This window comes from Phascolarctos cinereus, unplaced genomic scaffold (assembly GCF_003287225.1).
Source record: "Phascolarctos cinereus isolate Bilbo 61053 unplaced genomic scaffold, phaCin_HiC Scaffold_1;HRSCAF=81, whole genome shotgun sequence".
Classification (NCBI taxonomy): domain Eukaryota; kingdom Metazoa; phylum Chordata; class Mammalia; order Diprotodontia; family Phascolarctidae; genus Phascolarctos; species Phascolarctos cinereus.
In genome coordinates, this window is record NW_027555514.1 from 47,584,916 (window position 1) to 48,161,631 (window position 576,716).

Sequence of the window (576,716 nt, forward strand, 5' to 3'; positions counted from 1 at the left end):
CCCTCTCTTTCCAGGCCCATTGGGTATTCTCCCCCACAACCCTGCGTTTCGTCTCTGCTGCTTTGCAGTGGTGATCCCTCATGCTTGGAATGCTCCCCTTCCTTTGCCTCCCCCTCTTCCTTTCATATTGATGCAGATTAACCCCCGTCTTCTTCTCGGGCCTTCGCTCTCAAGTTACCTTGTGTTACCATCACGCTCTCTTCCACCCTGGACCAGCCCACCATGGCCCAGGGCGTGACCCCTCTCTGCCCCTCTGACCCCCCAGCATTTCAGCTCCTTTTTCATGATGGGCTATTTTCCTTCATTAGAATGGAAACTCCTTGAACAGTGACTGCTATTTGTCTTTCTATTCTCAACACTCAGCACAGTGCCTGGCATCTAGTAAGTACTTAATAACGGCTTCGTCTTGTTACCTCAGTACGTATAGGTATGCATTCATGCTATATTTACGCAGGATTTATTTGTACAGATACTTGTTTTTTCTCCCAGTTATCACATCAGCTCCTTTCAGGTTGGCATTGTTTCATTCTCTGTACCCGTATCCCCACCCGGGACCTGGCACATTGTAGGTACTTAATAATGCCCTTGCCTGACTGGTTGAGATGGATGGGAAGTGACATGGAGGCCTGGTTCCCAGTGAGATAAAGCAAAAGCTGGGCTGTGGAGCTGGGGCACTCAGAGCATGGCCCAGGGAGATCTGGTGGGACAGGAACAGGATGAGAACTGTGGCTGGAGGGCAAGGGGCAGAGTTTGGAAAGAGGGGTGCAGAAGTAGAAACCACCTACATGTTGTACTGACTCTGTGATGATCCAAGTCAGGAAAGGCTTAAAGGGAGAGTGCTGGGAAACTGCTATTTTGCTCATCTAGCCATCTCTGCCTTAAACATGTCAATAAAATAAATACAAAGTAGCTTGAAAAATATATTTTAATCCAAAAGTTTTAGGCATTAGTTTATCTCAGTTATTTACAATGATATTTACAGTGACTCACAACTACTCTTGTGGAAGACATAAATAGAGTGCTAAAATACAATGAATTTTAAGATTCAATTACGGTCAGTTCTACGGACACAAGCCAAAGTGTGTACAAGAAAGAGATGAAAGACAGATGAATATGTTCAAACTTTTATATTTTAATATCAGGGGAATGAAGGGTCACTCACAGTTTTTGTCTGACAAGTAGGTGGCTTTAATCAGAGCCAAAGGAAAGGCCCTTGTTGTAGGCTGGGGCTGAGCTCCCTTTGCACTCACCTAACTAACATATCCATGAGAAATGTTTCTAAGATCCTTTTTTAAAGGATTAGGATTTGGTCACATGGTACACTAATAGCCTTTAGTGTGATCTGGTGATGAGCAGCATCTCTGAACAAACTGAAGAGGTAGGGAATGTAGTCACCCTTTAAAAACGTTTCTACCATCAACAACTAGCCAACCTAACCACTCCTGTGGCACCTTTAGGAATATCCAAGGTTGCCTGGAATAAGCAAAGAAAGGCATCAGCTCAAACTCTGTTGGAAAGCTTTTTATAAAATATCTGGTGTGCCCAGACTCCTCCCCCAAAGCCCTTCTACTGCGAGTCTAGCTACTATATTAGTCTCAGGTCATATTTACAATTCAGTAATACATACTCAATGTATGTCACCATGGGATTTCCTATTTCATCTGTGTAGAGGTGGTTATGTTCATTTCATGGGGCATGGCACGGGGTCACTATTTTAAAGATAACAAAATGTTTATAATTTTGTATTTGTTTCTGTGACATATGGCCAAACTCAAACTTCCTGGGGTCCAAGGACTAAGCACCAACCAAGTAATGCTTTGGGGTGAGAGGCTGGCACCCGGGTTATCACACGGACAGCAGGGATCTACCCTGCGAAAAGCAGGGGCCACCTCCATCGGGAGCTTCCTCCCGGGCAGGACATCCTAGCTCAGCACAGGTACCTCTTCAGAGTAATTCTTAAAAAAGACTGATTAAAACGAGTGAAGAAAAAGCTAAGAAGATACTATTTGCCTACTGGGTAATAATAAAAGGTTTTTTAAAAAGTTATTTCTTCAGCCAGCCACCAATTTCAGTAAGTACACTGCTGGGCATCTTGTAATGGTGTGCATAGAGGACAGAGGAAAATGGAGTCTTAAAAAGATTACAAGTTGTTGGCAACTGTTTCCTTAATGGTTATTGCAGGAGTAGGCCCAACGTGAGTCCATATGTACCCTTTCTCTGGTCTGGTGGGAACGGTAGGGAACGGTGAGGATCGAGACTTGAAATATTCTGAAGGTGCATGACAAACAAAGTCCAAATATTCCATCTTCCTTGGAAGATCTTCTTCTGGTCCTGTAAGAACCAGGGAAAGTTCCACTTACAAAGAGATGATTACGAGGTCACTATAACAATCAAAATTCCTACTTCCCAGCTTACTGCTGCTGATAGGGAAACCGGCCAAGCATCCTTTCTACAGGCCCCAAGGTGTATGTGGGAGCCATACTGGGTGATGGGGGAGCAGCTGCTCCCTAGTGCTACATACAATGGCAAAGAAAGGCAGACTAAATTCTTCTCACACAGGAGGAGGCAGCAGGCAGCTGAATGAATTTTGGGGACCCTAAAAAGTAGCATCCTTGTGGCTCTCCCATGGATTGTTCTGAAAATCTTCTTTATATTAAGTGCTTTGGAAAATATAAAAGTGCAGCTTATGTTACCTGGGGAAATCTCGTGCACACCTGTGTTTAAAACAGTGTAGCTATTGTGTAACTAAAACCATGAAATACTTAACTTTTCTTCACGGGGATCAAACTTTCATACTCTTTGAGCATAATGGGGGCACAGTTGTCAGTTTAACAATACTTTCACAACACGGCCTACCTGAACCACATGGGCATCGAGTTCAGTAACTCGGGCCATTGACAGACTCACCTATGATGTAAGATGCCGGATCAAACTGATCTTTGGGACTGGCCATCGTGGGGATGAGCCACGTTAGCGCCGCGCTCTTCTCGCAGTACTGGTCTTGGATAAAGCCTCTTATCTGAGCATAGTACGTTTTTCCATCTTGTTCATCAACTACAGAAACAACATCTCCAATTTGATAATATACTCCCTGGAAAGATCAAACGGACAATGCTATTAAAAATTAACAGAACGCAGCTCTGACCTCAACGGTGAGAAGCTAGTGGCTATCTTGAAATATCTGAAGGGCCTGCTTGCAGAATCAAGCAAAGGCGGCCCCTTTGGACTTGGTGGAAGGACAAACGATGGCTCTGGAGGCAAGGGAAGTCTGCCCTTTGCTGGAGATTTTCCAGCAGGGTATGGGGCAGTAGCTGACCCAAGTCCTGGTTGTGTACATGACAGACTCAGATGACCTTTAGGCCTCTCTCAATTCTGAGACTATGCAAACCTACTTATGGTTGGTCAACAAGGGTGCGTTGGTACAGTGTGTTGCCCTCAAACTAGGAAGACTCCAACGGCCAAGACAATATCACTATCAACAAGAACCTGCATTGTAGAGTGTCTTTTAATTTTCAAAGTAATTTCCTGCATTTTACACAATTTGTCCGTCACAATTGCACCGTCCAGTATCATAATCCCTGTTTGGGCAGGGGAAAACTATGCACTTCAACCTCTAAGGTTCCCCAATGATCAGTGACAGCTGAGGCAGGAGGCCACTGTGCTGGAGACAAATGGTGGTACAGCGGGTAGAGCACTGGGTCTAGAGTCAGGAACACCTAAGTTCAAATCCAGGCTCAGACACTTAATAGGTGTGCGACCCTGACCAAGTCACTTAACCTCTGTCTCAGTTTTCTCATCTGAAAAATGGGGATAACAAGAGCATCTACCTCCCAAGGTTGTAAAGGCCAGCATACAGCAACCTCTATAGATATGCTAGCGACTGTTACCATCACTGACTCACAGTGCTCCTTTTTGTATTATTCTGAAACGGTGATTGACTCCTGAGAAAACAGGCTCTTCTCCACTAGGGCTCCTCTTAAAACTCAAATAAACAGGAAACATACTTCGGCCAGAAGTTTTATTAGGGACCTGCTCTACCTTCAATTTGTGCTTTTGTTTTTATCAATCAAATACTGTCAAACAACCAGTTTAAAACCAGAGCAACATTATAATGGCATGTCTTAGGGATCTTAATGGAAGGCTCCTCTAAACACAAAATTAAGTTAGTTCTTGGCAGTAGCAGGGAGTCAATGTATCCCTGAAAGGAGAGTTAACTATTGTTACAATTTGCTAATTAAAATTTATTTCACATCAGGACATAAAATCCATTTTTACTGGAACAACTGATATCCTATTTCAGAAAGGTAAAGGTGGAGAAGAATATATACATGAGATGCACCACTGAAACGGAACTGGAGGTGGAGCGTGCGGACGCCTCAGTCCGTCAGGTGTCAGGTTTCTTTTACTCTGACACTAAGCAGGGCACAAAGGAATGTGGCCTGGCATGGTACGAGAGCACTGAGCTCTGGTCCTGGCTCTGGTATTGACTTGGTAAGGAAATAAGGCAGGCCAGTTAAATGAGACTGAGGACCATAGGCCTGGGATGCTTCACGCTTCACAGGCCCCGAAAACCCTCTGCTGGTCTGTTTGCTGTCTCCACTTCTGTGGATTATGCAGCATCCTAACATCTGGAGGAGGCCCTGTGCACCTCTGGACTGCCTGACACTTCCTTTGCTCCTTCTCCTGCTCACCTGTCATCACCCTGCTGTATTATATCTGCTCCACAGTCTTGAAATACACTTTCATTTTTAAGTCAATACTCACAAATGTGTCCTACAGTTAACAAATATGTCCCCATATCTAAATCTTCTCAGAAAACTTCTCTTCTCCGGCTCCCTTTCAACACTAGATCTGGGGAGGGGTCCCCTAAACTCAGAATCACCTTTTTGGTAAAGGGACCATTACATCATGAAGATATTTTATAAGAGAAAAAAAGATTATTCTAGCTTCAAACAGCTAACTATGCAGATCTTGATAATACAGCAGTCTTAATAGCACATTAAACAAAATACTGAAGCCTTCATATAGAAAGAATTCATGTTTACCTTGTGAAATATTGATTCTGCAGTAATGATGGTGGAAACTGCTTCAGGAGCTTTGATGGGCTAAAAGAAAAACACAAAACCAAAACCATCACCGTGTTTTTTTAAAGAGGTGCTGGGTACATTTTTTAAACCAAAGAAACTTGTACAAGAGTTTGTGAAGTTAGGGTTTTGGTAGAGCTGTAAGGTAGAGAAGGAACCTCATCCCCCACAAAAGCAGATCTACAACTGTTCTGCATTTACAACACGTAGGCCTGGTACTAAGTACTTTATTATATTATATTATATTTATATATTTATTATATTATATTATATTATAACCCCACTTGATCCTCACAACAACCTTGGGAGTGAGGTTCTATTATTATCCCCATTTGAGGAAACTGAGGCAGACAGAGATTAAGAGACTTGTCAAACAGCTACTAAGACTCCAAGTCACATTTGAACTCAGGTCTTCCTGACTCCGGGCCCAGTGCATTATGTACTGTGGTGCTTCCTAGCTGCCCTATGTGATTGTACCTGGGGATTATTCTTTTCATCATTTGTTGAGACAAGTACTTAATAAACAAATCGGGTTGTTTTTTTTTTATTTTGGTGAGGCAATCGGGGTTGAGTGACTTGCTCCAAGTCACACAGCTAGTAGGTGTAACATGCCTGAGGCCGGATTTGAACACAGGTCCTCCTGACGCCCGGGCCTATACTCTATCCACTGTGCCACCTAGCTGCCCCTCTGTGTTTTGTTTTGCTTTTTTGTGAAGAAAAAAGGTACTGTTCATTAATACTGCAAGTAGAAGATGACTTATAAAAGGACAAAAGCCAAGTAAAACAGTTTTCCACTACGTTTTGCAACTCCCAAACACTAAAAAGCAAAATTCAGTTACTGTCAAGGAAAAGACGGAGCTTAATCAACCTTAACTCAGGGAAATAAGACAGAGTTTTCATAACTTTACTAACAAGATACCATCCACTCTATAACTGCCCTACCAATGGGGGCAAGGAGGAATCGGTGGTTACTTTTGTTTCTAGTTACTAACATACTATAGAACAATATCTAATTGATTTAGACTTCATGAATTTGAAACAGGGCTTGAGTTCAAGTCTGTTTGGGGGTTTATTACAAAAACATATGTCTGTAGAAATCACTCAGTCAACAAACCAGGCTGTGTGAGTGGGTCCATCTGTGGCAGCCAGAGCCACAGCAGTCACTTGAGCTCTCTCACTCTCAGCTTCCTCATCTGTAAAATGGAGAGGCACCCGCCTCCCAGGGTTGTTTCGAGGACCAAATGAGATCATATTTGTAAAGTGCTCACTTAGCACAGGGGCCTGGAGCATAGCCGGCAGAGCATGCGTAATGTTATTCTTATTACCGTATTGGTACAAATTGTGCATTATAAACAACACAGAGATAACACTATAAATCATATGCACGTATACGCACATATCTACACTGGCACCATACATGTGCGCAGATACACAACACACACGACAGATACATGCGTGTGGGTATCTATACATGCATACACACACATACACACACCACATCTGGACCAATCACACTAGCCCGACATACATATATGCGCAGACACATCTACACGCGCCAGCTGCGCTGGGACGCGCGGGTGCTCCCGGCGCCCCTCCCCCTCCCGCCGCACTCACGTTCTTCAGCTTAAAGATGTGCCTGCGGCCCTTGCCCTTGGTGGACACCTTCTTCTCGGCCGCCGGGGCCGACTTGTACTTGGTGTTCCGCAGGCGCGCCGAGCGCCGGTGAATCTCCTGCTTGCTCTGCCGCGGACACATCAAGGAGCCGGCGCGAGCGGCCGCCGTTAGCGGGCGGGGGCCTGGCGCCGGGCCGCGCCTCGGACCGACCGCCCCGCCCCCGGGCCCGCCCCCAGGCCAGCGCCCCGCCCCCTGCCCCGCCCCACCGCTCACCTGCTTGCCGCCCCCGCCGCCCCCGCCGCCGCCGCCATTGCTCTGCTGCGAGGCCGCCGCCGCGGCGCCAGCGAAGCCCGAGCCCGGCCCGCCGTGGCCGCCGCCGGGCGCGCCCCCGCCGCCCGCCGAGCCCGCCCCTGCACCGGGCGCGCCCCCGCCGCCCGCCGTCCCACCTGCCGTGCTCGCGCCCGCGCCCCCGGCAGCCCCGCCGCGGCCCGTGCAGTGGTTGCAGAGGATTTCGCCCTGCGCGCCCTTCTTCCACATGGACGACGACGTGGTCCGGCACACGCTGCACGTGGGCTTCAGGCCCAGCGGCATGGCGGCCGGCGGCGCGGGCGGCCCCCGGGGCCTCAGCGACACGGGAATCGCGACCGTGGGGCCGACGCGCTCGCTGCCGCTGTCGCCTCGGCCGCCGCCCCCCCCCCCCGCGTGGCTGGCCGGGAGGAAGCGGGGAAGGAGCGGAGGTGCCCGGGCGGGCTGGCGTTCCGGGGCTGCGGTCGCGGGCGGGCGCCCCCTGTCGTCCGGAAGACTTACTAGGCCGTGCCTCCCTGCCTGCGGGCCCGCCCTCTTCGGGAAAGCGCGGTGGTTGCGGAGGGGTGGGGCGTGGGGCAAGGAGCACTGGCTTTGGAGCCTAGGACCCGGGTCAGAATCCCGCGTGTTTAATAATCATCTCTGAGCCAGGATCAGATGTGCATGTCAGGCACAAGCCTCTCTCTCCCCTGGCCTTCAGCCCCGCATCATGAGTGGCATCTTGGGCATCGCAAACCGGATGTCCCAGAGACGAATCAAACATGGCTGGGAGGGTGGACAGCTTTTTCTAGGAGTTTGGCTGAGAAAGGAAAAAGAGAGATAGAATAATAAGGCCAAGGTTAGGGTAGGGTCACATGGTAGGTTTTTTAAGTATAGGAGAGACTTGGATGTGTTGAAAGCAATAGTGAAGGAACAGCTAGTAGCTAGGGAGAGCTTGAAGATGGCGGGGAAGGGCACAATTGAGCTTGTGATGCGCTGCGGCATAGAGAAAGAATGGGGTCATTACGTCAGGAAAGTTGGTCCTGGCAAGAAGAAGGGGGGGGTCCCTTCCACAGATGTCCGGGGGTTTTGAGGTGAAGAGAAAGAAGAAGACGGTCATGTCGAATGGCCTCTGTTTTCTCAGTAAAGAAAGGTCCTCACTTGAGAAGGGAGAGAGAGGTTTGGGTATGGGAGATTTGAGAAGAGAGAAGGTTTGGAAAAGCTTTTGTGGGGAGAGATCAGAAATCTGTTAGGGAAAAATAGAAGTATTCTCTTACTGCATTCAGGGCCCAGGTGAGGTTGAATAACATGAATTTGTAAGATGAAAAAACTGAAGCCCAGAGAGGGGCACTGGCTATTACAAGGTCTTTGGAGTGCCCGCTGGGCACTAGTTTATGCTTCTGTTGGTGCATTTTACAACCGACCCGACAGCTGAATTATGTGAGTCAGGCAGGATGCCCAAGGCTGCTACCTTAGTTACATCTCAACTGTTCTTGACAAGAATTTAACAGGGATGCGGTAGATGGAGCACCCTGAAGTCAGAAGCACCTGAGTTCAAATCCAGCCTCAGACCAAACACTTGACACTTACTAGCTGGTGACCCTGGGCAAGTCACTTAATCCCAATTGCCGAAAAAGAAAAAAAATACATAAAAAAAGAAAAAGAACTTAGCGGGGAGCCTCCACATAGAGTTGGATAGGAGTGTTGTTTTGATGACTCCTCGGCTTCTTGCCATTAACTTCCCTTTTCCGTGTGTGGGTAAGAAGAGACTATTTTCAGGGTACCATTCAGCCATCTTTACCTCACTTGATGATTGCTGGACTCGTCAGTTACAAATATTGTTTTGAGGAGGTGTCCAGATAGTCAAAGGGGGTCCATAGCGCAAAAAGATTAAGAATCTTTGGTGTAGGCCAAGATTGTAAGCTCTTTGAGGGCAGGGACTGTCTTTTGCCTCTTTGTATCCCCAGTGCTTAGCATAGTATCTAGCATATAGGAGACACTTGATAAATGTTTGTTTACTGATCAGTAAACCCCAAGGTCTAAGCCAAAGTCACTTCAAGAATTGTTGATCAGAACATAAGTGACCTGTCATTCCCAGTGCCTACTGTGCCAGGACCAATAGGCTGTCCTCTGATTCCCCTCCATAAAAAGTCTTTGTGTTCATGATTTCCTGAAGAATAGGTCATCACACACTAACCTGATTTCCTTATATTGACAGGGAGGTGAGACTGATAGATCAGAGGAATGCTGTCAATATAGTTTGCTAGATTGTAGCAAAGCATTTGATAAAGAGTCTCATGATTTTCTTGTGGGCAAAATGGCAAGCCGTGGGCTAGATGATAGTTCGTAGATTGGAACTAGCTGAATGGCTGTAGCCTGATTGGTTTGATGTCTCTTAAAAGGAGGTCTCTGGTAGGATGCCCCAAGGATTTATGTTTGGCCCTACTCTTCTTACCCATAACCTGAATAAGCACATGCATAGTGTATATATCAAACTTCCAAATGACCCCAGAGGGGGAAGGCTAACACAGTAGACACATAATGAGGATTCAAAAAGATCTTGACAGGCTAAGACATTGGACCAACTCAAAGAGATGGAATTTAATAGAGACAAGAGCTGGCTATGTGGCAGAGTGGTTAGAGCACCGGGCCTGGAGTCAGGAGGACCTGAGTTCAAATCTGGCCTCAGACACTTACTAGCTGTGTGACCCTGGGCAAGTCACTGAACCCTGTTTGCCTCAGTTTTCTCATCTGTAAAATGAGCTGAAGAAGGAAATGGCAAACTACTCCAGTGTCTTTCTCAAGAAGACCCCAAATACAGTCACAAAGAGTCAGATATGACTGAAAAACAATGAAACAGCAACATTTTTGTGTTTAAAACTATGTTCTACTTTCTCATATAATGCTGTTCGGCTATTTTGATAAATAGTAGTTTTCTGTAGGAAAGGAAAAGCAAGGTGAGATCTCTTAGATCAGCTGTGTCAGTGGCATGGGAGGAAACCACCGTCTTAAAACTATGTTTGCTTCAGTTGTTTTCCATGATGCAAATGACTTGACCTGACAGTTTAGTCCCTTTGGGTCCTTGGTGGCAGTGAACTGCTATATGGTATGTTAATTGTTTGCTCAGTTATTGGAAGAAGAATTTGGGGGGCAGGGGGAGGAAGAAGAGAGAAGGATGATACCTTGATGTTTTCCTCCTCTGGGGGGCCTTCTTTGCCTTTCCATCTTTATGACAAAAGACAAAAATGCTTGTACTCATGCAGTGTGTGTCTGTGCTGCTGAAAGTGTGAACCTCACACCAAGCCCTCTCTAATCAGATAGGCGGTGGTATGGCCAAACGGATAGAGCACTCAAACAACTGGGTTGGAATCTATACATGTGCTGTAGGCGCTGTGCTAAGGAGGAGACAATCCGTAGTCTCTAGGAACTTGTATTCTTGTTTGTTTTTTGTTTTTAGGCAATTGGGGTTAAGTGACTTGCCCAGGGTCACACAGCTAGTAAGTGTCAGGTGTTTGGTCTGAGGCCGGATTTGAACTCAGGTCCTCCTGACTTCAGGGCCGGTGCTCTATCCACCTAGCTGCCCCTGGGAACTTGTATTCTAACAAGATCCAGTCTTGCTTACTTATTTACTAGCTATATAGGTAACGTAGGGTAAGGTAAGATCTGAGTAAGTTACTTTAACTTTGCTGAGTCTCGGTTTCCATATCTGTAAAAGTAAAAATAATAGCAACACCTGCAGAGATAATAAGCTAATGCCTGTACGTGATTTGTCCATCCTAACACTCTCTGTAAACATGAACTTTAATGAGTGATTACAGCCCTGCAGCTGTCTAGTTGTCAAATGAGTCAGAGGTCACTTGAGTGTGAGTACAGTCTTTTTTATTTTTTATTTATTTAAGAGTGAATCTCCCAGTCTCATCTAGGCTGGAGGTGCAGGGGCCACTTATGGGCCCAATCTCAATACTGATTGGCTCAGAAGCTTTAACCTGCTCTGTTTCTCCCCTCCCCCCCCCCACCAGTTAATCAGCTTTCGCCCCACTGTGGCTCAGAACTCTCAAGTTCAATCAGTCACTGGCCTCAGCTTCCCCGGCAGCACAGACTACAGGCTTCCATCAACCTGATGGTCACTCCACCCAGCTGGTCCACTCCTAAACTGTATGGATCAAGCCCTTCTCGGTTCATTCTCCTAGCAACGACTCTGCCATGAAATAAGCTACATCCTATATTTTCCCAAAGAATATGCCGGAGCTAATTTCTAAGATACCACTACCCTTTAAAGTAACAGAGAAGGAGAAAACAGAAAGTACTTGAAAAGAACAACACATTTTAAAGTTGTTTCATTTCAGTTGTCACATAAAGTGGACAGAAATTTTCCTCTTGAAGACTTCAAATGCTCTGCAGAGTGGAATAGGTTAGTCCAGTGGTCCTGGGTCTTCAGAATCTGATATCCTTGTATCATTATCTTTGTAAGCTATTAATAGAAAAAAGCCCGCTGCAAAATGTTTGTAGGCCTTGGTTATGTGGTTATTTGCCATCACATTCAATATGGTGCCCCTTCCAAGCTCAGTTTCCTCATCTGTAAAATGAGATTGGAATAGAATTGGGGGTAGGGAGCCTACATCCTCGAGGCCTTATATGTGGTCTTCTAGATCCTTGGGTACAGCCTTTTGACTGAGTCCAAGTTTTATAGAATAAATCCTTTTATTAGGGGGATTTGCCCTGTGAAGTTTGAATTCAGTCAAAGGGCTGCCCTTGAAGACCTAGAGGGCCACATGTGGCCTCGAGGCTGCAGGTTCCCCATCCTTGGACTAGGTGGTCCCTAGGGTTCTTTGGAGCTCTAAATCTGTGATCCTGTGACCACCTTCTGTGTGCTTCAACTAGAGTAAATGCTAGTCTAGGCCTTATGGACACAAATATGAATCACCTAGAGGATCCTCACTTGGAGCTTGATGTGGAAAGAGGGCATGATCTGAGTGACTCCTATTTTATGTACCCTGGATGGGTTTCCCTTATGTGGGTGGGATGGCGGCTCTTTATAGCTTCGTTGGTTCGGCGTCCTTGCCACCTGAGATGTAAAAGGCAGAGGTTTTAGCATAATTCCTACTGTCACTGGGGAAGTCCTTTCTGGCCCAGCATCCTAGTTGTAGTGGTCAGTACAGAGATGGAGAAGAGTCAGTTGAGTATCTTTTTAACTTTAGCAACTGTCTTTTTAATCTTTTGTTGCTATTAAGGTTGTTGTTGTTTAATTTCATTTTATGCTTCACATTGCGTTTTAACTCCCATACTGAATCACTGAACTGACTTGGGTTAGGCCTAGCCCAGAAGACTTCCAGACTTCCAGAGTTTAATAAACTCCATGAAATTGGGTGTCACTGGGGAGATGCCTTTGGTGTAGGAACCTATGGGGTCCTCTCCTGAAGTTAGCTCTGGGTGGAATGCAACATACAGAGGCAAGGAAGGAGGAGGGAGAGGAATCTCAGTTCTAGACCTGATGGTTTGATTTGAGGCCACATCAAACAAGTTTAAAAGGAGCTAGGTGGCTCAGTAATAGAGTTCCAGTCCTGGAGTCAGGAAGACTCATCTTCCTGAGTTCAAATCTGGCCTCAGACACTGCCTAGCTGTGTGACCCTGGGCAAGTCACTGAACCCTGTTTGCCTCAGTTTCTTCATCTGTAAAAGGAGCTGGAGAAGGAAATGACAAACCATTCCAGTTTCTTTGCTAAGAAAACCCCAAATGTGGGGTCATAGTCAGACACAGGTTAAATGACTAAACAACCATCAAGTTTGTTTATCATGTTGTCAAGTTAATTTAGTGAGAGTTCACTCAAGTCCTGTTTTTCCTGACAGCTTTGGGATAGGCCATTCCTGACTGCTGTCCAACTGTCTCCCAACTGTCATTTCTAGAACCTGTGGCCGAAGCTTCCATTTGTCTCTTGTCTCCCGGGCTCCTCTTGGCAGGACCAGGAGCATCCTCTGCAGATCTGCTCTTGTGATTAAGGCATGAGCCCCCTGTGGTTTCACTCAATAGAATTCAATTCAACTACTTCTTTACTGGACTAAATTAAAAGGGATTTTTTTTCCTGGTTATTTTCTAGACAAACACAAATCCCTTAGATTGTTATCTGAGCATTATTATATTGCTGTTTGGGTGTGTGGCATGCCTCCTGATTTTAGCAAAAGAGGAGATATTTCTGCTCCCCACAATGTTGAAAGAGAAAAAGACTGTCAGCCCACTAGTGTTGATAGACTTTGGGTATTCTGCATTAAGTTGATCAGCGCTGTAGCAGAAAGAGTTCTCGCTATCAAGTCAAGTCCCACTTGGGTTCTGATGGGCCTTGAGCAAGTTGCTGAACATCCCTGGGCCTCATATTCCTCATGTAGAAGATGAGAGGGTTGAATTAAATGTCTTCTGGGGTTCCTTCTAACTCTGCAATCCTAGGAAATGCCACATTTTAACCTCATCCACATGTTGGGAAGATTCTGTTTTCATGAATGTTTAAGAAAGCTTTAGGCCAGTCAATAGTGGCAGATATAGTACTGTACAGAGTAAAGAAAGAAAGGGACTGTGTACAGCCCAGGCCTGAAACGTTCACTCTGGGGCTCTAAATTTGAGTTTTACCATCAGGGAGAGCTTGTCCAAGATGGGTCAGTAGGAACAGCATTGATATGGAAGCACTATATTGAATGTGATGGCAAATAACCACATAACTAAGGCCTATACACTTTAACAATTAAATGCATTGATTTTTTTTTTAAGTATTTGGTCAGAACTAATTTTGAACCAGCAATATAATTTGCTTTGCCCTATTCGTTGTTGTCAAGTTTTAAAACTTTTTAAAAGTTGGCTTTAAGATCTGGGATAATGAGATTTAAAAATGAGACACATATACTATTCTGACTATCTCATCCACACACATAAGTTGATAAACATCTCTGAGGATGAGGTCTCAGTGAAGACCACACTACTGAGATCAGATACATCAAATTATCTAAGTATGTTTGACAGTCACATACATGGGTAACATGGATCAGTCCTTTCAGACTAAGTTTTATCGTCATTATGTGTCATTATCAGGAATGTTAAGGCCATCTATAATTTTTTCAAATTTATAATGCTTCTATCTTGCTTGTCCATAGTTGTTAGCATTTTGTCTCCCCCAAAGAGCTGGGAGTACGTTGAGGGCAGGGACTATCTTTTGCCTTTATTTGTAACCCCAGTGCCTGGTGCATAGTAGGCACTTAAAAAATGTTTATTTTCTTTTAGAGATACTGTGGTGTGATAGAAAGAATGCCAGTCATGGAGCCAGGAAGACCTGGGTTCAAATCTCCTTCTGACAGTTTTTATCTGCATGACCCTGGGCAAGTCATAAGCTCGTAGATCGAGGGCTGAAACAGACTTCTGAGTCCAACCCCTCATTTTACAGATGAGGAAACTGAGACCCAGGGAGTTAAGGGACTTGCCCAAGGTCATATAGGTAAGCTTTAGAGGCAGGACTAAAGCCTCAGTGGTGCAGTGGGTAGAATAATGAGCCCAGACCTGCCTCAGACACAGTTTGACCTTTGCAAGTCCCATAACCTCCTCCTCTCTAAAATGGAGATGATCATGGCACCCTCCTTGCAGAGTTGGTGTGAGGGCACAAAGAGATATTGTGTAAATAACTATATATGTGATATTATCATTATTATTATATGCAAGTCCTCCTGCTCTAGTTCCTGGGCTCTTTCTACCATCCCAAGCTGTGCCCGGGGTAAATTCCTGAGGGCTTATTTACAGAGCCATGCCCTCGGTGTGATCTGTTCTGGTGGAGGGTAGCCCCATAGTAAGAATTCCCTCTACACCAAAAGAATCATGGACCTCTGGTGAATAGTCTATGACTCCCCTAACCACAGGGGCCTTGCATTGAGAGGACCATTGGCTCGTTTTAGTTGTTCTGTAGATTTCTGGAGAGCACCTTCTGTGTGGAAAGCACCAGAGTAGTCCACGAGACAGTATTCAAGGGCCCCTAGACGTAAACACAGCGAGAGAAAATGTCAGGATTGGAAACCAGGATGATTGTATGGACACTGTTAACAGTTGTTCTGATTGAATGCTCCATTAAGGTGAATGGCGCACCAACCTGATGATCATGTGGTCTGGCTGGCAAATGACACCACTGATGAACCACAAAATGGAGAGGACAAAATTAATCCATTCAGCAACATAACCATCCGTAGAGGTAAGAGAAAAATTAGCCTTAGACACAAATTGCCATGTTGGTATAGAAAAATGCATATTGTGATGTTATAAGATAAGATAGACAGTTTTGAGTATATACAATTTAAAAGTTTTTGCGCAAACAGATCTAATGCAGTAAAAATTGAAGGGAAACAGGTCACCAGGGGAAAAGAAATCTGTAACAAATTCTTCTGGTCAGGATCTTGTTTCTAAGATATATAAAGAACTGATTCAAATTTGTAATACTGAGAGCCATGCCCCAAAACATAAATGGTCAAAGGATAGAAACAGGCAGTTTTCAGAGGAAGAAATCCAGGTTATCAACAACCATATTCAAAAAAGATCTAAAACACTAATAATTAGAGAAATATAAAATTATAGTAACTTGGAGGTTCTACCTCATATATAACAGAATAGCAAAAAATGACAAATTAGGAAATGGCAGATGTTGGAGGGGCTGTGGGAAAACAGGGACATTACTGCCCTATTGATGGAAGTGTGAACTGGTCCGGCCATTTTGGAAAGCAATTTGGAACTATTCCCAGAAAGTTCCCAAACTGTACACCCAGTGAGCCAGCTGTACCGCTACAAGGCCTATGTTCTCAAAGAAGTCAAAGAAAGAGGAAAAAGAGCTTTATGTACAAAAACATTGAGAGCAGCTCTTTTCATGGTAGCCCCAAAATGGAAACTAGCAGGGTATGCTTTTATTCAGGTACAGCTAAACAAATTGTAGTGTCTGAAAATAATGGAATATTATTGTGCCATGTTTAATTATGAAATGGACAATTTCAGAGGAAACCAGAAAGATCTTTGTGAAGTGAGCAGGACTGAGAAAGCAACTTATACAATGCTAACATTATAGAGAAAAACAGCTTTGAAAGACTTAGAACTCTGATCAGTGCAGTTATCAACCGTGAGCCCAAAAGACTGATGATGAAAAACATCACTCGCCTCCTGCCAGATTGGTGAGGAACCTCTCTGTAAAAAGAGAGAGAAATTTGGGGGCACGGGCAGTGTAGGGATTTGTTTTGCTGAACTATGCAGCTGTGTATTAAGGGATTGATTTTTTTTGTTTTGGAGTTGTTTTGTTCTCAATGGGGAGGAAGTAGTGGGAAGGGCAGATTAATTAATAAAAAAAACTGTTACTTGAAAAATAAAAATGATAAACTTTTTTAAAAAAAGAAAATATTGTTTGGGAAGCCTGGTTTTTGGTGTCTTCCTCACCTTGCTTATCTAATCAAAGCCCCTGCCCAAGGAAATGATATTCCATTCATGAGTACTTTCTTTGTCATTGATGCCATTATCTTCCCTGAACCTGTTCCCACTTCCAGCCCCTATCACCATCACCAAGAAGAAGCTTTGCAGAAAATTCCATAAGAGAAGGTAGAAGTAGTGGGAAGTGATGGGGTTTACTGATCATCTTCTGTTTTCTTCTATGTCTTAGCCATGGATGAAGTTGAAAGTGAAACTTCTTTTGTACCTCTGGTTATGAGAAACTTTCTTAGATTGGGGGTGTGTGTGTGTGTGTGTGTGTGTGAGAGAGAGAGAGAGAGAGAGAGAGAGAGAGATTTGGAATCTCTTAGATTGTGGAGAAGGGGCCCACCTTTCTCATCATCGCCACCAACAGTTGCTAATAAACTGCCTCCAACCAGCAGATAGACACAGAGCCCTGGGAGTGGCAGCAACCCCCCCAGACCACTAGACATGCATCGGCCCAGTCCTCATAGCCATCATGTGTGGAGGTGGCTCTTGTGGAGAAGTGACCAGCCATCACCACCAACTGCCCGCCATCTCCTCCCCCCGATGGAATGGGAGGGAAGAGAGGAAGACAACGCAGCCTAGCAGAAGCAGCAAGGCACCCTGAAGGAGAGCTAGCTAGTGTGTACCAGGGAGGTCAAATCACCACCACCTTGACCACCATCTTCGCTGAGACCCTGATGGAGACACCCTGGGACCCCGCACCCAAAACCTTTGGAATAGCAATGCTGCCAGACCAGTGTCCTCAGCCCTGACATTAAAGAAAAAGTTCCTTGAGGGCAGGGACAGTCTGTTTGTATCTCCAGGGGCTTTCTACCATAGTAAGCACTTAATAAATGTGTCATTCATTTAGTAGGAAAAAGATTTCAGAGTTGCTTCCTGTTCTAAAGAGGCTTAGAGTCTCCATGGAACACTTAGACCAGGTCTAAAATTTGGCTATTTTGTAAACCTCTACTCATTTCTCCTGTTCCTCTATTGGGCCAAACAAAACAAATCGAGGGGCCACTAGGTGGCGCAGTGGATAGAGCTTTGGCAATGGAGTCAGGACGACCTGAGTTCAAATATGGCTTCAGACACTTGATACTTACTAGCTGTGGGACCCTGAGCAAGTCACGTAAGCCCAATTGGCTAAAAAAAAAAAAGGCAAAACCCCCCAAAAAACAAAAACAACAAATCAAATCTATTTTCCATATAACAAACAACTCTTCATATGCTTAAAAAGGGACACTTCTCCTGGACACACACATCTCCAGTTCTTTCAGTGGTACTCATGTGGCATACTCTCAAGGTTCACCACCATCTTGATTGCTTTCTTTTTCAGATACCATCCAGATTATCAGTGTTGGGGTATTTTGCCCCCAGAACTATACATAATATTCCACATGTAACCTGAGCAGGACAGAGTAATGGAGATCTTAAAGGTTTGATGACCATTTTTCATGTGTTCTGAGGATGTACACACTGTTTTTTGGGTACAGATTAGACTAGATGGCCCTTGAGATCCTCTCAGTCTGTGGCTGTGGGTTCTGAGTACAGTGAGACTATCGCTGTTCTAGGGCTGAACACTGTGCCTGTCTCCATAGAGCCTACCACATTATGTTTTTTTAAAGTTTTATTGACATCTGCATCAATCAGCATGTATTTATTAAGTACCTATTATGTGCTAAGCGCTATGCTCAGTATTGGGTATACAGAAACAAAAACAAGCAGATGTTTTTTCAGGGGAACTCTCTCATATTTTACTTATGAAGTTGAATTTTTGAACCTGAGTGTAGGACTTTACATTTATTAAACTGAAGAAGGAAACGTGGAGAATCACATTTTGTTGATATCTATCTAGCCCTGACCATATATTTAAACCAGACCTATGAAATGTTTAAACTATACACATTCTTTTCCCCTAGTGTCATGTTAATGAAACAGACTTCTAAACTTTAATTTGGTCTCCTAAGTAGATCTGTGTACCAGAAATCCAGAGCCCTGGGCTGATACCCTGTTTTCGTTGTTTTCAGGACTAGCATAACCTATTGTTGATCATTTATTCTGGTTTGCAAATTAATCATCTCTGAGTTCAGTTACCAGAATCAAATACTGGACCACCAATACTCTTTCCACTTTCCTTCTGTTTAAGGGAGGAAAAACAAATCTTTCCAGCATGGTCTTCTAGGGTCTGATCTACTTTCGAAGTATAAGAAGCCATGTAAAGAGACTACCTTAATTACTTTAGGCCATTAAAATATTTAGTTTAATTTTACCTGTTAGGTATAAATTGGTTGATTCTACTAATTTTTTTTCAGCGAGCAAAGATTTCGCAGTTGAAATTCAACTGCATTTGACACTTTTCTCAGAAAGAACTAGCCAGATTTTCTACCTGCTATTTCTGTAATGAATAACACAAAAACCTGAACTTTTAGTGGTGTCATTTGAACAATTTCAAAAGCACTCCCCAAAAATTGTCCCAGCTGGTTTCATTATCCCATAGGAACTATGTCTCTGCATTATCGTCGTTCTTGAAATGGACTTGCATATGAGATAGAAAATTTTGGATTATGATTTTTGTTTTTAAAAGGAGGTGCTTTCTCTTACACAAATATTTTAGATATCATCTAAGGCTATCTTAATTCTGAGCATTAGGTCCAAATTTAGTCTTCAGTTTCTTTGACAAACATTATATTAAAATTTCATTATTTCCCAGCAAAGAGAACCTTTTATGCCCTGGGATTATGAAGATAATGCACATAGACATCAATAATTAAGGGCAGACTCTTCAATCTGTTATTAAATGCAAAGGCTGAAAGAATGGTTACCTCTTCATAGGGTGAGCTTTATAGCCATGTATCATTTCCTATTAGATATTTTTATCAAATGAGAACTGATTCCAGACAATGCCAACTATAGAGTCAAGACTATGATCCTCTAACACTGGACCAGTTTAGATTGTTGTAATATTATTGTAGCTTAGCAGAGATATAGCTGGACAGGGAGTCAAGAGATCTGACCCTAGACAAGTCAGATGACCTCTCTCAAGCAGTTTTTCCATCAATAATAGGAGAGTAATAATACTTAACCTGCCTATTTCCCATTGTTGTGTAGAAGTCATTTTATAAACTCTAAAGCACTGTATAAATGGGTTGATATTATATTTGGGTCAAACACATTTGTAGATAGCAATACTACATTTCAGAATCTACTGATAGACACTTCAAATTCTTTATTAGATGTCAGTGTTTTACAGGGTATCCCCGAAGTCTAAGATTAAGAGTTTTGGGACACTGTGTATGTCTTTTAAACTAAATTTTTTTCAGTGAACAATTTTCTGTCTCCTAAACTCCTTTCAAACTTCCTCTATCCCCGCCCCAAAACACAAACCCTTGCAAACAAATATGCATGGTAGAACAAAGCAAATTCCGCCATTGGCCATGTCCAAAACAATACATTATACTCCACCTAAGTTTCATCACTTCTCTGACAGGATGGGAGTAGTATATTTCATCATTGCTCCTTTAGAATCATGACTGGTCATTATGTTAATCAGAGTCTTTCAAAGTTGCTTGTCTTTACAGTGTTACTCTATAAATTGTTCTCCTGTTTCTACCCACCTCATTTTTCATCATGTGGTGCAAAACTTAACCAAGTCTCTCTGAAAACTGTCGCTTTAGCCACTTTTAACAGCACAATGATATCTGTCACATTTATATGTTATCATTTATTCACCATTCTCTAATGGATGGGTACCTTCTTACCTTCCAGTTCTTTGCCACCATGAAAAAAGTTGCTATGAATATTTTTGTAGATATGGATCCTTTTCGTCTTTCTTTGAGTTCAGTAGATCTAATAGAGATACTTTAGTGCCTTTGGGGGAATAATTCTAGATTGCTTTCTTGAATGGCTGAACTAATTCATAGCTCTACCCACAGTACATTAATGTGCTTATTTTCCTGCAGTCCAACATTTCTCATTTTCCTTTTTTGTCAACTTCGTCACTGTTTTATTAATGTGGGCTTTATTAAATCATGTAAATATATTACTTTTACTCCATTACTAATAAAATTTAATAGTTACATGTCTGTAGCTTTAAATATAGCAACTTGAAAGAAGTAGATACCAAATTTAACATGCACTTTTTGAAATCCCATGCTACTCGCATGACCAATAGCCATACGGAAAAATATCCTTATCTATCCACATGCCTTCCATATCATGGTCTTTTAGATTTTGAGAATGTATCTTTTATAAATATAACCAAGCGATATCACTGTGAAAATTTTCATATATTCAGTAATATTTGCATTGCTCCCAGGGTATGCAGAATATTTTAATAACTACTGTCAAGAAGTAGAAGAAACCTCTACCCTCAAAAAGCTCATGATCTGGCTGAGGCATTCAAAATGCATATAGGAAAAGAGTTAACATTTGCAGAACATCATATTAATGAGTGGAAATCAATATGATACAAACAAAACACCTAACTACTGTGTTTCCCTTCATTCTCCCAGCCTGTAGAAATATTCTGCCTCTGCTGCATTACCAAAATTATCTAGCTATTTAAGCAATAAAGCCTTTTACATTTCCCAGATCATCTTTGAACATTTCAATAAGTCATGCATTATCTTATTAAAAAAAAAAAAAGAGACATGAAATGCTTCCAGTCTTTTGAGCCAAGAAAGCTGGGAAGAAACACTATATTGAGTTTATCATGTATGAGTCGCAGATGGAGCCCTGCAGGAACACTTCAGAGCTTCATCATTAGCTGGCATGTGAGCTTTTCTATAACGAATGCTTTCAGAAACAGTTTTTCTGCAAAAATCTTTTAGTAAATATTTTTATCAGGCAACCACTGAGGTTTGGTGGGAATTCTTGGCCAATAGAACAACTCAAAACAGTTGACTCATGAAAATGTTTAGAAAAATAATGGGTAATTCTAATGACTCACAAATGGAAGTGGGAGTACAAGGCTGGTGCTTGGGTCTCCTTGGTTATAAGGGCAGAGATAGAGGACAATTGGACAGCTCTTTTATTTCCACTCTACAGTGGAGAAGACTGATATAAAATGGAGGAGCAAGAATGACTCAGCCAGAGTCACATAATGATTAAGTGGTAAAGCCTGGGGTAAGATTTGTTACTCTTAAATCTAGTTTCACACTCATACTAGTGACAATACCAATACGTAACAGAACCCCTCTCCCAGGATTGTCGTGAGGATCAAATGAAATAATATCTGTAAAGTTCTTAACGCAATGTGTGGTGCACAGTAGACACTATATAAATGTTAGCTATTATAACGATGATTATGGTGATTAATGCACAGCACTGTAAGCCAAGAGATTTGTAGTTTGGGATTTTTGGGGGGGGAGGGGAAACTACCATTTTTTTTATTGAGTGACTTTTAGAAAGACACCATCTCTGCCTGCCTTTCTTATTGGGGATGATAAGAAGAGTTTACCATAAATAACAGCGAGTTTAGTTGCACTTTTCCCAAGTGTTAAAACCAAGTTTAATATAACAACAATCACTTGTCTCAAACTCAGGTATCTAGCAATCTGCCCTGCCTATAAAATAATTCAGATCCCAGAAGCAACCAAACAGTACCATTGAGCAGTCAAAACAGAGGCCACAAAGTCCAGACACTAAAACCATGGTCACTTTATTCACAAGTGAACCTCTCAGTCCCTCACTCAGGGTCAATTTACTATAATTTTACACACAATTCTAGTAAGCCTTTTAAATTTCCAAACCTATAACAGACAGAAGGAAGAACTAAAGCCAAGTGCATTGACTAAAGAAAAAGTTGTCACCTAAAACAATGGAGAATATAGAAAATAGAAAAACTATAAAAAGCAGACATCCGAACTAAAGGAAGAAGAGTCAAACAGTACTGTGGAGGAGTCTTCTATATGACACTGGGCCCTGACAACATCACAGCATAATAGGTGACTTTGATAATGAATCGCCAAGGGGTTAAATTTTATACAATACATTCTGTTAAAGAAAAAAAAAGGTGAGCCATGTAACAATTTTAGAAAGATTTCCAAATAGGAAATGGAGAAATTTTTTAAAAATTATTTATTTTTTGTTTTCAACATTCACTTCCATAAGCTTTTGAATTTTAAATTTTCTCCCACTCCCTCCCCACCTCCCTCCCCAAGGTGGCACACAGTCTGATATAGGCTATACATATATATTCCTATTAAACATATTTTCACATTAGTCATGTTGTAAAGAAGAATTAGAACCAATAGAAGGAACCATAAGACAGAAGAAACAAAACAAAACAGAAGAGAAAAAAAAGAGCAAATAGGATACTTCAATATGCATTCCAACTCCATAGTTCTTTCTCTGGATGTGGATAGCATTTTCCATCATGATACTTTTGGAGATGTCTTAGATCCTTGCGTTGTAAGAAGAGCTAAGTCTATTAGTCATCACACAGCGTAGCTGTTACTGTGCACAACCTTCTCCTGGGTCTGCTCACTTCACTCAGCATCAGTCCATACACGTCTTTCCAGGTTTTTCTGAAGTCTGCCTGCTCATCATTTCTTATAGCACAATAGTATTCCATTACATTCATATACCACAACTGGTTCAGCCATTCCCCGATTGATGGGCATCCACTCTATTTCCAATTCTTTGCCACCACAGAAAGATCTGCTATAAATATTTTTGTACATGTGAGTCCTTTTCCCGTTTTTATGATCTCTTTGGGATACAGCCCTAGAAATGCTATTGCTAGGTCAAAGGGTACGCACATTTTTATGGCCCTTTGGGCATAGTTCCAAACTGCTCTCCAAAATGGTTGGATCAGTTTACAACTCCACCAACAATGAGTTAATATTCCAATTTTAATGGGGAAATTTTTTAAATGAAGGTTTTGGTATTTAAAGAGGCACCTTGAAAGTTCTGGGTGGTTTGGATTTTTTTGTATTTTGTTCTCTGTTACCCAAAACTCATATGTTTATGCCCCCCTTGCCCTCCAGTGAATCAGAAAATAGACCCATTTCTTTTTTTTTTTGTTTTGGTTTGGGTTTTTTTTGTTGTTTTTTAGGCAATGGGGTTAAGTGACTTGCCCAGGGTCACACAGCTAGTGTTACATGTCTGAGGCCAGATTTGAACTCAGATCCTCCTGAATCCAGGGCTGGCACTCTATCCACTGCGCCACCTAACTGCCCCAATAGACCCATTTCTTAAGCTTCAAAAAAAGATCATGATATTTACAAATAATTTACTCCTAGAATTTAATATTTAGTTACAAAAAATATTTTCCCATAGATTTCATCAGAAAAGTATTCTTCATCTTGACATTTCAGTTGATGATTTATATTTTCCCATAGGTTTCATCAGAAAAGTATTCTTCATCTTGACATTTCAGTTGATGATAACATTGGGAGTAATCTGCTTGTTTATTTTCTGGTAAGTATCATTTCTATATATTAAATTATTAATCTGTCCAGAATTATTAGTAATAACAATGGTTTTTTTTCATCATTATCCAATATCATCTCTTTTTTCTACCTATTACCATAGATAACACTTCTGATATTCCTGGTAAAAACTAGCTAATCTTTCCCAGATCTTAAGTAATATTTTTTCATTGGGAAACCACCTATTTAAAAGTCTGGTGATTCTATTTAAAAAAACACCTTTCTAACTTAATGCTTTAACATTACCCTCTTTCCTCCCCAAACTGTAGTGAATCCTGATTTTCTTTATTCATCAGTTTCATCCAACTTATTCTTATTTTCTAATTTGGGTCTTTTCCCCCCAGATTATCTCCTTGTGGCCATTCCAAATTCCATGAGTAGATAGATAGATAGATAGATAGATAGATAGATAGATAGATAGATAGATAGATAGATATAGATAGATATAAATATATAGCTATAGAGATATAGATATGGATATAGATATGTAGATATAGGTATATAAATATGTAGATATATAGATGTGGATATAGATACATATAGATATATAGATATAGACATGGGTATAGATATATAGATATAGATATATGGATATAGATATATAGATACAGATATGGATATAGATATATAGATATGGATACAGAGATATAGATATGGATATAGATATATAGATATAGATATGGATATAGATATATAGATATTGATATGGATATAGATATGTAGATACAGATATGGATATAGATATATAGATATTGATATGGATATAGATATGTAGATACAGATATGGATATAGATATATAGATATATATAGATATGGATGTAGATATATAGATATTGATATGGATATAGATATATAGATACAGATATGGATATAGATATATATAGATATGGATATAGATATATAGATATGGATATGGATATAGATATAGATATATAGATACGGATATGGATATAGATATATAGATATGGATACACATATATAGATATGGGTATAGATATATAGATATGGATATAGATATATAGATATTGATATGGATATATAGATATGGATATAGATCTATAGATATAAATATGGATATAGATATATAGATATGGATACATATATATAGATATGGATATAGATATATAGATATAGATATGGATATAGATATATAGATATGGATACAGATATATAGATATGGATATGGATATAGATACAGATATATAGATATACTATGTCTGGCACATAGTGCTTACTAAATGTTTGTTGCCTTCCATGTGTTCAATAAACAAGCATTTGCTAAGCACTTCTATATGTGTATTTACATACACAAATATACACACATACATACACACAGCTCCTCTCTCAAAACTAGGCTCAATGTTAAGAAAATCATATTTACAAAAATCTAAATTTATAATACAGATAAATCAGGATGGCATATCAGAAAATTAGCTTTGAAGTTAATAGTCCTGGCTTCAAATCCCAGCTCTGTGACCTTGGCAAGTCATGGAACTTCTCAGGGCTAGATGATGCCCTTTCCAAATCAAAATCCAAATGATCTATAAGCCGGTCAAAGGACGCGTCACAGTTATTGATGCTCATAATGCTGATTAGAGGATACCTTAAGATCATGATCATTTCTAGTATATTTAAAAAAGCATTTGATAAACCAAAATTAAACTGTCAGGAAACACATCTACCTTGTAAAGTGTAGCTATAGTTAGAGGACTATGAGACATGGGGCCAAGTATAGATTCTGAGTGTCAGATTCTTGAGTGTCAGAGTCAATTGATTTTTCTTCCCCATACAATACCTAGCAAATGATCCAGTAACTATATTAAAATAATAAAAGATGTCATAAGAAAAAATCTGCACCTAAGGAAGATTAATCTATCATTGTTTTGAAAGATGGATTGAAACAGGAAGAGAGCAGAGACTGGAAGACCTCTTATCAATCAGTCAGTAAATCAATTTCCCATTAGAGTTTAATCTCCTTGCGGTCAGGGACTTTCTTTTTGCCTGTATTTGTGTCCCCAGCTCTTAGTACAGTGTCTGGCCCCTAGTGCTTACTAAGTGTTGCCTTCCATGTGTTCAATAAACAAGCATTTGCCAAGCACCCATATATGTGTATTTACACACACACACATACACATATGCGTATATATATATATATATATATATATATATATATATATATATATATATATATATATATATATATATATATATATATACGCATATGTATGTATGACAAGATAAATACAAGGCAATGGGGGAAGGTGGGCAGAGAACTCACTAGCCATTGGGAGGCAAAGGAAAGGCCTCAGGGAGAAGGTGCTGCTTAAGCTAAGCTTTAAGGAAACCCTGAAGGAATCTTGAAGTTTGAAGTGAGGAGAATGTGCATTTTAGCTAGGAGGAATAGGTTGTGCAAAGGTTCAGCCAGAGGATGGCAGATTGTGGGTGAAGGCATGAATGGAATGGAGTATAAGGCACTGGAGGCAGGTAATGAAGGGCCTTCAGCGCCAAACAGAGAAATCCGTTTGTATTTGACTCTGGCCGTGATAGGAGATGGTGGGAGTTTATTAAGAGGGAGAGTGACATGATCAGACCTGTGCTTTAGCGAAGTTAGTCTGGCAGCAGATTGGAGGACTGATGGGAGTGGGGAGAGCCTTGAGGCAGGCTGTTGTAGTAGTCCAGGTGAGAGGGGACCAGGGCCTACACTGGGCTGATTGTTGTGTGAGTCTGATTGGAGCACTGTGGTGGAGGTGAAACGAACAGGTCTTAGCAACTGTGTGGCTGAGGGAAGATGAGGAGTCAAGGACGACTCGCAGGTTACAAACCTGGGGGCCTGGAAGGACCGTCGTGACCACAAAAGAAGTAAGGAAGTTCGGAAGGCAGGCAGGGTTGGGACAAAAATGGCCCAAGGAGCCGCTGATTAGGGACTGTTGCCCAGCCTCATAGATAGGGAAAAACTGCAGTTCATTGTGCTCAGAGCACAGGCATCATTCAACACCACCAACAACAATGAGTGAGCCCAGAGCTTCAGCTTCGACTCCCTTTTATCTGGGCTTTGATTTCCCCAAGCAGGGTGAATGCAGTGCAATTTCGAAGATCAAGCGAGGGCAGATTCCAAAGAACTGATGACAGGCAGGGAAGAAATCCACTAGGTAAACAGGAAACTAGCCAGTTAACACCAGACACGTAGCGGGTAAGCTTGCTAACTAGGTGATGTCGTCTTCGTAAGTAAATGATGGTAAGAAGGTTCAGGCATAAATTCTCTTAGGATCTGTGTGTGTGTCTGTGTAGGAGGAGGAGATGGTCAATTCAGTCTGAGGCATGATGAGTTTGAGATGTTTCCAGGACATCCAATTCTAAATGTCTCATGGGTGGTTTTGGTGATGCCAGATGCAGGGCTAAGGGGAAAAATGAAGGCAGAAATGTGGATCTTGGAGTCATCTGCCCAGAGAGGATAATTAAACTCATAGGAGGGGATGAAGTCAATGAGAGTGAGAAAGAAGAGGGCCCAGGACTGCACCTTGGGGACCCATGATTAGGAGCCTTGTGATTAATGATACAGCAGAGAGGACTGAGGAGGAGCAATTGGGCAGGTAGGCAGCAAGCTGAGAGAGAGAGAGAGAGAGAGAGACAGAGAGAGGGAGGGAAGGAGAGAGAAAGAGAGAGAGAGAGAGAGACAGGGAAAGGGAGGGGGAGAGAGAGAGACAGGGAGAGGGAGGGAGGGAGAGGAGAGAGAGAGGGAGACAGGGAGAGGGAGGGAGGGAGAGGGAGAGAGAGAGAGAGGGAGGGAGGAGAGAGAGAGAGAGAGAGAGAGAGAGAGGAGAGAGAGAGGGAGGGAGGAGGGAGAGAGAGAGGGAGGGAGGGAGAGGATAAGAGAGGGAGGGAGAGAGAAAGAGAGAGAGAGAAGGTCAGAGAGAGAGATAGGAGAGGAGGGAGGGGAGAGAGACAGAGAGAGAGGGAAGGAGGGAGAGAGAGAGGGAGGGAGAGAGACAGGGAGAGGGAGGGAGGGGGAGAGAGAGAGAGAGGGGGAGGGAGAGAATGAGAGAGGGAGGGAGAGAGAAAGAGAGAGAGAGTCAGAGAGAGAGACAGGGAGAGGGAGGAGGGGGAGAGAGAGAGAGGGAGGGAGGGAGAGAGAGGGAGGGGGGAGGGAGGGAAGAGAGAGAGAGGGAGGGAGAGGGAGGAGAAGAGAGAGAAGGGGAGGGAGGGAGAGGAGAGGAAGAAGAGAGAGAGGGAGGGAGGGAGAGAGACAGAGAGAGAGAGGGAGGGAGAGAGAGAGACAGGGAGAGGGAGGGAGGGGGAGAGAGAGAGAGGGAGGGAGAGAGAGAGAGAGGGGAGAGAGAGAGAGAGACAGGGAGAGGGAGGGAGAGGATGAGAGAGAGAAGAGGGAGAGAGAAAGAGAAAGAGAGAGAGTCAGAGAGAGAGACAGGGAGAGAGGAGGGGGAGAGAGAGGAGAGGAGAGAGGAGAGAGAGAGGAGAAGAGAGAAGAGAGAGGAGAGAGAGGAGAAAGAGAGAGAGACAGGGAGAGGGAGGGAGGGAGAGAATGAGAGAGGGAGGAGAGAGAAGAGAAGAGAGAGAGAGAGAGGAGAAAGAGAGAGACAGAGAGAGGAGAGGGAGAAGAGAGAGGAGGAGGAGAGAGAGAGAGAGAGAGAGGGAAGGAGGGAGAGAGAGGGAGGGAGGGAGAAAGAAAGAGAGAGAGAGAGCAATGTCTCTAAAACCCAGAACGAAGACAGTGTCTAAGAGAATAGCATGGCCGACAGCATCCAATACTGAGAAAAGGTCGGGAAGGATTAGTGGAGACAATGAGGTAAAGTAGTGACCATGTTATGAAACATTTGCAATGGTCTACTCAGGGCATAATAAGGACCTGTGATAGGATCTGGGCAGGGGGAATAGAGCGTAGGACAGTGATGGCGGACATGAGACGCTACAAGTCTTGGGCACTGGATGTGGCTAATGTAAAATTCTTTTGTAAATCACACTTGGGACTTACTGTTTTTCTTCCATGATGATTTGCCTCTCATTGAGATGGTCTGAAATAATGTTTCTATTTCCTGTCTATATTCTTTAGAAATATAAGGCATATTTTAAACACTATTATCTTTTTGTTTCTGACTAGCATACCTCTAAAAACTTGGGTGCTCCTGAATCCCTGGTTCACTTATGCTCTCTTGTAAGTATTATCCCCTTTAACACTAACTGTCTTTCCAGTAAAACACACACACACACACACACACACACACACACACACCCCTCATTTTTGCTGTGGTACTTTTATAATTTAAAATTTTTTAATGCACTAAATAATCACATTTCTCTTGCACTACATATTGTTGATTATCTTGTAATGTGGCTAGGTATTAGATATTAATAACATAGCTTAATGTTGTCTTTTAGCCCAGTACTTTTAGTCCTAATCATTACACTATCTTGCTGTGAAGATGCCCGTCACAAAGTGCCAGAGAATTTCTTTTTCCTCTTCATTTTTGTAAGTAGAAATCCTTAAGACTTATTATATCTCACCCCTGGGATCAATCTTGTCGTGTTATCAGACCTGTCTTATTTTTAAAATATATTTTATTTGTTTTAATCAGCCAAGATTTGCCTTCTTGCCCTCCCTCCCCAATCCTCACTCCCCCAAAAAAGTAAAACTCATCACGGATATGTATAGTCAGTCAAAATAAATGTCCACCTTGGCCATGTCCAAACAAATATTTGCTCTAGTAAGGGGCAGCTGGGTGGCACAATGGATAGAACTCCAGCTTTGGAGTCAGGGGGACCTGAGTTCAAATGCAGCCTCAGACACTTGACACTTATTAGCTATGTGACCCTGGGCAAGTCACTTAACCTGGACTGCCTCACCAAAAAAAGCAAAAAAACCCCCAAGTATTTGTTTCATTTTTCATTCTGAGCCCTTTACCTCTCTATCAAGAAGGGGGATAGCATGTTTCCTCATTAGTCCTCTGGAATCTTGGTTGGTTATTATGCTTATAAGAATTCAGTGCAATAGGAGCAGCTAGGTGCTGCAGTGGATAGAGCACCAGCCCTGGATTCACTGCTTGAGATGTGGGTCACTGTTTGCAGGAAGAATGCCATAAATATTTCTTAGGCTACTGGGTCACCCCACAGAAATCTATTTAACCTATAATGTGCTTGAAATAATGTACATTTACAATGGCTAATGGCAGAAGTAACACTGTTGCAATATTTTTAATTAAGCAAAATAGAAAAATAATATTGGGTCAGACGTTTTGAGTTTTTTTTTTTAAAGGAAAAACAGTTTTAACAAGAGGAGAATGAGTATTTTCTGAAAGGGATTTCTGGGAGTTTTCAGAGATTAATCTCATTGACTTTCACATTAAAACTTAAAACATTTCGGTTTCTCAATATACAAGCATCATTCAATTCAGTTCAACCCCACATACATTTATTCAGCTCCTGCTATTGACAAGACTCTGTGTTAGGTCTGAATACAAGGGCAAAATTGAAATTGTCCCTGACCTTAAGGAATTTAGATTCTACTTGGGATCTATGTGGATGTGTCTATTAGTAGCACATGCGTATGTCATACATACCCATGTATAGCATGTCCTTTAGATGGTGTCTGCACTTGGAGAACACTAGGAGAGGCTAGAGCAGGTGTGGACATTTAGGAGGCTCCATTTTGAATAGCTATGCAGACATTTAAAAAGACTCAGCAATTTTATCTGCTGTGTCTTTGCCTCATGCACTTCTTGAGGGAGCTCAATGACTCCTTTACTCTTAGAGACAGTTTCAAGAGATAGGAAGAGCAAGCCCCAGGATTCTGAGAGTCTGAGCCCAGCTGAGTTTTTCTCAGTGTCCTGGGGGAACAAGGGGACATCTTTTGGCAGCCGCCTTCCAGAGGAAGAATTCATCTAGGAATTGTGCTGCTTCTAGACGTGAACTCGGTGGGACCGAAGCTGGCTAGGAACTCAGCTAAATGATGAGCCTGCTTCCTTCCAGATACCAAGGTACAGGAGAGTAGCCCCAGAGCTACTGGGGAAAATGTATGTTTGCGCTGGCTGAGTCTTTGAAGTGAATCTCCTTTGGTAAAAGCTAATAAGTGTTAAGTATTGAAATGTAATTGGGGTGTCTGCACTGGCCAGTCGGGACTTGAGCTAGCAGAGAGAGATTTACCCACAAACCCCTCCAGTACAAGAGCCTTGAGGGGCAGATGTAACTTGCCTGGCCCTGGGGAGAGGGGCAGAGAACATATGAAACATATGCAAATAAATACATATTAGAAGATTTGAGGAAGGTGTAAGTCCTAGCAGCTAGAAGGAACCAAGGAAAGCTTCCTGGTGCATGGGGTGTGCCTGGAAGGAAGAAGATTCTGGGAGGCAGAAGCAAAAAGCAGGGATGGTCTGTACAAATGCCACGTACAGGTGGAGTTCCGAGTTTTCAGCTGTAGGCCAGTTTGGCTAAACACAGAGAGTGTTGATTGGGTAGGTATGCTTCTCAATGGTTTGCTATATCCAGAACTTATGATAAATTGCTGCCACTGCGGCGTTTAAAAGTTTGGCCCATGGGGAATCCCAAGCAGGCCTTCCATTCCACCCCAGAGGTGGCCCTGGGCTCTTACAAGGGGCTTACTCGGCTGCCTGTCTGGGGTCACCCTAATAAAGATGTTCCATTGGTATGGCTTGAACCATAACATCAGAGTGGGAGAATGGCGGCATGAGAAAGGTCCTTTGGGGTTTGCCACAGCCTGCCACATGACAGTGAGCCTGTGAAGTGGTTCCGACAAAAGTCACTGCCCTGGGTGGTGCCTGGCCTCGAACCCTGACCATCCCCAAACTGACTGTACCTCCAGATGCAGGGAGATTGGAATCCAGGCAGCCATATAGGAATCTCAGCTGAGGGTTTTTGGATGGGATCACACGTATCTTAAAACCCAACATATGTGGTGTCCTTTTTTTTTTTCATTTCTTTTCTCTTTTTTTAAGAACGAACACCCCAGGTTTAATAAATTCTGCACAGCCTCTCAACAGTCTGGGCCAGGGATAAGGAACCTGCATGTGCCTCGAGGTCCTCAGATAAGGGGCTCGAGGCTGCAGATTCCCCATCTCTGGTGGGCATTAAAAACATATGGGACTTAGAGTCTTCTAGATGCTGCCCTTTTAAAAATTCATCCACTGTTTGGAACTTACAGCTTTGTTTGGAACTTACAGCTTTGTTTTCTCTCTCTTTTCCCATTATTATTCTCAAACTGCTGGCTGGTTCTTTAACTGATGGTCCTGTTATCAAGGGGCAGAAACTTACTGATGGTGGTTCTATTACTTCCTCAACAATATAAATGCGTCTGTAGGAAGCATTTGACTGTTTGCTGGTCTTTTAGTCTACAAGTCCACATACCTTTGCTTTAATCTTATATGAAATACCTTTTCTAAATCTTTTTCACACTTCCCATATTATGCTTTCCCCAGGGTGGCAAATCGTTGATTTTAACTTGGGGGACTGCAGTTAAGTATCTATCCCTCGGGTGTGGCACATCTTCCTTTGCCTCTGCTTGAGTGTTGGCCATCATCATTATCATCATCATCAAACATCACTTTCATCATCATCACCCCCTGGGTGCTGGGGTGGGGGAGATGTTTGTACTTCTATTCTTGCTGTTTCTTCTCAGCAAATATTCCTTTGTGAAAGTTAATTGATGTTACTTGGTTAAATAATACAGGGCAGTGATCACTGATGATTGCTATGGGGGAGAAATGCAGACAAGTAGGCTCTGAGAAGAACCCCGGAGCCCCCTTAGGGTTATACTGAGAACTCGAGCAAGGGAATGCTGTTTAGCCAGCCCACTGGGGCACAACTCATCCAGAAGAGTTTTTAATTGTTTTATTAAGAAGAAGTAATCAGACAGGTAACAGGAGAAGCAGGAGAAGAGAGGAGGATACTGTCTACAGCAGTGCTTCTCAAACTTTTTGATGTTAGGACCCCTTTCCACTCTTAAAAATTACTGAAGATCTCAAAGAACTTTTTTTAGTTTGGATTATACTTATCTATATTTACTGTATTAGACACAAAAACATCTTAGTATTCCTATGAAAGTAGTTTTAACCTTGAGGATTCCTGGAAAGGGTCTTGAGGACCCCCAGTGGTCCTCTGACCCCATTCTGAGAACTGCTGGTCTGCAATGTCGAAAGCTGCAGATGGGTCAAGTGGGATGATAGCTAAGAAAAGGTCATTGGATTTAGCAGATGTTTGTAAGCTTAGAGGAAGGCATTTCTGTAGAGGGTTAGGGTAGGTTGCTACCTGAATGGCTAGTGAGGCAGTGGATGAACAGAGATGCCTGTGAATTTGGCACAGAAAGGGAGGAGAAACACAGGATGACAGCTTGAGGGTATGGCAGAGTCGAGTGGAAGTTTTGTGAATTTTTCTAATCGACAAGGGACATCTGAGCATGGCGTCAGACTGTGGTCAGTAAGGAGGGAGTGAAAAAGCACACACACACACACTCTCACACTCTCTCACTGTCACTCTCACTCTGGCTGGGTTGTACCTCAGGGGAGAAAAGCTCCCGGGCACAAGAAGTAGTCTATTGTCAGTTAAGAGAACGACCACTGCTGCTGGAGGCTGGACAGAGATTCCCCCTGAGGTCCCTGGGGAATAACTGTAGCGACCTCCTTCCTGGTTTAGAGCCCCTGCACCTAGCACAGTGCTCTCTCTGTGTTAGGGGCTTGGCAAGGGTTTGTCTCCTTGGGGATGAGGATAAAGAGCATGTGCGCACCGGGAGACAGATTGCCCTGGGCGGTGAGACGTAGAAGATGGAGAAAGGGCAGGGTGTGCCCACGGTTAGGGTAAGAAAAATGGAGGGAAGAGCAGTTGGATCAATAAATACTTGGATTTGCCGCTGGGTGGTGCTGTTGGCCTAAGGCAGCTTTAGTGGTTGTCAGGCTCATGCCCGGTGCTGAGTATTTGGTGGGGAGTAGAGGGGTGGAGAAAGGGGGTGCTGAGGGAGGGAGCAGAATGGGGCTGGAGAAGAGGAAAGGGGAAGGGAGAAATGGTGTTGGAAAGGGCTGTGTGGCAGAAGTCCAGGCAGGAGAGGGGATGTTCCAAAGTTGGGCGTTTGAAATTCCTGGTGCACCTTTATAAAGTCAGAAACAGAACCCAGGAACCCTAGCACAATCCATGAATTTGCTGATTAATGTTGATGGCTAGTATGCCAGCAAATGTAGATAAAACCTCCTTTGTTAAACAAGAATGAAGTTCTGATAATTAGCTTTGTCAGCTGATCTCTCCCCAAACATGAGGTGTAGGTAGCCTTTATCAACTGGGGCTTTCTATCCCAACCCCCACTGGCTCTGACAAGTCAGATCCCCCAGAGCAGGGCTAGTGGATGTCTCAGCTAGGCTGGATCCCCAGGTCATTGCCAGGCGCTGCTCTGGTGCTCAGCTTGGCCACGCGCTCGCATCCCTGGACCTTTGGAGATCTAATGAGATTGCACAGCCTCGTCTCTCCATCTCCAAAGCCAAAGAACAGACACAATAGAGACAGAAGCAGAAGGAGGGCCATGAGGTCTTGCCTTCACATCAGCTTGGGTGGGGAGCCGAGGCTGCTGGTGCCAGCCTTCTCTTCCCCTCCAGAGGACAGTAGTCCTTGGCTCCTCACTCAGAGTCATTCAGGCAGGAAAAGAGTTGTCCCTATGGGAATCTTTTCTATGCATGCCCACTTCTGGCTCAGCAGACAGTCATAAGTGGATTGGAAATGGCTGAGAACTCCTGGGCATCCTCTAAAGCAGGGAGCCTGGCCCTTTCATTCTGTGGGATCAGGTGCTTCCAGAAGCAGCTTACCAAACATGCGTGTTACTGGGGCTTGTTGGCCAGGCCCCCATTCTAGGTGCAACTGTCAGTAGAGTCATTGGGGATCAAGTAAGAATTTCTGGAAAGAGACCAGTGAGTTAAAGTGATGGGGGAAATGGCAGAAAAAGATAAAATAATCAGCTTGCAGCTGTGGTAAAAAATGTCATGTGAGACTGAAAAATACAAGCAGTTTTAAAGCTGTATGGTTTCCTGCCTCTCCAGTAGAATACCTAGGCAGAATACGCCTCAAAGCTGCTGGTTCTGTGCTGCATTTTTGCTTTGTGCAGAAGGAGTTGTGACTCCAGATTGGCAGAGAGAATGCTCTTGAGGAGAGGGACGCTTAGAGAGACCTCGGAAGTTGCAAACGCGTAGGAGAAGCTGACTTCTCAACATGTCCCTGATTTCTAGCTCGTCCTCCCCAGAGACTCTGGAGAGAGCCTTCTCTTGAGTAAGATTGGAGCCTGTGTCTCTTGGTTGAGTCGAGACCTTATTTCACTCCTATTTAAAGAATTCATTCATTCTTATGTATTTTTGATATAGTCTAATCTGTAGAACTTCAATTTCTGTTGTCTTGTTTGGATAAATGGCTTTACCACTTGTCATTTCATTTGTTTGTTCATTCAATTCAGCCTTATTTTATGTTTTGTTTGGGATTCTCTCTTCTCCTTCCCCTATGCATTGAGAAGGCAAGAGTTATAATTATAATGTGTACAGCCATGCAAAACAAATCACTATGTTAACCGTGTCCAAAAAAAAAAAAAAGGAAAGAAAGAAGGAAAAGAAAAGAGTCTTTGTTTTGTATTTCGAGTCTATTGGCTCTCTGTCTGAAAGTGGATATCATGTTTCATTGTGACACTTTGGGATCACGGTTGGTCATTGTGTTGATCAGCTACTAAATCTTTCAGAGTTGATTATGTTGACAGAATTGCTATTATTGTCTATAAATTGTTCTCCTGGTTCTGCTCACTTCACTTTTTCAGTTCATGCAAGTCTTCCACAGGTTTTTCTGAAACCATCCCCTTTACCATTTCTTATAGCACAATAGCATTCTGTCGCATTCACATACCATAACTTGTGCAACCATTCCCCAGTCGATAGGTATTCCCTCTGTTTCCAATTTTTTGCTGCCACAAAAAGAGCTGCAATAAATATTTTTTAACATATGAGTCCTTTTCCTCCTCTTTAATCTCTTTGGGGTATAGAGCTAGTAGAGGTCTGCACAGGTCAAAGGGAATAAGCCCGCTTCAATAGCAATTTTCTAAAATACTTCCCAGAATAATAGTAGTAGTTCTCCACCAATAATGCATTAGTGTATTTGTTTCCCCATTGTTTTAACTTGCTTTTCTCTAGGAGTAGCTAAGTGGCATAGTGGATAGGCTGCTAGCCTGGGGTTAGGAAATTCAAATCTAGTCTCAGGTACTTAGTGCCTTTGTGAAGGTGGGCAAGTCACTTAACCCTTGCTTGTATCAATTTTCTTATCTGTAAAATGGGGATAATAGTAGCACCTACTTCCCAGGGTTGTTGTGGGGGTCAAATAGGATAGTAATTATGAAGTGCCTTGGCACAGTGCCTGGTCCATACATAGTAAGTACTATATAAATATTATTTAAAATTAGATCATTTTTTCATATGGTTATTGATACCTTGGATTTCTTCCTCTGAAAACTACCTATTCATTTCCTTTTACCATTTAGCAATTGGGGAATGGCTTTTTTCTTGTGAATTTGACTTGGTTCCCCTTTATAACTTAGAAATCAGAGAAATCGGCTGCAGTTTTTTCCTCTAGTTTCCTGTTTTTCCTTCTAATTTTAACTTCAGTGGCTTTATTTGTGCAAAAACTTTTTAATTTTATGTAATCAAAATTGTCTCTTTTATATCCTGTGAACCTCCCTATCTCTTGTTTGGTCATGAACTCTTTCCCTATTCATAGATCTGACAGATAATTTCTTCTATATTGCACTAATTTGCTTATGGTATCATCTTTCAAAATGTTTAAATCATGTACCAATTCTGAGCTTACCTTGGTCAACTTGTTCTTTGTGATTGTCTTTTATGTAATCAGCATTTGGTGCATAGAAGTTCAGCTGGCAAAGGTAAGCTAGGGGCTGGCAACAAGGAAAGAAACTTTGGTTTTGAACTGGACTCATCCCCCTGCACTAGCAATATTTGAGGGGTCAGATCCAAATCGAACCTCAGACTCCTCAGTGATGGGCAGGGGAAGTAGCAAATACCTAGTCCCCAGCCTTCTCCAACCTTTTCCTGCTTCCTCAAGGTGAAAAATGGACTCTCCTATTCCAGAAGTATCAATCACTGCCCCACACAAGTCACGTGTCTATAAACTCAGACAACCCATGAGGGCATACGTATCTTGCAGGGGTATTCACATACATCTTACGTTAGGAACGTTTAAAAAAGAAAGAGAATCAGGCAGCTAGGTGGCACAGTGGATAGAGCACCGGCCCTGGATTCAGGAGGACCTGAGTTCAAATCTGGCCTGAGATACTTGACACTTACTAGCTGTGTGACCCTGGGCAAGTCACTTAACCCCAATTGCCTCAGCAGAAAAAAAAAAAGAAATGGCATAGTGGGCAAGCTGTGACCTAAGGGAAGAGAGAAGACAGGGAGAAGGGAAATGAAGGAGGAATAGGTCAGAATAGGTGCTTTGGTTGACTTCTTCTTCCCTGCTCCTCAGTAGTTTAAATTTCAAGGATGGAATGAAGGGAAAGAGGGAAGCCTTACTTCCGTCAAGTCACAGTATCCTTTATTTTTTAAAAGGGAAGGGAAAAAACTAGGAGAACTAACACATTGCTAGTGTCTGACAGCATATGCAGTATTCCATACCCATAGTCCCCCACCTCTACAATGGAGGGAGAGACACATGTGTTTTCTCAACTCCTCTCTGGAGCCAGGCTTGGTCACTGTAATTGCAGAGTTCGGTTTTTGTTTCTTCGTCTTTCCTTTTTGCAGTGTGGTTGTCTTTGTGTATATTGTTTTCCTGGTTGTGATCTGTGAGTCAGAACAAAATACTTCAAATCACTCTGAGTGTTAAATGTTCCGAGTGCATGCTAAGAAACAGATGCCACTTCCAGGGCTATATCCCAAAGAGACCATAAAAATGGGAAAAGGACCCACATGTACAGAATATTTATAGCAGCTCTTTCTGTGGTGGCCAAGACTTGGAAATTGAAGGGATGCCCATAAACTAGGGAATGGCTGAGCAAGTCGTGATATATGAATGTAATAGAATACTATTGTGCTATAAGAAATGATGAGTAGGTGGACTTCAGAAAAACCTGGAAAGACTTATATGGTCTGATGCTGAGTGAAGTGAGCAGAACCAGGAGAAGGTTGTACTTCATGTTGTGTGATGACTAATATTGATAGACTTAGCCCTTCCCAGCAATGCAAGGATCTAAGACATCTCCAAAGGCTTCATGATGGAAAATGCTTTCCACATCCAAAGAAAGAACTATGATGTTGCAATGCAGATTGAAGCATACGATTTGCTCTTTTTTTTCTTCTGTTTTGTTTCGTTTTGTTTCTTCTTTCTTGTGGTTCCTCCTGTTGGTTCTAATTCTTCCTTACAGCATGACTAATGTGAAAATATGTTTAATAGGAATGTATATGTAGAGCCTATATCAGATTGTGCACTGTCTTGGGGAGGGAGAAAGGGAGGGAGGGGGAGAAAAATTTAAAACTCAAAAGTGTATGGAAGTGATTGTTGAAAACTAAAAATAAATTAATAAAAAAAATAATAACGGCTGCTAGCCACAAAACTCCCGTCAGATTCCCATGCATTTTCACTGCCCTTGTCCTCTCCCTCCCAAGCCACCCCTTGCAGACTTGCACTCCTCGGGAGTCTGACTTGACCGTTTGTTCTGACTTTGCTTACAGACGCTTGCGGAAGGTCTGCTGCTGGGAGCTGTATCTGTGTAAGTCACAGGCTTGGCTTGCTTGCTTTCTCTAGCAGTCTCTAGTATTTGCTTTCTTAGCATGAGCTTCTGCTGATGTATGTGAACAGTGATCATCCTTCTTCGGTTTCAGTTTCTATCAAGCTGAAGAAGTGATGTGGGCAATAGGAGGAACGGCTTTGGTGACCTGGGGCCTCACCTTGTTTGCACTACAGACAAAAGTAGGTATGATTTGTCATCTGTTTGTTATAAGGACCATTCAGAAACACTGGGTTTAAATGGGAGTGCCATGAGGACAGGGCCGGCTTCTTTTGTCTTTTCTTTGTATCCTTAGTCTTAGTAGAACAGCTGAGACATAGTCTGAGATGATGCCTAATAAATACTTGCTGATTGATTGATTAATTATCAAGATGTAAGAGTAGCAAGATTGTAGGAATGAATGTGCTTCCTTAGGAACTTCCAAATCCTTTTTATTTATTTATTTATTATTATTAGCATCTTTTTTTTCCTTTTATTTTTGGTGAGGCAGTTGGGGTTAAGTGACTTGCCCAGAGTCACACAGCTAGTGAGTGTTCTGTGTCTGAGGCCAGATTTGAACTCAGGTCCTCCTGACTTCAGGGCCAGTGCTCTATCCATTGTGCTACCTAGCTGCCCCTCAAACCCTTTTTATTATTTATTTATTTATTTGGAAATTTCCCTCAAACCCTTTTTAAAGATACTTCCAAACCCTTTATAAAGTTTTTTTTTTCCCTTTCCCAAGATTGTTTAAGGCAGTATTTGAGGGAGATTTTTTTTTCCCTTGCCGTAGTGTCAGAGGTAGGATTAGAACCTAGGTGCAGATCTGTTCAAGCCTGGATCACATGGGTTCCAAGATCTGTTCTCCATCTGTTGCACCGAGAGACTCCCAAGTCTGCGTTGGCCAAATTCTCTTTTAGTGAATCTTGAAGACAGAAACTCTGTCTACCTACTTCTCTCTAGTGGTATGCACCCTGTCCACGAGGAATAGGTCTGCTTTCTCAGCTACTTACTATAGGCCTTAGTGAGGTCACTCTGTAAACAGACTCTGATACAAATCCTTTCTGTGATGGAAATAGGGAGAAGAAGCATGAGGAAGGTGTTGAAGACTACGTTGTTATCCAACATACTTCATTAAAAGTTAGAAATTAGAATCCAACTTCAGATTTAGGATGTTTTTTTCAAATTTGCCAATTCAATCCATAGCATTAAAAATGTACTATATTATACATGTGCTTACATGCAGAAAATTTGCCCATGTGCACAAAGGCATGCCCACTTATAAATGGCTAGAGGCCTGGCCCAAGAGTCGAATCTAGTGGTAGTAGCTAATGGTAGGGCATTTTTCACATCATTACTTTGAAAAAAAGGACTATTGGTGCTGTAGCCATAAGAGAATTTTCATTTGAGTTCAGAAAAATAAGCAAAATAATGACCATATTACAAAGTGGTTATAAAAACTTTGTTTTGATGATTTTAAACTACTTCTTGTTTAGGCATTGCTTGTTTTATTCTGATTGGGTCAGGTCTGAGTTATTAGTACTAATAATTCTTTTGAATGGCCCTAAATTTTCTGGCCATTTTTTAGACCAATATGCTTGTCTGCAAATGGGTAGATTTCAGGCAGCATGCTGTAGAGGAAAGAGCAGCTTTTCTGTTTGCAAAGCAGAGCCAGCAGTCTTTTCTGTCCCTATGTCACAGGATTGTTATGAAGATTACATGAGGGGCAGCTAAGTGGCACAGTGGATAGAGCACCGGCCCTGAAATCAGGAAGACCTGAGTTCAAATCCGGCCTCAGACCAAACACTTGACACTTACTAGCTGTGTGACCGTGGGCAAGTCACTTAACCCCAATAGCCTAAAAATTAAAAAAAAAAAAGAAGAAGAAGAAAAAGAAGATTGCATGAGAGAGTGAAAGAGAAGTGATTTTTTAAATTTTTTTATTTTGGCTAACTGTAAGATGCCCTGTTAAGCTTCTAGGCGATAACTCTAGAGGGTAACTGGAGTTGATTAAAGAGAAGGGTGACGTGCTAGACTGCTTTGAAAACTGAATGGAGGCTAGACTGGAGTAGGGAGAGACCAACCAGCAGTTTCTCTAAGTACTATGCTTTTCGTATATTCTTTAATTGAGTGTCTTATTTTATTTTTCCTCAGATTGATTTTACCAGCTTCTCTGGCATTACCTGGGCTTTATTTGTCATGTTACTCCTCTATGGAACTCTTTATATCTTTATGCCTTTCTATGTAAGTATAATTGGAAACCTATTAGAAAATGAGTCTTTTAATTATCATCCCATCATTAGGAATGTCTATGAGATTTGAGCTTAGAATAGAAGTGGGAGAAGGGCATAGTAGGCCAGATTGCAAGTGGAAAATGGTAAAATCTTTTCAGTGGCTGCTCAGCTGCTCCCAGAAACACAAATCCATCTTTTAAGCAGCAGCGTCATCCCAGTGATGTTCTAATCCCCCAATACCTCAGTCTTCAAGGAATTATAATTGAAGGAAGTCCAAAGATGAGACCTTTCAGAATATGTCTAGGGATGACCTCCATGCAAGAAGTGTAAGGGAAAGAACAGGGTCCAGAAACGTAGGATCAAAAGAAGGAAGGGTCCAGTCATGGACCAGCGAGAGCAAGGGATGGTTGAGAAGAGACAAACAGCATATGAGCTGCTCAGAGGTTCCTAAAGAGTGAAAAGGGAGGAAGACAGAGGAAGATCTCCTCAGGGCATGAAGGAGAATCTATAGGAGGACACAGACCGGGATTGCCAAGGATAGAAACATGTGCGTCGGACTTAATGTGGACCAGTAATTCTGGTCCAGGTAAAGGTGAGGGGAGGAAATAAGTACTCATTAAGTGCCTATTATATGCCAGGCACTATGCTAAGCACCTGAGAAGGAGGTGCTATTATTATCCCCATTTTACAGATGAGGAAACTGAAGAAGAGATTAAATGATTTGTCCAGAATCACACACCTAGTAAGTGTCTGAAGCCGGATTTGAACTCTGGTCTTCCTGACTTCAGAGCTAGTATTCTGTCCATTGGAAGGAGAGTAGAAACTGATTTGAACAGTGACCCCCTAATCTTTAAAGTGAAGAAAAAGGCCTTCTTTGTGCCAAATGTTGCTTCTCCAAAAGTTATCTAATAGATTTGATAGATAGATACATGGTGGATGTAGTTGCTCCCTACAATGACCATTGATCACCATAATTTTCTGTGCAGAGTATGTAAATTGTCTTTGGTTTATGACCACAATATTGCGCATTGATCATTCCATTTCATTTGTGAGCTGTAAGTGTTGATTTTTTTTCATAGTCCTTTTTTTTCCCTCAAGAGTGCAGCCACCTACCTTAGTTGATAAATGTAGTCCATGATTTTATCTTTTTGTAAAGATAAAGAATATATTGTATAAGTACCTCCTCCCTTAGAATTGCCTGGTACCACTCCCTTCAAGGCCTCTAGTCAGTAAGTCAAGTCACTAAGGATTTATGAAGTGCCTACTGTGTGGCAGGCACTGTGCTAAGCACTAGGGATTCAAAGAAAGACAAAAAAGTCCCTGCCCTCAAGGAGCTCATAGTCTAATGGAGGGGACAACATGCAAGCAACTGTGCACAAACAGCACATACATGGGAGAGAATGGAAACATTCACAGAGGAAAAGCAGTAGCAGTAAGGGGGACTGGGAGAGTTTTCGTGCAGAAGGTGGGATTCTGGCCCAGCTTTGATGAAAGCCAGGGCAACCAGAAGGCAGAGATGATGTGGGGGTCAATTCCAGGAGGACAGCCAGAGAAAATTCAGAGTTGTTTGCTTGAGGAAGGCAGTGTAGGGAAGCCAGCGTCATTGGATTGGAGGGTATGTGGGAGAAAGTAAGGTGTAAGAAGACTGGAAAGATAGAAGGGCTTTAAAAGCCAAACAGGATTTTATATTGGATCCTAGAACAGGGAACTGTAGGAAGGGCAGCAGAGTGGTGCAGCAGATAGAGTACTAGGCCTGAAGTCAGGAAGATCTGGGTTCAGATCTGGCCAGACACTTACTAGCTGTGTGACTCTGGGCAAGTCACTTAACGTTCTCTGCCTCAGTTTCCTCATCTGTAAAATGAACCAGAGAAGGAAATGGCAAACCATTCCAGGATCTTTGCCAAGAAAATCCCAAAGTCAGATACGACAGAAGCAGTTAAAGAGCAGCACTGTGGGGAAGATCACTTTGAAAACGGAGTGGAGGATGAACTGGGCTGGGGAGAGACTTTTGGCAGAGAGAGTGACCAGCAGCCTTTGCAGTAGTCCAGGCATGAGGTGATGTGGAAGCTCACCACGCTGGCAGCAGGGTCAGAGGAGAGAAGGGGGCATATGCAAGAGACGTGGGAAAGTAGAATCCCCAGGACTTGGCCACATGTTAAATATGGGGGTGATGAGAGAGAGTGAGCATTGAGGGTGACCCCTAGGCTGGGTGTCATCTGGGTGACACCTGCACAACAGGGGGGATGGTGGTGCCCTTCACAGTAATATGGAACTTGGGAATAAGAGAGCGTTTGGAAGGGAAAGATAATGAGGTCAGTTCTGGACATGTGAGTTTGAGATGTCCACAGGACATCCACGGTTGGAGATATGAGACTGGGAGTCAGAAGATACACATGCACACACATAGATAAATACATATATACATGTATATGTATATTTGACTAATGTACTGTTCTGGGGTAATTGGTTGGATATTGGTGTTATGGAGTGACACTATGATCCTTCTGTAGTGTTACCAATGAAATATTATCACCTGGTAAGTATTGATGTAGATAAGGGTTTTTGGCTATTTGGAGTAGGATTGATTTGTTAGAATGATAATGTTCAGTAAGTTTTAAAGGACAGTGTCAGAGAGTTAGGGGACAATAGGACAATAGTCCCTTGAGGAAGACGATTAGGATGAGACGCTATCCATGTGCTCCATGAATGATCAGAGGCATGTGACCATCACAAGTTACCAGAAGAAATTCAGACAGAGAACTGGACACTGTTTTGTGATGCCTCCTCCTCCACGTGAGGTGTATGTGTGTGTGGGGGGGTCCTTTAATAAAACAGTGACTCTGACGAGCAAAGAGGGCAGCTCAGCACAACACTGAGGATCAAGCTTGAAAAATATAGTTGGGTTTTTACCTGTTCAAGAGGTTAAAGAAAGACCTTTGCCAGCTGTAACAGCCAACCCATATGTGAGTGATGATGAGTATGAATGTTGTCAAAAATGTTGCTTTTACTTATATCTAGATGTCCGAAAAATCTTCTTCCTCCAAGTTTGATGGCAGTCTGACTTTGGGGGATGATGAGATGCCAGATACATTAGGTCAGTGGAAGACAGATCGTGAATACCTTATAGAAGGGTTTGAAATGTTTTCACTTCCCCTGAGGCATGCAGCAAAACCTCACCTGAGCATGCAAAAGGAGAGAAGCCCCCTAGATCAGGCTTCATCTAAGGGTAGACATGGCCTTTTGTTCTGCATCTCGATGATGACGGCTTGGGAGGAAGGCTTGGGAGCAGTACTGCACCAAGTTACATTTGCCATCAAAACGTGAAGTGACAGATGAGACCCAGTATCCCATCTACAGTCTGGAATTTCTGGCTTTGAAGGGAGCTCTCCCTGAGACTTCTAAAGACTACTCAGTCTGTTGGAACAGAGTTCCAAATATGAACTGTAACAGTTCATTCATTTATATTCTGACCAGTGCCCAGTTGGATACTGTTTGCCAGGGATGGCTGGCAATGCTAGCTAACTTTGAATTCAGCATTCAGTGCTGACTAGGAAGGACCTACATGGATGCAGATACACTGTCTGGAAGACCACAGGATGCTGTGGAGAAAGGGATACACAGTCATCCAAAGCCATGTTTCTTTTTTTTATTATTTTAAACAAGAAGTTTATTTAAACAACAAGATGTTTGACTTGAAGGAAAACTATCTAGGATCAATTTCTTTATAGTAATTAATTCCTACTGAGAGACAGAGATTGCCCTACATGTAACAGCTATGTACAAAAAAAGTTGTAAAATCATCCTTGGTTTTACAGTGATAAGAGAAAAACATTGAAATTATCCAATCAAACAAGGCATGCAAGGACTTGTGTGTGTGTGTGTGTGTGTGTGTGTGTGTGTGTGTGTTTTGTTGTTGGTGTTGTTGTTAAGCAGGGAGAGCAAAATAATTTACTGGAATATAAAGGTAAAAGTTGAATGAGCATGCCACTAATGGAGAAAAGGGATATTTTCACAGAACCAGTTTGTTTTTTCCCCTCCCCATCTCCATTTGATGTTGATCAAAACATACTATCAGCCATTTAGTTTAAAAAAAAATACACATTTTGCCTGTGCACCTACACCAGTTACTTTATGTACAATAAAGGAATGAGGGAAGGGAATCAAAGAAGAGAGAAAACTATACTGCGGTAGTTGGGATGTGGATGAACCAAATCTTGGTTTTCTAGTTGTGAATGTATTGTTTTCCTTGGGAGCACAGTTCTGGAGTGGGGTTATATGTTCTATTTTTAGTCAGTGCCTCCTGTCTGCTGCTGGAATACATCAATTGTATCTTCATCCTCCATTTCCAACTATGCAGATGTGTCTGTTTCATTGATTGGTTGCCCATCAAATCGGGATCTGATCTGATCTGCCTCATTGACAAACCCCGTCATTCCCAATAGGTTTTCATTAGTTTACTAAGTGGTGTGTGCCTCTTAATCTTAAATTGCACCACCAAACCATCTTGCCCTGCCACCTTCAAATTAGTGTGGTCATTGTTTTCAGTCTTGGCTCTGTCCTTCGGCTTTTTGTTGGCCATGGCGAGTCTGGGGATCTCTTCAGCCACTGCCTCACAAAAGAGGAACCAGGATGGTCTGCTCCAAGGGAGGGAGAGCGGGGAGAAGCAGCAGCAGCAGGAGGAGAGGAGGAAGAGGAAGATGATGGTGGTGATGATGAGGAAAAGGAGGAGGAGAAGGAGGAGGAGAAGAAAGATGATGGTGGTGATCGTGAGGAAGAAGAGAAGAAGGAGAAGGAGGAGGAAGATGATGGTGGTGATGGTGAGGAAGAGGAGGAAGATGATGGAGGTGATGGTGAGGAGGAGGAGGAACCCCAAACTACATTTCGGGTGGATGTTAGTACAGCTGAAAGCTGGGGACTTCCCCCAGACTGAGTGCAGCAGTATGTGAGAATCGCACTATGCTTGCTTGCCCTAGTGGTCCATGGATAGTTGGTGAATTGATGAAGTGACACAGACTGCAAAGCAAGGCAGGGATGGTGAAGGACCCGAGTGGCAGCTTCCTGAAGGCAGTCTTTCGTCGAGGACGATGGCGGACATCGGAGCTGGCACATACTGTACTACCCCACTATGGATTCCACATGTGGTACCGGGAAGCAGCTGGTGCTGCCCGAGACGTGCTGCCCTGTGGCCATGAAAGCTTCGCATGATGATCTTGGACACGGGGGTCAAGAAAGGGCCGGGGGCTAGGAAGAGGCAGATTGTTACAAGCCCTTGATGGCTGCAGATGTCACCAACAAGTGTCAGGCAGGCCTGTTGCACTCCCAAGGAAGAACATAAGTACTATCAACTCTTTGGGCTCTTCTGGCACTGACTTCCAATCTCTGAAAAGAAATAGCAAGAACCTAAGTGATATGTTGATGGTGATGGGCCCCTCAGCCAGGAGTCAAAAAGCCTCCATGGTTGCTCAGGTATTGTGAAATAAATAGTCCTTAGTGTATGGACTTACTAGGAGGATCTCACTAAACTGAGGTAGAGCTTTGGAAATACAATGCTGAAAAGGTTGTTAGCTCTGCCGGCATTATGTAATCGAGACTGTTTTTCCATTCTCTGCTGAGCTCTGATGGATGTGCCAGGGACGTTGAGGATCAGCTGTCATCGACTAGCACAGGCGTAGGGATAGAACCTGTGAAAATGGTGATGTGCGTAGTCAGTGTTTACCCATGTAATGCCTGCCCTGCCATATGTTCAAGATGCATGTGTTGTCCCGATAGGCTTCTGCGTGGTACATTTTTCTGTTTGGTGCCATGCCTATTCGGTAGCTCTCTGGTTGGTACTATGCCCGTTCCATGCCATCCCCAGCTCTCTGGTAGCCTTGCTTTGTTTTGTTCTGTCGTCTAGCAGGCCTGCCGTTATTATTGCCATCCTTCCTGGCTTTTGTTTTGTGGACGTTCATGTGCCACTGTGAAACGTGCCTGTGACTTAGATCTGGCCCCTGTGTTGAGCTCTCCTGTACATATTGCTGTCTTGCTGCTGTCTGTTTGCTGTGTGTGGTGCTTGAGAGTGGCTTCCCAGGGTTCTGGTTGAATGACCTTTGCTCTGGGATGCACTGATGAGTATTTGGTGCTTTGTGGTCTGAGGACAGGTGCCAGGCTTGTCACAGCTGACTTTGCAATTCCAAACCCAGAAGAGAAATGTAACAGTCCTACTGGCGAGCCTTGGACTGACACCCTTGTGAGGGAGCCCAGGTCACTACAGACATTGGGAACCATGTTTCTTCCCAGCTGAGAAGGAGGGGGCATTGCCAGGAGATGGTGACCAGGAGGTGGGGTTTTTGGTTACAGTAGGGCTTTCAATGAGTCCTCCTTCAGAGGGAAGAGTTGCTGAGGGATGTGACAGTGGTGGCAGTGACCACTGGAGCCACTTCTCTGGTTTAGACCCCTGAGTGGGGGTGGGGAACCTGTGGCCTTGAGGCCAGTGTGGCAAACTTCACAGAACAAATCCCCTTAATAAAAGGATTTCTTCTGTAAAACTTGGACTCGGTCAAAAGTCTGCACCCAAGGACCTAGAATGTCACAGCTTCCCCACCCCTGCCCAAGGGGGACTCCTGGAGGTGAAGGCTAAACCTCGCCAGGCTTGAGACTGCAGTTATCTGGTGCTGTCAGGGCTACTCACCAGGTGGCTGGAACTCTGAGGCCAAAAGAAACTGGGAGCAACTGTTCAGGAAACGCCAGTGGCTGCCCATTGCCTCCAGGATCTAATGTGAAATCCCCTTTTTAGCTTTTAAAGCCCTTCGTACCCTGAAATTGTCCAGTCTTCGAGTACCTTGCAAACTTGACTCCCTTTCACATACTCTGAAATCCAGTGACACCAGCCTCCCATCTGTTCCTTCAAGAAGACCCTCCATCTTGACTTTGAGTGTGTTCTCTGGCTGTCCCCTATACCTGGAATGTTCCTCCTCCTCCTCTTCTCTGCCTCCCAGCTTTGCAGACTTCCAGCCTCCTACAGGGAGCCTTTCCTGACCCCACGCTGATGCTAGAGCTTTCCCTCGGCTGATTCTCTCCTATTTATCCTGTCTGTATTTTGCTTGTATGCAGTTGTTTGCATGCTGTCTCCCCCTTTAGACTGGAAGCTCCTTGAGGGCAGGGACTTGTTCTTGCCTTTCTTTGTATCCCCAGCACTATGCACAGTGCCTGGCACACAGTAGGTGCTTAATAAATGCTATTTGACAAACTGACTGAACTGGTGTTCCTTATCCACATCCCACCCCTCCGTCTTTCTCCTGAGTGCTACTGCCATTTGCTTCTCGGAATCTTGGATTCTGTTTAAGACTGTATCCAATTGACCTAATTTTATCCATCAGTCTAGCCTTTCTGAAGCTTCTGCTGTGTGCCAGGGACCTTGCTGGGTACTAGGGATGCAGATACAAACATGAGACAGTCTCTGCCCTTCAAGTGATTCACTTCTACCCCAGGGATGCAGCATCTCCTTGGAAGAGGAAATATGGGATATTGTAAATGCAAAATGATGGAGGGGGCTGAGGAGGGGGTGGCAGCTGGGACGAGCAGAAAGAGTCTTTTGAAGGAGATGCCACTTAGACTCAAGCCTTGAAGGGAACCAGGGCTTCCAAGAGGCTCTAAGTGAGCACATGTAAGGGGGAGTCTATGCAAAGGTGTGGTGGTGGGAGACAGCACAGAAGAGGTCCATAAACTTGTTTGTTTTAATTTGATTGCTGAATTTCAATGATCTCAATAGGTTTCTTCTGTAATCCTGTTGTATTTTGTTTATGGATTTAAACCTTATTTTCCAGAGTCCTCGGATTTCACCAGTTCACCAGAGGGCTCTGTGACACAAAAAACGTGAAGAACCCCAGGGTTGGGCCTTAAAGTTCCCACATGAGTGGGAACCTTGCTTAAACGTCCTGGGAAGAGGCAGGAACCATCCCAGGAGGAGGTTTACAAGCCAAGTAGGAGAGTTTGTCCTAAAGGCAATAGGGAGCCAGTGAAACTTCTGAAGCTGGGGTTGGGCGGAGGTGATGCGGCCTGACTAGGAATGTCGTTTGGTAGCTGTGTGGAGGATGGAGTGAAGAGGGGAGAAACGCAGGGCAGGAAAAGCAATTAGGAGGCTCTTACAACTGTCCAGGTGAGAGGGGGAAAGGGCCTGAATGAGGATGGTTTGGGAATGAACACAGAGAAGGGAGAGAGGCAGGGTCATTTCAGACTATGAGGTTAAAAGGGAACAGTCGGTCTTGTCTCCAGTTACTTACAAACTGCCTGAGGTCACGACTGTCTTCTTCCCAAGTCCCACCCAGTAAGTGCTGTGCTCTAGAAGAGCATGGGTCAGGGATGATGGCAAGAGAGAATCTTCTCCAGCATTGCTCTGTTAATGCTGGCACCAATGTGGGCACCCACGGCAGCTGGTTGTTTTGTTTCTTTGTGCCCATGTCAGAAGCACCCTCACTTTCTCTTTCTGCTTTCCAGTGGCTCCGTTTGATATACGCCGCCCTTGGGACTCTGTTATTTTCAGTGGTAAGTCTATTTTTCTTTCCTTCTCTCAAGCTTTTAAAAAAGGAAGTAGCTGACTTCGATTGCATTGATTACTTAAGCTTGGCCAGAGAGGCCCCCTAAGAAGGCCCCTGTGAGCCACTGGGACATTTCCATGTGGGTTGGCTGCCCATGGGTGGGGCCCAGTAAAGATGGCCACCTTCGGATAGTGGCCTGTAACAGGTGAACACTAGGGTCTTCCTAAATCCGGATGTTGATTTCCTTGTTTCATGGCGGGGCAGAAGGAAGCATTTATTAACCACTTACTATGTGCCATGCAGTGGTAAGTGCTTTACGAATATTGTCTCATTCACAACAACCCTGGGCCCTAGGTGCTATTGTGTCTGAGGCTAAATTTGCACTTGGGCCTTCCTTACTCCAGGCCCTGCTCTCTAACCACTGTAACACCTTACGCCAGTTGCAGTGGCAGGGACTAATCTGTGTGTTTTTAAGCTAGCATAAGTATATAGATAGAAATAACAAGGAATAATTCATAATTACATAGCCCCCAGAATGTATGGAAAGCACTTTCCTCACAATGACTCTGTGAATTTGGAAATACCAGTATGGTCATTCCCACTTTGCATATGAGGAAACTGAGGCTGGGGGAGGAGGGGCCACTTCAGAGAAATCACTTTGTCAGCTGAGAGGTGGGTGGGTTAGGGTGGGAGAAGCTCTGGAGGTTGCACGAGGCGCTGCCACTCCTCCTTCCCCCACACTAACAGTGAAGGGAGATAAGCCTTCCACTACCACTTAGTAGGGCTGGCAAGGAGGGGCAGCAGGGCGGCCTGGACCTAGGCCAGGGAGGGAGGGAGGGAAGGAATGGGAGGGGCTGCCTAGAGACCTCCCGCCTCCGCTAGGATGAGACTGGACCAGCTCCCAGGACTGACTGGCCGGGGGCGCTGAGCCCACCCACCTCTTGGAGAGCGCGGTCTGGTTCCTCCGTGCATCTCTCCCTTTCCCCCCCCTTTCTCTCCCCCTCTCCCTATCTCTCTCCTTCCTTCCTTCCTTTCCCCTGTCTCTGTCCCCCTCCCTTTCCCCTTCCCTCCTTCCCTCCCCCAACCAGGGAACTGAAGGCCAGAGAGGTTCAGGAAGCTGACCAAGTTCAGCCAGTTAACTCGGTTGTTGAGAATGGGATACCTGGCGATTTGGGGGAGGACCGCAGCCCCGATCTCTGGTCCATCTTGCCAGTGACACTGCTCCCTCCTGAGGGAGACAGGGTGGGAGAGGGTGGGTGGGACACCCAAACCTCTCCCTCGATACGGAGAAATAACTCCAACCCGTGTCCACCTCCTAGTAAGTAAGTCATCAATGCTGTGTGAAGGATTATACAAAGCGTGTCAGGCTCATTTTGTAACAGCGGTGCTTCGCTGACACCACATGTAGCTTGCTAGCCACTGTGATCCCTAGATCTTTTTCAGTACACAGTAATGAAGAGGCTGCAGTCCAGTTAGTGCTGAAGGAATACGGGCTGTTCAACCCCAGGAACTCCAAGAGGAAGGTTTCTCGGAGCATCAGCTGGGTCACCCCCCTGTTGCTCCTGCTCCTCCCCCACCCCAAAAGACTAAATTGAGTTTACTCTTAGAGCTAAGTGGGCAAACTAGTCAGAGGCAGGATGCCGTGATGTAAAGAGAGCCGAATTTGGTATTAGAAGACCTGGATTCAAATCCTGACTCTGTCAGCCTGTGTGAGTCACTTAGCTTCTGTGCGTCTGTTCCCTAATTGGTGGAGGGCGTGGGGGTGACAGTAGACAAGATGACCGCTCAAGCTTCCCCAGCCAGGAACCTCCCTACTCTGCTCCTTGAATGACCCTATCTAAAGCAAGCCATTTGTGATAGAGTTTCAGTTCTCTGCAGTCCACTTTGTAGGGGTTCATGTTAATTGGTGCTTGTCAACATAGAATAACAGATAATAAAAGTCATTTAAAAAATAAATTTCAGATGTCCCAACTTGCTCAGGAGGGTTCCAAGTACCTTTAAAATGTCTTTCCCATCATAATTAGAAGTAAATGGCTTATGTGGCAAATGTCTGCCGAGTCGTCCTTTTGGTGTGGGGCAAGTTTTAAAAGAAATCTCTACATTTAAAAGGCATATATCTGGTGCCACTGGTATTTTCAGCACCAGCGAAGCCCATGCTGACCCATGCTAAACTCTGTATGTGTCTGTGTATTTAGTATTTTACAACATAACTGTCTTTGGCCAAAAGTGTCTTATAACGATCTGTTTTGTTTGGGCTGTTTAAGGGCCTTCTCTCAGGGAATAACGCAGCCAGAAGTTTTTCTGTGTCCGATGTTACAGGGGCTTTGTTAGAAGCATCCCATCCCAGATGCTGAGACTTCAAAGTCTGGTTGACAGCTGTCAGAAGGGAGTCTGAAGCCATTGTGGGAACCTCCCACAGACGCAAGTGGATGTCCTGCGTACTCCGTGCTAAAATTCTCTCCCGGAAATCAGCAGGCAGGAGAAGCTTGTCATGGAGAGGACCACTTTGAAGTGTAGAGAAGCAGATCTCTTTGGTATGGGGTGCAGAAGAGTTAAAGCTAGGAAAGCTTTTACCTAGAACCAGGTCCTTCGCATGTGCTCTGCGTCCTCTCTAAGCCTTGTGCCGTTTGACGATTGGATAAAGTTAAAGACTTCCATTTTGGTCTTGTTCATGGGATCATCCTGAATCTGGTTTCTGTCCAAAAGAGTTAATTTCCCCAATAAGGAAATGCCGTTGAAATTGGATGATCGTGGGAAAGTTGAGTTTTAGAGGTTTGGAATAATCCTGACTTATTAATGTTTGCACTTAATCAAGATTTTCATTTTCTAGATGACTAAATAATTGCAGGTTATCACTAACACTGATGGTCTCATCTATCTATGATCTGGCCGTGATGAGTTCTAAACAGCACAGGCTCCATGATTACCTAATAGATGAGAAAGACCACCTTCTAATGAGGTCTTTGGGGGACTTTTGTAAACAGAGTTCTCCTCGAAGAGTCACAGCATCTCCAGGATGGAAGGGGTCTCTGAGGTCGCAGCCTGCCGCCATAATGCTGACAAGTGGTCATTGTCCATCTTCTGCTAGAAGACTTCTAATGAGGGAAGGGGGGGAAACTCCTCATCTCCCAAGGAGCTCTGATTGTTAGGAAGGTTTCCCTTCTACTGAGCCTAAATCAAGGGCCCTCATTGCTTCTACTTTTGTCTCCTGGGGCTAAAAGAACAGATCTTCCATGACCTGCCAATACATGAAGACAGCTCTCGTGGCTCTGATAAGTGTTCTCTAGAGTAAACATCTCCATCCAGCTCCTTTAGCCACTGCTGCTAGGCCATGGATTCTAGTCCTCCCACCATCCTGGTCAGCTGCGTCAGGACGGGCTCTCCCTCACCTGTGGTCTTCCTGAGTCGGGATGTCCAGAGCTGACAACAGCAGCCCCCGGGGGGTAGTCCAGGGCATTAGTTTACTTGGCTGGTACATCCCACCTTTGGTATGTGTTGCTGTGGTAGTCCCCTGACACCACTCTTGTTTAAAGCCCTGCCTTCTCTCTCTTGTACTCCTGAAGTATATGCTTTTAACTCAAGTGTAGAGCTTTAACTGTATCCCTGTTAAGTTTTTCTTATGTAATTAGACCCCGGCACATAGTAAGCACTTATTGAAATGAAAAACACAAATCAGTAGAATGAGCAGAATGAGAACGGTGAAGGAGAGATGTAAAACCCTTTAGAAAAATCTGAGGCAGAAGAAATCGCTTTCATCTGGAGTGCAAGCAAGGAAGGCTGCATGGAGGAGAGGGTACTTGAACTAGGTGGTAGAGGTGGAGAGGGAGCACATTCCAGTCAAGGGCACTGCAGGTAGTAGCACTTTCGTGTTCCATTTGGTAGGAAGGAAGGAAGCAAACTACTGTGAGTCAGACATTGTGCTAAGCGTTTTGCATTATCTCATATGATCCTCACTACAACCCTGTGAGGTAGGTGCTATTATTAACTCCACTTTACAGGTGAGGAAACTGAGGCAAAGCAGGTCTAAGTGACTCGCCCAGGGTCCCACAGCTAGTAAGTGTCTGATGCTGGATTTCAGCTGGGGAAGAGCAGTCTCTTGCCTCCAGGCCTAGCACTCGAGGCACTCTTTGGCGCCACCTAGCTGCCTGGGAATTGGGGTTAGGAGTCTAGAGTGCTCTTTAAAATAGAGTTGAGCTCCTCGAGGTTTTGAAATGCCTTCGTTAGCCTGTGCCGGAAACAAGGCTGCCTCGATCTCCGTTTCTGTAAAATGCTGCTCCTAAGCAGCTGCTGTGTTGTGGACAGTGTGGAGGAGGGTTGGTTTATCTGGTGGTTTTTGTCCTGCCCGTGGTTTGCAGCTCATGTTTGGGGGTTCAGAATGCAACTAGGTAACTGAGCTAATGGGCTTATTTCAGGTCCCCTCCTTGTTTGAAAGAACAGGCCAGGAGAAGTGCTGCCTTGGCAAATGTAAACAATGAAGAATCATTATTTTCCTTTTATTTCTTGACAATATCTTTAGACAAGTAGGGTATTCTAATGAAATATCATGAATGCTGGACTTTGAAATGTCTCAGAATTGAAATTTATTCTAGCTCCTGTGCACTGGGTCTTTTAAGTGGTTAATTCCATGACTCTGAATGAGCATGTGCTGTTTCAATGTAGAAAACTGTGGGAATAAGGAATGATCGCTGAGTTGGCATTCCTTATTGCTGGAAGTCACTTGTTACAAATACGAATCGTCCCAAGGGAAGATACTACTTTAGAATGACACACGACACAAGCTGTTACCACAAACTCACTTTCTGCAACTTTTCCTGTTTTAAAAATAATAGCTAGCACTTGAATACCATTTTTAGGTTTGCAAAGCGCGTTATGTGTTCTCGTTTGATCCCCACAGCTCTGTGAACTAGGCACTATTATTATCCTCACTTTATAGGTGAGGAAACTGAGGCTGAGAGAGGTTAAGTGGGTTGTCCAGGGTCACATGTTAATTTAAGTATGTGCCTGAGGCAGGATTTGAACTCACATCTTCCTAACTTCAAACCTAGAACTCTATCCATTGTACTATTTAATTCTTTGAAAATGTTAATTGCCACCTCCCTCCCCCCAGGAAGCCTTACAAGTGTTCCGATAAAAATGTTGTAAGCATTTAAAAGGCAAAAACATTTGGATGATTTTTTTCATTTTCTTCAAGTACCTAGTGTTGGACATACAGTTTATGCTGAAAAGGAGCCATCAGTATGATTTGAGTCCTGAGGAATATGTCTTTGCTGCCCTGAATCTCTACCTGGACATCCTCAATATTTTCATGTTTATTCTGGAGTTAATTTCCCAAGAGCAGTAACTCAGCCCAGGCCTCCGTAGTGAATACAGGAACACTGCTGATGTCTGCAGAGCGTGTCCTGGTCCATAACATGCCACTCAGCGCCTCCTCCCTCTGCCCGCTTTTTACAAGTTTTCAATATTTTAGATGTTGGCAAATGAAGAAACTCAACATTGGACAGAATGTAGCACTTTTATTTTTAGTTCTTGTCAGGTAAACAAAACATTCTTGGGGGAATATTTATTCTTTAGAGTGATTAAATCATAAAATACTCCATCTTAACTCTACGCATACACTTAAAAAAAAAAAAGGAAAATGCTACAGCTTGTTAAACCATGATCTTGGCTAAAAGCTTTTCCAAACTTTGAGAAAAAAGTTAAAAATTCTTTTAGAAGGTGGTTATTTTCCAGGTTCCCCATTGGTTTCTGGGGTTACTTTGTTAAGATCCAGGCTCTATCTGACTTAACAGCTGTAAAGAACTTCTAAATAATAAAGTTGATTCCCTAAACCTTCCTTCATTCTTTTTCTCTTTTTTTTCACCGGACTGGGACATTTAGAGAGGATGGTTTAGAAAACGCTAAACTTTGCCCAGGGCTAAACTTTGCCCAGGGGTGCAAGAAACCAGCTCAGGTGAAATCTTTTGGTCCTTTGGCAAACATGCCACGTAGTAGAGAGAGGGACCTGCTGCTGGAATTTGTATCACTCGTTTCTAGGGTCAGCAGGGAAATTCTTGACCAAATGTTTTCGTCACCAAGCATCGTAGACAAGGCAGACCCATCCATACCTCTGATGGTCGAATGGAGTTTCTGAAGTGACTTTGACGAACATTGAATAGGAATTTTATCTTTCTAATGAATTCTAGCTAGTCTTCAGATTTTTTAAAACGGGGTTAGATAGAATGCACGTGAGGTTAAAATAGTTTTGCTCTGGTTTTCATCCTTTTAACAAGTTTTGGCTGGGGGCTGCTAGGTGGTACAATGGCTAGAAGTCTGGCCTTGGAGTCAGGAGGACCTGAGTTCAAAGCTGGCTTCAGACACTTGACACTTACTAGCTGGGTGACCCTGGGCAAGTCACTTAACCCTGACTGCCTCACCACAAAGCAAAAAAAAAAAAATTTGGTTGCTGGATCAACTTGTTTTTTTTAGGCCAGTCTTCCTTCCTTGCCTGGTAAAGGACTAACTCTCCATTAGGACCAAATGTTTATGTAATATCCCATGCCACATAACTTTTTCTGAATACCATGGTACTTCTCTCTTCTCTCTCGTGGCAACTCACTGCTGTTTGGGAGGATTTTTTTTAACCCCACCTGTTCCAGTCTACTTAGATATTTGCTGGTAGTGACTGAGGGGTTGGACTTGACCTCTAAGAGCCAATCTACCTCTTAAGAGCATATGGTAAAACAGAAAGCATCATTTCCAAACAAAAATAAACTATTAAAACACTAAAATATAACTGGATTATATTATTGAATACAATGCTGAATTTCTGTGCCTAAGAGCTCATCATTAAAATTATTCTAAAAACACCTTTATTATTTTGTTCTCCTTTGAAGCCCAGGCAATGTGGCCTAACAGAAGTATGCTGGTCTTAAGAGTCAAGGGAGATGGGTTTGAATCCTGCTTTCTGCCTTTACTCACTGGGTGACCATGGGCAAGACATCCTCTCTGAACCTCAGTTTCCTTATCTGTAAAATGGGAGTGATGCTTGTGGTACCTATCCTAGGAGGCTGCTGTTGGATCAAGTGGGATAATTGTAGAGCACTTTGTAAACCTCAAAGCGCTATTGTGGATGTCAACTATTATTATATTTGAAGGATGGAATGTTATGTTTGAATGGTTCTGATTTCATTAGTGTATTACCTACATCAGTGCAGATGAAAACCTGTCTAGGATTCTTATCCTCCACAACTATCCAATCTTTTAAGTATTTCAGGGGCTTCAATACAGCACGTGGACTATCTAGTCAGTCAGTCAAGAAGATTTATTAAGTGCCTGCTACATTCCAGGCACTGTGCTAAGTGTTAGGGATAAAAAAAAAAAAGGCAAAAGACAGTTTCTGCCTGCCCTCAAGGAGCTTACAATCTAATGGGGAGAAAAAAAAACAAACAGGGACAAACAAGCTATATACAAGACAAATGGGAAATAACAAGCGGAGGGAAAGCACTAGAATTAAGCTGCAGAAGGCTTCTTGTAGGAGGTGGGATTTTAGTTGGGACTTGAAGGAAGTCAGGGAGGTCAGTAGTTGGAGGGTATTCCTGGCAAGGGGGATGGATAGCCAGAGATCATAGAACAGCCAGGAGGTCAGTCATTGGACCAAAGAGTCAGGGAATAAGGTATAAAGTAGATTGGAAAGGTAGGAGGGTTAGCTTGTGAAGGACTTCGAATGCCAAACAGAGCATTTTGTATTTACCCCTGGAGGCAAAGGGAGCCGCTGGAGATTACTGAGTAGGGGTTGGGGGGGGCACACGAACTGACCCACACTCTAGGAAAATCACTTTAATGGCCCAGTGGAGGATGGATTGGAGCGGGGAGAGACGAGGCAGGCAGACCCACCGGCAGCTACTGCAATACTGCTGATGTGCGACGATGAGGGTCTGTACCAGGGAGGCAGCAACGTCAGCGGAGGAGGTGTATTCGAGGGATGCCGTACAGGTGAAATCCAAAGGCCTTGACAACAGATTGGACGGGGGGGGGGGGGGGGGGAGATTGGGAGCTTGAGGGAGTGGGGGGATGGTGTTGCCCTCTACAGTGATAGGGAAGGTAGGAGTAGGGAGGGCTACCTCTCTCGGACTATGCCCTCACTATTTCTGATTCTACACGTCCTTATTATGATCACCAAAGAAGGAACCATGTTGAACAAAGTCACACTTCAGGAACTGTAGCAAGACAGGAGAGCTGAAAAGTTAGATGCCCTCAGTCTCAGAAATTAGAGATTTTTTTTTTTGGTGAGGCAATTGGGATTAAGTGACTTCCTAGAGTCACACAGGTAGTGAGTGTCATGTGTCTGAGATCAGATTTGAACTCAGGTCCTCGTGACTCCAGGGCCAGTGCTTCGTCCACTGCACCACCCAGCTGCCCCCAGAAATTGGAGATTAAAAAAACAAACAAACAAACCCAAACTTCATACTTTAAGTCGCCTGCCCTTAGGATGTTATTTCTGAATTGGCTTTTTTTTGGCCTTGAAAACCCTAGGAAACACTCTTGTAGCTTGGCTATTAAGGGTGAGGGAAGTAGACGCTAGAAGCATCATGAGAAATAGTGGCAGCTACAAGAGAGTGGCAGTAGAATGGGGGGATGGGAAATCAGAGACAGGAGGCCGCAGAGTTCTGAACCCAAGGAGCCAAGGTGACTTAGGAGCCCAGGAGGTCAGAGGTCTCTGGCGGTTCCCTGAGGATTCAGTGCGCATGGAAACTTTAGAAAACAGGGCAGAACAAAAGCCTTGGGAGCAAAGCCTGAGAAGATCCGATCAGCTCCACGTGGAGCAGGTTTTGCTTCGGGAAGCTGATGTGACTCACACAGCCCTACGTTGGATCCTTAACTTGAGCCACCATGGGTGATCGATACTATGAGAGGACCTCAGAGGAGGGAGAGGCATCGTGCACCAGGGGGATCAACTGAGGCTTTACAAGATTGCAGTAGCTTGAGTGGGACCTTTTGCTAAGCAGAGAAGAGGTACCAGCTGGAGAGAAGAGTGAAGGCACAAATAGTGTGCATGACTGACTTTTGGGAGTGGTGAGTTGGTCAGTCTAAAGTGGAAGGCAGATTCTGTGAATGGCAGTGATGCGGACTCTGATTGCTGTTTAGGGTGTGATAGCTGCATCAGCCTCCAGGTGGTACTGTGAGCACAAGCTGCTTCAGCTCCCTTTCCCCAGCACAGGTATGTTCAGTACCCAGACACTCTGTATCTTGGGTACCCTGCCAGTTCCTTCCTTACTGCTCCAGCATTATCTAAGGTGTACGTCTGTTTGCCTGATGGGCCATGATTTATTTGACTCGTTCACCCTCATCCCACTAGGATCCTCATCTTCTCAAGTTCAGTAACCTAAAAGGAGGGCTCACTCTTAAAGAGATTAGAGTACATTTTACTAATGTGGAATCAAAAGTAAAGTACTGGGTTAAAAGTCCTTCAAACTCAAATGGAAATGGGTGCCTGGGAGCTGCACATTGACTTAGAATACCACAAATTGACATTGCCTATGTTGTATTTTTATTTAAACATTTCCCAATTATACTGTACTCTGGTTAGGGGTTCTTGCTTGCCACATGGGCTCCATTGCAATGTTTGACCCCTTTGGTCCAGAACATCAAGTAGCCCCCAGGGCAGAGTTTGGAAGCTCAATCCCATAGACTCTTTACAGTATTAAAAATGAAGTTCACAGTGTCAGTTTTAAAATTCCAAAGTGGCGAATTCCCTGGTAGGGTCTGAAATCTCAATTTTTTTTCCTACTCAGTCTTCTGTCTTGACATTTCCCAGCACACCCAAAATCCTTTTAAGGAAATGCAGTCTTCAGAATCCTGCTTCCACATGCACATGCAGGGGTGGGGGACCTGTGGCCTCAAGGCCACGTGTGGCCCTTTGACTGAATCTAAACTTCCCTTTAATAAAAGGATTTGTTCTGTAAAACTTGGCCTCAGTCAAAAGGCTGGACCCAAGGACCTAGAAGGCCACAGGCTCCCCACCTGTGACAGGGACATAGGGATCTCACTGACATTTCACTGATGGCTAGTGAGCCAGCCAGGAGAAGATTGTCTATTCTGATGCTTAAATGGGTGGATCACCAGAGGTTCTCGGGTCCCACCGTCTCTGGAGTTTCCTCCCAAAGGCTGCCAGTGGGCTTGGGGTGGGGATTCTCAAACCAAAACCACAGAACTAAGATTGTTTTTCCTCCTCCCTGCCCTGCCATGGCCATTCTCAGAATCCTCCAGAGTTCACATCTTTTTGCTTCTAAGTGTCCTTCCTGTAAACTATGGAAACTCGCTTGACATTCGAAGGCCCTTAGACAACAGTTTTTACTTTAAAAGCCTGGGCCCTTCTCTCCCATGCTCCCTGAGATTTCTGGACATAAGACTGTATGTTTAGGACTAGAAGAGACCCTGGAGACCAAGTCTAAAGCCTTTATTTTACAAATGAGGAATCTGAAGCTGAGAGATTAAGTAGCCCACCCAGGGTCACACAGGTAGGAAGAGTCTGAGGCTTCCTGAATCTCATGTCCAATAATCTATCCAGTCTACCATCGAGCTGCCTTTGGGGCTTCAAGATGAATGAAGGGGAAAGAAAAAACTCATCAAGCAGAGGTTACAGATACATTTCAAGACAGGGAGAACTGGATGAGTTTGGAGGCATAAGGGGAAACACCAGAGAAGAGGAGATTAAATATACCAGGAAAGGAATACGTGTAGGAGGAAGGTGCTGGACAAGTCAGAAGGGGATAGGGAAAGGTGCTGGGTTAGGAGCAAGATAGATGCCTCCTTGAGCTAGAGAGAAGATGAGTGTGAAGATGTGGAGAAAAAACCTCAGTAAGATTTCATGTCGGAAAGACTCAGTGAATTAAGAGGGTCATCTGCAGAGTGGGCAGCGGATGGGATCGGGGCTCATGTAAAGGTGCAGAGCAGTCATTATTTGAAGTGTGTTAGGGAATCAACCAGGGGGGAATGAAAGAGTCACTTGCCTTGCTATGAGAATTCTGAGAGAAGAAACTAGGCTCCAAGGTCCCTGAAGAAGGCCCATATATTGTGAAAGCCAACAGCAGTGACTTTTACTAGGTTCTGGCTTTGGTGACAGTGGATAATTTATTCTCAGAGATATCATGGACAACTCAAGGTAATGCAAATAACACATTTCTATTCAGGATGCAGGCAGATTGGACTGCTTTTATTTGGGATCACATGCTATCTTCCATGTAGCCTTTAGTACACTCAACTCTGGTGGTACATATTTGAGAGTGTACCATGGAAGATTAAAAAGCCAAAATTGTACATGGTCCAATTCTGAATCAGTCTGTATAAGACTGAAAGGTCATATAATCTTTAAGACAGGGCAAGAAGACTGTGGTTTTATCTACTTCAAATATAGAAGCATCGTGTAGCTATACTTTGGTTCTGGGACATTAAGGAAAAGTGTCAAGTTAACACTAGTTAAAAACCTGAAACCCACAGACCAAAAAACAATGTTTTCCAAGGGGCAATATGATTTATAAACTTGGGTGTGGGAATAGAGGGATTAAGAAAGTTAAGATTACTTCCCCAAAACAAGAAACATTTGGAATCAAAGTCAGGCTACCAAAAAACACTTTGGTCATCTGGATATGACTAAAAACCATAGGATCATGCCCAGCCCCTAATTAATACAGAATAGGCTCTCCTTTTTTAGTAAAGACTTGACCAATTCATTAGTGTTTGACTTTGAAAACCAACATTCTGTGCTACTTAAAGATGGATAAAATTAGAATTCTAATACAAGGAAAACATGATATTAAAATGATAATAGATGATAAAGTGATTTGGGGACAAATTACTACAGAATACGTTAGCACTGAAAATATTTATGATGATGAAGATTTCTGCCCAAGTGAATTCAGAGAGCTGGAAGAAATGGTGTCACTGACAGGATTAGTTTCAAGGGAGAAAAAAAGAGATTGGTGACTGAAACACAGTGATTGAATTAATCATTACCTAGATGCAGAAACAGCCCTTAGGAGTACACTTTAGTAATTATAGGATTAGTATGGTGAGAATTATAGGAATTTTGCCAAACATTACAAAGTGTGATAATTTCTCTCACTTAAAAAAGTGCAATTTCCTATTATCCCTAGGCAATTTGTTCATAGCAAATCTTGCTGTCAAGTTTATTAACACAATTTAGTTTACTCAATCCCTTGCTTTGTTGACTTCTCAGCACATCTGCTCTGTACATAGGCCCTGCAGCCCAGGAGGGAAGTTTTTTGAAACTTAAACACTTGAGAAATGCTGGTAATTGGCCTGAGCATGCTCTTGTCAGAATGGGATGAAGTTTAGGGAGCAGCTGAGCTGGAGGGCCAGAGGGAACCTAAAATAATTTTCTAACTCCTCTGTCATCTGGTCTTTTGAGAATAATCTTCAATTTTGGTTTTAGGCCAATTCCCAGGTCTACATACCAATTATCCAAGTGTCACTACTAATACATTTTCCAAAGTCAAGTATACCAACCTTTTAGATTAACCAAGTCCTCTCATTAACAAATAATTAAGGGATGAAAAAGAGAAATACACTGGGTGCAGGAGGGAGAAATAGAATGGGGTAAATTATTTCACATGAAGAGCTGCAAAAAACCTATTACAGTGGAGGGAAAGATGGGAGGGTGGATGATGGGCATCACTTGACCCTTCCTCTCATTAGTATTGGCTCAAAGAGGGAATAATATACACCATCAGCTGAATGTAGAAATCTACCTTACCTGACAAGAAAGTAGGAAGGGATAAGATTAATCTTAATAAGTGGGGGGACTGACAGAAGAAAGGACAGACCAGGGGAGGAGACAGACAGAAGCAAAACAATGTCAAAGAGTTAAAGGGTGAGGTGAGAGAGGACAAACAGGAGGAAAAATAGGATGAAGGGAAATGCAGTTACTAATCCTAACTGTGAATGTCAATAGGATGAACTTTTCCATAAAATGGAAGCGGATAGCAGAGTGAATCCTAAAATATACTGTTTGCAAGAAACATACTTGAAGCAGAGAAACAAAAGAGTAAAGGTATGGGGCTGGAGCACAATCTATTATGCTCGGGTTGAAGTAAAAAAAGCAGGGGTAGCAATCCTGATCTCAGACAAAGCAAAAGCAAAAATAGACCTAATTAAAAGAGATAAGTAAAGAAACTATATCTTGCTAAAAAGTACCATAGACAATGAAGTAATATCAATACTAAACATATAGACACTAGGTGGTATAGCTTCCAAATTCTTAAAAGAGAAGTTAAGTGAGTTACAGGTTCATGACCAAACAAGAGATAGAGAGCATTACAAAATGTAAAATGGATAATTTTGATAATATTAAATTACAAAGCTCTTGCACAAACAAAATCTATGCAACTAAAATGAGAAGGAAAGCAGAAAGCTGGAAAACAATTTTTATAGCAAGTGTCTCTGATAAAGCTACACTTCTCAAATATATAGAGAACTGAGTCAAATTTATTAAGAATCTATAAGCCATTCTCCAATTGATAAGTGGTTAAAGGATATGAACAGGCAGTTTTCAGATGAAGAAGTCAAAGATATCTATAGGCACATGAAGAAGTGCTCTAAGTCATTTTTAATAGAGAAATGCAAATTAAAATTACTCTGAGGTACCACCTCACACCCATCAGATTGGCTGATATGACAAAAAGGGAGAATGATGTTGAAGAGGATGTGGGAAAATGGGAACACTAAAGCACTGTTGGTGGAAACTGATCCAACCATTCTGAACTATATCCAAAGAGCAAACAAACTGTGCATACCCTTTGATTCAGCAATACCACTACTATGTCTGTATCCCAAGGAGATTGTAAAAAAGGGAAAAGGACGTATTTTTGCAAACATATGTATAGCAGACATTTTTGTGGTGACAAAATATTAGAAATGGAAGGTCTGTCCATCAACCAGGAAATGGCTGAACAAGCTGTAGTATATGAACATAATGGAATACTAGCATGCAATAAGAAATGATGAACAGGCAGATTTCAGAAAAACCTGGAAAGACTTGTATGAACTGATACAAAGTGAAATGAACAGAACCAGGAAAACACTATATATAGAATCAGCAACACTGTGTGATGATCAGCTATGAATGACTCAGCTCTTCTCAGCAACACAATGATCCAAGACAAATACAAAGGACTCATGAAGTAAAATGCTATACCATCCAGATAACAGAAGTGATGGACTCTGAATGCAGATCAAAGCATACTTTTTTCATTTATTCTTTTTTTTTCTTTTGATCTGTTACTTCTTTCATATGATGATTATCACATGATTAATATGGAAATACATTTTACATGATAGCACATGTGTAACCTATATCAAATTATTTACCATTTTGGGAAGAGGGGAGGGGAGGAAGGGAGAAAAATTTGGAACTCAAAATCTTGTAAAAATGAATGCTAAAAATTGTCTTGACATGTAATTGGGAAAAAAATTCTATTAAAAAAAAAGGACATAGTGCTGTTCTTTCCCATCTACAGATAAGCCCTTTGAAAACAAAGTGACTGGGCCAAAGGACTTAGAATCTCTGTGACCAGATGAGTAAGATCATGCCAAGTCATGGCCATCATGAGAGAGGAAACAATACTTAACCCAAACAAAAAAGTTGGTTTCCGAAGATTCTGAAATTTGGATATGGGTCACATGACAAAAAATAGCTAGCATTTATCCAGTCTTTAAGGTGTGAAAGGAAGTTTTCTTGGCACATTTTGGAAATCTCTGAGCATGTATATCAGAGAGCACCACCTGCTACTTCTAAATCATTCAACTCCTTTCACCTCTGGGATCAAACGTAAAATTTCTTGTTTGGCATTCAAAGTCCTCCATAAGCAGGCCTCCTATTTCTCCACCTTATTCTTCTTCATATACGGTGATCCAGTCCTTGCTGGCCCCTGCACAAACATCTTCCAAGTCTGGGCCTTTTTCACTGGCTGTCTCCTGTGCTTAGAACTCTCTCCCTCCTTCTCATTGTCTCTTGGCTTCCTTAGATTCTTTCAAGTCCTAATTAAAACCCTACCTTCTTCTCAGGACTTAAGCATAATGCCTGGGACATAGTAGGCATTTAATAAATGTTCATTACTGACTGACCTTCTACAAGGTCCCCCTTGAGGTTAGTGCCTTCTGCCTGTTACCTCCAATTTATCCTTTATAGATCTTATTTGTACAAAATTGTCTGCATGTGGTTTTCCTCTTAGTCTGAGCTCTTTGACCAAGAGCTTAATGTCTGTTACAAGAATGAGCAACCTGTCTTCTACTTCTACCCATCATTAATGTCTAAAATGATGTAAGAGAGGGGGAGAAATGAACTGAGGCTGGCAGATTAAAGAAGAGCCTTAAGACAGTGAATAAACTTATTTCTGGAAAAACAATACTTAAACATTTTAGACACTACTAATGGAGAAGTTGCTTTATTTTTATGTAGCCTATTTTCTCTTAACAGTTTCACATATCCTTTCACACCTGTCTCTAGAGAAGACAGATGTCAGGGATTATAACAGTGATAAATGGGAAAAAAAAAGCTAGAGAAGCTCATTTTTCAAAGGTCATCCAGCAATCAGTATGCTAAAATAAAATTAGCCCCTCAGAGTTTGGGGATATCATCAGCCCTGGAGGGATTATATAGGCAAATCTTACAGGCCAAAAAGGATATTTCATAAAAACACATTTTCTACCTGTTAGTGGCTCACATAGGGAATTACATGAGCAATCTCCATATTCAATGTTTAAATATGATATTTGGGCAATCCTTCAGCTGCCTCAGGCACAAAAGCTTCCACAAGAGAGAAGTAATTTACCTAATCTGGCAGAAGAACACCCACAAAGATGGCTCAACAGAAGAAGCTTCTTGCTGGTTTGAATATTTTGTTGTTGTTGTTTTTTTACTATGAATCTGATGGAGAGAAGATCTCAAATATTCACAGACTGTACGGTGGAGTAAAGAGAATGCTGAATTTTGGGAGTCTGGAAGACCTGTGCAGAAATACTGCCTCAGACTTAGTACTGGGCAAGTCAACGAACCTCTCAGCCTCTTTCCTCATCTGCAAAACAAAGTAGCAGCTCCTACCCCACAGGAGTATTATAATGTCAATAAAATACTTTTTAAACATTAAAGTGTGACATAAATAGGAACTATCAGTATTATTATCAAGCCATTTATGAATTTTTGTTGTTCAGTCATTTTCAGTTGTGTCCAAATCTTCATGACCCCTAGGGGGTTTTTCTTGGCAGATACTGGAGGGGTTTGCCATTTCCTTCTTCGCTCATTTTACTGATGAGGAACTGAAGCAGAGAACGTTAAGTGACTTGCCTAGGGTCACAAACCTAGGAAGTACCTGAGGCTAGACTTGAACTCATGAAGATGAGTCCTCCTGACTCCAGGCCAGGTGCTCTATCCACTGTACCACCTAGCTGCCCCACATATCAATACAGAGTATTTTATTTTCTTTTGCTCCATCAAAAATAGGCATGATCTGGGGGCAGCTGGATGACGCAGTGGATAGAGCACTGGCCCTGAAGTCAGGAGGACCTGGGTTCAAATCTGACCTCAGACACTTGACACTTACTAGCTGTGTGACCCTGGGCAAATCACTTAACCCCACTGCCTAGCCCCACCTCCCGAAGAGGCATAATCCTCGGCTTGGTGGTGGCCTCCCTCAAGGTGCAACATTGTGAACATCCAGATCTCTACAACTCAAGTCTTTATGATGTATGGTGTGTGTTTCTCTAGCTCTGTGATGATGAGAACATCTACTTTAAGAAAAACTCTGTAGGCCACTCAATTCTTAGTTTTTAAACCAATGTACAAATAGATGTAAAAATGCTGATGGATAGAAAAACTCAACATTCTAAAAAATGTGAGGGTCTCAGACCTTCCATGTAGAAATGTCAGTCAGCTTGGGATGTATTAAAATAGTATTCTTCGAGATATAATTTGCCTTTGCTGATTATTCCTCTAGAGCAGAGCAGACACGTACCACCCCAGCAAAGGCTTATAGTCCTGTTACACTGCAGGGCTCAAAAGATGGCTGTTAAGTTCCTGTTCCACAAACTTCTTCAAGAACCTCAATACCCTTCGGGAGAAAATTCAACCTATAGACAGTTCTGAGGAGCGTGAGGAAGAAGGTGCAGTGCAGCAGGAGTTGAAGGCAGTACAGACTAGCTGTGATCAGAATCTTTCAAACGCAGACTACTGATGGCACTGGTTTCCCATTCTAAATTTCTGCTAAACTCTGAATAATTCAGAGCATTAATGTGAAAAGATACACTAACACGCAAGGTTTTGTTTTTTTTTTATTCTAACCTCACTTCATAGCTATGGCAATTTCTACTCTGACTGTAGTTTGGGGTTCCTCAGAGTTGTACCATGGAAACCAAAGCTCTGACAGGTCCCACCTGGTCTGAAAGGAAGCCCCACAAAGGCACAGACCTAGGAATGGCGAAGTGCTTCTGCTGTCTGAGGCTGAGATGAGTCCAGAGACTGTCACTAGCCACCACCCGGTGGTTTTTTTGGTGACAGCCCTGCAGAACTTGAAGGGACTGTGTTGGTAGAAGAAATATCCATATCAATACCAACTAATCTTCTGAAGCACAGACTCGAATATATGAACCCCAGACAATAACCAATATTTATAAAAGCATTTACTTTGCATCAGACACTGTACTAAAGCACTTTACAACTTATTATTTCATCTGACCCTCACAACTACCCTGTGGGATAGGTGCTATTGTTATTCCCGTTTTACAGATGAGGAAATAGAATCAAAGAAAGATGAAGTGACCTGACTCGTCCTGGGTCACACAGACATAGTGTCTGAGGCCGGATTTGAATTCAGGTCTTCCTGACTCCAGGCCCAATACTCTATCCACTGCACCACCTAGCTGCCTCTAAACTATAACAAAGTAGATCTATAATTGGGCAAATATTAATAAAACACATCCACACATTATGGCATTTTGAAAAAAGCACAAACTCTAAATTATAACCTAGCAAACAAACCATTTTCAGAAAGAGTGCCCTAATTACAGCTAAAACTTACTCAGACTCTAGGAATATTTTATTCTTCATCTTTTACTTTAAGGCATATGGTACATGCTTAATGCCTGACAGACAGAACACTACAGACTGTGCATGCTGCAATGAGATAAGAGTGCTCCACAGGTCAGATATCCAATGTGGTTACTCAGCCTATCAGTTTTATATGGAGTGGAGGGATAAAGGAAAGGGAGGGAGGGGCTGTCTATTTTCTGTTCAATTCTCCCCATCAGATGTGAATGACCAATGACCACAAGGTGACACAGCAAACAGACAAGGAAGACCTACCTATGTCTTTGCAGATAGCACATCTGTTACTTTGGTAAAATGTTTATTAGAGTTTCTTCATAAGAAATATGTACCATGTTGCTAAGAATACAGGATCTACCCTTAGTGAGTTATCAACTACTCAGCATAATGGTTCAGTGGAGAAAACATTTATTTTTTTCCATGGAGTTTCTGCATTTCAGCCTAAAAAAATGAAACTTGGTACTAACATTTAATAATTATATTTTAATCCTTAGAAATCATATGTAACTTTTTACAGAATGTCCATCTTCATTAAATCTCAGATTTTCACTTGTAACAGGTACTTTTAAAATATTTTTAGGACCGAACAAACCAAAACTGATTAGGTGAATGGCTACAATAAATAACAAACATGTAAATATATGGATACCAGCAGTTAAACTTCAGCCTCTCACACTGAAAGGCATAATTAATACAGTTCAAAAAGATGAGCACTTGCGTTTCTCATAAAAACAGGTTTTAAAAGCACCTATTAATGATCTGTAATTCTTCTACAACTTAATACAATCTTGTAAATAAATACAAAAAGTTACAATTAAAAAAAGTCCACACAATTAAAAAAATCAATCAGAGGACCCTTCTGTAAAGTGAAACTATAGTAAACTAGATGAATAAGCAGTCACCATTCACCCAGCAGAAATTGTTACTTGCCCTAGGAGAATGGCTTTTTAAATGTCAATTAACATAATGATAAAAAGAATTTTCATTTCATATGCTAGAGACCTGCATGTGTTTACAAAGTTTGAAAATTCAACGAAAAATCATCAATCATTTCTCCTGAGAGACTGATAGAATGAGGGCAGCCCAGTTACTGCAGGGTCACATCACTTTCACAAACTGTCCCCCAGTATCATGGGGTTGGCAACTTGTTGGAAGGATTTAAAAAAAAAAAAAAGACTCCATAGGCCACATAGTGGAGAATAAAAAACACTAATTAGTTTATAAATAGAAACCAAATTAATCCCATCATGCTGGAAGACACTTCAAATGCATGATATCAGCCTCATGAAATGGTCCAAAATGTAATGAGACAAATGGAAGTAGTTTAAGTAATAAATGTTTAATCAAAGAATTTTACATATTAACAGCATTCATTTGGCCAAACATCTACACGTTTGTAGAATCCTACTGTATATAAAGTGGGAATGTATCAAGTATAGACTATGAAAGTGCAAATAACAATTCAAGGTTAGAGTAATTTTTACATTACAAAATTAACTTGTTTACAAAATAGGCTTTGCCAAACTTTTTTCTGAATCATTAAGTCAATGACTGTGGTGTTTTTAAAATGTGTACCAAGAAAATACAAATTGAGTGATAGTTTTCATGCTCAGGAAAGATACAACAGCACAGAAACAAAGGCTATACTGAACCACTTAAAACAAATTAGACACGACTCTGGACCCGCCATGTTCTCCAACTTCACAGAGAGCCCTCTGACCAGTAGTCTTACTGCAGCTTTGCAGGACATCTCAGTGTGATACAGAGAATCTTTGTGACCTTCTAGGGAGAAATTACAACTCAAAGAAATTACTGGTACTTAATGTCAGTTTAAAATAAATCTGTAAAAATTCTGCAGTGGACTATTTCAGGTTATCTTATAGTATTTCACCAGGGATAAAACGGATATTTTCCCAAAATTACCTTAACACGAACATCAATATTATTGTGTATTGTGATAACTGTAGACAAAATGAATCTTTTCTCAAAAATAAGTTTAAAAGGATGAACACTGGTATTTTAATAAGAGAACTAGTGTTAATGTGGATTTGTCATCTCTATGTCAAAGTAATAGTCCTGTATAGTTGATGCTAGGAAATTCTTTTAAATCGGAGGAATTAAAACATAGCTAATATAATATCCTCCCCACACGATCTTGGGGAAAAAGATTTCAAAAGCAGGATTTGAGTGAAACAATAATCAAAAAACTTAATTGTTACACACAGGTACTCCACAATATGTATGTAGCTTTTTTTTAAATTTTATTTTTTTACCCAGTCTAGTACTTGCCTGTACATATTCCTTAGTGAAAATCTGATGTCTGATGTCTATAGGTCTCTGGTAATGATCCAGCAAAACATAAAATGGAATGCTGCCTATCTATTTTGTGTATGTTATGCTAGTCTGGATTATATGTAAGTAAAACAACCATTCCAACAATTTACTCTAGTTATAATTACATACTGTACCACTGTATGTTATTTACCACTAAGACCAATATTTTCTTCACAGTAAGACACAGATAACCAGGAAGTCTGATTTTTTTTTTTGGAAACACTAAACAGTAATCACAGCAAATGAATATTGTGCAATTAAACAAATACATTTCAGCGTTTGCTCTTTAGGCAAACGAACTGAATGAACATTTAGTTGTTCTATTTACTGTAAAGGCAAGGCCATGGGTGGTTTTATGGAGGTCATCGCAATTCATAGCATAGTTACTCCAGAACACACACTGCAATCTGAATTACTCACTTATTTAACTGGCAACTATCCACTTAGGTTAGGCAAAGGCACAGTTACATGTTGCGCAGGATGTCTTATTGACTTGTTTCCTTAAATAATTGTGGGATTTACTATAATTCATGAAAACTCCACTTTCCCTCTATTTTATAAAATATTTACCATTAAAAGTAATTGCACCCATTAGTAAGTAGAATGCATTGTAAAACTGTGAAAACAAAGAACTATGATTGCACTTCCATTAAAGTGTCTCTTAAAATACAGCACCGCTGTTGCTAATCAACTGTATTTTAATATTAAAATAAACTGTTTTTAACAGCAGCATTAGGGTTAGTTAACTTAAGCTACAGGCTACATTTATTTAAATGCAGTCTCCATGGCAATAAAAGCCCACGGAATTTCCAAATATCACTGCTACCAGTACTCCAAAGAATCACGAGATTGCTTTGGTGCCCTAAAGGCCACTGAACATTTGTCTCTCTAGTTAGACAGCCAGATAGTCACAGTTTGGCACATTTGGACTGTAAATAGACATGAAAAAATCTTTGATTTATGTGAAAATAAAACGGATGACATTGTTGTGGATGCAGCGTCAAAGAGAAGCTGCAGATATTCTCAAATCACACCGCTGGTTTAAAATTGAAAGAAAATGAAAATGCAAAAATGTTACAATAAAGCACAAAAATTAGAAAATGAAGGCCAGACATCATTAGGTTTGTCAAAAGAGAACTTCTAAAATGGAGAAAAACTATTTCTTAGGAAAAACCACCAAAAGACTCAGAGAGTAAGCCTTTAATTTATACTTTCAAATTAATTTTGCCAACCTACAGCTAAACAGAGCCTGCATTTTCTTGGGAATGTGGAACGCAACCTACTTGTTCCTTTTTTGTCAGAGAAAAAGGAAAAATGCTACCCAATGAAATGCAAAGGAAATTCCTTGAAAGGTTCAAATTGAAAAGGGAACGACCATGGGATGGAATGAGCGCCACCGTATTCAATCCTGTCAGTGGTTTACAAGTGCGTTGGAATCGTGTGGATAAAGTCTCCACAATAATAAGCACTACACGTAGCATACCTGTTGGTAACTGCTGTCTATCTGGGTTCCCAAGGTGACACGCGGAGTTCACACCAAATGCACTTGTTCAGCCCATTCTTCTAAGATTTGATCAGTCTGACTTGACACGTCTTCGACAGGACCTGTGCTGTTGGCTGCTTCGCTAGCACCCATGCTGGCTGCAGATCCCACTTCTCTAATTTCTTCCGAATGATTTTCTTCTGCTTGGGACCCTCGGGCATCACTTAGGGCAGCATCCTCAAAGAGGACATGTTCTGCTGGCAGCCCCTGACCAGCGCCCCTCACACCTCCCAACTCGCCTTCTTCACAGGGCAGCTGGGAATCCTCACTGGTTTCTGGCATTGCAGAAGGAATCAGGGCAATCGTCTGGGGGTTCATGTCATGAAACCAAGCCATGATATTGCCCAGGAGGTTTTCATTCAGGCTGGAGTCCTGGGTGGCTGAGTCAGGGTCACTAGATGTCGGATCCTCGAGAGGAGGTGGACCAAGGCTGTCGGCAGAACGTGGATCGCTTTCTGTGCTCAGTCTCATGACACTTTCCCCAAGTTCTAACAGCTCTGAACTGCTTAAAGCAGCCCTGGGGTTATCTACATTCATGGGGATGGCATCCAGCCTTGTGGGGAGAGAAGTTCCTATAGCTCCTAATGATGCCTCATTGTGGAGAAAGTCTCCAGTTTCCTCATCAATAGACAGCCCAGACTCTTGCAAAGACAATTGTATAGCCAGTAGTATATTTGGATCATCTTCATCCAGGGAGCTCAGAGCCTTTAAAACAAAAAATTTATTTATGTACACACACACACAAATTACTTTAACAGTATGACAAAAGAAAAATTACAATCTCATGAAGAAAATTAACTTTTAAAAATTTGTTTAAAATTTTACATTTATGGAAGAGAAGCCTTTTTTCCCCTCAAATCTCATCATAATTTTTCCTTGCTCACCTTAGAAAACCCCCAGAAAACCTACAAAAACAATTGTAAAAAAAACTTAGGAAGAACTAGATCTTTTCTCCCAGACCCTCTAGTCCTTAACTCTCTTCCAAATGAAAGTTTGAGAATAAAATCTAAGAATAGAGAGCAAAGTTAAGGAGAGGAAAAGCGAAGGTGAGGCTGGAGGAGGTACCTGCAGCGAGTCCTGGTTCTCAGAGTGACTCACGGGGGTGTACTCATGAACGGAGGAGCTGTGCAGGACGCTCAGGGAGGCTGAGCTCACCAGAGAAGCGCCATGTCTTCTGCTGCTGCTGCCACCTTCTTGCGTATCTAGCCAAAGCAATTTGTACCAAAGATAACTGGGCCTCAGATATAATTTACTGAGATGATCACTGAATATTATTAGCCAGCCGAAGGACTGAGTAAAGAATCTCATCATTTCCCCCCTTCCCCAAACTCAACCTTTTCCCAGACTTTCTTATCAATGCATAGTACCGTCATTTTTCTAGTTATTCAGGTTTGGGACTTAAGTGTCAGCCTTGATCCCTCACCCTATGTAGTGGATCAACTACCAAATCTTGTTTGTCTAACTCTACAATGCCTCTTACACGCATCCCCTCCTCTTCACCTTCGTGGACGGGATTTCCCCTGGACTTCTGCAAGGGTCCCCTCACTGACCGCCCTGCTTCAAGTCTCTCCCTGCTCCCAGCCCCCTCCACACAGGCTCAAAGGTGACTTTCTTCAAAAACAGTTCTGGTCCTACCTACAAATGCCACTGGCTCCCTTCCACCTCTACCAACAAAACATAAACTCCTCTGTTCAGCGTTTGAAGGTCTTCACAGCTTGGTCCCATGCTGCTTTTCTAACCTTCTTCCTCTCTTCTCCACACCTTCTGGAGCAGCCACGCTGGCCCACTTGCTGCTTTTTACACACTTCATCTCCCTTTCTGATGTTTTTGCTCTGGAATGCTCTTCCTAGTGATCTCTGCTTTTTGGAATCTTTGGCTTTCCTCCTCGTCCCAAGTGCTACCTTTCTGTATACTACTCACTGCCTTTTATTTTCTTTGGATGTGTTTTCTTCTGTAAAATTCAATTTGATTTTTTGCCCCAAATTCCCTCCCCCACCCACTGAGAAAGCAAGATAAACAAAACCTGCGTACACTCAAGAAAAACAAATCCCCAAATTAGCCATGTGCAAAAAAAGAGTCTCTGCCAGAGCCTCTTCCTCCCCTGGGACCTCCGCACTGTGCCTGGTTCCACTGTACTGATCAGAGGTTTAAAGTCTTTCAGAGCTGCCTGTTTCTGTGACACTGTTATTGTTTAGATTGCTCTCCAGGTTCTGCTTATCACTTCACTTTACAACAATGCATATGAGTCTTTCATTTCTTACAGCACAATAACATTTCATCATATATAATATGTACACACAAATGTCTACCCCATAACTACCCCATTTCCCAATTGAGGAGCTCCTCATTCTACCTCCTGTGAACCTCCATATCTTGCTTGGTCATGAACTCTTCCCCTATCCATGGCTTTGACAGGTAATTCCTTCCACACTACTGTTTGTGATGTTCCTGTCTAAATCATGTGCCCATCTGAAGCCTGTTTTGGTATACTTTGTGATGTGTTGGTTTATTCTGAGTTCTGCCAGACTGCTTCCCAGTTTTCTTGACAGTTTTTGTTGAAGAGTGAGATAATGACAATGATAATAATAATAATGGTTAGCATTTATATGGTACCTACTCTTCTTGTGCTGAGCATTTTACAAGTAGCATCTCATTTGAGCCTCACAAGAACCCTATTATTATCCCAAGTTTACTGGTAGCTGAGGCAAACAGAGGTAAGTGCCTTGTCCAAAGTAACAAAGCTAGTAAGTATTCAAGGTCAGATTTGGGCCTAGGTCTTCCTGACTCCAGGCCCAGTATTCTATCCACTGCACCATCTGGCTGAGTTCTTTGGGTTTATCAAACACTAAGTTACTGTATATGTATTTTCCATGTATGTATTGTCTTCTCTGTTAGAATGTAAGCTTTATGAGGGCAGGGAATGTTTTGTTTTTGCCTTTGTCTCCTTAATAGCTAGCACAATGCTGGGCACCTAAGAGTCACGTAATGCTTGACTGGTCTAACAGTTTTGCTTTTCAGATGGAGAATTTGAGGCCCCAAAACATTAGGTCCAAAAGATGCCTTGTTTGGAAGAAAAACCAAACACCACAAAATCTGTGGTATAAATGGGGATATTCCCACAATACACTGCATCTATTCCTGTCTTTGAACCCTTACTTTCCTCTGCCTGCAATGTCTTCTTTCCAATCCCCATTCTTCTCTGCTCATTCCCACTTGTTCTTCAAAGCTCTTCTTAAGCTCTCCTGTTTATTAATAAGCCTCCCTGATTTTTCAATCCTAATACGTTCCCAACTGTCTTCTTTTCCTCCCTCCCCTGACATTCCATTTTATATTGTGAAAAATTTATATTTGCCATTATACTGTCACAGGACTTAAGGATGGAAGAAACTACAGAGATCATTTGGTCTCATCTCTGTATTTTACAGGTGTGGAAACTGAAGCCTAAACTAAAACTAAGCCACAGCTTTGTTCATGTATTTCTCCTTGGCACCAAACTTTTAAAGGCTCCTCAAAGAAGAACTGAAATGAATGGTACCATTTAGATGCTGAGTGTTTTCTATCCGTAGCACTCGACCCAAATGCAGCCAAGGCTTTTCCCATGCAGCTGCCGGGCTCATCGCAGCAGCTGCAGAATTTCAAAAGGAGGCTTGGAAATGAACATACCTAAAGTGCTCTCACTCGGCTCCTCAGGATCGGGAGTATTACTAAGCAGACTGTGCATGTCTCCTCGTCGCCGCTGTCGATGCCTCCTCCGATACTGAAATTCAGCATATTCCTGCATAAACCAAAGGTTATAAAATACAGGGGAGCATGCAATAATTTTTGTTAAAAAAAAAAAAGGGAAGAGGAAGAAGCACACTTTTTTTCCTAGAAAAAAAAAGTGTGATTTTATATTTGTAATATAAAATCACCTGTCTTCACAAAAATGTGGGATTTTATCATGTAAGAAAATGGAACTTAAAATAAGACGTGCCAAATAGCCTAAGATATCAAATAAGGAAAATGAAACAGCCAGCAAAAAAGCCTGCAGAAACTTGAATACTTGCAAGCTCCAGTTCTGGACAGCAAGTTGTGTCAGATTCTCTTTTGATCCAAAAGGCATTGCTATTTAATGTGGAGGAAGTGGTATCATTCTAACAACAACTGGTTCTGGACAGGGCTTTCCAGTGGTTGACTGCTAAGCAGCAGCATTCATTTTGGAGGGACCACTAGTGAGTGAGTACTTAATATACTTGAAAGTGTGAATGCTGACACAGGCAAGCAGGGCAAAGAGAATAGTTAACTTCATTTACTGGGTAGTTAGTTTTTGCCATTATACTGCCACAGGACTTAAGGATGGAAGAAACTACAGAGATCATTTGGTCTCATCTCTGTATTTTACAGGTGTGGAAACTGAAGCCTAAAAAAGTTAAATGACTTGCTCAAGGTCACAGGTAGTATTTAGTGCCTAGTGCCCTTTCTGCTACACAATGGCTATACTTCATGATGATGAAATAATTACAAACTCCAGGGCTATGCCTATACTCTAGTTTCAATAAAATGTTTTAAATGAAAAAGGGTCCTGATGTTTAAAATATAATATCACTTGGTGCATTCGTATAAGCAGAGATGAGAACATTAACAGCAGCCATCTCACTGTTTTTAACAAAAGACTCGGCATGTATCCCTGCCTGACCTGGCCAGTACACGAGGAAAACAGTTTACACCAGGAGCAGGAAAAGTCCCCTGCCACCCACCTGCTGGCTACCTGTTCTTCCAGGTGCTTTAGGTTTTTAAACCAAGTCTAAGGGCCTAACCTGAGTCTACCATGACAATGGAAGAGCAGTATGTGAATCTGCTTATTCCAGAGGATATATGAAATAAGAAGAGGTAATATACAGGCTCATTTACTAAATTCATCAGAGTACAACACAGAAATAACGAGATTTGTAATAAATCAAAGCTACCTAAGGATTTTCAATAAGTGCACACACAAGGGGAAGTTTAACATAAATGAAACAAATTACATTTTACCTCCAACTTCAAGTATCTCTATGGCTGGTTTGGGAAATTAATTGAGTCATTCCACTTTCTGCAAATGTGGTTAAACCTATTCCATCTAAACTAAAAGACATGAGTCTGATTTTAGGTGAGCTGTGCCTTTGTAAATCAGGAATGAAATCAACAGCGATTCTAAGAGGACTTGGTGCTAAAGATGGTTTTAGGAAGAGGGCTTGAAAAGCTCTGCTTCTACCACTGATTCACCCAGATATTCCTGGATCCTACTCTAACCCTATTTTGGTGAAATGAAGCTGCAATCTGATTGTATGACATCTGGCCCATCTAACCATCCAGGGGCCTCCTAGTGGAGACAAACTGTCTATGCTCCCAAGACCACATGTGTTTTTTAGACTTGTAAAAGGTGGGGAAAAATATTACATGAATAGGTGGGTTTCTGTCTAGGGAGAATTTTTGTTTTTTAAAAAATATAAAGTGATACATTAGGTAAAAGTTAAGTAAATTCCTGTTAATCAAAGTCTGTGCAAAGGCAAAATGGAATGATGGACAGCGTGTTGGGCAAGTTTCGAATACATTCTTTCTTAACTTGCTGTTTTACCATGAGCAAATCAGTTAACCTCTATGTGTTTCTGGCACCTTATAGGACTGGAATGAAAGGATATTCAAGGAAGGAGTTCCACACAGGGAGGTTCCCCATTGAAAGGTCCTTTAAAGAAAGCTAAGTGGTATTAACAACAGTCATTGTAAAAAAAAAAAAAAGGCAAGTTTTAAATGCATTCTGGTAGAAAACCCAAGAGGCAATCTCACATAAATCAGCAGGCCTAATAGTCAATTTATCTGACAATTTCCAATTATCCCTAAGATCTTCAAGTAAGTACACGATGTTTCTTTAATCAGGATGGTCCAGAAAATATAAACTCCAAATGTTTTGAGGCTGTTAAAGAAGCACAAAGAATTAAGGGGTTTTAGGAACTGGGGTGGGGGTGGGGAGGGTGGGACAGTGGGTGAGGTGGGCGAGGGGAGTGGGGGAAGGAGAGATATAGAGCAGGGAGGTAGTGCTAATAGGCTGCTGCTGGGTTCATTATAAATTCAATTCAGTAATAAATAATTAGCTTTGCATATCAAATACAAATCTAGTTTACTAACTGATTTCAGAGTGGCTAAATTAAGTCCCTTCAATAGCTATTTATAAAATATTCTAGAAAATTTTTTACATGTAAAATTTTGAGAATTTGCAGATTAACTGACAGGAAAGATGGGGAAAAGAGCTTGAATGGAAGGGGAGGCTCTCAAAATGAAGTTCTGAAAATACAATCTCAGATGATGCCAGTGAGGAAGAAAAGGGGGAATGTGCTAATGAGAATGGTGCGCCATTACAAGGGAGCTTTTGCTTAAGTACAAAAAAGACGTAAGTAAAGGCACAAAACTGAGGGAGACCTATAAGAATAGTGCCAAGTGTCAAGAGTGAGTGAAGGCTTATGAGAAATGTGTAACAAAAAGAGTCAGTGGGAGCAGACAGACAGTCAGGAAAACGCCCAATCCATGCTGAGGGAATGACTCTGGGCAAGCCACTCAGGTGGTCAAACTGCCCGTCTGAGGTAGTAGAGGGAGATTCCTGACCAAAAATAAAAGGTCTTGGTCACAAAAAAACAAACAAACAAAACAAGGAACAGATAAAACCTCCTGCTTAGCAGCAGATGGTATAATGTGTCTTTTAAAATCAATCAACACAAACATGTCCATATACAAAGAAAAGAAAAAGAAAAGGATTGGAAATGAAACCATGAGTCCATCAAGTGCAGCTTGTTTTTTTCTAGGCATATATACATTTAACATGGTAGTTCCAACAATGCCCTGCTTGTCTGCATCATCTTCCATGAATTTTAACAAAATGTTTCAAGGACATTTTTGTCTTGTTCCTCCATTTTTTGTTGTCACTATCACTCCCTCTTACCCTTATCCTCTTACTCTCTCAAAAAGCCCTCCTTTGTAACAAGCATGGTTAAGAAAACCAAATCTACACATGGGCCATGTCTGAAAATGTCTGACCAATTCTGCACCACTAGTCTAGATGGCATAATGTTAAGAGATTCAAATGATACTTTGCTTCCATCATCACACATGTCTATCATAACTATGTGTGTACCCTAAGGCTTGTCTTTGACTCCCTTCCCTCTCTATGCTGTCTCATTCAATGAGCTCGTTAGCTCCCATGCATCCAACTACCATCTCTATATAGAGGGTATCTGAGATCTATATATTCAGCCTTAGTCTTTCCCAATCCTACTCACCAAATGCCTTCTGGGCATTTAGAATGGAACAGCCTATAACCCTCCTCCTCCCCTACATGCTCAAAATCAAACTTGTCTTTACCCTCACATTTCCACTTTTTCATAACTTTCCTTTCTGTTCAGGGTCTTCTCCTAGTCCCCCAGGCTTGCAATCTGGGAGTCACTTACATACAAATCTTCACTCTCACTCATGCTCCCAACCCTGAATCCAATTAGTTCCCAAAATTTGTTAATTCTGCTTCTGAACACCTCTTGCATCTGCCCCCTCTCTCTACTCACATGACCATCGCCCTCCTTCAGAGGCCTCATCACCTCTGCCTGGACTACTGCAGCATTTTCTAAGTGGTCTCCTTATCTCAAGTCTTTCCACTCTTATCTGTCTTCCACACAGTTAACAAAGTGCTATTTCTAAAGCACAGCTCTGACCAAATCATTCCCTTGTTCAAAAAAGAGGCAGTGGCTTACTACTGCCTCTAGAATAAGATACTACTTGGGCATTTAGAAGCCTTTACAACCTGGCCTCAGTGTCCCTCTCCACGCTTATTAGCTATTACTCCTGTTCATTTTAAATTCTAGCCACACACAGCCGAGTCTTCTCTTGTGTGCCCCTGCCAACACTTACCCCCACACCCCAACCTGGTTCGTCAGACACCACATTCCATGCTCTGTGTCTTCTCAAAGGCTGTCTTCCCTGGCCATGCATTCCCTCCTCACTTTTGCTTCTAAGAATCTTTAACTTAAGTACAACCTCCTGCTTGAGGTCATTCTTATTCCTCTGGCTGCTAGAACCTCCTCCCATCCTGAAATTATTTTCTATGTATACATGCAAATACCTCCTCCCAGTAGAATGTAAGCTCCTTGAGGGCAAGGACTTGTCTTAGTCTAAATAATTCTGTAAGAATCTGGGAGAAGGGAGAAAGGGCTGAAGCATTTGAGAAAGTAAGTGTTATTTCAATTTGCAAAATGGGAAGTGAATGCTTGCAAACAGAAGATGGGTGATCCTGATGCCTCTGTTCAGGAGAATCCTACAATGAATTATTAAATAGTTGTCTTATGAATAATAAGGAAAACAGTGATCGCTAGGCATTCTTAAGAGTCCACTATGAACAAGTCATGATGGAGCAATATAATTTCTGTTATTGACAGAACTGATAGATCTACTGATCAGAAGAAATCTGTAGAAAAAATATAGCAGGAATTCTGTCAGGCATATGATAAAATCTCTGAAGATAATTTTGGTGACAAAGAAAGGGAAAGGGAAGGGAAAAGGGGTGGGGGTTGAATAAGGATTTATGAGATGCCTACAATGTGCCAGGCACTGTGCTTAACGCTTTTTACAGAGGTTATCTCTTTTTATTCTCATGACAACACTGTGAGCTAGGTATTATTATTCCTCTTTTACCACTGAGGAAACTGAGGCAAACAGGTTAACTTCCCTGGGGTCACACAGCTAGGAAGTGTCTGAGGGCCAGATCTGGACTCAGGTCTTCCTGACTCCAGGCCCAGCTTTCTGTCCACTGAGCTAACAGCTACTCTCAACAAGATTGCTAAGAAGGATTATTGAGGTTTGTCTAAAGATTTAGGGTTCACAATCACTTTCCCCTTTCAACCCTGAGGTAGGTAGGGTATTACCTTTCCCTTTTTTGCCAATGAGGAAACTGAGGCTCAGAGGGATTGAGTCCCTTGCTCATAAGTTGCGAAGCTGGTAAGTGTCATAGTCAGGATAGGGACAAGGGGAAAGGGGGGAGGAAGGGGGGAGATAACACTTGGCAACAATGACTTAATTAAAGAGGAAACAGAATGTTCCTTCTTCATGTCTCCAACAGACAGGGCAAGGGCCAATGAGTAAAAGTTATACGGAAGCAGATTTTGCAAGGTAGTAAGTTTCCTACTACTGGTGGTATTCAAGCAGAAGGTTCATGAATCTTGGCGAGGGGTCTCATAAAAGGGGGTTAATGAATCACATAGGGAGCTGCACTTAAATGACTTCTAGATTATCCTCTAAGATTCTGTGAGTCTGTCTTGTCAATGATAAAGTTAGGTTATGAAACTTTCATGTCAGAGCATTTGCCATATTCCACTGTAAGGTAATCTCTTAGACATGCAATAAAATTTTCTATGAGGTTGATATTTCAAAGTGACAAAGACAAAAATATATTTCTAAAATTCTTTCTTTCTATGGGAAATATAACTGTGGAGAGGTTAGTACAAAGTTTCACACGGCTGTCATCTTGACATGAATATCAAAACGTCCAAGTAAAATATTTCAGCGTTCCTGATATAACTAACAATTCCCTAGGTCAGTACCTCCAGGTCTACAAGTGTTATATAGTTCTGAGTATTTTGGAGAGATTTTTCTTGCTTGCCTTGAAGTATATAAGTTTCCCGTATTTATACTGACCTTAAACTCACTGCTTTTTTTTTTGAAAGCTGGAGAATTGTTTTTCATTCTGGGTAGAATTTTTATCACAATGACACGGATGCTGTACTTGGTATTCTATCACAGAAAATACCACTGAAAAGTACAGGATTGGGTAAAAATAAAGTTTGTCTAATGCATTTTGTAGGAAAAATACAATTACGATACTTTTTCTATTGACTTAAGAGAAATTCTTCCTTATATTTCCATGTACAGAAATCTCTCTCTTTTTCACACACACACACACACACACACACACACACACACACACAGAGTATCTTCTTGGATATGCCACCACATTTTAAAATGTCATTAGCTAAGGGGATTGCAAGTATCCTCAGCAGCTAAGCAGGGTCAAAGACCTGATTTAAATGAGCCATAGTCTTTCCTTGGAAAATGATCAATTCCATTATTTATTATCTGGGTACAGTACAAAGCTTAATATGTCTTTTTCCTCCATTTCAATCCCTTTGAAAATTAACCTCTAACAACATTTTTGTCAATGCTTGTGACAACATATTTAGGGATTTTAAGGAGTTTTAAGGATTATTAATTTTAAAGTATAGGTTGTAGTTACTAAGGAATTAAATGAAATATCAAAGTTCACAGGCATGTTTTTTGATTGATATACTATAACATTAAAAATTATCAAGTGGTTTTCTGCCTATAACAAAAAAATGAGAGCAGTATATAAGTTGGCAGAGAATTGCTATGCACAAATAAAATCATATTCCAAAGTGACAGTGGCTATTTAAATCTCAGAAAAGCAAAACATTAAATAGTTAAGGTTTTCACTCTATCCATGAATTGTTCAGGCTATTACTTAATATTTCAGAAATTTTAAAAAAATGCTACATTAATTCTATGTCCTAAAATCCCCTTAATAATCAAGAATTAAAAAAAAAATAAGAATAGAGTGGAAGTCTTAAAAGAAGCTACTGGTAATTAAGACAAAGCATCCTTTCATATATGTTTTTGAAACATCCAAAGTTCTCATTTGAAATTATCTCCTCATATTTGATTTTAATCATTGGTTTTTTGTTCAATGTTTAACTATATGAGATCAAATCATTAAGGATTCTAAATTAGTTTTTATCCTACTTTAATAGAAAAAATTACTTAGCAATTCTCTTTCAGGTTATTAAAGTAATTATAAGAACAAAAAACCACACAAAAAAGCTTACTTATTTATGATATCTATAGGCTGAATCAATACTTTAACTAAAAGTACATTTTTAATAAAAGCATTCACACTACATTTAAAAGACATAACACTTTATTTTTAGATTTTTTTTACTAAGCAGTGTCTAAAAAGTAATTTAACATAACAAAATGTCAATGTCTTGATGTAATGTGTGCCAACAATGTCTAAATTTAGTTCTGCCTACATATCTATATCATAAAATAAATAGAAGGCATCTCTCACAGTGAGATTACTAGCTGACAGTGAGAATCTTTATATATGACTTGGAACAGATGTAAATGTAATTTGCATAAAATGACTGCACAAAAGAAAATACAATTTTTTCAAAAGGTACACAAAAACAATTACCTCAGGTGATGCAAATCCTAAATATTCCCAATCCCACGTTCCACCAGCAAAGCTACAAAGAAATTAGACATACCATTTGATTTATTAATAGAACTATACAATGAAAATTATTAGTCTCTTGCCCTTTTAACAAAAGGGGAACTAAAATTTTTTAATATTCCTCTGTTTGAATCCTGTTTAATCAATAAAATTACCCAACTACAGAATTTAATAAACTAATTTCAAAATTTTTAATTCAAGTTAATTCTATAAACATCTATTACGTGCAAGGCACTGTACAAAGCTGCTGCATGTTTTAATATAAATGTCTCTTGTGGAATAAAAACCATGATTTAAAGATGGATATCAAATGTAAGGAGGCAGCTAGATGGCTCAGTGAATATAGTGCTGGGCCTGAAGGGAGACCTGAGTTCTAAAATTGAGTTCTAAAATTGCCTTAGACACTTACTAGCTGTGTGTGACCTTGGGCAAGTTACTTAACCTCTATCTGCCTAGGAGGCAGCTGGGTGGCTCAAAAAATACAGAGCTGGGTCTGGAGTCAGGAAGATCTGAATTAAAATCTGGATTCACACTTCTAGGGCTGTATCCCAAAGAGATCATAAAAATGGGAATAGGACCCACATGTACAAAAATATTAATCGTAGCTCTTTCTATGGTGGCAAAGAATTGGAAATTGAAGGGATGCCCATCAATCAGGGAATGGCTGAACAAGTTGTGGTATATTAACATAATGGAATACCATCGTGGTATAAGAAATGATGAGCATGCAGACTTCAGAAAAACCTGGAAAGACGTGTGTGGACTGATGCTGAGTGCAGTGAGCAGAACCAGGAGAACACCGTACAAGGTAACAACCATGCTGTGCGATGACTGACTTTGATAGACTTAGCTCTTTTCAGCAATGCAAGGATCTAAAACATCTTCAAAAGTGTCACGATGGAAAACGCTATCCACATCCAGAGAAAGAACTATGGAGCTGGAATGAAGATTGAAGCAGACTATTTCCTTTTTTTCCTTCTGTTTCCTCTTTCTTGTAGTTCCTCCTATTGGTTCTAATTCTTCCTTACAACATGACTAATGTGAAAATATATTTAATAGGAATGTATATGTAGAGCCTATATCAGATTGCACACTGTCTTAGGGAGGGAGGGAAAGAGAGAGAGAAAATTTGAAAACCAAAAGCTTATGGAAGTGTTTACCGCAAACTAAAAATAAATAAACTAAAACAGAATCCAGCTTTAGACACTTACCAGCTGTATGACGCTGGGCAAGTCACTCAACCTCTGTTTGCCTTAATCCACTGAAGAAGGCAATAGCAAACCACTGCGGTCTCTTTGCCAAGAAAATCACCATGGACAGTACGGTCCATGGGCCATAAAGAGTAAGCACTGCCCATTAGCTCAAAGCAAAGTAATATGTATGTGAAGATACAGCACGCATAAATCAAATATAAGTCATAACCGGAACAGGGAGAACAAAAACAAAATCATCACATCATAGTAAAATGTTTTCTCATTTACTGTATTTGTATTTTATGTCAAAGGACGTACTGCTTTTTCCTGGATGTTAGGATTTCTTCCATCACAATCTCACTAATTTATACCCATTCAAAATACTCATTTCTCTCTCTCTCTTTCTCTCTCTCTCTCTCTCTCTCTCTCTCTCTCTCTCTCTCTCTCTCTCACACACACACACACACACACACACACACACACACACACTTTGTATAATAAAAATGATTGATTGAAAAGTGAGTAAAGACTACCAAAATCTTTTGGGTTTTGTTCACTCATTTCTGTCATATCTGACTTTCTGTGACCTCACTTGGGGTTTTCTTGGAAAAGATACTGGTATGGTTCACCATTTCCTTCTCCAGCTCATTTTACAGATGAGGAAACTGAGGCAAACAGGATGAAGTGACTTGCCCAGGGTCCCACACCTGGTAAGTGAGGCTGGATCCGAATTTGGGGAGATAAGTCTATCCACTGTGCCACTTAGCTGCCCAAAATCTTTTATAATTACTAATTATTATAATTATAATTACTAAGAATCATAAATGCATATTGTGTTTAATATCATCTGAGAGGATATATTATAACACAGATTAAGTTAAAGATGATATTTTTGAGTTATTCTAATTTGTTAATTTTTACTAAGTACAAAATTACTGAGTTTTGTTAATGCTTGGGACCCATACAATATATAATACAAAATACCAAGAAAAGTGAGACTATGTACATTGAGAAACCATTTAAAGTTAATAGATCTCTTCCATCACTAATATTCTAGTTATAAATTCCTCCTAGGAATACAAGTTCTACAGCGATAGAATTTAGGGGGATATGAATGTAGGTGATAATGAGCTGGCTTTTATGATGGTTAACTTCAGCAAACTCAGACATCTGACCACATTCTGTACCTGCGCCGTGGTGCTTCTGGTGAGTCTGCAGGAGCAACCCCTCTTGCTACGGACGCCAAGAACTCTCGCCTCTTCTGCTGCACAAGGCACGCTGCCCGAATGATTCTGTGTCGAGGCGTGCGAAGATAAGGCCTGTTTACTTTTTGCGCAAGGTCTTCGGTGACCATTTCTAGGTCTGTCTGTTTTAGGGGGAAAAAAGACATCCTATGTTAAGAGAATCACACGTTCTATAACACACCAAAAATCTGATTTCTCACTCCAACTTTAAGGCAAAAACTTCCAACTAAGTTTTCTGGGTTGGCTTCATGTGATATGGAACAAAGGAAGACTCCTATAGGTAAAGTGTTTGTTTTTTGTGTTTTATATAATTTTCCACATGTCTGAAAATGAGAGTATTCCCCGTCTGAAGCCATCTCATATTCAGGCAAACAGCATTCCCTCAACAAGAAATCACCCTACATTCATTGGTCTATGTCAGCTGTTAGGGCATAGCAGGCCCAGCTGTAGTCATCAAAGAGTGAGGACAAGAGATACAAACACACCAAGCTGCTACAATCTAATCCCAAGGCACGCTACACCAAGTGATGGAGGGTGTGCACAGAAAGATAAGGTTACCATACCGGAGCACAGAGTTAGCTAAGAAGAGTTTCATGAAGGAAGTAAGTCCTGAATTGGGACTTGAAGCACACTCACGGCAGGAGATAGGAAAAGAGGATTTCAGGGATTGGCATCATCGTGGACAGGGTCATTGAGAGGGGATACAAAGAAAGAAAAGGAAGCTGATCTGGTGATAGCCATGGGGCTAAGGTGAGGGCCAGTGTGCAATAGGCTTGGGTAACAGGGGACATTCATTTTTGCTTTTAAATTATGATTACTTTGGGAGTTTGTTCCCTTTTGTGGGTTTCAAATGAAACATTTATTTTATATTATAAAAGAAATTGCCAGTTTCTGATTCTGATTTCATTTTAAAACGCAGTCTCTCTTCTCCTTACATGAGGTTAAGTTTATAGCACTACTGAGATAGCCACCATCTACATGTGTGCTTTTCTAAAACTCTGACAGAAAACTTTACAATCTAGAGCTCTTGCAAAGTCTCATAATAAAAGTCAATTTCTCTAGGTCTGAACAAACAAAATTTACATTTTTACTGGTAAACTTCTCTATGTTTAATAATTAAAATGAAAAACAATAACAATTCAAGTACAAAAACAACTAATCTAGAAATGCTCAAGTGTAAACCACCCCTAGCTTTGTGTTACACAGGAAGAAAATGGTTTTCTGTGACAATGTTACATGTGTGCTTGCTTTAGCAGCAAATACGCTAAGAATGTTACTATATAAACATAATAATAAAAGCATCATTTTACCTGCATAAGTTCAAATATTTCTTTCTTTGTGCTTTTAGGTTCCAAAAAAAATCCATATGGATAAGAACACTTGAGGATGCGTCGAGTTTTTAGGAGCTCTTGAACAGCATCTTCGATAAAAGTGGTGTCTGGACAGCCTCCTTCAGCTACAAGGTAATCCGGGCACTGTGAAAACACTTTTTCTCTGCAGCTATACTATTACAATAAGCAAATGTGTTTTCTTAAAAAAAAATGTACATAAGGAATGCTTTCTTCGAAGGAAAATTAACTTTGATGTCGCTTTATTAGAGAAATTATTCAGAAGATTTTTTTAAACAAGGTAAGTCCTTTAATTAGATGCATGATTTCAAAAAACATGTTGTAACTGTCCAGAGAGACTATGAGCTTCTACAAACCAATTTAGACATTCTGGTTTTTTCAATGGCTTTCTGACCCTAAGAATCACTTTATTTAACCTCAAGTTATCTCTGTCATTAAACTAAGTCTCTCAAATGATCCTTGAGGAACTTTGCCATTTATAAATTACAATTCTCTTGGTTAGCTACTAGGCAGATAATACTAGAGCATAAAGAAGCCAAGCAGAAAAGAGGGTGAATAAAAGATCTGCAGTATCTGAGACCTCTGGCCTCCAGACTTTCTATACAAGGGAATCACATAGATTTCTTTGGTTTTCCATGTCTGCACTAAGAACTTCAGGTTCTGGTTAGTCCTGAGAGACCAGCTCGACCTCAGTTTCTAGGTGTGAACCAGAAAAGGGTATAAAGCTACATTTGGGGACATAAAAGTATTGCATTAAATAATTAGCAGAAACACAAAAATTAAGTTTCAAAATCATGTGCAGAAAGATGCTAATATCATGCAACAAGACTCAATATCTGAACAATTAGATTTAAGTATAAAATATGTGTTCGATTTTTAAAATGATCATTTCAGATTTTTCTTCTTATTCACCTACTGCACTTTTCTCAGGCTCAAAAGAGAGAGAAGGGGAGGGGAGGGGAGAGAAAGAAGCAGGTATGAGGAAAGAGAGAAGGAGGAAAGAAAAGTGAATCCTTAACAAAGGATGTTCTAAAAATCTCAGTGCTGTTTTAAGCCTTAATAGCCCTGTGGTGGGAGGGGTAAGAATGGGGTTACATAAAATTGATTAAGCTGTGACAGCTTCAAACTTCTGGGATGCTCTGCATTTTACTCTGATAACAACAGCTGATATTTACACAGCACTTCACATCAATTATCTCATCTGATTCTCACAATAACTCTGGGAAGGTACAAATATGATTATGCCCAATTTAAAGAAGAGGAAGTGATTTATATTCAATATCATTATTTATTTTCATACTGGCCATGTTTTGTAAATATAATCTATATAGGACACTGAATGTATATCCTCAAGAATCCTGATTAATTCATTAACGGTTATTTATTAAGACTTGTTAAGTGCAAGGCACTGTATATTTTATTGAGGTAATTATTAGAATACTTTTGCTTATTTCAGTCATGGTGCAATTCTTCCTATTCTACCAGTAGTCATGCATTTATTTATGTCCACATATCTACATATCTCCACATGTACGCGTTTTGAGGGCACAGACAGTTACACTTTAGGCGTGTCCAGCATTGGGCCTTGGCTACAATGCAGACGTTTTTGGACCAGGATATTTTTGCCTCATTGTGGAGAGTAGTCAGTGTGGATGATTTTAAGTGCTTCCCATATGTTCAGAGCCAAGAGCACCAACAGAAAGGTGGGACGGTCCCTACTTTCCAAGAGCTCCTCTAACCAGGGGAAACTCTGGACAAGTGAGGATTCAGCTCAGGACATGGAGATCCCATGAACTTTGGGACAGGATGTTGAGAGAGACAGTGCTTACATAAACTGACACTGAGCGAAATGAGAAGAAGCAGAACACTGCACAGTGACAGCAATACTGCATGACGATTAACTGGGAACAACTTACCTCTTCTCAGCAACACAATGATCTAAGACAACTCCAAAGGACTCATGATGGAAGATGCTAGCCACCTCCAGAGAAAGAACTATGGAGTCTGAATGTAGTGCAAAGCAGACTCTTTGATGCTTGCTTTTCTTTTTTTACATTGGTTCAAGTTTTCTTCCACAAAATGACTAATATGGAAATGTTTTATATGATTGTACATGTATAACCCATATCATATTAGTGTCTCAGGGAGGTGAGGGGGGAGAGAGAGAATTTGGAACTCAAAATTAAAAAAAATGTTTAACATGTAATTGGGGGGGAAAATACCATATTATTCAACAAAACAGAGAAAGTGCTAGGAAGATCTGGTGGGTGGGGTAGAGCCCTGGGAAGAAGGGTCCTGTGCCAGTCTGGGGACCTGAGGCAGTCTCTGAGTATGAGGTGTTTAGACTGGGGCTACAGAGAGAAAAAGGGGGGCTAGTGCTGGTAGAGTGGGCTTGACCCTGATACACCATGGAATATGTGTGTGTGTATCTGAATCACAGGTAAGAGTCAGAAAGGACTAGCAGATTAGCAGGTTACACTGGTGCTCACATTTCTACCTCCAACCCAATGTTCCCACTTAAATAACAGCTGCTCATCTGGAGAACCATATGCTGGTATTCATGCAACAAAAACTGACCAAGTGCTTACTATATGTAAGAGCTTGTGCTCAGTACTGTGAAGGATACAAAGATGAATGAAATGCTCTCTCTAACCTCTTAAGGAGCTGAGAATCTGGGAGTGTGAAAAAGCGCGCCCCTGCGCATGCACGCGCACACACACACACACACACACACACACATAGAAGGTGGGATGTGACAAGTACCACAACAGAACTAAAACGTGTGACCTTGGTCAAATTTTTTCACATCACTAGCTTTTACTTTATTGGTTAAATGAAAGATTTTGGTCAGATGAGCTCTAAGAGGCCTAGAATAGCAGGATCAGAAATAGGAAGCACTGCGTTTTAATCCTGCCTTTGAAGCTTGAGTGCACCTATGACTGAGTGGCTTTACCTCCCTGGGCACAACTTTTCTCATCTGCTAAGCAGGCAATAATGACAATGAGTCTGATCCATTTCCACTTGGGAGGGAGAAGAGAGGACCTTTCACGAAGAGCTGACATCTGAATTGGGTCTTAAATAACATGGAGAATTGTGTCTGGTGGTGATGGAGAGGAAGGGTATCTTGGACAGAGAACCCAGAACATACAGAGAAGGGAGAGTGATCTGGTGTGACAGGCACAGGCAATGCTGGGTTAAGGCAGTGATGGACAATAGGCCTGAAAGAGGCAGTTTACAGCGCAGTCAGAAAATGCCTACAGTGTCACTGAGAGGAGTTTAATGTATTAATTGCTACAAAATGTTAAGTGTCTGAAAGAATTTATGCACTTTTCCCCAAAGTTAGCTTAACTTAGCTATAGGATAATATCTGGCTCCTTACTGCTTAACAAATTCCAAATGGCAACAAAGTATGAAAACATAGTTTGAAAATCATTTTAGCCATTTCATTTAGAATTGATTTTTAGAAGTTTCAAATATAAATTCAGGTTTAAAATAATCAGCTGTGTGAAGATATTTGCTTTCTTAAAGACAGTCAATCTCACAAGACTTATTTGCACCCATTTTTGTACCCTCCCACCCCCACCACTACTACTACTTACTTCCACTGAGAGCTCTACTCAGCTGTTCCATCTTTTCTTTGGCTGTTTTTCGAAGGCGTTGTTCTAACTAAAGAGAAAGAAAAAACTATCAGCCAAACTAATTTCTGAACCAATTATAGAGGAGCTCAATTAATCTGCAGCAGTTTGTGAAATACCTGATAGCTGAGCTCATGATTTTTAAATCTTGTATAATAATGCATAAATCTGTCAAGTTCCTGAAACCTTCTGTGTTTCTTCTCAGCCTAGAAACAAAGTCCATAAATAACTCACATAAGACCCATGAGCTACTAACATTGTATGTTATATTAGCAATAATGATTTATATGCTTTCAACAAAAATCAAGCGTGGCGCAGTGGACAGAGTGCCAAGCTGGGAGTCAGGAAGACTCATCTTCCTGAGTTCAAATCTGTCCTGAGATACTTATTAGCCATGTGACCCGAGGCAAGTCACTTCACCCTGTTTGCCTCAGTTTCCTCATCTGTAAAATGAGCTGAAAAAGGAAATGGCGAGCTATTCCAGTATCTTTGCCAAGAAAACCCTAAATGGGGTCACAAAGAGTTGGACATGACTGAACAACAAAAATGAAAAACAATCTTTAGAATATTAGAGAAATTACCTCTTTTAAAAACTGTGGCCCTGTTTTGCTGAAATTAAAGGAAAACTCACATTGGTACAAATATGCCCCCCCCCCAATATGGCTTCTACAAACCTGAGTGTTGCTTGTCAACAGCTAACAGTATATTGACAGACAAGAGATGATGGAGAATGAAAATGAATGAAAGTGAAAGAGAATGAAAGAATGAAACATGAAGATAGCAGTGACATAAATGAATAAAAAGCTGTTACCTGAATTGAAAGAAGTGTTTTGGGTTTTTTTTCCAACACAGTTCATAGTGATTTCTTAATAAGGCAATATTGTGTGATTCTGTTTTAGACTCAAGTCCTATTGTGGGGAGCCACTGTGGCAAGGGGGTAGCAGAAGCTCTGGTCAGTCTTACCCCAAGCTCAGGAGGCTTGGCACATGAGCCTGGGGGTGGGATCTTTTGAGGATGGCTTAGCTTTATTAAGAAATGCTTCCTACTAGAGTTGGCCACCAGGTACTATGTTTTCAGCCACAGCACTTCTACTAAGAGACATTCTACTAAGAGAAGAGAAGGCAATCAATCAACACTGATATAGTGACTGCCTACTATGTGCCAGGACCTGTGCTAAAAACTTATACAAATATCATTTCATTTAATCCTCACAAAAAAGCCTGAGGTAGGTGCAACTTTTGTCCCCATTGTCCCTGAGGCATGGAAGTACCGCCTTGGTCAAGGAAATGGTAGAACGAGAACACATGGCAATGAAATCACACTTCTTTGAAACACTGAAGAACTTTTAATACACATCCACACGAACATGTATATAGTTAGGTAGACATTTACCTACCTAACTACCCATCTAATCTATTCATTCATAAAAAAAATCCAAAAAACTAAAACCCAAGCCAAAATACCTCACTTCAGGGAGGGCCTTACACTGAGAAGAGGCCTCTACTGATACCAGTACAGTTTTCAGTTTAATGCTTCAATCCTATGGGAGCAGCGAGAGCCAGAAAAGGAAGCACATAAATATTCAAACACTCTCCAGGCACCAACATGAAGGGGACAGCATTCTGGGTTCGCTCCTTCTCACCTCCACTGTCATCTCCTTGGACTGTTCTTCCACATGCTGAATGACTTCATAGCGAGTGCATCTGTAATAGCCTCCAGTCGAGGAGCTGTGCTTCTTCCATTCTTCCAGGCAAATCCAGCAGAAATCATATTTGCACTTCAGGGAAAAACACACACACAAACTACCTTTCCATATTAACAACATGTGGATTAACTCTGTCCTTGGTATAAATTAGAAGAGAGTAGGAAATGCTGAATGGAGTGTTGTGAGGACTGAAGGGAAAGAGGGCAATGATAGAAGGGTTTTGCTATTCAAGGAAAAGGCTATGACATACATATGGCAAACACACACAGATACAATCAAAAATTTCATTTAAACAATACAGTTTAAGGCAGGAAGGAAAGCACAGATTCACTACTTTCCTAAAGTGCATATTTATTTTCTATCAATAACAGACCAAAATCTTTGTTGCTCCTCCACTATCCTTGCCATCAAAAGTCTCTCTATGATTTAAGTTTTCAGAAAGAAGAGGCTGATACACACCAAGTTCTATCATTTTCTAGAAATGCAAGGCTGAAAAAACAGGGCTCAATATTTGCAGAACTCTCCTCCCTCTTGGGTTCTCTCTGGATGTTATTTATCTCGGTGTGGATAAGCAATTTTCCACCATTACATTATTTATTTTCAATTATTCATACCAGAATATGAATCCTAAGATAACTAGATTGTATCAAAATATGTAGATGAAACATCTTGTCCATACTGTATGAACAAACAGCTGGTGGCAAAGATTTGTGAATTTTTCAGTCTAACACATTTAAATTCCTTCACTCAACAGGACATGCCTCTTTTGATGCCTCATTGCGAGCTAGAGGTAGAATTAGTTCTTAAAGGACCTGCCAGTATATTTTAAGCTCTGGCATATCCTACCAATGTGGGAAGTCTTCAATACAAGTATCGTGATAAAATATCTGTGCTTGAGGAAATTTGGAGAAAGTGATCACCATGTTAAACTCAGTTTAAGTTTTAGAGCAATGTAATTCTTGGAAGACATTTATGAAGCTGTTGAAGAGTAATGATTTATACTGGCCAAGGGAGTACCCAAACTAATGAAATAATAGATCCCTATAGTAATAACATACAGATTTTAAAAATTATATCTAGGAATTACTAATGTTTTCTCTTTTTCTTTACAAAAATTATTTAAAACTTCAGGATAAAAGCTATATGAAAATGAACACTTTGTTATTTAGGTTATTAAAAGCAATTTATATAATTGTAATACATCTTTGTTGAGAATAAAAAACCAAATTATTATCATAAAAAAAAATTTACTGAGAGCCAGTAGGCTCTATGTATAAAATGATGTGGCTGGTGCTGGCATTAACAGCACATTAAACATTACTATACTACTGCATTTAAAACGAATTCTCTACTAACTGTGTGACTCTGGGCAAGTAACTTAACCTCAACTGGCTCTCCAAAAACAAACAAACAAACAAACCCTCAAACAAACAAAAAAGAATTATCAAATTTAGTTCCAGTATCGTCTATGAGTTGTCTTCTACTTTATACTTTACTTTTTTTCGTTCTGTAAATCTAATTATGTAGTTTGCTTTTATTCAATACAAAATATGCCATATTCCACGTTACACATTTCATTTATAAAACACAGAGATTATTTATATTTTAAAACAGAAATGAAATCTACTTAAAAAAGTAATCGATTATTTTTTTTTCTTGATACACTTAATCAGCTAACATAAATAAGTTTATAAAATGGGCTTCTATTTTGGTTGCCACAACTCAGACAAAGAACATTGTCTTAGGGCCCAAACAGCACCCAAACAGCACCTACCATTGCATACCATTATTAGTCTCATTTATTCACTAACCCATTCAAATACACAAACTGCCTGAGCACTTATTATCATGCAAGAAAAAAAATCACTTTTTGTCCTTTTAGCTAGAATTTGCCAAAGATTCATTTGTTGATATATAAGCAACTTCTTTGGATAGAGACTCTGGCTTACCGAATTTCCTCTTGCTAATCAAATAAGTCCCTGGCACAAGTAAGATCCAACTAAAATTGTACATTTATCATGAAAAAAAAAAAAGACAAAATTACACAATAATCAAAGTACGGATGTACTTAATTTTCAGTTTTAGTTTTTGAATTATTTACCAATGTGAGCAATGGTAATGTGAGTCTATCCTTGCAGAAACTGTCATTTTGGAACACTAAGAACAAACAGTCCCTCTCTTTATCTGGTTACTGGTTCTGACTTCTCAGTATACTAAGAAGATTTCTCTGTTTTGATTTACTCTGGAGACCAAAGTCACTTTTACTATATTAATCTTTAATTTTATATATAAAACAGAGACCTGAACACTTCAGGCTCTTCAAACTATGTGAGAGGCATGGGGCCATGTCCCATGAAGTGATACAAAGGTAGATTAGACACAGTACTTTTCTGTACATGCCCTGAACACAGAAGGCACTTAATAAATGTTTACAGATATTATTTACTGAATTTGACAACCACTTGCTGCTTATTTCCAGAGCCACTTCCATTTCTGTTCAAATACAAATTATTTTAAAAAATCCAATTTACTAACAAAAGCTGAAAAGGTGTCCAATACCTCATTACTTTGTAGTTTAATAATAACTACACATGAGAAAAGAAAGATACAGTTTCCAAGAAACGTGGAAATACTTGCATAAACTACTGCAGAGTGAGGTGAGCAGAATCAGAAGAACAATTTATATTATAACATCAACAATGTAAAAATAAATAATTCTGAAAGACTTAAAGACTCTGACCACTCCCATGAGGAGCCATTACTGCAGAGGACTAATGAAGAATGCCAGTACTTACTCTGGAGAGAAAGGTGAGGGACTAATGCAGGGGTGGGGAACTGGCGGCCTCAGGCCACACATGGCCCTCTAGGTCCTGGCCTGAAGCCACAGGCTCCCCACCCTGGACTAACAACATATGAAACGAGAAATGAATTTCTGGATACGGCCAAAAGGGGAATGTGTTTGTCTTGACCATGGATGTTTGTTATTTTGGTGCCTGCGAAGAATTTATTTTCTTTCCAGTCCTGCATGCCAGCTTTATTGGTCCACATCACTCTCACATTGATATACTAACTTTGTACGAATGTAGACATTTAAAGTAAGTCCCATACTTAATTACTGTCATTAGCCTCAATACTACTATTAATATGAAGTTGATAGGTGTTTCAATGCTAAAATATCAGGTAACACTAAAAAAAAATCTTTACTATTTCTTAAATATCAAGTGTTTTAGTGTCAAAGAAGTTTATAAATGGAGTACAAGAAGTCTCAAAATTATGTTTAAGATTGGCTTGGTTCAAGGTTATGTTTATTTAAAATATATAATTTTATGTTATTGATTAGAGAAATGCAAATCAAAACAACTCTGAGGTACCACATCACACCTATCAGATTGGCCATGATAAATGTTGGAGAGGATGTGGGAAAATTGGAACGCTAATACATTGTTGGTGGAGTTGTAAAATGATACAACCATTTTGGAGAACAATTTGGAACTATGCCCAAAGGGCTACAAAAATGTGCATATCCTTTGATCCAGCAATAGCACTTCTAGGGCTATATCCCAAAGAGATCAAACAAATGGGAAAAGGACCCACATGTACAAAAACATACATAGCAGCTCTTTTTGTGGTGGCAAAGAATTGGAAATTGAGAGGATGCCCATCAACTGGGGAATGGCTGAGCAAGTTGTGGTATATGAATATAATGGAATACTACTGTGCTATAAGAAATGATGAACAGGCTGATTTCAGAAAAACCTGGAAAGACTTATATGGTCTGATGCTGAGTGAAGTGAGCAGAACCAAGAGGACTTTGTACACAATAGCAGCCACGTTATGCAATGACTAACATCGTTAAACTGAACCCTTCTCAGCATTACGAGGATCTAAGACATCTCCAGAGGCCTCGGGATGGAAAACGCTGTCCACATCCAAAGAAAGAACTATGGAAGTCGAATTACTCTCACTTATTTTTACCTTCTGTTGAGTTTTGTTTCATCTTTCCGATGGTTCCTCCTATTTGTTTTAATTTTTACTTACAACTTCACTAATGTGAAAATATGTTTAATGGGTATGTAAATGTACCCTATGTCAGATTGTGCACTGTCTTGGGGAGGGTCGGGGGGAGAAAAAGGGAGAAAAATTTTCAACTCAAAAGCATATGGAATAATCATATAATCAAATATAACAATAAAAAAGAGAAAATAATTGACAAAAAAAGAAAAAAATATATAATTTTAAATTTCTAAGCAAGTGAATCTAGAAAGATACATTCTAGTCCTCTGATTCTAAAAATTTATTCAGCTGTATCATCTTTTCATAAAACTACATGGTCACAATGATCAATACATTACTATACTATAAATGTGTGCTGATATTTATGTTCTCAATATAAGTGATGGTTTAACTAACAGTTTCATTAAAAGCCCTGAGTACATAGAAATGTTACTTGCAGAAGTCAGGTTTTCTTTTTTTTTTTTTTTTAAGGCTTTATTCTATTATTTCAATCAATCAACTAACAGGTAATTATGAAGGACCTACTAAGGGGCTTCTTCAGGGTAGGGAGATAGCAACAAGGACACTGCCTCTATCAAAGTAAATGCACCTTGATACACAAAAGTGATTCTTCAGGATCCCCTAACCAGTCCGTACTAAAGGAGGCACCAAACCCTAAATGCTCTTACTCAGAGGAAGGGTCCTCGAAGCTCCTCACTGTGCTGGGTAATGCTGGTAAATAACACTTGTGCTTACTTTCCCTTTTCTCATACTAACAGTTTAGTTCAAAAAAAAAGGATCCTTTTAATGTGATAATGTACCTATAAAGAAATCATTACTTGAGAATAAAAGGGTCAAACCTAGTAAAATTTATTATTTTATAATACTGATTTTCAATCTAGCTATAGAATTTTACTTTACTGATATTTAGGTTGGGGGGGGGAAGAAGTCTATCTCCAGAAGAAGAGAATTAACTTGTAGATGACAAAAATGTTTTAACAATTCAATGACAAAAAAAAACCCAACTAGTCATCAACTCCTGATATTTTTCAAACTCCAACTCTAACCCTAAATAGAAATTTATGATAATTTTATCACAGTCACAAAGGTAAAATTCAATTACTTAGAACTAATCTGAGACACTACATGATTTACATGTATATACACATGCCCTCTTAAGAAGTATAATCAAACTAAATTAAAATTCCATCTAGAAAGTATAAAGCAACTTCTCAAATCCTTACCTTAGCACACTGCATGTGATTGCAACCCTCATTCTTCTGTATAGGAGATTTGCAGTTGGCACAAGGCTTGGAGTTGGTTAACAACCAAAGACAATTGGCAGCATCTTCGTAAGCTTCACTAACTCCCACGACTTTGACATACCAAGTCAGAGAAAGAATAAAAGACACAGTAGAGAAGGTTATAAAAATACTTTATATGAATTATTTTCTTCCTTTAAAAGGACATTTATTTTCCCTACCAAGACAAAAGCAAATGCTTTATACTTCATTAAAAACAGAATAAAAGCAGGACTAAAACAAGGGATACCCAGAAGTCACAACTATGAAACATAAATTGAAATAAATTCTTCTTGAATGTTTGTCAGAGGGGGCAGCTAGGTGGTGCAGTGGATAGAGCACCGGCCCTGAAGTCAAGAGGACCTGAGTTCAAATCTGGCCTCAGACTAAACACTTGACACTTACTAGTTGAGCAAGTCATTTAACCCCAACTGCCTACTAAAAACGAAAAAAAATTTTTTTGCCAGAATGAACTTCTTTCAGAATAGCAAAATCCTTTAATGTGAATACTTGATTAAAAGGTTAAATTATTATTGGTGCCTGGCTGATTTTCGTGGACAAAAGTAACTTCTTCACTGAAATAAGATAAACCATGAATCAGCTTCACAGCAGGCTATTACTGGAAGAAATTTACATATACTGTGAAATGCATGACAACTGCTTTTAAATTTCAGTATCTTTACTTATCTATATACTTGTGAATTTTAGTGAACATTGTGATTTTTTGGACATTTTTAGCAAATTTTTAATAATTGAATCGGTTAGCATTTGCTTGCATGACTCTGATCAATTTCTTTCTCAAACAACACTACACCAAATGTATCACTTAAGCAATGTTTTATTTTTGGAGGTGTAGGGAGGAATGACGCTTCCTAAAACACTATCGGGGAGAAAAAATTCTACTCTTAAGGTACCTTCCAACTTAAGCCTGGGAGGTATATGTTATTTTTCCTTTATGTGGAAGAGGAAATCGATTCAGAATGGCTCAGTGACATGCCCCCGGTTGACTCCTCAAGGAGATCTCTATGATGCGGGTAACCCCACATCTACAGGTACATACTGCAAACCTTCTTGGCCTGCTCATCCCATGCAACTCTACTTCATAGCTCTGCATATATTTTCTTGAAGTGGTCTACCTAAAATCCTGTGGGCTTTCCTCTATGTCTTTCAACATTTCATGGATACCAATGTAGTACACAGCCCTCTCACAGCTAAGTCTTCCCTCTTACTGTAAGATGGGCACATTTTCCTTTCAAGGTATCCATCTCTCAGATTCTGTCTTTTATACTACTACTTAGTAAAATTCTTCATTGGTGACATATTAAAACCTATTTATACATCCTAGGTTTCTCTCCATTGCCTTAAAGTTGGCCTGCTAGTTTAATTTGATGGATTCTGGTATCCTGTGCTTCACAGCTATCTACCATCACTGTAAGAATATTATTAAATGGGTCTTTGTTTAAAGGAAAAGCTTCATATTAATGAGAGCACTGCACAATTTCCCAAATGCAATACAGCCTTCTCCTCCACTCTTCAATTCTGGTTTAGCTTATTATACACGTATAGTATCTCTTCAAGATCCGTTCTGCTGATGTATCATTTCTTTGGGCTGTTTATAAAAGCCCATATAATGATTGGAAAATAGGCATTTTTCATGTATTTGATTTTTCCTGTGTGGATAGTAAGATAGAAATTCTTTTGATTATGGATGTAATTTAGCAGGCTCTGCAATGTTCTGAGGCTTGGTACAGTCAGAATATCATCATCTGCAAATAGGAGCAACTGAAGGACAGTGTATATGTGTGTGTGTGTGTGTATAGATAGATCGACAGATAGATATAGATACATAGATATATGAAATATCCTCTATTTGGATTTTGTTCTGTACCTAGTCAATGACAGTGGCAAACACTTTTGATAAGCCTACGTCTCCCTGTTGTATTTCTTATTTGGTCTTAATAATGAGAGGGTCAAATAAAGTTGTTACATCTTTATTTAAAGGAATTTTTATCAATGTAACATACACTTGGAAGGCACCTTTATGGAGGATCCTTTAATGTAGTATTGTACTGTATTGAATCAAATTCTAAAAACACACAGACATGTATCTGTATTGATATCACCTGTTTGAGATCACCTGATCTCTCCTTGTACACCGCCCCCTACCCATCTCAGAAAGCCACCCCTCATATCAAAGATTTTAAAGAAAAAATGGAAAGGAAGGAAAACAACCAAACTTATCAATACTCCAACATTTAAAAAATGCTATGGTATATGCAATGTTTTACTCTCATAGACCTTACACCTCTGCAAAGGCGGAGGGGAGGTGGGACAGGGAGGGAGCTGAATTTTCTTATCTCTTCTTTGGGGCCAAGCTTGTTCTTTATAATTCATAAACATTTATTTTTTAAATGTTATTTTTTGCTTTTACACTCCCTAAATTTCCTCTTGTTCTTCCTCTTTTCCCCTTCTAGAGAGTCATCTATTATAATAATTTCTTAATAAGAAAAAAAATGGAAGAGAACAAAGAATCATGTAACTTACAAGTAAAGAATACATGTAATCTTCTATTCCTAGGGACCCCAGGCTCCCTGAAGATGAGGTGGTGAAAGCTCTCATTTTTACTGCTTCATTGGGGTCAACCTTTTTCGTTGTCATTTTGCAACATTTATTTTCATTCATTCTGTGGTGGCTGTTCTTTATGTTACATTGTCGTAGTCACCTGGTATATTTGTTTTCCTAGTTCTTATCAGTTCATATAAGTCTTTCCATACTTCTTTTTGTTCATCGTGTCCTTTACTTACAGCATGGAAGTATTTCATTACATTCATGTTCCCATATTTGTTCAGCTATTCCCCAAATGACGAGCATGTGCTTGGTTTCCAGTATAAACATTTTCATGTGTGTGAATGGGTCAAAGTCACCCATTTCTCAACCTCGATTCCTCACATTCCTTACCCCTTATATGCAACCAACTCCTGTCAATTCTATCTTGGCAACAACTCTTATACACATCTCCCCAATCTCAAGTTTCTCCTGACTACAAACCCAGTACTTTTTCCACCACAGCATTCTGCTCTCAAGAGGCAGTAAAGTAACTACAGTAATTTCTCTTACTACTTTCTGAGGCAATCAATTCTACTTCTGGATAACAACTTCATGAGGTCATTTTTCCTATTACTACTAATGAAGCTGGAGGCTGTACTGTCATGTCAAAATAATGATTCATACTGAGCTTCTAGTATACAATACTGAGATTCTTTTAACCAAACTGTTTTCTAGCAATGTCTTGCCCTGCAGTCTAATTATGAATTTTATTTTTAAAACTTTAAACTGAATAGTTTACATTTATGAATATCTTACTAGATTTGATGCATTGTTCTAGCCTGTCAAAATCTTTAAAAATATTTCAATTCTGTCAAGTCAGATTTGATTTGGGCCATCCACAAATCTGAAAAGCTTGTTAAGCATAAACAGCATTGAACAGAAAGGGACCAAGGACAGACACCTGTAGGTCGCTACATTTTCCCAACAACTTGATAATCGCTAAATGACAGCTTGTTGAACTAGCTTCCAGACCCGTTCAGCTGTACCATTATTTAGTCCATATCCTTCCACCTTGTCCACAAGGTCAAATTATGTGAGGAAATCTAGGAATGCCATTTGCATAGCACAGTCAGTAAGTCATCTCCTTCTTATGATGAAATGATTCTGCCTTGTAGTGACTAATGATTCCCTTTCTTAGTGCTCAGAAACTCTTCCTTTGATAATATGTTCTAGAATTTTGGAAGGAATTTAAGTTAAAGTGACCATCCTATAATTGAAAGAATCTACCTTTGCCCCCTTTTAAAACTCAGAGCATTTCTCCACACCCAGTTCTGTGACACCCTTCTCATTGTCCTGTTTTGCCAAGTTCACGGAGAGTGACTAAGCAATAGCATCTCCAGTCTTCACAGTAACCCGGTTTTTCTTTCACATCTGCTGTTTTAAGCTGACCGAAGATAGCTGGGTATTCTCCTACCTGCCAAGCACATCATATATCATCTCAGGTTGAGATCTGTTATCAGCCAATTTTATTCTAGACTTCCCAAACCGAATGTAATTTTCTTCGGTAGGAAAACAGAAAACAAAATAAGAAATAAGTAGTCTTCACTTCAGTATTCCTGATGTTATTTTTATGGGACTACGATACTCTTCGGAATTCACTTTGTTATTTGCTTTTTATTTTACCGTTTGAATATGCCTTTTAAAATTTTGTGTTGTACAGGATTTCTCTCTACAGTCATGTCTGTCTTTTGAGACAACTTCCTTTCGCTTTCTTAATAGAATCATCTGTGCTTACATCCTTAGAATTTGTTTTTCGAGGCATCCTAAGAACCTTGAGCTAACCTCACCTGTAGAATGGTAGACACAGAATAACATTTGGGTACCCCAGTGTTGCATGTCATTCAGATTATGTTTGGCTTCTTCTCTATTCACCAAGAGCTCTAAGAAGGCACTGTCTTTTCCTCTAAAGGTTTCCAACATGTTCTTGGATGATCCTGTCTTGTACGGCATGACTGATTCTTTTTCTAAGTGCTTAAAAATCATGGGTTTAATAATCTGTTTTAGGATTTTGCTAGGGTTGAATAATAAACTCTTTGTTCTAGAACTTACCTTTTTATCCTTTAAAAAAACTGACACTTGCTTGTTTCCAACCCTGTGGCATTTCTACTGTTCTCTACAATTCCTCACAGATCACTGATAACAGTCTGCTCTTCACGTATGAAAGTTTATTATTCTAAGACATAATTTACCTGGGTTGAATAACTTGAATTTACTTTAAGTCATGAAGTTTTCTTTTAATATGCTGGGCTCCCCTGTTAGGTAATATGGCCTACACTTTCCTGCCAAAAAATGATTCCCAGGGGGCAGCTAGGTGGCGCAGTGGATAGAGCACCAGCCCTGAAGTCAGGAGGACCTGAGTTCAAATCTGAACTCAGACCAAACATGTGACATGTACTAGCTGTGTGACCTTGGGCAAGTCACTTAACCCCGACTGCCTCACAAAAAAATAAAAAACCCAAACAACAACAAAAAATGATTCTCCTTAATAATGAAGAAAAAAAGCAAAATAGTTGAACAGTTCTTATTTTTCAGTACCGTCTACCAACACTATACCACTGATCCTGTGTGTTAGGCTCTATCTTCTCTTTGCCCAACACATTTGATAAAGAGCCTTTTGTGTTAGCCTTCGTAGTTTTTCAAAGTTTCATACCACTTAGGCTTCTAGAAAATACTCTTAGAGATCTATGTCACTTGTTAATTGGTTCCCAAGAAAATATAACGTTAGATGAAATATGTCAAGGTGTAATTAGTTTTATATATAAATAACAATATAAGAAATGAAACATGCATTTCTGGGTGGCTAAAACTCAGATGAAAAAGCTTAGAATTTGGCTTTACAGAGACTGAGACAATGTAAAATACAGTCATCAAGTAAGGGTGCTTGAGTAGTTAACAAGCCTAAAATCTAAGGACCTGATGTACCAGCTCATCAGAACATCCCATGAGGTCTGTGACTGGCTGTACAATGGATTGTTGGGGAGAGGGAATAAGCTGGGAAAGAGCTAAAATACATGAAATAAAAAATCCAGTGACAAGACTAGAAATGAAAAGAGAAAAAGGTTGATTCTTTCTTTTCTAAGAATCCCGTCTAGTTAAAAATCAAGTTAGAGCCAATTATGAATTTTTATTTTTTTTCTACAAACAAAACAAAAAAGCAAAAACTAAATAGTGAAGAAGTAGGGATGGTATGATCCATCTGGATATAATTCTCAAGGCGACAAAGCATTGCAAAAGTACTGGAACCTAGGACAATTAAGCAACGGGCAGACAAATGGTTAGAGTTTGAGCCTGGTGGTTCAAGAACCAAATTTCCTGACAATCTTCTTCAAGAGACTAAGACCAAGAAAAACAACAGGGTACTGGTAATGAGATTTTTTAATGCAAAAACTAACTTCATCTTTACTTTTTTCTAATCCTTTGTAAAGTACTTAGGTAGAATAATTAACTTGATGCTTCCTTAAGCTTTACTTAGGTTGTTAAATACCAAAAGAGAAGCATATAAATATTTTATACAAATAGGTCGTTGATACGCAGTACAATTCAAAAGAAGGACTCAAATTGGGAATTAGATTATGGGCTTGTGTTCAGAGATTGAAGTAATGACTAGAAAACAGATATCACAGTAGAAAACCCCTCTGAGGGCACATGTGTGCTGGTGACAATAACATATTAAAGATAGGACAATGCTGACTTTGACAACTTCATGTGAGGTATCCATAGGAACACATCAACCAATCTAAAATGTTTCTCTCTTTCCCCTCTATTAGAATCATTCACAACTGGGTCATCAGAATTTCATTCATGAGAACTTTCTTTTCCTTCTTCAATTCAATAAACATTTACTGAATGCTATGTTTCAGGAACTCGAATCATCATTTCTTTTAAAGTTTCGTGTGTGTGTGTGTGTGTGTGTGTGTGTGTGTGTGTGTGTGTGTGTGTGTGTGTGTGTGTGTGTGTGTGTGTATAAATCTGCCTTCTCAATCTATAGATGACACTGGTTTTCATAATCTCTAAAATAACATGCTTACTTACTTCTCTATATTCTTATCATTTAGAAACCAGATCCTTCGTTTTGAGTGACGATTAGATAATAGAAGTTCTCAAACACTGCTGCCTTGGTAATAGTTTTATGTTTTTTATCAATAACATCAACTGTTTCCTCCATCTGGCCATGTGGTACATAACAGACTTGCATCAGGGAAGGGAAAAGGAACAGGCAATTACTAATGCCTACTAGGAGCCAGGTACTGTGCTCAGCACTTTACAAATATTGTTTCATTTGACCCCCACAATAAACCAGGGAGGTCACTGCTAGCTCCCTCAGAATTATCACTTCTGTTTTACCCCTCTTTTTATCCACACCTAAATGCCCTCTTCATCATGCTTGCTCCCCTCCAATGTATTCCTGCACAGATATTTATCTAGCCACTGCTGTATTCTATGAGTTTAGTCTCACTCTCTGTGACACTTATATGAAGCTGTAGTTACCATCTTGCAATAAAATCTTAAGCCTGTCCTCTTACATTATTAGCATGTAGACATCTAAAGACCTAAGTACTGTTTCTCTATAACTGCTCAGTTATTTACTCTTCTAAATCACTAGACATTTCTTGTACCAGAGGGAGAAATTCCCACTATATACCTGTTGTCAATTGAAAAAAATTTCCTAATTTCTCTTATACATATTTTACTGAACCTCTAACTATAGCTGCTGAAAAGTAGCAAAATTAACACAGATAAGTCTTAACTGTTGATATTTACTTTCCTAGTTTGAGATGAACGGAAATGGAAAACTGTAAAGGGCTAGGAAAGAGTAAAATAAATTTAAGGGCTAGAAAGCCTAATTCTCAATAAAAACAAAATTCCATGTATCTACAAAGTTGAACATTAGTTCACATTAGTTAAATATTGATTTAAAAGAGGAAACCATTTAAATGAGTTATTAGGGGAAGCAGGAAACTGGAGGTGTAACGCTCTAGAGAATGATGGTTTCTTCCACGTAACTCCTTTTGGAAGGTCTGAACTTATTGTAACCAAAAGAAAGAGCAGGGGTGGAGGGCTCCCAGCAGCCTGCTGATAGTCATGACCTAAGTTTTAAAACTCACTGAGAACTGATTTTTACAGAGTAAAAACTCCGGGAAGCACTCTCATGCAGTATGTAATCTAACCACATCGTAGCTTCAGAACCAAGCACATAACTTAAAAACATCTGGCTTACGTTCCTCTGGCTTCATCTCTGTTATCTTCTGCAGCCAATTCTTCCATGTTTGGCAGTCACAAGGCTCGTGTGCTTCCCCAAGGCACTCCCTGACAGAGGAAAAAGAGAAAGCTATTTTTAAAATGTAAGCACTTCTTGAGAAGAGACTGAAGCATTTTGTATTTTATATTATCAACATAAAGATAAGGGGAATAGGTCAGAATTATTATTCCCATTTAAAGATGAGGAAATAGGTATGGAAAAACTGAGGGGCTTTCCTGAGGCTACAAAATAAAACTAAAATAAACAAGAGCTAGGCGGAACTTTAAGATTTGGAAATCACTTTATATACAACACATTTCATCCTCACAACAACCCTGTAGAGTAGGTATTATTATTATTATTATTATTATTATTATTATTATTATTATTATTATCATCATCATTATCCACAATTTAGAGATGAGGAAACTAAGAGAAGTTAAATGACTTGTCTAGGGTCACACAGGTAGGAAGTGTTTGAGGCTGGGTTTGAACTTAGGTCTTTCTGATCCCAGGCCCTGCATTCTCTTCACTATGCCACTGAGCTGCCTAAGAATGTCTTAGGAATCAAATCCTCGAAGTTTAGAAAATCATGACAAATTTTCCACACAGAAATTACATAGTATTTCTGTAACCCTTCTGTATGATTAGAAACTATGCATTTTTATTGGTTAAGCTCAACTCTCTCTGATATTTAAGTCAGCCCTAGGAGGCTAATATAATTTAGGATACCTTAATTTGCTTAAGCTATAACCCAGTAACATTACAATTATTTTAGGGAGCTTTCTTTGTCATTGTCACTAATGAAATCGAGTCAAACACAACTTAAACACTGCAATAATTTTTCCTGTATTATATAATTTGAAGTTTTCTTAATGCAAGGGAAAAAAGCCAATACCCGAGATCACTCATTGGTACTAAGACACAAACAATGAGAAGCAGTCAAACATATCTTTTAGATCACTACTGTGCCACTGTACACCTCAATGATAATTCCCTAAAACAAATGTTTCTGTTCTTTTGAAAGAATTTTTCTACCTTTTCTCAACCCTCAACTTATCTTGGGAAAGTAAAAGGTTGTTATGGAGATAATAAGGTAATTTTTTTTTTGCATTTTATTCATGTAACAGTTACTTAAATTTACTAAGTATTCAAAAATAAAATTAATATCTTTACTCATTTTATAGAATTTTAAACTTAGAAAATAGATAAATGGGGCACTGGTTAGTTTAATATCACTAAGGCCTTGAACTTAAATACAATTTAAGATGGATATATTACATATATTACATATAATGAGTATAGTACATAAGCACGAAATTTAAAACCCATCTCTATGAGATAGGGTAAATTTATAAGTTAAAAAAAAAGGGGGGGTGGTCACTAAGCTTCTGGATGAATACACAATGATCCTGAACTCAAGCATCAGAAAAATTCTTGTGCATAAAATGGAAGATCATAAAGCCAGCAAAATAGCACAGAATGATGCAAAAGCTCCAAAAGGTTTTCCGAGTTTTTCTCATACCATAGAACCTGACATTATATATACACAGGCATCATTTTATTATCTTCCTTTTTTTCCCTACAGGAATATAGTTTTAGTTTTCTATAGGAACACAGTTGTAGTTCAAAGCACAGTGTTGGTTCCTATAGTAAAGCCAAAACTATTTTCATAATAATAAGACAGTTTAATTTCTCATATGGCAAATATAGATATAACCCAACATAAAGGGGTCCTGAGACCAAAAAGTTTAAGAACTAATAAAATACATACTCAATAAATATCTGTTTACTGATTTATGATAAAAGTCAAGGGGTTAATTGCATTTACTTAAGAAATTCAATTTATGGGGCTGCTAGGTGGCTCAGTGGATAGAGCACCAGCCCTGGAGTCAGGAGGACCTGAGTTTAAATCTGGCCTCAGACACATAATACTTACTAGCAGTGTGACTCTGGGCAAGTCACTTAAACCCAAATGCCTTGTCAAAAAAAAAAAAAGAAAGAAAAGAAATTCAATTTATAACCAATTTTGCTAGACTGAACTAGTTTGAATATACAAGGGATACTTATAATACGTGTAATTTTAAGTTGATTCATATTAGCATATGCAATAGTAAAAGACACACTATGGCAGAAGAACTGTTTCTGGACTGTACTAGGGTATAGATGTGGCAGTACGGATGAAGAGGAAGGGGAAGAAGAGGAGGATGAGGAAAAGAAGAAGAGGAGGAGGAAGAAAAGAAGAGGAAGAGGAGGAAGGGAGAAGCAGCAGCTCCAAGTAGCAGGAAAAAAAAAAAAGGCCTAGATACTGACAGTAACTGAAACAAAACCAATGGAAGCAAGGAAACAAGAGTTTAGACCATAACAAAGCTCAATCTGGATAACAACAGTAAATTATTTCTACCACACGCAAAGTTAGCACAGAATTAAAGGATTGTTTGAACACCAATATGAACGATAGCAATAATATTCTAAGTAAGGAAACAAATATTGAAAAGAAGAACTCCAACTTCTAGTAACAGTTTTTTAAAAGGCTTTTTAAAACTTCGGTTTTTCTGGTTTTCTAAGGATACGAGCTGTCCACATGGCAAGGACAGGTCTTCTTTTCTCAAAGCCTAACCAGAATAAAAAATTTCTTGATCTACCTGATCAATGGGAATGTTACTGGGCCAGAACACTGGACTTGTTCCTTCACTGTATGTGTGTGCATGTAATATATTAATAATGCATTTATATATTCATGTTCTCTACTTTTCATCTGCTGCCCAGGCAGGTTTCTTTCACTTCCAGGAAACAAACTAACCCTCCCAGTTAAGCTCATAACTTCTAATTTCATCACTCTGCTGCTCAAATCTTGACTGACTCCACCTTCTTGGGCATCCTCTCCCCTCTGCCTGGAGGGTAGAGACCCAAACTCCCCCCAGTGCTCTCCTTTTTTGAGGGCCATGACTGGGTTTTCAGCTCACCTCTACTCCTTACTTCCAGATCTGACTGGTTTAAACTTCATGGAATCAGATGCCTCTGAGCTAGGTACTGCTCCCTGTCCCCTCCATGACTCTACTTCTCTTACTCTTCTTCTGTGTTGTCTTCCCCTTTAGATAGTAAGCCTGCTGAAGGCAAGAACTCTTTCTTTTTATTAACTGTATCTCCAGAGCTTAGCACAGTGCTTGGCATTATGTCATAAGCATTATATATGACACACCTGAATGAAACAATAACTAGGAGTAAATCAAGTGGTGCATAGAAAGGATTATAAAATAAAGGAGAAACTAGCTTGAATTCAAGAAAAAAAGCAAGAGGGAAAGATACTACCACTGAGTGCAACAACTACCCCATACCAGTTAAGCCCCCTTGCTGCACTTTGAGCTTCTTTTTACATGTTGTCCTCCCCCATTAAGCAGTGAACTCGTTAAGGTTTGAGGGTCTTATGCCATTCTTTGTATCCCCAGTGCTGAGCACAGTGCCTGGCACATAGTAGGCGCTTAGTAAATGTTTGCCGACTAAACAGATCAAGAGGAAGTGATCAAGATGTTGAGAAAATCTAGAAATAGTATCTTTTAAGGAACAACAGAGGAAACTGGCAAAGTTTGGACCAGAGAAGAGATTAAAGCAGGAGACCTCAAGTCCCTTAGCACTCTATGAGTATCTGTGATTTTGTACTGGGGGTCAGGGCAGTGTAGAGAAGACAAGAGAGCTAAATGGACTGACTTACAAATCATAAGCTGCTATCACTGCAAAATATTCAAGAAGGGGGCAGAACTAACAGGAGTGTTGTAGAAAGGATTCTTGTATTGGGTGTGAAGTTGCCATCGGGGCTTCTAAAATGCAAAATAAGAAAACTAATTTGATAGGTGTAGTAGCTCTATCAAAGGATATGTTAGCATAGGTAATTGGTACTGGATGGAAGAATAAGAAAGGAACTGACTAGGGAACCTGTGGCTGAAGTCACTAGTGTAAAATTGAAAGCTGATTTTAATTCTATTTTGAAGACTTAGTCAAACTAGATTGAATATTTCCCGGTAAATTTTACTCAAGTAACGTCAGTTCACTAGGGTCACAATTCTATTTTGGTGATCCAGGTAACCTCAGGCCACTTGTCTCACAATTCACATACAGTAACTTGTATCTCAAACCAGGCAACTTCACCCACCATTCACATCCTAGAGAAACTAGCCTAGAGGTCAAGCTTTTATCTTGTAATTATCTCCCCTCAGGACTTAATTCTATTGTGAATTGAATCTCCAACCAAGTATACATAGACTCTGTAACCTCACCAGCCAAAAGTTAACTTAACTCAAATTCAAGTTGATGCAAAATCAATCTAGACTACACCCAAGTCTTCAGACTAATCCAATCACCAGGATTACTATAATCTCCCAGAGGAAGTATGGAGCTGAGGTGACTATTAATCCACCTCCTCCTTAAAATGCCTACCAATTGGGATGGTCAAAATGTAATGTTATCGTCTTAATTGTTATAAAAGACTATCAGCCCTTAGGCCATTAGCCCAATTTATTAGTTCCTGCTAGCCTAACTAATAAAGTGGTTGTGCTTAAAGTTTTAAAAATCAATGTGAAAAATTATTTTTACAAGTTAACTGGGGAAAAATAAAAAACTAAATAATTTTTTAAAAAAAGGTGAAACAGTAAACTTGGTACTTAAAAAATTCATAAATATAAAACATTAACAGCTTAATTCAAGTCTCAGAATGTGGTGTCTAGATAAAATTTTATTAAAATCTATGACAAAGCTTATTCCTATATTTTTGTATACTAAATAAAGAGACTAACTTATATTGCTACTAACCAGCAGAAGAGATGTCCTTTTCCACAATCAACAGCAGGAGCACTCAGCAATGGGAAGCTGAGTGAGTCAGAACCAGATGTATCTGACCCCTGCTTTGTTAGTCTGACAGCTCTCTCACAGCCAGGTGTAGGACACCATTTAATTGCAGGATTATTTTCAACAAAGGCCTAGGTGAAAGAAAATAACACAGAAAGAAATTACTTTAATTTCTAAGAATCGACTCTAAATCTCTAAATATATGTGCATTTGTGATAAAAGCTGCTTAATGCAACAAAGCCAGGTCTAGTACCTTTGAAATAAAATCAAAATAGTACTACCAAATAGTCACTTTTAAAAGAAAAAATTACAATAGACTACTATGGTTTATCATTTACATATAAAATTTAAATTTTTCTTTTACCAAGAGACCAGGTAGTGAAAAACTGAAACTATAATTTAAATCAAGTATAATTTAATGTGACTGCTTGCCAAATAGAGATGATCTTAGGAAATATTATTGTAAAGAGCAAACTTTAACTGTGACCACTGTTACCCAAATCACTACTTACTTTTCAAAACAGAATCTATTTTTTTAATGTTCTGTTACTGGTCTGCATGATATGAACTCAAAAGATGGGTCATGTAGATCAAAGAGAACAGCATAACAGTTCTTCATATTTACATAAAGCCTTCAAGTTTACAAAATGGTTTCCTTACAACAACCCTGTTAACGCGTACCATAAATACTTTCCAGATGAGGAAATTGAGACTAAGAGATGAGAAACCCAAGGTCATTTAGTGAGTAACAGAGCTGGGACAATAACAAAATTAGTTTTGTGAAAGAAGGTACCTACCACCTGTTCTTAACATTAAATCAACCTCTAAAGTTAGATCACGCTCACTAAACAATTAAGTTATTAATCAGTCCTGTGAAAGATTACAGTTAGAGGTATTAAAATTGATAATTCTTCTATTAACAGAGCCATGTGATAGATGGCCTAAAGTGCAGTTCCCTCAGGCCTAAGCCCTGAGTTGAGTTTCACCTTTCTCAAAAATCCATGTCAGCACAGGCAGTTCCTGGTACACGCATACATCTAGTTCGCAAATAGGGGTATGTTTGCTTCTACTAGGTATTAGTTGCCGCGTTTAGATTATATGCCCTGAGTACCCAGCCAACGGGGGAAAGAGGTAAGAGAGTGGGAGGGGCACGCATTGGGGCTGTAAAACTTTGCTTCTCACAGCCAGCGTGTGGACTCTCCAGCTGCTGCTGCTTGAACAACAAGGGCTGTGCCCTTTCTCATGAGAAAGAATAAAGACCTTTTCTGATTTCTGATTCAGACTCCAAACTCTTGATTTTGGTGGTCACGGTCCCACACAGCCATACGCTAAAACCTCACTAGGGCACAGAACTCACTCTGGGTACTCAAAGCCTGAAAAACAAAACCTGTGTTAGGTTGCAGTACAGCTCCAGGGCAGACTGTGGAGGTCTACACGCTTGTGTCAGCAGGGTCTGAGTCTGAATCCAAGCTAAGCTCTTACTAGATTTGTGATGCTGGACAAGTCTCTTAACTACTCTTAGAATCAGTTTGCTCATCTGTCATGGGGATAATGACAGCGTCTTCCTCCCAGGGACATTATGAGGATATAATAAGATGATATATGTAAGGTGTGTTGCAAATTTTCACGCACTATATAAATGCTAAACATTATTATGCTATCTGAAAACCAGCCTTGTTTAGTGTAGAGAGCAAATGCCCAGAATGTTGGTTACAAGATGATGAATTCTTTGGCCAAAACAAAGAAAAACACAAAATGGCCCTAAGTCCTAGGCAGGACTCTTTGGCTTCTGTGAAGGATGGTAGGAAAAGGTAGCTAAGAATCATACAGTGTTGGGGCAGCTAGGTGGCGCAGTGGATAGAGCACCAGCCCCGAAGTCAGGAGTACCTGAGTTCAAATGCAGCCTCAGACCAAAACACTTGATATTTACTAGCTGTGTGACCCTAGGAAAGTCACTTAACCCCAATTGCCTAAAAAAAAAAAAATCATACAGTGTTGAAATATCTATAAACACTGATTAAAGAAATAAATGTGAAGTCACTGACTAATGACCAAAAAAGCTGACATACTTCTGGGAAAATGGAACTATACTAGTATTCACAAAGATTATCTCCAATCTCTCCAGTTTAACATCTTGTTTGTAAATGGTTGTTTTCATGTTGTCTCTTCCATTAGATCATAAGCTCCTTGAAGGCAGGGATTTATTGCCTTTCTTTGTATGCCAAGCACTTGGCACAGTTCTTGGCATATAGTAGGAACTTAATAAATGCTTGTTGACTTATCTTGACATGCACCTCACTCAAATTTCCAGAAATAATTTCTCCTTTGAGGAGAATGACCACAGAAAGCATCTATAACAATAAATTATTATTTTAAAGAAGTTGCTGTAATCAGCTTTTAGTGATCTTCTAAAATGCGGGTAATCTCACACTTGATATTATCCTCCAATAATTTCCTCACTGGTAAAGTTTAGTTCCTATTTCAGTCATACGTGACTTGTACCAGATAAGATACATAACAGATGCTTAAGAAATTGATTAGAAGGCTTAGATTCTTATAATCTAGCCACTGCTCACTCATGTTCAGACTACTTAAGAGTCTGCCCAATATGATGGATGTTCTAATAAACCTTGTCTTTGGCTGGAAAAAAAAAAAAGAAAAAATTGATTAGAATAAGAAAATGGATAGGTTGTGCTCTCCTCAGGGAATCTACAATGATTACATCATGGATCTAGTCTCTCTTCTCTACATGAATCTTCCACACAACTGACCAAGTGATCTTCCTAAATTCCTGGTCTGCCCATAACCCACACTGCTGAAGAAGCTCCAGTGGGCCCCCATTACACCTCTAGGTTCAAATGCAGACTCCTCTGTTGGCCATTTAAACCCCTTCACCATTTGGCTCCTGCTTAGCTTTCCAGACTTAGCCCACATCACTCCCTTTCATGTACCTGACTGGCCACCTCGAGGCTCTGTACCTTTTTCCATGTTGCCCTCCATGCCCAGGAGTATCTGTTTCTTAGAGTTCCTCACTTCAAAACATGACTCAAGCATCTTCCCCACCACAACAATTTCTTTTCTAGGTTTTGAACCTATTTATATACATAAGTGTTGTTTCACCTTATAGAATATAAGTGACTTGAGGACAGTGCCTGTTGGAGTCACTGATATGTAAACCATACGACCTTGAACTGTCCACTTAGTGGACTTTTAAAAAAAGATAATGTGGCTAACAGTATGATGTTGCAGCCACAAATATTAATCTCAAGCTGTGTGAAGAAAAGAATGGTGTCCAGGACTAGACACACTGAGCGTATCAGGAGTCCTGCGTTAACTGGAGATGCCACAGTTGAAGAAGGATTATGATGAGCTGCAGATCATCCAGGAAAGTGAAGGGCCTAACGATTTTGCTATTTGAGGATCGCCTCAGAGAACTGAGTATGTGAACCTTCTAGAGTTATGGGAAGGAGGAAGGAGCTGGCCCAGGAGGCTGTGGATTCTCCTAGCCATGGCTAGAGGAAGCATCCTAGGACTCTTGTTCAGGGATGGAGGGATGGCATTACAACCCTGAGATCCCTTCCGCTCGGACTCTTACTCCATTTTTCATCAGCAGTCCCTCTTTGCTTCTTGACTCCAAGGACACCATGGTCCACCCAAGAAGCTGCTCAGCAAGAAGACGACTCAGGTTTTCATACTCTACACCTTCTCAACTCATCCTCAGCTGCCTCTCCCCTCTGACTGGAGGGCTAGAGGATGAAGTACTTCTTTCCTTATAGAGGCTCTCAACCTTCCAGGTAACTCTACTTTCCATCAGCAGCTCTGCAGGGCTTCAATTCCACAAAACCCCATGCTCCCTGCTGAGTACTCCAGGTAGCTTCCTTTTGTGTGTTATATTTTCCCTCATTAGACTGTAAGCTCCTTGAGGGCAGGGACTTTCTCTTTTATTTATTTCTTATTTGAATCCCCAGCACTTAGCACAGTGTCTGGCACGTAGTACACACTTACTAAATGTTTCTTGAATTAAATCTTTGAGTCAGAGGCATGACTGTTAACAGGTTTTAATGTAAAAATTAGACTGTATAGATGATTTGAAATTACAATGATAAAGCCAAGCTCATATTTTACTCAGAGTTAAATAACTTAATTAATTTACCTTAATATCAAATTGTAGGTAACGTTTGTCCATCTCCTTGGAAACCACACTTTCGATAACATCCACTGGTACCAGCTGGAAACAGTCATAGGCTGGGCAGAAAATGTTATGGGCTTCACCTTCTTGAATTTTCAGATTCAAAAACCTATCAAAGTTATGAATTAATTGTTGGAAAAAAGAAACTGCTGAATATAATTTTGAAACTAATTTTATAACAATGTTGCTTTGGTAGGCACATGCTGTCAATTTTTCTTCCTTACTATAAACAATGATATGACCGTAGAAGGCATAAAAAGGATTAATTATTACATATGAACTACAGAATATTAAGTTAAATACAAAAATAGACAATCACATATTTTACCATTCTATACTCAAGTATTTCCATTATATAAAAAATTAATGCTATTCAAAATATGTTAAATAATCACATTATAGTTAGATTGCAGACAGATTAATTCAACTCCCAAATACTTTTTAACAAAAAGGGAATAGTGATGAATATGATGGAAAACTGAAAGGTAATCCAAATTCTTTACTGACTAGTCCTTTCAAAAATATTCATTTAAACTCTTACTGGCTAGTTCCAAAACACAGCAATACGCCCCAAAGGATTGTGGCAGGTAGAAAACCTTTATTTCAATGCTTCTGAGTTGGAATAATAATTTGCATTCAAGGAAACATTTTACAATTGTGCATAGTGGCAATGGAATATGAACAGAGCAGCCAGCGTTACTGCAGCTACAAAGACAGCCAGCCCTTTCTCTAAAATGTGTCAACATTTAGAACAGTGCCTGGCATGTGGAAGGTGCTTGATGAATATTCACTGACTGCTCTTCTACTGGTTTGTATACTCAAGAAGTACTGTATGAGTTTAGGTAGGATAAACAGTCTTTGCTTTCCCCTGTGCAAATGTGGAGCGATGAGTAATCTCAATAAAGTTAAGCAGAGGGCTTTCCAGTCTTGCATTCTTCTACATATCGGTAAGATGGGTTGTAGGGCCTCTTTATGCCATGCATAACAGGTCTCCCAAGAACATCAATTGCTGCAATCTTTGTTGGTTTAGTTCTATGGGTGTGATTAAGATGGGGATGGGCTCAGTTCTAGTTATCCCCTAAGAATGGAGGTTCCCTAAAAATTTGGTTTGATTCTGGGCAAAGCAGAACTAAATAAAGTTCAAGTAATACATATGGTGGGTTATGGCTTAGCACGCTATTTAGGCAGTTCTTTATTCGGTACTCAAAGAGAATCAATGACATTATGATGCTGGGGTCAAGGTACAGTGTGTTCAACTGTGGCTGATCAGTCCATTAGGAGCTTGGAAGGCCCCACCACAGGCCGAGCACAAAGAGTCCATGTGAACATTAGGGATGGAGATGTCTCTGTATCTGAACATCTCAGGTTTCCTTTGTGTAACTGCGATTCTGCTCTGCTCACAGAGCACAGCGTCTTCTTTGAAGTAGGCACATCATGCTGCACTGTCCTGTGCCAGGGTCTCCCATGTCTCATAACTGATATTAAAGTTCTTCAGAAAGACCTTAAAGAGTGTCCTTGTATAGCTTCTTCTGACCTTTCTGTGAGCACTTGTCTTACGTGAGTTCTCTGTAAAATAGTCTTTCAGGTTTGGCATTTGTGCTACATGACCAGACTGCTGGAGATGTGTGCTCTCTACAGGAGAATCTGAACGCTTGGCAGTTCAGTTTGAGACAGGAGCTCAGTGTCTGGTTCCTTGTCTGGCCAGGTGATCTTCTGAATCTCCATAAGACAATTCAAATGGAAGCGGTTCAGTTTCCTGGCATGGCGCTGGCAGACTGTCCAGGCTTCTCAGGCATACAAGACTGAAGTCTGCACAACAGCTCTGTAGACCTTCAGTTTGGTAAGCAGTCTAACACCTCTTCTCTTGCACACTTTATTTTGGAACCTCACAAACATGGAGCTAGCTCTGGCAATGGATACGTCAATCTCATCATCTATGTGGACAACCCTGGAAAATATAACTGCCCAGGTAAATGAACTTATCCATAGCATTTAAAATTTCTCCATTTGCCATAACCAATGGTTCCACATATAGATGGTGTGGTGCTGGCGGGTGGAGAACCTCCATTTTCTTGGTGTTGACTGTCAGGCCAAAATTAGCACAAGTAGCAGAGAATCGATCCATACTTGACTACATCTCAGCCTCTGAGATACCATGCACCACTGGTATATGGAATGTGAGCACGCAACACGAAATCCAATAGATCTGAAAGAAGAACAGCTCTTATGAGAGAACTCAGCAGGTCACATCCAAATAGCAGCCCTGAGTGAAACAAGGGGAGGCAAGTGATGGCCAGTTTACTGAAGCTGGAGGTGGATACATGTTTTTTCTGGAGTGGCTGCTATGATGAGAAGCTCTGTGAAGCTGGTATATATTTTGCAATCAAAACTAATCTAGTCGACAAGCTTGTATGCCTCCCAAAAAGAGTGAACAACAGGCGTATGACAATGTGATTACCACTTGCAGGAAGGCACCACACCACCATCGTCAATGCATATGCTCCCACCATGATGAACCCTGATGAGATCAAAGAAAAATTTTACGAAGACCTGGAGACCCTCATTATCAATGAAGACAATCTTGCAACTCTGGATGACTTTCATGCCAAAGTAGGCACAGACTTTCAGACATGGCAGGGAGTCCTTATGAGGAAATAGAAAGTCACCTACAATGGAAGACTTATATCACATGACCTTCTCATCATCAACACTGTCTTCTATTTATGTAAACACACCAAAACGTCATGTATGCACCTTTGCAGCAAGCACTGCCATTGAATAGATTATGTCATTGTGAAGAGAAGAACCATGCAGGATATGGGAGTAATGAAGGCAATGTGGGGTAGAAAGTGCTGGACAGAACACAGACTTATCCTCTCCATGCTAAACAATCAAAAAGTGGCAGCCTCAAGGCAAGACTTAATGTCAACAGATTAGAGTACCTCTTCATGGACAACAAATCAGAGTGCATCTCTACGCATGAACAGTTTATTGCTAAGCTACAGGGAAAGCTGAGTCAGCACACAGTTAGCAAGAGTGGAAGAGAAAAGGAGTGGGCATTTAGTGCACAGCTCTGCATTTGCTTGTCTGGGGCAGAACACTCACAAACATCAGGACTGGTTTGACAAAGATGATGGGGAAAATCAGAAGAGATTCAATTTTACTCTGACAGCAACAATCCAAAGTGCTTCTACGATGCCTTGAAGACTATTTATGGGCCAAAGACCTCTGCTTTATCTCAAATATTCAGTGCTGATGGAGCCATACTGATCAATGACATGGACATGATCTTGGAGAGATGATCTCAACAATTCCATAGAGTTCTAAACAAACTGTCATCAACCAATGCTGAAGACACTGACTGTACCTCAGGTTGAAGTCAATCACTCTCTGGTTGAACTTACAACTGAAGAAGAGGCAGTGAATGCCATTATCCCTCTCTTCTGCGGCAAAGCACCTGGTGCTGATTCCATCCCAGCAGAGATTTACAAGGCAGGGGATGCACTGCTCATACAGAAGCTGACATTATCCATCAGCTCATTCTGGTTCATCCAAGGAGTAGACTCAAAACTGTGGTTAAGACCTGGAACCTTTCTATGCCCAAAGTTGCTTTGAATTGCTGAAGATCTCAACAAGAGCACAAGACCAGTTTCTAGGGGTGGAGAAGTAGGCTATGGTTTATGAGGGGATCTGCCTTATAGTATTCATTGCTTTGTTAGACATCAGTTAATACAGAAGTCATAACAACTACCAGATAACACTGAGGACTATTTTCTAGTATGTCTTTTGCTGTAACGGCCTTAATTTAAATGTGACGAACCAATTATAAATACTTCTAAAACAACAGGCTTTGGTAAAAGTATTATGTTAGGAGATTAAGATATTTAGCTAATGTCAGGGAAATGGAAGAAAAAATTATTTGTACAGAAAAATATTAACCCTTTCACAGCAGCCATAAATTTGTTTTCTGGGTTAGGAAAAATACCATAAGAAATAAACACTTGGGGACACCTAGGTGGTGTAGTGGACAGAGCACCAGCCCTGGGTTCAGGAAGACCTGAGTTCAAATCTGGCCTCAGACACATAAGACTTACTAGCTGTGTGACCCTGGGCAAGTCACTTAACTCCACTGCCTAGCCAAATAATAAGTAAATAAATAAACACTGGTTTGAAGTCAAAGGACCTAGGTTCAAATTCTGGCTCTATTACTCATTACTTGGGTGGCCCTGGACAATCTACTTAAAATTTCTGGGTCCAAGCTTCCCCCTCTCAAAGAAAAGGTGTTTGAATTGATCTTCTCTAATGATTCTTCTAGCTCTAAAGTTGTGATTCTAAGACTTTTATAAAACTTAAAATTCTTTAAAAGATAACTTTCAAAATTGACTTCTGTGTTCTCACTTAATTGTGTTTTTCATTAGAATGAAATGTCTACAAATACAGTTGTTTTGGAGAAAGAGAAGGAAAGAGGTATAGAATACAAAATTATGAACTCTTATGGTACTGTGGTCCCAAAATAAGAATGTTATGTAAAAAGACCTTTTTAAGTCAGTCTTAAAAACAGCTAGCCTGCCAAAACGTCCAAAACCAAGCCCACTACTGATATTTATGAACAAAAAAACTCCTAAAAAACTCATCCTTTCCTGTTCCTAACAATCTGCTCATTCATTCTCTGTATGATTAGTAAATGAATTAAGTTTATTATGGGTAATTTTTGCTGTAGGATTGGGCAAACATACTGTAACAACAAAAACAGCATTTTAGCACATTTAAAAGCTTGTTCTTATATATAAAACGTAAAAGGTCAGGGTGCATCAAGCATATCACAACCATACCGGAACATCGAAAAAACACTATGCTGAAGTCAGAAAACCCAGGTTTGAGTACAGGCCCTCCCACTTGTTAAACTGAGTGACACTGGGCATGATCTACTGTTCTAGAATTCATTGAACAAGCTGTGGTAAAATCTTATTTTTTATGACTTTAAGAACAAAATGTCTCAGAAACTCAGGAGGGACCTGAAAGGTAAAGGAATCCAATCCACATAAAAAAAGGAAATATTCCACAACAACCTTAACAAATTATTATCCAGCATCTACTTGAATACCTCTAGTAGGGAGAAAGCAAGATTCACAGTATGATGGTTTTAGAGCAAAAAGACTTATATTATTTGTAACGTGAGGCAAGTCACTTTCCCCCTCTCTGGGCCTTGGTTTTCTAATCTGTAAAAGAAGGTGAGTTGGCATAGATAAGCCTGTAAGTCTATTAACTTGTTACATTGAGAGGTAGCCCATTCCATTTTTGGACAGCCCTAAATGTTTAAAGTTTTTACCAAGTTAAAATCTATACTTGTGAAACTTCTACAACTATTCTTATTTCTACCTTTCTCAATCTTTGGATTTTTTGTTTTTTTTTTTTTTTGGTGAGGCAGTGGGGTTAAGTGACTTGCCCAGGATCACACAGCTAGTAAGTGTCAAGTGTCTGAGGCCGAATTTGAACTCAGGTCCTCTTGATTCCAGGGGCAGTGCTCTATCTACTGCGCTACCTAGCTGCCCCCTCAATCTCTGATACTCTTTATTATAGAATACTAACTTTTTTAGTCCACTCTTGTATGGTGACTCCTATCTTATCTTCATGATCATGTGGGACAATCTCTGGATTTTCTCCAACTCCCTTATCTTTTTTTTTATTAATGTTTTAAATTCATTTTTCTCAATTAAATGTAAAAACAATTTTAACATTTTTTGGGGGGGGGCGCGAGGCAACTGGGGTTAAGTGACTTGCCCAGAGTCACACAGCTAGTAAGTGTTATGTGTCTGAGGCCGGATTTGAACTCAGGCCCTCCTGACTCCAGGGCCAGTGCTCTATCCATTGTGCCACCTCGCTGCCCCTTAACATTCTTTTAAAATAATTTCTGAGTTCCAAATTCTCTCCCTCCTTGAGAAAGTAAGCATTTTGATATAGCATTTACATGTGCAGTCATGTGAAACATATTTCCATATTAGCCATGTTACAAAAGGGAACACAGACCGAAAAAAAGGAAAAATAATGTTAACAAGTCTGCGTTGGTCTGCATTTAGACTCCATCAGTTCTTTCTCTGGAGGTGGACGGCATTCATCATCATAAGTCCTTCTGAATTGTCTTAGATCATTACACTGCTTCAGAATAGCTAAGTCACTCACAGTTAATCATCGTACAATACAGCTGTTACTGTGTACAATAATCTCCTGGCTCTGCTCATTTTACTTTGTATCAGTTCATATAAGTCTTCCCAGGTTTTTCTAAAATCATCCTGCTCATCATTTCTTATAGCACAATTGTATTATATCACAATCATATACCACAATGTGTTCAGCCATCCCCCAGCTGATGGGCATCCCCCTAATTTCCAATTATTTGCCACCACAAAAAACAAAACCAAACCAAAAACCTGTTCTAAATATTTTTGTCCATTTAGGTCCTTTTCCTTTTTTAAAAAATCTCCTTGGGATCCAGACCTAGTACTAGTATTACTGGATCAAAGGGTATGCACAGTTTGATTACCCTTTAGGCACAGTTTCAAATTGCTCTCCAGAATGGTTGGATCAATTCACATTGCTGTATAGCAATCAAATTTTAAAGGGAGAATTTAGCCAACTACTTAAAAGAATAATTTGGGGAATCTTTATAAACTCAATCCTGAAATTGTTTTCTGTATATCTGGTTTTCTTATATAACAGTCTTAAAGACATACCATAAAATTAACTTACATTGTTTTTAAAATTAAAATAAGAACACCAAAGGCTATATTAAATTAGTGATTATCAGTATGAAATTGCATTATTTGTCAAAAACCTAGTACAATTCAATAACTTCTATTTTTATTTTGAATGTTTCTAAAAGACGAATGGCAGGGTAGGTAGGTTATGTGCAGTATAAAGGATCTTGTCTGATAAAAAGTGAAAAGGTATCTTTAAAAATTATTTTTCAGGTCAAGGTACTAAATTGCTTCCTGCTTAGTCCCAGTGGGAGGGGGTTGATTAAAGAGACATATGACAACAAGCAGAATTTAAATGTAACAGCAGAATGCTGCCAAAATCTTCTCTCCTCAGGGGCAGCGAGGTGGTACAGTGGATAGAGCACTGGGCCTGGAGGCAAGAGGACCTGAATTCAAATCTGGCTTCAGACACCTGACACTTACTAGCTGTGTGACCCTGGGCAAGTCACTTAATCACAATGCCTCACCAAAACAAACAAACAAAAAAACCCCAACAACAACAAAAAAAAACTTCTTTCCTTCATCACAAATGACATCACTAACATACTACTCATTTTCTTCTCTACATCTGGAACCACTATCTGACTGAGAGATCTAATATTAATCATAAATACATACATATTGGCACAGTATACAAAGCACTGTACCTGCAGTCAAGGACAACTGAACTTCAAATTCAGTCTCAGACACTTACCAGCTGTGTAACCCTAGGCAAGTCATGTAATCTCTGGCCTTACTTAGTTTCCTCATCTGTAAAATGGAGAAAATAACAAAACCTATCTCCCAGGGTTGTTGTCAGCATAAAATAAGATATCTGTAAAGTGTTTTGCAAATCTTAATGCACTAAATAAATACCAGCTATTATTGTTATTAAAATAATTCATTCAGTTGACTCTCCAATCAAAAGTGAAAAATGACCTTTGGATATTGTTCTGAATGGTGACTTTACAATTTTCTATTCTGTGATCAGCTACCAACCCCAGACTTTTTAAAATGTTTTCTTCATTTCTCTTTCTTTAACTGTCATGCTGTCCTTTGCAGACTCAATCTTTGTTTTGATCTATCCTTCAACACTATTTTTTTCCCATTGTATAAAAAAGTCCATAGATTCACTTAGATAAATCAAGGAAAGTATAAATTGATGATAAAAGACTTCAAAATCAAATGTATAATTGCCATTTTGTAAAAAGAGAAAAGTTTATGAACTCATTCCTTTTTTTTTTTCAAAGAAGAAAGTAGTTAGGATTTATTATACAGGTGTGCTACACTTAGCCACAAAGAAAACAATCAGTCTGGAATGACAAAAGCCCCATGGCACAAAGTCAAGAGGCAGGTAGGAGGAATTTGCATTAAAACATGGCATGTGCTTTTGTCAGGGAGGTCAAATGGTGTTAAGAGTCCTTCATCGGATGATAGAGCTAGTAGAGTCCTTTGTAGGGTGAGTGGTGTCTCCCCGAAGGTTTCTGCCTTCCTGAGAATGTCACCAAGGATCATTCCACTTCTGCTCCTGTGGCCTCTGTGGTCTGCACAATCTAGTTACTTGGACACCTGCCTCATCTTTCTCCCCCTGCATTTCACCTCATGCATTTGCTTCTTCTCCCACTTGGCTCTCATGGCGCAATGGAAGTTGACAAGATGGCATTAAGAAGAAGAGAGGTATGAACTCATTTCTCCCTCAACAATTCTCTACCTTACTATCATGATTCCCTGCCAATCTTAGAGAAAGAGGGAGTCATTCCTTCCTTGTATCTCAACCTCTTCAAATCCAAAGGGCTCTTGCCCGCCACACTTATCTCTCTTGCTCTAGCATATTCAATTTCTTCACCTGCATTAGTTCCTTCCCTTCTGCTTTCAAAACATTCTATCCCAGTTGTACTTTGCTTTTATATTCTTACTGCCTTTATAACCCTGTACCTGAACTATTTCAAAAGTAAAAATGATCTCTCCTTTCCAATGTATGTAATATTTTCTATTAGGAGACAGGAGCTGGACCTGTGATGTCTCTGGTATAAGGAACCACTGGTTGGAAAAACCTTCTTTGGAACCACACTTTTCCTTTAAAATGTTACCACATTTACTTTAACAACCATTTCTTGATATATTCAGGTAATACTTCCCATTAGCTTCCATATATTAAAATATAATAAAATAAAATAATAAAAATGTACCCATTATTTATGAAGTAAAACAAAAATTCTCACCTCTGACAAGAATTAAAATTATAAAGAATTTCAGTATAGTTATGATACTAGTAAAAATGTCATTATCATAAAGGTTTTAAATGCAAGGTGCTTTATGATTAAATTGGGGATTATTTGGTAAGAAATACTAAGTTACATATATACTCACGCTTCCCAACATGCTCGACAAAAGTCATGTCCACATGGCATATCCACTGGGTCTTCAAACACAGAAATATTGCACATACAAATGTCACACTGTAGAGTAAGTTAAAATAACAATATACAAAACCATAATTTAGTGTAATCAGAAATTTGCTAAGGATACCATTTACAATTTTAAGTCATTAATGGAATTAATAAATACTAACAATAATAACAATTAGCTTTTATATAGTGCTTGACAGTCTGCAATGCTACATAGGTGTATGGGTCTCATGTGATTTGATTCTAAAAATAATTCTATGACATAACTGTTAATTATCCCTATTTTATCAAAGAAGAAACAGACTGTGAAAGCTGAAGTGACTCTGTGACTAGACACACAAAGTTTGAAAGTGCCTTAGGCAGGATATAAATGCAGGTCTCCCTGACTCCAGGACTAGCACTCTATCACTCTGTCATTTGTTAATCTATCACTATGTGTCAGGCACGTATAATAAGAATGCATTAAAAATTGGAGGTATCCAAAATGAAGTGAAATGGGCTGCTCTGGAAGGGAATGAGCTCTTCCCAACGGGAGATCTTCAAGCAAAAGCTAGATGACAACTTATGGGTTATGTGGTAATGCTGATTTTTTTTCAGCTGTGACTTAGAATAGACAGCCAAGTGAGATCACTTCCGAACTTTGAGACTGTACTATAGTGGGCTAAAATAATGAATTTGTGATGCTAAAAAAAGGTAATTTTATTAATTATGTTAGATATCAAATATCAGAAAAGCAAAATGTGGAGTATTCACATTTAAGTATCAATTGCATTGTAAAACTTGAATAATTTTAATAAAATCTAAATTCCAATATCGTACAACATATACCAAAAACTATACATGAGGAAAAGGGATCATGCAAACAAAAAAATGAGATGCATTTTTAAAAAGTCAGAATGACACGCAAAAAGATAACCACACTTCATTTCACTCCCATCCATTTGGTGTCCTGAAAAGAGCTTCTCAGGGTACCTTCTGAATCAAGTTACTGAGTACGTACATTTCATATAGGTACAGTAAGAATGAATAATGCAAAATTATACTTTCAAAGATGCTTTCCATGTAAAAAATGAAGGGCTTTTGTTTTGGTTAAATAATTCAAGACATTTCAGTTGTGCATCACATTATACTGACAGAATGTTCTTTTGAAATGCAGGTAATGGCACTACAGTTTTTGAATAAGTAAACATATAATTGAACAACTAATCAGTATTTATTATTAAATACCTACTGTGTGCCAAGCACTGTGTTAGGAGATGAGAAATTTGTAAGCTGGTTATAGAAGAAGACGATCTGCATTTTAATCTTGGCTTTGGCACTTACTGAATATGTGACCATTGGCAAATCATTTAAATCCTCTAGGTTTTAATTTCCTCAACTGTAAAAAAAGGTAAGACTGGATTATATTTAAGATTTCTTCTACAGCTCTGGATCCTAATGATCCTACAACCAAATGCAAAGAAATGAGAAAGAACAAAACTAAGAAAGAGAAAATAGCCCAGATTGTCTGGAACCTAAAGTATATAAGTGGGCCTAGAATGAGATTATATTTAAAAGGCAGACTGAGACCAGAGAAGGGAGTTAGTGAAATAACAGGAAAAGAAGTGCATATTTAAGAAATTTCTAAAAATTTTGAAATTACAGTAAGTTTGGCAGCTAAGTGAAGAACAGATGAAACTGGAAGGAGGAAGAGGCAATTTTATTAAACTACCAAAAGATGTGAAGGCCAGAATTAGTGTGGTGGTAGTTTGAGAGTAGGAGAAAAAGAGATGTGTGCTATGTGAAACCCCGGAAGAAGAACTGACAGTTCTTAGAAATTGATGTAATGTGGGAGGTAAAGAAAAAACAAGTCTGAGGTTTGGGGCAGTGAGGTAGTACAGTGGCTAGAGTCCTAGAGTCAGGAGTACCTGAGTTCAAATCCAGTCTCAGACACATAACACTCACTAGATGTGTGACTCTGGGCCAATTGCCTAAGCAGAAAGGAAAACATAAAACTGTGGGGCAGCTAGGTGGGGCAGTGGATAGAGCTCTGGCCTTGGGGACAAGAGGATCTGAGTTCTAAATCTGGTCTCAGACACTTGCCACTTACTATCTGTGTGACCCCGGGCAACTCATTTAACCCCGACTGCCTCAACAAAAAGCAAAAAAAAAAAAAAGTCTGAGTTTTGTACGGCTCATAATATGGTGGTGACTGCAAAATAAAATAAGCTGAAAGGAAGGAAAGATAATGAATTCAATTTTGGACATACTGAGTTCAGGATACCAGCAACACAGCTATCTGGTCCTTAAGCAGCTAGACGAAAAGAGGACCTGGGCATATATATACAGAGTTCCAAGAAAATCCATAAACACAGACTGTACAAAGGGGAGAGCGTAAAAACAACAGAGAAATGAGCTGAGGAAGAGACTCCTCTATAATACTTGGGGTGGAGAAGAGAACAACAAAGCAGTCAGGACCAAGAAGAAAGAGTACGACAGACAAGGGAACTAGAGGCTAACCAAATTACTCCAACCAGAAGGGGCAGGGTGGGTTGTGGTGAGCTGGGAGGCGTATGTGAACATAAATACTGCAGAAGAAGGGAGTGGTCAATGGTATCAAATGCTAAAGGAAGATTTTAAAAAGGATAAGGACTAAGAAAGGGTCACTGGTGCCCAGGGAGCGGTTTTACTAAATGACAAGAGAGTTGCTGAAGGACTGCACAGGAAGAAAACATAGGCATCATACATAACCTATTTTTTCCAGGAATTCAGCAGTGAAAGTAAGAAGCAATATAGGTAGTTGGCTGGAAAGAATGGCAATGCCAAAGGAAGTTTTCTTTTTTGGGAGATAAGGACAAAAATGAATACTGTTTGAAGGGAGACTGTAAACAGCCAACAGAGAAATAACTATTGAAGATAAGAGAGAATGATTGATGACACAAAGGCACTGGAGAACCTAACTGTCAAGGCTGTAAGGAAGAAAAAAATTTCTATATTTTTATCACAATAATAGGATATTTTCTATTATTCAATATTTCAAAGTTTTCATACATTTTTATCTATATTAGATTTAGTCTAGATTATGCTTGACCTTAAGAAGAAATATATGAAATTCTTTCTCATAATATTCAACTGTCATGGAGAAACAAATGAATTTTTACTCATCTAATGCTTTTTTAAAGCATTAGAATACATATGGATTTGTAGTTCATAAAAACCCCACAAACTGTTAAAAAAACTTTTGGTGAAATTTTAATTTACCAAAGCATGAGAATTACTCATTACCTAAAAAAGAGTTTTTCACCTGTGTCAAAGAACACCCACGGACCACTCTGACAACGTAGTGAAACCTATGGTCTCCTTCTCAGAACAACACTTTTTGATACATAAAATACAGAAGGTTACACAAGGAAACCAATTATACTGAAATAGTTTAAAAAAACAACCACCACCACCCTACATGTTGACAGAACTTTTTAGCTGGAGTCGTTTCCAAGCTTTATTTAAACCAGTTTTACTCTATATTTACTTCTCTATTTCAGACAATATTGCTCATAATTATTCTTCATTCTTATTTGTAACACAAACAAGCTTATATTCTAACCTGGTGCTGGCTTTAAGCAACCACCCAGCCAAGTATTTACTGAGTAGAGACTGTTTTTTGCTTATTCTGTATATCATGGCTTAGCATAGTGCCTAGCACATAGGAAGCATTTAAGGATTACTGAACTACTAGCCAACTAGGTTCTTTTCTCATTGAGGTAATAAACAATTAATAAATTATAAACAATAACAGTGGCAGCTAGCAGTTGTACACAACCTGCTATATTCAAGGCACTGTAAATATTTAAAAAATAGTGATCCTTACAATAATCCAGGGAGGTAGATGCTGCCATTATCACCATTTTCCAGTTGAAAAAACTGAAGTAAACAGAGGTGAAGTGACTTGCCCAGTCATACAACTAATAAGTGACACCACATTTGAACTCAGTTCTTGCCGTCTCCAGGTTTAGGGCTCTTATCCACTGTGCCACCTAGCTATCCCTACTAAATTGGCCAAACTTCTGTATGAAGTTACTATACTCAGGGTTGATGTAACTTCTGTAATTCATGTGACATGTTTTGATTTTCATTTACTTATTTTGGTAACTCAGAGGTAGAACACTTCAATTGTATACCACGTTTCTCTCGTTAATATTATTCTTTTTTTTGGGTTGTTTGTTTTTAACTTTTGGGGGGGGGGTGTGAGGCAATGGGAGTTAAGTGACTTGCCCGGGGTCTCACAGCTAGCGACCGTCAAGTGTCTGAGGCCACATGTGAACTCAGGTCCTCTGACTCCAAGGTCGGAGCTTTATTCACTGTGCCACCCAGCTGCCCCCTCATTACTATTATTCTTGGGTTTTTATTTTAAATGACTAATTCTGATTTTAGCTCTAAGGGGTAAATAGAACTACTGTAGAGATATCTGACTCAGGAATAAATTCCACATCAATAATAAGCCTTTTTACTACCAAACATAATCTATCTCATCTATTCTGATGTTATTTCCTGCTTGTTATGTCCACAGAACTCACGAAACAAAAGGAAATTATAATCATTTAGAGAAGTTCAATTATAAGATCAATTTCGAGATGAATACACACCAAAGCTGTATCCAGGTCACCAGGAGATAAACTAATTTCATCTGGAGAAGTGACAGAAGAGCGAGTTGTTCTTGGAGTTCGAGGAGAAGGAAGTGTGTCCCAGGCATTGTACCCACTTGGAGGTGGGGTTGGCATCTGAACACCTGAACGTTGGCAGCAGTTCTCTGGATTAGACATCCATGCTTCAAGTAATTTTTCCCTGTCCCAATCTGAATAAAAATGAGAAAGATAATCCTCAGTAAAAATAAAATGTTAGTTTTTAAAAATCCTAACTCTGAATGAGATTTAAGAGTGACTAAAATTCTTTATAAATGCAAACATGTATAAATATATTGCAGGCACTAATAATTCACACAGTCAGAAGATAGAGGTTCAAAAATCTTGTGGAAGGGAATGTTGAAAACCAAAAATAAATTAAAGGAAGAAGAAGATAGGGGTTCAGTCCATCTCAAGACATTTACATTATCAAGACAGCTATTGAGCCTCTCAGAGACTCATTTCTTTACAAAATGGGGATAATAAAATGTGCAACACTGTTCTAACAGAATGAGAAAATTATTTTGGAACCTGAAAGCACTAAATAAATGAGTTATTTTGTAGGTGTATGTATGTACATACACAATATGTAATATATTAAGCCATTAGGAAAATATAAATTATATTCGTAAGATCACAGATTATATGGAGAAAGAAAAGACCGTAAAGATGATCTGGCCCAACTCTTTCATTTCAACAAGTAAAAAAAAAGCAGCAAACTGAATGAATTGTCCAAGGTAAAGTCAATTATTAGTATTTGTAAGTGAAAATATTATACAGAAATGTGTGCATAATGACGAAATATGGATTTAGTGGGAATGACAGAACTTGAACTCTTTAATATATCCCATTTTGACTTCTCACACCACCACTATTCCCTTTCAATCAATAGACAAAGAGGTGGTTTACCAATTTAATTGTGGAATTCACTTAATCCTCTGACAGGGAAGACTCAGATTCAAAATTCAACTTTTTACTTGTTTGAGACAAATATATTATCATTCAATATATTAGGGTCTTTAAGCTTTAGGATGCTTCAAAACCCCTCTAAAACCAGTCTACCCTCGCTATAAGTAAGTCAGGATGCTGAAAAATATCCTTGCTCAGTTGACATAACATTAATATAGGAAAAAAATTAATTGTAAACAGTCAAGATTCTGGATGATGTTCCATGTGTAAATTCAACATAATCCACTTTATATTTTTATTATTGGTAGAGTACGTAATAAAATTTTGATAATAACAAATTTATGTAGCACTTAAAGGTTTGCAAAACAGTTCACAAAAACTGCCTCATTTGATCTTCACAACAACCCTTTGAGATGGGTATTCATCATTCTTTTTTTTTTTTTAAAGTTTTTCCAACTGTGACATTTCTTTTTACTCAAGTACCAGACATTGTTTCTGGTATACTCTAATTTTTAAAAAAATTTATTAATTTATTTTGATTTATCAATAATCACTTCCATATGCTTTTGAGTTTAAAATTTTTCTCTCCCTTCCTCCCCACCACCCTCCCCAAAATGGCACACAATCTGATATAGGCTATACATTTACATTCCTATTAAACATATTTTCACATTAGTGGTGTTGTAAGTAAAAATTAAAACCAATAGGAGGAACCATCAGAAAGAGGAAACAAAACTCAACAGAAGAGAAAAAAAACAGCAATTCAACTTTCATAGTTCTTTCTTTGGATGTGGATTGCATTTTCCATCATGATGCCTCTGGAGGGGTGTTATTCTTACAGAAGGGGATATGATTTTATTTTTATAAAAAATGTTATTTTTTCCCAATTGCATGTAAAAAACTTTCTCTTTTTTTAAAATTTTGAGTTTCAAATTCTCTCCCTCCTCTCTTCCCCCCTTCCTGAGAAGGCAAGCACATTGATATAAAACATACATGTACAGTCATGTAAAACCTATTTACATATTAGTAACGTTGTAAAATAAAACACAGATTCCACCAAAAATTAAAGAAGGTGAAAAAATACTATGTTTCAATCTGCATTCAGACTCCCTCATTTCTTTCTCTGGAGGCAGATAGTACTTTTCATTAGGAGTCCTTTGGAACTGTCTTCTTTGATCATTGTATTGCTGGGAATAATTAAGTCACTCACAGATGACCATCATATAATATTGTTACTGTGTATAACGTTCTGGTTCTGCTCACTTTACTTTCCAACAGGTGATGTCTTTCCAGGTTTTTCTGAAATCATAATGATCTTCATTTCTTACAGCACAACACTATTCCATGACAATCATATACCACAGCTTCTTTAGCCATACCACAACTGATAAGACATCTCCTCATTTCCAATTCTTTGTCACCACAAAAAAGCTGCTATTAAAATTTTCACACAAAGAGGTCCTAAAATCTCTTTCTAAGACAGACCTACAGTGATATTGCTGAGTGAAAGCATAAGCACATTTTTATAGCCCTTTGGGTACAGTTCCAAATTGCTCTCCAGAATGGTTGGATCAGTCTACTACTCCAACAATGCATCAGTACCCCAACTGTCCTTTTCTGTCATATTAGTCAATCTGATACATACGATGTCGTACCTCAGACTTGTTGTAATTTGCATTTCTCTCATCACTAGTGATTTAAGATATTTTTTCATATGACTATAAACAGCTTTGATTTCTTCACCCGAAAACTGCCTGTCCATATCCTTTGATCCTTTATCAACTGGGGAATAGTAACGCTTTCTTACAAATTTGACTCAGTTCTTCATATATTTTAGAAATGACACCTTTCCTCAGCTTTTGGCTTTCCTTTTAATCTCACCTGCTTTGGTTTTGCTTGTGCAAAGCCTTTTAATTTAACATAATAAAAATTATCCATTTTATATTTTTGTAATGCTCTGTTTGGTCCTAAATTCTTTCCTTATCCATAGATCTGTCAGGTAAACTATTCCATGCTCCCCTAATTTGTCCATGGTATTATCCTTTATGTCTAGATCACGTACCCACTTGGACCTTATCTTGGCATGCAATGTGAGGTATTGGTACATACCTAGTTTGTGTCAAAATGTTTTCCCTTTTTCTAGCAGGTTTTGTCAGATAGTGAGCTCTTATCCCAAAAGCTTGGATCATAAGATTTATCAAAGACAAATTACTATGGTCATTTACTACCATGTCATCTTGTGTACCTAACATTTTTTAGCCAGTACCAAATTATTTTGATGATTATCACTTTATCATATAGTTCGAGATCTGGTATAGCTAGGCCACTTTCACATTTTTTTTCATTAATTCCTTTGATATTCTTGATCTTTTGTTCTTCGGGAAGAAATTTTTATTATCTTTTTTCCAGCTCTATAAAGTAATTTTTGGGTCGTTTGACAGGTATGGCATTAATAGATTAAGTAGAACCGTCGTTTTTATTATACTGACCAGCCTAACCATGAGCAATTAGTATGTTTCCAAATGATTAGATCTGACTTTATGTGAAAAGCCTTTTTTAACTGTGTTCTTACAGTTCCTAGGTTTCTCTCGGTAGGTAGGCTCCCAGGTATTTTATATTGTCTACTATTATTGCTATTACCACCACTGCTATTATTTTAAACGGAATTTCTCTATTGCTTACTGCTGGACTTCGTTGGTAGTATCTAGAAATGCTGTTGATTTACATGTTTATTTTATGTCCTGCAACTTGGATAAAGTTGTTATTTCAACTAGTTTTTTTACATGATTCTCTACAGCTCTCTAAGTATACCATCATATCATCTAGAAAGAGGTATAGTTTTGTCTCCTCATTGCGTATGTGAATTCCTTCCATTTCTTTTTCTTTTCATTGCTGTAGCTAGCATTTCTAGTACAATATTGAATAATAGTGCTGATAATGGGCATCCTTTACTTGTGATCTTATTAGGAAGGCTTCTAGCTTATTCGATAGATAGCACTTATTTTAAGGAAAGCTTCATTCATTCCTATGCTCTGTACTGTTCTGACTAGGAGTTACATTTTGTCAAAAGCTTTTTCTGCATTATTGACATAATCACATGATTTCTGCTGGTTTTGTTATTTATATGGTCAATTATGCCTGCATTACTGGTATAAATCCCACCAATCATAGTGTATAACTCCGGTGATATATTGTTACAATTTCCTTGCTACCATTGTATTTAAAATGTTTGCATTACCCATCAATTGGGGAATGAAGAAATCGTGCTATGTGATTATGATGGAATACTATTGGACTACAGGAAATGATGAGTAGGATGCTCTTGGAGAAACCTGGAAAGACTTATGTGAGATGATGCAAAGTAAAATGTGCTATGTACAAAGTAACAGCAAAATTATAAGACGATCAGCTGTGAATGACTTAGCCATTCTCACCAATACAACCATCCAAGACAGCTCTGAAGGACTTATGAAAAATGCTATCCATCCCCAGACAAAGAACTGATGGGGTCTGAATGTAGATTGAACTTTATTTTTCTTGAGGTTTTTTTTTGTCTATGTTTTGTTTTACAACATAAAGTGTTCTGCATGACTACACATGCATAATCTATATCAAACTGCTTGCCTTCTCTCTCTTTTTTTTTTGTGGTGAAACAATCGGGGTTAAATGACTTGCCCAGAATCACACAGCTAGTGAGCGTCCTATATATGAGGTTGGATTTGAACTCAGGTCCTCCTGACTCCAAGGTCAGTGCTCTATCCACTGCGTTACCTAGTTGCCCCTGCTCACCTTCTCAATGGGGGTGGCGAGGGAGGAAAGGAGAAGATTTGGAAATCAAAAGTTTTAAAAATGAACGTTAAAAAATTTTTTAGGGGTAGCTAGGTGGCGCACTGGATAAAGCTCAGGCCTTGGAGTAAGGAGGACCTGAGTTAAAATCCAGCCTCAGACACTTGACACTTACACGCTGTACGACCCTGGGCAAGTCACTTAACCCTAATTATCTCACCAAAAAGCAAAAAGAAAAAGTTTTAAAAAAATGAAATACTAAATAAAATTTTAAAATGTTGCATTAATCTTCATTTGGGAAATCAGTCTGTAGTTTTCTGTTTTTTTTCTTTTTGCCTTAGGTAGTATTAAAATCCCTATTTCTGACATAAAATGAGTTTAGCAGGGCTCCTTCTTTGCTTATTTTTCTAAATAGTTGATACAGTATTGGAATTAACTGTTCCCTAAAGGTTTGGTAGAATGCACTTGTGAAATCAACTGACCCTAGGGATATTTTTCTTGGGGAGTTCACTGGTGGCTTGTTTAAATTCTTTTTTCTAAGATGCTGTTATTTAAGTATTCTATTTCCTCTTCTGTTAATCTGAGCAATTTGTATTTTTGTAAATAATCATCCATTTCATTTAGATTATCAGATTTACTGGCAAATAACTGGGCAAAACAGTTCTTAATAATTGCTTTAATTTCCTCTTCTTTGGTGAATTCACCTTTTCCATTTTTGATACTGGTAATCTGATTTTCTTCTATTTTAAATTGAATCAACTAAGGGTTGGTTTATCAACTTTATCCTCCCCCCCCCTCCAAAAACCAACTCCTAGTTGGTTCAATAATTCTCTTACTTTCAATTTTTATTAATGTCTCCTTTGATTTTCAGAGTTTCCAATTTGGTGTATAATTGAGGATGTTTAATTTATTCTTTTTCAAGTTTTTTTTTTTAGTTGCATGTGCAATTCATTGATCTGTTCTTTCTCTATTTCATTGATCTAAGTATTTAGAGATGTTTTTGATCTGTTTCCATGGCTCTTTGGTGAATATAATTTTTACAGCTATATGATCTGGAAAGGGTGCATTTAACATTTCTGCTTTTCTGCATTTGGTTGTGAGATTTTTATGCCATGACACATGGTCAACATTTGTGTAATGTGCTGATGAGAAAAAGTTACATTCCTTTCTATTCCCATTCAACTTTGTACAAAGATCTATTATACCTAACTTTTCTAAAATTCTGTTCATTTCCTCCTTTCCTATTTTTTTTTTTAGTTAGACTTATCTCGTTCTGAAAGGGACAGGTTGAGGTCCCCAACAAGTATGGTTTTATTGTCTATTTCTTCCCATAATTCATTTAAATTTTCCATTAAGAATTTAGATGCTATACCATGTTTGATGTATGTTTAGTATTGATATTACTTGACTGACTATGGTACCTGTTAACCAGAGGTACTTTGCTTCCTTATCTTTAACAGGATCTATTTGTGCTTGTAGATTATGAATGGTATTCCTGCTAAAGCATAATAATAAATTCTCTACCAGCCCCTTTCTTTTACCATGTGTATGTCTCTGCTTCAAATGTGTTTCTTGTAAACATATTGTAGGATTCTGATTTTTAATCCACTCTCCTGTTCGTTTGTTTTATAGGCGAGATCATCCTATTCACATTCAGTTATAATTACTGTGTATTCCCTTCCATTCTATTTTCCCTATTTACCCCTCCCTCCCTCCTTTCATCATATCCCTCCTCACAAGTGTTATCTCCCCCAGTTTGCCTTCCCTTCTATAGGTTCACCCCCTCTTCTACTTCCCCAAAGGGTATCATATTCTTGACAGTTTTCATTTTGGGATCTTTTTCAGGAGGTGATGGGTAGATTCTTTTAATTTCTACTTTGCCCCCTGGTTCTAGGATATAAAGACAGTTTTCCTTGAAAATTTCTTAAATTTCACATCTATGCTTTTTAAAAAAATCATGGCTTTCAGGGAGTCCAATAGTTTTTGAATTATCTCTCTTCAATCTATTTTCTGGTCAGTTGCTTTTACAATGAGATGTTTTGCATTTTCTTCTATTTTTTCATTCTTTTGACTTTGTTTTTTGATGTCTCATGGAGTCATTAGCTTCCACTTGCCTGATTCTAATTTTTAAGGAATTATTTTCTTCAGTGAGCTTCTGTTCCTCCTTTACCATTTGGCCAATTCTACTAGGTGGTGCAGGGTAGAATGCTGGGCCTGGAGTCAACAAGACTCATCTTTTCGAGTTCAAATATGACCTCAGACACTTACTAGCTGTGTGACCTTGGGAAAGTCACAACCCTGTTGGCCTCAGTTTCCTCATCTGCAAAATGAGCTGGAGAAGAAAATGGCAAATCAGCCAAGCATCTTTGCCAAGAAAACCCCAAATGGAGTCAGGAAGAATCAAACAGGACTGAAAACAACTGGACAACAACAAAACTTAAGTAGTTGTTTTCTTCACTGAATTTCTGTACATCTTTTCCCATTTTTGTGTTTCCTTCACCAAGCTGTTGACTTTTTTCATGACTCTCTTGCATCACTCTCATTTCTTTTCTATTTATTCTTCTACCTCTCTTAGCTGATTTTTCTTTTGGGGCCTGACACCAATTCACATTTTTCTTTGAGGCATCACATGTAGCTATGTTGACACTGTTGTGTTCTTCTGAGTTTGTGTATTTTGATCTACCCTGTGACCATAATACTTTTTCTATGGTCAAGTTCTTCTTTCTGTTATTTTTTTTCTCTTTGGTTTGGTTTTTGCCTATTTTTTCCAGTCTATTTCTGTTATGTTATGTCACATCATGTCATGTTATAAGTTGGGCTCTGCTCCTAGGGGGGGAGGGGACACTGTTCCAAGCTTCGGATTCTTCATATTGCTGTTTTCAGAGGTAATTCTGGGGACTTTCAAGATTTTGGGTCTTCTACAGTGGCATGATTTAAGGAAAGGTATGGTCACTGCTCTGTGCTATGGTCTGTGAGCAAGCACAAACACTTTTCCTCCTTGGACCTGTGACCAGGATCCCCACTCCCCTATGGCTGCACTAACAGCTGTGGCTGTTCTAACATGCCAATGTTTAGTGTTCTGCCTCATCCTGGGACTATGACCTGGGAGATTTTGTTGAGGCTGTGTGCTGGAAATGAGAGCATCAAGTCAAGTCAATTAGCACTTACAAGTTCCTATTGTGTCAGGCACAATGGTAAGTGTAGGGGATACAAAGAAATGCAAAACACAGTTTCTGCTCTCAAGTAGCTCACAAACCTAACAGGAAGACACAATCTCAGAGGAAAGGCATCAAGATTAAAGAGGATCAGGAAAGGCTTCACAGGTACAAGGTGGGACTTTAGTAGACTTGAAGAAAGCCAAGAAGTAGAGATGATAAGGGAAAGAATTCCAGGCATGGGAGATAACCAGTGAAAATGCTGAGGTAGGAAATTGGGTGTCTTCTGTGAGAAAACAGCAAGGAGGAGAATATCACAGAACTGCAGAGTTTGTGAGAAGTAAGGTTTAAGGGGCAACTAGGTGGCACAATGGATAGAGTACCGGCCCTGCGTTCAAATTCGGCCTCAGACACATAACACTTACTAGCTGTATGACCCTAGACAAGTCACTTAATCCCATTGCCTAGCCTCCCCCTGCAAAAAAAAGCAAGGTTTAAGACTTAAAAGACAGTAGGAAGGCTATAATTATAGGCTATAATTTAAAAAAATTGATTTTGGTCATGACCAAAATCATGAAATAGTGAGACCAGTGCTTTAGAAAGATAAATTGAAAGGTGAGTGGAGTATGGTCTAGAGTAGGAGTAGACCTGAGGCAGTGAAACCTACCACAAGACTTTTGCAATAATCCAGTAACTCTGGACAAGTCACTTAACCCCAACTGCCTCACCAAAAATAAATAAATAAAACAAAATAAAATAAAATACTAAAGGGAGCAGGCAGGGCACCAACATGAGACCTGGCTGAACTCTCCCAACATTCCCCTACAAACACATCAAATCAAATTCTGGAGTGGCAGAGCTAATAAAAGGTTAGAAGGAAACATTTATTCAGCCTAAGACAACTTAGGAGGTCCACAGGAGAGGTCTCCAACACCAGGGTGGGTGCAGAAGCACCAGTCTTAAAGATGACTAAGACAGTAGCAACAGCAGTAGGGAGCAACTCAGCCCAGAGAAGGCAGAGCGATCAGACAAGTTGTCACAAAGAATAACTCAGGCAGCATCAGAGATAACAAACTGTATAGAAGAGATGTTGCAAATGTAGAATCAACATCACTTTTCATCACATCAGATATGGGACATGAGAGTGAGGATTTAAGGATGACACTTATGAGGAGAGCCTGAGTGACTGGGAGGATAATGATATCCTTGACAATTATAGGAAAGTTAGAAAGTGGAAAGGAGTTTTAGGGAAAAAACAAAGAGTTCAGTTTTAGACATGCTGAGGTATCTAAAAAGTAACTGGAAATACATGACTGGTAGTAGGGAAAGACGCTAGGGATGGACAAGTAGATTTGAGAATCTTCTGCAAAATGGAGTCGTGGGAATTGTATAGGGGGAGAAGAAATTCTGAGATCTTTTCAGGCATGACACGGATGAAGACATCTCCTGTGAAGGAGACAGAAAAGGACTGGTCATATAGCTAGTAGGAGGACCAGGAGAGAACACCATCCTGAAAACCCAGAGAGAACAGAGTATCAAGGAAAAAGAGCTATTGATAGTGTCAAACGTTGCAGAAAGGTCAAGAAAAATGAGGACTAAGAAAAGGCCACTCGATTTGGCAAAAAAGAAATTAGTAACCTGGGAGAATGGTGTTTTAGTCAAATAAAGAGATCAGAAGCCAGAATGCAAGAAGTTAAGAAAGGAATAAGAGCAAAAGAAGTAGACAACATTACTTGTAGACTGCCTCAAGGAGTTTGGCCACAAAAGGAAAGAGACAGAACAATAGCTCATGAAGAGGGATGGACCAGGTGACAGTTTTTTGAAGACAGGGGAGACAGCTAACAGGGAGGGACATAAGTTAAGGGACTGAGTGGCGGTGATAGAGGGGACAATGGACTAGAGAAGACAGGATGGAATGGGATTGCTTGTGCAAAAAGAGTAGTTATTCTTCAAAAGTGAAAGCTTTTGTGACACAGGGGGTGAGAGAGTAGAGGTAAAAGGCATCTGGGTAATGTGAGATGAGGAAGAAAGAAGTAAGGGCAGCTCTTGGTGACTGGCCCCAATATTTTCAGTAAAATATTAAGACCAGCTTCTTAGGTGAGAAGGCTCAGGGAAGAGGAAAATATGGAAGGTTTTAAGGATGAATGAAAAGTTTTGGAAAAGCAACTGTGGTTAAATGGGAAAGTGAACTGATTAAGAAGGTGTAAACAGATGGCCTCATCACAGTGAGGGCTCAGTAAGAGCATATAATGTAACTTTGTAGTGGACCTAGGCAGCACAGTTTCAGGATTTTCTGCAGTTTGATTCAGCAGCATGTAAGGAACAAAAATAACGGATTACAGGAATAATTTAAGGCTGGGACATGGCAGGGCAAAATCTCTATTAGGATAATGAGGCAAGGAACCTGAAAAAAAGTGGACAGTGTGGAGCTAAACCGGTACACCAAGGGGTCAAGATGAGGAAGGGAAGAAAGTACAGCCAGGCAGGGGTGAATGATGACCTGGGAAAGAACTGAGGAATGGAGAAAGTGGAGATAACAATGACAATGAAGAGCAGAGGGGCATCTAGGTGGTGCAGTGGATAGAGCTCTGGCCTTGAGCCTCAGACACCTGACACTTACTAGTTGTGTCACCCTGGGCAAGTCACTTAACCCCAACTGCCTCCCCAAAAAGAGAGAGACTGAAGTCCCAGGCTCTAGCCCCCCCAAGCTTGGGGGCCCTGAGAAATGTGTGTGTGTGTGTGTGTGTGTGTGTGTGTGTGTGTGTGTGTGTGTGTGTTCAGATCCCTATTTCAAGCCAGGGTTGTGGAAAGACGTAGGGCTTCCCATTAACGCAGCTCTTAGCCAGGCAATACTGTATAGAAGGGAAACCAGCCATACCACCCAGAAATGTAGTTCTAGGAAATGAAAGAAGAACTGAAACAGCAGAATGAAATTAGAGCTCTTGGAAAGAAAATAAACAACTATGAAGAGAAAACAAAAAAGCCTACAGAAACAGTGAACAGTCTCCAAAATGTTAGTATTTTCAATGGGATGAAAAGAAATATAATGTAAAAATAAAACATCAACAAACATGTATTTTATAAATGAAGATTTACAGGCATAAATTTATTCTCAAAAATGCAGTATAATTCTAAAAGTGAAAAACAGACGTTAAATAGAGAAGATCACTTTTACCTACACTGTTGAAAAAGAACAGCTGAGTAAATTCCTTGGCACACAAACAGGGAATATAAGAGAACCGTAGGAAGGCAAATACATGTGCACAATCTAAAAGAGCCGAGTGACCCTAACAGGAAAAGAGATCACTGTCTCTCAAAAATGCCATAGTCTTCAAAGGCTGAAGAGGGAGAAAAGAAAAACTAAGCCCATGGTCTGGGTTCAATGATCTATTCTCCTACTAGGATATAGGCACTTCATCATCATTTAAGCTCCTGCAGACCATTCACATATATTTACCTTCCCAGGTTTCTCTTATATTCCATGTTTGTGTGCCAAGGATTCTGCTAAGCTCTGAAGAAGCTTATGATCTGCTAGACGAAACAACACGCAAACAAACATATGCAAAGCAAGCGAAATACAGGATAGACAGGGAATACTTAACAGGGATTAGAATAAAGCTTCCTCTGGAAGGCGGGATTTTAGTTGGGAAGGCAGGGAGGTCAGTAGTCGGAACAGAAGAGGGAGAGTGTTCCAGGACGAGAGAAAGCCAGAGAGAATGCCAGGAGCAGATAGATGGAGCATCTTCTTCGTGCAATGGCCAGGAGTACAATGTCACCAAAAATGAACTGAGTATCGCTGGGGAGAGGAGAGGTATGGAGTAAGGTGTAAAAAGACTAGAAAGAGGGATGAGGATGTTATGACAGTTCTGAAGGTAATAGGGAGCCACTGGAATTTACTGAGCAGGAAAATGACATGATCAGCACTGTCCTTACGAAAATCACTTTAACAGCTGAATAAATGAATGGATCACAGGGGAAAGACAGTGGAAGCAGGCAGTCCTACCAGCAGCTACTGGGATACTCTAGGCTTGAGGAGATTTGGGGGGTAGCAGAGGAGAGAAGGAGGAGCATATGAGATACGTTTTGGACATACTGAGTTTAAGAGGAGTATTGAATATCCAGTTCATGATATCTAAAAAGCAGTTGGAGATGTGAGACTGGAGGTCAGAAAAGAGATTTGGACAGATTGTGTAGATTTGAGAATCAACATGAGAAGGAGGGTAATTAAATACACTGGGGACAGCTGTGGCTAGAGGGCATAATCTGGAGAAGGATCCAGCAAAGGAGCCTGAGAAGGAGCAGTCAGATAGGTAGGAGAGAGGGGTGTCCTGAAAACATACAGAGAAGAGACTATCAAGGAGGACGGAGTGATCAACAGTGTCAAAGAGAAGTTAGAGGTAATGAGGACTGAGAAAAAGCTATTGGATTCAGCAACAAGAGAGCAGTTTCGTTGGGATAATAATAAAGTCAGGAGCCAAACCGCAAGGGGTAAAGAAGAGAGTGTGATAGAAAATGGGAGGCACTTACTGTAGATGGCATTTTAAAAGAGTTTAGCTATGAAGGCAGAAGAAAACCAGAAGAATTAGCAAGGATGGAACGGATCAAGGTAAGGACTTTGTTTTAGGATGTGGAGACATGGCAGCAGGAAATGAGTCAGCAGAAAGGGGGAAATTGAAAATTAGTGAAAGAGTGGGGATGACAGAGGAGATAATCTGCTGGAGGAGACAGGATGAAATGGGATCAGTTAAACAAGTAGAAGGGTTAGCTTTGGTCAGGAGTAATTAGATTAGAACAGGCCAGCACTAGAAGATTCTAGAGGGGAGAGATGTTAAGCAGTGAACAAATGAACAATGCCTATTTAGTTTAAAGAATTATGATATTTATAGCAATCAGTAATTAAATAACTTCCCCAAAGAGGAAGCTGATATGATATCATATTCTATGTCCTATCCTGAAAAATGGCAGCATTAAAAAGACTATGTATCAGACCTACTGATTTATGTCGGTTCCATGAAAAGAGTACTGTATTCAAAGTCACAGGATTTGGGTTGCTTCCAAGGCTTGATTTCAAATTAGAAATGAGAAATCCAAGACCTGGAATGTGTAATCCTTCCTGGTGGCTGCTTTAGTCCTTTGTAAACCATGGGCCTGGCTAGATCCTACAAGTTTTTACCAAAAGCCACACTGGCCCTCATGTTCAGCCTCCTCCTTTTCTAGTGCTGGAGCCATAATGAAAACCAACTCTGCCACTGCTCCTGTTAAAGGTGTGTCAATCTAGTCTCTTCTGGCTCTCATCTCCCTCCCTGGCTACTACTCCCATTCCTATTGCTTCTCCCTATCAGCATGTAAGTTGATGGAGAAAAGGGACTGTCTTTCTTCTTGTATTTGTATCTCTAGAACTCAACACACCCCTTGGCAAATAATAACTGTTTCATAAATGATTCTTTCCTCATTCAGATCCCAGCCTGACACTTATCACATGTATGGATGGACTTTAGCCAAGTCATTTAGCTTTATTGGGCCTAAGTTTCTGCACTGGTAAAATGAGTGTGGTGGACCCAGTAATTACTAACCACCCTTACAACTATAAATCTGTGATCCTGTGAATTTAGAATAAAAGAAATCCGTCCTATAATCCTATTTCTGATACCAGTTGAACAATCCTACGTAAGTCATTTACCCTCTCAGAGACTCAGTTTTTTTAACCTGTAAAAATGAGAAGGCCGGACTCAACAATCTTTAAAGTCATTTCAAGCTCTAAATGATAAGATGTTGCTATGGAGAGAGTACTGGAAGTACAAACACGGGAGATCTAAGTTTAAATTCCACATCTATAGTTTCTAGCTGTGTGATCATGGGAAAGTCACTTACTCTCCAATTCTGTTTCTTCTAACAGTATCTACTTCATAGGGTAATTGTAAGGTTCAAATGAGATAATGTCTGTAAAGACTTTTAGGGAATTAAAATCTCAAAGAATGAAATAAATTCCAGTTATAATTATGATTTAGTGTTGGAAAACAACTGACAAAATAAAATGAACACCCTTGGAACCATTTTCTTTAAAAGTTTTAATGAACTACTACCACATGTCATCAACATTTTATAGCTGGAAGGCAAGGCCAAAAAAATGGGGTACTAGACTCCGAAAACTATTTTCCAAACTGTGCTTAAATCATATTCTTTGCCAAAATGTGGCACTGTAAACAACACAAAAACATTACAAACTATAAAATCCTAACTATACTTTTCAGTTTCCTTCATTTGAATTTATAACATAATCAATGCTTGCTGATTCCCTGACTGGGCTATTATCTAAAACTTGATTTGCTATGAGTAGACATAAAAATATGCATGGATCTTTACTTATGTCTTAATATAAGTACTTAAATCATCTGAAAGCTTCTATGTTTCTGTCATTACCATGAGCTCTGAGTAAAGCCTCAGCAGTGAACAATGGGGCCTGAAGCATGTCAGCAGATTCTACTATCAGCATATCTTTTAGTCTTCGAAGATCCTGTGGTCTTAATCCTTCATATGGCTGTGAAAAGAACAGAATCAAAGGTAAGTCAGATGTTGAGTAACTGAAGTTTTGAAAAACTTTCCTGTTCACTAAAACATTACTATTATTTTGCATTTATATTGTGATATAAAACTAGCCATGTGGTAGTAGAAAGAGGATAGGCTTTTGGGGCAAGACAATATGCTTTAAAGTCCTTCTTCAAGTCTTTCCAGGTTTTTCTGAAGTCAGTCTGTTCATCATTTCTTATAGCACAACAGTATTCCATTACATTCATATACCACAACTTGCTCAGTCATTCCCCAACTGATGGGCATCTTCTCAATTTCCAATTCTTTTTTTTTGTTTTGTTTTAGGCAATGGGGTTAAGTGACTTGCCCAGGGTCACACAGCTATTAAGTGTTATGTGTCTGAGGCCGGATTTGAACTCAGTTCATCCTGAATCCAGGGCCGGTGCTCTATCCACTGTGCCACCTAGCTGCCCCTACAATTTCCAATTCTTTGCCACCATAAAAAGAGCTACTATAAATATTTTTATACATGTAGGTTCTTTTCCCTTGTATGGTCTGATGCTGAGTGAAGTGAGCAGAACCAGGAGAACATTGTACACAATAACAGCCACGTTGTGAAATGATTAATATTGATAAACTTAACCCTTCCCAGCAATACAAGGATTGTGTGCCCTCTTGGGGAGAGTGATGGGGGAGGGAGGGGGAGAAAAATTTTAAACTCAAAAGCATTTGGAAGTGATTGCTGATAAAGCAAAATAAATTATAAAAAAACATTTTTTTTAAAAGTCCTTCTTCAGAAACATACGTGACTTGCAAACATCCCAAAGAACAGCAACACAAGGAAGGTAAATAAATATAACCTCCAAACATAGAATAATGAAATAAATTATACCATCTCTAGAAACAATTATGAAAAAAACTCTAAAAACACTTATTAAGTTAAAAGAAAGCAATAACAGGGAGAACAAATAAAAAATTTCTTTCTAAAAAGAATATGGAGGGGGAAGGCCAGCTACATGGCATAGGGGATAGAGGTCTGGCCTTGGAGTCAGGAGGACCCGAGTTCAAATCTGTCCTCAGACACTTGACATTTACTAGCTGTGTGACCATGGGCAAGTCACTTATCCCCAACTGCCTAAGGAGAAAAAAAAAGTGTACAAAGAGTTAAAATTAAAAGTAGAATTTAAAGAAAGAGAAGAAGTGATAGTGGAATAACAGGCTTGAAACACCATAGACAAAATTCCACTAGTCTTATAGGTGTGTCAGTATATTATGTGGAACTTAACTGCAGAATGGGGGAGAAGGTGCATCAAAAGAGAGGGAGGAGAAAAGTGAATGCAGTACACAAATCAAGTCTATGGGGGAATGAGGGAAGGTAATTCCTGTGGTCTTCAGCAAAAAAGTGAGACTATAGGAGAAAAGGGAAGGTGACAAAGGGAGGGATTAGGGGGCGGGGGAGGTGGTCCCACTAAAGGACACTCCCCAGGTACAGAGAGATATGTTTTATAATGGGATATAAAAACCTTACAATGGGTATAATCTGTAGGGAGTTGGTGCAGAGGGAGATGACTTTGATTCTGTGAACAACACTATGTCTAAGCAGAATGGAAATTGTTGCTCATACAAGGAAACTGTAACGCAGAATGATGGACGGGCATGAAATCATAAAGGAGACTGCAAATAAGAAAGAAATGATCATGGGAGAGGCAGGGCATAAAAGTGGATCACACAATTTGGGACAATTTTGGGACTGAAAGGTACAATAGAAAAAAGGGGTAGAGGGTTATATACACAAAGGTGACAGTATAAAAGAAGGAAAACGTTCTTGGCACTATGGAAGTAGTGGTGACAGTAGCAATAGCAGTAATCATAGTTGTAGTTCTAAGAGGCGACATTTATAAAGTCCTTCAAGCTTTGCAAGACGCTTTACACATTAGTCCTCACAACTCTTTTAGCTAAGAACAAGATTCTAAACTGAAATAATTTAGAAAGAAATTTATTAAATTGTCCAGCAGAGGAGAGAGCCAAGAGAGATGGCCCACTCCCCTCAAATGACTGTAAGTTACATATTACACAGGATTCAAACAAAGGAAGAAGCAAACAGTAGCTCACTGACCCACATGGTAGTCATCTGCAGAGAGATGATAACTGAACTTATAAGAGGTAATTAGCTCATGAAAAGAATATATCAATAGGTAAAAGAGGCCCTCCTTGGGGTACACACATAGTTAGGGATATGGATTGTAATGGAGCAAAGGAGACTGAGAAGTACATCAGTGAAACAGAGTAGACATATAACGCACAGTAAATGATTATAGTAACCTTATGTTTGACAAAAATTAAGGTTTAAGCTCAATTACTATCAGACTTATAGGTGGAAAGAGAATTCACGAATAAACAAGAGATAGGGAGCCATGTATTCATGTAAAATGGATAATTTTGATTACATTAAAGAGGTTTGTACAAATGAAACCAACATGGCCAAGATTAGAAGGAAAGGAGAAATTTGGGGAAATTTTTTAATAAGACAGTTTCTCAGATAAAGAACTCATATCTCAAATATATAAAAGACTTTGGCAAATTTTAAGAATGAGTCATTCCAAGGGGAACTAGGTGGTGCAGTGGATACAGCTCTGGCCTTGGAGTCAGGAGGATATGAGTTCAAATCCGACCTCAGACACTTACCTAGCTGTGTGACTGTAAAGCAAGTCACTTAACCCCGACTGCCTCACTAAAAAGCAAAAAAAAAGAATGAGGCAGTCCCCAACTGAAAAATAGTCAAAGGATATGAACAGGCAGTTTTTCAATGAAGAAATAAAAATCATATGTAATCATATGAAAAAATTTTCTTATATCATTATTGATTAGAGAAATAAGAATTAAAACAATCCTGAGGTATCATCCCATACCTATCAGATTGGCTAAATGATAGAAGGGGAAAATGACTAACAGAGGGGAATGTGGAAAAACTGGGACACTAATATACCATGGGTGGAACTGTAAACCAAGCCAACCATTCTGGAGAGCAATCTGGAATTATGCTCAAAGAGTTATAAAACTTTATATCCTTTGACCCAGTAATATCCCTATTAGGTCTGTTTCCCAAAGTGATCAGGATAAAAGGAAAAGAACCTTTATGTTCTAAAATATTTATAGCAGCTCTCTTTGTGATGGCAAAAGAACTGGAAATTGAACAGACGCCCACCAATTGGGGAATGGCTAAACATATACCGCAACTGACTGTGGTATATGATTGTGATGGAATACTTCTGTGCTGTAAGAAATGATGAGCAGACTGATTTCAGAAAAAAATGTAAAGACTTGCATGAAATAATGAAAAGTCAGATGAGCACAACCATGAGAACAGTGTATACAGTAACAGCAATGTTGTTCAAAGACTGTGAATTCGATTAAGTTATTGAGTTATTATCCTATTATACTATGAAGGAAGATGCTATCCACCTCTAAAGAAAGAACTGATAAACAGATGTACGCCGAGTGTGGCTTTACAACCCCCTCCCCTCCACACACATACACCCCTGTGGTCAAATGGTGGCCTTTCTAGTATGTGATGGGGAGGAAGGGGAGGAGATAGTTTGAAACTTAAAATGCACCAAAAAAATTTTTAAAAATGTTTAAAAAGCAAGATGAAGAAGGATGTCCAATGACATGACCATTATCTCTTACAGTTCTAGAAATGCTAGCTGTAGCAATAAGATGAGAATAAACATCTTGATAAAAAGGAAACAAAATGATCACTCTTTGCATAATGGTTTATTTAGAGATTACCTCTCTTTTGTCCAAAGCAGCATATTCAGCTTCTATGTCTTCAGCTTCTGGGTCCCTTGAGAAAACCATCTGAGATTCAAGATTGAGGGCAAGGTCTTTGTGGTGTTGCTTCTCAGCACAATCACAAGGAGTATCTTTATTTTCATTCTCAGCAAACAAGTCTCCACCATGTTTTACTAAAAGCTTAAAAAAATATTAAGACCAATGAATTATAGATTTTAAATGAAAGTAAAAACAATATACATGATATTCAAGTAGCCCTTTAAAAAAAATCTAATAAAGCCACCTGTGTTTATTATATATCTGTATGTATGTGTATACACAAAAACATATACACACATATCTAGGCAATTAACATTATCAAGAAAGGATCCTAATTTTCAATCCAATTTTAAAACATTTATTAAGAACCTACTATGTGTAAGATATGAGAGGTAACAGCATAGCTGTGATCAGAGTCAGAAAGACCTGGGGTTCAGGGGCAGCTGGGGGGCACAGTAGATAGAGCACCAGCCCTGGAGTCAGGAGGGCCCGAGTTCAAATCCAGCCTCAGACATATAACACTCACTTAGCTGTGTGATTCTGGGCAAGTCATTTAACCCCAACTGCCTCACAAGAAAAAAAAGAAGAAGAAAAAGAAGACTTGGATTTCAAGTCCCACCACTGACACACTATGTGATTCTGGGTCAATCACATAACTTACGTGTGTCACAGGCAACTCTCTAAGATTACAAATTGTAGAGAACATGCTGGTCTCCATAAATAGAGGGAAATTCATTTAGAGTTCTCTATAAGAAATGAAAAAAAAATGTAGAAACCACTATCATTATACCTCTTGTATACCCATAACAAGGGCACATCATTTGGCAAAACTATGCAGTCATTCAATAAATATTTCCTGGACATCTAATATATGCAAGACATCATATTAAGCGCTGAGAAGCAATAAAGTTAAAAAGCACTGGTCCCCAACCTGCTAAGCTTAAGTCTGGCCCAGAAGGAAGGGCAAATATGAATGATCCTAGGAGCTGGGAAGCCCCCTGCATATACCATACCTCTTCTCATTCAATGTGTTAGGTAAGTTCGGCTTCTGGGGGCAGCTGGGTGGTGCAATGGGTTGAGTGCTGGGCCTGGAGTCAGGAAGACCTAAGTTCAAATCCAGCCTCAGACACTTAGTAGCTATGTAATCCCGGGCAAGCCACTTACCCCTGTTTGCCTCAGTTTCCTCATCTGTAAAATGAGCTGGAGAATGAAACAGCAAAACTACTTCAGTATCTTTACCAAGAAAATACTAAATGAGGTCATGAGGAGTGGGACACAACTGAAATGACTTAACAACAGCTTTTGGGAGGGGGAAAAATGAGCTTCCACCCCAGTCTAGCCTAGTTTAACAGTACAGAGACCTTCCTCTCATGTCCTTTAGCTTCTGCAACCCTTCCCCCAACCCATGAAATCAGGCCCTAGCAAATGGCCTCCTCTCCTTAGGGGTTAATCTCTTCTCTACCTCTACAAGTACACTGGGAAGACAAACTTGTTTGTGATCCATAGCATTCACTGCACCAACAAATGGGTAAAGCACAATGTTTGAAAAGATCTGTCAAATGTTAACGATAAATTCCAGAAGACTTTAGCTGCATGCTAGGCCAGTAAAGCTACAGCGCTCACTGGATTTTTTTCTAAGTATTTGGAAAGTTTTTTTAATCAACTTGTTTACTGCTTCTTTATAGAACATCAGTAGAAAATCCCTAGGTTTCTCTTCTCAGTACTCTTAATACCTATAGCAGGGACCTGTTTGTGGGAGACTCTTTGGCAGGGCTGGTGTTATTTTGGTAACTTGTATTATTGATATTAAAAGTAATGAGGAGATTACTTCTTGAATGCTGAAAGCATTTATTAGGAGTTTGAAATGTCATATCAAGTTACTCTCATAGACAGTTCACAATTGGCCTTCCTGGAGGCCCAGTCCCTTTTGTGTCAGTTGGGTCTTGGTTTACAAACCCTGTTGTCACACAGGCACCACAGGGATTATCTCCTCTTCCCCACTGTGTACAGACTCTAACAGTGCCTGGCATATGGCAGACGTTAACATTTTTTTAAAAGTTGCTTACATGATTATATGATCCCTGTGCACAATAGGTTCAGTGCAGTACATGTGTCTACTTTATGGGATTTAGAACACAAAATTTAGTATTTTAGATTATAAAGGTTTACATTATTACTACCTATTACAGTTACGTGTGTTATTTCACCAACACCATCCTAGGGATACATGTAACATTAATATTTGTATATGCCATATCACAGAACACAGTAATTTATACATAGTAGGTGCTTAACAGAAATGTTTTAACCAGTCTTAAATTCTCAATAAAATTAGACCACAAGTTTAGAACAAATTTATAGCCCATAGCCCTATATCTGCTTTACTTTTATTTCATCAATAATACTGAACAAATTGTATTAAATTGGAGATATTGAAGCCTAAAGAACAAAATGAAAAAGTGATAAGCATCTAGTTTCAGAGAAGAAAATGAGTATCACACGCTGTCAAAAGGAAGGAAAGAGAAGGGAATAAAAACAATATATTTACTCCAGTATTTTTCTCCTTCCAATCTTACCTCTTTCTCAACCTGAGTATATTTAAGGAAAAAAATGATAAAAAATTTTTTCTTGCTGCTGTGGTGGCTTATGCCTCTAATTCCATTAAGAAGTTATTGAGAAGACTGAGGCTAACAGATCTCAAGCTCAGAGGTGCTCTGAACTATACTGGGCTAAGCTAATTGGCTATCCATACTAAGTTCAGCATTAATATAAATGGAACTCTCTAGAGAACATGGGCAACCAGGTTGCCTAAGAAGGGGAGAACTGGTTCAGGCTGGAAAGAAAACAGGTCAAAGCTTCTTGCGCTGCTGAGTGACACTAGGGCCAGAAACATCCCCTGAACTGCCAGACTGGGAGAGACAGGGAGACCCAGGCTTTAAAAAGACAAATTTTTAAAAAGGTGAAATGGGGTCTTTCATGTATTGAGCAATTTCACTGAACTTTTTATTAATCCACTTTCTTTTTCCTTTTTATCTTACTTTTATTAATGTTCATTGTTCTTATGTCATCTGCACATATATGAATATTGTGTTCCCTTTCCCTACACAATGAACCTTCCTTTGTAATAACAACTTAAGAGGAAAAAAGTAACTATACAAAACCAATACATTTATAGTATTGTAAATATTCCATACCCATAGTTTTCTGTCTGTGCAAAGAGGGAAGGAAGATCCAGTTTTAACAACTTTCTAAAGCAAAACGTCATCATTATGACTACCTAATATACTCAGTTTCAGTTTTTAATTTATTCATTCCATTTATATTGTTGCAGTCAAGTACAGTTTTCCTGATTCTGATTATTTCATGCTGCATCACTTCACACCTCCCCATGCTACTGAATTCTTCAGTTTGTTACACAACAGTAATACTGTTATTCATGTACCAAAGTTTAGACATTCCCCAATATAAAGCTTTACCAACTTAAAACTGCACTAAGACTTCTGGGACACTTTACACCAACAACGTAGGCACTCCTTCAAATAGCACAAACCACAACCCAATCATACCTTCTCAACAAATATAATCCTTTTCTGCCACCTCCATAGAAAATCCACATGCTACGGGGCAGCTAAGTGGCACAGTGGATAGAGCACCGGCCCTGAATTCAAATCCGGCCTCAGACACATAACACTTACTAGCTGTGTGACCCTGGGCAGGTCACTTAACCCCACCGCCTAGCAAAAAAAACAAAACAGAAAATCCACATGCTACATGATTAGTCTTTAAGTATTTTAATATTTTGTGAATACCAAGGAAGCACTCAAGTTATCTGCATACAATCCTTTGTTTTCACTGTATAATTGACCCACGCCCTTTAATGCTACATATTTCTTAGATGTAAACCTTTTAAAATTGTGCCACACTGGGTGCCACCCTCCTCATCCCCCTAACCCCCAACCTTCCCCAAGTTATCATTAGTAATGCACTGAAACCTTACCACAACCATCGTCTTTCCAAAGATCTTTGGTCACCTATAATTTTAATTCTTCAGATATTCTGGCACTGCATAATTTGCAGGTGTTAAAAAAGTTATGATTTACTGACAGGGATGTGCTTGGGATCCTTGAAGGCAATTTGTAACTTCCCAAATGAAATCTAACCTAATCTCTTTTTTTTGTATTTCATTCTAGGTTCAGCTCACTATTCATAAGCAGTACACATGTACTTATGGGCTGTCTATCCAATTGCAAATAATAGCCTACACAATAGAAACTTTTCATCCAACTGGTTTTGTAATGTAAACTGTTGAGTCAGTCAGGGATTTCATTAAGGAGGTCTGTAGTATGCTGAGGCTTGGTGGAATTAGTGTGATGCTATTAGCAAACAGGAGCATCTAGAAGACATCATCTTCTACAAGCATTTCAATGACATTATTGATGACAGTGGTAAACACCCATGGTCTGACATATTCATCCCTGTTTTCCTTAAGCACATTTGAAACAACTTGCTAGAAGACAGCTTTTAAGGCTTTCATTTGGTAAGTCAAAAATTAAAAAAAAAAAAACAAAACCAGAAATATTAGGATCTTGGATTTTCTCTGTCTTTCAGGCAAGTAGAAAACTGTGACTAAGTGGTCTGGATATGTGTGTATCATTCTCATCAAGAATTTACAGGAATGACAGAAGAGGCCTGTGGGTTGTAGTTACAAACTTAATCATGCTTTTTTAGTATTGCTGCCAGAGATCTGTCAGTATCGTTCCTTTAATTTGGATATCTTGAACAATCAATTCCTCTCTTGCTTTCAAAATTATGCTGCCTTTGGCATGGCTTTCCAGCTACATATCTGGTTCTGGTTCAACTGCTTTCCCTGGCTGTGTCTTCTTTAATGCAATTTCACTCCCTCAGATCACACAGGTACTAAGGTGTTAATAAGCACAAATATTATGGTTTCATAATCAGTTATGAAAATAGAATGTTATAGAAGTGCTGGCAAATGTTACTTTTTTTGGTCAATTTATTGTCTACCTGCCAGTTTTACCCCAAAAGATTCTTAAAATACATGGTTAAATTTCATAAGCTTCCTTTGGCCTTGTTTCTATCTTATCATTTTTCACTGCTTTGTGAGGTAATTGAGTTAAGGCTCCTCTGTCCACCATCGTCCTCTGTAACACCTTGAAAATTGTATTCTAAACCTCTGTTAACATTGGCTGCTTTTTGTGCTTCAAAAAGAGATCAGGTATTTGAGAGCTAAAGAATTTTCTAAATTCTCTGTTGCTGTTATGAAACTAGGCAGTGGTTTATCAGAGTCCATGTCTATTTCTTGATCTAGTTTCCATTTTTCATCATCAATAAATAGCTAGTCTGATCAGGTATGGTGAGAGTTGGTGAGATTATCTGTAGACCAACAAAATGGAGTAAGAACGAGGGAAGTTGACTAAATAAAAGCCAACAAATGATGTGACCAGTCATGACAGATCTGACAGGTCCTGAGCCTTTACCATCTTTTTTTCAGTAAAAGACTTTGGCACTGTCTGAAGATGTGTGGAATGTCTCAAGATTTCTTCCATCCCAAAGATGCTGTGAATGTTACATAACAGGTCATATTTCATAGGTGGTCACAAGGAATCTGAAAACCAATGTTTGCATACACATACACATGTATGAACACACACATGCTTTCTTTGCAAAAACTCAGTTTAACAAGCTATAACATCAAATTATATTTACTGCTAAGTGCAGAAGATTTCAAGAATTCTGAGGAAAAGTACATACTATAGTTTATGAAGTGCTACATAAGGGCAATTTGTTCATAAGGTAGGCTGAAATGATCTCTGTGATCAACAATTAGTTTAAAGGTAGCTAAGGTAATTAATTTATAAGGTCCTACCAAAAGCAATTTACATATAGCCAAAGATGTTCTTTGAAGAGAACAGCACTGAAAAGCAGTCTCTTAAATCTGCTTCTCATGTAACTTCATCTTGTGACGTGATATACCTGTAGGTAAAGCAGAAAGGGAGGCACTATGTGCTTTTGTGCCTAGTCGATAGGGTATATCAGCATGTGAGACAATTATTTTAGAATGGACCTACCACGCACCACACTGAGTTTCCCTGAGGAAAGTTTCATTAGTCACTTACATTGCATACTGAAAATACAAAAAAATAAACAATACAGTTTTACAGTCTAGGACTTTTGAAGTATAAATGAATACGATAAAGTGTTATAAAAGTTATTAAAGGGGTTGATTATTACCAAGTCAGGCATCAAATCACTGCATACTGGTCCAAGATTTCATGTACCCTGTGAGATGAAATCTATCACGAGTCCTTTCAATGATCTATGATCTCATTCCATGTGGCTGTTCCTATCACAGTACAGCCTACAACCCTCCATGCTGTTTCATTCTGGGCATTTTTTATATGTATTTCTCCCAGAGAAACACTTAATAAGTAGAGATAGTTAGGACTATTAGTTTGTTAATTTGTTAATCAGCCAGAGGTCCAGCCTACCTACTTTTCCTGTCATCTATGTCTTCCATGTTGTTTTTAACGCTAACTCTTGGGTATAAGTCATTGCTGATAATATGCTGCACTATATTTAAACACAATGTTGCCCTCTGGGTTATTTGGTGTATATTAGTGGAGGAGGGGGAATAAGTGATCTTAAATTTTTTTTTCCTAATTCAAAAATCTTAGAGATGGAAGAAATTATAGAGGTCATTTAATCCAACCCCTGTCTAAAGGTTGAATCCTTTCTGTCATATCAGAGGCTACAGAGGTAATCAGTTTCTCCTGCTCATTTGCCAACATTAGCTGCGATGCTCTAAAAACAGCTGGTTATATGGTTAAACGGTGCCACTACAAAACTAGGAAGTGGAAGCAGAGTTCAACGTCTAACTTACTTATGAAAACAGACTGAAGGTGAGATTCCTAAGTTTGCAGATGGCACATGGCAGTGACTCTTCGGCCACAGGTGTGATCTGAAGCTGGGCTGCACTTGAGGTTGTCTTCTGAAGTAGCCTATCTCTGATCTGTCTCAAAGGACCAGGAAATGCCGGCTTAGTCAAGGATCTGGTGGCTGAGTTCACAGGAGTCTTTCTGCACTCCTGATTAGCCTTTTGGGGAAGTCTCAATTATCTAAGAATAACTTTGGAAGAAGCTCCCATTATCCAGGTTTGAGTGAGGAACGAAGACTATACAGAAGGATTTGCTGGAAATGTCACAAAAGGGGGGAAATAAACTACTGAACTTTTAATACAGGCAACAAAAGAGTTGTGAAATAATTTAAAGACTATTAACTTGGCTATTCACTAAACAAACCTACTTTCTCCACCCTCCCCAAAACAGAAATTCTCTTTATACCAAATAAACATAACAAAGCAAAATAAATCAATATATTGGCTTCTGTGTATATTATTCTCATAAAATGTTACAGAAACGAAAAAGCAGGCATATAATGGTAACTGCTATGTTCTTCATGCTCATATATAAAAGAATTGTGATCTTTTTTATTCTTTTGGAATCTTCTGTTTTAGATTATCTTAAAAACGCATCGCTAAAAAAAATTTAAAAAAGAATACATCACTATGCACATCTGTGAACTCTTTGTTCTTCTGAAATCTGTTCTTCAGATAAGTTGAAAACTGATCCTGGGGGGCAGCTAGGTGGTGCAGTTCATAGACCACCAGCCCTGAAGTCAGGAGGACCTGAGTTCAAATCTGGCCTCAGACCAAACACTTGGCACTTACTAGCTGTATGACCCTGGGCAAGTCACTTAACCCAATTGCCTAAAAAACAAAAACAACAAAAAAACTGATCCTGGAGCATGTGTAACACAGATTTCTTCTGTCTATATGGTCAGTGTCAGCTTCCTAAATACATTAATATCTTATCACTTTGTAAAATAGTTATAATAATGTCACTATCATCACCAATGAAAAGAAATCAATTTGTGTTTCAGCTCACATGCTGTCCTCTTTGCATTAATACAGCTTTTCAGGATGATTTGGTTTAGTTGATATATTATGCCAGATTCTCTTCAAGCAAATTTTCTCTTCAACTGCTTATTTTTCTCTTATAAAGCAAAACTGCTTTTAATTTTCCATTATCCTCTTCCACAATGTTTTGCAAATAAGCTTCTCTGCTAAAGAAGAGCTGTCCTTGGTGGTGATCCTGTACCTTGCAGGGATCCAGTTTCTGTCGGATGAGATGTTTTCTAGGCTTTTTCAACCATCTTATTGTGGTGAATCATGTATCAGTTAAACTATCATAAAAAAGAATGCTAGCCAAAGTCGTCTTTACTTCAGTAATTTTTATTAGAGTATAGTTTGTTTAAATGGGTATGATTTGAATTCATCTTCTCTAGTTATCTATTAGTTATCATTTACCCGGCTTTCCTCCTCCTGCTCTGGGAACAACTGTCAATTCAATACAACCATTTCTGGAAAGGGCATGTCAATTTCCCTATGATTCCACTCATCATCCCTGTGACTTTCAAGACTAAAACATCTATTCTAGCTACCACTATCCTGTATTCACTGTTTTTCTTCAATTAAGATTTAAGTGCCTTAAGGGTAGAGACTTCTCCTTTTTGTATTTGTACTATCTGCACATAGCACAGTGCCTGGGCACAAATGCTTTTTCATTCATCCACTGAAGCACTTGTAGATCATGTTGACTGGGCCTGGGTCTTTGCTGTTACAGATCACATAAGGTGAAATTAAAAACAATTCATAGGAAATTATTAATGCCCTTAGGAATATATGTTTTAAAAGTAGGCATACAGAAGTAAATCTAGACCATGTAAAAGCAAAGGATATTAAAATCTACTTAAAAACAGCACATTTTAAAACAAATAATAAAACCATAGCAACATAATAGGAAACACTAAGGAGAGTGGCTAGTCAAGAAGCTCAGGTATTGGAAAATCAACTCATTCTTTCCAATGCACAAAAGAAGAAGGCAACTGTCTTTCTCAACTGAGAAGCTTGCAAAGAAAAAGCCAGAAATCTTTTTGAAAAGAATGCTGCTCCCATTTTTTAGTTATATTAATGGAAAACTCAAACAAAAACTGAAGCACACTTTATCTGAATCCAGCATATCTGAATGAATTCTATAAACCAATACTGTTGGTCACCAAAACAGGAAGACATAGAAATTGATATGTGGTGTGGAAAGACAATACTTATTGCCAACATAATTGGTAAGGATACTAGTTTTTCTCTCTTGTTGGTTGCCTATAAAAACAAGCTTATAAAAAGAAAGCTCAGGTTTTATTTATTGTTTATTAAGTTCAGAGTCTTTTTAAAACAACTAAAATATGAAAACAGAGCTAGGCCCAGGCTTCTGAATGAGTGTTTACTAAACTGGTCTTCAATCCTGCAAACTGACTATGTTACAAAGGGAGAGAACCAGAGACCCAGGTGAGATGCTTTGTGGCAGAGCAGGGTAACTTTAGGGAATCTGGTTACCTGGGTAGCTTTAAGTATGTGTTTATGTCCCTGGGGAAGAATCTTACTTAAACACTTGGCTATGTAACAATCTCTGGGATGGCTGAGGGAAAAGCATTTTCTAAAAGGTCTAGGTAGAGATACCACTGTGTTTTAAGTTCAATTAAAGCTGCATCTCTGTCACAAACTTCTGCGTTTTACCCTATTCTCTCTGGCCTATGCCAGAAGTTAGGAGAACTTCTGTTGGTTATAATCTCACCATTCTTCATCACCTGAAGCCAAAACCTTAAAGTCGTCCTCTACTCTTCACTTGCCCTCATCCCCTATATCCAATCAGCTGTCATGTTTTGTTTGTTCTGCCTCCTCTAATGTCTGTTTTTATCGCCTACAGCATATAAGGCTACCACCTTTGCTGAGGGTCTTATCACACTTCTAGTCTGAACAAGCCTAATTGATCTACCTTTCCACTCAGTGTTACCTGTCCTCAATTACAGGCCAGACTATGCCATTCCCTGCGCAAGCACCGTCTCTCACATAGAAGACAAACCTTTCTAAGCCTGGCACTTAAGCTCTTTGATTCTCTATCCATTCTGTGTTACTCTCCCTTTTTTTGAATCCATCTAAACTGGACTACTTGCTGTTTTCGGAACTGAACACTCCATCTCCTGCTTCCAGAATGTTACTTTTGTAAATACTTTTTTACTTTTGTCACTTTTCCCATAAATCCTTTTGCCTAGGTTTTATCTCCTACCTACCAAACAAGATGAGATCTTCTTGCAAGAAACGCACTCCACTGTCATTTAGCCCCTCTTCAATTACTACATTTCCTTTAAGGTACAACTCAGGTGCCTTATTCAGGGGAAGCCTTTACTAATCTTATCTCCAACTTACCCTGAAAATATCTTATACGGACCCAATGTTGTGCATACTATCTCCTGAAGAATGCGTCCTACTGGAAGGAAGGGATGATTTTTGCTTTCTTTGTATTCTTGGCACTTACCACCATGCCTGGCATGGAGTGAGTGCTTAATAAAAGCTTGATGATGCTGTTAATCTCCTGGTGAATTTCTCCCCCTCTTCAAATTACCTTGCATTTACTAATCTTCATAAATGTTGTATCCTGCAGCAGAAGGTAAGCTCCTTGGGTCGGGTGTTTTTCATTTCCTCTTTGTCTCCCCAGCATTCTAACATTTTAAGATTTACAAAAAGATTTTTGCTCCTAGCAAATATGTGTCCACACTATGGCTGGAGAAAGCAAAGGAACCGGTAGCAGCCAAATTTTATCAGAATCATACCTGGGAAAGGGCCTCTACGACACTACTGTTACTCTGGTAGATATATATGAAGTGCTGAATTTACAATAAAGCAGTGACTTCTGCCAGTGTATAGTTAAGTCACAACTATACTGTCCTTTTGTGGTTTTAGCTGTTTATACAGAAAGATTTACATCCAGATAAATCTCTAGAGTTTGACAAAAATATGTCTTTAATGTTAAGGTTTCTAGGGAAGCTTGTCTAATATAAGCATGTCTCTTTCTCCCAGTATGTTAATAACACAGGAAGAAAGATGGCGTGACAGTACATTTTGTTTCCAATTCCTTTCCTCTAAGTCCTGTACACTGTGGGTGTCTTTGGTACTACGCCCTGGAGGTGGGGAGAAAGCCATTTTCCTAAAGAAATGAGCAAGCTAGTAAATATCAGAGGCAGGATTGAGGTCTTCTGACTCCAAAATCAAAGTTCTTTCCATTAACCTCAAGACAAGTAAAACTCTTTAACATGCTGGCAATTGATGGACATGAACTTGCCACACATCTGGCCATAGAGAATGGATGCACAAGCATCTAAAGTTTTACCTCTACACAGGTTTTCATCCCTGAGGCAGCAGCATAGTGCAAAGGTGTGTTTTTTTTGTTATCAACAGCATCAATGGCTGCTCTTTCATATTCGCCTTGGTCAAGCTTCGCTCCTTTCCATTTTAAGATCATCCGGAGACAATCTGCTCTTCTGAAGTCATCTTCAGAGGGACGTGCCAAGCGAGGATGAAGGGCTCCCTCTGAGATCATAATTTGAGGCCCCATACACAACAGGTGCATAGATGTTTCATTGTGCACATTCCGCTTATTTGGATTTCCATCTCTAACAAAAAGAAAGGTCCTATAATGACAAAGGGGGAAAAGCACAAGAGCTAGTAAGCATTTAGCCTTTTATTTTTTTCTTCTTGTGTAATATACATGTTATATTCAAAGGGATAAATGTTCTCAGGCCTCAAATCAGATACCCATTTTAAAGCATATGATTCATTATTGGTTAGTAGATAAACTATTTAGCACGGAAAATATTACAAAAATTTATGTAATAACAAAGTTTTACTACATATAACAGTTCAATAATTACTGGGACAATAGGTACTTTTCTGATTAAAACTTCAATCACATAAAGATCTTCAAACATATTTTCTTTCCTTTTTTTTTTTTGCTTCAGTTGTGTTTCTCTTTGATAAATATTTATTTGCCAAAGGAGTGATGAAAATGTTATTAGGCTGAGGAAAGATACAACTACATGAAACTGAGATTGTATTCTTACGTTTGAAAATACTTGCATAAGTTAGGGTCATTAGACAGGCTTTGGCACTATGGTAGACATTTATACTGCATCTGATTATCTGAGTTTGTAGCTAATACTGTTTCCTGAAATGTGATCATTAATGCCCCAGAAAATAACTTACAAGAGAGCCATTTAAAGTCAATATATTTGGAAAAGTAAGCTATACTAGCAAGGCAAATAAAATAAAGCAAACAATGAGTCCATTAGAAGTTATTAATGAAACATGGACTCTGATAACTTCTAAAAGAAAAAGCGTGTTCCTATTTGGGAATTTGTTGCTCACTGGAGCAAATGTATCTAAATGATTCTCCAGATTTGGACAAAGTATTTCAGGCATTACTTGGCATCTGAAAGATAGGTCCATTTTATCTTCTGATATGCAGATCTCTATATAACATTTATACCTCTAAGATAATTCTTCTACAATTAAAACAAACAAACAAACCTTCAACATTCAATAAAACAGCTTCTGCAAAATATTTTATCATCCTTTCAGTCCAAACATTACCCCGAAAGAGCACACAATGAAGTGAACCTTGTCATCTAAAGTGAGACAGAAAAATATACAAATATTCTCTATAAAAGAAATCAAAGGATGACAGATTTTGTAAATAAAGGTCAATTTAAAGCTAATTACTATCCCTACATCAAGACTCATCAATAGAGTATTAGAGAAATTACAGGTTATCAAGACCCAGGGGTCTAAAAATCAACTCAGTGATACTTAGAACAAATAAATAGTTGAACACCAAAACCCCTGGATTGACTGAAGGAGGACAACTTGTCGTCATCATCATCATAGCTAACATTTATGCACCACTTACATGTGCCAGGCACTGTACTAAATGCTTTACAATTTTCATCTCATGGGATCCTCTAAGCAAGTCTGAGGACTATTATTATCTTCACTTTACAGATGAAGAAACAGGCAACAGAGGTTAAATGACTTGCGCAATGTCACACAGCTAGTAAGTATCTGAGACAGAATTTGAACTCAGGTCTTCCTGACTCCAGGCCCAGCTCTTGCCTATTATGCCACCTAGCTACCTAATTGAAGGAGATACCATACCATAGGTACTTCTTAATAATCAGGAAAAGTTTATTTAGCTCAGAAAGCTAAACTTTTGATGTTATTTTCTAATAGCAGTAATAGACAATAGATTTTCTAAGTATCTACTTAAAATAAGAAATGCTAGCAACTAGGGCAATGCTGGAAGCTCTAGGTCTCTTGTCAGAAGCTAAGCTGACCTTGCACTGGCATGACAAAGTTAAGTTTAAACTGGTGATTAGACTATGAAAAAAAATTATAGTCCTATTTATATCTGAACGATGCCTCTAGCTTGAAGAAATTCATAAATAGAAAGTGAAGAATAGTTAGTAAATTGTGAAACTGAATAGAAACTGTGAGATAAAAAGGAAAGAAGGGCAATGCTGGATTCATGGCCAATATCTGACACCTACTAAATGCTGATCTGCATTATTAAGGTGTAGGATTGAACTGGTTCACCAAGTGATAGAGAAAGGGGGGAAAAAAGCAAAGTACAGACAATAGAGGAGTAATAACTTAGGAAAGAACTGAGAAGGTGTTAAGAATGGAGATCATGGTAAGTATGAAGAAAAGAGTGACAGGGCAAAATGTAATGATGAAAAGAGTGTGATCAAATAAGGATTTTTCAAGTTTAGGAACATGGAGATGGAACGCTTATAGGTGACGGCAAGATCAAGACACAAATATCTGTGTGTAACTGAGGTAGGCTGGAGAAGTGGGTCATGGAAAGTGAACAGACTGAGAAACAAAAAGTTAGGGTATTTGAGAGGTTTTCAATATATACATATATACATATATACATATATATATATATATATATATATATATATATATATGTTTTGGATTCCCTTGATATGAGTGCAAAAGTTGGGATCAAGAAAAGAACTATTAAAAAAAAAAAAAGAATTGTAAACCAGGCACTGAACTAATTAAGGAAAGGAGATTATCCCAGGATGCTGATAGATAATAGATACCAGGTTCTGGAGGTGACAAATTTGCCTATCATGAACCTCAAGATAGTGAGTGATGGTGACAGAGGAAAAGCCTAGAACTGACAATGAGGAGCAAGGAATATTCCAACTGTCCCACCATGACCAATGAATGCAGGGCGTGAGGGGTGGGAAAAAGAGTTGTGAAAATGCAGCCTGTTAAAAAAAAATGCAGCCTGTACTAAAAAGGCTAGCAATAGAAGCAGGGACATCAGGAGAGGGCCTGGTTTCAGAGAGTGATGAAAGAAGGAAGGAGTGGGAAAGAAAGCTTGTTAATTATGGAACAGCATTCCAGCAGGCACAGTGGAAATTTGTGAGACCTGAGGACTGGGTTGAGGTCAAAGGTATGATGGTAAATGTTTAACAATGAACCAAGATTGGGGAAGAGGAGTCAGGGAATACCATAATTAGGACATCTTTAAGTTCAATCTGCATTATTAACATTTTCTCTTTCACTTAAGTCTAAGACAATCAACAAAACAACAAATATACTGTTTCAAAATAGAAAGGGTTTCCAATAATTCAGAAACTTGTCAAATACAAGAAGGATCTGTAAAATAGGAAATGGACTAGACTACTTCTAAGTATTCATTCCTCTCTAAATCTATGATTCAATTATTTGAAGAACTTTTGCCATAGAACACAATTAAGGAACACCAGTTTCCAAACAATGGCTTAGTTTCTGATGGCCATCTACCATTCCTAATGAGAATGACTTTACAATTTTTTTCTACTTGTTTTAGCTTGCTAAATTTCCTCATCTGTAAAATGAAAAAGTTGGAACCAGGTAATTTTTAAGGCCCTTTCCAGTTCTAAATTTATAAGCCAATGAACTTTCAGATGGACTGTTTTAATGTCAACTCTACCTTCACTGAAAGAAAGTACTCATAAAATATTGTGTGTGGAGGGGTGGGAAGGATAGATATTTAATCCTACTAATCAATACTGTTGCAGGAGGATTCACTTTCTAGCAGAAACAACTGCAGACTGCCTGCTATGCCTGAAGAGATGGAACCACTGTTGCTGTTGCCACACTACCAGTGAAGAGAAAAACAAGGGGTCTAACGGCTTTATGTATCTACTTCAGCAGGGACAAATCATGAAGGATCAAGTCCAGTCTTGTCCTCCACACTACTCAGGAGTCAGTAATCAAATTTATATTAAACAGAGTCAGTCAATTCATACTGATATCATACACAGACCTGAGAAGCTTTGCGACAATGGGTCACATGCAACAGAATGGTAAAATCAACATGACTACCAGGCGCAGAAATCAGGCCAGATTAAACACAATAAAGTATGTCAATGTATGATTAAGGAAAAAGTGGCTGTTAAAATTCTCATGTGGGAAAGGAAGAAAATCAAGCATGGAATAAAATTCTGAAGAAGTTTCCAAGTTGTACTCAATATAACCATGTTGGCATATATGGTAAAAAACCCTCAGTCATCAATATAAATCTTGATTGGGACTTTAGGCAATTATATATTTAATGTCAAAGACATATCTATATTTTATGTAGCACTAAACAGAACATCCTAGAGGTAGTAACCAAGATTATTTGTTCCAATCGTGATTATTAATTTAAAACGATGGGGTTTATAATTCATTATGTACTGAGTCTAAATCCATATAAAGTAACAATAAGGAATATTAAGGGTAAATAACACTAGAATAAGGGAGATAAGAGTTGTTTAGTCTGAGGAAGAGGCCATTATGATGCAAATGAGCTGTCTTCAAGTCCAGATTATTAAGGGTTTGAATATAGAAATGGTGAGCATCACTGAGCAAAGAAAAATAAACAGGCTTCAAATGCCATGAAAAGGATTACAGGAACAAAATTTTAAAGATTTTCATCCTTAAAAGGGTCCTTTAAAGATTACATCCTGTACCTCCAAGCCTATTTTTAGAGCAGACCTGCACAAACTGGCAGTAGATAGGGGCCAAAATTAAAGTAGGCTTAACTTCTTCAGGCCACAGATAGAAAACAGGAGAGAGTGAGGAGTGGCAACTTACCCAAGTTACATGAAGGGCACAATAGTGACTAGTGGAAGGCAGGTTAAGCTGGGTATGGACATAGCACTGGTTACATCTTCACTTTCTTTCACATCCTCTACATTTTTCACAAACCGCCCCAAATCTTTTGGTGAGCCTTTTGTTGTGCGTGCTTATTTTAGAGGAAGGTAAGGCCCAAAGAGGTTTAGTATCTCGCCCAAAGAAACTCAGGTGGTAAGAAACAGAAGCAGGGATTCAAATCCAGGTTTTCAAACTCTAAATCCAACAATATTTCCCCTGCCCCTAGACTATATCAAGTTATGGTTTAGATTAATTATAAGGGGACATTTCCTAACAACATAGACAGATGGAACTGGTAACTGTAGGAGGTTGAACAACATCCTATCTCTAGGAAATTTTAAAAACTTACGCTAGAAAATAACAATACATCAAGGAAAGAATGATGCATTCTTCAAGAAGGAAAAGGTATGCACTTGATGACACTCTCAATAACAAAATCCCATGTGGTATTTTTAAATGCAAAAAAAATGTGAATTTATGGGTTATTCTATTTAGTGATTCATTAACTCTTGAGAATAAATAAGATATTCTTTACCATGTAAAATACTTCACATATGGGCTTCAACCTACTCTTCCAAATTTATTACATTTTATTTTTTATTTTTTATTTTTAGGCAATTGGGGTTAAGTGACTTGCCCAGGGTCACACAGCTAGTTAAGTGTCATGTTTGGTCTGAGGCCACATTTGAACTCAGGTCCTCCTGACTTCACGGCTGGTGCTCTATCCACTGTGCCACCTAGCTGCCCCCAAATTTATTACATTTCATTCCCATATACATATTCACCCATCTCATAATAACACACAATATTTCATCTATGATCTCCATGCTTTTTCATTTGTAGTACAGTAGGCACTAAATAAATGCCTGTGACCACCCTCTTCCTACCCCCACCACCAATGTCTGCAAAGCACTCCCTTCTCACTTTCACTACAGAATCCCTCAGTTCAGTTTTATTTTAAGTTACATCTGACTCCCCAATTTGGGATTTTCTTGGCAAAGACAATGGAGTGGTTTGCCATTGCCTTCTCCAACTCATCTGACAAATGAGGTAACTGAGGCCAACAGGGTTAAGTGACTTGCCCAGGGTCAGACAACTAAGCAAATGTCTGAGACTAGATTTGAACTCAGGAAGATGAGTCTTCCTGACTCCAGGTCTGGCGCTTTATCTACTGTGCCACCTACCTGCCCCAGCAAGAATTTCTAGATTCACAAGGAACATTTTGATACAGGACGAAAACTGAAATGGGTTGTTGAATGAGGCTGGTAAAGAGAGAATGTGAAACTGGCAAGGAAGGATGGAAGCACGGCAAGGAGTATGATGACTCCTCTAGGATCAGTGAGTCATGAGGTATAGATGAAGGTATAGTCAGATGTAAAGAGGAGGGATGGTGTCACACAAGGTAAAAGCTGTAACAGAACAAAAATTGTTTCATTTTTGTCTCCATAGCCCCAATGCCCGGCACAAACTAGGTGTTTAAAAAATGCTTTTTGGAGTTCTGCTTCCAGGAGCCAAGATGGCGGAATAAGAAGTTGCTCTTATCGTCCCTTATTGACCTCTGAAAACCCAGAAAATGTCACCCCAGGAAAAACCCTGGAACAGCTGAAACAGGAGAAAGATGGGGTAAAGCAGTCCTGTACCAAGCTGGAGGAATCCACAGGAAAGGCCCCTCTTACCCTGAAGGAGGGGGAACAGGCTAGCGGAAAGCCCCACCTCAGCATAGGAGGAGGAGATCCTGAACCCCGCAGGTGGTACAGCAGGCAAGCACCAACACTAGGACCCCCCGAGTCCTCAGTAAGGGCATAAGTGGAAACCGGCTCAGAAAACCACCACACACCATGGCTTTCTCGGGCAGCCAAGTCTCCCAGTGCCTCAGCAGAACTCTGGGAAGCACAACTCCAAGAGGGAAAAAGCCCCAGGTGGAGAAACATCCTGCAGCAGCAAAACATCCACCTGCCAGAAGCCAAAGAAAGTGAAAGGCCCAGGCGAGCAGGCAACCTCCAGAGGCCAGACTCCTCACCCCTATACCTAGAGGTGCAGTGCTGCTGATTCCAGCCCAACACCAGGGAAGCTGCCAGAACTCTACAGCTTCCAACCGCCAGCATCTAAGGCCCCACACTCCCAGTATAAGAAGCTTGGGTCAGTGCTCCCTGCTCCCCCAGCAAGAGTGCTTAATTTTTTTAAAGGCCAGGAAATAAGCAAACACCATGAGCAAAAAGAGACATAAAACAGATTCCTATTATGGGGATAGTGAAGATCAAAGCAGAAATTCTGAAGAGGACAACACTGTCAAGAAACCCACATCTGAAACCTCAAAAGGGAAAATGAACTGGTCTGAAGCCCAAAAAGCCTTCTTGGAAGAGCTCAAGAAGAATTTTAAAAGTCAAATAAGAGAGGTGGAAGAAAAATCGGGAAAAGAAATGAGAGGTATACAAGAGAGACTCAATAGCTTGGAAAAGTAAGAACAAAAATTAACTGTAGAAAATAAGTCCCTAAAAAATACAAAACTGACCAACTGGAAAAAGTACACTGAAGAAAACAACTCCTTAAAAAGCAGAATTGGCAAAAAAAAAAAATTGGCCAAACGGAAAAGGAGACACAAAAACTCACTGAGGAGACTCCTTAAAAAATAAAATGGGCCAGATGGAAAAGGAGGTACAAAATCTGACAGAAGACAATGTGTTAAAAATTATAGTCAGGCAAATGGAAGCTAATGACTCTATGAGAGAGCAAGAATCAGTCAAACACAAACAAAAGAATTAAGAAATAGACGAAAACGTAAAATACCTCTTGGGTAAAACAACTGATCTGAAAAATAGATTCAGGAGAGACAAGTTAAAAATTATTGGTCTAACTGAAAACCACAATGAAAAAAAGAGCCTGGACAGCATCTTTCAGGAAATCATCAAGGAAAACTGCCCTGAGGTCCTAGAACCAGAGGGTAAAATATCCATAGAAAGAATCCACCGATCACTTTCTGAAAGAGATCCCAAACTGAAAATGCCCAGGAACATAGTGGCCAAATTCCAAAATTGTCAGGGAGAAGAGAAAATATTGCAAGCAGGCAGAAAGAAACAATTTAAATATCATGGAACCACAGTCAGGATTACACAGGACCTTGCAGCTTCTACATTAAAAGATCGTAGGGCGTGGAATTCGATATTCCATAAGGTAAAAGGGCCTGGATTACAACCAAGGATCAACTACCCAGTGAAAATGAGCATAACTGTTCAGGGGAGGAGATGGTCATTCAATGAAGTAGGGGACTTCCAAATCAAAGACCACAGCAACAGAAAATTTGATCTTCAAATACAAGACTCAAAAGAAGATATAAAAAGGTAAACAGGACAGAAAAAACCAACAACATGTTATTAATAAGGGCAAACTGTTTACATCCCTACAAGGGAAGATGACATTCATAATTCTTGAGAATGGTACTGTTATTACACCATTTTAAAGGGGTAAACACAGAGGGGGTGGGTATAAGTTGACTTTGATGTAATGATAAAAAAAACATAATTAAGTGGGTTAAATGGATACAAGTAAGTGGATTAATCTGATCTAACTAAGGGATTATACTGGCAGAAAAGGAAAGGAGGCAGAAAAGGGTAAATTACAGTTACAGGATTTAAATTACAAGGATAATTTACAGTAAATTAGAGGAAAAGGCACAAAAACCTATAACAGTAGAGGGAAAGAAGGGAGGAAGATGAGCATTGTTTGAACCCTACTGTCATCAGATTTGGCTCAAGGAGGGAATAACATAATCAGTTAGGTATAGAAATCTTACTTGCCCTATAGGCAAGCAGGAGGGAAAAGGGGAAAGAAAATTGAGTAGGGATAGAAGGAAGGGAAGAAGTAGTAAGGGTAAAGGGGAAGAAAAGGGAAGGGGCTAAAAGAAGGGAGACGGGACTGAGGGAGGTGGCAGTCAAAAGCAAAACACTGGCGAGGAGGGAAAGAGAGAAAGGAGAAAGAAAAGCATAAATGGGGGAAATAGGATAGAAAGAAAGACACAGATAGTAATCATAACTGTGAATACGAATGGGATGAATTCTCCCATAAAAGCAGATATCAGAATGGATTAAAAAACTTAATCCTACAAGATATTTGTTTAGAGGAAACACATTTGAAACAGAGGGACACACACAGGGTAAAGGTAAAAGGCTGGAGTAGAATATATTATGCTTCAGCTGAAGTAAAAAAAAAAAAAGCAGGGGTAGCAATCCTGATCTCAGACAAAGCAAAAGCAAACATAGATCCTATCAAAAGAGATGAGGAAGGAAACTACATCCTACTAAAAGGCACCATAGACAATGAAGTACTATCATTCCTAAACATATATGAAGTTCAGGGAGTTACAGGAAGAAATAGACAGCAAAACTACGTGGGTGGGGGACCTCAACCTCTCCCTCTCTAAGCTAGTTAAATTTAACCACAAAATAAACAAGAAAGAAGTTAAGGAGGTGAACAGAATTTTAGAAAAGTTAGATATGGTAGATCTCTGAAGAAAACTGAATGTGGATAGAAAGGAATATACATTTTTCTCGGTGGTACATGGCACATACACAAAAACTGACCATGTAATAGGGCATAAAAACCTCACAATCCAATGTAGAAAGGCAGAAATATTAAATGCATCCTTTTCAGATCATGATACAATAAAAATGGGCCATGGAAAGATATACTAAAAAAAAATTGGAAACTAAATAATCTAATCCTAAAGAATGAATGGGTCAAACAACAAATCATAGAAACAATCGATAATTTCATTCAAGAGAATGACAATAATGAGACAACATACCAAAACTTACGGGATACAATGAAAACAGTTCTTGGGGGAAGTATTATATCTCTAAATGCTTACATGAAGAAAACAGATAAAGAGGAGATCAAGGAATTGGGCATGCAACTAAAAAAAATAGAAGAACAAATTAAATATTCTCAATCAAAAACCAAAAATATGCATACCCTTTGACCCAGCAATAGCACTTCTATGGCTGTATCCCAAAGAGATCATAAAAATGGGAAAAGAACCCACATGTACAAAAATATTTATAGCAGTTCTTTTTGTGGTGGCCAAGAATTGGAAATTGATGGGATGCCCATCAACTGGGAAATGGCTGAAGAAGTTGTGGTATATGAATGTAATGGAATACTATTGTGCTATAAGAAATGATGAGCCGGCAGACTTCAGAAAAACCTGGAAAGACTTGTATGGTCTGATGCTCAGCAAAGTGAGCAGAACCAGGAGAATGTTGTACATAGTAACAGCCAGGTTGTATGATGACTAATATTGATAGACTTAACCCTTCTCAGCAACACAAGGATCTAAGACATCTCCAAAGGTCTCATGATGGAAAATGCTCTCCACATCCAGAGAAAGAACTATGGAGTTTGAATGCAGACTGAAGCATACTATTGGCTATTTTTTCCTTCTGTTGTGTTTTGTTTCCTCTTTCTGGTAGTTCCTCCTATTGGTTCTAATTCTTCCTTACAACATCACTAATGTGAAAATATGTTTAATAGGAATGTATATGCATAGCCTTTATCAGATTGCATGCTGTCTTGGGGAGGGAGGTGGGGAGGAAAGGGGAGAAAAATTTAAAACTCAAAAGTTTACAAAGTGAAGCAAAATAAAATTTAAAAATTTTTTAAAAAGGAAATTCCAACATTATTAATAAAATGATTAATTACTCAGAAAAAAAAAAAGAAATGATGAGCAGGCAGGCTTCAGAAAAACCTGGAAAGACTTACATAAATAAAAAAATAAGTGAAAGAAAAGAAATGGTATTTTAAACCAATATTAATAACCAATAAATACCTGCTTCCAAGCCCCCCCCCAAAATGCTTTTTGACTGAACTATTCATTTTAATGAGGAACAAACAAATATATACATTCCTATATATTATTCAGCTAAAACCACACACTTTAACAAGGTAGCTGGTTATAATCAAAGTAATGTGCTCAAGTCTTCTAACCCTAGAATTCTAGCAATCAAGTGTAGGTAAGTGACAATCCATAAATTAGCCACCATCATTCAAAGCCCAGTTTATTATCATTACTTGCAAAATCAGGACTTTGGAGGGGGGGAGGGAAGAGGGCAGGTATATCTATAGTTTCATAATGCAGACAAATATGCTTAACAATGAAAAGTGAAACTTAAGAAAAAATAAATTAATAAGCATTTATTAAGCACCTACCTTCTATGTACCAGGGTGGGCCCAACTGTCTATTAGCTTTCCCTGGATTCCAAGGACCATTGCCAGCACCAAGCTACCTGCTGGGCATAAGACTTCTTCCATCTTGGGCACCACAGTCATTCCTTACCTCTTAACTGGTTTCCTATTCTTCTGCCTGCTGTGAGATGGGCTTCCTAGGATCTAACAGGACATAAAATCCCAAGACAAGCTTAAGGGAGGACCTACAACAGCTTGATCTCATGCCTTCCTTAACAGACTTCTCCCTAACACTGTCTTAGGCTTCCTTCTCTTTTCCCTCTGGGTTATGTCACTTAGTGATCTCAATCAATTCTCCTTGCCTCAACTGTCACCTCTACACAGATGATTCTCAGATCTCAATCTCGAGCCATAAAACTCTCCTGAATTCCAGGCCTCCATCATCAGCTGTCTGTCAGCTCAAACTGGATGTGCCCTGGGCATCTCAAATCCAACAGGTATAAAACAAACTCTTTGTCTTTCCTCTCAAATCCTCCCTTCTTCCAAGCTTTTCCACACTGCCAAGGAAACATCCTCCCACCCAAGCAACCTAACACATAGGCTTGAAACCCACATATTATCCTACATATCCAATCAGGTAACAGATCTTCTTTCTAACTTCACAATTCTTAAGTCTGTCCCTTCTTCTCCACTCACAAAACCGCCATCCTACTATCAAATCACATAACATTAATGAGATAATATATGTAGCAAGGTGCTCTGCAAAAATGAAAGCATTATGCAAATTCTAGTGATTACAGCCTTCTTACTAGCCTCCCCACCTCAGGTCTCTCCCATTCCAATCCACTTTCCACTCAGTTGCCATAGAAGATTTTTCTCAAGTACAAGTCTGACAATAACAACTGCTCCTATGGCTTGCTATCATTCCCCAGGATCAAAAGTAAAATCCTATTTGGCCTTTGAAGTTTTTTTTATAACCTGACCCCTCCTTGCCTTTCAGTCCTCTTTACAGGTACTCTATGATCTAGCTACGTCGGCCCATGGCCAGTCCCCTATATAAGACATTCCATCTCCTGTCTCCATGGCTTTGTAACTGCCCCAGGTCTAGAATGTTCTGCCCCTCCCCTCTGCTTCTTCCTTCCCAGACTAAGTCTGCTAAAGTCTCACTATCTGTAAGAGGCCTCTTACAAGCCATACCTCCCACCCCAACCCTACTGCTAATGCATTCCTCTCTGTACAGATTACCTTTACCTTACTCAGTGTATGTCTTCAGTGTACCTAATTATTCCCCATGTTTTCCTCTCTATTAGACTGTGAGCTTCTCAAGGGCAGGGACTCTTTTCTAGCTTTCTTTCTATCCCCAGTGCTTAGCTTAGTGTTTGGAATACAGTAAACTTAACGAATTATTATTGACTACTAGGTACTGGAGAGAAAAAAACAAAAATAGTCCCTATCTTCAAAAAATTTTATTTTTATAAAAATAATATAATCACTAATAATGTAATAAGCTTTTAACTGATCTATGCTGAGAGTCAGGAGAGTTACAAGTGGAACAGAAGACACTATTCTTGAATGATAAGAATTTATAACCTGGTTAAGGTTAAAGATAGAATTCTCATGCAAGATTCAGTGAGAGATGAGAACCAATATATAATCAAGTGCTACAAGTGCAGTAAGTACCATAGGAAATGAAAGGAAGTGACTGAGAAGTACAGTGGTTAGAGAAGGTGTCATTGAAAAGGTGAAATTAAGTTGGGTCTTGCAAGATAAGCAGCCAAAGAGGAGAGAAAACATTTCAGAATGCAGAGTTAACATAACCAAAAGAAGAGAAGCTGACATTACTGTGCTTTGGTGGAAGACAGTGAAAAGATGCCTGATAGGAATGAAGAGTAGATGAGGGAAAACCCATAAAGCTTGGAAGGATAAACTGGGCCAGACCAGGAGGAGACTTAGTGTTACAGGCAATAAGTACTTCATCATGGAGGTGACTGAATAAAAGGTAGGTAAGTCTGGCATCTATTACGTATAGAAAGAAGAGAGTGAAAATCCAGCAGCAATTTAGGAAGCTGCTAAAGAAATCTAGTCTTGGATAAGGACAGAACTATACTGGTAGAAATGGGAAAAGAGAAGACAAGATGTATCTAAGACAAAAATTTTAAATGGAATTGAATGGACTCAGCAACAGCTTGGATACGAAGAGTAAAAGAGAGATTACCATAGAAGAGATTACAAAATTTTCTGGACTGGGTTACCAAAAGAATGGAGGTTCTGACATATTGTAACAAGAAGCATCATTCATTGGATATTTAAATCACTTTGCCTTGCATTAAGGCACTGTTGTGTTTTTTTTATAGTGATCTACTCTCATTAGCAATAATATAACATTTGTAATTTACCACTTATATACCAGATAAACTGGGTCAAAAAGTGGTAGTCCAAAAGAGTGGCCAGGCCTATGTACAAAAGAAATAAATGCACAATGGATGTAATACAGCATTTAAAACACTGAGACATCAAATTTCAAGATAATTGAATTCACCAAACATTTATTAAACACCTACTCAGTGCTAGGTATCATACTAGGTACTGGGTACAAGGAAAAATGAAATGGGTCCTGCCCATAAGGTCCTATTGTTCTACCATTCCAAGGAAGAGAAGATACCAAAAGGATGGAAAAGAAATAATCCATCAAGCATTACATTAGAGGAGGGGTAACTCAAGAGGTCCACAACTATGAACTCAAGCTTGCTTTCTCATCTCAAAAATATCTTTACAAAAATGCTTTACATGTGAATCAGGAACATTGAAAGCATGATAGAAGGCACAGGATTTCACAGTTGATTTTTCTAAAGTTTGGTCACACAACTAATTTATGGAGTAAGAGATCCTAATGTAGTTACTGATTTTGAATGCTTGTACAACATACTTTACATTCTAGAGAAGAAAAACAAAGATTTCAAGTTTTACCATGACATGAAGATGAATGAATACCCCATTAGATTAGTCTATCAATAAATTAATAAATAAATTGGACACATACTACAGATGGGCCCAGAAATAAGCAGACGTTGGGTTGCAATTCGGAAAATCTCAAATACACTTTAGATGATCCCAAACTCTTGACCAGTAACATAACATCACCAGGAGAACAATGCTACTATAATAGAGCACCAGAAGAACTTGGAAGAATGTAAGTTCTTCTTCAGTTGCTTTGAGTACCTCACAGGTAACTCAAAGGGTAATGGAAAGCTCCACAGCAGAGGGGAAGTGGTCACAGTGGTCACCAGGCAAGGCATGACCTGTTGCACACAATGGGTGGGTCATGCAGCAAATAGGAGAGACAATAAATGAACCATTTGAGTGATTCAACAATGTAGATCAAAGACTCTTGATCTGTTTGATGTCATGGCCTCTTCTATAAGTGGGATAAAGCCAGGAGACCCATCTCAGAATGTTTTAAATGCATAAAAGAAAACATGCAAGACTGCAAAGGAAATCAATTTGATATTATTATAAAAACATTTTTAAAAAAATTCATGGACCCCAGGTTAAAAACCCATACCCCAGATAATTATAAAATAATAAACAAATAAATAAGAAAGCACAGAATAATAATAATAATAATCATATTGGTGGACTATCAACACTGATGAGATAATAGATCCTTCAAAGTATTGTAGTAAAGCTGATGTAAATAAATATTTTTATTTTTCAGTTCCTTTCCAATAGCTAAGTCTCAGTCTCTTGCTTTTGTAGAATCAAAACGTTATGAATTTCAAAGGTTTGTATTATGGGAAATGAAATTCTTACTAAATATCTAACAAGAATTTGTGACCTCTTCCTCCCCTCCCCAAAGACTCTTTACAAAAGTATTGGACATAATTTAAAGATACTATTAAATTAAAATATATACTAACTTGATTCCCTAATATATAAATGTTTTGGTAGGAATGCTGGGGACAGGAACGCACTCCTTCCATTTGTACTGCAAATTGCAACTATCTAAAAGTTAGTAAGTAAATCTGGGAATTTTCCAGAGGCTCAAAAAGATCAAAGTCTCACAGACAGTAATTATCAGTGGAAGGATATGAACCCATACCTTCCTGATTCCAAGTCCAATAACCTACTCAGTACACCATAATGCCTCTACATGATAATTTAAATATTCTAAGGAAAAAATATTATCAGTTGATGTGATGTATATGACTTCTCAGAAGACGTCTCAAATACAGAATCAAAATATGTCTGTGTGTATGTCTATAGCCAAGTAAACTTGCAGTAACACTCACCCTAATATTCGGTTCATTCCATGTCTAGCAGCATAGTGTAATGGAGTATTGTGCTGGTAAGGCTCCCCATAAGACGTATTTGGATCTAGGGATTCTTTTAGCTGAGGGTTGCTCTCATATATTTGGTAGGCCAAGTTTTCATCTCCATTGATAAGCGCTTTGCGGAATTTGGTGGTTGTATTTCCCATGTTGTTACCCTGGTAGCTAGTGGCACCTCCTACCTTTCCCCTTCAGCCACTTCTTGAGTGCTTTTGCAACATGCTTCACATTCTAAAGAAGAGAAGAAAAAGATTTCAAATTAGGTTGTAAAATCATATTCATGAAGAGGCTTTCCTTAAAAAAAAATCACACTTAGGAACTTAACTTTAGCTTAAAAAAATACAAGAGGAAGAATATTTAAATAGAAAATTCACTAAAATATTTCAATGGTGCACAAATTAACTTTCTGTTAAACTGTAACATCATTCCATGCCCACACTGTTTAAGAACTATGCACAGGCTTTGTACTTTGTCCTATAAAACAAACTTTAAAATAGAAGTTTTCCAATTTGTCTCTTTGTTGAGTCAAGGAAAATGTGGTGGAACACCCCTGTAATTCATCTACCAACCTCACATGGACAACTCATGCTGCAGAATGGGCAATTTGATACAGTTGAAATCACTGGAAATTTTCCTTATATACATTATTACAGAATTGAAACTTAACCCTTCAGTAAAGGAAAAGCAAAAATGCTCAATCTTAAAAAGAAACTAAAAAAGGAGAAGAGGTATTCAGATATATGCGATACCACTCTATACAGTGGGGAAACGAGATACTTGAAAGGATGAATAGAACAATTTAGGAAATCTTTATTTTAGCACCGTGTCAGGAAGGTGCAGCAGCTAACTGGCACAGCAGATACAGTGCTGGGCCTGGAGTCAGGAGGACCTGAGTTCAAACCTAGGCTCAGTCACTTAGTAGCTGTGTGACCCTGGGCAAATCACTTAACCTATTTGCCTCAGTTTTTCCAGCTGTAAAAATGGGGAAGCTGGAGAAGGAAATGGCAAACCGCTTCAATTTCTTTGCCAAGAAAACCCCATAAAAATGAAATGAAGAGTCAGACACAACTAAACAATACAATAATAGGAAGCTCTCTACTAAAGACCATTTCTTACTACCCTGAATAATTAATAGAAAACTAGGAAGTCAAATCAAATTTCTTTAATTACTAAACATAACAGCAGGCTTAACACTGATGAACAACAGGGTAAAGGTAAAATACAAAAAGTGACTAACAGTAAACTATAATAAGTGAAATGGGTAAAATCATTGAATTAAAATCACTGAATTTTCAGCTGAACCACCGGTTATGACAAACTGTGTTTCACGTCAAAAACTAACGAGACAAAGGGTTGAGGAATTGGGGAAAAGCTAGATGAGCTAGAATGAGTAACATTCTAGAATAAAGGACAAGGCCAAAGTTAAAGTTAGGAAGGGATAACTAGATAGGAAACAAGATCAACATGAGAATGTATGGAATCTGAAGGCCAAATAAAAAGAAGTGGCTATGGTTATCAGCACTTGATTCTGAAATGATGAGGGTCTCTGTTCAGGAACTAGTTTTCTCAATTTGCTGCAGTTTTTCTGCCTAGCCTGTATGAGTTCATCCAAGCCCTCAATATTTAGAGGCTAGATAGCTCCTATACCACCACCTGTATTATTCTCCTGGGAAGTGGCTATCTTTAAGCCATAGCAGACATCTTGTATTGTTATCAAGGGAGGTCTACTATACACTCTAGAAATCTCCTCTAAACCATCCTGGACAAGATTCATTTTCCCTCTGCTTGTATACCTCAAGGGAGGGGGCACTCACTACTTACAAAGGCAGCCCCTTTCATTTTTTGAAAAGTCAGAAAACTGAGCTGAAATCTCTGTAATTTTCACCCACTGGTCCTTGTTTTGTTGCCTGAAACTGTACATGAAGATGGTTACCATGTCCCAGACTAAATTAACTTAGCTCTTCTAAGCATTTTTCACATGAGACCATAGTGCTGTAACGATGAACTTTGAATCAGAAGGCCCAGATTAAAATTTTTTTCATACAGTTACATATTTACTAGCTAGCTGTTAAACAAAGCAAGTTATTTAAATCTATTTCTTCATCTATAAAATGAGAAAAATGCCTGCATTCCTATCTTATTTGGTTACTGTCAGGTAAGTAGTTTGTAAACCTTAAAAAGATTCATGTACACACCAAGGTATTATTAATAGACCCTTGATTGGTCTGGTCAACAGAGCTCATATGAGTTCCAAAGTTACCTGAAAGCAATTTTATTTTCAATTCTGACCATAAACTTCTCAATGGAAATTGTTAAAGGGGGTATTCCAGAGTATCTGTGGAATATTTAACATTTCAGTATCCCAAATACATGACCTACTTAAGTTTCCTGGCCCTAAGAAGAAACTCTTAGTGGCTACAGAGCTCTTCTGCAAGTTTTCTACAAATGATCTGGGAACAGGGGAAGACAGAAACAAAAGGGAAATGAAATTGCCTGAGGGTAAGGTAAGTCATCTGTCTTGAGAATTTTAGGCACAGGTTTGATCTTATCATGCTCTTAGTAAACTTCAGAGTCTCCCTATTATCTCCAGAATCAAATATAAAAATCTTCTGTTTGGTTTCTAACTCCCATCATAACCTGCCCCATTCCTACCTTTGCAGTCTCCTTACACGTGCAGTCTCCTTACACGCTCCTCACTCCTCTCACGTACTCTGTGATGCTATAACTGGTCTCCTTGTTTCCCTCAACATGACGCTCTTATCTCCCCAACATAAGCATTTCATCGGCTGTCCCCCATGCCTCAAATTCTCCCTCTTATTTCCTTGGCCTCCTTCAAGTCTCAGTTAAACCTCAACTTCTCCAAGAAGCTTTTCCCAGTCTTCCTTAATCTTAGTGAGCTGACCCCCAATTTGTTGGATCTTTGCATATGCATGTATACAAATATAATTTCCACACTGCCATTTGCATCTTCTCTTCTCCATTTGACTGTGAGCTTGTTGAGAGCAGGGGCTGGTTTTTTTTACCCTTCTTTGTATGTTCAGTGCTTAGACAGTGCCTGGCACATTGGCAGCACTTAATAAATGTTAGTTGACTATTAGTTTTCAATCAGTTAATAAGCATTTAGGTACTCAATACGTACCAGACAAAGGGTACACACTGGGGACACAAATGCAAAAGTGAGACAGGCATCACCAAGACAATCCATCCCCCTCAAGAAGCTAACATTCTCTTGGGAGGTACAATATAGAGCATTATAGTGCAAGAGGTGGGAGAGACCACTGACGATCTTGTAAACTGGGTGCCAGGGAAATTAAAGCGTTCTGCCTCGTTCTATCGTTCCTCTTCCCACACTCTAAAATACAACCTAACTGGACTTCTCTCTATTCCTCATGGCAACTCTCCATCTTCTACATCTGGGCTTTTTCACTGTATATCCCCCACGCCTGGGATGTACTCCCATGCTTCACTTCCACTTTATAGAATCTCCAATCCCCTTAAAGACACAGGTCAAGTGTCACCTTCTACACAATGACTTTGTTCATCTTCTCCACTACTGTCATTCTTCTTAATAACCATATATTAACTTTGTTTTAATTGGTGGCTGCAGAGCTCTCCTGCCTGTTGTCTCCAATGCTCTAGGATCACTCCCCAGGCATGAGAGCTTGTGCAAAGGGAAGAGGCAGGCGATGTTGGGTCAGTCAGCCAAGAGGTCGATTTGGCTTGAGTGCATAAGGAGAGTAATCGGTGATAAGCCTAGAATGGGAGGCTGGAGCCAGACTTGGAAAGTTTTGAAGTGGGATTTTGTATTTTATCATGGAGTTAATGGGGAGCCTCTGAACCCTTCTGAACTGAGGAACGATATTATAATATATGATATTATGCATATCATATATAATAATAGTTATAATAATTATATTATTTTCACTAGAAAGCCTTCTACCAGTCAGTAGTCACTTTAAAGATCTCTTTTAAACATTTGAAAACATTAAGTTTTTGCATCTGCTTTCCTTTTTCTATGGTGAACATAACTAATATTTTATGTATAATGAATTACATAGAATAATTTGATTGCACTTTCAAACAAGAGAATGTAGCCTTGTGTTTGCAGATCATGTTTTTTTATTCACATAGATTATTCCTGAAATTATATACCTCATAAGAAAAAAGTTATCCAAACGCAATTTAAGGGAAAAAAGCCTACATAAGATCCTATTTAAGAATCAGTGTAATTTTTTGGAGTATAATTAGGGTTAGATAACCTTTAGAATCATAAGAAAACACTGGCAATATTTTAATCTTGCTTTACATAAGAATGAAGCCTTGCATGAAAAAGAGTAGAGCAAGGTTTCTCATCTGTTTCATTTTAGAAAACTGAGATTACTTATCATACAACGCATACTAGTAAATGCAGCCCTGATTTCACAATCACCTTTCTATTGCTCATGGAACCCAAATACTTTTTTCTAAACCTGCCAGGTATATTCTCCCATTCTTTACAGTTGCAACTGTGATTTACTGAAATAATGATGCCTCTTCAAATCACCAAGTTCTGAGCACTGAGGTGTTGGCGAAAATGTTTGCTATCTAGATAGAGATAAGCAGTGCATGTAATTCCTCTACGCTCAAGGTAAACCAAGCAGAAGTATCCAGGCAAGAAAGCAGTATCTCCAAATAACTTTGGAAATGATTATTTCATATCTGATTATTATCTCTTTGGAAGTGAACTCTCTAGTTTCAGCTTCAAGTTCCCTATTCTCAGTTCTCTTAACAGTTAGTTAGTGGTCCATAAACACACTTCATTGCCTTACTACTACAGAGCAGGAACAAGTTAATCAGAATTACATAATCACATAAAGTTAAAGCGGGGGGGGGGGGGGGGGGAGGAAGAGGAAGGTATCTTAGAGACCTACCTAATTTGACTTTTTCAATTACAGATTAGTAAACTAAGGCCCAAAGAGATAGCAAGAAGAATATCTGAACCTAAGTCCAGCAATTCCAACTTCAGTTTCTTTCCTTTTTTGTTTTTTTTTGCTAGGCAATGGGGTTAAGTGACTTGCCACATTCGAACTCGGGTTCTCCTGACTCCAGGGCCAGTGCTCTATTCACTGCGCCACCTAGCTGCCTCAGTTTCTTCCTTTCAAAGGCAAGTTTCTTTTGAAAGCTACAAATCTCTAATTTATCTTCTCTTAAAATATTCAAATAGGTCTGTGATTTCATTACTGTGAATACTCCTTCCAAGGGCATAGACAGCCACTCATCTAAGCTTGCCTATCCTGGTTCTACTTGTCCAAGTCTTTCCATACGTTCACCACATGGAATCTACCTAACACGCTGGAGACCTTCCTCAATTGATTGCAATACAGGCCGAATATCAATGGCGTACGTGGACTATCCTTTGGTTATGAATTACTCTTGAGATCAAATGGGATAACATATGTAAAACATTTTGCAAACCTTAATAGGCTACAGAAATGAGCTAGCTCTCATTACGATATGATCAGCTGCCTATCCTTTTTCACTCATACATTTATTTGATGATAGCTTTTAAACTGATTCTCCTTTATAATTAGATGTTTGTTATATGCCTTAGCTTGCTTGTTCATACCCACCAAACACTTATCCATTGCCCTTTGGGTGATACTCATCTTCAATTCTTTAGAAATGATAGTGTTCCATGATTCATATTTACACAGCAAAAGGACACTGGCATTAAAAATAGGGGCATTTGTTTCAAGTAGATATTTGGGGTCATTAAAAGAACTTTGTAATTTCTGAAAAGAAATCCATTCTGTTCTCTAATTTTAAAGCTCAATCCTGGACCCAACTCATTGTCCATTTCAGCATCTGTCCAAGATATATACATACTAATGGATGAGCTCCATACTATCAGTTGTCCATTGAACTATATGTCAATCTGAACAGTAACATTCTACTGTTTTTACCATTGTTTGTTCTTCATTTTCAAAGAGAATCAATGACATTATGGGGTAATGTTTTGACTTGTGCATGAACTAGATTTAAGTGAGGCAGAGTTGCACAAAGTTGTCTGCCTCACTCTCTCTTCCAGAGTCATGGGAGTCCAGTGGCAAGAAAATAGGTGATAGTGTGGGATGCAACAGATGACCTTGGGGTCTTTGGTGTCTGACCAAGTTCTCTAAGAGCTCCACAGCACCTGCTTCAGGGGCCTTTGTGGCCACTGGAACAAACTGTTCACATCCGCCCATCCCACCAGCGGAAGTCTTCAAATGCTTGAGGTAGACATTCCCCTGACTCACTGAAGGGTTTCAGGCCCATTGGTTATCTTCAACCTGGTTTAACTGTTCTGCCAAGATAGTTTATTGAGGTGTGGCTGCTGCTCGAGCTCCAGCTTCTTGGAGCCACAGGTAAGGAGGATGAGAAGCCCTGTAAAGGGCTCAGCAAGCCCTCATACCAGAGGTGCTAGTCTGCCTGGAACACCACACACCCCACTATATATCATATGGTGTATTTATGTATGCTATATGTATACTATAAGGTAAATTTATGCATGCCATTCTCCTGTATGACCAAACTCTTTTGAGTAGTTATAGAGCACATTGAGGAGACTCAACCATGTTCCATACAATCAATACAATGCTATCTTCAAACAAAAACATCTGGAGGACCTCTCAATCTTTATAGCTAGTGTTATTGCTGACTTTCATTGCATCATGGAAACTTTTAGCAGTCTGGTGAAGCATATGTGCCCTTTCTCAATCATGTTCTTAAATAATTGAAACAAACATTAACACTTCAGCTAGAGATTAGCGGGGATATGTTTTGGTTCCCCATACAAGTTTACAGACCCCTGAAATCTATACATAGACCTTGTAAGTATTAAGAACCCCTGATTTGTAGAGAAACTAACCCTTGCAAGAAATTGTGTGTAACTGATATACACATGGATGGCAGCTTATTCAAACAGTCTTGAAAGAAATATTTTGCTTTAGTAAATCAAATGTATTTTAATAATTGACAAATGATAAATACAACGGGAACTTAAATTATTTTCCATCCTTCAGTAGTCACTTGCTGGTTGCCTTCTAATGACCTCATTCATCAAGGATGCCCTCATTGCATGTGTTTGCTGTTTTTGTTATTATTATGGAAGAAACTGGGGTTAAGTGATATGCTCAGGGAAACACTACTAGTAAGTGTCCGAGGCTGGGATTTGAATTCAGGTGCTCCTGATTCCAGGGCCAGTGCTATATACATTGTGCCATCTAGCTGCCACTATGTATATTATTCTTAAAAACATTATGGAGGTGGGAAATTAGGACTACGGGACAGTGGTTACTGCTCATCCTTCTGATACCTTGAGACTCACTACCCTCAAAACTCTGCTGCTTCCAACAAGAACCTGTAAGCCATACAAATTATATGTTGTAGGGGAGGGAAATAATTTTGCCTGAAGTCAAGACAAATCTTTTTTCCTTCATTTTATTTGCAGAAAACTATAGTGCTATTCATATATTTCTGTTGTCACTTAACTTTTTTGCAATTACAATCAACATTTAAATGTATGCACTATTAGAAGAACTATCAGAAGAATCATGAATCCATAAATCATTGAGATCAGTGGTTCTAAAACTTTTTGATCTACGGACTCCTTTAAAAATTTAAAAATCACTGAGGATCACACCTGACATAGTGCCTGGCACATAGTAGTGACTTAATGTTTATTGACTGACAAAAGGCCAAGAATAGATCTGTAGTTAATGCTCAAATTAAGAGATTGTTCTCTGAAAGTTCTTAAGGAACAATACATCTTTGCATTAGCACTTCACATACTTCCATACAACATCTGCACATGTAAGCTTTATAATTATTTTGTGGTTTAAAAATAGATTTGTATCAAATGATACCAGATCATATTAGCTTCACACACACAAAAAAAAGCCCCATTCTGGCCACTGGTAAGTCTGAGAACTTAATTTGCATTTGTTTGTCTATGTCTTCCCTTATTCACCATTACCTTTCCCTGTCCTTTAACCATTGGCTTTCAGTTAAATTTAGGTAAACATTGCTTTTTTTTTTTTTACCATCTTCAAGGGTGAACAGCACAAATAACACATTTCACTACCCTGTCTTCATATGAAATTCTGTTTGCTTTTGAAAAAAACTGAAATCATATCTCAGCATCTATTGGAGCACATTTTGGAAAAAAATAGAGATTATTTCTTGACTTGCAAAAAAAAAATCACTGAGGATCCCACAAAAGAGCTTTTGTTTATGTGGCTTATGTAAACATATGCCATAAAAATCGATCTTACCCTACAGGAAAATAGGGGGCAAGGGGATAATGGGGTGGGGGGAGAGAAGAGATGATAGAAGGGAGGTAAGAAGCAAACATTTCAGAGGAGGGACAGGGTCAAAAGAGAGAATAGAATAATGAGAGAGTGGGATAGGATGAAGGGAAATATAGTTAGTTTTTCACAACATGACTACTATGGAAGTGTTTTGCATGACTACACATGTATAACCTGTACAGAGCTGCTTGCCTTCTCAATAAGGGTGGGTGGGAAGGGAGAAAATTTGGAACCCAAAGCTTTAAAAACATGTTAAAAATTGTTTTTACATGCAACTGGGAAATAAGTTATATAGGCAATGGGGTACAGAAATCTATCCTGACCTACAGGAAAATAGAAGGAGAAGGGAGGGGATGATAGAAGGGAGTGCAGATTAGGGGAAAGGGTATTCAGAATGCATGCTATCTTGGGGGTGGAGGAAGAGGCGAGATGGGGAGAAAATTTGAAACTCAAAATCTGGTGGAAATGAATGTTGAAAACTAAAAATAAAGAAATTAACTAAGTAAATATTTGCCATATTCAAAATTAAACTAAAACTATCCAAATGTTATGTGAAAATGGTTTTTGACTTCGCAGACCCCCGGAAAGTGTCCCTGGAACACACTCTGAGAAATTTAGATAATAAACTTTACTTAACCTAAAACACAAACAATCAGAAAGATCAAGTCACTAGAATCCATTTTTAGGTTCTACTCAGAGATAGCAATCTCCAGGGAAAAGATGAAAATGACCTGAGGTTTGAGCAGGTTCAGAATGTTTTTTAGAGAAAATAGGTAAAGAACAGATTGAAGTCAAACTGAGGCCAAAAAAAAAAAAAGCACTGAGAGAAGGGAGAAAGTAAAGGAGACGGGAAACTGAGGAAGAAAACAATAAAGTAGAAACAAATGAAACAGAAATTGAGAAAAGTCAAAACATTCTGGAGTACTTCAGCAACAGATGAGATCATCATCTTAGCTATATTACTGTAAACCATTCTAGCATCTATTTTTTCAGAAGAGCTGCAAAATTAAGCAAAAACATGTAAGGGAGTTACTTATGCTAATGCTACAAGAGAAAAAAGGACATATTTAATACATTCTGAAAAAGGTGAAAATTGGACAGTTTTAGCTGATGAAAACAAGTTGGCTTTTCCTTCTCAAGATAAAGACTTGGAGAGAAAAGTTGCTAAAATGTTTTTACTGGTTCTGATTCTGTGTACTGGAAAAAAAAAACTGCAATACTGGAAAACCACCAACAACAAAATCAAACAAATTCTACTTCTAAACTAGGTCATATTCAGTGAATATTGAAAATGGAGCAGGTAGACAATGTTTTTATCTAGCTAAATTCTGAAGACCTAGCTTTGGCTTACTGAAAAGATAAAAGTGAAATATTCTTAAGCACAATGAATGACCAAGGCATCTATATTTCATAAAGAATGAATTTAATTTTATAGTTTGCTATGGGGAAAAAAAAAGCACAATGTATTCAGCAAAAAAATCATATAGCCATGAAGCTACAAAAAAATTTCCAAATTTTTCATATGTAATATTAAACACAGTCTAAATCTACTCAACCATTTAGTAATTCTAAAGCTAGTACTGGGTCTATTTTGGCAATGCTTTCCAAATTAAAATCCACTGAATTCTAGGAATCTTAAAGATTGCATATGCAGCACAGGCTATAAAGCTCACATGACACAACAAAGTCTGTGATGATTGGAAAATAAAAATGTTTAAAATATTTTTTATATGTTTTCCTGCTGCTTAAAAAAGCAAAATTTATGGATAAAGAATTTGAAGCATTAGTTTGATAATTCTTTTTATATCTTAAATTAAGATATACTTTAGAAACCAGTTTACCTGACAACTGTAAAACGATTCCAACATTAGCAAACAGTAGAAATCACTTTCAGTATGTATAATTTGAATTTACAAAAGAGATTTCAGGAGGAGCTTTCTCAGTCACAGAGGCACTATGTAGTACAGGATTTTCCATCTCATCTTGGCACAAATTATGCATTTTAACCATTTTTTATTATCTCAACAGCAAACTCTTCTGATACTTCAAATACAACAATGTTCCCTGATTCCATTTATTGCCAGTCCCCCCCAAATCAGCCAAGCCTCAAGAAAACTACACCCTGATCTCATCATCATAACACATGGTATACACTCTTTAATCTAATGCTTCCCTTGTCTAACCACCATTCCTAAGGCTATCCCCTCTCACTCATTTCCATACACTGAACTGCCCCTTCCATTCTTACTCTGCCACTCAATTCAGTTCTTTTCACTTCACCCACTCTTGACTTCACTGGACTTTCCACTAATTATAATAATTGACTTGAATGCTGCCTAAAATGCCTTAAAGAGAAATACAAAATGAGGTAGATTTAGCTTATAAATTTAATTCATGCTACTAAAAATTCAAATTTGTTCTTTGATGCTACTCTAGTATTCCTTAGGTCACTTATGTACTTCCAACCTATTCCCCCACATTACTCTAAAACCCCCTTTTCTCTTTAAACCCCATATCCCCTAATTCCTTATTCTCTCTCACGAGACAGATTTCTCTCCTACTACTCTTGTCTTGGTTCTAGAACCTCACTGGATTGTGAGCTGCTCAAGGGCAGAGAATTTGTTTATCTTTTTCCCCCTGAACCTAGAACAGTGTGTAGCACATACGGCAGGCACTTAATACACATTTATAAAATGAATGGTTCTTCCTCCACAAGGAGGTTAGGGGACTTGCTGAAAAGAAGTAGTGGCAGATTTGGGATTCTAACCTAAATCTTCTAACTCCCTAGTCTAGCACTTTCCCAATTCTATAATTTTGTTTTCCTAATCACGTCTCCACACCCATCATCTAATCTTTCTTTCTAGTCTCAGAGGAAAGGTGCCCTCTCAAAAGTCAATCTATATGTTCTTAATCATCACAATTCCCATCTTGACTCCAAATTTAGTGTAATATCCCCTCTGCCAAACCTTCCTATTTGTTAGGAGGACCCTGAACCCCCTCCCCCTTATCCTTTCTGTCCAAACTGCTCTTTCCCTCACCCAACATATTCTACCTGTAGGGGGCAGCTAGGTGGCACAGTGGATAGAATACCGGCCCTGGATTCAGGAGGACCTGAGTTCAAATCCGGCCTCAGACACATAACACGTACTAACTGTGTAACCCTGGGCAAGTCACTCAACCCCACTGCCTAGCCAAAAAAAAAAAAACCAAAACAAAAAACCCCAAACATATTCTACCTTGTCACCTCCTTTCATTTGTACAGGTTGTCTCTGCCTAGAATACCATTCCCTGCTCACCTCCACCTCTAGCTTCCTGCAAAGCTGAGCTCCAATGCTACCTCCTACATGGGACGTTCCCATATTCCCCAGATTCTAGTTCCTTCCCCACCCCCAAATTACCTTGTATTTACTCCATATTTTATTTCTAGTATGTGTGCATGTTCTTGCATCCTCCCCAAATGGAAGCTTATTAAAAGCAAGGACTTTCATTTTTGCCTTTGTACCCTCAATTTTTAGAACACTTAACAAATGGTTGTTAATTAAGTTCACCTTTTCTCTTATCTCCACTGGGCCCTTTTTATCTGTAAACATGCCCAGCGCTTCCCTATTCTGAAAGAACAAAAAGAACCATCTTACTTGACCCTGCTGCCATTTCTGCCAACTGCTCTGTATTTCTCTTTCTTTTCAATATTAAACTTATCTGAGAGATCTCCTTCTCTGTATCTAGTTCCTGTAGTTTGGCTTTGGCTTCCATCACTGTATTGAAATAACTCTCTAACATCACCAACGATCAAAAATCTTTAATTAGTCCCCAACATCTTTGCATTTAATATTATCATTCTCTTAAAAACTCTCCAACCTGATGCCCCCTTCACCAGGATCCCAATGGTTAGTTAACAGCCTAACTATTCTCCCAGTCACTAAATTAAGTAATCACAGGACCATGGAATCATAGATTTAGAATTGGGAAGACCTTAGATTATAGGCCATTTTATCCAACTCCCTCACTGGGAGGTCACATAAGGTTAGAGCTGCAATTCAAACCTAGGTCCTGTCCTCTGAATCCAAATCCAGTAATTTTTCTACGGGTAAGGCCTGATTTTTCTCACTCCTTAAATCTTCATATTCAATCAGCAAAAAATTCCTACTGACTTTTTTTCTTTAAGTCTGATTTTCTTCCATTCCTATTGTAACTACCCTGAACTACGTCTTTTATACCACACATCTGCACTTGCCTCTCAGCAAGCTTATCTTGATTTCCGTCTTTCCCCTTCAACTTAACGTGCATTCTAGTAAAAGGTAAAGCTTCTTAAAAACATCATATTTATGTTATTCCTAGGTTTAATCAGGAAATATGATGGTGCTACAGCCACATTTATTAAAGCAACTGGCTATGCGAAGTTTAATTGTCAAGATCCTCAAAATGCAACAAAATTATTTGACAGAACAGGTTTTAGAAGTCAGTAGGTAAAGTCACTGTCCAGTAAGAGGTTAAATTCTCTTGAGAAAACCTAGCCAGATATATCTTGGCTGGTTACAGATATGGGTCAGGAGTCCCACACAAACACTAAGGAAAATTTGTCCTTTCCCCCTGCCCCATACTTTGTGGTAGCTGTCCAGATATGGAAGATGAGTACATGTATCTTTGAGTCAGGGAACCTGCTTTCCTATTTATTTCTCTCCTAAGAATGGATCTAATGGGATCCAGCTGTAGCATTAGGGGTACTTTATAACAGCCAAATGGTTTTAAAGGGGTTGGGGGCATGCTTCCATGTAGTGTGTGCTTGTCTAAAAGGGGGGAGGTCACCCAAGTGACTATTTCAAGGGTAAATAATTTCCGGTCTCAGAAGATGGAATCATAGGATTTAGAACTAAATAACAGAGTATATAATCCAGTTTCTTCATTTTACAGAAAAGGAAACTGACACCCAGAAAAGTGAGGTTTTTACCCATGTTCATCAAAGCCAAATTAAGAATAATACATGAATTGTCATTTTACTAGACTTTACCACAGTGAACGATATAGCCTGGATAGCAGGTTCTGAATAGCTCTTCTGAAAGCTTGCTCATTATATGTTATCAGAAGGACATACTCATTAGCATTTTCTCACTGGTGAAATTCACTTACATAGCTAAAATGTACATTTTCCCTTTGGATAAAGGCACATATGGTATACTTAGCAAATGTTTGATGATTGTCAAAACCGCTAAAACAAAAATTGATATAATAATAATTCTAAAAAGATGCTGACTGAATGAAATAAGGTAAATCTAATAAGATGAAAGTAAGTAGAAAAAAAATTTTTTGATTAAAAAAAAAAAAGACAACAAAAAACCTCACTGCACTCAGGTTAAAAAAAGAAACCAGATAAAAGTGGAAGTCAGTAAGTGTGCAAGATTGCATATACTGACAGATTTGTTTCTATGCATTCGTTTTGCTAATTTTCCCCCTTTCCTTTTAAATTCAATAGTTTTTTGTTTGAAAAAACCCCCACATACTCTTTTTTTTTTTAAGGCAATTGGGGGTAAGTGACTTGCCCAGGGTCACACAGCTAGTACGTGACAAATGCTTGATCTGAGGCCAGATCTGAACTCAGGACCTCCTGCCTTCAGGGCCAGTGCTCTATCCACTGTGCAACCTAGCTGCCCTTTCACATACTCTTTACTTACTTCATCCTTCCTTAGAATGTCTTGCAGAGCCTCATAACGTCCTCGCTCAAAAATGAGGGCATATGAATGTAACAGAATACTACTGCATATAAGAATTGATGAAATTAGTTTCAGAGAAACCTGGGAAGAACTGCATGAACTGATACTGACAAAAGTGAACAAAACCACAATTTATGCAATTAACATTACAATGAAAAATTATAACATTATAATCAAAAATAACTTTGAAAGAATTAAGTCTGATCATTCCATTCTGATAACCATTCATGATTTTCAAAATGATCCAGGAGCCCTGAAAGAGTCTAAAGTGACTTCATAATCATGAAAGATTCAATTATCTTCAAAACAGTTTTACTATTGAAAGTTTTTTTTGTATTTTAATTATGATGGAATAAAGCAACTCCAGGATACTCCTCTAACAAAGAAGGCTTATATTACTGAGTTCTTAATCACTGGTCTTCAGTTTACTTTTCTCACAACCAACTCAAGGTAAAGAGGTAATGTTTTTCCCTTTAAACACTGCCTCTTTCCCCACTTTCTGGCTGTAACCCCTGGTCCCATCCATCCACTGTGCTGCAACACAGTGATAACAAACTGAGAATTTGAGGAAATCAACCAGTCAATGAAAAAGCATGTATTAAATGCTTACTGTGCACCAGGCACTGTGTGAAATGCTGGAGGACACAAAGAAAGGTATTAACAGTCATTGCCCTCCAAGAGCAATGTCTAATTAAGACAACATGGAAAAAAACTGGGAACATACAGATAAATGGAGTAGGTAGAAGGTAATCTCAGAGAGCAAGATAGACCAGGAAAGGCCTCTTACAAATAACGTGATTTGAACTAAGATTTTAAGAAAGTCAGGAAAAAACCAGAACTGCAGATGAGGAGAGACAGCATTCCAGATGCAGGAGACAGCCAATGCAAAGACACAGAGACTAGAGATGGAGAAGCCTGTTCAAGAAAGAGCAAGTGGTCAAGTGAAGCTGGGAAGTATAGGAAGGGCCCAGTTATGAAGAGCTTTAAATGGTAAACAGAGAACTTTGTATTTGACCCCAATGATAATGAAGCCTAACTGAAGTTGATTCAGGTGGAGGGTGGGAGTGTTAGGTAGGAGAGATGACACAGTCTGATGGATGCTTTAGGGAAATCACTCTGGAAAATGAATGAAGTATGAATAGGAAGGGGGAGAGACTTGAAGCAGGGAGATGTACCAGAAAGTTATTACAAAAGGGTGTAAAAAGTGAGCGGCAGTGTCAGGAGAGAAGGGAACATATTAGAGAGGGTGCAAAGGTAAAATCCACAGGCCTTGGCAATGGACTGAATATGGGGGGAGTGGAGGAGGGAGAGAACAAGGAGTAACACATGATAACACATGGGTAACTGAGAAGATGGTGGCACTGTCAATCATAATTAGGAAGGTCCTGGGAATGAGTTCAGTTTCGGACATGTTAAGTTTCAGGTATCTATCAGACATCCAGTTCAAGATGTCCAATAGGCAGGGAGAAAGATTAGGGCTGGAAAAATCTGAGAGTCAATTCAGAGATGATAACTAAATCCATGTGAGCAGATGATTCTTACCAAGGGATATAGAGGAAAAAGAGAAGAAGGCCCAAGACAGATTCTTGAGGGATACCTAATGGTTAGCAAGCATGATACCGAATAGGAGACTGAGGTAGCAGTAAGACAGGTAACAGAACCAAGAGACAGCACTAGAATCTAGAGAGAAGAAGGTGATAACAGTATCAAAGGCTACACTCTGAGAGGTCAAGGATGAAGACTGAAAAAATTAAATTGGTCCATTAAGAGATCACTGGTTACTACTAGTGGTTTGCTTCCCCTGTGACGCTGGACAAAGTCACTTAATCTCTTGATCTTAGTTTCCCCACCTACAAAATAAGGAGTTTGTACTAGTTTTCTCTACATCCTTTCCAGTTGAAAATCTAGGATCCTGTCACCACTGGCCGTATTCAAGACCTGTCTTTTCAACTCGGCACAATGCCTTACAGAATAGGTGCTTATTTGCCGAATATGGTTCCTGCATAGGGTTTCAACCTACCTCTCTAATAATCTCTTACTATGTAAATCCTGAATTCAGAAAACTAATTAACTTACTTTTCCTGAAACAGAACATGCAAACTTATGCCTCTTTCAGTATTCATACTATTTCTCCTGACTAAAATGCCCTCCTCCTCTTCTTGAATGGGCCCTGCTACTCCTTCAAGCCAATCTCACTTTTTCCAATGACGCAATATATAAATGTGAATGAATTTTTATATCATTAGTGATGATGATGATGATGATGATGATGATGCCAGCATCTGTGAATTCCTATTCCATTTACTTACTACCCGTACTATGCTCAAGTGGAACTATCTATACTACCCTGTGCAGGAGGGGAGAAATACATCAAGTTATTTAATTCTTTAAATTTATGTCCTGTTCCTTGAGAAGACCAAAACTCTCTGAATGCAAGAATCACATGCTGACTGGAAAGAGCGCTCAACTTGGAGGCAAAGGATCTGAATGTGAATTCTGACTACCATTTAACTGCCCAGGTAAACTTGAATAAATCACTTGAAAATGAAAAGGTTGAACTAGGTATCTAAGGTCCCTTCTAGGCCTAGATCTATGATTCTGTGACATCTTTGTAGACCTAACATAGAAGAAAAGGCTCATCAAATGTTTAAGGATGACGTAATTACATATACATGTATTTTAGAAAGATTTTCAGCATGTGCCTGTACTGCATTGTAAATATAATTTAATCTTTCTCTGAAGCTCGTGAGATGTCCTGTCCCACTTAACAAGGACCACAACTGCATATTTCTATAGTTAGGGTTTTCCTCATAATAACCTGAATAAGGTAGATACATAAGTATTGTTATCTTTAGTTTATAAGGAAGTAAACAATGGTTTAAAGAGATTAAACGTCACAGTTATTAATCTAGTGTAAGAATTGAGATTCAAACCCTTGTCTCCTGACACCAAGTCATCTTTTCTACTACACTAATGCTCTTCCCATTTATCTGCCTCCCCTGAGTTCTATCACGTCACATCACCACACTTCTATTTTATTAAAATTAATGTCTATGAGATATTTAAAAATTGTGCCTCCCCTTATTTTAACTTAAATGGAACGTCAAAACCAAGGATGGAAATTACTGATCTATAAAGTTCCTGTGAATGATAGGTGTTTTGTTTTGTTTAATCCTAAGTCAAGAACTCAGAAGACTAAGTATAATATAGCTTACACAGGAAAGTGACTTCATATGAAAGGATTAACTTGATACACAAGTTGATAATACCTTGAGAAATGTGATGACAAATTGAACAGAAGCTACTACGCAATCCTATAAAGTCAACAGTAAGGTAAGAATAGTTCTCTCTTCCCCATTCCAAATCTTAAAATTAATGAATTTTTTTAGCCTACACTATACTTTGTGAATGGGTCTGCAATACATACATAAGTAAACATCAAATGATACTATCAGATATTCTGCAAAACAAAACAACATAGCTTGAATGGCACAGACATTATAAGGAGAACTGCTTTTAAGTAAGTCAACAACTACAGTGTATTTCTAAAGAACACAACTCAGATATTATCAAAAACCCGATTCAGAAGACTCTGGGATAGAAACACCCTCTGGCAGGCTTGTGCTTAAATTATCTCAGCTAATACAGATATGATATCAATCTTTTTTTTTTTTTAACATCATTATAGTCACTAGAGACAATTAGGTGTCGTAGCAGTGAATAGTCTGTTGGGCCAGAAGTCAGGAAGACTTCTGTTCAAATTCAGCTTTAGACATTTACTGGCTGTGTAACCCATGGCAAGTCAGCTAACCTCTCTGCCTCACTTTCCTCATCTGTAACAATGGGGATAATAACAGCAAATCACTTAGCACAAATAAGTGCTATATAAATGGGTACCTCTTATTACTATTACCTCCTTCATTAGCACGGGAGGATATTTTTTCAAATTACACTCAAGTAGCAAGGTACAATTAAAAAACTACTACAGTGAGGTAGCGAAGAAAGTGATCAAAGAGATCTTAGTTCCTGTCTCAGCTCAACTATTAATCTGCTTTATGACAAGAGGGAACTCACTTAAACCTGTTTGGGGACCAATCCTTCCATCTGTAAAATGAAGGCCTGGATGATCTCTAAAATCTTTTTCAATTCTAAGTCCATCATTCTAAATCCAATGCTTCAATAGGAAAGGAATTTATAGTACTGAGTACCATCAGTCTGACAGTCCTGACATCAGACAGTTCTTGGCTTACTTTAAGAGGCAACTCAGATCCCACCTACTTATTACAAAGGCCTTTCCTGATCATTATCTTCCTCCCCTCATCCCTCACTTTCCTCTAAGATGTATATAGGATACATCTTGTAAGTACATAGTTGTCTGCATACCACAGTCCCCATTAGAATGTGAACTTCTTGAGAGCAGGACCCATAATGTGTTGGTTATTTTGTTTTCTTTCTTTGTAACCCCAGCATTTAGCCCAGCACCTAGTAACACTAAATAAATTCCTGTTGATGATGACTCTAATAATGATCTAATATCTCTTGTGTATTCACCCTTGTACCTCTTCCAGCAAATTAGGAAGAGGATAACCTATTATTTATACAAGTACTTGCTGCAGCAAAAGTCATCTTTAAATTATTTGTATTGCAAAAAGAATACAAAATTCAACCCAATCATATGATATGTTAGATCTATTCCATATTTACTTCTAAAGAAACGTAATTTTTTTTAAAGAAGAAAATTCTGTTAAGTTATGCAAAGATTTTATATCCAAAGCCATGATGCTACTGGTATAAATATCCCCTTTTCCCCTCTACTATGTCATTAGAAAATTAAATATATGTGTTTATATATAATATATATGTAGTTTCTTTCAGTGGTCAAGAGGGATTTTTAACTTTAGTGTGAAGATGTTAGGTTACGATCAAACTAGTAGTCTTTAAAGCATAGTAATTTAGCTCAATTTAAACAAACCTTTATTTACTGAAATAAAGCAACTGAAAATGAATACTTTTTAAAATATTGTCAAACAATTTTGGAACAGTTTCCTTTCAGGGAAATCTAATTTTATCTCCAAATTTTCTGCTTATTCATTAAAATTCTAGAAATACCAATTTGGAGGTCATTCTAATCCAAAGGAGAGGGAGGATGAAAAAAAGAATCTTTATTTTTAAGCAAACAAATAATCTCACTTTTTTTTTGAGGAAAGATGAACTTCAGGCAGAAGTTCATGATGATGCTGGGCTCTCTACATTGTCAAGGACATATGAATACCCTAGGAAGAATAAGAAATACATGAGGATGACAACATGAAACTCCACGTTCATGACATACAATCTATTTTTTGTAAAATGTTTAAATTAAATATTTATCATCACTAGTTCTGAGGACTACCTGAACAAATAAACGATTCTTCTCTCATTTAATAATAATTTCTTACAGTAATGAAAAATGTAAATATATGGCTTTATTCTCAGAAAACAGAAAAAGAGGGTGAAAGGCCCATCATTTAAGCAAAAACAAGACAAAAGACTGACAATGTATGTGTTTAGGGTATACTAGTTAACTCAAGATAAAAAAAAAGGTAAGAACTCTCAATAACAAATCCATTATTATGAAAGACTGATGATAAAACATGAAGAAAGGTCCTACAGGGTAATAAGATAGGTAGGAATGTAATGGATTAAGAGAAGGGTGAAGAAAAGAATTAAGGAAAAATACATAGATCATTCAAAATATCAATGTAAAGTATATATTCATTTTCTTTTTAAAAATAACTTGGCTATTACAAATTAAGCTACAAAATTAATTTTCTAAAGATTAAAACATCTGGCAAAGTGTCCCGGAGGGCAATCAGAGTTCAGGTTACCAAGTAGTCATGAGTATTACCTGTTACATAGGGCTGTCCTAAGATTAAAAAAGGAACAGAAAACAAAGGAACTCTCATGAGTTTATTTCTGAAGTCACAATCATTTAACCAACAATAAGGTAGCTGTGGAACATCAACAAGGAAAAGGATGAGTGGCTGATCTGTCTCTGATGTCACAGTCCTACTAACAAAGCCTAGGAATGAGCTGGGCCCATTCTTCTTTTCTTGACTGTACCACTCAGTATACAGATTTCAATATAAACATCATTGTTACTTGGCCAGTCAAACACAAAATGGAACTACGTAATGTTACTTGTCCATATTTTTAGGAAAATACACTACTGCCTCATTTAGCTGGCATCATGGAAAAGGAAATGCTTTACATAAATTATTTTTTTTCAAGAAAACACACAATTCTTTAAAACATTAAAATTAAATATAAATACTAACAATTTTTGAACACTCTCTGTCCAAATGTGATGACAAATACTTCTCTACCTCCTCTTCTCTCATTAAGAAGTAATACAAAGAGGGAGGCAGTGTGGTAAAGAAGAATGCATGCTGGTCTTACATCAGAGAAAATAGGTCCAAATCTGCTGAATGAAGTTAGCAGAACCAGGAGAACATCATACACAGTAACAGCCACGTTGTGCAATGACTAACGTTGATTAGACTTAGCCCTTCTCAGCAATGCAAGGATCTAAGACATCTCCAAAGGTCTCATGATGGAAAATGCTATCCACATCCAGAGAAAGAACTATGGAGTTTGAATATGGATCAAAGCATACTATCAGCTATTTTTTTTTCTTGTTTTGTTTCTTCTTTCTGATGGTTCCTCCTACTGGTTCTAATTCTTCCTTACAACATCACCAAAGTGAAAATATGTTTAATAGGAATGTATATGTATAGCCTATATCAGACTGCGAGCCATCTTGGGAGTGAGGGGGGGAAAAATTTAAAACTCAAAAGGTTATGGAAGTGATTGTTGGTAAATCAAAATAAATTAATAAAAAAAGAAAAAAGAAAAGAAAATAGGTCTAAATTTGGGCAATTTACTATCTATGTGACTTGATCAAGTCTCGCACTGGGCCTGCTGCTCTCAGGCTCTTGGTCCACTGGTTCAGTTCAGGGCCATGGACCTGGGTACACCTTCCGCTGCATAGAGGACAAGGACCAACTGCCCTATGCAGAATGCCCAATTCTGTCAATTCTTTCAGCATTAAGGAACAGGAAATCTGCAGGGGCTTTTTGGTTCCTAAGGCTTACTTACTCCCTTCCCTCTACACTCAGAATCCTCCTTCATGGAGGCTACAGGGAAAAGAGAACAGCTGAAAACATCTTAACAGATTCTGGAGGCTTTGTGATTGATCATTAAGGAGTTCTGAAACATCTCCTTACCACCCTGGTCACTCCCTTCTCTTGAGTCAAGAAGATTTCTTTGTTAAACCCTCTCATAGAAGAGTTTCACCATTCCCCCCCCCCTTTCAAGTTCACCCTCCACTACCTAGGGAAAGGAAGCAGTGGGGAGGGGCAGCAACTACAGGATGGGCCACACTGGCAATGGCCTTGGGCTCTAGGGCAGTCTTTGTCTGGAAGCATTACCCAAGTTTAGCAGATCCTGCTTACCCCCCACCCCCACCTCAACCCCCAGCAGCCACAGGGAGTGAGGGAAGGGAGATGGGTCAAGGTGAGGAACCCAGTCAGCCTCCGAACTTGGGTAAGCCTCTATTTTGAAGTTGTAGTTTTAACATGTTAATGGTGAGATGCCCATTCTCGGTGTAATTTGGAAATGCATTTAACAAAACTGAAGTCACCTGACTGGCAACGGGTTTGTTTCAAGTTTCAAATTGGTAAACTTTTTGTATCAGTTATGTCAAGCAACGATTCATAATTTGGTTACTGCTAAAACAATTTCGCTATTGTTGGTTATTGTTTTAATGTGTAAATTTGCCAAAAAGCTTGCTTGGACTGTGGCTTGCTGGGAATTTACAAGTATATAAAGACTGGCTTTTTACACCAGGACAAATTTAAATGAGATGTAAATCCAGGAAAAGTTTTTCTTAAGCTGTGACTAGTGAAACTTGCTGTTTGGGGTAAAAGCTCATGGGACCGTAAATGATTTTATTTTGAGTTGTCTGATGGATCATAACGCATTCGTAATCAATAGTCAATAATCCACCATTGAGAGAAATGCCACAAGCTACTCAAAGAGAATGTGATACTGGTGGGAAGTCAACATTTGGAAAACCCGAGAGGACAATTTTAGCCTCTGTCTAAGATGAGATACTCCATTTCCCCATTATGTTCCTTTGAAAAGGATTGCTACCCACCTGGCTATTCCTGAGTCTGGCTATGAGATGCATTTGATACTGCATGGTTGGAAAACTATGAATTATCTGAATCCAAACAGAGCTAAGAATATTTTATCCTGTCATATTTGGGCCCTAAATCTTGTCACTGCTTTACCCTTTTACAGCAAATTCCTATAATCAGAGTAAAAGATCAGCGCAAGTGTGCAAAATCTAGCTGTTTTGACCTGAATGTGTAGTCATTCAATATCCCCAAATAACTGAAATTAAATCAGAAACATCTTTAGTTTGGTTTGGGGAAAGAGAATTTTAGGGAAAACTGAAGCAAAAGTCAGTCTCTTGGCAAATTCATTTGTGTAACTATTGAACCCAGGGGTGGAAAATTTCTACCAGCAAAAGTGTTACTTAAACTTTTTAAAAAAGTAATGAGATCAGATAATCCCGCAGGTCAAATGTAAATGATTTTAATGGGGCTCTTAACACTTTTATTTCTCCCTACTTTCAGGCCCTGCAATCTTTTCTATCAGATTTGTATCTTCTGGACTACAGGCCATTCACCTACAGTTGGTAGCAAACAGTGGGTATCAGCCAATGCCCCCCATCATCCGCTGGATGCAGCCTGTGCTCAGTTCCAGTCAACCTCTTCTTTGGGACTCCCTTGAAGTAGGGATAGCTCTATGCCCCTTGCCAGCAGGAAGCAGTTTCAGAAGCCAAGACCTTCGCTCTTTACCCCCAAAAAATTTAGGTCCCATTTGTTTGAGGGGGGAATGATAGTGATGGGATCGAACCCCTAAAAGGAAAAAACCACGTCTTTGGGATCTGGACCCCAAAAAAGGAAAAACTCTGGACTTTCTCACAGGGCCAAATCTCTAGTGTCCACCTAAGGCTATAATCTTACCATGGTTGCTGAAACCCAATCTCCATTACCCTTAACCTAACCTAGCCCTACATTGTGTATTGCCTCCAGATGGCCCTAGGCTACTTACCACTCTTAATCCTCTCTAGGCTCCATTCTCCCTTGGCCAGGATGTGGTCCAGGTCCCTGCCATTCCAGTCACCCCAGACTACTTGGCTACTCCTGGTTCCCACTTACAGTCTTTCTGTAGATAAAGGTCCATCTGGCCTCCATTAAGGTGCTCAGATTCTTTAAATCTAGCCAAATACTCAGATTCTTATACTCTAGCCAACAGTTCACTAATGTTCAAATTCCTTAAGAGTCTAGCCAATATGGAGGATGTTCTAATAAACCTCATCTTTGGCTGGGACGGGAAGGGAGGGGGAGGGGAGGGGGAGGGGGAGGAGGAGGAGAGGGGAAGGAGAGGAGGGGGAGGGGAGGAGTCAGTTGGATGTATTAGAAATGAAATAACCTGTGATCATTATCTTCGGAAATGTAACACATAGAAAAAAAATACCATTACCCTATTACTTCTATGAGGCAAACATTCTGTTAAATTTTTAGCCAAGAAACCCACAAAAAAGAGAATTATAGACTAATTTCCCTAAATGACTGGAGGTACATTCAACGCTCCTGGATGGGTCAGATTGATACTGATGCAAAACTACTAAACAAAAATTAACCAACAGAATATAGCCAACACACAAGTTATTTATCATGACCCATTATGGTTTATATCAGGCATTCAAGGGTGGTTTTAACATCAGAAAAACTGGCAACATTTCACTTTTCTTTTTCTATCCAGACTATAATTTCATCAGTAAACAGAATTATGCAAAATACATTCTTAAGGAGTTGGCTAAACAATTAAAGAATAAAAATTTTCAAGGATCACAAAACCAATGTTTCAGAGGGCAAGATTTGAATCTAAGTCATTTTAAATCTACAGCTAGCTCTACTAACCTTGCCACTCTTTAATAAAATATATAAACAAAAATTGCTTGAAAAAATAAGACTATGTCAATAGATGCAGAAAAGACTTTGCTAAGGACCAAATCTATCCATTAATAATAAAAATGCAAAAGGGAAAAGAAAATAAATACAGAGATTTTTCTCTGTGCAATTAAAATTTTCTACTTTATTATGCTAATAGCCAACATAAAAGGCAATGGAAAAACATTAAAAGCATTCCAAATAAAAATAAGCACAAACTAAAGATGCTTATTCCTACTTTTTATTTTACAACATCCTGGAAATTCTTGTAATTACAACAGGATAAGAAAAAGATACTGGGGAGATTAACAAATGAACTGAAGAAATCAAAATATTATAAAATACTACTTCAAGATAAAAATAAATTTAGGAAATCTGACTGCCTCAACCAAATAATTAATGGACACAATGAATTCAACACAACTGCAGCAAAGAGTGATCCACAATAGTATTTTTATTTAATGATCAAGGAAAACATAAGAAAAAACAAACATTTTATCAGAAACTGAAATATCTGAGGATTAGTTTACCTAAAAATATAAAGGATTTATTTAACAGACAAATATAAAATTAAAATGACCAAAGTAAAAGAGGACTTAAATACCTGGGAGAGACTTCATGGATGGGTCAGATTAATAGAGTAAAAAAAATACTCTTCAAATTAATATAAGTGAGATAATAAATGTAAAGCACTTTGAAAATCTTAAAACACTATGTAAGTTAGATATTTTAAAATTTTTTTGACACCACCATCATTTCCTCCAGTATCTTATCTGCTCCCCTTCCCTTCCAGGAGAGCCATCCCATATAACAAATAGTATTTTTAAAGACAAAAAGAAAAAGAGAGGGCAAAAATTAGCATAAATGATCAGTACATTGAAAAAGTCTAAAAGCAAGTTCAATGTACAACAATTATGAACTTCTCTTGTCCCCAAAGGGGCTAGGTGGAGGTATCCCATCTCTTCTTTCAAGCTATGCGTGTTCTTTATAATGTTTCAACATTCACTTTTGATTTATTTTTGTAGCTGTTCTTTTCATTTGCGTTGCTGTAGTAATTGCACTACATTGTTTTAGTATCATTTTGGTACTGTTTTCCTGGGTCTGATTACTTTACCCAGCTTCAGTTCATGTTGATCTTCCCATGCTTCTCTGAATTAATCAATCACATTCATCATTTCTTACAGCACAGTAATCCATTACATTGACATAAACTTTTCCAAAATAGTTCTATGTACTGATTCACAGCTCCATCAACAATGCAGTAGTGAGTCTATCTTCCCACAGCACCTCTAACTTTCACTATTCTCATCTTTGCCAATTTGCAGGATGTGAAGAGACAAGGGTTTTGATTTGCCCTTCACTTATTTTTAGTGATTCGGAACACCTTTTCGTGTGATTGTTAACAGTCTGCAATTATTTTGAGAACTGTTAGTTCATATCCTTTAACCACGGGGGGGGGGGGGGGGGGGGGGGGGAAAGGATCTCTGTGTGTGTATGTGTGTGTGCACGTGCAACAAATAAATAAATAAATAAAATGGTAAACGAATGAATGAATAAATGAAATTCATTTAGGAAAACAAAAGGTCAGGGCAGCTAGGTGTTGCAGTTGGTAGACCGGGCCTTCGACTCAAGAGGACCTAAGCTCAAATCCAGACCCAAAATTTAAATGGAAAAATAAAGGACATGAATGAAGAGAAAAACTAACTGACGAAGGCAAAAGTGGTTATAATCAAAACTATATGGTTCATGGGGAAAAAAAGAAATAGATTAATGAAGCAGAATAAATGCATCAGACATCCAACTACATGTGTTCAAAAAAGATCAGAATTTGGTAAACCTACAGAAAATAAAAATGGAAAAAAGATTCATTATTTAATCAACATAAATGAGAACATCTGTTGATAATCTAGTCAGAAAAGGATTTAAACCCACACTCTATATAGTTTCAATCATATAGCCTGATGAGACAAACCTTTTGAGATTTAAAATATAGAAGGAACTGCTGAACAGTCAGTGGCTCATTCTTAGTCTACAAAATATAAATGGTCAAAGGATGTAAACAGAATTTTCAAAAGGAGAAATAAATAATCACTTGGAAAAAAAACTTTTCAAGTTAAATCACTTGAAAAACGCTAATAATCAGAGATACAAATTTAAGCTATGGGGTACTTACTACCTTATGCCCATCAAACTGACAAAAATAATTAAAAGCAATGAAATTCAATGTTGGGGGTATTGTGGAAAAAATAGGTATATTCTATCATTGCTTATGGGCCTGCAAACTTATAAAACCTTTTGGTTGAACCATCAGATAGTTATGTGGTAAAAATTACATAATAATCACAATGTCTGACCCATTAATTCCAGTTGTACCTATAACCTGAAAGAATCACTTAAAAATAAAACTATCCATTCAAAGATTGAGATTCTTACGAAATAACATAAACCAAGTAGAGTAGAATTAAAATAGAGTACATACTAAGACTGTACCACAGGAAAAAAGAATAAAAACCTACAGATAAAGATCCTATTGAGGTCTTACAGTGACTGAAAAAAACTACTCTAATTTATTCGCTAAAATTAATTTAAATGAAAATAACACATTTAGCTGGCTGAGTTGGTGTTAAATGTCAAACTTTTAATGAAAATTTTATAATTTTTTAAATGTATCCTTAATTTACTCAAAGATCTATCCTTCAGAAAAAGAGGCCTAAGTACTAAAGATAAAATAATCCAGTAGTGACAGACGAGAACCTGTTATTTCAAAGAAAATTTCAGAGGAGAAATTTGCTGAACACCTAAATTTTTTTCATTTTATCTTATAATAATTGATTTATGTAGTATTTTATAATTTGCAAACTGCTCTCCTTACAACAATCCTGTAAGGTAATGAAGAATCTTAAGAGTTAGAAGAACCTCACAATCCAAATAGTTCAACCCATATCTGACTAGTAATCCTGTTTTAAGATCTCCACCAATGCATGGGACACTCACAAGCTTTTAAGACATCCATTCTACTTTTGGACATCTCTCTTTGGAAGTTTCTCCTTTAAGGATTCCTCATATTACATTACTTCTGGTTTTCTTTCCATCCTGGTCCATTTCCACAGCATATTCTCCAGTATGATAATAAGCAGTATATGTATTACTATTTCCACTTTATAGCTGGCTTAAGGGACTTGTCCAAGAATATATAAGCAGGTAACATGTGTGGGATTCAACCCCAAATCCTTTGACTCCAACTCCAGAGCTCTTTCAATTAAATCAAGTTGGTACTAGGCTACTCAATAACATTAGGACGGCATTTAAATACCTTACTTTGATAAGCCAAGAGTTAGGTTTACAAAACAATCAAGTCAATTCAAAGAGTCTACTACAAATCGGCAAAAAGTTTATGACCAAGGTTTAGACCCAAAGAAGATACATGCATATGAATGAGCCTTCCTCACTTTTGGGAGAGGAGTCTAGGGAGTATGGAAGACTAGGGATACATTATACTACAAATAATTTCTGACTTGTTTGGTATTTAGTTTTGCTGAATGGTTCCTTTGTTTAAAGGGATATGAGGAATAAGGGGATATATTGCTAAATACAGATGATGTAAAAACAAAAGGTATCAATAAAATTAAAAGTAAATTTCCATGAGGTATTACATATAGATTCTAGTTTTGCCATTGTGGATCTAATAATCACCACTTAGGAGTACTACAACTATATACCTCAAAATGTAAATCTAACTCTAGCCAGAAACAACACTTGATATCATTTTCTTTATACACAACCATTTTCAATCAGCTTACTAAAGCATAAAATGGATCAAGATTTATATTTTATGATAATGGTTTTCCCAGGAATATCCTTTTAGGTGCAAGATATTTAGGTTTTTATTTGGAAGTATCTGTTGCATCAAGACAAAATTATTAATATGTTTTAAAAATGAAAACAAGTAAAAAAGATTTATTTTACGTATTCTGTGATGATTATAAGTCAAAAATCTTACTGGCTTCAAATTAAAATCAAACTTTGACCTCACCAATGTTGGAGGGGCAGACAAGATATATGGATGGATCGATCATGTATTAAACACTTACTTTGTTGCGTACCAGACACTTAGTACTGCATATACTGCCCTCAGGAAGGTTACATTTTGATGAGCCGGTGGACTTCAGAAAAACTTGCATGGACTGATGCTGAGTGAAGTAAGTAGAACCAAGAGAAAGTAGTACACCACAACAGCCACATTGTGCCATGACTAATGTTGATTCGACTTAACCCTTCTAAGCAATGCAAGGGATCTCAGCCATCTGCAAAGGTATCATGATGAAAAATGCTATCCACACCCAAGGAAAGAACTATGGAGTTTGAATGCAGATGGAAGCATATGATTTGCTATTTTTTTCTTCTGTTTTGTTTTGTTTTCTCTTTCTTGTGGTTCCTCTTATTGGTTATAACTCTTCCTTACAACATGACTAATGTGAAAATATGTTTAATAGGAATGTGTGTGTGTGTATATATATATATATAGCCTATATCAGACTGCATGCATCTTGGGGAGAGAAAGGGGAACAGAGGGGGAGAAAAATTTAAAACTCAAAAGCTTATGGAAATGATTACTGATAAATCAAAATAAATTAAAAAATTAAAAGAAAAAAGAATATAGGCTCCTTGAAGGTAGGAACCATTTTTCTTTCTGCTAGTATTTGCATTCCTAGTGCTTTACATGTGCTGGGCACATGGTAACTACTTAATAAATTCTTCTTCACTTATTGACTTAAAAAAAAGGTTACATTTTAAAGGGAGAAGACAACACATGAAAAGAGGGCTAAAAAAACCCCAAACACCTCACTTATTTAAGAACCTGGTGTCTGGAGTCCAAGTTTGTGTTGGAGATAAAGATAATGGCTAGGGTACAGACAGAATGGTATCAAGATGGTTGAGATGTGTAAAAGTGACTGTATAACAAACAAAAGTCATAAAATTATAATAATCAAGAAGCAAAGCCCCAGTAGTGAGAAAAAGTAACAAATCTCATCACTATCTGAAAAGGGGAGAAGGTACCAAATGCTTAAAAAAAATCTATTTTGTTATTATAAAAAAAATACATAAGAAAATATTAACAACTACCAATTCACATGCCTACCTTCCCATCTCTACACAATCTTTTTTTTTTAAGGCAATTGGGGTTAAGTGACTTGCCCAGGGTCACACAGCTAATAAGTGTCCAGTGTTTGGTCTGAGGTGGGATTTGAACTCTGTCTGTGCTTTGTCCACTGCACCACCCAGCTACCCCTGCTTTTGTCATTCCAAATGAATTACAACTGTTTTGCCTAGTTCCTCAAAATATCCTTGAGGTCAAGGGTGTCCAACACATGCTCCACAAATGGCCTACCATGTTGCCCAATGCCACTGAACAAGATTAAAATATAACTGAAAAAATACATAACAAAATAAATAAAAATACAATAAAGCAGATAATATTACACTTTAAAATTAAGTCAACATGAGGCCCACAGGGATCCTTCTGTACAGTTCAGCGATCTGTTTCTACTTGAGCTTGACATCACTGACCCAGGTAATTTGATGGCATAGCATTAAGCCCATAAGTTAACTTGGTATTGTTATCGTGTTTTATCATAGCTCAACCACGATGATAACTGTCTCCAATTATTTAAGTCTTTCTTCATTTTTGTAAACGGTATTATACATTTGTAGTTATATAAATCTTTGAAACATCTTTACAGATTAACTCCCAGATATTTTATATATTTTGTAGTTATTGTGAATAATTTCTATTATTTCTTTGGGGTTTTTTTTAGTATAGAAATAATGATACTTGCTGAAGCTATTAATTGACCAAATCAGGTTGTTTTGCTGGGTTTTTAAACAAACCATCATGCCATCTACAAGCAAGGAAATTTTTGTTCTAATTTGTATATTTAGCATTTCTAGAACCATATCCATTAAGAGTGGGAATAGTGGGCTGGGAAAGCTTCAAACAATGCTAGTCATTGGTGCTAAATATGTGCCTTTGGTCATACTGAAGGACTCTTTAATGCCTATACTGGTTAAGGTTTTTGATATAGTCAAGTCTCTACAATGAATTCTTGTTGAGATTTGGGTTAGACTAGATGGCCTCTGATACCCCTGCTGAGATTCTGTGAAAAATAACATTCCATGACCATTTCACTTTATGGTTACAGTAAAGCTGTGACAACAAAAAGGGTGGACAAAGATAATTAAAATTGGTTGTTTGGCAACATGAAGACACCAAAAACAAGGTTTGATTGAATTTGGAAAAACAAACAACTAAACTGTTAAATTGGTTTGTATTGCCAAGGTGGCAGAACAGTTATAAAGGTTCAAAGAAACCAAAACTCTAGAACTGGTAAACTTATGTTTGATTAACATCAATTCTGTTAAAAAAAATTTTTTTATAGATATTACAAATTATAGAAAACCTAATAACAATGCTGATTCTTTCACATAAGTGAAAATGATCATTAAGTGAACTGAATGATGAGTCAAAAGAAATTCCTCTGCAGGAAAATTAAAAACAAATAAATTAATTTTTATAAATGATCATTCTATTCCCTCCCTAAAGTCCTCCTCCAGTGTCTCATTTTGTTATGGAAGTGACCTTGTATTCAAAGGCTATTCAGAAGAGTGCAAGCACTGAAATATTTCACCAAGCTAGTAACAAACTGTCATTCAACCTACCTAAATTTGGAGAAGTTCATTATCATGTTGACAACTGAGTGAACAATTTTTTGACCATAGCAATTCTCAAAGCCTATCTACCCACATATCCCTACGAGGTTAATGATTAAAAGAAGACGTCAAGAACATCAAAATATTTATAGCAGCAGTTTTAAGAGCAAAGAACTAGAAAAAAAGTAGATCCCCAAGCTGTATCTAAAGACATCATAGATACTGAGCTAGAAAATACCTCAAAGATAGGGGCAGCTAGGTGGCACAGTGGATACAGCTCAGGCCTTGGAGTCAAGAGGACCTGAGTTCAAATCTGGCCTCAGACACATAACACTTACTAGCTGCGTGACCCTGGGCAAGTCACTTAACCCCACTGCCTAGCCAAAAAACCCTCAAAGACCATCTAGTCCAAACTGTTTCCCCCTCCCCGTATTACACAAAAACTGAGGTCCAGGGAAGTTAAATGATTTCCCCAAGGTCACACAGATAGTATCAGAGTTGGAATCTGAAACCAGGTCCTACAACTCCAATGCCCTTTCCACTGTACCTCTCAATTGGGAAATAGCTAAACCAACTGTGGTAAATATAACGGAATGAAGTGATGCAAAGCAAAGCAGTAAAGTAAACAAAAGAAACAGAGAGGGACAGCGCTCCTCTACTCTTCTCATATGAATCCCTCAGATGCTGTCCCTTACTATTTCCTCTTTCATCCCCATGTCACATGAAGAGGTAGATTTTGGCAAGGCTAAGCCTTCTACATTCACAAATGATCTCCATTTCATCTCATCTTTTCTATGAGACTGCTCCCTCTACCACCCCATTCTCATTAATCTTTAGTCTCTCCCTGTCTCCTAGCTGATTCCCTGATACCTACAAACATGCCCATGTCTCCTTCATCCTCAAAATCCCCTCACTTGATCCATCAATCCCAACTAGCTATCTCCCATATCCTGCCTCCTTTTTGAAGCACCTAAACTACTCGAGTTTATCTACAATGGATGATTCTACTTCTTTTTCATTCACTCTCTTCTTACCTCTTTGCAAGCTGGTTTCTGATCTCATCCTTCAAACGAAACTTTCCCAAATTACCAATGACCTCTTAATTGCCAAATCTAATGGCCTTTAACCAGTGTTAATCCTCCTTGCTGGCTTCTGTGCAAACTTTGACACTGTCATTCAACCCTCTTCTCCTCAGGTTTCTGAACCCAGCTCTCTCTTGGTTCTCCTATCTGACTGCTCCCTCTTTTTCTCTTTTGCTGGACCTTCATCCAGGTCTAGCTTGCTTGATAATTGTGGGAGTCCCTCTAGGCTTTGTCTTAGGCCCTGTTCTCTTTTCCCTCTATACTATTTCATTTGATTATTAGCTCTAATGGATTCAATTATCATCACTATGTAGATGATTCCTATTTATTTTTCCAGCCCTAATCTCTTTCTTCACCTACAGTCTCACATCTCCAATTGTCTAATTGGAAATCTTAAATTGGATGCCCAGTAAATACTGGAAACTCGACATGCCGAAAACTGAAGTCATTATCTTTTTCTCCAAAACTGTCCCTTCTTCCTACTTTCCCTATTATTTATACCACCATCTTCCCAGTCACCCAAGCTTAGAATCTAGGTGTCATTCTCAATTCCTCACTCTTCTCTCTCTCTCACTCCCTATAATAGAATCAGTTCTCTCATTTCTACCTTGATAATATTTCTTACATATACCCCCTTCCTCTAACACTGCCACCATCTAGGTGCAGGACTTCATTCCCTTCACATCTGAACTGCTGCAATAATTCTCTTCACACTCCTGACCACCCCCCATTCAGCAGTCAAACTGATATTCCTAAATTGAAGGTCTGACAATATCACCCCTCCCCCATCAAATAAATTCCAGCTGTTCCCTGTTGCCTCCAGAATAAAATATAAAAATCCACTGTTTGCCTTTTAAAGCCCTTCATAACCTGCTCCCTCCCCATATTTTGTGACCCACTGATACTGTGTCCCCTATCTGTTCTTGGGTAGGACACCTTAATTCTGAGTTTTCACTGGCTGTCCTTCCAGGCCTGAAAGCCTTTTCATCTCTCTTTTCTGGCTTCAAGTCTCAACTAAAGTCCCATATTCTGCAAGGAGCTTTCCCCAGTCCGCTTTATCTTAGGGCCTTCCCTCTGGGAACACTCACATTTTCCTGTTATTTCTCTTGTTTTTACTTCTTTGTTTGCATGTTAGTTTTTCTTCCCCCCACCCCCATTTACATCATGAGCCCCTTGAAAGCAGACACTGGATTTTTTCTTTTTACCTTTCTTTGCATCACCAGCTCCTAGAACAGTGCCTTGCACTTAGCAGGCTACTTAATTAAATGCTAGTTGTCTACAGGAATGTGAGCAGGGTAAAAACAAAAACAGGCTCAAAAAGACTTTAGAAAAACTAATTAGCTAAATAAGTAGATCTATAAGAGGTTAATATGGGAAAAGTATGGATATTCAGGTATCTCTCAAACAGTAATTCATAATGAACTTTACTCATCAATTACTTCTCATAGGACTTTGTTGAACACTGAGCTAAGCAAAGCTAACTAAATTTTAAAAGAATACTGACATACATAAGAAAAAATATTCAAAGAAATAAACATTCACAATAAGAACACAAACTGATAAATATTTATATTGAGAAGTTTTAGTGTTTGAGGCATTAAACTGTTAAATGTGAAATGTTCACTTAAATTGAATTGGTAAAGGAATTATCGCCCTTATTTTTTTTTATCAGAAATAAGAGGGTATTTCTATCAGAAATTGGTCAAAAAGAGCAATAATAATACTACCAACTCTTTGTTTTATACAAAACAAAAAGATATTTTTGAAGAAAACTATAAATCAAAACTTTCACAAACAGTCTATAGCAGCAGTTCTCCAAGTTTTTGATGTCTTGACGCTTATGTGGATAGAGTGCTGGGTTTAGATTCAGAAAGATCGGAGCTTAAATCCCATCTCAGACACTTGCTAGCTGTATGACCCTGGGCAAGTAAGTCACTTAATTTCTATCTGCCCTGGTTTCCTCAACTGTAAAAAGAGGACAATAATAGCACCTATCTCAGAGTCCTGAGGATCAAATGAGATAATAATTGTAAAGTGTCGAAGCACAGCGCCTGACACACAGTAGATGCTTGAGAATTTCTCCCTTTCTTCCTATACATCTTCTTTAAAAAAGCTATATAAATCAGTATCTCAAAGGACAGGAAAAGCATTACTTAAGCTTAGGGGCATATAATACCGTTAGCTTTTTGCTTCTTCAGAACAAAACCTGTGAGTTAGGTAAGATTAGAGAGATGATCAAAAAAGTTTCAAAGCAGAAGTCCTGATTAATACGAACATGAAAATAAGCTATCAGAGGCAAAAGGTTCCTTTCAGAAGATTACATTAAGAAATAAAATGGGGGCAGCTAGGTGGCGCAGTGAATAAAACACAGACGAGTTCAAATCCCACCTCAGACTAAACACTTGATGTTTACTAGCCGTATGACCCTGGGCAAGTCACTTAACCCCAATTGCCTAAAAACAAAACAAGAACGAAAAACAAAATGGAAACAAACAAAATAACCCAAGACAACTTGGTGAAGTGGAAATTTCCTACAGTAAATCTTAAATCAAAGAACTTGTATCTAAGTCCAGGAGCTGCTATTTATCACTTTGGTAATGTTGGGCTAACGAATTACATGCTTCTCTTGGACTCAGTTTTCTTTTCTGTTAAATGAGAGGAATGGACGAAATGACCTATAGGTCTCTTTCAGCTCTAAATCTGTGATCCACTAAAGTGTAAACTCTTCTATGGGCAAGGAATATCTTTTGCCTCTTTTTGTACCCCCACCACTTAACAAGTACCTGGGGCATATAGTAGATGCATAATAAATTTATGCGTTTATTGATTTGCCTAAAATAGTTATATGAAAAAAGAATAAAACAGGGCAGAACTTTCAACACTAAACAGAAGAACTTCCCTCAAGTTGCTTATCTTAATAAATTACTTTTAAAAAAGCAGATCTAGCATTTGAGATTAGTGCTTACAAATTTGATATAAGTGAACTTTACCCTGAAGAGAAAAATGCCTTAAAAAGTACCCAAAACACTGATGGCAGCTTTAATAATCCTTGTAGACAAAGTTGAACTATTAGGGATTACTTAGAATAGGTCTTCATTTTGATGCTCATTCAAGAGCAGAATTTATTTATTGCTAACATAGGCTTCCACTAAAGTCTTCCTCTGATGCTTTATTATGGTGTGGCTTCTCCAAGACACTGAGAGGAATACAAATCCCAGCAAGCCCTACTAAACTGGAAAGATTAAGAACAGAGGCCCAGCAAGGTCTACTGATTCATGAAGTGTCTGGGATTGACTCATTCTATAAGCATTTATTATATGCTTACTGTGTGAGACGTGCATGCATACACACACACACACACACACACACACACACACACACAAAAACTCCCAACATGCATCAGAGTACCCACTCCAGTGAAACCAAAGAATGTCAAGGTACTCAGGTTACTAGGGACAGAGGTGGAATGAAAACAATAGTAGACTATAAGGCAGAAAAAAAGGCCTGGCTCTGACACCTTGGGGAAAATCAGTTAACTTTCCTGAAGCCTGTTTTCCCTCAGGTATAAAATAAGGGCAGTTCCAGACTCGTATATTTTAAGATGAAAGCAACCTTATAGAACACTTAGTCCATGCCCTTGTTTACAGGTGAGCAAACAAACCCTGGGAGGGCCTTTAGGATTTTTCCCTATTCCTAGAGTGGTTCATGCCCCTCCTCATCACTGTATTTATCTTTGTATTTACTTATCTGTGATCACATAATAATACACCCTAACAGAATGAGCTTCTAGGAGTCTGAGCAGTTTCATTTATCTTTATATGCCCAGCACCTGACTCAAGGAAATGCTTTTTGATTGACTGGTCCAACAATTTGAAGATATGACCACAATTTTTTACTGAACTCTGACATTCTTTCCCTGTGTCACGTAGCTGGATTAGATGATTTGAAGATTACTTCTAGTCCTGACCTATAAATCTCAATCTAAATCGGAAATTAGTGACCATTCATTTATTGGATCATTTAACTCAAAATTACCCCGTAGTTCATTTACACAAGTCCTTGTCACCACACAACAGTAATCGGGAACAGAAAGAAAGGAAACTAGCCCTTTCTGAAGTAAGGACACCACAAAAGTGAGAGAGCAATGTTATCTACCAACAGGCATTTACTATAAATGAGTCAGTTATGTCCCCCACACTACTCAGCAGAAACTCACCTCAAAAGACAAATTCAACATAGTTCCCTTATGGCACATTCTGAAATGTAAATATTTTCATCTTGCAAACATATAAAACTCCTGGTTGGGGGAGGGGGAGAAGAGAGGAAACAATAGATATTTGGGAGAAGGGAGAAAAAGTAAATTTCTTTATCAAAGATTTTCCCCTTATATGACTGATTACTTCCCTACAAGGTCTGTACATATACTCCAGTCCTCTTTCCTCTGAAAGATTCTAAGCGTTTTCACTACTCAATACCAAAACAAAAGTGCCCTCAGACTGAAGCTTGAACCCACAACAATGCTCTCTGTAGGTTCCTGAAATAGATCAGTAAAGTACACTTCCTGATATATTAAGAAACAGTTCCTGAGTTAATTCTTCGAGGCCAATTTAATACTGAGTTGTATGGATTGTGAGCACTTGAAAAACCCAAATCATACAAAATCAGCTGTTAGAAATTCCAAGAAAACCTGCTTAAGGAAAAACCATATTTTACTCTTTAGGATAGTATTTTCAAATGACTACACGTCTTGGGGGGGAAATGGTGTATATTAGTAGTCTACATTAAACAGTAAAAACTTAGTCTTCATTAAAATACACTGCCAAATTATTCCTTAATAAAAATTTAATTTCCTTCCTATAATACCTGGTGGAATACCACATTCATGAAGAGACTCAATATGATTTGATAACTGAATTCATCAACACTTTATTCTAAAAACATCTAATTTCTATAAAGTTCTGTAGTGACAGTTTAAAAATAAACCCTGACAGGTTATAAAGCTACAGGGTTTTAAAGTTTCCAAAGCATTTTACACACATTAGCTCATGTGAAAAAGCAAATCTTATAAACATGAATGAAATTTGAACCAAAACTCCTCAACTGTTGTATCAGATCGGTCTACAATCCCTAAACAGATTTCCTAACAAGATTAGGAAGGTCAAAGGCATAAAGGCAAGATGTGTCATCTGCTGGGAAAGAAGGGGATGCATCAGACGGCTGACTTTAAGTTCACTAAAAAATAAAAAAAACTGAGTTTCCGCTTGGAAAATCAAAAATTGTAACTCTGAGAATATTAAATCAGACACGACATCTGGAAGTCTACAAAACAACTTGCACCAGCAAAATCTTCCCAAACGAAGACTGTCACATTTTGAAGTTCACAATCTAAAATAACTAAATGCGAATGAATTCACGGACAGTACCTCTGGCTAGCCCCGCACACGTCCCGGACTAAAGGGCGCACCAAAATGCAGCTTTTGTCTTCCCGTCCATCTCTCAGAGACGCGACTAAAGCTACGAAGTAACGGAAGGCATTCACAGGGTCCGAGGCAGGGCTCCTCCGAAGGCCCGGACCGGCGGCTCCCTACAGCAGGAGCTCCGTCCACCGCCTCACCCCGGGAGCTGCTCGTCCCACCGCAGCGGGCTCCGCACCCCGAGGGCCGGGGGCTAGCCCAGCATTCTCCCCCCGCCCCCCATCTTTTGTTTGGCGGGACCCTCCGTGTGTACCCTGCCCCAAGGCAGCCCCGGGAGGAGAGCCCACTCTCCCGCCCGGGAGGGATGCGAACACTACCGGCCCCGCCTCCGGGGTCTGCGGGGCGCCCCCGTCGGGAGGTCGGGGGTCGGCACCCCAAGGAGAAGACGCCCAGATCTTTTGGGGGCGGAAAGGCTCGGGATTCGCCCGAAGGGAGCAGAGTGGGGGTCCCGCCCGAGGGAAGCGGACGGCGCCGGCGCGGCAGTGACGGGACTCACCGAGGCTGGCTGGGCAGGGCCCGGGGCTCCCGGTGGGCTCCGCTCCGCGGGCTCGTCCCGCCTCCTCGGGACGGGGGCTCCGGGGCCGGACCTCCTCCCCTCCCCCGCTCCTCGTCCCGGACTGGGTCACGGGGTGAGGAGGGGGGCTCGGGGCGCGGCTCCGGGCCTCAGGAAGGGCCGGCGCCCCCCATGCCTCTGGGCCGCCGCTCCGCCTCTCGGGGGGCTGGGGGAGGGCGGGGCGGGGGCTCCTGCCGCCGCCTCGCGCTCAAGTCCGCCTCATCGTCGAGCTTCCGCCTCCCGGCCAGCCGCCCGGCTCTCGCGCTTCGCTTCCGCCGAGGCCACGCACACTGACCAGCCGCGCTCCGCAGGCAGGCTCCGCCGGCAGCAGCGGCGACGCTGGCGACGGAGGCCCCTGGCAGCGGCGGCGGATAGAACAGCGCCTCGGGCCGGCAACCCGGAAACTGAAGCTCCGCCGCCGACCCCGCCGGGGCTGTCGGGGGCGCGAACCCGGAAGCGGTTCCCTCGGGCTCCCGGAGGCTCGGGGCGGGGCGTCGAGCCCGGGCATGGGCGGGTCCAGCCGGCAGCCCGAGGCACCGGCCGAGGACTGCGGCGCGGGGCTGGGCGGGGCTGAGGCGGCGACTGCTCGGGGCGCGGGCGGTCCGGCTTCCTGTCCCCGGAAGTCGTGCTGAGCCGTCGTGGTCGCCGTGGGCGAGGGCGGGGATGCGGAGGCGGCGACTGCCACCTTCCCTCCCCTGCCGGCCCGGCCCTGCCCTGTCCGGCCCAGCCCGCTCGGCTCGGGTAAGAACCGCGCGCGGCCTGCGCTCCTCCCTCGGGGGCCGGGCGAGGGGAGGAAGGGGAAGGGGAGCAGACCCAGGCTGGGGCGGGGTGGGGGGGGGAGCGAGAAACCCCTAGGAAAGGGTAGGGAGGAGACCCCGGACTCCGGGATGGCAGAGGGGAGCGCTAAGAGGGGAGGGGAGCAGACCTCGGGTTGGGGGTGGAGGGAAGACCCCTAAGGAGGGGTTAAGAAGCTGACCCCAGACTCCGGGATGGGGGGGAACGCTGGAAGGGACCAGGGGAGCAGACCCGGGCTGGGGGATGGAGGGAAGGCTCCTAGGAGAGGGTAGGGAGCAGACCTCAGACTCCAGGATGGCAGGGGAGAGCACTAAGAGGGAAGGGGGAGCAGATCTCGGGCTGGGGGAATGGAAGGAAGACCCCAGACTCCAAGATGGGGGGAGCACTGGGAGGGGAGGGGGAGCAGTCGCCGGGCTGGGTGGGGCCTTCCCCCCCGTGGAGAGGCCCTTCTTTGGCGGGTGATCGATCGATCGATCGATCGGTAGGTCCCCGTTTTCTCCTACGAGGGGAGAAAAGGATCCCGGCCGTTTAGTTTTGCTCGGTTTGACCGCCGGTCATCTCATCTCCTTCCTTGCAGTTGTCTCTTTGGGTATTTGGGATTCTTTCGGAGCTGATTCCCCTCCTTGCGTATGGCTAGCGTTGAAAACCCCCCTGGTCCCCTCCCCAGCACCGCGAGTCTTTCAGGCAGGACCCTCTCAACCTTAGGCCGAATCCTTCGTATTTCCCCAACAACTTGTCCCGTCTCCTTCTTGCTAGTACTTGTTTATTTACATGGGATCTCTCTCATTAAACTGTGAACTCCTGAAGAGCTGGGACTGATGTCCTGTCCCCCTCTCCCCCATTTTGTATTCGAAGTGCCTCACACACAAAGTAGATGCCTAATAAATGCTCGTGTACTAACATTTTGGCAAGCATATTCATTCATCTCCGTGGTTTGAGATGACCAAATCCCTTTCCCTTCACGATCTTACTGTCCCCACATTCTAATGTTTTTGTTCATCCAGTGGGGATGGGGAGGGGAGGGCTTACTTTTCCAAAATTCGCGAAAGTTTCATCCTGAATAAGTTATTCAGTTTTTTTAAGTATTTACTGCACCTGGTACAAATCACTGTGCTGAGGGAAATGGAAAATTTAGAGAAAACACAATGATTCCCACTTAGAGATAACAGTCTACTTAAGGGTGTGTGAATCCTAACCAGACAGCTACTGTACAAAATGTATTTTTGATAAGGACCTAAAAGATACAAAGTGTTTTGTGAAGTCTAGGATGGAGAAGAAGGAAAAGTCAGCTAAGGTTTTTCTGGAGGTGGTGCTACTTGAATTAGCTTTTAAGAATAGATAGAAGGAATATAACAAATGGAGGGAGAAGAGGGCATTCTAGTCTGAGGGAACAGTGGAAGTAAAAGTAGCAAAGTTAAAGCATGGGATGGGAGGCAGCTAGGTGGCTCAGTGGATTGTGTTGGGCCTTGAAGAGTAAGGAAGGCCTCAGACCTCGGACAGGTCACTTAACCTTTGTTTGCATTGATCTAGTAGGAAAGGAAGTGGCAAACCAGTCCAGTGTCTTTGCCAAGAAAAACCCCTGGTCATTGTTGGTGTGCTGTGATCCACGAGGCTGACGAGAGGCAGACAAGACTGAACAACAACAAAGTATGGCTGGCGTACAGAGCGTATGGAAGGGACTAGAAAAATAGGGTTGGAGAGGGAAAGCAGAGCAGGATTGGGGGGGGCGACCTTCGAAGGCAGACAAAGGAATTTGGACTTTGCTCATTAGGCAAGGGGGAGTTACTGAAGGGTTTTGAGCAAGAGAGTGATGTGACTAGATTTCTGCTTTAGGAAGATAAGTTACTCTGAAGAATGGTTTGAGGAGGGGTTGAGTATAGAAATGAGAAGATATTAGAATAACAATTGTATAAGCAGATGGCCATGAAAAGAGAGAGGAAGTGAAGGTGACAGATATTGTAAAGTTAAAATCAAACTCGATACTGAATATTGAAAGTGAGGGAGGAAATAGTCAAAAAGTTTGGAATGTAGAGAAATCAAGATGAATAGAAGTGTCATTGATATGTAATGAAGTAAGAAGAGGAATAGATTTAGGAGAAAACATAATTATCTCAATTTAGAAGTTGATTTTTCAATCCCCATAAGACATAGAAGTAGAGGTGTTTTGTAGGCAGCTGGAGACGTGGAACTAGAGCCCAGGAGAGAAGTCATGGCCTCCTTATTAGTCTTTACCTAGTGTTAGTAACTAGCAGGATTGAGGGAAAGGTAGGCAGATCGAATTCTTTGCCTAGGGTAAGTGGAGTATGACCTGTTAATCAACAAGTGTTTTTTAAGTGCCTTCCACATGAGAGTCACTAAGGTATGCAAGTCCAAAGAATTGAATTACCACCACTTTCCAAAAGACTACATTCTATAGTAGACAAGTACATATTTTAAAATCTGCAACATAAACATCGATAAATACAAATGCACAGATACAAATATACTTATATGCAGTGTTCTTTGTTAAGTGCTGAAATTATAAAGTATCTAGGAGATACATTATGGCTGTTCTCAACAGGCTTATATTTTTTCCAAAAGGCTAAAACTATCTCCCAAATCCCTCTGTACCTAAGAGGCTGAAAAATTAGTCTTTTCCCCTGCCTCCAAACCTATTTGGTTTAAAGAGGTAGACCTAGTGGTGGAGAAATTGGTCTGTTACCTTTAAACACACCAGAGATGACACACTGAGCTCAGGTGTCTGATGGGGATACCAGGGGTGACAAGGGGGGGGTACTATTGATTTCTCCTTATTCTCCAAGTGAACTAATACTTTCTGTTGCTATTGGAATATTCTATTGCAGTGGCTGTGCATAAACATGGAATTTACAACACATTTAAAGATGAATGGAACTGTATATTAGGAACTCCAATTCAAAGAAAAAATTGTTTTAAGTAGTTAGATACAAGATTGCTTGAGAGTACAGGAATTATTGGTTGGGGCAGGGGTGGGGAAGTTTGGATTGAGTCAAAGGGCTGCACTTGAGGACCTAGTGGGCCACAGGTTCCTCACCCCTGCTCTAGGTTTTCATTGACACTACTCTTCTGATTTTTTTCCTACCTATCCGACTCTTCCCTCTTAGTCTCCTTTGCTGGCTTTTCATCCAGATCCTCACTTGCTAACCTTGGGTGTCAGACAGGGTTCTGCCCTGGGCCCTCAATATACGTTTTCACTTGGTGATCTCATCAGCTCCCTTTGATTCAAAGACCAACTCTGTGTTGATGATTCCAAATCTTATCCAGCCCTATACCCTCTGCTGACCTCTGGTTTCACAGCCCCATCTGTTTATTGAACATCTCAAATTGGATGACCTTTAGACTTTTAGATCTGAAGCTCAATGTGTTCAAAACTGAACTCATCTCCCCTCCCCTCAACTCTCCTCCCTTTTAGACTTCCCTATTACTGTTCAGGGCACCACCCTCCTCCTGTCATCAAGGCTTGAAACCTAGATGTTATCTTCTACTCCTCACTCTCTTTGCCAAAGCCTTCTGACTTTACCTTTGTGATGTCTCTCAAATACCACCCCCACATCCCCTGCTGGTACCACCATCACCCTTGTGGCAGTACCTCATCTCCTAACACTTGGACTATTGGAGTAGCCTGTTGGTTGGTCTGCCTGCCCCAAGTTTCTTCCCCACAACAAGCCACCCTCCATTCATCTGTCAAAGTGAGCTTCCTAAAAAGTGCACATCTGACCCTGTCAGCACTCCCACAGACATATATGCACACAGTTCGATAAACTCTAGTGCCTCCCTTTCATCTCCAGGATCAAATATAAAATCCTCTGGCATTCAAAGCTCTTTGTAACCTGCCTTTCTGCCATCTTTCCAGTCTTCTTTCACCTAATTAACACCTTCCCCCACCCCCACCTCTAACCGGACACAAATACTCTTCAATCCAGAGACCTGGCCTCTGCCCCATTCCTAGAACAAAACATTTCATCTCCTGATCTGGGCATTTTCGCTGGCTGTCCCCCATGCATGGAATGCTCTTCTGTGCCTCCTGGGTTCCCTAGCTTGTTTTAAGAAGAAGCTAAGAATCCTGCCATCTACAAGAAGCCTTTCCTGTGGCTTTCTAGTTCTAGTGCCTTCTGTCAATTGATTTTTACCAGTTTATCCTGTATACATCTTGTGTATACATAGTTTTTTCATGCTGTCATCCCCATTAGACTGAGAGCTCCTAGGAAGCCTGGACTGCCCTTTTTTTGTATCACCAGCACTTAGCACAGTATCTGGCACGTAGGAGGTGCTTAAAAAATATTAAGTGACTGACTCTGAGATAGGGGTAAAGGAGTGAATTCCAGTCATGGGAGAAGGCCATTGCAAAGGCATGAAGACAGAAGATAGAAAGTCTGTGAAGAACAGAGAGAAGGCTATTTTGGTGGGATTGCTGAGTACAAGAGGAAGAGTAATGTTGGACAGTTTTGGGCCAGCTTGTAAAATGCTTTCAAAGCTAAATAGAAGAGTTTATATATTTTATCTCAGGCCACTGGACTCGATTAAAAGGGAGTCGTATGGTCAGATATGTGTTTAAGGAAAATTACTTTAACAAGCAGTGCATAGGATGGAATGGTGTTGTAAAAGATTTAAGGCTGGTAGACCAGATTAGGGCCTGAACTAAGGTGGTGAGAGTGCTCGCACGAGAGTGAGAGAGAGAGAGAGAGAGAAAGAGAGAGAGTGTGTGTGTGTGTGTGTGTTGTGTGTGTGTGTGTGTGTGTGTTGTGTGTGTGTGTGTGATGGGAGAGAGTTGGTAGACAGCCAGAAAAAAAGAAGTGAGCAGTTGAGAACAATGCCCACATTAGAGCTGGGGAGATTGAAAGGATATTGATTACTTTCAACAAAAATAGGGAAGTTTGGAATACCAGAGGCTCTAGGAAGAAAGATAAAGGGTTCTGTTTTAGACTCTTGTTAAGTTAAATGTCTCTGGGATATTTGCACCATTGAAGTGTCTTCATTCAAATGTTTTGATAATGATAAAGATTAGTCTGAAGAGTCACACCTCAACTCTTGAGCATTGATTCTACTTGTCTGATTTCAGACCCTCTCCCCAATCAGGCACATTCCATTCTAATCAAGGAAAGAATCCCTAGTGTGTAAGAAAAAAAGACCAAGTGAAAATAGAGTAAATAAGTGGGGTTTTTCCCCCATTTTCATTCCGAACACCTCATCTAGTCATCCTGATATGAAATTTACTCAGTCATCAAAAGCTAACTATTACAAACCACAACCTTAGCTTGCTCATTTCCTAGCCAGCCTCAGTATACACTCTCAAGATCTCTTACCAAACAAATTTCAGTCTTAACTAGAACTTTTTTTTTTCATTTTCAGTTATCAGTACCTCCTGTTCTCTTTCCCCTTATTTCTATCTCAACTTAATCATCCCATTTCCTTTTCTCTGTCCCAGGTAATTATGTTAGTACTTATTTTGTAACCTCTTGAAGATGTTTCATTTTAAAAAATTTTGGAAAGTTGGGAACGATTAAAATTGCATGTATTACAGGCTTCATATATTTATCTTTTTTTAATCATGTTTGTGACTAGACTGTAGTTCATCTGTGGAGCAGAGCCCCTAACTCTATACATGCTTTCTTAAACCAATTTGGAGATAATAGGAATAGAAACTTTTTTACAAATCAATATGCATTTTCCTTGCCGATAGAATCACAGATCTACTGCTGAAAAAGACCTGAGGCTTTCTAGTCCAGCTTCCTTATTTTACAATTGCTTTGAATTGTGTTTGGAAACCTAAGACATCTCAGGTTGTTTCTAGACAGTTGCTGATGCTGCTAATCAGAGTATACATTGGACCTGATGGAAAGTACTTACCAGAAATTATTGTGGTTCCTTTTCGCTTGGCTTCAGGTCTTCAGCGGAAGTGGAGAGCCTTAAGGTCACCAAGCTAGAGCTGTCAAGGAGACTGTACTCCGGCCTTGTCTGGGGTCACTGACTCACTTAACCATGATAGAGGTAGTTAAGTGTCACGTGGGATTGAACACAGGTTCCCTGGCTCCAAATCAAGTGAATACTCTACCATATCATGCAGCAAATAAAAGATGTTTGTTCAACATTTTTGCCAGTTACTTTCTAAAATTAACAAATTTACAGAAGAAATAAAGCTAGATGGGAAGGCTCATATATTGGATTTTAATAGTAAGAGCTAACACTTATATTTAAACCACTTTACATATATTATCTTCTTTAATCCTAACAAAACACTAGGAGGTAGATGCTATTACTGCTATTATTTATTATTGGATGACAATGTTGAAAAAAATCTCCACAGGCCAAGACAATGGCCCAAATCTAATTCCATTAAAATTTAACAAGAATGAACATACACGAGTGGATTTGACAGTTGAAGCAAGAAAATCAACTGCATAAGTATGGCATGTCTTTGACCGGATAAGTTTATATGGAAAAGATCTGGGATCTTTAATGTACTTATAAGCTCACTATGACTCAATGACATGGCAGCTAAACAAACTGATGTGCTCTTAGGCTGCATTAATACAGTACTTAGTATCTAGAATCAGGGAAGGGATCATCCCATTGCCCTGGTGAGAACACATCGGTATTATTGTTCTCTTTCCTGGGCACCACTCTCTAGAAGGAACAGGAGCTTGTAAACCTAAAGAAGAAATTTAAGAGGAATGGGACAGCTGTCTTGAAGTATTTGAAGGCCCTTGGGTAGAAGAGAAGGGAGAAAGAGAGAAAACTGCTCTATAGAAGGAAATCAAACTGTTTAGATATGGAGTGACCACGTGGCATGTTGGTCTGTTAATCATCAAGCAGAGGAGGCAAAACTACTTAGGAATATAGAGTGGATTCTTAGTCAAGAACCAATGCCGACTGACCAGAGAGGCCCCTTCCAAAACCCAGCCCTTTCCCCTAATTCTGTGAAACAAATTCCCAGTGGTAGAATCTTGTATTTGCCTTATTTTTCTAAAACAGGAAAAATGCACTAATCGTCCTTTTTGTGTATACCTTAACAGGACCTTTTCAAAGGACCTTCAGTAGGACCTTAATAGGGAATGTCAGAGTGCCTCAAATACTGTGATAATTGCAGTATCTATACCTAAATAACACTTATCATTTGTTGTTACTATATCATGCAGAGAATTTATATAGCATAATGTCTGCCTGCAGAGCCCCTTGTACCCTTTTAAGGTGATAGCCTGGTAAGCTCCATAGATTTCAAGTAATTGGCTGTCCAAGTTGAAAATAATTACAAGATTGAATATTAGGAAAGCAAAATGTGCCTCCTTTTTTGTCTACTTTGAGACATGCTTCGCTATATTAGGCACATAGGTGGCACAGGGGATAGAGTGCTTGACCTGGAATCAGGAAGACCTGTGTTCAGATCCCTTATTAGACACTTAATAAATATGTGAGCTTGGAAAACTCACTTCACCTCTATCTGCCTCAGTTTCCTTATCTGCAAAAGGGGGTAATACTAGCACCTCAGAGTTATTGTGAGGATCAAATGAGATTTTTTTTTTTGCTTTTTGGTGAGGCAGTATGGGTTAAGTGACTTGCCCAAGGTCCCACAGCTAGTAAGTGTCAAGTGTCTGAGGCCACATTTGAAGTCAGGTCCTCCTGACTCCAAGGCTGAAGCTCTACCTGCTACACCACCCAGCTGCCCCAATATCTCAGCTGAAACTTGGTTTGGTTTGGTTTGTTTTTTTTAAAATTTTTTTGGGAGGGAGGGTGGCAATCAGAGTTAAGTAACTTGCCCGGGAGATAATATTTGTAAAGCAACCAGTAGACCTTAAAGCACTATATAAATGTGCTATTGTTATCCTTCATCTTTTTCTCAAAAAATCCCTCTGTTCAAAATGTCCCTAAATCATTAAATAAGCTTAATTATGAAAAAAATAAATTATAAGAAAATCTTTTTTTTTAATTGTGTTGTTTTTTTCCTCTGTATTTTAAAGTTAATTTAATGCCACTAGATACTGGATTGAGAGTCCCAGAAAGAACTATACCTGCTACCTCCCGTTAAGAACAAGTAAAGCCTGGATGCTATAAGGTAAAATTTAGGTCTGATGAAGTTCCTTTGTAGTTAGATGAATTACCATATGAACTACATTATTGTGGGTTTCCAATGAAGAGAAATAATAGTCTAAAATGTAGTCAAAAGTTTGAAAGCAGCATTTCCAAAACCTGTGCCATGAAACCTTTTGAAGCGTGAAATTTGATATTGGTCTAGAAGCTCAGAGTTACGGCTGCTTCTCAGGTAAAGAGAAGCAAGTGAAATTTAGGGATAAAATAGCAGAAATTAAAACCATTTTTATATTCAAAAATTGTTGCACATGGTATTTCCAAAAATTGATATTTTAGAGGGTGAATCACAAACATTGAAGTTTTCTCGTGGCGCATCATATGGAATGCAGTTTGGGAAGTGTTCTAAAGTAATGTTCCTGGTCAGTAATGACAAATTAATGTAAATTTCTCATCTTTTACTGTATTAAAAGTCTTCTAGAAGTAAACAGTTTCTGTGGTAGTAGTTGTGACTGTCTTCACTCATTTGGCATTTTTTAAAAAATCAACAGGTTTTGTATTTGTATTAGTAATGCCTGGAAGCATAATAATTATTTTAAGAGATTTTCTGTCATGTAAATGGGAAAGAAGAGAGAAGCAAAACTTTTTTCCATAAACCATTTTGAGTGGAAATCTTCTCCAAGACGGCAAGCAATCTGATATAGGTTAGACATGCACAATCATATTAAACATATTTCCATTGAGGTCTAGGGGTGCTGGGACCCCAAAATTCAAGGACAAGTGACACAGGTCCTGCCTGGAATGAATTTGACCCAAGCCAAGGTTTATTAGAATACTGGTCGGATGGGTGCTATTGTGACACTTGTATTGAAAAGCAGACGGGACTGAGTCTGAGCGATTTAATTAGGAGCAAGACGGACACTTATATGCAGTGGTCAAGAAGTGGCCAATAACTTGGATGACTGGGAGGTAACAGAGAATGGCCTGGAAGGGCCAGGTGCCCCAGGCAAATGCTAGGGACCTGGGCCACTCAGAAAAGGTCTAGATGGAATTAAGGAGTGATGATCTAGGGTGGGGCCAGACAGTGAGAGCTGGACAGGTTACAGAGAATTGGAGATTGAGGCAGGTTCAAAGTCACAAAGGAGGATGGTTGATAGGGTTGCCAGAGCCATGTGAGAAAGTTGGGGGGAAGGGGGTTTCCCAGGGCCCATACTCCGACATTTCCACTGTGCCTTTTTTTTTAGCAGCTGTCAACCATGCTCACTGTACTCCCTTTCCACTAGTTTTTTTTCTTCATTGCCTAAGAAACCAATTTAGTTAAATTTAACAAATGTCTATTCAGCTGTTACTATAAGCAAACCACTATGCTTTGTTGAGAATGCAAAGCCAAAGACAACAATCCTTTTCTTCAAAGAGCTTGTATTTGCTTTTAGCTTACATTCTCTTGCTGCTAGTTTATATTTTAACTTAAAATTGCATTTAAAATAAGTATAAAGAAGCTTCGTGCATCTTACCCATAAACAAAGTACATTAGATTTGCCATATGGATTTAGTGACATCTGTTTTGCCCATTGGGGTCTTTTTTGCTACCTTGTTCTCAGCTGTGTTCTAGACAGTTGTCCATGTCATTATTTTTTTTATTTTAAATATTCCAGGATAAGAATTACCATATTAAAACTAGCTAGCTAATGCTAATACCAGCTATATAGTTTACTATTTTCAAATGCATAATTCATCTCTTTGGTTTTAAAAAAAGGCAGAAAATACAATTAACTCACTAATGTCAGTTTATCCAGAAATTTAATCTAAGTAAATTCCAAAGAACCTGTAAGAACTTCCATTAATATGTTCATGTATACCTTACACATGAGGAAACTAAACCACGAAGAAGGCAATTTAACCTTAATCTTAATTTATTGAATAATAGAAGCATAATCTTAGTTTAGTATTTAGCATAATGAATTATGTTGCCTGTTCAAGCCTCTTACATACTATGTATTCTGATTCTGTGAGTTTTATAAAATAAAATGCAAAAATTGTTGAAAAAATAAAGAAGATATGAATATTAATAAGAATCAATGCTTGGAAAATGTGTTAGGTATTTTATTTTACCTTATTATCAACTTTGTGGTTTCCTGTTTATTTCAATCTCTCAGAAGTTGTGGGTTTTGATTTTTATGGGGATTTTTTGTTTGTTTGTTTGTTTTTAACAAAGCTATGGGAAATCCAGAAAATATAGAAGATGCATATGTTGCTGTCATTCGTCCAAAGAATACTGCCAGTCTCAATTCTCGGGAATATCGAGCTAAGTCATATGAAGTAAGAGACTGACATTTAAAATGTGCTATTTTCAATACCCTTGTTACCAGTTATAATTCTGTTTTGCTGTTTGTTTAAAGTAATTTTTAATCTTAACAATTGATGAGATTCAAGTGGGGTGGGAGTGAGAAGCCCATTATCTCAAGTATCACTTAAAGCCACTTTAGGAGACTCTGAGATTCTTGTAGGCTGGTCAAGGAAATACCCCAGTAACTGGGCCTCCTCCACCCTGGGCAAATGAGCTGAATAATGGAATAATGTCAGCCTAGATATTCACAAAACTGTGCACCACCCCACTCCTTGCCTGCATGTCCGAGATTACCTCACCTTCCCGTCCATCTTTCTGTCCCTGGCTACCTCATCTCTCTGCCCATTGCAGGTTTTCCTCTACAAGAATCCCCAACCTCTCCTGGCTACTTGGCAGCTCCCTCAATCTGGTCCCCCGTAAGCAGCCATCTCACTTGGGGCAAGGGAGGCTGATTCCCTTAGGGGGTTGCCACCCCTCCCCTTAAGCTGGGGTCTCCCTTAAGGGGTGAAAGAGCCTCCTTGGTGTGTTGTGTTATCTGTTATAAATGCCTTTACTTGATTTGGAGACAGCCTGAGTGATTTCTTTCTAGATGACTTTGCACCCCAACATTTTGGGTGCCTCTGAACCTCAATAGCTACATTATTTTTGTACAATTTTTGAATGAAATATACTTATGTGGACTGGTAAGGAGGGCAAACTTCATTACAACAGAAATGTCATCTTTCTTTGAAATGGATTTCAAAATCTCATTAGAAAGTTGCATCCTAGACTTCACTCCAACTTTCCTCTCTATTATTTAATTTATATGATTTATTTCCAGGTAACATAACATTTCGGAGATCTGTGATTGAGTACTTCCTCTAGCAGAGCAATTCGTAACTCCTGTATGTCTTCTTACATAATCTTTATGTTTTGCTAGGGTAAAAAATAATTCGATTACTTGGCAGCCAGCTTTTGATGTATCTTTCTAAACTTAGCTAGATTATTTCTCAGTAACATTCTTGAGTCCATATTTGAAATGGTGATCATTATAGCACTTGCCAGAGGTCTCTCTTTACTGGGAAAGCCTTTAAAAATCAAGGATCATTTCCATATCAGGTGAAGCATTGAAATAGGTTGTTAGTGGAAGTTGTTCTGAGTTTAGTTACCTAAAACCCATTAGATCAATATTACCTGGGTTCTGTGTGGACTTCTGTGATGTTAATAAGCTTTTTTTTTTCTTTTCCATACTTTTCTTTATATTTTTATAAGATTTTGTTGCTTGAAGTTCCCATTGAAGGACAAAAGAAAAAAAGAAAGAAAGTTTTACTGGAAACTAAACTTCAGGGAAGTGGTGAAATAACACAAAGCATTTTGGATTATGTAGTAGAAACTACCAAACCAATTTCTCCTGCCAATCAGGGTATCAAAGGTAAGAACCTTGTCTTCTGTGCGATGTATGTCCTCCAGACATTAATGTCAAGAAACCAATATATAACTTAAAACTTTTGCCATTTTCCATCCTATTCAGAACCTAAAAAGTTTAAGAAAGAAAAAAAAAAGCAGGAAGACAAAGCTGCTTTGAGAACCTTCGTGGCTTTGGCAGAAACCAAAAATTGTGAAATGCTGAGTATTTAGGTTATTTGGTACAAACTGCTTATTCTACTGAAAGAAGGGAGGGAAATGGAATAAAGCACTTATAATAACAATTCAGTTCAATTAAATACCGTTAAGCACCTAGGGTATGCCATTTGAGGACGTTCTAGCAAAGTTTCAAAAGCAAAAAAGTCCCTGATAGGAGTGAATGAGGACTTGCCCTGGGAGTAGTCCTGTGACCTTAAAGAGGTGAGCTATAATTGGCATTATAATCCGGGAGACTTGGTAATCAATTAGATGGGAGAGATGAAGGAAAGGCAAGGCTCCAAAATAACACTAAGGTTTTAAACGTGGGAAATTTACTTATAGATCCATAGGATCGAGGGTCATTGGAAAGAACAGAGACTCTCAAGTCAAAACACCTGGGCACAGAGCCTGGCTTGGCTACATCCTACCTTGGGCCAGTCACTTCCCTGGGATGTTTATTTTCTCATCCATTAAAAAAGTAAAAAAAGGGGGGTTAGAATGTGTCATCCCTAAGGTCCTTCTCAGTTCTCAATCTTTGATTAGAGATTATAGGAATGTTCCACATCAAGTTGTCTTGAAAACATTCTTTTACAATAATCCTCTTGACATTTTATAATGAACCTCATCTTGACATCACAGCCACTGTCCTCTCATTCGGTCATCGACCAAGACCACATCATGTGATTCTCAGTGATTTGAGCCCTAGTGGTATGGGAATGCTTATTGCGACCACATAAGTTAGCATATGTGCATAAATCATCCTCCTGTGGAACCAGCTGCTCCCTGTAATATTTCACCTTTTTTTCACTGTCAACAACTGATGACATTTGGCAGAATATGCCCATATTTACTAAGACAGGAAAATATGTTAATATATTTTAGAAAGATGCCATTTGCTGAATGACCCAGTCATTCAGAACTTTGTCAAAATATAGAATGACTGTTAGTAATACAGCTGATTCCACAAACCACACAGTGAATTACCTCATAGTTATAATTAAATAATACATGTTTATAATGTATATAATTACAGTGCTCAAAATGGCAATTAAAAGAAGTGTCACAGCTGTATTGTGGGCAGCAATTGAAGAGGGAAGATCAAGCCTGAGAGCCAGGCCAGGCCATATTACTGATGTAAAAAAATGGTCACAACAGGGAAGCCCACTTTAGTTTTGAACGATAAGGCCTCCTGGTACTCTGAGTCCAAAAGAAGAAGCTGAAGCCTAAGCTGAAGGAACAAACCCTCAGGTGCTTTTTGTCCAGCCAGGTAAAGGGATGTTAGTGTTGGAAAGTTGGAAATAAAGGGGAGACAGGTACCAGCCGAAACAGAATTGAAGGCTGAGGTTCAGGTTCCAGGTTATCATACTGGGCTAGAGGATCTTGGCAGCTTTCAAATGGGAAATGAGAGACTATAAAACAGAATCTAGAAAAACTGGGAACAGAGGCTCACCATCTAGTACAGGTCAGCAAATCCATGTGACTGTGAAACCAGAGTCAAGCAGAACTGCCCTGCTTTTAATCATCATTTCCTCATTTTGAGTAATCCAGTCTGCAGAGCACGTAATGTTTTCTGATGTGATAGGGCTGTACAAATCCCTGTGGCTGGTGAATCTACAGCATAGTGAAGTCCTTTGGGGAGTCCTCAGACTTCTAATGAAGTGGCCACTATGTACCATTTGATTTTATTTTCTGGCATGTATTTCCTGGCCTAAAATAATTAGTGTTAGTTTTAAGATTAAAAAAAAAACCTTAAAATATTTTTATAAGATTTGTTGGGTTTTTTTTTAAATTCAGGACTGAATTCTTATTGCATTGAAATGGGAATAATTCAGGGAAATGATAAAATAAAATGGATATCACTTTTTTTTTAAAGAATAGCAAAGGCAGTCCTTGTTTTATTTCCTTAGAATTCCATTAGAAATATCTTTATTTATCCCCTCTTGTATTTTGTTAAAATTTTCTATTTTGCAAAATACTTAAGTCATTTTTAAGCAAGAATATACTATAATTTCTCACACCTGCTGCATGTATTTATCCACATGTCCTTCTTGTGGCTTATCAAGAAACTAGCCTAACTGCTGTTCTTTTATGCCTTGTCGGTGCCACAAGCCCTTTTCTTGAGATGAGGAAACTTGTTATAGGGAAAGTGGAAGGTTCCCTGGTCCAGCTGCAGGACAGGAATGAAAATGGAACAGCAAGGCCATAGACATGGGAAAGGGATCTCAGAGGATGAAATTGTTAGGATGAAATTTGTGTGACCCTCTGTGCAGGACCAGAAAAAGAAATTTTTAAAAGTTTAAAGCAGCAATATCCCAGCCTCTAGTCCCCTGCCACCCCCCCAAAAAAAAAAGGATTTTTAGAAGAAGGCTGGGGACAAGAAGGGAGACATTATATAGAAGAGGAGATTCAGCCAGCCTTATAGTCAAATGCTGATTGCATGACATTTCTTCTTCCAGCCAGCCTGCTGTATGCACCTCCTCCATGGGCAGACTGTTAAGGCTTCGAAGTGTTTACCCCTTGAAACACAGGAGCATCCCTGATACCCAGCCTGAAGGGCCCTGTCCTGATAAACAGCTACCCCATTCCCTAACTGGATCAAGGTTACTCCCTTGCTCCACATATCAAATTCTCCTGCTGAAGAATTAGGCTATGGCCCTGAACTAGCTGGGTTCATTATCTCTGTTATGAATATTCTTCATTGTTGTAGTAATGTGTTTTGTCGGTTCTGTTTTTGCAGATTTAAGAGTTGACTATATCCTGCTAATTGGATTTTTCTTTAAAGTTGGGTCCTATTTTGTCCATAAATTTTTTAATGCTCAAGATTTATTAAATTGAATAATTTAGGTCTTTTTATACTGGTTGCATTTTTTACACATTAAGGAAAACGAGTGGTATTGATGAAGAAATTTCCTCTTGATGGAGAGAAAGTGGGCAGAGAGGCATCTTTATTTATTGTTCCATCAGTTGTCAAAGGTACAGTTTTCTTTTGAATTCATATAAACTTTAGATACTAAATTAATGTGCATTGAAAAATTTGTATGAATGTTAATGATGATGATGCTTATAGTCTAAAAACATGCATATCAAAGAAAGCAATCAGTTCTGGTTTCAATTTAGAGAAAGTAATGGATAATCAAAATGAAGTTTGGGACAAATTTTATTCTTTATTCTTTTAAACTATGGAATAGAAAGGTAACCCAAAGAAAAGGTAGCATAGGAGTTAGTTTTTAACAGCAGTCAATTCATAAGCAAGAACTTTCTTACAGGGAGACAGGAGAGAAGTAGGTACATATTTATGAATCAACAGGACATGGTGACAGTCTGCTTCATATGTGTAGCAATGAGAAGAACACCCTCCTAAAAGGGAAACTGTGACCTGACAAAAATCAGTGGCCATAACTAAAAAATGTGAAAAATGTGTTTTGAATCCAGGCTTAATCAGAGATTGGTTTGTATAGGGCTAACCTGTGTTAGGCCTGACAGTGGTAGCATGAAAGGCCGCCTAACATAATGACTAGAAACTGGCCTTAGAGTCAGAAAATCCTGGGTTTAAGTCTCACTTCTTATATGCACTGGTTTTGTGAAGACACTTTATCTCTCAGGTCCCCCACAAATCCATGGGACTAAATTGCAAGTCAGTGCTGATCTGCTTTTAGGAGAGAGAATTTCTTCACCAAGCATTTTGTATACCAATGAAATCACAGGTCTCAACCAGAAAAACTGTTATTGGCACATTAGCCCATTCTGGTCTTCATGTGTGCTGTCCTTAGGAAGTGGAGTATAGCTTCTCTCTTTTACCCAGAGTTAAAGTTTGGCCTTTATCATATTTAAGAGGGGGCAGCTAGTAATGCAGTGGATAGAGCACTGGCCCTGAAGTCAGGAGGACCTGAGTTCAAATCTGTTCTCAGACCAAACACTTGACATTTACTAGCTGTGTGACCCTGGGCAAGTCACTTAACCCCAATTGCCCTATAAAAAAATATTAAAAAAATAATAATAACAAATTAATTAATTAATTAAAGAAGATTCCCAAGAGTAAGAATGTTTCCAAGCCATTGAGCCAGAGTTAACAAATTGCTGTCAAAATCTTCCAGGTTTCTTTGTAAATAATATTGTATTCATTTCGGGAATGACCTGCTGTTTGATATATACTTTGCAATTTTAACAAAGTGTTATTTTAAAATGAAGAATTTATATAACCATAAGTCTTTCATGAGAGTCTGATTACTTTTTTCATCCCTTTTTTAGATAATACTAAATATTCATATAGTCCAGGATGTCCAGTTTTCTACTGTTTACAAGACATCATGCGAGTCTGTAGTGAATCCAGCACTCATTTTGCTACTCTTACAGCAAGAATGTTAATTGCCCTGGATAAGTAAGAAATGTCATTAGAAAAAAATGTCAAATTACATAAAATATTCTCAGAATACTCTTCAAACATGAAAAAAAAACTGTAGCTTATAGCCAGCTTTTGAGAGTACCATGGTAATGTAACATGCTATTTTTGTATATATGTTTCTGAATTCTCTTAAGTTGTTGATTGGTACTGGTAGAGATAGTTTCCTCACCAGGAGTTCCCCATACAAATGTAATCACAGGTCCAGACACAAACACACAAATGTTTTAGACAAATCTCAGGACAGATTTTATTGGTTTGCAGCAGATTGTCTCAATTCTTCAAAATGATGACAAGGAAGGCAGTTTAGATGGATCAGTGGCCTAGGACCCTACTGTGGGGCAGGTTTGATAATAGTCTACCAGGGAACAAGTCACTTAACCCCTACACCATTAATTTTCCATTAGTGAAATAAAGCTGCCACCCAGTAATGCTACAGTGATGTTATAGAGATTAACATAATGAAAGTTACAAAGTACACCCTACTTTTTAAAAAGAAAGTATTATTATCACTAATGTAAAGATAGAATATTAAAAAGAAGTATGGGGGCAGCTAGGTGGCGCAGTGGATAGATCACCAGCCCTGGATTCAGGAGGATCTGAGTTCAAAACCAGCCTCAGACACATAACACTTACTAGCTGTGTGACCCTGGGCAAGTCACTTAACCCATTGCCTAGGCCCCCCCCCAAAAAAAAAGAGGTATGTTATTGTGTGCCTTAAGCAACACAAAACCAAAGCAAATTACTTCACTAGTCACAATAATCAAGACCTCCTTCAAGGCAGTTTTAGTATATGTTGTTGCAGGGTTGTCCTGTAAGTAGAATATTGGCTTGTTCATCTTCACTGCTGAACAAGGACTGCTGTGGTTTGTCCTTCCTGTTTTTCAGGTGGTTAGATGAGCGACACGCACAATCTCATTTCATTCCAGCTTTATTCCGACCTTCTCCTCTTGAGCGGATAAAAACGAATGTCATCAACCCAGCATATGCCACTGAACCCAGCCAGACAGAAAACTCACTTCATATGGGCTATAGTGCATTAGAAATAAAAAGTAAGATGTTAGCCTTGGAAAAAGCAGATACTTGTGTCTATAACCCTTTGTTTGGGTCAGATCTCCAGTATACAAACAGGGTAAGTAAGCATTTGAAAGAATTGCCACTTCTATTTTCAAAAGCAGTTGAATGGTGTCCATAAGTGCCCATTTGTTTTTCTCTATAAAACCTTAATATGAGTTATGCACATCAGAATAACAGGTATTAGTGCTTGTTTTGTTTGAGAGATTTGTCACTTACATAGTTCAAATTTTTGGTTCTTTTCTCTTATTTTACCAGGTAGATAAAGTGGTAATAAATCCATACTTTGGCCTTGGAGCTCCAGATTATTCAAAGATTCAGATTCCTAAGCAAGAAAAATGGCAGAGAAGCATGAGCAGTGTTACAGAAGACAAGTACTGTTTTGCTTTTATTCTACTTTCCCTCTTTTTCTACAACCCAGTGCTAGAATTACTGTTTAAAGTTCAGTATACCCAAATAATATAGTCTATCCTCCTCTACAGTTCTCTGATCCCTTGCTGGGAAATAGAAGTGACCCTGGGTTCTTGAATCCTATGTCCATGAAGCACAAGCTGGGGCGGGTTCTACCAAGCTAGAAAAGCTTTGAGTCTGAGCCTCATGTTGAATTTTGTCACCTAAAGACCAGCCTAACTTGTTGGTTGCAAGGTGCCATTTCTACACTCACCACATCTCCCAACCAGTCTTGAATACTGTCTGCCTTGTCATAGAAGAGCTGCCATCTGCATCAGTGAAAAGGAAGCACTCATACCCATTAAACCATGATATATGAAATATTAATGAATATTCACATAGAATCAGTCATTCTTTTGCTTAAGCTTAAAACTGATATTTAATGCCTATTAGTATACTAAGTATTCAACTACGCCCACTTTTTTGTTTTAAAGTACATTTTGAATTGCACTTCTTTTATCATTATTAGAGAACATCAGTGGGTAGATGATTTTCCTCTTCATCGAAGTGCCTGCGAAGGAGATTCAGAATTATTAAACCGGCTTCTCAGTGATAGTTTTTCAGTAAACCAGCTAGATAATGACCACTGGGCACCTATTCATTATGCATGCTGGTAAGTCTCTTTCTTTAAAAATATTGTTATATTCTACTTTTTTGTGATTTCAGTGTTATTTAAATTGTAATTATTTAATGTTTCTTTCATTTCTACAATATCCTAGTACTCTGTATAATGATTTAAAAAATCAAAAGATACCAGTCACTACCTTGAGGAATTGATATTTTCACAGTGTTCCCATGTACTTAGTATATTTGATACTGTAACCACTTGGCAGTAATTAGTGTTGGAATATTAGTAGGTACCTGTATAACAGGAAGAGAAGATGGGCTGGTCACCTGGCCAGAACAGAGGATGACAAGTAGGCAGCTAGAATACTCCCCTGACACTTTGGATGTGAGGAAAGAGGAGGGACTCCCTAGGGCCAGCTTTGGAAAGAGCGTAGACAAATGTCTCACAGGATAGGCAGGATTGATGGATTACAATCTGGATCACTGGAGAGAACTCCCAAATGGGTGAGATTGCAAATCTGTTAGAATATTTATAAGGCCTTTCTGCAAGTTGCTGGGTAAACAAAGATTTAAAAAAAATAGCATAAGTCCTTGCCTTCAGAAACTTTTATTCTACCAGGGAAAGAAGGATGAGATGTGGTGGGAAAGGATATGACTAGTACCTCGGATAAGCTAATACAAGGTAGAGAGTGATAGGGGTAAGAATGAGATTCAAATAAAATGCCCTGTGTAAAGGCAAGAGAGAAAATACTTTGGGTTGTGTTAGATAAAGGAAAGCTTAATGGAATAGGTAGCACCTGAACTAAATCTGGATAGAAGATAAAGATTGTAAGAAGCAGAGATGAGGAGGAATCACACTCCGAGCATGAAGCATGTCCCATTCACGTACAGAGACACAAGAGCACATCAGGCTCAATTCAGCTGGTCATCAGCTTTTACTAGAACCTAGCTAGAACGCATAGTAATATGAAGGCTGGAGAGACATTTTAGTCAGATTGTGGAGGATCTTAAAAGCCAGGTGAAGGGAGTATGTTTTATCTAAAGGCAGTAGGAAACCCCCCAAATGAATATGGCCTTGACATGGTCAGAGCTGCACCTTAGGAAGATTATTCTGGTAGCTTTGTGAAGTATGGATTGAGAAAGTGTCTACTACCTAGAAAATCGTGGAAAAAGCACTAGCTCTTCAGTCTTCTCTTTAACTCTTCACTTTCACTTTCACCATCCCTTTCCTTACTGCCTGTCCGGTTTCTACACTGTCTGCAAGACTCAGACTCATTTCCCCCTTTTCCTGTAAAATCTTCCCAGACCTTAGCTTAAAATGCTCTCTCCCTCATTTGAACTCCTATGTTATTTTTTGTGCTCTCTTATAACATTTCCTATGCTGTTGTAATGGGTTGTTAATTAAACCTTGTATAGCTTATTTTTTTTATCATGTTTGTATCTTATTTCTTTATCTGCATTGTAAACTCCATTAGAGAAAGGACCATGCATACCTCTTTGTCTGTTCCACAGGATTTAAAAGTATCTTGCACTAATAGACACCGAATGAATATTTGTTGATTTGATTTTTATTTTTACTTCATTTACTTCATTAATCTAATTTGTTGATACTAGTTTATATCAGATTATTGGGGTCACATGAACATTCTTCATGAGCTTCTTTCTTGAGATTATTTTGCAGTTATTGAATTGGGCCCTTAATTGTTTATTAGCTTGAATTGCCTCATTTAAAAATTCTGATATATTTATTTATCTATACCTTCTAAGTGAGCAACTAGGTGTTTCAGTGGATAGAATGCTGGTCCTAGAATCAGGAAGACTCATCCTCCTGAGTTCAAATCTGGCCTTACACACTTACTAGCTATATGACCCTGGGCAAGTCAATTAACTGTTTGCCTCAGTTCTGTAAAATGAGTTGGAAAAGGAAATGGCAAACTACTCCAGTATCTTTGCCAAGAAAACCCCAAATGGGGTCACCAAGAGTCAGATGTGCCTGACCAACAACAGAGGCAGGCACCTTCTCATATTTTATTTTACTTCATATTTCTCCGCACTTCCACTCCCCTTCAATTTGTATTGGAAGTTATGTCTTCTCCCAGTTCATCAGAAATAGAAACATTCAGCTTGAACCAGAACTACTCAGAAGAAACCCCTAGCCACCATACACATTTACGTCAGTGTCTTAATCCCTTGTTATATGTCCTAGAAAACCTTAGTGATCTTTGGAATATTGTCTAAAAATAGGATTAAAAAATAAATCACAGGTGATAATTTTAGTTAATAAGTTCTGTTTTCTGTAGGTATGGGAAAGTTGAGGCCACTCGCATGCTGTTAGAAAAAGGAAAGTGTAATCCAAACCTCTTAAATGGACAGCTTAGTTCTCCCCTTCATTTTGCTGCTGGAGGAGGACATATTGAAATAGTGCAAATCCTTCTAAACCATCCAGAAGTGGACAGAGTAAGTTACTTTCACTTTTTGAAAATAGTGACTACACAAGTAATAATACCACAGTATTCAGTTGTAGCCCTTCCAAGAATCTCACATTGAGAAGCAGTCATCATTTTATACATGTAGATGAAAACAATTCATATTTATATGCAAGTTTTTCCTTTGTACTTAAGAATTTAACCAATATCCTAGTAATTCATATAAAATGTTCCTTCTGCTTCTAGGATGCATATTAGTATTTCTTAAAAGAAAAATAAAATAACTTTTGTAAAACATTGGTTGTGTCTGTAATCAGAAAACAGTAGCCACTGAATGAAGTTTTTGAACGTTAGTCATTGACTGTGTATTTAACATACCCAAAGTAGTAATTACTTCAAAAAACTATATAGGTGACAGACTGAAGACTGAAGAACATAGTGCAGTAAACAGTAGCTATGAATTAAGGCACAACGATACTGTCCTACTGTTATATTATTGGGAATCAAAGTTTAAGGTATTGGGGAAGCTCTAGGAATCATTAATCAGCCTTCTGCTTAGAAATAGCATGATGCTTGCAATTCCCTTTTTTTTCCCTTCTTATTTGCAGCACATTACTGACCAACAAGGAAGGTCTCCTTTAAACGTCTGTGAAGAAAACAAACAGAATGACTGGGAAGAGACTGCAAAACTATTGAAGGAAGCCATAAACAGACCAGTAGGAGTTGTCTTTTTAAATAGATTTGACCTGTGGAATGTTTTTGGGGTGTGTGTGTCTGTGTCTGTGTTTGTTTTTGTTTCTTGCTTTTTGGTGAGGCAATCAGGCTTAAGTGACTTGCCCCCAGGGTCATACAGCTAGTAAGTGTCAAGTGTCTGAGGGCAGATTTGAACTCAGGTCCTCCTGACTGCAAGGCCAGAGCTCTATCCACTGCACCACCTAGCTGCCCCTATGTATGTTTTTAAGTTCATCTGTTACTTATGAGTCTTTAACAGGGTAGCACAGATTACTGATGGCAAGTCATTGAATGTGCAAATTCCAGGTCTGAGGCAAGGGACCAGGTATTATTGCTGGGTGATTAGAATGTACATGTTAGTAAACACTCATTAAATTACTCTGATGACTCCATATTTGTGATTTTTCTAGCTGTACTGACATTTACTTTTGCATTGCAAACACTTTCTTTCCATTTGATAGGAAAAAACAAAAATATAAAATTTGTAGAAAGAATGTTCAAAATACTTAAGATATTTTAATTTTTTGGTAGAGTTAACTTTATTTTTAGGTAGAGTTAACTACTTCAGAGGCTTCAAAAATTTCTGTTTTCATTAAAGCAAAACCTATTCCTTAAGATTTCTACTAAGGAATACTGTGTTAAAACTATTTCAAGTTACTGCATGTGCTTAAAAGTTATATATTAAATCTTTTAAAAATTCGCTAATTCATTTTCATTCAGGGTAGCTTACCACTCATAGATAGACAAATCAGATGTCATTGCATTTGGTTGTTTCTTAGAGTGATCAACAGGTTTTCGTTTGTTCCTTTTGCATGGTTCTGGATTTTTGTTATTGTTCAGTTGTTTCGGTTATGTCTGACTCTTCGTGACCCCATGTGGGGTTTTCTTGCTATTTGCTTTTCCAGCTCATTTGACAGATGAGGAACCTGAGGCAGACAAGGTTAAGTGACTTGCCTAGGGTCACACAGCTCATAGGTGTCTAAGGCAGAATTTGAATTCGTGAAGATGAGTCTTCCCGACTCCAAGCCCATCACTCTATTCCCTGTGCCACTTAGCTGCCCCTTCTAGATACATATTGCTGTTTAATGTATTATTTTACTGAAAGGGCTGAAATTTATTGTAATTTGAATTTACAGTGTTTCTCAAGCACTTAAAGAATCTATGATTTTTCCATTGTAGGTACTCTCTCCAACAATATAGATCACAGATCTTCTCCTACTTTGGGTTACTCTCCTACTTAAGAGTTTTGAGGGCTGGTAAACCCACCACCTGTGAGGCGGAGAGAGGCACTTTATCTATCCTAAGTGATCTGACACAGTGGATTAGTGAGCCTCAGATGAGGCGTAGCACAGCATGGGGCAGACTACTCTAAGCTTTTGCTTCTTGGTAGGACTTTTCATAATGTAGGCTTTGCTGGTGTGGCTTTTAAGAACATAGGATCACTTCCACACCACAATAAGGTAACAACTGAAGGAAACTCCGATATTCATAAGAATAATGTTGATATTAGACTTTTAGGTCAAAACAAACCATTTGACAAACTATAGAGAATAATTGGGGGGGGGCACTTGGGGTTAAGTGACTTGCCCAGGGTCACACAGCTAGTAAGTGTGAAGTGTGAAGGCGAGATTTGAACTCGGGTCCTCCTGACTTCAGGGCCGGTGCTCTATCCACTGTGCTACCCAGCTGCCCCCAAGAATAATTTTCTAAAGAAAACTCATATTCAAATTGTTATATTAAGCATTATCAACCCAATATTTCTTTCTGATCAAGCAACAAGTATTTGTTGAAGGCCTTCTCTGTGCCTTGCATTTTGCTGGTGTGTTTAAGGATTCAGAAGAATAAAATGTGGCCCCTGCCCGAGCCATCTAGGAAAATGAGGCTAACGTATGGGAAGCCTAGCAAGTAATATGAGGCAGTGTATAGTCGGATGCCCAGTGCCCATGTTGGAGACTTCTAATGATTTAGACCTTGGACTGAATCTAGTTACATCCCATTGGGTAGGGATCATTCTGTAAGCTTTGAGAGGCAGAACTTGAACGCATAGTTTCTACCTCAAAGAATTTATACTACTCTGTCCATACCCAAATATAGACTCTCCCTCTAGATGTAGCATTTTTGACCACGAATACATCACTAACTTGACTTGTTAGTTACAGCATACCTTGAATTTGTAGTGGGTGGTAGGAACTCAGCCTTGTGACTTTTCTCCAGTAACTCTGAGCAGCCTAGAGCAACAGAAAGGCTTAGTATCTGGATTTAAAGGACCCTGGTTCAAATCCTGGACGAGTCCGAAGATCTTACCAGGGCTTGAATTGAATCCAGCTTGACCTGTGGTTCTCTGTTTAGAATGTTAGAAGGTCAAGGGGACAAGGGATGTAAGTGTAGTATAGCTAGTGGCTCACCTGCAAACTTGTTTCTTCAGGGCCTCAGTCTCTCCTAACCATAGTCTTTCCCAAGAATGCTCAGCATTTGGCTGTGGACACCTTTTCTATGGGTTTTTCCTTGCAGCCATCTGAAAATTTTGTACACTTTGTTTCCACTCATCCCTAGATTCTTTAATCTTCCTTTCACAATCGTTCTTGTTTGCAGATATCTTTTACATAGGATTTGTTTGAACATGTTTCTGTATTTGCAACATAGTATAATATACCTTAATTTGTCAGATGACAGTATTAATTCTCTGAGTACATAATAGAAGTCAAGGCTAGGGAGAAACGGAGAGGTCACTGTTAGGATTACAGTAAACTCCTGTTTCTAGCACAATTTGAGCTAGTTCTGTGTTATCAGTCTGTGATACAACATACATTATATCTGATAAGGGAAGGGAGAAGCATTTTTATCCATAATGAGATCTCCTGTCCTGTTCCTCCCTACCCCCAGCTCTCCCAGCCATGTTTATGGCGTGGGGAGTGAGCCCTGGGTCAGGCCATTGGGAGCCTGGGTTCTTGGGCACTTGATAATGAGGCTTTACAGTTCACATTACATGGTTACAAAGTGTTTGGTTTTTCTTTTTTTCAGAGGAGAGGAGGGAGGAAGAGAAAACTCTTGTTATATGAAAAAAAAAATTTAATTCTTTGAGATACATAACGTCACTGCCCCATAATGTCCACTCTTAGTGTCACTCAGTCATATTAAATCCTGAGAAAAGAGAAGAGGACAGAGTGGGGAAACTGCCAGAGGAAACAAATATTGGCAACCCTCATCTTTTACAATTCTCTTCAATTTGCCTTCTGAGTTTACTCAACATTGCTTAGTTTCTCATGTGCTTGACTTTTACTTGTTCAAATTTGCTTTTGGCACATGCCATCTAGTGGCAGAAGGGATAATTAAAAGGGACTTTTTTTGTTTTTGTTTTGGGTTTTGCTCTTCTGGGAAGAAGGGAGTGAAACGACTGTGGAAAGACAAAAGATATCAGTAAGCTGTATTTTTAAAAGCCTTTCAACATCTGAAAAAGTTAGGTTAATTAAAAATTTTTGTTACACCTTACACATTTAGTTTTAGACCAAATTTATTATACAGCAGCATTTTAATGTGATATGTGCGTATGTATTCACTATACTGCACTGCCTCTCATACACAAACACACACATACACACATGCACACAATCAACAAACATTTGTTAAGTGCTTCTGTGTCTGTACTTTAGAGAACATAAGAGCCCCATATGCAATCAGGGAATTCTGTACATTTATGCATATGTTTTAGACTTGGAGCAAATCCTATTACTTTAAATTATTACGGAGTTTTTAATATTACCCCCCAATAATCATACTATTGTCATGCAAAAATATTGGATTTTCCCAGTAGTCAATACACAGGGAGCCAAAGAAGCTGTGTCAGTGGGAATTTCCTCCACCAAAAGAGGTCACTACTCTTCTGTGATTTACGAGATGAGTCTTAGTTAGGGAGACCCCTAGAGGTTGTCTGAATTACCTAAGGTCACACAACGACCAAATGTTAAAAACTAGATTTTTAACTCAGAACTTCATGACTCCAAGCCCAGCCTTCTGTCTTCCTCTTTCAGTGGTCAGTAATCAAACCATTTCCTGCCCTAGCTCTTTTAAATTGGGCCTTCAGTTCACACCTATTGGGAATCATTCACATTCATGCCTTCCAAGCATTGTAGAAACCTCCTGGGCCACTCTGAGTCTCAGATAGCCACTTTCCTTTCTCAGCTCCATATCTGATTTGAGGCAGCTAGGTGGCACAGTGGATAGTGCACTGGCCCAGGAGTCAGCAGGACCTGAGTTCAAAACCGGCCTCAGATGGAACACTTGACACTTACTAGCTGTGTGACCCTGAGTAAGTCACTTAACCCCAACTGCCTAAAAATTTAAAAATTTAAAAAAAAAAGAAAAGTAGAAAGAAAAGAAAGGATCACCTGTGTAACCATGGCGGTCAGGAGCAGGGTTGGTGGCAAGAAGAGAAGGTTTGTAGCAGTTGCTGTGGGGATGAAATAAAAAGCTGATAAAGGTAAAATAGGAGAGTTGAGCATCAGTGACAACCCAGTTGGTGTCAACTATCATGAATTTGTAGTAGGTGAACTCAACTCAGTTTTTTCTTCATTGAGACTTAGCAGCCTGGAGCAGAAGTAACTATGTTAGATAATGTTTCTTGCTCAAGGATGAAGGGTTCATGTGTTAAAAATGGTAGACAGTCAGGGGACAAGGGTTTGGAGGTCTTCCTCCCTTAGTAAAGGAACTAAAGCACCCCTAAAGAAGATGATCTTGCAAAGGTCCACATTCTGAAACGTCAAAGTTCTGAATCGTATTATTGTAATTCTGAGGTGGATTAATTTTCCAGATTATACCACAGGTTGATACCTCCGGTTGTATTGGCCCCCCACCCTTGGTCATCCTGCCTGTGGTACAAGTGGTATACCTATACTACCTTCTCTAGAACCCTTACCCCTATTCACCCCTTAGTTCCATTCCAACCCAATTTACCCATTGCTTAAAAGCCACTTCCACCATGCCTTTTGGGTTCTCCACTCTTTTGTCCACAAACTCCCTACACCCTTGAGTTTCCATCTTTAACAAAACTCTGGCTTTCCTCTGTGCCACCACATTCCCTAAAACCCCCTTTTCTCCCATTCTTCCCTTCTCACAAGGCCAAGAAAGTCTGAAATCTGTTTCACCCTCCTCTCATCCTTGCTTCTATCATCTCCTGACTTGTAAGTCATTAACCAAACTTTTTTCAGTGAGTTTAGACCACTAAAGAGAGACTCTTGAAGATTTCTCCTATGCTAACTTTTGGGAATTATTAAATTTTTTTAAAAATTTCTTTTTAATTTTTTTATTAACTTATTTTTAGTTTTCAGCATTCACTTACGTAAGCTTTTGTGTTTTAAATTTTCTCCCCTTCCCTCCCCAAAACACCATGTGATCTCATCCAAGAACTCTCTACATATACATTCCTATTAAACATATTTTCACATTAGTCATGTTGTAGAGAAGAATTAGAACCAATAGGAAGAACTACAAGAAAGTAGAAACAAAACAGAAAAAAAAAAGAGCAAATAGTATGATTCAGTCTTCATTCCAACTCTATAGTTCTTTCTCTGGATGTGGATAGCATTTTCCATCATGAGACCTTTGGAGATGTCTTAGATCCTTGTGTTGCTGAGAAGGGTTAAGTTTATCAATATTAGTCATCGCACAACATGGCTGTTACTATGTACAGCATTCTCCTGGTTCTGCTCATTTTGCTCAGCATCAGTCCATACAAGTCTTTCCAGATTTTTCTGAAGTCGACCTGCTCATCATTTCTTATAGCATAGTAGTATTCCACTACATTCATATACCACAATTGTTTAGCCATTCCCCAGTTGATGGGCAGCCCCTCAATTTCCAGTTCTTGGCCACCACAAAAAGAGCTGCTATAAATATTTTTGTACATGTGGGTCCTTTTCCCCTTTTTATGATCTCTTTGGGATACAGCCCTAGAAATGCTATTGCTGGTTCAAAGGGTATGCACATTTTTATAGCCTTCCGGGCATAGTTACAAATTACTCTCCAAAATGGTTGGATCATTTTACAACTCCACCAACAGTGCATTAGTGTTCTAATTTTCCCACATCTTCTCCAACATTTATCATTTTCCTGTTTCCTGCCAATCTGATAGATGCGATGTGGTACCTCAGAGTTGTTTTAATTTGCATTTCTCTAATTAGTAGTGATTTAGAGCATTTTTTCATATGACAGGAATTGTTAAATTTCTTGCAGAAAGCTTGAGGAGGGGACTCTATGTCTGTGAATATTTATTTTGTGTGACAATGGGTAAGTCACTTAATCTTTCTCATTTCACTTATATGAAAAATGAACCACTTTCTTTCTCGGGCCACAAAGGGAATTGATTATATCCTGAAGTTGTATGTAAATGGTTAGAGGACCTAGCGGTTGGATAATTCTCAACAAACGTAGCCAACAGATTCTTACTTGAACACTAACCAGTCTAGATGATATTTGCATGTTAGAAATCTATTTAACGTAGCATATGGCTTTACTCTTTACTGTAGTATGAAAAGGTACGGATATACCGAATGGATGGATCGTACCGTTCTGTTGAACTAAAACATGGAAACAATACCACAGTACAGCAGATTATGGAAGGAATGCGTCTCTCTCATGAAACACAACAATATTTTACTATTTGGATCTGTTCAGAGAACCTCAGTAAGAAAAATTTTATCATATTGTAAATATTGTTGATAAGTTTAAAATGCCTTGGGGGCTACTATGTTACCAAACTGAAAATTCAGCTTTTTCAAAATGTTTCTACAATCTTATCCACTGGTTTTATTTTGCTCTTTGTACTATCTCTTCTTTGCCATTTCTTTTGTTCTATACTTATCCATTTCCCTTAAGATTAGGTAGAATTTTTAATATTAACGATCTATCCATCTGTAAAATAGAGGGAATAGTGTGTGAATCCTTACTGAGAAAAATTAATCTTATGTTTGTTTTTGGCAGATTGCTGTTAGAAATGAATATTTCTCTTTTATATTTAATGACTAATTATTGTATTAGGACCAAGGTTTTTCCCCTTTCCTACTTCCTCACCCAGAAACCAACCAATGTGGGAAATCTCTTACAAATTTACTCAGGCCGAGATCTTAACCGACAGTAAAAGGAATTCTAAGTTTGGGCTAATGGGTGCATTCCTGTTTCTCAAGACAGGTCTGGGGAAATGTTGATTCTCTCTTTATGTCTTAACAAGTGCTATGGAAATTGATGTCTCTATTAACCAAGATTCTTTTTCCATGTTTTTCCGTCATATATTCAGAATGTAGACATATTACCATATGTAAAAGAGACATGCTTTAGTGTATTAGATCACATCTCTGATTTTAAAATGAATCAATAGGAAATACCTTCTGATTGTGTGTGCTGGCTGGCCTGGCCATCTGTAAATCAAGAGGAGATGCCATTCTTCTCATTACTCTCCTTCCTGCATGCAGTTTTTTTCTCCCTATGATACAGAAACAAAGAACAAGTTTTTTTCCCAGCTTTGCTACCTCTGGCATAGTTGGGCATCTGACCCAGCCATGGGTCTGCTAATAGGGGTAAGCTTTGCAGGTGTTTCTTGAAGGCCTCCCAGATTCCTGTCACCATCCTGGTGATTCTACTATAACCACCCTTATATCTCCTTGAGTCTCCTAATTTGTATGAATTTTTAGTATTTAGATTTAACTATTTGCCTTGCACTTCCTATGCATGGATACGATTGATTCACTGTTATGTAATCATTTATAAAAGGAAAGATTTTTTTTCAGGCCTTCAGCTGAAGCCCTATCACAAACCCTTACAACATGTTCGTGACTGGCCAGAAATACTGAATGAATTGACAAATTTGGATCCTCAAAGGGAAACACCACAGCTTTTTCTAAGAAGAGATGTGAGACTTCCATTGGAAGTTGAGAAAAAGGTTTGCATATAAATCCTCTTTGCAGGATTCCATTGAAGAGATTCCATTTATTGAGAGCCTGTCATCATAGAACATTATACCAAGTCCTTGGGGACAGATACAGAAAATTTAGAGGAGCTAACCAGAGAAGCTATGAGGTAGTTGGATAAACAGAATACAAATACAGAATAAATACTTTCAAGTACTTGACAATAATTATGAAGCTACAATATAAGTGAAATTTGTAGGTTAGTACTTTGTATACTAGGTATATAAGTCCTGAGGATTTACAGAATAACGTATTGATAAGTTTTGTAGGACTGACCAGAAAATGTTTCCCTAAAGAGGTAAGTTTTAAAAAGAAGGAAGGGACAGGGATTAGTGAATATGAATGGGTAATACTTTCTAGGTGGGGGAAATTATATATTGAAAAAACAGTTGAAAGCTATTTGCAGACGTTATTGAGAACCATATAGTTTTCTTCTCTAAAGTAGAAAATCTGCCTTTGTTAGTAAAACAAAATAAGGTGGGCTAGATTGGGGTGGAATGGTGTCTGTTTAGTGGACTGCCTGCTTGTTGGGCTAGAAAGTTATTCCTAAACAGGTTTTTAAACCTGTTTTTAAACAAAATTTTAAAAATAAAAATAGCACTCAAGGAAGATTATTTTGGCTGCTGTGTGTAGGATGAATTTGGCAAGGGAAAGACCTGATGCTAAGATACACCAAATGGTAGAGAGAGGCATAAGGCTTTGATTGAAGTGGTCCCTGTCGAAATTGGACGAAAACTGATCGTTTCAAGATCAAATTACATCATGGCAGCAAAAAATATAGCCCAGATTTCCTCATCTTTTTTCTAGAGGGATTTGCATTTTAAATGTCTTTGTATATAAAGTCAAAAAAGTTCACTGTCTTTGTACATATTTATGGCAGCTAGGTGGCACAGTGGATAAAGCTTTGGGCCTGGAGTCAGTAAGACTCATCTTCCTGAGTTTAAATATGGCCTCAGACATTTACTGTGTGACCCTGGACAAGTCACTTAATCCTGTTTGCCTCAGTTTCCCCATGTTCAAAATGAGCTGGAGAAGGAAATGGCAAATCCAGTATCTTTGCCAAGAAAACCCCAAAAGGAGTCACCAAGAGTTGGACACAACTGAAAATGACTGCTAATCCATACTTTAAAAAAATCCTGCTTGCTTATATTGCTACCTAAGAGAATATCATTAACACATAAAGACAAATATATTAGCAGTCAAATGAATTTCCATGTAATGTCTGAAAAATTGCCAGCATAAAATAAAAAGTTTCATAGATATATGAAAATTCATACATTATCTAGAAATATAAATTTTTTTCTCTAGGGCTACCAAATAGGATTTTAATAATTTTGAGTTGCAATGGGAGGAAGAAGCAGAAGATGACATTGCAAATTACATCAATTACACTGTGATCAAGAGTGAATTGAATTACTTAAGTGTTATTCCTTAGCTCATCTAATTTTATGTTGTTCATATATGTCTGTTTTAACTCATGAAGCATTTATTAAGCTCTTAATGTGTGCCAGGCACTGTTGTGTAAAGCACTATGTATACAGAAGCAAAAATGAAACAGTACCTGCCTTTTGAGGAGCTTACACTCTGACAGTAATTCCTATTTATGAAGTGCCTTTCTGTACATTAGGATACAGCACATGACTTGAGGGTCAAAGAGGTAGAACACTAAGAACGGGACTGGAACAGGACTAGGAAAGGCTTTGTATAGGAAGATAGGACCTGAGTGTCTGGAAAGAAGCCTGAGAGTCCAGGAGGTGAAGGGCAAAGACATAAGGCATCCCAGGGGTAAGAGAAAGCCCATGTAAAGTTGCAGAGGCAGCAGATTAAAAATATAAGGGTATATGTTCATATTGAAAACACCCTTTTCAAATAGGTTACACTAATAATAGCTTTAATACTTACTAGTGCTTACAAATGCCAGGCACTGTGCTAAGTGCTTTACAATTATTACCTCATTTAGTCCTCACAACAACCCTGGTTGTGGGTACTGTTATTATCCCCATTTTGTATATGGGGAAACTGAGGCAAAAAGGTAAAGTGACTTGCCCAGAATCACACAGCTAGTTAGTGTCTGAGGTCATATTTGAACTCAGAACTTCTGTTCTAAGTCTAGCACTCTATCCACTTTACCACCAACTATCTAAGTAAAAGTATTTCAAATAAATGAACATTTTCATTTCAGTTATATACAGCATAAAAACAATCATTATTTTTGCCATTATAAATTAGAATCTTTGTGAAATATTTACCTTAAGTTTTGCCTGTTTTGAGGAACCAAAAGCAAACATTTCTACATAACTGATATAAATATATATTTAGAAACTTTAAAGCTTTAGTGATCTACAAAGCATAAATATAGTATAATGTTAGAAAAACGTTAGAAATATCCATATTTTTAACCTCATTAATTTCAATAGCAATACGTCACTAATGTTCAAGTTGTACTTTTATCTTTTTCCCATTAAGAAAGTGACTTTGTAACAAGAAAATATGGTATGTTAATCATACTTTTCTTTTTCCTTGTAAAGATTGAGGACCCACTAGCCATTCTTATTCTCTTTGATGAAGCCAGATATAATTTGCTGAAAGGCTTTTATACATCTCCTGATGCTAAGTTGATAACACTGGCAAGTCTACTGTTGCAGATCGTTTATGGGAATTATGAAAGTAAAAAGCACAAACAAGGTTTCCTCAAGTAAGTGTTTAAATAACATTAATTACACAAAGATATTCTGATAAATTTAAATATATTCCAGTTGCTATTAGTAACGTCCATAAGCATTTTTAAGAAGTTGGCTTGGGACAGAATTAGGCAGCTTCTTGGAGTGCAGGGGCGGGGGGGATGGGTTGTATTAGGGCTACTGACAGAAGGAAATAGCAGGGCTATTTCCTTGAACATGGTAGGCACAGTGATGGTTTTCAAAGTGGAGCATTCTGATACCGTCCAGATCAAACAGCGGGCCTTCATCAGGTACTTCCTGCATTCCAAGCACTGTGCTACATGGTAGGGATACAAAGGCAAAATTAAACCATTCCTGCCTTCAAGAAGCTTGTGTCATACAAGATTGTTTACATTATATTTAGCTAGTCACCTTGAAGTTAATATTTTCTTCCTAAAGTCTTAATCATGTTTCACTGAATCATTGTTCTTTGCTATTCAAATTATTTATTTAACATTTGTTGGTATGTTTGTTATAGTGAAGAAAATCTAAAATCCATAGTTCCAATCACCAAATTGAAGAGTAAGGCACCTCACTGGACAAATAGAATACTTCATGAATACAAGGTAAACACTTAATAGAAATGTTTAAAGCTCTTAATACACAACTTGATATTTTATTAAATTGGAATTTAAAAATATTTTTGTTTTTTATAATGAGATTTTTAAATCTCACAGCCAAAAAAATGAAGTGAATCTGTTGATGCTGTTCTTGAAACTGAGATAAATTGTGGGAAGATAAGAACTGGTTAGAGGGTTAGAGTGGAGTTGGGGAATTTGCGGCCTCAAGGCCAAGTGAGGCCCTCTTGTTTCTCAGGTAAGGCTCTTCGACTTTGGATTCAGTCAGAGGCCAAACTTAAGGAACTAGAAGGCCATATGCGGCCTCAAGGCCACAGGTTACCCACCGCTGGGTTACAGGGTCTTAGATTTAAAGCCAAAAGGGACCTCGTAGACATCTAGTCCAACCCTGTCATTTGACAGAGGGATTGTACTGCTTTATCAAATCAGTGGCCTTAGCAATCAATACATATTAGAGGGAAATGTGCCTTTAGATAAGTAACTACCACCTTTCTTGTATTCCTCTTAAAATGTATTGTTTAGGTCTGTTAGAAAATACAATTCTAGGGCACCATTAGGCACTTTATAACCAAAATCTGTTAAAATCTTCAAGACACTAATAATTTTCTCAAATTTAAATAGTCCTGGTTATGTGAAATTGCTTTCTTTGTGGCAGTCTAATGTGGTGGTTAGAGTAGCAGAATTTTATTATCATTTACCTTTTTTCTTTTCCCTCCTTCACCTTTGCTTCTAGAATCTTAGCACAAGTGAAGGTGTCAGTAAGGAAATGCACCACCTTCAACGCATGTTCCTACAGAATTGCTGGGAAATTCCCACATATGGAGCAGCTTTTTTTACAGGACAGGTATTTACAAAAGCAAGTTCCAGCAGCCATAAAGTCATTCGGGTTTATGTAGGCGTGAACATAAAAGGATTACATCTCCTCAATATGGAAACTAAGGTAAATAAATTTTCCATTGTTTTAGACAGTTCATGTGAAGTAGGACCTACCTTTCCTGTCAGTTGAAATAGCAAGTAGACTTTTAACAATCCTAATACCTCATATAAAGGCTCAAGTTTTTAAAATTTCAAATCATTTATCAATCATAACATTTTTTTTCCTGTGAGAGAAAAAAAGCTTAGTATTTAGAATAATACAGAACATGAGGCTCTAAATTTAGTCAATGCATTATGCCCATTTCTATTCAGTAGCACCATCATTTTTCCCCCCTAATAATATTTTTTTTCTAATTGCATGTAAAGATAGTTTTCAACATTCATTTTTGTGAAATTTTGAGTTCCAAATTTTTCTCCTTTTCCCTTCCCCCTCCCAAAGACAGCAAGCAATCTGATATAGGTTATACATGTACAATCCTGTGAAACATATTTCCACATTAGTCATGTTGGGAAAGAAGAATTGGAACAAAAGGGAAAAACCAGGAGGAAGAAAAAAAAAGTGAGAATAGTATGCTTCCATCTACATTCAGACTCCATAGTTCTTTCTCTGGCTGTGGATAGTATATTCCATCATGAGTCTTTTGGAGATGTCTTGGATCATTGTATTGTTGGGAAGAGCTAAGTCTATCATAGTTAATCATTGCAAAATGTTGCTGTTGCTATATCTCTTGCACCACCGTTTTTATTTTTTACTTTTTTAGGCAGTTGGGGTTATGTGACTTGCCCAGGGTCACACAGCTAGGAAGTGTCTTTGGTCTGAGACCGGATTTGAGCTCAGGTCCTCCTGACTTCAGGGCCAGTGCTCTTTCCACCGTACCACCTAGCTGCCCCAGAAGTTATCCTTCTTAAACAGAATGTACTGCATGTGGTTTAATCTTTTTTTGCTGACCAAGGATTGTCATTATGACCTTTTCATTTTATTATGCTGTAAGTGTAATTCTTCCATAGGGGTCTCCTTAGAAGCTGCCTTGTAGCAAAGAGGCAGCCTTGAGTTCCCAAAGGCAGAATCTGTTTCTAGGATACAAACAGACTCTGGCAGACGTGCCAGCTTTTAAGGAAAGGCTTTTCAAGGGCTTGTATGTCTTTCATTAACATACCAACCTAGTGACATTTGGACAGGTTGATGGCAAGGGTGGCCACAGGGTATAAGCACTTCAGCTTCAGCATTTTTCACCAGACCATTTACATCCATGAAAAGATTGCAGTCTGTTTTCATACAAAGTCATCACTTTTGAACTTAGATATTTGAAATATAGATGAAAGCATAGCGAAGTACAGGCGTAGAGGGAGAATTAGTATCAACTCCAGGCGTTTCCTTGGAACTTTTTTCCCAGGAAAAAGTCCATGATGGTGGTAGGTCACTTGCCTCAGTATTAAGTGTAAAATGAAGAATGTATAGCTCATAACCTTTTCAAACAATGTAAATTAGCTAACTTTCTGCGAAAATATTATTAAAGCAAAGGCCAAAACAGTCTTCTCTCAAATGATTCTCATCTTTCAGGAAAAATTTTTCTTCTGACATATAGAGAATTATTTAAAGGGGGGGGGAGGATGTGAGCTAACTACTTATTCCACAGTACTTTAGTGCTTAAGAATAAGCATAGGCATATTGAACATAACATGTAAGTAGTGACATAGACATTAATAGAGCCATAAAATTTTTAGAAACGTGTTATTTTAAGAGTACTAAAATATCAAAATATGTATCATTGTTACTTTTGCATTCTAACATTGTAATTGAAGAGCCCTTGTGGCCCTTTAGAAAATTGGTGTGTGTTAAAGGGATGAATTGTTATCCATATAGAAAGAAAAGTATGCTAATTTTTCAATGCACTTTTTCTTTAAAAATCAGTAAACATGTTTCTTGTTAATATGGCAGTTTCTTAGGAATAATGATTTAAAGATCACTTTCACATGCCACTATTATGGGGTTAGGATAACCCTATTCCACAAAGAGTTTTACATATAATCATAATAGCTGACATTGATGACATAACATATAATGCTTTCTACTTCTCATTTCATTTGAGCCTTTTTTTATTGTAGAACTCACTGTGGGGTAACATAGTCCTTATTACAAGTTTTCCAATCAAATGCTTAGACCTGAAAGAACTGTTTGGCTGTCACCAGGGATACCATCCAAAGTCAGTGATCATTTCTGATTTTGTTGCAGACTTTACTCATCAGTCTCAAGTATGGTTGCTTTATGTGGCAGTTGGGAGATGCTGATACCTGCTTTCAAATTCACAGTCTGGAAAATAAAATGAGCTTTATAGTACACACCAAACAGGTAGGTCCTGCTTTAATGTTAGAGATATTTGATAGAACCAAGCTGCCATATTTGTTAAAGCCCATTCTTTAGTAAGTAAAATGGTGATACTTCATTTCAAAAAGACTCTCTAGTATAATTGCTTAACTTAAAGTAATGACATATGTAAAAAGTAAGGGGCAGCAGCCTTTCTTAAATATATGAAGCTCTAGCCTTACTTCAACAAGGTAGCTCAGGTGGCTTTTGATGCCTCCTGGTTTTTCCTGTCGATTTATCTTGATTGGCCATTTTCCCTGGCTCTTCTGCCAAGGTACCAACAGTTCATCTCCTTCTTGCCAACTAGCTTCATCCAGCTGGACCACGTTTCAGTGCTTTCAGCAGCCTCAGTAGGTAAAGTCACTCATTTCTTAGTCACTCCATAAAGCTTTCTGTCAAAGAGCAGGCTGCTCTCAAAAGAATGGGGAATGTTATTTTGCCATAGATATACTTTGTACACTTTAACTTATGATCAGCTTCATACTACCATCCTATTTTGTAGGCAGGTCTCGTTGTAAAACTGCTCTTGAAGCTTAATGGGCAGTTAATGCCTAGTGAAAGAAACGAATGAAAGGCAAGAAAAATGATTCTGAAGGCATCTTGTGAACACAGATTTCTCTCACTGAAACATTCTCAGAATATCAGCTTTACCAAGATATTTAGTCTGTTGTATTATGTATGTATATTTTTTATTTTGTACAAATCTGTTACTTTGTGTATTTGTGTAACATAACTGATTTTTTTATTCTCTGATATATGCCATTTTAATTTTGACACCAAAAAAATTACTAGCAAATTATGTTAGATAAGTTAAATTTTAAACTTTACAAAGAAATTTCTTATAACTTAGAGAATTTAGAGTGTAGTTATAACAAAGTTCAAAACTTTTAATATACTTTTTTGAAGTATTATACCAGAAGATACTTGAAATTTTAAAATTTAATGAAATAAAAATGTATTTTCTATACATAAACCATGCAGCAGTATTATTTAAGACATTTTATTGTAATCTGAAAATTTTGTAACTTTTTTCCAGAACTTTGGTTAAAAAGTGTGTCTAGCTTCTAAATTGTTTGAGTTTATTCTTCTTCCCCTTGAATCCAGAGGATAGTTTTGTTGATTGTTTTAAAATTAAGTGCAGATTTTGTAAATGACGGGCTGTTAGATTGTAGAGAGTTGTGTCTTGTTAGTACCTGAATTATTTTTATCAATTAATTGTTCTTTTATGGTGCAGAATAGGTATATCATCAGAAAATTAGTTACTTAATTCAGTTAATTCTAATGTGAAAGTTGAATAGCTTGATTATTCTATGCTTAACTTGGAAACTGTAGGCTTTCAGCAACTAAGAAAAGTGTTTCCAAGGCAATAATGTTAGTTTTAGCCATTCAGCAGAGTCTGAATGCACATACACAAACGTGTGCACTCATACACATACACGCATATGCATTTATGTAACCTCTGCTTTTCAAAGTAGCATTTTAAAAGTAGTGATGCATCTAACACTCAGAAATGACTTGGGTAAAGTTCCATATGCTAATTTTGTAGAATGAATTCTAAATTTTCAGAGGAGAAACAGAGTTTATGTAATTTCTTAATCCAGTCCTAGGATGTTCTTCATTCAACAAACACTATTTATTTTGCCTGTTACATTCATATCAGACAAAAAGATATAGTGCTGAGTGTTATGGGAGATAAAAATCTGTGTCAGTGTCCTAAAGGAATATACCATACAGCAAGCTTAACTAAGCTCGTGGAGTAATTAAATCTCATTTGAATAGCATGTGTGCTTACAGTAAAGGAAGGAAGAGCATTCTGATGCCAGGCTTTAGACAGAGGTACAAAGGTGAGAAAGTGGAAAGGGTGATCAGAAGAGGTAGTGGGTAAATTGGTTTGGCTGGAGTGAAGGGTTTGTGGAGGGTACCATTGGGATGTTAAAGCTGCTTAAGGTATTTAAATACAACTTGTTTTCTCAACTTCAAAATGTTATCCGGGTGATTCATTATGTAAACTATTGAAAGCCATATCCTTAAAAATCACATAATTAGCATAATAAATATTTTCCTTATAAAGATGTTAATATATTCCTGAGTATTCCCGGTTATTAATGTTCTTTAAAAAGAATATGTGGGTTAAACAAAAAATAAAGAAAAATTTTTGTTTTCAATCAATATAGAGCAATAAATGGAAGAGGTCATTTGGTAGGTTTTGGTATGTTGACATAAAGACATGTTTCTTTTTTAATTGTTAAGTGTGTCTTATTATTAGGGCAGTTTAAAATGCATAAAAACTATGCATTTTCGTTCCCATTGGTATTGAACCAAATAGTTTAACCGTATCAATAGGTCCCACCCCAAAAAGAAGTCTTTGAAAGGAAGAATATAACAGTTTGCAGTGTAGAGGACTTACATAAATTTAACAAATAAAACGTGATCAGTTATATTAGTATAAGCAAGTGTTCAACCCTTGTTAGCCAATTGCATAGCTTCTAGCCATTTCCTCTATCACCTCTAAAAACTGTTAAGATCTAATGGGGCGGGGCAAGGAGGAAGATTGGCTGGGGGGTGGGAGTAATGTCAAGCCAGTTCTCTTCTTATTCTTAAGCCTTTGCTTGGAACAGTGGTGCAACCGCTGTGATTTCCCCACATTCAGCCTCTCTCCCATGCTCTTGTAGGTTGCTTTCACCCTGCCATCTGTGCACATTTGGCAGATACCTCAGCAGTAGGAACAGATGCAAACCTCTCATTCAGTGCCCCCAGATAAATCATTTTGGTCGGGATGTAGGATCTCTTAGGAGCACCAAGCTGATGGAGCCAAGATTCTCCCAGATAGGTTAAAAGCACCCCACCACCACTCCATATAGAATTCAGACCACAAAACTGGTTCTCCCACCCACAAGAAGGCTAACACACGAGTCACTCCCTTGGTCTTTTCTTCCCTACTCCTTATGCTCCATACCTTGTGCAATCCTTTACCTGTTTATAAAGCTTGGAAACCCCAGTACTCAGTGGCACCTATTGCCACTGCCTCCCTACCATGAGCTCTATCTCAATTCCTTGACATTGAGCTCCACACAGTAACACTTGCAACTGAGAAACAACCTAAAAGACAAAAGGCAGGTTCAGAATAGAGTTAGAGGAATTCAGAAAACTCTGCATACAACTCACACTGCCCTCAACCCACAAATATTGATTAAATACCTACTTTGTGCCAGGCACTGTGCTAGGTAGATACTGTAGATCTAAGTACCAAGAAACACGATCCTGACACAAGCTTACATTTTAATGGCAGAGGGAGGAAAGTACATATAAAAATAAATTCAGCATAAATCTAAAGTTAATAAATTACACATATAGTCGCAGAATGGTTAAATAAAAAGTAGTTGGGAGATCAGAAAAGGCTTCATGCAGAAGACGGTGTTTGAACTGCATCTTCAAGAAAAAGAACTTTGAGATGGGAAGGAGAGTGAATTTCAGTCATGGAGGATGATGGATGGCCAGTGCAAAGACATGGAGATAGAAAATGAAGTGATATGCTTAAGAAACAAAGGCTAATTTGGCTAGATTGTAGAATATGGAAGCAGAGGATGTCCAGTGATGGTCATATAAACAGGACCCTTACTGCATGAAGGCAATCCTTCTGTGCCTCCATAATGGATTCACTGTCCCACCTTCCACAGCAGTTATTCCAAACCACCTCCCTTCTCAAGCCCCCAACGGCACCCCTTTCCCAACTCTCTCTGTTAAGAACATCCTCTTCAGCTTTATCCAGAAAAACTGAGGTCATTCGCCTTCACTCCTCCTGTGGCCACTATCTCCTCCTTCAGTCTCAGATGAAGATGTAACCCTTCTTCCCAAGGCCAACTCCTCTGCATTCAACCTTGATCCATCCCTTCTTGTTTTCTCTAGCAGATTGTTCCCATTATCATCCCCACTTTTCAGTATCTCTTTATCAACTTTTTCCTTCCCTGCTGCTACAAGGAGCCCCCCATCTCCTCCATACTTAAAAAATCCTGACTTGATTCATTATCTCATGTCTCTCTTCCACTTCATCTATTCTCATAAACCCTCTACAATCTTATCATTCAACTTAAACATCTCTCTCCTAAGTTTAATGATCTATTATATAATGATCTAGTTATATATAATGATCTAATTATGTAATAATTGCTAAATCTAATGACCTTTTTTCAGATCTCATCTTCTTGACCTCTTTGTGGCATTCAACACTGGTAATAACCTCCTCCTGGATCCTTTCTCCTCTCTTGGTTTTCATGACACTGATTGGGCCTTAGTCTTTCCCGAGCTCTGAATATCAGTCTTTAGTCTTTCCTGAGCTCTAATCCCATGACACCAACTGTCCTTTGTACATCGTGAACTGGATGTCCCCTGGTCATATATGAAACAACTTATCTTCCCCTCCCCCACTTCAACCCTCCCTTTTCTGAACTTTTCTATTATTGTATTTCTCTTAATGTCAAAGGCACTACCATTCTCAGAATCACACAGGCTTAGAACCTTAATGTCATCTTCCAGTCTGTTGCCAAATCTTGCCATTTTGACCTTTGCAGCATCTTTGAATGTCCCTTGCTCTCTACTCACGTGCCTGCCTCCCTTGTGGAGGTCCCTCATCACCTGTTGCCTGGTCTGTTGCAGTAATATTCACCTAATTGGTCTGTGTCTCATTTCTCCCCACTTAAGCTATCCTCAGCTCAGACCATATCACCCCTGCCAGCCAGTCAATTCCAATGGCTCTCTTTTACCTGTAGGACCAAATAGAAAGTCCTCTGTCTGGCATGTAAACCTCTTACCACCTGGATCCTTACTACCTTTCCGTTCTCACTTTGCTCCCCACCACAAATTCTGTGATTTGGCCACATTGGCATACTTTCTGTTCTCTCACAAGGATCTTGATCATCTCCTACCCCTGCTCCATGCTTGTTGCGTTGGCTGTCCTTCAAGCCGAGGATGCTCTCCCTCTTTCTACCTTTTAGTATCTGTCTTCCTTGCCTCAGGTCTCAACTCATTCCATCTTCTAGAAGGGGGCCCTTCCTGGCCCCCAATCTACTAATCTTTTCCCTTCTGAAACTACCTCCCTTCTGCTTTGTATGTATCTTGGATGTACCTAGTTATTTGACTGTTGTCTTCCCACATTAGTATGTAAGCTCCTTGGAATCTGGACTATTTTTGCCTTTTTTTTTTTAAATTCCCCAGGACTTAGTACAGTGCCTATCACCTAGTAAGCGACTTAACCAGTGTTTTTTGATTAGCTGATTTAGCAAAGTGTATTCCCAGAGATCTTCTCCCACTGCCCACTTCCTAGCAGCCATATTTAGCCTTGAGTGGGAAGGGAAGGGAGGGGTGAAGGGCTTTGTAGTGAGGTACCTAATATATCTAAGGACCTAGGGCAGTGCCGTCATGACAGATCTGCCTCTTTCACTCCTTTAACTTGTGACACCAAGAAAAGATTTGTCCGTGAAGCACAATTATATATATGTGCCACTCTCAGGCTTCACCTAATCCAATTTTTTTTTAAAGGACAGCCTATATTGGAACTAATATGACATTTTTGTGTTTGGTAAAATGTGAACTACAAAAGAAATATGAAAACCTTTCCCTATCTCCATTGTCCTTTGTACCCAAGGATAATTTGTAGGAGGAAGCAAAACTGATGTGAATTAGCACATGAAACAATTAGCAGTTTATTAAATGGCAGATTCCCTGTTTGCCCGTTTCCTCATCTGTAAAATGAGCTGGAGCTGTAAAATGGGAAACCACTCCCATATCTCTGCCAAGAAAACCCCAAAGGGGGTCACAAAAAGTCAGACATGACTGAAGCAACTGAACAACAAAATGGCAAAGTATCCAGTACTGAATAAAATAATTCAGAGAAATGAGGGAGGGCTGTGGGAAGTGAAAACCTTAGAGGAATTTACGAGAAGATAAAAACTGAGCCAAACTTTGAAAGGTGTGTCAGAACTGGTCTAGGTAGAGAGCAGCAGGATGGGCTTGTACAAAGATGGGGAAATGAGGATGAGCAGGATGTGTGCCCAGGATTCCTGTCAGGCCTTGGAGGGCAGGCTGGGTTACAAGGACCACAAAAAAGTAAAGGAAGATGAGGCTAAAAGAGTTTCAAACTCCAACCTATGCAGTATAGACTGTTGACTGACCATGAAATGTCAGTCTTCTCACTAGAGAGGTGGTACACTATAGATGTGGAACAAAGCAGGCATACCTTGTCTTTCATGGCTAAGGCCGACTGGATTTGGTTTGTGATACTTTGCCATAAAAGAGGATTCTACAGAAAAGTGACAGCATGAAGGCATACCTTTAAAAATATAATTGTAATAAGAATATCCAAGATAATTGGTTTTAAAACAATGGAATCAAGTGTAAAAGAGACCCAAATGACCATCCTTTTATTAATAAACATGCTGGCCTTATTAATAAAATGGTTACGTTATCCAGAAAAAAAAAACCAATGGAACCTCTTGGATATATTGAATATTTCCTCAAGTTACTACAGAAATATGTGACATATCATCACATCATAACTCTCAGTTATATATGTAAGGCACTGTGCCTTGACAAAATCAAAATAGCTATGACCACAAGGAGCTTGCTTTCTATGGGGGAATAATAATAACATGAGCCCTCCACATATCCTTTCCTTTTGGCTTTTCAAATGTGTTGTAATGATGTTTAGTAACAAACACTCTCATACTTTAAGGTATTATTGAATTTTGCTTACAGTCAGCAGGTCCACAGCAGAAGTAAACACCAAAGATAAAAACATATGAAAAATTAGCTGCCATTCATTTGAAGAAAAAAAAAAGGATAAGCTACCTATGCTCCATTTGCTTATGTGTTTTCCTCTTCTTGATTGCTTGATTGATTTTAAAATTGGTTTCATAACCCTTGTACACATACTAACCACTATTTGCTAGAGGGTGCCTGGTCAAGCAGAAGAATGCCAAGTGATGGGGAAGCCAAGTCTTATCCTGTGGATAATTCAAGAGCCTTAATTAAATAATCAGAATCAATCCAAATAAAATCTGGGGTTTAATTATGTAGACTAGACCTTTGCTTCTTTTCAGATTTTTGATGCTGGAAGCCTTATTACTGTTGTTAGTAAAATATTAAAATAATAAGGTTTTTATAAGTTTTGTTGGAATAGTGAACAGACAGCAATCAGCTTCATTAAAATGTAGAACCACATCTCAATAAGATTTATGGGAAAAGCTTGTGTTTCAGGTTTACATTATTTGAAGCACAAATAGAGGAAAGAAACAGAGACAGAGGGATATATTTAACAACCCTGTTTGATAATGATTTAGAAAATGGCCCTTGAATGTTAGACTGTATTTTTAAAGCCATCTCGCTGAATTTTCATCCCATTTTTCAAAGGTTAAAAGAAAAATTTGGATTCTCCTTTGGTGGTAACTACCCCAGGTCACTTACCAATGTAGTTTTAATAAAAGCTTAAGGAAACTGAAAGTTTAGTTCCTCAAAGGTAGGAAGAAAGAAACCTGTACATGCACTTAAAAAGGAACAGAAGGATCAAATTTATCCGTAACTTGAGGAGAAAGGTAAGTTCCCAGCCACATCAGAAGTAACATTTTTAAATTAAAAAAGAATCTGACTCGAAACACTAGTAAATTGGGGTCTCATCTCCTGACTTAAAATGCAGTAATTAGCACGTTCATATAAGCACATAGCACTCTATTTAGAATTGCAAATGAAATAATAATCATGGCTTTTTCTAAATGTTAGTTTATTCACATGTACTGTAAACTACTTTAGATTTTTTGGAGGAGGAAAGAAAACACAACTTGGACAACAGTGTGGACTTGCAGGGACTGGTAGCAGAAGGCAAATGAAGCCGATATGTACTAACCACAAACGGGATAAGCCTTCAGGCTTCCGGGAAAATGCAGATGCAATTTGCAAATCTCAGTCTAAGCTTAAATTCACTTAGAATTTCACATGGGGCTTTTTAGTTGTAGCAGCATGGAAAAAGCCCATTGTGTGCATCAAATTTGATTACACAAAGTGAAATGTCTTCAGAGATGGGGAACCTGTGGCCTTCTAGGTCCTTGGATGAGGCCTTTTGACTGAGGCCACGTTTTACAGAACAAATCCTTTTATTAAGAGGGATTGTTCTGTGAAGTCTGAATTCAAAGGGCTGCACTTGAGGACCTAGAGGGCCATGTGTGGCCTCAGGCCACAGGTTCCCTACCCCTGGTCTAGATATTAACATTTTTGTTTTTCATCAAAAGATTTCAAAGACTTTGCCATCATTTTACTAAAAATAATGAGATTTTAGAAGTAGCTGCAGTACTTTGTTTTTCAATATTTCAGCCTACTCAAGGAATTGTCTTGTTTTTCTTTAAGTGTTGATGTTTAATAAAGTTGGCTACAGTTCAGCCGTTTACATACTGAATACCACTGTGGAAATAAAAGTTGCTGGCTTGCTGGCGTTTGTCCTTTGTTCTTGAAGAGGACCATGGCATCAAGGAGGTGACGCCATGACATGCAAGTGATTTGGATTTAAGTGAGGAAAGACTGTGCACAGTTACCAGCCTGACTCTCTCCTCTGGAGCCGTCGCGGTCCAGTGGCCAGATGTAGATCAGGACGACTGGAGATGGCCCAGGATGCAGTGGGGGACTGAGAGCAACAAAACTAACCAATTCAGGGGCAGCTAGGTGGCGCTGGCCTTGGAGTCAGGAGGACCTGAGTTCAAATGTGGCCTCGACACTTAACATTTACTTAGCTGTGTGACCCTGGGCAAGTCACTTAACCCCGATTGCCTCACCAAAAAAAAGCAAAAAAAAAAAGATTAACCAATTGACAAGAATGTTCAGAAGGGGATTATGGAAACCAGTAGGACTAGCTGGTTTGCAATCCTATTTTCAAAACAATTATTTCCTCATCTGTAAAATGAGAGTAGACTAGATAATTTCTAAGGTCCCTTACAGCTCTAAGTATGACCTTATGATCAAATACAGCCATTTATATTTGCTTTTTATTGTTTTCTTTTGGTTTTGTTCATATATTTGAATATTTGTACTTGCTGGTGGAAGAGATATAAAATATAATAATTGAGGGAAAGTAATATACTAGTAGTAAAAAGGGAATGAGAGACAGCTGGAGAGAGGGCTAATAGATAACTGGAGAGAGTCTAATCATGGTGTATGAATGCAATGAAATACCATGATGCTGTAAGAAGCAATGAAGAAGGTCAGAAAAACCTGGGAAAACTTATATGAATTGATGCAGAGAGCAATTTACACAGTAACAGCAGTATTTTAAAGTTCATCAACTTTGAAAGACTTAGGAATTCTGATCAACACCACGGTCAACCACACTTCTGTAGGACTCAGGATGAAACAGGCTATGTACCTCCAGCTGTTTGTCCTTCGTTTTCAAAGAGGACTAGTGACATCACGGGGTGTTGTCTTGACTTAGACATGAATTTAATTGAGGCAGAGTTGCCCAAAGTCAGCAGTCTCACTCTCCCTCCTCTAGAGTAATCACAATCCAGTGGCAAGAGGGAAGTCAGGACTACTGGTGATTGCTGTGGATGACCTCGGAGTCTTTGATGTCCGACCAAGCTCCAAGCACTCCATAGCTCCTGCTTCAGCTGCCTTCATGGCTGTTGGAACAAACTGTTCTCATCCACCCATTTCCCTGGGGTGGAAATCACTCACTAAAAGGTTGGTAGCCTCTTGGTTACCCTTAACCTGGTTTAGCCTGTCTACCAAGATGTTTTATTAGTGTGGCTGCTGCTTTTGCTATGGCTTCTTAGAGCCACAGGTAAGAGTTGAGTGCTGGGTGGGCACCAAAGGTGGATGAAATATAAGTCCTGAAAACAGCTTGACAAGCCCTCACACCAGCGGTGATGGTTTCCCCTAAACACCTATAATACCTACCCACCTCCAAAGAGAGAACAGATGGACTCAGAGAGCAGATTTTGACAAGTTTTCTTCTGTTTCTTTTTTTCTTGCCACCCCCTTTTTAAAAAATATGGCTAAGGTGAGAAGTTTGTTGTGTATAATATACAATTTGTAATAGGTTCTATTTGTTCTTGCTTTCTCAGTGGGGGGAGGGAGAGAATTTGGAAGTGAAAATAAAATTGAATTAAAGGTTTAAAAAAATGTTACTGCTCTGTATGAAATAAAGAGAGAGGTTCAAAGAGACTTGGGAAGAATTGTATGGATTGATATAGAACGAAGAAGAGAGCAGAGCTAGGAGAGCGATTTATACCATAACATTAATATTGTAAAATCAAACAATTCTGAAAGACTTAAAAATTCAAATAAATTAAATCAACCATGGTTCCAGAAAATTGATGAAAAATGCTGCCTATCTCATGACAGAGATATGGGGGGCCAATGCAGAATGAGAAACAATTTTGTTTTGTTTGGCTATGCTTATATGATACAAGGACTTGACCTTCTCTTCTTCCTTTCTTTCTAGTGGGCAGAGGGAGAAAAAGAAAGAAATGCATGATAATTGGGGGAAGATATTTTTTAAAAAGCCTTCAAAAGGCGCACACAGGATGAGCAGACGTGGATGACAGGTGATTGATGTTATCAACTCTAGTGCTGAGTAGTTTAAAGATGGCTATTTTGTTGTTGGTTTTGTTTTAAGCCATTCTGGATCCTCATGAAGCGTACATCAGCACATTCTTTTATAATCACGTTTTGCTGATAAATACAAAGCTTATGTGGAGGGCAGATCCTGTCAAGCAGAACACAGTAGCAAGAGTACCACGTTCTATATTCAGTGGGCAGGTGGAAAGAGCAAAGAAGGTATGAGATTAGATCCCCCTGATTTATCAACAATGAAACTTGTTAGGTAGTTCAAGAACCAGTATTACTAGTTAATGTGGAGATGAGGGTGTCTCTCTGAAGTTTCTGACCCAATTTCCTTATAGACAGTGAAGCAATCATATTTCCATGGCAAGAGTGTGCTTTGTTACTTTTCTTTTTGAAATGGTATTTTGTTTTTTCCAATTACATGTAAAGATAGTTTTCAGCATTTATTTTTTTATAAAATTTTGAGTTCCAAATTTTTTTCTCCCTCCCTCCCTGCTATCCCCCATCTACAAGAGGGAAGTAATCTGATACAGGTTATATTTGTGCAGTCATGTAAACATACTTCCATATGACTCATGTTGTGAAAGAAGAAGTAAAACAAAAGGGAAAAGCCACCAAAAAAAAAAGTGAAAATAGTATGCTTTGATCTGCATTCAGACTCTATTCGTTCTTTCTCTGCATGTGGATAGCATTTTCCATCACGGGTCTTTTGGAATTGTCTTGGATCAATGTATTGCTGAGAAGAGCTAAGTCAGTCATTTTTGATCATTTCACAATGTGGCTGTTACTGTAGGTAATGTTCTCCTGGTTCTTCTCACTTCACTCAGCATCAGATCATATGAGTCTTTCCAAGTTTTCTTGAAATCCACCTGCTCATCATTTCTTATAGCGCTAATGTATTCTATTACATTCATATACCACAGCTTGTTCAGCCATTCCCCAGTTGATGGGCATCCCCTCAATTTCCAATTCTTTGCCATCACAGAAAGAGCTGCTATACATATTTTTGTTCATGGGGGTCCCTTTCCCATTTTTATGCTCTCTTTGGGATACAGCGCTAGCAGTGGTATTGCTGGGTCAAAGGGTATGCACATTTTTATAGCCCTTTGGGCACAGTTCCAAAATTGCTCTCCAATCAGTTCACGACTCCACCAACAATGTGTTAGTATCCCAATTTTCCCACATCTCCAACATTTATAATCTTCCTTTTGTGTCATATTAGCCAATCTGATAGGTGTGAGATGGTACCTCAGAGCTGCTTTACTTTGCATTTCTGTAATCAGTAATTAAGAGCATTTTTTTTTCTTACAACATAGATAGCTTTAATTTCTGCATTGCTTTGTTACTCTTGGCAGGACTTTGATTGAATATGTGTCTGTGCCTGGGCAGAATAGTTTGGGTGCCAGTCCTGGGGGACTCCCCACCCCACCCCCGCCAGCTATGTATCCTTTGGCGTGGGTCAGTGGCCTGGGCTCCTTAGTGGGATACAGTGGGGGTGGGCCTTTCCACTGGGAGCGATAACAGAAGTGCGTGGGAGCAGCAGGTAGAGGAAGAAACGAATCCAATGAGTCCGGTGGAACAGTGGGCGCTCCCAAGTTTCCCCATTCAGTGGCCACAGGCCGATGAGGCTCCCCGATCCACCGCCCCTGGCATGGTTAGAGAACCTGACGCCAGCCCGGCCCCGGCCCCAAAGCGGGGCTCCCGGGGGTCCGACCCCCGCAGCCGGGGGGGGGGTGGCTGCGGAACGATCTGGACCCCCCCCCCCGGCCCGGTGGCCGGCATCCGTGTACTACCTACGCCACAGCCATCTCACAAACAGTCCGGGAGGGGCCCCGTCTCCAGGGAGTACCCGGCGCGATGGCTTGGCAGACCTGGCAGAACGCCGCTCCCTCTCCTGCAGCGGCCTCGGTTTCCTCGCCGCCTCACCCCCATTGGCCGTGGCCCTCCAGCCTGCCCCCACCTCCGCCCCCCTTCGAGCCTCAGGCTGCTGCCTGCGGTTCCCAGAACGTGCTAGGCCAGTCCTGAACGCCCCTGGGCAGGGCGCGCCTAGCCAGCTCCACCTGGGCACCCCCAGGGGTCCCAGCAGGTTCGCCAGGTACGTTACACGCGCTTACTCGCAGCGCCAAGGCCTCGCCCGCCCTCAGCCCAGCGCGCACCCAGCCCGACCCCTTTGCTGTTTTTACTTTTCAAATTGACCTAGCAGAGTGGACAGAACTTTTCACCTCTGGGACTAGAAGTTACGGAGAAGGTGGGGTCCTTCACTAGCAGAAGGAGTTTCCTTATCTGGGACTTCCCTATCCCAAAGAAATCACAGGTCCAGCCTCTCTTTTCCACTCAGCTTCCATTTCCGAAAATACACTTTATCCGATTTGGGAACCCAGTGTGTCTGCATAGGTCTGATGTCTGTAATGTTCTGCAGATTACATTCCATTCTGCACCCTTCTAGACTGAGTCTGAGAGGATAAGCAACATTCTGCACCAGTATTTCCTCTTCTCTTTTCCAAGTCTAAGAATCCCAGAATTTGAGCGGGAAGAGACCCCAGTGACCATCTAGTCCAACCTGCTCCCTTGCCCATAACATGGAGGGGCAAGTAGTCCTAGCAAGCTGAATTAAGTACTCCCCATACTCTTCCCCCTTCAAATTACTTTTGACCCCATCTTTGCTGTGGTTGTTCAGAAACAGCAAAAGATTTTGCTTTTCATTTTCTTTCTCTTTACTCCCCTTTTCAACTGTCTTTGCAATCCTAGAATTTTTAGTCACCATTGAGTTTGTAGAGGCCTGCTCCCTTGAAAATAATACAAGATTTCCTTATTTTTCAAACAGGCAGCTTAATTTTTAAAATGTCACATTTTTAGAAATGTCAGTGTTGGCAGAATACAGTGCCTAGCACAAGGGTGGGGAACCTGCGGCCTTGAGGCCACGTGTGGCCTTCTAGGTTCTTAGGTGTGGCCTTTTGACTGAGTCCATTTTACAGAACAAATCCTTTTTTTAAGAGGATTTGTTCTGTGAAATTTGGATTCAGTCAAAGGGCCACACTTGAGGACCTAGAGGACCACATGGGGCCTTGAAAGCCACAAGTTCCTCACCTCTGGTAGCAGAATCCCTCTAACAGGGTTTCATTTCAAACAAGTATCTTTTTTTAAAATATTTTTCTTTTTAAAAAATTTTATTAATTTATTTTGATTTATCAACAATCACTTCCATATGCTTTTGAGTTGAAAATTTTTCTCCCCCTTCCTCCCCCCCCCTCCCCAAGACAGTGCACAATCTGATATAGGCTATACATTTACATTCCTATTAAACATATTTTCACATTGGTGAAGTTGTAATAAAAATTATTAAAACCAATAGGAGGAACCATCAGAAAAAGGAAACAAAACTCAACAGAAGGTAAAAATAAGTGATAGCGATTCGACTTCCATAGTTCTTTCTTTGGATGTGGACAGCATTTTCCATCTGAGGCCTCTGGAGATGTCTTAGATCCTCGTAATGCTGAGAAGGGTTCAGTTTAACAATCTTAGTCATTGCATAACGTGGCTGTTATCATGTACAAAGTCCTCTTGGTTCTGCTCACTTCACTCAGCATCAGACCAAACAAGTCTTTCCAGGTTTTTCTGAAGTCGGCCTGTTCATCATTTCTTACAGCTAAATAGTATTCCATTACATTCATATACCACAACGTGCTCAGCCATTCCCCAACTGATGGGCATCCTCTCAATTTCCAATTCTTTGCCACCACAAGAAGAGCTGCTATGAATATTTTTGTACATGTGAGTCCTTCTCCCATTTGTATGATCTCTTTGGTCAAACAAGTATCTTGATTTAAGGCACCCAGTTGGCGCAGTGGATAGAGTCCTGAGCCTGCAGTCAAGAAGACTAGAGTTCAAATGTGGCCTCAGACTGGTCCTAGCTATGTGACTCTGGACAAGTCACTTAACCCAGTTTGCCTCAGTTTCCTCATCTGTCAAATGAGCTACAAAATAAAATGGTAAAACACTCCAGAATCTTTGCCAACAAAACCCCAAATGGGGTCAGGAAGAGTCAGATGTAACTGAAAACGACTAAACAACATCTTGATTTAAGAAAATAGTGCTTTGTTGCTTGGAAGAGGAGCCCTATGGGATCTCATCTTATCTGTGTCTTCTCATCCTGGAGAAGTGTTGTCCAAGTCTTTGGTAAAAACTCCATAGGGGCTTTCCCCAGCCATTGGAGCTCTTTTCCTATTTCCTGGATGCCAGTATAGCTACCAGGTAGGCCCACCTTTTTCGCTGAAGGGAGCCACTTGATAATAGTACCTTTTTCACCACTTCTCTTAGACCAGTCATCTTAGCTCATTTGCCTACTTATCTCAACCACTCTTTTCATTACCCTTTGGATCACCTGAAATTTTGAGTCTTCAGTCATCCAATCAGTGAGCATTGCACCAGATACTATGCTACAATCTGGGAATGCAAACTCAAAGAATGAAACAATCCCTGCTCACAAAAAGCTTACATGCTGTTGGAGGGGTTCCTTAGCCATTATGGTATTTCATGGTTCACAGCCAAATTTTGGCTTTCAGTAATTATCATCAAATATTGATATCCTTCTGAAGTATTCAGTAAGATTACATTGATCCAGCCTTAGGGATTTACATAAATCATGGACAAATTGCAAAAACTGAATCATTACTCCTTTTTTTGTGTCTCTATCTCCTTTTCACTTTTTCAACTCAATCCCTAGCTTCCCTTTAAGATTGGACACAGCCAGTGGAGAAGGAAGTATTTCCCCATGGCCTCTTTTTGTGGCCTAGCTTCCTGAAATACTAGAACTGAGGCAGACCTCAGTCTTCTTTTTCCAACTTCTACTTTATTTAGCCTTGCTTCTGCTTCCTCACCTCACCATCTGATTTTCCTTTTCTATTCTAGTTATTCTCTATCTCCTTGAGGGCCTGAGCAGTCTCCTTGAGATAATTCCTTAATTTGCAAAATCCCCTAAGGAAGGAGTGGGAGGAAAGGTATTGCAAAAATCTTTTTCCAGTCTTGGGCCAATGGGAAAAACTCCTGTTGGATCACTCTGTCTTCCCCTAGGCAAATGATGAGCCTCCCACCCTAGTCTGATCCTCACTGCCTCTAGATGGAGAACACAGATAGAGATGATGGGAGCAAGTGAAGGTTCCAGAAAGTGACAATCTGAACTTCTCTTCTCTTTCTCCCACTCACTTGATGGCTGGTCTCTACAGGGCTCTCCAAAGAACATCTCCAAAGAACAGGAGCCCCTAGACACTTTGTCTCACTGCAATTTTCAGGTATACCACAGAAAGTTTCTGATACTTCATGATTCTAACAGGTGTACTTTACACCATTTTAAACGTTCATGTTATAAAACCCTCAGTTTCCAGGCAAAAGAAATGAAGATGTTTTGGTGATCTCTTATTATAAAAGATGAACTTTGTTTTTATCCATAATGTAACCTCTCTCTCTCTCTCTCTCTCTCTCTCTCTCTCTCTCTCTCTCTCTCTCTCTCTCTCTCTCTCTCTCTTTCTCCACCTCTAGTCTTTTCTTCACTCAAGAACTAGACTAAAGGCTTCCAGTTATAACCTCATATCTGTGTATCCTTTTTTTATTTAAAGGATCCTGAGGTTGGTGTATACAGTTAGTGTACTGCTGGTTTTCATGTAAGATCACGTAACTGCTATGGAATTTACCACTATTTTCACCTCCTTTTATACTTCCAAAATTTTAATTTCTAAAACTACACCACATGTAGCAAAAAGTTTCTAAATTTGTATCTAGGATTCCAGTTTAAAAGGTATTATCTTTATATCTATGATGATATTATCAACCTAACATGAACGGAGTGTAGTGGATAGGAACAGGACCTGGGATTTCATTGGCATGGGAAATTAACTCTCAGGTAACGGAACTCCCTCTACAAATGCAATTTCAGACCTTTTCAACTTAGAGCCTTAGAGAGCTAGCTAGAGCACATGGATAGGTGGTGTCAAACCCTGTTTTGACTTAAAGAGCCACAGATCAACATTAACTGTGTTGTGGTTTTGGTGGTTTGTGGTTTTTGTGAAACATTTCCCAATGACAGCATCATCTGGTTTGGGTCATGCAGGGGAGTTTTGGCTGCTTGTGGCCTGCTGACACTTGGTTAAATGATTTCCACAGGATCCCAGAGCTAGCATGTATCAGACACAAAAGCCCCAGATCCAGAACTGCCTCTCTGTTTTCTTAGCAGTAGTGCTAAATCCACCTTGTCTAGCCCACATTCTCATTTAGTTATTCTCTCTATGACTAACTATACCTGTTTTCCAGACTGTCGTCTGGGGGTGAGGGGCTGTCTGTGATTGTGGAACATGGAACTGGATGTGAAATGAGTGTCAGCTTGGTTAGTCACTTCCTTCCTCCATGTGTGACCTTGGGCAGGTAGCTCAACATTTCTGGGCCTCAGTTTCCTCATTTGTAAAATGAAGGGGTTAATCTAGACAACCTCTGAAGTCCTTTCCTACTCTTAGTCCATGCTTCAGACTGATACAGAGATTCACCACATTTACCTCATCAGCCACCACACCAGCTGAGCAACATAGCCCAAAAATGGCAAATGTAAAGAGAAGGCAGAAGTACAAAGTAATAAAAGAGACTCTACGTTTCTTTCTTTCTTTTTTTTTTGATGAGGCTATTGGGGTTAAGTGACTTGCCCAAGGTCATACAGCTAGTAAGTATTAAGTGTTTGAGGCTGAATTTGAACTCAGGTCCTCCTGACTCCAAGGCCAGAGCTCTATCCACTGCACCACCTAGCTGCCCCGACTCTACATTTCTTAAAAAACAAAACCAAACCAAACCCAAAGCCCTTCTCTCTAGTCTTTTTAGTCACGCAGCATAAGGAAATGTAGGTAAAGTCAATGCTCAATTATATATGCTACTGCAAGAAAATGTGTAGTAAAGTATCGTAAAGCCTTCGGATTTTATGAAACACTTTTCCACTTAGGTGGCTGTTCTTCGTCAATGCTCAATTATACATGCTACTGCAAGAAAATGTGTAGTAAAGTATCATAAAGCCTTTAGATTTCTGTTCTACTTTTATGAAACACTTTTCCACTTAAGTGGATGTTCTTCATGCCTGGAATGCTCTCGCTCCCTCCTCTCTGCCTCCTGGCTTTGCTGGCTTTCTTCAAATCCCAGCTAAACCATACTTTCTTGGGGCAGTCACTTAACCCCATTGCCTGGCCAAAAAAAAAATTTAATTAAAAAATAAAATCACACTTTCTATAAGAAGACTTTACCGATCCCTGAGCTTGGAGTCAGGCAAACTCATCTTCCGGAGTTCAAATCCAACCTCAGACACTTCCTAACTGTGTGACCCTGAGTAAGTCACTTAACCCTGTTTGCCTTAGTTTCCTCATCTGCAAAATGAGCTGGAGAAAGAAATGGCAAACCATTCCAATATCTTTGTCAAGAAAGCCCCAAATGGGGTCACCAAGAGTCAGACACAACTGAAATGGCTGAACAACAGCTTAATGCTTTTGTCTTGATTTTCTCCATATACCCCATTTCTATCTCGTATATACAATACATATATTGTTTGCATGTTGTTTCCTTAATTAGACTGCAAGCCCTTTGAGGACAGATACTGGTTTTTCCTTTCTTTGTATCTTTAGTGCTTGAGAAAGTGCCTGGTACAAAGTTAGCATTTAATAATTGATTGTTGACTTACATAAATGTGTAATCAAAGCAATCTTATTTAGAGGGTGTTGGCTGTTAAAATTTCACGTTGACTTATTTTTTTAAATTATAAATAGTTTTGAATGTAATATTCAGTTGGTTTACTGTTATATAAAGTTTAGTATGGTTATAAACTTTTCAGATTATAAAATAACACTCTCCTTTTATCCAGGCCAATACAACTCAGTGCAATAAAATACTTATTAAGTAGCCTGCAGCAGCTATATGCAAAGCACCATGGTTAGTGCTGGTGACACAAAGACAAAAACAAAACAGTCCCTGCCCTCAAGGAGCTTCCTTACTCCAGATACAATGCAATGTATTCACAGATGAATGTGTCCATGCAAAAGAAATTTCACCGGGGAAGACATGCAAATAACTGAGGGATCAAGAAAGAATTGGGGGATCCTTGAATAGGACGGGGGCTTGTTGGGACCCCAACTCCTTCTTTAGGTCTCTTGGACCCTACTCTTCCTCTTTGGGGCCCAAGACCAGGCTAGAACATCATTTTATACCTGAGCTGCAACCGCCTCCCAGGCTAGTCTCCCCATTTACAGCGTCTTTGAAAGCAATTGGAATGTCTTCCTCTAAACCTTTTCAGTCATGTCTACTTACAAACTTAGCCGGGCTCCCTATCATCCATTGGGCCCTAGATGGACTTCTGTACCATATCCTCAGGGCATTTCTTCCCACCACTTTCTTCCATTGCATTCACCTCATTTCTCATCACTTCCATTTATGGATTCTCTAGTCCAAGAGAAAAGTAGAAGTCCCTTTAATGATCCTGACCTTGAACTCACTTTTGTTCCTGGACCTGAATTGTTCCTCCTAGAATGTCCTAATCATGCCTCTTTCAAACTAAGGAAAGGAATCTAAGGATCCAAGAGTTGAAAAAAGCTTTAGAGACCTGTCTAGTCTAACTCATATCTGACCAAAGTTACCCTTTACAACTTTCCATAACAAATGGTCATCTAACCTTCCAATGCAAGCCTCCAATGAGGGGGAACCACCTACCTCCCAAGACAGCTCAATCCCCTTTCAGACATTTATTAAGCCCCTACTATGTGCAGAGAGAACTCTGCTAGGTTCTGGTGAAGATTAAAAATTGAAATAAGATGTTGCCCTCTCAGAGCTTCAAGCCTAATAATAATGAGGGGCAGGGATTCATAGTTACTTCTTCCATACATCAGTGGGCCCATGGTGTCATTGGCTTGAGAGTTCTGCCTAAAGGTGGACCTGGAAACTGTTCCATGCTTTCTCATCCTGAATAATGCTCTTCTATATCTTTTTATAACTCCTCCACTCAGGATCACAGCAACACACAAAATTCATGGACTTTCAGAGGTGGAAGGGACCTCAGTAGTCCTCTGACCTACATCTACTTAAAAAGAGCACCTGCTACAACACATCAAATAAATGGTCAGCTATCCTCTCTGCTTGAAGGCCTTCAGTGAAGGGGAAACCCACCACCTTCCAAGGCAATCCCATTCTACTTTTTTAAAGAATTAATTTTATTTTATTTTCAGTTCTGAATTCTCTCCCTTCTACCTCCTCCTATTCCACCTACTGAGAAATCAAGAGAGACAAAATCCATTACAAATATGAGGAGTCAAGGAAAATAAATTTCTGCATTAGCCACATCCAAAATGTGTGTGTGTGTGTGTGTGTGTGTGTGTGTGTGTGTGCAGAGATAGAAAGATAGACACACACACACACACACACTCACTCTCACTTCATTCTGCCTCTCTTGAGTCTGTTATCTCTCTGGAGCTCCTTCCCAATTTTTTTAGGTCAAATGGTAAGGAAATCTTTCCTGACATACGGCCCAAACTTGCCTCTTTGGACTTTCCCTCATAGCGGCTAGTTCTGCTCTTTGGGACCAGGCTGAATAAATCTAACTGCCCAGGTTCTCTCCGAGTACCTAGAAACAGGTACAGCATATTCCCCAATCAGGAGCCCTTCCTCAGCATGACTTTTATTACTTTGAAGAAAACACTGCCATTCCAGGGCTATTGGTTGTCTACCTCCCATATTCTTGCTACATGACCAACATAGCCTCTTTTTTTTTTTCTGGTCATACATGTCCTTGAATAACACATACAAGAATTAATAATAAGATATTGAATCATAAGCTCCTTGAGAACAGGGACTGTCTTTGTTTTTATTTATATTTCTATCCCCTGTGCTGAGCATAGTGCCTAGCACATTGTAGGTACTTAATAAATGTTTATTGACTATTGACTAAGACAAGATAATACATGATAATTAGTTAATAGAGGCATAATAAAGTACTGTGAATGGTCCAAAGAAAGGGGACCTCATTTGTATCACATACCCAGCACGGATCAAACTTATGATTTCATTGACCTTGAGAGCTCTCTCAATATAAGGAGCTTCCTGTACCAATGCAGATTAGCACTTACTTTGCAATTTTTCATCTTGGAGAGTTGTCTGAAGGCACTGAGAAAGGAAGTAACTTGCCCACAGTCACATAGCCAGTGTATGTTGGAAGTAGGTCTTGAGCCCTCCTTCCTGATACCAGGGTCAGTTCTCTATCCACAATGCAACACTGCCTCTGTCCCAACTCTGCCTCTCTCTATCTTCCCATTCTATCTTAATCATATATGTGTACATATGCATAGGTGTGAATATGGGATTATAGGTGTTTATAATTACAGAATTATAGGGTTCTGGGTTAGAAGAGCTCTTAGATAGCAAAGACTCTTCATTATACATGAAATAATTGAAATTAGAGTTATCCTATAACTACAAGTGGCATAGATTAACTCGATCATAGGTATGTAGGAAACACGGACTATAAAACACCACTTTTTTTTGAGGATAGATTTAACCTCCTTCAAAGTATTCATCCCAGTTTCCACTGAAAAGTATTCTCTGAATTCATCAAAGAATGAATCTCACTGATATAGAGGTCAAGTTGAGAGAATAAACTTTGTCCATGATCTTGACATGTTCACTACATATCCCCTCTTGTCATATAGTATCAAAACCTTTAAACTTATACTTTCAGACAAAGTAGGTAAAAATGCTCATTAAAACCAGTTACCATCTTGCATTGGCAGAAAACTCCCCAACAAATAGCATGTTTGAAGAAAGGATGCTGCTGAAGAAGTGAAAGAAATCAGGGAACAAATTAGAAAGGATTTTTTAAAAAATGTCCCATTCAGAACTACTTGGAAACCAAGAAAATCCAGTAACAGCACATTTCTCTCCTGAAAAAGAAAAGGATGAAAGTACTACTGACTTAGGAGGAAAAAACCTTGAGGAAAATCCTGAAAATGATGCTGACAAAAAGACCCAACCACATCCAGCAAGCCATCCTGATGTTACAGTGACTCCTAAAACTTCTGATCTAAATGAAAAAGATATCCTCCGAGGATCTCAAGAAGATATTGACAACAAAGACATTGACAACAAAGACTTTGACAACAAAGATATTGATAATAAAGACATTGACAATACAGCCATAGTTGAGGAATTACCAATTGATAAACCAGAAGAAGTGATCACCTCTCTACCAGATGAAGAAGCAAGGTATGTTATGAGCTATGATTATGGTGAGGATGAAGAAGAGGAGGAGGAGGAGGAGGAGGAGGAAGAGAAAACAATAATAGAGGTTGCTCCACAAACTTCTGAAGACTACAGTGAAAAAGGATTACTATTTGAGAGCTACATAGAAAACAAAAACTTCAGAGTTAGGCTGAATTCCAAGAATTTGCAGAAATTTCCCAAAGGCCTTTTAAAAACTCAGGATGTAAAATATCTCTATTTAGATAAAAACAAAATAAAAACTTTTCAAGTGGAGCCAAATATGGCAGGTCTTGAAGTATTGTCCATGAAAGAAAATGAATTAATAGCACTACCACCAGAAATTATATTGCTCTGTAATCTAATTGTGTTGAATGTCAGCCACAACTACATAGCCTCCCTCCCAGCAGAAATATCACAGCTTGTGTGTCTAAGGCAACTTTTCTTGGATAATAATAATTTTTTGGAATTTCCTAAAATACTAGGAAGTCTTGAAAAGTTGGAATTTTTAAGCTTGTCTGGAAATAGCCTAAAAGGTCTACCAGAAACAATGGCCAATATGACAAATTTAGAGGTCCTCAATCTCAGCTCAAATCAGTTTTCAATATTTCCTAACATCATTTGCCACCTTCTAAAGTTAATTAAGCTAAGTGTCTCAAAAAATCTCATAAGCAGTTTGCCAAAAGAAATCAGACAGCTAAAGAATTTGGAAGAATTTTTCCTGGACCACAATAAACTGACATTTTTACCTGTGCAAATCTTTCGGTTGCTGAAACTAAAAAGGCTCCATCTGGTTGATAATAAACTGGAATATCTTTCCCACAACATTGAGAACTTCAAAGAACTCAAGGTCCTCCAACTTGACAAAAATTTATTGAAACAGCTAAATAAAGAAATGTATTCCTGTGCTAAGCTAGAATATCTTAGCCTTAGTGACAATGACTTAGAAATAATTCCTGCTAACATTCACAGACTTACAAACCTGAGAGCACTCAACATCAACCGTAATAAAATGGTGGCCCTTAATGAAGACATCTCCCATCTGAAATATCTCAAGGCGTTAGAATTTTCTGGAAATGCAATCAAAGACATTCCGATTGAAATAAAAAATTGCCATCAGATAAGGAAAGTGGACTTCAGCTTTAATAAACTAAGTGATTTCCCAGTAGGCCTTTGTGCTCTGAACTTTCTTGAGCATTTGAACCTTAATGGAAATGAGCTTTCAGAAATACCTGTTGACCTCTCATTTAGTAGACAACTAGTTCACTTAGAATTAAATCAAAACAATTTATCTTCCTTTTCTGACTACATATGTAGACTTATAAACCTCAGTTACTTAGATCTTAGTAAGAACAAAATACTTCAGATTCCACTGTCTATCTCTGATATGGCTTCTCTCCGGGTGCTTATTTTAAGTGACAATGTATTTGAAAATTTCCCCAAAGAACTGTGCACTTTAGAAAACCTACAGACACTTGATCTTTCCGAAAACCAAATACAGTATGTCCCTTCTGAAATCAGTAACCTACAAGTGATCCAATACTTGGACTTATCAAGCAACAGATTTGAATGTTTTCCGATTGAATTGTGTCAGCTATCTACCCTGAAGGAGTTGAAGTTATGCCAGAAGAATGGATGGAAGGTAAGAGAAGAATAATTTTTTCCCCTCCTTAAAGGAAAAAAGTGTTTGAGCTGGTATTTATCAGTGAGCTCTAAAACATTTAGCTTCTTAAATTAAACCTATTTGCTACTCCTTTTAAATAAAGGTTACAGATACAGCTTTTAATAAGGGAACTAGACAGGAAAAAAATAGCTTACCTGACAGCTGGTGCCAGTAGCTAAAACAGCTTATCCCTCACGTTCCCTTTTAAATAAACATTAAGAAGTCACTTGTGGGAATCCTCTCTAAAATCATAGAACCATAGAAACTTCAGAAGTTCTAGAGCACAGCAAGGATCCTTTGCTGGAATACCTCTATTGACAGAGTCCTCACTCACTAAGTCCTGAGGCATTTCTTTCCAATTTTGTACAATTCTGGTTGTTGGAGAGTTGCCAAAAAAAAAAATCGAGCTGAAATTTGTAGACTTCTGTTCTTGCATCCAAGAACTACATCACTTTTTGGACTGCTACTATATCACATGATGACTCATGTTGACCTTGCTATCTGTTAGACCCCTAATTGTTTTTCACTTGAGCCATTTTCTCGCCAAATCTCCCCACTTCTGTATATGTAGCAATAGATTTATTTTACTGCAAGTGTAGGACTATTGCTATTCTTCCTTCATCTTGTTCTATTCAGTCCACCATTCCAGGCTGTCAGAATCTTTTGGGATCCTGATTCTGTCTTCTAATATTTTACCTGTCCCTCTCAGTTATGTGTTTTTATGGAAAACTTTATATGCCTACTAATTCTTCTTTCTTTCAAATCATCGATAAGAAGAGAACTTGGCCAAACACAGAGCCATGTTGCACCCAACTGAAGACTTGCCTTCAGGTTGACATTGATTCATTATTTGATACTACCTAAATATTAAATAATGTCACATATTAATAATAGCAATAATAATTAACTACTAATATTAAATTAACAACACTTCATATTTTCGCCATTTTGTTGCTTTCCTTTTGATACATTAACATTTTGTAGGGTAAAGAATTTTTTTTTGTTTTCATATTTGAATATATCCATTTATGTCTGATTATATCTATCACTTTTTACTTAAGTCAAGATCTCTCCCATCCAAAATTAACCAGTTTTGAACCTACCTGTGTTATCGTTCAGTATTCATCTTTTCATCTTGTCCTCAAGAATGTTATAAAGTGACTGTCAAGTACCTTGATAAAATCCAGATTCCTTCATCTATAAAATGAGAAGGATATTAATAGTTGTCATAAGATTCAAATAAGACAGGGAAGGTCAATTGCTTTGTAAACCTTAAAGTAATTTAAAAAATTTGCCAGCAATCATCATCATCATCATCATCTCCTCAGCATTCCCCAGACCTAAAACAGTTTAGTGACCCTATTAAAAAAAAAAAAGAGAGATTGGTCTGGCATGACTTAAAAGGTCTTAGTGAACCTATGCTGGCTTTTAGTGATCACCTCTTTCCTTAAAACTGTCCTCTTAATAATTCATTCTAATGTTTTCCGATATTTATTTAGTGCTTTAAGATTATACATTTTCTCATCAGAGCTTCACAAATACATTGTGATGTAGCTGTTACACGTTATTAACCCCATTTTCCAGATGAAGAGACTGAGGCTTAGAGAAACTAAGTGCCAGAACACAATTAATAAATGTGCATGTGTTAGAGGTAATGGGAGAAGCGTTCATTTAAACTCTGATCTCTTCTGACTCCAGGTTTGACACATATAACACTATGCCACCAGAGTCCGTTAAGAATTTGCATGAAACTGTTCTCAAGTTCATTGACATATAGGTTGAAATATTAAGCTTCCTTCGCCTTTATGAAAACATATAGTTTCCTAGAAAAATAAAAATGTGCCTGCTTCTCCCTATCCCTACCAATATAGTTTTTAAATCATTTTAATTTATGGTTGCTAGTTTAATAGGTAACATAATGATATTTTAACATTCCTTTAATTTACATTTTTCACTGCTTGGCTGAGTACATACATTTTATGTATCTGTTTAGACTACTTATCCACTGTAAAAGAAGCGTTAATCTTTTTTATTTCTATAATTTTCTAGCATATTTTGTTTTACAGCTTTTATCAGTTATATTTGTCACATACACAGGGTGTTCTAAAAACCTTTGCTATAGTTTCAAACTATTAAAGCATTCAGGTCACCCTGTACTTTCTCCATTTGGTTGCTTTCCTTTAGATATTTAGTACCTTACGTTTTGTTGGGATAAGAATTAATTTTTGTTTGTTTGTTTTTGTTTTTTTTGGCCAGGCATTTGGGGTTAAGTGACTTGCCCAGGGTCACACAGCTAGTGTCAAGTGTCTGAGGTCACATTTTAACTCAGGTCCTACTGACTGCAGGGCTAGTGCTCTATCCACTGCGCCACCTAAATACCCCAAGAATTTATTTTTTATTGATATATTTGAATTACATCCATCTTGTGTCTGATTAAATCCATCACTTTTGATTTAGTAGTCCCATCCAAAAACTAGTATATATGTGTCATAATGTATTCTTCTGTTTTTGTTTCTGTGTATGTTGGATGTTTTGTTAAATTTGTTTACATTAGTTCTTTAGATCATATGAAAATTATTGCAGGTTTTATGTGGGCTAATCATTGTCCATACATATATCCAAATATCTTCACATCCATTGTACAGCATTTCCTTTCCCCTTTCCCTACTGTCCTGTTACCTCTGCTTATAATAGACTGACTCATAACAGTTTGAATCCATCTACCCTCCATAACTGCTCCTGAAGACAATCTTCCTCACCAACTCCCCTGTCATTTTGGGGGGGAAAAAATAGCATGAATGACTTTTCTTTTAATTTTTATTTTTTTCCATGAATGACTTTTAAGGCATAACTTTTTTATTGAACTTTTGTTACAGTTAACACAACTCTCAGGTGAACTGTCTAATTTGACTCAGCTTGAAATCCTTGATATCTCACATAACAATATAAAAGAACTTCCAAAGAATATAGGAGAATTAAAAAGTTTGGTCAGTTTCTACGCCAGTAACAACTTGATAAATGCTCTTCCACTGTCTTTTGAATCTTTGAACAAGCTCCAGCATTTGAACATGAGTGGTGAGTATTGAGTCTTTTCTGTCCGTAGGGAAGTGAAAAAGAAACTTAAGGATGGTAGGTGTATGCTTCTTTTGGAAACATCTGCCAGACTTGCATGCAGAGTGAATAGACAAGGACCAGGGGCATTTGAAGAAAGAGAAATGCAAAAGTCAAATCGGATGGGCACTAGTACTGTATTAGAGTACATGTTAGGATGGAAAGAGCTTTGAGTTTTGAGTCAAAGGATCAGAGTTGCAACCTTGGTTCGGCTCCTCAACTGCCTATGTCACCTTGAGCAGGCCACTTTATCATTCTAGGCCTCAGTTTCCTCAGATGTAAAATGATGAGATTGCACTAGATAACTGTTAAGGTATCTTCAAGCTCTTAAATTCTTAAGAAAAATGTGAAATCAATGGGCATGTACTTAAGGGGTACAAAGAAAGAATATGATTTAGTTCCTGACCTGGAAATATACGTGCCTTAGCTGGAGAAGCTGAATCATGTATTTAGGTGTATATTCATGTATGTATACACATGTGTTTATACATATATGGAGATGGATATTTTGTATGTGGAGCTGGAGAAACTGGATCTGTGTGCGTATACAGGCATACTTCAGAGATATTGCAGGTTTGGTTCCAAAGCACCACGAGAAAGGAAATATCATAATAAAGCAAGTCACATGAATTTTTTGGTTTCCCAGTGAGTATAAAAGTTAGGTTTACACTATACTGTAGTTTTTTGGTGAGGCAATTGGGGTTAAGTGACTTGCCCAGGGTCACACAGCTAATAAGTGTGAAGTGTCTGAGGTGAGATTTGAACTCAGGTCCTCCTGACTTTAGGGCTGGAGCTCTATCCACTGCGCTACCTAGCTGCCCTATATACTATAGTTTAGTATTTGTTAATATTATGTCTAAAAAAAGTATATACTTTAATGAAAAAATACTTTATTGATAAAAATGCTAATCATCTGAGCTGTCAGTGAAAGTCATAATCTTTTTGCTGGTGGAGGGTCTTGCCTTGATGTTGATGGCTGCTAACTGATCAGGGTGGTGGCTGCTGAAGGTTGGGGTGGCTGTGGCAATTTCTTCAAATAAGATAACAACGAAATTAGCCACAGGGATTGACTCTTCCTTTCCCTCCACCGTTGTAGGGTTATTAATTGGCCTAATTTCAATATTATTGTGTCTCAGGGAGTAGGGAGGCCAGAGGAGATCCCTGTCAGTCAGATACATCCAACATTTATTGATTAATTTTGCTATCTTATGTGGGTGCAGTTTGTGGCTCCTCAAAACAATTACAACTGTGACATCAAAGATCAGTGATCATAGATCACCATAACAGATGTAATAATAGTGACAAAGTTTGAAATATTGCAAAGATTACCAAAATATGACACAGAGATACTATGTGAACACATGCTGTTGGAAGAATGGCGCCGGTAGACTTGCTCTACACAGGGTTGCCACAAACCTTCGGTTTGTAAAAAACGCAATATTGACAAAGTGCAATAAAGCAAAGCACAACAAAACAAAGCATGCCTTTTTGTCACCAGGCAATCACGACGTCACACATGAAAACCAGCTTTATTACAAGAGAAATGAACGCGCATGTGGAACCCCAAGCGTTCATAGTGCCCATACAAGTTTGTACATTTATGACAGTACAACAAAAGGAGGAGGAGAGAACAGAAAGGGGTGTGGCACGGGAGGGGAAAGGTGCAGTAGCCCCTCCCAAAGGGGAGGAGCAGGAACGAGGCAATGGCAAAAGCAGCATTCTTTTCCCTTGCTAGAATAGGCTATGAAGGTAGGAGAATGAGCCTATCTGCAAAGGATCCCAGCTACACAAGCCTTATCCCAGCCTGGCACGAACTGGCTGGCACCTGTCTTGCTTCCCAAGAGCATACAAGAAGTCCAGCTTGGGCTGCAAACAAGATATTATGTCAGCTTGAGGGGGTGCTTCATCCTTGACACATTCAGGGTCTCCTGCATGCTCTGGGTTCAGTGTTTCTGGGAAATATGGGAACTCAAAAAGACAAGTTCAAAGATGTGTTTCCTGTAAACAACATATTGTAGGATTACAGTTTTTAATCCATTATGCTATCCACTTTTGTTTTGTAGGAGAGTTCATCCCATTCACATTCACAGTTATGATTACTATCTTTGTCTTTCTTTCCATCCTCTTACAGCCCTTAACACTGTACGTATTTGTGCATATATACACTTATAGATGTTACATTGTATGTACACTGATATGTATGTTTACATGGATTGCGTGCATGTCTTGATTCCACACACAAATATACATATACACGCACAGACACATATAGAATGTTCATTTCCCTTTTTGCCCTCTCTTGCAACCGCCAAGATCTAAAAACATTACCCTTCGACTCACAGCTGTTTTATGTTTTTCATCTCCTATCTACTTGCCCCATCTTATGTTCATCCAGATATCCATTTGAAAAAAGAATAAGCAGGAAACACTTAAAAGATGTAATAAATGGAAATGTATACATGCTATTAATGAACATATGATCAGAAAAAAGTATGAAATACCAAAATGTTTTTAAAAAGAAAAGTTTTACAACATAACAGAGATTCAGCAAAATGCTTCTCACTGAGCCAGCCATGCCACATTTGGGAAGGTTCTTTGCATCCATCCACAAATAATATATTTTGTATTCAGTTCCTTACCTGTATATATGCTGGATCCCCCCAATAGAAAGGAAGGTTCTTGAATGGTGAGACCATGGCAGTTTTGTTTCATATCCTTAATCTGTGGCACTGTGTTTGGCACATAAATCAATCAGCCAGCATTTATTAAGTGCCTACTGTGTGCTAGGTACTGTACTAGGGATATGAATACAAAGAATGAAACAATCCCTATTTATATGGAGCTTACACTCTAATGGGAGAGAAGAGGTATACGTATATAAGTATGTATGCGTAACATAAATATGAGGTGAATAAATAGAAATAAATTCAAAGTAATTAAATAGCAGTTAAGTTGGGAGGGAAGGCACTAGCAGTTAGGAGGATCAGGAGAGAGACTTCATGTAGAAAATGATGTTTGAGCTGCCTCTTTTTTTCCCTCTTGATAATTAATTCATTTATTTTTAGTTTTCAATATTCACTTCCATAAGATTTTGAGTTTTAAATTTTCTCCCCTTCCCGCTCCTCTCCCCGCCCCCCCATCCAAGACAGTGTGCAATCTGAGATAGGCTCTATTTATACATTCATATTAAGCATGTTTTCCCATTAGTCATGGTATAAACAATAATCAGAACTAATGGGAGGAACCACGAGAATGAAGCAATGAAACAAAACAACAAGGGAAAAGGAGAGCAAATAGTCTGCTTCCATCTGTATTTAGGCTCCATAGTTCTTTCTCTGGTTTGTGGATAGCATTTTCCATGGTGAGTCTTTTGGAGTTGTCTTAGATCCTTGCATTGCTCTGAAGAGCCAAGTCTATCAAAGTCAGTCATCCCACAATGTGGCCGTAACTGTGTACAATGTTCTCCTGGTTCTGCTCATTTCGCTCTGCATGAGTTCATGTAAGTCTTTCCAAGTTAGTTTTTTTTTTTTTAAGTCTGTCTGTTGAGCTGCCTCTTACAGGAACAGAGGGACCTGTGAGATAGAGAGGTAAGGCAGGAGTACATTTTAGGCACGTGGGACAAAGGGGGTAAAATGATGGAGAATGGGAGATGGAGGGTCATGTGTGAGGAACAGAGATAAGGCCAGTTTGGCTGGATCAAAGAATGTGGGAGAGGGATTAACATCCTGGAAAGATAGTTTGGGGCCAGGTTGTAAAAGGCTTTAATAGCTAAACAAAGCAGTTTATATTTGATCTCTCTGAGAGGCAACAGGAAGCCAGTGGAGTTGGTTGAATAGGAGAGAAATAATTTGTGCTTAAGGAAAATAATTTTGGCAGCAGTGTGTATGATGTAATGGACTCAGATAGGCAGATGCTCGAGGAAAGGAGGTAGTTAGAATAATCTAGATGAGAACTGATGGAGACCTGAACTGAGGGGTAGCTGTGTGAGTAGAGGGGAGAGTTGGATGCAAGAGACATGGAGGAAGAAACAGCAAGATTTGAGTAAGTGAGGGATTCAGCACAGCGTCTGACACACAGTAAGTGTTTAATAAATGCTTGTGGTTGACATGTCAGACCGAGAGACTGGAAGAATGGTGGTACCTTTGACAGAAATAGGGAAATTTAGAAGAGGAGAGGATTTTTGCAGGGGGAGGAGTCAACAATGAGTTCAATTTTGTACATATTGAATTTAAGATGTTTCTGAAATATCCAGTTTGAAATGGTGATGTAGGACTGAAACTCGAGGGAGAGACCTGGAATGATAGATAGACAGACAGACAGACAGACAGACACATAGATAGATAGATATGTAGATGGGTAGGTAAACAGACACACAAACCAATAGATACATAGATAATCTGTGCATCTTTCATATAGAAATGTAGACATTTTAGTTAAACCCATTGAAGCTGACAAGGTTACCGAGAGTGTGTTAGAGGGAGAAGAGGGCCTAGGACAGAACCATGAAGAAAATGGTTCTGTCCATGTTCAATTTAAGGAACCTGGTGTGGATTATGAGCTAGCAAAGGAGATGGAGAAAGAATGCTTTGACATGTAGAAATAGAACTAGGAGAGGGTAGTATCTTGAAAAACCAGTAAGAGAAAGTATCTAGAAAGAGAAGGTGGTCAGGAGTATCCAATGAAACAGATAGGTTGAGGATAAGAACTGACAAAAGACCAGTGTTCTTCACTCATTTCAGTCATGTCCAACTCTTCATGATCCCTCCTGTGGGGTTCTTGCAAAGATATTGGGGTGGTTTGCCATTTCCTTCTCCAGCTCATTTTACAGATAAGGAACTGAGGCAAACTGTACAAAATCAATTGCAAAAACCTGCCTATTCTCTTCTCATAAGATGTTTATATAGGTAAGAAAGTAGACATAGTAGTTATTTATGTTCTCTGGGTTGCTTTTTTTTGAGGGAGGCAAGGTAAATAATACTGCCTGTGCTTGTTTTCAGTACAGTATCATCTCCTCTTTAACTGATCTTTTTTTAAAATTTTTATATTTTTTAGGCAGTTGGGGTTAAGTGACTTGCCCAGGGTCACACAGCTAGTAAGTGTCAAGTGTTTGGTTTGAGGCCACATTTGAACTCAGGTCCTCCTGACTTCAGGGCTAGTGCTCTATCCACTGTGCCACCTAGCTGCCTATCTCCTCTTTGAGAGAGCTTGAAAATTCATTCATTTTCAAAATTGTGTCTCCTCCAGCACAGATTTCTTCTGTGTGTATTTTGTCTGGTTTATCTTGTCCTGAATTAATTTTCTTGAGCATAATTTCTACTTCCTTATACGTGATGACAACAGAGGTGAAAGAAATTCAGATATGGTTATCACTGATAATGAAAATTAATCACTTAAGAAAAAGAAAGGGTTAAGTGACTTGCCCAGGGTCACACAGCTAGTAAGTGTCTGAGGCTGGATTCAATACCTTTGGAAAGAATAGTTTCCCTTGAGAGATGAAATCCAAAGTCATATTGTAAAGGAAAGGAGAATGAGAGTAAATGGAAGTTCTGAGTGTAGTTGAATCTAGTTGAGAAAGGGAGCAGATATTAGCTTGAGGAGATAGTGGAGTCAGTTTAAGGTTTTTTAGGAATAGGAGAGACTTAGGTGTGCTTAAAGTCAGTAGGGAAGGCACTAGTAGATAGGGAGATACAGAAGATTCAAGAGAGAAGGGATGATTGAGGATGTATAATCCATTGGAAAAGATGAGGGGATGGGATCACATGTACATATAGAAGGATGGCCTTAGCAAGAAGAGCCACCTGTTTGTCAGACACTGGGGAAAAGGAGGAGAAGAGTGGGAGATGTGGTCAAGGGATTTTGAGATGAAGAGAATAGGAGAGAGAAGAGGGAGCTTACATCAACTGGCTTCGATATTCCTAGTAAAGAGGCAAGATCCTCAATTGGGAAAAGGTGGAGGAGAGAGGTGCAGAAGGATTGAGGAGAGAAGAGATTTGGAATAACTTCTGTTGGGAGTGAGATAAAGAGGCAATTCAAGAGGAATAAAAAAAAACTATCTTGCAGTGAGAGCCTAGTTGAGGTTGGATAACATGATTGATCAGTCAATCTATTAACAGTCTCTGCCCTCAAGAAGCTTGCAATCTAATGGAGGAGACAACATGCAAACATATATATGAAGTAAGCTACGTACAGGATACATGAGAAATAATTAAAAGAGGGAAGGCACTGAAATTAAGAGGGGTTGGGGAAAGCTTTCTATAGAAGGTGGGATTTTCGTTGGGGCTTAAAGGAAGTCAGGTGGATCAGTAGTTGGAGCAGAAGAGGGAGAATGTTATTGACATGGGGGACAAAGAGAAGGCCTGGAGGTGAGAGGTGGAGTGTCTTGATTGTAGAAAAGCAAAGAGGTCAGTGTCACTGCATTTAAGAGTATATAGCAGGGAGTAAGGTGTGTGAAGAATGAAAAGGTGGGAGGGGGCTAGGTTATGAAAGGCTTTGAATGCCAAATAGAGTATTTTGTATTTGATCCTAGAGGATGACTAGAGATCATCCTCCAATACCGTATGTTCTCCGTTACTGCAGAGGACCGTCCTGGAGCCTGAGGGACTGGGAGGATGGTGTTGGAGGATGGTCCTCTGCAGTAATGGAGAAGGTAGGAGTGGGGTAGTGGAAGTTTTAGTGAGAAAGATAATGAGTTTTGTATTGGACATATTGAGTTTCACATGTCTGCTGGACATTTAGTTCAAGATGTCTGCAAGGAGTTGGAGATGTGAGATTGGAAGTCAGCAGAGAGGTTGGGGCAGATGAGGAAGATTTAAGAATCATCAGCATAGAGATGGCAATGAAGTCCATGGAGCTTATGAGATCACCAAGTGAAGTAGTATAGAAGGAAGAGAGAAGAGGACCTATGACAGAACTCCAAGGGGCACCTATGGTTATAAAGCTGCTGAAGGAAGATCCAGCAAAGGAGACTGAGAAGGAGTGATCATTTAGGTAGGAGGAAAACCAGGAGAGAACAGTGTCCCACAGACCTAGAGAGAAAAGAGTATCAAGGGGGAGAGATTATCAAAGGCTGCAGAGGAGTCAAGGAGAAAGAGGTTTGGGGAAAGGCCATTGGATTTGACACCTAAGAGATCAATGGCAGCTTTGGAGAGAGCAGTTTCCTTGAATGGATGAAATTGGAAGCCAGACTGTAAGAAGTTAAGAAGAGAGAGAAAGGAGAGAAGGAGAGAAATTGGAAGCACGGATTGCAATCAGGCTTTTTTGAGGAATTTGTGTACTAAGGGCAGAAGAGATAGAGGATGATCATTAGTAGAGATGGAAAGATCAGGTGAGGATTTTTTCAGGATGAGAGAGATATGGGCATGTTTGTAGGCAGTAGGGAATGAGCCAGTAGAGAGGGAGAGACTGAAGATAAGTAATAAATGACAGAGATGGGGATGACAGAGGGGGCAATCTGTTGGAGGAAATGGGACGAAATGGAGTCACTTGAACAAATAGAGGGGTTAGCCCTGATAAGGAGAAAGGCCACATCATCATGTCAGATGAAGGGGTGAAGGAGGAGAGAGTGGCAGAAAGCACCTGAGTGACAGGAGATGAGGAAGAGGAGAGTAGAAGGAGCTTATGGTGAATGGCCTCAAGTTTGGTTTTTTTTTTCCCTATAAAATATGAGGCAAGGTTCTCAGCTGAGAGAGTGGGGGGAGGGGGAACCATGGGAGGTTTCTGGAGGCATGAAAAGGTTTGGAAGAGCTGCTGTGGAGAGTAAGAGTGTGAGCCAATAAGGGAGGTATAGTAAGATTGTCTAGAAGCAGTGCAAGCCCAGTTGAGGTTATGTAACATAAATTTATAGTGGACTTAGAACAGTTGTATGATTTTCTCCAACTTGGTTCAGCAACACATATGTAGAAGTGAAGATGACGAATGGTGGGAGTGATTCAGGGCTGAGGCTTGGCTAATCATAATAGGGGATATGATAAAGGCACTGAAGATTCAAAAGGGAAAGAGTGTAGAGTTAAATTGGTTCACCAAGAAGTCAAGATGGAGGGAAAAGGAGAGAGTGGCCATTGCAGGAAAGATGGCTTGGGAGAAAACTGAGAGGTCACAGTGCAGATAAAGAGCAGGGTTATGGAAAGGAAGGCAAAGGGAGAGGAGAAAAGCCAATGGCTGGTGGTCAGATAAAGGGATTTCAGAGGTCTTGAACATGGCTGTAATATCCCTAGTCTGCATGACTGGGAGTCTTCCTCCAGCTAGTTAATTATTGAATTGTTGGATTTCACATCTCAAGCACAGGAAGTGAGTTTTCTATGAGCTTTGGGAATGACTTAATTACCAAATAGATTTATAATATAGTAGAATATAACTAGTAGAATATAAACTCCTGGAGGGTAGAAAATGGTTTTTAATTGCTTTTTTTTTAAATTTAAATTTTATTAATGGTGTTGAATTGGTTTTTGTTTGTTTCTAGTGAGGCAGTTGGGGTTAAGTGACTTGCCCAGGGTCATAAAACTAGTAAATGTTAAATGTCTGAGGCTGGATTTGAACTCAGGTCCTCCTGACTCCAGGGCCAGTACTCTATCCACTGTGGCACCTAGCTGCCCCTTTTTATTTCTTTTGTAGTGTAATATCTAACACACAAAGTAATATCTAACACAAAGTAAATACCAGAAGGACAAATGGCACCCTAATTTTCTAAAAGGGAAAAAGATTAGAGCAGAGGTTCCCAAATTTATTTGCCTACCACCCCCCTTTTTAAAAAAAATCACTCAGTGCCCCCCAGAAATCTACAATTTTAAAAAAAATTCGCATCATTAAAAATATAATATATATACATATATATATTATATTTTTTTTGGCTAGGCAATGGGGTTAAGTGACTTGCCCAGGGTCACACAGCTAGTAAGTGTTATGTGTCTGAGGCCAGATTTGAACTCAGGTCCTCCTGAATCCAGGGCCAGTGCTCTATGCACTGCGCCACCTAGCTGCCCCTAAAATATATTTTTTAAATTTAATAATTTATTATAAATTTGTGGGTTTTTTCTCTGTATTGAAATTTTGATGACACAATATTATGTCACTTAACCATCTATATCATATTGTAAACAAGTCATTACATGCACATATTCCTGCAGATGCATGATGGACTTCCCAACAACACATGATATGCTCACCTGCCAACACTTGCTTGTTAAGACCGGACTTGACCACTGGTCAGTTAAAACTTCCATTTTGTGAATTTATTTGGAAAATGATGTAATCACAACAACTTTAACTCTTGTTATACAACAGATGAAACATGTACAAATGGCTTTTCAAAACTTTATCTGCTTTTCTTAGACTTCTACTGCCTTTTTATTTTTATTCAACACTTCCTATTGTACCCCCCCCATCATTCCAGCACCCTTCCCCCTGGGGTGGTATTGCCCACTCTGGGAACCTATGGATTAGAGTCTGCAAATTGTCAGTGAAGGAATTTGATGTTGATTCTTAAGTAAAATCTAGAATAGTTCACTCAAGGTTTTTTGTTTTTGTTGTTTTTATATTCATATGGTACTTACTATGAGATTGTGCTAAGCGTTTTAAAATTATTATCTCATATGAGATAATTAACAATCCTGGGTTATTAGCCCCCCCATTTTACAGATGAGGAAACTGAAGCAAACAGAGGTTAAATGACTTGCCCAAGATCACACAGCTAGTAAGTATCCAAGGCCAGATTTGAACTCATTTCTTCCTGACCCTAGGCTGGGTGTTCTATCCACTGTACCACCTAGCTGCCTTAAGTATCCAAGTGATAATTAGTGAATATCTAGCAAAGGAATCAGTGATTACAAAGAGCCAGCATGTTCTCATTATAGCCATGCCAGACTTACCTGATTTCCTCTTTGGGATAACGTTACTAACCTGGTTAATCAGGATGTTGCAGACAAATGTCCCTAGATTCCAGTTAAATATGGGACAAAGTATTGCATGCTAAGCACGTAAAGATGAGAGAGGTGAGCTAGGCAATTAGATAGATTCCAAGTTGGTTGAATGGTGAGACTCAGAGAGAAGTCATCAATGGTACAGTTTCAATTAGTGGCATGTCCAGGAATCAGTGCTTGGCCCTGTGCTATTTAACATTTTAATCATTGACTTAGATAAAGGTACAGATGGCCTACTCATTCAGTTTGCAGATGCCACCAAGCTGGGAGGGAGAGCTGCCCATTGGATGACGAGTCAGGATACAAAGTGATCTTTCCAGGCTAGAACAGGGGGCTACATCATATGAAAGGAATTCAACAGGCTCGGCATCAAGTCTTATGCTTGGATTCAAAAAACTGACTTCACAAGAACAAATTGGGGGAAGCCTGGTTTGTCTGTGTCTCTTGTCTGAGAAAAGTGGAGGGCCACGAGAAGGCTACAATTTCCACATGAGTTATTAGGGTGTGATGGTAGCCAAAAAACCTAAAGCAATTATAGCATTAGGAATGATAATTCACCTAACAGGAAGGAAAGGCTAAAAGTGCTTCTCTCCTTAGTCCTCTGGAGGATTGAGTTCAATTCTGAGGGTCACCATTTAGGAAGGAAAGTCCAGAAGGCAATTGGAATGGTCACAATGTGCCTTGGGTCCATCTCACATGAGGACCATTTGATGGAAATGGAGATATTAGTCCAGAAAAGAAAAGACTCAGGGGGAGAAATGATAGCTTTCATTAAACATATGAAGGGCTAGGACATGAAACAAAGACCAACCACTCTTGTTCTCTTTGGCCTCAGTGAGCAGAACCAGAAGCAGTGAGTGAAAGTTGCAGAAGGGCCAAGTTGGGCTTGATGACAGGGGAAGTTTGGTAGCAGTTAGAGCTGTCTAAAAGTAGAATGGGTGGTCTCAAGAAGGGTAGGTGCCAAAGGGGCAGCTAGGTGGCGCAGTGGCTGCTCTGAAGTCAGGAGGACCTGAGTTCAAATATGACCTCACACCCAACATCTGACACTTACTAGCTGTGTGACCCTGGGCAAGTCATTTAACCCCAATTGCCTAAAAAAAAAAAAAGATAATGAGTTCTATTTTGTGAGGGCAGCTAGGTGGACACTTATGAGCTCTATGACCCTGGGCAAGTCACTTAACCCTAATTGCCTAAAAAAAAAAAAAAAAAGAAGAAGAGTAGGTGCCCTTGAACTGGAAGTGCTCCAGCTGAGATTCGGGGACTGGTGGATGGGGATGCCACAGTGGGTATGCCTTTCGGAGGTGAGTTGTACTAATGTGCAGGTAGAGGTCTCTACTAATTCTACAATGTGGTGATTCCATGAAATCTTCATTAAGCAGCCACAGGCAGAACAGTGAGCCATGTACTTGGAATACATGGTACTCACTCTTCGTTTTACAGTTTCATTGAGTAGGCCCTCCAGAGTCTGGCCGCCCTCCCTTCCAAGTCTTCACATACTTCTGCTGAAGTTGGACTCAGAGACCCTGGGTTCAGATTCTGCCTTGGCCATTTCCTACTTGTGTGCCCTAGAACACATCATTTCAACCTTTCTGAACCTCTTGAAGGAAGTGGCACCTATCAGTTATCTGAGGTTAATGAAAATCCCTGGCTTGAAGGGTCAATGTGAAAATCAAATAGAATAATGCATATATTAAGCACTTTGAAAACCTTGAAGTGGGGTATCCATTTTAGCTGTTGTTTTTAGTATTCTCTCCCCCATCTCCACTTTCCAAAACATGCCTGTCTTCCTTGATGGCTTAGCTCCAATGCCAGCTCCTCTCTGTAGATTTCTCTGCTTCCTCCCTCTGCCTGTGCTGAGAATGTTTTTCCAGTCTTTCTAGTGCGCTCTGTATCTATCTCTCCTTTGCCCTCATCATTTCATATGTGGTAATATGCTTATCTGTGTATCTGTCATACGCTTCAGCAGAATATAAACTCCTCAATGGCAGACTGTTTTCTTTATGTATCTCCTGCAGCTGGGCCTTGTACACAGTGGGGCACTTAATACATGTTTGGAGGAAGGGGAGCCCCAGGAATACAGCCTTCTTTATGTAGAGCTTTCCTTTCCCCTTTCGGTGCAGCTATCCCACTTTATAGAAAAAGCCAATGAGCCGTAGAGGGGCTGATGATGTGATTAACAGGGTCTGGATCTTTTTAAGCCTTGGACTTAATTCATTGAATGTCTCCCTAATTTTCTTTCACTGAAGGTACAGTTTGACTACTGATGTTTTTCCACTAGGAAATCGTCTGACAACATTGCCTAATAGTCTCAATAATCTTTCGTCACTGAGGGAAATAAATTTTGATGACAATCCTTTGATTAAGCCTCCACCTGAAATCTGTAAAGGGAAGATATTAAATGTTATTGGACATTATCTACAGAAAGCTGAGGACAGAGATGGTAGGTGATGAATGAGTACTTCGTAAAAGTCATCAGCTGAGATGACTCCCCACTCTCTCCCCCTCAGTTCAACGTAAGCTACTCGTAGTGCAAGAACTGTTTCTTTTTGTGTTCTCAGAGCCTAGCCCAGTGCCAGCTTGCACTTATTAAATGCTTACTGATTGAATGAATGAATATGTCCTTTGCAAATAACAAAGGTGGTAGTTGTTAGATATATACCACCTCTTTCTAGAGGTCATTCCTGGTTCCTTTGGGTGTTACTATGTATTGTTATTAACATGTATATACTTATGTAAGTACTTTGTATTGATTTTGTATGTATCTCATGCATACTTATCTATGTACATATATACATATACCTTCCAGTAGAATGTAAGCCCCTTGAGAGCAGGGACTACCTTCCTTTTCTATTTGCATCTCCTGTGGTTGGCACATAGTAGTAGATGCTTAATGAATGTTTGTTGCTTGGATGACTAAGGGATAAAAATAAAGGCATGCCTATATTTTCTGTGAGTTTAAAATATGATACCAATAATTCTGGTCCTTAAGACAAGATCTGTACTAATAAGTACAAAAGGTAGAAGACCCCCCCCGTGCAGAAACAAGAGTGATTCTTCCCCACAAATCTCGCCTCTTGTTAGAGAAGTAGTGGACCATAGGTGTGGAATACGGCCTATATCTTCAGATGTGGCCAATAGGTTGGGGTTTTTCCTTTACTTCTTTGTTACAAGGAAGGATTCCGTTAAGAGATGGCTTAGAAGATGGTCATTTGGAAGTGACAGCAATGCCAAAAAAGAGTATCCATAAAACTTTCCATTCAAGGACCTCTCTGACACATTCACTGATTCATTCAAACTCATTATGGCCAGGCTCAGATTAGCCATCACCTGCTCAGTTCTATAACCACCATAACCATAAGTCCTGTGTAACAGTCAGGGCAAGTGGCCTGCAGAGATAGCAGGAGATTGGACCCACGTGGCATTAAAAGTATTAGGATCTGAGCCATTCTTGTCCAACGCTTGTAGCAAATAGACTAATACTTCCCAAAATAACATTGTTTTCGCTACATATTTGATCAGCATAACATCCTGTGCAAATTTTCCATTGCTGCTGCCTCTCCCTCAAAGCTTTTAAAAAAGATGTATTTGATATTTTTTCCATTGTTGTCATTTACTGATGCCACCCCCATTACCCCATCTCATACATCTCTCTCTCTCTCACCCACACACCCATACCCACACCCACCCCTCCCCCTTGTAACAAAGAGGTACAGTTTAGCAGAACAACAGAATTTGCTGAGCACATGTGACAGCATATGCCTCATTCTGTCCCTATAGTCCACCTCTCTCTCCTGAGAGGAGAGAATGTTTCATTAATGTTTCAGTTTGTAGGAGTCAAGATTGGTTGTTGCATTGACCTGAGCTGTGAAGCCTCCCCAAAGACTTTGAACAAGCATAATTATTGTGGAAAAAGGAGTTTTTGCCAGCCCAAACCATAAAAGGAGAAGAACGGGGGAGAAGGATAACTAGGCTGCTAAGGGCCACAGAAATACTATCATCAGTCATAGTTACTTAAGGTCTTGAAGAGGCCTGAGAATCAGTCTGTTATGGCATTTAGAAACCTTAAACATCACCTGGTCCTATCCTGTCCTCTTATAGATGTAACCCACGGTCCAGCTCCCTAAGAGATAATGGACCAAGTGCAATCTTGGTTGCTGACCTCCATGTCTCCTTAGCTCATTATGTCTCTACCCAGAGTTTGCTACAGGAAAATCTCTGAATGTAGCTTGTGTATATATGAAGATGGCTTATGTGTAGTTCTCCACATTTGTAGGTAAGTAGGTACTCAGATCCTGTATAAGAATTAGAGGTTACAAGGTACATACCTAGGATGGGATAGCTTTTGTTCTGCCCTACAGAAAATGCAGAACACATTAGAGGACTCATAATTCACAAACAATACAGCAAAACACATGCAAAATTCAAAGTAGCCAGGACTATAATATTGACCATCCAATCTCTAATACAATTTACTGTTTCGAGAGCTACTTAGAAGTCAGAGGAGCTAGGCATTGTACTAACTTTTGTTACCTTCCTCTGCTAAGAAAGAAATGATGTTTGCCATCCAGTATTAGGGATTTTTATAAAGACTCGTAAAACATTGCACTTACATTTTTTAAAAATCATTTTTACTCTGAACTTGACAAACTCCAAATAAAATGGGCATTTCCATATACATATTGGAAGAGAAAAAGAGAATTGTACGTGAAACTGCAGGCTACTATTATATACACCTTGCTTATCTTTTAGGCATATGAGTTCAACTTACTGCTTTCAAAGCTGTCTGGCTTGTTTGTGCTTCTTTCTGGTCTTTCTTCTGTTCTCTTTTCTGTATTTTAAGATAAGCTGCTCAATGGTTCTCTTTCATTTCTTTTCTTTCCTTTTTTTTCTATCCTACGCATTCTCATTCTCCTCAACCTCCAAAGTCCTTGTAAAAAATCGCATTTGTCATCCACTTCAGAGAAGTCTTCTAAAATTGAGTCCTTGATGAAGATCAGCTTAACCAAGGTGACTCTTAATTAAATGGAGAAAATGGAAAATTGAAGTAGTGGAGAAAGTTGGGAAGCAATGACTTCCAAATTTGCTCAGGGACAGTGTGAGCCAATCAGAGATCACTTGGGACAGAGAAGACCACTCTGTTTAAAGACTAGTAGAAAAATCACAAGACTTGAGAATCAGTAGTATCCTGGCTCAGGCATGAACTCTGTGTGAATTTGGCCAGCCACTTAACCTCTCTATACTTCAAATTCCTTAGCTAGAAGATGGGGGCTTGGATTAGATTGTCTCCGAACTATCATTTAACTCTAAAGTTATATAATGATGATATTGCCAAGAGAAATTAAGCAAGGTTACAGGGTGGTAGAAGCTGTCAATTAATGATGGTTCTTTTTTGTCTGAATTGTTATGAACATCAGAGATACGTGTGTTAAAAATAAAATACAGAAGCATTCCTTAGTAAGATATATAGGATGTTCATTATTTAAAATGTAAGATCCTTGTCAAATGAAGAGCCTTAAAATTTCCCTTGTCTTTATTTTCAGAGAAAATACTGCAGAAGTTGTTGAGGACAGTGTCTCGCAGTCTATCCGGAGCTCACTTTGAGTTTTTCTGCGAAAAGCTACAAATAAAGAAGCCAGTGATTGACGTGCTAATGAAGAAGTACTTCTGCATACTATCATTTGTAGTTCTCCCTTTCAATGGAAAACATGTGTCCATGTATACAAATGAGAATGCATGTAAAGCACGTGGCAAACCTTGTAATGCTAAATAAGCAACTGCTATTTTGCGATGATATACCTTTATGAAATGCAGCACGGTGGTGCACTGGATAGAGCACTGGGCTGGGAGTCGGGAAGACTCCTCGTCATGAGTTCAAATCCAGCCTTAGATGCTTACTGGCTGTGTGACCCTGGGCAAGTCACTTCACCGTGTTTGCCTTAGTTCCTCATCTATAAGATGAGCTGGAGAAGGACCCTGGGCAAGTCATTTCACCCTGTTTGCCTTAGTTCCTCATCTATAAGATGAGCTGGAGAAGGAAATGGCAAACCACTTTAATATCTTTGCCAAGAAAATCCCACAAGGGATCATGAAGAGTCAGATGTGACTGAAACAACAACATATATGCATATATATTACAAAAACAAAGTAAAAACAATTTATGAATTGATGAATTATCTTCTGTTTATTTTGTAGATAAGAAAGCTAATTTCTTCTTGTTCACCTAACAGGTTATGGTGTATTTATAGGCCATTAACAACTAATGTTTTGCATTCCACATGAATGTTTGAATTTCACAAATCTTGCTTGCCAGGGAGCCAAGCTCATTCACTACTTTCTTTTTTCTTTTTAATTTTTTTTGCTTTTTGGTGAGGCAGTCGGGTTTAAGTGACTTGCCCAGGGTCACACAGTTACTAAGTGTCATGTCAAGTATCTGAGGCCTGATTTGAACTCAGGTCCTCCTGACTCCAAGGGTGGAGCTTTATCCACTATGCCACCCAGCTGCCCCATTCACTACTTTCAAGAGAGAAATATCTCTGCTCTAGGAATGATTTCAGTAGACTAACATCTATCCTTTATTGTTGAAGCATGAACAGAAGGAGGATTCATCAATTTAATTATCATAAAAACTGAATAGTAACATTGTAATGTGATATTCCAGTAGCATATGATAGCAATAATAATATTGTACCTAATGTCTGGTAACTTGAAATTTTAAAGCAAAGCTCCATTTGTGTTCGTACAGAGAAACAGGTGGCCTAGCTATGAAAAGAGCAAATAGGGCTGTTTGGGCAGATCAGTGCCCTAACCTATACTCAGGACTATAGATTCAGTCAAGGAATCAAATAGAGGCTACAATACTTGTATTGGTGATATATGACAGTGGTCCCTTACCCTTTTAATATGGCAATGCTAGAGAAAGCTGTGTGGCCTTGGTCAAGTCACTTCCCCCTTTTTGCCTCTGTTTCCTCATCTGTAAAATGAGCTGGAGGAGGAAATGGCAAACCATGCTAGTATCTCTGCCAAGAAAACCCCAAATGGGGTCATGAAGAGTCAGACACAAATGAATGACTGAACAACAAAAGAGACATCTCAAAAGTAACAAATCCAGAATAGAATTCGTTTTCTTTTCCCCAAACCCTCCCCTATTCTAAATTGTCTCTATTTCTGTAGAAGGCACCAGGATTCTACTCGTGCTTTAGGCTCCTAACGTTGGCCTTCTCCTTAGCTCCTCAAGCTTCCTCAGCCCACATAGCTACTAACTCTTATGCCTCCACACCATCTCTTCCCATCTGACCTTTCTCCGTGCACACACTCCCTTAGTTCAGTCCTTCAGCACCTCTTCCCTAGGTTACTGTGGCAGCCTCCTAATTGGTCCCCTGCCACAAGTCCCTCACCTCCAGGCCATTCTACACACTGCTGCCAAAGTAATTTTCCTTCAATGCAAAACTGACCATATGACTCCTCTACTCAGTCAACTTCAATGACTTCCTATTGCTTCCAGGAAAAAAGATGAACTTCTTTGTCTAGTTTTTAAAGCTCCTCACAGCCTGGCCCCAAACCACCTTTCTTAACCCTCACCTAACCCCACAGGCTTATTGTAAGGATCGTATCAGATCTTAGTAAAGTGTTCAGCACTTTTCCTAGCACATAGCAGGCTCTTAATAAATGCTTATTTCTTCCTTTCTTCCCACTCTTGAAGCCAGCCAAAATGGCCTTTTTACACATGACATTCCAGCTCTCATCTCCATGGCTTTGTTCTCACCATTCTCCTTTGCTCAGAAAGCATTTTCTCCTTAAGTATCATCTTCTAGATGAAGCCTTTCCTGATCGCCCCAACTGCTGGTGCCTTCTCTCCCAAACCACTTTGTATTAAATGACATTGAATTCGTTTGTATATATTTTCTTTATATTTATCCAATACACACATATACATATACATATATATACATGCACACACACATACACATATATGTGCATGTATCTCCTTGTCATTTCCCCAGCTAGAATGCCAATTCCTTCAGAATAGGGATTGAATTTGTTTGTATATATTTTCTTTATATTTATCCAATATACACATATACATATACACATATATACACACACACACACACACACACACACACACACATGTGTGCATGTATCTCCTTGTCATTTCCCCAGCTAGAATGCCAATTCCTTCAGAATAGGGATTGAATTTGTTTGTATATATTTTCTTTATATTTATCCAATATACACATATACATATACACATATATATACATACACACACACACACACACAGATGTGTGTGCATGTATCTCCTTGTCATGTCCCCAGCTAGAATGCCAATTCCTTCAGAGCAGGGATTGTTTCATTCGTTGTATCTCCATTCTGGGGGCCTAGCACATTACCTGGATCATATCTGACACTTGTTGATTGAGTGATTAACATTCTATCCTTGCAAACTGTTGGACTGAAAAGAGAGGAGGAGGAGGAGGCAAATAGGCCTCTGGCAGTATTTGGATAGCTCAGAGGCAGTTGTTTTCCGACCTTAGTACAGCTGTCTGTGTGTCCTTGAGTTCTCCAAGTATCACCGTCCCAGAGTCCGGGCACTGATGGCAACATTCCAGAGAAATCTGTGAAGGTCTTTCAAATTTCAGATTTAGCTGCTATGTGTTTATTAAGGCTTCACTGAGACAAGTGCTAATTTTAGAGTGTTCTTGGTGGATAAAAAGTGGAGCATTTGAATTTAATGAAAATGTAGGCATTGATTCCTATAAGATTCAAATACTCAAGATATCTGCAGTAGTAGTAGTAACAGTAATGGTAGTAGTAGTAGTAGTGATAATAGTAGTAGCAAAAAAAAGTCTAGTGCAGAAAAAAAGGGACTTGCCCAAGAACACACAGCAGAAGAGCTAGGAACAAAATGGAAGCATCATGATGATGATGATGATGATGATTGTTAGCTCATAATTTTATGATAATAAAAATTAAAGATTTTTTCCCCTCAACTTTAGGATCGGTACTAAATTGGAAGAAGCCATTCTTGAGGCACTCAACATATGGAGAGTAGAAAAAGATCCACCACTAAATCCTGCTGTATTGCGAGACCAACTTATAAGAATAATAACTATAACAGGGATACAAGAACTGATTGATAAAGTCACAGCTCTAAAGCTTTGTACCCAGTTATTCAAATTATAAACACTCTATAGAAATAAAATGATAGCTTATGAAACATTTGTCTCATTGGGTCTATAAATTTGAATATTTTCACTGTAACTTTATTTTAGAATGATGGAATTGTTATGAGCTGGGCTCTAACAATAGCTGATGGCATAAGTACTCAGTCAATCATAATAAAATGCTACATGTCTTGTATTTGGGTTTTTTTATTTGCTATGTTGCTTGAAAAATTAGGATGTTGGTTTTTTTAAAATAATTGATTCAGTTGTGTTTTTAATAAACCTTTTTACACGTGGAAATTTTATTCATAACAAATGTCAATAAATCAACACTCAAACTAAATATGCTATAGCTTTCAAAACCACCTCTACAAATTTGAACCAGTTATGTCTTGACCAGATAAAATAAAAACATATTAGAAGATGCATACACTTGAGACAAATACTGTCTGAAGATCCGTTAATTAGGTACTGCTGCCAATCATACAATCAAGGCGGAGGTAAGAATGTTAAGCCAGAAATTCTCTTTGTCTTAATTTTAACAAAATACAACCCCAAAGGATCGTTTGCCCTATGCTGCCTTATGATTCTCTCCTCATGTTATGGTACCATTAAAAGATAAATATGAAGAACATGAGAAAATACGAAAATATATGTAGTAACTGATGCCAAGTAAAATAAACAGAACCATAATAGCACACACACTGATCTATCTCTCCATCTATACAGCTGTTTATAAAACCAAAGTTCACCTAGAATGAACTATTCTAGAATTTGTCCAGGAATCAAAGCTGGGAGGGAGAGCTGCCCACTGGATGACAAAAGTCAGGATACAAAATCATCCTGCCAGGCTAGAACATGGGGCTGAGTCTAAGAAAAGGAAATTCAATAGGATTAATATAAAATCTTATACTTGGGCTCAAAAATCAACTTCAGAAGAACACGTTGGGGGAGGCCTTGTTTGTGTGTTTGTCTGTCAGAGTGGCTTGAGGGTATGATAGAGGAGGCTACAATCTCCACATGAATTATCAGTGTGTCATGGTAGCCATAAAAACTAAAGTAATTGTAGGGAAGTTCTTTTTATTCTGGATCTCTTGTACCCCTGTACTTTAGACATTGATGCGGAGCTTGATGCCTCTTTTGGAGACAACAAAGCAAAAAGGAGCGATCACCCGTCCATGGAGGTCCCGGAGGTTGGCTGCTGTCCTTCTAGATTGCTGACAGTATAGCCACATCCTTCCTCTTGTTCCTCCCAGCATGGAAAATGCAATCATTTCCTTTGAGGGCAGGATTGGGCTAGATGTGATAGGGAAACTGGGGTCCTGACTAGCCCTGCCCTCGGGAGATCCATGCCACATATGGGCCTGTCTACTGGATGGAACCGGCCTCTAACCTGTGGGTGGCCAGAACCAAACAGAGCAGGCTAGAGAGAAGAGTCAGGAATCAAATAGAAGTTTAATTTCAAAGTGAGGGAGACGGCTCTCAAACAAGGAGGTAAGCTAGACACACGTTCCAGGGCCCTGACCCTAGTGGCGGGGGGAGCCCTATTTAGTGGGGCTGAACCTTGATTTATATGCTTGTGGCTAGACAGAGTCAAACAGTGTAGTGTAGCAACAGTAGTAAGGCCCAGCAGACGCCATGAGGCAAGCTTGTCTAGTGACAAAAAGTCTGTTCGTAGCAGGGCTTCATGTCTGGGCCTGTCGGTGCTTGCCCAAGCTCAGGGACCATCAGTTTTGTGACTTAGTTGCTGCAGTGTTCGTCTGGAGGGTGAGCGCAAAGGATTGTTGCTATGCCAAACTTAGGGCACAGCTTACTTGCTGGGCCTTAGCTCTGGAAAACAGGATGTCTCCTGATGGTATCTTGACAGGCTAAATAAATCTTTCCAGGAACCAGCTACCCACAAGCACACACATCACCTTACATAAGTTTTACATAAACATACCCCCTGGAATTTATCTGGTTTGGGAGTCAGAGCTAATCTATATCTCTGCATTAGGACCATATTAGCAAAGAGGCTACAGCAACATGTTGAAAGGATTATATACCATGACCAGGTTTTATTTATACCAAGAATGCAGAGTTGGTTTAATATGAGGAAAACCATAAATAGAATAAGTCATTTTATTAATAGATGTTGAAAAGACTTGATAAAATGTAATACTCATTTCTATTTAAAAAAAAAAACAACAACCAGTAAACATGGGGCTAAATGGACTTCTCTTTATTAAAGAGAGTAGCGTCTACCTAAAACCAAGAGCAAACATTCCTCATTAAAAAGAAAAGTTAGAAGGCTTTCAAAGTGTTTGGAGTAAAGCAAAGATGTCTATTTTCACTACTGTTACTTAATATAGTGCTAAAAACAATAACTATAGAGAAAAGACAAGAAAGAGAAACTGAAGGAATAAATGTAGGAAAGAGAAAGTGAAACTATCCCTTTTTGCAAATGATATGATGGTCAATTCAGAGAACCCTAGAGAATTGAAATTAATTAAAGCAACTAACACATTCAGCAAAGTTTTGGAATGTAAAATCAATAATCAGAATCCCTGTACATTATCAACAAAACCCAAGAGGAAGAGCTATGAAGATAAAATCTACTCAAAGAAACTATGAATATTTGAAATTCAAAACAATTCAAAATATTATGAAATATTTAGTATCTACCAAGATACCCAGGAACTACGAGAATGCAACTCCAAAAACATTTTGCAGAAATAAAATTGTAGGGATGAGCAACTACAGAGATGAGAGAGTGTAGGCAACTGTAAGAATCAGGGAATGCTTCACAGAGTCTGGGTTCAAATCCTGGCTCTTCTACTTAACATGTATGTGCACACAAATATTGGACAAGTTAATAAGCCTCCTGGGACCTTCACTTTCTTTATCACTAAAATTACACAGTTGAATTCGGTGGTTTCTAAGGGCCCTTCCCAGCTCTGAAACAATGATTCTTGATCTGTTTCTTGGGTTGCCTGCTGAAGTCTTCAGGTCTGCTTGGGAGGTAGAATGAGGAGGTAAGAAGAGAGGGAGGGAAGAGGTAATGAGGAGACACACAGTGGGCTAGCAAGGGAAGAAGTGAAGAGAGCATGTTCTCTGCCAGGGCAGAAGTTGGAGATGAAACCAGAGCCACCAAACTGGAGAGATTTGGGGTCATCCATCCCCAAAAAGAAGTAGTTAGAATACAGGCCCAGCACATTTTAAACTGACCTGATTACAATAGGTGATTCCAAACTATTTGTAAAACTTTCAGCAAGAAAATGTGGACATGAATGGGGAACTGAAATATTGAAGAAATATATGAATTTGTGGGTAATATTCCTTTATAAAGGGCCAAGGGTATTGAACTTAGAAATGTATATTTGTATAATTTTAAAAGTACATATTGCTATTTGGCATTAAGAAATTTATTAACTATATGACCCCAAGAAAGTTCTATTTACTTTAGTTTACTATTCAGTAAGGGGATGGTGGTGGAATTCACTCCCAGGGATATTATGAAGATCACATGATTGTAAAGGTGCTTGGCACAATGCTTAGCATAAAACAAATGCTATCTTAATATAAACTGTTTTAAGTTAAATATAATTGCTTCATACTCGTTAAGCCACCAGAGTGGTAATTAATTGGTTTCAGTTTTAAAGTTTAAATAGATGATAGTTGTTTTATGGTATTGTTGTATTTCTAAAATTTTCCTTTATTGCATAATTTGGTAAGCAACTGTATCATCTGTGTTGTCAGAAAAGCAATTTCTCTTATAATCTAAATATTTTTAGGTTAAGAATTGTACTGTAAAAGGAAAAAAAAAAGAAGCCAATCTGTAGGGGTGGGAGTGGCCCCAGGAGACTGTTGGACCTGGTGAAGGGGTCTAGAAAGAAGGAAAGATTTTTTATTGGGTCTGTTTTAAGTTTTTAATATACTGCTTACGTATTTCTGAATTTTCTTATGTGATGTAATCTAGTCAGCAATGGTATTAGTTATGTTGCTGGAAGGGCAATTTCTTTTATAATCTAGAATATTAAATTAATTGTGCCTTCAGAGAAAAGAGAAAAAGGAATGAATCCGGTTGTTGGGGCATTCTATATGATCCTGTTTTGTAACATTTCCTTTTAAGTATTGTAATTTAAGAAATCATAAAATTTCCAAATTTTGTCTTTATTTATGGGAATTTTCAGTTAAAATTGTTTTTGCTATCATTTATGAAATTTGTGAGATTGTTTAAGTTATTTGAGTTTACTGTTTTCATGCTAAAACCTAAAAGGGTTAATTAATTACTGTACGTGGAAAGAAGGGAATGGTGTAAAACCTTACTGGGTTGGTTCTGCCCATTCAAGGGCACCAGTATCAGCCCTCTCTGAGGGCCGTGTCAGTTCTCCTTATTTTGTAAACTTGCCAAGGTCCCTGGAAACCATCTGTGTGGGCAAGGTCATCTGCCCTGAGAAAAGAACTTGTTAGGATTATGCAGTTCCTAAACAATGAACTTGGCTTGCTGAATTTGCAAATTACAGTGATAGAAATGATTTCTAATGGCTTTTACACCACGACAAGTTTAAATGTGAGAAGGAAAGATGTAAAGTGAAATCTCTTATGTATGAGTCTTGGTAAATCTTTATTGCTTATTGCAACTCCATGAGAGTAAAATTAACTGTATCTGGCTTTAAGTTGTGATTAGTGAAACTTGCTGTTTGAGGTAAAAGGCTCTTGGGACGTAAACTACTTTTGTTTTGAATTTGAATTGGGTATAGTTGTCTGCATTAAATCAGCATCTGAGAGAAATGCCACAAGAACAGGTGGAGGTCTACTCAGGGAATGTGATTCATTGGGAAAACGAGGGACAATCTTAGCCTCAATCTAGGATGGGATCCTTCTGGCTCAGTTTCCCCATTGTGTTCCTTTGGAAAGGCATGTTTCCCACCTGACTATTCCTGAGTCTGGCTATGAGGAGGAACTGCATGATTGGAGAACTGTGACTCTATCTGAATTTAAACAAAGCTAAGGATGTTTTATCCTGTCATATTTGGTATGTCATATGTCCTTGCTCTTTTTCCTTCTATAGTAACTTTCTATGATCAGAGCAAGTAGTCAGTATAAGATGTGAGCTCTTTTGTGTTATCTTACTGGGAAATCTAATAATATTTTTATTTAAAACTAGAACATGTGCAGAAATTTATGCAAACTGCTTAAGACTCACCTTAAGATATTCCCTTTGTTTAAAAGGATTCTAAAAGCAGTGGAATTTCTCCTGTCATCAGTCTCTTACTGTTGCCAATGTGAGATTCTATTACAACACCTTTTGACTAAGGAGCTTGGTGATGTTTAGGGATTCTGTGATAACTAGGAATTTAGTTTCTTGAAAATACCCTGGAATTTGTGTTACCTAAGGACTTTTGCACCAACTGAGTAAGATTTTATGAACAAGAGTGGAAATGCATGCAAGCTATTTAGGGCTCACTTTGGAGATGTTCCTTAGGCAATGTGAGATTATAGTCATATCTTAAACTGATTGTTGGAAGTTGCTGGGACTACTGACTGACTGTTTCTGAGCCTAACTCCAGGTGTAAATATCAAAAGAAGGCTCTGTGAGCCACTGATCCATGATGCCAGCCGCCCTGTGAGGGGCAGGTATGAACTGTAGGTATGGGAAGGTTGAGAGGGCAACTGTTCTGCATGTGCTGAGGTGGGACTCTCTTGACTTGATCCCTTAACAGAAACCTGGCAGGTTTTAAGTCTGGCTCAATGCAGTTTGCAGTTTGACATAACACTCTGCCTGGAGTTGACAGGAAGTTGGGGAAATATTGTTTCCTTACTATAAGTCTCTAATCTCTTACTGGCAAGTTTCTATAATCAGAAGGTTTTGTAAGTACAGTAACAAATTTACTGAAATAATTGATTATGGAGCATCTTAGGTTACTATAGAACTGGGACTAGTGTTCCTGTGTGTGTTCCCGTACGAGTTAGGGTCCTTTAATTCTTGGTAATGGTATGGAGACAATTAGGTCAGGGGCTTGTGAGAATGTTATTTTGTTATTTGGTTAATATGATACTTGTCTAAAGTTTTGTTACAATTAATAATGTCAAAAGAAGAATGGCTTGTGGTTTATTTTGTAAATGCCATCGCACAAACATGGCGTGACTAAAAGTTTAAGATTTTATAGGTACTGTGTTAAAAATCGATTATTTAATATATTTATGTATGTACTGGAGCCTGTTATTAATTCCTTAGTGAAATCTCATCCTCCTGGTAAGGAAATCAATAATGGATTAATGTAAAGTATAAATGTGAATTTCTTAAACATGACAATTGACCATAGTTCCAATTTCGTGTTTGTAAAAAAAAAATGATCAGGGTTATAAGGATTAGAAATGGTAATTTAAAATTGTGCTAAGGTGACTTTTGTAGGAGAGTAGACAGAAAGCTGGTTCCTACAAGAAGACAAGGAGATGCTGAGATGCTGTGCTGGAGAGGAATCAAGAGATAACAAGACAGCTCACTAAGTTGAACTTAGAAACAGGATTACCATGGGCTAGGTGTTTGTTTGCCTTTAGTTTCACTGAGAATAACAACTAAGTCCCGAAGAGAGGTTGGGCTTTCCCCATATGAGATCCTTTATGGACATCCCTACCCAGCAGGAGGGAATGGTGACCTAGGTGTGACTTTAATCTGTAAAGATAGATTCCTGCAAGAATATGTGCAATCTCTTGTAAAATCTCAGCTCTCATTACAGAAGAGAAGAGAAGTTAACTCCATCATGGGAGGGGCCCTACCAGATTCTGTTGACCTCTGACACTGCTGTAAGAACAAGGGAACGGGGGTGGACACATCATACTCATGGTCAAGGGACCGGTGGATTCTCCAACTGAGTGGACAGCTGAGGCTCAAGAGGGCCTGAAAATCAAATTGAGAAAGGTCCCAATTCATGGGTGATAAAGCTACATATATATCTATATCTATATCTATATCTATCTATCTATCTATCTATATATATATAGCTTTGTTTTTGCTAATCACAATCCCTGTATTAGTTTTCTATTTTTGCAGCTCCCTTTGCCTGCTCCCTCATGAGTTCAACTATTTTGCTCGTTAAGTGGTATAATCTTAATTTTATACACAGCGGGAACAGGTTCCCAACATGGTTCCCTCCCATAGAGGAGAATCAGTTTGAAAAATTAATAAGTATTATTGCTCACAATTCAATGTGTCTAACTGTTGGATCTGTGGGGGCCCACAAAGATTAGAAAGCTGGCCTTGGGTCCCTGTTCCACTGGATCCTCACTGGTTGTTAAGTAATAGATCTATAGTCAGGAATGCAACGGGTTTCTGGAAAAGTGCAGAGAAACTTCAATGGCCCCTAGCTGAATTCAACTAATAACTAAGACAGTACAGAATGCATTGCCCAAAATGGTTAGACTTGAAGGAAGGGTGGAAGGATCTGTAAGGCTGATGGTACTAAAAAGACAAGGCTGGCTTCCAGTGGAAACTGAGGAACACCAGGACCTTGAGGGAGGAAATTTGATTGAGGAGGTGTTTGAAGAATGGTGAGTGGTCTTCAGAAAGTAACAAATAGAGAGGAAGGATTGAGTGGTACATGTGTACCAGCACTAAGTGAAGACCCCTCAGAACACGAGAGAGACTCCCTCCCCTTTCCTTCTCCCTCCCTACTCTTAGATAGTGTTAGCAGAAATTCCTGAGCCATAAGAACATCCTGTCCATCTCATCCTCTGGCTAGGTATATGACATCGGGTAAAAGGCTGCCAAAACTGTGAGGCCCTGAAAAGGGGAACATGCTGATATAATTTCTATACCTCTTTGTTCTCCCTGTTGCTAGGATAGTTTTCATGCAAAAAGATTGTACACCTGAGGCTCAGCCAATGAGCCGATGGGAAGGGGGTCAGGGTGGGCTGCTGCGTTAGGGTCTATATATTCTTGCCTTAAACAAAGAGCTCTTGCACTCTCTTGGGCTGATGTGAGTGCCCTTTCTCGAGAAAGTCAATAAAGAGATTTCTCCTTTTTGCAAACTTTTGTCAAGACTCTGGTTTTAATTTGGGTAGGTGGTCTCTGTCCCACACAAGAACAAAAGGGAAAAACCACAAGAAAGAAAAAAAAGTGAAAATAATACCCTTTGATCTGCATTCAGAACCCACAGCCCTGTCTCGAGATGTCCTCAGCATTTTCTATCACTTTGAGTCTCTTGGAATTGTCTTGGATCAAGGAAGAATATGGGGTTCAATATGCACATTTTTAAAATGAGTTCTGTGGCAGTTAGGTGGTGAAGTGGATAGAATGCCAGGTCTGAAGTCAGGGAAACTCATCTTCCTAAGTTCAAATCTGGCCTCAGACTCTTATTAGCTGTGTGATCCTGGGCAAGTCACTTAACCTTGTTTGCCTCAGTTTTCTCATCTGAAAAATGAGCTAGAGAAGGAAATGGCAAACTACTCCAGTATCTTTGCCAAGAAGACCCCCAAAGGGATCATGAAGTGTCATATAAGACTGAAAAAAACTGGACAACAGCAAAAATGAGCCGGTTTGGACAGATTGAGTTCAACATGCCTGTGGGACATCTAGTTGGAGATGTCTAGTGTGGAAGAGGTGTTGCAGGTCTAGAACTTTGGATGGAATCTCTCTCCCCTCTGATCCATCCTCCACAAAGATGCCAGGGACATTTTTAAAGCACAGGGCTGACTGACCATGCTACTCCCTGTTTAAAAAGTTCCAGTGACTTTCTTTTGCTTCAAGGTCTAAAAGCAATCTCCTACCTTTCCAGGCTAATCTCCAATGCCAGTTTACTTTTCCTTCAAAGTACTCTGTGCTCTAGTTAAACTGTCATACTCAATGTTCCCATTGTCCCCATCGCACAGCGCTGTTTCTCCCATTTCTGGGCCTCCTCTCACCTACCCCAGAACACACTTGAATGGCTGGCTGGTTTCCTTCTTTTATTTTTGATGCCTTCGATGATTGTGACTGGTGAGAAACAGTACCATAACATGGGGAGAGGCTCCGGGCCCTTGTTTTTACATTTGTTCCTTTGTTTTTGGTGAGGGAAATGAAGCAGAAGCCTCCAGCCTTGGGAGATTCAAAAAGTCAGGAGAATGAGCCATCCAGGCACAGGATCCACCCCGGGATAGCTGAACTGAGGACTCAGCTATCTAGCATCAATACCACATTTGGAATTGACTTTAGTGGTACCATTGCTTTGTAGAAATGGTGCCAAATGTGACTCTCTTCTCCCTAGGGGAGAGCCTGGATGACAGGGAGGATGATGTATTCTCAGTAGTAATAGAGGGAGAGCATTAGCAATACTATAGGGGAAGTGGTGCTCCTAGGCACTGGGGGGCATGTTTGTTATGCTATATCTTTAAAGTAAATATCCTATTCAAAAAGCAAATCGATGTTAAGTGCTTAAATGGAACTGGAGTGCTGGTTACGGGAGTGACGGATAATAGTAAGGCCAGAGCATACTTGCTACACATAGAAGATAAATGCGACTTATTTTAAGGGAGATGGTAGTAACAGGGGAGGCCCCATAGGATGTAGCACCCAAGCTTTGAGGGAAGCTAGAGATTTAGAAGAGGAGGTGACGGAGAGGAAGGGTCGAAGAAAGGGCCAAGGCACAGAGATGAGACACAGAGCTCTCTTCTCTCTTGCTTCTAGATCCTCTGCAGTCTGGCTTTTAACTCTTATCGAGAATACTGCAATAGCCTTCTATTGGGCTTCCTGCTCTAAGGCTCTCCTCGTTCCAAACCAACCTCTGCTTGGCAGCCAAAGTTATTTTCCCTAAAGCATAAGTGTAACCACGTCACTCCTCAACTCAACTCAAGTGGCATCTTGTTACCTCCTGAAATGACCTTTAATTGCCAAATCAAATGCCTTTTCTCAATTCTGCCTGCAGCTTCTGACACTCTTAACTCCAAAATATTGTCTTCCCTGGTTTTTTTTTTTTGTGGTGAAACTGTTTCTTCTCAGTCTCCTTTGCTGGTTCTTCATCCCTGTCACACACCCAATCCCTTCCCTCTTCTGAAGTTTCCTATCGCTGTTGAGGGTACTACCATCTTCCCCCTTCACCCAGACTCCCAACATATGTGCCTTCCTCATCTCCCTCACTGGAACTCACACGTACAACAGAGTCAATTGGTTGTCCAGTCTTCCAGCGCTACACGTCTCCTATTTTTCCCCCTCTCTCAACAACTCTAGGTGCCACACCCTCCTACAGGTGCCCACCACCTCTCACCTGGACTAAGTCAACAGCCTTCTATGGTCTTCTGCCCCAAGCCTCTCCCAGCCTCCACTCAGCAACCAAAGCACTTTCCCTAAAGCATGTCACTCCCTCCCCCCAAGACAAGAACTCCCAGTGGTTTCCCTCTAGGACCAAATGTAAAGTCCCGCCTTTGGCATTTAAAGCCCTTCTTTCTGACCCTTCTGAACGTGGCCCCTCCTTCCTCATCCTACTGGCCTCCTTCCCCAGGAGGCCTTTCCTGGTCTCTCCAGATTCAGTTCAGTTCAATCACATTTAGCAAGTGCCTCTTGTGTGCCCGGCAGCGGGCTAAGATATAAAAAAAAAAAATGGAGATACGAGAAGAGGCAAAAGACAGAAACTGCCCTCTAGGAATTTACCATCTAATGGGGGAGACAACACGTAAGTGACTCTGTGCAAAGCAGGACAAATAGGAAATAATCAACAGAGGGGACACGCACGAAGGAAGATGCTATTTCTATCTTCTCTACACAGTAGGGCCCCTAGGTGGCGCCATAGTGCACAGAGCGCTGGGCCTGGAATAGGGAAGATGAGTCTTCCCGAGTTCAAATGTGACCTCAGAGACTGTGTGGCCCCGGGCAAGTCACTTAACCCTGTTTGCCTCAGTTTCCTCATCTGTAAGATGAGCTGGAGAAGGAATGGCAAACCACTCCAGGATCTTTGCCAAGAAAACCCCTGATGGGGTCACAAAGAGTCACTGTATACTTCATACATGTGTATGTAAAACTCGCAGCCTCAGTTTCCTATAAATCTCCGAATTATTGGCAGGGTCAGGTGAGATTCACATTACGTAAGGCTCCTGTCCTGCCGACCTCAGAGTGTTATTGCCATCATGTTCGCAGTCACTGACAGGCTGTGTCCCCATTAGACTGTGAGCTTCTTGCGGTCAGGGCTTTTTGCCCTTCTTGGGATCTTAATATTTATTGAGTGATTTATGGTGCCTGCTGACTGACTGAAACACGGTCGGCTCAGCCTCGTTCCAGGTTCTGCTCGCTTTCCTTCTTCGCCCACCAGCAGGGGGCGCCCCTCGGACTGGCCTACACAGCCCTCCCAAGAGCTTTTCCGAGTTCCGTGCCCGCCTCCAAGACAGCACGTGTGACTACAAAGGCCCCGCCCCCCGCTACATGGTGACCGTGACGTCACATAAGCCGACATCACCTCAGGCGGAGCCCGAGCAATCAGCGCCCCGGCCGTCGGTCAGGTGGGTGACGCCACGACGGCCTCCGAGAGATGGTGGCTCCGAGGGGTGCCTTCCACCGGCCGCCTCCCCTCCCCCCCAAAAAATAGTGCCTCGGCGCAGCCTCGCGGGGATCGTCCCCGGCCCCTCCGGAAACATCAGCCAGCGTGCCTCAAGCCCGCAGGCTGGCGAGCTCGGCGCCGCCCGCCCCCACGGCGCGCTCCGACCTCCGCCCCGGGCGGCGCAGGGAGACCCTCTCGGAGGGAGCGCTAAGTCCCGGGGCCCGGATCGGGGAGGGGCCAAGGCGGAGCCCCTCCCCTCCCCGTGTGACGTAGACGCAGCGCGAGCAGGGGGCGGGGCGGGGGACATCTAGGGCCGGGGCCGGGTCGCCACCGTCCCCTACCCCGGCCTCATCCGGGCGGTGCCATCCATCGGTCCGTCCGTGGTGCGCTGCGGCAGCTGCAGCGGCGGCGGCGATGGCGACCCAGGCCTCCAGGTCTCTCTCGTGGGCGGTAGGAGCGGCCACGGCGGGCTCGGCGGCGGCGGCGGCGGCGGGCATGGCGCTGCTCGGAATGCTGGAGGGCGCCGCGGAGGCGGTGACGGGCGGCGGGCGGCTGTCGGCCGTGCTGGCGGCTTGCGTCTGCACGTTCAGCCTGGCCTACCTGCTGCGCCGCGGCCTGGGCCACCCGAAGCAGCCGGCCGGAGAAGGGGTGAGGTCACGGGGGCGCGCGGGGGGCTGACCGCGGGCTGGGTGTGTGTGTGTGCAGGGCCGGCGGTGCACCCTGGGGGGGGTAGGGGAGGGGGCCGGCGGTGCACGGGAAGGGGGCCGGCCGGCGGTGCACCGGGGAGGGGGAGGGGGCCGGCGGTGCATGGGGGTATGTGGGGGGGGGAACTGGCGGTGCACCGGGGAGGGCGGTGGCTGAGGCAGAGGGACGGGCGGTGCGCCCCGGGGGAGGGGGCTGGAGGTGCACCCCGAGGGGGCTGGGGTAGAGGGGAAGCGGCCCCGGAGGCCTGCTCTCGTGGATGCCCCCAAAGGTGGGCTCCTCTAAAGGGACGGCTTTATGGAAAACCAGGTTTGTCTTCCTTCGAGCCCTCCTCCGCCCCCTCCTCTCTTCATTTCTGAGGCCCCCAGTGGAGCTGCGCCGGATCAGGCGTGCCCTTCGACCTTGGCCAGAGCATGAGCTGCAGCCCTCGGATGATGGGGGGGAAGGGACTGCCCACCCAGAGGGACAGAACAGATTTTGGGCACATGCAGCGGACTTCAGTATAGCAGTTATCGCTTGTGGTAGATTCTCCTGGTGAGAGCAGTGTTGGTGGGGGGGGCTGCCCTCTCGGGGTGTTCGGAGCTCCGGCCGAGGTGAGCACTCAGTCAGTCAGCAACCATGTAGCGAGCGTCTGCTACGTGCGCAGCTCCGCAGTGGGGAGAGAAGCAAAAGTGACTTGTGTCCTCTTGGAGCCCTTGATTTAATGGGGGTGACAGCATGCAGGTGTCATTGACTGTGTGTCTGCGAGAAGAATGAGACTGGGAGGGAGGAGAGAAACTGAGAAATGGAGGACAGAGAAAGTGGAGAGGAGAGAGGAGAGACTGAGCAGTGGAGGAGAGAGGAAGGGGAAAGGGGAGGGAGGGAGAAAAGGAGAGAGAAGAGTAAGAAAGAAGAGAGGGCAAAGGGAGAAAAGTAATGTCTGAGGGAAGCAAAAGTCTGAGAAGGCAAAGGAAGAAGGAGCGGCCTCCATTGTGAAGGGCCTTCCATGCCCAAAAGCATTAATATTTGGTTCTATAAGTAATTTCTATCTCTAGAAATGGGGAGGGGGAGTAGAGATGATGACCTAGTCAGGCCTGGGCTTCAGGGAAGGACTAGAGAGTGGATGAGAGTGGGGAGGACGCTAAGGAAGCAGAGAACAGCTGGGTCGTCACTGTAGTCCAGAAGATAGAAGCCTGCCTCAGGTGGTGGTTCCTGAGTGGAGACAAGGGACATGTAGATTGATGGGGTGTGTGTACAGTAAGTCATCTAGGATGACGCTTGGATTGGAGAAGGGCCATGAATCTGACTGTTGGTGGAGTTGTGAAATGATCCAACCATTTTGGAGAACAATTTGAACTCTGCCCAAAGGGCTACAAAAATGTGCATACCCTTTGATCCAGCAATAGCACTTCTAGGGCTGTGTCCCAAAGAGATCAAACAAAGGGGAAAAGGACCCACATGTACAAAAGTATTCATAGCAGCTCTTTTTGTGGTGGCCAAGAACTGGAAATGGAGAGGATGCCCATCAACTGGGGAATGGCTGAGCAAGTTGTGGTATATGAATGTAATGGAATACTATTGTGCTATAAGAAATGATGAACAGGCTGACTTCAGAAAAACCTGGAAAGACTTGTATGGTCTGATGCTGAGTGAAGTGAGCAGAACCAAGAGGACTTTGTACACAATAACAGCCACATTATGAGATGAGTAATATTGTTAAACTGAACCCTTCTCAGCATTACAAGGATCTAAGACATCTCCAGAGGCCTCGGGATGTAAAATGCTGTCCACATCCAAAGAAAGGACTATGGAAGTCGAATCGCTATCACTTATTTTTACCTTCTGTTGAGCTTTGTTTCCTCTTTCTGATGGTTCCTCCTATTGGTTTTAATTTTTACTTACAACTTCATTAATGTGAAAATATGTTTAATGGGTATGTAAATGTAAAGCCTATATCAGGTTGTGCACCGTTTTGGGGAGGGGGGGAGGAAGGGGGAGAAAAATTTTCAACTCAAAAGCATATGGAAGTGATTGTTGATAAGTCAAAATAAATTAATAAACTCAAAAAAAGAGAGAGAAGGGCCATGTGACCTGAGGGTAATTGGGAAGGAGTTCGCTTTTTCTTCACCATTCATGACTAGCTTGATTTCCAGAAAACTTTACTTCAGCATTAACAGTCTAAATTTGGTGTGGTCGGAAGGGTTATTTATGGTTAGTTGCCAGAGTTCATCTTAAAGGGGAGTTCATGTTAAAGTTCATATTCTGCCTCTTTTTTTTTTTTGCTTAGCTTTTAAATGTTCTGGAATGTACTCTTTGTTCATTGATATGTGTGTTGCTTTTATTTTATTCCTTCCTATCCCTCTAGTTTTAATTTTTAGGTCTTTCTTTATCTACTGTCCATTTACTAGCAGTGTTCTGCAACTGAAATTGAGAGTGTTAGAAGAAACTGGAGGCAAGGATACACACACAGCAACCCTTCCCCCTTTTGTTCTTGCTATCTGACTCAGAAAATTTGTCCTGTATTTATTTTTTTTTAATTAAACAATTTATTAACTTTTAGTTTTCAACATTCACTTCCATAAGATTTTGGGTTCCAAATTTTTTCTCCTTCCCTCTCCTCCCCCCTCCCCAAGATGGCGTGCAATCTGATATAGGCTCTACTTATACTTTCATATTAAGCATATTTTCAAATTATGATCTAAAGTAGAATTAGAACTAATGGGAGGAACCATGAGAAAGAAGAATCAAAACATAACAACAAAAGGAGAGCAAATGGTATGCTTCCATCTGCATTCAGATTCCGTAGTTCTTTCTCTGGATGTGGATAGCATTTTCCATTGTGAGTTTTTTGGAGTTATTTTAGGTCATTGCATTGCTGAGAAGAGCTAAGTCTATCAAAGTCAGTCATTACACAGTGTGGCTGTTACTGTGTACGATGTTCTGTCCTGGTTCTGCTCATTTCAGTCAGCATCAGTCCATACAAGTCTTTCCAGGTTTTTCTGAAGTCTGCTTGCTCATCATTTCTTACAGCACAGTAGTATTCCATTACATTTGTATACCACAACTTGTTCAGCCATTCCCCAAATGGTAGTCATCCCCTCAATTTCCAATTCTTGGCCACCTCAAAAAAAGCTGCTATAAATATTTTTGTAAATGTGTGGGTCCTTTTCCCATTTTTTATGATCTCTTTGAGATATAGCCCTAGAAGTGGTATTGCTGGGTCAAAGGTTATGCACAATTTTATAGCCCCTTGGGCATAGTTCCAAATTGCTCTCCAGAGTGGTTAGATCAGTTCACAACTCCAACAACCTATTAGTGTTTCAGTTTTCCTACATCTCCAACATTTATCATTTTCCTGTTTTGTCATGTTGGCCAATCTGAGAAGTGTGATGTGGTACCTCAGAGTTGTTTTGATTTGCATTTCTCTAATCAATAATGATTTAGAGCATTTTTTTCATATGACTATTGATATCTTTAATTTCTGTCCTGTATTTGTAGTGGTAATTTTTGCAGTGTCTTCAGCTGTGTCCAGCATCTGAAACTGCAGTGCTCTTCCGTTCTGTGCTTTGTGTTCTTATGATGACTATTCTGCAGTATTTGATGCTTTGCTGTTCTTAAATTACTTTCATGTTGCTTCCATCCTTTGTGTTATTTTTTTTTAAGTTTTAGTAGCCACTTATACAGAATTTTTTAAAACTCTGTTTGTTGTAAATGGGTCTAAAATAAGTTACAACCTTTTTTCTTCTCTTTCAGAAATGTCCACCCTACATTTTCTCTCCTGTTCCTTTCCTTGGACATGCAATAGCATTTGGGAAAAGTCCTATTGAGTTTCTAGAAAATGCATATGACAAGGTGAGTCTTCTACTTGAGTCAAGCCAAATCTACCTTGTGGATCAACAAAATTTAGATTAGCTTTCCCTAGGTTTTCCCTTATTCACTCATCCCAGGATTCTTCATAACCTGTTTATCCCTGTTTTCAGTGTTTAGTCTTTCACACACTTTTTCTCTCCGAGTGGACTCAGTTTTCCTCAGTGCTTCTCTCTTTACTCCGTAACCACTGAAACCACACTGAGCTCCACTCACCTGATTGATGGTGGTCAGTAGGAAACCCCTCCCTCTGGAAGTCATGCTGAGGGCTGGGCTTCTTAGGACACTGTAGGGAGGTGCAATCTCAGACTGCTTATAGTAAGTACCCAGATGGATGGATTAGGGCAATGGGGTCCTGAATGAGGCCCTGGATAGGTAGTCAGGAAGATCTGTTTTCAGATTCTGATTCTGTGTGACCCTGGACAAGTCACTTCACTTCTCTGCCCTTTAAGGTCAGTCAGTCAGTAAGCATTAAGCTCCTACTATACTAAAAGCTGGAGATACAGAGAAAGGTAAAAGGCAGACCCTGCCCTAGAGGAAGTCAGTCTAATGGGGAAGATAACACAGGAAAAAAGAAGCTGGGAAATGGGGGTGGAGATGTGACATGATGAAAACCTACTGCCAGCTGATTAATGAGTGATATGGATCAGGGAGCCATTCTGGGAAGGAAGGGTTCCAAGGGCTGGAGGGAATGAGGAGGCTTTAGGCTCCTTTGTTCCTAGTTAGGCCAGAGGTCCAACAAAGTTGTAGAAAGGCAAATTATGGCACAGTATAAGGGAAAACTTCTTAATCATTAGACCTGTCTAAAAGTGGACTAAGTTACGTTAAGAAATAATGAGCTTCCTCTTACTGGAGGTCTGCATGTAGACTGGCTATTGACTTGTTAGAGTTGCTGTAGAAGAATTTTGTATTTCAAGTGAAGATCAGACTAGTTGATTTATGAGGTGTCTTCTGATCTTACAACGTAGAAAAATTAAGGAGAATTTTGTTTCTGTCTTTCCTTAATCACATTATTGTGTATGCATTGTTTCTTCCCAGTATGGACCTGTGTTTAGTTTTACAATGGTGGGCAAGAAGTTTACGTACCTCCTTGGCAGCGATGCTGCTGCCCTGCTCTTCAACAGCAAGAATGAAGATCTGAACGCAGAAGATGTCTACAGTCGGCTCACAACACCAGTCTTTGGAAAAGGAGTTGCTTATGATGTGCCAAACCCAGTACGATTAATATCAGTTAAATGTTTTAACCTAGAATGCCAGTTGAAATTAATCATTCTCAAATTGTTTACTTAATGTTATTAAGGAATCTCCGGCCTAGTTCTCTACCATAGTACTATTTTTTAACAGTTGCTACTAATTAGTAGCCTTGAGTTAGTAGGGGTAGGGGAGAGGACATATGTAAGGAGACCAAGAAGGTGAAAGGGCACTGGACTGAATCAGTGGAAAACGAGGAGGGTTTTGCAGTTGGTTGGTTTGGCTTTTGGCTGAGGTGGTGGGTTGGGGGGAATAAGGTTGAAGCATGGAGTACTTCTGTGAGAAGAGGCATTTAATTTACGACAGGGCAGCTTGAAGGCACTGAGTGCTAGGAGATGGGGGGCCACACATTTTGCAGTTTATTTGTTTAGGGTTGTATAGGTTGCCAGTTTTGGTATAGGTTTTTTTAAAAAGTTATTTCTTTCAGAATATATTTTTCTGTGAGAGAGATATTAAAGAGACTTCCTATAGTTAAAAAGAAATGTGTTCCTTCTTGTCTTTTAATATTTAATTCATTTTTTGAAGGTATTCTTGGAACAAAAGAAAATGTTAAAAACTGGCCTTAATATAGCCCATTTTAAACAACATGTTTTGATAATTGAAAAAGAAACAAAGGAATACTTTGAAAGCTGGGGAGAAAGTGGAGAAAAAAGTAAGCAAAGATTTTAAAAATTTATTTTAATATTACTGCTTGGATTTTGAATGTTATTTTAGTATAGGCATTTTGCTTTTTAAGGGAGGGGAACATTTTTATTGGTATCTGTTTTGGCATCATCTGAATTTCTTGATATAGTCTTCTTCCTTCTAGCTCCTCCTTACCCCTCAATCTCCCCCCCCCCAATTCTTTAACATAAGAATTTTGTTAGGTAAAGTGCAGTGTTTTAAAAAAATAACTTGAATGGAAGCAAAATGATTTAGTATAGACTTAAAAATCTGAGTAGAAAACTGTGACTACTTGGATGTAGTTAATGTAACTTTAGAATTAAAGTAATATGGTCACAACTTAAGGATAAATGTAAATTTTATTATTTAAAACCTGATAAAATTTGAGATAGAAATAAATGTAGAAGTCATTAAAAGAGATCTTTTCAAAATAGGAAACTAATTTTAGTTTTCATGAAAGGATAAAATTTTTAACTTCAAACCTTGGAATTGACTTCAGAGTGTAATTATATACAGTAATACGTCATTGAGGAAAATAAAATTCACATAAGTGAATTTTCCATTTTACTTTACTAGCCAGAAAAATTAGTTTACCCATTATGATGGAAATATTTTCAAAATGGATTACTTTGCAATAAAGTGCACATGTTTAACATTGCCAGATGATGTTAGGTTACTAGCATTTTTACTGGACTGCAACATAATATGGCTGTGTCCTCAAGACTGTTGGGATCATTGGGTCTTTTACGCTTAGAGTAAAATGACCCTTTGCTTTAACTTTTGTGTAAAAAAAAAAGTAAAGTTTTTATATCCTTTTCTTGTTGCATTGTCAGACATGTCTGTTCCTCTTTTCTTGTCCTCCAACAATTAAAATACCAAGACCATTTCCATTTGAACCCAGTTTGCTTTGGAATGGGAAGACCAGATAATCAAGTTTAACAGCCATCTCTCAAAGAAGAGGATTTATATTATGAGAATAAAGCGTGCAGTGCTCAGTTAACATGCTCTGTGTGGCTGGGAAGCCTTTTGTTTATGAGTTAGATTTTTCTGGTGCTCAGCTGTGTTTGTCAGATAAGTGAGGTGTTGATGGCCTTAGAGGAGTGATTTGAGTGCTCATCTTTGCTTGACTGAGGGCCCTTTCCTATTTTTCTTGGTTTCCTGTCCATTGCCAGTGATTCATCCATCATGCAGTGGCCAGTGATAAGTCCTGTCCTCCTTACCAAGGCCCAGCTTCAGTCGGTGGCCCCTGCTCACTGATGGCACCACCAGAGTGTTTCAGGCTCCCTGGAACCTGCCAGGGCTTACGCCCGGCTGGCCTAGCCTTGAGAAGTGAGTTACCTCCATGCTACAGCGAGGTCTCTACCTTGCTTATAAAAGCCAAACACTGGCCATCTTCATTTCTGAATGTCTGCTGTAATGAGAAGGTCAGGCCCAGGTCTGTCTTCTCAGTGGTCTCGGAGGAGGAGGGGGAGGCCCTGAGGGTACCTCAACATGGACTCTGTCTCTTTTCCTCAGATTTGTTTGAAGCCCTTTCTGAGCTTATCATTCTTACGGCGAGCCACTGTTTACATGGAAAAGAGATCAGAAGCCAGCTGAACGAAAAGGTGGCCCAGCTCTACGCAGACCTGGATGGGGGCTTTAGCCACGCCGCCTGGCTCCTGCCAGGCTGGCTGCCTTTGCCCAGTTTCAGGTACTTACCACACTACCTGGTTCATCTGACTCAGGATTTTTGTGGTGCTTCGTTGTTGCCTTTTGTCTGGACGGGGATTTCATTGACAGAGGGAACTCCCAATATGAGATTTCCCTCTTGATGTAGATGAGCATCTCTGACTTTCACTGTTAAAGTGCTTGGAGACTGAGGAGGGACTTCCTAGGATGACAGAGCTAGTATGTGTCGGGCAGAAGGTGAACCCAAGCAGTCTGGACCCCAAGGCCAACTGCCTCTCCCGTCATGCTGTTTACTGTGATATTGGTATGCCCTGCTTTAAGAAAAACTGACAAATGAAAGGCAGATTTAAACAACAAATTAGGGGGTACTTCCAGTATTAAAAATTACCACAGCTGTCCTTTAAATATTGAGCTCATTTAAAGGAGAGTTTAGTTAGACCTGGTCTCAGGAAGATCTGAGTTCAAAATTGGCCTCACACACTCAGTATGTGACCTGATTCAATTATCTGTCTGCCTTAGTTGCTTCATCTGTGAAATGGGGCTGAAATACAGCACCTACCTTCCAGGATTGTTGTGAGGATAAAATGAGATTTATAAAGTGCTTTGCAAACCTTAAAAGTGCTATATAAATGTTGTTTTTATTGTGGCTGTCATTTGCAGTGGCCTTGTGAGTGTACCTTAGTACTCTCTCTGGGTCTCTCTTTCTTTGTGCTCTTACTTGATAACTCCGTCAGCTCCTGTGAGTTTAATTATTGCTGTGCATGTAACTCCTGGATCTATAATCCAGCCCTGGTCTCTCTCCCAAGTTCCAGAATGTCGTTAGCAACCACCTGTTGGTTCAAACTGGACATGTCCCTTAGATGGTTCAAATTCAGCATGTTCTAAACGGAGCTATTTTGTTGCTTTTATTATTACTTTTCTAAATTGCCATATGTTTGTTGAGTATTCCACCTTCTTTCCAGTCCCCCAGGTTTATAACCTTGGCGTTATCCTTGGCTCTTCACTCTTCTTCCCACACATCTTTTCAGTTACCAAATCTTGTGGTTTTTCGCTTTAAGACATCTTTGGATGTTTACCCTGTGCCCACACGGTCACCATCTTTGTTTTGGCACATGTCACCTCTTACCTGGACTGCTGACACCTAGTGGATCTCTCCCCATTGGTCCATTAGCACACGCCTGCCAAAGTACACCTGCACTCAGGTGCAGGTCTGGCTGGTATTGGCCGTCATCCTGCCCTCTGCTACTACCCCCTCTCTCCCAAACTCCAGCAACTCCCCATTGCCTCTAAAATATAAACTGTCCTTCACTGTTTGGCCTCCACCTGCCTCTGCTCTCCTTCCAGTAAGTCGTCAGTGGCTTGGCCAGGCTGGCTTTGCTGATCCTTCACCGTGCTCCAGTGTGTGTCTCTGTACCTAGAAGGGGCTCCCTCCTCACCTTTACCTCCCAAAATCTCTTTTCCTTCCAAAGTATTGGTGCTAATAAGATAACAGCCAATGTGTACAGTGCTTTAAGGTTTACATATATTGTCTCATGTGACCCTCATTCACCCTGTGAGGTAGGGGCTATTATCCTCATTTTACAGATGGGGAAAATGAGGCAGACAGGTGAAGTGACTTTCCTGGGGTCACCCAGCTAGTCCAGTCTCAGTGTTCTAATCATCGTACTTACCCGCTGTGTCTTGTGATAGAGTGTAAACTCTAGTACAGGGACTGTTTCCTTTTTGTTTTTGTATCCCTTGTACCTAAAATACAATAGGTGCTTAATAAATGCTTAATAATTGAGAGAGAAAACCTTGAAAATAGCTACATTTTCCCAAAATGCTGGGGATGTCTTTTGTGTCTGGTAAAGTCATCTTTGACTTTTTCCTTACATCCTGTCACTGTTTCTCCTTTTATAATGTTTCTTTGCAATCCCGTTGCTTTCACTTTACTGCTTTTATCACTTTATACCTGGATTTAATTAATAATCCTAATTAATTGGTTCCCCAGCCTGTAGTTTTCCAGATTAAATTTTGGATTGTATCATAAGATCACCGATTTAGAATTGGAAGGGTTTAGTTCAGAGTGTTAATTTTACAGGTGAAGAAATGGAGGCACAAAGTAGTTAAGCGAATTACCTAAGGCCCTATGAGTACTAGTGGCAAAGTGGGCATTTGAATGTCAGTTAACAAAGCATCAGGAATCTTCAGTGATGCTCTCCATTTTCTTTTTTTTTTTACAGGATTAAGTCTGCCTTATTCTCTTATTCAGAACCATTTCTAATCTGATCCCAACACACTTTTATAATCATGTCTCATTGCCCTATATGAACCTCCTGCTCCCCTTGGATTAGTGTCTTGAACGTATCTAACTGCTTTTTATTCTAGTCATCCCCACTTGAAGTGTCTTTCCCTATGCCTAACTTCAGTAAATCCTATCTTTTTGAAAGAAATCCAGCTCAAATTCCGCCTCCTTCATCAAGCCTTCCTTTACTACCTCAGATACATCTGTAGTGTATGAACTTGTTTGTCCCGTTTAGCAATGATACATTTTGACATTTCTTCATCTCTTTAGCGTTTATCGTGAGCTAGCAGTTAAAGACGTTATGCCTTACGTCCCAAATTATATGTTTTATCAGTTCTTTGAGGGCAAGTGCTGTGCTAAGTTTGATGTCTTTCTGTCCCTCACACTTCACATGTAATGCAGTGCCTTGCATGGAGAAGATATGTGTTTATTAATTGTTCGGGGTTTCAGGTGGGTGCTGTGGTGGGGAGCACCTGGAATGGGCTTTGTCCTGCTTGTCAGTTCCATTGGTGGAAGAAAACCATTCTGATTCTTCCAAAGGGAGGGAAAGAGTGGAGAAGAGGAGAGACTGGAATGACAAGACAGAGAGGATACATGGGAAAGCAGAAGCAGATCTGTTAGAAATGGAGTCATGCTGCCTCCTTAAGCAGTCTGTGCTGCAGTAAAATTCTGAGATTTGTTTAAAAAAAGTTCTGCTTTTACTCACGTTGGAAGATCCTTCAAGGACGTGATCAGCATAAGAGTGGCTGCGTCATAAATAAGTGCCACTGTGTCTAATAGGGTGGGGAATTTAGATTCATTTTAGAATGGGCTCCCTTTAGCTGGAATTTTATCACTACTTATGAAAGGAAAAGCCCTGAAGTTAAAAATTTGTAATTATTTCTACATTTTTGCGTAATTTCTAATTTTTGAATTACAGGCGCCGGGACCGAGCACATCGAGCAATCAAAAACATTTTCTATAAGGCGATCCAGAAACGTAGGAAGTCAGAAGAAAAAATTGATGATATTCTCCAAACTTTACTAGAATCTACTTACAAGTAAGTAAAAACTGTTCAGAGGCAGACATAATGAGCTAAAATAAGGAAATTTACTTAATAATTTTGCTTAATGTTTTATCTTTTTGTCCTCTGACTGGTAAGTTTGTTTTTAGTGCTGAATTATGTTATTTTATTCAAAATGTCTGCAGATCATTGTGAAAAATAAGGAACTGAATAGTTGAAAAATGTAGAAGTGTTTTTTTTTTCCAATGGGCTTCTAATGGTTAAAATAAGTTCCTTTGGGGCAGCTAGGTGGCTCAGTGGATAGAGCAGTGGCCCTGGAGTCAGGAGGATCTGAGTTCAAATCTAGCCTCAGACACAATAACACTCACTGGCTGTGTGACTCTGGGTGAGTCACTTAACCCCAATTACCTCACCCCAAAAAAAAAGTTCCTTTGTTCTTAATCTTTCTTTCTACTGTTTTCTCCAAGAAAATATGAACTTTAACTTGTAGCTCTTGAGAATGCCATTGCTTTTTACATTTCATTGACATTTTGAGGTGTCTGTGCCCGCTTGAAGTGCTAATGGTGTTTGTCCGGTTGGCTTCCTCAGGGATGGGCGGCCTCTGACAGACGATGAGATCGCAGGGATGCTGATTGGACTTCTGTTGGCGGGGCAGCACACCTCCTCAACCACGAGTGCTTGGATGGGCTTCTTTTTGGCCAGAGACAAAACGCTACAGGAAAAATGTTTCTTAGAACAGCAGAGTGTCTGCGGACAAGATTTGCCTCCTTTGAATTATGATCAGGTTTGCTTGATGTTTGGTTTCAAATACAAGTCCTAAGTAGGGTCACAAAGGGCAGTTTTGGAGGTGTTGGGGTTAGGTGTCAGATTTGAGACTTTTCTTGTAGTGGCTGGACAAGCTGTGTCCACGTAGGGCTGCCTGGCTTTTTTCTCTTCTTCCTCTTGGCAGTAGAAGGTGTTTTTCCATGTTCTTGGCCACTGAGATGCCGCAAAGGGTAATGCAGATTATAAAATGTACTAGTCAAGTAGAAAAACATTTTATATTGTTTTCTTAGTGAAATTTTATTGGTTGTATTGATTGTCCTTAAATCAGCTCACAGATTTTTCTCTCTTTAGCTCAAAGATCTACATGTGTTAGATCGCTGTTTGAAAGAAACCCTAAGACTTAGACCTCCTATAATGACTATGATGAGATTGGCCAGAACCCCCCAGGTGAGTGTTGCTCCAGACAGACATGTGGGTAGGATCCTCTTCGTAGGGTTGGCAGGGAGCTCAGGGTCCTTCCCGAGTCCACCTCCCTGGTTTTACAGATGAGCAGGCTGAGAGGCCCAGGAGGTGAAGGAGCTTGTCCAGGTCACACAGGGAATCAGGTTCGGTTAACAAGCACTGATTAGTGCCTGCTGTGTGCTGGGCACTGTGCTGAGTGCTGAGGATGCAGAGAAAGGTAAAAGACAGCCCAGCCCTGATGGGGGAGACGACATGCAAACAGTTATAAGGGGAGAGGGACCGTGTAAAGCTGAAGGAGGCCTGGAAAGGGCTTCCTGTAGAAGGCCGAGCTCTAGCTGACTCTTGAAGGAAGCGCTGAGGAGGTCCTCAGGAGCTAAATTCATTCACTGTGCTGCACTCCCTTCTGCCTGTGCCTACTTTGCAGGCAGGGCACACCTGTTCTTGAAAACATGAGACCGAGATGAAAATGGTACCTAACATAGCACTTTCTTAGTAGTAACTGCCATTCAGAGAAAATCTGCCACATAGTCATGTAATGTAAGTTTATGATAAAATATGTATTTGTTTAAACAGCCTGCCACCTAGCTAGATTTTTTTGTGATGTACAGTTGCATATCGGTACTCACTTATTTTGTGGGGTTGATTTTAATTAATTTGAAATATATTTGAGTTGCCTAAAGATAAATGTATTGTGTTCCCTTAACTCGTAGATTGTAGCAGGCTATACAATTCCTCCAGGTCATCAGGTGTGTGTCTCTCCTACTGTTAATCATAGACTTAAAGACTCTTGGATAGAACGCTTGGACTTTAATCCTGACCGATACTTACAGGATAATCCTGCATCGGGCGAGAAGTTTGCATATGTACCTTTCGGAGCAGGTGAGGCTGCTGCATACTCATTTGTGTGTGTGACTGTGTTTTTATTTTTTTGCCAAACGTTTCCTAAGTAGACCTCTTCCACGGAGGGGTGGGTCGAGGGTGTCATTCCACCTCTTCATTCGAGCCCTGCTGGATGCTTCTAATCGTGTTCTATTTACCTTTGATTTTTTGGGTGTCATTCTGTCCGTTTACATTGGTGTAGATACTGTGTAGCTTGTGTTCTGGGTTCTGCATCAGCTCATCAGGCTCGTTCCTTGCTTCTCTGTCTAAACCATGTGCCTCATTTCTGAGGTGCAGTCCTGTTCCATTATATTCATGCACCCCGATGTGTTTAGCCCGTCCTCAGTTGATGTGTATCTACTTTGTTTTCAATGCTTAGTTATCCCAAAAAGTTCTGCTGTAAACATTTTGGAGTTTATGGGGACTTTTCTTGGGGTGTGGTGGGCTCAGGAATGGAGACTGATTCAAAGGATGTGGACAGTTCAGTCACTTCATTTGCATAATTTCAGTTGCTTTCCAGAGTGGTTGCACCGTCTCCCAGCTCCACCAGTAACATGGTAGAGTGACTGTCCTTCCATGCCCGGCCCCTCTAGCATTTACTCTTGTCATTCTTTCCTGTTTGCAGAGCGTGAAGTGAAACTTCACTTAAGTTTGTATTTCTCTTATTGTTAGTGATCTGGAGCATTTTTTTGTGTGGTGGTGAATATTTTGTAATTCTTTTTTTTTTCTCTTAACAAACATATATTTTTAATTAATTAATTTGTAGTTTTCAGCATTTACTTCCACAAGCTTTTGAGTTGTAAATTTTCTCCCCTTCCCTCCCCACGACCACGTGCAATCTGATATAGGCTCTACACATACATTTCTATTAAACATTTTCACATTAGTCATGTTTTAAAGAAGAAATAGAACCAATAGGAGGATCCATAAGGAAGAAACAAAACAAAACAGAAGGAAAAAAAAGAGTAAATAGTATGCTTTGGTTTGTATTCAGACTCCATAGTTCTTTGCTGGATGTGGAGAGCATTTTCCACCATGAGACTTTTGGAGATGTCTTAGATCTTTGCATTGCTGAGAAGAGTTAAGTCTATCAGAGTCAGTCATCATACAATGTGGCTGTTACTGTGTACAGCGTTCTCCTGGTTCTGCTCACTTCACTCAGCATCAGTCCATACAAGTCTTTCCAGGTTTTTCTGAAATCTGCCTGCTCACCATTTCTTACAGCACAATAGTATTACATTACCTTCATATACCGAAACTTGTTTAGCCCTTCCTCAATTTATGGGCATCCCTTCAATTTCCAATTCTTTGCCACCACAGCAAGAGCTGCTATAAATATTTTTGTACATGTGGGCCCTTTTCCTATTTTTATGATCTCTCTGGGATACAGCCCTAGAAGTGCTGTTGCTGGGTCAAAGCATTGTAATTATTTTTAAGAAGTGTTTATTCATGTCCCTTGACCATTTAATCTTGTTTATTTATTAATTGTTTTATATCTTGGATACTAAACCCTTCTCAGAGAAATTTGATACAAAAGACCTTGTTCCGTTTCAACTACTTTCTCTCTCAACTTAGATGCATTAATATTGTCTGTGGAAAAGCTTTTCAGTTGTAAGTAGTCAAAGTAATATTTTCTCTTTTGTAACTGCCTATCTGTCTGGTTAAGAATACATCTCTTTTACCCATGCCTGAGAGATGCATGACCTATTTTTCTTCTGATTTTTTGTGGTATCATCTCTAATATTAAGGTGATGTATCCATTTAGAATGTGTTGTAAAATATGGTGTAAGGTGTTGGTCTAAGGCTAATTTCTGCGTGACCACCACTTTTTCCAGTGGTTTTTTTTAATCACATAAGGAGTTTTTTCCTCAGTAATTGAGGTTTTCCACTTAATCAAACACTGGATTATTGAATTCTCTTGCTTGTGAATCTCTTTAGCTCTCCCTGTTCTTTAACTAACACCAGATGGTTACATTGACTGCTGCTTTATAATGTAGTGTGAGCTCAAGAAGTGCTGTTTCCCCTTCTCACCTTTTTTTTCCATCATTTCCCTCCATAGTCTATCAGCGCTTCTTAAACTGTGGGTCACTACCCCGTATGGGGAAGCGCTGAAGAGGTTGCAAGCGAAAAAGTTTAAGAAGCCCTGTTCTACATAATTTTGTTTTTCCAAACAAATTTGTTCTTCGTTATGTGTTACCCTTTCCATCTTTTTTTGCACATACTTTGAAGACTGAAGGTCAGCCACATTGGTTCCTTCAAATGACTCTATGCTGTATTTATTTCATGGGGGTGGTCAGAATTTTATTTTTGGAAGCCCTCTTATCTGCTTTCAGCTTTGTTATCGTTCAGAGCGATTGACTGGGATCTCTGAAGTTTTTCACATATGCTTTGGTAAAGGTTTTTAGGGTGTACCAAATTCTGTCCTGAAGTCACAGCTTCAGTTATGAATTCTCAGTTGTCTTGGACAGTCTGTCCCACTGTACCTGGTAGTTCTGTTTCATCGTTATCAGAATTGTCTTCTAGAATTGCTCTTTGGCTAGCAGTTTTGTATGTCATTTACATTTTAACCTGATGCAATTAATATTTCTTTTTAAATGTAATCTCTGTACTCAATCCAAATATTCAAGTAATTGAACATTACCAACTAGTTGTTGGGAAGAGGTTTTTCTGATCTTACTCTTGAATTTTTGCCTCAAAAGTGGTTTTCATGAGCAGACAGTAAAAAAGTTATTTTCATTCTGTTAAATGTTTCCCAATTACATGTAAAATTTTAACAAAAATTAAAAAATTTTTGATTTCCAAATTTTGTTCCTCCCACCAGTTCCCACTTATTTGAGAAGGCAAGCAATTTGATAGCAGCTACGTATGTGAGGTCATGTCAAACGTTTCTATATTGACCATGTTGCAAAAGAAAACACAGACAAAACAGTAGAGTAAAAAAAGGCTGCTTCAATTTGCACTCAGTTATTCAGTTGTCTCTGTGGAGGTGGACAGCATTTTTCATCATGAGTCCTCTGGAATTGTCTTGATCAGGATAGCTAAGTCTTTTACAGGTGATCATCCTTATAATGTTGAGCAAACAGTTCAAACATTTCTCTCGTCCCCCCATAAAACATCTTAAAGTTGTTACAGAACTTTATAAAAGAATAGTGAACACAGTCCTTATTAGTTAAACCAGGTAAGGTTTCAGGGATTCTCAGAAGCTTTTGTAGGTGCTCAGAACACTGAAATTCCCCGAAGACTGTATTTATTTTCATAGTTTTCAAATGTTAAGTGTCCCTCTTTAAAGCAGATTTTGTATTGTGAGGATGATGATAATAATAGCATTTATGTAGCACTTTAAAGGTACAAAGCACCTTATAGATGTCATCTCATTTGATTTTCACAACCCTAGGAGGTAGGTGCTGTTATGTTCCATATATTACAGATGGGGGTGGTGAGGCAAACAAATTAAGTGACTTGTCCAGGGTCACACAGCTAATAAGTATCTGAGGTTGAATATGGCTTTCTAAGTCCAGCATGGTTGCAAAAGATTTATTCCTGGGCCTACCTTTAGTTCATACTTTGTGTCGGGCAAAAATTGACTCTATAAAATAAAAAAATGTTATATAGCTAACTTCAGAAAAGACATTTCAGTGCAACAAGAGGAGTAGGACCTAGAAATGACAGTTAAGTAGCTTTAGTCAAGTAATTAAAAAGTGCTGAGTTGGCAGAGGAAGGAACTTAGAGAAAGCATAAATTATTTCAGGGTTTCTTGACTCAGCCTCTTATGAAAAGGGGGGCCCCTCCTCTGTCCCACTGGCCATTTCCCTCCCGTCCTCCCAAGCCCTCTCAGGCCCTCCCTGGCTGCTCTAGTGCTTACAGATATGCCCAAATTGGCCCTCTCCTCAGGACATCACGGGTCTCTTCCCTCTTTCTGCCAGGCTGCCTACCTCCATTCATTCTTGCACTGTCCCATCACTTCAGGCATGGCAGTTGGTCTCCTAGGCCCAGGGCGCTATCCCTGAGTAAGCACGAGAGGTTACCAGGCTTTTTGTAACCGTGAAATCCGATGGATTTTTCTCTGTCACCCTTTCTTGACCACTGCTAGCTTTTGATGCTGCCAGCCACACTGCCCTCCCTTGGCTGCTGGGACGCTTCTCTCCTGACTGCCTTCTCTTGACTGTTCCTTTGCATGCTATTTTTCACCTGCTCCCTAATCATGGGCGTCTTCCAAGGATCCATTCTAGGTCCTCTCCCTTTGTCCCTAGCCAACCTGCCCAGACTGTCACTGTAACTTTTTTCCAACTTTCATGGAGTTCCTCCTCTTTACAATCCTCTCTATCTGGACTGGTAAAGTACCACCACTTATTAATCGCCCAGACCCTGTGATACTTAGGAGCTAGTTGTCTTAAAAGTAAACCACCCCACTCACCAGTCCCTATCCTCCTCAGCCCTCCGTGTCCCAGTTTCAACTCTGTCCACATTTGCCAGTATACTCTCTGAAAATTTCATTCCTTGGCTAACTGACCTAACCTTCTTTTGCACCTGTTCCTGTTACTTGTGCTCACTCTATCTTCTGGCACTCACTGAAGACCTGGTTTCCCTAGATGATGCTGCATTGATCCTTGGGCAGGCTGACTTCGCAGAGCCTCTGCTTCCTTCTCTGTAAAATGGGTAGAATGATACTTCCTTATTTCACAGTGTTTTTGTGAGTTACTCCATTGCTGCTCTCCTAACCACCAGGCTTCATAACCTTAGCCATCTGTATCAGGTGTCACCTCCATGAAGCTTCTCACTTTAGCCCACATCATGAAAATGGTTATCTAGTCCATCCCCCCTGTTCTTTTTACTTACAGGGAGGTGGAGGCCCAGCAAGGGTATGTGACTTCCTCAGGGTCATCCAGCAGATGGTAGAGGCAGGATTTCAATCACCTGGTTTTCTGTGATTTTCTAACCCTCAGTTCCCATTTATTATTGTTGTCTTATTCCTTAGTATACCCTGTGTTAACTTGTGTACATGTTATATTTTTTTTTAGTAGGATATAAATTCCTCGATGGCAGTATCTATTTTGTTTGATTGAATTAACTTTCACAAACTAAAAAAAACAATTAGAACAGAATTTTTAGTGAGTAGCAACATTTTTCTCTAAAGTATTTTCATATATATTGCTTTCCTCTCATAGGTCGGCATCGTTGCATTGGTGAAAACTTTGCGTACGTCCAAATTAAGACAATTTGGTCCACTCTGCTTCGTTTATATGAATTTGATCTTGTTGATGGATATTTTCCTACTGTGAATTACACAACCATGATTCACACCCCAGATAACCCAATAATCAGATACAAACGAAGAACGACATGAAAAAACAAGGCAGGAAAACCATATTTGTATATTGTGAGGAGCTATATATAGCATTTGCAGCAAATGAAGTTTACAAAATAACTTTAAAATGTACTGGGTTTTTGGGTGTGCAGTTTTAAAAGAAAACTAATTTATGAATGCTTATGCTATAATGGTATTTGTTTACATGATTATAATGCCGCTCTTCATGCTTTACTTGCCACGTATACATTACTGGAGTCAAGTTCATTGAAACATTCTAAAATTGGGCTGAGAAAGATCTAATCCTCTAAACAGGATTATTTTTTAAGGGCATTTTTCTACTATAAATTTTGAGGAAAAGATGTATATATTTCAAGTGGGAAGGAGGGAGCCCTGCCCTGAGGGACTATTAACATAATGAATGTGAAATCCAATAAAATTCCAGGGATGGGTGTAGGCTTACTCACTCAAATGACATGATGAATTTTAAAAAGAAAAAATTAAATGCTGCTTTTAAATTAGAGTAGTTGTGTTAAATGTCTTCATGCTATAGTCAGATTCAAGTTACATGTGGGAATAGGGTTCCTCCAAAATATCCAATTTCCTACAAGTTGTGTCACTAGAAAATCAGACAGTTCCAACCAAGGTTTGATAAGCTTTTTTTTGTTGTTTTTTTGGTTTTTTTTTTTAAAGGCTATCTGAACATATAAATACTATAAAAAAGGAAACATCTTTACTTTCAAATTACACCTAAGTATTTTTACAAATTAATTTTTATACTTACCAATTATTCATGGATTGGAGGATAGGACCTCCCAACGTCTTCCCTCTTAGGTTTGACACTCCCAGGAGCCTATACTTACCTGCTTCAGCAGAATTTTGGGAAGCCCCACTCTTGTCTAAAAATATCTCTTTGTATTTCTGGGAGAGAAAAGGGTGCCAGAAGTTTGTCTGGTACCAAAGATTTATTTGTTACTATTTTGAAAAGGACTAGTTCCTTCTTCCTTTATCTATCAGAAAGGAATACCTGTCTCCCCCCACACCCCCCCCAGTTAGAGATAGACTGTAGTCTAAGTGTCTCCTGGGATTAAGCCTGATTGTTATTCTTAACTTAAATTACCTGAATCCAATAAATGTAGCCATCTGTTTTGATTGAGGGAGAGGGAACTAAATACCAAACCGTAAAGTTGGAATTCATGCAGATTCATGTATATGTTCTAATTTGAAACTTTACTAGGGGTGTGTATGTATGTATGTATGTATGTGACTATATTGATACTGTGTATTTGAGTGCACAATTTGTTCTTACTAGGTAAGGCTTGAAATATTCCCTCCTTGAAATATCATGTATGTTCCAGTAATGTTCTTAGTTAAAACAGTTTTCAGGACTCATGTTGAACTCATTAAATGTAATTAAAGTTCTGCTGTTAATTTTTCACATTAAAATAATTTTGGATAAAACAGTGAGTTTATTGACAAAGTATTTTATTTATACCGGGTGGGAAGAAAAGGATCATTTGTAGATTTTAATCAGATCATCTCATTAAATATTTGGGATCAGACAAATGTATTTGTGTTTAATGTACAAATGTATGAATCATGTATAAACAGTCATTATAAAAAAAGCTGTATTAGTTTGCTCTTGTTTTTGTAGGCTATCCTCAAAGAACCTAGAAGGTTGACTTTCAGCACGGCTTAGGTCTTGGCTCCACCTAGTTCAGTAAGATTAGCGCTTTCCAGCTTGTCCATTCAAATCCTATACAGACTACTTGAAGTAAATAAATAATGAGGTGGCTGGATGAGAGTCAAAGTCACTGTCTTTTAAATCAGTTAAGTAGCTTAAAAAACACACCAGTGATTAAAATGAAGTTGTTGTTTTTTTATTTCAGTACTTTGACAAAATACCCCCATAAAATTCAAAACGTCTACCATTACAAAAATAGGTCTCTACAAGTGCAATTTTCTGTCTGCACTGCCAGTAGCAAATATATTAGGACAGAATCATGTAACTTCAGTAGTCTTGCAATAAAAGTACAGGACACTTCAAGCTACACATTCATCAGCAATTATATGCAAAAGTTTCATCTCTTTATCCCTTTGATAAATACACAAGTCTTCCATAAGTTAATCATTTAAATTAGCATTCCACAAATATACATGTAATTTAGTGACTGTGGTGTGTGAACACACAATGCTTATATACATAAATTCCAGTTTGCTTAGATGTGTTGGCAAGGGAATTGTATACAATCGTAGAGCTGTGTTCATGTTGGTCCCATTAAATATACACAATACAAAAGCACAGAAGATGCATCAATTTACAAAAGGCAGTTATTTAAAGTCACTACAACTGACGATGCTGTTCAAGGGATTATCTTCTCATGCCAGCATGGAACTGAGTGTATGAAGTTGTTGACCCTGAGAAAGAAGAAGAAAAGAAAAAAGCCGATTGGAAAAACTGGAAGCCAAGAGTTCAGCAGTCTCAAAGTATACAACACAAAGAGCTGGGTTCAAGGGCTCAGGCTTTACCCCTCCACCACCTCGGCCCTCACCGGGCCCTTGTGAGGACCAGTTACAGCCCTTGGTGAGCCTTCAAAGCACTCGGTGCTAGCTGTTACTTTCGCTGAGATCCCATCTCCTCAAACGCTAGTGCTTCTGTGATGCTTTCAGGTTTGCTCCTCACAAGCATCCTGGGAGGCAAGTGCTGTTACCCTCATGTCACAGATGGGGAAATGGAGGTGCAGAGGTTCAGTGACCTGCCCAGGGCCCCACAGCTAGTAAGCCTCTAAGGGTGGATTCAAACTCAAGATTTCCTGACTTCGGTGCTCTAGACACTGCATCACCTGCCTGGTTTAGAATGCTAGGCTCGGAGTCAGGAAGTCCTGGGTTCACATAACCTTGACCATCTGGCAGGGAACCTGATCTCTCGATTTATCTATTAAGTCTCACAGGGATGGAGATCTGCTTTAGCAGAGGGGGTTTCCATAGGAGTTTTACACACTGACAAAAATCAGACCTTTAATAATCCACATAATGAAATATCAGTGTTACTCGTACATATGTTTAAAAAGAACAAAGATTTGTCAGAGGTAGGATTTCTGCTTTCTAGGAACTTTTAATAAAGGCAAATAACTTGATACAGACCCAGAAAATAGTAAAGGAGCAGATATCCCCAGGAGGTGTATTTTCCAAACTTAAGGGTAGAAAAAATTTGTTTTACTTTGGTAAATTCCCCATTTCTCTAGTTGGTAAGGTTGAGGCAGCAACGAACCGAAAGGAGCCTGGGGAGATGGGGACCTTTGCAACAGCGGCCCCTTGAATAGCAACTTCTGACACTCTCCTTCCTCAGCTTCAGGGACGCCCACTCACCACCCCCATATTGCTTCGAAAGGCTCCTCATTCTTTTCCTGACCCGGGTCCTCTTCCCCCTCCACATCAGGGACTCTTAACCTTGGGGCAGTACAGTTTCTTTGGTATCTTATGTATTGTGTTTTATGTGTTCGCAGGATTATTCTGAGAAGGCTTGTTCATGTCTACCACCACTTTGACAGCCACCTCTCAGACTGGGCCCTGACCCTTTCCCCAAAGACAGCTTGCCCGTAGGACACCTCCATCTGAATACCATACTGGTACTCACCAGTCCTCACGTCCAACACCAGGCCAACTGCTGTCCTCTTCTCACTTCACCATTTACTCTTTGCCCACACTGTTCCTCATTTCTGCAAAGTGCTACCTTCCCCTCTGACTGGGTTTCTATCCACCCTTTTTTTTTTTTTAAAAGGTAATTGGGGTTAAGTGACTTGCCCAGGGTCACACAGCTAGTAAGTGTCAAGGGTTTGGTCTGAGGCTGGATTTGAACTCAGGTCCTTCTGACTTCAGCACCAGTGCTCTATCCACTGTGCCACCTAGCTGCCCCTCTATTCATCCTTTAAAGTACAATTCAAATGTCACCTTTTCAGGAAACCTTTCCTGAATCTTCTGGCTAGTGACCAGAATTTTGCCAGAGAGTCTCAGCACTTTGGTTTGTACTTCTGTAATGTGTCATGTTGTATGTGTGTTTGGGTGTACAGCTCTGTAATTACATGTGCTGCGGCCTCATTCCCATCTCAGACTGTAACTGCTTTGGGGGGCAGGGACCGTCTTTTTGTCTCTTCACTGTCTAGTACAGTGACAGTCTCCTTTAGAAATGTTTTCTGATGCATATCAAGTGAAAGAGAGGGCAAGCTTACAGGGATGGAACAAGAAGAAAAGAAGAGATGGGAGGAAAGAAAAAAAGGAATAAAGAAGAAGCAGCTTCTGCCAGAGTGCAAGGACGTGAAGAAGATGGACTATGGCTGTTCTGGACCCTGCTATGATGGGGCAATAGTAATCAATGTTTAAAGAACACTTGAAGATCTGCTACGTCTCATTTTATGTGAGGTTGGGGCTATCGTCACCTCATTTTATGATGAGCAAACCGTGGATGAGAAGAGGGTCCAGTGGCTGGCCCAGGATCCCACATCAGGAGGAGTCCAAGTCTTCCTGACCTCAAATATGGTGTTCACCACACCTGGCATCTCCAAACTTTTACAGTGATGCGCCCCATTGGTAAAAATGTCTGAGCACACCAGCGCCTGTGTGTACTTACTAACTTATAATTTATATTCCCGTAGTTAGAGGCAGCGTGGTCTAGTAGATAAGAGAGTTGTCTCAGAGCTGGGAGGCCGTTACTCCAGGCCCTGCCTTGGACATACACGGGAAGGGGAAGATGTAACACATCTCCCTACCCTCTGGCCTGCCTTGGGGACCAGTGCCCTACCCTAAGCTGCATGTACACACATATTCAAATTCTGGGGTGTACATATTAATACTTTATAACTGAAATTCACATATTTCAAATTACATTCTATATAAGTAATTTATTTTCCTTTTTCTTTTTAGGCAGTTGGGGTTAAGTGACTTGCCCAGGGTCACACAGCTAGTAAGTGTCCACCTAGCTGCCCCCTCATTCTTTTCTTTTTGTCCTTCATAGATTGGAGTTCCACTGCCAAGAGTTATTCTAGTTCTTCTCTAAATTTAAGCAGCATGCAGGAAGAGCTGGGGCACTGGCCTTGGAATCCAGAAGCCCTGGGTTCACCCCCCACCTCAGTCATTAGCTCTGTGGCCCCTGGGCAAGTCACCCAACTACACTGGGCCTCCATTCCCTCATGTCTGAGGTGAGCGGGGCTGGACTCTTAGGACCTCTAAGGTCTCTTCTGCAGCTGAACTCACGATAGTATGAATGAGGCTCTCCTAGGTTTTGGTCAAAAAGTCTGCCAATTACATGGACACTCTGCTGTTAGAAGAGTCAGCTGAGTATACCTGACTGTACATTTCCAAGTCTCCTCTGCAGTGCTTCTAAGCGACTGATATAATCTGTCAGTGCTCGGTCGGGATCATAATTCTGAAGCTGAGAACATGCGAGGGATCCAGGATTTAGGTCAGTGGTGGGGCCTTGGTACCTGTGGGATAAGATCCAGAACAAAGGCCTAGATATTATACGAACAGTAATGTGGGAAATTGTAAAAAAAATATTTTGGAAGGTAATCAAAGCCGCCAGGAGGCTGGCCGCTGTCCTGCTATCCCCCCCCCCCCAAAGACATACAACAGAAACAGGGCCCTCCCACACTGATTTTAAAAGGCTGATTCAAAAGGAACATGTAAATATTTCTTTCACGTTCATGCTTCCTTATGTTTTCCCGTGTCTTGTCTGTACCTGTAGATCATAAGCTTTTGGTGAGTAGACAACTATCATTGTAGCTTAAAGTCTACAGACAGCGCTGCACTGTTGGGCCCAATAAATGAAACCAGCTGGCTCAGTGACCTTTTTTTTTTGGGGGGGGTGGGGAGGGAGGTACCAGAGGCTAAACCCCAGCAGTAAGTCTCCTGAGTTTGGTGTGCCACAAATTACCTGGGTCAGTTCAGTTACTACCTGAGAGTCTTTCTATCTTGGCAGAATCTGCCAAAGCCTGTGCTTTCTGTGGCCTAACCTTGGAGAACCTGGGCACCCCTACATGAAGATGAGGAAGGAAGCGGCGATCATGTTACTCAGACAAATCGCTGCTTCTGACAGCCAGCAGACGGAATAGCTAAGGTGCTTGAAGAAGCACAAATGACAACGATGAAAGGGAATTTGCCTTTCAATGTATGGGAGGAAACAAGTGAAGAGAAACACGGAGCTGTGGCTTTTCAAGACAACAGTAAACAGACTTGCCTGAAAAGCAGTATTTTTGCCAAGTCCTGTTATCAGCCTTTTCTGTTCAAGATGAATAAACTTACTATTTGGGGCAGATTTTATCATCGTCTTACCTGTGCTGAAAGTGTAAAGGAGACCTGGGGCAGTCCAAATCAGACCGTGACCGGTAGGAGGAATGTCTCTGTTCTCCACACAGCTCCAGCCCACCAGGAGAAGGATAAAATGGATCACTTTTTTCTGTGCCTAAAGTGACCCAAAACGTACCTTGTATAGAAAAGAAATACCTCTTTTAAAAATCCCATAGGACTGCCAAGGCTAACACTATGCTTAATCATGATGGAGAAATCTCTTTCCTATTTCCATTTATGAATGGAGGGAAGCAGTGGCAAGAAGGATTGTTTGGCCTTCCAACGCACTCTTCACACTGAGATACAAGCGCTCCCCACTCCTAACTGAGAACTTGGCTTTGTTGCTTGCTGAGGATCAGAGACCAGAGGGTCCCACACTTTGGGAGCTCACCCATCATCTGGTCCACCCAGTTTTTATGCAGATAACGACATCTTCCTGGAGTGGCAGAGTTAAGTCGATGCTATGGACAGGACCAGGCCCCCCTACCCGGGTTCCTGACTCCCAGGGCCTCGCTACATGGCTTTCCAGCGCTTTTATGCTGGAGGTAAATTCCATTGCTTCACACTGAGTGATGCAGACTTTCAGCCCGAGGTAAGCTGTCTTTTTAAAGTCTGCTGCCTTTTCACTCCTTCTTACTCAGTATTTCAAGGGATAATGAAGATTCTGGGTCAGAAGTCTCCTTTCTAGGTGCAAGGAGTGATTTGGGGGTCATCATGAATATTAAACAAGAAATATGGACTGGTGTCAGTAAGCAACTTCTACACAAAGTGCAGACGAGTATTCAACTGTACAATCCGTGGACACTGCCTTAAAAGAGGCCAGCAGGCCAAAAAGGGGACACAAACTGTCCGCAGGTCTCCAGGTCAGGTCCACTTCCGGACACTGAGCTGACTTCTGGCCATCGCTCCCAGTGATGCTCCCTGTAGCCAGGAGAAACAAGCCCCAAAGAACCCTTTGTGGGCTCAGGAGATGGTGGGCACATCAGTTCCTCCTTTCCTGTCTTGTTTGTGCAGTGCTCTGCACCCTAGCTAGCCTTTTCTCCTGACAAAACCTCTGCTGCAAGTTTCAAAAACTGTCTGAAGACATTCGTCAGATTTGTGCTGCTTTACTTAGTTTCATAAAACAGTAATCTGAAAGAACCACAAGGAAGCTTGGTTTTGTTTTATTTTTACCTGGATTCTGTCCAAAGCCATCCCTATTAATATTAATGGAACAAGAGCCTGTTACCCGATGCCATCTGCGAACCAGGAACTTCATTCTAAAAAAGTCAGAAAAAAATTAAATACAAAATGTCATTACACAGCCAAAGACCAGAGACAAGTTAGCTTAAAATCAAACTTAGTATACAAAAATTTAAAATCACACACAAAATAAGTTTCAGTATAATTATACATTATTGTAGCCTTTACTTTATATGCACATATGTTCACTGGCTTATTACGCAAGTCTTCACAAAGGGACAAAAGAGGGGCCTGGATCACGGGCACCTGTCCTCCACAGGTAGTGTCTCTACCGCCCCCATTATCTGCCACCCTTTCTCCATGAGCAGAAAAAAAGGTTTTTTGTTCTTGTTTTTCTACGTGTTATGCCTGGAAAATAGATAAGAGTGAAGAAGGAGCTCAGGGAAAGAGAAGAAAAATGGGAAATAAGTAGTACAGGTTAGAGGAAATGCGAAGAAGAAAGGAGAAACGATGACGAGAACAAGCCGGAAAATAATAAGAGAAAAGAGAACAGACCACAAAGGGGAATCAAAGAGGCAAAGTGAAAACAGGCTTCATTTGGAGGTGTGGGCCCTCATTCAAATGTCCCCAAGGGTCACTGACAGTCACTGCTCACCAAGAAGCCAACGCTGAGAAGGTGGCACTCCTCTGGCCCAGGGGAGCAGCCAGTGGGGAGGGGTGGGGCAGGGGAGCTCTTCATTTACCTTCAGGGTAACTAGTCTCACTCTTACTTCTGCAGCAATGAGTCATTCCCAAATGTGCACATTAATCTGCTGGCCACTAACCTGCCTGAGGGCAATGACCTGCCCCTGCTCTGAGTCTAGGAAACAGCACCACACTGGTCTAGAAATGAAGGAGTCAGGACACACACACAGACAGATAAGAGGCATAAAATACGACAATTGAAGCAATTTGTGTTTATGTCATTGGAAAAAAAACAGGTTCGAGAGCTAATTAAGAGGGCTGGGTGCCAGTCCCCACTGGGTCACCAGGACAAAGGCAAATGACTTCAACTTTCTGGGCTCCATTTTCATCAATTACAAGACAAGAGGGTTGGACTAGTGAAAGTCCCTTTCATCCTTAATAGACTATGGAGCTGAATCAAATATAAAAGTCAATCTGAAGAAGCTAGTATTCTGTTTAATAATGTTTTTAAAGTCATAGAAATTTAGAGAAAAAGCTTCCATTTTATACAGAGCAGGAAGCTGAGACCCCCAGAGGTTGTCTTGTCCAGCTGGGCCTAGACATAGGTATCCTTAATCCTATTCCAAACCTCTTTCTATATAAGGGGCAGCTAGGTGGCGCAGTGGATAGAGCACTGGTCCTGAAGTCAGGAGGACCTGAGTTCAAATCCGGCCTCAGACCAAACACTTGACGTGTACTAGCTGTGTGACCTTGGGCAAGTCACTTAACCCCAACTGCCTCACTAAAAAAAAAAAACACCAAACCCCCCCCCCAAACAAACTTCTTTCTATTATAGCTCTCTTTTTTTGTTAAATTCAAGGTAACTTTATTACCTTTAAAGAAATGACAGAGGGGAGACTACAAAGCAATAAAGAAAGTTTAATGGGAGTAAAGGCCCTTCAAGAAACCGCTTGGCCCTGGGGAAAGCTAGCTTGTAAACACTGGGAGTGGGTGGGAAGGGAGAGGGAGGAAGGAAAGGGTGAGTAGAATGGATGGCCAAGCAGATGATTCTCATGCATGAGTCACAAGGAACCCGAACTAGACTTGGGAAGGTCTTAGCTAAAAAGGGGCTCAAAGGAGCAAAGCTTTCTTATCTAAAGCTCCAAATCTCTGTTAGTCACTGTGAGACTTTAATGTCTGTCCCAAGGGAAGCTGTGATTAGCGATGGATGCTGGTCTGGGCTGCTTGGTGGGCACCTCTCTACGCGTCTCATGAAATATGCAGCTTGTTTGCTTCTCTTCTCTTATGAGAAGCATCATGCCGTGCTGGACAGAGAGCCGGCTTGGGGTGTGGAAGCCTGGCTTCAAGCCCTGCCCCTGAAACATACCAGACAAAGCCTTTGGCCTCTTGGGGTCTGCAGGCACTTCTCTAAGGCTAGGTTCCAAAGAAGGTGCAGATCTGTAGGGGGGCAAGGAGTTGCCCATTGGGAGGTCACTGTTTCATTTCAGTCTTAATAACAGCACGAGCATGACAGCTTGGGGCAGAAGAGGGCAGGAGAACGCAGGATGGAGATCACATGGAATACTGGTGGGCTATGGCTAGATTATTAGGGGTTCTGAACATTAGGGTCAGGATCACAGGATTGGCAAAAAACCAAAAAAATAAAAATCATCTAGTTCATGATGTTATTTAACAAGGAGACTATATCTAGGGGGAAAAAACAATCTATACTGGATTAACCACAAGAACCAGTGGGAGGCAACTACTAGACAGGCAGAAAAACCAGGAAGAAACAAGTATCCCAATGTTAGGGGTGGCAAGTGTTACGACAATGAGCGAGTATGGACAGCAAAGAAAAGGAGATACTTATTTCTAAATGCTTCAACTTTCAGACAGACGATGCAGTTTTTTTTTTCTTTTGAAGTACTTTACCTTGAAATTGCAATAGACACTCTAACGGCCGACCGAAACCTGGTGAAACCTTTGGACTGGTTTGTGATGGCTGCTAGGTCGGTGCAGGAGGGCTGCCCTCCCATTCGTGCAATGAGGGCCAGAGTGGCATCTTCACACTCTTGGAACCCGCCGAGTAAGAGCAGCAGGTAGTTCTTCTGATAGATGAGAGCTTTCCGAAAACTTTCCGCTCTCAAGTATTTACCATAAACTCTCTAAATTTAAAGAAGGAAGGAGAAGGAAAAAGTATTAATGAATCACGTAAAACATTCCTGTAAATTGCTGTTACAGAGTGGAGAAAGAAGCTTACAATCTAATGGTGGGGAGAGAGGGCTGACCTTGAAAACAGGAGGGACCTGTGTTTGACTGTGCCCTCCCAGGCATACTAGCTGTGTGACCACTGTCGTCCCCTAAGCCTGAGCTAACTGATCTCTAAAATGGGGAGGACACGACCTACAGCACTAACTTGGAAGGCTGTCATGCGGATCAAATGGGACAGGGCATAAACTCGAAGACAAATCTGAGGAGACAGTCATCACTTCTTACTGTGCAAGCTGAAGGAAAGCTGGCCTCTGCAAGTGAGAGGAGGAGGAGAACATGGGATAGAGATCACAACGAACATCAAAGGAGAAACAGCTGGACAGGTGGGTGATGGCTAGATGATGAAGGGCTCTGAAGACTACAATCAGGATTTTATGGTTTATTTGTCGGCAAGAGGCAATCACTATGGGCTTTTGAGTAGGTGAGGGTCACGATCAGAGTGGTGCTCTGGCAAGAGTGTGAAGGGGGGATGGGAGATAGAATAAGGGAGGTGATGTACAGAGGGAAGAGAACAGGGCCAAGGACAGAACACCTAGGGGGTCATGCAGGTTTAAGAAATAAATAGAAAGTGGATGGGGCTCTGGGAAAGGAGACTGAGAAGGAAGGTAATTTAACAGCTGATTAGTAAGATGCTTTCTGAGAATGCAATTTGGATTTCTAGGACCAGTGCTGAAATAGAGAAATGGTGGGCTCCTGAATAGGAATGCAGAAGGCCTTAGAAAGGACTGGCAAAAATGTATCTGCTAGGAGTGTCTTGCAAATCTAATCAAAAGGGCTTTAAACTGAAAAGGAAAGGGGAATGAGAAAATCATCCAGATATGTGTATTAAGCTAGACAGAAAAGAGCTACAGGGAAGGAAGAAAAATAGCAGATAAGGAGCCAGCAATGAATCCTATGGCCTCAGACATCTACCACTACTTCACAAATTACTGGTAACCAGCAAAGTGAACTAGAAATCCTGATGCAAAGAAGTAACTCTGATGCCAAAGGTATTACTGAAATGTAGGGGGACAGGAGCCATGACTAGTCTATGACTCTGAATAACACCTACCTTAGTCAAAAAGAATACAAGGGTAGAGGAGAGGATGAGGGATGGAATATCACTGTATATCAAGAAGGTGTATTCTGTGAGGAAATCCAGGACCCAGAGGTGGGGGAAGCATAGTACAGTACAGAGCTTTGGGTAAAAATGGCAAACAGAAACAAACTAAACAGAAGTGATATTGTCACTGGAGTAAGCTATAGACCAGTGCTTCTTGAACTGTGGGTCACAACCCCATATGGGGTTGTGAAAAATTTGGCAGCAGTCAAAGGTTTCTGAACACACAATGACCAAAAATTAATTAAAAATCAAACACATGGTGTTGCATGGCACTTCACTGCAGCCTTGATTCTGAATACAGAGCATGCACATTTGCACTGCACGTGCCCTGAGGCCACGCAATCATGGGGAAGTCAGCCACAGTAAACATGAGAAACTCTCAGGAATGAAATTCTTAAGACAAAGAGAAACAATTCTGACAAGAAAAGAGAAAGTTCCTAAAGAGATTATCTATGTGGTTTGCTAAGAATTTATTTGCCAAATGAAATTTTTAAAAAGGCAGAAACAGAAGGTGGAAGCAAAGATACTCAACAGAGAATGAATACAAATCATTATCATCCACAGCATCAGAATTGTTAAAACTCATAGGAAAAACTAAGGATTTTTTTTTTACAGATATAATGAAAGAAAAGAGGATGTTCAAAGGGATAGGACAACTACCTGGGGTAAGTAGAATGACGATGATGGATGTTCAACTCATATTCTGTGTTTGTTTTTGCTGCCAAGGAAAATGATCTTTGGATTGGACAGGAAAGAACAAAAATAGCTGATGGGAAGTTGAAATCCAAGTCAAGTCAGGCTACTAGTAAGAGAACACTTTCAACCCCTTGATGAGTTCAAGTCTCTGGTCCTGGAACAAACTATACATTCCAGAGTACTGAAGCAACTGATGGAGGTGATTCCTGAGCCACTGTTGGGAGAGGTCTGAAAGAATGTGTAGAATGGGCGAGGTATGTTTACATCTGTCTCTCTAGCACCTGGCAGTGCCCGATACATGAAAGACCTTTAACAAATGCTTGTCGATTGAATGACTAGAGGAGGGCAAATGTACCAATTTTCACAAAGGGGAAGAGAAAAGGATCTGCAAACTACTGACCAGTTAACATTAATTCTTGGCAAAATTCTAGATGAGATTATTGAAATGACAGTTAGTGGACATATAGAAAAGGAATCTGTGATCACAAACAATTCAGCTTGGTTCCCTCAAGATCAGGGATGCCGCGCTAATCTAACTTCCTTTTTCTGATGTGGTTCCTAGACTAGTAAACCAAGGGAATGCTGTATCTAGATTTTTAGCAAAGCACTGGACAAAGTCTTGCAATGGTTCTGAGGGAAGAGACAAAGAGATAAAGGTGAGATAACAGCACAGTTAGGCAGACTGAGAACTAGTTGAATGACTAGATAGGCCCCAAAATATTCATTAACAGCTTTGACGTCAACTTAGAAGATCTCTGGTGTAATGTCTTGGGCATTTGTGTTTGGTCTTATTCTTGCTGACATTTTTATCAATGACTTGGATTAAAGGATCAATGGCATGCAGATGACATAAACATAGGAAGGACAGCTAACATTAGACGACAGAATCCTGTCCTCAAGATAGGATCCAAAAATGTCTCAACAAGCTAAAATGTTGGGTTGGTCATAATATAATGGAATTTAATAGGGAAAAAATGTAGAATCCATCATGTGAGTTCAAAAAACAACCTCACAAGTACAAGATGGAGGAAATATGGCTAGAAAGTAGTTGGTCTGAAAAACACATGGAAGTTCCAGTTGCCTGAAAATCTAGTCAGAGTCAACATTGTGATATGGTTGCCAAAAATGCTAATACCATTTTAGGCTACATAAAGAGAGCCATAACATTCCAAGACTAGGAAGGAAATAGTGCCACTGGACGCTGCCCTGGCCACACCAAATCCCAAGGACTGTGTTCCCTTATGGACGCTACATTTTGGTATGGACACTGACCAACGGGAAAGTGTCCAGAGGAGAATGACCAGAATGCTGAGAGACTCTGAGATCATACCATATGGATGCTCCATTTTGGTATGGACATTAACCAATGGGAAAGTGTCCAGAGGAGAATGACCAGAATGCTGAGAGACTTTAAGATCACACCATATGAGGCTTAATCAAAGGAACTGAGAATATTTTGCCCGAAAAAGAGAAGATTTAGGGCACACAAGATGGATATCTTTAAATATCTTTATATACACACACACACACACACACACACACACACACACACACACCCTTTTAAATATCTAAATATCTTTAAATACCTGAAGAGCTATCATGGAAGAGGGGTTGGATTTGTTCTGCTTGGCCACAGAGGGCAGTATTAGAAGCAATGAGTGGAAGTGAATAAAAACCAGTTGGAATTCATTTAAGGAACAACGTCCTAAAAATCAGAGCAATATAAATGCGGAACAGATTCCCCTGGGAAGTAGTGGGTCTCCCCTCATTAGAGGTCTTCAAACAAACACTGATCAGAATAGTTCTCAAGTGTAAAGGCTTATAGAGGATTCTTATTCGACTCTGGGTTACACTAGATGCCTTTTGAGATTCTGTGAGACAGGAAGAGAATGTTAAGACTGCAGTGTCCTAGAAGTCTAAGAAAGGCACCAAGAAGGATGCCCGTTGTTGTAATGACAGTAAAAAACATGTCTTTATTGCACTTCTGAGGTGACAAAGCCCCTTTCATCCAACAAGCCCCGTGAAGGGGGTAATAATGATAAAGAAAGAAAAAGGACATTGGATTTAATGATTAAAAAAAAAAGTTGTTACTGATCTTGGAAAAGGCTTTCTTGAAGGAAGGTAAATAAATAGAAACAGTGTGTATAGACTCCTCTTTGTAGATTTCTGATCACTAAGGGGGGTTTGATATAGGAAGATATCTTAAGGGAGTCCAGGGAGGGTTTTTTGTTTGTTTTTTAATACTGGAGAGACCTGAACATGCTTGCATATCGAAAGGAAGGACTGAGTAGACAGGGAGCAAACGAATAGGATCAAGGGCACTGAGCATTAAAACAGAACAGAACACAACACAACCCTCACACAAACCCCTACCTTTAGAGTGGCATTTTCTGAGCTGGGGTTCAAGTCTTGCAACAAAGCTTCGTTCCTTAGCTCAGCCTTCAGTCTGCATACCTCGGCTTCAGCCCGTCTCAGGGACTTCTGGAGAGCCAGCTTTTCTCTGTTCCAGATTTCCTTCTCAGAAGCTATAACTGCTTCAATGTTAGTACCATGATTGAATGAATGTCGAGAAGACTGTAGAGAGAACAAATCTTATTCACTGACTTTTACCCCTTTTTCTTATATTATGTAGTTTTTTGTTAAATGATTTTTATTATCAGTCTCCTAGGCTTTCCATAAAAATGCCTATTGAATATTTAAGTTATTCACAATGAACAATATATTTAAGGTATTTTTCAAAATGACTTCTTCTCTCTCATTTTTAACATGGGGAGGAGGAAGAAGCAATTTTATAGTATCTCCTACGTACCAGGCAAAGAGCTGAGTTTTATTTTACAAATATCATTTCATTTGATCTTCACAATGACTCTGTGAGCTAGATGCGACCTTCCTCAGGGCAACCATTCATACACCACTCAAAATTTCCAGCCATATCCCAACTACTGGGCCTTTATAATGCTACTAGCTCTTTACTATTATAAATAACACATCTGATATAGTTATAATAAAAAATGAATTCCTCAGGATATATCACCAAGAGAATGCTTGCAGGGCCAAAGGGCAGGATCAGTTTTGTGACTATTATGGCACGCTGCCTAATGGCTCCTAAAACAAAGTGTAACCCTCTGTGCTGCTAGTCATCTAATGGCATACCAGTTTCCTCCCATCCCAGCAAAAACTAAATTTTATAATTTTTATTTACTTTTGCCAACTCAAACATTGTAGGACTTAAAGATTAAAAAGATCTTAATGATCACCTCTTACAGACCCCTCATTTTATGGAGGAAGCTGAATCCCAAAGAAGTCCAATGACTTTCCTGAGGTCATTTTTTGCTGTTGCTGTTTAGTCATTCAGTTGAGTCTGACTCTAGGTGACCCCATGGCCTTTTGTCCGTGGATTTTTTTTTTTGGCAAAGATACTAGAGTGGTTTGCCATTTCCTTCTCTAGTATATCCCCATTTTACAGACGAGGAACTAAGGCGAATAGGGGTTAAGAGACTTGCTGGATTTGATCTGAGGCTGGATTTGAACTCAAATCTTTCTCTGCAAGCCTGGTGCTCTATCCATGTCTCTGCCTGCAAATCTAGGGCTCTTTGCCCTATGTCATAGGAAGGTATCCCAGAAATGTGTCAATTTGCTTTTCTTTGCCTAATAGTGAAATTTTTCAATCTTTCAATGTTAGTTTACAATTTGTTTCCTCTTTTGCAAAATATCCATTCATATCCTTGACCAAAATTTGACTCTTGTGCATTTTTATCCTCCATTAAGTCATACTCCAAAAACATACCTTTATCATATAGTTACGGCTAATCATTGTATGTTTCTGAGAGTTATTTTTATGTAATCAAATAAATCCACCATAACCAAATGTGACCTCATCAATTTGTACATTTCTTCTGTGGATTCAGATCTCGGCACATCTAAATGCCCATCTTCTCTAATTCTTAGCCATATCCTTCATGAGTTTGCCACAATGAGTGAGCTGGGGGCTTCTCCTCTTCCTTGACGTTGTGAGGATACAGGGAGAACACCCAGGTCTTCCACTGGTTACTCCTCACAGGAGAAACCCATCTTCTTTCCTGATGATAAATTTTCCTAATGAGAGCCTTAATTCCAGTTCTTCTTTGTTATATCTTTGCAGCTTGTCTCACATCCAACATATATCTTTCCCTTGCCCTCGGTTTTACTAATTTTTAAATTCTCCAGAGACTGCAGTGTTCCATGACTCACAGTTACACTACAACACTGTAGAATATCAGCATTAAAAGATGAGCTTTTATTTATAGGAAGAGTTTGCAATTATGAACAGAACTTTGTAATTTCCTGAAGGCATTCCAGGCCACTTGATTACTTCTGCTTAATTCTGGGCCTAACTCGACAATCATTTGTACTGTCTGCCTAGGAGATCGACTGGTTGATCTATTGATCTATTCATCCAACTCTCTACTGATCTGTATTTATCTACCTATAGACAGATATAGATAGATACAGAAAGGCTGAAAGACAGGTAAGACAGAGAGCTCTTCAGGTTGTCCATTTAACTGCACGTGACAAGGCCATTTTTCATCAACTTGATCTTTCCCGTGTGGACTCTTGAGTGGTTGTACATCTCTTCCAGGAGGCTCTGCCATGTTCCACTTCTTGATGCAGCCAGCACAAGGTCATCTGCAAGGAGGAGTACCTGAAAGACTTCGCCATCCTAGGGAATCCCTCTTCAACTGTGATGGTAAATACACAACCTGCTGTGTAAATACACAACCCTCTCCCCCCCCCCCCGCCCTTAAGTTCTGCTCTCTCTCTCTGCCTTGGAGTTGTGTTGTCTCTTGCATGAATCTCTTCCATGGGTGCTTTGTCCAGTCCAGCTGCTGCTGGCCCTGCCTTTGTTCTTTTTAGTCTCATTTCTACCCTCTCGATTAGGACACTCGATTAGACATTAGATGTGTCTCTACTTTCCTTGATGCAGAAAGCAGTTTGCTACAACAATCTTTGCAGATCTTTTCCATTTTTCTTCTGTTGGTTGTCTGTGCTCTTTTTCATCCTTAAAAATCCTTGGCGTTATTTTGCTTAGTTGGATCCCTTGCGAAGCTTTATTGAAAGTTGGTTCCACCCTTCACTGCTTATATACACCTCATAACCATCTGAAGTGACTCTCCAAATCTTGGGAGGTTTTCTAGCATGTACTAGACAGGTGCTCCCAGAAAAACCAACAGGCCTCTAATATTTGTCAGGTTGACTTTTCAATTCTTGTCTTTGATTAAAATATCACTGTAGGTACTAATATTTTATTTTCCTGGTTTGTTTTCATTAAAAAACCAATTTTCACTAAAATTTACAAGCTACTTTGTTTAGGAGCTTCATTTTATTCTTATGTGTGATAAAAGTATCAGTTTATACAGTGTATGTATGCTAAGGAAGAAGAAAGAGTATTGGCCTAGGTTCCTTCCAGGCCTGCCTCTACCACATACTACATTGCCTATAGGCAAATCAAGCCAACCAATTCTTATTTAAGTGCTTACTACGGTGCTATAGTAAGCCCTGGAAAACAAATATAAGCAGGAAAAAAAGATAATTCCTGCCCTCAAGGAGCTTATGTTTTAATGGGGGAAGATAACAACATAAAGGAAGCTGAAAAGAAGGTAGTCAAGATACCCTTTGCTGGAGGATGGTTAGAGAAAGTACAGTGGAGATAAGTCGGCAGTACATGCAGCCTGGAGAACAATGAAGACCTGGTTGACCTGGGTCTCCTCCTTAAAATGGAGGTTCTGGGAGGAACCAGCCAGATACCGCTTTCATACTATAAATTACAGAGATAGTGACAATCTAAAGAAGTTCCTAAACTAATGAAATCACATATCTGGACCTCTTCCTCTCCAAAAAAAAAAATTGTACCTGTATGATGTAGGAAGACAAAGATTAAGGCTCACAATATACTATCAGAAAACACAACTTGCAATGTTTCTAAATAAATAAATAAACACTGACAAAAGACATACATAGTCTCCACAAGGTCCTGCCTGTCGAAACCACCTGATCTCTTCTTCCAGCTTCATGACCACATTTCTCAAATCATTCTTTTCCTCAGTCAGCCGGCTGATATGTCCTGTCAGCTCAGCATTTTGTCTCAGTAATCTTTCAGTCAATGAGCTACAGGGAATGCCTGGTGATACCAAAGTGGGCTAGAAAAGAAAAAAAGTGACACGAAATCAGATCAACAAAATTTTAAAATAGTAACACAAATACAATGCGTGGTCATATTCTTGGGAGCAGTTTAAAGTCTTACTGCAGTCCAGGATATTCCATAAACAAGGAAACTACTGTATTCTGTGAAAGAGAAGGACAGATTGTGCAATGTAAAGTTCCATATAGGGAGAAGGTACTTGCTCTCAATTATCCATATTCATGAAGAAGAGAGAGAATAAATGAACTTCAGATCATTCTAAACCTTAGCCACTAGTTTCTTTCGTCATTATTCCAAACTAAACTTTTTAAATGATTCAATAATAAATAACAAAACAGATGGCTTTAAGTTTCACCTCCATTCTCTTCACATGCTCACTATTAAGTCATCAAAAAAATCCCCCAAAGCTATCCTAGTAGGAAAGCAAAGGATGAGAAGCAAAGATTCAAGGGGCCAAGCATAAAGTCCATTCTCTGCTCAATGTGAATGGCCGTAGAATTGTTCTGTTTTGTACAGTGAATGAAAAGGGAAGTTACATAAAGACAACTACCACTAGCTGGCTCACTGTTTGTTAGAAGAAACACTGAGAGGTAATATATTCAAAAACACATCAACAGGTAAAAGCTTTCAGGGATGGATTACACTACAACTTTCAAAAGGTTCCTAAAATTTTCTGACAAAACTAAAATCCATATGGCTTTATACATGGCTAAAAATTTCTTACCTCCTCTTGCTGGGATAATCCAGCAAACTTTTGTAATTGTAAAAGAACATGATCAATATTTTTCTGGACCCAAGTAAAATCTTCATCATCTGCTGGTTCAAACTGTAACCTGAATGAAAAAAAAAACCCTCATTGTTTAATTCTACTAATTTGGTGTGTTAAACTCTGTAGATGCGACAATCAAAACTAAAACTCTTCTTTACATAGTACTCTCTTCTCACACTTTTCCTCTAGACTAAAGCTTTACATAATTTATTTTTAATTGTACTACATTTCTTAACCTTAAAAGCCTAAATAAATGTCAGATTTTATTAAAGGAGAGTTTGGGAAAAAAATACAAGCTTAATAAAACAGTTCTTTTTTGGACAAGTAAAAACTATTTCACTATTCAGATATGACAACGTAAAAATGGTGAATTTCACATTGGTTGGATCTTACTAAGCAACAGTATCTGACATTATCTGGTGTACACATCCCTTCTTGGAAAGTCAAGAAGGTTTCTCGCACCTGCTGGCGGCTTTGTGGGCCAGCTGCTGGAGTTTCGATGATATGAGCTGCAGTTTTTGTCTAACACTCTCTAGCTCATGGGTATCCTCAGCTGTTCCACCCCCATTCATCTCAATCAGTGGGGGATAACTTGATTCTTTTTTCTCACTTCCTTCAATTTTCTGCTGGAGGACCCAATTTCTTGTTCGATCACTGGATGAGTCCCAAGTGGTTGGCTGACAAAAGGACCAAGAAGATAATAATTAATTACTATACATCACCTAAGTTTTTTTCTTAAGTAAATACAAAAGCAATTTCCCGCCACTTTAAATAAAGCTGTAATTAAGAATTTAAATAGCTTGACCTCAATGGCTTCACTATTTTCAGATGTTATACAGCATCTAATCCAATACATTTTATGACCACAGAACTACATAAACATTCCATTCAAAATACAGTTATAAAAAATGAAAATCTATACCTCATTGAGATTCTGATATGATACTCTTCCAGTTTCAAATTTTTCTTCCTTCTCTCGTTCTTGCTTCTGAAGCTCCTGTATAATTTCTTGTGATCTCTTCCTTTCAAGTTCTAATTTATAAATGTGTTGTCTTTTCTCTTCCAGCTGCCAACGGAGGTCTTCCATTTTTGACTGCAGTTCCTGTATCTTTTTTAGTCCCTCAGTGTTGGCCTGTTGTTCCGTGAGCAATGTCTTCCTGTGGATTTGCCTATCTTTTTCCACCTGCTGTCTCATTTGCAAAGAGTCCAGTTTATATTTTTCAATTGCACTGACCAGCTCTACTATGCGGTTGTGCTTTTCATACAGTTGTTTCTGCAGATCTTTGAGCACGTCTTCCCCTGATGCAGATGCCTTATCCTGTTCATGGTCATCGTGACCCTGAAGCTGTGCATGTAATTCTCTTTCCCTTTCAAGAGTCTCTTGCATTTCCAGGACTCGAATTTTCTCTGATTCAAGCAGTCCTTGAAGCTCTGACTTTTGGCTTCGCTCTTCCGATATCTGGGCATCATACAGAGTTCCCTGGGACACTATTTTCTGTTGCAAATCACTCAGGAGCTGTTTCTGTTGTTCCAAAAGTTGATTTAACTGAACATTCCTTTGTTTCTGACCTTCCAGTGAATACTTTAGATCCTTGTATATAATAAAATAAAATGAAGGAACATGGTACTATTACTAACCAATTTCTGAAACAAACCAATTCTCATACTAACACATCTTTTTTAGGATACTGTGATCAGTGTTAATCCTGACAATGCAACAATTGGGAATTAAAGGTTAAAATGATTCACCCCATGGAGCTAATAAATCATTTTTCAAAGTCAAAGAATATAAGATAAAAAACTTGGTGGGACAGAATTCTTTTGAGGATATTATTTTTATCCTTCTAAAGAGGAGGAAACATGAAGTGGATATGAACACATACCTTTCCCCCCCTAAAAATGGAACGGAAAAGCATTTATTAAGGGCTTGCCATATGCCACGCTCTGCGCTAAGTGCTGGGAATGTGAACAGAAGAGTGCTAGTGCTCGCTCTCCAGGGCTCACATTTGGATTGGGAGGGAGGACACATCAAGGAGGTTCAGCTTCAGGGTGGATCTTTACGCACAGTGGCAGGGCTAATGTCTCAGGGTCCTTTGGCAATCAGAATCCTGGCGGGCAGGGTTTGGGCCAGCCCCACTGGAACATGGTCCCATGGCTGTGCAACTGGCTCTGCCTTTCCAGTGCTAGGTATGATGGTCTCTCACACGCTTCTAAATAAGTATACTCGAACTTTGTATTACTAATATAATTTTCATTTCCCTTTTTTAGTGAGAGATATGAATGAATATACTAAGACTATCTTAGTGTATCAAGGTAGTGCAGTTTCTATTTTCGGACTGGACATGATAAACAGGGCTGATTATTTTCAATGAGTAGCAATGTACTACTCAGCCATCTGAATCATATTATCTCTAATGTAACTTAATTCAAGAATGATAAATCTGTCATGTGACTTATCTGATGTAAAACGAATATGTCTTACTTTTTTTTGATGATATACAGCTTAGATAAAATAATAACATAAGTCAATATATTGGATGCTGCCCAACCTGCTGTGCCCTCACAAAGATAGTTTTAGATGGCATGTTCCAACAAAGCTTCTTACCAAAGCCAAGGAAGCTATACAAGACTACAACAATGTGAAAACAAAGACCACAAAAAAAAATCAGAAGTGAATGTTGCAACATTATAAAGAACAAGCATGGTTTAAAAGACGAGATAGAAGAAAAGACTCCCACTCCACTATTTTGCAGAGGTGGGAGGTCCTCAAGTGTGGAACTTTGCACATATTTTCCGACTTTTTCAATGCATTAATCAGCTATACCAATTTTTCCTCTTTTTTTCCTCTTTTAAAAAATACTATTTGCTATGTGAGATGGTTCTCAGGGAGGGAGTGGGTTGCTGTGGGGCTCTATGATAATGTAAAAAAAAAACCAACCCCAAACTACATCAATAAAAACTTATTTTAAAAATGTCTTCTACTGTTCAGGATTACTTAAAGACAAAGGTGGGCACACCTCAAGTTCTTCTCTTTCCCTTTCTTCGCTACGTTCCAACTTGGCTTTTTCCTTCTCCAAAGTCCACTGAAGCTCTCTTGTTTTTTTCTGTTCATTGGCTAATGTATCATTTAACAGATGAATTTTATCTGTTTTTTCTTTGACTTCCATCCTAAAAGAGAAACAGAAACGATCTTTTAAAAACAGTATTTCATGAAGGCATTATACCAAGAAGGAAATGCCTCCTCCACTGCAAAGCTGCATGTTGGACTGGTGCCTACTGTAAAAGCTAAAATATGCACCATTTAATAACGTAATCATATGAAAGATTCTAGAATATTTATAACTCAGGGCTCATTTCAGGTGTGTCACGTTATTCCCCTTCATGCTCTGTGGTCTAGCCAGAGGGTCCTAAGTGTTATTCCTCTCTAATGACCACCCATTTCCCATCCTTACGCTTTTGTGGGGGCCGTTTCCCTTGCCTGGAATGCACTTCCTCCTTATATCTGCTTTGGAGAATCACAACCTTCCTTCCAAGTACAGCTTAGGTGCCTTCTCTGGTCTACCTGGCTGTTAGAATCTCTGCCCTCTTAGTATCTACTCTGTACATATCTTACGTTGAACTACATGTAGACAAGTTGTTTCTCCTGATGGAATGTGAGCTCTTTAAGGGCAGGGGCGATTTTATGTGTACCTCGAGAAGCCAAAACTGTGCCTGGTGCATAACAGACACCTAATAAATACTTATTAAGACTCAAGTTAACCTATTCCAGGAGCAATACTGGTTAACTACTGTCAAGTTATCATTTATTAAGGCAGACAATTAAAAGTGCAATTTACTGCAGTGTAAATACGCGTTTTTTCCTGAATATGGTAAATAACCATTATACAGCTATGTCTTTTCCTACCATTTTTCAAAATAATAAATGTTTTTCTTTAGGGATCCAAACTTCACTGACATTTATAAAAATGCCTATCCTTTGCATAAAATATCACCTTCTAAAAATGTATACATTTGAACTGCTTCCCAGTCATACTAATTAATTCATCTCATAGAGGTCATAATCATCACTTTAAGTTACTTGTTCAAATAAATTACTCAGAATTAAAATAGCTTTCCTAATACCAAACCAATGTTATGAAACTGGGGCTAGAAAACGAGTCCTGGACTCAGGATTAGGAAAAACTATTAACACCGTGTTAGGTGAGACCGCCTACAGAAATTCTATTTCGGCGTGTAATCTTTTCATTTCTTTTTTTTAATAGTGCCTTTCTCAGTACATGGCATCCATCAGCTCTGATGCTCTGCACTGTAAGTCTTCCCAAATGTAATTACAGAAAAACAGTCAAGATTCAGGAAATCATCAAGATTTTTTGTTCCATGTTATTTCCAAATAAGTTCTAGGAAGACAGGGAAAATCTGGCATGTGTAGCATTAGACTTCCACACTGATTAGTGAGGTGATTCTGGGTGCACATCAAGGCCTGCGGAAAGGATGATAACACAAATGCCCACAACCCAGGACGCTGACGTAAGGAAGCCCGGCACACCTGAATGCTTCTAATTCCTTCAGGTGCTTGTGCTGGGCTTTGAGCGTCGTTTCGAGCTCCAGCTTGGCTCGTGTACGCTCGTCCTGGAGCTCGGCAGCTCTCAGTCTCTCAGAATTGAGCTGATCCTGCAGCTCGGCTGCTCTGTCCTTCAGGGCGCTCAGCTCCACCTGCATCTCCAGGAGCTGAGCCTGCTTCTGCTGCACGTTGTGTTCCAACAGTTCTGGAAAGAACACATGAATATCTGTGATACAACTGCTTAATTCCTTTTAAGAATAACTATGTCACAGCATTACTTAATTTATGGGTCTGGTTTCTACTATTTTATTAGCTTTATGCTTTTATTTACACTTTATATTCTGTACCATTTCCAATATTTTATTAGACAGATGTGAAATGATAATGATCTGGGATTACTGGGTGAAATATATTGCTAAACAGTAAGAAAGTTCCCCATGCTACACTGAAACATCATGAAGATTACATAGCTATAATAGAACAAATTTATTAAAAGGAGTCCTAAAATTAATACAAATTAATTTAATAAATACAATATTTCAAATATAAATCATCTTTTAAAGTTTCAAATACTAACATGAATAATACAATCTTTATTTTTTTCCATTCACCTACAAATTTTGTTAGCCCATGCTAACAACCCTCAACCTTGTACTCCATAAATAAGTTGCCATCTATACAAAGTACTTGCATGAATTATCCATTTAACTAATGCTACAATTTTCAGTTTTGGTCGACTATTTCTTTCTTTTCTGTGCAGCGCCATTTTGTAGATAATTTCTGTGAACTTTACTATAATTCGGTAGAAGTTAAATCCAAATCTGTGCTTTTGTTCACGATACTTTCTTTAAAAACAAAAAAACAAAACACATAAAAATTTGTAGCATGACAGTAAAGTTGAAAAGAAAATGTATTTTAAAATCCCTACTTAGTTTAGAATGGAATACTTTAATAAAAATGGTTAGGAAACAAGCAACACTAGCTTTATTGGCTACTAATGCTATATAAAACTCAAATGTATTTATCTATATTTTGGGGAGCAAAATTTGACTTGTGATACATATATACATCTAAGTAATAATATGTCATGCATAATGGGATTTTAATGAACATCAATTACAAACTCCAAAAATAAAATCTGCAGTAATAAAATAATGGTCCATTAAACTTAGGTTTAGATAAAAGGTATCTGTAAAATAAAGCATGAATTTGGCTGTATTATTGAAATCACTTTCATCTCCATTCCTAGTGGCAGATAGACATGGCTCAATATCTTATGAATATAAATTTTATGTCACAATAATGTAGATTCTGTTATCATACTGGACAGGACTGATGGGGCTGGCAAATTATTTTTCAATAAGTGTAAATACAATTTGGGTCAAATTTCACTTTACTCTCTCTGACTTTATCTATGATTCAATTTCGGAAATGCTGAGGCCCACTTTTATAATGATATCAAATACTGAGTGTAGGAAGGGCAACTTGGAGGTGTTATGCTGCTATCTTTGACAAATATTTTTTGGTAGGGGAGGAGATACTGATTTTACCTGAGGTATATATGGAAATCAATAAAATTAGAGCCTCATACATTTAAATAACAACATGACTTGTGCTCACTGATCTAATGAAATATACTGTAAAATCATCTTCAATTTATTTTTTTTCTAGAAACAAAAGGCATAGATAGATTATCTTTATTTTACTTAAATTATGATTTTAGTGGGTCTGAAAGGAATGTAACACTTTAAATTTTGTACAGCGGTAGCACAAACTCTATTACCACATTGGATAATATTGACACAACTGACTATGTGTAGAGAGCCATGATTAAGATTAGATGTCACCCCAACTCCAAAAGTCTCATGATGGAAAATGCTCTCCACATTCAGAGAAAGAACTATGGAGTCTGAATGCAGACGGAAACACACTATTTGCGCTCGCTCTCTCTCTCTTTCTCTCTTTTTTGTTTTGTTTTTTCTTTCTTGTGGTTCCTCCCATTCACTCTGATTCTTCTTTACAGCATGACTAATGTGAAAGTATGTTTAATAAGAATGTACAGCCTATATCAGCTTGAGCGTCATCTTGGGGAGGGAGGCGGAAAGGGAGGGGAAGAAAATTTAAAACTCAAAAGCTTATGGAGGTGAATGCTGAAAACTAAAAATAAGTAAATTAATTAAAAAAAAATTAGCCGTCTTTGGTGAAATCTTTGTTTAAAGTAATAACTGTTTAAATCCCAGAATTCTTCTTTCATGAGGCCATCAAGTAGAGCATGGCAAAGGCAATTTGTTTATTTATTATCTCAGCCTGGATAGATACAGTGCAGAGAAAGGTACTAACTTCATTCAGTAGGCTTAGTGTCATTTTCAATGAAATATTCACTGGTAACTTTTTATAAGTAAATTAAGTATTATTTTAATACTAATGAATATTGCTTTGCTCTACATTTTGTATAGCTCTCTGAGAATAATAATAAAGTTTGAGTAATAGAAAATTTTCATTAACTGAGCAATGGACAAAAAAAGAGTAAAATTAGGACTATAAATATATACTTACATATATAGGCAAGCATACATGATACTACATACCTTGGTTTTGAGAATCACTCTCTTGTTCTTTTTTCATGGTCATCTTTTTACTATTCATTTGAACCTGTAATTTTTGAATCTCGGTCAACAAGCTTCTTCGATCTACACTCTGAAGATACTCCATGGCAGCTCTGTATTCAATGCCCTGTTTGGAAAGTGATGTAAAAATCCGTTAACGGTATCAAACAGTGAGCTCCAAGAGGGAAGGGACTGTATTATTATTCTGATTCTCCCAATTATTACAATGTATTTCTCTCATTACCTAGCACAGTGTTCTTTATAACATATATGCCTAATGTCTGTTTAAATGCTGAATTGAAAAGACTATCAAACTAATTAAGAAGCCTCTCACTAAAGAACAGAGCACAAAGGATACTAACAAATTTGAGACTGTGGGTTTGTGGTGTATTTCCCCTTTCACATACAAGTGTTTCATAATAATACTACGGAAATCAGCATGTCTTTTGGAGTAGCTTTCTTTCAGCACCTGTTCTTGTAATCTTTGCTCCAACTGGTTCAGCAATCCAAGGACATCTCTAGTCCCTAGAGCTGTCAGATCCGTCTTAAACATGGCTAGCAGAATGTTTCGTTCCTTTAGAAAGACTTGCTGAATGGCATGCAGAAATTCACTTCGCCAATCTGGAAGATTCTCATGGGACTGTGAACTCTCGTAAAGCTAAAAGAGTGTAAAAATAATGTCATTTTCCAAGGATGGACATTTTTCATATGTTCTAAAAATGACTGCATACTCAAAATTTTTAAATGACAAATATTTAAATAAGCAATTGTAAAAATTACATTATTCAACTATGAAATTTACAGCATCTTTTACCAACATGAAGGACAAATCTTAGTTGAGAAAATAGGGCTCATTGGAAAGATTTTAAAATTCTGAAAATGTATATGCTTGCATTACATTTCTGGAGTACCTCAGTTTCCCTTTGCACCTGCATTTTGGTAATTAAATCCTTAAGAGATGAGATTGTGTTGAGGTAAGTCTTTCTTTCTTCCAGCCAAAATTCTGAAGCTTGCTGAGCAAAACTGGTATCTCCTTCACTGTAGGGGGGTTCAGTGAGAGAGAGTACTTGTATGCCCTCATTATGGACTGCTCTCAGCAACCCCTGTAAAACAAACGCAAAACCAAAGGGATGAGACTGTCTTCCTCTCCTGGATGACTGAAGAATGAAACAGAGAGATATTTATCAAACTAGATAAAAAGACAGCGGTATCTGCATTTCTCTCTACAGATAGCTCAGGGAAATCAAGGAGGGACTGCACCTCCTGATTGTGGGGGCTGACCAGCAGCTACTGAGATCTCTAAAAGAGAATGCCAATGCAGCCTTCCGATGGTCCCGGATCTACTCTCACCAGTATGCTCTTGCCTAGGTACATTCCCTTTCAACAGCTGCTCAGTGGCTAAAAGTACATAGGGTATTGTTTTTAGGTCTGTAAAAACTGTCCTTATTGCTGTTCTAATCATTAGCAAATATGTAAAAAGAAGCAGAGAAAAAAAATCATGAAAGTTAATGCAGTAAAATTTTTTTTCCCCAAGCTATGTGCTTTTAAGCTATATGTTTCCTATGGTGAAGAAAAATTTCAAACTCTCTAAGCCTGAATTTCTTTATTTATAAAAGCTGGGAATGAGATAAAATGATCTTATCAGCTATCTTCCAGTATCACAATTCTATGAATCTACATACATAATGTAGTACTTGTAACTCTGAATACACCACTATCTCTAATGTAGAAAGGATTTAATCTGATAGAAAGATGCTAATTTATTAATACCTTTATCTTTTTTGGAAATGAATCTGTTGAACTTTCACCTTCTTCTCCTGGACCGTCTGATGCTGTATCATATCTCTGGTTTTGTGTAAGACAGACACCTTGACTCCAGTCTGATCCGGAGTCTAATATAAATAAAAATAATTATTTAATACAAATAAAAGCATTATAAATCTTATTTATTTAAAATTATAAAAATGAAAGGAAAATTTTCACATAGCAGACAAAAAATTTAGAATATTTTATTGTGGGAACATGCAAAAAAAATAAAATTCTATCATGACTTACCACTGGAACACATTTCTCTACTTTGATAAGAGTCAGAGTGTGTTGATCCAGGAACTGAAACTCCCTATATTGGACAGAACAAATGCATTTTAAAGAAGACCTATTACTGTCTTGCCCCATAAATAATAAGAACAACAGCTGGCATGTATGTATGTAAATTAAAAAATATCTATCACTATTTCTGTAAGGCTTATGAAGTGCTTTACATTTATTCTCTCATATGACTCTCACAACCCCCCTGTCAAGCAGGTTCTATTATTATAAGCATTTTACAGATGAGGAAACTGAGGCAGAGAGCTGTTAAGTGACTTGTCCAGGGTCACACTGCTAGTAAGGTCTGAGGCATGATGTGAACCATGGACTTTCCGTGACACCAAGTCCAGCCCTCTCCCCATTAGGCTCCCTGGCTCTCAGTGAATGCTTTTGATCCTTCCCTGACGTTATCAGGAATCCACTTCTGTCCCTTTTTATGATGAATGCCTTTTCAGCTTCTTACCCATTTTAATTCCTTCCTTATCTAAACATTAAAGAGGTAATGTGGGTACTGAAGAGCACGTGACATCTTCACATTTCTCCGTCCAGGAGTTGGTGTCAAGCTCCGATCTTACACTGATCTTACACTGGCTACAGCGACCTTAGCTCAGCCCGCATTTAAAAAGGCCCGTACCTCTTTGGCCCGTAGGCACTGGATCACTGCCTTCAGGGCGCTGCACTCCTCTGTCAGTAACTGAACAGCCACAAACTGCTCCCTCTTCAGGTTCTCAGCCTCAGTGATGTGCCTGCCTTCCATGTCCAAGATCTCCGCAGCGTGTAGTTCTTGCATTTGGCCAATCTTTTCAGTGAACTGTCTTATTATTTCAGTGACCTCTTCTGACGAACAGGCGCTCTGCAAATCACTTTGGATTCCTGTACTTTTAAAAGGAACCTGTGGGGTCTGATTGCCACTACTGACCAGGAGAATTTTGTCTGTTTGGGATGAGGAGTTTTTGCCAAGAAGGTGAGAATCTCTTTCAGCAACAAGCTGTCCAAAGTCACACAAGGACTTTCCGCTTTCTGACACTGTGGGTTCACTTTCTTTTTCTGAATAATATTCAAGTTTTTTTTCAGCTTCCATGAGCTGGTGCTTAATTTGGCTTAATTCTTCCTGAAGTGCCCCACTGGTTCCTCTTACCTAAAATAGGAAGGATGGAGTAAGAGGGCTTTATAATGTAATTTTTTAGCAATAAATACAAGATATTTGGGAAAAAATTTTCACAATGAAGAGTTTTATCTTAATGAATCATGACGACATAAATTGACCTTTACCGGGACAGAAGGAAAAAACCACAAATGCTTTGTAGAAGTACACCCATTAGAGGACTGAGTATCAGAAACCAAGGGCTACAGTCCAAGGTTTCCTTTGTCAGGCATGTCTATTTACCTGTCCCGCTGGCCCACATGTGATGACAACGATGAGCATTTATAAAGAGAGCCCTTTAAGGTCTGCAAGACATATTACGCATGCGAGCTGATCGCAACAACTCCAGGAGGCAGGTGCTATTACTACCATGCCCACTTCACAGATGAGCAAGTTGCCAAGGGTCACAGAGCCAGCCATTGTCTGACGCAGGATTTAGACCTAGGTCTTCCTGATTTCAAACCTGGGACTACATCCACTGCGCTACTGAGCTGCCTGAACATGTCACTGTCCAGGAAGGCTTCCTTCCTCCAGCAGAAAGGGACTTGCACGAAATCCAGACCAAAAAGGTAAAGAGCAGACAGTGAAGAGAGGCGGCGTAAACAAAACCTCTCGGCTATTTTATGTAACTTCTACCTGGCTCCTGCTTGGTCACAGAGTCCAACTAGAGAAGACTGATTAGAACAGGCCATTAGGGATCATGCCACTGATTCCTACATTAGTATTTCTTGAAGTTTTCCTGCCTTTTCTCTATATTTCGTCAGGCCCTTGTCTGCTTTAATGATGACAAGTTGAGCAAAAAGACTTCCCTACTTTCACTTGTCTTGGTGGATCTCGAATATAGTACTATGCAAAAACAAAATAAAGCGGAACGATACGAAGACAAACAAAAAAGAAAACAAAAAAAAAGACTGAAATGACTTTGGTAAGTAGTACAACATTTCTCAAACCATGGAATGTCTTCAGACAATTCTAAGAGAAAGAAACTTTTCAAGGAGCCCAGTGTTGGGAAAAGGTATTCATACACCGTGGAGAGTAAAGCATATTATCATAGCCTCTTTAACAATCAATCTGGAATCAGAGAATCCCTGGACCAGAGAGGGGAGCTCAAAGGCCCTTCAAGTCCAACTCCCCTGTTTTCCAAGTGAGGAGGTCCAGGGGGTGAAGGCACCTTCCCTAAGTCACATTATTAAGCATCAAGGCAAGATGTGAAGCCTGATTTCAGAGACTGTGTTCTTTCCTCTGTACTGATAGAATCTCCACATCCTCACACAGAATCACGCTTGTGAGTTTAGGTGAAACCTTACCATGTGGGTACCTACCAATTGGTTAAGAGTCTACTTCCCCAGAGGGAAACTGTGCATCTAAAGTCTTGATATAAACAGTGTAACAATAAGAATCAACTGGAAATTTTAACTATGGAAGGATACGATCCTTTGATGGATACTAAATCTTTCCAAGTTGTGATACTTTTCCTGCCATTCATATATTTAGTGGGTTACTAATAAATTCTACCTTGAAATACACTGTGATGAAATATTATATTTATAAACTAGGAAAATTAATTATGAAGTGAAATGATACATGTTAGTCATATTTATTAATGGGAACAGAAGATAAACAGCTCTTCGTCTGTCTACACCCTTTCATGTCCTACTGCCACCAATTTCCTGCCTGGGACAATGGCTTCCCCCATTTTTATTTCATTATATGGCCCTCCACAGGGACAGAGAACAGGGAAGAAGTGGAAGATAAGCTTCTAAGTCCAGTCCCTCTTTCCCCCACCCCAAGTCCAGAGGGTGAAGCAGGATTAGTAGTTGCAAAAGAAGGGGAGGCTGTTGCTCTTCCTCTCCTCCAGTCCCAAACTTTCCTACTTGCCCATCCTCAGGGCTAAACAATCTCTAGAATCTGACACATTTATTCATCCTGCCCCTAAACCTCTACTTACATTTAGCTTCTATGTAAAAAAGCTAGTTGGTATCTCTTGTCCATCATTTCCCACTGGGCTGATTTCTTGGACTTGATGATCTCTAGAAACTCCTCATTCTGCCAGATAAAATCTACTCTGAAATTCATACTTCCTCAGCACCCCCAGCCCCTGGGGCCACACCCTCCCTCTAACTGAAGAGGGTGGAAGCTGGACACTGGAGACTGGGTTCCTGACCCTCCATTGTACAAGGAAGTCTCTCTGGCAACTGACCTCATCATTTCACACCTGTCTGCTTTCTTGGACTTCATGAAACTTCTAGAAACTCATCATTCTCCAACGCACAGTAACTCTGAACTCTCACCTCCTTGTCATGTTTCCTGACTACAGGACTTCATCATGGCCCTACAGCCACTAACCTCCTCCTCCTCACATCAGATAGGGAGCACCTTGAGGGCAAGGACTGTCATGCCTTTCTTTGCATCTCCAGCCCTTAGCTCAGCATGTAGCACTTAATAGGTGCCTAATAAATGCTTACTGACTGACTCCTTAGGAAGGTACCTCAATCTTACTTCAATCCATTATAAATCAAACTATGACTTTCCCTAAGGGTCTAAGTAGAAACAGAGAAAGTCGAGAAGGGGGGAAAACAGAAGTAACTTCCTGTTTCCAACTGTTACTACCAGTAAAAAACCCAAAAATAGCCTTTTAGAAAAGCTAGAAAAGGCTATGCTCACTTTTGGGGATAGGTTCAACAGTACAGAAGTTGTCAGACTATACTATATTCCACGGCAAGGTGAGAAAGAAAGAAATTCTAGTAAGAAGAATCCAGGTTGTGGTGGAAGAAAAGGAAGGAGGTGGGCCAATCCCTGGGGCCTCAGAAGGAAAGCGGGGAGAGAAAGATTGGGAGAGCTGGCCCAGGGTCAAGAAGTGGCTTGGGAGGTTTTATCCTGGTAGGTGGGTAGGTAGTACCACCCTTACAGCTTCTTACTCCCAGACCACTGAAGAATCCATCTTTGATACAAGAGAGCTTGTCCCCATCCAAGATTCCCTTTCATCGCAATATCTTCCCTGTACCAGTGGACTGAAGCAAGGCAAAGAAAGCTCCCACTCCTACTAATTAGTATGGGGAAGAGTTTCCAAGTTCACTGAAGAGATAGCTATCAGTGGGAATTGTGTTCCTGGAATCCCAAGTTGGAACTTTGAGTATATTTTCCTTTAAAAATATTGTCATTTTACGGTTCTGTTAGTACAATACTATATTTTAGGAAAGGCAATGGACGTTATGGTCAGCCATTCTTTTTTTTTTTTGCTGGGCAATGAGGTTAAGTGACTTGCCCAGGTCACACAGCTAGTAAGTGTCAAGCATCTGAGCCCACATTTGAACTCAGGTCCTCCTGACTCCAGGGCCGGTGCTCTATCCACTGCGCCACCTCGCTGCCCCAGCAGCGGACATTATGGATACAGTTTTACTTGGAATCAAGAAGGGCCAGTTCAGTTTCACACATATGGGTTCTATGACCCCGAATAAGTCACAATCTCTCATTGCCCCAGGCAGCTCTAAGATTCCAAGTGTCAGAATGGTTGACCAACAGTGTGCAGAGGTGGAGAGTTTCCTAGAGCTCCCCATACCAGTGAAGTTGTAGGTCTAAGATAACAACAATCTATCTACATATAGTTCAGGTAAATTAGAAATTAAATGAGCTTTTGTGTGGTGTCCATCCTGACAGTCTAATAAGTGTATATAACATGTCAATGCAAAAATGCATTCCAAGTACTAAATAATCACATTTGTAAAAGATTATACACATATAATTTTACCTGAGCAAAGTGATCTTGATAAAGTGCAGGTCTGTCTGACCATGTCACTCCTCTACCCCACTCAATAAACTCCAGGGGCTCCCTCTCGCCTCCACGATCAAATACAATATCGTTTGGTGTTTAAAGCTCTTCATCACCTTTCCTCCCCCCTTACACTTTACCCTTGTCCCCTAACACTTTCCTCTCCCCTGCCCCACATACATACTCTTCACTCTTCTCTGGGCATTTTCCCTGGCTGTCCCCCAGGCCTGGAACATCCTCCCTTTTCATCTCCACCTTGGGCTTCCCTCCTTCCTTTCATTATCAGCTAAAATCCCACCTTCTATAGAAAGCCCTTCCTGATCCCGTCTAATGTTAATGCCTTCCCCCTACAGATTATTTCCAATTCATCCTTCATGTGGCTTATCTGCATCTAGTCTCCTGCCCCACCAAATTAGGCTGTGAGTTCCTGGAGAGCAGGAGTTGTTCTGTAACCCCAGAATGCAGCACACAGCCTGACACACAACAGACAATAAGTATGAACTGAGTGATTGAATGGCTGGACAAACGCTGTGAAAGGAAGGTACTACAGGTACTGTTTCCACACTGCAGATGAGGAAATCGAGGCTCAGAGAAGTTAACTAATTTGCCTGTCATCCAACAGCTAGGAAGCATCAGACTTGGATTGTAACCCAAGTCCTCCTAACTCCTAATCCAGCTCTCTGTCCACCACAACATCCTGCTCTTTGGACTTTGGCAAGTTAGAGAACGTCTGTAATTTAGAAATGAAAATTCTGTATCTGATTTTTGGTAATGTTTCAGTGACTTAGTTACTACAAAATGAACATATTTTTCACACAATGGAAACTTCACAAATTGTTGACTAATTCCAATAACAATATCACAGAATTTTAGCTCTTGAAGGGACCTCAGCAACAACATATTATAAAGATAATGCACGTTTATAGAATGCTTTAGACTGTGCCTTCATCACACTACCCCTGAGAAGAAGGTAGTGCAACTATAATTATTCCATTTGACAGATGAGTAAACTAGACTGTCTACACACCCATGAAGGGTTGACTGGGGACTCAAGTGCAGGCCTTCTAACTCTAGCATCAGTGCTCTTTTCACAGCTTCAGAGAAAAAGAATATACAGTGCATATTGTGGAACATACACTAGACTAGTTAAATTTTAATAGAGCTTAATACAATTACTAATTGATATTCGGAAGATCACTAGAGACGCGGGAGCCAAGAGACCTGTGTCTGCGTTTTGCCTCTACTGAAGAATCCTTTGTGCCACAGTTTCCTTCTCTGTAAATTGAGTGAGGAGGCTGAACGGGAAGACCTTGAAGGTCTTTTTCTGCCCTACAATACTCTGTGATTGATTCCAGGATTTCAAAGTAAGAGCAGTTTTTTGGTTGAGCTGTCAAGTCTGAACTGACCTCAGCCGTTCCTGTGTCTTCCCCTTCCTCTTCCTTCTCCACCTCCTCTGGGCTCTTCTCCAGGTCTTTTTCCAAAGTGCTTCTCTCTGCAGTTTTTGCCAGCTCCTTCTCATTTATTTCAGCCACGTGGCCTCCCCACTTGGAGGTTCTGGCGGTTGCTCCCCATGGCTGGGATGCTGCCTCTTCCTGGTGCTCTGCTGAGGCTGCCTGCATCTGCTGCCAGGAGCCCACGTACTCCTGCACTGCTCTGAGCTGGGCCTGACTCACAATGAGAGCGGCCACCTTCTCTTCCAGCATTTCCCGGAGGCTGCTGATCTCCTCCTGGAGAGCTTCCCTCTCAGCCCGGCCCTGCTCTTCCACGTCCTCCATGTGCTGACGGCACCGTGTGAGCTCTAGCGCCTGCTCCACATCACTGACAGAGTCCCTGATCTTTTCTTCCAGGGGCTGGAGGGGGGCTTGGCTCTCTAGGGGCTCCAAAGCTGCCACCAGGTCCCCGGGTCGGTTTTTGCTGTCATCCTCCCTCACGCCCCTGGCACTTCCAGACTGGGCCTGCTCACACCTCTCTTCCTTCAGGATGGTCAGTTCTTCTTTCAGACGATTCATTTGGAAATTAGTCTCCTCAAGCGCAGCCTGGGCGAGGACCACCTCTTCATGGGTTCTCTCTACTTGCTTCTCCAAAGCCAGTTTTTCAGCTTTCAGAGTATCCAGCTGCTGTTTCAGATCGTCAGACTCCTCTGGAAGAGAAGGGACATCCACCGGTGCCTTCTGTTCAATACTTGACAATTCCTGCTGAAGTTTTTCAATTACATCATTGAGCTGTTCTATTTCTTCTTCACTATTTTTCTTTATACGTTCTTGGTCACTCTTAAGACACTCTAGCTGAGATTCCAGATATTGTATCAGTTGATTTTTTTCTTCAATAACCTACAAGTTAATGAAAAAAAGATTTTTATAGCCCATCAAAAGGTACACTTGCATTTTATCCATTTCATGTTATTTTGGACGAAAGCTGGGTACTCAAAAACGCTGAATTTCTTGACTATATCACATTCTGTTGATTTCAGTACAGACTACCTCCATATTTATCACATCAAAAATTGGAATCATATGGAAAGTATCACCAAATCCAACATAATTTGATTAAATGTAGCTAAAATTGCCAAAATAAACTCAGCTAGAAATTATATTTCCAAACAGAATATAAGCTCTTTAAGGGTAGGGTCTATTGCATTGCTGTTTTAATATTACCTGAATGGAACCCAGTATCTTACACATGGTATATCTTATTTTTAAAAAATTATTATTTTATTTCCCCCCCAATTACATGCAAAAACAATTTTTAACATTTGTTGTTTTTTTTCTTAAAAGTTTTAACTTTCAAATTCTATCTCTACTTCCTTCCTTTCCCCCTGCCCTGGGATGGTAAGCAATCTGATGTAGGTTATACCTGTGCAATCACGCAAAACATTTCTATGTTAGACATTTTGTGGAAGAAAACTCAAAAAAGAAAGAAAGGAAGAAAGGTAAAGAGGGAAGAAGAAAGAAATAGCATGCTTTGGTCTGTATTCAGACTTCATCAGTTCTTTCTCTAGGATTTTTCATCATGAGTCCTTTGGGACTATCTTGAATCACTGTATTACTGAGAACAGTTAAGTCATTCAGTTGCTCATTGTATAATACAGCAGTTACCGTATACGACATTCTCCTGGTTCTGTTCACTTCGCTTTGCATCAGTTCACGCATCAGTTTTTTTGCAATCAGTCTGCTTGTCATTTCTTATAGCACGATCATATACCACAACTTGTTCAGACATTAACCAATTGAATTTCCAATTCTTAGTTACCACAAAAAAGAGCTGCTACAGATATTTTTATGCAAATACATTCATTTCCTCTTAAAAAAAAAAGCCTCTCTGGGATACAGACCTAGCAGTGGTATTGCTGGGTGAAGGGGTACGCACAGTTTTATAGTCCTTTGAGTGTAGTTTCAAATTGCTCTCCAGAGTGGTTGGATCAATTCATAACTCTACTAACAGCGCATTAGCATCACAGTTTTCCCACATCCTCTCCAACATTTATCATTTTCCTTTTTTATCATATTAGCCAATCTGATGGGCATGATGTGGTGGTACCTCAGTTGCTTTAATTTGCATTTCTCTAATCAATAAGTGAGTCAGAGCATTTTTTCATATGACTATAGATAGCTTTTTTTTTTGTCTGAAAACAGGCAGTTTTCCTTTGACCATTTATCAACTGGGGAATGACCTGTACTTTTATAAATTTGACTCAGTTCTCTACATATTTGAGAAATAAAGTCATTAGCAGAGATACTTGCTATAAAAATTTTCCCCCAGTTTTCTGCTTTCCTTCTAATTTTGGTTGCATTGGTTTTGTTTGTGCAAAAACTGTGTTGTTTTTTTTTGTCTGTCTGTGTGTGTTTGGTGAGGCAATCGGGGTTAAGTGACTTGCCCAGGGTCACACAGCTAGTAAGTGCTATGTGTCTGAGGCCAGATTTGAACTCAGGTCCTCCCAAGTCTAGGGCTGGTGCTCTATCCATCGTGCCACCTAGCTACCCCTCAAAACCTTTTTAATTTCATATAATCAAGATTATTCATTTTACATTTTGTAATATTCTCTATATCTTGCATAGTCCAAAATTCTTCTCTTATCCATAGATTTGACAGGTGAATTATTCCATGCTATTCTAATTTGCTTATAGTTATCACTCTTTATGTCTAGATCATGTATCTGTTTTGACCTTATCTTGGTATATGGTGTGAGATGTTGTTCTGGACCTAGTTTCTGCCATACAGTTACCCAGTTTTCGCAGCAGTTTTTGTCAAAGAATGAATTTTTGTCCCAAAAGCTTAGATCTTTGGGTTTATCAAATACTAAATTACTATGGTCATTTACTAAAATGTATTGCGTACCTCATCTATTCCACCGATCCATCACTCTATTTCTTAGCCAGTACCAGACTGTTTTGAGGATCACTGCTTTATAACGTAGTTTGAGATCTGGTATGGCTAGGCCATCTTCCTTCACATTTTTTTTTCATTGATTCCCTTGGTATTCTTGATCTTTTGTTCTTCCAGATTAATTTTATTATTTTTTTCTAGCTCTATAAAATAATTTTTCAGTAGTTTGATTGGTATGGTACTGAATAAGTAGATTACTTTAGGCAGAACTGTCATTTTTTTTATATTGGCTCAGCCTATCCATGAGCAATTAATATTTTTCCAGTTGTTTAGATCTGACTTTATTTCTGTGAGAAGTGTTTTGTAACTGTGTTCATGTAGTTCTTGGGTTTGTCTTGGCAGGAAGACTTCCAAGTATTTTATATTGTCTACAATTATTTTAAATTATTTTCTCTTTCTCTCTTTTGCTGCTGGACTTTGTTGGCAATATATGGAAACAGATAATTTATGTGGGTTTATTTTATATTCTACAACTCTGCTAAAGTTGCTAATTATTTCAAGTAGTTTTTTAGTTGATTCTCTAGGATTCTCTAAGTATACCATCATCTCATAATCAAAGAGTGACAGTTCTGTTTCCTCACTACGTATTCTAATTCCTCCAATTTCTTTTTCTTCTCTTATTCACATGGTATACCTTTAAAGAACGTTTGCTGAATTGAATTTTAAATATTAACTGCTGAAGTAAAAACAGTATCCAGAAGATGGCACCAATAGCTAAGCCCATACCTATCCAGTGGTATGCAGACATATTTTACAACTCTTTTCCAAATGGCTCTAATTACTCTTCAAAATTTATAATCTATATATTTATTATACATAAACATAATATTAGGTAATATTTATACACTGTGACTATCTTCACTTTACAGATGAGAAAATTAAGGCTCAGTGAGATTAAGTGACTTGCCCAGAATCACAAAACTCTTAAATGTCTGAGGCCAGACTCTAACCTGGGTCTTTCGACTCCAAGTCCACTATGCTATGCTGTCACCAATAACCCTCAAAGAGACATTTTCATTATATATAAACATTGCACACATATACATGCACCTATATGTGTGTGTGTGTATGTATGTACGTGCATGTGTGTGTGTTTATTAGAATTCCATGAAGAATCTTGAGATACTCATACACTAAGAAAAGCTAGAATGCTTCGATGATCAGAGGTGGGTGGGTGGGGGATACAGAGATAAATAAAAAAAATTCAGTATGCAAAAATCATTAAGTAAAGTTTGAATAAATATAAAAGCCAAAAGGGAATGAAAATGAATGAAAATTCTAGGAGTCTAGGAAATAAGAAATATTTGAAATCTACTTGATATCACTATGTACCAAAGTTCAACATTTCTGCTCTTCATCATTCTAGCTCCAGAACTTATTTCAAGTACCAGCCAATTTAAGATAGCCATACCTTGTTATCTGCTGTAATTTCAAGCTGCTGCTGCTGCAGTTTTGTAATTTGGTCATTTAGTCTACCAATTTCTAATTCTTTCTCCTGTATCCTCTGAGTAAATTTCCCAAACAGCTGATGATGGTCCTTTGTGGAGATGTCTTTAAATTCTTGTACAGTAAAACCTAGTCTTTCCATTTCATCCTGTTGACAAATAATAAACACAATGGCTGTGATTATAGTGGCATCTTCTGAATGGTCTTTCAATTAAAGATTATATAAATTAGAATGTCAAAATGAACAACAAAGATACAAAAAAACCCAGTGATAATGATGGGTCACATTTCTATAATGTTTTAAGGTTTACAAAGTGTTTTATTAACAACAATTCTGTGAGTCTGGTATATTGTTATGCCCATTTTACAGAAGATGACACGGAGGCTTCTTGGCCCCTGGTCACTCTGCCAACCCACATTCCTCTTGCTCAAATAGATGATCACGTGGTTTTAAAAAACAAATTTGGTAAATGCCTTCGTAACTACTTTGCACTCATGTATAATAAAGATAAAATGGTTTAAATGTAATGGATCTACATTTGTGTTTCCATGTTATAGTTCTGTTGAACAAAAACAAAAGGGAAACCTCATTTGCCTCCAATAATTACCTTGAACAATCTATTCTCTTGCTCGAGCTCTTCAAGGCGCGTAGTAGACTCCTTCTTCTGTATTTCTAACTGCATGTGCAATTGCTGAACTTCTTCATTTTTATTTTCCAGTTCTTCTCTAAACTGTTCTAACTGTTCTTCTAAGTTCGTGATCTATGCATTCAAAATAACAAGCAGAAATGGAAGAAAGAAATTCTTTACACAAAATGTTTATTTCCCAAGAGATCCTGTGGAAAAAATGGACTGTTACCTGTTCAAAATTGTATCTTATGTTTATACATGACTGGGTTTGAAGAAACCAGCAGTATAAGAGGGCTGGACTAAATGGTCTGTGAGATTCCTTCTATTGCTAATATTCTGCAATTCTCAAGTTTTGGGTTTTTTCGGGTCAATAAAAAAACTACTGTCATTTTCAGGCAACAATTCTGGTGCATAGGTTATTTTAAAAAAGAAGTTACTGACTTTCCTATTGTAGTACAAACTAAGCAATTTTAAGCTAGTAATTCCAGAGCAGATAAAGCATATCACTGGCACCTCATTTTTGCAAATTGGAAACTGAGGCTGTGGCAGTTATATAACATTTGGTCCTCATAACAATCCTGTAAGAAGGGTAGGACACATATGATTCCCTCACTGCAGATAATGCCGTTGAGTCACCAAGAGGTTAGATGACTTCCCCAAAGTCGCACAGGCAGAGGGTTGCAAAACTCACACTCAAACCCATAGCTTTCGGCCCCCCAGGCCCACTGCTCTTTGTCTCTCTACTGTGCTGCACATCCCAATGCTGCCAGAGGAATCTTCCTGACGCCAATCTGTGCAAGAGCCCCAACGTCCATAACATGATTCGCCTCCCAAGGGCTCCCTTCTCCTCCAACCAGACCACACGACTTGGCGCCCTCTTCCTCCACTTTCGCTTGGCTATTTCCTGTTTAGGATCCTCTTACCCACCCCCCCCATCTGCCTGTCAAAACCCTGACCATTCTTTTGCGCCAAACAATCAATGAATAAGTATTTAATAAATGCCTGCTCTGTGTCAGGCCCTGCGAACACAAAAACCACGAATGAAACAAACCCTTCCCACAAGCTTAAATGCCATCTCCTCTATGAAGCCACTGTGGATACCAGCAGACTCAAACCCTCCACTGGTACGTTCTCTCTCTTTTATGAGACTGAGAACTTTTTATAGTACATCTTCGTTATTAGTGTAACCGTCTTGTTTTGCTTAAAAGGCTATACCTTCCTTGAGAGTTAAAAGCCACAAGTAACATTTACAGAATATTAGAATTGGCAATGAAGCTGGGAGAGAAGAGACTAAATGTCCAGTAAGTGACAGAGCCAGGAGCCAAGCCCATGCTGTTTTCAACGAACATTCATGAAGTACTTCTACACCGAAGAAGGTGGCGTGCTGGGCGCTGCAACTGTGTCTTATTTGTTGCTACAGCCCCCGTGATTTCTAGCACAACTGCTCTGCAAATAATAGGAGCTCAATAAATATTTGCTTAACTCAATTCAGAGTTGAAATACAGCTCTTTCTGAGATGAGTAGAAGAGTCTGATTGCATGGTTTTTAATTTTAATGAGCTGGAACACATTTTAAGTGCTGTAGAAAAATATAATTACATGATATTTTAGCAAACTACTAGTAAGATTACAAAGGAAAAATAAGCATAATTCAGATTTTAATCTCTAATAGGAAAGAAGACATAAATTTTTATTGCTTCATTATTACGATTTTGACTGCTAACTTTAGAACGCAGAAATTATTAGCAGAGTAGTACGTTAATGGTCAAAATATTGGCCACCAGAGAATATAGCTAAAACCCCTAAAATGAAGTCAAAAGGTCAGAAACTGAAGGCCAGAAGGGCTTTCACAGATCATCTAATTCAACATCCTCATTTTGCAAGTGGGCAAACAGGCTCATCAACGTGAAATGATTTGCCCAAAGTCACCAAGGTAAGTGGGAAGAGCTGGGATGGTACCTCAAGTCATCTAGCTGTCTGCCACGTGAGGAATTTCTTCTGTTTTTTTCAATAATAAGGGCAGCCAGAGGTCTGTGTACCACTCCCTCTCTATCCTTGCCCCAGAATGAAGTCGCTTGCAACTTGGAATCTGGATTAATGGATGGACAGCGCAAGTACACCAGAGGGGATTGTACCATCCTTCCCTCTAGGTCCTCATCAGGGAGTAGGTGACCCGTCTAACCTTCATTCCTTTCCCAACAGCCTCAACATGAACTCTTAAAGGGTAACTGAGTGCTTTCTTGGTATCATCACCCTGCCTATTTTGGGTTTCAACTCCCTATGAACCATTTTTGTTTTGTCCATTCCTGAGGCATCATTCTTCTTGGCAGAGAAAACAGAAGACAATGCCAAGTTGAAAAGTTCTGTCATCTCTTATTATCCCAGCCCCTCTGAGTAGTGGCCCACTTCTTTTATCTGCCTCTTTTTCCTAATACAATTAAAAAAAAAAGAACCCACTGCCAAACAGCTTTAAAAAAAAAACCAACCTTAAGTTGGCCTCTCATATTGTTCTGAGTTTTAGTGTTTCTGATAATATTTTCTTAGCATCTCTTTCTGACTGGTTTTCTTAAGTTATTTTTAATTTACGTGGGACTATCAGAATAAATATCAATTTTGAATTCTTGAAAATCATGTTTCTTTTATCCCAAGGGGTCTTTCTCTTTTAGAAAGAAAAAAAATGTACTGAGAAAGTTCAGTCATGAGATAGTTTAGGAAGGGGTGAGGGTTGGGATGTTCACACAGTGAAGACACTATATTAAAGCAAGTTCAGAGACAAGACAAATAGTGCATATTAAAAAAAAAACAATTTCTAAGCAAAATTTACTGCTGCACAGTGATGTATCTTTAAGTAGGCAAATTAAAGTCTTTTTAGCTAACATGCTATAGGATCTTATGTTCAACTGAGGCTTTTAAAATAACACAAAATAATTAAAATCTCAATTTTTAAAATTAATAATTTTTTTAACCTCTTTTTCCTTTCTATCTAAAGCTTCTCGTTCTGCCTGTAATTGTACTTCAAAGGGCAATTCTTTGGCTTCCACAGCTCCGAACTGTTTTCGGTTCTCCACCTGTAAAAAAGAATGAGACATAAAAAGTGTTTTTTCAATTTTACACAAAGGGGTATGTATGTATAATAAAAAATTGTTATGCACAATAGTAGAGGTAAATTAGTAGTACAGATCTTCCAAAACAGTGTTGCTATTTTAGCAGATTTTTTCTTTTTGGTTAGGCAATGGGGTTAAGTGACTTGCCCAGGGTCACACAGCTAGTAAGTGTTATGTGTCTGAGGCCAGATTTGAACTCAGGTCCTCCTGAATCAAGGGCTGGTGCTCTATCCACTGTGCCACCTAGCTGCCCCTTAGCAGATCTTTTGTGAGTATTGATACTCTCACTCCCTCTCTCTCTGTATCTCCCTCAGTCCATTTCATTCTTTGCAACTCGTCTGCATCATTCTTTTTAAAAAATAAAATTTTCTTTTAATAATAAACATAAGCATTTCAACATACAAAGAACAGTAGAGGAATTATATATCCAGTTGAGAACTCTGTAATATTTAGTTTTAAGTGTGTTAAACTTAAAACGGTGAAAACAAAACTGCCCTGCTTCTTTGCCTCTCTTTCTGCTCTTTTTTCTGCATTTAAATGTTTTGCTGATGTCCTTTACTTCCTTTTCCACATCACTACCCACTAACTCTCCCTCTTCTGAAACAGAAGCCCTCTTTTGTAATAGATCAATCAAGCAACAAGTACTTATTAAATATTTACTACATGCTAGGCAACGTGGATACAAATACAAAACAACGTAACAATCCCAACACAGTGAATTCATACTCTAATGGGGGAAGACATCAAGCACACATATAAATATTGAGGATCATCTACAAGAATATTAAAGTCCCTAGTATAAGGGCAAGAATAGAGGAGAGGAGGAAGATGGTATGTCAGGTACTTAGTTTTCTGAGAAATGAGAAATACCTTGTGTTGACTTTGTAGTCACTATGATTTGGACTGGGTGGAACATTCTGATGGAGTAAACTCCAAAGGAGCAAAGGCTGAGTGAAGGAGGTAAAAGTAAAGTGTTGTGGGAAACAGGGGGTACTGATTCCCCATCCAGGACCAGTATGTTGGGGAGGGCGTATGAGAGAAAATACAGCCAATGCTGAAGAGGAAAGCTGGGGACGCACAGTCACCGAGGGGAGAATTGAGAGAGGATTTTTATGCAAACTCAGAGAACACAGACAACAGCATGAGAGGCCACAGAAATATCAAGAAGGATATCATTATCTATCACACTGTTGTATGACGAAAGGAAATGGCTCCCTATGAAATGCTGTCAGATCTGCTCTGTTTCTTGTCTTTCTGTTACAATACTTTTGGTCTCATTTAGGAAGACTTCATGGCATAATGTCACACTAATGTTTCTGTAGACTCTTTTTTTTCTTTGGAGACGATAACACTTAGTTATCTATCAGTGTCCTCTGTGATGTTTTGTAAGGGGGCTTGGATTTTAAATCAGTGATGCCCCCGATGGCCACCTCTCTCCTGAAAAGGGTTATTTTCTAGCTGAGGCAGGTCATGTACTCCTTTGTCTTCCTTGCTGAGATGTCTATTTTGCACCGTGTAAACAGCAAACAATGATAAAGTTAATGTCTTTATTCTGTTCATTTCTGAGTTTCCGGAGTAAACAGCTTCTATAAACAAGTCAAAAACGGATGTGTAACTGTGAAGAACATCTTACCTTTATTCTTAGAATCTATTTCTCATTTAATTCTATTTTTTCCACTTTTATACCTTTTGTTTTTCACACCAACAGTAATTTCCTAATCTACCATCCAACCAACAAAAATATAATAGAACGTGTTCCTTTAACAAAGGAAAACACAGAAGTAAAACTAACCAATAAAAACTGACCACTTCTGATAGCTCATGTAACACTCCACATGCCTAGTCAGCCCATCTTCCTACTGAAGGGTGGGAGATTGTGTTTTATCGTCTGGGACTAAGACTAGTTATCGTGCTTGATCTGAGTTAGGATGTATTTTTTAGTACTCTTTTCACTGAAATTACTGCAGTCATCGTTTACATTGTTCTCCTGATTCTGTTTTCTTTACTCTGTATGTATGTTCTCATGTTTTCAAATTTATCTATAGTTTTCATTTGTCATTTATTAAAACATCACTTCATTTACCACAACTCATTCAGACACTGCTCATTCAAAGGGCACCCATTTTGTATCTAGCTGTTTTGAAATAGATCACAGAAACATACTCCTAGAATATACACCTATCAAGTAACTTTAATAGAAATGGGATAATTGACAGTTTGCACATTATCTGTCAAATTAACCTTCATAAAATAAAGCTTACCTTTTGTAAATTGTCTGCACTAATAAGTAATGCTTGTTCCAGCTCCCTCATTCGGGATTCCAGTTTCTCGATTTCTTCATTACGTTCTTGCACATCCCTCTGAAGCTGCTCTTTAGATAGCAACAGTTCACTACATTTGTCTGTTTTTTCCTTCAGATGATTTGTTAACTGCTCAACCTAGCAAGACAATACACAAGATAAATTTAGATTTCTGTATTTTAGTATAATAATAACAATAATAATAATAATAATAATAATGACAATAGAAACCAATCTATTCCTATTACAAAAATGCTTAGTAAAATATGATCACACAATATTTAGTAAGGTTTTGGGAAATGGGATAAGCAGCTATTGTTCCCAGTTGTTAACAGGTGGTATTTCCTGAGCTGACACAAAATTTAATCAGCAAGAGAAAAAGAGAAACATCAGATTGCCCTGCTTGTGTTACGTATTTTAATTTCTACTTATTTTTGATGTATTTTAATATTTGCTTTTTATTAAGTATCTTTCAGATTTAAGTATTTATAACTCAGTTGAGACAAACTGTGCCTCTGAGGAAATCTAGATTAGAGGGCTTGATGGTGTAAGTACTACTGGTTGTAAGTCTCAGCTGAAGTCCCACCTTTCCTGATTCTTTATTGCTAGTGCCTTCCCTCTGCTGATCACCTCCAATTCATCCTGTATATATCTTGGTTTTATATAATTGTCTGCATACTGCCTCACCCATTAGGCTGCGTTTTGTCCTTCCCAAGTTTATTAGGACAATATTTGTTGCATAAAAAGATTATGGTAGGGTCCTTTTTTCCACACCAGTTTTTGAGAATGATTTGTGTAATATGATATTAATTGTCTTTTAAAGGTTTGATAGAATTCTCCTGTGAACACATCAGGACAAGGAGGGTTGTTTTTTCCTCTTTGGTTCTCCTTTATAACTGGTTCTATTTCCTTTTCTGAGATTGGATTATTTAAGATTTCTATCAGGTCTTCTGCCAGCTTTGGTATTTCATATTGCTAAAGGTATTCCTCTATTCTATTGTATTTACATTTTTTGTTAGCATAAAACTGTGCATTAACAGGTTCTGATAATTCTTATTTTTTTCTGGTTTTGTTGTGATTTTGCTGTGCTGATCTGCTATTTTATTGATTTGATTTTCTTCTCTTTTCTTTTTGACCAGATTGGCTAAAAGTTTGTCAATTTGATTTGTTTTTTTTCAAGGAACTAGCTTTTAGTTTTAATTATAATTTCTATGTTTCTTTTGGTTTCCAATACCTATTTCTCCTTTAATTTTTCATATTTCCTCATTTGTGCTTTTTTTTTAGGTTTGCTTAATATTTAGTTCATTAATTGTATCTTTTATATTGCTAATGTATGATTGTAGAGATGATTTTTCTGCTGAGGACTGTTTTAGCTTTATCCCAGAAATTCTGATGTGTTGTTTCATTGATTTCCCCCCCCATAATTATTAGTTGTTTCTATGACTTATTCTTTAATTAATTTCATTATTTCATTCACGTTCGTTATTTAAGATTTTATTGTTAAGTCTCCATTTAGGTCCGTCTTTTGTTTGTGTTTCCTCAACTGATTCCTATTTTTATTGGATTTTGGTATGTAAAGAATGAATTTACTATGTCTACCATTTTATATCTGTCTGCAATGTCTCTGTGTCCTAATACATGGTCATTTTTTGTAAAAGTTCCAAATGGCACTGAGAAATAAACATATTCTTTTACAATCCTATTTAAAAGATATCATAAGTATTTTTAGCTCTATTTTCTCCAGAAATTTGTTTAGTTTCATCTTTTTCCTTTCATCTTTCTGTCAAACATACCCAAAACTGAGAATAGGGACACTGGACTCTCCTTTTTTAAAAAAAATTAATTTATTTTAAATTTAAATGCTAAAACAAATACACAACAAAAAAGGAAAAAGTAACATATTGTAAACTTAAATACAAAATAAGAAAAGAAAAAAAGCACTGCCATGTGTACAGCAGAATGTAAGAGAGGATTAAAAATATATAGCAATAAATTTCCATTTCAAGAAAGCCTATATAATAAATACTATACATTGTGTTCAGAGCTGTCCAGCTTGTTTTCGCATCTTTGTAAGTTTTCTTTTGTTCTCTGCTTTTTACTTTTTACACTGTTCTTTTTTCCCCCTTCTTCTCCCCCTCTCCCAAGAAGGCTACAATTAAGCATGGAGATACATACACATACACACACACACGTACATTTATAGACTTATACACATACATACATACATACATACATACACATACATATACTGAGATATCTATAATCATATTCATATATGGATGTATACATTTATATGCATCTATGGAAGACCATACTATACTTGTTTGTCCTCTGTTTCTCTGAGGGTGTTTAACATCTTCCTTCATAGGTCCAAATCTTTCCATATTTTTCTAAGTCCACCAGCTTATCATTTCTTACACCACAGCAATATTCCAACCTTATACTGTCCAGTTATTTTAAATAGTCTAAAATATTGATTAATATGGCTGATATATAGTATAGTGTCCCTATTTTTCCTCTTTTGATTAACTCTATTTTAGCTTTAACTTCATCTGAGATCATGATTACTACCCCTGCTTTTTTCCTTAATAAATTCTATTCCTGATCTTTGTTTTATGTTTGCGTATGTCTCTTATTTCCTATCTCTCCTGACTCCTCTACTTTACTTTTACCCACTACTTTGTCCTCCTGTTACTTAACTTATCCCTCCCTGCCAAGATCCCTCCCTTACTCTCCCTGCCACGCTTTCCCCTTGTCCTCTTGTTTCTATCTGAATTTAGAAGACTTTTAGAGCCTTTCAAATGTATGTTATTCCCTCTTTATCCCATACCTGTTAATCTATATACCCTTCTATGCTCCTCCTTTGAGCCTATTCCCTCACCCTCTTATTTCTTTATCAATTTAGAAGACTTTTATTCCCTTCTAAGTGTATATATTGTTCTCTCTTTAACCCAGATGTGATGTGAATAGGGTTCCTTCTAAAAATCCCTCCCTTATCCTCTCCCAGCTCCTTAGCCTCTTTGCCCACTTTCTTTCTGAATTTTATATGTATTTATATGTATCCCTCTTTAACCCATTACCGATGAGAGTAGGGTTCCAGAACTACCAGCCCTCCTACTCCATCTAATTCCTCTGTTATCAATTCTTCCTCTCGCACCTCATTTGTCTAAGATATTTACTCTTTTTTACCTTTTCCTGGACGGTATTACTTTTTAGAATCACACCATACTCAGCTCTGCCCTCATCTTTCTTTTGAACTACCCAATTACTAATTACAATCTTGGACATACAGTTTACATTTCCTTGTGTAAAAAGTAAACGGTCTATTCTCATTAAGTCCCTTGTAATTAGACTTGATATTCACCTTATATTTCTCTTAGGGCTTGTACATCAAACTTTGTATATCAAACTGAATTTCTGCAATAAAATCCAGGAAGTCTGGCAATTCAGTGAATGTTCTTTTTTTTTTTTTTTCCCCTCAGGATTATGTTTAACTTTGCTGGGTACTATATTTTTGGCCACAACTCCAGTTCGTTTGCTCTTTGATATAAAGTGTCCTAAGATCTGTGATATTTTTGTATAGCCACTGCTAGATCTTGTGATTCTAATTGTGGCTCTGCCATATTTGAATTGTTTTTTTCTTGTTTCTTGTAGCTTTCAGGTAGTCCGATTATTGTTTTCTCTTCTTGATCTGTTCTCCAGATCGGTTGTTCTTCTTATGAGATGTTTCACATTGTCTTCTATTTTTTCATTCTTTATATTTTGCTTTATCATTTCTTGGTCTCTTATAACTTTGCTGGCTTCCCCTTGCCCAATTCTAATTTTCAAGGAGTCATTTTCTTTCTTAAGATTCTGGATCTCCTTTTCTAATTGGTTAACTTTATTTTCATAATCTTCTTGTGTTTCTTGTATTGTTCTTATTTTTTTTTAAATCATTTTTTGAGATGAGAGTAGGGTTCCATCTCATTTGCTTTTTAAAGTCTTTTTTAAGCTCTTCCATGAATTCTTTTTGGGCAGGTGACTATTTGACATTAGCCTTTGGGGGAAGAGAGGCTTTTTTGCTTCAGTATCCTCCTTTGAAGACAAACCCTGGTCTTCTCTGCTCCCATAGTAACTTTCTATGGTTGGGTTCTTTCTCCTTTGTCTGCTCATTTTTAAAAATAATTTTTATTTATGACAACTTGTAGTCACCTCTAGTCCTGGGGCATGGGGAGGACACCTCTGGCCTCAGGTCCTCCTTCAGTTCTCCCCTCTGGCCTGGAACTGAAACCAAGAACTCCATCCTTCTGTAGATGTCCACAGCCAGCGGCTTCCCTGTCCCACTGCTTCGGCATTCACCCAGTGTGTGCTGGTTCCTTCTTGCCCAGGGCCACATTTAGGCAGCCCAGATGGGCCTGGTGTCCCTTATCAGCAGAGGTTTCCTTAATCTTCCCCTATTCAGACTCCCAACTCCCCACACTGTCTGGGAGGTGAAAATTCCTGTGCCTGGAGCAGAGGCTATCTCCCAACCCAGCCAGCCCCAGCCCTCACAGCTTGCTGTTTCGGGGGAACTAGCATGGAGGTGTCTACACTTCACAGGGACCAAACCTCAGTCCTGGGACTTTTCTTCCTTTCCAGTCTTCTCTCAATTAACCCAGGAGGACTACTCTTGTGCCCCAACTCTTATTTATTTTTACCAGTCTGGACTCTCCTTTCACTACTGTATCATTGTCTACATATTCTTGTAGCTCAGTTAACGTCTCCTTTGTGAATTTGTATTCTGCTCGCACAGTTCTCATTTCTCTTTCAAACCGCTGTAGTTCCACACTCCTCAGAAACCTACCGGGTCCTCTGCCTCAACATGTGCTGAATTGTTTCCCTTGCTTTATGGGTATTTGTTCATAGATGCCAGAACTCTTTTACCAGCTCTGGAGGCATATTTTCTTTTGCTGTTAACGTCTTTTTTGTTGGTTTATTGGCTTATGCTTAAGGTCTTTGAGTTTTCTTCCTTCTCAGATCTTTGGTTGTTTTAGCCTTTTCCCCTTATTTTCCTCACTTTCTGATTCTGTCCCCTCTGATGGTAGTTTCTCTGGGCCCTGGGCAATTCACAGTTTACCAGCCTAGATGTCTGCCCCGTATTACTTTTGGGCAGAGAGAACCGGTCCCAGCTGGATGCTGGACTCTTGCCCTCAGACTCAGAGAAATGCCACACTGCCCCCACCCCCCCAGGAGTCCTACCCCTTTCCCTCTGCTCCTCAATTCTCTGCCAAGGGTGTAGGGCACGGCTATGCTGCCATCACCAGCTGAGCAAATTTCTGCTGCTTGGAGTTTGGGTCACCAAGGTCCTGGAAGGAAGGGGTGAATAGGATTGAGATATGAAGGTGAATTCTGTTGCAAGCTTGTGGGTCAGCTTGTACAAATTTGCTGTTGAGAGCATGGTGGGAGGTGTACCGGGGGTGCCAAGTGAGTGTGGTTAAGGGGTTGATGAAAATTAGCTTTCTTTGCTGTTCATCAAGTGTTTTTGTTTTTTTGCTGCCTCATTTGGGTTCTTGGTATCCTAGATGGGGGAGAGGACTGAACTTGCTTCATCTCTAGCACATAATTTATATTTTGGAGAGGTTTGAGAGGTCATGAGGATTGGAGAAAATGTTTAGTTCTCCATTTCTTGTTGGTCATGTGACCTGGAAATTATTATATGGCTTTCTCATGACCAATTAAAACAGGAAATGGAGATCACTAAGAACCAGTATACTTTGGTAAAAAACAGACATCTTATTTTTTCTTTCTGACAGGGTCACTACATATTGATTGATCAGGGTAATGTTGTAGACATAATATTCTTAGATTTCAGCAAGGCCTCTTTATGTCTTTCATGCTATTCTTAAAGGAAAGATGGAGTAACACAGGCTAGAGAACTGCAGAATTAGATAGATTTAGAACTAGTTTAATGACCAGATCCATTAATATTTCAATGTGAACTTGAATATAGATTTTTGTGGAGTGCCACAAAGACATGTAATTACTCGTATAATGGCATCCTTACAATACCTGTATGTGACATGAATCTACAAGTTATACCTAACCCAATGGAGGAAAGTCAGGATCATGAAAGATACTGACAAGGTAAGCCAATGACATTTTATAGAGATATATGTAAAGTTCCACATCTCAGTTAAAAAAAAAAATCCACTTCACAAATACAGGTTAATTGAAGAACTGCCTAGAGAATAGTTTGAATCAAAAATATTTCGGGGTTTTAGGGGATTACAAGTTCAGTAGGCAGCCCCCCAAACTAACATAATCTTAGGCTCTATGACGAGAAGCTTCAAGCACAGAAAAGAATAAAATTCTCCTGACCCATTCTGCCCTGGTCAGAACACAACTGGAGCACTGTATTTAGTACTGGGTGATACAAGTCATTGATAAAGCTGGGCCTTATCTAGGAGAAGGCAACCAGGATGGTTGGATCTATTGAAGCAACTTGGAGGTGTTTGGCCAGGACAAAAGAGGACTTGGGGTCTGGGGTATGGGATGATGGCTTTCATCAAGTATTTGAAAGGCTATCATATGAAAGAAAGTTAGACTTATTCTGATCCCAAATCAGACCTCAGGGAGCAGTGCCAAGAGCAATGGTGGAAGTCCACAGAGGCAAGCTTTGGACTGATTCAAGAAAAACTTCTTAACAACTGTAGCTGTCTAAAGTGAAATCGATGCCTACTCTGGACACAGTGGAGCCACACGTGACTGCACACGGACAGCGGAGTAAAGACGGCACTGCTATTTTTAGGGACATTGTAGAGGGCATTCCTGAGGAGCCACAGGTTGAACCAGGCTCCTTTCTAGTTCTTAGTTTTTGTGTTTCTGTGCATGATAATAAAAGTAATGTAAGGAGATACTAGCTGAAGAATTCTACATTAATTCTGTTTTGGGTGCTACGTATTTTTATCGAGGATAGAAAACCACCCAAAGAGCAGAAATGCAAGTGAAACAAGATGATCCAAGAAGGAAGGGCACCATGACTTTAACTCAGAAGCTCTACCTCTGAGGGTGAATAGTCATTTATGAGGGATTATCTATTGACTATCTATTAAAAACATGGCTGGGATATATCTCTTTCATATAAACATAAACTACTATAAACATGTGGGGAATTAAAAAATGTACAAGATACAGCCCTTGTCCTGAAAAGTCTTATCATCTGGTAGAAAAGATATGTACATATACAACTGAGATACAAGGCAGTGAAGTGTTCCTATAGGAAAGGGACAAAGAAGGTGCTAAAGGACGAGAGATAATTTCAACGCGGAGTGATTGAAGAAAGCTTTATGGACATGGCAGTACTTGAGCTAGACCCTAAGAAGATGGGTGAGATCTTCATAGCTGGAGGGGGAACAAAACAGAAAAGGGGAAAATGTAGCATTCTAGAGAGAGGGAAAAGGCGCAAAGGCAGGAAAGTACATGGGCTTTGTAGGATAAAGTGCAGGCCTGAAAGGCAGCAGTAGTAGATAAGTCTGGAAAAATAAGAATTTAGATTGTGGAGGTCCTGAACTGCAAGAGTGGGAGGAAGAAGAGGAAGTTTATTTCCTAAAACTGAAGATACTAAATAATATTAGTCAGCTACAGGTCACGGGTACCCGTGTGTTAGAAATGTGACTTATGAACTACGTAGCTGGTTTTGTCGCAGCAGTGAACATCGCCACTGTTCTGTGATCCTTTAATCAAGGACTCATGTTCCTATATGAATCATACCTCCTTTGAGAGTCAGAAAGAAAAATATATGCAGTTATTAATTTTTAATTAAATCCAAAAATCCATTTCTCATTATAAATGGTCACTGCCCCACAGACATGCCCGGTTATTTCTTCCTGGGTGTTTGGATTCGTGCTGTTCCCCTTGCATGAAATGTCTTCTTTCTTCTTCCTGGTCCATTTCCTTCCTCTTAATCCTTCAGACTCAGTCAATCCCACCTTCCTCTATGAAGCCATGTCTTGCCTTCACATGAACTCCTTCCTGACTGAATGCCTATGGCATTTATAGTCTTTCCAAATGATTCAGCACTTAATTATATATTATTTTGTGTTGTACAATACTGTCTAACATATATTTTTCTTTCCTTCCACGCTATAATGGGGCTTAATTATATTTTATCTCTCATATTGCCTAACAAAGTGCTGAGCTCTCAGGAGGCCTTCATCACAGTCTCTTCTTACTTTGCTCTACCCAATCAATCAACAAACATTTATCATGTACCTTTGTGCCAGGCACTTGGCCAGGCAACGTAGACATAAAAACACAGAATAATGCCGAGACACCCCCCCAGCATTCAGGTCCTATCATTTATGCTAATATTCCACAACCCTGTGGTTGCTGCAAGAGGCAGGGTAGTACAGGGGAATGCAGGATGAACTTTGGAGCCAGGAAACGTGGGCTACCATTTTCTAGATAAGGAAGCAGGGGATTTGAGTGTTTACGCGACTCATCCCTGGTTACAGAGTGAGGAAGTGGCCCTCTACACTTCAAGTCCATTGCTCTTCCCACTCCACCAGGCTCCCTGGAGTCAAGAGTTTGAAAGGCTGTCATGAGGAAGACAGATTAGATTTGTTTGTTTGGCTCCTGAGCTTAGGACTGGAGCAGGCGGTAGAAACAGCAGAGAGGAGATGGAGGTTCAATGGAAGGAAAAGCTTTCTAATGGTGAGAGCTATTCCAAAGGGGAAATGGGGCCGTTTGGGCAGGAACGAGTAGGCAGAGGATGTGGGACCAACGGTCAGCAGGGCCGTAGAAGAACTTTTTGGTATATGAGTTAGACTACGTGGCCTCTTGGGTTCCTTTCAACTCTTGAAATTCTGTGATCCAGTGAGTAATCAGTCTGCCTATAGAAAGTCAGGGCTGAGTCACCCCATGTCTTAGTGGCCAGGCAGCTAACTCTCCACATTGAAAAGTTTCAAATGAATTGCTGATGCACATTAGGAAAGAATTTACCCATCGGGAATTCTCTATGACACCACAGGTTCAGTCAAAGACATGGTCTCCTTATTTGCACATATTTTGAAAAAAATGAAAGTGTATAATTCAAGAAAAGTGGAACACAGAGGTATGTATATTTGGTATTTCATTTTTACCACCGAAAACAAATTTGATCAGAAATATAGTAAGTGAGGAGCTGTCTCTCTGTGGCCTAATATTTATAAAAAATGGAAAAAGCAAAGCACAAATTGAAAAGATAAGGCAACTAGAAAGATTAGGAAAACAAGATGTTAAATAAAACCTTGGGCAGCATGAGGTAGTGACAACTATAATACTACAGCTCTCCCTATCCCCCTAAAGTGATCCAAAGAGAAAATAAGAAGGGCAGTCCAAATTTCAATAAGAGCATTAAGGACATTTCAGGGGCATAGAGAACTTTTTACAGTGAAACAATACCAATTCTCCTGTTTTACTTTCTTGTTCTGAAGAATTATTCATTAGGATACATACTTTAAGTCTCTTTGGTTCCAGGCGCCTCTTACAGGCTTTCCAAACACAGCTGTTTGGTGCAGCCATGGCCCAGAGTCTTACCTCTCTCGTCTGATGCTCACTGATGGGCTGGAACTTTGGGGCGGCCTTCAGCTGCTGTTCCAGTTTCTGGATTTCTTGTTGGAACACATCTCTTTCGTGTTCTCGATCAATTGCTTGTTCCTAAAATTTGAGTATAAGAAGATGAAAAGAAGGAGCAGTCATGTGGGTGTTATTTTCCCCTTAATGTAACATGATTTTACCCAGTCTAGTCCTGCTTGAAGGCGAGGAGCTAGAAGAGATGACAGCATGGAGACTTCTCTAGCTCTACAGCTCTTATGACAGCACACTCAAAGCAATGAAGATCTGCAGAGACTGACTTCTGTGTCTGACTTAGAATTTCAGTTCTTATCACAAGTATAACGAGTCAGTTTAATCCAACTGATGTGAAATACAGGGAGGAAGGAAATAAGCACATTATAATAATAACAGCTAATGTTTATAGAGTGCTCACTATGTCAGGCACTGTAGGAAGTGCTCTATAATTATTATCTCATTTGATCCTCCAGTGACTTGCTCAGGGTCACACAGCTAGTAAGTGTCTGAGGCCACATCTGAACTCAAGTCCTCCGGACTCCAGGCTGGGCACTCTTATCGACTATGCTAAGTGCTTTACAATTATCATCTCATTTGATACTTACAACGACCCTGGAACATAGGTGCTACTATTATCCCCCTTTTACAAATGAGGAAACTGAGGCAAATAGCTGTTAAGCGACTTGCCCAGGATCACACAGCTAGTAAGTGTCAGAGGCCAGATCTGAACAAAGGTCTTCCTGGATCCAGGGCCAGCATTCTCTCCACTGTGCCACCAGCTGCTTCCATATGGAATGCAAAGTGTGAAAAAACTTGCTAACTATAGTCTAAAATTTATTTAATTTTCTGCATAAGAGGAGTATAATTTAGGATCACTTGTCTACAAGGTAATAAAAATTCTTTTATAAAGGCATATTGAATTAATGAACATTCCTAATCAAGTAATATACCAATTCTACAATACTTTAGCATTTGGTGTACAGACTAGAGCAGAATTCTGAAATCTTCAGGACAGCCCTCAATACCTCTTCCTCCCCTCATCCTTCAAGAAAAAAACAAAAAAATTAAAACCTGTGTAGTACACAGGTATGTACTTTTATTTTCTGAGGTACGTACCTTGTGCAAGCATCTAAAGGATTCTCCCAAAGTAAAAAACACAACTGCTACACACCTGACTAGGATATTTTCCATGAAAACCTCCCAGTGACATAAGGAAATGCTGGTGTGAGTCATTGGCCACTGAAGACCATGGTAGATGGGAGGCAGAAGGGCCCACCTCTACCCTGGAAGAAGAGCCACTATTTATTTGCCAGCGCCTGTGTGCTGGGTGTCTCTCTGTTCAGACTGCTGGCACCAACCGTGCTGCACCGCTATCCATGCTGAGAACCACCATCACTTTTGAATCGATATGGAAAACATCTCTCTAATTCCAGATTTTAAAAGTGGCCATCTTTAAACATGTGTGAATGAGCTGTCATGATGCAAAAGCTGCAAACCTGGAAGGTCGTAACTGTCATTCTACTGGATGCGGTGAAAAGAGTGATGGATTTGGAGTTAGAAGCCTGGGGCTCAAATCACAGCTCTGGGGAATCTTGGAAAAGTCATCACATACTCCTGGGCTTCATTTTTCTCATTTGTAAAATGAAAGACTGGTCTATTAACGATGCTATTTCACATTCTTTCTATCTCTACATCTATGATTCTGCTAAGAAAATACTGACCCTCCAGACCTTCAAAATAAGAAATCGGATTCATCTGTGTTGGTATCTATACTTACATCTAAAAATTTTCTCATTTTCTCCAGCTGTTTCTCCAGGGCCTGGTTCTGCTGTCTCAGATCCATCACCTCAGCATTCTTTTCTTGTTCTAGTTCCATAAAGCGGCTGACCTGTTCCTCTACGTCCATTTCCAGAGCTTTCACTTGTTTCTGAAGGTCATCACAGACCTTTTCAGCTTGACACTGCACTTCTAGTTTTTCCTTCATTAGCTTTTCTGTTTCTTGCAGTAATTCTGTCAACAAAGAAGAAGCACTGCAGGTTTTGTTACCAAGTTAATGATGGAGTATTCCACAATTCTATGTACAGGATTAAACCACACGAAACAGAAAATCTGGATTTTAATTCAAACACACAAAAGAGGCAATGAGCTATGCTTTCTTTTTCTCTCTTTAAAATACTCAGAATATCTAAACATACCATGGATCATGCCACCATCGATCATCATCATAAGCATTTAAAAATGACAGTACTATCACTAAATGATGATTCTTGTGAAAAAAAAAGCAAAGAAAGTCAAAGTTACATGTTTTTACTACCAAGGAAAGGACAAGGTTTAATTAATGCAAAAACCATCACTTAATTCACACAAAGCAGTTAATCTGTTCTCAATCCAAAAATGTATTTTTTATACACATGCATGTCCCGCATTTGAAGAACCAGTACCATAAACCTTTACACAGGACCACTGAGAATTACAGAAAGAGCAATAATTCAATTACAATGAGATTTCCTATTTTGTCCATTTTCAGATAACCCATTCCTGAACTGCTCTTGCATCCTATACTTTCACATCCAGCAAGGGAGGACTGGCAAGAATATATCAAATGTAAAGCTCCTCTACTGAGAAAAGATGTAAGTCATGCTGGTGCCCAGGGTCCAGATCATTGACTGATATCCATTATAATAATACGGTCAGGACCATGAAGCTGCAGACAATTACCTCCTTTTTTATTTTTGCAGACGCTATTGATGTTAACAAGGAATATAAACATAAAGCAACCAGAAAACTTTTGCTCACTACACATCAAAGATTCTTTTGAGGCCATCATCTTATATACTACTTAACCAATTTTTGATTTAGGCAATTAGTATGAATCAATGTTAACAGCACTTGGCAAAGTAATTAATTGTTTGTATTAATTGTATTTGCAAGTTAAGAGGCACTAAGTTTTAAGAAACTAAAGTAGTCTTAATTACTGCTCAAAAATGAATACAATAAGATGATGGTGAATGTGAATCTCTTTTGTTAATTTCAAACAAAGCAATATGCTCTTCAATTGCAAGAAAAATTTTTGTTAAAGGAAAAGGCTGTAAGTGTAAAATACAACAGCAAGGTTTCAGAGTTAGAGAAATAGTTAGTTAGAAGTCCAAGAATCATTATTTACTTAATTTTAGGAAGTAAGTCTATCACCCAATTAAAGACTGGCCATGCAGTATACAAACACACCTGCTCCGGGTGCTGCATCGACTGCAGCATCTACTAGCCCTAAGAGAAAAGAAAAAGGAAACAAAAGCACAGTAATTTACATGCCATATCTATTCTTCAAGTGGGATAATATAAAAAGAGAAAATGAAGCAAAAGACAAGACTGAAGTTCACTGACATTAGCAATTTTTCTCGGAATTCTAAATATTTCTCAATTCATTTGACATTAAGCACATACTAGACAAAAGGAATCTGATTTGTTCTTCAGATGTGAAAAATTCCAACATTTACACCTGAAATTTTTCAATACGTTAACCTGAGCGACCAGAACACCACAAATAGTTCTTCACTGCAAGTCAGAAATTTTAGCATTATTTAACATTGCTCTGGAAGTTTGCGAGGCTACAAAATTGATAATTCTGATTGTAATCTGTAATATAAAATGGACATGGCTTGAAAGAGAACACAAATGGGAATTCAATGCCAAATAATTCAAATGCCATACTCACAAAAACTTGCATTTTCTAAATAGTTAGTTTTTCTCCCTCACCCCTGAACTCTAACTTTAAGATGTTAATTAGCTGAAAGATTAAAAGAAACATTGACTGTGTAAAAGTAATTATTATTAAACTAGGTGGCAGCCTGCTTTTAGAAGCTATTAACTTTCTCCCTCTGCTCTACTCTGCAATCAACTATCTCACCCCTCCAAACTGCTCACCATTTGTCATCAGGACCATTCATCAACCACCTAAATTTTTTTTCCATTCTCTGCCATTGGAGTATATACCTTTCACAAGTTCTTTCATATTCTGCATTATCAGCAACTTCCACTTGGGATTAGAGCATAAAGTTGAGGGAGGAAGTGTTCTTTTCTACTGATACCTGAGAAAAAAAATAACTATATCCCAATTACTGGCTAATAATACGATTATATGGTCCAACATCTTTAAAGCAAATTTTTAAGTACTAATATAATGTGCCAAAGACACCAGAAGGAAAACTGAAGCCAGTCAACTCAAAATAAATGCACCTATAAATATCACAATATCTCACTGAAAAACAGTCAAATAATACATACGTTGTTCAACTGGCCCCGCTTCTGCTTTCATGGCATCTTTCTGTCTAGAGAGTAATTCTCTTTCTTCCTGAATTTGTTGTCTTTCTGCTTCCAATTCCTGTAATCTGTTACCTACACAGAACAGCTCCTGCTGAAGGTGGTCAATTATGTCACTTTTTTCCTGAATTTGCCTTTCAAAAAGAGCTTTTTCATCTGCATAGCCATCAATGATGCCTAGGAAACAAAATTATCAGAACAGGCTTGTTTTAGTCTGTGGTTTTATCATTGGATTTTCAAAAGAAGAACAGATGTAGTATCATAGCAATTTATAACTTGTCTACACACCATTTCAAACAATACTGAATTACTTATTAAGAATATCAAAAGCTTATGTTTTGACATGGTAAATTAAAGTGGTCATTTTGTTTTTTCTTGTTGCTTAAATACTATTCTAACTTACAAATGTCCCTCATAATAACAGTATACATTTATCACACTTTACACATTGCTTTTTTGGGACTTTGAACAACTATATTCGCAGATAGAACAAGGAGGAGGGGGTGTGGTGCAATGGAAAGTATAATGGATTTTTAAAAAAGTTTGATGGATGTGTTTTGTTTTTATATTACGAATAATTATGGATCACCCTCACTCCATGTGTGGTCTGTTTAATAGAGTAAAACTATTAAGTAAAGCTAATAATAGAATGATGTCATCTAAAAGTGTATCGCATGTCACATTCCACATCTATAGCACCTGTCCCACCTCTTTTAAAAATTAACAGAAGTCTACTTTCTCTCCTTCCATCCTGCATCCCAATGAGGGGGAAAAAAAGAAAAACATATCTTGTATCAAATGAGCACAGACATGCAGAACAAATTCCTTCATGGGCTATATTTAAACATAAATACAAATATATATTATGTATATGTCTCATTATGCACCTTAACTCTATCATCTCTTTGAGGTGGATAGCATGTTTCATCACTGGTCCTCTGGAATCATGAATAGCCATGGAACTGATTGTAATTTTCAGGGCTCTCAAACTTGTTTGTTTTTCTGCTATTGTTGTTATTTTATAAATTGTTCTCTTGGTTTTGCTCATTTCATTCTTCATCAGTTTATGAAGTATGCATACCCTTTGACCCAGCTATACTACTGCTAGGTATCTATACCCAAAAGGGAGCAAAGAAGAAAAAGGCATACACACACACACACACACACACACACACACTATTTACAGCAGCTCTTCTTGTGGTGACAAAAACCTATAAACTAAGAGTATGTTACATAATGATGAATGGCTGAATAAGTTGCGGTATATGATTGTGATGGAATACTATTATAATATAAGAAATAAGGAAGTCGAAGATTTCAAAAAAACACGGAGAAACCTAAATGAAGAGATGCAGAGTGAAATAAACAGAAACAGAAGAAAAATGTGTCCAATTAGTATCAATATCATCACATTTTTATTTTTAAGATTTTGATAGCCTAATGTAAAAGGCTGGGTTTGTAGCTAGAGGATGTGGGCCCAAATCGCATCTCTGTCCCTTTCTTCCTGGTGTGATGGAGGCCACGTCCCTGGCCTTTCCTCATCTGGAAAATGAAGGACTTGGACCACTCTGAAATCTGGGATTTGCAATTCAGTATCAACTTGTGATAATTAGCTACAATTTATAGATGAGGAAACTGTCATGCAGCTGGGGCTTGACGTCCTGACTCCAAGTCATTCATTCACTTGTTCATTTAACCAGGGTTTTTTTTTAAATAAGTTTTCTTAGTGTCTTTTGTTTCTATGCCACACGCATGCAATCATTTTTAGAAATACCATTTCCTTCTGAACTTCCCAACCTCATGGAACTGAACACTCTTTTATAACAAAGGAAAACAGCTACGCCAAAATAACTGGTCATAGTCACCGCGTGTGACAACGCAGGTTCTAGTCAGCCCTTGCTTCCCCACCAACAAGGAGGAGGTCTGTTTCATTCTCCTCAGAAGTTTTTTTTCTAATCATGCAAAATTAATTCTTCTTTTTGTTTGCACTGTGGTGGTCAGTGTACATATTATCCTTCTGGTTTTCCTTATCTCCTTCTGTATTCATTCATAGACATCTCAGGTTACTCGGAATTCCTCATGTGTTTAAGTTCTTACTGCACAACAAAATTCCATCATATTCATACACACCACAGTGGGCTGATACCAGTCTGGCTGGACTGTAGAGTAATATGTAATAAACCTGGAAAAGTAGGCTGCAGCTAGATCGTACAGGGCGTGAGATACCAAGCAGAGCAATCAATATTTTATCCTAGAGGATTCAGAGAGTTAGTTTTTTTTTTGTTTTTTTTTTTAGCATAGTTCTATGCTTTGGACGTATAACTGGCAGCTGTGGAAGATCAATGGAAGGGAAAAGATACTGTAGGCAGAGAAACCAATCAGGAAGCTACTGGCCTCATCCAGCTAAAGGTGGTGAACACTGCGGCTGTATGAGTGACGAGAAGTCAATGGATGTGAGGATGTGAAGGCTCATCTGACAAGACTTGTCATCTGTGATCAGATATGAGGGAATGGAGGTACAACCAAAGGGTTTATTTGAATTATTATTCAATGTGCATAGTAGTAAATGAAAAAGTGACCTGCTGCAGTATTATATAATAAGAAAATTAGATAGAAAAATATCTGCATAATTCCTTGGACAGAAAAAAATTTCAGAGGCAAAGACAACATAGTATATAATAGAAAGAATACTGAATTTAAGAGTCAAAAAACCTGGATACAAATTACAGTTTCAATATTTATTGGCAGTGTGACCAAGGGCAAATGACTTTACCTCTCTAAGATTATTTCCACACCTGTAAAATAGGGAATAACAATTTATTTTCACTACATAATGTACTGTGTGGGAAGGAATGAGGGAATAGGGGCAGAGAAGGAGAGAACTCTATAAATTTCTCTCTCTCTCAGTGTGCGATGCTCCTGGGAAACTGACTACTTTCTCTCTGTGGTCCTTCCCTGTGCCTCTTCTCCACACATCTACCGATCTCTAATAGCAAGCATACTGGTAGGGTAGCACAGTGCTTTGAGAGTCACAGTGCTTGAGCTCAAGCCACAAGCAGACACCGCATCTGTCTAGCCCTGGATTATTCCTGTTACTCAATCTCCTGGAGCCACCGTTTCCTCATCTTCTAATGTCAATACTTCAGCAGCGCTTCTGCCATATTAAAGTGGAGCTCCATCCCATGGTCTGGATTGGGCATGGTCCCCAGACTGTCCAACAGCATTCTGGGGCCTTCCTTGGACACTGTGGGCATTGCTGTCCAATGACAGATGTAGCTTTTGCTTCTGTGCCCCATCCTGGTGATGTGTGATAGAGTCTTCACACCCCAGATGCCTCTCTGATGCTGCCCCTTTGGAGTGACCTGCAGTTTTAATTCTTGGAAACCTGTGGTGCTCCATATTCCATAGCCAAATAGAATCAGCAGAAAAATATGGGTGTAAAAAGATGGGCCTTGGTTTCAAAGAGAAGATGGGGAGTTATTAAAAGCCCTGCAAAACTCCCAAAGGAAATTCAGTCTATTATTCAATTCTGGGGCCAATTTACTGTTCAACTGCAATCTATGGCCTACCCCGTACATCGTTCTGGACTACCTCTCTGAGCTGTCCATCCAATTGCACACAGGAATCTGGATAAGAGTGCTTCATTTATTTGGTTTGTCCTGACTGGACAGGGGGTCAGCCTGCAGACCTTCTCTGTGGACACTTGGTCTCATCCAGCCACTTACTCTTCATATGGTACAATGGGAACTAAAAATGGGGACTCCACTCTCACTAGAGGAAGGATTAGTTTGTTAGAGATACCTTGACAGATCTTTTCCATTTATTGTCTATTATCCTCCTGGTTTCATCTTTGATGATTCTTGAGATAATTGTGGAATAACCCATAAAATTTTACAAACAAGTTTATCCTAACTGGTATAGGCCTTGCCCACCATATTTCTTCATGTGGAAAGGAGATCAACTCTTTACACACTTTAAGCTCTTTAGATTACTCATTGTGGCAACTGATTTACATTGGTTAAACTTCCTTGGAATTGTGAAAACACCTAAAAAAGGATCTCCTCTCTCTCCACATAGAGGAGATCACATTAGACAAGCGGTCATTCAGATTTTATTAAAGACTTTAAGTGAACATAAATCTGTTACTTCCTGAGACAGCTCATTTCACTTACGGATAGCTCTGTTACTAAATGATGCTCTAAATCAGCAGTTCCTAAATTGTGTGCCATGGACTTCCCTTGGAAGTCCTTGGAAACCACAGCATGGTTTCACAGAGAAACCATGGAATACTTTAAATTCGGACACCACACAAACTACTAGCTCAAAGGAGTTCAGAGTTTCCACATTAGATATACTGCACTTCTTTCCATGATATTCTCAAATGTCTGAGATAGGATTCTGTTTACTTGTATTTTCAGCAATGCCAGTAATTTCTTGAACCTTCTCCTTTGTGATGTCTGATTGTTGCAAAGTTGCAGGTGCTTCAAGAAAATCACTGTGGAACAGGAAATGAAGATGGCAGTGTCCAATCTGATTCCAAGGTTTGAGAAGTTATTCAGTGCCCAACAGGTATACACATCTCATTAGTAATTGTGGTTATTTAAGGATAAATAAAAAATATTTTTCTTCAACTTATGTGTATTATTTTTTTCAATGGCCCCTAGGTTACTGGGATATAAATATTTATTAAGTTGTCTGGACCTAACTACTTAATAAACAGAACTGTAAGATATTTCTTTTGGCCTAGGGGTGCCACAAAAAAGTTACTGGGACAATAAGGCACCATGAACTGAGAAGAACATTGAAAAAGCTCTGTGTTCCACCAAGCTAAAATGAACATGTATGCACCTTCCACCCATCGATGCACATTCTGGTCAATGGACCAGAATAAATAAATAATAGGTAATGAAAGTATTGAAATAAGTATTAAAATTAAAATTTATAACTATCTTCTACCATATAAAATATGGATATTTAGTACTCATTAACACTGTTTTGCTGAAATACCTAGACTCACAGTTAACATGTTTGGGGAAAAGGTTTTATAGAATGAAATGCTGATATTTTATTAGTATTAAGTTAAACATTTAATTAATAAGTCTTGTATTGCTGGAAACATCTCTGCAAACCAGAATGAGATCAAATTCAAGTTTCGTGTTTTAGGAAAAATTTCTCAACTCTGATCATAAGCATTTAATAACCATAATAAAAATGAATTTATAGCAACATTTTATAAAATCTAATTGTTTATAATTTTTCATAATTTCATTTCATTTAAATTTTACTTTTCACCCATGTAGGAAAGTCAGCTAAATAATAACTGGTGAGCAAAGCAAACCTTACAGGTGTGTGTGTGCATATACATCTGTGAGTTTGCATCGTACTACATGTGAACAAAGGTAATTCCTCATTCAATGTCAAAAAACCAAAGAGAAATAAACCAAAAACCCCATCTATATACCATTAACAGATATGGCCAATGAACTCACCCTCTGCCTTACTAAGCTCCACAGCCAACTGTTCTCTGGCTTTCAACTCTTCATTGAGTCGCTCTTGTAATTCTTCTTGGCACTTCAGAAACTCTGTGGCCTCCTGTTTTTGTCTGAATGACTCACGCATCAGCTCTGTCTGTGTAACCTTGGCATGTTCAAGCTAAATCAGGAGAAAAATTGCATTGATGAGGAATTCATCACATAACAAGTAAATTGAGGAAATTAAAATGTGTCTACCTATCATGGCCAAAAGTTAGAATTAATGCTTAAAAATAAAGTGAAGAATAGCTTTAGTCTGTTTTAATATCATAATTCATATGAAATGAATATCAGTACAATCTGGCATAAAATTAAAAGGAAGTATTAATAAAAAAGACAAGCCTAAGAAATTTGCATTAATTATTCAAGTCAGTCTTCTATGTAAATACTTTCAATGAACATTATTAGGATGTAGGTTAAGTTACAGGGACCCTTTTATGTGTTTGTTGTCTTCCCTCATCAGTACTATAACCCTTGAGGACGGCCTTCTTTGCTTTTGTTTGTACTCCCTTTGCTTAACATAACACCTGGTACAGAGTAAACATAGTAAATAAATGCTCTGTCTACATATTTTATGAGATTAATTTGTATAACTGGTTTGCTTGGTGAGGCAAAGAGGGGATTACATATGTAACTTGTAATGATGACATACTAGACCAATTCAATTGCATATGGTTACAAAGCTAAGTTTAAGTTCAGATTCAAACTCAGGTCTTCTGACTTCAAGTACAATACTCCTTATGTATATTTAAATAACATTGACTAATTTCAACTATTTCTGTGACTTTTGTTTGTAATTTACTTTGTGGTTGCTTAGAAAACACACGAAAATTCAAACCAGCTAAGCCACAGGACTTTTGTTTATTTGTTTTCAATTTTACAAAATAAGTCAAGAGAAAACATATTTGATTGGTATAAGGAAATAGTATTTGTCTTTGTTTTGTACTGTAATCTCCTACTGATATCTAAAAATATCCTTACTAAGTTTGCTTAAGTGATATTTATCGTACTGCTCTGAATGTATAGCTCACTCTCCAATATAGGTCACATTACTGAAATAAGATTTGGAATACACACACACATACACACACACACACTCACATATACACACACGCACACTCACATATACACACACGCATGCTTTAAAATAGCTAGTTATAACTACATTTACGTTTTATATTAAATCACATTTTGGTTAAAAAAAAAAGTGAGCCTTATTAGGTCCAACATGGCACTATAAAATTACCAATAATGAATTAATTTTCTCATTTAAAATAAAAAGTTTTACTTATAACCAAACTAATTTATTGTAATAAGAATTTAATTAAATAAAATAAAAAACAGTACAGAAGGCAGCGTGTTACAGTGCAAACATCATTTAGCCGGAAGTCATGGTGAGGTCCCTACTGTTACTTAAAACCCATGTGATTTTGGGAAAGTTCCTTAACTTCTCTGGCCCTCAACTATCAAAATATATAAAATGATGGGGTTGGGCAGGGTGACCTTTAAGGTGCCCTCCAGCTTTCTCGCTATCATCCTTGAGTCTTATAAAGCTATAAAATCTAAGCAACATTTCAGTTGATGAGAACTGTGTGATACTCATGATACACATTATTTAGTTAAAATGACTTACTATCACTTTGCATAACAATATCAAGTCTTAAACATTTTTACCTAAATATTAAAAAACATGCTTAGTGAATTTGTGAATTATTACTGAACTTTAAATGAGTGTTTTCAACATCCCTGATAAAATTCACTGTCACTTTAATATTAAAGTTCCGGGAAGGATAATAAAAGTTCTGAAAACCACCTGGCTTGTGTGGTTAACACTTGTTAAATATTAGCTAAGTATATTATAGTTTAAGCCCTGAACTTCACAAGAATGTGGTTTATGTCACTCTAAAGAACATGAAAGGGTGATCAAAATATCTGTTTTAGCAGTAACAAACTTAAGGTACAAATACTAAACATATAGTATTCCTTATGAGAAATACTTAACCTGTAATAACGTTACATTTCATGTAAGTAGATCACAATAATATTTTCTCACAGTGGTATATTAAGTATTTTTAAAATAGAAAAATTCCACATAGACTCTGAGATAAAAACCAGGTTAACAACCCAGGTATGTTTACTCCTTGACTGGTGCTGAATTCAATATATCATTCAATAAAATATTTTAAAGAAACGCACAGAAGGAAACACAAAGGTGCTTAACTGATGCATAAACACATGGAACAGCTCTATTACTACACAGTTAAATTTGCTATACTTATTTCTTAAGAAAACACATTTGTACATAAGTTCATAGTTTCTCATACAAGTTTATTTCTTCTTTTTGGTATACTGAAATGTTTGTAGTTGTTGAAGATTAAGTTTAAAATTTAAATAAAATTTAATTAAAAAAAAACACATCCCTTGACTTCTGTCATTGTTTCATAGAGAACGAGTCCCTGCTCTCTTCCTCTTGCAGAACCACCAAGTTTTTACTGAGGCCAACCACAGTAAACCACTCTAGGAGGTCCCTGATAGGTCACTACAACTGGACAAGTCACATCAGCCTATTTTCTTTCCCTCAGATTCAGAGTGGACTCCTGCACTAGGTTACTGAAGGTCACTGAAATATAATTCACGTAAAGCTGAATAGCAATTATATAATTTAAATGAAAAAATGAAAACAAACTCAAAAGCATCTTAAGTCAAAAAAAGTGGGTCCAGTACCCCTATGTCTATCATAGCTTTGTAAATATTCTTTCTTATCTTATTTACTTTTCAACTAAAGGGACAATTTTAGTACTTACTGAGTATGGCGGGGTAGGCAAGGAGATTTTGGAAATGAGCTTTAATATATGCCCATTTCTTTTATGACTAAAATGAAAAATAGAAGTGTTAACAACGACTGAATTATTTTCATCCAACTGTTCACTGAGAGGAAACGGATCTGGTAAAGGCACTCGTGATTCAACCTCATACATGTCTTCATCCTGCTCTTCCAACCACAAGCCACTGAAGGTATTGGAGGCCCAGTAAGTCCTATAGGAATCCATTCTAGACGGGGTCCCTGATGATCTGTTTCAACTGATCGAGCAGTTTGGCTACCTATGGTTGGTTAAAGAGGGCTTCTCTCCCTTCCGGTTTCTGAAGATAACACCAGGACAGCATCCAGAAAGTCTCCCTGTCACTGTTGGACGAATCTTAGACAATTAATGCATACACCTGAGCAATTAAAAAGTCCAATTAAAAAGTCACTTTTCAAAAACTAGCTGTGTGCCATCTTCTCAAAACAACAACATCTTCTCCATGAGAGTGATAAAATCCTTGAAAAGTGAACGAATGAGACCGTAAGCAGCTACTTTCAACATCAATGCTGTATGCTGTAAAAAGCAAGAAATTCAAGTAGAACTCGGCAGGGAAAGTCACCATTTGAGATCTCCATAGAAGCAAAAGATGAGAAGTGTAGCTGCAGTAACACTATTTGTCTTTGTTCTCGCTGCTTTACTTGGTTCAAAAGGAAAAGCTCTTCTGAATTGTTACTCAAACAGTCCATCAGGCTATGCAAAAGAATTCTAGTCAACGTTCCCTCAGGAAAAGCTAAAGGCAGAGGGAGTGGCTTCAATGTCTTTACCAATAGGTGAACTGGCAGGTGGAATCTGAATGAATTGCCCACAAAGAAGCCTGCCTAACAGGATCCAAGCACCACGTGAGAGCTTTGAAAAGGGTGTTTAGACAAGTTCGAGTTTGTAAAATAATCTGGTCATTTTTCTCAATGTTAAAAAAGCTAAACTACAGATACACTGAATTCACGGGACAGCTTCAGCAAGGAGCTTGTTCAAGCATGTAGCATGTTCATTATTTAATTCTGGGGAATTTTACCGGCATTTTTACTTGCTATTTCACTGACAAACAACATCCATCCTCTTGAGCAGTTAGCTGATAAAAATAAACAGCTCAACTACAAACTATTTTCATATTCAAACCTATATAGACTAAAAGTTGTTCAATAGAAAAACTTTTCAGCATTGTTTTAAAAATGAAGGTGCACAATGCACCCGATTGCTGCAGTTATGCCAGTCTGTGCACTTAGCGAACCTTAACTGAAGCTGAAAAGCACACGATGACACAACAGGAGTGAACTAGTGTAATCAGGAACTCTAAAATGAATACCGATTCTAGCAAGCCACTTTAAAAATTAAATGACATCTTCAATGCGAAAAGAGTTTAGACATTCTTTAAATATCTTCTCTGAGCCAGCTGCCAAATATCTTGAATCTGACAATTTTTCTCACATATGATAATCATTAGTCAGGCAAGCAGATGGTTCTAATAAAAATTCAATACAAACTTACAAATTCCATTAATAGGTACCTTTATTTTATTAGATGTTGAATAGCAATGGAAATTCCCAAATACCTCGAGGAGGGTTTTCTGGAATGGCAGGAGGTCTTTAATTGGAGTGGGGTATCTGACCCAGAGTCTTGAGGGAGATGACCTTCAACTTCTTCAGATAGGGCTATTGTTTTAAACACGGACCACTGTGGAATTTGTTTAGATTAAAATCTGTTGCATGCATAGAGAATTAATTTGCCATTCATAATGCTCATCAGCTGGTTTCAGCAACATGACATCTAGATGCTACAGTTATTAGTGAATCTTCTTAAAACTGCTCAATATTATCAAATAAGTGAAATTATTTCTTGGTGTGTCAGACAGATATATGGCTGGAAAGCATACCTTCAACGCTCACCGGACCATTACAGATGGCACTCTCCAGCCAAAAGATAATCTATGGTGTTCATTGGAGAATAGCACTAATTATACAGTTAAAGCTGAGAAGAGCTACAAAGGCTGTGAGTTAGCTCTTTCATGTTACAGATGAGGAAACTAAGGCCCAGAAAGGCAAAGGCCCCATAGGTGGAGGGCAGCAGAGCTGGGATGCAAACCTGGTTCTTCTGAGACCATGTCCAACCATTCTTTCCACTCTTCCAAGCTTCTTCCATGATTGGCTTTATCTGACTCTCTGATACTATTCAAAAGCTAGTCCTGCTCTTCTTTTCCTTTGTGAAAATAGAACAGAACTGCACACCCCTTATTATTCATTAGCACTTCCTCTGGGACTTGTTATTTGGCAATTTTAACTACCCTGAAGACAGCCAGGAATCAGCAAATCAGCAAAACAGGTCATGAAACTGTCATAATAGATGCAACAAAGGACACAGTATATATATTAAAGCTCATTCACTTTAGAATCTTAGAGAAGAGCATAACTATGCTTATTATATATATGACAAAACATAATGGATTCCTGGTTCTCAAACCCATAGAACCACGGAATCAATTAATTAAGAAGCATTTATTAGGTGACTATTATATACACTGTGCCAAGAATAAAACAATTAAGATGCCAAGAATAAAACAATCTCTGCCCTCAAGGAGCTTACAGAAGCAGAAAACTGGAATGAATGTATCTATATCTGAAGCTCTGTTTCAGGCAGATACAATGCTAATGGCAATTACAAGGATCAGGCAACCTTAGAGAGCAGAAGAGAATGCTGAAAGATGATGAAAAGCACAGGAGCACCTCCATCCTAGGATACCCTGTATTTCACAAATTTACATTTGTGCTGTGTGTATTTTTATGTGTATTTATTGTCTCATCTAAGCTCACTGTAAAGGCACACAGTGGGCACTTAAGAAATACTTGTTGACAACTCCGAATCATCAAAAAAGACTCAATTCTGTTAAGTAACATTCTGTTCAAAGAGTAAGGGGTGTGTATAAAACGCGTTAAAATATTTTCATTCACGATGGTGAATGTTTTTTAAAAGGCACTTAGAACGCCAAAATCCTTAACTATATACACAAAATGCAGCAAAAGAGGACGACTGGCTTCTCGGGGTTTCACTTGGCTGATGTCCCACTGCGTGGGACTCTTATCTTCAACAAATCTTCAAACTGCTTAATTGTTGGAGCCAAATCCTGGATACAGAGTCCTAACAAAACTCTGCCTAATGCTCACCAGAATGGGAGGAGCACCGTACCAGCTTCTTCTCTGCTATAGTTCTATCCATGCTTTTCAAAATCAAACAAGCAAACAGCCGACCATTACGTTGCTGACTCATTTTCAGGAGTATCCTCCCTTCTGAGAAAACAAAACTGTTGATCACTTTTCAGGATGTACGGGTCACATGACATTTTTCTCAGATGTGGGATCAGGAGAACTCTAAAGACTTTATCAGATAGTGAAAGAAAAATTCTGTAGGAGTAAACTGCTCATTCATGAACTCCTCCAGGGCCTAAGGGCATCATTTGGAAGATTATCTTCTTTGGTCCTAAACTGTACCCTAACATTCTGAAAAATATTTGTGGGTGGAAAATTATTCCTATAGGGAGGTAGCTATCTGTGGCTCATTCAATTTGTGAAAGCTACATCCAAAGCTTACCACCAAAAAAGATCTCCTTTCAAGGAAGAATGGCACTCGATACTAAACAAACAAAAACCAAACTTGTTAAAAAGATACTTTTCTGCTAGTGTGAGGGAAGTCTTCTTTACCGTATGCCAATTATACAGCCTTTGGTTCACTGTTTTCAAATAGGCTGGACCCTATAATTAGCTAGTCTGGGTAAAATCCAGCAGGGCTATATTATAACAGCTAATTATTACATGGAACTGGATACATAACAACTACATATAATAAAAGTCATTAGCCTCTAAGGTGTATATTAATTCTCTACCTTGATTCTCATGTTATAATCATCATCTACTTTTCTTTTTAAAGTAAAAGGCTCACCTATTAACTCATCCAATGAAAGCAGGATATACCTATCAAACTCTGCAGCAGCATAGAGACTTACACAGGGTATCTCAAAAGTCTCGGTGCTGTTTTAATAGGCTTTTTTCTTTTTTAGGCAATTGGGGTAAAGTGACTTGCCCAGGGTCACACAGCTATAAGTGTGAAATGTTTGGTCTGAGGCCACATTTGACCTCAGGTCCTCCTGACTTCAAGGCTGATGCTCTATCCACTGTGCCACCTAGCTGCCCCCTTAATAGGCTTTTTAAAAAATGCTGTAGTAGCTTAAAACTGTACAGTATATAATATATTGTGTTACAGTATATAACATAATGCATACTGTACAATATCTAATACTTTTATATTATATGCATGTGTTCTGGGCCAAGAGCTTAGGAGAGGGGGAACTGAGGGAGGGTTAAGGAGGGATGGAGAGGTATGGAAAATCCACTGTGGTGAATGGAATAGTAAGTTAATGAGGGAAGTTTAAAATTGCCTTGCAGCAGTAAGGGGCCCAAATGAAGTTATGTAATCAATCTGTAGTGGACCCAGTCAGCACGGTTTCATGATTTTCTCCAGCTCTGTTCAGCAGAACGTGTGGAAAAGAAGGTAGTGGATGGTGGGGGTGATAAAAAGCTGAAGCGTGGCAGGCCTAGTCTGGTGATTTGTGAAGGGGGCAAGAGGGCAGTGGAGAGGTAAACTACTTCACTAAAGAGTCAAGACAGGGAAGGGAGGAGAGTAGTTCCTACATGGCTGATGGCCAGGGAAAGAACCAAAGGGGTCATGGGACTAGAGGTCACAGAAGGCCAAAGAACAGGATTTGGAGCTGCAGAAGAGAAGTGGATTGAAAACAGACTGTGATCAGATAAAGGAACGTCTGAGTTCATGAACATGGAAGTGGAACATCTGTGGGTGATGGCAAGATCAGGGGTCTGACCCTCTGGTATGGCTGAGGTGGGGTGGAGAAGTAGGCCATGGGATACGAGTATGTTGAGGAACTGTGAAGGTAGGGCATTTGAAGGAACATCACTATCTATGCTCAAGTCCCCTAGTATGAGGGCAAGAGCTGAGGAGAAGACTGTGAGTTAGGCACTAAACTCATTTAGGAAACAGGGGAGTATTCTGGATGTTGGCAGCTACTAGAATTCTGATTTGGTGGTATATACAGATTGAACGAACCTCAAAGGAGGAGAGGTTACTGAGTGATGGTGCTAGAGAGAAAAGATCTGGAGTGGCAACGGGAAGCAGAAGCAAGTAGTACTCCCAGCTCCCCTCTGTCTACCAGTGAGTCAGAGGGGAAATGAGTGAAAGGGCGGCCAGGGATGCTGTCATCAAGGGGGCATCTTCTCTCAGTGAAAACTAGAAGACGGAAGGGGTGAGAGAGGAAAAGATTTAAGATGAAAGGAAGTTTGCTGCCTAGGGAGCAGGCATTCCAGAGGGCACCATGGAAGAGTTGATTAACATGATGGTGGAGTACTGCCCTGTGAATGTGGAAGTGCAGGGAAAGGGCCTGATCTTCCATCTTTTTACATGAGTAACTTCATAAACAATATTCTACTTAAGCTAAATCAAGGAGGCTTATAGCCTTGATTGTCCTTGTACTGAATGTCTCTTCTGCAACAACAGAGCTATTCTTCTAAAGAAAAAGTCTCATATACAGTAAGGAATAGTGATAGCTTGTCTTCATGTTCTCCAAGCTCCAGTAAGTACAAGCTCTGTACAGTAGGCAAGTTCCCTGCAAAGTGCTTTTAACTATATTCACATTTTGGGAAGATATGTTTAGGCTCTGAGTCTAGAAAAAAACCACGAGAGTTCCATTTTCAGGTTTCTTTGTGAATATGAGCTCAGCACCTAACAAAAGAGCATCTCAGAATGGTTCATGGTTGTTAAGATATATTGCTGAAAAATCAAAGTCAAAGTAAAATATTCTATTACAAAGAAACTAAATCAAAATGCATGACGATGGTAAAAAATTACTCATTTAGGCTGTTGCTTCATATTGCTTTAACTATTAAACATCTACATCAAGTTCAAGATCATTTTAATTACTGATTATCTTGAAGTACAGTTGAATAAATCAGAAGCTCTAAAGCTATCACAACTATCTCACATCTTCCTAGAAATTCAGACCAGATTCCTAAATGAATTATGTCTAGGTCATAGTAATATCTGAGAAAACTCCAGAGTCTTTACAATATCTTGATGATGCAGCTGAAACATTCAGGTCCAACCATGACAGGTCTTATCTAACTTGAAGAGTCTTACTGTATCCAACAGACACTCTCCTAGGGAAATCTAAAAACTTCATTTAGATGAATAGTGAAAACATAAATATTATGTGAATGATCCCTATAGGAATATTTGATGGTTTACTTTGTAATCTTTGCATCAAACTGAGTACAACCATTCAGAAAACCAAAGAATTTCAGAAGGAGAAGGAACCTTAAAGAAATATATTCAAAAATTGGGTACAGACAGTTCTCACTTTACATAAGTGGATTGTTCTGCACACCTCTACGTAAACCAATTTTTATGTAACGCATATTTGCCTAAAGAGTTGGGGAAAGGAGGGAGGGAGGCAAACAGGAAGAAGACCACATGTCCGTGGAAGGAGGGGGGCTGGCACATGGTTCAAGGACATGTGGGAGCTGGGGCCAGAGAAGGGACAGCAAGAAGAGGAACATGTAGGGGCCTAGCTGGAATTGAGACAGAACACACAGAGAGCAGACACATGGGGGCTGTACGTGGACACAGACAGGAGAGGATGGCTGACATGGGAGGGTCACGGACTGACATGTAGTACCTGAGCGTGGGCAGATGGAAGACACACATGCAGGGGATGGATACATGGGCAGGGGGCGAGTGGGGCAAAGGTCTATCTTGCCAAGCCCCCATTCAGTGGCACCTGTTCTTCTGCCTTTACTTGGACAGTTTTTTTTTTGGGTGGGGTTGGGGGGTGGGAGGCCTTAGAGAGCTGAGCTGAGGGGCAGGAGCTGAGAGAGAGCCAGAGCACAGTACTATATAGTAAAGTTAACATACATGATTTTTTGAAACACAAACTTCCATCAGGATTTTTTACATAAAGTAGAATTTACATAATGCGAATTTACATAAAGCAAGAACTATCTGCCTATATGTGCCAGGCAGGCTGGTAGCATATTGTAAATGCATGCTATCTACTGGAGAATTTTCGTTAGCTGGCAAACAGTCTGAAACAATTTTTAAGTTATGATTCTGGACCTGTGGTTCTACTGGTACAGTGATCTCTTGGATGCAGAAACTCCCCCTACCTACGCAGATCAGCATCTTCTCTGCAACTTGCTGGATGAAGAGTTTCTTAGGCCACCAAGAGGTTCAGTGACTCCTATAGTCACACAGTCAAGATGCAACTCCAGTCTTCCCTGGTTCAAGGCCAGCTCTCTATCGCCTACAGTCCATCACACTGCTTCTTAATTAAGGAAGCAGTTGGAGAGTCAGTGTGGAGGAGCAGAGGGCCAGGCTTGGAGTCAGAAAAATCTGAGACCCAGTCTCGTTTCTGATGCAGCTTGGCTGTGTGACCTTGGGCAAATCTCTCAACCTTGGAGTGCTTTAGGTAATTCCCTAAGACTTTAAGCTGAAGAGGAAGTGTCCATGTGATCTGCATTGATAGAAGGCATCACCTAGACCAGTGAATATCAGAGCTGGGTCCAAAACAAAACAAAAACCCTGCTCAGAATCCCAGTGTTCCTCCGGAGCAGGCTTGCAGATTCAGAAAGCCACCCCTTCCAGGCAGTTTAAACAAAAGCCTACCACAGCCTCACCAAGCATTCAACAAGTAAGAAGCCTTACCTGATTACTTGTTTCACTTATGGCTTCTAGAAGTTTTTCAACTGCTGCCTGTAGCCGCGAACTAACATTTAAGACGAGTTCTTCATTTTCAGGGTCTATTTCAGCTCCAGCAAAACCGCATCTCAAAAGACGCTGACATAGTTCCATTCTTTCGTCAGTTATTTCTGACCATGTGCCAGTGGCATTACTTGGCATGCCACTTCCACAGTAAGAGGCTATGGGGTCTTCTGTAAGAAGAATAATATGTTATGATGATTCATATTCAGAAATTACAACACATTTTGAAAATGAAACAAGACATTCGATTACCAAATCCATTTATGAAAAGAACCATATAGTAATTGGGGGCAGCTATGTGGCACCATAATGCACCGAATGCCAGGCCTAGAGTCAGGAAGATTCATCTTCATGAATTCAAACCCAGCCTCAGATACCTACTAACTCTGTGACCCTGGTCAAGTCATTTCACCCTGTTTGCCTCAGTTTCTTCTTCTCTAAAGTGAGCTGGAGAAGGAAATGGTAAGCCACTCTACTATCTCTGTAAAGAAAACTCCAAAAGGGGTCACAAAGAGTCGGACATGATTAAAAAACTACTGAACAACAACACAGAGTAATTATATGGGTATGTATCTTTCACAACTGTAATGCCATCAAACAAATTAGGATACATTTAACAATCAAATTTATATTTGATTGGATATATTTGACAATACAAAAAATGTAATACTACTTTGCTGTTCAACAGCTAGCCAAAAAAAAAAAAGGTAAAAGAGATAAGTAATAAAAGCTTTGTAGAAAAGAATATCTAGATTATTTAGGATTTTTGATGTTTCTCCTCTTCTTGGCTTTGAATGTTTCACTTGGTATCTCTACTTTTTTAGGTAGGAATTGAAAAAGAAACTATTTAAACTCAGACACATTTTTAACTTGTTGATTTGTTAAAGGTTCAGTTAGTATATTAAATTGTAACTAAAACAGAATTTCTAATATAACTAAATTTAATTCATCTATACTATTCCTGTTTCGTAGATAATGAGTTGACCATATCTATTCAAAATTAATAAAGCATGCGTGTGCCAGATGAAGGAAAATTAAAGTGCAAGTTACCCATTACTGCCATGCAATATGATTGCCATTTGTGAGAATATGCTATATAACATTTATGATGGGCTGACATATGGGAGGCAGTTGTGGTTCACTGGGAAGAACTAAGAACATATCTGTCTAATCTCTCTTCCTCATGACAGCCCTTCACATTCTTGACAGGGAGCACAGCATAGTAGAGACAGAAGACCTGGGTTCAAATCCTTCCCTTTACTGGCTGGGTGATCAGAAGCAAGTCATCTGGCCTCTCTGCCCCTTGGAGCACATCCACAGGTGCAGTCTGGGGTCCTTTTCTCCTCTCCATGACTTCATCCACTTAGGTCGGCTGAATTATTATCCTGATGCTGATGACTCCCAGCTCTCTGTGGCTCGCCCTCCGTTCATTCCCAAGCAGACTCTCTGGGACCAGAAAACATTCTGCTGCTGTCCTGCCTGGGACAATTTCTCAGAGACTCTCAGAAACGGTGAGGAGGAGAATCTGTTTCCAAGGACTGTGATTCCTGCATTTACAACGAATGCCACACTCAGACCAGGGTGCAAGAGCACACTTTTCTAGGATCTCTAAAAACTGGAAGACTTGAGCAGGGTCATGCAGCTACTTTCTGCTACAGCACGGCTCCTCCCTGAAAGGTAGTTATGTTGGCTGAAAATCAGAAGCAGACTTCTTCCATGGGAAGAAAAAATTCTACCACTGACCATGCCTCGTACAGTTCTGGAGCGGACTTGCCTTTCCCCGGATCTGCAGATAGCTCAGTGACATAAACCTGAATGAAAATTCTGTGGTGTCTCAGCAGCCCTAAATCTCCCTTTGCATGCAGTCCAACAGATTATTGTGGTGAGGATGCAAACACTAACAAATCAATTATTTTTTCAACAGCAACAGGTCAGCACATGTTTAAAGTATGAAAAAGCTCAGTCTTGAAAGTTGGTAGTCCACAAGTATAGAGGCCTTTGCTAACATGTCATGTAAAAAGATAGATGAGAAGGTGTTTCATGAATCCAATTAGCAACTTAAGAAAATATCTTATTTAAAAACTCAATATTCAAAACAATCTGTTACTGGCTAAGAAATAGAGTGAGGGGTCAGTGGAACAGGTTAGGTACACCATACATTATAGTAAACAACCATAGCAATCTAATATTTGATAAATCCAAAGACCCTAAGCTTTTGGGACAAAAACTCATTATTTGACAAAAACTGCTGGAAAAAATTGAAAGGAGTATGGTAGAAACTAGGTATAGACCAACATTTCACACTGTGTACCAAGATACAGTTAAAATGAGTACAGGATTTACACATAAAGGGTGAGGACAGTACGGAATAGTTTACCTGTCAGATCTAAGGATAAGGGAAGAATTTAGAACAAAAAACATATATTAAAAAAACCAAAGTTATCAAATGAATATTTTGAACATATATCTCATCCTTCCCAGAGGGGTTCTATTAAAAACACTAGGGTCTAAAACAGAAGATTTTCTTAAAGGACTAGATGAGTTGATGAAAAAACTCAGGTCCAGAGAGGTTCAGGGACCTGCCAGATCTGTCCCTCAATGCCCCACGAGGTGTAAGTGGAAGAACCAGGGTCTGAGCCCTCCACCTCTACATCTAACCCTCTTGGTACCATACCACAATACCACGATGCCTCCCTCCCTCAATGTCACTCCTCTGCTCAAGAACCTGGCACACTTCCTTGTCACCTCTAGAACAAAATACAAATTCCTTGGCATGGCTCTTGAAATTCTTTATTATCCTGCTCTCACCAGCCTTTCCGGGCTTACTTAGTGAATTGCTTCCTTCACAAATCCCTGCTCTAGCCAGATGGGTCTCCTTGCTCTCGCCTGCACTCAGACTTCTGTAACCGGCCTCTCTGCTCTGGCCCAGGTTGGTTTACTCCCCTGAAATGTGCAACATCCTCCCCTGATTCTGAGAATCTTTAGCTTTCTTCAATGCTTACTCAGAGAAACACTTCCTCCTAATTTCCCTTATTGTTAATGCTTTTTTCCTTTTCCAAAATACCTTTTATTTGCTTATTTGTTTATGTTCTATCCCTTAGTAGAATACAAGCTCTTTGCTGAATTGAATTGAACCTCAACAAATGAAAAAGGGGGGGGGAAAGGAAAGATGTTACTTCTGCAGAGCTGGACAATAATTAGTAGATGTGTTCAAAACAGACTCGTGGATTTATTTAATTAGATTGGATGTGTGTAGAGAACACACGTTTGCCATATGGCAAACTGACACTGGGGACCCATAAAAAGGAGTGGACAACAATAATACTTTAAGGAAATACTGAAGTATAACTTAAAAGTAAATGTGAGAATCTGTAGATGAAAATAGTCATGGCCTTCTTCATGTGGCCATAAGGGGCAGCTTTCCACCATACGAAGGTAAGGTATACAGTCACTTTCTTTCTACCTCCACCAGAATTCAACCTTTCTTTTTCTTCTGATTCTTACAGCTTCAACCATCCTTACAAAACAGGGACATGGGGAGAGAGAAAACGAACCAGAGGCTAGCAAGCAGAGATGAAGATGTGAGGTGGGCTTGTATGACATCTAGAACCACGGTTGGTGCGTTAGCCAAAGTTAGTCTCATGCTTTGGCACGGCACTCCTGCCTCTTAAACATCCCTCCTGCCTTTTAACTTTACATGGTGATTTTCTTCTGGGAACCTTGAAACCTTAAAAAAGCCTATTTTTTTATTCAAATTCTTGTCTCTTTACGACTTCCCAAATGATGAAGCATTTCAGGAGGATGCTGATGGTATATGTGGGCAAGAAGGTGGACGTTTTCTGTCACTGGCTGAAAATCTGGCCCCACAGTGACTTCTCTCGTTTAGCTGTCTTGCCGACCTCCCGGGAGGCGTATGGTTGGAGGCAGCCTTACAGAGCAGCACTCTGATTGGGCCCTAAGTGCTAACTCTGACATACTTTTAAGAACGTATTTAGAAGAACAGCTCCTTAGACTGATTTTTGGGGGCCTTCTGTGGTGGCAGATGCTGTGATAGCTTACCGATGAGGACTCTGCACTGCCTTTCACCTAGCAGATACTTAACAGATGTCGATCAATGAAAATGACTTCAAGATCCTAGAAAACTGGTACCTTCTATGTCTTCTTCATGGACACAGGATCTCACTGCTCCTTCTGACTCTGACTTCCAAACAACGTTGGTTGATGATTGACCTTTAGTAGAGCGATCCAAAATACCAAGAACATGACGGCCAATTGTTTCTTCAACAGCTGCTATTGTCTTTACAACTTCTAAGAGGATCTTAAGGAGTCTGTTATTAGCTTTCTGGAGAGCATATCTGCACATGTAAACAAAGATAAATTAACTAAATTATTTTACTCTACTTGTCATGAATTAAGCATCATATATAACATGCAGTAAATATCCATAAGGAAACACCCATTAATCTTTAGAGGATAAACCAGCATGTAGTGATTTCTCTTAAACGATCTACAAAACTCTCATTTATAGTGAAGTCTTTTGACATTTATATTTTAACTGATTCTTTTAAATAAATGATTTGGGTCAATTAACTGTGATATTTCAAGGTGCATTAAATTTGTATTTTACTGATCTGAAACAAATGAAGTGACTTCATATTCTTAGGCCTGCAAGCTTACAAAGAAGACTTTCAGAGTACCCACTTAACAAGCAGGCTCCCACTCTAAACCCCCGTGCCCCCAACACTCTTTCTGTGCTTCTCTAGGGGTGACAGTTCAGATTTCCAAAGACTGAAAACTCTGGCTTTGCAGAAGCTGGATTAAGATGGTCAGAACTGAGAAGAGGTAATGGGACACTGACCCTGAAATGAAGATGGGGCCTCATCAACAAACATGAAGCACATCTGATCTCTTCACAAGAGCTTCTCCAAATGCAATGAATCTTAAGAAACTTAACTGATAAAATTCTTTAATAATCAAATAACTGACTTTCTAACAGCCAGGTTCAGTGAAGATACTCTAGTGTCTCTCCTTACATTTTATTTATATTTCTATATGCACACCTATTTAGGTTAATGGATGGGATTTCTTGGTAGATAGTATGTCTCTGAAACTATTTTTTTTTCATAACTTCATACTGTATAAGTTGACTACTAAGTCACAGTATATGACATATCAGGCATATGGCATTTTCAGAGTGATAAATGAGAAAATTTTCCTTCAGTTTCTGTTAAATGAATGGTGACCATGCTATTTGTAAATCACATTCTCTGATTTGGATGCACACCTGAACATTGAAAAAATAAAATCAAGATCACTTAAATAAGAATTCTCATTTTGTTTTTCTAAACTTCTTTACTAACAACACAATAGGGGCAAATTTCCCCCATCAGAAAAATTTCTTGTTTCAAAAGCATCCTTAAGAATAAACAAAAGCAATTACCTAAAGTATAATCAGAAAAACAAACAAAACCCGTCAAAACTACTTATTACCCAAATTCCTACAATTATTAAGCATTTAGTAACAAGTCTACTGATTAGAGAATGAATATAAAATAAATCACTTTATTTTATATTTCTATGGAAACTCTTCATACACTGTTGTTCTTGTCTGAGCTCCGCACTGACTGTGCGCCATACTGAGGATCCAGTGGGGGAGCCAAAATCTTAGGGGCCAAAAGCCTCCATGCAAGCTGAGGAAAGGGATGAGGAGCATACAAGAGGGGGGGCAATTAACGGGAGTTGGAGAGGGAGGAAATGAAGTTAGTAGACATTCATTTTAGTTTAAAGCTGCATAATTTATATTCATCTGACTAACAATGGATTCAAAATGTCACTTAAAAATTCTTCAATAGTAGACATGTTTTGTATTGTATAGTGATGTTATAAAATGTCTGTAATAACTCATTTGCAATATTTACATAAAGAGGTGAAATAAGAAAGGTGCTTGACATTTGGCTCATTTTAAAAAATATACTGGTACGTGAATTAAACATGTTTGTATGCTGTGCAGCGAATTAAAAGAAAAGAATCTCAAGCAGGAATCACACAATGTTTAGAGTATGAAAAAAAACAGAAAATAAATATTCTGTGATGCATCTCTATATACATTCTTCCAGTAGTGAAATGGTATGTAAGGTTGTGAAGTTAGACAAGAGGAATTCTAAGTAATTAGAACACCAAAAAACGGATGGTTTTAGGATCACAGATTTAGATGGCCTTCAAAGCCATCTGGTCCAACTCCTTAATTTTTCAAATGAGGAAGCCAAAATTCAGTCTCTGGCCCAAAGGCACACAGTAGTGAGTGGCAGAAGCTCTGACTCCAAATGCAGTATTCTGTAAGGCCTCTGGTAATTTTCTGTTTGTCTAATGCAACCTGGCACTCCTCTTCATACATATTGATAGTTTTGTTGCATAAAGGGCACGCTGATTCTTAGACAAAAGATAAAAGATCAACAAGACAATAGTGCTATCACTAAGTAGTTTAATGTAAACAAAATAATCATTCAAAAGTAAAGCAAACTACACACACAATATTCTATACCTTTCTTTAGAGAGAATGTCAGAAGACACAGTTTGAGGTTTCTCTTCTGATTCTTCCTGAAGGATTTGTCGTTCTTCGACTACTTCGTTCTCACCTTCATCCTGCATTAGTTTTTGTAAAGGCAGGGAGGACAAGAGAAACAAAAATCCAATCATTTTGGAAATGGCATGTCATTCTTCCGCTTACTTACAAAGTGAAACCAAAAAGTTTATGTACAAATTAGATACTCTTTGAAATAATATTTAACCAGACTTTATCATGGGATTAGTATTATCAAGAAATGACAAAACACTTAAACACGTAAATGAGAAGAGATCATGGATGCAACACACACACACATTCCAATAAGGATGGTCACACGGCTCCTGGGTCCCCAGAGGGCTGGACCAGCAATGTGGCCATTGCCCTTCATCTGACGTGGCATGCAAGGCATCTGGGCTCCTGCAACCTTGCATTCAAGCCGGCACGAGGAAGCAGAACCCAAAGCCTGAAGACGACAAACAAACGCTTGTGCTCAGCCAGGGCACTGCGGCCAGGCCGGCCCAAATCCACGTCCACGCTACCTGTGTTTGCGTACAGCTGCTGCGCAGCTCACAACACAGCTTCTCTCTTCCAGCTAATGATCGCTGCTTTAGGGCTTCCAGCTCCTCTAAAAGCACCCTCTCTCTCTCTGTAACCAGGTTTTCATTATCTACTGAGGCACTCTAAATAAGAGAAAAGGTCATGAGAGAATATTGTTTGCGACAGGAGGGGAAGAAGAGAAATCAGGAACATTAAAGCAGATATCCCAGCATTTAACACAGTGCCTAGCACGTAGCAGGCACTTAATAATTTTTTATTGATTGAGTTCTTTTAACCCCTAGAACTAACAGACCTGGGTAATTCCATCCCACTTCAAGGGGTTAAAAGTATTCATAATTTTCAATGCAAAATCTTCAGACTTTTAAAAAATGTTAGTTTCATCTAAATAGGGTTTGAATAAACCTTTCAGATATTATTTTTAAGACTAATTTTGCATTGAAAAATCAGAAATTTAATTTCACAAAATGCAATGGAGAAAAGTTGATTCATCAAGTATAATACTGAAATATTATATTCTATACTTCAAAAATACTTCTATCATTACATTTGACAGAATTTTTGAAAATTTTCTGGTCATTTCATGTTTTGGTTTTTTTTTAAGCATACAAACCTAAATTCAAGGAGGCTTGGAGCTCTTTTCCCCCAGGGATTACTGATAACTGAAAGCTGTTTTGGTCTATCATGTCTTCTCCATTCATTTTATGAGTATGCTTTTCCATACAGAAATTTTCAAGAACCCAGCTCCCAAATTCCAAGCAAAGTACATAATATTTCAGTCAGGAAAGGATTAGAAATATGATATAAATTTGTGTTTCTAGAATCAAAATAAGATCTTCCCCTAGAGAGAGTTCTGGAAACATGACACCTTTGAGAGAGTCTACTGGTAATTAGTCAGACTAGAGCAGGAAAGAGGTCTATCTCTTTGGTGCCCAGTTGGACCTATGCACACAGACAATGTGGCAAAACCTAATGAAGCCTTTGCAAATCATATCACTCCAGGATAAAAGAAAAACAAGTGGGGCAAAACCAATCCTTGGACCATCAAGTCATGACGGAAATGGCCTATACGCACGATGAAAGACCCACTAGGACAGAGCAGCAGACTTCTGGGAGAAGTTACAGAAAGCCTCCCTATGAGACCTAGCGCAATGAGATCATCTCCTTGAACAGCGTATTGGAAACGTGGCAAACCAAAAGCTCCGGACAGCCCTGACCAGGAAGGGTCTCCCTCCCCTCGCACAGACGACGCTGACCTGGGCCAGTTCCCTGTGCAGCCTCCGGATCTCCTCCTGCAGCTGCTCTTGATCTTCCCGCTGCCTCTCCATCTGGTGCATGTGAGCTTGCTTCAATAACTCGGTGGCCTGCTGGTGCTCCTGGTACTGCCGCACCAACTCCTGCCTCAGGTCTTCCAGCTGCTCTTCAGGCACCAGCAGCTGCCTAGAAGTGTCTGCATCTGATGCCAAAATCTCATCCTGGACCTAGAAAATTTAACATCAACTTGCAAATGTAATTTATTTCATAGTGGACTGAAAACACATAAGCATTCTGTATCAAACGGCACAACGTCTTGGGAAGGGAGGCAGAAAAAGAGGGGGAGAAAATTTAAAACTCAAAAGCTTGCAGAAGTGAATGCTGAAAACAACAATAAATTAATGAAAAAAATTTTAAAAATATGTAGGCATTCATGTATTTAAATGAATATGAAAATCATTCTAGTTCTTTATCCTCTAAGTTTCCTCTAAAGATATATTAAAACAAAACGTACTTTTATGTGCAAAGAAAAACAGAGGCATGCCATAATAACACTCCCAAATTAATATGAAAAAAAAACTGGCTTAATTGATCTATATTGTTTTCAAAGCAGTGGAGTCAGCTCTCCAAGTTTAGACTTAATCAGAACCTTCCCTATGCTGATAATCTCCAATTTATCTTCCATTGATAGAGCTTGTCTGCATATAGTTGTTTGTATGCAGTCTCCCCCATTAGACTGTGAGCTCCTTGAGGGCAGAGACTGTCTTTGCCTTTCTTTGTATACCCAGGGCTTAGCACAGTGCCTGACACATAGTAAGTATATAATAAATGTTTACTGAGTGACTGGCTAGAGAGTTTATCTCTCAAGATCCCTCTCACACAAGATAGTCTACAACTCTACTGACATATTTTTGGGAACAAATAATATGAAATAAGTTATTTTTAATGGGCTTCTAGAAGCCAGAGACTATCATTTTTAACTAATAGTATACGGTGATTAACATTGTACTATGCAAAAGTAACATGACATTACATGAATGAGAGTAACTTTGTAATACAGTACCCCATACACCCTGCAACATTCAACTGAATTTAATAAACACTGAATAAATCCTATCACGTTCTAGGTGCTGGGTATGAAAACACAACAACAAAAAATAGTCTGTGCACTCAAAGAACTCCCATTCTATGGGGCCAATACACCATATTAGCAAATAAGCAAATAAATAGAAGATAATCCCAACGATTTGGCAGATCTGCAAAGAATTGATTTGCACCTGGAAGAAAGCCAAGGATTCTAAGAAGCAGCGCTGAGGAGGCAGCACATCGCAGGACTAGGGCACAGACGCAGGACTAGGGCACAGACGGCCTGTAGATAGATATGGAGACCGGAGATGGCTGGAATGCAAGTGTGTGAAGGTAAGCATGAGCTAAGCCTGGAAATGCTGGCTGCAGCTAGATGATGAAGGGCTTCAAGTGCCACAAAGGGGTGACAGGTAGCACTGAAGATTCTTGAGTGACATGGTCAGACTTGAGCTTTGGGAGACAAGAAGTAGGGACACCAATGAGGAGGCTGTCCTGTTAGTCAGAGACAGGTGATAAAGAAGGATGGCCCTATGAGAGAAGGAGATGGATGAAGGGGATGTGGAGGTAAAACTAACAAATCTTGGCATCTGACTGTATATGGGGAATGGGGGCAGAGAGGGAAAAGCTAAGGACGATCTAAAGTTGTGAACCTGGGTGACTAGAAATATGGTGGCACCCTCAACAGAAATGGGGAGATTTGGAGGAGTGTTAGGTTTAGGAGGAAGATAATAAATTCTGTTTTGGACAGAATTCCCTTTCATACCTGGCGTATGAGCTGAACTGGACTATTAACTGTTTCTCAGACCTGAAAATCCATCTTCTGCCACCAAATATTCTGGAGAAGGCTGGCATGTCCTCTTTACCTTCAGAGCAGGCATCACTACCTTTAGAAACCTGCCCTCATCCTCCTAACTGCCAGGGTTCTCTCCTTCCCCAGATTTTCCCAGAGCACTTCATTATGTGACTTCTCCACCGTGATAAGGAGTGATAACTCCTTAACTTGCTTTATGTTGACATGTGTACATGTTGTACTCTGATATTAGAATAGAAGTTCCTTGACAGAAAGAATTGTTTCACTTGTCTGTTTGGATTCCCAGCACCTATCATAGTGTCTTGCTTAATTTTTTGTTAAATTAAATTAAATAAAATTAAATAAAAGTTAAATTGTTTGTTGAATCAGATTTAATAGTCAATATAAGAGTGAATCGTTGAGTATAATATAGGAGTGGGTTATCAAGTTCAAAACTGAAAGAAGTGTAAGTTTATACTATTTATGCTTTAAAGTAAGAATATTATTACAATCGAGGTATAGTATAAAAATGAACAGAATTAATTTATTTTCACTGGAAGTGTACTTTTAAACGTGATTAACAAGAAGGTGGTAGAAATGTGTTGAACATAATGGCAAGTTTGGGCTACCTTTACAAAGCAGGTTGGGGAAATTTATGTCTACCAGGCTATTAGTCTGACATTTCTGGGGTCATTAAACAATAGCACATTATTTTACATGTCCCTCCCTATAAAAAGAACAGGTTTTCTCACTAGGCAAATGACTAACTCTCCTGTGGGGGTAATTTAAACTTATAAATAATTATAATGGAATTTCCTAGTGAACACTTCTGTTACACTGATCATTTAATACAACTCTGGACCCTTAGGAATTGATGAGGAAGGGCCATGGCCACTAAGGTGACATTTCACCTCATTCCCAACATCTACCACTTCTCTCTTATATGATTATTACTTCTGCTTTTTTTCCTTCTAATCTTATCTCCACCCTTATTTCCCTTTCCTCCCTTTTTGGGGGAGGGGATTTCTCTTTTCTGATTCTGCCTTTTTCCTGCTCTTATCCTTCTGTTTTTCCTTTCCCCCTACTCCTATGGGGTCAGTCCTTATTTCCTCTCAGGCTCTAGGAGAAGAAAGGGGCTGCCAGTGGTTGCTACTCTATTTTGCTTCCTGAGATATCCAAGAAGCAGTGTTGGGGCTTCCAGGTCCTGTGCGTGGCTTGTGGGAAACAGGTAATACCACAGAGGTGGTGAGGTCTTCACATCCCCCTGAGCCTGACACAACACAAGGAGTCACCACGAAGAAAGAGTGGATGGTAACGGTTAGATACATCAGTGAGTTCCCCCACTCACTTTTAGCCTCAAAAAAGTATCGTGTGAACAGTTAACAGTTGTTAATAGATTCTTTTATAATGAATAAGGAATAGATGGTATTTTTTCTTAATATTTTTGCCACACTGAAGTGACAAAACTGTAACTCATGTATCACATAACAAATTTGGAGACCTGCTATCATTTGAAGAACCTCCAAAGTGAAGATTCAGATGTCTCAGCGCTAACTTTCAGAGACAGCTGCTAGAGTTAGAAGAAGAGGGAAGGTGAGGAGCATGACTAAATGTGGATGAGGTCTGAAGAAGGTAGCTCCAAGGGCAGGGGTGAGGAACCATGTGGCCCTCTAGGTCCTCATGTGCAGCCCTTTGACTGAATCCAGAGTTCACAGAACAAATGCCCTTAATAAAAGGATTTGTTCTGTAAAATTTGGACTCAGTCAAAAGGCTGCGCCCAAGGACCTAGAAGGCCACAGGTTCCCTACCTTTGTCCAAGGGTTTGGCATTAAGGAGCTCCAGAGGTCTAGTGTCCCATCTGGTCCTGGTCCAGTTCTAAGTCCCTTCCGTTCTATTTTTCTGAGAAACCCAGGGACTGTCCTGCCTGTCTGGCTTTCCACTGCCACTAGGCCTGCCTTCTGAGAGGAGCTTCTCTCCTTCCTGGTCCACTGTGGAAAAGAATGAAGTTTCTTAGCTTCTCTTCTGTATACTCTCTGAAAAAAGCACACTGGGCTTTGGAGGTTTTTGAAGAGTTTTTGCAAATAATAATGATGAAAGGGAGTTAAATGGCTCAATACTAAATAACACTCTTCAAAAAACAAAGAAAAAAAACTTAAACAAATCCTGTTTTACACTTAATTCCTTTAAATACAGGCATATCCCACACAAAGTTACACCAACCAACATAATTTTAAAAATATTCTTATATATTAAAATCAAGCCATGCCATAAAGCTGTGGAACCCTGCTATAATATTGTTCAGCTGATTACACATTTACAGCATACTTTCTTTATGCTCCCTGTAATGTTGTTTTATCTCACACTGTATTTTCACAAAACTTACTAACATTAGGAAAGGCAGGCATGTAAGTGCTAATGGGATTTCTGGGCATCCAAAGAAATAAAATAAAATTCATGTATATTTCATAGGAAGAGATCTGGGTTGCTCCGGGCATTTTATACAAGGAATTGGGTGGATGAGGGGTCTGATGGGACCTTTGGGGAAGGCAAATTGGGTAGGACGGGGAAGGGGTCAGCTGGTTAAAGATACTACATAAGACGAGCTCTAGGACCAGGAGAAAAAAGAGGATGGGGATTTCAGGTCTCCTCATCCCTTCTTTTCCCCTGCCACCATAAGGTTTATCACCTTAGGCCTGGTCCAGGCTTAGGGTAAAGTGAAAAGTAGGTATGCAGAGGCATGAGGGCTACTCCATGTTAGTTATCCCTAGAAGCAGTCTGCTGAGTGAAAAGTTTAAGGGAGAGAAGAAAAAAACCTCAAATGATCACAACAGGAAAGGAAAGCCACTGGACCACCTAGTCAGCATTCCAAGGATGTCCATTTGTACTGTCTGTACTATTGAAATGAATCCAAACAAAAACAGAAATACTAAAAACAAAAGATACTATCTTTTTACACTTAAAGACACAAGTACTCACATGTTCTGTAAAAATAAACCCTCTGTTCGGGGAGAAAATTTCTCTTGAAAAATCTAGTTCTTGGTGCTTCAATTCAAATGTGCTTTCAAGATTATTACTACTGGATAAAAGAATTTCCTTGGACTCTTCTTCACTCAACTCTTTGCTAAGAGGTTTTAGTTCTTTAAATTTCATTTCTTCTGCCTCAAAAGCCTGTATGCCAAACTCATTTTTAGAATGTTTCATATCAGTTATGAAAGGTTCTTTTCGTTGACAGGTATTTATTTGTGTCACTGATGCGATGTCCTTCTTTTGCCTCGAAAGTCTTGCTATTTCACTCTGCTGAGCAAATGCTATGCTCATTGATACAATGACCTGAAGAAAGTTGAAAAGAACCATTTAGAGACATAAAGCATGACAGCAGCTTCAGAAATTATTATCTGAAATAATCTTCAAGAAAACTTTTAATTAAAATTAAGTTAGAAAATAAACCCATGAAGTAATAAAGAAGATTTATACTTTCAACAGTAAATCCAAAATCAAAGCAATAATTTTATTGCTCCTTTTAAATGATTAAATTTTAATTAATTTATTGGCTATGATAAAACTAAATATAGTTTATTTTGCATTAACTCCAGTAATTTCCAGGAAAGGTTAAAAGAAATCATTTGAAATTTGCTAAAACTCAGGAAAACTTGGGAAGTCTTGCAGGAGAGTTGCATGGGGCGGGAGAAGGGCAGGAAGGGTGGAGGGAATAAAGGGGAATCATTGGGAAGTTACAACAACGCATTTTGTAAAGCACCAATAAATTTAAAAATAAATTTGCCAACTTGATTATGTAAGTATGATATCTTCCTGGACTAAAACTGATTTCAGACAATCACATGTGACAATTTAAAGCTACAGAAATAAACATTTATAGAACTGATGAGAATTTTGTATTTATATTATTTCACTGAAATAAGTTAAGATGCAGTTGATTTTGTGATGTTTTAGTAATATTATTACACACAGTGATCACATTTTAAACTGTCTCCAGACTGTGCCCGTCTACCAAAACCAAATGCTCTCAGTAAAATGTTTTGATAGCTATACTTCCGAATTACAGAACACTGACTGGAAACCAATACTGTTACTTTTTATATTTAACATTCCTTTGAGGAAGGACAAATTTGGAGGGGAACAAAGTGATTTACAAAAGGCAATTAGAAAGGAAAACAATATGCTGTCTTTTCCCCCTCTAACTATGTTTTAACATTCTCTATTTCTTGAACATGACCATAAAATGACTTCCTTTTTCTTTAGCTTTTTTTCTGAATAAGAGGCAGTGTGGTGTAGCGGAAAGGGACAGCAAGACCTAGGTTCAAATTCTACTTCTGGCACATGACATAGTACAAATCACTTAATGTCTCAAGGTCCTAGGTAACTTTTCAGGACATTAAATCACACAACAGATGCTGAACTGCAATTGCAGAGGGAGTTTTCTCTCCACATCAATCTTGGGTTCTGCCCATTTTTGGAAACAAATAGCCAACATTCTGGTATAAAATGAAAAAAAAATTCATGATATATACATAAGTCTTAGAGTTGTTATTCTTTTTACCTTCAGCAAATATAGCTCATATTTGCAGGTCCAGCCAAAAAAAAATTAGTTCTTTACCTCTGATTATGGTTAACAAAAGTAGTTATGCAATTTCAAAACTATTTGTTAAGGGAAAAATGGGTTAATAAAAGTTGAAAATTTAAATAACTTTTTCAAGAAGGTAACAACATAATTAAAGGAACACGTTAGTGAAACATAAAACTATATTTATCTTTATAGTGGCTAGATCTATAAATATTGAACTAGATGGACATGTATTCATTTTTAAGAGGAAGGCAATACAATTAAGACTTTAAGTCTTTGTTCTATAGTTAAACAAACTTCTGTAAGAAAGTCTGTGTCTTAGGGCATTTTGCTGCCTTTAGAATTCACTTTGCTTGCTTGTCCAATAAAACCAAGCTTAATTAAAACCCTTCAGAGGCACATTTAAGATTTTTCCCTGACTCATGCAGCAACACGTAAATGTAAGAAAGGATCTGTTAGGCACAGGGTTGTCTGAATGAATTTATCTTTTACAAGTCAGTGGTAAATGGTGGGGAAGAAGAGTTATGCCAATATATTACCATATGCTGGTGTATGTCATTATGTAACTCTGCTGGTCATTATAGCTCAGCACTTGAACAGCCTAAAACCACCTGCCAACGACATTTCTGTAAGTGTAGCAGGCGGCTGAAAGGGTGAGGAAGTGAAGGGGAGCTATACAAGCAAGTTAACGAGAAGCATGCTAGTAATGCATAAGCAGTGATTAGCTGGTTTAGCAAGCAATCTGACTTGGCACCACAACCTTTGGCAATGTATCCCCAGGGCTTCTCATTTGTGTGCTGAACTAAATTCTAAAGCCCTGAAAATAAATAAGTGGAGTTCCCAATAATTTTGGGACAAAATGTCCTTTAGGAGTGAAAAAGCAGCAGATTTTGAATAACGGCAGCTAAGATAAGAAAAGAGATTCTGATATCTTAGCACCAATCTATCAAGCCATCCTATTATGCTCTAAACTGTGGCCTCAAGCCCGTATGTGGCCATCTAGGTCCTCAAGTGTAGCCCTTTGACTGAATCCAAACTTCACAGATTCAGTTAAAAGGCCTTACCCAAGGACCTATAAGTCCATATGCAGCCTCGGGGCTTCAGGTTCCCCACTGTAACTTAGATGTTATTGGACTTTGGTTATTTTGATAACCGTCATTTACCTAGATGGTCTTATACTGAAAGAAGTTACAACCAGAATTTAAGGAGATGACAACATCCTTAGTAACTCTTTCTCTCAAGTTATGTGCGGGACAGCAAATGGTAAATGAAGGTCTGGAATGCTTCAAAGAAGGCAAAAGCTACAAAGAAGTATGAATATGTTGTATCTCACAGCAGAACGTGAGCTCCCTGTGGAAAGAAAACATCTTTTGTATCCCTGTTATCTAGTATGGTGCTTTGCATATGGTAGATGCTTAGTAAAATCTTTGGTGGCTCAGAGTTCTGGTCAGGGTAAATGAACATAATTCCCTGCCTGGTTATATTTTATTAGCAAAAGTGTCCAACCAGAACTTTGCTGTTTAAATTATCTCCCTATAAAATCAAGATCATCTAAGTGATAATATGCATGTGTTTATATTTACATGTACACGAGTCCCTTGAGACATGAGATCTCTGATAATGAGGTCAAAATTATGTACTCAAATTCTGCCTAGGATTCACCATGTTCAATGGCACAGGCAGGACCCCTAATCCATAAAACTGATGGTGCTAAAGGAATGTAGATGAACAGCACAGTGCAAATCCATCCCCACTACTGAAGAAACAGCAAATCAACTCAGGCCAGTTAATGATGTTACCAGAACTGTCTTCATGTGGTCACAGAAAAGGCAATGGAGAAGCAGAGGCATGGGATAAGCAAGGGCCAGTCTGTGTGCTCCACTGGCATTCATGCAATGTCAACAGGAAGGCCCATCACACACTGGGAGCACATGGGCAAGGGTGACGTAGGGTAAGAAGGTATAGACAGCTTGTGACCTGCACCTTCCCAGGGAATACTACAGTAATCTCCATCAAAGTATTAAAGGGAGGCACTAGATATTTAATATATTTAACAGAAAAGCAAATTTAAAAGCAGCATCTTATGTTGTAAGAAAATGACAATGATCTTTATGTAAATTCAATCAACAAACAAATATTAATTTGATAATAATGATACTGATGAGAATGATATCATTTTCAGTAAAATGTATGTAGTCTGGGCTTCCAAGTCATAAAAAGGTTTTAGCTGAAAAAACTGTAAACTAACCTTAGCCACCTCTTCTTCTAACCTTTCTTGGTGCTGTTTTTCCAGTAACTGAACAATATCCATTTCTTCTTTCATTCCAGTTTCATGAGTAAACTAAAAGAAAGAAACCAATCATGACACATATATTTATCTTATTTATGTATTGCCTGTTATAAAAAAGAATTTTGCCTTCATTATGAATACCTGAAAAATTCTATATGCTGGACTCTTGAGAATAAGCCCTACGTTCATCTCAACCTTACGAGGTCTAACACTGAGCCTCATCACCCTCTCTTGACCTTGTCCAAAAACTGGTTTGGCTTTTCCTTAAACTACCTTCTCTCTTTCAGGTTCACTACTCTCCTTTTGAACTACAGGTTCCAAGGCTTAGTCAACTTTTTACTTCTCCCTTAATTTCATCCTGTATATGTGATGTCATCATGTTCTGTCTTTCTTTGAAATGTCTCTTGCTCTGTCCCTTCTTTTCCATTTCCACCATCACTATCCTAGTTAAATCCCTAGTAATTCCATACTTACAAGAGCCTAACTGTGCTCCTTCCTTCCATCCCTGTCCTATACAATCTACCCTACATATCACTAGATCAATCTCACCTTTGTCATCATATCACTACCCAGCTCAAAACCCTCTTGTCATTGCCTAATGAATGGTAAAGGATATTCCTTAATGTGTCACCGGAGGCTCTCCATATCCATCCATGCTTAGTAAGCAGCAAGTATTTATTGAAATTCAGAGAAAGAAGAACTAAGGCACAGTCCAGAAGACAAGAGGAGAGTCAGGTTAGTGTAGTCCCAGTGCCCAGGACAGTGGCTTAAACACTGCAGGTACTATAAAAAAGTATTTGTTAAGTTCATGACTGGTTATTTCCCTGTCTTCTGAAGCCACCATGCTTGGTCTATTCCTAATTTTTTCTCATTTTCCTCTTCCCTTTATTCGCTGGTTACCCAAATCCTGTCTATACCCAGTCCCATTTCCTCAATGGGGACTTTCTCTTTCTCTGTGAAGTTCTCCCTAACTGATAAAAATCCCTACTGTTTTCCCTTTTCTCTAACTTTTATAATAATTATGGTCTCTTGATGGCATTTAATATATCACTTTGTACTGTTATTTAATCGTTTCATACGCATGTCTATCACCTCCAGGAGACATCCACTATATTTCACAGAGTGCCATGTACTTAATAAAATGTATGATGAATGAATAAATGCTAGGCTGAAGAACATAAATCTTGACCACTGAAGAGTATGCTTTGATTTTTTAATATCACCACAAAGTCTGGCTGATTTTTGTCCTTCTCCAAACACATACCTTATAGGACCCTAACAGTTGTGAGGTCCGTTTGAGAAGATGATCATTTTTTTAGTGAAAGCAATTTTCATTTGGGGAAACCCTAAGACCTATCTTCAATCTGATCTGATCTGCTTTAGAAGTCATGGGAGTTTCTGAAGTCCAGGGATGCCTGGATTTAGCTTTGAGAAGTGAGTGGAAAGGCAACATTTGCCTTAAGTGCGCAACCTGATATACCTGACTGCAGCTAGAACTAATTTTGAGGATGTGTAAAATAAAGATCATAATTTATTTATTGTGCACCAGTAAAATATCTTCCAATTTCTTTAGTCATAAATTCTTCCACATCTTTAGCATGAACTAAGTTAAAAAGTTTTCTCATCAATAGATGTATCATGAATTATGAGACCACTATATTTCTGTCATGCTCATTTTTCAGTGAATATTCCTTAGACTACAGCAACTCTCAAAGACCAATTATTAGGTTAGAGAAGAGATGCAAACTTTGTCAGCAGTTAGAGTTCCCGCATTGATAAAATTTAATTTCCCTGAAGTATTACAATAACCCATAGACCAGAAAGTAAATGACTTTAAAAGTACTCAAATCAGATGACAGTAAAAACATAATACCTTCGTCGAATCATCTTCAGTCTTTTGAAGACCACTTTCGATATATTTTGTTTTCAGCACAACCTGATCAATATTTGTCAGTGATTCAGTGAATAAGCTATAATACAAATGAGAAAAAGTAGATCAAAATAATGGTATTTTAGATTATTTAGTTTGAAAAATCTAAAATACATGAAAAACAGATACATGAAAATAATTAAGAAATCACTAAAAGATGAATATCAAATTAATTTGCATTTAATGCTGGTTTTGCTTAGTTCAGTAGGTAAAAAAAAAAAAGAAAGCTACAAAATACCAGTCATTAACAGAGCATTTTAAATATACTAAACTAGGATTCTATCCAATTTTACAGATTCTTTTAAAAAATGTTTATTTGGGTCATAAAACTGAGGAAATATAAAGAGGAAACAGAGAAGATAAATAAGAATTCTGATTTCTTTTAGCCATTTAAATTTCCCACTGTCACTTCCCTTTCTGTTGGCTTTTCTTTTTAAAATTAAATTTTATTGGCACTTCTTGTTCTTGTATCATCACAATTTCTGGAAATACCTGTCTTCTCTCTGTGCTGCTTCTCCTCTAATCTACCCTTCCCCGAGAGTAAGTGAACCTCCACTGTAATAAAGAAAAACCATGCTGTGGTACAGCAGAAAGAGCAGAGGCTCTGGAGTTCAAAGACCTAGGTGTTCCAAATCCATGTCTGATGATCTGTGTGACCTGTGACCTTGGACAACTCACCTGTCTGGGCCTACCACTCAGAGGGGACTGGACTACAGAGAGATGTAGTCTGAGATCCCCTCTAGCTCACGCTCCATGATCCAGTGATCTTCTAACAATGTAGACAAGACTCAGCCCTATTTCCCAAGGTTCTCTTCCAATGAGGAAAAGGGCATGGTTCATTACCCATTCTTTTGGACCATTATGGACTCAGCTTCCTTCCTATTAACATTGTCAGAGAATTCTTTTTACAGGGTTCTCCTTATCTCACTCTTGTCAAGCCACAGAAAAATCCTTCTATGTTTTTCTGAAGCCGTCATCTTCACCATTTCTTCACACACATTACTATTCAATTAGATTCATTTCCAGTTTGTTCAGTCATCCCTCCATGGGTATTTACTCTTTTTCCAGTTCTTTATTATCACTGCTGTGAATATTTTGGGGACCTTTGTTGCTGCCTTTTTTCCTTCATGGGGTTTATGCCAGGTCAAAGGGTATGAATGTTATGGCCACTTTCTTGCATAATTCCAGACTGTGTGACACAGGAAACAATCTATCAACAATGTCCCAGGGTGCCTGACTTTCCACAGCTCCTTCAACATATGTTACTATTTTTTTTCACATTTGCCAATTTGCAGGACTGTCAGGTAAAACCTCAGAAATATGCATTTCTCTTATTATTAGTGATTCGGAACATGTTTTCATGCACTCTCACATTTTGTATAATGCTCTTAGGAATGCTGTATTATCTTCTCCTGCTCATCCTCTTCTCTTTCCTCTAAGCTGCTCTTATTCACAGGACCCACAGATTTAGAATTGGAAGGGATCATAGAAGCCATCAGCATCCAACCCCATTATTTAACAGAAGAAACTGAAGCACAGACAGCTTAAATGGCTAGCCCAAAGGCACACATCTATAAGTGTATGAGGCAGGCTTTGAACCCAGGTCTTCCTAACTACAAGTTCAGGGCCCTATCCAATAGGTCATTATTCTGCTACAAAACAGTCCCATCCTTGCATTGTAATAACAATGGTTTTTAACAGAACAAGATGGCAGAAATGGGCAGTAGATCCCAAAGTTATGGGAAATTTCTCTGAGAAACCAAGTAATTATATGAAATTTCTTTAATATGTAGTCATTATTCGGGATTTAAACATTCTTAAAGCTTCTCTTTTCTCAACTATAGAAGCAGTGTGGCATAATTGGGCTGAGTTGGCCTCAGAGCCAAGGAAAATGGGCTCAAGTACTGCTTCTGACACATGTTGGCCTGTGTAACTCTGGGTGTGTTTTTTAGGTTCTGCAGGGAATTCTCTAAGACTCTACAGGTCCAGAGATGTTGACCTGCAGCATGGAGGGAGTGCAGGCCCACCCCATCTTACTCAAAGTGCTTCAGAAACTATAAAGCACTACAGAAAACTTATTAGCATAATAACAATATTTCACACCTCTCTTCACCTCAACATGCCATTTAAAAAAATTATGCCCTCATCCTTCTCTACAGTCATAGTCAAAGAAGTATTTCTCTTCTCAAAAGTTAGCCCTCAAAAATAAAAATCCAAAACCAATCATTTTTTGTAAGTTACTCTACTACTTATGAACTGGAACATATTCCTTTCCTGAATTTTCCAGGCTTTTACTTGAAAATTTCTCTCCCTCTCTTCCTAGCATCTTTACTCTTTCTCTTTCCACAGTCATACTCTCCTATTTTAAAGCACACACAGGTCTCCCCTAACTTAATGAACAAGTGTTACTAAATGCCTCCTCTGAGTCAGATACTTTGCTTGGTGCTGTGAATGTAAGGTTAAAATGAAACAGACCCTACTCTTGCAGAGCCTTCATTTTAATAGTCAATCAATAACTTTTAAAAGAATAGGTTCAGTCCAGTGGTACAGGTAGAAGCCAGTTTATGAGAAGTAAAGAAATGAATGAGTGATAAGAATGAGTGTAGATGGTAGTGAAAAGGAAGAAAAATCAGACAATTAAAATTTTTTAAGCACAGAAGAGAATTAAACACCTACTTAGGCAGTTGGGAAGTTAAGATAAACCGAGCCTGGAGATGAGAGAAGGACAGGAGTAAGAGAAGAGGCAAGTTCCTAGATGGCCCAGGAAAGGATGGGAAAAACACCTTCTGTCAAAAAGGGCCACTGCACAGCAGTAAGGGAGGGCCTCCCTGAAATTAGAGGATAGGAATGTGTAGTTAAGGGCCCAGTCCCAGTAGGTCTGTGGCTTCCTCCATATATGTGCAAGACTCAAAGTATTAGAGTCAAGAAAATGGATGATGAGAAGGTTTCAGAGCTAAGCAACTGACAAAGTAGAAGGGCAAGAGACTCTTCAGTCATTCCCAAAAAGAGAGGTAAGGGAAGAATTCATGAAGGAAATAGAACTTTAGACATGGACCTGACACAGCCTTTAAAACATGGGTAGGAATTCCAGAGGCAAGGAAGGGAAGGGGAATCACTGCATGTATAGGAAGGCCTACAGATGGAAAAGCCCGGGGCTCCTTCAGGGGAACCCAAGGAGGACATTTCTGTGGAAATGTAGAATGGGGGTGAGGAACAGGAAGGCAAGTGGTATGAAAGGCCAGAAAGGAAAGGTGGTACCAGATTTGGAAATACCTTGAACGCTAGGCAAGGGCTCTGAACTCTACTCAGAGGGCAAGAGGAAGCTGCTGGAGATTTCAGAGCAGAGAAATGACATGACTGTCCCGGCAGCAGTGTGCAAGACTGACTGTTAGGGGCCAGAGAGAAGAGAAAGGAAGATGCAGCTTTTACAATACTGAACCTGGAAAGTAATGAGGAAGGGTAGCGGCAACGGGAATAGGGAGGACAGAATAAGAGACAAGGATGTCATGAAGGCAGAATGAACAGGGCTGAGCATAACTGGCTGTCACATCACATAGCTGAACTCAAATCTACACTGGACAAACAGACCTTAAGCAACTTCTAGATCCCTCTACAGCGCCCAGAACAGGGCTCAGTAAATGCATGCTACCTGACTGAACTCTGCTAGCACACCTATAATGATCAGTATCTTTGTAAAGCAAAAATATCAGCAACTTCTTAAAACCAGATACTTTTAGTTTACAATGACTTTTGGCCAAATGAAAAGATGTAGACAGACTTTTCACTAAATCTACCTGCCTTATTACACCACTTTTCAAGAACTTTCTGCTGGTTTGTATTTAAGCCGTCTGTCTTTGTGGCTTTTGCTGGGTGACAAGTATTACTTGATGAAATATCGGACTAGAAATACCTCGGCTGAAGAATGGACTCTTTAGCCAGCTGAAGCTCCTCTTGCAAATGGAGGCTCTCTGGAGGGTCCTTTACTCCAATCTCTTTCAACTCTGGCTGAAAATTACATGGAAGGTGTTCTTGCTCTCGAACGTCTTGTGCTTCAAGCTGATTTTTCATTTTTTCCATGCCTTCTAAAGGAGGCAAACTACCTATCACATCTGAATCCAAGAAAAATAAGGGTTAAGAATTCTTCAACATTTTGACACAATGTATGGAATTAATAATACACATGGAACATATTATCACTACTAAATTTTAATTCAAATTTCTAATTGTAATCACCACAATTTTTTTTGCATAGAATATTCATTTTTCTCTCACTTTAAAAGTGAAAACTATTTTTAGGTGTTAATATTGGGTTAAATGTAAAAATACTGACTGATGTAAACAAGTAAACATTAGTAGTATATAAACCAAGAACATTTCATCTAAACTTATAGTTGCAATGGTCTCTATTTATATTTAAAGCAATTTATCTCTATTTTAGCCTAATTAGGCCAAGTGTTGATTACATATTTTATAAAAAACAAAACAAAAATATTTATAAATTCAAAGTTTACCGATACCTTTCGTCTGAGAAGAGACTGAGAAACACTTCGCTTTCACTGTCTTGAGTTTAGTCATCGCCTCCTCTTTTGTAAACTCAAGTTTTGCATTTTCTACCTGTTGTTCTTGAATCTATTGAAAATATTGAGAGAAAAGATATTCACTGACACTCATGCATTAATACAAGATTTATTATTACTTCTTGGATTTTCTGTCCTATGATCAAAAGCTAATTCATTAGTTAACCGCTACAAAAAAAACCCAGATGCACATTCTCTAATATTTCTAAAAGCTCTGATGAGATGTCCCAGTTAATTTTCTGTGGATGCACCTTTGCCACTATGTGTTACAGGAGGCTGATTTTCTTCTGCCTCTGCTCCTGGATACAAGGTAACACAGAAGAAAGGGTTACCCTGCCTCTGCATTCAGAAGACCTGGGTTCATATTCTGCCACTGCCACTGACTACCTGTGTGACTTTAAAGCTCTTCACAGCCTGGCTCCTGCCTACTTGCCCACTCTTATCACACTGCTCCCCTCGACGTACTTGATGATCCAAACACCATGGCTGTCTTGCAGTTCCCATTCCCCAACTCTGGGCCTTTTTTCTGGCTGTTTCCCACGCCTGGAGCACTCTCCCTCCTCACCCCTGCCTCCCAGCTTCCCTCAGGACCCAGCTCAAATCCCACCTTCTTCAGGTGGCCTTTTCTAGGCTCCTCCAATTCTTATGCCTGTCCTCTGAGACTACTTTCCATTTTGACTATACTTATCTTATATGCATAGTTATCTGTATATTTTCTCCCTCTTTAGAATTGGGAGCTCCTAGATGGCTGAGATGTTGTCTTAGCCTTTCTCTGTATCCCTATGGCTTAGCACGGTACCTCCTGTGTCAATTCCTATAGTACTTACTTGTCTATATCATCCATTTTGGCACTAAATCATATCCTGTCTGGAAGCTTCATACATGTCATTTCCCACTTCCAAGTACTCTGCAAACTAATGCAGGACAATTACTATGCCATCTATTTCTTATGTTTCAACTCCAGTTTGCTAGACACACAGAAGGCACTCAACATATTTAATGAGTGAATGAAGAATAATGAGTGAACTGAACTATAGCCAAAGTCCAGCCCCCAAACCTGAAAAGCCAGACTTCCTCCATCTGTCAGATACAGACACATTTGGAAATTCAGAGAATAGACTTAATTTGGTTTTGAACATCAAAATCTGCCCCAAATAGTCAAGCGCTCTGGTCTTTTTGGACTGGTCTACAAAAATACAAACATATCCACAGAGATGAAATGAAAATGACATTACTGACTCTAAGAAATAAGAAAAAGGCTAGGAATTATTGTCTGTTTTCAGGAGTGCTGATGGTTTGTGTTCTGTCACCTATTGCTTTTTGAATAGATTTTCAAAACACCTGATTCTAGTCTGAATTGAAGTCCATGGTCTTGCTAGCCCATAAAGAGATAAAGCTTATAAGTTTGGCTACATTAACACTAGGTTCTAATCCACTGAATTAACCTATAATAGACTTTTTAGAAGAATAATCTAAGAAAAAACTGATAATCATAAATACTTGTGTAAAGACATGCAAATGGATGCAGCCGCTTGAAGTTTGATATCCTACTGTATCAGAGCTGCCAAATTTCTAGACAGGAGCTATTATATAGCATATAGCTCAGCTCATATAGCTCAAAATTCCTCCAGCTAGGTGATATGAGTTCTCTACTATATATTTATTTCACTTTTGTGAATTTCTCTTCTAGCACATTTTTATCATTCCATCTCACATAAGCTTTAGTTTTTAAAAAGCTGCCCGTTATATCAAAAAAATTTACACCCCAAATCTTGGAATGTAAAGAATCCTGAACAAGAAAGTAGTTTTTTTTTCATTTAATCCAATGTTTGTCCATAATACCTACCTTTTCACAATCCTTAGTTAGTTGCAATTGAAGTGCCAACAGCTTGTTGTATTCTTCTGCTATTTTGTTAATAAGAGATTGCAGATTTGATTGCAAGTCTAGATTGTAAATAAAATATAGTTTTAAAATCAATTTGGCAATTATCAAATTGCTCCATGGAAAAAAGTCTGAAAAGTAATATTTACAAATTATAACTGAAGATAGTCATACTGAGATAAACTCTTTATAATGAATAAATATATTTAAGAAGAAATGCGTATTTTAAATCTTTCCCTATGAAAAATGTGATCTCAAGGTACCAATGTTATATATTATTTTCATTTTATTGGCTACTAGTTTTTATCTGTAAACATTTTGTTCATTACTCCTACAACTACAGTTCAACTGCAAGGGGAAGGAAACAATTTCTCAGTTATGAACCACTGACCCGTTCTTTAACAAATCAAGGAAAAGGTAAATGAATTTAGGGTTGTTTTCTTTTTGTCTTTGTTGTCATTTTTCTACAGACAAACACAGTAGATTTCATTTTAGTGACACTTTAAAAGAAGAATAAGAAACTTTTAAAGCATGGTCTACCCAGGTCTTTCCTTTGCTCTCTCAATTAAAGTGGTTCACTATTCCTTCACAATCAAACACAAATTCCTGTCTGGCCTTTAATGTTCTTTACAACCTGGCTCCAAACCACCTTCCCAGGCTCTCCTTTACACTGTCTACACATCAACCCATGTGGGCTTCTGGTTGTTCTTTACACGTGACAGATGGCAGCCCAACTCCATGCCTCTGCACTGGCCATCCCCCACGGAATGGGCGCTCTCCTCACCTCTGTTTCCTTCAAAGCTCAGTTCCAAGTTTCCTCTCCTACAATGGGCCTTTTCTGACCCATCCAGCTGCTGGTGCCTCCCCACCAAAATGATCTTGGATTTACTCTGTATATTTTGCATTTACATAAAACAGGTGCACACAAACACATATATATCTATATTTGCATATACCTATATCTGAGCATAAACACACACAAATATGTGCATACATATGTGTATAAATACCCATGCAGTTATGTGTATGCAAATAAACATACACACATGCAAATATCTTATATGTGTGCATATTGTTTCCTCTGATCAAAGGTAAGCTCCTGGAGTACAAGAACTCTCAATGTTTTCTATCAGGTGAAACAAAAAGCCTGTCTCGTATTTACTTAAGAGATTGTTACCCTGAAAGTTTGCATGGCAACCCTGGGGGCTCTGACCTTTTCTGTGGATACCCAGAAAAGGATGTAGTCTAAATTTCTCAGGGGAAATCTTAGGTGAGGGCAAAAGCCAAACAAATGGATTTGGGAGATCCCACCAAAACTAAATCCAGTCTGTGTGAATTCAGAACCTTCAGCTCTGGGATATGGGTTAAAAATACAAAAAATATTTTTAAAATATCACTCAGTTCTATATGGCGAGTTAAGGGGAAAAGAACAGGGACAGGAAAGAGGCAATGACAGAGAAATGGGCAAAGGCGAAGAAATATAGAAACAGAACCGCGTACAGAAAATGACAAAGGGACAGATCACATTTAACACAGCAGAGAAGGACTTAGAGGTAAATATATACTCAGACTTAGAAAATCAAAGACAGACGCACAATGATAAATCAACTGAGAAAAAGAGATGCATCCACACAAAGAATGAAAGAATAAGAGATCGAAGGAAGGAGTAGAGGCTTAGAAGTTTTTATAGTGTGTATTTTTACAATATAATTTGCTGTTCACTTGGTCTATTGTCAGTTAACATTATGACTATGTTTAGTCAATTTTTAACAATTTAAAAAATAGTCCTTTTCCCATTAGGAATAGTTCTGCTTTTGGGAAGAAAACTGTTTTAAATCACAGCTTATTTCCCCATATAATTTTAATAGTTTCACAGTACTATGAAGGAATAACTTGTATTTTATAAATATACTTTAAGTAATCGTAATTTTATCAGTGTGAGTATTCCTTTCATTAACACTGATGACAACTTTTCACAACACAGCAGATAATTTTCATGAATTATTATGGTTGAAAAAATTCATATGTGGTGAGCAACCTTCTAGTGATGAGCCTCTCCCAACTTTGGGTGGTTCTCTGATGACAGAAATGAGGCATACATATTATGGGAGCAGGTTTTCAAAACCTAACTACCTATTATCTTTTAAAAGTTACAATTTAGCTTTATGCAACTATACTATATGATGAATGACTGTATTCTCTCTGTATAGTAGTGAAAGTATAACCCTAAAGGCAAACTTTTTACCTCTTTACTAACATTTTTTTGGAGAGTGGAAGAGGTGAAGAGTAGGAAGGAAAAGATGCTAGTAAGTTATTGGGAAAATACTTCCAGAAACTATTATAGATTTATTTTAACTCCTGTCTAACATTTTGAAAAACAGGCAATCTTGAAATATTTTATTTTGAAATTCTTTAATCCTGAAATCTTTCATCTTTAGTGGCAATCACTTCAGGTTCCTATTCTGGAAAGTGAAACTTTATTTACAGAGGAAAAAAGTTTAATAACTTTCCTGGTAAAAATCCCAATTTCATAACCTTTTAAAGATATTATAACTAAGGGATTTCAAAGTCATACTGTGCCTTTTCAATTCTAAATACATAATCAAAACCAATATTACACTTCTGGTACTTTACTCAATTTCTGGATTCAGACAGTAGTATGGGTTATATGCCCATGCCACAATGGAAAAATTCATCTTTACATCAATTAATCATACATTCTATTCCTCAAAGAGTTGTAAAATACCACTCCTCATTAGTGACAAAAACTATGGAAACAAAACTTAATATAAAATTCACGTTATATTCCAATCACAAAACTAAATTTGCTGAGTGATAATCACTTTACATTAAGGTTTATAATATAAAGTGTTGAAAGTTAGAATATTATATTTGATAGTACAGACACCTTTAGAAAGATTTTTAGCATTACCTTGAACTTCAAATGTGCAATTCTGCAATTCTCGGCTATCTTCTTGAACTTCAGAGGAATAAATATCAGGAATTTCTCCTTTTTCTACTTTTACTTCATATTTGAAAGGAGCTGTGTTACATGTACCAAGGATGTTGCATAAAGACTGTTGATACCAAAATTAAATAAAATTGTATGGCTGCAAATTATTATTTCAACTAAAACAGATCATTCAAAATTGCATTAGCAGAGATACCTAACAGTTTAAAGGATAGAGGAAAGCAAAAGGAAAACAAAGAAAAATGTACCCTATTTAGTAATGCAAAATCCAGTCATCATTATGTGAAACTGCAAACAGAATATTCAAGCAAAATTTCTCTCGATAACATTTTATGTAGAATGTTAGGTAATAAAGAAGAATAAAAATCTTCTTACTATGAGACTGAAATATTTTCTGTTGAACAAAGTAAATTTCCTTCTCAAGATTTTTGTCTGAATGAATATTTCAAATTTTTAAAAAATGTTACAACTTGGATAATCTCTACATCCTTTTAATGATGAGATTCACCTTGAATTTTAATCCATCTCCTAGCTTATAGCCTACCCTGACATTATACCTATTATTGAACAGAAACAGCACTGAATGACAACCCTGAAACATTAGAGATGATTACCTACAGGACTAGTGAGATCCAGCAAGTGGAACGTTACACTCTATACATCTTTCCCCTTATGTTTAAGAGCTACTTTTGTGGCTTACACAAAAAAGTAAAAAGCATTTGATGTTTTATTAACTTGGTTAATTGCTCTGAGAAATCAAACAGAAAATTTACAACTGGCAGCATGATTTTCACATCGATATAAATCTATATCAAACAGCATCCATTGATAAATATGTGAAAAGCACAGTTTTGTTAATATATCTAAATTAAGACATCCCTCACATTTCTTCCAAAGGTCTAATGGAAGCTCCCTAAAACATTTAAAATGAATAATCAATGGCTGGTTGTAATGTTCTTAATAAAAATAGTTAGCTACATATAGCTTTTATCAATGAATGTTCTTTTATATAGATCTGCTTAAAAACTAAAATAATTTGATGTGATATTTTTTTGTTATCATTGTTCAACTTTGTCTGCCAAATGTTCTTCCTGGCTCCCAAAGCAGTATGTAGAATTCTGAAGTGGAAAGAACGTCAGAACTCTAGTGATTCTCAGAGGAGGAAGCATCGCTGCTGGTGTCCTCCTCCTCCTCCTCCTCACTGAGGATGGCAAAGCGCTTTCTACAGTTCTAGTAAAGCACTCCACATTCTTTCTCCCATCTGATCCTCTAAGAGCCCTGCAAACATACTGATGTTGTCATACTCATTTTACAGATGAGTGAAAAGAATAGAAGACTTGGAGAATGAAGGCCTGGGTTCCAATCCTCGCCCCGCATAACCTGGGTGTGTGACACCTAATCTGAGACTGTTACTGGTAAAATGGGGATGAAACTTACACTACCTAATTCAGAGGAGTACAGAAAAGTCCTTTCAACCATAACACACTCTAGAAATATGACCTGATACTATTCTTGTTACATACACAGAAATTGAGAACAGAGAGGGAGGTAAAGTTATCTGCACAAGGTGACAGAGCTAAGTGGGTAAGTTAGATCTTTTCTATCAAAGTCAGATCCTTCTATTAAATCACGTATCTCACATACATGGACAGTTTGGAAAATGGGATTCGGAATAGTTGTGATGTTACTGAAAAAAGGAAAGCCGGTTTATGCATTACCCACTAGGGCCTTGGGCTTTCCTCTATACCTTCTTGCTTCTCTCAGTAGCAGGGCTAAAACAACAGCAAACCCAGAGGGGAGAGGGTCTGAGCAGGTGTGGATCTGTAGCTGCATTTGTCTCTGATGATAACAGAAGTGCTCCTGTGTTATCTATAGGTTTGAATTATCTTTCCCCATTCTCCCTCTACTCCTGAAGATATATCACTTTCTGATCTTAGGGACTGTTGAGAAAGAATAAACCAAAATTGTGCATTAAAGTAAAAGAAAAAATGCTTACTAATGGTCTACTGTGTGAAAGAGTCAGATACAAGGTGCCACTGTATGGAAAATTGGGAGGGATAATTTATCAAAAACAGCAATTCTAAATGTAGAGTTTCTTTCCCAAAAACCATTTTTAAATTAATATCTTACCTGATTAAAACAAGAGCATTCCTCAATCACTGCCTTGTGGAGTTTCTCCATAAGCATCTCTAAAGACATCCTTTCATCATCTATTAAAACAGATAATATATTATACCTATCAATTTGTATGCTGAAATACAGCTATTTAGCATTTATTTTACCTGAAATATCTTAATCTTCTGGTGTATCTACCTGTGCTGCAATAAAACTATTTCAAATTTATTACATTCAAAGTTATCTTCTAATTTTTGATGAAAAGGTTATCTAAGAAGCCAGTTCTAGGTACTCAGTTTTGCCCCTGTTAAACTGATAAAGTTAGAGGATACCAGAAGCCCTGGTGCGTGATAAATATGGTACACATAATGAATACATTTTTTTGACCAGACCTGTAATTCCATTGATGTGGGGAGTTCTTGGTGAGGAAATTCCTCTACCAGTGCAGACTGGCACCTTTTCTGGAAGTCAAGAGCCTTCCCAGGATCACAGGCCCTCACAGGACCCAACAGAAAAGGCAACGAGGCCAACCCCCTTCATTTACCCACCAAGATCAAAGCAGTAGGTGACTGAGGCAGAACTTAAACCCACGTCTCCTTGACTCTCTATGCACATCACCAATGGTGTCAAACTCAAACAGAAATGGGGGTCACTAATCCATATAGAAGAATCCCTGTGGGCCACCTATTAAGTCTTAAAATGTAATTTTAGTTGTGTTTTATTGTATTTTTATCTATTTCGTTAAATATTTCTCAATTACATTTGAACCTAGTTCAGGCCACATTCAGAAGCGTGGTGGGCTACATGCAGCCCACAGACCACGCGCCTGACACCTTTGCCCTTCACAATGCTGCCTCTCATACTTAATATAGTCCTATTAAATTGTGATATTAAAGTACTCAGTAAGAAGTAATTAGATCTCTCAAGCATACTTAGATTAGTTATAAATATTATTCAAATTATTCCATTTAGCTCATATATTTCATTGTGAAAAGGGGAGTTATCAGAGGGAGGCAAATGCCATCGGGGAAAGCCCCTGGCTATCACTCCCAAAAGCAGATGTGGCTGTGGCCCAGGCCTGTGAGTTTAAGACCTATCACTGGGTCTACCTCCTAACTTGTCCCAAGTTTGTATTTCTGGGGGACTGGGTGGGTCTAAGGGCCCACGGAAGGATTTGGGCAGACCCAGATAGGGATCAGTGTGGGCCTTCCTAGTATAGTACTGATCTCTCCAACAGCCCAATGACTGTCTTGGTTTCACTGGGCTGGAATTCCACGGCCACTTGATTTCTTCAAGACTGAGTTAAAATTACGACATGGCAGAGCACAGACAATTATAGTATATATCCCATAACATTTATGATTTTATTCGGGTATCAACTGGGATGTATATTACTTATAAGAACAGCTTCCACAATTTACCTGCTTCTTGTCTCTTTACGTTCTGTAGCTCTAAAATATGTATTTTCTGAAGCTCCTTCTTCTCTTCTTCATGAGCAGAAACAAGTCCCTCTCTAAGGCTGCTTAGCGCACTTGCTCTCTCCTCTTCCATGCAGACACGCACCTGCTTCACGTGAGCTGAATGAACCAGGGAAAGGCAAAGGCGCTGCGCCTCCGTCTGAAGCCTCAAATCCGCCTTCAATTTAAAGTACACACATTGCAAGTATTTTAAAATGACGAGTGCAATCATTTGTTCTTTCTCTGTATTTATTCTTGTCCAACTACCTAAAAAAGTGTCCTTATCAGCTGCATCTCGGAAGTTATTTTTCTTTACTGATTTTCTATTAACTCAAGCTGTAGGTTAAGCATTATTTCTTTATACTAACACTAAGGTAAAAAACAATTTAATTCTTTCCAATTATTTCCAATTATAATCATTTTAAAAGTTTTTTAATATAGAATTCAGATAATAATAGCACAAGAGATGTAAAGACAACTCATAATTTTCAAGGCCATAAGTACCACAGATTTTCTGAGTATGTGTCTTTTTAAAAATATACTTTTTAGGTAATACTTACACTGATTGAGCAAACCTGCAGAATTTTAAGCATACATCAAATGTGGAAAACTTAGAATAAAACAACTAGTTCCCCTTTAGAAAGCTACACAATGGAAACATAATCACCAAATTTATGCAATCATTTGATATGGACCCTTGCAGAGATATTCAATGTGGATATAGTTAACTCTTGATTATCCATACTAATGGCTAAAAATATTCTGTTACTGTATTTCACAGAAATCCAGATTTACAAATCTAGAAAACCACAAAGATCATAAAGTCTATCCCCTTTATTTTACAGATGAGGAAAACTGAGGCCTAGAAGGGTGAAATGTCTTGCCCAAGGTTATACTGCTAATTAATAGGAGAATTAGGACTATCAAACTGAGGTAAAAAGAGCAGGAAATTCATTAGCCCGATACAATAATACAATAAAACAGAGAAGTCAACTTCTAATATCCTGAGGGCCACAAGAGGTAAGAAACATCTCTGAACTTCTTTGGTTTGGCTTTGCTCAGCCCTGAGAGTAAGCCACACATTCAAAATGAAAATTTGAGGAAGGAAAGTGAAACAATCTGCTGTAATACAATCTGTACTACTGATCACCTTTAAGCTACTTAATAAAACAATCCATTCTTCAAGCCATTCTCAGGAGATGGGAGCTAAATGGCAGCTGAAAATGTTTTACTTCTACAACGGTCAGAGAACTGATCATTTAAGCAGCTGGCCTTCATAGGTATTCTCTCCTAGGAAACTTTCACTCTACAAATTTAGGTGATTTGGGGCATTTTAAGAGGAAACCATCATGTGCCATGATCTCTAAAATAATCAAATATTCAATAGATTTAAATAGTTGACAGATATCAATTTCTTGATTTCTAAATTCATAATTAAATCAGCACAAAGTGGCCTTATTAACTACAAGTATATTTTTAAAAATCTATCCTAGTTAGGCAGCAACATGTACCATCCTAGTTATAATATACATACTTGTAACTTCCAAATCATTCCATAATAACTTTCATTAATTATGTTACTGTTCACAGTATTATAGCTGGCAAAATGTAAACTGTCAAATGTTTCCTCTGGCTTTATCTGAACACATAAATTGTCTTCATTACAACTAGAGTTTTTAAGTTTTTCAGATCTAATAAAACACTTAGAGGAAATTAAGATAATTTTAAATATTTGTCTATATAACATCTACCTGAAAAATAAGTTACAAGCCCTAATGAGAATAACTTGAAAATGTTTTCATTCTCCCTTTCAGAATGTTCGTTGATAGTTTTGTAAAGAACAAAAATATTTTCTAAGTAAGCAGTTTTTCCGTCATCTATCTTAATCACACATGAGTCAGTAAACAAACCTGTTCAGATTTCAGAATACTGAGTTCCTGCCGAAGCTGGTCATTTTCACTCTGTGCAATAGCCAAAGATGATGATGATGATGATGATGATGATGATGACGACGACTCGTCAGCCAACTGGTCAGTCACAGAGTCCACGTGATCCACAAGTGAATACTTTTCAGGTTTCCCAGTTCTTGCTTGATTTCTTTTTTAACAGTCTCGTCTTCAAATGAAAGTTTATTTTCCTCTAAGATCTTTTCCCCTTCACTAAAGTCTTTATTTACTTTAAATACAGGACTTTCAGAATCTTTACGTCCCTCTGTTTGAACACCATCTTTAAAATTGCACGGCTTAAGTTTTAACTCATCCACATGTTCTGCTCGACTATGGCGACTATGATTTCTAGCTCTTTGCATCTTTTTAAAACTTCTTCTTTCTCTTGCTTTAAGGATTTAACTTCCTCACTTAAGTGATTAATTTCTCCATGCTTCTGCTTTAACTGTTCAGAAAGATCTGACAGTCTCTCTGAGAGTTCTAATTTCTCTCGCTGGGTCACCTCAAGTTTCTCCATAAGTTCTGTAGTATCTTTCTCAACAACTTCACCAACTTCAGAAATTTCTGCTATGAAAGGTTTGTCATCTTTACAGCTTTCAGAATCTGCACTTTTAGTTTTCACTAAAACTGGCTTACTTTTCTGTAAATGATAAAGCTCATCAGTAAGAGCCTTTAGCTTCATTTGATATTCTACTTCCTGTTTGCTTTTCCTGTCCTCTAAATCAGCTTTTACCTTTAGAAGACAAGCATATTCTTCTCGTAATTCCTGATAGTTAACCTCAAAATTTTTTTCAGCAAATGAATATGTGTTCCTTTGCTTCTCAATCTCTTCATTTAGCTGAGTGCATTGCTTCGTCAGCCTCTCATTTTCTTCTAGGAGTATATCAATTTTTTTTTGCCAGTCACAGTCTTCAGATTTGGGCTTAACCGAATCTATGAAGATCATGCTTTCTTCTTTGCTAACAGGAGAATATATTTTCAGCATGTCTTCAAGAGCTTTCTTTTCATTTTTAAGAATGGTATTCTCAGTTTCAAGTTGTGTAAATTTTTCTTGAAGGTCATCTTCTTTCTCTTTTATTTGCTTCTCCAAAAATTCAGTTTTAAGTTGTAACTCTTGTACTTCTTGTTCAAGTGTGCCCTTCTCCTTTTCTTCTTGTCTGAGTACTTCAATCTCTTTCTGAAGTTCACTGATTTGAAGAGTCATCTCTTCTGATTTTGAATTTACAAGAGACTGTTGTAAATCCTTCAGCTTTGAAATTTCTAAAAGTAACTGATTCTGCTTAGTTATTAAACTGTCCTTTTCAAATTGCATGGTCTCTATCTTTTGACTCATTTCATTATGTAATTCCTCTATTTGCTGTTTATAGTGAATACCTAAGTTATCTTTAAGTTTTTCTATATTTATTTTATGTTCAATTTCTAAGTCTTCCCGGAGTTTAGAGAGTTCCTCTTCATGACTGAATAGCAGCTGAGTTCTCAGTCTTTCTAATTCAGCTTCTTGAGATTCTGCCATTCGGTCTAACACAGCATTCTTTTCTTTCTCCAGCATTTCAAGCTTTATCTTGTAATTGGTAACTTCGGCCTCGTGTTTTAATTCTAACTCCTTCCTGAATTCAGATGCAGATACAATCTGGGCTTTCAAATCTTCCACACTGCTAAGCAATTTGTGTGCTTCATTAAGTTTACCTTCCTGCTCAACTATTGTCTGTCTAGCTCTCTGAACCTGGTCCCTCGAAAAGCTTAATTCTTCCAAAAGATCTTCAAGTTGTCTCTGTAAAGTAGACTTTTCTCCTGAAATTACTTCTAATTCTTCTTTTATTTTTTCCCTTTGAGAATTAGCATCTTGAAGTTTTAAATTCAATTCAGTGATTGCCATATTCATTAACTGTATCTGATTTTCGTTTATTGGAATATTTGGACACGATTTTAAAGTATTTTCCAGTTCTCCTTTATGGCGTGCATTAAGTTCATCTATCTGTAACACATGCTGTTTTATTAACTCTTGTTTCATCTGCACAATCTGCTGCCCATACATTTCATCCAGCTCCGCCCGGAGTTGCTCCAATTTTCTTTGAGTTTCTTGTTCCATTCTTTGTACCACATCAGTTTCAAACTGGCTGTCCTTATGATTTTTCTTTTGAAGCTCTTCAACGGTCCCCATCAGTTGCTTTATTTCATCAGAACACTGTCTTTCTTTTTGTTTAGAATTAGTCAATTCTAGTCTTATGTTATTTATTTCTTGGTTCTTTTCTATAATCTGTTCTTTGAATTCCCCTAGCAGTTTATCAGTAGCTGATAGTTTATCCTTCAGCTCAAGTGAGTTTTTTTCTTCTTCTGTTATTTTTGTTTTTAACTCTTCAATAACTGACTCCTTTTCCTGCAATTCCTTTTTACTTAAATCTTCTGTTTTCATTTTGTTCCTTCTGAAAATAAGAGAGAGAATCTTTAATTGACGGCAGCTTGATAAATACTTCACAACTATGTCATCTAGGTTTGACAGTAAAGCATTCTCCTTTCACTTCATACTTGATTGCTTTTAATAATGTCTGATTTGTACATAACAGGTTTAAACTGATACACTTTATTTTGAAGTTTCTTAAATGTTAAACACTGTACATATACATGTAGTATTCTGGATATCCAGTTAGGAAGGGGGTCAAGAAGCATAACCACATAGAAGGCCTGTATTCTGTGGGACTACTAAAGACAAAAGGGTCCTGAATTACCTCAGATCTACTACTGACCTACAGCTTACTAGTGACCCAGAGGTAATTTATTAGAAAAGAGTGGAGAAAAAAAGGTGTATTTATAGATGCCTGATACCTTGGCAGTATGCCTGAACCAGAAGTCACTTAATATAGCAAAACTTCAAGCCGAATCTAGGAAAACTATAACATTCTGGTTTGGCAATCCAACCCCCAGAATTCTAGTTTAAATGGAAATCTGGAGTCAGAGAGGAGACTTTTTCTTGACTCCAGCTCAGGACTCGATTTTAGAGTCATGGACAAGGAAAACTATGGCCAACAAGAACAACTGATGACACCACGGCTTATGGACTGGGAGCCACTTGAGTCAGACTTACTACTTGTGCATTTTATCTATAAAAAATATTAATGCTGTTAACTGATGTATCTCTTCTGCATTTACTAAATTTATATAGTAAACTCATTAAATCACAATACCAGTTAACTGAGAATTGTTCAAAATTTGATATAACCACCATACTGTAGTTAGGGGGAAGGGAATAAACATTTATATAGCACCTGCTATGTGCCAGGCACTGTGCTAAGCACTTTACAAATATTACCTCATCTGACAGTAAAACAGCTTGGTCTCATGAGTGTCTGGCACACAGTACTGTCACTGTTGAGTCGGTCAGTTATGTAGGCACTTAATAAATATGTACTGAACAAATTAATTCCAAAAGCTACCTAAATGGTTTCCTGACTTGAACAGCCCCCCATACTGTTGGCAGTAAAATCTTTTTAAAGACCTGCTTAAATGAGATAATATTAGTACAGACCTCAGCACAGTGCTAGGCACATAGCTGGTTCTTCATGTTTGTTCCTGTTCCCTCCCTTTATAACGACATCATCTGCCCTGCTTAAAAACTTTCAATGGTTCTCCACTGTCTATCAAAAAAAGTCCAAGTGCTATAACCTGGCATTCAAGACCCTACATGACCTGGCCACACCGGACCTCTCTAGTCTTTCCCTCTGCACCTCTACGTTGGCTTTGCTCCAGTAAAACTGAGCTACTAATGGTTCACCAGATGTGCCCTCTCTTTGTTCAAGGTGTTCCCTACACCCGTGACTGGCACATAGTAAGCACATAATTAATGCTTATTGATTTGACTTGACTTAGAATACACTTCCTACTTATTGGAATACTTCTAGTTCTTCCAAGGTCAAGTCAAACTTAATCTTCTCCATAGAGGCTTTTTTCTCTGCTTCTCCAATACTGTATAACAATTTTCCCTTTTTTTTTTCATCTGGCAAAGATTACATTCTACTTGTACTACTATTATAGTTCTTTCTGTTGGTGTTATGTCCCCTTACTAAGGTCTTAACTTCTTGAATGCAAGGACTGTGACTTCATTTAGCTTTATACCCACCAGTGTATGTGTATTTTTCAGATAACACTAGTAAAATGTCGATATGGCAATTCCAAATATGACAGTCTTGATTTTTCTTAATTATATTTAAATAATAAGACCTATCTTGATCATTGCTTCATTCTCTAGCATTTATATGTCAATGACTTTCAGTGATTTCTGGGCTTTTAACGTACAATCATTGCCTAATTTCATAAATTCTCTTTTCCAGTCAGCTAGTTTTATAAGTATGGTATCATTCTTAACACATCACTCATATTCAATTAGGTGCCAAGTCCTGTTGATCGTAGCCACACAGAACTGCTTGCATTTATCCCTTTCTCTCCACACACCACAACATTCCAGTTGTGGCCTTCCTTACCTCTCACCAGGACCATTTCAATAGCTTCCTAACTGGTCTCCCTACTTTCAGTCTCCTCCCTAATCATATTGCTAAAACACAGCTCTGACCATGTTACCCCCCTGCTCAAAAATGTCCAGATGGTCTCTAATGCCTCTAGAACTCCGTCCCAAATGCTCTGTCATACTAATGCACATTACTCTCCTTCTGGCTCTCTACCTGTCCGCTAGGTGACTTGAATGCTGTTTCCTGTACTTGACATTCTATCTCTGTCTTTGTGTCTGTGCACAGGCTGCCTGCCCTCCACGGCTAAAAGCCACTTGCTGTAGCTTCAAACTTCTTTCCAAGTTTAGCTCCAATGAGATGCCCTACACAAGCCCTATCTTGATGACATCCACCTACCTCTGGAAATTGTGTTTCATTTATTTTGGATATATTTTGTGTTTATCAGTTTTCACATTTCTCCCCCAAATAGAATGTAATCTCCTTAATGACAAGAGCTGTTTCATTTTTGTTTTCATATTATTTGTGCCTGGCATAAAATAGGCCCTTAATAAATATTTTTGAGCAAATAAGTAATGTTATATATATATATACATATACATATACATATACATATATGTTTTAATAAAAGGGAATTAAAATTTTGCTTTGAGAATTTTTTCAGAATTTCACAATATCCCTTGAAAACACAGAGATCTTCTCAGGTAGCATACTAACAGGGTCAGAAATCAGAGTCTACACAGAAACATTACTAATTTATAGTTTCTCTCTAATGTAATCTGCTCATAACACCAAATTAGCACAGATTTATGCTAGACCTTTTCCAAAGACCTCAATCATAAGACTTAGCAGAAGGACCTCACCATCACATAAAAGCTTAACTTGTGGCTTAGAACTCAAGACTTGCATTATTATAATGGGGCTGTAAAAAGTTACAAAATAAATTATTATTTTATCTATGAGAGGAACTTTTTTTCATTATAAAGCTTTTGTGAACCACTTGCATAGTAATGATGAAATGCATGTTTATTTCTAAAGCTTTTAAAATTAATTCAAAGGGAGATAAAAAAATTAACATAAAGTTAATTGCAAAGCTACAAATCTTTTGGTAGACTATCATTAAAAAGAGCATACCATCTCATAAGTTCTAATTTTCTCTTGCAAGAAATTAATTTGCATTTTGAATTCTTCTTTCTTCTTTTGATAATCTTCTAATAACTGGTCTTGTTCTTCTAGCTGCTGCTGATGAGTGAGAATCTGTTGTTTGGCTTGAAGTAAGTCTGCAGCTGTGCTACTATGACTGCTATTTCTCAGAGTTTCACTAGCCTGCAACTAAAATAAAAAAAGGCAAAACATACGATGTTCAAAATGTTAGCAACTACATTTGCACAAAAAAAGGAAGAAAAGGAGAATTCTTCGTTCTTTTCTTTTGACACCTTGATCAGGGGGGTGAAAGGTGATGTACAGAAAGAAATACATCAAGCTTTGCATTTGCCTAGAAAGAGACTGACAGTCTCCTAAACATAACATATTGGTCCAATTACATAGATCACCCTTCTAATGGAGGGAGCATCCCTAAAACGAAATTTTTTTGAAAGGGAAAAATCTTTATGGACAGATACTGAAATCTCAGCTTATGATAGTCCCACTAGTTTAACACAAGTCAAATTTTAGAGGAAAAGCATAGACTTTATTTGGAACAATGTTAATAAGAGCTGTGCTGTTTCATACTTTATCAACTAGAAAGGTTTGTAAAATAGCAATTTGATACCACCTCAGTTTAGCAACCTCTGCACAAACTAGTTGGAATAAAGCAAGATGACTATGCTGAGACTAGAAAAAAGCCTCCCAATCTAGAAAAAAGCTCTCTCAATCAATCAACATACATTTATTAAGAGTTTGCTATATACCAGGCATTATGCTAGGTGCTAGGGGTACAAAAACAAAACCAAAACAGTTCATACCTTCAAAGTTTACATTCTACTGGAGGACACGCAATGCACATACATAAATATACATAAGAAATACACAAAGTAAGTACATGGTAATTTTTTTGTTGAGGGCACTAACACATAGGGAGAGCAGGAGTCGGTTCATTTTGTTATGAAAAAACAAAACAAACAAATTCTGAAAAGTCAAAATTAAGCACTGCCAGAAAAGTTAATTCCTCTTTTCCAATTAGTGATATAAGAAAAGAAGTGGAGGAAAATGCAACTAATGGTATGAACACCAAACATCAATAGAAGTGATAGAAATACAACTTATATGATCACAGAAAAATGTCAAGGTCAAGATTAACTGGACCAATATATTATGTTCAGGACACTATCAAGTCTCCTTCTAGGCAAATGCAAAACATACACCTTGACATATTTTTTCTATATATATTTATATACCTTTATTACATAGTTATTGAAATCTCATCATAAAACTCTCTGTAACTCTCATGCCCTTATCACAAGAATTCTTACAGATTACGGAGTTAACTAGGGAGTTGTGGGGGCTGGAAGGAGTTTAATCCTTCTTTGTGTCATGGATCCTTTCTCAAAATAACTTTTTAATTTCTTTAATTCAATTTTATTTTCATGAATATCTCCTTCTCTCGCTCCTACTGACCCTCAATAAGAAAAAAAGAAATAACAAAACCTCTATTACAAATATTATAGTCAAAACAAATACTCACATTGGCCACGTCCAAAAAAAAAAACACACACACAGCATATATACAAATGTCTCAACATGCACTATGAGACTACAATTTCTCTATCAGGAGGTGGATACCATGTTTCATTATGAGTTCTCTGGATGTGTGGTTGTTTACTGTACTGATCGGAGTTCCTAATCTTTCAAAATGCTGTCTTTATAATACTGTTAATGTATAAATTGTTCATCTAGTTCTGATCACTTTACTTTGCATCAGTTCATAGAAGCTGCTATAAAATCATTCTTTTCATCATTTGTGGTGGCACAACAGCATTCGATCACATACATACACCATAATTTGTTCAGCCATTCCCCAAGTGACAGGCACCCTCTCAGTTTCCAATTCTTTACTGCAACAACAACCACAAAATATCATACATATGTGCTGTTTTCCTCTTTCTTTCCTCTCTATGGGATGACAGACCTAAAGTGTTATCACTGGGTCAGAGTACCCACAGGCTAGTTAGCTTTTTGTACACAGCTCCAAATCGCTTTACAGAATGGCTAGACCAGTGCACAGTAATGCATAGTTAACAGAACATTACATACTTGTTCTCCCACAGACTCTCTAGAATTCATCCTTTTTTTCTTTCAACTTCACCAGTCTGACGGGTATAAGGTGGTACTTTAGAGTTGTTTTAACTTGCATTTCTCTAATTATTAATGATTTAGAGCATTTTTTCCATACAGTCATAGACAGCTTGGATTTCTTCCTTTAGAAAGTGACCACTCGTTCCCTTTGACTATCACCTTGGGAAAGGTTCCTAGTCTAACAGGTAATTTCTTCTTTGCTCTTCTAAACTGTTTATGGTGTCACCCCTTCTGTCGAAGTTATGTATCGATTGGGAGATTGTCTTAGTGAGAGATACTAGTCTATAACTAGTTTCTGCCAGACTGCTTCACAGTTTCCTCAAGTCTTGTTGGTGAGCTCTGAGATCTCTTGGTTCATCAGACACTAGGCTACTGCGCTCACTGGCCTCTGTGTACTGCGCACTAATCTATTTGATTGATCACCCTCTCTGTTTCTCACCCAGTACTGAATTCTTCTGACGGCTACTGCTTTGTGGTAGTTTAGTGTGAGATCTAGCCCTGTTAGGCCCTTTTCCTTCCCACTTTTTTCCATTAAATCCCTCGATATTCTTGATCTTTTGCTCCTCTTGATGTATTTTGTTGTGTGTTGTTTTTTTTCCTAACTGTATAAAGTAATTCTTTGGTAGTTTGGTTGCTATAGCACTGAAAAAGTAAATTAACTTAGGTAATATTGTCATTATTATTTTGGCTCAGCATAACCCATGTCCAATTAATATTTCTCTAATTGCTTAGATGTCTTTATTTGTCTAAAGATATTTTACACTGTAGTTGTGCTTATATAGTTCTTGTTTTTGTCTTGACAGGTATGTAATACAGCATGCAGTTATTTTAAACGGAATTTCTCTATCTCTTCCTGCTGAATTTTTTGGGACTATAGAGAGAAATCCTGATGTTTATATACTAAAACTTTGCTGAAGTTGTTAACTCTTTGAATTATTTTTTAGTTAGCTTTAGGGTTATCTAAGTAAACAGTTAACATTTCCTCTTCGCTTCTTTTTCTTCTCTTATTGCTATAGTTAGCATATTTAGCACTATATTAAACAGTAATAGTGATAATGAACATACGTGCTTTATCCCAATCTTAAACTAGAGGGAAAGCCTCTAGCTTATTCCCATTATAGACAATGCTGGCTCTTGGTATATAGATGAAAAACTTTACTCTTATGTTTTCAAGTGTTGTTTTTTTTATACAAATGTGTATGTCAAAAGATTTTCTTATATCTATTAATATAACATGATTTTTAAAAATTAATATGATCAATTAAGTTTATAGCTTTCCTTATACTGAATCAGCCCTACAGTACTGGTATAAATCCAGCTTTTTCGGAGTGTGCAGTCTTTGTAATATGTTACAATTTCCTTGCTGATATTTCATTTTAAAAAATCTTTTTTTTTGCATCAGTATTCCTCAGGGAAACTGGTCCAGTTTTCCTTCTCTGTTGTGCCTCTCTTTGGTTCATGTATCAAGACCATATTTATATCATATAAGGAGTTTGTTGGGACTTCTTTTTTTCCTGTTTTTTCCAGTTTCTATAGTATTGGAACTAATTGTTCTTTAAGTGTTTGATAGAACCCACTTGTAAAACTAATTGACCCTGGGGTAGTTTTCTTTGGAAATCATTTATGGCTTCTTCAATTTCTTTTTCTAAAGTTGGATTGTCTTCTATTCTATATACTGTTAATCTAAGCATTTTATATTTATGAAAATATTTTTCAACTTCATTTATATTGCCAGTTTTATTGGCATTTAATTGGGCAAAATAGTTCCTAATAATTTGTTATTTCTTCTTTATTGGTAGTAAATTCGTCTTTTTAAAAAAAAAATTTGACACTGTAACTTTGTTTTCTTCTTTCTCTTTTAAAAATCCAGTTAGCTAACGGCGTATCTACTTTTTTTCTTTTTAATGATAGCTCCTAGTTTTATTTATTAATTCAATTTTTTTTGTTTTTAATTTTGTTAATCTCTTCTTTGATTTTCAGGGTTTCTTTCTATTAGGTGATTTACTCTTTATTTTCTTGATAAAGTGTTTAGAGATATTAATTTCTCTCTAAGAACTATTTTAGTTATATTCCAAATCATTGATGTTTTTCTATGATTTGTTCTTTGACTCACCTGTTTTTTCACTTTAAATTTATTTTTTAAAATTTAATTTTTTTATTACACTTTAAATTCTTAACTGTCTCCCTTCCTCCCTCTCTATTCTGCACTAGAGAAGGCCATCATTTGAGACAGATTTACAAATTTATGTAAATGCATACTTCTACTTATCAGTTCTTTCTCTAGAGGCGGACAGCATCTTCCTTCATAGGTCCTTTATGGTTGATTTGAGTATTTGTAATACTCGGTATAACTTGGCTGTTCAAAATCATTCTTTGAACAATATTGCTGTTATTGCACATAATGTTTCCTTAGTTCTGCTCATTTCACTTTGCATTATTTCACGTAAGTCTTTCCATGTTTTTCTAAAATCAATATGCTTATAATTTCTTACTGCACAGTAGTATTCCATCACAGTCATATACCAAAACTTGTTTGCCCATCAATTGAGAATGATGGGCATCCTCTCAATTTCTAGTTCCTTGCCATCATAAAGAAAGCTGCTATAAATATTTTAGAACATATAGGTCCTTTTCCTTTTTCCCAAATCACCTTGGGAAACAGATCTAATAGTGGTATTACTAGGTCAAAGGGTAAAATCATGTTTACTTTTTTGTGCTTCTCTCGAGTTCTGAGTTTCTTCTACTGAGCTCTGATCTTTCTGTCAGGCATGCTTGGAAGATTTCCATTTCATTAAAAATCCATTTTTCTCACTGTAGGATTATACTCAAGTTTTGAGGGCTGAGTTTTTCTTAGCTTTAAGTCCCTAGATCCTTTGCCTTCTGGAACATTATATTCCAAGGTCCCTGATTCCTTTTAAGTGGTGGCTGGGAAATTTTGTTTTATCCTGACTCTGGCTTCTTAGTACTTGAATTCTTCTTTGCTGTCTGCTTGTACTGTTTTTTCTTTAACCTAGAAGCTCTGGATTTTGGCTACAATATTCCTGGGAGTTTTTGTTCTGGGGTTTCTTTCAGGAGGTGATCAGCAGATTATTTCTATTTCTACTTTGTCTTCTGGTTTTAAGATATCTGGAAATTTATAATTTCTTAAAATATGTTTAGGTTCTTTTTTAGCCATTTTTCTTTTTGGTCATTTACTTTCAGATAGTCCAGTGATTCTCATGTATATCTATATCTATATATCTAAATATTTCTTTTCAATCTGTTTTCCACATAAGTTGTTTTTGCTATGAGACACCCTATGTTTTCTTCTATTTTCAATTTTCTTAACTTTAATATTTTTTGTCTTATGGACAATAATCATTAGTTTCTATTTGGTCAATTCTAATTTTAATAACATAGCTAACACTTATATAGGGCTTACTATGAGCCCTCAGGCACTTGCTAACTGTTGACAATTATTATTTCATTTTACCCTCACAACAACCTTAGGAGGTAGGTGTTCTTATCATACACATTTTACAAATAAGGAAACTGAGGCTAACAGAGAATTAAATGAGTTGCCCAGGGTCACTTGTAAGCTAGTAAGTGTCTGAGGCCGTATTTAAACTCAGGTCTTCCTAACTTCAGGGTTGGCATTCTATCTACTCACTGCTTCACCTAGCTTCTAGAGAGTTTTTTCTTGGTAAGGTTTTGCACCTCTTGTTCCATGATATTAATTAACTTTCCAAATCTTTTTTCCCCCACAGCTCTCATTTCTTTCCATTTTTTTTCCCCTCTAGGTCTCTCATTTGGGTTCTAAAATTATTTGTAGTTCTTTTTAAAATGCTTGCTTCCTATCTTCCAGGAATTCTAGTTAAACTTCTATCCAAGCTGGGTTATATTTGAGGCTTTGCTTATAGATGTTTTGGAGTCATTCTCTTCTTCTGAGTTTGTGTCCTGAGTGTCGCTGTTACCACAACACCTCTTGACGGCGGTATTTTTTTGTTTGTTTATTTTCCCAGCCTACTTCCTGACTTTGGACTTAGCTGGGCTCTGTGCACTTCTGGGAGAAACATCTGAACTGACCATGTGTCATCTTGGATCTTTCTGATGCTTTCCTGGGGGATTGAATGTTATGTCATGTTATCCCAAGATCTCACGGATGGTTCGGGCTGGGCACCTGAAATCTTTTAATGCTCCTAAAGCAACGTCGGATTCTTGCCCTCCTGGTGTGAGCTCTCCAAGTTTCTGACCCTGTTCTGGGTATGCAACACCCCTGCTGGCACGTCCTTCGTTGGAAGCTCCAGTAGACTGTGGCTAGACTCAGACACTGTCAGTCAGTTGGAAAACTGCTGGTTCTGCATGAGCAAACTGCAGGGTCCCCTTCTGTCTGGGATTCCTGCCCTCATTATTTCACTGTAGGGTTCGGACTGGGCTGGGGGCTAGAACTGAGACCCTGCTCTGCTTCTGGGTCAGAGCAGCCAAGTTGGTTTGCTTCTGAACTTGCTCCTCACTCAGCACACAGCCTAAGGCCCACAACTTTTCCTTACCCTGGGATGCCACACCTAGGCACAGGTCCCCTCCTGGGACCTGGAATGGGACAGTGAGGGACAGATCTGTTGGTTGGCACCTGTCCCTGCACAAGCCTGGGGTCCCTTTGAGCCCTATTCTTGTCCTGGTACATAGCCTCAGTCCTTCTTCAGTTCTAGCATGCAGCTGTATCTCTGGCCAAGTCCTGTCCCCAAAATCCAGAGAACTCTTTGTCTCCCTATACTGACCCTAATTAGAAAAAATAAAAAAGACTTGCTGTGATTTTTTTCTTTTAATTTCCTCATCAGGAATTGGCTTAGTGCATTTTCTCAATATTTGAGGACAGTCTGTGTTGCAGGAATTGAGCTATACTTGTCCTGTTATTTTGCCATCTTGGCTTTCTCCTCTCAGAATGGTTTTAAAAGTACATATAAAAAAAAAAAGAATTACAAAAGAAACTAATTACACTGAAATGCAATTATCAAAAAACTAATAAATTAAGCTCATGGCCCCCAAGTTAAGAATCTCTGATCCAGATCAAGGTTCACACAGTCAATTTCTCATCACAGCAGCCCTTCTACAAAGTTTCTGGGTGGCCTTGGAAGAAGAACTTCTTTATACACCAGTGTCCTCAAAGTGAACCCGGAGAAACACGACCTGGCCTTGCTTATGAAAATGTATTTAATAAAAATGTAGCATGATGAAAGACAAATCTCAAGCCTGCAATTTGCTTTTTCATAGATTTTTTTTTTTGGCAGTTAATTCATGCTAAAAAATTCATCAACTGTGAAGGAAACCATCATCATGAAAAGAAAGAAAGTCCCATCTGGTCATCAATGCTACCTCTGCTTGTTAGAATAGACCACTGTATCTTTATAGGCAGATGTTTTTATCATTTCTGCTCCTACACACACACACACACACACACACACACACACACACACACCCCTACAAATGAATGGTAAAGGAGTTTTTTGAGGAGGAGAGAAATATTAATCATTAGTCTTATTATTATTTGCTCAGATAATTTTTTTATTCCAGGGAATTGTTATTATTATTATTGCTATTGCCTAGAAAATTATTTAGCTATCCTACTATTTTGAGGAGAAAGTTCAGTCTCAGCCATGGAAACCATTAGTAAACGACGGTAATGTAAATCACTGAACTTTCTGTCATCTGTAATTCTTGAAATGGAAAACAAAAGGAGAAAGCAGAGAAACCACCAAGGGGAATATAAACTAACGTTTAATTAGTATGATTAACTGGCACCCACTATTTCCCTTATATAATAATCCAGAATAAACAAGTTATTAGATGAACAGAGTAAAGACACAAAAGTTACAAGAAATAAATTACACTATTTTTAAATAAAAATGTACTAGCAAGAAGACTTACATGTTGGAACTGTATTTGCAACCTCTGACTTTGTTCTGTCAGTTCTAAAAACTCTCTCATAGTCTCGTCTTTTTCTCTTCTTGCTTGCTGTAGGTTGGCAGTAAGCTGGGTTATGATGCCATCTCTTTGCTTAATTGCAGCTTCAAATTCTTGAAGCTATAAAAAAAGTGAAAATGGGTGACAAAAAACAAAACTTTAAAAATACAATTATAGGTTAACTGGTATTAAAATGATATACAACTAAATGTTGGATTCTAAAATCTTATTTTAGCAGGCATTTCCTTTCTCTTTTTTAAAACTGGGTCTCCCTATCTCTCTCAGGCTAGAAGCACAGGGGCTATTTATGAGCCTAATCTTACTCTGATTGGCACAGGCACTGGAGACCTGTTCTGTTCCCAACTGGTCCAGTTTGCCCTTCCTCAGGCAATATGGTAGCCTCTTAGTCCCCGGGGTTCATAACATTCAGACATCTGATCTTTTCCTCTATCCTCAACAACTTCAAGAGCTCCTAACTAGTCTCCCCCTCTCAAATTCACTCTTCCTAAAGCTTCCAGCCTGATCTTCCTAAGGCCTTATCAGAAACCTTCAGTGGTTCCTATTATCTCTAGGATAAAACATATCTGTGTACACGCTATAGCCGCTGGACAGTGCTAGGGTAAAAGCAGCGGCCATGCGCTGAAGTGAGACCCAAAGACAGACTGCTGGCTCATCCTATGAGTGGAGAGAAGAGAAAAGAGGCCAGTGCCATCTTGAAGGTGGAATTAGCAAGATCTGATATGAGGGGTGAGGGAGGTGAACAGCTGAGGATGGCTTTAAGCTTGAGAACCTGGATGACTGGAAAGATGGTGATATCCTCAACAAAAACAGAGAAGTTAGGAAGAAGGGAGGGTTGAAGGAGGAGTGGAAGATAATGGACTCAGTACTGGACATTGTGAGTTTGAGATGCCTGTGGGTGACTTCTCATTAGGAAATGGCTCTTCCTTCTTCCTCCTACCCTGAGTGGAGAAAGCTGCTTTATATAGTTCACTGCAAAAATTAAGGCCATTCCCCAGGAGTTCTCTTCTCTCTGCTCCTTATCTCATATCACTCAGAAGCCTTCCATCATTTTTGCTTCCTTCATAGCTGTCTCATGTGAAGGGGTGGCCCTTCTCCTTTGTCACAGCTGGAATTTAACAAAAAGATAAACTGAGGCAGATCTTTTCATAAGATAATATTTATTAGAAGGGCCATGCTACCTGTCAATAAATCGGTCAGTGGCTTGTTTCTGTTTATGCCAGAGACCCTGAGCAAGAGGAGAGTTCCCCTTTCACAGGTTTTGAGAACTGAAAAGAACTGAAAAGGGTGGGTGACATCATGGGATTGGGGGCAACACAAGTGGTTGTGGAGCTGAGGTGCAGGGAACAGGATTGGTTGGAAGTTTGGTAATAGGGGCCAGCAATGACCCCTCATTTCCCTTCCCTCATGAGACTAAGAAATGCTCTTTATTGTGGTCCAAGTGCAAGATAGCGGCCCAGACTTTTGGACAGCAAACCAGACATCTCTAAGGATAACTTGGTGGAGCAAAGCTATCAGGCCTGACGCCCTTGCATTCACACACATTCCCAAGGTCAGTTAAATTCCTTGAGGTGAGAAAGCTAGATTTCTAAACCTAACCCATTACAGGCCAGCTGAATTCTGAACAAAGTTCAGAGATGAAGAACCATAACTTCAGCAGTTATAGAAGAAAATCAATTAATTGTAAATAGGATCAATAAGAAAATTATACAAGATCAATCTTAATCTTCTCCCCCTGATCCCATCTTCTCCAGCACATTGCCTGGTCTCTCACCAATCTTCAATCTCTCCCTGTCTATTTGAGGCTTTCCTGCAGCCTATAAACACACCCATGTCTCCTGTCTGTAAAAACCCCTCACTTCATCCGTCCCTTCCTCCTAACTATTGTCCCATGCCTCCCTTCCCTTTTGTGAAAGAAGGCCGTCTATAATCAGTGCCTCCACTTTCCTTCTTTCTTCTCACTCTCTTCTCAGATTTCTGCAGATTGGTTTCCAACATCATCATTCAACTAACACTGCTCTCTCCAAACTTAAAAATGATCTTTAAATCACCAAATCCAATGGCCTTTTCTCAACCCCCATTCTGCCTGACCTCTCTGCAGCTTGTGACACTATCAACCACTCTCTCCTCCTTGATACCTTCTTCTCTGTCCCTACTTATTAAAGCATTCCTTCTCAGTCTCCTTTGCTGGACTTCATCCAAGGCATGCCCACTAACTGGGCAGTGGCTCCCCATGATTCTGTGCCTGGCCTTCACATTCTTCTCTATACCAAGGGTAGGCAAACTAGTCCACAGGCTGCTTTTCCTCTTTTTGTAGGCCTGAGAACTAATAGCTTCTACATTTTTAAATAAAATAAAATTTTACTTATAAATATAACAATCATCTTAGCTCACAGGCTCTACAAAAATGGGCTGAAGGCATGATGTAGTCCACAGGCCATAGTTTGCCAGCTCCTGCTCTAAATTACTTCACTCAATGATCACATCAGCTCCTATGGAGCTTCTTATCATCTCTATGCTGATGATTCCCAAATCCACTTATCCAGGCCTAACCTTTCACCTGACCCTATGTGCCACATCTCCAACTGCCTACTGAACTCAGTATGTCTAAAATGGAACTCATCTTTTCCCCGAAGCCCTCTTCTCTTCTTAACTTTACCTATTACCATTGAGGGCACCACCATCCTCTGAGTTACCCAGGCTCACACCCTAGGTGTCATCCTCAACTCCTCTCTCTCACCCCCCTCATCTGCAATCTTCTGCCAAGACCTACTGTTTCAAATCATCATAATATTTTTCATATAGGCCATCTTCTCCTCTGATACCTACACTACCCTGGCCCAGACTCTTATGGTCTCCCACCTGGACTACTGCTATAGCCCACCAGTTTGTCTCCCTGCTTCAAGTCTCTCTCTTCTCCAGTCCATGTTCCACTTGCCTGTCAAAGTGATCTTTTGAAAGTGTAGGTAACTGTATTACACCCCAGTCCCCACTCCTCACCATACTCCAGTGGCTCCTTATTACCTCTAGGATCAAATATAAAATTATATGTTTGGTTATTAAAGCCATCTATAACCTGGCCCTTTCCAGTCTTCATATATTCCATATCCAGTGACACTAGTCGATTTGTAGTTCATCACACAAAACACCCCATCTCCCAACTCAGGCTATTTTTACTGTCTGCCTGGGATTCTCTCCCTTCTTATCATCTTCTGGTCTTCCTGGCCTCCTTGAAGTTTTGGCCAAAATACCACCTTCTACAAGAAGCCTTTCCCAATCCCTCTTAAACTAATGCCTTCCCTCTATCGATTATCTCCAATTTATCCTTACATATCTTGTTTGTATGTAGCCATTTGCATGTTGTCTCCTTCATTAAACTGTGAGTGCCTTCAGAACAGGGACTCTTTTTTTTTTGTGGGGGGCCCTTTCTTTGTATCCCCACTGCTTAGCACAGTGTCTGGAGCACAGGAGGTAAATGCTTATTAATCAACTGATTCCAGATAAGATTTATGCATGGGCCTGAACAAGTATTGCAAAGGATGACAAGGCATAAATGGATTGTTATCTGTAACAATGATGGGAATATTCATATCCATGTGATTAGGAGAACAGAAACTGATAAATAATGTCTCCATTTTACTAATATAGAGAAAGCCCTTGATTAGGACGTTACCAATGTCTCCAAATACCAATGATATACAGGGTACTTGTTATATTTTATTTTTAAGTTATATCTGTATTGTTAACTGTCATTTTTCATCTTGACAAGAGTATTTAATGACCTAAAAATCACTCAATTATGTCTTAACAACTTCAACAGGAAAGGAGAAATATTAAAATCTATAATTCTGAATTTATATTTTCCCTGAATAAGCTCCACAATGTTAATTTGCCTTGCATTCTTTCTAGTGAAAGTAAGTATTATTTTACACAAAATTTCTTCTCTATGTATGCCACACACACCTAATGGAGCTTTCAAAGGAAAACATTATTTCACCCACAAAATTTATTAAAGGAATAAATTTTTTATTCTAGACATGTACTTGTGCAGCCATAAAAGATGGCTGACAGCAATGTTAGCCATAAAGTTGAATGATTTTTAAAGTGATTTTCCTAGTAAAGTTAATTGAAATACTGGATTCTGGGCTTTTGGTCCAATTAGAAAAACAAAATCATAGAGGAAACGAGAACCCCCCACTAAGGCATTTTATAGTAAAAGGGGAATTATTTCTGAATATTTATAGGGAGAAAATATAGAATTTTGCTATTTCTTCCTAAATATGGAGGAAATACACACATCATTTAATTGAGGCATCCTCTAAAAGAATTTAATAAGCAATTTCACAGCAAAGTTCTTTCACATAAATTAAGAACCTTTTAAATATTCAACATCAAATATGTTGCAAATCATCCAGCAACAAAAGCCTGTATTCCTCTTTCCAAAGAGAGGGTAATATTTTTGCTAGTGCAACAATATCATGCAAGCAGGATATAAACATGCAGTTGCCAAATTCTGTTTTGGCATATTCCCATACTTGTGGGAAAATAAAAATATAAGGCTAGTAAAACCACTAAATATACTCATGATATATTTTCAGTGAAAACTGTTCAACATTGGAATCGATTACCACGGGAGCTTTTTGGAATACACTACCTTCTTGATGGAAATAGGGTAGGTATTATTTTTTTTAAATAGCAGACATATGTATTATTAGATCAGTCAAATCAATTTCTTCTGTCTCTATTCTAAGTTGGTAGCTTAAATGTTTTGACTCATTATTTTAACTGAAAAGTATTTTGATTTCCTAATTCCACAGAATATGAAGATCTGTTAGTTCTCCACTAGGAAAAAGAAAACTCCAATTCCTCTCATTTTCATTCTGGAGATATCAAGTAAACAGAACATTAGTGGCACATCCCTGTTCTTGTCTCTATGAACACCCACTAAGGAATATGCAATAGTGCTTTCTTCTGGCAGGAATTGTAATCATCAGAAGGCCACTCTTACTATCAAGCTATTTCTTTCTCTCTTTTTCACTGCATCCTGAGGAGAACAGGCTATCACAAGTGGTCACCCAATAAATCAGACAGTTACCACAAGAACTCACCCCCCAACTATACAACAACAGTGTTTTTAAGTCACAATGTTCTCTGTGGATTGCTACAAAACAAAGGTTTTCTACAGTGCTATCACAGGATGATAGATGAGATACGGCATAAGATATAAAGACAGAAAATGCGCCACTCAGGCTCACTTCTACCATTCACTAGTGTTGTGGCCTGGGCTCTGAGCCTCAGTTTACGCATTGGTTAAATGGGGATAACATCATCTGCTCAACCTACCTCATACAGTTTTTGGAAGAATAACATGTAAATAGTTCTTTAAAAGAACTTTATGAACTTGAAAAGTTCTTAAAAAGAACTATGAAAATCCTGACGTACTACACAAATTCCTGCTTGTTAGTGTTATAACTGGGGCCTCTAAGTAGCCCAGTGGATAGAGCATCAGACCTGGACTTAGGAAGATGCCTCCTCCTGAGTTCAAACCTGACTAAAAATACTAACTAGGTGTGTGACCCTGAGCAAGTCACTTAACCCTGTTTTGCCTCAGTTTCCCCATCTGTAAAATGAGCTGGAGAAGGAAATAAATGGCAAACCACTCCAGTATCTTTGCCAAGAAAACCCACCCCAAATTGGGACCATGAAGAGTCAGACACAATTGAAAATGAGTGAACAACAAAAAATTATTATAACTACTCTCTAATTCAGTTACCAAAAAATTAACCTACTGAAGTGTTTGAATAGCAGTCTAAAACATAGTAATAAGAAATAAGAATTCAACTAAATACTGTTTAAATTGTCTAAGGTTCTTTAGAAATTACTGCACATAAATAAAAAAAAGGAATTTTGTAAAACATGCAGAAATGTGAAATGCAAAGTAATTAAGAAAAAAAAAAACCAAAACCCAATAAATTTTAAAAGGAATGAGAAACAAACAGCTATTACAATAATATGAATGTCAACGGGACCCGTATCTCAAGTTGTTCAAAAGAGAGGTCTCTTTTAAATCAAGAAGCAAATGATACATTTTCATATTCTCCAAGTCCCACAGTATATTTAAACAGCCTATGGTCTGCAGCAAATCTGGTTAGTCACAGCAAGAACTCACTTTCTGGGCAAGCTGAGATCAGGAAAGTCTTATGAAAAATGGTTTTCCTATTACATAAAAACACCCCAACTGATTCTAAGATTTATTTTCTGAATATTATCCAAACAACATACAAGGACTGAAAATTGTGACTATGGAATATGAATGAAATGTGTCAGGGGTCTAATTTACATTAGGACAACTGTAATTTCAATATTCATGTTTAAAACTATTTCTAAACAATAGTCATGCACTAGTAATTGAAACTAAGATTTCTGTTTTGATAAGTGATGAACAGAAAGCAACATAAGGTAAGCATACCTGTTGCAATCCTTCTGTGCCATATGCTGCCCTCATTTCCTCTAGTTCTCTGTTAAGCTCTTCAATCTCTTGCTGCTTCCCAGCCAATTCATTCTCCATCATCTCTAGTCGTGTCGAAGGGTACTGTGCTCCTTGTTCAGAATAAGACTCACCAATGCCAAATTCTTCTTCCTAAATCAATCCAAGTTTCTTAAAAATCAGTACTTAGAGCATGCCTCGAGAGGAGCTTATTCAAATGCTGACTTCCACGTCATCTAAGAGTTTACTGACTTGTGTGGTTAATATAATTTAAACCTTAAAAGCTCTGACATAAAGAACAGTTGCAAATTCTGTTAATGTTAAGCTTTTTAACAAAAACTGAGTGTCCTGTATGAAGTTAAAGGCACATATACCCCACAAACATAGCACCACATGCAGGAGAAAAGACTGATTAGTAAGCTAGTAGACAGGTGCTCTTAGTATTAAATACTGTTATTATTACATAACTTGTGATACTGTACCATTAATAAATTTGTAGGAATATCTGTTCTCACCAAACTGCAACCATTGACCTGTATAAGAACAATTTCTTAATATGTTATAAATTTAAGTATAACAATCTATAGCTAATAGAAATATATTTTTCTACACAAAACTTGTTTACTTATGTGACAAAAATGCTTCATTAGTATTTTATTCAGTTCAGACTAAATTTTTATAGATGATAAAGATATGACAATGAGCTGCAATTCAAAAGAAGTATATTTTTCTCTTCAGAAGGATAAAATATATCAATTATGACAAAAAATAGTTAAGTTGTTTTAGCAAAATCGTGTGAAACCAGTTCAGTTCTTAGGAAACATCTTATCAAAATTTTTCTTTTAAATTGCTATATTTAAAATGTGTTCAAGCCAGATCCATTTCCAATCAAATAGTTTACTAGTGCTAGGTTAGCATTACAACATTAATACTAATGTTCAGGAGGCTGGCTGTAAGATGAAAATTATGTTAAGATGGACGCTTACATAAAATTACTGAAGACAAGGCTTGGAACATTCTGCCAATTCTGCCTCTCTCCTCACCCTCCTCCCGCCCATTCTATTAAGAACATCCATTTCCACATGACTGATTTTTTCCTTATTCCTGCCCTCTTGCAGGCCAACTCAAGCTAATCTCCAGTATTCTTTAACAGGAGCCACTACAGCTCTTCCCCAAACTAGAAAAGAAAAAGTAGAAAAAGTAGAAACTCGGGCAAATAGAAGGATGGAGTAGTACTCCTTAACAGAACTAGGAAAGTTAGGATGGAGGAGTTTGGGGGAAAAGATGCTGAGGAAAGATGAGGATAAGCTGAAAGTAAAGGATGAGAACATGGAAGAAAAATCTGGGGTGGGGACTCATGGACATAATAACTCTTTCTGGTTTTTAAAACTACCACATGTGATGAATATGTGGATCTGTTTTGTGTGATTATACTTTTCTTGTTATATGGAAGGATGGCAGTTTTTTGGTGGGGGCATTTTGGAGAGGTGGCGATAGTAATATTTTTTTTAAAAAAAAAAGGTGAATGAATCACTAAAAAAATAAACAGAAGAGAACCAAAGGGCAACACAGATAAGGAGGGCAGCGTTGAACTCCCACCTTAAGTTTGAAATATAGAAAAAACAAAACAAAACAAAACCCAAGCAGTACACAGTAGTCACAGTTTTATATGAAGTCCTCTTTTTTCTGTTCTTTTCATAGAGAAATCCTTGTATTTATTGATGTTTGTCATGATCACAATAATAAAAAGGATTTTTTTTTAAAAAGATCACATTAAGTGTTTCTGTTGCTCTAAGTTAGACAGTGAGCAATCTAATCACTTGGTTTGGTATAGGTGGACTTAATGTGGTTTGGTTGGATCCCAAGGAGGTTCCAAATGAGGTTCGTTTATGCAGGAGAAAAATTATTAACTTCAAAATACCAAAAGCAAATAAGATTCATTATACTAGGATGGAATTTCACACTGATACTTCTCTGCGTAGGAATTTCAAGGGGCCTCCCTACTACCTAATAAAGACGGGTCCTCACTGCTAAAGGGAATTCTTATATCTCTTATTTTATTAATTCCTTATTATACTTCCCAAACCTTATCCTTTTGAATAGCAATCTAAAACATAGTAATAAGAAATAAGAATTCAACTAACTACTGTTTAAATTTAGATCTAAGGTTCTTTAGAAATTACTGCACATAAATGAATCCTTTTTCTTCTATCAACTCTTCTCTTTCTCAGCCTTTCTTCTCTCTTATCAGTCTCAATGGTGCTGATCCATACTTTTTTTTTTGAGATCAAGGCCATGCAATCATGTAAAATTCCTCAAACTTCTGTTTTCATTCACTTTAAGCAACACCAAATGGTTTAAACTACTGCTATCATTTTCTGTAGGATGTTGTCTGTCCACAATAAGAATGTAGAAAACTTGTCAAAGACTGATCCAAGATAAAGGTTGCCTCATATGCTGTTAGTAAGATGGCCAAGATATTTTTCATATCAAATTTGTTAGGTCATCCCATCACTATATATTTTTTGCAATTAAAAATTCACATGTTTTTTGAGGGTTTTTGTTTAACTCTTCTCTCTGTGAGGATGATGATGAATTTTTAGCAGCACTTCACTACTCCTACATTTTCCAGCACATTTTCTAGAATCTCCTAACACTTATTAACGGTATACAAATTAATGACAAATGTGCAAATAAATATCCAGATTTTCCAGTATTAATTTCCCTTTCTACAAGTACTTTTTAAGCTAAAAAATCAGCACTTTTCAATTGTGTTCTCATCATTTTATGTCTCAGCTCAAATACTAAATGAATCCTTCTGTACAAATAAAATTCTTAAAAATTTTTTTCACTTTTTAATTTCAAAATTTTTCATTCCCCTTATAGCCTACAACTAATTTAAAGTGGTCTAGTTTTTTTCTTCCCAAAGAAAGAGCATGATGCTTTTTTTTTTAAACACCAAAGGAAATTAATACTTTTCAGTGTTTAGGCCAATGGATATAGATTGAAGGGCTGAACCATTCAGATAAAAAAATACTATCTTCTTTGTCTCTAGGCCAAAGAAAATAATAAAATAAAAAAGAGATGTAAATAAAATAACATGATATATTATATGATTATATGTGTTACTGATGTATAATTATGCCATTTCTAGATTAGCTTCACTATCTAAAAAAAGAGTAACCATACCTCAACACTTCTTTCAATACAAAAAATTAATATAACTAACAAGAATTCAAGCAGAACATTAAATATTAAGAGGAGAAGTATAGAGCATATTCTACTTCATGTAAATGCAGTAATCTTTCAAAAGTCATTTATCCTAGGAATCTAATGTAACAGGAGATATATATATATATATATGTATGTGTGTGTATGTATATGTATATACACATATGTCAAAAACTCAGAAACTATAACAGAAGGTCTAAGTGAATAAGATTGAAACTAGTCAAATAGATTTGGGACTCTAACAATCTCAACAGAGAACATATGCCAAAATAATTTTAAGTGTTTTTTTTAAAATTTAGCATTTTGTGATACATTTTAAAGGGAATGGGGGGGAAGGGTTTGAGCCACCAGAAATATTTAAAACTCTTAGTTCAACTTTTTTACATCTAAAGCACCAAGACCATTTAGTCTTACCTCCGAACTATAATCATCCGCGGTGGTTGAAATTTCACTTTCTGGCTAAAATTAAAACAAACAAAATGTTACAATGCTTTTACTATTTTTATATTTTACTATAATTAACATATAGAAAGTTTAAAATCTCTAAAAAACAAGTAAAATGTTTTTTAAATTCTCACAACAGATCTGAAAATTATAAATGTCTTTCACAAGGTGAGATGTCTGAGATTTATCTTTTATGAAGGGAAGCTAGGTAGTGCAGTGGCTGGAGCACGAGGCTGGAGTCAGGAAAGACTCATCTTCCTGAGTTCAAATCTGGCTTCAGCCACTTACTAGCTGTGTGACCCTGAAATAATTACTTAACTCTGTTTGCCTCAGTTTCCTCATCTGTAAAATGAGATAGAGAAGGAAATGGCAAACCACTCCAGTATCTCTGCCAAGAAAACCCCAAATGGGATCATGGAGAGTCAGACACAACAGAAATGACTGAAGAGCAAAAATGTTTTCTTGAATACATAATATCACAGATTACTTCCACTTATGAAGCCTAGGACAATGTTCTATACCATCCAATTAAACACAGGATTAATGTACATTGTGTATGTTAAAAAATAGAATACATTTCTATTGATCTTTACCAAAGGAAACTTAGAAAGCTGCTTTCACAGAAATTTCACTGCTCTGATAAGAAGAACTATAGAATTTTAGAGTTGAAGGGAATTTTTAAATGAGCTAATTTTTAAAAAGATAATTATTCATTCAACAAACATTCATAAAATGCCCCTCATCTTAGTCTATTAAAATATTTATTCTGTGCTCTCAGAAAAACCTGACATGGGCTGATGCAAAGTGAAATGTACTGTGTACAAAGTAACAGCAATATTGTAAGTTGATCAGCTGTGAATGACTTAGCTATTCTCAGTAACACAATGATCCAAGCCAACTAGGAAGGACTTGGGATGAAAAATGCTCTCCATCCCCAGAGAAAGAACTGATGGTTGCTAAGGAGTTACCACTTGTAGCATTATTACTAGGGCACTAACTGCTCCCATAACAGTATTTCATCTATTTTTCCCCCTGAAACAAATTAACCTGCAAAGCCATAGGAGCCTCCAGGTAAAAGATCAGGGTGAGTGAAAGAAGAGACAGTAGCGATGGTAACTCACTCTTCTTACAAATGTGCTCACCATTCTTCTAGCCTCCCAAGTTTTTAACTCTGGCATTATACTTGACTCCTTACTCTAGCTAACCTACATTTCCCATCAGTGGCTGTTTCTATTTACACATCTTGGCATACAACCCTTTCTCTAGACTCACATTGCTGCCCCCTTAATTCAGACCTTCACTCCTTTTCACCTAGATTACTACAATAACTTCACTGGTTTTTGTTCAGATCTCTCTCCTCCAATCCATCCTACACACTACTACCAAGTCTATTAGGTAAGTGCAGATGCCATCTGACCATGTCACGTCCCCACTCACTAACGATTCCAAAATGCCTCTCAGAAATATGTAAAATCTCTGCTGAGCTTTTGAAGCTCTCTACTTTCTAACTGGCCCCTGCCTGTCTTTCTAGCCACACAGAACCCTATTTCCCCAGCTGATCCCGTCTTTTGGCCTTGGCACTGGCCATCCCACAATGCACTGTCCCTCCTTACTGTGGCCTCACAGAATCCCTTCATTTTCCTTTACATATCAAGCAATATCTGCATGAACTCTCCAACTGCTAGTGTCTCTCAAATTACCTTGTATTCAACTAATTTGCATTTATTTTCCATACGTTTATTCTAAACACACTTATATATATGCTTGTTGTCTCCCTATTAGAATATAAGCTCCCTAATAGTAGAGATAGCTTCATTCTTTCTACTTCTGTTCCTAGTACCTAGTACACTGCAGGCATTTAATAAATTCTTGATAAATGGACTGCCTGATATGCAGACAGGCAAGTATACAGGATGTAACTTGGAACAATCCAAATCTTGTCAAGACCAAACTGAATGACTACCACTACTGCTTCAGTAGGGGGCAGTGAGGTGGCACAGTGGACAGAGCACTGCGCCTAGAACCAGAAAGACTCCTCTTCCTGTGTTCAAATCCCACCTTAGGCACTTACTAGCTGTGTGACCGTGGGCACATCACTTAACCCTGGTGACCTCAGTTCCTCACCTATAACAGTATCTGTGCCAAGAAAATCCCAGATGGGGTCACAGAGAGTTGGATGTAAGTGAAAACAACTGAACAACAACAAACATGCATACATATATATATACAGATACATACATGTATGTATATCACATAGGCACATATACGTATGAGATACACACACACACACACACACATACACACACCATGGAGGCAGCTAGGCAGTTCACTGGGTCTGGAGTCAGGAAAACCTAAGTTCAAATGTGGCCTCAGACACTCACTAGCTGTGTGACCTTAGGCAAGTCACTTAACCTCTGTGTGCCTTAATCCACTGGAGAAGGAAATGGCACACCGCTCTAGTGTCTTTGCCACGAAAACCTCACCTGCGGATCACAGAGAGTTGGGCATGACTAAATGACTGAACAACAACAGCTACGTCAGTGATTCATCTGAAAACAAATGATACTTTCAGAAGGAACTGATAAAAAATTCCTAAAGTTTAAAAAATCCTGCACAAAATGAAAAACTTGGGAGTACTGGTGGTAATTTCATAAATGCTACTCATCAAAGGCAAGAGCTTTAGGAGATAAAGGAAGATTTGATAAGTGAAGAGTTAGCTGGTATTCAATAAGGGGATGTGGATTTATGGGCCACAGCTTAAATGATAAAAATGGCACGTGGCTGGTGATGGCATATGCATAACAATGGCTGAAAATAATATATTTGCTAGTAATCATGCAAATGTATTCCAAAGGGCATAATGATAAAACTGATACTGTTAATAAACATTTATATAATGCTTTACAATTATTTTCTAGTTTTATGCTCAAAACACCATGGGAGGTAGCTACTATTATTATCTCGTTTTTACAGATGGAGAAACTGAGGTAAATAAGATTAAGTGACTTGTCTGAGATAGAATTTGAACTCAGGTCTTCCAGACTTCATCTACATCCAACATTATCCACTGTGCCTCGTAGCTGCTTTTAAGATGAGTGTTTAAAACAGAAAAGGAAAAGAAGAGGAAAAAAAATTGGCTAAATATATCTACCCAAGCTTGACACCATAGAGAGTAGATACAAGGAAGAAGAAGAAAAGCAGGAGTGGAACCTACACAGCCACAGTAGCCAAAGTATAAGAAAGAAACCAGAAATAAAACTGACAGCCTCAGAGAGCTACAAACAAGTGCACAATGGCATACAAAGCATGGGTAACAAATAAAACTGACTAGCAAACCCAATATAAGAAGGTAAATTTGACTTCACAATTACCAGCGAGGGGAGATCAGACTTATGCCTGGAATACTTTCTGGAAGCATACATCTTATTCAAAAGGAAAAGAATGGGGAGAGAGAGCTGATTTTAAGAAAATATACTTAGGTTATCTTCCCCTGCACTAGGTGGAGCAGTGGACAAGACTGCGGAATCTGGTGTCAGAAAAGACCTGAGCTCAAGTCCAGCCCTAGACATTTGCTTGTGTGACCCCTTGGCAAGTCACTTAACCTCTGGTCTGCTTCATTTTTCTCATCTGTAAAATGGGGATAATAACAGCACCTACTTCCCAGGGCTGCTGCAGAGTAATATTTATAAAGCACTTTGCAAACCTTAAAATGCTGTATACATGCTTTATTCTTATACTTCTTATTATCAGAAGAAATCTATGAGCCAGCAGGAGGAAACATGGTAGATAACATGGATGAGGGTCAGTAAGGACAGGGATCAACGCAAAGTTCAAAAACTTGGCTTCCAATTATGAACATAATCAAGAAATGGTCTACAATGTAAAAGTGAACTGGACTGAGGAGTCTTCTGGGCATCCCCACTGGATTCTTTAGATGCTGATACTTTCTCCTTCCTCCTATGATCATGGATATGCTTACTTGTTTATACACTTTATAGCTGATCCCCTCACCAAGGTACCAAGGAGACAGAAGTTAGAAAGGCAGAATTGATAACACTTTGGAACTAATTAGACACATGAATATTATTTCCTGGATGGAACTGATTATTTTCCCTTTTTCTTTAAGTCCCCAGCATTTAGCACAATAGTTTATGCTTAATAAATGCCTGTTGACTGAGGGAAATTAAAGTTGCAAATCTGTGTGACTAGAAAGGTAGTGGTGTCGTACAGAGAAAAAGGAGGTGGGTGGGAGTGCATAAGGAAAGACAAGGTCTGTTTTGGACATATGGAAGCTGAGAGGCCTACAGGACATCCATTTTAAAATGACACACACACACACAAAAAGCTGATTATGATGAGGGCATGGCAGATTAGGAAACCAGTATTAGGCATATAGATCAGGAGCCATTTCTGCAGAGATGATACTTAAACCCACGGGTACTAATGAGGTCACTGAAAGAGGGTATGAGAGGAGAGTGCAGGGTATAGACCACCCACAGTTTGGGGGCAGGGGGAGAGAGACACAAATGATGATCTAGCACAGGAAACTGAAAAATATCTCTGTGGCAGCGAAGGAGCTCTGCCACTCACTATTTCCATCCCTCAACCTACTGGGCCCTCAGATTGGACGAAATCATTTTTAGCTCTAAAAGTGTCATTCACCAACTCTACATCTCCTTCAAACTATCTGAAAGAGGGGATAATAATATTTTGTATAGTACAACCTATTTCATGAGATTGTGGGAAGAAATGCACAGCCTAAAACTGGTAAGCATAAGATTTTATTGTGTTAATGAATCTCCAAGAGCCACCAGGAACAACAGGTTCAAGGTCCTTAGTTCAATCTTTTAATATGCAAATACTATAATGTGATCTCTATAATTTAAAGATGTAAAAAAGGTTTTAAAAGTTACATGTGTCATAGCAATGTAAAATATTACTATTTCTACTGTCAGTGTGCTGCCAGAAAGCAAAAATAAGTGGTAGTTTTTCAGTTCAGTATCTGCAACTATAATAACACCTTCTTTGATTAGCTTGGAGACAACTGGGGGAGAATGGCAGGATCATATATTCAGAGGCAGATGGGCCCTTAGAGACTTTCTAGTGCAATGCCCTCATGATTATCCCTCTTTTAAAGAGGGCAGAGGGAGGGTTAGAGCTGAGACGAGAAGGCGGATCTCCTAATTCTAAGCCTGGCACTTTTTCATTTATACTTTGAACAGAGATATGCATGTAAGAGTCTCCCACATGCAAATTAACACACAAGTTCAGGGTTTTCGAGGCTCTGCTAATAAGCAGGAACAAGACTCGCCTTCCAGCTCTGCTTCTGATTTTCTGGAATGCCGCCAGGCCTCAGCTCCTTCCGGAATTTCCCTCAGCACCTGGACTTTTCTTGTCCTGAAACACTGCCCGGCCATGCCAGCTTCCTTGTCCCCCTGGCGAGTTCTTCCCAGCGTCTCCATTTTGGGGAGGGCTGGAGCCAGCCCAACTCCATTCCCCTCTGGCTCTGCTTCTGACTTGCTGACCATTCTTCCCACTCTCCCTCCTCCCTTTCCAGTTCCCTTTTGTGTGCTGTCTTTTCCCACTAAAATGTAAGCTCCATGAGGGCAGGGATGGTCTTTCTTTTCACTTAGATTGGTATCCCCAGTATCAGCTTAACTTGTTGATGGTCTCTAGGTAAATGACTAAACCTCTCAAATCCTCAGCTTCTTACTCTGGGGTGGAGAGGTCTCCAAGAGAAGTACAAAAATAAACATGGCAAGACTGGATAAATACCCTGAAGGGTTGGACAATCTTTTCCCCAGCAACATCCTGTCCCTCGGCCTGGCAGATACTACAAACCTTAAAGAGAAGCAGCTGCTCCATTTCTTCACAGCAGCAAAATTGCAGGGAAGTAAAATGCTAGTTCTATGGAGGGCCTAGGTAAAAAGGACCTGCCTCTGGGCCTTTGGACCAAACAGGAGAGCTCCAAGCTGTGCAAGAGAAAATTCATAGTCCCTTCACCCAAATCCCATTTTCCTGAAAAAGAACGGGGATTTTTTTTGGGGGGTGGAGTGGGTGGGTGTGGGGGAGTGGGCGGTTCAGCTGCGAGAACTTGCTTGACTAAACTTTTTCCTATCAAAATGCACTAGACGGGATTATAAAAGCACGATTAGTTTTTGAATAAGCATGAATTTAAATATCCAAAGGAGGCTTCAAGGAGTCACCTGGGGAGGATACAATTATTCCAATTACAATGCCATTGTTCAGAAATATTTTTCTAACTCCTTTTTTGGAACTGCATCAAAGCTTGCGGTATGATGTCACTGGTGGCAGGTATTCGGTCCTTTGACAAAGGGGAGTCTATTAGAAAAATCGGGTTCAGGCCTCAGGCTCTGGGCCTCAGAACCTCGCTTTCCTCATCTGTACAATAAAGATGATAATACTTGTGCTACCAACCACAAGACGGTGAGGATGGCACTGTGTAAACGATAAAGCACTGAGCAAAGTGTGAGCTTTGTTATTTTTAGCTGGGATTTTTAAAAACTGCCAAAAGGCACCCAGAGATTGCTGAATAAGGCGAGTGATAGAAGTGGAGAGCTCTAAAACAGGTCGACTAGAAACATTAACACTGATTTGTAAAATATGTCATACATTCTCTGAGTACAAGCAATTCAAAGTGACACAAAATCATAGATATTTAGAAACAAAGCAACTGTGGAAATAATCTAATCTAACTCCTTCATTTGACAGATGAGAAAAAACTGAGGCCAGGTAGCAGAAGCCAGGTCTCCTAATTCCCAACCTACTACTCTTTCTATTCTACTATGTTGAATCTCTTTCCTACCCACCAAAGACGTGCCAATACCCACTATTCACATCTACCACTAATGTCTTATCCCTACCATCCTATAAGCAAGGTCTTCCCAAAAGACATGTTTTTCGTTTTTCCTTTTAAACAAGGGAAGCAAAATTTGAGTAAGTTCATAACCTCCCGAAGTGACTACTCTGAAGGGTAATTCTCATTTAGATATAGAAGCTGTGGTGCAATTTTTAAAAATAAACCAACCGTCCCATCCCCCAGTATCATTACTTTATAGCCTTACCTTATGTGTGTTTCTAAGAGAACTCCTAAACAACCTTGACTTTGGAGTGTGCTCACATTCACATAGGCAAATGGAATGGTCATACGACATCTGCCTACGGTCTAATAAAAATAGTGTTCCTAGGCTGTAATTCTGGATATCCATTTGCCACCTGATAAAAGAACTGTCAAGTACACATTAAAATATTGTTCAGCTGCATGTTCCTTTTACTCCTCCATATCTCTGATTCATATGGTAGCAAAATGTACAAAAACCCTCACAGGTTTCCCATTTCTTGGTTTTCCCTGACCATATCTGTATAATTTGCTTCATAAAGTTTAAAGATTTTTAGCAGTTTTCTTGAGATAAGTTTGGAGTAACTGGCTGGGTTGGGGAAAAGAGTTTGTTTTGTCAAAAGACTGACAAGTGACTTTTGAGTACAAAGTATCAAACTCTGGGACATTATTATTGTCATAATAATGACATATACTATACATGGTATTTATATATACACAAACATATGTGTGTATATATAATTACATAGATAGATAGATAGATAGATAGATAGATAGATAGATATAGATATAGATATCAAATATCAAGAATGTTAGAGGCAGGCAGCCTAGCCTAGTGTCGAGTGGCAGTAGTGAGATATCCAGTGCTGGACTTGGAGTCAGAAAGACCTGGGTTCAAATGCTGCTTCTGGGACATTAATAACTTCTACATACCTCAGATAATTATTCCCTATGGTTTACCTACTAAGTCAGAAATCTGGAGGAAGTCTGTTCCTTACATTGATGAAATCCAGTATGCCAGAATATTCCCTAGTCTAGCTTTGAAACTTCTAGACTCCAAAAAGAAACTCGAAAAAAGTACCAAACTCTTTCTAGTACAAAAGCCTCCTAATTAGTCTCCCTGTTTCAAGCCGCTCCCCTCTCTGATCCATCTTCCACACAGCTGCCAAAGTGATGGCCTAAAAGACAAGGCTCAACCAGGGCTCCCTCATACCTCTGCTCTCATATACAAACTGAGCTCTTTGTCATGCAAACCCTTTTTAGCTCTGCCCCCATCCACCTTCCAAGTCTCATTATGCATCACTGGCTTTTGCCCAGCTCAGCCCAATCAAACTGGCATTCTTGCTACCCCACCTCCAGTCTCTGCACCTTTAAAAAACAAAATGCATATAACAGGAGTTCAAGGTTTTGTATCAATCACCTTTTTTGTTCTCATTTGCATATTAAAATGTGTGTTGATGACTTTATAATAAAAAGCAAAATTTTTTTAAAAGAAAGTACCTTAGGTATTGCTTATTTAAGAAACATAAATATCCAAATAGCATAAAAGAAGCAAGAATTTAGAGGTGAAAGTGACCTTAGAGATTATGAAAGTTAACTTCTTAATTCTAAAGCTAAGAAAATGGAAGCTCAGACAAGTTAAGTGACTTACCCTAGCTCACGTAGCTAGAATTTGAACCTAAGTTGTCCGAATCTTCTTTTGTCTCTCAAAAACTCCCCTCCCCATGTACTACCTCATAAAATCACATTTCTTTTTTTTCAAGCAACAGAAATACTATTATTCATTTAAAAAGGTACATAAGACACTTTATTATATCAAAATAATTATTTCTGACCCTATCTGCTATTGTGAAACACAAAAAATGTGCAAGCAACTTTATGGATGCAAACAACTTTACTGGTTTTCTATTACATTTATGATCTTGAACTGCTTTTTTAAAACTTTATTTTCTACCATTACCATTACTTATTTTGTAGTTATTTTCAACAAAGGAATATTTTTGTATTTAGATTCCATTAGTTACCTGAAAAATGAATGTTACGTAAAAACAAAAAACATCGATAACAATTGAAAAGAAAATAATAATCTAATGTGTGTATGAATTTTACAAAGAGGGCTTCTCATATTTTTAAGTATGACCACTTAGTTATGAAACTAAAGAAATAAAGAATACATTAAGTGGTACCAAATTAAATAAGGGATGTTATTGTTATTGTTATTACAAGTTTCATTCAGAAATCTTTTTCAATCTGGATACTTACTTCAATAGTGTAGGACTGGCCATGTTTGATTATTTCTCCAGGGTGTAAAGTTCTCATTATACTGAATTCAGGAGTCACTGATGCTCCTCTCTGAGAGCCAGTCATGTACAACGCATCTCCTTGTGACTGATCGATATTGGAAGTATATGAAGAATCTTCATATTTTCTAGCTGATGATTTTTTCTTCCTTTTCTGCTTCTTGGAAGGATTCTGTCCATCAGACTGAGCTTTCTTTTGCCGAAACTGGGCAAGCTACATTAAAAAAAAAATTAATCTGGAAAGTTTCTTACTTTATTGCCAATAAGTTATATCATATAAAAGCTTCTGGCTCACTTCTTAAAACATCAAAAAATGACTAGATATAAAAATGCTACAAAATTAAAAAAATATATATATTCCAAATGAATTTCAATATGCACTTAAACAATAAATCACAAATAAAGTGAAATAATAAATAATAAATTTCTAACATAACATGTCAGAGAGTTCACAGAAACCCAGTAAGTAGCACAATGATCTGTACACAGTAGGAGCTTAAGAAGCATTTGTTATAATGTGGTGTTGCAATTTAATGTAGGCCCATTAAAGGATAAAATTTTTGAAAGCGTATTTAAAAAATCTATTAAGCCAAAGTACAAAATTAACACTACATTTTAAAATAATTCAATATACAATTCGACTCTATAAGCATTTAAGTATCTACTATACGCAAGGCACATGGTAAGCGGATGGGGATGGAGAATACCAAGAAAAAAAAAAATGAAAACTATTTCCTGTCCTCAAGAAACTTACATCCTACTACAGGGAGAGGACAAAACATGTATACAAATTAATTTGAGAAGGGAGAGAATATTAAAATTTGAGGAATCTTTAAGAAAGCCTTCCTTTTCATAGGAGGTAGTCCCTAAGCTATACCTTGGGGAAGTTGAGGATTCTAAGAATTAGAGATGAGGGGAGTGTATGATTCATGTATTGGATTAGGCCTGTGCAAAGGCAAAATGGTGGCGATTTGGCAAAAGGTAAGCATACCAGTTTGGCAAAAACAAATCATGTAAAGAAAATACAAAAGGTGCCTGGAAGCTACACCATGAGTAGGCTTTAAAGACCAATCAATTCATCAATAAGACTTAGCCTTGGTGTATATCCATGCTTAGCCAGCAAGAGACAGGAGGTTATCTGACAAAGTAGAATGAGAAAGAACAGTCAGATAAGAGGAAACCCAGAGAAAGCAGTTAACTAACAAAGACCATTTCACCAATTGTTAGCACCTTAACCAAAACGGAGACAGGTCAAGGTCTGACTTGTTATTGAAACCATTCCATTTTACTCCCTGTGACGAGTTCTCTAGAGATTCTGTGAGGGTGAAGTATTAAAACGATGGCTAAACTCAGGGTTTCAAGAGCGATAACAAGTACAGAAATAGACAGGGTTATATATAACTCAAGCTCCAGGCCCCACTTTGGGAAAATCTAAAATATAGAAGAGATGACTTAGGAAACAATTCTCTTTATAAAGGGATTGAGCCCCAAGATTCCTTTCATACTTCCCAAATAGATATAACTGTAGATCATTAACTACCGTACAGAGGCTCAAAAGACTTGAAGAGACAATGTCAGGAGTCATTACCAATGAAAACTTCACCTAAAGTAAAGATAACACAACTGAAATTATAATATAACTGCAGGAACTGACTTCACAAAAATATATTTTGCAGTTTTTTTCCAGCTATAGTATCTCCAGGCATACCTTCCTTTACACAATGACTGTAACTGAAAATGTTTAAATCAAGGATTTTAAAATTTTAAGTTGAAACTTCTTCAATGCAAAGGACTGTTTAAGAGGATACTTTAATTAAAAGAAATGCTGAGCTGCCTCTTCATGACAAAAAGTGACCATGGATTTTTGAAGGCTTCAGAAGTTCTCAGCAATCTGGAAATGCTTTAAGAATGGTCCCAGCGATGGACTATATAAACCTAAACTTGGACAGGTTCATCACAAAGTTACCAGTGGATGAGGAGGTTTTTTCTTGCCACAGCAACACAAAAGAGTTTCTCCTAGGGCATGAAGAAGGGAAGAGGGAAATCAGGGGCTACGGGTTTCATGTGTGCCCACAAAAGAGTACTCTCACCAACAAAATTAGAGATCCCTGAAATAATGAAATTGGATTTTTAGGACATACCCTGGAGAAATGAGCTGATCATAACCTTTTATAACATGGCCTATGATGTCTTTGTTAGAAGCAAAATATTTGGCTATTTGGAATACAGGTCTGACTCAATGGGGCAAAGGTTACATTCTTCTTCTAAGAACTTCATCATCATTTTAAAAGAAATGGAATAGCTAAAGTGGAAGTACTCACCTTACAGGGCCAGATGAAAGTGCAGGTGTGGCTTCAGCCTGCCTTATGGACAATCTTTTTTCTGACTGATTTACCTTTTAGGGCTCAGGCACGTTAACAATGAGGGTGTACAAATCCCTGTATGGAAGGCCTTTTTACTCGACAATAATTTCTCACAAACTTGTTTTCTTTGTCTGACTAGCTTTGGGTGAAACTTCTCTGGGACTCATCATAGCAAGAAAACCTCTGCCTTTAAGATTTCGACTCTGGATATGTTAGAGGGAATGGAGCTATTTCTGTCTAAATATCAAGAAGAATGATCTCTGAGGTGAGACCCTGGATGTCTCTCATGCCTTCTTGCAGACAAGATGGAAGGAAATGAGCTAAATAACAGTACACTCACACCAGGGGCTCTTAATGAGGAGTTCAAGAACTTGTTTTTTAAATATTCTGATAAGTACATTTCAATGTAATTGATTTCCTTGTTAATCCTTTGTATTTTATTTTACACATTTAAAAATATTATTTTGAAAAGGTTTCACCAGACTATCAGAGGGCTCAAGATACAAAAAAAGGCTAAGAATCCCTGACAGATTTCAGAACTGTTTGAATGGCTGGAAGAAAAGAAAAATCATGTCTAGAAGCCTAGAAGAAGGCCTATAGTAGAGTATCCAGGGATCTGTTATTGGTCCCACGCTATTTAACATTTTTTTTTTACAAATGGTTGGGATAAAAGCATAGATGGTATACATTATCAAATCTACAGGTGAAGAAAACATAGGAAGATGGCATAGAGGTTTCTCAGGGGCAGCTATTCTGGTACCACCACCCTGCTTGCAACCCTTGTGGCTGAGGTATTTTAGGCACTCAGCTTCTAAAGTTAACCCCTTGGCAGTGTCCTGGGAGAATCTCATAACCACAGTGAGTTGAGGCCTATAAATAAGACTAGTTTTAAGGTCCAAGAAAGAAAGGGGCAGACAGTGGAGGAATACAGCGGAATACAGGAAAGTGCTCAAGCTGGGGAACAAAAAAGGACAGGAAAGTATGCTAGTTAAAATTAATACTGCACAAGAGGACAGAGCCTATCAAGAACAGGAGTAAGAAAAGGATGGAGTACACACCCTAATGCACATTCTTCTTCAAGACCTTTTCGTTTAGGGCACCTGAATCCAGTGCCCTATCCACTATACCATACTACCCCTCAAATAAAAGATAGGTCAATTTTAGAACTACATTATGATTATGATTATGATTATGATTTTGCAAAAGCAATAGCTGCAGAGAGGTCAAGAAGGATGAGGACTGAAAAAGGACATCTGATTTAAGTTAAACTGGCATTGGTAATCTCTGAAAGGGCAGTTTCAGTAGAGCACTGAGGTTGGAAGCCAGATTGCTCAAACTTCACTGAGAAGTGGGGAGTGAGGAAGTAGAGGCAGCAAATGAAGATACCTTTTCCTTGGAGCTTGACACTGAAAGAGATGGTGGGAAGACAGAGAGGTAGTCTGAAGGGAGGGAAGAGTCAAATCAAACTCAAGGCATGTCTACAGACAGCGTGACAAGTCAGGGGAAAGAAGAGAATGAAGATGAGCAGGAAGAAGGGCATGATCAGCAGTGTAAGCTTTAGAGGATGACATCTCCAGGAGAGGCGGGGGGAGGCAGGGGGTGCCAAACAAGAGCAGAAGGTAGCAAAATCTGGTCAGGAGACCACAGTGCCAGGGTGGAGATAGAGAGGGTCTGGTCCTGGCACAGGTCAGCACCAGAGGAGGCTCAAGAGGCCACAGAAGGGAGGGGGCACTGGAGAGCGCCGTAGAGGAGGCTCAAGTCAGAAAATGCAAAGTATCAGAGAAGAGTGGCAAGAAACAAGAGAGGAGGCAGATGTGAAGCCTAGATAAAGAGGAGGTGCTCAAGCTGTCAAAGAAAAGCCTCTGCCTATCCTATTTAGTATGCTAAGAACTAGTAAAGCAGATTCTATATATTTATTTTGGGTAGCTCTGGACAGCTGATTCTATGGCCATACAACTAGAAATGAATGAACGGGAAAGCCCAACTCAAAAAAGAATTTTAAGCAGAAAGGACCTTAGGAGAGTAAGTACACGTTCTGGGAAGAATGTTATAAAATGTGAATTCTGATCTTTTTCTACCTGTGAGGATGGAATAGTGGAGGAAGATGGGATGCCCTGTAGTGCTTCATAGGAAATTATCTTTAAACACGTCAAAGGTTGATGTGCTCTTATTGGTAAGGTGAAGGAAACCTGTAGTTTCTCCCTGTGTGAGGCCTGGGGATTTGAGGACCCCAGTAAATAAGGAAAAACGATAGTAGTATGAAATCTGAAAGAGGCACTAATGAGCTATGGTTTGAAAAAAAGGTTACAGACAAGAGTGGGCCCATTGTACTCCCTACCACTGGAGAGTAAATTTAAATATAATGATTTCCTTAACAAATTTATAGTAGCTTACAACTTATAAAAACTACCCTCTGATCCAGATCACCTTTTCTTTAAGGACAATGCAGTTATAAATCCAAATTTAAGTCAGAATACAAATTTTAAAATAATTATATGTTTAGTGAGGTCTTGCCTTGCTCACTCTGAGTCACAAGTCGCTGGGAGTAAAGATTTCTGCCCTCCCTCTTGGTTATCTCTGAAGCAGGGCCCAGCTTAAAGAACATAATCCTGCCCAGCTGCCTCAGAGAAGAGAGTCGAGATGCAAGATAAATGAAAAGACAGAAGTGCCTCTTTGAATTCAAGAAGACTTATTAATCAGAGGTGCTTCCTTCAGATGTTAGAGGAAGGTGGAGTCAAACAGCTACAAATTCACCTTGAACAAACATGGAGTGGAAAAGAGGCCCATTTGAAAGGATCAAGAAAAAGTTGTTCCCATGGTCAACTGAAAAGACCTTTTCATGGAAGGTGGGCCAGTGAGGTATGAGTATGAGGGGAAAAAAAGGTTTAAATTGGTTGAAAGCATCCTAGCCTTAAAGGCATGAAAGAGCTATTAACACTGTAAGGGCAAAGTGCTGGCTATGCTCCAACCGGTTTACAAGAGGAGGTAACTTGCATCAGATATTTGCTAAAGGACAGTGGAACAGCTGGGAACATCTAAGCCAAAGCCTGTCAAGAAGGGGAGATCAGAGACAATCAAACAGTTGAGGTAATGGGTGAGGGGGGGTGTCAGGGAGCAGCCAGAAGAGGGTATGAGTGAAAGAGCAATGCAGCACAGAGGACTAATGTGGAGGAGTAAACCTCAGTTTAGCTGGAGTGCCAGCTAAGGCAATATTTTAAGTCACAAGGGCTAGGTAGGTAGGTCTTGTGGGAGTGGACAAATGGACAAAGAGGTGGCCCATATGCAAGTCCTTTCTCTATCCTTTATTGTATAAATAAAATTGTTTCACACTTTAAAGCCTTGTGAACAAAGAGGCACAGACTTTATCAGTTACTTCATTGAATGGATCCCCCTATGCATACATGTTGGAAATGTGATTAGGAATCCTGAAGCAGGGGCAGCAAGCAGTCCCAGCTACTGAAATGAAAGCATCTATATTTTCAGTCCCAAACCAGCACATTGGAAAAACAATTAGACAGAATAATCTGCTTTTCTCTGCTTAGCTTCTGACCTCAGAGCCAAAGAAGGTGAGGTGGAGCAGGTTCCTGGTGAAGAGGACACCAATAAAATCGTAAGAGCAGAGGATACCCATCTCCATCCCATCAGACCTAAGTAGTCAAGGATTGCAAATCCATTAGTGAAAAAGTTAACCGGATTGCAGGCCAAGAATAGGCAGAGAGATTAAGATAATTTAGATGACTCCTTCAGCTTGGCTGACATAGCTATTTTTAAACAAGGAGTTTAGTGGCCACAGTCCTTTGCTAACTTCCTTGCCTATTTAACGGGCTATTGTTGGGTTCTAGGCCTGCCATAACACCTTCTAAGCAAGAATGTTTGCGTCCTCATTTGATCTACTGATTCAAAGTACTGTCTGAACTCACCAGAAGTCAGTCACAATTAGGCCACCCTATTATAAAGTCCCTGGTGGATCAATTCAATTATGCCTAGGATTCTACCCTTTCAAGGAGAGCTCTTCACATTGGTTAAAAAGCACCAGTTTCATAGATGGACAATGATCATTTATGTGCCTGAGACTCTTTACAAATAGAAACAGTCTTTCCTCATCCTGAGTTGTCAGTGCTCCTTATCAAATTACAGGTTTACATTTTGTATCCCGCCAACAGAATGTAAGTTCCCAGAGGGAGGGGACTCTTCTTAATTTTTTTTGGACCCCAATACTTATTTAATAAATAGTAGGCTTTAGTAAACATTCGTTGAATTAAAAACACATTATTTTTCTTGTTCTATAATTACTGCCCAATCAAAAATGAAATGAAATCATTTTAAAAACACTGAATTATTTACTGTGTAAATGTACTGAAGTCTGTGGTTTTGCTAAAACAAGGTCAAACTAGGTAAACTAATATTTTAGTCCACATTTAACAAATTCCACTATAATTACATTTTCTTTTATCTGTTTCTCATAAATTGAATGTTTAAATTCCTCTCTCTATTTTTCCACAGGACAGGTACAATGAGAACCTTGACTGCTATTTTACTAAAAAAAAAAAAAAGAGGCCATTTGCCTAGAATTCCATTGTCTTCCCTCTTCATCTCACATCACTCAGATGCCTTTCCTCACTATTTTCTCCTCTACCCATGAAGAGGTAGATGGTCATTTTCAAAAGTCAAAGTCAAAAACCCTTCCAAATGCACAAAAGATCCCATCCCATCCCATCTCTTCCAGCAGATTGCCCCCCAGTAGCATACCACACTCTTATTAATCTTTAAAATCCCTTCATATTTACTGGCTACTTCCCTGAAGCCTACAAATATGTTCCTGTCTGACCTTCACTCAAAAATTGGTCATTTAATCCTTCCCTTCCGCTGGTGTCGATCCTGTATTTCCCCTTCCTTTCGTGGCTAAACTCCTTGAGAAAGCTGACTATAATTGGTACCTCCCTTTCTCTTCCTCTCACTCTCTTCTTAAAGCCTCTGCCGTCTTGCATCTGAACTCTCATGCTGATATTCAACTCATGATGATATTTGGATGATATCGAAAGTTACCAACTATCTCTTAAATGCCAAATCTAAGGTCCTTTTCTCAGTCCTCATCCTTCTTAACCTCTCTACAGCATTAGGCACTGTTGCTCACTCTTTTCTCCTGGGAGATTCTCCAACCATTCTGATCATTCTTTTCCAGAGCCCTCTGATGCACCTTCATCCAGGTCAAGCCTGCTAACCACGGGTGTCCATCTAAGGTTCTGTGCTATGACCTCTTCTCTTTTCCCTCTATACCATTTCCTTTGGTGATATAATCAGCTCTCATGAATTTAACTATCATCCTTGTGCAGCTGATTCTCAGATTAATTTAGCCAGTCTTCTTTTCTTTTGATCTAGAATCTCTAACTGCCTACTGGATATGTTGAACTGGATGCCTTTGATGGGGTGCTTTTGCACTTGTGTTTGGGTGCTTGTGCTTGTACCTGTACCCCAATTTCTCCCTAGCCTCAGAAACACTATCCCTGACAGTTTCTCCCCAGCCCAAGGACACTGTGCCTAGCAGTTATTCATGCATGGGCCTCAGCACGACCATTATCTCTATCCCTGGTATAGCTACACAGAGCTAGGCTGGCTCAGGCCCCATCCCTCTGATCATGTCTCTGGAAGTCTCCCAATTCCTTAGTAGTTCCTGTCTTGTAAGAAAGCTTTCCTTTGTTGCAGAACATTCTCTCATCAAGACAGAGGGAGTGGGGTGCCTTGCCCAGCCCAAGGAGTTTTGTCCTTGGCCAGTCCAAGGACTCTTCCTCCTGCCAGACTCCAAAGATCCATACCTCTGTCATCTCCCTCCCTGTCCGGTATACTCCCTGTGCTTTCCCATCCATAGCCCCCAAAGACACCTGCACCTCACCAGTGTCCCTGGCATTACTTTCCCATGCTCTTTTCCATATAAACCCTAGCTGCATTCTCAGTCTCTCGCAGGATCCTTTAAGAATCCTCGCCTGCTGAAAAGCGTAACAATGAATCTTTGCCACCTTGAATTAAAGAATGCTTGAGTCTGTGAATTCATTCCAGATGACCCATCCTGTATTCCAGTCCTTGAGGGGTCACAACCTCTCAACCTCTTACACCGCAACACCTTGACATCTTAAATGCAGTATGTCCAAAATGGAAGTCCTTATCTTTCCTCACCAAAACCTCCCTTCTTCTTAACTTCCCATTATTGTCCAGGGTATCACTATTCTCTCAATAACCCAGGCTTGCAAAGTGGGTGTCATCCTCACACTCTCTCCCTTCCCCAAATCCAAGTCCTATTGATTCTACAATTACAACATTTCTCACATATGCCCCTTTCTCTCCTCTGACACGGATACTGCCCTTTTGGAAGATCTTATCACCTCAAAACTGGATTACTGCAGGAATAGCTTTCTGGTCAGTCTTCCTATCTCAAGGCTCTCCTCACTGGGTTCCACCTTCTTTCAGCTATCAAAATGATCCTCCTAAAGTGCAGGTCTGACCATGTCACTCCCCTAGTCAATAAAATGCAGAGTCTCTATTACCTCTAGGATTGAAGATAAAATTCTCTGGTGTTTAAAGCTGTTTGTAACCTGGCACATTCTTACTGTGACAGAATTTCTGGCTTAGGCTTCTTGTTGCCACTGCGATAAGAAAAAGACTGTGGTAGGAAAGAAACTCTGGTTTGAACTCTTGCCACTATTATGATGAGAAAAGGACCCTACTCCAGTCTCTATTTTGAGCTTCCAGACATTGCTCCTGGAGGCTCCAAGGTCACGACATCTACAGAATCAAGGCTACGAAAGAAGTCACAGCTCCTGTTTTTACCACTTGGCAGGTTTCCTTATTTTCCCTCTTTTGTTATTTGTTTCCAGGCATGTATATCCTTATCCTCCCCTCCTGCTTTCTATGGAATTCTATTTTTCTATGCTGCTTATATATTCACATTCTGTATAGGGCTGCTGAAGCTGATGCCCTGGGCTCGCTAACTTATTTTATACGGAGGAACCTGCACTCTGAGTGTAATAAAACTCTGGAGAAAACCACCTCTGCATTGTTGACTTGGTGACTGACTGCAGTATTTAATCAACGGACACTTGGATAATTTTTATCTCTTTACATCTTACTCCCATCCACAAACCAGTAACACCGGCTTCCTTGCAGCTCCCCATCCTATCTCCCAAGTCCATGCATTTTCCTTGGTTATCTATCATGCCTGGAATGTTCTCCCTCCACAGCTCCAACCCCAGCTTCTTTCAAGACTCAACTAAAATTCCTTCTGCAAGAAATCTCAACTGGTCCCTCTCAATGCTAGTGCCTTCCTTTGACATTATTTCCAATTTGTCCTCTAGTATCTTGTTTGTACATAGTTGTTTCCATGTTGTCTTTCCCATTGATACTAAGCTCAATGGGGTCAGGAACTCCCTCCCCCCTCTTTGTATTCCCAGCACTTAGCACCTGTAACAAAATACTTAATAAATGCTTACTGATTGAATGCTATCTTACAAATTTGAATGTACTGTCCATCTTACAAAACTGTACAAAAACAGCGGGAAAGCACTTTTTAAAAAAGGATATTTTTAATTATGTATTAAGATTTTTAAGACTCGTTAATAAATAAAATTTATCATACATGAATCAAGTTACGTTAAAAGCAAACCTAAAGTAATAGGATCTCCTTATAACACTGTTCAAACACAAAGATAACTCCCACTTTATGTACTGATTATTATTAATGTCTGTAGACATTTAAGAGTCATGCTCTGACCTGTAATTTTGTAAGACTACATAAGAAGCCATGGCTTAGTTGAGTTACATTAAATTTTATACCATAATTGTTAATCATGAAACTATTAAAGCTAACTCAGATTAAAGTTCTAGAACAGGAATTACCACAAGGCTAAACTATCCTAAACCACAATGTATTTTCATAAATCAAGCACAACATCATTAATATAATCTTAAACATATGAAGTGACAGGTAAAGTTTTTCTTTTAATAAACCTGTATCTAACATAGACTTGAGTCTACACAAAAGCGTTTCCACATTTTGTTTCAAAAGATCACGAGAAAAATTAAAATCAGATTTTATTATGAAGGGTCTGATACTATTGACACATTCAATATTAGAATACTTTCCAAACATTAGTTGAAAAAGCTAATAAAAGAAAACTCTTACAGGAATAGCTCGTAAACTAAAACCCCCAGGGACTAATTTGAATCCTGTCATCATCAGACAGGAAAGAGAACAACGTAGAGCGGCATCTATGTGCATAAAAAAATTTAAGGGACATATTACAGTATGAACTATAAATCATAAAAAGTTTAACATCGTTTATAATGTAGTAAAATATTTTATGTGGACAAAGTAATATTATTAATGGTATTTGAACACTAATAATATTCAAAGGTTTATGACACACTGGGGAATATTAGTGAACATAATTTGTGCTTCATACACATCTGAAGTAGACAAAAGAAAATTATGGTATGTCATATTTACCAAAAATACTTAACTTTTAAAAATGAGAAAATTCCATCCTATCTATCTCAGTAACAAAATCTATAACATGTCACCTCTCATCAACCACACTGAACTTTCGTGAAAATAATCCTCAAAGCAGTAAGGAGCAGGTGCAAGACCAGGCGTCCCACTTGTTGTCCAACCAGTCTGAACTTATTTGGACTATCTGGCACGCTCAATGTTCAGTCTCAAAAAGCAGCCAACTGCGACACCATCACAAAATATCTATGCATATCTTTAACAGAGTCCTCAGAATAACGAAATTTAAGAAAGAAATAAGAAAAACTTAGAATAAGGATGAATGCATTATTGATACTTGTCTGTGTTCACACTAAGAAATGAAATTATTTCTGTATTCTCAAGGTCAGAAAATGCATTTGGACATTAAGAGAGATTAACTCAGCTGCATACATAGCCCTAAGTTCTTGAAGGTTCTGAAAGCAGAGCCCAGACTCCGCAGTTCCATGGCAGGCTCTAGCCATACAGAAAAGGATTTGAGTGGCCCAGCGACAAGATATGTCTGTTTTATGAGGCCCAACTAGTGAAGCAAAGAGAAGTTCATCACCAGTAGCTAGCCATTTGCTGATGAATTCTTCAGCCTTGGCAATTCATAAAACAAAGAAAAACACAAAATGGTTTCAGTCCGACCTAACTCCACTTCTGCTTCATCAGTAATGGAAACGGGGGGCAGAGGATGCTAAGAATCACATTTTTAAAAAACGCAAACAAATACCAAATGTCGATAAAGTAAACATGTACTTTTGGAGGAGACGGTAAGAGAGAACAGCTTGAGGTGAACAGGAAAAGCTTCATGTAGGAGATGGCACTTGAGCATAAGGTCTGGAGGAAATTAGGGATTTGACAAGGTCAAGTGAGGCAGGTCAGCCAGTGCAGAGGTACAGACACCAGGAGACAGGATTTCTTTTTTTTTTTTAAATAGAAACAAACCCCAGAGCAACCAATTTATTGTTATAATACCATAAAAGGAAGATCAAAATAACACAGAAAAATGTGTAGCTGGCTTCTGAAGCCCAGAGAATTTAACTAAGAAAAAAACTGTATTGCCTTCTGAGTGTCTTCTAACGTCACTGACCATACACTTCTAGTTAGAGACACTCTGTAGTAGAGTAATGTTGTCTCCTTTTGGCATGATCCTACCAAGCTGTTTCCTTGACTTTGTTTTAGAGCAAATTTCCTTTGCATCATCCAGTACAAGATTCATATACTCATTGAACCCAATTATGCAGCCCTCTATTCGCGTATTTACTTGTTCATATAGCCACACCTGAACTTGGGACCAATTCTGCAGATACCTGAAGATGAGGTTGATGGGCTGCACCACCTCCTTCTTCACCTTCTGGCCCTGGTCACAGTACACCATGGCGGGAGTGCACAATGAGAGCGCTGGACACGCCACGCCTCAGGGAAACCAAGATGGGATTTCTTACAGCAAGGAGGCCAATTTAAGCTGAAATATGGCATGTGTGAAATGATGTAATAAGCCTGGAAATGAGGGTTGGAGCCAGGTAATGCAGGATTTTAAATACCTAGCAGAAGAATCTGTATTTGATGGTAGAGGCTGTAGTGAATTTTTTGAACAGAAGAATGATAATAATCAGATCTACATTTTAGGAACATCCCTGATGTCTGTGCAGATGTCTGTGCAGATGATGGATTAAAGAGGAAAAAGACTTAGCGCAGCAAGACCTATTGGGAGGCTACTGAAATACTCCCAGATAGAAACTAGGAGGGCCTGAACTTGGGTGCTGGCTGCCTATGTAGACAGGAGACTGATGGGGAAGATTTTCTGGAGAACTGGCAAGACTGAGGAATGAGGGAGAGTCAAGCTTCAAGGGGACTCCAGGTTATGAGATCTTTGTTCAATAACCAACAAAGGGAACTGAGGGAACATACCATTTTTAACATTCTTCTATTAATTAACCCAGAAGGCAAAAGAAAGTTAACAATACAACATGAGGATTGCTCACAAGTTCCCCTTTTAGAAGCATTAAGTTGGCCAGGTCTTGGTTTCTAGTCTGGGTGGCACTGGGCACCTGGTGAGAAAGCCAGGAAATTAAGTGAAGCCAGTCTTAACAAGAGGCCAATCCTAAAGTTTACAGAACACCTTATAATGACTATTTCTTTTGATATTTACAACAACCCTGTAATTATCATCATTAATTGAACTGCCATTATCATCCCCATTTTACAGATGAGGAAACGGGCTAAAATGTCTTGTCACACTGCTAATATCAGAGACAGGATTCAAATTCAGATCTTTGGGAAACTGGGTAATATTTAATGATTCTAAGCTACTCTATGAAAAATAAGGCTCATATTTTTAACATTAATATTATTCTGGTGATACATAGTTTTGATTTGTATAATATCACAGTCTCCAAAAAAGTAATGGGCAGCCCCAAAATCAATGAACAGAGATGTATGGGACACTGTAACATAGTACACACTGGAGAAGAATCATAAAGGATGTTTTCAGTAAGATTTTTGACAGAAAAAGAGGTTAGCCAGTCATGAGTGAGAACAAGGCATAATCAATGAACATACCACGGCATCCATACAATCCTCAGGCCTCCATACAATATCAACAGAATGTGGAGTCACACAGGAAGAGGTGTGGATGGACTTCATTGTTAGAGGAGGGCCCACTTTTATAAAACTATGGATTACAATACATACCAAGTCTACTAATACAAAGGCAAACTAAGAAATAATTTTAGGATAATACTTAAATAAATCTCTAATCTTAACAATGTAGCCATTCCCATCAATAAAGCAAAAAGCAATTTATACATGCCTACCCTCCCTAAATTCACCACAGCAGGGGTGGTCCATCTGATATGCTGGGGGCTTCTCTTTAAATCTTTTCACACTAAATGGAAACCAAGTGAGTACACAGACTTTCTGTCTGTTCTCTCTCATTCTACATGACCAGCCCTTTTCTCCTTTTATACCCCTTTCTCTGACAGCAGTCACAGCACTTCTTTGTAGTTCCTCATTGATACCTTGTCTAAGAAGGCCTGTGTGCTTCTCCACTGCCATTTTTCGGTGATCCTGATGACCATGGTATTCTATTGACCTCAAGTCACATTTCTTCATTGGGGGAATACTAGAATTAAAAAGATGAGCCTTTGATTTAGGGAGAAGACTGGGTACAAATACCATTCAGTTTCCCAAAGGCCATTCAGTCCCATTTGCTTCTTTTGTTCAATTACAGGCTAATTTCATTTGCATGTGCAGTGTCTAAAATATATGAACTGAGAGACAAACTGTATTGGTTGCCAATTGAAGTGCATATCAATCTCTGGACAATCAGTATTCTTCATTTATTTTGGTTTTCCTATGCATCTTTTTGAGTAATCACAGAATATGTTTAGGAGGCTCTGAAACGTGATGCTCAAAGATGACTAATGATAGTTATATTGTTAAATGTTTTAAATCAATATAAATTTATCTTTCTTAGAAAATTAGTCAAAAGTGAGCAGTAGTTTTTAAAGTCTTCCACAGAAGAAAAACAAAATCAAAGAATTATATAACCCTTGGATTTAGAGCTGGAAAGAACCTTAAAGGTCATCTAGTCCACCTCTCTGAATCCAGAAAGATTAAGTAATTTGCTCAAGGTCATAGGTCAAGGTTCTAGGTCCTCTAGTATTTGTTCCACTAACAGCACAGCTGCTTCTGAAAAGGTTCCTCAAGGAAGTTAGGTTAAATTATACAATGCAGAAAGACTGTACAACCCCAAGAAATTTGAAAAGCATTGCTCAGTATTACAAGTAAATTTTGATTAGTCTAAAACCAAAACAAAACACAACACAACCAAACAAAAAAAGAGCCCTAACAAGAAATCACAAATGATGGCTGACCAAAATGAAAACCAGAATGCCCATGGATTGGAAAAATAGCAGCAATTTTACTTCTCTGGTAAGTGCCTGCTACACACAGAGCACTGCTCTAATAGTGGAAATTCAAAGATCAGGTAAAATCTAGGTTCCTTCTTGAAGCTTACTAAAGAAATCTAACATATGCAAAAAATATGAAATCCCACCATTTGACTCACTTGATACCTTTTATTTGAAAAATTATAAGCTACAGAACTAAGTAAAAACAGAAATTATATTAAATTAGCAAATACTTAATGTTGAAACACTGCGCTTTAAATTAATGTGACCATGTGAAAACATTTTCATTTGTTCAAAAACATACTTATATTCTAGACGACTGACATCTGCGTTTGTCACGTACAAAGCAATTACAAAAACACTAAAGTATGCAGTCCCATAAATAGTTACACGATTTGCACTTGGAGGATACTGCGTCCCTACCCGCCTGTCTTTCAAAGTTCAATCAGTTTCTGCCTCTAAACTGACCAGAACAATGACGATAACCTAAACGACAGCAACTTGTAATAATCTGTTGCCCATTTATTTTGCCCGATTCAGAATTCACCTTTAGAAAGCAGTCATTTTCTACACCCGTTTAAGTTAAACAACAACCACCGCTCACATGAACAGAGCGCTTTTCAGGCCTGGTCAAGTCCCTTTCTCCCACCAACCCTGTGAGGTCGGCCTTGCACATTGCGACTCCCCATTCCGTACTCTTGACCTTCTCACTGCTTTCCATTTAAGGTGACAACGCGCCTTCTCTGTGTCTCTGTGCGTGTCTAGAAAGCTCGCTCTCTCGCACTCTCTCCACTGCCCTTAGGAGCTCAAGTGCCACAGCCTGAAAGAAGCCCACTCCTCCCAGTTGTCAGTGTTCCTCCTTCCTTCCAAAAACTGCCTTCTGCTTATATGTCGCGTAGCCTGTATTGATGAATCTGTGTGCGCGTTTGCCCTCTGGTCGAACCTTTAAGCACACGGACTGTTTCCTCTCTGTCTTTAGATTCTAGCACAGTGCCCGGCACACAGTAAGAATTTAATAAACACCTACTGATTAATTAACAAATGCCCACTGAACTAAGCTGAATTAAACTGAATTAAAGAGCTAGCAAAGGGTGAATTTCAGCACAATACTACAGTTAAGTTGTTGGCTTAAAAAGAATCCTTATCCCTCAATCTTAAAGCCACAAAATCTTAGTCCAATATCCCAACAGTACATACAGATGAAAGGACTCCCACCCTATAGATGGCAACCTGCATTCATGTCTGCCCAATGCAAAACATATAGAAAGTAGTTAACAAATGTTTGCTGACTACCATCTTGAGCATGCCTCAGGCATCCACCTAATATGCTGTGGAATCCTGTCTCTCACTCTATTGGTGATATGAAGATAACACTGGAGCATGCTGGCTATCCAAATGAGTGGCCTTTTTCCTAGCTAAGTCTCCCCCAGGAGAATGTAAGCTCCTTGAGAGATGCTTCACTTTTAGCTTTGTGTCGTTAGAGCCTGGCATAGTGCCTGGCACACAGCAGGTGCTTAACAGATGTTCTGTTCATTGATGACTGACTGACATTCTTTATAATGCTCTTCTCGCATGATTTCTCATTTGTAATGTGTTGCAGCAAGGTCACTCACCACGCACTTCTCTATTATTACCAGAGGGTTACAGAATTCTATTTCAATTCAATCTTATTCAATTCAATCCATCTTATCCAATAAGGCTCAAACATTTTCCTTCACCACTATTATCTTGCCCTCTTTCAGATATATTGACTCTCTTTCCTTATGTAAAACATAAAAAGGTAATGAAATACCAATACAAATGTGATGTCACCATCATTGATGAAGAAAAAGATTTTATTATCATACTTTTTATAGAACTTTTCCATCTTAGTCTATTTAATGTTCTCCTTACAGATCATCCTTAAGTTCCTTCTGAATTATTTTCTTTAGCTAAATCTCTCACCAAGCTTTCTATAAACTTATTTTTCTTTCACTGCTTCTGATGCTTCATGAGCCAATATCCTCCATAATCTTTGACCATCCTTCTCCATAAGACATTAGAAAAAGTTTATATTCTAAATTGGTATTTATCTTGGTGGTCACATCTCTCTACTAAGAAAGGAAATCAACTATTTCCTGACTTAGACTGTTGCTAGAATCTTTAATCTGGTTATGGAAACTGATTTACACTGATTAAACAAATTCTTTAGGAAATGGTTATTTCTGTTGGTGTCCCCTATTCCCTGCACCGTTTCATGGGCTGCCATGCCCAAAATATTCTTCACAAAGGAGACAGCTAGTTTTTGGGAAACAAAAATAATCTACAGTAGGACCCATACTAGACATTTTTTCAATATGGTGAACTTGTTAGAGATTGTTACTTAACAGAGGCAGAAGTGATTAAGAAGAGGTAGCAAGAATACACAAAAGAACTACACAAGAAAGATCAACGCAGTGTCAGATTTTATACTCTTGTGCTCAAAGATCACTAAAAATGGAGACTGCAGCCATGAAATTAAAAGACTCTTGCTCCTTGGAAGGAAAGCTTTGATAAATCTGGACAGCGCACTAAAAAAGAGGCATCACTTTGCCAACAAATGTCTATATAGTCAAAGCTATGGTTTTCCAAGTAGCAAAGTATGGTTATCATAGTTGGACTACAACTATAATAATTATATATATTATTATATATATATATATATACACACACACACACACACACATATATATATATATATATATATTATATAATAATACTTAATTCAGGCTGAAACTTAAATACTTTGGCAACATAAAGAGAAGAAAGGACTCCTTAGACAAGACCCTAATGCTGGGAAAGATTGAACGTAAAAGGAAAAGTGGACAGCAGAGGATAGATAGTGTCTTGGAAACAATGAACATGAACTCTGAGAGACAATGGAAGATGAAAAGGCCTGGCAATGTTATGGTCCATGGGGTCACAGGGTCAAACACAACTGAGCAATGACAAAAGAAAAGTCTTCAAAAACTCAGGGCTACCTCCATGCTACGCTGAGCCACTAGATTTTGTCCAGAATCTTCTATGCCAGAAAACTGAACAGGAATTTAATTTGTTTAATTACAAACTTGTAATATGAACATCTCTTAGTGTCAATAACAGAGACAGCATACCAAACACACCTTTGAACCAACCTGAAATAGGAAATGGATGTTCTTTTGTAGCTCATTATAGTTATCTGGAAGGCAGTCTGGCATAATTGATAAAGAATTGGCTTTGGAGCCAGGGAGATCTGAGTTCAAATTCTGCCTGTCACATATTGGCTTATGTAACCCTGGCCAATTCCCTTAACCTCTCAGTGCTCAAGGCAGCTGAGACTACTAAGTGGTGCTAACCTGCATTGGTGGAAGGAGCTCCTCACCCAGGAATTCCCTCTACCAGTGAAATCACAACTCCAGTCACGTTACCTGAAGTATGTTCAGTAGAAAACCAATAGCCTATGTTACAGGATTAGTTTGTCCATAAAGAGACCATGGATGAGATATTATTTGGACTGGCTCATTTGTACTCCCATTATACAGTATTTCTCTGAAAGATGACTATGAGTATTATATCAATAACTCAATATACTGAATCCTCTGACTGAAATATCTTGTACATTTTTGATAGATAAAAATTCATAACATGTGGAAGCCAAGCAACTTAGGAACAAAGAGGACTTGCGGTAAAAAAAAATAAATGCTAGTCTTCTCACTGATGGCTTGGTAGTAGCAACTGATACAGCAAGGAAGGTGATGAAGGGTTTAAAAGAGGCTGTGGTGGTGGTCCAGGGGATGCTAAAGAGGAAACAGGGGTGGCAGAAAAAGTGGCAGCGTCTGAAAGGCCTCAGTTCAGATAGGTGGTAGCCAAAGAGATGGAAGCAAAGGTGACAGTAAAGGTTGAAGGTGAGACAGCAGCTGAAGAGACGTAGGAGGAGGAAACAGTAGATCAGTGCTATCTGAGGGCAGGCTAGGGCTCAGGTGTACAACACTGTGCCTCTATATTATACTGAATGCTGGTTTAAAAAAAAATTCTCACAATGAAGGGTCACTGAAATGGAATCTTTTCCTTTACAGTCATGCATGTACAATATCCACATGTAGTATCTTTGCTTAGGAACAGTCCTTTCAGGCCCACTGTCCCCTGGTTAGTGAAGAGTGAGAAGCAAGCAGCACTTCACAGGAGACACCTGCTACAAGTGAGTAATCACTTGTCTCTTAGTCCTTTACAGGTTTTGCTTGGTAAGGAGGCTGCCTTTAGTGACCTTTTTGTTCTCTAAGGCACAGAGCAGTTTAAAAAGGGTTGAACCATCTCTAAAATTATTGTATCTATCATTGCTGCTATCCATTGTACTCAAAAAGAAAGATGATGCTTGTGTGCGAGGGGGGGAGGAGAACTGCCAACAAATGAACGTATGCTCTGTGCACTGTGACAGGGTGGGTGGCAGCCCCTGACTGCAGGGCCGGCTGTGTGGGCTTCTTAGGCTCGAAGTGCAGGGTGTTCCTCCGTAAGCTTGCGGTGGCTAGGTGGCCTGACTTTTGGATGGCTGCTTTTAAGGTTAATGTCCCAAGAGGTAAGGTCTAATTAGAGATGACTGGCTGGAAGGTGGGGTCATGCAATGGACAGCACACAGGGTTTTAGTTCCAGCTCTACTGATTGCTTGTCTTGTAACATGCCACTTAAACCATTCTGAGCCTCCGTTTCAGAACTTCTAATAAAAACGAATTGTTGTGAGGATCAAATATAAACTGCAAAGCGCTTTTCAGGTGCTTATTAGTAACCCCTCATCCCCTAATTTCCTCCAAGGTGAAGGTGGAATCTAAAGAACTTTATAACAATAAAACTTCTGAGAATCTAGGCAGGTAGGTGGGTGTTCCATGTTTAAAGAAAAGTGAAAAACAATGTGGGGATTAAGGAAAACTGAAAAGTTATAGTTAAATGTGAGGAATGGCTAGAAGATATCAGAATATCACAGAAGAAATTTAAATTTTAACAAGGCTAACAGGTAGAATGGAGAATGAATTGTATGGCTAGAATTTCAATGGCAGAAGCTTAGGCACGTACGCTGTCAGAAGAGGGTTCAGAAAAGAGCATTTTAAATGATATAAACCTCTATTTTATTTAAAAAAATTTTTATTTTCAGTTACAAATTCCCTCCCTTCCTTCCGCCTCTCCCTTACTCATTGAGAAGACAAGAAATCCAATAACTATTACACATATGAAGTCAAGAAAAACATATTTCCACATTAGTCATATTGTGAAAGGAAAAAAAAGCATCAAAAATAAAGTTGAAGAAAATATGCTTCGATCTTCACTCAGAGTTCATCAATTCTCTTTCTGGAGATAGACAGCTTTTTTCATTATGAATCCTTTGGGACTGTCATGGATCACTGTATTGATCTGAGTAGCTAGTTCTTTCACAGCTGATTATCATTATAATATTGCTGTTACTGTGTGCAATGTTCTCCTGGTTCTGCACGCTTTCCTTTGCATCAGCTCCCTTTGCATCAGTTCGTATAAATCTTCCCAGGTTTCTCTGAAACCATCCTGCTCTTTATTTCTTATAACACAACAGTATTTCCATCCCAATCACATACGAAACTTGTTCAGCTATTCCCCAATTGATGCCCTCAAGTCTTCAATTCTTTGCCACCACAAGAAGAACTGCTACAAATATTTTTGTGAGTATGGTCCTTTTCCTTTTCCTTTGGTCTCCTTGGAGTACACACGTGATACAGGCCTTTAAAGAAAATTGGTTTGGGATCTCAAGGAACAAAAAACAATCAGACCCATGTGACAGACTACTAGGACTGTAGACACATAGATGGACATACTCACTGAAGACAAGGACACATGTGCTGATCCACTGTACCAGTTACATAAAGTCTCAGTCATCTTGGCGCTCAAGAGATGAGCAGCAATGCAGTGAGTCTATGAAACCAGCCCTGTTAAGTGGGCCCTGCACTAAAAGCTAGCATTTATTTACACATAGTAGGGCAAAAGTGAGCTGGAGCCTTTGTTCACAGGCACCAAAGGATCTCAGATCTCAAACTGTATTACAGAGCAGTAATCATCAAAACTATTTGTTACAAAAAATGGGAAAGCCAATCAATAGAATAGATTGGATATACAACATAAGGGAACGATAAGAATTTAGCAGCCATAGAACTGTTCAAATCCGTGCTCTATCCACTGCGCCATCTAGCTGCCCCTTGCCTCGGGCTTCTCTGGCTTCATTCAAATCTCAGCTAAAATCTCACCTTCTATAGGAAGTTTTTCCGGATCTCCCCTAATTCTAGTGCCTTCTCTTTGTGGACTAGTTCGAGTTTATGCTGCATATAGCCGTTTGTCTGCGTCTGCCCCATTAAACTACGAGCTCCTTGAAAGCAGGGAGTGTCTTGCTTTTCTTTGTATCCTCAGCCCTTAGCTCACTGTAGGTGCATAAGAAATGTTTACTGACTAACGCTTCTCAATTTGGAAATGCCTAAACAAGCTGTGGTACATGAACATACCAGAATATAATTGCATAAGAAATGATGAAAGGGATGCTTTCAGAGAAACCTGGGAAGATTTGTATGAACTCAAGTGGAGTAGAGTGAGCAAAACCCCAAAAATAATTCTTACAGTAACAACATTTTAAAAGAAAAAAACTTTTTAAAAGAACTGTGATCAATCATGATTCCAGAGGACTGATGAAAAAGTACCACCTACTGACTGAGAAGGCTTGGATTCAAGGTACAAAATGAGACAAACTTATTGAGACAGAATAAATATAGGAATATGTTTTGTCTGACTATGCATAATGGTTACATAAGTTTTATTTTTTCCTTTTTTTTTTTCCAATTTGGGAGAGGGGAGAATAGTACACAAAAGAGATTTGCTTTTTCATTTACAATCTTATTTCTCTGTTCTCCTTTGTTTAGGTAAATGTTCAGTTTATTTGATGTTCAGAGTAAAAATAAATTAAAAACAACTGCATCAAATCTAGGGTAACTCCAGACACATTTTTGAATAAGCTGATAATGAATAAGCTAGATAAAGATGCACATGAGTGTTGGCAGAATTTTTTTAATGTTAGTGGGTAGACTTATAGACTCATGAGTCGTTTTTAACAGTTTCTACACGCCTCCTCTCTTACTTGCCAGAAGAGGCCTTGTCTGGCCAAACTTCAACAATTTTATCTCCAAACAGACTGCACAACCTTATCTCCTGCCCCACGGTCTTCTGCAGTTGTGGAGTGCTTAACAAAACAAAGACTTGTTTTAATGAGTTATATACTAGCCAAAACGTGTGGAGAATAGGTTAGCTATGTATGGATACACAGTGAAAGTCTCCTTATCTGAACATAGGACATCACATTCATTAATCACATCCCACTCTCCTCCCAAACCCATGAATGCTGACAGTTATTGCCCCTGACCTATTCCTTTCCAAATGTCATTCAATCAATTCTAGATGCCTGGCCTTAGTAGTTTACCACCATTTGTAAAGACCTGCAATGAATCACACATCTTAAATTACTTTATTTCAATCTTTTAAAACTATTATAAAAATTTCTATCCACTTTTTCAAATGGGAAGTGAACATTCCCTTAAAGTTCTGAAGTCAATAATTACAGATTCATTTACACATCTGTTGTCAAGGTCATTCTTGGATAAATCAAACGCAGAAATTTAATCTGGCAAACACCAAAATATTTTAGTTTAAAAGATCTATTTGTGCAGTATACCATTCATTACAAGGAAATCTGTAAAATTCATGGATAAACAAAGGATTTTCCTATTGCACTTAAAGCTATCACTGTAAATCTAGGCAAAGGTATGGCTTGAATACTGCTAAACTCTATTCCTACAATGACAAGTCTATGCACAAAACCAAAATCTTCTGCAGGGCCATAATATAGACATTACTCTTGAACAAGATTTTGAATTCTGAATTTTTAAAGTTTTGTTTTGGAAGCCTCTGGGATGATGATGATGATGATGAAGAAGAAGAAGAAGAAGAAGAAGAAGAAGAAAAAGAAGAAGAAGAAAGCAGCAGCATTTATTAAGCTTACTATTCTTACTATTCATTCTGCTAAGCACTGCGATACAAAGAAAGCAAAAATAATCCCTGCCATTAAGGGGAGACGACATGCAAATGACTATGTACATTTAAGATATATACTGGGCCAACTGGTAGTAATCTCAGAGAGAAGATACTTGAGTGGGAACCAGAAAAGACTTCTTGGAAAAGGTGGGATTTTTAGCTAAAACTGAAACAATAAAAAGTAGTGGGTTGTTTAAAATTTTGCGGAGTTATTTGTATGAAAAAAGACCCTATCAATCACAGGGAGGACGAGAGTTATGAGTTATTTTCTAACAGCGGTCATTTGTGTTAAACAATTAGTACACGTTGGACAGATACTTCGTAGCAACATATTGTTTGTGTAAAGCAATTAACTATAACATTTTAAGCAACAATAAGATGGGCACAGTAGGCTCAAATTCACAAACTCTGATTCATTAACATACTGTTCTAATCAAGTCAGACTAAATGATAAAAAGATATAGCCATTTAGAATTTAGTTGAATATGAGAAGCTTGATACGATGAAATGGAATATAATTAATCCTCTCAACCTTTTCACCTTTATCTGAATCACTGATAATGCTGACCTATCTTAAAAACACACCAAAGAGACAGCAATGCAGATTAAAGTTCTTGACAAGGCGGGATATAACTTACTACATAACACTACTCAATGCAGAATCTACTGTCCCATTCGTTACCTGTTATTGTTTATGATATTAAAATATCTTGCAAAATCTATAATAGAGAAATTATTCTGTTAAGAATCTATTAAGTTACCAAAAGCTACATTGCAATAATCTATCGCTTCTTAACTCTCTGAAGTCTGGCTTCTGAACTGAAACTGCTATCTCTAAAAGTCACCAGTGATCTCACAACTGCCCAATCCAATGACCTTTTCTCAATCCTCATTCTCCTTGATCTCTCTGCAGCCTGTGGCACTGCTGATTATCCTCTCCTCATTCATAGTCTCTTCTCACCAGGTTTTCAAGACACTGCCCTCTCCTGGTTCTCCTGCCTAACTGCTCCTTCTCAATATCCTTTGCTGAATCCTCATCCAGGTCCTGCCCGCCAAAGGCAGGTGTCCCCCAAGGCTCTGTCCTAGCTCCTCTTCTCTTCTTCTTCTATACTATTTCCCTTGGTGATAGAATAAGCTCCCATGAAATCAATTATCATCTCCATGCATATGATACTCAGATCTATTTATCCAACATAATCTCTCCTAACCTCCAGTCTTACATGTCCAACTGCCTATTGGATACCACAAGCTGTATGTCCTGTAGACATCTTGAACTCAACATGTCCAAAAATGAACTCTGTATCTTTCCTCCCAAATGCTGTCCTTTTCCTAATTTCTCTTTCACAATTGATGACTCCATCATCCTCTGTTACCCAGCCTCGCAGCCAAGGTCTTGACTTCTCACTCTTTCATCTTCCCATATCCAATCTGTTGGTAAGTCCTGTCAATTTTACCTTCACAATGTCTCTCTATAAACTCTCTTCTTTCTTCTGATGCTGCCAGCACCCTGGGTCCTGGCCCTTATCACTTCATGCCTGGATTAGTGTAATAGCCTTCAGGTTGGTCTCCCTGCCTCATCTCACCCCACACTCCAGTCCGTCCTCCACTCAACTACCAAAGTGATCTTTCTAAAGTTAGCAGATCTGACCATGTCTTCTGATGTCTCCTAATCTAGTTTCAATGTTAAAGCCCTTCATTACCTGGTCCCTTCCTACCTTCCAGTCTTCTTACACTTTACTCCCTTTAATATCAGGGATACTAGCTTCCTGGCAGTTCTTCAGACAAGATGTTCCATCTTTGGATTCTTTTCATTTTAACTGACTGACCACCACACCTCGAAGGTTCTCCTTCCTTTCTACACCTCCTTGCTTCCCTTTACTTCCTTCTGCAAGAACCGTTTTCTGGTCCCCCTTCATGCTAGTGCCTTCCCTCTGAGATTATCATTCTAAATCTATCGTGTTTGTACACAGGTGACTGCATGTTGTCTCTCTTGTTAGAATGTGAGCTCCTTGAAGCAGGGGCTATTTTGCCTTTCTTTATATTTAAAGAACTTAGCACAGTGCCCGGCACATAGTAGGTGTTAATGAATGCTTGTTGACTTGATTTCCTTAACAGGGGCTGAAATATGTGGTAGGAACCAAGGGGGGAAAACTTATCATGATCGAGGAATGCCAATTTCACCTACAACTTATACAGTATCTCTCTCCTAAAAGTTCAGAGTTCTCATATATTTATCATATGTTCCAACATACCTGCAAATGAAAACTACGGTAGGAATTATAATAATGATAACAACTAACATTATAAAGGGATTTAAAATTTGCAATCTATTCATCTCATTCGAGTTCCATAGCAACCCTCTGAGCTCGGTCTTACAAGTACATATTATCACCCCCATTCATGCATGAGTACAATGAGGCCAAAAAAGGGTAAGCAATTTGCCCATGGTCAAAAGCATCACCGGTGGGATTAGAATGGGCGCCTCTCTGACTTACAAGTCCAACACCTACCCACTGTACTCTACTGCCTCTAAAAGATGGAGCAACTGAAGTCCCGAGTTCAGTGATCCTGCCCTTAAAGAGCTCATATTCTAAAGAGAGAGACAAGATGCAATCAAGTATGTACAAACAAGATCCATGCATGGCAATGATCTCAGAGCCAAATTAAAGAACTATGGGGAGAGGTTTCAAAGAGGCGAATTTAGGATCGCTCAGAGGAAAACATCCTAGTAATGTACCTTCCCATAAGCAGAACGGGGTACCTTGTTAAGTAGCAGGTTCCCTTTCACTAGAGGTCTTCAAGCAAAGTCTAGATAGCCACTTGTCAGATGTGTCATATTGGACATTCTTTTTTCCAGCATGGGTTGGACCAGAAGCCACTAAAGGGCTCCTAGTCCATGATCATAAAACCAAATAGAATTTTGGACTAGAATTCAAGTCCCTGCAACCTACCTCAGTGCTCTCTGTATTCGACAATTATTTGTAGCATTTTGCAGAATTACAGACTTTCACAGTTGGAAGGGACCTTAAATCAAACCCTTGACCCATTTTACAAACTTAGAACGTGACACCCAGAGAAGTGGATTCCGTCACGGCGTTGAACTTGAGGACCTAGAGGGCCACATGTGGCCTCGAGGCTGAAGGTTCCCCACCCAAGTCCTGTACAGTGCTAGACAGTTAATAGTGATGATTTAATTATAATACTCCACAGTTCATAAAGCACTTTCTTCACGTTGGTCCTGTGAAATAGGTAGTAGAACTGTAATTCTCTCCGTATTATAGATAAGAAAGCTGAGACTTAGAAAGGTAACTGATTTGTTCGCAGTATGCAATTAATAAGTAGCAAATCCAAAACTCAAACCCAGGTCTTCTGTCTCTGAGTCCAGTGTTTTTTCCACTATACTAAAATTGAAAGTTCAGAGTTAACAGAAGCTAATTAAAGTTTGTAAATAAAGTTTAAATAAAATTAACTTTTCATAAGGTGCTTTAATGGTATGAAAACTTAAATTGAATTTTAGTAGAACTGTACTATAAGCCAAGCAAAAATGGACAAGAAAATTCCTTTCAGCTGATGTTTCATGACAAGAGAATAAATTTGAGTTTTTCACAGATCATGCATTTTGCAATAAAATGTAATTACCTGTATTTCCACTGAAATGCAGATAAATCACAACAAAAAAGAGTATTTTATGTGAACATATTTGGTAGAGTCTAGTTCTAGTCCATTAACTTTAAAAAAAGTGGGTTTCTGCTTCATGGAATAATGTACTTTTTTTACCTGTGACTCTTTCATCTCCAAATTATTTGACTACATCATCAAATTCCTTTTTCACTTCCTGTTTTGAATTAGCTATCATCCAACTTTCAGTTTCACTGGGATTGTTCACATATACAGGAACCCTCCTGGTTAACTCTATCCTTGCTGGCCTGCATTCTGCCTTTCCTGTGGGATGACAGCTCTACACCTGGAAGGTCATATGCTTCAGTCCCCTCACTGTACAGAGAATAAACAGAGACCGACTGAGAAGATGAAACTCCTTGCCTGGGTCACCTGAGTAGTTGTAGCTCAGCTGCCTGTGAGGCGAGGTCCTGACTCCAAATCCAGACTTCAGTGGTACCATGCTGCCTGCCTCTCTTTGAAAGGATCCCTTCTATCTGCTTTAAACAGCCCATCTTTCAGCCTCTCCTCTTAACGTGTCCCTCCACTCTGTTCCATCCTTTGAGATTTACACAGTTCTCCAACAAAGCTCCAAAGCCATGAAAAACAGTTTTAAATTGTACACATTTTTTCTTGTTATTGGCAATAACTGATTTAAATTCAAGAACTCAACAAGACTTACAAATTTATAAGAATACAAGTCCTTTCCCAGTTGATAAGTGGTCAAAGGACATGAACAGGCAGTTTTCAGAGGAAGAAATCTATCTATAATCATGTGAAAAAAAGTTCTAAATCATTATTGATTAGAGAAATGCAAATTAAAATAACTACGAGGTACCACCTCACACTTATCAGATTGGCTAATATTACAGAAAAGGAAAATGCTAAATGTTGGAGAAGATGTGGGGAAATAGGAACACTAATGCATTGTTGGTGAAATTGTGAACTGATCCAATCATTCTAGAGAGCAATTTGGAACTATGTCCAAAGGCAACCAAACTGTGCATACCGTTTGATCCAGCAATACCACTATTAGGTCTGTGTCTCAAAAATATCATAAAAAAGGTAAAAGAACCCTCATGTACAAAAATATTTACAGCAGTTCTTTTTGTGGTGGCAAAGAATTAGAAATTGAGGGGATGCCCATCAGTTGGGGAATGGCAAACAAGTTGTGGTATGTGAATGTAATGGAATACTATTGTGCAACAAGAAATGATAAACAGTCAGACTTCAGAAAAATCTAGAAAGACTTACATGAATTGATGCTGTGTGAAGTGAGCAGAACTAGAACATTGTACACAATAACAGCAACGTTGGGCAACGATCAACTATGATAAACTTAGCTCTTCTCAGCAATACAATGATTCAAGACAATTTCAAAAGACTCGTGATGGAAAATGCTATCCACATCCAGAGAAAGAACTATGGAGTCTGACTGCAGATCAAAGCATACTATTTTCACTTTATTTTTGTTTTCTGTTTTTTCTTTCTCATGGTTTTTCCCTTTTGTTCTGATTCTTATTTCACAATATGACTAATGTGGAAATATGTTTAACATGATTATACATGTATAACCTACATCAGATTGCTTGCTGTCTTGAGGAGGGGGGAGGAAAAGGAAGGAGGGAGAAAAATTCAGAAATTAAAATTTTACAAAAATCAATGTTGAGGGGCAGCTAGATGGCGCAGTGGATACAGTATGGTCCCTAGAGTCAGGAGGACCTGAGTTTAAATCCAGCCTCCGACACATACTAGCTGCGTGACCCTAGGCAAGTCACTTAACCCCAATTGCCTCACCATAAAAAAAAAAATCAATGTTCAAAACTATCTTCACATGTAATTGGGAAGAAAATAAAATATGATTAAGGAAAAAAAGGACTGAATAAGACTCAGTACTCAGTACTTAACAAGCATAAAACAATGCTCAAAAGTACAATAGTAAAAGAAAGCTACTTTCTTCACATTAGAATAATGTAGCTTTAATTTCCAAGGTCCAGTAATTATGGAGAATTATAATTTTTTTTCTTTACCAAAGATTCAAGAATTTGTGGGACTAAGTGGCCTAATTAGCAATATAATTTTTTTCACTGCTTTTCATGTAGTATTAATGTGATACTGGACATTCCCAGGCAAAACTAAATGTTTAGGAAAAAAGGCTAACAGTCTTACTATTCAAGAGCAAAAGCATGAGGTCACTAAAAAAGGAATGTTAGCTTAGTTTTAATGTTACCGTACTGACTTTTTTCCCTAAAAAAAAAAAGGTACTGTCAGTTACATAAAATTCTGTACATTAGTGTACTGCTATGGTTTGTGGGATTTTGCTGAAGAATTAATAGAACTTTATGAAATACAGAGTATGAATTTGCACCAGTAATAGTCTGCTGCTAATCTTAACTGACCTTAACTTGGTTATGCTCACAAATACCATAATGCTTTCTTTATATATAAAGTTGTAAATATTTTTACTTGGGAAAAATTATGCAATAGTTATGAAGGGAAATGGAATTAATCATTTAGTTCTGCAGCACAGGCAGTTTGTTTTGCCTTTCTCACCAATACATCAAATTAATTCAGTTAATAATAAAAAAAGTCAGTATAGTAGTTAGTATGTACTTGAATTAAGAAGATCTGGATTCAAGTCTGGCCTTTGACACACACTCTCTATGACTATTATAGATGAGTTGGTCTGCATAAGTTAAAGGAGTTTCCACCCAATGATATCATAGGCCATCAGTATATACAAAATACAATAATGTCTCATGTCTCTAGGGGTTAATGGAGATGTGATCTCCAAATATGGCTTTTTGCTTGTATGAATTATTTGATGTTCAATAAGAGGTAGATAGGTACTAAAGGATTTCACACTTTTGTTACTTACACAGGATCTTTCCCATGTAAATTCTTTAATGCTGGATATTCATTGCACTTACAGGGTTTCTCTCCAGTATGAATCCTCCTAGTAATCTTGGCCATTTGGAACAAAGAGTATGTGAAAAAGCCTTCCTGCTGTTAAAATGACTGGTTACAAATCCACACACTAAAGGCCACACACTTTGTTTTATAGAAATGGTTTTCAGGTTCTGACTTGGAGGCCGACTCTTATTCAATAATTAACAATTCTGATAAACCTGACTGTTTGGTTTCCTATTAAAAGCATCACAGAGGCATGTTCAATGTCTTATGATAACCAAAAGACATTGGACAGTGGGCAGTAAAGGAGAGAGTTGATCAATAAATAAAAGGAGAAATGAAAAGGTAAATAGTACTTCCAGACCCCAAATTATATTATATAGCAGAAATCACCAAAAGTATTTGGTACCAACTGTTTGTTTTTTTTTTAAATAGAAAAGTAGATAAGAAGAGATTAGCTAACCAAGAATCAGACATGGACATGATACATCATAATAAGCTTGACCTGAACATAAGAGGTCACATCACTAAAAATTAGAAGATAATGAGACCAGTTACTTTTCACAAGTACGGCATGAGAGAAATTTCTTAACAACAAAAAAAGTCAGAAGTAATCACAAAAGATAAATTTTTATTCTTGAAATCAAGTAGCTTTTATATAAATGAAATCTCACAACTCCAGAAAGAAAGAAAACCACTGACTAGGGAAAGAAAAATCTTTGCATCAAAAAATCTCTGATAACGAAGCAGATATCCAAGCTTTTTTTTTTCTTTTTTGGCTTGGCAATGGGATTAAGTGACTTGCCCAAGGTCACACAGCTAGTAAGTGTAATGTGTCTGAGCCACATTTGAACTCAGGTCCTCCTGAATCCAGGGCCAGTGCTCTATCCACTGCACCACCTAGCTGCCCCAAATATCCAAGCTTTAATAGTTTAAAGCTGCACTAAGAATTTTCGAACACCCTGTATATGGAATATATGAGATCAAGAGCCGTTCTCCAATAAATAAATAGTCAAAGGATATGAGCAATTCTCAAAAGAATTACAGGAATCATATGAAAGGTTACTTCACAACACTAATAAGAAGAGAAATGCAAATCAAAGTAACCTAACCAGCAAACTGACAAAGATGACAAAAGTGAGAAATTGTCAGTGTCAGAAGGACACACCGTTGGCGGAACTGTGAACAAATCCAACCATTCTAGAAAACATTCTGAAACAAAATTAAGTGAGTAAAATGTTTACACTCTGTGACCCAAGGATCCCACTGCTTGGCATATTTCCCAGGGAGGTCATCTATATCCTCTAACACTCATAGATGCCTCCTCTCCTTTTTTTTTTTTTTGCTGGCAAAGAGCTAAACATAAAGTAGATGCCCATTATTTCAGGAATGGCTTAACAAGTTATGCTACATGAATGTAATGGAATATTATTTTAATAAATAATGACTGAAGAATTCAGAAAAAATTGAAGATTAACATGAACAAATTCATAAGAAAGCAGAGCCAAAAAGAAATAAATGATAATGTAAAAGTAAAACCAAAACAAATAAGTATCAAACTTGGCCCTAGAGAATCAGTCAATAAGCCATTATTAAATAACTACCGTAGCACTGTGCAAGAGATACTAAAAGAAAATTAAATCATCCCTGACCTTGAGGAACTTACATTCGTGAGAACAGTATAGGGAGAGAGACATTTACTTTTACAGATACAAAATAAATACAAGATAATGGAGGTGGGGGTGGGGACAGACAATAATCGAGAAAACACACTACCCTCCTTTCTTGGCAGAGGTAGGGGACTCTTGGTGTGGAATACTGCACATACTGTATGTCAGTCAATAGACATTTATTAAATGGCTACTATGTGCCTGGCACTGTGCTAAGCACTGGGGATAAAAAGAAAGACAAAAGACAGCTCCTGCACTCAGTAGTTCACAATCTAACGGGGGAAATAACATGCAAACAAATATGTACAAACAAGCTATATACAAGCAAAATGAGAGATAACAGAGAAAATTCACTAGAATTAAGAGGGATTGTTGGTTTTGCAGAACTGCCTTTTTTCTCTTTCTTTTTAAATAATTATTATGAACAATTATTTAACGAGTCCAAGGGAAATATAGATTTAGAAGTGAATATGAAATCAAAAGACATCAATAAAAAAAAGATAAAATATATTTAAGGAATAAAGTGTGCTTATGGTTGTATGCCTCTGGAGGGCAATAAGAAACTTTTTATTACTAGGGCTCCAGACAAAAGGCTTAATTATAATAACTGATTTTAGGAAATAAAGTGTATGTTTTGCTCTTTTCAACCTAAGTTCCATTAGTAGCAGAAAATTACTTTTCAAAAATCTCTCAATTTTGTTTTTTGAAAAAAGCCACAAGGCAATGTCAGTATTTTCTTCCAAAATAAAGGTTAAAGGTTAAATTCCTAATACTAAGAAATTATGATTTATATGGGATTTTGTCCTCACAACTCCATGAGGGGGAGCAGCAGAAATATTATTATCTGGATTTTAAATATAAGGAACCTAAGGCTTAAAGTGATTAAGTGACTTTTCTGTGGGCACCCAGATAGTAAGGAAGATACCTTAGAGATCAGCTACTACAAACAGGGGGCCTCTTCCCTCATTCAAACACAGATCATCTTTGCCAAGTTCAGTTCTCTATTCATTATACTATGCTGCATCTCTAAGCAGGATCAGGTATGAAGACTAGAGGTTCTGTTCCCCTTTCTCACATAGAATTTTCAAAGACAAAACCAAAAAAAAAAAAAAGACCAGTTCTGTAAAAGAGTCCTGGGTTCAAGTTTCACCTCTCTTCCTGGGTGACCCTGGGTAGGTCACTTAACTTCTGCCTCACTGCGGTTTCTTCATCTGCAGGATTTGGGGGGAGGGGTGTGGACCAGATGATCTTTATAGTGCTATGTCTCTGATCCTTATAAGAAGAATGATACACTGTATCATTGCCTGAACAATAAGCTATGTTCTTTCAGAATGGTTTTATTTTCTGCTAAAGAATGATACCTGGGTTGAAGGTGGAGAGAAGTCCATGATAAAAGTCAAACCAGGCTTTTTCTGAAGTCAGATCATGTGATCAAAGCTTTAGAACTATAAACGGCCTTAAAGGTCAAAGAATTCAACCCTCTCTTATTTTATTTCAGACAAGAGAGGATAAAAAACTATCTCCAAGGTCACACAGACATTAAGGGGGTCATGGACTGACCAATCCAAGTCCCTGGCTCCTAATTCAGCAATCTTTCACCAAGTCACACCTCCTTTCATTGGCTTTTGGAAGGTAAAGCCTCTTTGCTCTCTCCACATCAGACACTGCTCAGGCACTCAGAATGCCTAGGCAGAAGCAGCAATAAAGAGGCTTCTAAGAATGCTCCCTTCTCTCCCAGCACTTATAAAAAGCCCTAACAGGGATCCTGAATAACTTCAATCACTTAAGCCCTGACTCTAAGTAAAGTGAGCCCCATGTATTAAGGTGAAGATTCAATTAAAGCTGTACTCACTAAAATCTTAACAGCTAACACAAACTTGTCTACAGATCAGACTTGGCTCTGTTGTTGAAATCACTTGAGGGAGGCTGGCTTTGAAAGGAACAGCCAATCACACTAGCAGCTAAAATACTGATAGTGACACTGAATCCCTGAAAGCTATGCCAGCAGATTCAGCAGGACCCAGAAAAGGACACGGTTCCTTATCTGAGCACCAGCCCCACTAAGTTTGAAAAGGCACAGCAGAAGCAGGGTGGGCTACTAGGTGCTGAATATTTCAGTAGGCCACAGCCACTCATATAGACTGAGATGAAGAGAGGTTTTAAATTAAATCAATGACAGGTATACTTGTATCACCAATCCTTTAAGTACTGAAGTACTCGTAATTATCTTTAATACCAGAGTTTAAATCCTTTAAGTAATGAAGTACTAAAACTTGTCTTTAATAAAGACAGTTTGAATATAATCCAAAAAAGCCAAGGGCATTTTAGAGCAATAAATACTCTCAGAAATGTTTTTTAAAGAGATTCATTATTATAATTTGCATCTTGTCTACAATAATAGCTGATATTTATGTAGCACTTTAAAATTGACAAAAAGCATTACACAGATTAATTAATTTGACCCTTACAAGCTTATAAGGAAGGCATTACCCACCCTACTTTGCAGATGAGGATAAATGATTGTCCACAGACACCAGCTACTAACTGACAGAGGCAGGATTCACACCTAGGTCTCTCTGGACTCCAGGTTATCACTTTCTACACCACCAAGCCACCTCTCCAGATAATATGTTTACTGTAAATCTGATATGTGATAACTCACAGTGAATTTTGCCTCGGACAATTACCAGCTATAGGAACGTGAGCAAGTCACTTAACTTCTGGGTGGGTTTCCTTATCTGTAAAATGGTTGTAACAATAGCACCCACCTTGCTGGGTGGTAAAGATCAAGCTCGTAAATCTCTTTGAAAACCTTAAATTACAAAGTCACTGATTCTTATGACCACAGGTAGTATGCAGTTAAAGTATCTCCAGACTAGATGACAAAAGATAGAAATAATCAGTGTTGAAAGGAAGGGCTCCTTGGGGAAGCCGTGATCTGATCCAACCATTCTGAAAAGCAATTTGAAATCGCGCTAAAAAATACAATTAAAGTGACTAAAATGTCCATTCCCTTTGACCCAGTTACATCACTGTCGGGCCAAGCTCGTCCTGGAACCGTGGAACGTGCCTAGTGATTCTCGCTGAAGCTTCCATTCTTCTGTTAGTTCCACAAACACCAAGCCCCCTTCCCACCACAAAGAACTTCAAACGTCAAGGGGGAGAGGACAGCTCAGCCCTCTCCTAAAAACACCCCCCTTCCCTTGCAGGATTTCACAGCTAGCACTTGTGGCACATTCAGGACATAGCTGTGCAGGGCCGTCCCCAGACAGCTGTCACAGGCCGATCCCGCTGGTCCACAAGTGCCAACGTGCCTCTCCCAAACCCGGGGCGAGAGCCCTTTCTATGACTGTGCAACGAGGGAAAGAAAGAGCCCACCTGTCAAAACCTGCATATCAGCTGCATGCGTGCGTGTGCGTGCGTGTGTGTGTGTGTGTGTGTGTTGGGGGGGGACGGAGGGGAGAAAGAGAAGACAAAAGACACACCAACCTGGGGAGGGAGGGAGAGGGAGGAGACAAAGGACACACCGCCTAACCGCCCTCCCCAAGCTGGGAAATCGGGAGAAGTCCACAAAGGTTAGCGATGGGGATGAGACAAAGCCAGGTTGAGGAAGGCTCGCGGGCCGGGGTCTGCAAGCTGGAGCAAGTCTGGGCGGGGCCGGCCGCCGTGCGCAGGCACCCGGAGCTTGCGATTCTGCCCCAGGCCAGAATAAAGGGGCGGGGCGGGGACCCCCCGCCGCGAGGCAGCGTCTCGGCGCCTCTCCCCACCACCCCACGCCAGGAGCAGGGCCCCGGCCGAGCCTCGGGCTTCCACCTCCCCGCCCTCCCCAGGCCGGGCCGCGCCGGGCTTACCTTGGCTCTGCCGGCCTCCAGCTTCTTCTGTCGCTCCTCGTCCTCCATGGCCTGCGCTGGGGAGGAAGGGAGGGAGGGAGGGAGGGAGAGAGGAAAGGGAAGGGCCTGATTGAGACGGACGTCACGGCGGCGGCCCGGGACTGGGCGCCGCGCTCCGCCACCGGCCCCGCGCCAACTGCCGTAGCCGGCTCACAGGAGGACCGTCTCCGGCGCAGCCGCCATCTTCGTCTCCACGTAAACAGAGAGGCCGCGGGCGGAGCGGGGGGGAGGGAGGGAAACGTCGGCGGCGCAGCCGCCGCTGACCCGGGATCCTGCAGGTGCGCCGGGAGCCCCGCCCCCTGAGCCCCCCGCCGCGCCCCAGACCCCGCCCCAGGCCCCCCGCCGCCCGTGGGCCTCGGAGGGTGGAGACCTGCCGACCTGCGAGTTAAGTCCGGTCCTCCACGTGGTGTCCAGTCCTGGGCTGAGCGTGGGGGGGCAACAAAATGGCCAGGTCAGCCCCGGGGCTCCAGTGGGAGAGGCACCAGGCAAGCAATTATGGGCCAGCGAGAGATAGGATAAATGGGGGATAGTCAACAGCATGGCACCGGATCCCCTTCTTATTTCTCGGACGGGGAAACTGAGGCCAGAGAATGCATTGACTTGCAGAAGTTCCGCAGGGAAAGCGGAGCAGAGTGAGGTAGGATTCGAACCCAGGAATGGTGTCCAATACTTTAAAGGGCACTCGCACACTGGTTTGAGAGCAGGGTCCTGTTCTGGCCCAGATGCATACGTGCTGTGTGGCTTTATTCAGACGTGGGACCAAGAGTGGACTCGTGGAAACAGCCCTGGTTGGACTTGGAGATCTTTGAGAGCCAGTGTGGAGGACTGGACACAGTGCAGGACCTAGGGAAGGGAGCTCCTGGGTTCAAATCCAACCTCAGGCAAAGTGGGCAAACCCCTGGCTTCCTGGCGCCTCAGGTTCCAGATCGGCCTTTCCAGGCTTCTAAGGTACCTTGTGGCTCTTAAGCTACGATCCTGTAAATCCCTTTAACTTTCAGGACCTCAGTTTCCTCACTTGTAAAATGAAGGGGATTGGACTTTTTTGTGTCATACGCCTTTGACTGGCTGGTGAAGCCTATGACCCTCTTCTCAGAATGCTATTTTTAAATGCATGAAATAAAACACATAGGATTACAAAGGAATCTAATTGAAATACTTATTGTATTGAATTATTACATACTGAAATAGAAAAAAAAATCAACTTTATGGACTCCAGATTAAGAACCCCTGTAAGAAATGATCCCTAAGTTCTGCTTCAGCTTTCAAAATAGCTTATCTTGTATAGTGATAATAACAGTTGTTTTTCTTTTCCTTTTTTTAGGCAACTGGGGTTAAGTGACTTGCCCAGGGTCACACAGTTAGTAAGTGTCAAGTGTTTGGTCTGAGGTCGGATTTGAACTCAGGTCCTTCTGACTTCAGAGCCAGTGCTGTATCCACTGGGCCACTTAGCTGCCCCAGATAACAGTTGTTTTTCAACTTTTTTTTTCCAAGTTGTTTTTCAAACAAATAATAATAATCACCCCTCCCAGAGTTGTTGTGGGGATCGAATGAGATAATAACTGTACAGCGCTTGGTGCAGTGACCCGCACATAATAAGCACTATATAAGTGTTAGCTATTATTATTACTTCTGTCTGCCTTGGTTTCTTCATCTAAAGTGGGGATGATAATAGCACCTCCCTCCTCGGGTTGTTCTGAGATAATTGTTGTAGAGCACATAGGACAGTGCCTGGCACATAGCAGGGGCTATATAAATGTTAGCTGCTATTCTTATTATTACAATGAGCAGGCAATGCAACACTAGATCATTGATTAAGAGCTAGATTTTTGAGGCCATCCAATCCAGCCTCTTCATTTTCTAGATAAGGAAACTGAAGCTCAGAGTAGTTAGCTGACCCATCCAGGGTCACACAGGTAGTGTGTGGCAGAGCTAAGATTGAAATCTCCATTCTCTGTCTCTAAATCTTTCCATTGCACTACGTGTCCTTGGTAACTAATGCAAAGTAGGAGGGAAAGGGGGCAAAGGAAACCTCAAACATAGTGGTAGGGGATGATTAGAGATTTGGAGCTAATTTGAAGCAGGAGGACCCAGTAACACCTGGGGGTGGGAAGAATGGTGGAAATTTCAGGTATAGGGTGGCAGCTTAGGTGAGACTGGAAGGAAAAGAATATATTCCAAAAGACTGAGATGAGTCTGATTCATCTGGAAAGCTTCTCCCAGCACAGTCTGGCTCCTCTGACTGGGATGCCTTTCCTTCTCAACTCCATGCTACCTGCTCCTTAAGCTACCCCTCATTCTCCCCAGCTATCACCTCACATTATCCTGTACCACTTTATGTGGCTATTCTCTTGCCCCATTCCTTTATTCCTTACTTTGTGCCATACTTACCTGTGTACTTGTTAAATTTGCCCCAGTAGAATACGAATTCCTGAAATATAGGAACATCTTGCTTTTATCTTTTTATTCCTAGGATTCTGAACAGTGCTTTGCACGTAGGTGCCTAGTAAATGTTATCATTCTCTGATTCTAAATCTCCCTGGTCTTTCACCTGGGGAACAAAGGAACCCCTGCCCAGCTCTTTGCTATTCCCTCGCTCCCTTCCTTGGAGAGGAGAGTATCTCTGGACATTCTAGTAGTGAAGGGGGTAACCTAAGAGTCATGGGATTTCATCTGTAAAGGACCTTAGAAATCCTTCATTTTACCCATGAAAAAACTGGGTGAATGAAAGGGACATGGTCCCCTCTGGGCACACCCCTATGCCCCACCTTAATGCTGAGACTCAGCTTCATAACTGGTTTAAGCCCTAAGTTCTTCTCGGTGAGACAGAAACCAACCAAGCCAGTTTCTGATAAAACTGTAAGCTTTTTAAAGACTGAGACAGAAGTCTTACTCATCTTTGTGTTTCCCCCCTAGGATTCTTATGACATTGCCATGCAAATAGAAAATAGTCAATAAAGGCTGGTCGAACTGAATTATTAGCTGGATGCTGCCCTTACCTTATCCCTCTTCTACTATAATTCTCTCCATCTTCCAACACACACACACACTCTCTCTATTCCCAGGCTGAAAAATACTTTCAGCCTCTGAGAAGTGTCATGAAAAAAATAAGGGTTCCAAATGTTACCTTGAGGGACCCTGCCTAGTGCTGAAGGTATGGCAGGTGTAGGCTAAGACATCCTAGGAGGGGGAATGAAAGATCAGCAGTCTGGAAAGGGAGGGGCACAAGAAATCAAGATGAAAACAAACGAAAGGATGAGCAAGAGCCCTGATTTTGATATATGCATTTCAGAACCGAGCATGTGAGTATGCCAGCAGCTATACGCTCCGACCTCAACCTCTTAAGTTGAACAGGGGTGAGGTGGTTATTTTTTTTTAATTCTTTTTTATTAAGGGAGTAAGCCAGCCAAATCTCTTCCCACTGGAAAAACAAGCCTAACCCGGGAGAGGTTTTTTGATCTTCAGTTTTAAATGATTTAATTCTTTTGTTTTTCCATAGTTGAAACCTACCAGTTCAGGGACGTGTGACATGCAAAGCGTGGAATGGTAGACCTTTATAATTGAAAGGGACCTTAAAGATCATCTAAGCCAACCTTCTCCTTTTACAGATGAGGAAACTGACCCAGAAAGATTGTAGTCACATTGCTAGTTGGGGCAGAGCCGAGCCTAGAATCCAGACTTCCTGACTTCCAGTTCTGTGTTCTTTCCATCTCACTCTGCTGCCGTCACTCTGGAAATGTTTTTTACAATGAAAATTACTTGTGTGTTAGGTTCCAACTGTATGATATTACTTTTTTGGTAATTCTCTGTTTAAATTGTAAAAATCTTTTTTTTTAAATTAACTGAATGATTTAATAGATCTATGCTTCCTTCAGTGTCAGCTTGATCTAACATTAATGAAGATGGGGAGCTCTGGATCTTATTCTCAGCAGAATTAGTTTTTTGTTTGAAGTTATGCGGTATAGTGGACAGAGAGCTGGGCCTGGAGTCAGAAAGACTTAAGTTCAAGTACTGCTCCAGCCTCGTGCTAGCTGTGTGAACCTGGGCAAGTCCCTTATTCACTTCCAATCTCAGATTTTGTTGTTGTTATTGTTCAATCGTTTTCAGTCATGTCCGACTCTTCGTGACCCCATTTGGGGTTTTTTTTGGCAAAGATGCAGGAATGGTTTGCCATTTCCTTCTCCAGCTCATTTTACAGTTGGGGAAACTGAGGCAAACGGGATAATAATAGTGCTTACCTTGCAAGGGAGTTCTTATGAGGATCAAATGAGACAGTACATATAAAGTGTTTTGCACCCGTCCAGTGCTATATAAATATTAGCTATTATTGTTTGGACAATAAAATTTCTAAAGGGATTTTACAAAGGAACCTAATTGGTGTACATTGTCTTTTTTTAGTTGGATAATGCCAACTTATTGTTCATATAGTCCAAACTATGCCTATGCCCCAAACCATGTCATCTGATTTATAGAATTGGCAACACGTGGTCCAAGAAATTCCCTGTAAACATACTGTGACCTGAGAGCAGAGACTGTTTTTTGCCTTTCTTTAAACCTACACGTAGCCCAGTGCCTGGCACAGAGTACACAGTTGATAATTATTGACAGCCCAAGTCAGGGGTGGGGAACCTGCGGCCTCCAGGCCACATGTGGCCCTCTAGGTCCTCAAGTGCAGCCCTCTGACTCAATCCAAACTTCACAGAACAAATCCCCTTAACAGAAGGATTTGTTCTGTAAAACTTGAGTCAAAAGGTCGCACCCGAGGACCTAGAAGGCCCCACGTGGCCTCGAGGCTGCAGGTTCCCCACCCCTGCACCAAGTGGTCATCTAACTTAATGACCCCCAATGAGAGGTGTTGGTGGAGGAGGGAGGGAGAAAGGAAGCAGGTCCCACTCCGTCCTGTGGTGGCCTATTCTGCTTTTGGATAATCCAAATTATTTAATTATTAATATTCTTTATTAAGAGTTAATATTTTATTTAAAATAATGCGATGTTGGAGTAAGAAGGACCTGAGTTCAAATTTGGCCTCAGACACTTATTATCTGTGTGACCTTGGGCAAGTCATTTAACCCTGATTGCCTCTAAAAAAGTGATATAATAATGCAATATTATCCCTTTGCAACTTCTACCCATTGCTTTAGGTTTTGTCTCTTGGGGCCAAAGAGAACCTTGCATCATTTCTGTTCTCTGGATCCTCCTCAAGTTCTCTGTATCTCGTTTAAGTTTGCAGGCCACCTGATTTGACAGCTTTCTACTAAAGGCCAAACAACTGTTCAACAAGATTATCTTGGGGTTCGTACCTTCTAAATTCCGGTTTATATATCCTAGTTGGTTTTTTTTAAGGCACAACCCTCTTTTATTGTCTTTTTATTGTTTTATTATCTTGTGATTTCTTTAAACACCCAGATTGTTTGCATGGAAAACTTCTTCCTTCACAAGTCCACATCATACATTGTTCCTGCCTAGGTGAAGGAATTATCCTGATGCAATCTTGTCACATCTGTAGCCTAAGTACTTCTATAATTTGTTGAATTTTTTAAAATATTAGTCCAGGATTATAAGGTGCCAAGTCAAGCCACCATATCCACTGGCATATTTAGTCAACAACCTCTTTATTCCATCATAGAAGTCGGCAATGAAAATGCTAAATAGTACTGAGTCAGACTCCTTACAGCTGAAAATGACCTAGTATTTATTACAAGCTGCTATCTAACTAATTTGGGGCAGCTAGGTGGAAAAGTGGATAGAGCTTGGAGTCAGGAAGACTCATCTTCCTGAGTTTAAATCTGGCCTCAGATACTTACTAGCTGTGTGACCCTGGGCAAGTCACTTAACCCCATTGCCTAGGCCCCTCCCCCCAAAAAAAAAAGAAAAAAGAAAATGAGGAAGTTAGACTAAATTATATGTAGGATCTGAATCTTTCCCCCTTAATGACTCCACTTTCTGATTTGACTATTTTTTTTTAATTAATGGTGTCATTATTCTACCAGTCTCTCAAGCTAGAAAACTTAATATCATTGTCCTAGACAGCTGGTTTCACCATTCCACTCCCACCTATTCTTTAACTAATATTTATATTAAATGTTTGATATGCAGAAGGCACTAAACCAGATGGTGGGAATATTTTTTTAATCACCTCTGTAATGTGATCATTGAAGAAATTGTTGAGGTCACCAAGGGATAGAGAAGAGAGAGAGAAGTGAAGAGAGACGAAAACAGAACCTTGGTACACAGCATGGGAAGATAGCAAAGGACTGTAAAAAGGATCAGCCAGAGGGGTAGTAGGAGAACTATATCTTAATCATGGGTCTCCCTTAAGGAACCTTTTCTTTTCTTTTTCTATGCTCCCTCAGTGATCTTATCAGCTCCCATAGGTCCAATTATCATCTCTATGCAGATGATTCCCAAATTCACCTCTAATGGCTCTCTTGAGTTCCAGCCCTGCGTCACCAACTGCCTGTTCAACATTTCCAAGGGGGTATCCTATTGGCATCCCAAACTCAGCATCTCCAAAACAGAATTCATGACCTTTTCTCCTAAACTAGGCAGTTCTCCAAACTTTCCTGTTTCTGTTTAGAGTACCACCAGTCTACCAATCATCCATTTTCAAGCCCAGAGTTTCTACTTGATTCATTCCTTTCCTTTCCCCCCATGTTAATTAAGTTACCAAATTTGGCCAATTCTACTTCAATGTCACTGACATTTATCTCTTTTTCTTGACTTACACAGCCTTCGTTCAGACTGTCATCATCTCTATTTTAATCATTTTACAATTGGCTTCCTGTTCCCTGACTCTCCCTTTTCCAAGCCATCCTTCACACAGCAACCAAAATCATCTTGCTATAGCATTCCTTTGATAAAGAATCTGTAGTGGTACCCTATTAATACAAATTTAGAATCACAGAGTTGGAAGTGCACTCTGGTTAGTCTGCATCCATAAGGAATCCCCTATGTAACATACCCAGTCAGTATAGCCAATTTAGCAAAGCCAGGACCATAATAAGTGTTCTGTAAATGTTGGTTGACTTGACTTGTTGACAAATGGTCATTCGGCCTTGGCTTGTGACCTCCAGTGAGCAAATCCATCACCTCCTGAGCCAGCCCATTCCCCTTCTAGACAGCTTTAATAGTTGGAAAAATTCTCCTGAAATCAAGCTTAAATTTGCTTCTTCGCAGCTTCTGCCCACTATATCTGGTTTTGTTCTTTGGGGCCAAACAGAATGCCCCTTCCACATGACAGCTCCTCAAATACTTGAAAACTTTTCAGTTCATCATTTAAAGCCCTTTAGAATCTGGCTCTGGTCTTTTTTTTCCAGATTTATTTCATATTAATCCCCTTCATGCACTCTAAATTCTAGCTACATTGACCCACTTGTTCTCTAAACCTGATATGTCATCTCCTTCTATGCCTTTGCACTGGCCTTTTCTCATACCTGGAATGTACTCCCTCAACACCTAGAATCCTTCAGTCCCATAAGCATCTCCACTAGCTGCTACCACCTAGAGGCACATTTACCCAAGCCTCCTGATTATTAGTGCATCTTCCTCAAATTACCTTGTATTTCCTTATCATTTTGCCTGTTTTTATCACCTGCTAGAATGTAAATTCAGTGAGGGCATGGGCATTTTTTCCTTTGTGTCTACAGTGCCTTGTACATAGTAGGCATTTAATGTTTATTAAAGTGAATTGAAGAGAGAAGAGATTATCAAAAAGGAAGAGGTCAATAGTTTCAAGTGTTACAGAAAAGTCAGGGAAGGTTAGAGTGGGGAAAAAAAGCCATTAGATCTGACAATTAAGAAATTCTTAGTGACTTTGGAGACAGTGGATTCAATAATGTTAGATTTAAAAGATAACTAGTCAGTAAATAAACATTTATTAAGTGCTAGGCACTATACTAAGTGTTGGGGATACAAAAAGAAGCAAAAGATAGTTCCTGCCCTCAAGGAGCTTACAGTCTAATGGAGGAGACAACATGAAAGCAAATACCTACAAAGCAAGCTAAATACAGGATGAATATGAAATAATTAGCCAAGTGAATGTTCTTGAATTAAGAGAGGATAGAGGAGGCTTCCTGTAGAAGGTGAGATGTCAGTTGTGACTTTAAAGGAAGCCAGGAAGGTCAATAGTCAGAGGCGAGGAAGGAAGAATGAATGGGCAATGAAAAAGAAGAGACAGCAAGAATAAACTGCTTTCTCTAGCACTCTGACACTGACGACGAGGGGAGAGATGGGATTATATACTGAGAGATAACAGGCCCAGGCATCAGTTTATTTAGAATAGAACATGTTTGTAGAATGAGGAGAGGCAAAGATTGAAGTGCAGCAGAGAAGGGAGCTGATTGTTTAAGCCAGTCCAGTGCTCTATCCACTATGCCCCGGTCTTGCCTGTTGGAGGGTGAAGAGTAGGTATGGAAGAAGAAAGTAGTGGGAGAGGTAGAAGGACAGAGGGTTGCGCTCAGAGAAGGGAAGATCCTTGTCACTTTCATCCACGATGCTCTCCCACTTTTCTCATTGACTTTGGCATTTGGTTTATCATCATGTATAAAACCTTCTTTTTGGCTATGAAAGCTTTCCATAACCTGAATACATTTCCAGTCTTCTTACACCTTACTTCTACCTCCCACCCCCACATTCTCTGTATCCCAGTGGTGCTGGCTACCTTGGTGTTTTTCACACATGGCACCCCATCTCCCTTCTCTCTCCATTTCACTGGCTGCTCCCTGCCCCATCCTATGTCTGGAATGATCTCCCTCTAAATCTCTGTCTTGTGACTTTCCTGGCTTCCTTGAAGTCCCAGTTAAAATCTTACCTTATACAAGAAGCCTATCCTGGTCCCCTTTAATGCTAGTCTCTTCTTCTAGTCCCTGCTTTTTGTTGATTATCTCCAATATATTCCATCTTTTTCATGTTTGAATTTAGTTGTTTGCATGTTGTTGGATCAGTTTTCAGTTATGTGAGATAATACAGTGGTTTGCCATTTCCTTCTCCAGCTTATTTGACAGATGAGGAAACTGAGGCAAACAGGCTTAAGTGACTTGCCCAGGGTCACACTGTTAGTAAGTGTCTGAGACTGGATTTGAACTCATGAAGATGAGTCTTCCTGATTCCAAACCCAGTGCTCTGTGTACTGTGCCACCTAGCTGCCCCTTATTTGCATATAGACTGTGAGCCCCTCTAAAGCAAGGACTGTCTTTTGCTTTACTTTGTATTCCTAACACAGTATAGTGCTGGCACATAGTAGGTACTTAATAGATGCTGACTGACTATGCCGTTACTTTACTCTTGGATTGTTCTTTGCACAGTGCTTCCTGTAACTTTTTTGCCTCAGAAAGAAGGATTCCTAGTCACAGCCTCTGTTTTCCATCATACTTCAAACTCCCACTGAATGGTGATGGTAGGTGCTATTATTATCTTCCTTTTACATTTGAAGGAACTGAGGCAAACAGAAGTTAAATGATATGTCCAGGTAAAGTGTCTGAGGCAGGATTTGAGCTCAGGTTTTCTTGACTCTTGGCCCAGTAATTACCTACTGTATCACCTGGCTTCCTCAAGTTATGGGGAATTTATAATCCCTAATTGTTAGCAAGAAGGGGATCATAGACCCTAAGAGTTGGAAGGAAAACTCAGATTGTCTAGTTCAACCCATACCTTAATTAGATTCAAGAAAAATTTGTTAAGCACCTACGGTGTGCCAGGTATTGAGCTTGGCATTGGGGGTATAAAGACAAAAAAGTAACAGTATCTTCTCTCAAGGGGTTTACATTCTACTGTACTAATTTGTTCATAATAATGTGTGCATAGTAATAATATTAATAGCTAGCATTTATGTAGTACTTTAAGGTTTGCAAAGTACTTTAAATATGTATGTATATATTTAATATATTTATACATTGACATGTTTATATATTACATACATACATATACATTAATTTGATCCTTACAACAATCCTATGAGATAGAAGCTATATTATCCCCATTTTACAGATGAAGAAGCTAAGGCTGAGAAATGTTAACTTGTCCAGGGTCCCACAGCTAGTACTGTCTAAGGTAGGACATGAACTCAGGTCTTCCTGATTCCAGACTCAGCACTCTGTCCACTGTGCCACTTTCAACAAGTAGTCACACAACTCTGCTTAAAGACCTCTGTTGTCAGGGGCCAAACCAGTCTGACTGTTAGGTCACTAGGAAATTTTTCTTTATGTTGAGTCATAATTCACTTCTCTGCAAATTCTATCCAGCACTCCTAGTACTGCCCTCTAGAACCAAATACTTGAAGACACCCATCATGTCCCTCCCTCCTCTTTCTAGGCCTCTCTCCTTCCATTTAAACATCCCTGTTTCTTCAGATCATCCTTGTGTAGCATGCCCTCTAGTCCATCTTGGCTTGTCTCTGGATATGCTCTAGTTTGTCAGTCTCCTTCCTAAAATGTGGGTCTCAGAACCAAATACAATACTCCATGTTCTGGCTAACCACAGCAAAATACAGCAGAAGTAGTACTTCCCTCTTTCTGGATGCTCTATGTAAATTCAGTCAAAGATCAGGTTATTTTTTCTCTTTTCATAAATTGTTTTCACCTACAGAGTTTATCCATCAGTATGAATCTGTGACATAGTTTAGATTCGTGGTGTCAAACTCAAATAGAATAAATCCATGATGCTTATTGATTTAGAAAACACAAATTGACATTATGTATGTTATATTGTATTTTTATTTATTTTGTTAGACTACATTTTAGTCTGATTTGGGCAGTACTGGGAGTACTTAGGGCAGTCCTGGGAGCTTTACGCCTCTGGAATAAATGATTAATGAGTTGGGCCCACAGCTGAAAAACAAAAGTATAGCAAGATGGATTGCCTTCAAGAAATTTCAAATCCACTTTAAAGGTTCCCGGCTTAGCTTGAAAGCAAAGACTGATCTTTTTTTCAATATCAATATTTTACTGGTGTTGTTATATGGCAAGGAGCCATGGAATCCAACAGTTTCTGAAGAACTAGAAATGCATCTCAACAGAGAGTAATGGAGAGAGCTTCCAGTTGGTGTGAAGAGGATACAACGTATAACAAACAAGGAGCTTAAAGAAGAAAAGAAGCTAGAGATGTCTTCAAGAAATTATATGAAAAGAATTAAAAATGGGCTGGTCACATTGCAAGAATGAGAGATGACAGAATTCTTCACTGGTACTGTCTTGATGTCACGAGTAAGCAAGGAAGACCTCTAGTGTGTTGAGAGACAAGAGACACATTGGATGGTTAAGCACGGATGAATTGTGTTCTGCATCATTGGAAGAACTGATGAGATTAGAGATCCTTTTGAGTAAGAATATTCAAACAACTCTTCTATGGCTCCATTTAACTTCCAAATAAGTTTCTAAATGGAAGGACCTTTACATAGACACCACTCCCTCAAACATATTGTCTTTCCTTTATATAATGTTACACTTCTTGAGGGCAAAAACTAGCTTTCTTTTTGCATTTCTTTCCCAGAAGTGCCTAGCACAATATAAGTCCTTAATCAGTGCTTTTTCATTCATCCATTCTTATTTCTATCTCACCAGTGAAGAAACTGAGCTCATGGGACTTGTCTCTGGTCATATGTGTCAGAGATAGTATTCATGCCCAGGTTTTTTCAGACTCTAAGCCCACACTGGGATTAGGAGAGTAGAAGGTGTGGAGAGATATGTTAGTCATAGTAAAAGCCAAGTACTGACCACACGGAGATGGATACAGGCCTGAAGAAATTTATAGGATTAAACAGCCAGAAAGTTCCATTGGGAATTTTGGTAAGGTGGTATGTGATGCCATACTCAAGGCCCTTGAGGGCTTTAGATGACTGTGCCTCAGACAAACATCTGTGTGAGAGGAGGAAAGGGAGAAGGAAGCCAAAACTCATCATAGATTCCTACCCTACTAGTGACACCATGCAAGATTCCCCCTCAAAGACCTCCAGCCACCAAAGCAAATAGAGGTCAGTAGGGGTTTGCAATTAGACCCTACTCTTCCAGAGATCCAGATAATGAGAAAACTTTCTTCTCAACTTATGGCTATAGAATAGCTATTGCTCAGGACAAGTGATCACAGAAGACAAGAAGGGCAAATCACCTCCAACTTCAGGGGCAATATATTTTGGAGAGTATGGTCCTATCATGTATGATCTGGTTCAAAACAGCCCAGAGTAATACCACCCACCTCAGTGAAGTAACTTCAGTGAAATAAGACAACTGAATCTATCAAAGTGATAATAGCAATTGGTAAAATACATTTAACAATGATAATAGGTTTTAAAAGTGCTTTATATGTATACATATATTATCTCATTGGAGTCTGACATCAACCCTGTAAGGTGGATGCTGCAAGAAATGTTACGCCTACTTTAAAGATGAGGAAACTGACGCTCAGAGACAGTCAGCTACTTGAATAATGGTCACATAGTCAGTAGGTGTCAGAGGTGGGATTCCCAGAGATTGGAATCAGTTGTTTCATGTGGCTCCTGTGTGCAGGTGCGTGGACTGGTAGGTATTACTGAACAATCCTTAGTGATAGAGTCAGCCACCCTACCAGTGGGGATTAACATGGCAGTTATGGCCATATGCCTCATCATTGTTTCTTCAGTAGTCAAGAATGCAGCTGTGAGAGTAGTCAGACCCTGTGAAACCAGGCACAAGCATGGTGGCAGTGTTGGTGATTTCTGACTGCCATCTTTGACTTATTACTCTCTGTTCGGGCCCAAATGTTCAGCTCTTGGTTAGAATAACAAGTTGTGTTGGAAGAAGCCTCATAGTTCTTCTGGTCCAGTCCATATCCCCAAAATTCCTGTTCTTCCAGGCAAAGGAGGGTGTGACAAATGGGTGAGGCTAGATGAGGCAAATGGGAAGTGAAGCACTTTCACCACCTGCTTTACCAGGCTGTTGTGAGGAAAGTGATTTATAAGCTCTAAAATGCTATTCAAACAGAAGAGGGTGAAAAATCCAAAAGTGTGGGCTGTGTATAACAGACTGTAATAGAAAATATAACAGACCCCATCCATTAAAACACAGCAGACAACAAGCCAAATGCTTCCAGGCATCCTCCAAGAGAAAAGGAGCTGGTTTGCCTCACTTTAAAAAGGTGTCAGAGGCAACAAGCTTCTTTTGGAGCCATCCATGGTGCTGACTTCTGACCAAGATTTTTTTTTTCTCCAGCTGGCCTTTCTTGATAAGTTTTTCACTGCTTCCTAAGCCTGTTGAGTCTACAAATGAAGCCTCAGACTCTTGTCTACCAACCCCCTGGATGTATTACCTATAGTCAAAGCCTTGAAGCCTTAAACTTTTTTTAATGTCATAGATCCCTGGTGAAGCCCATGAATCTGTTTTCAAAATGGTGTTTGTAAATGCATAAAATCAAATACACAAAATTACTACATTGAACTATATTGAAGTATAGTTATCAAAATAGTTTTAAAAACAAGTTCACAGACCCCAGGCTAAGAATATAAGGTCAAGGTCATAAATCCTGCCATTGTATAAGATGGACTACATTGATCCCTCCCCCATCTATCCAAGCACACTTTCCTCTGAATTTAGCCAAAGTTAAGTCCCTGCGTTGGCCCTGTCACTGACTCAGCCCAGCTGGTTCTACCTGAGACAAAACAATCCCTTCTGCCCTTCAGATTCAGATTCACCATGCTTTGTTGTTTCTTTCTTCCAGTGTCAGGTTCATCCCATTGCCATCATGCTAATCTAGCACCTTATGATAATTACTGACATTTCTGTAGTGCTGTAATGCTTGCAAAGGGTTTTGCATGCATTATTCTCTTGAGGCTAACAAGGACATTGTAAAGTTAAGTACTTTGAAATTTACAGATGCCGATGTAGTTTACAAGTCACGTGGCTTGCCCATGGTCACAAAGACTATAAATGTCAGGCACTGGCTTTGAACCCTATTGATTCTGCCTCTGCAATATCTCTTTTATCTATCCATCCCTTTCTCTCCATTCACTCAGCATCATTTTAGTTCAGTCCTTATTAACTTTTACCTTGATGATTACAATAATCTTGGGATTGACTTCCCTGCCTTAAGTCTCCAACTCCCATACAGCTGACAAAGTGATATTCCTAAAGCTCAAGTTCTCATCACATCATTACCCTGCTCAAAAAGTTCCAGTGGCTTCCTCTTTCCTCTAGGATAAAATACAAACTTCTCCATTTGGCATTTAGAGCCCTCCATGGTCTGGCTTTAGACTACTTTATTACACAGTACTTATTTACACATAACTCACATGCATGTACCCTGTATTCCAACCAAACTGGTCCATTTGTTCTTTCCAGAACATGACATCACACCTCTTACTTCTGTGCCTTTGTACAGTCTGTGTGCTATGCCCGGAGTGCATTCCCTCCTCATGTTTGCCTTTTAGAATCCCTAAATTTCTCCAAATCGGAGCTATGTGGCACAGCAAGGTGGTACAGTGGATAGAGTTCCAAGCCTGAAGTTAGAAAGACTCATCTTCCTGGGTTCAAATCTGGCCTCAGACACTTACAAGCTGTGTGACCCTTGGCAAGTTACTTAACCTTATTTGTCTCAGTTTTCTCATCTGTCAGATGAGCTACAGAAGGAAATGGCAAACCACTCCAGTATCTTTGCTAAGAAAACCCCAAATGGGGTAACCAAGAGTGACTGAAAAGACTGAACACAGCAAAAACACATCTACATGAGGCCTTTCCTAATCCCTTTAGTAGCATATTCATCTAAAATAAAATTTTGTATTTCTTTTATATATATTTTGTGGTTATTTATATGTTTATATGTTATTTCTCCCAATAGAATATAAACTCTTAGAGGGCAAGGGTAGTTTCATTACTGTCTTTATAGCCTGAATGCCTGGCACAGTAAGAGCTTAATAAATGCATGTTCATGGATTGATTCCCTATTCCCTATCCAGTACTCTTCTGATGGCCCATACTGTTTCTGCCTTATTATCTCATGCCTGAATTACTGTAGTAGCCTCCTATCTAATCTTTCTTCCTGTAATCCCTTCCCATGTCAGTCAGTCCTTCAGAATTCTTCCTGATTAAAACAGCAAAAATCCACTTTCACTATGTCACACATCTACAAAAGAGCCACCCCCTTCCTCAACAGAGCATTCAGCATATGTTCAGTCAACAAATATTTAATAAGTCTGGATGCTGGGGAAAACACTTAAGTAATTCAGCTATGTTTCCTGTTTTTCTTACAGTTTAGGTGAAGAGGTCCTGACTTCTCTTTCTTTTTCTTTTCTTTTCTTTTTTTTTTTAATTTTTAGGCAATTGGGGTTAAGTGACTTGCCCAGGTCACACAGCTAGTAAGTGTCTAGTGTTTGGTCTGAGGCCGAATTTGAACTCAGGTCCTCCTGACTTCAGGGCCGGTGCTCTATCCACTGCTGGCTTCTCTTTCTAAAGCTTTCTACAGTCTCTGGCCCCATCTCCATCATAGAAGCTTATTTCCCACTATTGCTCAAAATGAATTCTGCATTCCAATTCCTCAGAAGAGTATGCCTCTTCTCTGCCTTTATTATTTGCTCTTTTCCTCTCCTAGCATGCACTTACTTCTTTTTTCTATATCTTTATCCTACCTTTCATGATAACCCGGCTTACATCTCTCTCTCTCTCTCTCTCTCTCTCTCTCTCTCTCTCTCTCTCTCTCTCTCTCTCTCTCTCTCTCTCTCTCTCTCTCTCTCTCATCAGGGGTTTTTAATTATGTGTGTGTGAGAAAGACAGAAAAAGAGAGAGAGAGAGAGATGATGCCCTTTGGCAGTCTGTTGAAGCCTGTGGACCCCTTCTCAGAATGTTTTTAAATGCATAAAATAAAATATGTAGGATTACAAAGGAAAAATTATATTGAAATACGGTTGTCAAAATTTTTTTTAAGTTCATGGACTCGAGGTTAAGAAGCCCTGTTGTAAATTCTTTTGCCTTTATCAGCTATCATATTGTACTATTTCTTGTAAAGGCCATCTTTCCAACCAGAAATTAATAACACTGTGGACTAGGATAATTTCTGGTACATCATTTATAGTCTGTGTAATACCAGATGGATGTTTAATAAATACTTGTCAAGTGATTTGTTAGAAGAATCAGTTGCTCCTGTATTAATATTACCTCAGGACCAATGTTCAAGGTTGAGAAGCTGGGACTGGAAGAGCCAAGGAACACATGGAAGCTGGAAGTCTAAGAAAGGTTGTAGATTAGTAGAGGGTCTGGGGGTCCAAGTAAGGCAAAAGGCATAAACCAGAGAAGCAACCAGATTAGCAGACATGAGGAAAGCTTTTATGTGTTGCTTTCTGGAGCAGAAGCCAATTCCATTGCATAACCAGCACAGAGCCTACATGTAGGTGAGAGCAAGCGAGTCAGTTTAGAGACATGGTAAATTGGCAACCTGAATTGGGTGGGGAGAATGGAGGCTGATTTGAGTGTGACTCCTGACAACTAGAACACCAAGATACCATATTCAACATCAGTGGCATTTTTATTAATCATTGTAGTTTAAAATACCAAGAAGGCTAAAAATTAAAATTAAAAGGCTAAAAATTAAATAATCTGAAGTAGGCACATGCAAATTTTCTGTTAAAATGGAAGCTATGAAACAAAATTAAATTCTAACAAGTCCGAAGAATGAGAAAACTCAAAAGTAAAAATCCATCATGAATGAAAGTTAAAATCAGATAAATACGAAGAATGAAAAGTAAAAGAAAAAGTCAAAAAGATGCCTTTGAAAAAAACAGCCAAGAAATTGTCCAAAAATAAATTTTGAAAACATTCCAGATGAAGACACTGATCTTTAGGGATTCACAGGACAGTCAACCGAGCTCGGTTTTCAAATGTGAAAGATGTCCTTTGTAACTTGATATTCCAGGGTTGGATATCAGGGAAAAAGGGAATTAAATGTTGTGAACTTTTAATAGAAACTGTATAATATGCTGTATCACCAAGCATATTTATGTTTGTTCTTATGGCTATGAATGTTCATAAATACAAAATTTTACAGTATTAAGGAAGGAATTAAGAATGCAAATGTGCATTCATAAAATTGATTCATGTGTGTCTGGGCTTCTATGGTATATGAGTAAATTAACAAACAAAAGTAAGGAAGATAAAATACTAAGGAATGCGTTATATAAAACTAGAATCCGCTAAGGAGTGTTTCAAGTAAAACTATTTTGCATACCAAGCAATTAAGCAGATATAGCTCTGGATCCTTAGCATAAATAAATAAGCAGTTTTGTAAACAGCATCAACAGTGCATGTCTATCAGCTTGGAATTCAAACAACAGTCTGACTTAATTGGTTAGTTTGTCGAATATACACGCATATATAATGTACATCTCTGTGTATATGAGCATTATTTGTCATTGTAAAGAATTGTAGATGACCAAACTCTCCAACAGTGAATGAATGTCTGAATTAACTGTTGGTGTAATGGAATGCCGCAATGCTTTTAAAATTACAAAGATAAGAAATTTAAAGAAATTTGGAGACACATGAAACAATGCAAAGCAAAAAACCCTGAAAAAACCAAAACAGAGCCAGAACAGTACACCTGCTAGCTATGACTAGATGAAAGGGAAAACATGTATGCAAATAATAAATGAATGATCAAATGGAGAACAGAAGGGGAAATGGAGTAATTAACAAGCTGTTATGGATGTGTGGTATATAGATATAGATACATATTTATTTGATTTGGCTACTGTTTAAAGTTTGAAAATAAAATAAAATTAATGTCTAGTAAAGAAAAGAAAATTAATGTATGGTGAAGAAAAGAGACTTTGCAATAACCTGTGTGATGATTTTAGTTAAGATAGCTATGTGACATGATTTAGTTTTTAAACTATCTTCAAATGATATCTTCTATAACTAGATGCTATAAGATATGGACAACATAGTTGCAAACCATTTGAACTCTTCTCGAATACATCTAAATTAGGTTTTGCCCCAAAGAACAGGAAGAACACAACCATATGAAGGCATGCAAAGACATTCTGGACATATTTGTGTGTGTGTGTGTGTGTGTGTGTGTGTATGTGTGTGTGTAGCAGTAGTGGTGGTAGTGGTGGTAGTGGTAGCAGCCATAGCCTATAGAGATATGACTTGGAGGTCACAAGGGAGCCTGTTGGAATAAAAACACCAATCACAAGAGCATTTTAAATTATTAGTTGATAATTCCACTTTAGGATATGAGTGACAAAATAAACTGCCTGAACTTCCCTTAGAGCCTATTAGGTTACTAGCATCCTTTAATTGAAGCTCAAAATGAAGAAGGACGTTGGAATCCAGTAACTAAAGTTGAGTGCTTTGCATCAGGAACATAATAAGTCATACCCTGGTGTACTGATGTCCCTCACAGGTTGCAAGGGAATGAATTTCACTCTAACAGTAAATTACACAGGTCCAGAGCCATTTTCCTGATAGAAAGTACAGCAGAGATTACTAATATAGAACACAAAATCAGAGAACAGAATGGAATTAAGAAATGTATTTGTCACATTTTGCTACTTTACACTTCTATCAGCTTCAACGTTATGTTCCCCAAAATGTCTGTAATCTCTACATCGAATGTAGACGTTTTGTTGATTTCTTGATTGCATGTTCTCAGTCAAGTAGGTACCAATACAAATATGAAATTTTCTTTCTGTTTCTGTCTTAAAATTTTGTTTGGAACACCAATTCTGTTTAATTAACACTTAATGAATAATCATAATAGAGGAGAAGATTTTAAGGTAATAAAAAAACTTCATTGATCAAGGAGATTTTACTCCACAAGGACCATTCATTCATTTTGTAGATAGAGGAGAAAATGGTTCAAGTTTTTCTATTCCCAGCCTCTGTGACCTCAATCCTATTCTTTAGAATAATAAACACCACTGTAAAAATTTTAATTTCATCATGTTCCCAGGCTGTGCTTGATTTCCATTTTCTCTGAGTGAAAGTCTTGGCCTCAATAGCACTCAAAAAAACCCCCAAGCAATATTAAATAATACAACAGATTTGTATAAATGCATTATCAAAAAATGTCCTGTACGTTTCCTTTTGATGCATCAAGTATGAACAGCCACTTCACAAAACTTATCCTTGCCTGGGGTAGGAACATCTTTTTAGGTTTTGTATCCTGTCTCTGCATAATTAAGGAATAAGGAATGTCAAGGTACATGTCAATGAAATTCAATGATTTGCATCAACTAAAAGAATCTTTTTAAAAATAGCTTTTTGAAGCCCTTAGGCTGATTGCATCAAACACAAGACTGATAATGCATTCCATTATCAATATTACTGGGCTTTGGATAATTTTTCCTCAATTAAGAGTTCAACTGATGGAAAATATGAAATGCTTTCTTAATTTCTTGGGATACTTTCTCTTGTACGTGTCTAAATCTAAGTAAGCTTTTATATGCAGTCACAGCAACCTCTATGAACTCTAGAGGAATAAGGAATACAAATAATAAATTCATGGATCTTCTTCCAATCTTGCCCTTTTTTTCCCATTTTTGATTTTTTCTATTTGGTAATTTATGTAGGTTGGATCTATCCATGTAAAATTAGGTGGAGAATGTAGGCAAATATCTCAGCTCAAAAATAAAATGATGCTTATGTCAAAAATATCCACCTAATTGTATCAGTTCATCACTTTGTTTTTTGTGTGTAGACACAATCTCTAATTCAAATGAACGTCTTACTTTTCCTATAATTGAAAACCTTTCCTTTACTTCCTCCTGTTATTTCTCTATCATCTCCAATATCATCATTTCTCATATTTCACTGACTTGCAATCTAGACATGTGATTCATTTCTCTTCTTTCATGATCACCCAAACCATTGACCAACACTTCTAGAATAAGACTACCTTTACCTGATAATATTTCCCAAAGTCAATTAAGATGTCATTGTAATGACTCCAAATAATTTTTCTCTATTCTCTCTTTCCTTCAGTTCTTTAAGAGCATCAAACTACTCATATCACTCCAACAAGATATCTTATGCTTTTGGCTTCTCCCAGTTGAATTCTAAATTTTCTTGCACTACAGTATCATGATTCTCCAGATTTTTTCCTGTCTTCTTTTCTTATAAACTCATATTTCTCTTGTGCACTTCACCAAAGTCTACATATATATGTACAGTATCTTTCAACTAGAAATAAATAACTCTAAGACACCTAACACTTAAGATGAACATTTTTTAAATAGAAGCAAAGACCTCCAACTTATTCATATTCTAATTTACTTATTCACAAGGGAGGATAAAGTCTTCCAAAAGGGAGTGTCCTTCAGATGGAAATGGATGCTTCAGTAAGAATATTTGCCCAGGAAATACAGTTTACATGTTATCCTTTGTCAGTTCAGCTATGAAAGCAGCATTGGTGTAGAAAAATAGCAAATGTAACTCCATTCCATAACTTCCTTATAATTAGCTGCTGGCAATAAAAAAAAAAAGAACCGGAATGTCTGAGTACTGTTAAAAAAAATAAGGAAAAGCAAAAGGAAAAGGATCATAGTAAATGATAAAATATTGTTTTATTTTAAATTAAAATGTTTGAAAAACAGGGAAAGAGAAGAAACTCTGTTCTTCATTCATGACAAGGAGAAGAAATTATACAGCCTAGGAAGATTAAAATTATTCACGAAAGAGAATTTTCCTCTCTGGGACAATGCACTATACTTCATTGGGGATTAAGACGGACTTTTCCCTGCGGGCCTGCCCCCCACCCCTGCCCAAATTCCATCATGGAATTATTGGGATTTTACATTGGCCTTGATCATTTGGAGCTCAGATCATGTCAGTGAGCATTTATTAAGCACCAACTATTTGCCACGTATTGTGTTAAGTTCTGGGGATACAAAGAAAGGCAAAAAGTAGTTCCTAATCTCAAGGAATTCACCATCTAATGGGAGATACAGGATGCAAACAATTATGTACAAACAAGGTAAATTGGAGATAATCAACAGAGGGAAGGCACTCGCATTAAGGAAGATTGGGAAAGGTTTCTTCCCTAGAAGGTGAGATTTTAGCCCACACTTGAAGCAAGCCAAGGAAGCCAGGAGACATTACCTGCTCTCGACACTATACCTTCACACCCTGATCGCATCATAAAAACGCAAAGAAGAATTCACTCTAGGGAATTGAGTGAAGTTATTGGCAGCAATTAGTTATAACATATGTGGAATGTCGGAGTGAGAATTGGGGATGGCAGATGGACAGCCAGAATGTTATCCTATTATCTCTGAAATATTAAAACAACTAGTGGAAGGCTTCTGGCATTTTGGATAAATCCTCTGCGACAGACTTGTGGAAGAACAAAGACAAAAATTGCCTAGGATAAGAAGATTTGAAGGAATTAGGACCTGTAGTGGTGGAGTGAATGCCCTTGGGGATGGGATAACAGCACAACTGAAGTATGATTACTAAAGCAAGGGGGCCATCTCCAGTCCTCCTGATCTATATTTTGCCAGTGGACCCAGATGGCTCTGGAGGAGAGAGTAAGGTTAGTGACTTGGCATCACCTTCCCTCACTTAAATCCAATTCACTTGTGAGTTATGGCATCACCTCCCTAACGTCCTGATCCTCTTCAAGAACGAAGGAAAAACAGCAAGAAAGCAGGCAAGCACTCACTAAGTCTCATTTGTAAGTGACCAGAGGTGGCTCAGTGGGTGGAGTGCTGGGCCTGGAGTCAGGAAGATGCATCTTTGTGAGTCCCAAACCAGCCTCAGACTCTTAATAGCCATATCATAAGGCTCTGGCACTTGTGTCTCCTCCTGTGGGTACATATTATTCTAAATGGCAGGTGAAGCGATAAAGTAGCATGTCTAGATTAAGTTTTCTTTATATTTTTCTTCATGAAATATTTGTATTTCTTTTGTAACATTTGCTACTATATTTAAAAACCATTGGATTGTAAGCTAATGGTATAGCTTCTTGCCTTTCTTTGTATCTCTAATGCTTGGCACAGTACCTGACACATAATAAGCTCTTAATAAATAAATAATAAATGTTTGTTGATTGACTGTTGACTGATTGGCATACTAGACTCTTCCATCTGGTGCCCTGATATATTAAGCCTTGTTATAACTTAGAAGTGGGCAGCTAGATGGTGCAGTGCATAGAGCACCAGGCCTATAGTCAGGAAGACTTGTTTGCCTGAGTTAAAACCTGGCCTCAGACACTTACTAGCTGTGTGACCCTGGGCAAGTCACTTTGCCTTGTTTGCCTCAGTTTCCTCATCTGTAAAATGAGCTAGAGGAAAGAAATAGCAAATCACTCCAGTATCTTTTCCATTAAAACCCCAAATGGGGTCATGAAGCATCGGACATAACTAAACAACAACAAAACAACTAGATGAGAAGCTGAAGGCTCAGAGTCCTAATTATGCCCAAAGTTGCAAAAATATTAGGTCCCTGTGAATAATGAATCCTGAATTTGCATTATTTGAAATTAATTATATGTAAAATGTGGTCATTGATTCCAGAGAAATGGAAATAAGCCGTGAAACTTCAGGTAATGTGACCTCTTAATGAAATTCATCCAGATTTAGTTGTGCTACTTTGATGATCTTTAGTAGAAATATCCTAAAAGTTACCAAAATGAAGATTTTCCCCATGAAGTTAATGCAAAAGAGTTACAAAGTGGGTTGAAGCTGAGTAGAGATTGAGGTAGTCATTGCTGCAGAAACAATAAAATATTTTGAGTAAACTGACCAAAAAAAAAAAAAGATGTCTCTGAAGCAGAGATTCTTAACTTGGGGCCTGTGAACTTGTTTTTAAAAAAAATATGTTTGAAAAATAACTTTAACAAAATTAATTTCCTTTGTGACCCTATGTATTTTATTTTATGCATTTAAAATCATTACTCTAAGAAAAAGGGTCCATAGGTTTCACCAGACTGCCCAAGGGGTCCATGATGCAAAAATAATTAAACACCCCTGCTCTAATTTAAACTGATTATTTTGTCCAGGGAAGAAAAACAATTCAGGTGATAGCTAGCTCAGTTTTGCAACTATAATCTGCTCCCAGGAAGGTATGTAGGAATGTAGTTATAAACCAAAGATTATTCAGCAGAGTAAGTTCCTAAGTATGTGCTGGGCTCCATTCATATTTACCCTAGGGTTCCCCTTCATCTACATCTAAACGTGGTATAGGTAGTTTCAAACTTACAAATGAATGATAAGATCAGAGATTTAGAACTAAAAGAGACCTTAGAAGTGATGTAGTCCAATTCCCTCATTTGATAGATGAAGAAACTGAATGTCAATGAAGTTAAGTGACTTGCTTAAGGTCACACAGTTGGTAGATGGCAGAGTTGAGATTCTAACTCAGGTCTTGTAACTCTTAAGTTCAGTACTGTTTCTACTCTACCACCTTTATGTACCAGTACATAGTTTGTACAATTTTCCTCAAAAAACCCATTGATATAAATATCGCAAGTATTATTTATTGCCATCTTGCAGATTAGGAAGTGGAGTTATAAAGAGGGTTGGTGACTTGTCCAAGGTCCCCCAGAGCTAGTAGGCATCAGAGTAAAAGCCCAGGCCATCTGACTCAAATCAGGTGTTTATTTCACTATGCTGCAATATAAGCCAATTATTTGAAACTCAGAATACATTTTCTCTAAAAGCAGTGCTATTAATGGTGACCAGGTTCTCAATCCAGCCCACACAAACCTTAACCTTCATCTATTTTGTAATGTTCTCATTGCACCTGAATGTCACCAATAACAAGGTTTCGGGGCTCTAGACTGATATTCCAGGAAGACAGATCTCTCCTTATTAATTCTGCAGTGAGATCAGGGACTGTCTCAGTATCAGTCCAACAGTGGTGACTCCCATGACCCGAATCAAAAGATGTAGGAGAATGGTGGTTGAAGGGCTGGGTAAGGTATGGATCAGAGGAAGCTTCAAGGACAAGGCCATGAAGATCTGTAAGAATGTTGAGGGGGGTTTGGTGATGAAAAACCCTAGGAAAACAGTGCCAGAGGTCAGCAGGAGACCACTGGATGTCTGGTGGCTAGGGAAAAGGAGACAGAGAGAAGACAGTAAAAGACAAAACTTTTTAAAATTTGCCTTAGGCCATGGTGATAGATAGCAAATGTGCCAGTATCTTAGGACTAATGTGTAAGGTGGCAAATGTCAGTTTTCTCTAATTCTGCTCAGTTTTCCCAGGGCAGCAAATTAGTCTAGTGTTATCTCATTAAATCAGTCTGATGGACATCTCAATTCATTTTCATTCCATGAAATATTTATTATATGTGCAAGACCGTGCTAAGTAGTGGGAATTATGAAGGTATGACACAGACCGTGCTCTCAAGGAATTGACAATCTAATAGGTAATAGAAGACATGTTGTTCAGTCATGTCTGACTCTCTGTGACCCCATTTGGGGTTTTCTTGGCCAAGATAACTGGAGTGGTTTGCCATATCCTTCTCCAGCTCACTTTACAGATGAGGAAACTGAGGCAATCAAGGTTAAGTGAGTTGCCCAGGGTCACACAGCTTGTAAGTGTTGGAGGCCATCTTTGAACTCCAGAAGATGAGTCTTCCTGACTCCAGGCCCAGTGCTCTATGCACTATAGCGCCACCTAGTGATCGCCTTGGAAAGACTAGTACTCCCCAAATTACGTTCTTCCCTATAATCCTCCTCACTTTCTCACTGGGAAAAATGGAAAAGGGGAAGAGAAAAAGGAGGAGATTGCTAGATTCGGGCTATTCCAACTCCCATTTTGTAGTTGAATAAATTAAAGCCTGGAGAGGTTAGGTGACTTGCCCAAGGCCACAAAAGTACTAATTGGCAATGACAGAATTTGAATTCAGGTCCTCTGAAGACAAAACCATTGTTTTTGGCACCTTAATGTGTCGTCTCAATATTTGGACAACAGGCCATCTCTCTCTTTTCTATTATCAGTACAGACTAATGTAGCATTTATGAAGATCTTAATTATATTAACAGTATAGATAACACATTTATATATCACTTTAAGGTTTGCAAAATGTTTTTATCATAGCAACCTTCTGAGGCAGGCATTCAAGGTTTACGATTAAGTATTGAAAGCAGGCTCCATCTTGCTTTTTCTTTTCTGTTGTCTATGCTTATATCCTCAACATAGTTTTCACACATGGTAAGTGCTTTGTAAATACTTTTTCTCTCATTAATTCATTTGTTATCCCCATTTGACAAGTAAATTAAATAATTCACTGAGAGGTTCTGTGACTTTTTTATGATCACACAACCATGTAGTGTTCCAGGCAAGATTTGAACCCAGGTCTCTTGAACCAGGTCCACTCCTCTATTACAACATTCTTCATATTTATGGAATTTTTGGAAGGAGGACCGTACATGAATGCTATGAATCTGCTCTACTCTGTTTATCTAGTTAGGAAAGTTTGTAAACACATTTTATCTGGGAGAGTTGAGGCCAACAACAAAAATCTGCTCTTGAAGGTTTAATCTTTAATAATGTAGAACACAAGGGCAGCTAGGTGGTACAGTGGTTAGAATACTGGCCCTGGAGTCAGGGGGACCTGAGTTCAAATTTGGCCTCAGACACTTACTAACTGTGTGACCCTGGGCAAGTCACTCAACCTTAATTGCCTCCAAAACCAAAAAAAAAAAATAAAGTGACATAGAACAGAGACCTCAAATTCCCCTGAGCATCAGGACTGCTTCCAGGCCTTTGTCCAGAGGAATATATCAGATCAACAAATCGTTGTGAAGAGAAACAAAGACTGAGCTAGTAGCAGCGAAAATTGACAAATGGCATTAACTTAGAACAACGTGAAATTTAACCCTGAGACCACTGCTTTAGAACATTCCATTTCACAGAATCATAACGTAGAGCTGGAGGAAACCTTAGAAGCCATTGAGTTCAGCCCTCTCATTTTACAGATGAGGAAACTGAGGCTGAGTGACTTGCTTAGAGTCACATAGCCAGTAAGTCTCCAAGGTAGGATTTGAACTCAGCATTTCCTGACTCAAGCCCAATGCCCCCCAGCTACCTAATATGTGACGTAAGTGAAGTTTTGCTCTACTGTTATGCATCCGCTGTCAAAATTTCCCCTATCAATCAAATCACTGTATTCGTTTTGAGATGGAGACACTTCACGATAGTCTGGTCTCAGAATTAATTTGCAAGGTGTGGCTGGCAGGTAATTTGCTGAAATTACCTGTAATGTCTCTCATTGAATTTGGTTATATTTGAAAGTAATTGACTTAGATAAAATACTAATGGATCTTGAAGGAATAAAGATGTACTGTGTCAAGAAAATGTCAGTTAGTGTGCAATTGTATTTACTTTGGATGTATTTTTTATGTATAATGATGCTATGTGTACAGACTTTTCACTGGTAGAATATGAATGCCTGGACATCAGGGAGGGTACAGAATTTTTGTCTTTGAATCACTAGTGCCAAGCATAATGCCAGGCATATTTTAAAAATTTTGGTTCAGATCAGTGATTTTGTTGAGGTTAAGAACTGGTGAGGAAATTCCCTCCACCAATGCACAGCATTGACTTCTCTGCACTTTCTAGTCTTAGAGAATTTCATAGAGCATAGAGAGGGTAGGTGACTTTCTAGGGTCACACAAACAGTTTTGGTCAAAGTCAAGACTTGAACTGAAATCATCGTGACTGAGAGACCAGCTCTCTATATACTACAGTATATATAGTGTCTCTGTGCCTTAGGTACTTAAATGACATAGACTCAAAGCCCCTCAATATTTTGCTTGCCCACCTTTGTATGTGATCTAAGTTATTAGTGTCTTTCCTAGATTGTGGCTTCATTCATCCGACATGAATTGCTGTGACTTTCTACACTGTTGACTGCCTAAAGATTATTTTTGGCAGCATCGTGAAGGGTGGCCAGGAGAGAATAGGCAGGAAGAGTAGTCAGGAGGCTGTAACAATAGCCAGACAGGAAGTGACAGGGATTATATGAGTGATTATGAGAGACACAGGCAAGAGCTCTTAAGGAGGTAAATGTTCATTGACTCATTGAAGCAGAATTCATAGAAAGTGACCAATGAATGGATATGGGGACAGGCTGAGAGATGGCGAGACAGTCAGTCAACTAGCAATTATTAAGCACCTACTATGTCCCAGGCACTGGGCTAAAAAACAAACAAAAAAACCAGCCCCCAACCTCAGGGAGTTCATAGTCTAATGAATGCATGCATGAAGCATGTATTAAGCTCTTACTATGTGCAAAACACTGTACTAAGTACTCGGGATACAGATAGGAAAATAAGATAGTCCCTGCTCTCAATAGACAGTTATCTACAAACAAGATATGCAGAGGAAAAATTGGGGATAGTCTCAGAGGGAAGGTGCTAAGATTATGAGGACTGGGAAGGGCTTCTTGCAGAAGATGGGTTTTAGCTGAGACTTGAAGGAAGCTTGGGAAGCCAGGAGGCAGAGGAGGGTGAGAGTTCTAGTCATTGGGGGTAGGGTGATGGAGGAAATATTTAGAATTTGGAGATAGAATAGAGGGAAGAGAAAAGGAAAAGGGAAGAGCAGATGATAGACTTTGAGGTTTCCAATCTTTGTGCCTGGAAGAATGATGGTGACCTCAACAGAAACAGAGAAATAGAGAGAAGAACCAGGTTTATTTAGTACAGTCACTGTATTGGTTTTGAGATAGAGATGTTTCACTACAATCTAGTCTCAGAATTAATTTGCAAGGTGTGGCTGACAGGTAATTTACTGTGTACTGTCTCCCATTGATAATGGTTATATTGAAAGTAATTGACTTAGACAAAATATTAATGATCTTGAGTTTTTTGGCCACATTATCTGACTCCAATCAACTTGGGTGATTTGATTGATTGCACAGCAAATATTTAAGATAGCTAATAAAATGTTCCCAGAATAGTCAGCTCAGTGATTCCATCTCATCAAAGGATGTAAGTGAGTTCAGGGATTTTTTTTTTAAGACTAAGAAAAAAGCACAGACTTTCTTCATGGGAGAAATGACTGGATATTAGGACAAACATGGCTGTATTTTTAGCAGGGCCAGCACCATGGATACACAGGAGAGGGAGTGACTTAAAAGTACTTCATTTTATATTTGCCCCTGCTTTTTCTTCCAGCTCTTCTGCTTGAAAATGAAGCCAAGCAGTTCATTACAATAAGGCAGGAGTGAAAGCTGCTGGCAACTCTGTCACCATGGCAGCGGCATCTGGAGAACATGCAAAATGCATTATTCCAGGAGCTGAGAAGATTGATTTCTGAATTTGTACTGCGAGGCTGGGCTGTCTGGGGGATGTAAAATCAATTTTCTTTAAACCCCTGGATTACGTGCAATGCCATCATCCTTGGAAGAAGGGAATTGCATATTAAATCCTGACATGCCTTAAAGATGGTCAGTACCAAGTAAATGGGAAGCCTGAAGAAATGAAAAGGAAGAAGGAATGGGATTACAGCTATGAGTCTGAGGTTCTTGAATGCCTTGTGAGTACATTATGGGCACTTCATAAATATTAGATGGTGATAATGATAAGTTTTGAAAGGGAAGAATCAAGTTGTAGATTTTAAAGAGTGAAGTGATTAAAAATCCTTGTTTCCCCTAAATAACTTGATTTTGTTATTTACCATTATTAAAAAAAACCCCAAAACTAAAAACCTTCTTATTCTTGATATGAGGGTTGAATCTCATGGTCAAAAGACCTGAGTACAAATCTCAACTCTTACATTTAGTAGCTGAGTGACTCTGGGCAAGTCACCTAACTTTTCTGTGGCCTTTTCTTCCTTTTTGATAATTCCATTATAATACTTGAAACCAATCAAATTTGACAAACACTTATTAAGGCTCTAATACATGCATGGCCCTGTTCCTATTCATGGAGATACAAAGATATGGTGAAAAATAGAACCTGCCCTCACAGGGCTTGTATTCTATTGGAGAGCTATGTATATCTATGGTTATAGATAGATAGATAGATATAGATGTAGGTATAGATATGTGTGTATGTATGTGTGTGTGTATATATATATATATATATATATACATTTATATACATATGTACATATAATCATGCTATATAATCATATACATAATTATTTGAGGTGGAAGGTAAGTCTAACAACCAGGAGGTCAGGAAGCAACAAAAGCCTGTTGAGATCTCTTTGGTCCTGCCTCTGATGTCCAGTGTTAGCTATTTTCCCAGTTTTGTGCTATCTGTATATTTGATAAGCCTGCTATCTATGCCTTTAAGGAAGCCATTGATCAAAATGGTGAACATCGCAGGCTAAGCACAGATCCCTGGTGTACTCTCCTCAAGACCTCTTTTCAAGCTGATATGTAACCATTAATGACCACCCTTTGAGTCTGGCTATTTAACCTGTACTTAATTCATCTGTTATATAGCCCACATGTCTCCCTCACTTCCAAATCAATAGTATGAAATGTTTTATCCAATATTTTGTTTAAAATCTAGGTAAATTATCTACTACTATAGAAAAAACTACATTATTTCCCTGATTTACTGGTTTAGTAACTGCAAAAAGAAGAGAAAAGAAAGGTAGGTTCACATGACCTGTTCTTGGTAAAGCTGTACTGGCTCTCTATAATCACTGCTTCCTTTTCTAGATGACCAATCATCTCTTTAATAGAGTATAACCTGGGGAATAGTCAGTAGGGGTCCAGTCTTCAGAACATATGCAGGAGCCTCTTTTTGCTGCCAACCCACGTAGAGGATTTGGTGAGCTTGTTTCTAATGTTCATAATAATGTGTAATAGACATGCTTTGCACCCAGTTCAGAGCATATGCAGGTGTTCTGTCATTATTTCCTGTTCATTTTGGTGGATACAACTCTTTTAACTTGATTTGACCTGACAAACAGGTTAAATTTCATGGTCTCTTTCTTTGTGGTGATTGAGAGAAGAAATGCTGTAAGCTCCTGGGTGAGAAGAGAGATGCCCAAAGCCTTTATTTCCTCCACTAGACAATGAACCCGTGTGGCCCATGAACACAAGGCCCTGATGTTTCTTCTGCCCCTATTGTGTTTTTTTTTCTGATTTTAAGCGAAAGAGTATTGGAGAGAGAACAATCTTGTGAATTTTGCAAGTTTGGAAGAGCCAGCAGAGTTTTCCAGGAGCTGAGCCCAGTGAGCAGTGACTTCTGGGACACAATCTGCTTGACCCATATCATCAGCGGATAGACCCAATGCCAAGACACCATGTATTTGCCACAGGCAAAGAAGCAGCTCATGAATTGGCTGGGCTGTACCTGGACATTAATTCAGTGGAAGGAGGAATATGTGTGTAGCATCCATTTTGAGTTTTAGCCCACTTTCTGCAGGGACTAAAATGGTAAGGTGGAGAATGTGGACCCAGTTGTGCTTCTGGTTTTGTTATAGCTTTTCAATAAATATCACTTTGTAAAAAGCTAGTTGATGTTAACTGCTTATTGGGGATATCAAAGAGCTATTAAATAGTTAAATGATAATGAGGAGAATCTAACTGGTGTTGGCAAATGATAATGGGGCAGTAGTCACTGGTGATTGATATTGGGGGCTTGAGCTGACACGTTAGAAGGACCCCACAAGATACCAGAAAGGTACCCCCCAGAACCCTGAGGGGGGAATGAGGCCTGCTGAGCACTGGGGTTTTGACCTATTAGGGCGCATGTGGGTTGGGAGAGTAAGTCTAGAGCTAACAAAATCTACCAGTGTGTCCCAGAGTTTTTTTTTTCCCCAGGAATTGAAGATGAGTTCATTGGAAATTTGCAGGCTCTTGTCTTTTTCCTTCTATGAAAACTAGGACAACATTTGGTCTTCTCTAGTTCTGTGATACCTCTCCCATTCTCCACAATCTTTCATTTATGACTGATGGTGGCTCACTAATCATGTTTGCGAGTTCTTTTATTACTTTAGTTGTAGTTCATTTAGGTTAGGGTACTTGAATTTACAAGGGCTGCTGAGTGCCTTCGTCATCTCCTTACTATCTTGATTATTAACTCCCTTTTAATCATTTCTATTTTGATCTTTCCAGTGCACGTCATTCTCATTGGCAGGGAAAACAGAAGCAAAAGAACTGAATAGCACTATCTTCTCACTGACGTCAGTTATTATTGACCCACCTACCTTAAGCGTTGGTCCCATCCCTACTTTGGTCTTTTCCTTTCTTCCAACATAACTAACCCTCATCCCTCATCTTTTTGTGTGTGTGTGTTTTTTTTTTCTGTTTCCTTATCAACCATAGCTCATTCTGGGCTTTAGAACACCTGGCACTATTCCTATAGTACTATTCTATGTCTTTGTAGTCTTCTTCTGTTGCCTGCTTTTGTTTCCATCTTCTGTACATTTCTTTTTTAAAATCTAAGTTGGTTAGTTAGTTCTGTGTGCGTTGTTCTTTTGAGAAAACTCATTTTTCCTCTTCTTTGGAATTATTTCCCTTAATGCTTTAAAATTTTCATTCTTGACCTACTCATCCCTCCTGGACCCTTTTACTCAAGGGGATTCTATCTATCCCTCTTCTGAACCTTTTGAAACATGTTCTACTAAAATTTGCATTAGGTTAGCCTATTCCCAGCTCATCCTTCTCTATTACAGATTTTGAGATATAGTAGTCACTTCCCCATCAAAGTTTCCATCATTTCCAATCCAGTAACAAGTTTTTCTAGTTAGTGAGAACCCCATCCAGAATATAAATTCACTTTGCTGCTACCTTTTGAAAGATGAAATTATCATCAAAGCAATAAAGATGTTTATTTATTGCTCTGTTTTTTGTTGGAGAAAGAGAGCTTGAGTAAATGTTTGGAAAATCAAAGTTCCTTATCACCCTTCAACAAGCCTCTGCCAGAGATTTTTGATCTGTTTCCTGAATTCCTTATCTGTACTTTTTTTTCTCTCCAGAGTGTATACTCTGCTGACAAAGTCACTTTTCTTTCTTTCTCCACTCATCTTCACCCAAATGTTCTCCATCATGCTTCCCCACAGTGATTCCTGGATTTACTCACACAAATATGCCTTCTCCATAGCTTGTTCCTTTTTTTTTTTTAGGCAATTAGGGTTAAGTGACTTGCCCAGGGTCACACAGCTAGTAAGTGTCAAGTGTTTGGTCTGAAGCCAGATTTGAACTCAGGTCCTCCTGACTGCAGGGCCAGTGCTCTATCCACTGTGCCACCTAGCTGCCCCTTCCTTTTTTAATAAGACAAAACATCCAGAGTCATATTCTAATAATGGGTTTTGCCCCTTTATTATGACTTGTGACTGGTTTGATTGTATCCCACTGCCCCCTTCCCAATTGGATGAATGATGGCTGACTAAATTACGCAGTTAATCATTTTGGGTCATGTAGACATAATGTAAATGAGGTAATTAGTTATTTGGGATTTCAGAGTTTTTGAAAGGTTTGCCTCAGAAATCACCGGCTCAGGCATTTGTAGCTCAAGAAGTTTTTAGTCAGTCGTCTGGGCCAAGGCCTGTGAAGTTTCATTTTCTGTTCTGTAAAAATTGGCACCATGGAGGTTGGGGGATGGGTGAGAATGACTTCCAAAATTCTGGATGATATCCCATGTTTGAGAAAGGTCATCTTTATAAGTGTGACCTAACTGCTATGTCTAATTATAATGGGGTGAGCAGATATCTCCTGTTTTGTTTCAGTCTAAGTGACCATGTGGAAACTTGAGAGAAGCCAGTTTCCAGTCATGATGACTCAGGGGTTGGCACTGTGTGAGGGTGAAGGCTCCCAATTGATTGAGGAGTAGGAAGAACTAATGACTTGGGGGCCTGAGCAGAACTGAGTGGGTAAATGAAAATAGGTAAACACACACACAAACAAAAAACCTAGCCTTAAACTCTCTCTTTCCTTTGTGGGTATGAGCAGCGCATGGCTACTTTGAGCTTATTCTGAAAGTGGGAGGGGTGAATGAGGGTTACAAGCTGGAAGTGCTCGGGTGACCCTGTGAATTTCAAAGATCCAGAGGTCCTATCAGAGGCCATGCTAGAGGTCCAAGCTGAAGGTGGGAATGGAGGGGCCAGCCAGAGCTGGCTCAGCAGCAGTGGAGTCGCCCAGCCCAGAAGCAGCTATGCCTAGTAGCTGAGCAATATGTTCACACTAGTCCAGCAGTAACCGAGTCCAGTGAGGAACCAGATCTTTAGGTGAGCATCCTGTTTGACTTGGCTGAATAGTAGTATGCCTTGTCCATTACTGACTCTGTACTCTACAGCAAATTACACTGGGACTCTACGAAGGGAGCAAAGGATTTACAGGACCAGGAATTGGGAGATACCACTTTGTCACATGTGTTCTCTACATATGTGCTTTACTACTATGTACTTTAAGGTAGATCTCACTTTTTCCACAGACACTGGGTGTCTTGGTGAGAAAGTATACCCATAGGAACAGTATATTTCCAGCCCTAATTTCGCTACTGAGCCCCAGTCCTACCTTGCTAACCGTCAATTTGGGACACCCCACACTGGATAGGCATCCATAGAAATCTTCAACTCACGTTGTCCAAAACATAACTCATTATCTCTGCTCCTTCTTTCCCAACTTCTGTCTTCCCAACTTCTCTCTTACTATAAGGAACCGCCATCTTCCCAGTTGTGTAGGCTCATGACCTGGGTTATCATCAACTCTTCCGTTGTACTCAACCTACATATCCAATCTGTTGCCAAGTCTTGCAGTGTCTATTTTTACAAAATCTCTCATATCTGTCTACTTTCCACTCAAGCAGAAGACACCATGGTTCAGGCCCTCATTTCCTCAGACCTGGACAACTCCAGGAGTCCCCTACTTGGTCTTTCTACCTCAAGTCTTTCTCCACTCCACACCATTCTACTCAGCAGGTGATTTGATTGTCCTAAAGGTTAGTTCTGACCATGTTATCCCTTTACCTGATAAACTCCAGTGGTTCCAAGATTTGATCCTGAAAGAGCAAATAGAAATTTTTCTTTTGGTCTTTTAAAGCTTTGCACAAACTGGACCCTTCCTGTCTTTCCAATCTTCTTACTTTTGACTACCCTCGATGCACTCCCTCCATGACCTAGGTATACTACTAGGTACTCCTTGCTGCTCCTCACATGACACATCATCTCTCCTCCCCCTTACCTCTGTGCATTTACCCTGGCTGTCCACCATACCCAGAATACTTTCCTTCTTTACCTCCAACTCAAAGTTTCCCCATCTTCCTTCAAGACTATATTCAAATCCTATCTTCTGCACAAGGCCATTCCTGGTCCATCCCTGCTCGGGTTCCCTCAACAATTATCTTTCATTTAGAATATATGTGTGTGTGTGTGTGTGTGTGTGTGTGTATGTATATATATATGTATATACACACACATACATACATACATACATACATATGTGTGTGTGTGATAGGTACGTAGTTATTTGCATTTTGTCCCCTCTGTTAGAAGTCCTTGAGAGAAGAGGCTATGTTTTTGCCTTTCTTTGTGTCCCCAGTGGTTAGCATGGTGCCTGTCACCCAGTAGGTGCTTAATAAATGCTGTTGACTTACTGAATGACTGTGACTCCAAATCCAGCACTCTTTCTAAAACTTTTTGAAGCATCTAATTGACAATAGTGGATGGAATACTGGAATAAGACTGAGAAAGATATGAGTTTGAGTCCGGCATCAGATACTACTGTGAACCTGGGTAAATCACTTAGATTTTGTTAGTTTCAATTTCTTCATCTGTAAAATGGGGATAATAGTATCTACTTCCCAGACTGGTGATGATCAAACGAAATAACATATAAAGCTCTTGGCAGAACTCAAAGATCTATATAAATAATAGCTATTATTATTATTATTAATCTACTATGTATATTATGTGATAGCTAATTTCTAAATATTATTCAGCTTGTAATAGGGCATATTAATTTTTATCAATTCATATTTAAGAGCTAATGGCTTTGCAGTATTTTTATGGCACCATTTAGGTTAGACAAAAATAATCTAATTACGTATTTGGTTGTTTTGGGAGTCATTACAAATTTTCTGTACCTATTATCCTGAGAGTTTTCCTCTTTTTTATAATTATTTGAGAAGCAGCTGTAGCATAATGACTAGAGAGCTGGTCTCAGAGTCAAGAAGACCTAGGTCAAGTTCCATCTTTGACACATATTGGCAATAGGACCCTGGGCAAATCACTTATCTCTGTGCCTCTGCCATCTTTATAAGACTGTAAGTTGCAAAGTAAGTGCCAATCGGCATCAGGGAGGAAATCCCCCACTTGGATGAAATCACAGATTCAATAAAAAATAAAAATAAGTAAGTTGTGATGAATAACTATAATGACAGTAGCAGTAGAAACCTGATCATTCTTTGTAGTGGTTGAGAAGGATTCAACAGCTTTTCTTGGCTTTGAACCAGAAACTAGCAACCAATAATTTTCATAGGTTCATAGAATTTCGGATTGGGAGGCATCTTAGAGGTCATTCAGTTTATCTCTTGAATTTACAGGTAAGGAAACTGAGCAGTGATTTACTTAAGAACACACACAATGAGTATAGACTCGGGATTCCAACCCAGATCTTGTAACTCCCCAAATCTATCATTCTTTCTACTACACCATATTGTTTGTCAATAAATTTAGAAATATCGATAGCTTGTATCTTATGAGCTTGCTGCAGCTTGTTTATAACTTTTTCCGTATTATATTTTAAAATTTCTCTTTGTTTTATTCTTTTTTGGAGGATGAAAAAAAAAACTCTCCTAGTTAGCAGCTGTACTAGATATGAATCAGATCATGTACTAGATATAGTAAATATTTCCACCAGCGGGAATGCAAATTCTGGCATACGGCAGGGCTTAATTAATGTTTCCTGACTGAGTGATTGTTACTGACTTTCGTATCCATGATTTGCTCTTTCTCTTCCTTTTCCTTGTTGCAAAGCAACAAAGTTTTGTTGATAATCGATCAATAACAGAAACACAAAACATTTTCAGCCTTGGCAACTAATCTGCCCAATCCTTGACAAGCTATTAAAGACTTTGACATCTCCTAACCTTTAAAATGTCAAGACTCCATGGTCTTGTCAAGATGGTGTGGGGGCTGTGTCTACATAGTCCGAAGTAAAGTGGAGACTGACTGATTACAAAGTAAGTTAGGATAATGTAGATCGTGAATCTCTGTTTACGGCGTAAGTTAGAACAGTTGCTTCCCCTAATTGTCTCCACTAATCACATATCTTAGCTAATTTATTTTGTACTGCCTTGGAGTTAACTGGCAAAATGGTTGCCATAGTTGGTTAACTGGATTGCTGAATTTTCATGATAATAAAAATACTTAATATTTCTGATGTGAGAGTGTTGGAGTTTATTAAAAATTGATTCATTACTTTCAAATAAAGGAATAAAACAAAAAGGAAATACTAATTACTTCGTTATAAACTAAGACCTTTCTTAAATCCTATAAATGAATCAGATATTATGTTTTTATATTGAGGGTTGTTCAGAAAGCCCTATACAATGTCCAATCTACTGTGTATGTACTTTCAGGACATATTAAATAGGTCACTATGAATTTGGTAATCTAAAATCATTTGCTAGCCACCTAGTCTATTAAAAAAAATGTATTTCTGAATTTCCTTAGAAAAGTCTGATGAATACTACGGGGGTGGAAAAAAAAAATCAGCCCTACTTAAAGCTTATGTGCATTCTCACAGTGTGGGCACAGTCACACATGCGTACAAAGCTCCTTCGCTAGTATTTTCCCTCCACCATGTCCTGGAATTCAGCTCCTTTTGTCCCCCAGTGGTGTTAAAATGGTGACTGTCACACAAATGTACTGAAGCCCCATCAGCTCACCAGATTGCGATAATGCATACATACCCTCTGAAGAATCAGAGCGTCTTTGTTTTCTCGATCCTGGAGCTGTGTAACAAATAGTCTGACAGATTTGAAGTTTCACGTATCTATTTTTTGACATGATGAATCTTCCTCTTTACCTTTTAATTAAAAGGGAAGGGATCGTAGGTTTGCTGGTTGAGCGGGTAGCTTCCTTTCACAACAATGCGATCTGTTTCCACGGCTTAGGGAGCTTGGTGAGGTGAATAATTTAGTCTGAAGGAGTGATATGTCAAGAGAGGAAATTTAAGTAAGTGTTTAAATAATGCAGATAATTTAGTGCCCTCGTGATGGTTAACTTAAATGTGTACAAGAAATTCATGAGATCATATATTAATTATAATTTTCTCTGGTGCATTGCAGAGCACACAGATCACTGCAGCAAGAAAGAATTGATGTTTCTAATTTTTCCTCAAGCCGTTTAAATATAGTAATTTCTAGCTGCTCCCAGGTACTTAATTTGATTTGGGTTCATATGTACTCAAATTAGAGGTCAGAGGCTCCATTCCTGTTTGGAATACCCCTTGAAAAGACCAGGTAGTTTTGCTATCAATTAATTCTTGCAAATGCACATAGATCTTTGTAAATGAGATCACAGTTAATAAGACCTATCCCAGTGCAGATCACTATCTCTCTTGGACCTGTATTTTTCTATCCTTCTATATGTCCAACTACCTTCCTCCTTCCAAACCTATGCTTTCTTCCTATTGAATTTTTGAGGTGGCCTAGTGGATAGTGCACTGGATGGACTTGGAGTAAGGAGGATTGAGTTTAATTCCTCCCTCATACATTTGCTAGTTGTATGACGTTGGGCAAATCACTCAGTCTCATATGCCTCAGTTTATTCATCTATAGAAAGGGAATAATTATAGAATCTCCTCCCAGGATTTTTGTGAGTGAGGATCAAATGAGATAATGTATGTAAACTCTCATTACAATTACATTGCATATATTAAACTTACATTAAGCTTTGCAAACTTAAAAACACTATATAAATGCTAGCAATTATTATTAACTATTAATATTAGTTGTATCTTTCACATGTTAAAGAGCTGATCCTTGATGTGATAAGTATTAGAGCTTTAAAGGACTTTTCTGATGGTTGTTCCTGGCAACGAAATGAATTGTTCATTCAGATGGGCAATTCTTATGATTTGTTTGTTCTGCTACATAGAGACAGCCATGGTTTGTTGAGCTCTGGGGAATTCACAAACAATATATTCTCCTCAGGCTAAAAACCTTCTATTCTTTGGGAAGGGGCAGTAAACAACTTGAACCCTACAACCAGATGGAAGGGGTCTCTGCTCTCTTATTGTTATAAAAAAAACAACAACAACAGAGAAATTGTCCCCTCTGACGCTGGAGGGAGGAGTACGTTTTTCAATTTCATAACTTCCCAGGATTGCTTCACAGAGTGCTGGTCCAAACATAACCTATGATTTCTGCTTAATCTGATTTATATTACACCCATGTACAGACTACAATTGATAATTTTCTGTTTACTTTTGGCTTTTTTTTAATCCAAAGAGATTTCATTTTAAGAGTATAGCCTATATTTTGAGATAGCCTATAATGTGATCAATATGGTACATAGTATTTTCATTTTGTAGCTTCTGCTCCAAAAAGTTAGATGTGTAGTGCTTAGAATGCTTTTTGCTTTTAAAAAATTCAATTGTATTTTCTTTTCAGTTTTTAGATTCTTTCCATCTCCTCTCCCCTCTGCCATCCATTGATAAGGCAAGAAAAACAAAACCCATTATACATACCTGTAATCATATAAAACAAATTCCCACTTTAACAATTTCAAAAAAAAAGAAGAGAAAAGAAAAAAAAACATGTCTCGGTTTTCACTTTGAGGCCATCATCTTTCTATCTGGAGGTTTATGTCATGTTTCGTCATGAGTCCTTTGGAAATGATTGGTCATTGTCTTGATCAGCTTTTGAAGTTGATTATCTTTACAATATTGACCTTATTGTATAAATTGTTCTCCTGGTTCTGCCTATTTTACTTTGCATCAGTTCATACAGGTCTTCCTAGGTGTTTCTGAAACCATCCTCTTCATTATTTCTTAAAGCACAATAGTATTCCATCACATTTATATATCATTACTTGTTCAGCTGTTCCCCAGTTGATAGGCATCTCTTCCTTTTCCATTTCCTTGCCATTACAAACAAGAGCTGCTATAAATATTTCCACGTATGGGCCCTTTTCTTTTTTCTTTGATCTTTTTGGAGTATAGATATAGTAGCAGTATTGCTAGGTAAAAGGATATGCACAATTTAATACCTCTTGGGGCATAATTCCAAATTGCTTTGTAGAATAGGTGGACTAGTTCACAGCTTGGCCAATAGTACCTTAGTGTACCTCTTTTCCCGAAGACCCTCCAGCATTTGCCACTTACTTTTTACTTATCTTAGACAGTTTGATGGGTATGAAGTAGAACCTGAGAGTTTTTAAATTTACATTTTTCTAATTATTAACAGTTTAGAGCAGGGGTATCAAACACATGGCTTGCAGGCCACATTAAAATATAATTTTAACGAGGTTAAAATGTATTTGGGAAATATTTAACAAAGTAAAGATACTATAGAATATATATATACATATACATATATATATATAATGTTAATATATGGTTTTTTCTGAGAAAATATGTGGCTTGCAGGAATCCTCATGTATGGTTTAGTGGCCAATGTTTTTTTTTTTTTTGATGTCACTGATTTACATTATTTTTTCATGTGGCTACTGATAGCTTGGATTTCTTCCTCTGAAGACTGCCTGTTCATGTCCTTTGACCATTTATCAACTGGGGAATGTTTCTTATTTTTATGCATTTGGCTAAGTTCTCCATGTATTTGATAAATGAAATTTTTATCAGAGAAATTTTCTACTAAGATTTTTCCTAGTTTCCTCCTTTTCTTCTAATTTTAGCAGCACTGGTTTTGCTTGTATAGAAACTTTTAAATTTTATGTAATCAAAATTATCCATGTGAACTGCTATGATTTACATTTAGTTTGGTTATGAACTCTTCTTCCCATATCTATATATCTGACAGGTAATTTCTTCCATGTTCTAATTTACTTGTACTGTCACCTTTTATGTATGAATCATATATGCATTTTGAGCTTCTCTTGCTATAGTGTGAGATGTTTCTAGCTTCTGCCAGACTACTATAGAATTCTTTTTTCATTGGAACCTCAACAATCTTGAATTCTTCCTTTTCCCTCATCTCCCTGATCCAATTAGTTGTTAAGTACTATCAACTCACTTATCTGTCCCCTTTTTAAAAATCATAGAACTAGCCACCGGAGTCAGGGATCCTTTATACTCGGGCTGATGTTCTATGCTCCTAATTTACCTCCATGCTTCTAGTCTCTCCCTACTCCAATCCATACTACAATTACTAAAATAATCTTTCTAAAGTGTAGACCTGATCATCACTCTCTGGCTCAAAAACCACAAGTGACTCCCTTTTACCTATGGGATAAAATATATATTCCTTGGTACAGTATTCAAGGTCCCCTGCAAGGTCCCTGCTACCTTTCTAGCCTTATTTCACAGTATTTCTTTATAAACATTTTATGTTCTAACCCATCTGGATTATGTTTGATTTAATTCAACAAACATTTATTAAATACCATATGCAAAGAACAGAGAAAAGTGATTAAGGAGAATATGTGTGAGAAATATTTTGCTTGAGTTAAAAATAACTGAGCTGTGGGTTGTGACAGAGAAAGGACAAAGAGAAACCATGGGGTGTGCATTATCCCATGAGGGGAAAGAAAAGAGGTGGTGAGGAAGAGATGGTGGCTCATTCATTTATTCACTCCAGCTACTAGGTAACAACAGTGATCAAGGACAACTCGTTTGTTGTTCAAAGCCAACAGAAAATCTTTGTGTGAGAGAGACTGACACAGAGAAAGAGAAAGAGAGCAGAGGCACCAATAAACCAGCCTTAGGATGGAAAAAAAAGGGGCAAGAGAAAAGTCAATGCAGCTACTCATTTTAATAGGCTTCTATATATACACAGTATAGCTGACAATGTCCCTTCTAATATTTTAAATGTGTGAGCAGAGAACCATACAAAAGTGCTAATAAAACCTTAATATATAAAACCTCTCTCAGGGCTGCAGTGGGTATCAGAAGGCATAGGCAGATAAGAGTTAGAAAGCCTCAGTGACTCTGAGCTCTGTTAACTCCCATCCCGATGAACTCCCTGGTACTGACCTCAGAGAGGCTTTTGAGTCTGCATTCTTTGTGTACTTTATCTGAATTGTTGTTTATGATAAACTTGCCTTTCTTCCCTTTAAAAAATATAAGCGTTTTATTAAAAATTCACATTGAGCATCAATTCAGCTAACTACAGTTGTTTAGTAAATCTTTACATTTAAATTCATTAATTTCAGTGCATAAAGTGTAATAGTTTTTACTCCCTCCAAGTTCTCATTAAGATTCTTTGTCTATGCATTCTCATCTGATCATAGTTGGTGTGTCCTGTAGTACTCTCCTCTTTTCAGTTTGCATCATCTCACAAAATTCTTTCTAGATGTCTTTGGATTCTTCCATCACATTCATTTTTGGCTTTTTCTCACCTGTCAGTCTGCACAGAGAACCTCTGTTAAGGAACTCCCTCTACCAATGAAAATTAGCATCTGCTCTGAAAATTGGTCTTAAGAGCATTATTTAGGAACTGAGAGGTTGTGAGTTGTCCAGGGTTACACTTGAATCCTGGTTTTCTTGGTTTTGAGGCCAATGTCTCATAATGTCCTGCCTCTCATTACATTAATTTTTATCATCTGTTATTGGCCATTTAGGATATTTCCAGCTTTTTACAATGACATACTTTGCTACTATGAACATCTTTGAACAAATAATTCTATCTTTGTTTGCTTCTCCTTTTTTCAATTTAATTTAATCTTTCTGTTACATTTTACATTCTGAACTGTTTCCCACTCTGCACTAGAGAATGCTACCATATAACACAGATCTATCTATCTATCTATCTATCTATCTATCTATCTATCTATCTATCTATCTATATATATACATACATACATACATACATATAATATATATGCATAATATATAAATATATACACATATATAATATATATGTAAAATCATACTATGCATATTTCTATTTATCAGTTCTTTCTCTGGAAGTGGATAGCATCTTCCTTTACAGGTCCTTTGTAGTTGATCTGAATATTTATAATACTCAGAATAGCTTAGTCATTCACACTTATTCTTTGAATAATATTGCTGTTACTGTATACAGTGTTCTCTTGGTTCTGCTCATTTCACTCTTCATTGTTTCAGGCAAGTCTGTCCATGCTTTTCTAAGAGCATCAAGCTCACTGTTCATTGCAGCACAGTAATATTCCATAACAACCATCTACCACAGCTTGTTTAACCATTCCTCAATTGATGGGCATCCCCTCAATTTCCAGTTCTTTGCCACCACAAAGAGAGCTGCTATAAATATTTTAGAACATATAGTTCTTTTCTTTTTACCCTGATCACCTTGGGAAACAGACCTAATAGTGACATTGTTGGGTCAAATATAGTTTAATAACTCTTTGGGCATAATTCCAGATTGCTCTCCAAAATAGTTGGATCAGTTCACAGTTCCCCCAATAGGATATTAGTGTCTCAATTTTTCCATATCCCCTTCAACATTTGTCATTTTCATTGTCTGTCATTTTAGCCAATCTGATAGGTATGAGATGATACCTCAGAGTTGTTTTAATTTGCATTTCTCTAATCAATAATGATTCAGAGCATTTTTTCATATGACTACATATAGCTTTGATTTCTTCATTGAAAAACTGCCTGTTCATATCCTTTGATCATTTATCAATTGGGATATGACTTATTCTTCTAAATTTGACAGAGTTCTCTATATGTTTGAGATATGAGATCTTTATCTGAGAAACTGTCTATAATTCTTCCCCCTCCTAATTTTCTGCTCTCCATGCTTGCTTCTTTTTGATATCTCTTTCAAGGTATATTCCCAATGATGGAATTATTGGATCAAAAAGTATGATCATCTTTGTAACTTTTACTATGGGTTGCCAGATTGCATCCCAAAAAATTCTGTTTGCAATTTTACCTGCAATAAATGGTATAAACAGAATCCACAACTGTTCCCACCCTGAAGTGAGCTACATTTAATTATTCTTGCCAGTTTGATGGGTGTGAAACACTCCCTTTCCTTTAAATATTCCTTACTAGGGGACAAGCCTTTTATTGCCTTTTCACCCAGCATGTGAACCTTTTGACAACCTAGAAGAAGGTGGCATGATGAGGACATTATGCATTTATGAGCACAATTCAGCAGTGGCTTTCAGCCATGATGATCACTTGGTTCTCTAGTCTCACCTTAATTCTCAAAAGGCAAATCATTGGTCTGGTGGGGTTTGCTCATGGGAGGAATGGGGTTAGTAATGGCTTTTTGAGAATTTTTCTCAGCCTGGGCTTCACCTGGACAGTTGTCTGGCTCAGCAGACTTGTGAAGCCAGAGTATCCCAGTGAGGAAACAAAAGTCTAGAGCCCAGCCTGAGACTGGGGGCACAGCAGAAGGGGTGTGGGAGCTAGGATTTACAGGATGAACTAGGATGAAACGATGAAGAACTAAGTGGAGCATATTCCTATTCTGAGGCCCTTCTGAAGATCCCTGGAATCTTGAGCATCCTAATTAGGTTCATAGAATCGTAGGTCTAGATCTGGAAGAGACCTCAAGAGCTGTCTATTCCAATCCCCTCATTTTACAAATGGGGAAACCGAGGCCTAGGGAAGTTAAGTGTCTCTCCCAATATGACACAGGTTGTAAGTGCCAGAAGCAAGATTTAAGACCAAATCCTCTGATTTCAGAACTAGTGCTCTGGCCAGGGTGTTTTAGAAATCATTTCTCAGAGTTGACAGGCACACCTACTCTGGGGGAGTGGGGTGGGCACCTGGGACAGATATGTAGGGTTGTGTTGGACTGTTTGAGTAAGGCCACCCCCATCCTACCCCTGTAGTAGAACCTTTCCACTTTGTTGAGGGGCCAAGATTGGGACATAGCAGCACAGACCGCTAGCTCCAGGCAAAAACAAAAGCAAAAAGATAAACAAAAAGCCTGGTAGTATCAGGAGAATGGAGCTCTTTGGGGTCTGAAAGCAGAATGTTCATTAACTAGTAAATCCTTGCTGATGATTGATTGAATAAGCTTTTCTTGAACCTACATTCTATTGGAAACAACATGTACACAAATAAATAAATATGTAAAATATGTAGACTATATAACATTTTAAAGCATAAATAAAAATAAACCTGGGAGGGGGTGTGGGAAGAGAATCAGTAACTGAAGAGGTCAGGATTAGCTGTGGCTAAGAGGTGGCCCTGGAGCAAAGCCTAGAAGGAAGTTAGTGATTCCAGGAGTCAGAGGTGAGAAGGATATATATTTTAGGCATGATGAATATCCTGTGCAGAGTCAGACACCGGAGATGGAATATTGAATTTCTGGAATAGTTTATAGGCCTGTTTGGCTGGAACATGTGGGATATGAAAGGAAGCAATAGGTAATAAAACTGGGAAAGGGGAGCAGAGCCAGAGTGTGGAGGGCATGAAATACCAAGCAAGGTGGTTTATATTTTAATCCATGGGCAATAAGGAAGTCCTGGTGCTTCTTGGGAAGCCAGGGTCATGGCCAGATGTGCTATAGAAATATTATTTTGGCAGCTGTGTGGACAATGGACTGGAGTGAGTAGAAACCTGAGGCAAGGAGGCTAATTAGGAGGCTGTTCCAATAGTCCAGATGTGGGATAATCAGAGCCTAAAGACTCACACTGTTGTCTGTATGAGTTGACAGCCTGTAGTCTAGGTTATTTTGTCCCAGTGTCTGTCCCTCAATGAAAGGGGAAGCTCCTATTGGAGAGTAGGGGTGTTTTTAATCTCTAACATTATGGAATCACTCCTGGCTCCAGAGGGCTGAGGCACTGAGTTCATTCCCTTTTCCACTTAAGGGCCCCTCTGCTCTGGACCCATGAACTTCATCTGTTCCAGGTTCAACCTGTTTTTAATGAGAGAAGGTGAGCTCTTTTTCACCCTTTCCCCTCATACTCCTCCCACCCCTGCACTCTAGGGGAAAATCTAGTAACCCCATTAAAAAGGAAATTAATTTAGTCTGGCATGACCTATTCTTGATGCGAGCATGTTGTCTCTGGGAAAACCACTTCCTTTTCTAGGTGCTCATCATTTTAATAATACTCTCTTGAATTTTGCCAAGAATTGTAGTCAAAATCACTGGTGCCTAAAATGCATGCTCTCTTCTCTTCTCTTCTGTTCCTTGAAGATGAGAGAGACATTGGTTCCTCTGCAGTTCTGTGGTTTTTCTCCCATTCATTCTACGTGATCTTACAAAATTCATCAGTCACATCTTCCATGTCTTTCAGTTCTATTAGAATGCAGTTCAGCTGAACCATGATGACCTCATCAAGGGCATCAATTTCCCAACTTATCTTGGATATCAGATCCTTATCAGCCATTTTTGTGGTGTTCTTTCCATATCAATGATTATTCTCCTTAGCAGAGGAAATTGAAACAAAATAAAAATTGAGCAGTTCTTTGTTTCATACCTTGTCTTTTTATTAACGCTCCTATTCACTCTTAGCAATGGACCTGTCATTTGAACTTCCCCTTTGCCCTAATGTAGCTCAGTAAGGAAAAATACCTTGTGTAGTTGTTAGTTAGCTTCCCTCACTGGCCTCAGCTCATTCTGAACTTTAACATTCCTGATGCTAATCTTTCAAATCTGTGCTCCTGTTACCTGTCTTCACTTCCCATTTTTTGGTATGTCTTTAAAAAGAGGTCTTATTTTAATTTGCATTACTCTAATCAATAAGGATTTAGAGCATTTTTCATAGGACTATAAATTGTTTTGATTTTTTCATCAGAAAAAATGTTGGAGGGGGTGTGGAGAAATTGGGACACTAATACCCTATTGGTGGAAGAGTGAACTGATCCAACCATTCTGGAGAGCAATCTGGAATTAAGCCCAAAGAGTTATTAAACTGCCTATGCCCTTTGACCTAGCAATACTACTACTAGGTTTATCTCCAAAGATGATTAGAGAAAAATATGTTCTGATATGTTTATATCAGCTGTCTTTGTGGTAGCAAAGAACTGGAAATTGAAGGGGATGCCCATCAACTGGGGAGTAGCTGAACAAGCTGTGGTACATGATTGTGATGGAATGCTATTGTGCTATAAGAAGTGATGAGCTCATTGAAAACATGGACAGAGTTGTATGAAATAATGAAGAGCAAAATGAGTAGAACCAAGAAAACACTGTATACAGTAATGGCAATATTGTTTTAAGAATAACTTTGAGGGAGTAAGTCATTTTGACTATTATAAATACCCAAATTAACTACGAAGGACTTATGAAGGAAGATGCTATCTACATCCAGAGAAATAACTGAGTTTGTATATATAATATGTATAGAATGTATATATAATCTTTTTACACATACACATATAGTATATATACTATACTATACATGATGTATATATACTTATAGTATGTATATATGCATATGTATTTATACACATACAGTATATATTGAATGGCTTTACATATTTTTTTATATACATTTGTATCTAATGGTAGCCTTCTCTAGAGTGGAGGGGGGTTAGAAAAGAAAAAAAAGAAAGTTAACTGATAACTTTATTATGCATTTAAAGGGAATAGCAAGTTGTATATAATAGAGTCGCAGTTTCCTGTGCAATCATCTTTTTTTTCCATTCTGCTATGTTATGCTTGTTTTATTTCATAAATTAAAAATAAAATAAAACAATTTTAAAAGGTTTTCTTGTAAAATTTTTTTACATTACAATCATTTTCCAATATAGCCCTTCACCCCACCACATTCAGCTTTCCCTTGGGTTATCTTTTTTTTTTTATATGAGGCAATTGGGATTAAGTGACTTGCCTAGAATTGCACAGCTAGTAAGTGTCAGCACTTCCTCAGCACCTTCAGGGCCGGTGCTCTATCCGCTGCACCACCTAGCTGCCCCAAAATAGATTTTTTTTGGCTAGGCAATGAGGTTAAGTGACTTTCCCAGGGTCACACAGCTAGTAAGTGTCAAGTGTCTGAGATCAGATTTGAACTCAGGTCCTCCTGACTCCAAGGCTGGAGCTCTATCCATTGTGCTGCCTAGCTGTCTCTTGGGTTATCTTAATTAACGACTACAGAAAAGCAATTAAGTAAGCCAACAAAATATGGATCACAGACTGAGAGGTGGAAGGGAACTCAGAGGTCATCCAGTCCCACCCCCTGTATAGATGAGGAAGCTGAGACTCCAGGAGTTTAAGTGACATGCTCAAAGTCACAAAGATAGTGAGCATCAGAAGCTAGATTCTCCGATTCTAGAACCAGCGCTCTTTCCACTGTGTCTTTGACATGTCAACAGAAAGGAGGCAAAGGTTTCATCCTGTTTTTTGGGACCATCGAAATTAATTTGAGTTTGGCTGCCTTTTGGTGGTGTTTTCATTTCTATTGTGACCATTGTGTATGTTGTTCTCTTGTTTGGCTTCCCAAATCTGTCTTTCTCTTCCTGTGGCCTCTGTCTTCAATCAATATAAATACAAAGATTACTGAATAGGACCTCCTCACCCTGGAATATCCATCTGCCATGCCAGCCCCCTTCTCTCATTGGTGAGCTCCTCCTCTGGTTTCCATTTTGAAGAAGGGTCCAGGCTAGTCGATCTTCATTCTGCTCCTGGCCATGCTTTTGACCCAGAATTCCTTTATCCCTCTCCTTTTCCCCACCCTTTTCAGCTCTCTTCTCTATGTTTCTTCCCCCTATTAGAATGCAAGCTCCTTGAGGGTGACTGTTTTTATTTCTGTTTGTATTTGTATTTCCAGGGCATTGTATAGTGCCTGGTATGCAGTAAGCACTTACTTAATGCCTTGTACATATCTATATCTATCCTTCAGGTCATAGATTCTCATTCTTGCTCAATCTGATCATTAATACTTGATTACTGTGTATATGAAGAAGTGATTTTGAAATTTTTTTCTTTTGTTTTCTGGCTTCAGTTGGGCAACTTTCAAGTGTAGATCTTTGAGTCTTCTGGCCTTCCTTGGTAAAATTATGAGCCAGATGGTTTATTTTTCCATGTCCTCGTCTCTCTCCCTAGTATTCAGCACCTCCTGCTAGCACCTCATCTGGTTTACCCTTTCCAAGGAGTACAGAGATCTTGGGATTTCAGTAGTGTGAGCAATCAGTCTCTCCACCAGAACAAATTGTAATCTATGCATGTCTTCTTATCTTTTGTGACTGCTGTCTATGTCCTATAAATCCACCATGGAGGCTCTACCTGGAAGCTTTCATCTAGGTCTTTTATTATTACAGACTGATGATAAGTGAGCGAGTGACAATAGAGGAGGCAATCGGCTGAAGAGTACCGTAGTCTAGAACCTGAGCTGGTAGCTGCCCTCTGGGAACCCAATGCCATTGAGTGCAAATTGAATGGGGCAGGTTAGACAGGGTGTTACACATAAATGAACTGATACAAAATGAAGAAGAACTAGGAAAACAATGTATACGACTGTGGCAATATAAATGGAAACAATAACAATAATAAAATTGAAACTGAATGCTATTTAATTATAATGATTAAGCTTGACCCCAAAGAAGAGAGGAGGAAATGCACCTGCTTCCCTTCTTTGCAGAAGAGAGGGGGACTGTGGATATGGAATATTGCTGTCAGATTCAGTTCATCTATTTGGTTATTTATATTCTCCCTTTCTTTGTTACAAAGGCTGGCTCTCTGGGTTGGGGAGGACTTGCCGGGATCTTGGGATTTTGGGAAATGGCAAAATGGTGACTTAGAAATGAAACTGATGAGGAACACACACACACACACACACACACACACACACACGTATATAGGCTAGGCAATGGGGTTAAGTGACTTGCCCAGGGTCACATAGCTACTGTTATGTGTCTGAAGCTGGATTTGAACTCAGGTCCTCCTGAATCCAGGGCCAGTGCTCCATCCACTGCACCTAGCTGCCCCCCCCAATAAAGACAGTACTACCCTGACCTTAAAAATATGATTAACACCTAGATTAAAAATCAAGTTGCCTTTAAAAGAAAATGGAGGTGGAATGGAGAGCAGATGTTTAGAGACAGTACTGAGAATGATGTCTTGAGTCCTATTCAAGGCTGGATTAGTTCAATCAGTCATTAAACACTTAAATGCCTGCTAGGGTCAGGCACTGTGCTAAATGCCAGCGATTTATTGCCAATAAGGAATCATTCCTGTGATCCTCCTCAATGTGTTAATCATTTTTAAGGTCTGGGTAGCACTGTCTTTCTACTCAGTTTCATTTTCCTGCACAACAAAGGAAGAGGTGAACTCTTTTCGGCAGCAGATTTTAATGCAGCACAGTGAGGCAGACCAGACACCATCCAGCGGCAGGCAGAACTCACTATTTCAGCACTCCCAAAGCCTGAGAAGCCTTTTGTTGGAGAAGAGTTGGAGACTACAGCAGCCGGCCCAAGGAAAACATTCTAACCCACCATGTTAAAAAAATAAAGCAAAACAAAAACAAACGTATAATCCTTTCAAATACTATGCCTCAGAAACAAATTAATTCCTGGAATCAGGAAAAACCTACCAAGACACAAAGAGTACTCCAAACCAAAAACCCTCATGTAATTAAAGATTGTAGGATTTACTCGTTTGTCTCTGCAAACGAAACTCCATTTACGAGTTGCTTACCCATTGTTTACCGAGCTGATTTTACTGAATTACAAGATGCCCCGTCAGTGGGCTCTGATCACACACGTTCTCCGGTGTTAACCTCCAAGATGTTGCCTTGCTACGGGTTTTAATGTGCACGCAAAATGGCATTTTTTTTGGACAGTTGATTACTAACAAAATAATATTAAAAGGTACGAAATCGACATCTATATCACCAGAGTTAGCTTCTACATCCGTGGAGGAGGGGGAGAGGGAGAGAGAGGCGAAGAGAGAGGGAGAGGGAGAGAGAGAACAAATATGGGCGGAGCAGGCTCTCTCTGTCTCTGTCTTTCTCTCCCTCTGTCTCTGTCTCCTCCCACCCCACTCTCGGGTGTTAGAACGATTGTGGGCGCAGCAGTCCGTCCTATCTGTACGCACAGCGTGGAATAAATCAAGAACCACAGTTAAGGATTCCCCAGGCAAATGGATGCAACGCGCTTTGAGAAGCTTAAGTTGTAAATTGCAGCAATGGTTGTCTTTGTCACTACTGTCATTACTAGTGTTACTGCTGCTGCTGCGGATGAGCACGAGCACGATGAAGATGAGGCTGGTTGTCCTGCCGGCGCATGCGGCGTGACCACAGGTAGAGGCGGAGGCAGCCGGCGGCTGGCGGCTGCATCCTGTTGTGGTCTCCTGCTGCCATCTGCTGGCACCTGCTGTGCTTGACCTTGAAGCGTCCCCAGGCCCAGGAAAGGCGCCGGAGCTGCTAGGGAGGGGCAGTACTACTCCGGCCGTATCCGCAGAGGGCTGTTCTTCGTCTTGGTTCCTTCCAAACTTCCTTTCTAACTTCCTCCATTGGACTCTCACCTCCGCTGGAGTCTGGAGCGATGTGCGGGCGGCTCCACCCAGGGTGTGGACAGTGCGGAAGGGAGAATGAATTGCACCTCATTGCAGCAGCTTGGACTTCGTGGCCGTGAGTTTGGCCATGATGCAGCTTCCTATGGCATCCGGCCCACTTGAGCCTGGATTGCTACCCTGACCAGATTAAAGAGACCCTAAGCTGTTCTCCCCAGCCTCCTGCTAGGTCTGGGTCTTGCACCATTTGCCGGCAGGGGTGGTGGTGGGAGAGAGAGTTTGAACCCCCTCCCAGGACCCCTCCTCTGCTTCCTTTGACCAGCGATGGGGGGGTCTGGGATTAGAACTTTTATCCATCTCCTCCCCTCTGTTTCCTCTTTCCTTAGTCAATCGAGAAGCATTTATTAAATGTTTATTGTGTACCAGGCCTTGAGAATAAAAATACAAAAAATGAAACAATCCCTCCGGGTAAGGAGCTTTCTGTTCCCATTACCCTGTGGGTTGGTACTTGGAATCATAGAATGGTCGATTGAGTTGTGTGTGTGTGTGTGTGTGTGTGTGTGTGTGTGTGTGTGTGTGTGTGTAATTGTTGTCTCCATTCTGCCCTCCAGTCAAAGGGGCGGAGGATCCTGACAAGAGTGAGTTCCAGGGTTGATGTGACGTTGCAGAATGAAGGGATTCTTGGGGACACAATGAAGAAATCCAGAGGAGGAGTGAGGAATGCAGAGGTCATATAGTTAGTATGTACAAGAGTCAGGATTTGAACCTCTGGCTCCAAGTCCACAAGGCCTCTCATAGCATGTTGTTAAGGTTAGTCTTTGGACACAGTGACCTGCCCCTCCCACTAAGGAGGGTGCTGGTGCATTCCCAGTAGGGGCCATTCATTAGAAATGTATCTTTATGCCTTTTTTAGGCATAGGTAGCTGGGTGGTTCACTTTATCTAGCACTGGGCATGGAGTCAAGGAAACATGAGTTCATATCCCCTTCTCTCCCACAACTTTACAGTCTGTGTGACCTTGGGCAAGTCATTTTACCTTTTTTTGCCTCAGTTTCTTCAGCTGTGAAATAGGATAAGAACATCACCTACCTCCCAAGGCTGTGTGAGAATCAAATGAAATGACATATGTAGAACACTTAGCCCAGTGCCTAGCTTGTAGTGGGAGCTATTTAAATGCTTATTCTCTTCCTGTTGTGTCTGGATGAGGCTTTTCTTGTACGGAGTGATCTGACTTCCATCACACCATTTGGGAGTAAGGAAGCTAGGCAATGGTAGTTTCTTGGAATGCATGCGCCTAGAAAGTAGAAGGACTTGTTATTATTGTTGAGTTGTTTCAGTCCTGTTGGACTCTTTGTGACCCCATTTGGGGTTTTCTTGGCAAAGATACTGGTGTGGTTTGCCATTTTGTTCTTCAGCTCATTTTACAGATGAGGAAACTGAGACAAACAGGGTTGAGTGACTTGCCCAGGGTCACACAGCTAGCATGCATTTGAGGCTGGATTTGAATTCAGGAAGATCAGTCTTCCTGACTCTAGGTGTGGTACTCAATCCACTAGCTGCCCCCAAGGAGGTTTTATGTCCCACTATTTTCTATTGGAGTACAGATGTTAAGATTAGACAGAATTGCGTTAGGGTAGTGATTACTTGAAGAAAAAATATTTCTTTCACATCAGGTATTAGTTTTCTCATTCTCTGGTTTATATAGGACATTCCGTGTTTTAAACTTTTGTTAAGTAAGACCCAAAGCTGTTATTTAAATAACAAATTCAAAGATGGTTGTGTTTTAGAGATAACCTGGCTCTAAACTACCTTTTCAGCCTTTTTGGAAGTTTTCCTTCCTCTAAAACTCTGTGAATTAACCTTATTGGCTTTTTTCACTCACCAAACCATCTCTTATCTCTGTCTCCTTGCACTCGCTGACTCTTATGCCTGGAACATGCTTCTTTCTTACCTCTACCTCAAGAAGTCCCTCTTCTTTAAAATTAGACTCAGGGGGCAGCTAGGTGGCATAGTGGATAGGGCCCTGGAGTCAGGAGGACCTGAGTTCAAATCCAGCCTCAGACACATGATATTTACTAGCTGTGTGACCCTGGGCAAGTCACTTAACTCCAATTGCCTCACCAAAAAAAAAAATTAGATTCAAGCAGCTTCTTCTGCCGATACCTTCCCTGAGACCCTTGACTGCTAGTATCCTCCCTCCCAAACTACCTTGTATTTATCTATTTTGTGTGTATATGTGTATATACATGTATGTACACACACATACATATATATAAGCTTTATATTTATGCTGTATATATTTTTATATGTATCCTGCCATTTGAAGGTAAGCTCATTTTAAATAGTGATCATTTCATTCATTATCCTTTATGCTCAGCACCCAGCTCTAGTGCTTGGAACAAAGTAGATGCTTAATAATACTTTATTGATTGATTGGTCAACCAAGGAACATTTATTCAGTGCCCACTATACATCTGATACAGTTCAGTTAAGTCTTTTTGATGTGTGTGGAGGGAAATAGATTTGAAAATGTGCTTTGCCTAGGGTTGACCTAGAAAAGTTAACTTATACTGCCATCTGGTGGATCATCTTGAAATAAGGAACTGGATGATGATAATTAGGATTATAATTTGAGAGCTGGAAGCTTTTGAGCTGAGAAGTCATCAGATCCAACCCCTTCATTTTACAGAGAAGGAAACTGAGGCCCAGACAGCTTACGTCACTCACCCAAGGTCACACAGCTAGTAAGTAGCTGAGCCGAGAGTTGAAGCCAGCTTCTCTGAGTCCAAATCCAGCATACCTTCCATTGTCCTTTGCAAGTATCCTGTGAGGTGTTATTACACCCAAGTATGATACCCATTTTACAGTTGAGAGAATTAAATTTCAGGATGAGATGTTTTCTGCATGCCAACTACTGTACAAGGTTTTGGGATGATAAAACAAAAATGAAAAGCATTAATAGGATTATAGATCTGGGGTTTGAAAGGGGTACTTTAGAAACCATCTAGTCCAAAACTCATTTTATATCTGAAGAAATGGAGACCCAGGGATGTTAAGTTGCTTCAGTCAGACCTGAGTAAGGTGCCAGCATAGGGCACTGAATACCTGGGAGAGAAGAAAACAAACCATCTAAGTGGTGCAGTGGATAGAGCACTGGGTTTGCAATCAGGAACACTCATCTTCATGAGTTCAAATCCAGCCTCAGACACTTACTAGCTGTGTGATGCTGGGCAAGTCACTTAACCGTGTTTGCCTCAGTTTCCTCACCTGTAAAATAAACTGGAAAAGGAAATAGAAAACCACTCTAGTATCTTTACCAAGAAAACCCCAAATGATGACAGGAAGAGTCAAATGTGACTGAAAACGATTGAACACATGCAATGCCTCATAAGTTTGCCAAGGGAGGTCCTCTACCAGAATGTAATGTGCCTCCAAGGCAGGATTTAAACGCAGGTCCTCTGGCTCCATGATGCTAGTTTCTATTAATTAAGCTACCTCCTTTCTCATCCTTCTCTTAATATGTATCTTATGGTTTTTTGTTTTTTTGGCAATTGGGGTTAAGTGACTTGCCCAGGGTCACATAGCCAATATGTGTCAAGTGTCTGGTCTGAAGCTGAATTTGAACTCAGGTCTTCCTGACTCCAGGGCTGGTGCTGTATCCACTGCGCCACCTAGCTGCCTCTATCTTGTGTTTTTCAAAGTATTTTCCCATTCATCATGGCTAAACCTCTTGAGAAAGGCATTAACCAGGACCTCCATTTCCTTCTCGCTTGATTCCAAGTCTTCTGTAATCTGACTTTTTCAATGACAAGGCTCTCTCCAGACTTTCCAGTGATCTTTCAATGGCCAGATCTATTGGCCTCTTTTCAATTCTTGTCTGCCTTGTCCTCTCCCGGATACTCACTTCTCTCTAGGTTTCTGTGATGCTGCTCACTCCTGACTTTTCCTTCTCAGATTCCTTTCCTGGTTCTTTGTTCATGTCATGTCCTCTAACCTTGAGTATCCCTCAAGGTGCTGTCCTGGGACATTTTCTCTTTTCTCCCTATACTGTTTCACTTGCTGATCTTAGCAGCTCACATGGGTTCAATTGTCATCTCTATGTAGGATGATTCCCAGATGAAGAAATCTAGCTGTAGTTTCTGATGAACTCCGGTCTCATCTCTCCAACTCCCTCTTGGATATCTCAAACTAGATGTGATATAGATATCTTAAACTTAACATGTCCAAAACAGAATTCATTATCCCCCACCCCACCCCAAACCCTACTTCTTTCTGCATTCCCTATACACTGTCCAGGGGACCACCATTTTTCCAGTTGCCTAGGGTTACAACCTTGGTGTCATCCTGGACTCCGCACTTAGGAACCACTCATCCTCCATATCTACTCTGTTGCCAAATCTTGTTGTTTTTCCTTTCCCAATGTCTCATATATATGACCCCCTTTCTCTACACTCGAAGGCAGAGTTACAGGCAATCCCTCATCACCTCTTGTGCCTAGATTACTGCAACAGTCTTCTAGCAGGACTTTCTGCCTCAAGCCTCTTCCCCATTCCAGTTCATCCTCCATTTAGCAGTCAAGTAAAGTATAGGGCTAATGAGGGCTAAATAGGGCTAAATAGGGCTAAATGAGTCCTAAGTATAGGGCTGACCAAGTTCCCTTGTTCAGTAAACTCCCATTTATTGCACCCTAGGATCAATGTGACTCCAGGATCAAATATAAAGTCCTTTGACATTTAAAACTTCTCACAATCTGGCTTCTCTCTATCTTTCTAGTATTATTCCCCCTACACATTGACCTATTTGTAGTTTCTCAAACACAACACTACATCTCCCACCTCCATGCCTTTGCACTGGCTCTCTTCCATGCTTGGAATGCTCTACCTCTTCATCTCTGCCTCTTAGCTGCCCTGGTTTTCTTCAACGCTCCTCCCCAATCCCACCTGCAGGAGGCTTTTCTGCCTTTCCCAGACCCTTCCCCACATTGTCATCTTCTAATGCCTCTCCCTTTCAGATTACCTTCATCTACACTGTGAATATTTTCTATGTACCTAGGTTTTTACATATTGTCTCCTCTAGTATATTGAAGGCCCCAGTGAAGGTTAGGAGTGCTGTTTTTTTTGTTTTGTTTTGTTTTGCCTTCCTATGTATCCCTAGTGCTTGGTGAAGACTTGTAAGGCACACAATAAGGGCTTAATGCCAGATGACTGACTTAGTGCTTAATTTAATCTTCAGACTAGCTCTGTGAGATAGGCAGGGCACATGTTTATCTCCCCCCACTCCCTTCTTTTAAAAAATTAGACCCATGATTTTGTTGGTATAGGAAACTTCCTCTCCCAATACAGATCTGCATCAACCCTGCAGTTTATGGTTTTATAGAGTTTCCTGGGGGCACAGGGTCACGCAGCCAATATATATCAGAGGCATATTTTGAACCCAGGTCTTCCAAACTCTGAGGGCAGCCCTCTATCCACTTAGAACCTTTCTTTCCATGATGTAACCTAAACTGGTTGTAAAAAATAGAACATTTAATTTATTTTAAAGAATACTATATATAGGTGGCAGCTAGGCGGCGCAGTGGATAGAGCACGGGCCCTGGATTCAGGAGGACCTGAGTTCAAATCTGGCCTCAGACATATGACACTTACTAGCTGTGTGACCCTGGGCAAGTCACTTAACCCCATTGCCTAGCCAAATATATATAAATTTTAAAAAAAGAATAGTATATATATATACCAGGGGAGGGAAACCCATGGCCTTGAGGCCACATGTGGCCCTCTTGGTCCTCAAGTGTGGCCCTTTGACTGAATCCAAACTTCACACATATACCCCTTTGGCATATATGTACTATGATAAATCCTGTTAACATGTTTATGACCTATTTTTGTATTTTACAAGAGCTTAAAAAGAAGCAAACATTGACTTTTTTTGGTTACATTTTAGTGTGCAATAATGGGGAAAATATCTTTGAATTATTTTACTGAGAATGTCTTAGGGAAGTTCTTGTTTCCCTCCCCCCCATTCTTATAGTTGATGCAACATTTAAACAGATTGATAAATTCAACATGATTTCAGGAAGAAGAGAGCACTAACAAATTAGGGAAATCAGGAGAGACTTCCTGTAGGAGGTGACATCTGAACTAAACCTTGAGGGAAGCTAAGGGTTCTAAGAGGGGAAGGGGGAAGGCATGGAGGTGGCAGATACAATCTCCCTTCCTCCTCTCAGCCTCTGTCACATAGTAGAGACCCACAGTTCACAACACCTGTGATTATGATTTCTCAGCTTAACCAAACTCCATAAAATATCCACAAAAGATATTCAAATGTGGCTTTTCTCACAGATGGCAATTATTCAGCGATTGGCAAATGGATGAAAGTTAGGTCCCAGGGGCCAAATGCTGGGATGCACCGAGGCCTCAGGTCCTCCAGGCATTACTGCAGAGGGACCAAGGTTTGACTGGCGGAGCTTCTCATAGGTAACATTTTCAAACAGTTTCCTATAAGCCCCTAATTAGAACTAAGCAAAGACCCCTTTAAATACCAAAAGGGAAGATTGGCAGCAGGCCACCTGATCTGTGAATTCTGTTAGCCTCAAGCAGAGAGAAAACGCCCTGATGACTCTTGGATGCATTTCTATTTATTTTTCTCATAGTTTAACGTCTGTCTAAAAGAAAGCACAAGCTGTTGGCCTTGTATGGCTAGTCATTCTTATATTCTCCCTTGAGTAAATCCATTGCCACTTAGTTAACTGTGCTGGGCATTTCTGGAACGGGCTGCTCTTGGGTGCTCTGTGTGTCGTTCAGGCTGGGCTGAAATAATCTCGGGAAGCTCATCGCATTTGAGTATAGACATAGAAGTACTTTAAGGCATTCCTTCCTTGACCTGATCTAGTCACCAGGATAGGTCCGGCCCTCTAGCCTAATTTTCATTATCCACCCTCGAGCCAAGTAGGACATTTGTCTCAAGTGGAAGTAAAGGAAACATCTAATAAAGGGCGGTATAGGGTCCAGCTTGGTGCTGGAGCTGAATCCAGTGGTTTGGGTGTCAAACCTGGTTTAGCCACTTCTGCAGATGTGACCTCAGAGCAAGAGAGCCAACCTGTTTGGGTCTCAGTTTCACATCTGCGGAATTAGGAGCTTGGGCTAAGGTCATTTCCAGCTCTGCATCCAGGATCCCATGGGATGGGGGAAGAGGAGGTCCCAGGCGGATCCTCTGTTAAATGGTCTCTAAGTTTCCTTCAAACTATGAATGCTGAAGCCATAGATTCTTACTAGCTATATGGCTTTGGGCAGTTAACCTCTGTCTGCCTCAGTGTCCTGTCTGTAAAATGGGGATAATAATAGCACCTCCCTCCTAGGGTTGTTATGAGCATCAAATGAGATAATACTTGTAAGGCACGTCTCACAGTGCCTAGCTCCCAGTTGGCAGTTAAAAATGCTTCTTGCTCTTCTCCCCTAAACCGATCCAGAGTTCTCATTTCATGAGTGAGGAAACTAAGTATGGACAAACCCACCCATTCTCTCTGCCTCGGTGCCTAAATTCCATTCTTTCACAGAAGCTGGAGAGGTGTTCTTGTTTTTCAATTTTTCATCAAGACCCTGATTATAATACTTATACATTCACAAACCTAAGTTTCAATGAATAAGTTTCCATTTCTGACCTTGGGGGGAAATGTATACATATTAAGCCATGAGTTTCTCTCTTATCCAGAAGACCATTTAAATGAATGTGTCAGTAGGGCATATATGTTCCATAAGCGTTATTCATTACTCATCTAATATTTTTATTGTAATGCTCAGATTAGTCCAACCTAGCCAAAAGTACTTACTAATTATCATGGCTTTGAGGATGAAGTTGTGTGGAAAAATAGGGGATGAGTAGTCCCAAACATGTATAGCTATAATAGCACTTATAGAATACTTTAAAATTTTCAAAATGCTTTACAGATGTTATCTAATTTGATCCTTGCGATAGGTACAGTTATTATTTTCCTTTTACAGATAGGGAAACTGAAGCAAGTAGAAGTTAAGTGACTTGCCCAGGATCACACAGCTAGTAAGTGTCTGTGGCTAGATCTGAACTCATGTCTTCCTGATTCCAGGCCCAAGGCTTTATCCACTGTGCAACCTGGCTATTTTGAGTACAGACCATAGAACATGATGTACTATTGGTTATATTAGTAGAAGTAGAAGACCTCCTGACATAATAATAATTAAAAGGATCACTAAGGTTTTCTAGTATGGACCTCTTCTCAGAATAATGTTTTTTTTAATGTATAAAATAAAATGCCTGGGATTACAAAGGAAGCCAATTATATCGAAGTACAGTTATCTATCTATCTATCTATCTATCTATCTACTATCTATCTATCTATCTATCTATCTATCTATCTATATCTCTTTATAAAACTGGTTCACAGACTCCCCGTGAAAGGACCCCTGATTTAAAAAGTGTCAGGTCATGTTAAGGAGTCACACCTGTGGCTCCACACTTACCTTCTTTTTCCAGTCGTCTAACGTCAAGCAATATGAGAAAACAGAACAAAGATTTTGTGATGCACAAAAGATCCCTAGCAGGGATCTGGGGAGGTGGCAGGTGGGACTGAATTGGTGGCTCACTAAAGATGAGCCTGCAGGATGCCATCCTGTTAGGAGTTCCAGTGAGCAGGGCCTAGTCACTGTGGCAATGACATGGATCCACGGCCAGGAACTTCTGGAGAACCAACTTTGTAAGCAAATGAATCCATGTTGCCATGTAAATCAGGCATCTGAGCAGACCACCTCAGTCTGAGCCAATGCAAAAATTGAAAATTTTTGGGAAACTGAGAGAATCTTAAAGGAGTTAAAACTCCCCAAATTCTATTTTTTTTTTGGTTTTTTGGTGGGTTGACGTCAAAGTGACATATTTTTAAACTTTTAAAGTGAGTTTGAGACTCAGTAATACAGCCTTGTGGCATCCTAACATTGGGTGAAGATGCCATCTTTCTGGTACTCTCTCTTCCCTTTTATTTTATTATTTTTTTTGGCAAGGCAGTGGGGTGAAGTGACTTGCCCAGAGTCACACAGCTACTTAGTGTCAAGTGTCTGAGGCCACATTTGAACTCAGGTCTTCCTGAATCCAGGGCCAGTTCTCTACCCACTGTGCCATCTAGCCACTCTCCACCCCTCTCCCCACACCTTAAGTCTTGATTGAGCAGCTCTGTAAAAATGAAACAACCTTCTGCTTGTCTGCTATACAACAAACACAGCCTTACCTATTGTAACCTGATTTCCCCAAAACACAGCTTTAGGTGTAATGCTCTTTTTAAGAGGAAATCAGTTTCAAAACAATCATGCTATACAGTTTATAATATAAATGTAATTATAAATTATAAAATAAGTGTAGTATAATTTGTAATAGAAATAGAAAGTTCTTGAATAGTTAAAATTTGGGCATTTATTAAAATTGGTCTCCATAGAGGCCTGAGACTCTATTAGACTTGAAATGGGCAGGGTTTCTATGGACAGATGTGGAAAGTCAACAGACCAAGACATCAGGGAGATCCCTGAGATTGGGGCAGAGGAATCAAAGATAGCCAGAAACCAAGAAGCTGAGAATCTAGCTACATGGAGTCCCTCCCTTGGAATCCTCCAACTTTTAGTTTAAATTCAAGCTGGAGATGATAACTCTTGGGTGAGTCTGGATATTGTTTCCTTTTTCTTTTTCTTTTTCTTTCTTTCTCTTCTTTCTTTCTTTCTTTCTTTCTTTCTTTCTTTCTTTCTTTCTTTCTTTCTTTCTTTCTTTCTTTCTTTCTTTCTTTCTTTCTTTCTTTCTTTCTTTCTTTCTTTCTTTCTTTCTTTCTTTCTTTCCTGACATTGTTTCTTTAAATAAAGGAATGAAAGAGTGAATGAAATAGAATCTATGGTCCGCAACTCAGGGAGGAACATTCCTTTCCCCAGGGAAATAGCAACTGAGCAGTAATGAGAGCAGGAGCTTGAGGATTCAGGGGCCAAATCCCCCGGATATCCCACTCTCCTTTTCAAGGGACAGGAAGAACAAGGCAGTCAATGGGGCAGTAATTTAGACTAAAAGGTTTAAAAAAACCATTCAAGAATTTCCAGTGTGTGTGTGTGTATGTGTGTGTGTGCGCGCGTGTGTGCGTGTGTGTGTGCGCGTGCGTGTGTGTGTGCGTGTGCATGTGTGTGTGTATGTGTGTGCGTGTGTGTGTGTTCCAAAAGCAGCTAGGTAAAACAATTAACCTGATAGTCTTTCTGGTGAATGGGACTCCGGCCTGTTTGTAGAAAATGCTTTTCAGATCAGTCACATTTAACTTTGCTCTTTGTGAAAAACAGACTCATACTGGGCACTAGGGCTGAGTCGAGCAGGTCTTCTGTATTCATCACTGTCCGGAAATTCTGACTTCAGGGTGGGGCTTCGTTATAATGCATTAATGATGTTATTGCAAAGTGATGTTGGTCAGAACAACATTTTTGGAGAAGTATGCCTGCACATTTAAAAATTATACTCCCAAGTATGCTGTATTTATACATATTTATTTTGATTTTGTGTCTCGAGGCAGTGTGCTGTAAAGGAGCATTGGTCTGGCAGTCAGGAGACCTGAATTCTAGCCTCATTCTGCTCCCAGCTGGCTGTGTGGCCATGAACAGATCGTGTCCCTTCTGTAGACCTCAGTTTACCATCAGCAAAATAAAAGGTTCTAATTAAAGGATTTCTTCCAGCTTGTCTGATATCTTCTTTTCCCTGAATTTTGGGATTGTCTGTCTTTTTGGTACTTCAAGTACATGGCATGCTGGGTTTGGAGAAGGGAATGCTGGGGTTCAGATCCTGCCTCTGACACTTACTAGCCATGTCTCCTGAGCAAGTCACTTAACATTGCTGAGCCCCAGTTGCTCTATTTCTAAAACAAAGGAGTTAGAGTACATCAGAGGTTACCAACTGGGGATATGTGTATCTCCAGAAAGTATCAGGTGCTCTTGTCAAGGGGTTATGGGGCATATTATGGTAAATCACTATATTATCCTGTTGAAATATTACTAAAATAGTAGAGGCAGCTAGATAGAATGATGGATCTGGAGTCAGGAAGACCTGAATTCAAATCCAGACTGAGACACTTACTGTGCCACCTTGGGCAAGTCACTTAATCTCTGTTTGCCTTAGTTTCCCCAACTGTAAAATAGGGATAATAATGGCACCTGCCTCTCTACCTGATTGTGAGGATCAAATGAGATAATATTTATAAAGTGCTCAGCACAATGCCTGCCACATAGTAGGTGCTTATATAAATGCTAGCTATTATTACTAGTAAAAAAATATGGATTGGAGAGAGAATGGTGTAGAGACCTTCCAAAGGGTTGGAAGGGGAGGGGACATTGTAGAACATTTGAGAAATTGGAGAGATACTGAAGGAATAATTTCTGTTGATCAAAACTAAATGAATGAGTTTTAGATTTAAAACTTTCCATATTTATCTAGAAAAAATCCACCACATTGACCTAGGGAAAGATGTGCTAATTGATCTCCATGATAACCAGAGACCCTCCCCTGATTTTTAGTTTCCTTTTCAGTCTTAGCCCCCCCCACCCCATTAGATTGTAAGCTCCTTGAGAGCAGGGACTGCCCTTTGCCTTTTATTTTTTTGGATCCCTGGCATACTGCCTGGCACAAAGTAGATGCTTAAAAAATGTTAATTGACTGATTGACTCTGAACCCATACTCAGGGAAGCTGCCAATTTTTTTGCATACCCTTGTGTACCTTTTGTGCAGCTGTTCCATTCTGTGGTGCTCACATCGCTTTCATTGTTTGTAACAACTTATCTCTACGAATGGAGAGTCTCTGTCCTGCTGTCACTCACATCCAAAGCAAGAAATGAATTGGAGGTTGGACAAGAAATGTAGATATCGCTTTCAAAAATTATACTGAGAATAAAACTATTGGTTGGTAAGCAACAGAATCAAGATTTTCACCAATTTAGTTGACAGTGGCCTGATAAACATTGCACAACTTTATGGTACTAAAAATATTATCTACCAATTAAAGTTTTCTTTATGAAAAATCACTTTATTTCCTACATGAACATGAATGATTGAAAAAAGCATTTATTAAGTGATTTTATGTGCTATGCACATCCAAAAATGTCAATCTTATTTTGAATCATAGAAGTGCTAAGTATTTGGGAAACAGTAAGCATACAAATGCAGGCAAGCAAGATAGTTCCTGTCCTCAAGGAGTTTACATTCCCATAAGGAAGTGAATTGGAAGGGCACATGAATCGGCAAGATGTTAGGGGCCAGCCAGGCTGCTGCTACACTGTTATTTTGACATTAGAATTCAGTAGTTAACAAAGGGAGATTTACTTAGCCATAACATAGAAAGGATATTCAATAAAGATGCTTCAGCATATAGAAATGGATATGGTTTGGTCAGCAGGGCAGGGTGTGGTGACTTGGACAGTTTTGGGACAACTACCAAGTCTATAAAGGGCCTGAGCTCTATATGGGTGGGCCTTTTAATGTCCTTAGTTATGTCAATATGGCCAATATGGCACCTTGAAACTGCATCAGGGGAGGCACAACTTGAACTTTGCCCATCAAATCCTGGGACAGCTTTGGCATCTTTCAGGAAAAAAAAAACTGGCCTAATTCATGTTGCAGGAGTATGGGGGAACCTCGGTAAATAGTAGTTCTATTAGAGACTGCTTGGAAATGTCTAGGAAGTAGTTTGATGGTCCTGGGACTGGGTGAGAGAAGGTGAAAACTTACCAATCAGAGCCCAGAGTGGCAGGGGGTGGGAGTCCAAGTTCTTTTAGAAGGAGAAAAGAGGAGGCCAGAGTACAAATTAGCCAGAAAGTTTATCATGTGGATGGATAAACTGTAGAATTTATTTCCTTTCATATTTCATCAATCAGTCACTAAACATTTTTTTAAGTCCTTATTATGTGCCAGGCACTGTGCTCAGTGCTGAGGATATAGATACCAAGAAAAAAATGAGTTCTTGCCCTCAAGGAGTTTACAATCTAACGAGGGAAAACAACACTCATAAGAAAATTAAAAAGCAAGGGATAGAGGAAAGAAAGGGAGGGCACACAGCATGGGAGCATGCTAGATAAGTCCAAAAGAATGCAGTCAGATGGTGAATGAATTTAATAAGGGGAATGGGAAAGTTTCCTGCAAGTCAAGGGGTATGAAGACCAAACATGGGTGGGAATTCCTAGAATAAATGGTTCCCTTCCAGATTTCAATCTGTGATCCTATATTTGGTTGTTAAATACTAGTGAACGACTAAAGCATTTGCTTATTAGAGCCCATGAGCAAGATGATGAATTAGGGGTAAAGCTATTCATTAGACCATATGATCTGTTCATTAGAGCATTATGCCTCTTAATTGGCCAAGTTTTGGCAGACATCTGTTATGCTGGCACCTCATGACCAGGCAAAGGCTTGTGTCTGGCACCCATCACAGCTGAGCATGTTTTCAAGGTCCCAGACCTAAAATTTGATATTTCTCAGTGCAGGGCAGGGGTCTGTCACTGTTGGCATGCCTTCTTTAGACACAAATGATGTCCCAAGTAGATTGTCCCAAGACCTTCCCTCTCCTTCCTTGATGCTGCAGACTTTGAGCTTCTACATGCTACCCTTTTCCCTTCTCCTTTGTCAAATGATCAATCAGCAAGTATTCATTAAGTACGTATTATATGCCAGGCACTGTTCTAGGCACTAAGGACACAAAGACATGATTGAAGTTCTCAAAGAGCTTACATTGTATCAGAGGGGGCAGATCTGGTCTCTTGCTTTTGACTCTCTCTCAGTTTGGGGCTGACTGGGTCAGAGAGGAGTGGAAAGCTCCTTTCAGAACCTCCATTTAAGGAGGGCATCCAGGTTGGCCATCTCTTCATTTCCCACCCAACTATACTTCTTCAGACTTCTCCATCACCCTCCTCTCCTCGCCTCGGCTCAGAAACAAGAATGCAGTACCCAGAAAGCCACCCCTACCCCCCAGTAACTCCCCCTAACATGCCAAACCCATGCTGGGGTCTCTTCCAGAGACAAGAGGAGAGGAGAGAAAAATGGGGGTACTGCTGTTGTCTTCCATGTCCTTATTGAATGAATGGACAAGAGAACCAAGGGGCTTAGCCCTTTATCATTGTAACTATCTGGCCTTTCTAGGTGTTACCCAGAAGAAATGATGCTTCACATTTCTGTAGCTTTACTCTGGTGGAAGTAGCTAACTGATAATATTGTTATTCTCATTTTGCAGAAAAGGAAACTGAGGTTCTGACAAGATGAGCTTGGGCGTGTCCAAACTAGTCAATAGCAGAAACAGGATGTGGATGCTATTTGGGTGATGGATTCTAAATCTGGTGCTCTTTTCTATAGAAAATGGGAGTGAGACTGAGAGCTGTGGCCTGTCACCTGCAGAATACTTGAGGGAAGAAAAAATCATAGAGTTAGAGGTAGAAAGGACTTTGGTGATCATTTGGTCTGACCCACCCATTTTAAAGATGAGGAAGCTGAGTTTCAGTGAGGGGAAGTGACCTGCTCATGGTCCCACAGTAAATGACAGAGTCAAATTTGGTATATCTAATGAATAGAGGGAAGAACTGGAGCATCTAATAGAGAGAGGGAAGAAAGCCCAGCACCATTAAGGGAATCTGCAGGACAACGGCATGATCTAACCTTAAAGAAAGAACAGAACCTCTGTCCATTTACATTCCAGGAAACACCAGAAACAATTTATTGAAACCAATTTCCCATAGCTTGTAGTTTTACTCCATGTATCTTTTAATCCCTTAGAAAACTTTTAAAAGGTCATGAGCTTCTTATAGGAACAAGGGGATAGGAGAGAAGATAGGGAGGCATTTTTTTCTCCTTGTTTTGTTGTGGGCCATGGGAGGAGAGGGACCTGGTTGGTAGCATCATCCGATAATACCACACAGGCGGGCCAATCCTTGGGACCTTTAGGAAAAAAAGGAAGAAAAAACAGATTAAGAGCAGTATAGTATACAGAAAATGAGAGGTGATAGTCCTGTTGTTCCACCAAGAGACAGTGTGGTGAAGTGGGACTTTGAGTCAGGGGAGACCTGGCTTTAACTGGTAATTACTAGCTGTGTGGCTATGGGCAAGTCAGTTAACCTTTTTGGGCCTCATTCAACTTATAAAGTGGGGATAGTAATACTTACAATACCTATCACCAACCTAGGGGTGAAATAATACCTATAATGTGCTTTGTAAACTTTAAGAGATGTAATTGTAGCACCTCCCTTCCTCATCTTCCTCTGTCTGGTGCAGCTATTTTGAGTTGTGCTTTTCACTGAACTCCTATCCAATCGTTTCTCTGTTGCTAACCTGTAGAGGACACAAATCCACCAGTTATCTAATTAAGACAGGAAATGACATGGATATAGAGGTAAGGTAATCAATCAGTAAAATAAACCCAAGCACCCAGACACAAATGGGGATGTGTAGCCTAATACTCCTTAAATCTCTTTGATTCTCCAGCATGGTGGGAGGTCACGGTCTTTTTAGAATTCATTGATCATGGGGCAAAGCTTAGGATGCGGGGTCATCCGTCCCTTGGAGTTTCTTTCCTGAGAATCTCTTGGGGGCAACCTGGAGAATGCTGACAGCTTTGGAATCATCAGGGATCTGCTTTAGTTCCTCAGTCTGAGATTCCCTGCATGAGCCATGCTGGTCTTCACATTCCCTTCAGTCCACTGTTCTGACTGTAGGTCTGCTCTTTGACTCCCCTGGATCTGTTCCAGGCCTTCCTGCTCTCCTCTTCCCCATCGAGCCCTCCCCTGCTCCCTCAGGTGGTCCACTTTTTCAATATCTCACCTTGTAGACACACCCCGCTAATTGGAGTCTTTGCCTGTGACATCACCAAGATGAGGCCAGCCCCACGCATTTTGGGAGATGTTGTCCAGTCAATTTTTCCAGAAGAATAATGCCTTCTCAGACCCAAGCATTGCAGAAAACAAAGTTCCAAAGATTGATTGATTGGTTTATTTATTTACTTTTTGACCTTTTTCTCTAGTAAGACCACATCTGGAATATAGTGTTTACTTTTGGGGAGTCATATCTTAGGAAAGATATTGCTTAGCCGGTTAGCAGTCAAGGGAGAGCAATCAGGACGGTGAAGGGCTCTGTGGTCATGCCGTGTGCATGCAGTTGATAAAAAATGGAGATAGTATTTAGGAAAAAAAAAACTTGGGTCAGACATGATAGCTGTCTGCAAGTATTTGAAAGTTTGTCATGTAGACTTATTCTACTTGATCTCATAGGGAAAGAAGGAAGGAAGGAACTAAGCATTTATTAAGCAGCTACTGTGTACCTGACACTGTGCTCAGTATTTTAAAAGTATTCTCTCATTTAATCCTCACAATAACCTTTGAGAGGTAAGCGCTATTCTTATCCTTATTTTACAGATGATAAAACTGAGGCAGACAAAAGTTAAGTGTTATTCTCAGGATTAAAGAGCTATTAAGTGGCTGAGGATAAATTTGAACTTAGGTTCTTCCTGACTCCAGGCCCAGGGCTCTATCCAGTAGGCTGCCTACCTGCCCTATCAGGAAAGAATTCAGAATAATTAATGGTAGCTACAGATAGCTCGATTTGAGGCAATGTGGTAGGAAAACTCGCTAACCTTTAGAAACGTTCAAAAGTGGAATTGGCTGTGTCAGGAGATAACAATAACGGTATTTATATAAAAGTTCAAGGTTTGTGAAGCTCTTTATGAACATTATCTCATCTTATCCTCACCAATAACACTGGGAGCTAGGTGCTATTATTAACTCTGTTTTATAGGAGAGGAAACGGAGGTTAAGTGACTTGCCCAGAGTCACACAGCTAGTTAAATGTCCAGGCTATCTTGACCCTTGGTCTAGCGCTCTATCCACTGAGCAACCTAGCAGCCTGGCAGTGGCTTTTTCCTTATTTGAGGTATTAAAGGGGAGGGGGGATGATCATTTGTTGGGGTGTGTCATAGAAAGTGTGAGTTATAATCTGAGGTCCTTTGCTACTCTCAGATTTTGCATGAAGAATGAGCAATGGACATTGCTGGACGCGTGAATAAGCAGAAGGCCCCTGGTAAGGACAGAAAGGATAAGGTATATCCTTTATTTTTTACCCTAGTGCTCTTCTTCTCGTCCTTTGCAGACTTAGCTGCCATCAGTGGCTCTGAGTGAGGAGACAGGAGCTTCTGTGGTGTAGAGGGAGTGGTGAAGGATTCAGAATCCGAGGACCTGGATTTGCTCATAGCCCTGACACTTAATCCCTATGTGATGTTCAGGATTTTGCAGGTTGGTCTGGGAACCCAGCCACCATTTCTAGTATTGTTTTAATGGGAAAGCATCATACAAGTTCCAGAATAGGAGACTTAGAATCTAACTTTTGGAACACAACCCACCTGTGCTCGTCGTGTCTCGGAGCTGCTCACCCTCTCTCTTGAGCTCGAGTATCCATCCTGTACAAAGGAAGCAAAGTCTTTTATAAGGACAGACAGGCCCAAATAGTCAGTCTCTTGTAAGATAGGCTGTCTTATTTAAAGTAGGTCACATGTAATGGAACGTGGCATTAAATGGGCCTGGTTTAAATGAGGCAGTCTGTATGACATTCTACATTTTCAATCAACCATCTGTGTTTAGTTTTGTGTGAAAGCAAAAATTTCAGCCTTATTTTGGATCCCAAATGTCTACCGCTCAGATAAGGGGTGCAAATATCACCAAGAAAAAAAGAAAAGCAGAAATTGGGGTTTAATTTCTCCCTCTTGCCAGTTTGAATAAGGAGTGTGTCAAACACAGAGATTCTAAGGGATGGCAAAGAGGAGGCGTTGGTCACTGAAGTCATGCTTTATTCAATCCTCATTTTTTTAATATGTGAACACATTATATCACCCATCAGGATAAGTTAACATGTCCTGTGCCTTTAAAAATTGGGTAGAAAAATAATTTTAATGGCTCCAATAACAACTCCAGATTAATGCTGGAAAATAGATACTCCAAATTGTCAGATTGCATATGTATTCTTTGGCTCCATTGGAATCAAGAGTAAATGCTGCTTTTGTACTGAGGTTCCCCGACTGCCAATGGAAGGACTGTAACACATTTATGAAGAACAAAAATTGGAATGAAGCATGTTACAACAGAACACCAGTTCATTCCTTCTTGCCAATTGGAGTGAATTGAAATAATAAATCATTAGTACAATAAAAGAAGACAAGTTGGAAGGGTATTTGGTTAAAAGAAGGAATAATTTAATTAAAGAGATTTGCAAAAAAGAAAAAAAAAGATGGGTTCATGAACACACCATTTGTGATCCCAAGGTTCTATTAAAAAGCAACAACAATAAATGTGTTTTTCTTGCTATCTTGGAAATAGAGGAAATAAATGTGCATGTTAAAATGAAAAAAAAACTTGAAGAGTTACAGTTGTGAGTTTAACTGTAGTGGGAAAAATAGCTGAAAATCATTCCTTACAAAGGTCATCTCCTTCTGTGGTTGACCGCAGATCCAAGTGCACATGGCGCAGTTCTTTGTGGAAGAGAGGATTCATCTTATGAATTAATTACTGCTGCTTGTGAAGAACACAGTGTGTTGCAAAGCAAGGCTGAGTAATCCATGATGACCTTTCCTGATAATCAAAGCTGTTGTCAATTAGATGCCACTGATTCTAAGTTCTAAGAACTCCCTGGGCCATCAAAGGCAGCTTACTTTGGGAGATAAACTAAGGATAAGGTGACTTTTAGGCAGCCCGTCAAACTCTGGAATAGCTTTCCAAAGTGGCAGAGGGTAGCCTACAACTCCATCAGCTGCAGAAGTAGATGTCCTCCACTCTTCCATGACTTAGTAGATGGTTTCCTTGGTTTCTGTAAATTCCCCCCCCAAAAAAAATGTCACTTGAGGGTGAATTGGTACCATTTTCTGGTGGTATACCTGTCAGTCATTCAATAAGCATTTACTAAGGGCGTATTAGGAACCAGGCACTGGGCTAAATCCTGGGGATACATAGAAAGGCAATGGGCAGTCCCTGCTGTCAAGAAGCTCATTGTGGAAGAGGGCACAGGTTTAGTGAGGACCACCTGTGGCAAAGGGGGCTGTCATTTTGTGTGGCTTGAAGGGTGACAGAATAGACATCCCTAGCTTCGTCCCTCACTCATCTCCAAGGGAGACTTTAATTCTTACCATAAGGTAAAGCAAGAGGTTGGGGCCTGAGGCCCCTCTGTTCTCCTCAAAGAGAAGGTACTAGGTTAGAAGCATATTTATCTCCTCCTTTAAAGATTGTTTTTTTTTTTTGGATATGATCATTTCCCATTTAACTTGGGATTGTTTTGTCATTTTTTTTTTTGATGGGGGAAGGAGGTCTCTAAGCTGTATATCCAAGGCTTGACTCCTTCCCCAACTAATACCAGTTCTGCACTGAGCACACATAGCAAATAGCAAAAGGAACCCATTTATCCAAATTGGTAGCAAAACAGACATCAGAGAAGATGTGCATAGGAGAATGCACACCAGGTAATATAGAATGAAGGTGCTGTCCTGTTGGGAGTGAGATGGGAGACAGTGCTGTGCTGAGGAAGGATAAGATGGACCATTTGAATGGGTGCTAGAATATGGCAAGGGGAGTCATGCAACAAAGCTGCGAAAATAGCTTGGGATCAGGCCATGGAGGGTTTAAAATGCCAACAGAGGAAATGATGTTTGTTTCTGTAAGCAATAAGGGATCTCTGGAGTTTATTGAGTAAGGGAGTGATGTGGTCAGACCTGAGTTTTTAAAACATCAGTATGGTAGCTGAGTGGAGGATGGAGTGGGGTGGGCCGAGACACGAATCTGGGAGATCATGAGAAGACTAAGGCAATAATGCAAGTGAAAGATAATGAGAACACCCTGTGGGTGAAGAAAAAGAGAAAAAAAATGCCCCAAAGATGTGCTGCTTCCTTGTAGGCCTGCAAAAGGGGTGCCTCCTTCTACGACAGCCAGCATCAGTGAAATCCACCTTCTGGGAGGGAAGCTTGAGGCAAAGCTTTGCTACAACCACAGTGGGGAGCACCATAGTCAATTAGAGAAGAATAAAATTGATTTCTGCCTAGTAAGTAGTGAGGGCCCTTTTGAGATTAGATAACATGGGTTTTTAGGGGACCTGCTTGGCATTGTTCATTGGATAATAAATTTAAAGCTGGAAGGAACCTTTGAGGTCATGTAGTCCAATCCTATAATTTTACAGATGAAGAAACTGAGGCACAGAGATTAAGTCACTTATTCAAGGTCATACAGGTAGTAGATAGAAAAACTGAAATTTGAACTCATGTCCTCAGATTCCAAATCCAGGACTCTTTCCACTGGATCTTGCTGTATTCTTAGTTATAGGACTTCTTCCTGTAGTGTTCACCATTTTGGGAGTAGGAGCAGAGAAAGTAAATAGTGGGGGTGATCCAGGGCTAAGGGTGGACAGAGTCTGAAAAAAATAGTGGAAATGCAAAGTGTCAAGGATCTGAGGGCCAAGAATGGTGGAGTAGATAGAATTTTAGCCTTGGAATGAAGAAACCCTGAATCTGAATTCTGATTCAGACACTTTACTAGCTAGTAGTTCATCTTTGGTGGTTTTGCATTTCCAACAGTGGTGCAATTTGGGGCTGGATTATTTTCTTGCTAATGTAGAGGAAAAGCCTTGCTTCTGATGTAGTTATCACAGAATTTTGCTTTTGATCTGGCCTTGAAGGGACCCTGACTGGGCTGGATAGAAGTAGCTGAAACTTCCTTTCTGAGCTCATAATTTTTCTTTTGGGTGATTTGGATTTGTCATAAATTCATCATTTTGAGTAACCTTAGGCAAAGGAAACTGATGGACAGGATAGGAAATCTGCACTGGGCAGTCTTTTCGAATTATCCAAGGTATGACCTTGAAGAAGCTACAGTTGTCTTAAAGTTGGAGTGGCAGTGGAGGTAGGGGATGGGTGTGTATATTATGTGATAATAAAACCTGTATGGTAAATCATTTCATAGAAGTTACAAAAGGGGGAAAATTGTTGAACTTTTAACATATAAGTTAAAAGGTTATAAGTAGTTATACTACAAATTAAAAGAAAACTTAACATGAAAGTGAAATGGCTCATAATAGAGTACATTTAATACAAATGTTTCTTCAGATAAGGAAAGAGATTTCTCCAAATGGGGGCTGTACAGGTAGTTTCAATATACATTAAGCAATAAATAGATCCAATCTCATGCAAGAGGTTGGCCCATCATTTAGTCTCATGTAGTCATCATTTAGGTAAAAATTAATATATCAGTATCATCTTGAATTGTCAGGTGGGTCATAGCAATCATAGAGGACATTGGCTAATAAAAATCCAATCCCATATCCCGATACAGGATTATAATAAAATAATAAAACCCAATCCCTCTCCCCACCTCCCATCTCCAATCCTATATCCAACAAATTGCCGAGTCTTGTTGATGTTTTCTCCCCCATGTCTCTTTAATCTGTCCCCTTCTATTCAGTCACTTCATTACTTCTGGACTTCAACAGCCTCTTAATTGCACCCTCTCTCTAATCCAGCCTCCACACATCTTCCTAAAGCACAGGAATGACCATGTTACTCCACTGGTCAGGATTCTTCACTGGTTCCCTATTATCTCTGGAATAAAATGAAAACTCTTCAGCGTGGCATTTAAAATTCTGTAGAATTTGTATTCCACCTATCTTTCCAAACATAGCACATTAATCCTTTTATGCCTACTTGCTATTTCCTGATCTCATTGATCCCTTTTCCACTTCTGTGCCTTTGTACAAGTTGTCTTGTATGCCTGGAATGCATTTCTTCCTCACCTCTGCTTTTCGGAATTCTTAGTTTCCTTTAGTGCTCAGCTCCCATGCCCCCTCCTACAGGAAGTCCTTCCTGATCTCCCTAGTTGTTTGTGTTCTTTTCTTCCTCACATTATCTTGTATTCACTTATCTGTTTATAAGTCACATACCCTAGTAGAAGGTAAGATCCTTGAGAACAGGTATTACTCTTCATTTTTTGGTCTTTGTATTTTCAATGCCTGGCGTGTAGCAGTTGCTTGACACAATTGAGTTATAAGGTCCTAAGCCTGATGAAACATCATTAGGATCACAAACTTTAGAAATATAAGGGACCTTGTAGTACCGAGGCACATGTGTTGGCAATACATATGGCCAGGGTAAAGATGTCTTCCCTACATGTAGAGGAAGTTAACTTCTACCTGACTTATTGTTAAATTTTAAATGTTAGAATTTATACTTCCTAAATGAACAAATACTACAAATCAGGGCTTGATCTATTGTTTTTTTTTATTGTCTAGACTTAAGAATGTGCTGGAGAAAATGTTCATCATGCAGATTAAACTTAAAAGAACTTCATGTGTACTTTTCTTTTTCTCTCAGAGAGCCGGCATTAAACCTTTACCAGCACATTCTTGTCTACATGTGTCTGCTATTCCCACTTATGCTGTGTATATGTCAAGAATATCCTCCAGGTTACTGGGGAAAATGTTTTGTTGCTAGTTTTTTTCATGCTACCATTTCATTAAATGACTTTGCTTTGCATTAATTGTATCATCCGGCCAATTATTAAAAGTAAACTCATTGGTAGGGGCTTGTGAATTGTAGTCCCAGAGAATATCTTGAATCTGGGGTTCAAACCATCTTTGTAGATCTATCCTGTGAGTTTAAAGGGGATCATAGGCGCTACGCTCTAATTCATAGATGAGGATGAGAAAAAAATCAAAGTCTAATGAGGGGAAGTGACTTGTCCAAGTTCATAAAAATATTAGTATTAGAGCTGAGACTTGCATCTTGGTCTACTGGCTCTCACTCCAGTGTTCTAAAATGAGGATCCCTTTCTTTTCCCTTAAGTGGAGACAAGTGTTTTGTGTTTTTCACGAACCAGGTTCACATCTGTTGGCCATCCGACCAGCTTGAGAATGTTTACATCAGCAGGTGGTTCGGTATGAATCCTTCATTATTCTGCATGTATAATGATGAGGAAAAGAAAGCTGTCCCCAGGAGTGCAGGCAACATGAACATAAAAGAGATTTTGATATCATTTTGGGAAAATAAAGTCTTCCTTGGAAAGGAAATAGAAGGTTCTTTCTTTTGTCTATTGAAGAGAGGAAGGTGAGTTCACCAGAAGGTGACAGTGAGGAACAGGAAACCCTCAGATGCTTTTAAAAAGACAATTCCCTTATTATGAAATATTTCTATAGCCCTTTGTATTTTACTAAGTCCATTACAATGATCATTTCTCCCTCCTTTCAATAACCTCATGATCAAAGCAGTTAGCATTAGGTCTTCCATTTATTGGATGAGAAAAAGATTTCCATGGGTAAAGCAACTTTCACAGGGTCATAAAATGCATCAAATGGAGAGTGAGGTTTAGAGTCCCTGACACTGAGGGCTTGGCTTAATTCCCCTGCAACATGCCATTTCCTGTCTTGCCTAAATCTCTACAAATGGAGTATAAGAATTCTCAATCTATGAAGCCAAGTCCAGAATTCTAAACAGAAGACACTTAGTGGGCAGGTAGAGGAGACCTGAGGGATATTGAAATTTTATTAATATGGAAGCTCCCTTGGGCAGGAGGCTTATGGACTATGGAGAACAGCTGATTTTGATCCACAAAATTCTCAGAAGGAATGTGTTGGAAGATGTTAGCCGTTTCTGGACCTGTGGGCCAATCAACCAGCATCAGAATTGTGCTCCTGAATATAACAAGTCTGAAGGCAAAAATGTGAAGGAATGGCAATTAGAAAAAGTAATTTAGTTACCAGAAAGACAGAGTACACACTAACCCAGACCATATGAGAGGAAAAGTGAATTAGAATGAGTGTGCAAATAAAGAATCCTGAGGGAGACTTAGAGAGCTGAGAAGTTGTCATTTTACGCTCTGAGATTCATTTATTTAAATACAAAGTCGCAAAGCAAGTTTATTTGGTGATAGCGACTAGGTCTGTGATTTCAGTGGTACTAGGAAGTTCCAGGTGAGTAAACTCCCTCCACCAGTGCAGGTTTGCTCCTTATTTAATTGCTTAGAATGTTGAGAGGTTTAGAAGACTTGACCAGGGTCACAAAACCAGTATGTGTCAGAGATAGGACTTGAACTCAGGTCTACAGGCTAGCTTTCTATCCACCATGCCACGCTTAATTAGTTGCAATGATGTTTAACATTGCTTATTGTTGAAAAATAACAAAGAAAAGCAAACCCCACAAGTGTCTGCAACTCAGTTTAATTGGTAATATAAGATAGAGAAATTTTAATAAATTGGTGGTTCATTTGAAAAAAAAAGTAGTTCACCTCAGCAGTTTGGCTGCCACTAATTCTATCTGTCTTAGGATTTTTTTCCTCTAAGTTGAACTGTACCATTTCCAGATTCTATAATTTGCTCCAGGTCTTTCTATTCCTTTGCAGTATGAATCTTTTCCTATTTGATGTAAGATCTGTGCTCAGTGTACTGCCCTACACCCTGCAGGCACTCAATAAATATTTATTAATTATAATGATGAAAATGATACTTTTAAATATTTACATGTAAAGTATGTCTTGCACCAAGATTATATTAGATAAAAGGCTGGAGATAATTAGCAATATGTTGGACTCAGACCTAGTGATTTCTTTCCTAGACTTTCATTTTGTCAGACATCATGGTACTTTATTTATCCTTTAAACATCCTAAAAGATAATTGACAAATATCGTTCCCATTTATAGATGGGAAACTGAGGTACAGAAAAGCAAAATGCTCTGCTCAAAATTGTAGTGAATTGAAGGCGCAGTGGGCAATAGGAAGAATTGCTTGGTAACAAATATGATCTTAATTCTTCAACGGATGAAAAAAGGAGGTAGAATGTAATCTCTTTGAGGGCAGGAGCTATTTTGTGTTTGTTGGTGTCCCCAGCAGAGAAGAATAGTGTCTTGTAAATAATAGGCACATAAAAATGTTTGGCGAATTGAATCAAGGTGAGCTGATTCTGTAGAAAGAAAGAAGGATAACAGATGGACAGTCCAAATGCTGCCCTGGTGTCCGTGGAATTGTGCTTTGAGCCGATTACATAGATCTGCTATGGAGTGTTTATGGGAGGGCATGGTTGAGAATTACGCAGGATGCACAGATATGGATGGTTTATGATCTGCACATGTGGAGTGAAATACTATGAGATCATATGGATCCACTGAAATGTACACCCTTGGGAGCAGCTAGGGGGCACAGTGGATAGAGCACCAGCCCTGAAGTCAGGAGGACCTCAGTTCAAATCCAACCTCAGAACCAAACACTTGACACTTACTAGCTGTGTGACTCTGGGCAAGTCACTTAACCTCAATTGCCTAAAGAAAAAAAAATGTGCACCCTTGGACTTAGGCCATCCTTACCTTTTGGGAATGAAATGAAATGAAAATATGGACGCTCAATGTGTATTTGTATCTTGTTTGTGTGAAACAATACTCCTAAAAGGATTCTAGTTTTGAAGAATTGTTGCTATTTATAAATATAGCTG

The 576,716-nt window shown here is 39.3% G+C and overlaps 8 protein-coding genes and 1 pseudogene across 17 annotated transcripts; 4 read left to right on the top strand and 5 right to left on the bottom strand.

Moving 5' to 3' along the window:
* Positions 1-907: 907 nt before the first annotated feature.
* Positions 908-7,398, bottom strand: GATAD1 (GATA zinc finger domain containing 1). Its single transcript, XM_020987419.2, has 5 exons — positions 6,972-7,398; positions 6,699-6,824; positions 5,046-5,105; positions 2,908-3,091; positions 908-2,331 (listed from the first exon to the last, which is right to left on the bottom strand). The coding sequence occupies exons 1-5, from the start codon at positions 7,287-7,289 to the stop codon at positions 2,141-2,143; spliced, it is 879 nt and encodes a 292-aa protein (XP_020843078.1). The 5' UTR covers positions 7,290-7,398; the 3' UTR covers positions 908-2,140.
* A 255-nt stretch (positions 7,399-7,653) lies between these two features.
* On the top strand, positions 7,654-74,998 carry TMBIM7 (protein lifeguard 2). Of its 4 annotated transcripts, none has more exons than XM_020987428.2 (10): positions 7,654-11,391; positions 15,080-15,195; positions 23,780-23,858; positions 28,984-29,037; positions 29,262-29,352; positions 38,582-38,619; positions 38,732-38,819; positions 40,768-40,857; positions 49,323-49,370; positions 54,555-55,196. In XM_020987428.2, the coding sequence occupies exons 2-10, from the start codon at positions 15,084-15,086 to the stop codon at positions 54,702-54,704; spliced, it is 750 nt and encodes a 249-aa protein (XP_020843087.1). In that variant the 5' UTR covers positions 7,654-11,391; positions 15,080-15,083; the 3' UTR covers positions 54,705-55,196. The 4 variants fall into 4 exon arrangements, with proteins under 4 accessions (XP_020843087.1, XP_078007916.1, XP_020843090.1 ...); XM_078151790.1 differs by lacking the exon at positions 7,654-11,391 and adding an exon at positions 11,398-14,454; XM_020987431.2 differs by lacking the exons at positions 7,654-11,391; positions 54,555-55,196 and adding an exon at positions 74,760-74,998 and having other exon boundaries at positions 11,398-15,195.
* LOC144456653 (small ubiquitin-related modifier 2 pseudogene) lies at positions 45,134-45,442 on the bottom strand (annotated as a pseudogene).
* Positions 68,778-210,631, bottom strand: ANKIB1 (ankyrin repeat and IBR domain containing 1). Of its 4 annotated transcripts, XM_078151787.1 has the most exons (21): positions 210,466-210,631; positions 191,832-191,914; positions 172,568-172,837; positions 157,240-157,540; positions 145,898-146,080; positions 142,001-142,118; positions 127,695-127,903; positions 123,035-123,123; positions 113,895-114,039; positions 109,706-109,872; positions 104,879-104,967; positions 96,997-97,127; positions 91,697-91,831; positions 90,174-90,260; positions 90,019-90,085; positions 86,381-86,526; positions 85,014-85,192; positions 82,595-82,646; positions 74,998-75,109; positions 72,400-72,536; positions 68,778-72,039 (listed from the first exon to the last, which is right to left on the bottom strand). In XM_078151787.1, the coding sequence occupies exons 3-21, from the start codon at positions 172,753-172,755 to the stop codon at positions 71,323-71,325; spliced, it is 3,252 nt and encodes a 1,083-aa protein (XP_078007913.1). In that variant the 5' UTR covers positions 172,756-172,837; positions 191,832-191,914; positions 210,466-210,631; the 3' UTR covers positions 68,778-71,322. The 4 variants fall into 4 exon arrangements, with proteins under 4 accessions (XP_078007913.1, XP_020843082.1, XP_020843079.1 ...); XM_020987423.2 differs by lacking the exon at positions 191,832-191,914 and having other exon boundaries at positions 74,998-75,091; XM_020987420.2 differs by lacking the exon at positions 191,832-191,914.
* A 521-nt stretch (positions 210,632-211,152) lies between these two features.
* KRIT1 (KRIT1 ankyrin repeat containing) lies at positions 211,153-249,533 on the top strand. Of its 3 annotated transcripts, XM_020987426.2 has the most exons (19): positions 211,153-211,263; positions 212,851-212,964; positions 219,291-219,385; positions 221,573-221,676; positions 222,956-223,115; positions 226,187-226,279; positions 227,555-227,684; positions 228,594-228,837; positions 229,038-229,153; positions 229,699-229,842; positions 232,097-232,253; positions 232,831-232,986; positions 239,476-239,632; positions 240,733-240,884; positions 243,441-243,607; positions 244,111-244,198; positions 244,944-245,150; positions 247,320-247,436; positions 247,954-249,533. In XM_020987426.2, exons 4-19 carry the CDS (start codon positions 221,575-221,577, stop codon positions 248,020-248,022), a joined length of 2,259 nt encoding a protein of 752 aa, XP_020843085.1. In that variant the 5' UTR covers positions 211,153-211,263; positions 212,851-212,964; positions 219,291-219,385; positions 221,573-221,574; the 3' UTR covers positions 248,023-249,533. The 3 variants fall into 3 exon arrangements, with proteins under 3 accessions (XP_020843085.1, XP_020843084.1, XP_020843086.1); XM_020987425.2 differs by lacking the exon at positions 212,851-212,964; XM_020987427.2 differs by lacking the exon at positions 212,851-212,964 and having other exon boundaries at positions 232,831-232,938.
* A 19,319-nt stretch (positions 249,534-268,852) lies between these two features.
* LRRD1 (leucine rich repeats and death domain containing 1) lies at positions 268,853-293,270 on the top strand. Its single transcript, XM_020987435.2, has 5 exons — positions 268,853-270,951; positions 273,849-274,047; positions 286,276-286,437; positions 289,538-289,655; positions 292,994-293,270. Exons 1-5 carry the CDS (start codon positions 268,936-268,938, stop codon positions 293,178-293,180), a joined length of 2,682 nt encoding a protein of 893 aa, XP_020843094.1. The 5' UTR covers positions 268,853-268,935; the 3' UTR covers positions 293,181-293,270.
* Positions 293,271-304,963: 11,693 nt separating this feature from the next.
* CYP51A1 (cytochrome P450 family 51 subfamily A member 1) lies at positions 304,964-324,942 on the top strand. The gene is made up of 10 exons (XM_020987438.2): positions 304,964-305,295; positions 309,082-309,180; positions 310,234-310,410; positions 310,972-311,098; positions 312,625-312,799; positions 315,981-316,100; positions 316,653-316,848; positions 317,181-317,276; positions 318,002-318,170; positions 323,336-324,942. The coding sequence occupies exons 1-10, from the start codon at positions 305,062-305,064 to the stop codon at positions 323,512-323,514; spliced, it is 1,572 nt and encodes a 523-aa protein (XP_020843097.1). The 5' UTR covers positions 304,964-305,061; the 3' UTR covers positions 323,515-324,942.
* A 391-nt stretch (positions 324,943-325,333) lies between these two features.
* On the bottom strand, positions 325,334-501,038 carry AKAP9 (A-kinase anchoring protein 9). Its single transcript, XM_078151794.1, is given in 52 exon segments — positions 325,334-325,893; positions 328,816-328,955; positions 329,803-329,953; positions 330,991-331,076; positions 333,595-333,827; positions 338,105-338,305; positions 341,725-341,907; positions 342,634-342,742; positions 343,141-343,355; positions 343,601-344,269; positions 345,696-345,846; positions 347,225-347,444; positions 349,828-349,972; positions 350,315-350,503; positions 350,757-350,948; positions 351,616-351,737; positions 351,901-351,964; positions 352,568-353,071; positions 358,253-359,176; positions 362,641-362,823; positions 363,284-363,436; positions 366,270-366,371; positions 368,669-368,845; positions 378,242-378,361; positions 380,052-380,284; positions 382,556-382,768; positions 388,081-388,243; positions 398,742-398,968; positions 402,948-403,153; positions 405,340-405,440; positions 405,903-406,043; positions 407,175-407,399; positions 412,025-412,378; positions 415,879-415,971; positions 417,794-417,890; positions 421,761-421,959; positions 422,368-422,479; positions 424,274-424,371; positions 427,242-427,386; positions 429,411-429,490; positions 430,817-431,030; positions 432,763-432,935; positions 432,938-433,135; positions 433,138-435,209; positions 435,211-435,221; positions 438,390-438,587; positions 446,454-446,609; positions 452,977-453,147; positions 453,477-453,527; positions 456,640-456,684; positions 465,791-466,042; positions 500,800-501,038. Coding segments are annotated over 52 exon segments (11,556 nt in total). The 5' UTR covers positions 500,848-501,038; the 3' UTR covers positions 325,334-325,846.
* On the bottom strand, positions 477,812-482,953 carry LOC110209165 (small nuclear ribonucleoprotein E-like). Of its 2 annotated transcripts, XM_020987440.1 has the most exons (2): positions 482,933-482,953; positions 477,812-478,051 (listed from the first exon to the last, which is right to left on the bottom strand). In XM_020987440.1, exons 1-2 carry the CDS (start codon positions 482,951-482,953, stop codon positions 477,812-477,814), a joined length of 261 nt encoding a protein of 86 aa, XP_020843099.1. The 2 variants fall into 2 exon arrangements, with proteins under 2 accessions (XP_020843099.1, XP_020843098.1); XM_020987439.1 differs by lacking the exon at positions 482,933-482,953 and having other exon boundaries at positions 477,812-478,090.
* Positions 501,039-576,716: the final 75,678 nt, after the last annotated feature.

What these genes read in the sequence shown, in the direction of transcription:
- CYP51A1 (XM_020987438.2), top strand. Translation starts at nt 305,062, where the DNA reads ATGGCGACCCAGGCCTCCAGGTCTCTCTCGTGGGCGGTAGGAGCGGCC. An exon ending in AGCAGCCGGCCGGAGAAGGG is followed by an intron (nt 305,296 to 309,081) that starts GTGAGGTCACGG and finishes CTTCTCTTTCAG; the next exon opens with AAATGTCCACCCTACATTTT. An exon ending in CTCCTTTGAATTATGATCAG is followed by an intron (nt 316,849 to 317,180) that starts GTTTGCTTGATG and finishes TTCTCTCTTTAG; the next exon opens with CTCAAAGATCTACATGTGTT.
- GATAD1 (XM_020987419.2), bottom strand. Translation starts at nt 7,289, where the DNA reads ATGCCGCTGGGCCTGAAGCCCACGTGCAGCGTGTGCCGGACCACGTCG. An exon ending in ACATCTTTAAGCTGAAGAAC is followed by an intron (nt 5,106 to 6,698) that starts GTGAGTGCGGCG and finishes TTTTTCTTTTAG; the next exon opens with CCCATCAAAGCTCCTGAAGC. An exon ending in TCCGGCATCTTACATCATAG is followed by an intron (nt 2,332 to 2,907) that starts GTGAGTCTGTCA and finishes TGGTTCTTACAG; the next exon opens with GACCAGAAGAAGATCTTCCA.
- KRIT1 (XM_020987426.2), top strand. Translation starts at nt 221,575, where the DNA reads ATGGGAAATCCAGAAAATATAGAAGATGCATATGTTGCTGTCATTCGT. An exon ending in ATGTTAATTGCCCTGGATAA is followed by an intron (nt 227,685 to 228,593) that starts GTAAGAAATGTC and finishes CCTGTTTTTCAG; the next exon opens with GTGGTTAGATGAGCGACACG. An exon ending in CCTATTCATTATGCATGCTG is followed by an intron (nt 229,843 to 232,096) that starts GTAAGTCTCTTT and finishes TGTTTTCTGTAG; the next exon opens with GTATGGGAAAGTTGAGGCCA.
- TMBIM7 (XM_020987428.2), top strand. Translation starts at nt 15,084, where the DNA reads ATGGCGCACCAACCTGATGATCATGTGGTCTGGCTGGCAAATGACACC. An exon ending in CAACATAACCATCCGTAGAG is followed by an intron (nt 15,196 to 23,779) that starts GTAAGAGAAAAA and finishes ATTTTCCCATAG; the next exon opens with GTTTCATCAGAAAAGTATTC. An exon ending in CTGCTGGGAGCTGTATCTGT is followed by an intron (nt 38,620 to 38,731) that starts GTAAGTCACAGG and finishes CTTCGGTTTCAG; the next exon opens with TTTCTATCAAGCTGAAGAAG.
- LRRD1 (XM_020987435.2), top strand. Translation starts at nt 268,936, where the DNA reads ATGTCCCATTCAGAACTACTTGGAAACCAAGAAAATCCAGTAACAGCA. An exon ending in GCCAGAAGAATGGATGGAAG is followed by an intron (nt 270,952 to 273,848) that starts GTAAGAGAAGAA and finishes CTTTTGTTACAG; the next exon opens with TTAACACAACTCTCAGGTGA. An exon ending in ATTGACGTGCTAATGAAGAA is followed by an intron (nt 289,656 to 292,993) that starts GTACTTCTGCAT and finishes CCTCAACTTTAG; the next exon opens with GATCGGTACTAAATTGGAAG.
- ANKIB1 (XM_020987420.2), bottom strand. Translation starts at nt 172,755, where the DNA reads ATGGGAAATACAACCACCAAATTCCGCAAAGCGCTTATCAATGGAGAT. An exon ending in GGAATGAACCGAATATTAGG is followed by an intron (nt 157,541 to 172,567) that starts GTGAGTGTTACT and finishes TTGTCATTATAG; the next exon opens with GACCTTTCTTTTTGTTAGAG. An exon ending in TAGGATTTGCATCACCTGAG is followed by an intron (nt 75,110 to 82,594) that starts GTAATTGTTTTT and finishes TGGTTTATGCAG; the next exon opens with GAATATGCTGAATTTCAGTA.
- LOC110209165 (XM_020987439.1), bottom strand. Translation starts at nt 478,090, where the DNA reads ATGGTGTACTGTGACCAGGGCCAGAAGGTGAAGAAGGAGGTGGTGCAG.